The sequence below is a fragment of the Notamacropus eugenii genome, chromosome 3 (assembly GCF_028372415.1).
Source record: "Notamacropus eugenii isolate mMacEug1 chromosome 3, mMacEug1.pri_v2, whole genome shotgun sequence".
Classification (NCBI taxonomy): Eukaryota; Metazoa; Chordata; class Mammalia; order Diprotodontia; family Macropodidae; genus Notamacropus; species Notamacropus eugenii.
Genome location: NC_092874.1, coordinates 260,320,471 through 260,772,007, shown reverse-complemented (window position 1 = coordinate 260,772,007; position 451,537 = coordinate 260,320,471). Strand labels below are relative to the sequence as shown.

At 36.7% G+C, this 451,537-nt stretch overlaps 4 protein-coding genes and 2 pseudogenes across 7 annotated transcripts in view; 1 reads left to right on the top strand and 5 right to left on the bottom strand.

Moving 5' to 3' along the window:
• Positions 1-20,771: 20,771 nt before the first annotated feature.
• LOC140532034 (complement component 1 Q subcomponent-binding protein, mitochondrial pseudogene) lies at positions 20,772-49,646 on the top strand (annotated as a pseudogene).
• A 15,481-nt stretch (positions 49,647-65,127) lies between these two features.
• Positions 65,128-68,397, bottom strand: MYF5 (myogenic factor 5). Its single transcript, XM_072650424.1, has 3 exons — positions 67,771-68,397; positions 66,509-66,584; positions 65,128-65,926 (listed from the first exon to the last, which is right to left on the bottom strand). Exons 1-3 carry the CDS (start codon positions 68,269-68,271, stop codon positions 65,733-65,735), a joined length of 771 nt encoding a protein of 256 aa, XP_072506525.1. The 5' UTR covers positions 68,272-68,397; the 3' UTR covers positions 65,128-65,732.
• An 8,832-nt stretch (positions 68,398-77,229) lies between these two features.
• MYF6 (myogenic factor 6) lies at positions 77,230-79,558 on the bottom strand. The gene is made up of 3 exons (XM_072650423.1): positions 78,597-79,558; positions 78,215-78,305; positions 77,230-77,896 (listed from the first exon to the last, which is right to left on the bottom strand). Exons 1-3 carry the CDS (start codon positions 79,191-79,193, stop codon positions 77,775-77,777), a joined length of 810 nt encoding a protein of 269 aa, XP_072506524.1. The 5' UTR covers positions 79,194-79,558; the 3' UTR covers positions 77,230-77,774.
• A 48,573-nt stretch (positions 79,559-128,131) lies between these two features.
• Positions 128,132-443,614, bottom strand: PTPRQ (protein tyrosine phosphatase receptor type Q). Of its 4 annotated transcripts, XM_072655471.1 has the most exons (58): positions 443,403-443,614; positions 442,709-442,898; positions 442,293-442,580; positions 438,500-438,784; positions 434,895-435,164; positions 432,252-432,512; positions 424,690-424,820; positions 424,390-424,519; positions 422,695-422,845; positions 421,519-421,625; positions 420,642-420,739; positions 407,872-408,037; positions 405,721-405,981; positions 403,018-403,178; positions 401,998-402,109; positions 401,067-401,293; positions 397,119-397,188; positions 379,800-379,999; positions 374,946-375,195; positions 372,102-372,230; positions 369,180-369,326; positions 342,412-342,584; positions 332,704-332,884; positions 329,327-329,488; positions 329,033-329,212; positions 328,025-328,132; positions 324,753-325,034; positions 315,957-316,139; positions 315,248-315,349; positions 309,386-309,506; positions 294,399-294,559; positions 293,662-293,807; positions 291,636-291,804; positions 289,063-289,353; positions 288,515-288,790; positions 287,982-288,133; positions 271,682-271,823; positions 270,586-270,855; positions 236,125-236,448; positions 218,757-218,878; positions 214,636-214,822; positions 213,838-214,082; positions 209,285-209,351; positions 207,117-207,275; positions 206,497-206,719; positions 200,542-200,615; positions 191,250-191,349; positions 186,471-186,599; positions 164,540-164,566; positions 163,770-163,851; positions 154,880-154,970; positions 147,535-147,611; positions 144,390-144,524; positions 144,067-144,192; positions 141,647-141,795; positions 134,396-134,531; positions 129,888-130,011; positions 128,132-129,633 (listed from the first exon to the last, which is right to left on the bottom strand). In XM_072655471.1, the coding sequence occupies exons 3-58, from the start codon at positions 442,489-442,491 to the stop codon at positions 129,596-129,598; spliced, it is 9,069 nt and encodes a 3,022-aa protein (XP_072511572.1). In that variant the 5' UTR covers positions 442,492-442,580; positions 442,709-442,898; positions 443,403-443,614; the 3' UTR covers positions 128,132-129,595. The 4 variants fall into 4 exon arrangements, with proteins under 4 accessions (XP_072511572.1, XP_072511573.1, XP_072511575.1 ...); XM_072655472.1 differs by lacking the exon at positions 164,540-164,566; XM_072655473.1 differs by lacking the exons at positions 128,132-129,633; positions 129,888-130,011; positions 134,396-134,531; ... (5 more) ...; positions 163,770-163,851; positions 164,540-164,566 and adding an exon at positions 168,869-184,593.
• Positions 311,594-314,104, bottom strand: LOC140531513 (putative monooxygenase p33MONOX pseudogene; annotated as a pseudogene).
• A 1,956-nt stretch (positions 443,615-445,570) lies between the features above and the next one.
• LOC140532032 (uncharacterized) overlaps positions 445,571-451,537 on the bottom strand; it is an 11,651-nt gene continuing 5,684 nt past the window's right edge. Inside the window, exons 3-5 of the mRNA XM_072650595.1 lie at positions 450,642-450,779; positions 449,568-449,703; positions 445,571-445,833 (exon numbers count right to left, since the gene is read on the bottom strand). Coding sequence (XP_072506696.1) covers positions 445,571-445,833; positions 449,568-449,703; positions 450,642-450,779 — 537 coding nt within the window. The remainder of the gene's footprint in view (positions 445,834-449,567; positions 449,704-450,641; positions 450,780-451,537) is intronic.

Genomic DNA, 451,537 nt, shown 5'->3' with positions numbered 1-451,537 from the left:
GTGTATTCAGACTGAGTAACAAAAGATCTATCTATATAGATATAAATATAGGTATATATAGCATGTGTGCATGTACACAAAGAAATGTATATATGATATATATACATATGTATATGTGTATTTACATATATGTATATATGTACATAAAGACTAAATGTAAGATAATTAAAACAGAATAAGAGAAGACACTACCAGTTGGTATGATAGAGAAAGGTGGCTGGTATAAGGCAATGCTTGAGAAAACAGTTTGAGTCTTTTACATCTTGTCCTAGAGGCAAAAACTACTGGCATGGCTAAAATTTATTTGAGCAAGGTAATGATGTGATTGGATCTGTATTTTAGTAATATTAATTTGGTGGCTCTTTGGAAGAGAGGGAGGAGAGAAAAGAGAGTGGAAACGGGGAGCCCAATTAAGAGGTTATTTTAATAGGCCCAACAAGAGGTGATGAGGGTCTAAAGTAGAGTGGCAGTTATGCGAATAGGGAGAAGGGGATAAATGTGAGACATTCTTTGGAGGTAGAACTGACAAGTCTTGAAAACTGATGGCTATAAGGGAAAGAAGAGCACCCTGATGAAGAGATAGAATATAACATTTGCTGGGCAAGTCAAATCCTCACCACCATCTTAATTCCCCTCAGACTCTAATGGAGAAAACCGAGGATTCTGAACCCAAAAGCCTTGGGAAGACAAATGCTTCCAGCCCAGTATCTTGAGCCATCATCCTGGTAAGCATCGCCTAGGGAGATTCAGCCTGGCAATGGCTTCTGCAGATCCAGAGATAAAAGTTCTTGACACTAAGGTCCTTCGCATAGTCAGACAGTTTAATATCAGAAACTGGTATCATTTTTATAATTGGAAATGACATTAATGGAAAGGCATTACCATCTGCTCTGCTGCTGTATCCTAAGTACCATGGGATCCTCCTATCTGACTTGCTGCTGAAACTTTCCATATGTGTTGTTCCCTCAGTTAGAATGTGAGTTCCTTGAGAGTGGGGACCATTTTGCTTTTCTATTTGTATCACCAGTGTTTAGCACAGTGCTTTGCACATAGTAAACACTTAATGATTGCTTCATTCATCCATCCATCCATTCATTCAGCACACATTTGCGAACTTACAGCATGCCCTTGTCTTCTGTGTATGTACCTAAACAAAGAGGCAAAATTAAACCAATGCCATCTGGTACAATGGATTTGAGGAAGCCCAGTTATTCCTGACATAACAATCCAATTTTGAATGAATCCACTGATCATTCTCTGAGCAAGGAAATTGCACCAGGTCCTGGAAATTCAAAGAGAAACAATAAACAGTCCTTGCCCTCAAGGAGCTTACAGATTCTACTGAGAGACATAATATTTACAATATTAAACATGTACAGGTTTATCTGAGGACAGAATATTAACAAGTTGGAGGAGAGGAGGAGGGATCAAAAAAGTCTTTAGGAGAAGAGGTAACAACCGAGAAACCTAGAGGTTTCTAAAAGGCTTAAGTGTAATGGTAGATGGTAAGATGTCAAGTTTGGGTATATCAAGGAGTCCAGTCTGACTAGAAGGTACAACAGAGAATAATGTAAGCTAAGGTTGTAAAAATAACCTTGAGCTAGACTGTGGAGAATATAAGCAGTGGGAATTGTATTTTATCCAGTAGGCAATGTGTAGCTACTGAAGACTTTTTACCAGAGGAATAATATGGGGACTATTTTGGCAACTGAGTTAAATGACAGAAGAAAGGAAAGACCTAGAGCAAGAGGACCAATGAGTACAACATAGCAATAACCTAGTTTGATACTGTGGGTATAGTCAAGGTAGAAAAGCGAGGTTCTTTTAGTGAGAAAAGGCCTTACAGAAGAAATGCTTTGGAGGTGGAAGAACACGATTTGGCAGCTGATTGTATGTAATACATAAGAGTTACCAAGACACACAATGCAGGCCAAGACAGGGGATATCCCTGATGCTTTTGCTATCTGTGGAGTTGAGAAGTGCAAAAGGAAAAAAATGTGAGCTCCTCCCCTATAGGGTACAGGACGTGGGGCTTTGAGCTTTGTGTTGGGCTGGGGCTAAGAAGGAAAATGGAGAACCATGGGAAGTCAATGCACTAACTACAGTTGTTGCCCTGACTATCCTGGGGGAGCTTGAAAGGTCTGGTCTGACCTCTGTCTGAATGAGTAACTTTGAAGTCCTGGACTGAAGTTCCTGCTGACCTTGTTTTCTTATTTTTATCTATTTGTGATTTTATGATAAAGTTGCCCTTTTATTATGGGTTGAGTTGATGAATAAAGCAAGTAGGACCTTTTTTATACATCTAAAAAATCCTTAAAAAGTATTTCTGCAGCTGAAACTAAAACAACGATTCAACCAACTTGCAAAAAATGCATACTTGCCAAATACCAGGGAAATAAAATTCTCAACTGCCCCTTTGCCCCATTGTAGCTATCTGGTACACTGCCTGGATCTTCTATGAGGGATTTAAAAGAGTAGTTTCTGATCTGACCACCAGGTAGCAGGCTTATCCTTTCTGAAAGGAAGGAGATGGATTCATACACAACTCACCAGTGAAAAAGATGACATAGCCCCCAAAGTAAGGTCTTCCAACTCAGTTCTCAAATTAGAAATTTAATAAGTATTTGAATGGTGTGCTATTTCTTTATTTTAAAAAAAAGTTTGTATTTCATGTTTTTATTTTCTACCCACTTCTAAAAAATTATTTGTCTAATTAAGACAAGTTGGTATAGGAGCAAATGCACTGAATTTGGCATCAATAGAATCTGGGCCCAAATCCTGGTTCCCCTACTTAATATTTGTGTGACCTTGTCTGACACAAGACCTCAGTTTGGTCTTTGTTAAATGAGGCTGAATTGATGACTGCTACAGAACTTTCTGTTTGAGGTCCTAAAACCTTTGCAATCCTTCCAAGGATAAATAAAGTACATACCGCTTAGCAAAAATAAGTATTTCAAGGACTTGCAAATACTGAACTAAGAAGAGATTATTGCCAAGTTCATTGGTCCTATACAGCATAATCTTCCTTTTCAAAGTTAGTCTTTTGCCATACCAAAGAAAAGCTACAGGAAATAATTGCATTCTCAATTCAGCCAAGAGTAGAACAGAAATTGAGAATGCATTGTAAGCAGACTCAGACTTACAACCAGGAAATGTACCAGCAAGTTCAAACTTCCTTCACTTGAAGGATAATCAATGAAAACTGAGAAATAATATTTACAACTACTAAAGAAATAATATTTACAATAGCCAAATTTAAATAAATATTTGCTTAACTATGTAACAAACTGAGTTAATTTTTTTAAAGTAAACCTTATGTCTTCATAACAGTCTCTTCTAGAGTTTGCTACAAAGGTTTTTAATCAAAGGTTGAGACCAGTTTTGGGAAAATTTGTGACCTTGGTGAAATTATCTTTGGTGTCCCCTGTCTGTCTACTCTTCATCCTTTCTCTCTCTGTGAAATTCCATGGAATCTTATAATATCAAGAGTTAGAAAGGGCCTCAGAGATCAGACAGTCCACCCTACACAGTATCATTCACAAGTGGTCACCCAAATGCTGATTCCACTGATGAAGAATTTATGCAAATGATCAAAATGGATCCATGACGTAGATAAAGAGTGATATTATAAGAAAAGCTGAAGAACATGGAATGTATTACATACCAGACTTATGGATAGTTGAAAAAGATATGAATAAACAAGAGATAAAGAGCAGGGTGAAGTATAAAATGGATAACTTCAATTTCATTAAATTTAAAAAGTTCTGTAAAAAGAAAATGAATGTAACAAAGATCAGAAAGAAAGCAGAAAATTGGGGGTGGGGGGTGATTTTATAGGTAGTTTCTCAGATAGAGGTCTCATATCTGAAATATATAAATAACTTTGTCAAATCTATAAGAATACAAGTCATTCCCCAATTGATAAATAGTCAAAGTATATAAACAGGCAGTTTTCCAATGAAAAAATCAAAACAATTTCCAGTCATCTGAAAAACATGCCATAAATCATTATTGATTAGAGAAATGCAAATTAAAACAACATTGAGATAGCATTTTATACCCATCAGATTGGCTAAAATGATTGAAGGGGAATGTGACAAATGTTGAAGGAGATGTGGGAAAATTGGAACACTAATTCACTATTGGTGGAACTGTGAACTGATCCAACTATTTTGGAGAGCAGTCTTGAATGATATCCAAATAGTTATTGGACTGCCTACAGCCTTTGATCCAGCAATACCACTAGGTCTGTTTCCCAAGATGACTAGGAAAAAAAAGGAAAAGAACCTATATGTTATAAAGTATTTATAGCAGATCTCTTTGTGTTGGCAAAGAATTGGAAATTGCAATGATGCTTGTCAGTTGAGGAAAGGTTTGAGCAAGTTGGTATACAATTTACGATGGAATACTACTGTGCTATATTATATAAGAAATGATGAGTTTGATGATGTTAGAAGAACCTGGATAGACTTGCACAAAATAACGAAGAGAGAAATTAGTAGAACCAAGAGAACATTATATACAGAACAGCAATATTGTTTTAAGAGCCACTTTGAGTGATCAAGTCATTTTTACTATTATAATACCCAATTAATTATAAGAACATATGAAGATGCCATTTGCATCCAGAGAAAAGAACTGATAAACAGAAGTATACATAGAATGGTTTTATACACACACACACACACACACATCTGTGTGTAATGGTAGCTATGTCTAAAGTGGAAGGGGGAGGAAAAAAGGGATTAAAAAGAAATTGATTATATATTTTAAAGGAACAGTAAGTTGTACATAATAGATTTGTAACTTTTTTTTCCTATTCTACTATGTTATGGAAATGCTTGTTTTATTTGTTAAATTCACAATAAAATAAATACCTCCCCTTCGTCCTCCCCACCCCCAAAGAACTTACTACCTCTTGATACAACCCATTACCCTTTGAGGCAGTGATTAGTTCAGTGTTTGGCACATGATACTCATGAGACAGTTCCACTCTCCTCTGTATGAGAGCTCTGACTTACTGTTTCTGACCTGGTCTGGTTGACCTTTCAGGTAACCTGGTGGCTTCCCTGCTTCTGGGGCTCATTGAATTGGCACCTAACAGTGGAGACACCCAATCAGCTCAGGATTTCCAAGCTCAAGATATTTGCTAGCCTTAAACTTTGTGGTAGCTAGGATTACAGATGGGCATCACTATGCTTGGCAGACAACATTTTATAGGGGGGATTGGGAGAGAGCATATGATTATGTGAGGGCAGCTAGGTGGTGCAGTGCTGGACCTGGAGTCAGGAAGACTCATCTTGTGAGTTCAAATCTGACCTCAGACAATTACTGGCTGTCCGACTTTGGGCAAGTCACTTAATCCTATTTGCCTCAGTTTCCTCTTCTGTAAAATGAGCTGGAGAAGAAAATGGCAGACCACTGCAGTATCTCTGCCAAGAAAACCCCAAAAGAGGTCACCAAGAGTCAGCTACAATTGAAAAAAAATGACTGAACAACAATATGGATTATGTGGAATCTGAGGAAACAAGCTAATTACTAATTAAAGGCTGCTGAACAGGTAAAATAGGCACATCTTGGGAACTATGGCATCATGCCCATCCTTCCTCTCTTCCTCAGTACAGATGGAAAAGAAGCCTAAAAAGTATAAGGAAATTTATGGGGCTCGGTGGAAAAGGAGAGACAAGGTGAGAGATTAATTTCAATTACACAGTTCCTTGTTGGTTAGATTTCTGCTTGTTCATCATATATTGCTGGACTAGAGGATATCTATGTTTAGACTGGATGTCCACACACAGTTGTCCAAATGTGACTTTCAAGAAGTTATGAATAGATATCTCTACAGTCTCCTCTATCTCTTTATGAGGAAGGCTTAGTTTTCTGCCTGGAGACAAGCAGGAGACTGGTACCCCAGGACTAGCCTGCTTTATTCCCCTCAGAGAAGGAATGCTAGACTAGAATCATATTTACCTATCCTTCCTAAATATTTGTTAGCCTAGGAAATGATCTTTATGTTTGAGCCACTTTCCGTTCCCTTAACATGGAAGGAATTCTTCAAGATATAGCTGAAGAATTGACTCTTTTCCCACCAAATGCTGGTTACATATAAACTATCACAAGAGTAATTAGCAAATAAATCCATTTACACAAGTTTTTACTAAATAAATTATATTCAGAATAGAATATGAGATGATACACAAAATGAGATCTCATACTCCCATAGAAATGAGAGGAAAGAAAGGTCCAAAGTCACCCAGGAAGAAATGTCCTTAAGTCTCTAACATAGCAAGCCAGAAACTGTGTTCATCCTTCATTTTCAAAGAGGACCACAACATCAGAGACATGATCACATGACTTGCACTTGACTTTGTTTTGAGTGAGAGAGGGCTGCGCAAGGTCACCGACCTCACTTTCTCCTCCTAAGCCATCTGGATCCAATGACCAGATATTCATCAGGATGATTGGAGACAACCCAGGATGCAATGGGAGATCTAAGGCCTTTTCAGGTACTCACTTAGTGAGGTAATGCCCATTCAGAGAATAGGCCTTTTTAGGGGCATCCTTGAAGTACTGACTCCTCGGCACATTACTTTCTTCCCAAAGTCTTTCTCTCCACCTAGAGGCCTCTCTCTGATGAGAACTTGCAACTGCCTGTGTCTTATCTCAAGGTCAGAAGCAAGAATTCTCTTCTCCCAGGCTTCAACAGCTCACACAGGTATGGAACAGTGAGTAATCATTCTCTCCACCAATGAGAAAAATTTTATGAAGAAAAAAAATCAGACTTGAACTCTTACACTAAAATTAGCTAATATTTATCATTATCATCATCATTATTACTAGCAAAGTATTTTAAGTATTCTGTACATTATCTCATTTGAGGCTTTTAATAGTGCTGCAAAGTAGGTGCTATTAAGGTCTTCATTTTACAGATGAAACAAGTTGAGAGGGGTGAAGGGGCTTTCTTAGGGTCGTGTAAGTGACTGTCAGAAGCAGGGATTGAATTTAGATCTTCCTGATTCCAAGTTCAAAACTCTAGCCACTATGCCAACTAACCGGCTAAGTTTTGAAACTAATATGTATTTTTTATATTTAAAATAAAATAAGCCTTACATAATAGAGATTTGTGGTTTCATATGTAATCCTCTTTTCCCTTCATTTTGTATGGAAACATTCATGTTCGTTAATATTTACCAAGCTCAAAAAATTAAAAAAATAAAAGAATCTAGTTTAGTGAATAAGTTGCCTGTGAACCATATTTATACCTGTTCCCTTCTTTTCCCCTACTCTTTAGAAATTATTCTAAGTTTCCAAAACTTTATTCTTGAGTCTTCCTAATTTCTCTTGACTTGATGTCACCTGTAGAATTTTAGGCTATAGCATGTCTCCTCTCCTTTCTTTGATTTCTATAAAATCAATTTTCCCACGAGACTTTTCTACCTTTCCTCTACTATAACTCCATTTTTTGTTTATTAATTTATTTTGTTTTCAATACTCACTTCCACAAGATTTTGAATTTTCAATTTTCTCCCCATCTCTCCCCTCCCCAACCCCAAGACAGTGTGCATTCTGATTACCCCTTCCCCAAATCTGCCCTCCCATCTGTCACACCCCTCCCTTCTCTTTTCCATCTCCCTTCTATTTTTCTTCAGAGCAAGACAGATTCTATACCCCATTGCCTATATATCTTATTTCTCAGTTGCATGTAAAAACAATTTTTAACATTTATTTTTAAAACTTTGAGTTCCAAATTCTCTCTCTTCTTCTCTTTTCACCCACCTTCATTGAAAAGACAAGCAATTCAATATTGGTTAGACACATGTAGTCATGCAAAACACTTCCATAATAGTCATGTTGTGAAACACTAACTGAATTTCCCTCCATTCTATCCCACTCCCTACTTATTCTATTCTCTCCTTTGACCCTGTCCCCCCTCAAAAGTGCTTGCCTCCAATTATTCCTTCCCCATCTGCCCTCCATCCTATCATTCTCTCCTATATTATCCCCTCCCCCTCTACTTTCCTGTAGAGTAAGATACATTTCCATACCCAGTTGAGTATGTATGTTATTTCCCCCTTAAGCCAAATCTGATGAGAGTAAAATTCATGCATTCCCTCTGACCTCCCCCCTCTTTCCCTCCAATGTAAAAGCTTTTTCTTCCCTCTCTTAAGTGAGATAATTTACCCCATTCTACTTCTCCCTTTCTCCTTCTCCCAATACATTCCTCTCTCACCCCTGAATTTTATTTTTTAGATATTATCTCTTCATGTTCAAAGGTGAAGGAACAAGAGGAATGTTTCTTCATTACCAGCTATCAGGGAGAATGACTTCTTACCAGAAAAAAAGTTAAAAGTAATTCACTGGGAAAATGATGAAGAAAAATAATTTTGAAGGACAAAGGAGAGTACTGAAATGATAGAAGTTAGGAGGATGGAAAAATATAGCACAGAAAAAAGAAGGAGGTATACTGAACCTGGGGGGCTATGTCATAACTATAAGGACCTTACTTTAAAGCTTGTAACTGAATTTTCTGAGAAAGAAACAGCTTCTTTTGTTCCAAGGAATGCTCAAATAGGTCCCCAGGTGCCATCACAATAAAGGTCATCCAGTTACAGTCAGAAGAAAAAGAGAGAAATAGTGGTGGTTGGCAAATCCTTACTGAGTCATGCTATACAATCATTTGTCACACTGACATGAAGAAGAGACATGTCCACTGGTTTCTAGTGGCACAAATCCAGGACATGCTGGAGAGACTTTAAAGAATCATAAAATCTGGCAAATAATCTCATGGGCAGGGATCCTCAGCTAGGAATGAATAGACAATCCCCATCTCCTAGAGTATATTAAATTAAAAATCTTTTAGCTAGGTCAAACCTGATTTAACTGTTAAGACAGAGACTACCAATTATACACTCAATACATACATCCATTGGTCTTTTCTTCTCTGCTCATAATTAAAGATAAGCAATATCACTTCTAGGTCTATACCCCAAAGATGTCCAGAAAAGGGTGAAGGGACCTATTTGTACAGAAATACTTATAGGAGCTCTTTTTGTGGTGGCTAAGAACTGGAACCATCAACTGCGGAATGGCTAAACAAGCTTTGATATATGGTTGTAATGGGATAGTATTGTGCTAAAAGAAATGGCAAACAAGATGATTTCAGAAAAATTTGGAAAGACTTACATGAACTCATGCACAGTGAAGTGAACAGAACCAGGAGAAGGACGTACCTAGTAACAGCAATATTGTTTGATGATGAACTGTCCATGACAGTTCTATCTCTTCAATACAGCGATAGAAGACAATCCCAAAGGACTAATGATGAAACATACTATCCACCCTCAGAGACAGAACTGAGATTGACTGAATACAGACTGAAGCATGCTATTTTTCACTTTCTTTCATTTTTTTCTTTTATTCAAGTCTTCTTGTACAAAATGACTAATATGGAAATATTTTACATAGCTGTATATATATATATATATATATATATATATATATATATATATATATATATATATATATATATACACCCTATATTTTAGTGTTTATCATCTCAGGGAGGGAGGGATAGAATTTGGAACTCCAAACTTTAAATAAAAATGTTTAAAAGAATGAACAGGAAAAGTGGTAACGATACAAATTCCCATTGCCTTCTATGTTCTTGTAAGATATTACAACCAAAATGACTCAGACCAGTTGCAATTGATCAGCAAATATTTTCATCAATTGTGCTGGAATCTTCCACACATTTCTGGAAAGAGTTTTAATGGCTCTCTTTTTTGTATCACTATTGCAATAGTTAATTGTAATATCCCCCTACAAAGTTCTCCCTCCCCCATTTAGAAACCCAAAAGGGGAAAAGTCCTGGTAACAAATAAGTGCATTCAAGCAATATAAATCAATACAGTGACTATACCTGCCTGTCTGTCTGCCTGTCTGTCTGTATGTCTACCTATCTACATACATATACACATAGACACAAATACATATACAGAGACACATATACATACATGTGTGTATATATACATATGTATGTATACCATGTTCATCACCTGTCAGAAGATGAATGACATGCTTCTTAATAGATGCCGTAGAAATGTGGTTGGTCACTGCATTTATTCAAAATTATTAAGTCTTTCAAAGTTATTGTTGTTGTCGTTTACAATATTGCTATATGTGTGTAAGTCATTCTCCTGGCTCTGCAACCCTCAGTGTCAGTTCATACTACTCAGGATTCTCTGTAATTGTCTCTTTCTTAATTTCTTACTGAACACTTATATTCCATTATATTTACATACCACAATTTGTTCAACCATTGCTCAATTGATTAAAGGTCAGTCCAAGGCTTCCCCTTAGATTACATGTCTTTCTTTTACTTCTCCCTTTCTTTTACTCCTCTCCTTATGTTTAAGAAATCTGTTTTTCTTGCAACTGTTTCTTAGTATTATTCTCCTTTTCACCTCTGTAACCCTCCAACTCCTTTGTTTTTCTGTCATGTGAAATATTGCTACAGTAAATGGCATATATGTATGTATGTATGTATGTACATTTTTTGTAAAGGTGTGTGTCAAGCCCTTTTTTGCTTCCTTCAGATAGAGTGAATTTTATCTGATGCTTACTCTGCCTGTGCCTTCTTCCATGTCTGTATAATCTCATGCATTTCAATTATGAGAGATAGCAAGTTCCATCCTCCTTCTTACTCCTTCCTACACTAGGGTATCCTTCATCTTACTCATCCTTCTTTCTCCTCTTCTAACCCTCAGAACTTGACTAGTACTCTCCTATGTCCTCTGAGATATCCCTCAATACTGTTGGAAGACATTCTGAAGGGACATACTTGTTTCTTCTCCCTCTGTTAGAATGTTAGCACCACATGATTAGACAATTCCTCCCAGTTACACATTTAAATTTACCTTTCTTGATTTCTCTCAACTCTGCTTCTGCATTTCATATGTCCCATTCAGCTCTATTCCTTTCATCAGAAATCTTTGAAAGCCTTCTATTCCATTAAAGGTCCATCCGTCATCCACTTCCTCTAGCAGAAGATTATATTCAGTTTTTCAGGGTAAGTTACTCTTGGTAGAAGACTACATTATTTGCCTTTTTGAATATTATTTTACAAGATCTCCTCTCATTTGTAGTTGAAGTTTCCAGGTCTTATGTGATCCTGATGATAGCTCCTTAGTGCTTGAAGTGTTTCTGTCTTAATCCCTTAATCCCTGAACTATTTGTACTTTGATAAGAGAGTTTTGGATTTTGACTATGAAATATCTGGGACTTTTCATTTGGAGTTTCCTTTTAAGAAGTGATTAATGGTTCTTTTTATCTTTACTTTTCCCTTTTATTTTATGAGATCTAGGCAGTTTTATTTCATGATTTTTTGGAAACAGTATCCAGGTTTGTTTGGGTTTTTTTGCGGGGGGAAAGAGTACAAATTATGCTTGTCACTCTCTAGTGATTCTCAAATTATTATTTCTTGACATATATTCTATGTGTGGTGGGAGCAATATCCTAACCCCTTCTCCCATGCAAAGTAGGATATTTTTTTCCTTCAAAGGTTACTAAGACCTTTATTAAGACTTCGCTGCCTCTATGGGTTTTCAATTGTCAAGAATTCCATTACTATGAAGTTTCTTCTATTGTTTAAATTCAGAATGCTTTTAAAATAAGAACCTATTTTTCAGAGAAGGTATGAATCTATATTGCTTGGGGGTGGGGGGTGGCTTCCTTACCAGGAAATTCTCTATACCAGTGAAATCACAGGTCCAGTCCCTGTTGTCTATGCTTAGTTTATGTGGACTCAAAGGCCAAGGTGAACCTTATTGACTTGTTCCTTGCCCAGTTCCTTGCCACTTCTAAAACCATGTACCACATTGGAAATAGTCAAAACAACAGATGAGAGAACAGTTCTGGACTTGTAATCCAAAACACTAAACCCTGACCAGTCTGAATAGGGAAATAGTGCAAAACACACACTACTAAATCTAATACACACTCCATTCTCCCAACAGTATTAACGGTCCATTCCTTGACATTGTATAATCTAGCTATTCTGTGGGATGATCCTGGAAAGGTCACATTCTGCTTCTAGCACGGATGAGAGTTTTTCTGAGAGCAGACATATGCTATATCCAGCTATGAATCCATGATGCAAACTTCATTCTCTAGCACCAGTTCTTTAGGGGACATTTTTAGCTCTGTTGAGGCAGAGAAAGCCAAAAAAAGAATACATGATTAAAATAGTTTCAGGAGAATTAATTCTGGTAGTCTAGATGGTAGTCACTATCTAGGCCAAAAGCTCCAGCCTCCATAGGGATTTCTGAAAAATAACCACAATGAAGGACGAAGAACATATTAAGTACTCACTATGGTGCTAGGCACTGCACCTAGTATTGGGGAAACAAACATAAGGAAGAAAGACACTCTCTACCCTCAAGGAAGAAACACTGTGATAAGAGAAGATGGAAAATAAAGGGTTGAGTGGCCAAGGAGGAGTGTTTTAGATCAGGAAGTCTCAGGAATGGTGATTAGAATCCTAGGGCAATTGATTGCCATGTCCTTTCTAGGAATGGTGGTGTTGATTTAACTACTGTCTTAGAGTTAGTATTGGAAAGCAGGGAGGTAGGGAGCAAGGTGCACATATGATGGGGCATGGCATGAAGATAACCAGGAAGTGGTATGTTGGATGTAGATATGGGCAAGATAAGGTAAATGTTCAGCACTCAGAAGCCCAGAGTCCCAGAGTAGAAGGTAGAATTCTGAGACTGAGGTGGAGGCTAGAAATTGGCAGCATGAAAATGAAAGTGGGTATGCCAAGAGACCAGTTATGAAGTGGTAAAGATGGGATTAATTATTGAATATAGCTTACAACATTAAATATAGCTTACAAGAGTCCATTTGTTCAATGATGATGGTGGTGGTGGTGGTGGTGGTGGTGATTATAAACTACTTGATTATAAATGACTCAAGGGCAGTGACTATCTTTTGATTCTTTTTGTATCCCCAGTGCTTGGCAAGTGCCTGGCACAGAACAGTTACTAGATAAATGTTTATTGATTGATTCTGATGATGACTGCTGAGATAACTTCTTTTTTTCTCTATGGGTGATAGGGTGATTCTTTGGTGCTAACAGCAATGCCAAAGCTAGTTGGCTAGAAATGGTCATTTTAAAGCCAAGTGGCCTTAGATCCCTGAAAGCTACCCTGTCAATCCCCACAATCTCATTTGGGCTTTTCTTCTATTTGTTTTTCCTTGAGAGTCTCTCTTTTTATGGCCAAGACAAGAGATTTTAATTTGGGGTCCATGGATTCCTCAGGGATCCATGGAGGGTCTATAAACTTGAACAGAAAAAAAAAACATCTTTATTTTCACTAATCTCTAATTGAAGTCTAGTGTTTCCTTTAATTATTTAAATATATTCTGACTTCTGGTCTAGGGATGACCAGGATTTCTATTCCTATTCTCTCTCTCTCTCTCTCTCTCTCTCTCTCTCTCTCTCTCTCTCTCTCTCTCTCTCTCTCTCTCTCTCTCTCTCTCTCTCTCTCTCTTTCTTGCTCCCTCTTGCTCTCTGTCACTGGCTCTAGATCCCTAACCCACCCACATCTCCAAGTGAGAGAAAAACAAGTCTTCCATCGCTTTAAGGAAAAATGCTTCTCTCCCTGCATTAATCCATTGTCTATACTTGTATAGTGAACAACTGAGATAGCATCGGAATTATAAGGTAAACATTTAGGGAAACAAAAGCTACCTTTTCTGATCATTTTTTGCCTTATAGACAAGAAAGGATTATCAATTTGTCTTTTTTTTTTTTTTTTGCCTTGTGATATAACTCCTGTCTATTAGAAATCTCACCCACTCCAGCTTACCCTCTAACACTGATAAGGCCAGTTTTTCCCTAAAAGGAAACAAAACTGTGCCTGGACCTTATTTAGCCCAGAAGGCTAAACCTCAAGCTATGTCTCACTAGACACAACTTCCTAATAGCCTCTGACCATGATGACAATGCCTCTCTGTTCACGCAAGGGCACAAAAAGACCCATTTCAGATGAGGAAGATATGGAAGATATTCAAAATATAGAGAGGGAACATCTATCCAAGCTAAATACTGGAACACCCTTTTTTAATATCCCTTCTATCCTATGGCTAAGCAAATTTAATTTTCTTAACCCCTGAATAATCTACAAGTGACTTATTTTATTCTAACATCAAGCTTGAACTAACAAGAGTACAGGCTTGAATCAAGCCTACCCCCATCACACCTTTTGCCTTCCCAGAAAACAGAAAGTAAGTTGTGGGACAATAAAATGGAGAACAGGCTGCTAAATTTTCATTAAAGAGCAAAAAGTCTAGCCCAGCCTGAAAATCTCAATCAATATGCCTTCTTCTTCTGCACATCAATTTCTGCAAGTTTCTGGTTAGTTACTCCACCCCCTCAGTCTCCACTACCCCATGTCAATTCTCCTAAAATAGTTCTGGGGCCCTCTGAGCCCTCATCTACCTCTTTCCTCCATTGTAGCTAGAAAAGAGTATCTCAGTACTGTTTCCATATCCAACTCCCCCATCAAGTTCATTTCTCTAGATAGTTGTGAACTTTAGGAGAAGAGGTCTTCCATTATTTCATTTTCTTATGGTAATACTATAGGAATAGCTGTAATTATATTTATTATTTAGGGGGACTGGACAGCCTTCAATGATTCTTACTTATTTCTTTTAAATCTCAGTGATATAGAAACTACCATAATGAGTACTATACTTTATGATCAGGGAAATCTTCCACAATAACCATGATTTGATTCCAGGATACAGTATTTTAAAATCTGCACATTGCTATTGGAATAACATGGTTCATACAATGAGAGACTGGAGTCAGAGCTGGCTATTCAAGCATCAACAGTATCCACAATGATTTCTGAGATCTCTTTAGCAATAGATGGCCAAGATGCCCATTTGTATGAATCAGTGAAGGTTCAGGTAAACACTTAATGTCATTCATATCCCATCAAACTGGGCATTTTGACAACTACATCGTCTGCTCAATGCTTTCACATTTTTTTAAAATAGAAATATGAGTTCTGTGATGAACAAGGTCTAATTTCCTTGATTATTGGTTAAATAGCTTTGCAGCAGAATTCAGGGCTCTTGTTCATCTTAGCAGGGCCAAAGATTTATTAGACATCATTATGGAAAGCCCAAAGACAAAGCAGGGCTTCCTGCTGCTTCTTGCTTCTGTATGAACAAAGGATAAAACATTTATTAAGCATTTAAAGTGTGGCTATTCAGCCCTGGGGATTCAAAGAGAAAAGTGGGTCTATGTCTGACTTTAAGGACATGACATTTTTTTTTAAATTTTCAAAATTTACTTTAATTTTAATTTATTGAATAAAACTAGCATTTCTATACCATAGTATAATAATAAAAAAGGTGATTGCAAATGAAACTGCAAATTTATTATGTACAACTTGTTACTGCTTCTAAATATATATTAAAGTTATCATGTAAATTCCTCTGTTCTTATTATTTTTCCTTTTCTCTCCCCCTCAACCCCCAGCACCTGCCCAGGAGCTTATATTCTAACTGAAAGTGACAGCACATGTAGAGTAGTGGTGACCAGAGAAGCACGTCTAGGAAATTTATCAAATGAAAAAATGTTGCAAGGTAAAGTATAAAGGGTACTGATTCTGGGTTCACATTCTGCCTCTGACATATTACCTACGTGAACCACTGGCCCCAGGAAATAGCAAGGTAGTCCAAGAGACGAGGGGGATATTCACTGAAAATGTAGCACATAGAGAGACTCTCTTGCTGTTGGGCTCATTTCTGTTTTAACTAAGTGCTCTTGCTAACTAAGTGCGAAGATCAATTGTTTCCCCACGAGGGAAAGGGTATTTAAATATAGTCATTGCCCTGTAAATTCTGGCATCCCTTCCCTATAGCAAAACTCTACTTCTCCCATTCTAGTTAGGAATCTAATACTCTGCCCTTCCTCACCTGAGGAATTCTTCTCACATCAATCCTATACAACCATCACCATCACCCTCAATTCCTTTGGTTATGTAGGGAGTCTTGAACTCCATTGGGAGTAGATTTTCATGAATGAATGAATGAATGAATACATGAAAAAAGTATTTATTAAGTATATGATAAGTGTTGGAGATACAAAAACAAGCAAGTAAGACAGTCCTTTACTACATAAACTTTGAGGTGAAAAGCAAGGTGAGGGGAAAAGAAGTATAACAGGTATGATGCTGGATGGCTTTGAGATAGTGGGGAGGTCCATCATGGTCTACAACCCCGGCTAGATAAGCTCATTAATTAGTCTCTAACCCTTCTCCCTAAACAGAAGGGTCTTGGTGAGTATAGATGGGTATTTTATTTAAAGGGATCTTAATGAATACAAAGGTGTAGTATATTTTGCTTCCTATAATATCATTTACTAAGTAAAATAACTTTTTTGTTATTATTATTTATGTTTTGTTGTTATCCATGCCAACCCATGAAACAATGCATTCTACTTCTGGAGTGATGCTGTCAAAGTGGAAGGAAAGTGGAAAGAAAGTGCTGAGATTCATACCATTTCTGGACCATCAACAAACTTTTATTTCACTATTTGTATCTACATTTGATATCCAAGAAATGGACATATTGCTGGGGGAAATGAATCAGATAAATTGTGATGTTCTTGATATGAATTAAACCAGAAGAAGGAATGATCACTAATTCTAAGGATGATTCACAGGTTTTCCTTGAAGTAGCAAAGGAAAGACCTCAGCAGAATGTTTTACTATGTGCCCAGAGGTGATAAGAATCACTATTTCATGGAATATTTGATCATCCTAGAATGCTGTCATAATAATAAGTATTTAGAAAAACCATAATGGAAATGATCGTAACTTGTGTAACAATAGAGGTGGTTGAGGATGAATGGTTAGAGAAGTTCTATGAAAAACCTGATAAAAACCAATGAATTAAATCAACATATACTTGGTGACTTCCTTGCAGAGCTGAACAGGAAGTTGGATCACAATACTCTTTTACTGACCTGGTTTTTTTTTCTAAGTTGAAAACCAAAAGAATGTGTCTTTTCCATAATAACACTTAACTAGTATTTCTATATGTTGGAGAAAGACAGAACACATCACACAGCAAGAATGAAATATGATGGACTCATTCCTACATTTCAATGTCAAGAGAAGGGAAGGCAGACCTCAACTGAGCCCACCTCCATGGCTAACTCATGGGAGAGCATGGACAAGACTTGCATAGTGTGGTCAGATATCAATGGTTTTTGAGCCTCATCATCAGACAGAAATTCTCAAATATATATGAGATGATATAAATATTTGAATATTTACCATGCTTATCATATAGTCAGATCCCCTCATTTTACAGATGAGGAGCCTGAAGCCTAGGGAAGTTCAGAGAAGTGAATTCCTCAAGATCTCACAGGTAGCAACGGTAGAACTAGGATATGAAGTCAGGTACTATGACTCCAAAGCCAGCACTCCTGGTAAGAAAAAATAAAGAAAGAAAAGAGGAAAAAGGAGATGTCATCTCTGTTCATTGCTCATGCCCAATTTGAGCAAGTCACTGAACTCAAATAACATTCTATCATTCTCTGAACTGAATGATAATACTAATCAGACTATCTTAGTGAACACAATTTAAAATTAATCAAGTACAAAGATTTCTGTGTTTCTTGGAAAATCTAAAGATTCTCTTACTCTTTCAGTACTCTGGGCACTCCAATTATTTCCCTGGCTAGCTACTAGCTTATACACTAAAACTTTGGGGATTTCTTAGTAGCAATGATTCATGGTCAATTTTCCTCCCTTCTGTGATTCCTGCTCATCTGTTCTACAGTCTCTCTGTTAACCTGTCAAAGGGGAAATTCACTGATGGTGCATCCCCAAGCCCAAGGTACCTAGAGAGCAGCTCCCAAAGCTGCAGACAAGATTTGCATCTCAATTTGATAGAAAGGCAATGCAAATAGCTTGGGAACCCTCCTAGCTCATTAGAGACGGGACTTAATCAGGCATTATGGAGACAATGGGAAGCAATATGAAAGGGATGAGCCTCTCTTTAACTAAAAGAGCAAAAATAAAACACACATACTTATAAATACAAACACACAAACCACCACCTTAAAAATTCAATATTGAATTTTCCAAACAAGCTAAGGAATACATTGCAGAGAATAGATCAACTCATCGACATTACAGAAAACACCAACATTCTCTCTAGAATTGCTGGGGTGTGTGATTAAGACTCATTCCAGTTTCTTTGCCTTATCCATCCACTTGTCAACCAGTCCAGATGATCCCCACCCTCATCCTTTATTAGGATGAGGTGGAAATTATTCATCATTATAGTTTGGTTGGAAAAGGGCATGGGATAATGAAAAAAGAAAATGATGCTTGGCATATATTCAACAAGGTTTTTCTGCAAATATTTTTAGCTTGTATTTCTCTTTGAAGTTGTGCTGTCTAATTCCTCCTTGAAGGACTCAGATGTGGCTTACAGTTAATAATATGGTAAGATTCAAATAGCTCCTTTTATGCTACAGGAAAAAAGGGGGTAGTGGTATTAGCCCATGGGTGTGCTGCACATAGAACAAGCCGAGTCATGTTTTCCATTCTATTCAATAGAACAGTAAAAAACTGCAGGAATTTGGAAGATATATAATCATAACAGTCTTAAGTTCCTCTCATCCTTGTGTTACACTATTTTGAATAACACCTTTCGGGAGCAGAATGGGAGCAAATGCAAAGACACACACAGAAATGTTCTGCTGAATATGAAGACATCTTTTAGATAGATGAGAGAGAGAGAGAGAGAGAGAGAGAGAGAGAGAGAGAGAGAGAGAGAGAGAGAGAGATGGTGTATATATATATATATATATATATATATATAATATACATACTTTCTCACTCACATCCTCATTTCTCTACTTCTCCTTGCATGTCACTTATAATGAGGCTTTTTACATGGGGTCTGGGATAATGGGAAAAATTAAAAAAGCATATCCAGACTGGGTCAAAAAAGACTCATAGGTTAAAAATGTAAATAAAATCACAATGTCATGGGAAGGTTTGCTTTAAAGAGAGCAGTTCTGAGTAGGACTGAATGTATTGGGAAAGTAACCAGTCAAGATGGGGAAGAAGGGAGGGAATGGGGAGAAGAAGGGAAGGAAGAGAGGGTGACAGTGAAAGAGACAGAGAATGAGACAAAGGCAAAAAGACAAAGACTGAAAGAAATAAACATAGAGAAAGTCCAGAAAAGACAAATGGCTCAAGTGGAGCTTTGGCAGGAAGAAAAGCCAGTTCTTCTTTCAAGACGAGAAAATGAATAAATGATGAATGAGTACGTGGTGGGGGAGTTTAAGAGGTTTGGAAGATGGAATATTATGAAGAGGCTCATAAAAAAATGACTTTCAGTCTGTCCAGTTAAAAAGGGAGAAAAGTCCTCTTGGGAAAGGGGGAGGGGAACAGAGGTCAAGGTAAGACTTTGAGAACAGTTGACACAACTACCTTGTAGCAGTGAGGGTTTAATTCAAGTTTAGGTAACATCTTTTGTAGTGGTCCCATTTAGCATGATTTTGTGGCTTCATCCATTAAGTGCCTCAGAAATAGGGATAGAAAAGGAAGAGGATGGGAAAGACACAAAGTTGGAGATGAGCAAGATGGGGACAGTGACCAAGGTATGCACTGGTGGAGGGCAATGCCCTTTTGATTTAACCAATTTATGGGATTAAAGTCATGAAAGAGAAATAAATAAGAATAAAAGAGTTGGACTGGGAGATCAGGGAGAGACTGAGTCATCACCAGTCACTAAAAGTGTAAGGAGCCAGATAAAAAGGAATAAGAAACATGAGAAGAACGAACTATTAGGATGAAAGAGAGGCATTTCAGAGCCGAAGATGTTGGAAGTAAAGGAGCTTGGACTGAGAGCAAGATCTAAGGTGGTGAGGGAAACCTGTGGCCTCGAGGCCATGTGGCTGTTTAGGTCCTCAAGTGCGGCCCTTTGACCAAATCAAAAAATTTGGGTTAGGTCAAAGGGCTGTACTTGAGGACCTAGAAGGTCACATGTGGCCTCCAGGACACAGGTTCCCCACTCCTGATCTAAGGTATGACTAGACTAGTGAGCGACTGAGGTCATATAAATCATCGATCATGGCATAATATTTAATACTAAGGCAGTAAGACACTATGAGGGAGAGATGGGGGCAGAATGTGCCAGGTAAGTGAAACCACCACTAGCAGCAGCTTGACCACCACGTCCCCAGCCACCATCCCCCCTTATATCTTAATGGAAATAGTCTGGGACCCTGAGCCTAAGAGCTGTGGGAAGAGCAATGCTTCCAGCCCAGCATCCATGGCCATCATCCCTGGAAGCAACCCCTTTGGAGATGCAGGCTGGCAACTGCTCTCACAGATAGCCACAGTTATCAAAGACCCAAAAAAGAAAGTGCTTGACATCAAAACCCTTGACACTGTCAGATCTTTTACCATCAGAAACTGTTATGATATGATCAGTAGAGATGACATTAAAGAAGAGGTGTTACCATCTCTTTTGCTGCTGCACCCCAAGGACTATGGGACTTTCCATCTGACTTTCAGCTAAAAGCTTCCACATGTTATTTCCCCAATTATCATGTGAGCTGCTTAAGAGTAAAGACTTCTACTTTTCTATTTGTATCACCAATGCTTAGTCCTCCAAGGGGAGGAGGGAAGGAGGTATCTTTGTGTATGGTGTTAGGACAAGATGGCAAGATGCGCATACTAGGTAAGCCTTTTTTTTCCACAGGATCACAACAATATAGATTTAAATCCGGGAGGGACATTACAGGACAATGAGTCCAATTCCTTCATTCTACAAATAAGGAACTGAGGTCAAGAGAGGTTAATTGACTTACTCAAGGTCACACAGCTTGATAAGTGTCTCAGGCAAGATACGCAACTCATTGATGAGATAAGATTAAAGATATTTGAAAGTAGAATGGTCCATTTCATGAGATAGTGGTTTACCTTTTCTTGGATATATTCACTGGACTTGTGTGTTTGTCCTTTGTTGCCAAAGAAGACCATGACATCAGAGAAATGATGACATGACTTGCATTTGACTTTGTTTTGAGTGAGGGAGGGCTGTTCAGGTCACTAGCCTCACTTATCCTCCAGAGCATCTGAATCCAATGACCAGATATTCATCAGGATGACTGGAGATGACCCAGGATGCACTGGGAACCTTGACCCCTTTAGGGAAAGGTCTATGCAGGCACTCATTTAGGGTAAGGTAACGCCCATTCATTGAATAGGGCTGTTTAAGAAGTAGCCAGGGCATGGCCCCTTTAATGAGGCAAAGAAAAAGAAAGAAGTCAGACTTGGAGGGAAACAGCAAGTTAGTATTCATAATCACTCTTAAGTCAGAAGGGTCCAGCAGAGAACCTTTAGGCAGGGATCCAGTGTTCTCCAAGCTTCAGAGTGCAGTAGGTTTAAGGTCTTGGGAAAGAAGAGGAGAGGAGAGGAGAGGAGAGGAGAGGAGAGGAGAGGAGAGGAGAGGAGAGGAGAGGAGAGGAGAGGAGAGGAGAGGAGAAGAGAGGAGAGGAGAGGAGAGGAGAGGAGAGGAATCTAGCCAGTAAAACCCAAATCAACTGGGCATCTTCTGGCCATCCAAATTTACCCTCCTTTGGAAAGGAGAAGGAAGGTGAGGGGGAGACAAACAGGAGAGGAGGAGCTAAGTTACCCAGCTAGCTGGGTCCCTATTCAGGCAGCTGCAGGAGGCAGTTTAAGTAGTGCATGAAGTCTCTAGTTGGGAAGATCTGAGTTCAAATCCAGCTTTAGACATTTACTAGCTGAGTGATTCTGAGTAAAGCATTTAATATTGATGTGCCTCAGTTTTCTCATTTGTAAAATGGGGATAATAATATCACCTATCTTGTAGAGTTGTTCAGAGGATAAAATGAGATAATATTTATAAAGTGCTTTTTAAACCTAAAAATACTATATAAATGCTAGCTATTATTATGATTACATTCTAAGGGAGAAGTTGACATACAAAGGGGAACTGTAAAGATGATGGGGTTGGGACCAGAACGACATGACTGGAGAGGTCTAAGAAGTGCTAGCAGGGCTAGGATCAGAGACAGATAAGGCCCTAATTGTCCTATCGGCCCAAGGTGATTCTAGGGGCACAGTTTAATTTGAAGATGAGGAGGGAGTGGAAATAATGATCTGAACTGTACATCTAGAGATAGACAGGAAGGGACTTGGACTCATGACTTTATCAGTATGAAGAACTCCTTGGTGAGGAAATTCCTCCCATTATTGTAAGGTGGTACCTCCTGAGTTAAGTAGCTGAACCAGGATCATGAAGTCAGTATGTGTCGGAGAAAGGACTTGAACGCGGGTCTTCCTGGCTCTGAGGCCAGCTATCTGCCACTTTAATCTACCTTTCAGACAGTCTAGAGGAAATTTCTGTTAAGGAACAGTTGGATCTTGATGTTCTCTGAGGCTCCTTCCAGCTCTAAGTAGGCTGTGAATCTGCCTGAAATTGGTTTCTTGTGCACACTTCATCTGAAAGCCAGGCTTTATGGCCCAGAAACATGATGTCTGGGAAAGGGAAAGAAGCCCCAGATGAGCATTTTTCTTTGGGTATTTCACGAACTCATAAATCCAGGCACAGCTCATTAAGAACTGCCTGAAGAAGGCTTGAGTGCATTTTGAACTCATCAGAATCAGGACAAAATACTAGTAGGTTAGGGGTGACACCTAGTGATCACAGGTCAGTAGAACAGCCTAAATTACCCCCAACACATAATTTATTCTCACTAGACAGGGACTAAAAAGAAATTGAAAGACTTTACAAATCTGAGTATCTTGCACTCCTGTTCAAGACAGTCATTAAAAAAAGAAAACATAAAAAACCTGGGTACTTTTTAGATCCTTAAATTAATTGACTCAATTACACAATATCCAAAAGGGGACAGGGGCGGGAGCATATTCTCTGGACTGAGGGTCACATGTATCCTCCAACATTTATGACCTTTGTGACTTTGAGTCTCACAGGCTACACATCTCTGGACTTCAGTTTCCTCATCTATAAAATGAAAGGTTGGACCAGGTGGTTTTTGAGGTCTTTTCTATCTCTAAATGTATGATCCCATCACTTTTCCATTTTAAGCCCTTTGAAATTATTTCAGAAAGAAAGGAGTAAGGCTTTCAGGTTAGGAAAATCCTATTAGATAAAAGTTCCTGCCCTTGTCTGAACATTCAACTTCATCGGTGTAAAGTATACTCCTAATAAGGAAACTCTGCCTCCCAATGTACATCTGACAACTAATAGCCTAAGACAGTTAACTGAGGACACTGAGAGGCAGGTACATAATTCAATGGATAGAATGTTGGAATGGAGTCTAGGAAGACTTAGTTTCAGATCTGACCCCAGACAATTACTAGCTGCCTTAATTTGTCTGTCTCCATGTCCTTATCTCTAAAATTGGGATAATAATAGCATTTAATTCCTATAGTTGTTGTGAGGATAAAATGAGATATTCGTAGAGGATTTCTCAAATCTTAAAGTACTATGAAAATGAAACTATTCTTACTACAACTACTGCTACTATTACTACTACAACTACTACTCCTCTTAGTATACTACAACTACTATTACTATTACAACTCATACTATAACAACTTCTACTATTCTTACTACTACAGCTACTCCTATTACTACTACCCTACTACTACAAAACTCCTACTACCATTACTACTACACTAACAACTACTATTACTATTCTACTACTAAAACTACTTCTATTATTATTATGTTAAGTGACTTGCTACGGTCACACAGCCAGTATACGTCAAAGGCAGGAATTGAATCCAAGTGGATAGAGTACCAGGCCTGGCGTCAGGAAGACTGGTTGTCATGAGTTCAAATTCAGCCTTAGATGTGCACTACTTGTGTGACCCCGGGCAAGTCACTTCACCCTGTTTGCCTCAGTTTCCTCATCTGTAAAAGGAGCTGGAGAAGGAAATGACACTCCAGCATCTCTGCCAAGTACACTTCAAATGGATTCTTGAAGACATGTTGTTTAGAAGCTACACTACTTTTCAGATGGAAATGACTTTTTTTAAAAGGTGAGAAGCTATGGTGTTTTCACTGATTGTTATTCTGAACATTAAAACAAAATTTTAAAAGATTTCTGCAATACTTTTATTAATTTTGATGTCTTCAGCCTCAGACACTTGCTAATTGTATGACCCTGGACAAATCACTAAACTTCTGTCTACCTTAGTTTCTTCAGTTGTACAGTGGGGATAACAGCATCTACCTCACAGAGCTGTAATAAGGATAAAATAAGATAATGTTTGTTTAGTTCAGTGCTTGGCACACAGTAGGTGCTTAATAAATGCTTTACCCTCTCTTCCTCTGGGATTTCATCAATCTGGGTATTCAGCCAGTCCAGGTCTAAAGCCCTGTTCAATGAAATCTTGGTCCAACTCTTTCAGAGTCCTCACCACAGACTCTGTCCTCCCCATTCCACTTTCCCCTAGTTCTCAGGTCTAGGGTGCCAATTGTGTTCTTTTCCTTGTTTTTTCTCTAATTCTGGCCATGCAAAAGGTCTTCCACCTTTTCTGGTTATTCGTAGTCTGTATATCTTTCATGTCATTTCTTACACAAAAGTCACATAAGGTAATAGTTGCTGCCTACCTATAGCTTCCATTCATCTTTACATTAACCATTGGGGTCAACTGTAAATTTTGATTATTCTAATTTTGTCCCATTTCTTGACTGAAATCCATGGAGTACAAGTGAGAGAAATTTTGCGTTGAAGAAATGGACCTTTGCAAGAGTGAGAAGTTTGGAATCATTGAAAGTACTGGATAATTTCTGAACAAACAGGCTTGGCATCAGGAAAAGCTTCTTAACAACTAGAATCACACAAAAGAGGAAAGGGTTGTTTTGAGAGGTGGTGGATTCTATTTCCTTGGACATTTTTAACCAGAGGTTGGATACTTATTGGGTATGTCATGTTCAGGTTGGGTTTGATGGCTTCTGAGACCTTCCAGTTCTGAAATTCTGTGATACTGTAATCCTAATTTAACTCTGGATCAGATCATTGTCCAACTAGAAACTATCCAAAATATGCGTAGTGGTAGAATAATTTAATTGATTTCCTTCTCCAGTAGCATATCATAATTAGGACAATAAACAGTTTTCATCTACTTTGATTTTATATATGGACGGTTTCTTGGCAAAGATAATGGAGTTGTTTTCCATTTCCTTCTCCAGTTCATTTTACAGATGAAGCAATTGAGGCCAACAGGGTTAAGTGACCTGGCCAGGGTCACACAGATAGTAAGTGTCTAAGACTGAGTTTGAACTCACTAAGAGGAGTCGTCCAGACTCCAGGCTTAGTGCTCTATCCACCATGCCTTCTAGCTACCCCATATATAATACATACATAGTCAAAATAAAATATTAATACTGTACTCTGCATTTTAGGCACAAGCCTGCTTTTTAAAAAAATGGCTATGAATTGCTAGTGCTGTTCCGGACAACAATTTGGGACTATACCCTCAAAATTACTAAATTATGCATACCCACTTACCCAGAAGTAAGACCACCAGGTCTATACATAAAGAAGAACAAAAAAAAAGAGAAAAGGGTCTCACATGTACAAAAATATGTATAATGGTTCTTTATGTGGTGGCAAAGAACTGGAAGATAAGGGAGAGCACACTTCAATTGTGGGGTGGCTCAACAAATTATGGTATATTAATGAATGGAAATAAGAAATGAAAAAAGATCCTTTCAGAAAAATCTGGAAAGATTGGTATGGACTGAGACAGATTAAAAGGTGCAGACCAGATGATCAATTTATACATCAGCACTGTAAAAAAAATCAGTTCTGAAAGACAAGAATTCTTATCAAATCAATGATTAATCATGATTCCAGAGATTAATGACAAAGAATGCTACCTGCCTCTTGACAGAAGGATAATAGACTAACATACATAACACTGCCAACATGGGGGGTTGTTTGGTTTGGCTGTACTTATATTACGTGCTGTCTTTGTCCATCCACCCACTCCTTCACTCAGAAACAAAGTCAAGTGCAAGTCATGTCATTATTTCTGCCATGATGGCATGGTCTTCTTTGGCAACCAAGTATGAACACATACTCCCCAGTGGAGGGGGAAGTGGGAGGGAGAACAAATAAATGCTTATTAGTTAAAACTAGAAAATTGAATTTTAAAATATTTTTCACTCTTTTAAACTCAAGCCTTGTCACCTTGGTAGAGAATTTTCCAAACCAGCAGAGTTCCCACAAATTCTTAGATACGTCTTACACAAAACAAGAAAAGGCTGTTTATAATCAATTCCAGCATTTCTTTTCCTCTCATTCTCTTTCTAATTTTCTACATTCTGGTTTCTGACCTTACTATTGAATAGAAACTACTCTCACCAAAGTTGCCAGTGCTCTAACTGCCAAGCCTAATGGACTTTTCTCAGTTTGCATCCTCTAGAGCTTCTGACATAATCAATCACTCTCTTCTTAAGAGTCTCCTCTCTAGGTGACACTCTGCTATCCTAGTTCTCCTCCAGCAACTTGGACTGCTTCATCATAGACTTCTTTACTAGATCTTCATCCAGATCATATGTGTTAATGGTGGGTGTCTCCCAGGGCTCAATCCCGGGACCTCTCCTCTATACTATTTCACTTGGTCATCTCAGCAGCTCCCATGTATTTATTTATCATTTCTATGTAGATGATCCTCAGATCTACTTATTCAGCACAAATCTCTCTGCTGACCATCAGTCTCACATCTCTAACTTACTATTAGATATAATTAAATTGACTGAACATGACCAAAACTGACCTTATTATCTTTCCTTCAAAGAACCTACCTTTTCCACTTTTCTACTACTGTTGAGGATGCTTACCATCATGTCAATAACCCAGACTTCAACCTAGGTGTCATCTTTGACTCTTCACTCTCTTACTTTCCACATCCATTTTCTGTAGTCTTTTTTTAAATTTCCCTTTTATGACATTTCTCATATTTGCCACCATATCTCCACTAATGGAATAATACCAGAACCCTGGTACAGGCCCATATCATCTCATGCCTGGACTATCGAAATTGGTCTCCCTGCCTACCAAGTAATTTCCCCTCTCCAATCCACCTTCCATTAGATGATCAAATTGTTCTTACTAAAGTGTAGGGCTGACCATGTCACCCTCTGTACACACCCCCATTTAATAAACTCCAGGGGCTCCCTATCACTTTCAGCATAAAATATAAACCTTCTGTTTGGCATTCAAAGCTATTTATCACCTGATCCCCTCCTACCTTTCTAGTCTTTTAAAAAAAAATTTTATTCAGGATTTTATTTTTCTCCAGTTACATGTAAAAACAATTTTAACATTCATTTTTAAAATGTTGAGTTCTAAATTCCCTCCTTTCCTTCATCGCCCCCCATTAAAAAGGCAAGCAATTTGACATAGGTTATATATGTGTAGTCATGGAAAACACTTCTATAATTGTCATGTTGTGAAACACTAACTATATTTCCCTCCATCCCACTCTCCCCATACTCTCTCCTTTCACCCTGTCCATCCTCAAAAGTGTTTTGCTTGTGACTACTAACTTCCCTAACCTTCTCTTTCTTCTATCATTCCCTTCCCTTTCTCTTATCCCCTTCCCCTCCTACTCTTCTGTAGAGTAATATAAGTTTTTATATCCAATTGAGTGTGTATGTTATTCCCTCTTTGAGTCAATTTTGATGACAGGAAGTTTCAAGTGCTCCCATCCACCCTCCCCATCATCCCCTCCAGTGTAAAAGCTTTTTCTTGACTCTTTTATGTAAGATAATTTCTACCCATTCTACCTCTTCTTTTCTCTTTGTCCCAGTACATTCCTATTTCACCCCTTAATTTTATTTTTCAGATATCATTTCTTCATATTCAACTCATACCTGTGCTCTCTGTCTATATATACTCCTTATAACTACCCTAATGATGAGAAACATCTTATGAGTTCTAAATATCATCTCTCCATGTAGGAATGTAAACAGTCTAATTTTAATGAGTCTCTTATGATTTCTCTTTTCTGTTCACCTTTTCATGCTTCTCTTGAGTCTTGTATTTGAAAGCCAAATTTTCTATTTAGCCCTGGTCTTTTCTCAAGAATGAATGAAATTGGGGCAGCTAGGTGGAGCAATGTATAGAGCACTGGCCCTGAAGTCAGAAGGACCTGAACTCAGTTCTGACCTCAGACACTTGACACTTACTAGCTGTGTGACCCTGAGCAAGTCATTTAACCCCAACTGTCTTGCAAAAAAAAAAAATATTTTTAAAGAATGGATGAAATTCTCCTATCTCAATGAATATTCATTTCCCACCCGCAATGGACTATACTCAATTTTGCTAGGTAGATGATTTTTGGTTGTAATTCTAGCTCCTTTGACCTCCAGAATATCATATTCCAAACTCTCTGATCCTTTAATATAGAAGCTGCTAAATCTTAGATTATCCTGATTGTGGCTCCATAATATTTATATTGTTTCTTTCCGGCTGCTTGCAATATTTGCTCCCTGACCTAGGAAGTCTGGAATTTGGCCATAATATTCCCGGAAGTTTTCATTTGGGGATCTCTTTCAGGAGGTGATCAGTGCATTCTTTTAATTTATATTTTACCCTCTGGTTCTAGAATATCAGGGCAGTTTTCCTTGATAATTTCTTGAAAGGCTACGTCTAGGCTCCAATAATGAGAATTATGACTTTAAGAGAGTTCAATAAGTTTAAAATTATCTCTCTTGGATCTGTTTTCCAGGTTAGTTGTTCTTCCAATGATATATTTCATATTGTATTCTATTGTTTCATGCTTTTGGTTTTGTTTTACAATCTCTTGATTTCTCATAAAACCATGAGCTTCCATTTCCTCCATTCTAATTTTTAAGGTATCATTTTCTTCAGTGGACTTTTCAGCCTCCTTTTCCATTTGACCAGTTTCTCTTTTTTAAGGTATTCTTCTTCTCCTTGGCTTTTTGGACCTCTTTTGCCACTTGGTCTAGCCCATTTATTAAAGTGTCTTTTTTGTGTCTCCTTTAGCAAGCTGTTGACTTGCTTTTCATGGTTTTCTCGTACCACTCTCATTTCTCTTCCCAATTTTTCCTCTGCTTCTCTTATTTGATTTTCAAAATCCTTTTTGAGTTTTTCTATGGCCCGAGACCAATTCATAGTTTTCTTGGAGGCTTTGGATGTAGGAGCTTTGACTTGGTTGTCTTCTGGTTGTGTTTTATCTTCCTTGCCATCAAAGTAAGTTTCTATAGTTAGAGGTTTTTTTTTTTTTTCATTGTTTGCTAATTTTCCCAGCCTATTATCTGACTTTTTAATTCTTTGTTAAAGTAGAGTTCTGCTTCCAGTGTGGAGGGTGAACTGTCCTAAGCTTCAGGGGTTTTAGGCAGTTGTTTTCAGAGATACTTGTAGGGACCTGTAAGTTTTCAGTTTTTCCAAGGTGGTATGGAGAAGTATTTGCTAAGGAGAAGTATTTGCTCTTCATCTGGTCTGTGCTCTGGTCTGTGAGTGATCACAAGCCCTCTTTTCTGACCTAGAACTGTGACCAGGGTCCCAGCTTCCCTGTAGCTTCAAGCTCTGGTGTGCTGGTGCTCCTCCTCACCTTGGGACTGCAACCCAAGACTACAACCCAGATCCAAGTATTGGTAATACAATGCAGTCCTGTACCTTGTGCCAGCAAAAGAGCCACTACAATTTCTTTCTGACTAGTTCTCTGACCCTCTATGAGCTGAGAACTGCAGAAGCAGGTGCTGCTTTTCACTGTTTTAGTCACCCTAAGGGCCTATTGCCGGCTTCCTATGGTGTGGCCTCTATTGGTACAGCTGTGTTCCATTTTCCTCTGGAGAGACAGACTTTTCTTGAGGACTTTATAAGTCATCTTGGGCTGAAAAATTATTTCACCTTATCTTTCTGTGACTTCTGCCACTCCAGAATTTGTTATGAGCCATTCAAGTTATTTGGAGAGGAACCAGAGAGAGCTCAGGTGATCCCCTGCCTTTTCTCCATCATCTTGGCTCTGTCTACTACCTTTCCAGTCTTCTCATGTTTTACTACCAAGTATTCTTGGATTCAGAAATGCCAGCCTCCTTACTGTTTCTTGCACAAGAGACTCCATTCCCCAACTGTGGGCACTTTCACTGGTTGTTCCCCATTCCTGTAACATTCTCCTTGCTCTTTTCAACTTGCTCACTTCCCCAGTTTCCCTCAATCCTCAATTAACATCCTACCGTCTTCAAGGAGTCTTTTCCAGGCCTCCTTAATCTAAATGTCTTTGAAATTACATCCATTTTGTCCTGCAAAATGCTTGTTTGTACTTTTTCTTTTTCTCTTTCTTTTCTTTTCATTTCTTTTGGGGGAGCATATTCTCTTCCCCATTAACCTGTGAGCTCCTTGAGAACAGGGATTCCTTTGGTCTTTTTTTGTATCCCCAGAACTTAGCATAGTGCCTGGCATTTTGTAAGCAACTTAATAAATGCTTATTCACTGCCTAACCAAGGTTGCTATTATAAATTTGGGTTGAAGGGAAAGGCTCCTAACCAAATATTACAATGTCATAAGCAACTTAATCTGTCAGTTCCCAAGAAAACAAGAAAACACGCACCTTTGCTCGTTGCCAAGATGTTTGCACTATTTCCATCTCATCAAATATCAAAAGCCCAGCCAACTCAGTTGGAATTTAACATGAGATTTAATCTCAGAGAAGGAAGCTCTACATAATAGGGACTCAGAGTTTCACATACAATTCTCTCTTTCCGTTTTGTAATGTATATGGAAAATGTTCATTTAATTTAGTGCTTGTTAAGTTCAGAATAAAAAAAAAATAAAATGGGATAAAGATTATACCAACGAAACACACCACCACTCATTCACACCCTTCCCTTTCCAAAGATTTAGTCTCAGGAAGTAGTTTTATGAACTGAAAAGACTACAAAGAATTTTTAGAAAACGTCTGATACTTTTATTCCACTGTGCACAATAAAATAATCAACAAAATGCACTTCCCAAGTGTGGTCAATGGGACAGTTAGATAGGCATACCGGACAGAGCACTGGTCCTGGAGTCAGGGAGACCTGAGTTCAAATGCTACCTCAGATACCGACTAGCAATGTGACCTTGGGCAAGTCACTTAATCTTGTCTGTCTCAGTTTCCTCATCTGTAAAATGAGCTAGAGAAGGAAATGGCAAACCACTCTAGGATCTTCACCAAGAAAATCCCAAATGGGGTCACAAAAAGTAAGACATGACTGAAAAGATGAAACAACAACAAAAAGTGTGTTCATTCTTCTTGATGGAAGGTAGAGTAGCAACTATCCCTACCAGACTAAAAGTTCTTATAGAGATGATGATAATTTATTCCTTTTCTGATGACCTATTGAGCCTAGCATTATGCTATATATACCAATAATTACATGTAAATAATTATATTTGATTATATATTGGTTATATATAAACCAATGATAAGGGTATTAATAAATAATATGATTATATAAATAGCATATTTAAAATATAATTAATGTTAAATAATTAAAAAATAAATACTAAATAAAGCTATAGCTGACAATGTTGGCAGCCAAGGAAAATAAGATTTTACCACCCAAAAATTGGTCTTTTGGGAGAGTACTAAAATCCCACTAAGGATATTTTTCCCTACAAATGCAGCTCTGAAAGTTACTGCCTCAGAGACTTGCCTAAGGTGTCACTATGTGTCAGAGGCAGACTTGAACCCATAAAACAGATCTCTACCTGCTACCTCACATTACCTCTCAATTCATAATATGAAAATAATATCTAACCTTGAGGAACAACTTAAAGCCCACAGGGACTTGAGTTCTTCATCCACTCCCATTTTTGTGTTCAGGCACATGATTTATATTGAACTCTGTAATAAGGAGCCTGACCTCTTATGAGAGGGGACTGGTGTCTTATTCTCATATTCTTTGGCTCATTAAACCCCCACTTAGCATCCAAAGTAAGATTTCACTTATAGCCTAACTTGTGATTTACATCTGGGACTAACCTAAAAAAGGGAAAGTAAAAATCAGTGTGTTATATATATCAGTTATAGGTCATGTAATTATTCCTATGTAAAATAGAAATGATAAACATAAAAGATTCACATCAAGTATTAACAGAATGAAATAAAAAGAATTCAGTAATTTAGCCTATATTTTTCTTAAAATCTACTGGGAATCTGATACTCAAACCTCATTTTAAGAAAAAAAAACAGTTTTCATGATTATTAATTAGGCATTTTGCATTTCACCTTGACTCTGCACTATCCAAACTCCCACTTCATGTCTGTTGGTAAAACAGTTGGATGTGAACCAGTTCTTTTGTTGATAGCCCTCCCTTCCAAGGGCTTTGGAGTAGTTGCCACAGATTTCTCCCTTGCTACCACTGAAGGACCCCCATATTCCTCAAACTGACAAGGTTACTTCCATGCCTAGACAATCCAGCTAATAACTCAGCTAAGATCATGAAAGAACAAAGATGAAAAAGTCAGCCCAAGTGCTGCCTAGGTTTGTCTGAGTGGGACATATACATTAGATGCCATGTAATTATGGCCATAAGGAGGCTGGAAGGAGGAGGGAATAAAGCATTTCCCTCTTGGGAAGCAGCTCAAAATAGTCATGACACAATTCATAGCTGTAAGGGAAGAGAGAGGCAGGAGGGGGTAGTGTCTTCCTTTTAAATGTCCACTGAACCATCTGCTCTGCAGCCAATAAGAGACTCTTCATCAGTTTCCAGTGCAAACCTCTGATAATGATCCATGGGATGGCCCATATAGGCCAATTCAATCTTGCATCACATATAAGTAATGACAAAGACCATTTCAACAGAGGGTGGGACGGGTAGGGAACAAGACTAGAAGTGAGACAAACATTAGCACAGTCTGAACTCCACCAAACTCTGGGGTGGGCGGGAGGCAGTGTGGTTGTGTGGATCTGGATACAGTCAAGTTGTACTGAAAAGGAGCTCATATGGGGTTCAGGATTATGGGGTGGGGTAAAAGAAGTATGACATCTGGCAACTTCCATTTTAACTGCTCAGTTTTGCTTTTTAGATGCTAAGCTCAGTTACGTCAGTTGAAGGAAATGAAATGTTGTCAAAACGCAAATGTTAGCTTATTTGAATATTGCTCAATCTTTCAAAAGTCTACATTTTAAACCATTTTGTCTTCTCAATTTTGGTGCCCTGGGATAAAGCTCTAGTCACCTCAACTTAGTTGCATTTTTTAAAAAATCTGACATTTCCCTAGGAGGGGCTAAAGGAGCTGGGAAAGACTAAAACTAGGCTTCCAGATGGATAGTGGATAAAGTGCTGGACCTCCATTCAGGAATGCCTGAGTTCAGATCTCATCTCACACACTTTTAATATTATACACATTTAATAAATGTGTGCTGATGTATTACATTTCATTTTTTCACTGTCACTCCCCTGCTCAATAAATTCCAATGACTCCCTATTGCCTATAGGATAGCATTTAATCTCATTTTTAAAAAATTAGGGTTTTTTTAGCTTTTAAAGTACATAACTATTTGGCTACAACCCCATCTTTTTCGTCTCACTTTCCAGTGAGACAGGACCCTGGGCACAGGATCCTGGGCAAGCCCCTCCATCCCTCTCCCTTTCCTCCACTGTGAAATGAGGAAGATAACAGCTTCTGCTTCACAGGATTATTATGATGATCAAATAAGATAATAAATTTTAAGTGTTTTAAAACCTTAAAGTTCAGTGAAAACCTTAGCTATTTTATAAATCTGGGAAGAAAAATTCTCCCAGAGGAAGAATTCAGAGAAAAACATCGAGTTAAAAGAGACACAAATAGGTTTCTTCTCTCTAAAAGAGCAAAACCAGAAATCGTTTTCGTATCGGGAATAGCAGTAAATAATCTCTTTCCCCAGCGACACAAGCCATAAGCAAGGAGGGAGCCAGTCCCCAGCTTTGAACAGAATGACTTCCAAGGGTAAAGTCATGCTTTAATGTGTTCAGCTCCCAGCACTCCCTGTTCAGAAGCAAACACCTGCAGCAGGATGACAGAAATGCTGGGAGGGAGCAGAAGCAGGGGGAGGGCATGTAATGAGACCGATGACATGCCCTGTTCAACGTTTCAAGAATTAATTTACAGGGAAAACGAATCTTCACCCAGAGGAGTAGATCATCACAGTGGATAATTGACTTGTAGCTTACCAGCCATAAACTATGCTGCCCAGTTTAAGTCCGTGCGGAGGTGAGTATCAGAGGCATTAATCGTTGCTATTTGGAATTCATAACTCACTTTGAAACTCTTCTAAACACCACCATATAGGCTTCTATAAATAAAGCAAAGAGACGGGCAGCAAGAAGACTTTAAAGGTTGAGAAAGAAGAGTAGACAGAATAAAATATTTCTGAGTCTTACCTAGCACATGTTTGGGGCAGCCCACATGTCTATAGGGGCACTTGATTTGACTTCTCTCTATCTCCATTTCTATAAATCACTGAATCTACAAGGGTTTATTGAGTAGCTACAATGCACCAGGCACTGGGCTAGGTACTGGGGTTAGCAATGCAATGAGTGAAATAATTCCTACTCAAACAGTCTTACCTTGGAAAATAGAAAACAAAAAGTTAACGTTTGTGGTTCAGTCATTTTTCAATCATGTCTGACTCTTTGCGATCCCATTTGGGGTTTTCTTGGCAAATATACTGGAGTGGTTTGCTATTTCCTTTTCCGACTCATTTTACAGATGAGGAAACTGAGGCAAATAGGGTTAAGTGACTTGCCTAGGATCACACTGCTAGTATCTGAGTTGATATAATGATAATATATAAGCATTTAAAGATGAGGATGATAATTATAACACAAGCCAGCATTAAGTTATGACTTTAAGATTTGAAAAACACTCTACACTTATGATCCTCTTAGCAACCTTATGAAAGAGGTTCTATTAACATCCTCATCTAATAGATGAGGCTGCCAAGGCTGAAGTAAGTTAAATGAGTTGCCCTGAGTCACAGAGCTACAAGTATCTGGGGAAGAATTCTAACTCAGGGCTTCTTGACTCTAAGCCCAACACATCATCTATTGTCCCACCCATGCAAAGAAAATACATACAAATAAGTACCAAGTAATTTAAAAAATTAACCAGCTGGGAGAATGGGGAAGACTTCATTAGAAGGTAGTCCTTCAGCTGTTTCTGAAAGGAAGAGAGGCAGATACCAGGAAGGAATTTGTTGTAGGCAGGAGGACTGGCCAATGCAAAGGCAAAGAGATGGGAGATGTGTCCAAAGAAAAGAGAAAAGGCTGGTTTGGTTGGATTGCACATTGTGGGAAAAGGAATGATGTAAATAAAGTGAGACTAACAAGACAGTTTGGAACCAGGTAGTTATGTACTAGAAAAGATAAAAAGAAGGGATTAAATGTTATCCTAGAGGCAATAGGGAGTATTAGGTATATTAAGCAGGGGAGTGACAAGGTAAAAAATGAAATGAAATGCAATATGCACACATTGAAATTAAATGTGTACAGAGTACTTTCTTAGGCACTGGGTGTGAGGGGAGGAAAAGAGAGGTGAGTATAGGTTTTTGACGAGGAACCTGTCTTCATCTAGCTCACAACTTGGGACATAGGCACTTATACCATATAATATAATGTAAATTATTTTAAAGAAAGTTTTATTGATTTATTTATAATCCCTTTCTCCAAATTTCTCCTTTAACTAAGAACAACAGCTAAGCAAAACCTCCTGCCACAGAGACTGATAGAGGGTATCCAGAAATGATTGAGGTGTAAAAAAGCCACAGAATCACAGATATTTTAATCAGTAAAAGTTGTCTGAAGCATATTTTTTAAAAGAAGAAGAAAAATAAGGATGGGGAAATAATAACAGCTTGCATTTATATATGGCTTTAATTTTCTTTTAAGACTCACAGCATCTTCATGATACAAGTATTAAACCCACTTTGCAGATAAAGAAACTGAGGCTCAGATGTTTTAAGTAGTTTATCCAAGAGCTAATAATGGGGGCTGAGGGGAGGGGGAGAAGGAGGGCAAAGCAAGATTTTAACTCTAGTCTCTGACCCCAAGTCTGGGGTCAGCATGTATTTCATATATATATTTCATATATTTCAGCATGTAACACTGCTGTAAGAAGCTAGCCTTGAAGCCTCTTGTCTTCTGCAATAACTTCAGCAAATGCCTACCACACCATTTTCCCATCCAGTCATTTCATCCCCTATTATATCACCTTATTCCCATTAGAAATAAAATGTGCCGTAACTCCATGAAAGCATATTTTCAAGTTTTTGTGGAGGAAAAATGACATTCATATTCCTTTTACTTTTGCATAGAATTGTTGAGATTTAGGGGTCCTGGGACCCTGAAACAGCAACAGGCAGGTCCTGCCCAAGTGAATTTAACCCAAGCTTTCTTTCAGCCAAAGAAAAACAAATTTTATTAAATATCTGGCATATTGGCTAGACTCTGAAGGAGTCTCACCCTTGGTGATACTTCTATTAACAAGCAGGGTAGACTGAATCTGAGCAACTTCATAGAAACTTCTACAGAAAGACTGGGAGGGAACTCGGCCAAGTAGTCCAGGGTGACTGGAGGAAGAGTCTAGGGAGGATCTTGATGGAAGTGGCCAGTAGGCTGGGGTGACTGGGGGAGGAGTCTAGGGAGGATCTCGATGGATGTGGCCAGTAGGCTGGGGTGACTGGAGGAGGAGTCTAGGGAGGATCTTGATGGAAGTGGCCAGTAGGCTGGGGTGACTGGAGGAGGAGTCTAGGGAGGATCTTGATGGAAGTGGCCAGTAGGCTGGGGTGACTGGAGGAGGAGTCTAGGGAGGATCTTGATGGAAGTGGCCAGTAGGCTGGGGTGACTGGAGGTACAATGCCTGGACAAAGACAATGAGGTTTAAATAGGATCAAGGGAGAAGTAACCTAGTCCATCAGGACGATGAAGAGCTGAGCTAGGCTAAGGGCAACAGAGAATTGGGAGTAGTGATAATGAAAGGCCAGTGGAGAGAATTATAGCTCAAGCAACTGCCAGAGACTTGATCAAGTAGGAAAATTCAAGGAGAGTTAAGGGGATGGGGTGTTTCCAGAGCTTGTGCCCTGTCACTTTGTGATTTATATGCTACTCAAGATTCAGAAAAGTGGAAAAAATACCTCACGTCTCCCGATGCCTTTCCCCAAAGAAAGTAGCTGCTTCTAGCTGCACTAGCTTTAGGAACAGCACCTCTTTATATTGGGGGGAGTGTTTCAAAGGGAGCAGGAAGTCCATTCTCAAGATCATTATTGATTTAGCTTTCTTGCCACCTGTGGTACAAAAGGTTAACTTTATAAAAAAGTCTTTCTGACCTAGTTGCTATGGTGAATTCTGAGGAGGAGAGAGCATTTTATCTGAATTTGCATTCTTTTTTAACTTTAGGAATTGTTTCCTTTTTAATCTCATTATGTTATCTTTTATAGAATTTTATAGTCCACATCGCCTCATTGTAGACTCTAATCCCAAGCCTGAATCACTGGACTGGACTGAACTAGACATGGTTCAGGATACTTACACATAACAAATCTTTTAGGGCAGCTAGATGGTAAAGTGGATAGAGTGCTGGCCCTGGAGTTAGGAAGATTCAAATCTGGCCTCAGATGCTTACTAGCTGAGTGACCCTGGGCAAGTCACATAACCCCATTCACCTCAGTTTCTTCATCTATAAAATGAGCTGAAGAAAGACATGGCAAACCATTTCAGTATCTTTGCCAAGGTACCCCAAGTGAGGTCATCAAGAGTTAAACAAAACAAACTGACTAACAACACTAAAAACAAACCTGTTAGAAGCCACTGCCATAAAGCCTACATTTTCAGCACCAATGATAACCAATGAAATAAATGTGACAACCATTTTTCTATAATATGGAGGGGGGATTTCAGACTGAAAATTTTAAAAATGAAAAAGTCTCTGCCCTCAAGTACTTCATATTTTTTTTTCTAGACAATTAGGTAGCCCAGTGTCTACAAAGTCCTTTCCTCTGAAACCATTATCTTTCACTGCCCCAAAAAATGTTATGAGAAAAGGATTGTTCAAGATCTTCCAAGACTGCTGAGGCGAGAGTGAGAAAAAAAGGGCCACACTAAGATTGATGGGTCTTTGTGAATGCTTTTTTAGCAAATAATAGAGCCTCTTCTACACAACTAGAATCAACTAGAAATTCCACACATGCTCCAAAGTCTACAAAAGGCATTTTCTATTTACATCATCACCACTCTTCCTGAAGAAAGCTTCCTAGGGTCCCCACATATCCATTAGAGGCTCTTTGCACATATACTCATCCCTGTTACATCTGTAAAATATGGAGCTTGATCTTGATGACTTTTAAGGACCATTTTAATTTGAAAGCTCTTGGGAAGAGAAAAAGAATATAAACTCTGCTACAGAAGACTGCTTTGCGTTATGTTTTGTTTTGGTATGCCCACCACTAAGTCAAGGCACATTGCTATGACTAATGTGTTGAAGAAATGGTTACTTTCACCTCTGGAAAGGAAAAAATGTATTATAAGTGTGCCACAATGGAAGGATTCAGAAACTATAACCTCAAGTCCCAAATCTGCCACTTATTACCTGTGAGATCTCAGGACAATCATGTCCCATCTCTTGGTCTCAGTTTCCTTATTTGTAAAATGAGGGGGTTGGACTCCATGATCTCCAAGTCTTCTTTCAAAGTTATGGTCCTTTGAAGTTATGGGAATCATGTGCAGGTGGAACCCAGGTTGCAATTTAAAAGAAGGCAGAATTTTCAAGAGATGGAAAGGGGAAATGAGTGGGCAGAGTTGATTTTATGCATGGGGATGAAATAAACCAAGACACAGAGATGAGAGAAGACAGAAATAGAATGAAAGATAACCAGACTGTTGCCTGGGTTGGCATATAGTTAGAACCAAATTACAGAGTTGTTACATTAGACTTCGTTAGGCAAACAATGGTAAGTCTTTGGATTTTTTGAGCAGAATAGTAACATGATTCCAGATGTCAGAAGTTTCTTAGATAACTGCAGAATGACTGAGATATGATCTTTGTGTATGTTGTGTGTGTTTACATACATACATATTACATAGACATTAATGTTATGTGCACGTTGATATAATTTACAAATGTACCTTGTAGCAAAATTAAGAGGATGAGCCTCAACATGTAAGCAGGGATACTTTTGCAACTCATCCCTCAGCTTATTATTGAACTCATTCCTATATTTAACCTCATCACCCCAAGCTGTAGGGTAATACAGAGGCATGCATAGTAAATAGGTGCTTAATAAAAGCCTGTTCAACTGAATGGAATTGAAGTAGGCACATCTAGGAGATCTAGAATTCAATGAATAGGAAGCAGGTGGTACAGTGGAAAGAGCACTGGCTTTGAAATCAGAGGATTTGGGTTCGTTCCCCTCCCTGCCTATTACATGTATGACCTTGGGCATGCCATTTAAAAATAACATGATAGTAATAGTTAGCATATAGCTAGATAGCAATAGTATAGCACTTTAAGGTTTGCAAAGGGCTTTACATCGTGTTATTTCATTTGTCCCACATGAAAAATATCACTTATTTAATGAACTGAAATAATCTTCCTTATACATAATTACTTATAGCTCTACATATTAAATTATATAATCTTTTTAGAATTAAATATCAAAATTGCTAAATATAACAATTAAATCAATTAACAATTAAATCAATAACAAAGACAGGAGTGATTCTTTATAGTATTTAAGCTAAGAGAAAGGTCTCTGCCAGACACATTTCAGATCTTCAGTACAAGTGAAAACAGTCTCATGCATTTTAGTTCATTTAGAATTTTGAAAAAAGTCTTCATAAGAATCCACTTTATCTTCCTCACAAAATAAAGTTTATGAGCATTTCTTAAAGACATAATAGATATAAATTGTCTTCATAAAGCACTTCTTTCTCTGTCTTCTCCAGATTATCTATAGCCATGACAAGAAAACAATATCTTCATCTTCTCACAAACCATAACTTCAGAGGTCTTTCTCCAGGCTCACTGCCTATAAAATTCTCTTCATTTCTTCATTAAAAAATAACAGTTGAAGAATCTCTAATGAAAAGTTTTTCATCATCCTGTTCTTTCTTCTTCACAGTTTCTCTCCATTTTTTCAGTAACTCCTTTTTTCAGTTTTCTCAAGAACTTCTAGCCCCAAGTGTCAAATCTTTAAAGATTCCATTTGACTCTTAAAGCTAAAGTAATTGTTACTAGAGTTGTTGTAGGAGAGGCTTTTGAAACAGGGATTACCTGCGGATTGCCCCTATAGATACAGGATTAAAAGATATGGATAACTTACTATATGGATAACTTCTATTATTAGGATAACCAAAAAAAAATGCATTCTTTGAAGTAGTGAAGAAAGAAATCAGTTTCCCTCCACCAGTCATCTCCTCTCCAATACAACTTACACACAGATGTTCAGATTATTTCTATGGCACAAACTTGACTCCTCTTATCAAAAACCTTCACTGATGCCATATTTTCCCTATAATAAAACACGAAGACTTTAGCTTTGACAACCTGGCACCAACTTATTTGCAAACTTATTTCACATTATTCCCCTTCAAACACTCTATCTTCCAGTCAAACTGGACTATGAATTGTCCCCAAACTCAGCTTTCATCTTCCACCTCCTTATATCTGTCCAAGTCCGAAATAATTCCCTCCTCATCTCCAGCTTCCTCCAGACTCAGCTCAGGCACCACCTATTCCACAAAGCCACCCTAAGGCCCCCAGTTGTTGGTGATGTGTATCTCCTCAAATCATCTAGCATTCACTGCTTTATGTCCATGTTACAACACTTCAGACCAAAATGAGGTAATATTCTTGAAGGCAAGAACAGTTTTATTTTTGTTTTTGTAATCCTACCAAACCCAGTTCATTCTGAGGCTCATAGATTGCACCATGATAGGTCCCTGCCCCAAACTCCACTTAATTAATGGCTATATTTTGGGCCCTCCTGGCTTAGAGTGAATGTAATAGTAACTGTTTCTCTTTAGAACAGGAACCCTGAGGTTCTTCCCCTCCAAGTTTGATTTTTTCTTTTTTTTCTAATTAAAGGGGCCATCCCTTGACTTACTTCTTAAAGAGGCTTATTCACTGAATGGGTGTTACCTCACTCTAAGTAAGTACATGTGAAAAGGCCTTAGCCTAAAAGGGCTAAGGTCCCCCGTTGCATCCTAGATCCGGTCATCCTGATGAATATCTGGTCACTGGATCCAAAGGGCTCTGGAGGAGAAAGTGAGGCTAGTGACCTGCACAGCCCTCTCTCACTCAAATCAAAGTCAACCGCAAGTCATGTCATCATTACTCTGATACCGTGGTTCTCTATGAAAACCAAAGGACAAACACCACAAGCATAGAAAATAGGTGCTTTATTAAAAGCCTGTTGAATTGAATTGGAGTATGCATATCTATGAGATCCAGAACACACTGAAGTAGGGAGCAAATGGTACAGAAGTCTTGGACCCAACACCTCCTCCTCCATGGCTACTACATGTATGACTTTGGCTATGCCATTTAAAAATAACATTAATAATAGCTAGCATTTGTATAGCATTTTAAGGTTTGCAAAGGGTTTTATAGTTGTTATCTCATTTGTCCCATAGAACAACATTGTGAGGTAGGTGCTATACCATCCCCATTTCACAAGTGAGGAAACTGAGGCAGATAGAGGCTAAAGGACTTACCCAGGGTCCCACAGCTAAGTATCTGAGCCAAGACTCAAACTCAGGTCTTCTTACACCTATGTCAATATCCTTTCCACTGCATCTTTTCTCCTTTTCCTTGGATCTCAATTTTCTCAAGTGTAAAATGAGGAGGTTGGACAGAATGGCATAAGCAATCTCTGACAGTTCTGAATCTATGACCTTAATGAGGTTATAATGAGCTCCCTGTATCCATGAGACTTTTCCATCTGCAAAAAAAGCATCACTGTCTATTACTGATCATTTTCTAAGAGGTAACTACTGGGTATTGTCCTACTCAGGGGAATCATCTCCTTCAGGAAAGATCAGTAACAAAAATAGAATAGATTTATGTGGCAAAAAAATCATACAAAGTACTTCCAAGTGACATAGTTCCGTGGACTCCAGCAAGAGTGAACATACCAGAGATTCTCAGCCCTTTTTGAGGGCTCCCAAGTGCCGTGATAAATATAACCCATGAAACCTAAGAGCCACATTTTAAAGAGCAAAACTTTAGAGTGTGAGTATATTTCAGTCCTGGCAAGAATTACAACAAAGTTAATGTACCTCAGTTTTAGTCTGTCCACTTATAAGGGAAAGGATGGTCCTTCCCCCCCAGGAATATTGCATCAAGTAGAACCCCTGGGTACTCAAGTCTTTAATCAAGGGGTCTGTAAAACACCAGCAGCAATTGAGATGTGCTTAGGTCACTTACATAAGTCACAGACATTAAGATTTTGAAATAAAAGGTGTCCCAAAAGCCTTAGTGCCATTTTAAGTTATTAGAATTTAAAAATATAAACAGACTTGAAGCTATTAGGACTTAAAGCAACACTAAGACTTTGAGGACAGCCTGTATAATTCAGTTTAGTCACAGTGCAAGGAGTCAAATTACCTAGGTGCAGATTACGGTCCTCCCATTTACCACCTATGTGACTTTGTACATCACTAAGCTTCTCAGTTTCCTAATATGAAAAATAAAGGCTTCATTTCGGACATCCTTTCCAACCCTAAATCAATCATACTCAAGCTTTTCCCACCAAGAATGCTGTATTAAAAAATCCTTTCAAGAAGCACTTTCAGGTTAAATGAGGTAGCTGACGATGACCTCTGAGCCTGGAGTCAGGAAGATCTGAGTTCAAATTTTACCTCAGACACTTATTGGCTATTTGAAGTTGACTCGGTTTCATCATCTGCTAAATGGGGTAATAAGAGCACTCACCTACAAGGGTTGTTGTGAGAATCAAGTGAGATAATATTTGTAAAATACACAATGCCCGACACATAGTAGGCATTAGACAAATATTAACTGTTATTATTAGATATCTTATTAGATGAGGGATAGCAAATCATAGTGGATACAGGAAGTAGAGGTAATTAAGGACAGGGCCTGAGATGTCATTAATATGAGGAGCTCCCATATTAATTTCCATTAACATGGGGAAACTCTACCAATGAGTACACTGGACTAGGACTCAAGAAGGAAAGTGGTGAGGGTGGGGAGGAGAAAAGGGAATAGGGACGAACCTATGATGGTACTAATATTGAGAACTCCCAGATAAGAAAACTCCCTCTACTAACACTATTATTACCTTCTCTGCAAGTTATGGTCTTGGACAGTTGTTTTGGGGGCAGCTAGGTGGTACACTGGATAGAACACTGACCCTGGAGTCAGGAGGATCTGAGTTCAAATCCAGCCTCAGATATTTGACACTTAGTGGCTGTGTGACCCTGGACAAATTATTTAACCCCAGCTGCCTGACCCAAAAAAAAGTTGTTTTGGGGCACCAAGAGGTTCACTGATTGTGACATGCTTAAGATCACACAGTCAGAACGGGTCAGAGGCAGGATTCTCAGCCTGAAATTCCTGGCTTTGAAGCCAGCTCCCTGGCTATGATGTCATGTTACCTCTACGGAATAAGTTAGACTGTTTTCAAATCTTGCTCCTGAAACTTTCTAGCTCTGTAACCTTGAATATGTCACTTAAACCTTATGAATCTCCGATTTGTTTCTTCTCTGTAAAATAAAGCTAAGAAAATCTGGTGTTCTTGAGTCAGAGGACATGAATTCAAATCTCTCCTCTGACACTTTCTACAGATGTGACTTTGGACAGTCATTTAACTTCTCTCAATCTCAGATTCCTCATCTGCAAAATGATTAGATGGCCTATGAGGTCTCCTACAGACCTAGATTTGCGATCCTAGTATATATCCAATAGCTATTCGATGGGGCTGTTGTTAGGACCAAATGAGAATATACTTAGGGTTTAAGGGGCTTGACAGATTACAGGCATTATTAGGAGATGCTTAGAATTCTAATTTGATTGTTAAAACAAATCTTTGCCAAGATAATGACTTCAATTTTTGATTCCAAGGTAGTGTTCAAAATTCCTGAGATACTGGGGAGAGAGGAGAGCTGAAGCAGGGGGAGATACTGAGGCAGATCCAGGCGGGGTGATGATGATGATGACAGCAATAGATGATTATGATAAGGAGATGGAGGAAGAGGAGAAAAAGGAGGAGAAAGAACTAGGGGGAAAAGGATGATGATGATACAGCAATTTAAACTCCAAAAAGTGCTTCTACATATGTCATCTCATTTGATAAGGAAACACAGTCCATTTAAAATGTGTAGGGTAACTGAAAGTTTTTGTCTGACTTTTTTGAGCTCACTTAGAGTTCTCTTGGCAAAGATCCTGAAGTGATTTGCCTTTTCCTTCTCCAGATCACTTGACAGATAAGGAAACTGAGGCAAACAGGGTTAAGTAACTAGCCCTGGGTCACACAGTTAATAAATGTCTGAGTCAGTACTTTAATTCACAAAGTTTAGTCTTCCTGACCCCATGACCAACAATCTAGTCAATGCACTACCTAGCTGCCCTGCCTAACAGAAATTACACAAGTGGCTATAGTCTCTCTAGAATGTTTTCATAACATTTCTTTAACCTTCTATCAAGTTTTAGATGGGGGTAGGACAATACAGAAATTTTTTAAGCTGAGCGATATATCCTGCAACCAGCTGCCAGGGAGGCTGAGGATGGTGGATTTCTTGAGCTCCAGAATGATGATCTACAGGGGGCTGATCCCAGGGTATCTGAGAGCCAACAAAAGCCCAGCCAGGAGATCTAATTGTTAAATTTTCAGAGAGCAAGCTACAAGTTAGAGCTCCATTTATTATTCTGTAGACTTGTCTAGACTTTAGAAAGTCAGGGAGAAGATGTTAATAACGTAAACATGTTGTACCTTTTTGGAGAATCAGAGGTGCCTATGAAGGCTACTGACCATTTTTGGTCACTATCAGATGAGAGAATGGATGTGCTCTGCAACCCCTAAAGCTTCTCCTGTAGAATATTTTCACATCCTCTTTCCAGAACTTTCCCATTAAAATTGCCCTCTATCAACTCTGTACATATCTTGTATGCAACTAGACTGACATGCTTGTCTGCACTATTAAAATCTCTACTCCTGGAAGGAAGGGACTGTGTATTCCTTAGTGCCTCTAGCATTTAGTAGAGTTCTTAGCAGATAAAAAACACTTACTAAATACTTGTCAACTGACTATAAATGGTAGCTATTATTGCAATTAGTAAAGAAACTTTCAGCAGTCACTGATCAGAAGATACCAACTTAGATCTGCATCTTGGAAATCCCATTTTCCCATTCTATTGTTTTAAAATATATATATTCAATTGAGACTTAGTTAATTTATACTTGATAAAACTAAAGAGGAAAACAATACACTTCTTAACTAGACATTATTACAAAGGTATGATCTTGTATTAATAAAGAACTTAGTGACAACAAAAAAGACACTTTCTTCCCAGTTCAGACTTTTTCACCCTAAGATCTTAGATAGAAATCTAATTTGGGAAAATCCTCTCTACCATCCTATTTTCATTGGGATGGATCATTTTCTTTGCATCCTGTTTGAAACTCTTGTGTGGTTGCGTTGCTATGCTGACCCAACCAGCTGTCACATTCCAGGCCAGAGGTGGGTGAAGTTATTCCTGTGGATGCATCCTTCTGAAGCCACTTTGAGATTCTTTGGTTTGGCAACATGTCAGTGTCAGAAACTCTTATGCTTTGAATGTTGCAAACCTACCACAGCATTCATGTGATGCTGTAAAAAGATTACTTCCTGCTGATCAGATTTTGAGTATACAGCATGGTCTATAGTTTTTCCTAATTTTGTGGCTAAGCCTGAAATTATATGCAGGCATTTTATGAAAAAAATCCTCTTTCTTTCTTGCTGAATCTGGTACAGATGCACAAAGAGCTTTTCATGTCAAGTATCCTGCCATTATGAAAAAGATTGCAAATTTGAAAATGGGGAGGTTTGCTGATCTAGAATTAGATACGGCAAGAAGTTTTAATTTCTTTTAATAAAGGTTGTGTCTACAAATGTAGAGTGAAGTAGAAAATAGAAGTACTTATTCAGACCCTCATCTCACATTTGCTCAAAATAACTAAAAGAAAGGGATTGTAGGATGTGGGGTTTGACTTGTTTAGATAATTTATGTCAACTCTCTCCTTTTCTTTCCTCATGTGGATATAGTCCACCTTTCAAGTCCCTCTTTTTTTTATTTGACCCTATCTGGATAATGAAGAAATGGTTATCAAGTACTTCTAGCACAGAGTCCAGACCAAAAGGGGTTTTCTTCCAGATAGAAAGGTCCTCCAGATTCTCCTACTTGTAGTTTATCTTGGAATAAATATATCAAACCACAGAACACTGCTCAGCCTCCAAAGTGAGATCCACAATCACTCATAAGAGTTTGACTCAGCTATCCACACAGGAAAAACCAAGTGGATAAGGAAGGCCTTTTGCATGTAAAGGAATAGCTCTCAATTCATAACTCTTTGGACAGAGTACACATGGAAAATAAGCTGGACCCAGAAATGAATGACTGAGTGAAAACACATTGCAAGCATTTGTACAAGTTGTACAGTGCTTTAAATCACAATAATATCTCCCTGAAACAAAGATCGATCTTTTTTTAAAAACAATGTTCTCTCATTGATGCTATTTGGCTTTAAGTCAAGGATATTGAGTAATGGTGAAGCACATGATGAGCTACCACATTTTCCAGGCAAAAATGATATAAGAGAATCAGTATAAAGGACATCATCGGTGGAAAGTATGACCAAAAAAGGTGGCAAATCATGGGGTGAGAGTGAGCGATGAATGACAGATATCCCAGAACACTGGGTGGATATTCTCTGAAATACTGATGTGCATGGTAGGGGCTAGAGTGATTCAGAATGAGAGGGCATTCATAGGTTGTGACCTGAACCCCTAGGGGAAGTACTCACTTTGGTGAAACCCTAGGCCCATCAAAAAAGTCATAGTTTAAAACTAACAATTTGATTTTCTCACAACTTATTAGCTTCCTTCATGGCTCAACTCAAGTGTCACCTTTTACATGAAGGTTTTCTTGATCCTTCAAGTGTTAGTATCTTATTCCCATCAATTACCTTCTATTTACATGATATATTTTTGCATCTATAATGATATACCTTATAATGATAAGGTAGATTGAGAGACTAGACTTGGGATCAGGAAGATCTAGGTTTGACCCATCCTTCAGACACTTTACTAGCTGAGTGACCTTGGACAAATCATTAACTTCTCTGGATATGTTTAATTGAGGCAGCTAGATGGCATGGTTCATAGACCACTGAAATTGGAATTGGGAAGACCTGCTTTCTAAAAGTCTCATCCTAACTTTGAAGGATTTTATGAAGAGAAGGATGGTATGTTTCAGTATGAAGTCCTCTGGTGCCATAGCATTGATCTGAGTTCCAGTGTCTTTCAACACTACTCTGTTTTATATTTTTGAGACCACCATGTATATCCTTCCCTTGGCTCCTTCCTTTACTCTGGATCAATAAATCCATCTTCCCTAGTTTCTTCCACTTTGCCTCTTCTCCCATCTTGTCTGGCTTTTCATGAATACTACCATACTTCAGTGAGGTATATTCATAACCCTGGGTTCTCAAAGACCAAACTAACGGAACAGAAACTGTTATAGGTATAAGTGGACAAGATTCAAGTAAAAGTCTTATACTACTTATCTACTATTATAAGTCTGGTGTCTGAGAATCCACTGAGTTAGCTAGGTCCAACGATACTCATCACCAAATTGATCATAGAACAGTGAAGTTTTTAATTTAAAATAATTAGTATTATAAATACTAACCCCTCTCTACATTACAGAGCGGGTGCTATCTGCAGTTGCAGAAGGAATAATCTCAGGAGAAGGGAATAAACATGTGCAAAGTGCCTACTATGTTCCAGGAACTGTACTAAGTGATTTACAAATACTGTCTCATTTGATCTTCACAACAACCCTGGGAGATAGGTGCTATTATGATCCCCATTTTACAGATGAGGAAACAGAGGCAGCAATTAAGTGACTTACCCAGGATTACACAGTTAGTCAGTGATTTGAAATCAGGTCTTCCACACTCCAGATCCAGAACTCTCTCCAGGTGCCACCTAACTACCTTAAACACATCAATGAAATCACAAACTACTCATCCACAGTTATTAATATTCTCTTAATTACTACTTGTTTTGTAATAACAAGGTCCAAGTTTTTTTCTGAGACTTTGATGTTTTCCCTTCTATCAAACACTTCCAGAATATAATTATTTCAGAGCTTTCAATTTTGTGTTTTCTGAGCACAGAGTTCCCTGTCTATATTTAGTTTTAGTCCAGCCTTTCCCTCCCTCCCTCCCTCCCTCCCTTCCTTCCTTCTTTCCTTCTTTCGTTTTTACTACCATTTCTACTTATCCACGTATCACATAAAGATCTATGGTGTTACAGTTCAAATGTGGAGGTGGGACTGTCACAAAAGAGGAAAAAAAATTTTTTTTTAAAAATCTATATAGATCTTTTCCCTTTTTCATCTGTTTGTCAGCCCCATTCCAAGTCTATCCTTATATCTATGGATTATTTTGTTTAATTGGGTCTCTTACCAAGCTGTCTATAAACTTATTTTCCCAAGCTCAAACTCTGTCATCCTTCCCCATAAGGATTTACAGACAATTTATATTCTTTTTTTGTTTCTTTTAGGGGAGGCAATTAGGGTTGTCTCTTACTGAGGGTTGGTCACCCACCCAGCTCTGCGTGTCTTGGTCGTGGTCCCACTACTGCTGCTGCTGTGCCCTGGAGCCTGGACCCTGCGCACCTAAGTGGCCGCTGCCGCCCCCCGAGGCCTCCTTGCAGGAGGACTGGCCATCGGATCGGGGCCTCGCAGCCCCAGACTCCTGCAGCGGCTGTGAAGCACCTGTGACCTGTGCTTGGGCACGTGCAGGAGGCTCTACACCTTGAGGCACGAGGCCTTTGCTGAAATCCAGAAACACAAATCCCTCCCCAGAGGTCCGGGGATTGGGAACTGGATGTACAAGGAACAGAAGCCAAGTTAGTCCAGAGATGAGCTGGCGAGAGGATCACAGTCATTAGCAACAGTAGCCCACTGACAAATGATGACGAGCCACCCGAAGAGGAAACGAGTCAACTCCAAGCTTCGTGGTGGAGGTGGTGGAGGATGAAGGATGATACCAAGAAGGCCCTTTGTGCTGGACTGCCACTATCCAGAGGGTGAGGTTGGAAAAAGGAAGAGGATGAGAGTGACTTCTTCTCCCTCAGGGAAGTTAGCTTTCAGCACACCAGCAAATCCAGCTGGAAGGATACAAAGTACATACTCAACACAGATTCCCTGGACTGGGCCCTGTACTACCACTTGGACTAAGTGGCTGACTGAGAGGTGGACAATACATTTCAGGAGTACATCAACTTAGTGGAAGATCTGAAAGAGTTTGTCAAGTGTTAGTAAGGAGGCCTGAGAATGCAGGACCCTGCTGTAGACCCAGACTTCTTTAGAAGAAAACAGTTATCTAGAAACTATCATGGAGAAAGTGCTGTAAAATAGTCAGGCATAAATTACATTCCCAAGCCTTTTTATTTCCTTTCTCTGCTGGCACTTTTGTACACCACCACAGAATGAGGAGAAATAAAACTCTTGGACCCCTAAAACAAAGTCACTTATCTAGGATCGTACACCTAGTAAGTGTCTGAGGCTGGATTTGAACTCAGGTTTTTCTGACTCCAGGGTCAATATTCTATCCCACCTCACTACCTACCAGCACTGACAGTTTTATATTCTAAACTTTGGCTATGTTTGGCTGTCTTTTTGTCAAGAATAATAGTCTTAGAGCTGGAAATCATGTTAAAAAATAGTTAGACCAGCCACTCACAATACTGTCAAATATTACCCAAACCAAATTAAAACATATCTGGGAAATATTTTAAAAAATAAATAAAGGTATAACAAAGCATAGGTAATGTTAATGTATGGTTTTCTGAGTCAGCATATAGCCTTAGGGGATCCTTATGCATGCCTTGTTGGGCTCCATTTCTATCTCATTGTGACATCACTGATTTGGACTAATCCTTTCATTGGTCATACAAAGAGCAAAGGATAGAACCAGGCTCCTGGATTTCAAGTCCTGTACCCTTTCTACTAATAATATACTGCTTTCTTAAGGAAATCAGTGTTTGCTGGTTGAGGTAGTTTCTAGGACCTTTTGTCCTCTAGCTTCTGGCAAGTTAAACTTGGAAATGGAAGTAGTATTGCCAGCATCTGTTCTTTTATCCATTTCCCATTTTTTGTTATCAATAGTTTGTTTAAATAGGTCAAACTAGAGTTGCTTTTAATGTGTATCATGCCTTCTATTTTTATTTTTGCTACTAGTTTGATATTTGTTCTTTGCTGTAACAACTTTAATGTTTTGGATATCCATATAAGGCAGATTTGGAAGTTACTTTCAGCTCAGTAACCAATATTTCATATCTGCTAAAATAATTTTATTTGGGGGGATGATATTTGGAACTTGTCATGTCTGGTATCTTCTTACTCTTTTCTAAAAGAAAGCATTCGTGATACGTAGGCATGAGGCTTCTGCATAGTCTACAAATTTCTAACATCTCTTGTCTTTTACTGTTGCCCCAGATTTTCCAACAAAAATTTCTCTTTCCTATCCTGTGTCCACCTTTGCATTAAAGTCATAATCTAGGTTCCACAGTGGCTAGCGCTCTGGATTTTGTGTCAGGAAGACCTGAATTCAAATCCTGCCTCAGACACTTAGTAGCGGTGTGACTCAGAGCAAATTACTTAACCTCTGTCTGCCTCAGTTTCCTCATCTGTAAAACAGGGATAAATAATAATTGCACCTATCCCCCAGGATTGTTGTGAAGATCAAATGAGATTTTTGCAAAGTGTTTTGGAAACCTTAAAGTGCTATGTAAAATGCTAGTCATTATTACATAATTATTTAATTTAGAAAGTCTTGTGAGGTGAAATGCACTTCAAGATTGCCTCTCCCTTCTTTCTAACTCAACTCCACAAAAAAAAATCCATTGAAAAAATACATGTACACAAATGATAAATACACATACTTAAATACAAATTCTTAGACATGCTTCTCTCTTTACCCAAAGCTGTGAGCCTTAATGTGGAATTGACTAGGACAGATAGAATACTAAGAATCAAGTTTATGGAGTATATCGATTTCAAGGTTCTCAATGAAATATCACCTCAATTGTGATCTATATTTCTTTTCGAGTCTCTTCTCCCAGGTTGCTCCTACTCATACTCACTTGACTGGGTAGTAAAGGTAGATGGGTATGGCTCACTGGAGCTGAACATTATGATGGTTGGGGATGGAAAGTGTGTTGGAAGTAGAAGGAAACTTTTATTAAATCTCCCTCATTTGCAATCATTCAAATTTCTTTGATTACAGATGGGGGGGGTGGGGAGGTGGGTACACTGAAGACCAACCTGAGTCTACAGAGAATTATTATGAAACAGTTTTCTACCAGGTAAGGAATTTTTTTGCCGAAGGAAATCCATGAAGAATGCCTGGTCATAAATAGAAAAGTCATGATGTGCATTAGTATAGGAAGCAGGAAGACCAGGGATATCAAGAATCTTAGGAGTACTGAAGAGGTGTTAAAATATTAACACCATCAAAACCCAGAGTATGCAAGACACTGAAGTTTCCCTTGGCCCCAGAGTCCCTTCCTAGTTAGCTCCCTTTACAGCTATGAGCTACAAGGAGTCTGGGAGAAGGGCTACCCTGATTACACAGGTGCAGCAGATGAAGTAGGATGGGGAGGCCTGGCCAGCTCTCCAGTTTACATTTTAAAAGAGCTGGGGCTAGCTCCAGGAAATTGTGTGAAGTCAATTACCCTTGGCATTGACATTTGGAAACTCCTGTCTATGAACCTCTATGGGCTGATCTGCTGGGTGACCACCAGCTGCTTCTGGCCCACACCCTGATTTAGTCTTTGCTCTCCCTGACAGGTGGCTTAGCTGATTTACTAAACTGAGGTTACCTACTACAGCACATCCTTTGCTCTGCTTCAGTGGTATCACACTCAAGTAGAGACAGGATTCTAGAAGGCCGTATATAGACTTAGAAAACCACATATTAACACTACCTGTGTTTTATTGTATTTTTGCTTCTTTTGTCAAGTACTTCCCAATTGCATTTTAACCTGGTTTAGGTGTACTCAGAAGTGCTGAGGACCACAAGAGAGGCCTCTGTGCTTCCCTATTAGATGCATCTAATTACCCAATTAGATGCATTTGCTCACTGGTTCTGTATTTTCCATTGCATCTGAAAGACAAAACTTTTGCCTTTGACCTTAGGCATCTTATGATTTTATCATTATCCCAGTGGCAATATCACTGAACCATAAATCAGGAAAAACCTGGATTCATATCCCGTTTCTGATACTTACTGGCTGTGTTGCATGGCCTTGAGAAAAGTCATTTTATTTCCCAGGGTTTTAATTTTATCATTGATAAATAGTTCTAATGACTTGTACTACTTAATTCACATGGTTCTAAAGAAAGTGCTTTATAAACCTTAAAGTGCTATATACTTTTTTTAGGGGGATGGGACTCAAACTATGATTTCATAGGCAAAGGAACTCCCAGTGAGGAAACTCCCTCTACTAATGCAAATCTGCAACTATTCTGTAGCTTATCTTACTGAGTGGTTATGTGATTTGGGGGGTGGGGGGGGTCACAGAGCCAGTATATGTCAGAAGTGGGTCTAAAAATGTAAAGTTTAAATATTATAATTTCTAACATTTTTGACTCATACCATTGTATACTGATTTCTGGGTCTCCCCCCTCTAAAGCTAGTTGTTTACCCAGTCCAGCATTCACCCTGACTCACACCCCTACATACACATACATAAATACAAATTCTTGGACATGCTTCTCTCTTTACCCAAAGCTATCTTTTAATCAACCTTAAGATTAAATCAAAGACTGTTAAAAGAGTCTCTCTCTTATATAGGTTTTCTTAGCACTTCTCTCTCCTGGTTCTCCTCTGATCTGTCTGACTACTCCTCATTCTTCTTTTTTTGATCATCCTCCATACCCAAACTCCTAATTATGGGTGTTCCCAAGGCTCTGACTTGGCCTTTACCTTCTCTAGGAGACCTCCCTTCCTCTTTACCTTCTCTTTACCTTGTCTCAGAGACCTCTCTTGGGCTGACGTACCATCTCTATGTCCATGGCTCATAGATCTATGTATCTAGCCCATCTTTCCCTAAGCTTCAGGCTCATGTAACCAACAAATTAGACACTTCAAACTGGATGTTTGAAAGACTTCTTAAACTCATTATGTCCTACACCAAACTTACAAGTTCTCTTTACCTCCAAACCCAACTTTCTTACAAAATTCACTGTTTTTATCAATCATCACCATTCTTTTGGTCTTTGTTCACAACCTTAATCTCTCTCATCCCACATATACAGTCAGGTACCCTATTTTACCATGTCTACCTCCATTTTACCCACAGCAACCACATTGCTTCAGATCTCTTCACCTCTTTCTATATGATTGCAACAGCATCCTAGTTGGCTTCCCAACCTCAAGTCTTCCTGCCCCAATCCATCTTCCACACAGCAGATGAGGTGATTTTCCTGAAATAAAGCTCTGACCATATCATGTTCCTGCTCAACAGATGGCTCAGTTGACAGTTCTGGACTTAGAGTCAAGAACACCTGAGTTTAAGTCCTGGTTCAGGATTGATTCTATTTATTTTAATGAATGTGAAAAAGTTACTTAATCTCTCTGAGGCTCATTTCCTCATCTGTAAAAATGAGTGGATTGGACTAGGTGTCCATTGAGGTTCCTTCCAACTCTAAATCTATGATCCCATGATAAATTAGGTGCCTAAAGACTAGGGAATCACTGAATGAATTGTGGTGTATAAATGCTATGGGATATTCTTATGCGATAAGGAATGATGAACATGAAGAACGCAGAAAAGACTAGCAAGACTTACATGAGGTGATGTAGAAGGAAGAAAGCAAAAGCAAAGGAGCTACCAACATATAACTATACCTACGTACATATGTATACATATATATATATATATATACACATATATTTTTGTATATACATATATATATATAACTATAGGGTCATATATTAATTAGATTTAAAAACTAAAAGGTCCTTAGGAATGATCAAATCCAACTTTTTCATTTGATATATGAGGATATTGAGGCCCACAGGCGATAGTTGACTTGACCAAGGTCACACAGGTGTCAGAACTGAAATTGGAACCCAAGTCTCAAGCTTCCTTTACAAATCAGCATCACTTTCTACTTAAATCACTTCCTGATCCCCATTATTACCTTCTCTCCACTTTTTGTTTAAAGTTTCCACATTAACCATGTTTCATGTGGGGATTTGGGGAGAAAGAAAAATAAAGGAAAAATTATGCTTCAATCTTCATCTATCTATGGCTAGATAACATTTTCACATCATGAGTCCTCTGGAGTTGTGATGGAGCATTGGATTGATCAGAATTACTAAATCTTTCAAAGTTGATTGATGTTATTGTTTACAATATCTTCCTAGTTCTGCTCACTTCACTTTGCATCAGTTCATATAAATCTCTTTTTTCTGAAACCAACCCACTTGTCATTTCTTATAATACAATAGCATTCTATCACAATAATACATGACATTCTCCAACCACTCAACCATTCTCCAATTGGTGGGCAACTCCTCAAATTCCAATTCTTTGCCACCACAAAAAGAGCTGCTGTAAATATTTTTTGTACTTGTGGGTACTTTACCTTTTTAAAATTTTCTTGATTACCTTTTCTCCTTAAAATATCTTGGATTTCTGATATTTCTTCTATCTGTATATGACCTCTGCCCCTTCCTCTCTCTGTCATATGTATGTGTGTATATACACACATATATACATATATATGTGTGTATGTATACACATACATTTCCTACATATGTTTATATATCCACACATATGCATGTCATATATATGTGTGTATATATATACACATATATATGTACATATATATGTGTATATATATACATATATATATGTATATATATGTGTATATATATATATATATGTATATATATGTGTATATATATATATATATATATATATATATATATATATATATATATATATATATCCTGTTTTCCCGGATTGCATAAAATCTCCTTGAAAACAAGAATTGTTTATTTTTTTGTTGTTTATTTGCTCTTTATCTTTGTATTCCCCCATACCTAACACAATGCCTGGCACCTGGTAGATAATGATGCTAGTTGAGTGATTTTTTTTCTTTGTTTCCAACCCAGCACAACTGTGGAAATGACATGAATGCTAAAGATTTGGAAGAAATTTGGTCATGTATGATGGACAAGTTGGTACTGATTTATTAAAAGTGAAAATATGAACCCTTCTTTTATTTCAGTAGACAGAAATTGGATATAGGGAGCGCCCTATATCAATGTAGATTGTCCCCTCTTCTGCAATGTATACTCTTAGAGAGTTGCTCAGAGCAGCGGGAGATGGTGACTGGTCCATGGTCAACCAGTATATGTCAGAGGGGGGACTTGAACCAAGGTTTTTCTGGTTCCAAGGCCAGATCTCTCTCTGCTACAACAAGTTGTTTTTCTTTAAAATGAAACAAAATAAAGCAAAAGTAAAATTAATAATAAATATCCAGAAGTATCCATAGTACCTAGGACATGGTAGTAAAATTTATGGTTTCATCTTCTACCAGAGTTGTTCTAGGATGGGCTTGACTCAGGCCAGTCTCCTAATTAATTCATCTAATGGAAGCTCTACCTCCTGAGTTCCTCCATCATTTTCCATTAGCCAGACATCAGAGAGAGTGCCTGTAAATCTTTGTGGTTATTTTCTACCCAATCAGGGAATACCATCGATAGCCTGAATTTTTAGTCCCCTGAGCCAATCAAGGATGTTCTCAATATCTCTTAAGGAAAAAAAAAGTCAGCCTAACTTGCATGGGACCCGAGGTTAGGATTTTGCTCCCATGAAGAGGATGATCACTCCTTTATGCTGTTTCCTTTAACTGTTTAGGAGAAATATATCATACTACTACCTTATTTCTGCGTTTATTTGTACTTGACCCCTAAGCCAAAGAAACTGATATTTTGTGTAAAAAAAAAAGATTTCTGTAGTTACTACCGATTTTATTACTTAGTAAATGGTTCTCAGCTCATTCACTGCCTATCTTCCTAGGCTTTGTTCCAAAATGAGACAAAATAATCTTCCACTGGAGGAAGAAAGATAGCCTCTCCAACCCAATTATTCCCTTTAGGTATTACTACTTGCCAAGAGAAGGAATAGAGGTATTTTTAAAAATCATTTATTTATTTATTTATTTTCAGTGAGCCACAATCACTACCACACAACACAGATTTTTCTTTCCCTCCCTCCCCCCCTCCCCCAATTCCCCTTCCTTCCCTGAGACAGCATACAATTTTATATAGGTTCTACATATACATTCCTATTAAATACATTTTCACCATGGTCAAGTTGTATAGAAGCATTAAAATGAATGGGAGAAATTATATAACAAATCAAAACTTAATACAGAAGAAAATGATCTGCTACATTCTGTGATTGAATTCCAGAGTTCTTTCTCTGAATGTGGAAGGTCTTAAGAGACCATTGGGAATTTTTTAAATCCTTGCATTTCAATGAAGTACTAAGTCTACCAGAAAAGTTCCTTACATACTGTGGTCGTTGCTGTGCACAAAGTTCTCCTGATTCTGCTCCTTTCACTCAGTACCAGTTCATATAAATCTTTGCAGGTCTCTCTGAAGTCTTTGTGTTCACCATTTCTTATAGCTCAATAGTATTCCATTACATTCATATAACACAACTTGTTCAGCCATTCCCCAATTGATGGGTATCCCCTCGATTTCCAGTTTGGGGTCACCACAAAAAGAGCTGCTATAAATATTTTTGTACATCTTGGACCCTTTCCCATTTTTATGATCTCTTGGGGATACAGTCCTAGAAGCAATATTGCTGGGTCAAAGGTTATGCACATTTTTGTAGCCCTTTGGGCATAGTTCCAAATTGCTCTCCAGAATGGTTGGATCAGCTCACAGCTCCACCAACAATGAATTAGTGTTCCAACTCTCCCACATCTTCTCCAACATTTATCATCTTCCTGTTCTGTCATGTTAGCCAATTTGATACGTGTGATGTGGTACCTCAGAGTTGTTTTGATTTGCATCTCTCTAATCAATAGTGATTGAGAGCATTTTTTCATATGTCTATAGATATCTTTAATTTCTTCCTCTGAAAACTGTCTGTTGATATCCTTTGACCATTTATCAATTGGGGAATGTCTTGTATTCTTGTACATTTGACTCAATTCTCTATATATTTTATAAATGAGGCCTTTATAATAGATACTAGTTACAAAAATTCTTTCTCAGTTTTCTGCTTCCCTCCTAATCTTGGCTGCACTGGATTTGGTTGTGCAAAAACTTTTCAGTTTAATGTAATCAAAATTATCCATCATAATGCTTTCTATCTCTTCTTTAGTCAAAAATTCTTCCCTTCTCCATAAATCTGATAAATACACTATTCCTTGCTCCACTAATTTGTTTATAGTATCGATCTTTATGCCTAGATCATGCACCCATTTGGACTTTATTCTTGTGTACAGTGTCAGGCATTGGCCTATGCCTAGTTTCTGCCACGCTTTTTTTCCCAGCAATTTTTGTCAAACAGTGAGTTCTTATCCCACAAGCTGGGGTCTTTGAGTCTATCAAACAGTAGATTGCTATATTCATTGCCTACTGTGTCTTGCATACCTAGCCTATTTCACTTGTCTACCCTTCTGTTTCTTAGCCAGTACCAAGTGGTTTTGACAATTGCTGCTTTATAATACAATTTGAGATCTAGTAGGGCTAGGTCACCTTCCCTAGCATTTCTTTCCATTAGTTCCCTTGATATTCTGGACCTTTTGTTCTTCCACGTGAATTTTGATATTATTTTTTCTAGCTATAGAAAATAATTATCAGATAGTTTGATTGGTATGTCCCTAAATATGTAAATTAATTTAGGTTGAATTTTCATTTTTATTATATTGGCTCAGTCTACCCACGGGCAACTCATATTTTTCCACTTACTTAGATCTGACTTCATTTGTGCAAAAAGTGTCTTGTAATTGTGTTCATATAGTCTGTGGGTTTGTTTTGGCAGGTAGATTCCCAAATATTTTATAGTGTCTATCCTAGCTTTAAATGGGATTTCTTTTTCTATCTCTTACTGTTGGGTTTTCTACTGAGTAGAAATGCAGAAGATTTATATGTGTTTATTTTGTAATCTGCAACTTTGCCAAAGTTGTTTATTATTTTAAGTAGTTTTTTACTTGAATCTCTGGGCTTCTCTAAGTATATCATCATATCATCTGCAAAGAGTGATAACTTAGTTTCTTCTTTGCCTATTCTAATTCCTTCAATTTCTTTATCTTCTCTAATTGCTACAGCTAACATTTCTAGTACCATATTGAATAATAGTGGTGATAATGGACATTCTTGTTTCACCCCTGATGTCAGAAGTATTTTTTTTTTTACAAGGACACATGCTGTGTCTCTGTCTTAGCAATGGGGACTTTGGGGATTTTAGGAATTTTTCTTTCCCAGTTTGGGAAAACTTTTACCTTTTTTTTACTACTTAGTTGGATCTTAACATAAATTGAAGTTTACATTTGATGATCTCCTTATCGTGAACAGCTGTTATAACTTGCCTTTGTTTTGGTAGTGTCATAGAAACATAGATTTAGAGCTGAGTTAGAAGTCATATGATCTATCCTCCTCATTTTACAGATGAGGAAACTGAGACCCAGTTTGATATTATTATCTTAAAGGGTGGTGAGAATTATATGCAGAATGGATTATTTTTAAACAACTGTGTAACTCTCAGCTCCTCTCCACATACAAAATACATGGATCCCAGAAAGCTTCTTCAAATTCCAGATATTTGTAGACAACACCCAACCACAATCTTATCTTATCGGCCCCCAGTATTGTGTTTCCCTTGACAAGACAACCAGAGGACTCATTAATTTTTAAGCGCATTTAATAAAATGGACTAACAAAATAAGTGATAAGTTTTTCTGTCTCCATAAAGGTAGTCATACACTCTTGCTCAGATGACTGACTACTCTGGTAGGGGAGGGGATGTATCCACACAAGGGCAGAACCGAGGAACATACCTGCAGAGGGAAATATATGAGGCTTGCATGTGACAAGAAAATATGTGTTGTTGAAAGAACTCACTTCTCCACTGCTGTTGAGTTGCTCATGTTCTTGGAAGATATAATCACACCTTTCTTGGTCACTCTGGGCTGGAAGTTTTTGGTTCAACAGTTGTAGTCTGGGATTTTCTGCTACTTGCTGCTGCTCTCTGCTGCCATCTGCTGGCCTTGAGCCTCTATATGGCTTTTTCCATAGGGAAATGAGTGAATGAATGGAATTGAGAATTCATTAGCTACATCTCTAGCATCCAGCTACATCTGGCCATCTAGTGAGAGAACCCCTTGACATTTTAAATCTTTCTTCTTAATACTCTTTATTACCTATTTCTTATATTTTTGTTTTTTGTCTCCCTCATTGGGTTGCAAGTTCTTTGAGGGTAGGGACTGATTTTACCTCTTTTCTTATCCATAGCACCTAGCACAGAGTAGGCACTTAATAAGTGTTTATCGAATGAATGAATGAATTTAACTTATTTGGGCCTCAGTTTCCTCTTCTGTAAAATGGAAGGGGCTTAGACGAAATCAGGTTTAAGGTCATTTCCACCTCTGATTCTACAAGTAGCCTCCTAATTGGTCTTCTTGTTTTCAGTCTCTTCCCATAATCAATCCCTTTCACACAATAATGCTCCTAAGGCACAAGTCGCTCCCCTGCTCAAAGACCTTCAGTGGCTCTCAACAGTTTCTGGGATAAAATACAAGCACCAGAGTCTAAAGGTTCTTCACAATCTGACTCCAACCTATCTTTTCAGCTAATTTTCAAATTACTTATCTTTATGTATTCTATATCAGTTCTTTCCTAAACTCAATAATTTATTTCCTACCTATTTGTGTCCACACAAGGCATCTACAAGTCTGGAATACATGTCCTCCTCACCTGTGGGCCTCTGAGCACTAATGTTCCTTCAAGGTCCATCCCACATACCATCTCTTCAATGAAACTGTCCTCGAGCCTTTCCAGTTATTAGGGATGTCTCCTTCAAGTTGCATTTACTGACTTATCCCTTTAAGCAGTTTCTGGGAGATCAGGGAGGAGGATCAAGCAACATTTTATTTTTGATTTTATATTTTCTTTTCATTCATACATGCTTGCATGCCTGCATGCAAATAATGCTTTGTCTGGATGAAGCTGTCATGATTTTAGGGAGGGTCTATTTTACCCTTGATCAAGGAGCATTTTCATAATTCTTTCCCTTTGAGGAGTTACCTATTTTTATTGATTACAACAGTGCCATGAGTTACCTTGTCATCATTTCCTCAATTTGACAGATGACGCAACTAAGTTTAAAGGACAGAGAACTAAATTAACAGCAGAAATATGAGTAAGCATTGAATGTTCAACCCTGCTATTTCAGTAGGGGTAGAGAATTTCCAAGGGAGCAAATCATTCATCAAACCCTCTAAGAAAAAGTGAATTTAGAGGTCCTGTGATTTTTGTGTATATGTGTGATGATGTGAGGGCATTTGATTGTGAAATTTGCCTGGGGACTCTTTGCCATCCAACAGGGCTTATCTGAAGTTACAAATAGCTGCACTACAGTATCATTCCCAGAAATACCAACTCCACAAGTCAGGGAATTAAGTTACCACTTTAGTTACCACTTACTTTTCTAACCCTGGAGAGTAAGTTCTGGGAAGTATCCATTTCTAAGTCACTGTTTGTTGGAATGCCATCTTGAACAGGACACTCCCTGGGATCTATAAATCTATAAAGTGTCACTAATTTTAACTTAATTGTCCCTTTCAAAAAAAAGAGAAAAATAGGAATAGGAATAATACACAAAATTATGCAGAACTTTTGTTTAAATAGCACTATAAAAAGATTCATCCCTCTCTATACCCAATTCTCCCCTAGGAGCACTAAGCACTAACATATGTATTTCCCAGGCTTGGAATTCCAACTTTGTTTGCTTTGGGACTCTGTCCCTCACCAAATTTATACAGGTAAAGCAGAGAATGTCGCTCCTAAGAACTGTTTGTATTGACTGGTGCCAGGCCCTTCCTTGAGTGACCCATCAGTCAACAGGCATTTATTAAGGTTTACTATTTGGGTAGATGCAAAGACAGTCTAGTTGTTTGTCCTGGACTATTTGGGGCCCATCCTGATACTGTCTGTACTTATATTTTACATTCATCTTTTCCACTCCTGGGATGGGAGCCCAAGGTGGTACCCTGTTCTTCAGAGAATCAGTAATAAAAGACTGTGCCAAAAAGAAGAATGTGGTTTGTTAGTGTTTAGCACTTTATGCACTAGAAAAGATCTATCTCTGGTGTCATAGTTACATAGATTTAAAGCAAGGTGAAACCTTACACACCATGTAGTCCAATTTCCTTATTTTACAAATGAGTAAACTGAGACCAAAAGAGGTTAATTCCTTTTCCCTGTAGTCACACAGGTGGTAAATGCCAGAGTCAGGACTTGGACTAAGAACCTCTTCTTTCAAATTGAATGCTATTTCTAATCCACAATGCTGCAAATGGGGTATATTCAGCCACAAATTTTGTGGTTTATTTCCATTAGTTGCATTTCTCAACATATGAAACTTGGGGGGGGGAGAGAAATTCCCTTAATTAAATATTTTCTATTATTATAACTCTTGCTTATAATATCAACTATTCATTGCTTTTCAAACCTTAAAGTATATATGAGCAGAATATTATCATTATTAATGGAAATTCATGATGGAGGTAACAATCTAAGGGAAGGCAAAAGAATTTGGTAGACAAAGATGACTTTTATTCATTGAAGGAATGTATTGATGTATCTCATTATTTATTTGACTAGATTAACCAAGAAGTGCTAACATGTTTGTTAATTTAATTATTTTCTTTTATTTTCTTTTGAAGGACAACAGTTATGAAAGAAGTAGCAATGTTGTGTTGGATTTGAAATCAGAAGGTTCCAGTCTTAGCTCCCACTACTTGCTACATGTATGACCTTGGGCAGGTCAGTTCCAGCTCTCTTCATCTGTAAAATGAAGAAACTGGGCTACAATTCATCCACCTCTAGATCTTATAGTTAACTCTGTGACTGAAGTATTGACAGAAGCATTGAAGGGAAGAAAACAGAAAAAGAATTGGATGTTAATTTTTATCTCTGGTCTCTGAGTGAGTCTCACACACACACACACACACACACACACACCCCTGCCCAACACAGACCAGGACAGTAGGAGAAATTCTTTCTTTCTCCTTCCTTTCTCCCCATTCCCTACTGGATTCAACTTGACACCTCCATAACTAGCACCCCAGATGATTTTTATCTCCCTGCTGAAAACCAGTCATACCTCAAAGCAGCATATGAAATCATAAACTGATAACAATAGAATAACCAGATTTTTTTCTTTGAAGAAAGAATCACTTCTTTTCTCTCCCCTATTTACCCTTTCTTCCTTTTCCTTTCTTCTCCATTTACTTTCCCTCCCTTTTCTCCTTACTATTTTGCTTTCTTCTCTTCTCTCCCTTCCCTCCTTCCCCTTCTCTACCTTTCCTTTCTCTCCTTCCCTTTTGTCACTTTGTATTCCCTTCCGTTTCCCCGTCTATCATTTCTTCTTCTACCTTCTGCCTTCCCTTACCCTCTCCTTGGCCCTTCCTTCCTCTCTTTCCACTTAACTTCGTTTTTTAAAAAGCTATCATTCTCTTCCCTCTCCTTTCTCCTTCCTTCTCTTTTACTTCCCCTCATACCTTTCACTGGGGAGGGAAAGGAAAATTGTCCCCCTCACACCACGTAGTTTCTAACCTTCAGGCAAAGATAGTGTCACACAATTTCAGAACTAGGAGGGACCTCAGAGGTCAGATAATCCTTACAAGGAAAAATAATCCTCAGTACAACACACTCAATAAGTGATCACCCCATCTGTGCTTGAAGACCTCCACTGAAGGACAACCCACTATTTCCTGAGGAAATCCATTCCAATCTAAACCACTTACCTCAGGCTTAAAAGCATTTCTTGATCACTTCCACTTCTTGTCCAAGTTTTGCTTTTGGATGTGTATGTATATGGGCTAGAGGCGAGGGGCAAACTGAATAAATCTAATATCTCTCCAAATGTTGTTGTTGTTTAATCGTTTCAGTCATGTTTGACTCTTCATGACCCCATTTGGGGTTTTCTTGACAAAAATATTGTAGTGGTTTGTCATTTCCTTTTCTAGCTCATTTTACAGATGAGAAAACTGAGGCAAACAGGATTATGCGACTTACCCAGGGTCACATAGCTGGTATCTGAAGTCAGATTTGAATCTTCCTAATTCTAAACCTAGTGTTCTGTCAACTGCACCACCTAACTGCCCGTCTTCCTCAACATATCACTAAAAATATTTGAACATAGCCCAAGCTCTGAATTATATGGAATAAATTTAACGTCCTTTTCAATTTTAGTTTTCCTCCTCTGGCTGATCTCTAACTTAACATTGTCCTACCTGAACTTCATTAACCCATAATTGAACACAATCCTTCCAATGTGGTGTGACCAAGGAAGATCAAAGTGAAATTATCATCTTGTGACACCTGGAAACTATGCCTCTCTTAATGCAAGCCAGCGGTTGATTTAGCTTTATTTTTGGTACCATATCAAACTCTTGATTCATGTGAACAAGGCATCCTAGGCAGATTTTATTACAGGCCTCTTTTAATCTTAATAATATGGAAACATAAAACCATAATACTTTAATAATTCATTTGTAGCTCTTGTGGACAAGTTAACAGTCTCAAAAGAATATCTAGTAGACAGAAAAGAAAAAAATCACAGAATCTCAGACTTGGAAGGGACCTCAGAGACCATTTTGTTGTATATTTATTTGTTGTGTGACCTGGGTAAGTCACTCAACCTCTCTGTGTTCAGTTTCTTCTTCCATAAAATGAGAACGTTTGGCTCTAAGTTTTCCCCAGCTCTAAATCTATGATCTTATCCCTACCCATACATGAATAAGAATCTCCACTACTACATAACTGAGAAGTAGTCATTCAGCCTTTGTTTGAAGAGCTCTAATAAAGGTAAACTCAACACTTCTGGAGGCAACCCATTCCACTCTGGGACAGTCCTGGTTGCTAGGAAGTTTTTCCTTCCCTCAAGCCTAAATCCATTTCTTTGTAACTTCCACACTTTACTCCTAACCCTTCCTTAGTTCTGCCTTGCTCTGTTGCCAAACAAAGCCCATGGAAGACTTTTCCCATGCCTCAACCTCTCAGTGAAGTTAATATGTTCTGATAAATCTCTTACTCAGGTCAAACATCCCCAATCCCTTCAAATAATCTATCATCATATGACACTATCCCCAGGTCCTTCACTGACATGTATCTCTTGCAAAAAAACATCTAATTTATGTTTTAACTACCTTTAGTAAACAACAGAATTCTATAAATTCTGAGTGTCCATTTAGATACCATTACTGTGAAATCACCTGCAGATCTCCATTTCCATGGCATAATTACCCTTACATATGAAATGTCAAGTTAGAGAAAGGGTATTCTTTAGCTATAAAAGACCTAACTGGTTTCACATTAGCATTTAACATTGGGAAGTAAATAGAACTTAGAGTCCTCAAGATGCCAAAAAGGTGCATCAGTCTAATATTCCAATGTTTTGCTATTGTATAAGCACAGTATTAAGAACTTTGTACAATTTCTGGATATTGTCACGTTCTTTCAAAGAATCAGACCAACATATTTCTGCGAGTAGACATCTTTATTTATAGTGGCACTTCCAAAGTTTCTCATATCTTGAAAATATCCACAAAAATACTGATTTATTCTTACATTAGAAAGATGCATTTTGCATATAAAAAGAGTAAAATATATACTATTAGGCAGTATTTTTTTTTTGTTGTTTAATAAAACTGACTTTAAGAGCAAACAAAATTGAATTATGGTTAAAGTCTCCTGTAACTGATCCCACCCATCTTTGAAAGTATAAAATGCAGTTTTAATAACCATGAAAGAATGTTTCTGATAAGCAACATCTATGAAAATATAACTTAAGTACTTCTGCAAGTTACCCCTCCCAATAACCTGTTGTCATGAATAATAACATTAAAAATATATATCAAAAGTAACAAAGCATTCATGTGATGGTGACTTTTAGTTAAATACATTTTCTTATAAAGTGGCAAAATAGTATTCACAAATATACAACTAATGTGAAATATTTATATACAGAGTGTCTTAGCTTGGAACTTTGCACAGCCTCCTGCTTCATGGTCTAACAGGCTTTCCTGTTTATTCTGTACTTGGAGGTAAAATCAGTGGGTAGAATTAATCTCAAGTCTCAGAGTTCATAGCACATGATAGATGAGCCTGGAATTAGGGGCCCCTGGTGTTTCTGGCTGAGAATCAGTACTGGCAATTGGAGAGAGAGAAGCAGGGTCCTGCAGAGCCAACATAGGTTGGTCAGAGGATGAGATCCGATCCACTATGCTGGATAAGCAGTCCAAACTGGATAATGTGGAATTTTTGTCGGTAGAAGAAACTGAGGATGGGAGAGAAATACATTATGAATTAGACATGGGTAGAAAGATTTGCTACTCTGCCCTCCCCCTCTCTCTGGATCCCATCCTCCTACACTCAAAAGTCAGGTGGCCATAGAAAAAGAGAAGCAGAAATTGGAAGCAAATATCTTGGTGATGCAGGCTAAAGTTCATGTCTTTGATGGCGGAGGATGAGGGTAGTTCGCAGGGACTGGGAACAGGGTTTTTGTTGCTGTTTGGTTGAGAGTTTTGTTTGTTTTGTTGCTTGCTTGTTTGTTTACTTGTTTTTGGCTCACAGTATCACCAACTCATCACTTACCCAATAAAAACTAAAAGAAGTCACACCTGAAAAAGCTTTGTTTTGCTTAGAGCAGGGTTCTTTAAACTCTATTTTGATATATTTTGTTTTCTCTGTCATCTTGTGTATTTTATTTTATGCAATGGAAATCATAATACTAAGAAGAAATCCATAGGTTTCACCAGACTGCCAAAGGGATCCAACGAAGGTTAAGAACCCTTCCTCTAAAATAAGCAGTTCAGTTGACTAGGTCTGAAGTTCTTCTATGGCCATTAGTCTAACTTACCATTTGTCACATCAGGGCAGTAGACACTGTCAAAACTGCTGTTTCTTCTGGACCACACGGGGCTGTTGCATTCAGCCTAAGGAAAGCAAAAGACAAAAGAAAAAGTGGGTTGTAGTGTCTGACAAACTGGAACTCTGAACAAGGGGTCAGATAACTTCAGCAGTCTCTTTGGAACCCCTTCAATTTTATTTTTGAAATGGAGAGCCCTAGTGAAATTGCTAGGACATGGAGGTAGAGAAGGAAAAGAACAAAAGAGAGGAAAAAGAAAAGGGAAAGAGAAAGAAGAAAGAAAAGAAAAACAGGAGGAGAGAGAGGCAGAGAGATACAGAGACAGTCAGAGACATGGAGCCAGAAAGAGAGAATAGGAATGAGATGAGATGAGGTGAAATGAGATGAGATGAGATTTCAAAATTCATTGGTTTATCCAAAAAGAATGGATGGAAGTAGGAGGAAGCTACCCTAATATAGTGGAAGAACACTTTCCCAGGGCAACAACACATTAAAACCTGGCACAGATGAAGCAAACGCTCTCAGAAAAGAATGCATCAACAACTTCTCAGAGCCAGGCTTCCTCAGGGGAGGGGTTATGGCTTGAGCAGGTGTTTTTTTTTTTTTCCCCATTTCTTCATTAAGTTATTAAAAACACGGGCAATGGAGGCTTCAGAGATTGCCCCCTAGTTCTCTGTGTGTGGCAAACAGACTTAAATTACATTTTTGAAAATGGACCATAATGGAGAAAACTTCATTGTTTCCTCCCAAAGATCACTTTGTGATCTTTCTCCCTGGCAGCAAACTTAGCAGGGAGCACCTTGCTGAATGAAGAGCCCTCCACTGCCTCAGAAATACAAACGAGGTTGTGTCAATTATGTGGCAGTAGCATACTCTAAGAGCTGACTCCCAGGGTCAGAGTTGGAAGGATCCTTAGAGATCATCTAGGTCAACCCTCCTCATTTTGCAGATGAGCAAATACTGGGGCCCATAGAGAGCTTAAGATCACATAGAGATGCGCGACATCTAAGAACCAGATTTTCTGAGTGTCAGCCTAGTAGTGTTTACACCAGGCTGGATGCTTTCCTAAAACAGGACCATGTAATCTTTATAAATCTGCATCCATTCAGCATGTTACAATATTAAAAGCCACCCCTAGAGAATCTTGAGCTAAACAATAAATCAAGCTACCTAATGCTTCTAGCATTTTTCATTTATGTTGAACAGTAACAGTAATAATAAAGAAGGCAATCATCTATGTATGGACTTCTTACCATCCCATCGGAGCAGTTGGAGGTGGGGCTGGTGGGTTCAGAACAGCTCTGTCCCGGGAGGGTATAGTAGTTTTCGACCTGTTCCCTCAGCAGTTCTTGGAGACTCTCAATGTATCTGATGGCATTCCTGAGGATCTCCACTTTGGGGAGTCTCTGGTTAGGATTGGCTGTGGTACACCTCTTAAGTGTCTCAAAAGCCTGGTTCACCTTCTTCAGCCTCCGCCTTTCCCTCATGGTGGCTGCCTTCCGCCTGTCCATGGTGGTGGACTTCCTCTTGCAGGCTTTGCAAGCCCACATGAGGCAATGGCCTGCTTGGTGATGACCTGTCGGGGCTCTTACATGCTCCTCTTCATCTGAGCCTTGGAGGTCTGCTTTGTGGGCTCCGAAAGAGGTCATTCTGGGCTCAAATTCGTCTCCAAAGTCCCCCTCTGGAGAAGGGATGCAGGAGCTGTCGTAGAAAAATTCGGATGGGGAGAATTGGCAGCTCTCCATCATTTCCATTCTGCCAGAAGAGAGAGGGAGGGATGTTGCACCTGGACCGCAGAGAGGGAGACTCCAGCGAAAGTTACCCTGGCGTTCCACTTGGTCAATTTCCTCAGCAATTAGAGAGGGGAGAGGCTAGTGTCCTTAACTCAGAGGCATGGCCTCTTTATATATTCATGGAGAGGGAGGCTGGTCCACAGTGGCTACTCATTATTAGCATATCCCACCACAACCCCTACTGGGGGCTGTCTGGGCAAACCTACTTTCCCCAGGAGACAATTTGCTGTTTACGGCTCCTTTTGACTAGTTAATGATTTTACTGCATTTCTTTTTAATGGGGCCTGGTTTCCCCACCCACCCACCTTCTCCCCCTTCCCCTCTCACTTTCACTCACAATTTAACCAAACCAGAAGATTATTTCTAAATGTGATCCTAGCAACAACCAAAAATTAAACTTTATGGAATTTCCCCCTTTCGTCAATGTTTTCCCCTTTGAAACAAACTAGACTTGGGACAAATAGTCTCTTGAGGAGAAACGGAAAAATTCGAAGTTGTAAGGATGAGGAGAGAACACTACTACTGAATCAATTATTTCTCCTTTCCAATAACTTTACATCAGTGATTCTTCAGACAAGTGTGCAGAATACATGAGTTTCATAAACTTGAAAATGCATTGAACTCATCTTTTGATGGGCTAGGTTGAAAATTCTTCTGAGCAGGACTTGGATAAAGTCATTTTTAAAGTAGCTGTTTTAAATGAAGATTTTTTTTTCAACAAATCAGGCCCTTCTTAAATGCATATCACTGCTCATCTTAAATGAGATGGTGGAAAGGAGAACAACCACGTAAATGAGTTAGGACTTATCAAAAATGTCTTTAGCTTTTGAAATTAAGGGACTTCAACAAACCTCAGAAAATAGAAGACACAAAGAAAAGAGAAAGGAAGGAAAGGAAGATTGAAAGAGAAAATTATATTCTAAGCTAATCCTTGTAACTTTTCTTGGTCTCTAGTTCTGACCCTCATGTTTCCACAGACATAACAGAGAAGCAAGACTTGGGGTTTGCTCATTTTCTGCTTTCAAGCAAACTTACACCGTTACAGATGCGTCCCAGCTGCCAGAGCCACAATCCCTCCTGCTAGTGTAAAATTTCTAACCCCACAATCCCTAAGTAACTTCACACAAACCGGTGACAAAAGCCTTCCAGAAAGCTTGGAGCTAGATCATTGTAACCCTGGGTGGGGAGGTGGTGGTGGGGGGTGGAGGAAGGGGATGGTAATTAAAGTGGTAATGAAACCATTAACAGACGCTTACCAGAGCCTCAAGAACCAGCCCTTTGACCACATTCAGATAACTTGTGTTTGTGTGTTTTGAATTTTAGGAAAATGGGTTACTCAAGGCACATGCCCATATGTCATTATCTAGTTGCTAGATTCTACTCTGGGGTATCCCTCTGCTAGGACTACATACCGGCTCCTAGAGGAAGCAACCTTGCTTTAAACCATGCTGCCAGCCTGTCCAGTAAGTGCTTTAGCTTCCCTAACGCTTTTTTTCTGGGGGCCTTGGTGGGTGGGGTTGTTTTGTTTTGCTTTGCTCTGTTTATTTTCTATAACTGCTTTTCCTTTAGGGGTCTTGGCTTGAAGATCTTGTGTGAGTAAGGGCCAGAAGGGTATTGTTTTCATCAGGGTTCACTGAGGCAAAGGAGACTATTTCTGGGCCGAGGGAAATGCTACAGAGAAAGGAGAATGGCAATACAGAGCTCTTTGCTGTCTTAAATCCTAAATGTCCCACCCTTCCTAGGGAGAGTTTCTCTTAAAAATTTTGCACAAGCCCACAGTGCTCACCCCAAAGAGTTCTTAATTGCCAGGCCAGTTGGGAGTACATCTGCAGTTTATTTAGGGCTATAAACAGGACCAGAGCCTTTGAAATGAATCCTGTATTAAGAGCATAAACCTGATAAAGGAATAAAGTTACAGGGGAGAAAGGAATCAAGACTTTGAATGGTAGCAATCCTTGGCCAAGTAGCTGGAAACATTAAAATGGCCTCTGTCATCTTTGAAGCACAGTATTCAACTCCCTACTGTTCCCCATCTCAGAAGGAGGCTCCCCTTTGTCTTTTTAGACACCCTCTCTTCCACTCCAGCCTGGTATTTTAGTCATATAATAGGATAAGAGATTGAATCTATGATGTCTGTGACAGAGAGAACTCTCTCCAGAGATTTTTAACTTTTTTTGGTTGTGTTTCTACCCCTTTGGCAGTCTGGGAAGTCTATGGATCCTTTCTCAGAACATTTTTAAGTGAATTCATTAGAATATATAGGTTTACAAAGGAAACATTTTCACGGAAAATTAACAAGTGTTTAATGATGGTCCTCTATATGCTAGATGCTAGAGATAAAAAGAAAAGCAAAAAGAAAAAAGAAAAAAAAAAGCTCAGTCCTTGCTCTCAAAGAACTCAGTCTAATTGTCCACATGAACAACTATGTACAAAGAAAACATAGATGTGATCATTGATATTAGAAGGAAGCAATGACTTTCTGTAGAAGTTGGGATTTTAGCTAGTGCTGAAGATTTTGTTTGGGATTTGAAACAGTTATTTTAAAAGAACAACAACAGGGAACCCCGGATTAAGAACTTTATATCACATACATGCTGTATATCATACAGGTTCTATACTTGAAGTCTTGGGAGTTGCCTAAATCAGCGAGGGCTTAAGTGGTTTGTCCAAGCTCTCGGAAGTTAGTAAGATTCATAGATGAGACTTGAATCCAAACCTTGCCGACTCCGAGGTCAGTTCTCTAGGCTGGGTCACAGTGCAAATAGGTGCTTAACAAATCCTTGTTGATTTTAAGTGGGTTGGAGTATTTGCCAAGGAGCCCGTGGTTTTTGGTCAGCAGTAATCTGACTACCTTTACTGGATGGTGGATCCCAGAGACGTTGCCTGAGTACACTGGACAAGTGCTAAAATAAAGCTGTTTACGGGTTTGTGTTCCGGTCACAAACAAACTTGATCTTTAATGTGGTAGCTGGGGGTGGGGGAGGGGTTAAGAAAGAGGTGGTTAGTGGTTGGGATGCTTCTGATTCACCTTTCCCTGGATTCCTTTCCTTCAGGTACTCGTGCTCGCAGGCCAAAATGCAACTTCTTTCTTAAGCCTTGGGTATTCTTTCGCTCCCTTTAAGCGGAAATTTTCCCTCATATTCCCACAGACGTGTCCCGGTGAGGGTCCTCGGCCATGGGTGACGTATATCTGCTCTTCCTGCCCCTGCTCCTTTTACCCTACCCCAAACGGGCTACTGCAGACAACCTTTTTCTTATCCCCCTTCTCCATCTGCCAAGGTTGTGCCGGGAAGGATGCTGTCACTCACGAGGCTCTGTCATTAGGAGAAGCCCTCCGAGGTTACAATTCTCTTTGGTAAAGTGATCTCAAAACACATTTGCAAAGTGCAGAAGGCGAGTGGAACAGCAGAAGTACCCAAAACCTCAGAGCCCCGGGTTGCTTAATGGGACTTGCGAGGGGGGAGACCGAAACCGCTGGACTCTGGGGACTGAGGTGCTGAAAATAGGATGCCAGGGCACCAGAACGAGCTAGACACAACTTTTAAGCCGTCCTCAGAGGCGAGGAGAGAAAGAGATCAGAAAATAGGAGGAAATCTTCAAAGAACGAAAGAGGCCAGGGTTTCAAAGGCTCTGGGATTCTAGCGGGGTTTGGCTGCTCTTTCTTTAGGGGAGACCCGAAAGCAGAGGAAGGAGAGACTGTGGGGGTGGGCAAAAGAACGTTTCAGGGAACTTGGGGGACGTGTTACATGCGGTTTTATAATCTGTGCCTCGCACATAGAGGAGTTTCATAAAATACTTACTTAATTTAAATTGGGCAGGATTGAATTGATTTCCAGCCCTGATCCCTGCCCCTTCTGAGAGAGGTTTTATCATTTGCGTCAAAGTAAACAAACTCTACCTTGCGGAATTTTTCTGACTAGCTGAATTCTTTTCTAAGGATCAAGAACACTTCTGGGGTGTAAAGAAAAAATGTTGCAGTGCACCTCTCCTCCTTTGTCCTCCTTTGCAGAGGTGAGGAACGAGGGTCAAGGAACCTAAAATGCCGGTTAGTTCTGCTGAAGTGATTGTTTTTATCTTCCTGACTTTTTAGTTCTTTATTAAAAGTGATGGCTCTCTGGAGGAGGAAAGAAGGAAGGATATATTTGGAAACAAAAATTATGTAGAATAAAAAGTATTGAGATATCAATGTATATGTATGTATGTAGATACACATATCTGAACACATATATACATATAGGCATATATGTATATAGGTATATGTGTTTGTAGACAGATGAGAGATAGATAGATAGATAGATAGATAGATAGATAGATAGATAGATAGATGGGTAGATAGATAGCCCAATTCTGGATTTCTGCAAAGTATGTACCCTATATCTGCAGAAAAAAAAAATCAACTAGATTACAATTCCTTATTTTTGACAAGGGAAGGAGTAATAAATACCTTGCACACAATAGGCACTTAATAAATGCTTTATCAAATGTAATTGAATTTACGAAGTACAGGACCACCAAAGCATATACCACAAGCAATTGTATACTTTGAATTGCTCTGACCAGTTCATTTACTTTTTATTGTTGCTTTTAATAAATGAAGTTGCTTGCACTGTTTTAAAAAAAGTAATTTGCTTTCTATACAGTTCTAGTAATTTGTGTCAGGGAGGTAAGACTCTGCAAACAAAAATGAGTCATTCTAAGAGGTTCCTTGATTTTTAAGGACACTTTTAAATCACCCTCACAACTTTTACTAATAGAGATTATTACAGTTAAAACCACATGGATTTATGGTCCTCTCACTGCAGAGGTATGGACGTAAATGACTTTGGGGAGGTGATGTTCACCAGAATTTCAGACCTCTGAGAAGTCACCAAGGTTTTTCTTAAGAAGTCAAATATCAAGAGGAGAAGACAATTTCAAGGACTTCTACTCTGTCTTCTTTTCCAGAACCCCCTCAGAGACAGAGGGAAAGGAGGATTATTAATCAGTTTCAGGGAAGGGGAATTCTTAATCACTTTCATTCTTATTAAAAGGGATTTTTGTAATGTGCTAAACTTTTGGCTACTTTCAGCTCTGGGAACCAGGCACACCTAAGTAAACACATTAGTACCTGACAGAGCTGCTGGAAGAATTTGTGGGGAAGACAGCTGAAGAAGACATTGGCCTCTGCTTGGATACGGGGACTCCCAGGAGAGATCAAAGGGATTCGGACTTGAGACCAGGGAGAAGGATGGTCCCTACAGCCACAGCTTGTTGTAGCACATGGCTCTGCTGCTCAGTTCTGGTTGCTGAGTCTGAAAACGAGCAGGCAGATTTCTCTAAGATCCAGAACTAGCTTTTCAGGGTGAAAAGAGACTGACTAGATCTCTGTCTCTGTAGCTCTGTCTCTCTCTCTCTCTCTCTCTCTCTCTCTCTCTCTCTCTCTCTCTCTCTCTCTCTCTCTCTCTCTCTCTCTCTCCCTCTCTTTCTCTATCTCTCTCTCTCTCCCCTCCCCCACACTCCCCATTTCCTGTGAGTTAAAAGACCAGGGAATAGAGTGATGGTACAGAATGGTGAAGTGAGATGCTTTTAATAGCCTTGGCCTTTGGGGATATATTATTACCTACCAACAAACTAAATGAAAGAAATGCAACTCAGATTGCATTAATAAAGACAAAAGCTATAATAAAGACAGAAGACATTTTTCAAAATCCAAAGTTCTAGATGGAACTGTGTATTTCTCACTTCTACCCTCCTTCAAACCTATTCTTGACCTCCCACTTATTGTGGTGCCTTGGAGAATTTGAGATTGCAGCACCTGGGTTTGAATCATGCTGTAGATACTTTCTATTTCATTAACTTTAAGCAAATCAACTCGTTTTGAATCTCAGTTACCTCTTTATAAATTGAGAAAGTTGCATGAAGTGACCTTTAGTATCCTTTCTTGCTTTAAATTGATGACCTTATGTGTGGGGCCAAGAATAACCTGGAATCTCAGCAGATGCCCAAGGTGTTCAGGTTTGAAGTCCTATGATTCAGGTGACTTGAGCAGAGTTAGTAGTTTAGGAAACTGTCATTTTAAAGAGACTCTCTCTTTCCTGGTAATATCCGTGGATAAAAAAAGTCCTGATCCTATTCTAAACTTGATAACTTTGAAGCTAATCTACCTTCAGAAAGAGGTTAGGTTACAATTAAATCACAAACCACTTATCTTTCCTGAGTTATTACCTCCTGATTGGAGTTCCCAGAAACCTGTTTGCTTTGGATTCGGACTTGGTAAAGATTATCATTATTAATATCAAACAAAAACATTTTAATTGCAAACACACTGAGGGTTTGCACTGGAAAGCCTTACATGTCAGCTACAGGATTGGAGGTCATAGGGAGCATTTGGAAAATATTTGCTTTATTTAATGAAGAACTTCTATAGGCAAACTTTACTCCAAACAATTTCTCAGGTTACCCTACTGCTGGAGACTGGATAAATTTGATATGTGAAGAAGGAATAAAATACAACGACAAGTCGAGCCCATGAATTTAAGTAGTAACCCTACTGAGACATTAGTAGCCTGACCAAAGCATGAATCTAACACACACACATGCACACACACATACCTTCAGCAGCTACGATTAATATATTTACTAATTTATATTAATTTGTAAATTAATTAAATTCATGAAATGGCTTCTTTTGCTAAGACAGTTCATCCTAAACATGCATGTACACTGATATATATGCATACATTCCACTAATAGAAAAAATATAATATGCACAGGCACAGTATACACACACACACACACCTACTGCATATTACACTCCTTTCTGATTTGCTGCATTAGAGATAGAATCTTTCTTAGCTTGAGGTTATTTTCTGCTCTCTTTTACAAGTCACAAACTTGGCACTCAGATAAAATATCTTCTGGAAACAAACCTCAGCAAAATAAAAAAAATAAATAAATAAGCTAGTACGCAGAGCTGTCATTTGAGTTTTTCTTTGTGGGATGGGGGTGGAGGGGGAGGTGATGGATGTGTGGCCTTGAAAGAATGCCTTCTAACTTTTTATGTGAGCCTGGTATGATGGAAAGGGCCTTGGATTGACAGTCAAAATTTTGGGGTTGCAGTTTCCACTCTCCCACTTTCTAGTCTACTGCCTTGTCCAAGTCACTTCATTTTTGAGACTCAATTTCCTTCTCTGTTAAATGAGCCTGTAGGATGATATAATATCTCTGAGGTCACTTACTGTTCTACCATTCTAAGACGTCAGGAGTGTAGAAACCTTTGGAGAAGAGGTGCAAAATATTCTTTCTTCAAACGAGTATGACAACACATTTTCTGTTAAAATGAGTCAAGGGTGATGACAGATGGAGCTAAACTGATGAATATAGAAGAGTGAGATTTTAGGATTTTAACACCCGAATTTCGGAAAGCATAGAGCTGAGGTACTTATTGTCTACTGAGTAGGCATGGTTCAGGCTTGAGAGCCATAACTTTAGGTTCAAACCACATGTCTGATGGTTACTACCTGTGTGGTTAAGTTGTTTAAAGTTCTGGGGCATCAGTTTTCTCATCTTCAAAATAAGGAGTTTGTAATGACCTCTGAGGTCCCTTCTACCACAGAATCTATGCTCCTTACTCAAGCTGCTCTCTGGGGACATGTGTTTTAATAACCCAACCTCCTCACCCCCACATACAACACACATGACAAACCTCTTAGGGATAGGGGGAAGCTGGGAGCAGGGATAAAGACAAAGGAAGATTTATTTGTGATCTAAGGGTTTTCTGTGATGATGAGCCATAGGAGAGAGGGAGTTCTCACAAGAAAAGAAGAGAACTATAGAGATCTCTTCTTAACAAGACTGCAAAGAAAGACACCATGACACAATCCCCTAACCCTCAATCCTCTTCACGGTGCAGTTTCTAGGTGGTCACCCCTTCCTGAGATTACAGTATAAACAAAGCTGGCACACGTTGTAAAGAAAACCTCTTTGGGATCGACTCCTGGGGTTTCTAGCCTCCCATTGGGCCTGGTAAGAGGCTTCATGTGTTGTTTTCGTATTCCTCTTAGTCAACTTTCAATCATTTAACCCTTTCCTCCTCCAGGGCAGAGGGTACTCCCATCAAAGAGGGCTCCCCTCCCCCAGCTCCAACACCAAAATTCCTCTCCTTTTATCCTACTTACTGGAAAAACAAACTCAAGCTAACTAGGCCTTGGAGTCACTCAAGCTTTCTAGTGTCTGGTCTAGTTCAAGAAATGCTGGGTCTTCACTTAGTTCCCCTAACCTTCCGAGTAGTGCTGATTGAGGGAGGTGCAGTCCCAGAGCCTGTGGGATCAGGTAATGCCCTCAGACTCTTCTTAATTTCTCAAACATTCTATCAGTTAGTATTTATTTCCTGATTGCTATGTAGCATGCACAGAGCTAAAAAAAGGCAACACAATTCCTGCTCCAGTCAGGGAGAGTGTGCAGATACGTGAGCATCTGTTTTTATCCATTCCTAGCAAGCAAAATTTCTCTGAGGTGGAAAAAGAATGGTAAGAGGTGAGAGAGAGTAGGATGAGATACAAAAGATTTACCCTTTGGATTTGGAGCACAGAAGAAGGAAGGAGGAACAGAGCCCTAGGCATGCAAGCAGAAGGAATAAATGGATAGGAGGGAGGCAGGTATCCAGACGAGCCAGACAAACTCTCAGAAAACTACCTGGGTATGCAGCTGGACCAACTCTTCACCCTGAACTCCCTCCACACACTCTCCACCAAATACTTTTTTTTTTCCTGAAGTAAAATTATTGAGTGGAAAGGTCGTTTTCTAAACCAGAAAAGTAAAAGCTCCCCTCTCTATTCTATATTTGCCCATGAGTACAACCTAGAGGAAAACTTTCAAACCTAAGCATCTGTTGATTAGAGTTGAAATACCCTTGACAATTGTCTGTCACCCCGACAAGCTTGGAGAATATAGAAAGGCCTTTTATTTATACAATACTAGCATTTTTGAACCACTTATATACAGTATGGCATTCCCCATCTTAAATACATTTCTTGCATTTACATAAAAAAGAGAAAGTACTAAAAGTATTTACAAAAAACCCACGGAATACACATTAAATAAAACTAACATTAAACCACAATTTTCCCACTTGGTTTCAGACAGGAATGAACTTCTCTGGAGAGGGGTACCATGGGGTGTAATCATGATAAAAGTCAATCTAATAAATTAAAAAAGAAAGGTGAAAAGATGGTCTATGGCAGGGAAATTCAGGAGATCAAAGGCAGAGGGTTTTCCGTCTGAATGTACGCAACTGTTTGGGGGTTTCATTTTTCTGAGAAGATATCACTTTGTTTCCACCTTTCAGAAGATCCTGGGCATGGTTTCCTAAATATTAATGCAATGTAACTTAATCTAAAGGTTAGGAATGGGGGTGGGGTGGGGGTGGAGCAGGGAATATTCTTCCAGCGGAAGCAAGATTCCTCCAGCACCAGCAAAGTGGTTCTTTATTTCTCCACCACCTCCTCCACGCTTGTAAGTTTAGGGTCTTCGGAGGAAATACTGTCCACGATGGAAGAAAGACACCGGAGGCTACTGGAGGCAGATGACTCGATTACGGGCCCTCCGACTGTAAGGAAGGAGGCAGAGGCAGCGTTAGAAGAGACAATCCAAACATGCCGAAAATGAAAGTCCACAGCTTTTGCAAACTATATTATCTACTTCTAAGAATTCCAAGCTGGAGATACTGAGGGAGAAGACCCATTTCTCCCTGTCATACTGTTTTCACGTCTTCAGTCTCCTATTGTCCCTTTCCCCCGCCCCCCAAAAACCTTCCCACCACTCCACCCCCTTACACACGTTTTAATTAAAAGTGCTCAAACTCTAAACTGTTTGGATTTTTCTTGGGTGGGGGGGAGGAAGGGCATATTGCTTTCATGTACTTTACCTTCTCTGGGATTTATGGCTAAGGCCCTGGAATGATCAGAAACATTTTCCCATTCAGAGCTGCAGGTGCTCAGGAAATCGGAACTGGGGAGCTTGGAGCAAACACAAGAAAGATCACCGAGGCTAGGTTAAGAATCAGAATGGGACGGGGGTGTGAGGGCGGCTTGTTTCTCGGGGTAGGGGTGGGGGCAGAGTGATGCAGTGGTGGGATTAGGGTGTCTCTAGGCCACTTAACTCGCCAAGAACTCCAGCTGTGCTTTCCAGGGGTCCTTAAGTAGGAAGGGCGATGGGAGGGAGAAGGACCGGGTGGGGGCTTCGGGGAGGGAAGACGGGAAAGGGCTTAAGCAGCTGCACTTTTGTCTCTGGCCTCCGGGTGCCCTTACATTGGCTTGCTTAGGGCTGTAGCTGAAGGGCTCTGCCCCCAGCTCCTGCATCTTCTCCTGCTGATCCAGACGGTGCAGAAGGTCCTGCAGCCGCTCGATGTAGGTGATGGCGCTCCGCAGGATCTCCACCTTGGGCAGCCTCTGGTTGGGGTTGGCCACTGTCCTGCGCTTGAGGGCCTCGAAGGCTTCGTTGATTTTCTTCAGGCGTCGCCTCTCTCGCAGCGTGGCCGCCTTGCGCCGGTCCGTCGGGGCCGATTTCCTCTTGCAGGTCTTACAGGCCCAGATGAGGCACTGGCCCGGGCAGTGAGGGGGCTGCAGGCCCGGGGGCGCCAGAACGTGCTCCTCTCCGCTGCTATCGCTCCCGGCTTCGGGGGGCATTTGGTCCTGGCAGGGGGACAGGGTGCCGTCGCTGCCCGGGTACAGAGGGGAGCCCTCGGCCATCTCCAGCTGCTGCAGGGCTCCATTCTCTCCGTCCAGGTAGAAGAAATAGGAGCCCGTTTCGAAAAGGTCCATCATTATGCTCTCCTCTTTGGCCTCTGGCTCTTCGGGAGCTGGGTGATGGGTTCCCAACCCCGGGAGGAACCACCCAGATGGCATCTAATTAGTGCGGTGACATAAGTTGCCCCCTGCTTTATATATAGCCGAGGCTGAAACTCAATCCAACTTTTAGCTGTCGCGGTGCCTCACCCTCCCAATGTGATTGCAGCTAGTATCCATCCCTCCCCCGTCCTCCCCACCCCCCACCCTCCACCCCCTATGCTGCCCCTAGAACAGCATCTCCTTAGAAAGACAACTCAGGTTACTACCCACTCCCAGAACCAGGAGACATCCGATTGTGTGCAGGGTGGGGAAAAGGTCAAAATGCCCAGCAAGCTCTCGGATGTGCCATTGGGCCAACCGGCTTAGAGGGCAAGGGGAGAGCAGCCAGGGTTTAGGCTGGCCACCAGTCTCCCCCCACCCCCCCAACTGCCGCCCCTGGATTCTAAATATAGACCTATGCGGAAAGATTTCAAAGGCACTAGCCATCCCTCCAAATAGACCAGCTAAATAGATTCAGAACGCTTGGGCCTCTAATTCCTCCTTTCTCCTTAAGAAGATGCTAGCTCTGTGGCTCTAAACTACTAGAGACTTGTCTCAGGTTTACAAATTGGTGAGCTGACTTCCACCTGCTTAATATAAATGTATTCTTTCTATTCCTGTGGCTATAAACTGACCCAAGGGGGCTTCTTCTCCCTTTTCCTCTAAGCAGCTGCCATTCCCATGAAACCAAATCATTAGAGAAGTCTACTAACGTTATATGTTGGTGAGCAGAGGACACTAGAGCGATCTTTTTAAAAAATTTATTCATTTTAAACTTAAATATAAAATGAAAAAAAACATTTTCCATGTATATAGCAGAACATAAGAGAGGATCCAATATAAAACAATAAATTTCCATTTCCATAAAACCTAAGTCATGGATACTACACATTGTTTCCAATGCTATCCAGATTTTCTGTGCATCCTTCTAAGTTTTCTTTCGTTTTCTGCTATGCACTTCTAATTTTATTTTTTCTCCCCCCCACTTCAAGTAAACAAGAATATGTGTATGTATATATAAATATGCATGTATATGTAAACACACATATATGCATACATATACACACGAATACACACACACATATGGAAGACCATATTGCACATGTTTCTATTTGCCAGTTCTTTCTCTGAAGGTGAGACATTAATCGCCTTAGTAGAAATTTGTTTCCTCTACTCCCATGGCTGTAAATAAACGCTGTCCCAAGAGAGAGGCAGTGTGGTACAATGGAAAGGGGGAAGGAGTTGACCAGGTCAGGTTGGTCAGGGGACCTGGTCAGCCCACTTACTACCTTTATGACTGGGCAAATCACTTCACCTCAGTTTCCTCGTCTGTAAAAGGAGGAAGCTATTCAATTCCATACCTATAATCCTACTGCAGTGAGAGCATAGATTAAGACAGAGGTGGGGAATCTGCGGTGTTGAGGTCACATGTGGCCCTCTAGGTACTCAAGGGTGGCCCTTTGACTGAATCCAAACTTCACAGAACAAATTCCATTAATAAAAAGATTTGTTCTGTAAAACTTGGACTTAGTCAAAAAGCCAAACCCAAGGACCAAGCCTGGATTAAGAGCTGGCAGGATTCATCAAGGTGATCTAATTTAATTTGCTTTTAAGAGAGGGAGTGGAATGCAGTGGAAAAAAGTGCTGAATCTGGAGGATATGGGTTCAAATCCTCAGTTGCTGTGTGACCTTAGACCAGTCCTTTAGCGTATCTGGACCTGTTTCCTAATTCGTAAAATGAGAGGGTTGAACTAAATTTTCTCTGAGGTCCCTTTAAATTCTAGTATTATTGTCCTGCTAATTTTAGAGATGTGGGCATTGTGGCCCAGAGAGGAAATGATTGACCCCAGGTCATTCAGGTAGAAGGCAGTATTCAAATTCAATGTGGCATTCTTTCTCATGTGCAATACTGTTAGTTTGTTTCATTGATAATTCATTTAAAGCTAGAAAGAGCCTTAGAGACCATCCTACTCCAGAGATTCTTAATTTTTTTTAGTGTATATAATGAAATCTTTTGGCAGTTTGAGAAAGCCCATGAATTCCTTCTCAGAATAATGGATTTTTTTTTTAAAATAAATAAAATGTAATACATAGGGGTGTAAAGGAAACTCATTATATTGAAATAAAAATGTAATTTTCCAATCCAACTTCACAAGATACTTGAAATCTATCCACAGCCTACTTGGGGGTTCATGGATCCCAGGTGAAGAATTTCTGATCTAGTCCAAAACTTCTTCTTTTATGACTGAGGCAACTGAGGCCCAGAGAATTAACTGACTTGCCCATAACCATTAAGTACCAGGGTCAGTATGTGGGCTCAGAACTCCTGATTCCAAAGCCAGGACTCTGTCTCTGCCTCTGTGTCTCTGTCTCTCTCTCTCTGTCTCTCTCTCTCTTTGTCTCTGTCTCTCTGTCTTTGTCTCTCTCTGTCTCTCTTTCTGTCTGTCTGTCTGTCTGTCTGAGTGTGTGTGTCTCTCTCTCTCTGTCTCTATCTCTCTCTCTCCTTCTCCCTCTCTCTCTCTCTCCTACCATACTGCCATGAAATGTCCTATGTGCTCTTTCTGAGCTATATCTTTCAGCATGCTGTCTCAGATCACAAGCTGATCTCAAAGACCTCTTCCATTCAAAGTATGGCATTATGGTTTTTTTGGTTTGTTTCTTTGTTTCTTTGCTTTTTGTTTGTTTATCAGGGTAAAAGTAAATGTAACTAGGTGTCAAAGTGGATTAAGCACCAGATGTCAGGAAGACCTTAGTTAAAATCTAGCCCCAGACACTTATTATCTGTGTGACTCTGGGCAAGTTACTTAACCACTGATTGCCTCAGTTTCCTCACTTGTAAAATGGGGATAATAAAGCACCTACCTCTCAGGGTTGTTGTGAGGATGAAATAAGATAATAATTGTAGACCACAGTGCTTGACACATAGCACACACTATATAAATGCTAATTATTATTAAGAATAAAAATCACCAATTTGAAATAGTGCTTTAGGGATTACAAAACTGCTTTAAATACATCTTATTTAATTCTTTCAAAGATATCATTATATATCATTAAGATAGTGCCTTTCAGCACATTTTTGAGTACCTATTGCATGTCTTGCTTTGTGACAACTTCTATATAGAAATTCAAAGAATAAGACATCCTACTTTATGAATCTTAGAAGGGAACATAGAATGTAGAACCAATCAATGAAAAAGCATTTAATTATCTCTTGCTCTGTGCTAGTCTTGGTGTTAGGTGCTGGCGAAACAAAGACAAACATGACACAGCTTCTGCTCTCAAGACACTGGCTTAATATTAGGGGAGAAAACATGCACACCTAATTATAAAAAATAAATACAAGGTAATTTCAGGTGGGGTAGACAACCAACTAAAGTTATGCCCCTCATTTTATTCGCAAGTTATCTACCCTATTAGAATGGAAGCGCCTTGAGGGCAGGGCATGTTTTCGTCTAAAGAGCAGCACTAGCCATGTCACTTCCCTATTAAATAAATTTCAGTGACTTCCTATTGTTTCCAGAATAAAACAGAAAACCTTCTGTTTGGTTATAAAAGTATGAACAGGGAAGCCTATAGAATTATCAGCTCCCTCACTCTAATCTAGTTAACTGTTTATCTCATCATACCTTAGTATACCATTTGCTTTTTTGGCTGTCGGGGCAATATTGGCACATATTGACATAAACTGAACTTGTAGTCCACTAAAACACTTGTGATTTGTCTAGCCACATGTCCAAAATGCTCAATTTCTGATGCCGATTTTTGGGCCCCAAGCACAGAGATAAACATTTGTTCCAATTCTAATTCAGTGCATTCAATTTGGCACAAGGGTCTAGCAGGAAGAGCACCTTGATCATGGCTAACAGCTGGTATTGATACAGCGCTTTGGGATCTGCTAAGAGCTTTACATGTGCTAATTCATTTGATCCTCACAATAACCCAGTGATGTAGGTGCTGTCATCATTATCTCCATTTTACAGATGTAGAAACTGAGACACTCAGAGGTTGTGACTTACTCAGAGTAAGGAATCAATCTTAGGTCTTTCCAACTCTAAAGTCCAGCTCTCCAGTCCTACTCTGCAAACACTGGGTTTCTTATCCCTCCCGGTTTTCTGTAATTTTTGCATTTGATGATCATACTCTTTAGGCTTTGATCCCCCTCTCTCAAGCATATTATTTAATAACTAGGGGATTCCTACCTCAGTTCATATTCTGCCCAAACCTTTTGTGCAAGTGTGTTCTGGGCTCCCTAGATGTTTTTTTTGTTCATATCAATCTGAAAAGAAAGGTAACAATCTAGTCACAAGCCAGTGATATATATATAGATAGATAGATATAGATATAGACATATAGATATATAGATATAGCTATATAGATAGATAGGTGATGAATACATACATACATAGAGATATATAGACATATAACTTAAAATATTTGTATATATAACTTATAACTTAAGACATATACATATGTGTCTGTGAGTGTGTGTGTGTATGTGTATATATATATATATATGTATATATATATATGTGTATGTATGTATCTTATAACCTAACTCTAACTTAATCATAAATGGGAATAGGGAAGTAGAGGGATAGGAAGCAGGAAGAGTAGGAAAGGTAGTCCTGCCACTTATTATCTGAACTACTGATGGAAGCTAGCAGAAATCCTACAGCCATGACCGCTGACTACATTACAAATTCATATCATCTAATGCCAACTGCTCTTTCACTGTGGCAAGGCAACCCTTTTATTTCTCCTTGATTGATTCTTTAACTCACTCTCTAGAAAAGTTATTCTAAGCATTCAAACACATTCAAATTTCCCCCATCCTTCAAAAAACAAACAAATAAAACAAAACCAAAAATACCTTTACCAGACTTTACTATCCTCTTGGGCAGCTGGAGGACACAGTAGATAGAATACTGGATCTGGAGTCAGGAATACTCATCTCCATGAGTTCAAATCTGTCCTTAGAGGTTTAGTAGCTGTGTGACCTTGGGCAAGTCACTTAACCCGTTTGTCTCAGTTTCCCCATCTGTAAAATGAGATAAGAAAATTGAAAATCAGTATCTCTGCCCAGAAAAACCCATGAAGAGTCAGACACAACTGAACATCAACTAACAATAACAGATTGTGCTCTTGGGCTATTGTCCGACATCTCTCTTACCTTTCTTACCCAGACTCCTTGGAAAAGCATCCAATTCTTAAGGTCTCTACTTTCATCTCACCCATTCCCCAGCCCATTATAATCTGGCTTCTCACTTTATCATTCCCTACATGTTTGGGAGGAGCTTGTTTTCATATTTCCTTTGCACATTTGAGGGTGAAGGTCAGGCTAGAAGCCCAATGCTCACAGATACAGAGAAAAGCTTTAGTCATATAGACACCTTCCAATCTTAACCATGCCATGTACAGACTATTTCTGACATAAGTCATTTGACCTCTCCCTGACTTCATTTCCTATCCCAGGAATGAAGACAATGGAATGGCACACCTGTCAAAGCATCTAGTGAGCATGATGTAAGGAGGGAAGACTGAATGCCTAAGCAGAGATTAACTGCAAGGATTGTGTGTGTGTGTATGCGTGTGTGTGTATGTGTGTGAATTTCTCTTGGACTCACAGTTTTGGTAAGTTTGATTTTTTAAATGTAAATTTTTAAATGTAAATTTTAAAATGTAAATTTTAAAATTTAAATTTCTACTATTTAATTTCTACCATTAAAATTTTAATTTCTACACTTAAATTTTCTTCAAAAATCAATTTGTATGTTATATGTTTCATGTACGTATGTGTATATATGCATACACACATTCATGTTATATGCATATGTACACATGCACATATGTCTATGTATAAATATGTATGTATGTATGTGTGTGAGTTTATCTCAAAAACAATTATTCCCATTATAGGCTCACAGAAAGTAAAGATCTGAGACTCTAGGGAGATTTGGACTAGTGAATAGATTATTTCACTTTTTCTTCCAATCTATACTTCCTGACTTCTCACAAGAAGTGCTCACAGGCACATCATATTGAAGCCATATTCACTCAACCAATATTGTTTCCAGACAGGGAAGGGGAGAGAGATATCCCTCCTCCACCACCTTGCAAAAAGTCCAAGGGAGAAGCTACTTGAGTCACAAGCAACATACGCCAAGGAAAGGGTCGAGTAACTCTTCTGCCAGTCAAACATCTCATTGGTCAATTTTATACTGTCTCTTCTATGAAATTTTTCATTGGTAATATACTAGCGCCCACCCACGATCCCCAGCACTTCTATATTGCCCTTTTGGTGACCAAATACTTTAATTTTTCAAAAAGCACCAATGATGACTCATAAATGTGAGATAGCATGAGAAAAAATGCATGTGTTCTTATGGCACCCTCATGATATCAAGAAATCTAGAGGAAGAACCGAGAAAATTGTGTGGATTGCTTTGGAGCATTGCTATGAAGATCAAGGATCATTAAATAAGAAAATAACTTTCTTTGAAGTTGAGAAAGATGAAGTGACTTGCCTAGGTTTCCATAGCAAGTATTTGAGGCAACATTTGCACTCAGGTCTTTCTGACTCCAAAGCCAATGTTGTATTCACCAAGCCAGGATGTAGACAGGAGTTGTATGGGATCAAAAAATATGAATGTCTCATAGATGGAAGGAATGTTAGAGACCATCTAGTCCAATTCCCTTATTTTATAGATGCGGACATAGCCCAAAACAGATAAAATGACTTTCCCTAAGTTACACAGGAAGTAAAATAGGCAGGATTTGAATTCAGAAGATCTGGGTCCAAATTCAGTGTTCTTTCCATTGAACCACAGGAAATATCTACAGTCATGAGATTCAAGACCTATTTGGTATGCAAGTGAGCATCAAACTGTGAGTCAAGATCTGTGAACTACTGATGAAAAGAGGTTTAAATTGGGAACTATGAATTTCTAGTAGTGGTGTGGGAGGAGGAGTATCCTTTGACATCAACTTCAGTTGTCCAGTAGAAAAGCAACTGACATGCAAAATGAATGTCCTGGACTTGGTAACTAGCATATTAAATGGGAGAACGCTGAAGTCCTTTTTAGTTCTTTGTGCATTCTCTTTGAAAAAGCTCTTCAAATATTAAAGGATTACTATTAAAAAACATGAAGAACCAAGTTATTGAAGCTGACCTAGTGATTACGAGGTGAGAGGAGAACATTTTGATCTATGGTAAATATTAATAGGGTTTATGTTTTCAGGCTGAAGAATCCTGAAGCTTAAGGGATAGAGAGGAAATTCAGGATGCAAGGGGACTCAAACTAGTGCTAGTTTTAGGCCCCAAATCCCTGCCAGGGTATATCTTTCCCTGACTATTAAGCAGGAGTTTTTGTTTGTATAGGGGGAGGACCAGACTCAGGCCAGTTCATTGGTAGTCAAGGTTTAGTGATGGAATGAAATAAGACACTTGTGGATCATTCAACAGTTAACAGAAAGAGATTTTCATGGGTAGGCAGAGCCAATTGATAAAAAGGAGAATTCTACCTAAACTAATCTATTTATTCAAGGCCATCCCAATTAAATTACCAAAAAATATTTTATTGAGCTAGAAAAAATAACAAATAACATTCATTTGAAAAAACAAATGGTCACAAATATAGAGGAATTAATAAAAAATATATAAAGGAAGTATGTTTAACAGTACCAGATCTTAAACTATATTAAAATGTAGTAATTAACAATACTATGTGGTACTAGCCAAGAAATGGAATGGTACATTAGTAGAATAGAATAGGTATACAATTCACAGTAGGAGATGATATAGTGACCTTTTCCATCTTTGCCACTTTGCTTGGCAAATGTAAAGACTTAAACTTTTGGGATAAGAATTCTTTATTTGATGAAAGTTGTTGGGAAAACTGGAAAACAGTCTGACAGAAACTGGACATAAATCAGTATCTTACACCATTGACCAAGATAAGGTCAAAATGGATACATGACCTAAATAGAAAGTGGGATAGCATAAGAAAATTAGGAGAACATGGAATATATTACCTATAAAACATACATAGGAGAAGAATTTATGAATAAAAAAGAGAGCATTGTAATGTGTAAAATGGATTTTTTTACATGAAATTAAAAAGTTTTGTACAAATTAAACCAATGTAGCCAAGATTAGAAAGAAATCAAAAAATTAGGGGAAAACTATATAGATTGTTTCTTTGATAGAAGTCTCAAATACATAGAAAACTCTGACAAATTTTTAAGAATATGAGTCATTCCATATTTGATAAATGGTCAATGGATATGAACAGACAGTTTTTAGATTAAGAAATCAAAACAATTTATAGTCATATAAAATGCTCTAAATCATTATGATGAAAGAAATGTGAATTAAAACAGCTTTGAGATATAATCTCATCCTCATCAGACAGCCTAAAATGATAAAAGCGAAAAATGACAAATGTTGCAGGGGATGTGGAAAACCTGGGACACGAATACACTGTTGGTGGAACTGCAAACTGACACAATCATTTTGGAAAACAATCTGGAATTATGCCCAAAGAGTTATAAAACTGCATATACACTTTGACCTATCAATACTCCTATTATGTCTGTTTTCCCAGGTGATCATGGGCAAAGGAAAATAACTTATATGTTTTAAAATATTTACAGCAGCTCTCTTTGTAGTGGTAAAGAACTGGAAATTGAGGGGATGCCCTCCACTTGGAGAATGGCTAAACAAGTTGTGGTATATGATTGTGATGGAATACTATTGTGCTATAAGAAATGATGAGTTTCTTGATGTTAGAAAAACATGGAAAGACCTGAATGAAATAATGAAGTGTGAAATGAGCAGAACCAGGAGAATATTGTGCACAGTAACAGCAATATTGTTTGATGAACAACTGGAAAGGACCAAGTCAGTTCTGAGTATTATAAATACTTAAATCAGCTACAAAGAACCTATGAAGGAAGATGCTATCCATCTTCAGAGAAAAAAACTGATAGAAGTGTGCTTTTACATTCCCACACCTATATATATGAGTATGTGAGTATATATATATATGTGTATATACACGTATGTGTGTGTGTGACATGAACCCACAAACCTGTATCTAATGGTGGTCTTCTCTAGTATGGGGTGAGGAAGGAGGAAGAAAAACAAATAAAAATGCATAGCAGAGAGTAAAAAAGAATTAAGAAGGAGGAACAGAAAAGGGGAAGCTTTGCAGGTAATAGATAGTATTTATTACATCATTTTTTTAAAAATGTAAACTGTGTAAAATGGAGATTCATAGTTTCATATTGAAAACCTCTTTATGGTGTACTATGTGCATGGGAATTTTTTTGTCTTTTTGTATTTAAAAAACTTAAAAAGAGAGATTTACTTAGCCTTAGAACAAAAAGAATATTTATCAAGGATACTGCAAGACTTGGCTTTGGTAGATAGGTCTACTTGTCACCATATAGGAACAGGTCTAGTTACCAGGGTAGGATTTGTCCATTCAAAAAATCTTACAACATATTTCAGGTTTGAAGAGATGGCTGCCTCACAGAACAATTCACCTTAGGGAAAAGGTAACCCCAGCCCCTCTAGGTCTGCATCACAAACTCTTAACTTGCTTATGAAGCTTATGTTGTGGAAATGTGTGTGGAGGAAGGTTTAAAATATTTAATGTAAACATATGCATTACACACATATACACTTACATACATATATTAATATGTACATACGTATATGTGTATGTATGCATACATATACTGTATGTTTGTATGTATATATATACACACATATACACACACACTTAACCCCAACTGCCCCAAGTCTGCACTTCAAGTTCTTAACTTGTAATGAACCAATATTCAAATGTCAGTATTCCCATCTTTATCCCCTTTTATCCTGACTCTAGGATATCAATTTCTCCATTTTCCTACACTGAACTTAATAGAAATATATGTATATATTTGAAATAATGTGAATACATGTATATACTTACATACATATGTATAAACATATATGTGTGCATGTATGTATTTACACATATTTCACTTTTACATAAGGAAACTTCAATATAAGACTATAAGTAGAACTAATTTCTAGATACGGGGCTTAAGTTGATCCATGGGTACACAAGACTTTCCTTTCCCACCCCCTTCTTTCTTTCCCCATGAAATTCTTACCAGAGATTCATTTTTTGTTCAACTTTCCCAATTCATTTCACTAATTTTTAGTGATTTGGAGCACTTTTTGTCTTAGCACATCTCATATAGTTTGGATTTCTCCCCAACAGAATTGCCTGTTTATATCCTTTGACTATGTGCCAATTGGCTCTTATCCTTATACATTTGACTCAGTTTATTGTATCTTGGAAATGAGACTTTTTTCAGAGGAACTTTAATCAGAGCTCCCTCTATGAAGGTAGATTGGCATCAGCAAAGAGTCACTGGGTTACTGAGAGTTTAGTAAGTCCAATAAAAACTTTGATTAGAAGAGAAGCTAAGACAAAGAAAGGTAGACAATTTTGAAGGATTTAGCTCACTATAAGGACAGGTGTAGGCAGGTGGCTTAGAGAAACATAAGGACACTGGGAAGGTGCCAGGTAGCTAAAGGAAGAAGTTCTCAGAGTCTGGAAAGAAGTGTGGAAAGCGATGTAGGGAGGATGCCATAGGGGGGGAATTAATTTTGTTTATGACTGGAACCATCTCCTAGGAAAGGAGAGATACCTTTCTTTTCCTTTTTCCTCTTTTTTCTTCTCTCTACCTCCCCCACCCTTTTTCTTTCTGTTGACTACAGCCTAGTTCATCCTGCTACTAAGGACATTAATAGCTCATTTTCATTGTGGCTTTTGCGGATGCGCTTGGAAATCTATCATTTATCATGGTGTTTTTATGGGAAAATTCCAGGTTCCAGACAACTGACTTCTGAAAGAACTTTTGGAATACATAAATTTGGAACTAACTGTGATGACATGGGATTTTCAGTATAGTTCAATGGAAGTTGAAGACACAAATGTTAATAAGTGAGTGTGCTCAGATCAGTTAAATTATGAAATGTTACTAAATAAAACCACCCTCAATTTTTTTAAATAATAAAATTGAATGATCTAGTAGGCCAATTATGTGAGGGATCATTTGTTGTTGTTCAGTCATATCTGACTCTTCATGATTCCATATGGAATTTTCTAGACAAAGATACTGGAGTGGTTTCCCATTTCCTTCTGTAGCTCATTTTACGGATGAGGAAACCAAGGCAAGCAAGGTTAAATGACTTGCCCAGGGTCACACAGCTTGTAAGTGTCTGCTGTCAGTTTCAAACTCAGGAAAGTGAATCTCCCTGACTTCAGAGTTTGCACTTTATCCACTTCACCACCTAGCTACCCTAAGAGATCATAAGCAAATCGTTTATCTAGAATCTAACTTTAATTTATCCCTAATGAAAAGTAGGCCACCACTGAAACTGGACATTTATCTAGGTTTCCAATATTTTGCAATAATTATTTTAATTTCATGCTTAATGGTTTGCAGATGAATTGCTTATTTTATAGCAATGCTGAGTTGGAATCTCAGTTCTACTACTTGTTAATTCTTTGAAATTGGGAAAGTCACTTAAATTCATTGGGCCTTAGTTTACTTATCTGTAAAATGGAAGAGTTGGTCTTAAAAAAATAATTCGAAATCATGTTAGTATAGTTTAGTCACCAAACTGTTCTTACCTTTTGATCTAGTGGTGTGCTTAAACCAGTCCATACCTGCTCTTCAGAGCTGATTGTTAAATTTTCAATGTGAGCATTAATACCTGGGAAATTGGCAAATGCTAAAAAGCACAACTTGATTTTGTTGATTGTCTTGACTTAAGAAAGTGATGGAGAAGATGTTAATAATTCAGATGAAACTTAAAAGTGCGCCCTGCATCTAGTCCATGCCAGCTCTAATTAGTTTGACTGAACCCACTCTCCAAAGCACATCACCAGGAAACTCATCAACTTCACTTTTAGTACTTATACCTCATCAGTACTCTCAGTTGTCTCCACCCTTCTGATTGGAAGTCAGAGCAAAAGCCTCCTTCCCATGTCTCCTTTCTATAAATAGTTCACTTCCCAGCCAATTTTTCTTTTCACCTTAACCATTCTCCTTGGTTTTGGCTCTACTATCATCATTGCCCTATGCTGGGTACCTTCTGGCAACCCCTCTCCCCATACCCCTTTTCAGCTTCTTTTAGCGTACAGTCCACTCCTAATAGATTACAAGCTCCCTCCTTATGGACAGAGTCTGTCTTTCTTTTTTACTATTTGTATCACCAGCATTTAGCACAATGCCTGGCACACAGTAGACATTTTCAAAAAAAGTTTTTTATTCTCAACTTAAGAAATAAAATAAGAATTTCCATAACAAAGTAAAATAGAAAAAAAGATTGTATATGAAACAGCACATTATGAACTACTTGACTTTTACTTTTAAATGTGTAATAAAATTATCATGTAACTTTTTTTCCCCTCCCTTCCCCCCCACATTATAGATATGGCTACTATTAGACACAAATATGTGTATGTGTGTGCATGTATACACACACACCCACACCCACACACATACATATACACAGACATGTGTATATGTATACACACATATATATTATATGTAAAACCATATTATATATCTATCAGTTCTTTCTCTGGATGCAGACAGCATCTTCCTTCATAGGTCCTTTGTAGTTAATTTGGGTATTTATAATAGTCAAAATTTTTAAAATAGTCAAAATGACTTAGTCGCCTACAGTTGTTCTTCGAACAACATTGTTGTTACTGTATACAAAATTCTCTTGGTTCTGTTAATTTTTTTCTTCATTATTTTGTGCAAGCCTTTCCATGTTTTTCTAAAATCATTGAGCTCATCATTTCTTGTGGCACAGTAGTATTCTATCACAATCATACACTACAACTTGTTTAGAAATTATCAAAACCATCTAATACTGCCTAAGAAACAGAAAGGTAGATCAGTGGAACAGAGTAGACATACAATTTACAACAGTAGACACTTAGTCAATGATTAGTGTATGATATTGCATTTTTTTCCAGAGAACCAGCTGTCAAATGTTTACCAGTATACCCCTGCTTTGACTCACTGATCCCACTTGTATACAAACACCCCAACAGAAAAGCTCTATTTATTCTAAATTATTCTTAGCCACCCCTTTTGTGTTAGCAAAAGAAAAATGAGTGTCCATCGATTAAGGAATAGGAAACAAACTGATATATGGATGTCATGGAATATTATTGAGTTGACAAGAAACAACAATTATGAGGAACTTAGAGAAACATGGGAAGATATAAGAATTGACATAGAGTGAAAGGAGAACCATTAAAATGATATTTATGATGTCAACAGTAAAAACAAAAGGAACTTGAGAAAGAAGCCAAACTCTTAACAGCTGCAGTGAAACATCTTCTTCCTGCAGAACTATCTTCCTTTCTGAGGTGTGGGACAGTGGGTATCAGATGCTGCATGGACCTTTGTGTGAGCTTATTTAGTTGGATGGTTTTCTCAAAGTACTTTTCTTTGTTATAAGGGAGGAATGATTGGAAGGTGGCAATGGAGATATATTCAGTTACTACTATGACATAAAAGCAAATGCATCAACACAACTTATTTTAAGTATAATTAAAAAATAAATCAGAGTTGGACTAACTGACTTCTGAGATCTCTTCCATCTCTAAAACTATGATCATGTGATCCTTGGACTTGATTCTCTTAGGGTAGGGACAGGGTCTTGGACCTGTGTTTGAACACATCCAAATTCTCTTCTATATGGGAGATAGTGGGAAGGAAGGGAGGAGTATCGTATGAAGTAAAAATAATAATAGCTAGCTTTTATATAGTGCCTTAAGGTTTTCAAAGACCTTTAAAAATAGGGCAGCTACATGGGTAGGCTGAGCTAATATAATAAAAATGACAATTCTATCTAAATTAATTTACTTATTCAGTTTCATACCAATCAAACTACCAGATAATTATTTTCTAGAGCTAGAAAAAATAATATCAAAATTCATGTGGAAGAACAAAAGGTCCAGAATATCAATGGAACTAATGAAAAGAAAGGCTAGGGAAGGTAGCTTAGCCGTACCAGATCTTAAATCATATTATAAAGTAACAATCATCAAAACCATTTGGGACTGGCTAAGAAACAGAGGGGTAGATCAGTGGAATAGTTTAGGTAGTCAAGACCCAACAGTTAATGAATATAGCACTCTACTGTTTGATAAACCCAAGGACCCTAGTTTCTGGGATAAGAACTCACTGTTTGACAAAAATTGTTGGGAAAATTGGATAACAGTGTGGCAGAAACTGGGCATAGACCAATGCCTGACACTGTACACAAGAATAAAGTCTAAATGGATACATGATCTAGGAATAAAGATTGATCCCATAAACAAATTAGGAGAGCAAGGAATAGTGTATTTGTCAGATTTATGGAGAATGGAGAAATTTATGACCTAAAAAGAAATAGAGAACATTATGAAGTGTAAAATGGATAATTTTGATTCCATTAAATTGAAAATTTTTTGCCCAAAGAAACCCAAAGCAACTAAGATTAGGAGGAAAGCAGAAAACTGGGAAAGAATTTTTGTAACTAGTATCTGTGATAAAGGACTCATTTCTAAAATATATAGAGAATGGAGTCAAATGTAGAAGAATACCAGTCATTCCCAAAATGACAAATGGCCAAAGGATATGAACAGGGGATTTTCAGAGGAAGACATTAAAGCTGTCTATGATCATATGAAAAAATGCTCTAAATCACTTTTGATTAAAGAAATGCAAATCAAAATAACTCTGAGGCACCACATCACACCTATCAGATTGGTTAACATGACAAAACAGGAAGATGATAAATGCTGGAGAAGATGTGGGAGAGTTGGAACACTAATTCATTGTTGGTGGAGTTGTGAGCTGATCCAACCATTCTGGAGAGCAATTTGGAACTATGCCCAAAGGGCTACAAAAATGTGCATAACCTTTGACCCTGCAATATTGCTTCTAGGACTGTATCCCCAAGAGATCATAAAAATGTGAAAGGGTCCCACATATACTAAAATATTTATAGCAGCTCTCTTTGTGGTGGCCCAAAACTGGAAATCAAGGGGATGCCATCAATTGAGGAATGGTTGAACAAGTTGCGGTATACGAATGTAATGGAATACTATTGTGCTTTAAGAAATGATGAACAGGAAGACTTCAGAGATGCCTGGAAGGACTTATATGAACTGATACTGAGTGAAAGGAGAACTTTGTGCACAGCAATGACTACAGTGTGCGAGGAACTTTTCTGGTAGACTTAGTATTTCATTGAAATGCATGGACTTAAAAATTTCCAATGAACTCTTGAGGCAAAACACCTTCCACATCCAGAGAAAGAACTGTGTAATTGGATTGCAGATAGAAACAGACCATTTTCTTTGGTGTTATGTTTTGTTTTATGGTTTCTTCAATTCTTTTTAATTCTTCTATGCAACATGCATTTAATAGGAACGTACGTATAGAATCTATTTAAGATTATATGTCATCCTAAAAAGGGAGTGGGGAGGGAGGGGAGAGTGAGGGGGAGGGAGTAGAAAAAAAATCTAAGATATATGGAAGTGATTGTCAAACACTGAAAACAAATAATATAATTCAGTTTAAAAAACAGGGCAGTTAATTGGTGCAGTGGACATGGTGGTAGACCTGGAGTCAAATCTAGCTTTAGATATTAACTAACTGTGTGACCATGGACAAGTCACTTAAACCTGTTTGCCTCGGTTTCCTCAGCTGTAAAATTGAGATAATAAAAGCTCTGTCACTTAGGGTTGTTGTGAGGAACAAATGAGATAAGAATTATAAAGCAATTAGGATAGTGCCTGGTATATATTAAGCACAATATAAACATTAGTTATTATTACCGATATTTTCATTTTATACTTATAACCTGGGGAAGTAGCTGTTATTAGTATTCGCATTTTACAGAGGAGAAAACTAGGGTAGACAGAGAGTAAGTGATGTGCCATAGTTACATGGTGAGTAAATGTGTGAGGCTGGAGTAAGGTCTTCCTTACTGCTGCTCCAGCTCTATCTCCTGGATCATTTGCCATCCTCTTGGTGGATTTAGTGCATTGAACACTTGACTTGGAGTTAGGAAATATGGTTGGGTATCCTTATTATGCCACTTCCTACCTGTGGAACCCTGGATAAATCTCAGGATTCTCATCAGTGGAATGAGGCTGACACCCTTCACTGCTGGTCTCAGGGTTATTGTGAGGAAAGCACTTTGCAATCTCTAAAGTGTTCTGTGCAAAATAACAAGAAGAAAGTAGAAGGAGAAGAAGGAAGAGGAGGAAAAGGAGAAGGAGAAACTGGCGTGTATCCATACTGGGGAGGGGGGAGAAAGGAACTATTACAAGCTATTTGATACCCAAATTCCTCTGCTTTCTTGGGAATACAAAGACAAAAGCACGACAGTGTCTGCACTCAGGAAGTTTTTAGTTCATCAAAAGTTGCAATATCTATGCACGCAAATGCATATAAACATATACAAAATAAATGCAATGACATTTTTGGGTGCAACTATAAACTGGAGGCAATATGTAGGGGGCAAGGATTGAACTTTGAAGGAAAGAAGGTATTCTAGGGGCTGGATGCGAGAAAAGAGCATCTTCCAGCCTTGGAGAAGGGTCTGTGCAAAACACAGAGCTGGGTGTTGGAACGTCATGGACAGGAGAATGAATACTTCTCATTTTTTTCTTAGTATAAACTCTAGAAAAGGAGCCCCAAAAGGCTCATTCTCTTAATACTCATTCCCTGGTGCTCAATGTAATGAACAAAACTCTTTCAGGTAGAGTGTGTGTGTGTGTGTATGTGTGTGTGGGTGGGTGGGGTTAGAGTTAAGTGACAAAATTCTAGTAAAAATCTCTAAAATAGTGGAAAATACTATTTTTCATACATTCCAAATAAGATCATTTCTGCATTTAAGAATAAGGAAGAGACACTTCAGGTCAGCAGGATATTCCCAGAAAACTGTATTTTTTCACCTGGAAAAACATAGTAGGAACTTGTGAACATTCATAAATAATATTATATAGAGCAAATCAGCTATGTATGATTCAGAAAGAGAAAACTTATTTACCTTCCAAATCTTGAATACGTTTGACTGTGCTTGGAAATCCCATGCCTTTCACAATAAATGATATGTTCAAGCAGGAAAGCATGCAAAATAGTTTCCATAATTATAAAAAACACAACATGTCAGTAGGATTGTGTGTGTTTATACGGATTTGGGGTCTGTAGTGTATGAGCGTCGTCAGTAATATTTAAGAATCGTTAAAGAAATGATCATGACGTCTCAAAATCACGTTGCAGTTGATTTATAGATAGGTGAAAATCTGTGATAACAGGGTTTGTAGAAGGAAATTCACTTTTATTTTTTATTTTATATTTATAATTTTGCTAATTAGAGACCATAGCATTAGTGCAATTTTAACTTCTTCTATTCCTACCCCTTGCTTTGCTTTTCATTCATATCACACACACGCACACAGCAAAGAAAAAGCAAACGAAAACCCACCCTAAACCCTTCATCATATGATGCTTTTTGTTACGGTGCTTTTCGCCATATTTTGCCAAAATTTTGGGGCTCAGATTATGTCAAAAGGCTAAAAGTTGTCTATGGTCAGTTACCACCTACCTAGTTCAACAGATGTCTCCAGTTCAAAATGGTTAATGAAGTATTTCATTATCATTCAGCCTCCAAAAGATTGGTTATGACATGTAGTCCTAAATGGCTACTTCTTTAATGCCCATGTCAGGCTCAGAGATGACAAATAGTCACCCCTGCATAAACACACTTATTCTCTGGGGTCAGAAAACTTAGCCACTCAGACACAGAAAACATATGAGCTCCACTGTGGCTGAGAGGAACAGACACTTTTGTCTCCACATTAGGTCCCAGTAGGGGTAGGTGACATGAACATAGCACAAATCTTTCTCTGCTGGAAACTAGACAGCAACTGGAGATGACCATGTTATGGATAATTTACCTACACTACATATATTGGAAGTGGGATAGAAATACAATCATTCTTAGCTTTTATCTTGGTTGTCAGGTATGTGTTGGAGGTCGGGGAAGGTCATAATTTTTATTATTCCATTCAAGCTAAGAAAAGTCTTAATTTGGGGCAGTTAGGTGATGCAGTAGGTATGGCACTGGCCCTGGAATCAGGGGGACCTGAGTTCAATTCTGACCTCAGATACTTATTAGCTGTGTGACTCTGGACAAGTCACTTAACCCTGATTGCCTCCAAAAATAGTCTTAATTTATGGTTGAGAATCTTGAGAATCATGTTGACAGAGTGGACAGAAACTAGAATCAGGAGGTTCCAGGTTCAAATTCAATCTTCGAAGCATACTGGCCCTGTGACCACTGGAAATACACTTCAACTCTATGTTCTAAGACCCTGTCTAGAAGATCAGTACAGAAGAGGAGCTAAGCTGCATTGGAGGAAGGGGGTTGTGCACTGGGAGTTCCCTACACTGATAAAATCATGGAATTGGGCCATACAATTATCATAAGCAAAATTTAATTTCCTAGTGTTAGTGATATGCAATGCTTTCCATGTCCACAACCTTCCAATCTCTTCTTGAAAAAAAAAATGAAAAACAGGTATTAAACGTCTCTGTAGTTTATATTCCTTTTTTTTTTTCATTTTTTTATTCCTGACTCATGTTTTCTCCCATATATTCATCCTTTATTTCCTTGGTTCACCTATGTTTATTTTTTTAAAATTAAGAACCTAGCTAACATCAACAAACATGAATATTTTAATATCCAAAGAGAAACCATAAAAGGATTGTATATTAGCCTGTGTACTTCTATCACATACTTTTAAAGTACGTATTATTTTGAGAATGTTAGTAGCAAAACTGCTTTTTTAGTCTATATTCTCTTCTGAACTTGTGTTTTTAAAAATTGTTTCATTTGTGTTCTTCTCTTTCTTTCTTTCACATCCTTTCTTCCTCCCTCTCCCTTCCTTCTTTATTTCCTCCCTCTTTTCTTTCTTTCTTTTCCTCCCTTCCTTCATTCTTTCCTCCCTTCCTTTCTCTCTTTCTTTCTTTTTCTCTCTCTCTTTCTCTCTCCCTTTCTTTCTCTCTCTCTTTCTTCCACTCTCTCTTTATTTCTCTCTCTTTCTATGTCTGTCTTCCTTTGTTGTACCACTACTTAGTAACTCCCCTTAGCAAGTCACCCCCCACAGGAAAAAAAAAAGAGGCCTTCCCTCAAAACAAATGAATAGAGTCAAGCAAAATAAATTGACACATTGGCCATATCTGAACATGCATGTCTCATTTTGCATCACCTTCTCTGTCCACCACCTCTCTTCCAGGAGGTGGGAAACATACCTTTCTTTTGAAGTCAGAAATGATTATTGTATTGATCAGCATTCTCAATTCTTTCAACTTTGTCCTCCATTAATGACTGCAAGTCACTGAGGGAATATTTTCTTGCTTCTTCTCATTTTGTATTGGTTCATTCAGGTCTTTCCAGGTTTCTCTAAGTCTATCCCTTTTGTCAGTTCTTATAGCACAATAACATTTCATTATACAGTATATACTAAAATTTGTTCCAATATTCCCAAATTGATGAGCATCTACCTCATTTCCAGTTGTTTATTGGGATAAAAAAGCCACTAAAAGTACATATGGGTCCTTTCCCTTTGGTAATTTTCCAAACTGCTGCCCTAATTCTGCCTCTTGTTACAGGAATTATCATCAAAGCGAGACTACCATTGGTTCAAGAAAGCCAATGATCAGTCAACTGCGATTCCCACAACAAAACAACCCCCCCTTTTCCACCACTCCCTTATGTTTCATTCCCCCCACCAGAATGTAAGAACCTTGAGGGAAAGGATAGTCTTGATTTTCTCATGGTACAGTGGATAGAGCAACAGTGCAGGAGTCAGGAGGACCTGAGTTCAAATCTCACCTCAGACACTTGACACTCACTAGCTGTGTGACCTTGGGCAGGTCACTTAACCCCAATTGCCTCATCCTAGGTCATCTCCAGTCATCCTGATGAATATCTGGTCACTGGATTCAGATGGCTCTGGAGGAGAAGTGAGGCTAGTGACCTGCACAGCCCACCCTCATTCAAAACAAAGTCAAGTGCAAGTCAGGTCATCATTTCTCTGATGTCACGGTCTTCTTCAGCAATGAAGGACAAACAGACACAGTCTTGATTTTCTATTTGTGTTCCTAATTAAGCATTCCTAAAAGCCTTCGATGTCATGTCATGTCATGTGTTGGACACTGCTATACTCTGGTCATCCAAATGGAAAATTGAGGCAAGAGTTGACATTTTAGTAAGAGTTGGAAGAGACACAGCATACTTAAGGGGATTTTGATGCAGGGTAGATAGCAGGACTGGAGGTCCTTAGAGAGTGCTGACTGGGTAGATAGAAAGACCCTAGGTGTCAGATGGTATAAAATCAGAATGAGTAACAACTTACTTGGCAGGGAAAGACAAATATTTAGGATTACTAAACAGAGAATGCACAGTCACCTCTGCTTCCCTGCCTTTCTTCAGGTGTCCTACAAGAAAACCTGAAGTCCTCTTTAATTTTAATGCCTTCCCTCTGCAATTATCTCCAATACATCCTGTACATATTCAGTTAATACATAGTCATTGGAACAGCCTATTAGGCTGTAGTTCCTTCAGAGTAGGACTATATTTTTCCCTTTTATATTCCTAGTTATCAGCACAGTGCTGGTCACATAGTAGGTACTTAATAAAGGTATTTGCTTTTTGGTCATTTTACACTGTGTCCATTTCTTCATGACCCCAGTTGGGATTTTCTTGGCAAATATACTGGAGTGGTTTGCCATTTCCTTCTCCAGCTCATTTTACAGATGAGGAAATTGAGGCAAACGGGGTTGAGTCTCCCAGGATCACACAGCTAGTAAATGTGAAGGGCCAGATTTGAATTCAGATCTTCCAAACTCCAAGCCCAGCTCCCTGTCTACTGTATCACCCAGGTGCCCCGTCTAGCACATCAGACTAGGTACTTAATAAAGACTTACTGACTGATTGTCAAATACAGAGTATCAACATCACTAGACTCCAACACAAACGTCTGAAACTTAAGCACTAATACTTTTAAGAAATCAGAGAATTGAATTCTATTGAAGAGTTTCTTTCCCCCTGTGGTATTGTTCAAATTTGTCTTTTCACAAGCCAGCAAGTAAATGCTTGGCATTTGGACTTCTTTACACCAGTCAGTGGAAATATTCATTTATTCACTAGGCATTTTTTAAGTATATAAGAAACCATGCTAGGCAATGTATAGGTGTATAAAGATAAGACAAGCAGACAGAAAGAGGGAGGGGAACAAGGAGAAGGGACAGAGGGAGGAGGACAGAGACTGAGATAGAAAAATAGAAAGAGACAGAAGGAGGAAAAGGGAGAAAGAGAGAGGAAGGAAAGATGGAGAGACAGAGACAAACAGAGAGATGGAGACCGAGAGACAGAATGTTCCTGCCTGCAAAGAGCTTACATACCATTGGATTTGGAGCCTACATTAGACCTGCATACATATAAGCAAATACAAAATATATGCAAGACAAATAACAACATTATTATCACCTATTTCCAGAGGAGGAGACTGAGGTTCAAAGAGGCTCTATGGATAATTCAGTTAATCCTTCTACTCAGGTCCTCTGACTTGAGTCTAGTTCTTTTGGGAAGGGCAGTGAGGGTAGCCAGTGGCTGAATTCTACTCATTCCACTGAGCTCCTCCTTAATGTTTCTCCCTTTTCCTGATACCTTTTAGGTTATATTTCCTTTTAAAAAACAACAGTGATGATTTTTGTCCATCGGCATCCCACTGTGTTTCTTCCACTAATTTAACCTAATGCTTTTTCTTAGCACTACAACAATTCCCTCTAATTTCTACTTGCTTTTTACCACTATGTTCCTCCTTTCCTTTGGCCCTGACAGTCATTCTTGATCCTTTTGGCAGTTAATGGTCCAGAACCTAAAACATTATGCTTTACAAATGTCCTTCTGAGTGCCTGCTTTAGACAAGGCCTATCACTTACGCCAAGGACTATACTGCGCTGGCCCTGCTTAGATTCCATATCATGTTACAAAATGCTGATCTTGATTTACTGTTCACTACTATCCCTGCAGTCTTTTTATTTTTACTCTATGTTTTTTTTTTCTGTTTTTAAATATCATATATTCTTCTTTAACAAAATGCTAGTACCCACCTTCCCACCTCTCACCTCAGATTTATAATTTTGCCAGTGTAAAGATTTCCCTTTGTGGAAGAAATTCCTGAAAGAGGAACAGTTGATACCTTCTCTTCAAATTATAATCTTACAGAAAATTGCCTAGAACACTGAGCCCTTAAGTGACTTATCCACTGTAGGTGTCAGAGATGGGACTTGAATTCATGTCTTCCTGACTCCAAGGTCAGGTTGTTATCCACTATGCCATGGTTTCAATATTGGACTGAGACAGGGTCCACATGGTTCCCCACACCATCCCAAACCCCAGATTCAATTGGTCATCTCTCAAGAGTAATGAACAATGAATGATTTAGAGGTTGCTGAAAACTGAGGCTCCTTTCAGTTCTAGATCAAAGATCCAATGATACTTTCAGATATCTTTGTATCTTCCTCAAAGAATTTTGATAGTAACATATTTTAATATTAATAATAGCTAGCATTGATGTAGATCCTCAAGGTTTACAAAGCAATTTATGAATGTTATCTCACAATCTCACAACCCTTTGAATTAGGTTATTAGCCCTGTTTTAGATATGAGATAAGAGCAGTTAAATGATTGTCCCAGAGTCACATTAGTAAGTATTCAAGCAGGATTTGATCTCTGGTCTTCTTCATATCAAATCCAGTGCTGTATAGACTGCAAGAGAGGTATCAAACAGTGACCCACAACACTCCCAAATGTGGCCTGAACCAGATTAAAGTATAATTGAGAAATACTTAGTGAAATAAAATACAAGAAAACATTGATAGTATTAATTCTTTTTTTAGGCAATCAGGGTTAAGTGATTTGTCCAGGGTTACACTGCTAGTAGGTATCAAGGTCTGATCTGAACTCAGTTCCTCCTGACTCCAGGGCTGGTGCTCTATCCACTGCTTAACCTAGCTTTCGCAATAATATTAATTGATAAGTTTTAAATGAAGTCAATACATAACCCACAAGGATCCTTATGTATATATAAATGTCCCCCATTTCTATTTGAATTTGATACTACTGCACTGCACTGCACTACCCAACTCTCCCAGATGTGAGCTGACTTTTCCTTCTCTTCACCTGTGAGTGGGAAGGTATGCTCAAAGCAGTTCCTTATCAATTGGATGTTCTTCAATCACTCAGTAAGCTTATTGAGGCTTTGTTTGGAGAAGGCATCTGGAGGAGGGCTTGGTACCTGCCCATGGATAATATGGGCATGCCTGCTGTTAAATTTTTTAGAAGACTTACACAGTTTCTGATTGCTTTTCAAAGACTAGTGCATTCCCCAAGATGACTGGATGAGTGTTAGAGGAGGTTCTGTTTTTCATGGTTGATTTAAAAAATGGAGCTAACAAACTAACTGAACTCTTCTGAGCTTTTTCCTTGTTCAGAAAGGAAGTAAACATGGCAGAGTTGGATTTGCTTTGTGTGTTTATGACTGTATTGTGGGACAGCTTATCCATAGGCATCCTCTCCTCCCACAAGGAGCTGGTAACTGTAGTCTTCTCATAGAAGGCACATGTGAATTGCATGTGTGAGTGGAGGTGAGTAGCTGGGGTGCAAATCAATTTCCTATAGAAGCACATGCAGAAACAAAAGATGGGTGCCTACTCAGTCCTAGAGAAGAATTAATGAACAATATTCAACAATCTGTGAAGAGTGAGAATTTTGATTTGTCCCTTAATTAACAAGAACTTATATATGTCAGGTACTGTATGCCTAAGTGACTGGGATATAAAGAAAGGCACAAACAATCCCTATCATGGAGTTTGCATTCTAATGGAGGCAACTGGTTACATACAAGAAATATGCAGAGGAGTTAGAAAGTGATCTCACAGGGGAAGGCCTTGACATTTCCTTCATTATCCTTGTTATAGCCACACTCTTGGATCATCTCTGTCTTACTGGAAACCTAGACTCCCCCTTGGTGATTCTTTTGCTTATCTTGCTAGGAAACTAGATCTTGCCACTTCAGTTTCCTTGATACTATGCCATGCAGGTCCCCTCTTCCTCCTTAACCCTCCAGTTTCCAGCTCCTTTTTATTCATTAACTTACCCCACTAAAATATAAGCCCCTCAAGGGCAGAGACTATCTTGTTTCCTTGTACTTGGATTCCCAGTATTTAGAACATTAAACATTGAGTTTAATGAATGATCTGTCTTTCTATCTATGTGTCTAATCTATACTTTTGTCTAACTATTTATTATTATCTATTTATCTACTATCTCTCTACTATTACCTGTCTATCCATCTCTCTCTCTCTCTCTCTCTCTCTCTCTCTCTCTCTCTCTCTCTCTCTCTCTCTCTCTCTCTCTCTCTCTCTATCAACTATTGAGCTTGAGAATGATCTCTCATAGAATATAATTGAATTGAATTGAAACAAATCATACAAGAAGCCAAGAGGTGAGGTAAACATGAGAAGGGAGAGCATTCCAAGCATGGAGCACAGCCAGTTCAAAGGCATGAAGCTGGGAGATGGAATATCATGTACCAGGATGAGCAAATAACTAGCGCAGTCTAGCTTGATATTAGAATGCAAAGAGCAGCAAAATGTAACACTGGAAAAGCAGGAAGGGACAAATTTGTGAAGGGCTTTAAATATGAAACAGAAACCTTCATAGTTAATGCTTGTGGTAATGGGGAACCACTAGTGTTTATTGAGTTGAGGGTGATGTGGTCAGACCTAAGATTTTTAAAAATTACCTTGGCAGCTGAGTGTAGGACAGATTGCAGTGGGGAAAGATTTGTTGCAAGATTGATGAAAATGTTATTGCATCAGTCAAGACAAGAGGTAAGGAGAACCTTTACAACAGTTGTTTATGCATGAGTATAGAGGAGAGAATGTATATGAGAGATGTGGTGAAGGTCAAAACAGGCAGATTGACAACAGATTTGCTATGTGGATTAAGTATAAGTAAGGAATTGAGAGTGGCAGTAAGTTTGCAAGTCTAGGTGACTGGGGATGGACGTGCCCTCAACAGTTATAGAAATTTAAGAAGTCAGAATTTGGAGAAAAAAGATGAGTTTTCTTTGGGTCACGATGATTTTGAAATGCTTACAAGAAATCCAATTTCAGATGTCCAAAAGGCCATTGGTGATGTGGCACCACAACTCAGGAGAGAAATTAGGGCTGGATATATGAAACTGGTAATCATCTGCATAGAAATCATTATTGAACCTATGAAAATTGATGAGATTGAAATTACTCATTGAAATATTTTAGAGGGAGAAAAGAAGACACTCTAAGACAAAGCACTGGAGGATACACGTGCAGTTTGAATGGGCGTTGCACATGAATTAGAATGGTGAAAAATAAAAAAGGAGGTCAGACAGGTAGGAGAATCAGAAGGGAACAGTGTTATAAAAACCCAAAGAGAAGAGAAAATCCACAAAGAAGTGGTGATCAATAATATCGAAGGCTGCAGAAGTCAAGAAGAATAGGGATTGAGAAAAGATCACTAGTTTGGGCAATAGCTGTCAGGGAGGACATGCCTTAGGGAAATCACTTTGAAGGCTGAATCAAGGAAGGGATATAGTGAGGAGAGACTTGAGGCAAAGAGATCAACCAGAAAACTATTGCAGTGTCCACACAAGAATCAATGAGAGTCTGAAGGGGAGTGGCAAATATATGAGCAGAGTGAATGGGGCATAAATAAGGGGTGTTGTGGAGAGGGAAACAGCACATTTGTTGGGGGAAGGGGAAAGCAGAGGGAGAAATTTACAGAGATATTAAAGGGTTGTACCTTCTGAGAGAAGCTCATGGGGTTACTTCAGCCAGTCTTGTGCTTCTGTATTTGTTTCTGGGTTCCTGTGATGTTGTCTGAATTTTATCTAGAGTGAAATAAAGGCTTTCCTGCCCCTTCACTGTGCTACCTTCAATGCTTGTCCCACCAAGCTCTGATCCTGTTATTTGGGGAAACCTAGATGTATTATATTCCTAAGCTTTATTTTCACAGTTTCACTTCTGTGAATACCACAGTGGGGCTTTGATGAGCAAAGATAAAGAAAATGGCCCCTTTTTCGTTCAGTTTCTCGTGATCAGACCCCCATTAGTGTTAGTTTAGTGCTTTGACGGCCCTGGGTCATTCGTTACATTGGTTATGTAGTCATGCCAGAGAAAAAAGGAAGCCATTTCATTGGTTATCTTTCTCATTAGGAAATGTATTATGAAGGAGAGTTGACAGACCACTTCTCACAGTGCAAAGCAAGCAATCTGTGTGGAAAAGACACATTAATGCTAAATCATGATCAGCTTCATTTCTGTTTTAGTAGGCCTAAGAACTAAACCTGGGATTTCCTTGGTATGGGGAACTCTCAGATGAAGAAATTCCCTCAGCCAGTGCAGAATAGTATCTTCTGTGTGACTAAGAGACTTTGAAAAATGTAAGCCCTTTGAGGATAGGGACTATCTTTGGCTTCTTTTTTGCATTCGCAGAGGCACATAATACACATTTAATGATTGACAGAGCAGTGACGATGGCCCAACGCCATGCAATTAGTGTGTATCAGATGCAGACCTTGAGCCCAGGTCTTTCTGACTTCAAGGTTAGCTTTTTTTTCACTACATTGCATTGCCTCTCTGGCGAAATACCAATGGAGCCTTCATGCCTGCCTGTGCCCCAGGGCTGGAATGTTTTCCCTCCTTGGGTTCACCCCACCACTTCAACTCAAAGATTACATTCTACTAAAGACTTTTCTCAAGTGTGATGAGACAGAGACAGAGAGAGAGAGAGAGAGAGAGAGAGAGAGAGACAGACAGACAGACAGACAGACAGACAGACAGAGAGAGACAGAGACAGAGACAGAGATAGGAGACACACACACACAAACAAACAAAGAGAGACAGAGACAGAGAGTAGGGAGAGGGAGGTGAGACAGAGAGACAGAGACAGAGAGACAGAGAGATAGGAGAGAGAGATAAGAGAGAAAGAGAGAGATAGAGACACAGAGAGAGGAGAGACAGAGAGTAGGTAGAGAAGGAGGGGAGAGACAGAGACAGAAACAGATACACAGAAAGAGTAGGGAGAGAGAAAGAGAGAGAGAGAGAGTGGACAGAGACACAGAGACGGAGAGACAGAGATACAGAGGGCAAGAGATTGAGATTGCTGATCCTCTCTAAAGTTTCTGTTTTAGTCCACATTTAATAATCAGAAAAAATCTCAGATACTGGAATCACTCATTTCCATTCATTCTACAATCTGGGGAATGCATTTTTTCAAAATAGCTGGGATTTGAAATACTCTTTTCTTTTATTCTAAATGATACGTTTTGGTCCAAGAATCCATCCTGCAGCTGAGGGTAGAACAGTGCTCTCCATGTATTTCCAAGAAAACGAGCAGCTCACATGCCACTGGATCTCGCCAAAACAAGGTGCGTGCCTGCCCTTCCCCATTAATGCAGCATTCTTTTCCACTTCTGCACTCTAATGCAGACTGTGACAAGCATGACTCGTATGATGGATATTTCGTGAAGTCCTTTTCATACAAACAGCGGCTCTATTTAACAGGGTTTCCTCAAGCCCACGTCTAACTTTCAAATCCTCCAGGAATTGACAACAACTGTCCTTTTTGACACTTGTTCATTATTTTTCTTTCAATGGGCCTATTCTCTTCTCAGCTGTTGTAGCAATTTCATGTTGGACAAAACCTTCTGATAAGACCCTTTGTGGAGTATTTTCTGGGCCTTCAGAGAGACACCTAACACCAGAACCCAAAGTATTTCACAGATTCATTAGTGCATTCTGACGCTTCTCGGCACATTTCACTAAGGGAAGCTTCGGCTTTGACCTCCTAAAAAAGTGTGGGGGGGAAGCAAAATCAATTAGTTCTCTAGATTAAAACTTGCTGGTCGTGACCACCATAAATTCATGTCATGCTGACTCTTCTAACTTACATCCAGCCACACCTGACCTGAGTGAATCAGTAAGATCCCCAGGGTTAAGACAGTCATAAGAGGAGCCTTGTTTCATTGGGCATGGGTGGGTGCTGTAAGAGTGAGCTCATTTCATAGCTGTGATTGGAAGCACTAACAAATTCCAGCAAACAAAGGGTAGTTATTCTATCCGTGTTTGAAATATGGTCAACCTTGCTAATTTGCACTTATGACTGGGAGGCCCCAGGCATTTGCAGGATTAAAAAGCATGCAAACGGATCATGCTAGAAATGACCGTAAATGTACAGTGGGTTCTATTTGTGTTTGTGCTTTTTCTTTTCTTTTTTTCTTTTTTTGCTTGATGAGATAACCGAGAACTCTGAATTGGAGAGAGAGTCACTTGAGGGCATAACAAACATTTTCTGAGGTTTTGTGTGGAATTCTTATTGGTGCTAGAGAGGAAGTTTGAGGGAGTCCTATAGGGAAGAGCCAGAGAATAAAAATTGGTTTGCACTTCAAGTTGATGTTTTTATTAAGTATTCTTTTTGGTGGGAGGTTTATCAAGATTAGAAGGGATGAAATTCTTGTTTTAAGGTCAAATGCTATGTGCAATGGTATGTAGGTGTCAATATATGCATTTAGACTGATCTGACCTCTGAATCATAGAACCTGCCAAATCCTCTTCAAGTTCTAGCTTTTACTGCCTTTATGACTTTGTACAAGTCATTTTCTATGTCTCAGTTTCCTCATCTGTACTTAGGAGAAGAATGAGCCTAGAAATCATCCCTGTGGGCCACATATTAGATTAGAAATTCACAAATTAACATTTTCTTTGTTGTGTTGTATTATTATTTCTCTTATTCAACATTTCCCAATTATATTTCAATCCAATTCTGCCATACATAGGAGTTTTGTGGCTGAATTCAACCCATCAGCAGTGAGTTTGCCACCTCTGACCTAGGTAAAGACTAAGGTCCCTCCAACTCTAAGTCTGCTGTGAACCAAGTTCCATTTCTGACATTGTCTGTATGACCATGAGCAATTCGCTGAAGTTTCCAGTTCTAAGCTATTTGATGTGATATTTCCCATGATCCTGTATCTCTAATAAGTACAAGGCAAATGGGGGAAAATAAGAGATTTCCGAGAGGAACTTTGGGAGATCTGCAAGTACTGAGTCTGAAGGTTGAGAAACTTGGAAAGGGCAGAGCCATGTGTCTATGTCTTAGGGAAATGATGAGTAAACCTACATCACCACCTCTACTACCACCTCTCCTCACTCCAGCACTCCAGGAAGATGCTTGGGAATATTATTGCCTTCCATACCACATTCCTGCTTCTAGACCAGCTGCCATAGCTATTATCAAGGGGAATAACACCTGTGGACAAGGGACTTGTCCCCGCTGTTATCAAAGCCCATCGCTGACCCAACAATGGATGGGTAAGCCCAAGATTTCCAGAGATAGCAGTGCCCCTTGAAACATTAATCTGATTCCAGTCCAGTCCCAGCAGTCATCATCCAGGGAAACAATCTTTGTGGAAGTTGGGACCTGGCAGCTCTTTCTGCAGAACCGTATCTTCTACCTCTTCAGCAGGCACAACTATTGAAGATTCAGAAAACAAAGTCCTTGCTAGCAAAGGCATAGTGGTAGCTGGTGAAATAATGGATAGAGCTCTGGGCCTTGAATCAGGAAGACCTGAGCTCAAATCTAACTTCGGAAACATACTTGCTGTGTTAAACTGGGCAAGTCACTTAATTCCTATTTGCCTCAGTTTCCTCATTTGTAAAAAAATGGGGATAATAATAACACCTTCCTTCCATAGTTCTTGTGAGGACCAAATGAGAAACTGTTTTGTAAAAAAGCACTTAACACAGAATAAAGTAGGACCTATATAATTTTTCATTCGGTTCTTTTCCCAAAGACCTTGACACTATTGTCAACTGGTTCACATTAAAAGTGGATAGGGCTTTATTGGGTGATATTACATGAAGCCTTTACATCTGACCAGCTAAAATGTCCTATCTGTATTGTCTCCTTCTATTCTTTTTTCTTTTATTTTTCTATATAAAGAAAAATGTTGACATTTAAAACATTTAACATTTGTTTAAAATTTTGAGTTTTAATTCTTTTCCTCCCTTCCTCCCTTGCTCCCTTCTCCCACCACCTTGAGAAGGCAAACAATTTAATATATATTATACATGTGAAGTCATGTAAAATATGTTTTCATATTAGTCATCCTGTAAAAGAAAATACAGACCAAAAACAAAATAATAAAAATTAAATTAAATTGAAAGTATACTTTGATCTGCAATCAGACTTCATTAGTTCTTTCTCTGGAGGTAGATAGTATTTTCATAAGTCCTTTGGAATCTTTTGGATCCTTTGGATCACTGTATTGCTCACAAGAACTAAGTCATTCATGGTTAATCATTGTGGAATACTGTATACAATGCTATCCTGGTTCTGCTCACTTCACTTTGTATCAGTTCATACAAGTCTTCTCAAGTATTTTTTTTCTGAAAGAGTCCTGCTAATCATTATCTATAGCACAATAGCATTCCATCACAGTCATATACCACAACTTGTTCAGCCATTCTCCAATTGATGGGCATCCCTTCAATTTCCAATTCTTTGCCACCACAAAAAACTGGTATCAACATTTTTGTGCACATAGGTCCTTTTCCTTTTCTTTGATCCCTTTGGGATACAAGCTTAGCAGTGGTATTGCTGACTCAAAGGGTAAGGATAGTTTTACAGCTCTTTGGGTATAGTTTCAAATTGTTCTCCAGAATGGTTGGATCAGTTCACGACTCTACTGACAGTGCATTAGCATCCCAATTTTTCTACATCCCCTCCAAGATTTGTAATTTTCCTTTTCTGTCATATTAGCCAATCTGATGGGAGTGACATGGCACGTGAGAGTTGTGTAATTTACATTTTTCTAATCAATAGTGATTTAGAGCATTTTTCATATGACTATAGATATCTTGTATTACTCTACTTGAAAACTGCCTATTCACACCCATTGACCATTTATCAATTGGGAAATGACTTAGTTTTATAAATTTGAATGAGTTCCTTGTATAATTGAGAAATGAGGCCAAAGAAACTTACTGTAAAATTTCCCCCATTTTCCTGCTTTCCTTCTAATCTTGACTACATTGATTTTGTTTGTGCAAAATCTTTCTAATTTAATATAATCAAAATTATCTATGTGATATAGCATCCTGTGATGCTCTCTATCTCTTGTTTGGGCATATATTTTCTTACTTATCCATAGATCTGGCATGTAAACTCTTCCAAGTTTCCCTAATTTGTGTATGGTATCACCCTTTATGTCAAACTCACGTACCCATTTTTACTTTATCTTGGCATGTGCTGTGAGTTATTGGTTTGTACCTAGTTTCTACTAAACTGATTTCTAGTTTTCTGGCAGTGTCTGTCAAAAAGTGAACTCTTGTCCCATAATCTTGTATCTTTGGGCTTATGATGCATTACATTACTACTGTGTATTGTGTACCTAATATTCCCCTGACTCATCACTCATTTCTTAGCCTGTACCAAATTGAGATCTGGTACAGCTAAGCCACTTTCCTTCTCATTTCTTTTCACTGATGCCCTTGACATTCTTAATTTTTGTTCTTACAGATGAATTTTGTTACTATTTTTTTGTAGCTCTATAATATTTTTGGTAGTTTGATTGGTATGACACTGAATAAGTAAATTAATTTACGTAGATGTGTCATTTTTATTTTATAGACTTGTCCTACCCATGAGCAATTAATATGTCTCCAGTTGTTTAGATCTGAATTTATTTATGTGAAAAGTGTTTTGTAATGGTGTTTATATAGCTCCTAGATTTGTCTTGGCAAGTAGACTCCCAAATATTTTATATTGTTTGTGATTTTTTGTATATGAATTTCTCTTTCTCTATCCTGCTGCTGGACTTTATGGGTAATATATAGAAATGCCCATAATTTATGTGGCCTTATTTTATATCCTGCAGCTTTTTAGATTTTTTATTTCTTTGACACCATTATATTATGATATAAGAACACTGCAAGAATACACATTCTGATTTTTTTGTTTTGTTTTGTTTTATCCTGAGAAACTATATTTTCTAACTCAACTTTGGGTTAGAAACTTCTAATATTTCAGAACTGCATTTTTCTGTTTCAAGAATCTTGGTATTTTAATAATTTTTACAACTCCTGCTGCAAAGTTTTTAATCTCAACTGTATAAAAAGAGCCAAGGCCATCAAAAGGCAAATTTCTCTGACTTTGAAAAAAATGCCTCAGTCCTCTCAATGGAATAGATATTTTTAAAATGGCAGGTGAGTTTAAATGGAAAACTCTTAAACTCAACGGAAAACTCTTAAACACAACAATAATACTATTTGGGGTGCTTAGGAGAGAGAAAATAGAAGTTTTATCAATGGCAACTCAGCAAGCCCCTCATGCACATTTTGCAACTTGCAAAACTGAGGCAGAGTTAGTCTCTAGATATTAATTTCCTTGAGGTTGGTGTAATTCAACCCTGCCTTTGGTACTCAGGGGTTTTTTAATTGCTTCTGTTCAATAAAGCAACAAAAGGAATGATTTTCCCCAAAAGTGAGAGAATGAGAATATCACAAAAGCTTAAAAGAGACAAAGATGAAGGAGTAGCAGACAATTCTCCTGATTTTTACAGCAAGATTAACCAATGGACTTCTCTCCTTGCATGTGTAGTTAGCTGATATATGTAGAATATTATGTCCCAGTTTTTCTCACTCCCTCTCTCCCCACCATTACCTAGCATTTAGTTTGTATTTGGAGGTGTTTAATTCTATGTGTACATGTCATTTCCTCTGATAGAAGGTAAACTCCTTGACAGAAGGCACTAATTGAAAATTTGTGTCTTTGTATTCAGGGTATTTCACATATTGACATGCAAGGGTAAAGAACTTAATCATACTGGTAGAAGAACTGCCAGTTAAAGAAATATTAAAATGCATAGCATATAAAGTTATTTAAAATGCTTAATATTAAACACATCAAGTAGATTTGTATGCAATAAAAAATGGTCTTTTAAGAAATGCTTCTTAGGAAATAAAATTAATGAAAAGATAAATACATCCATATGAAGTCCTAACAGACAGAAAAGGGTCAGCAGGACTTCTCAATCTGGGGATCTACAAAGTTATTTTCAAGATCTTTTGATGTCTTTCTTTTTTAAAAAATGAATTTTACTGATCTTTTATTTTTACATTCTGAAATTTCCCCTTGTTTTCTTCCTCTCTCCCCCTTTCAGTGATTCACCTTATATAACATTTTTTTAAATGAAGAAAACATTTGTACAAAAATATTTATAGCAGCTCTTTTTGTGGTGGCTAAGAACTGGAAATCAAAGGGATGCCCATATCAATTGAGAAATGGTTAAACAAACTGTGGTATATGATTATAATGGAGTATTGCTGTGCTATAAGAAATGACAAGCAGGACGATTTCAGAAAAAGCTGAAAAAACTTCCGTGAACTGATGTGCAGTGAATAGATCCAAGAAAACATTGTCCACAGTAACAGCAACATTGTTAAATGAAGAATTGTGATTGACTTAGCTCTTCTCAGCAATACAATGATCCAAGAAAATCCCGAAAGACTAATGATGAAGCTTTCTGTCCACCTCCAGAGAAAGAACTGATATTGTTTGACTATAGACCGAAGCCTGCCATTTTTCACTTTCTTTCATTCCTTTTCTTTCTAGTCTTCTTGTACAAAATAGTTAATATGGAAATGTTTTACCGGATTGCATATGTATAACATATGTCTGATTGATTACCGTCTGAGGTTGGGGGGTGAGAAGAGGAGGGAGGAATGGAATTTGGAACTCATAACTAAAAAAAAAAATGTTCAAATGTTTTAACATGTAATTGAGGAGAAATAAAATATGTTAAAAATAGAAGAAAAATTTCAAAATCAGCAAAACTGATTAATACATTGAAAAAAATCTGAAAATATAGGCAATGTTCCACACCCATGACCCTCTCAACTCTGCAAAGGAGAGGGTGGAGATGTTTTCACATTACTCCTATGGGGCTGCTATTGTGCTTTGTGATTTCTATTGTTTTGTGCTAGTCCACTTCATTTACATCATTGCCTCCATTGTGTATGTTGTTTTCTTGGCTGCTGACTTCATTTGGTATCATCATGTAGGTCAGGTAACTGTTGCTTAATAGAACTAGTTTCCTTTGCAATCCTGTAGATTTTATCTGATACACTAAAAGACATTCTGAGAATAAGCTTGTAGGTTTTGGTGGATTTCCAAAGGGATACACCACACACACCCACACACACATACGCACGCATCAAGCACTATGGAAATCTGTTCTCATTTTCATGAGAGTCAGCCTGATACAGAGGGCAAAGAACTAGCCATGGTGCTAGGAATACTTGAGTTCAAAATTCGCCTCTCTCACACACTGCCTGCATGACCCCGGGCAAGTCATTTAACTACTGAGTGCTCTGGGTGACTCTCTAACACTCTAATTTGAAAAGAAGGTCCCAATGTCTATTGATACAGAGAGTCTCCTCATCTGGGAGTAGCCTATTCCAATGAATGAGCAGGTCCAGTCCTTATCTCTGTTATTATCTTAACAGGCATTTGAAGCATGATTTCAACTTTCAAAACTGTATTAAAATGCTCTGAAAGAGGCTATGTATAGGACGTGGATCATTCTGAATCTGCACACCAAGACAAGTGTCTCCTCCTTACCGGATTTCACAACCTGCAATCTCTGGTCTATGTGATAATTGCCAAATGTCCCAGAGTACCTCTCAGAAATGAATTGATGTTTTTTTCTTGCCTATTTGTCTTTTACCTATTGGAGATACAAGATTATATCTCTAGAGCTGGAAGGAACCTCAGAAGCCAGTTAGTTCAACCAAAACCAGGGGAGACTACATTGCTTCACAATGTAGGTAGTAACTATAAGGAAAAGAAGTCATGTTCTCAGATACTAGAGATTGTATTTTTGAATGCAAGCAGAGCTTACCCTGAGAAGCAGGAGTAGCAGAATGGATAATGTACTGGTGGAGAAATGAAGAAGACTTGGGCTCCAATTCTGCTACATGACCTTGGGAAAATCACTTCCTCTCTGGGCTTTAGTTTTCACTATTTGTAAAGTGAGGAGATTGGGCTAAATGACCCAAGGGCCCTTCTGGATTTAAATCTGTGGCCCTTACAAATATGGCTCAAAATGTAGAAATAGGACAGAAAAGAGATTGACCCTTCAGCTTTCAGAAGGCCCATCTTGGAGAAACAGGAAGGAGAATTGCTGAATCCTCTTGGTGTTCTAAGTGGAGGACCACAGACAGATAATAGCATTTCTAGATTTAGTAAGTTCTTACTTACCTTCCATGGGCTATTGAAGGAAATGGTGTAATGGAACTGGAAATGAATCAAGAACTAGTTAACCTTGAATAGGATTGAGAATTTAAAAATTAGGTGATATTTTGCTTATGCATGTCGAGAAAAATGCAAGGCAAGATGACCAGGTTCTCCATGAAATTATGCTTCTCACTGTCTTTAATATGAAATATATTATGAAATATAATATATATATATGCACATACACACACATATATAATATATATATATATACACACACACACATATGAAATCATCTTCACCATCTCCTTTATTTGCCTTTTCAAGGAGAACACCTACATGATCTGTCTGTTTTTAACTTCTTTATGGGTCCTGGTTTCATTTCTAGTAAGAATGTCCTATTGATGGGATTCATTTCCTCTAGTGTTACACTGTAAACACCTGGATCATGGAATAGAGCCTTCACCGTTAGGGAACAACATTGGAATTGATGTTGGTGATGATCTAAAAACTCTGTCAACCTTCCTGCCCTCTGCTCCCTTTTCTGTCACTATGTCATCACCATATAAATTGTATTCCACTGGCATTGCCTTTGAGGATGCAGAATCATTAGAACAGCAGAATAAAACTTTAGAAAAGGGATTTCTAAGGGTTCTATGAATTTTTTTCTTGATATTTAGATAACTTTTAATATAATTGATTTTCTTTATAATCTTGGGAATTTCATACACATAAAATCATTATTTTGAGAAGAGATCCATGAGTTTCATTAGGTGGCCAAAGAGATCCCTGATATGAGAAAGGTTAAGAATCTCTGAATTAGAAATGTCTTTTCTGGACATTAAAAAAATAAATATTTTATGAATTAATCACGTTGTACTGGGCCATTGCTTCCAAAAAAGATTCAGTATAAGGATTCTATTCTAAATGACATGGGAAGAACACAGTAAATGACCTCCACTCTACTCTAGCAAATCTAAGATGCCTACATTCTATCAAAATTTGCAACAAAAATAAATACAAAGATATTGAAAAGAAATATAATTTAAGGCAAGATTATGCGATAGGTGAATATCTGGTTTGGGATCCAGAAACACTTTAGTTTACATCCTGTTTCTATCAAATATTGGCTAAGGTTTCCAGGGCAAGTCACAAACGTAGTGCATTAGGTGATAATCTAAGACTATAAATTCCAAGAGGAGAAGATGGCCTGTTTACATAAAAGGTGCTTCCTCATCTGGGTGTTCCATTCCATACACTATTGAGAACACAGTTCAGTTCTCCACCTGTCATCTCTCCCTGTCTCTGTCTTTTCTGCCTCCACTCCCATATCTGTCTGTCTGTCTCTCCCCATCTCCTCCCTCTCTGTCTCTCTTTGTCTCTTTCTGTTTCTCTCTGTCTCTTTCTGTCTCTCTCTGTCTGTCTATCTTTGGCTCCATCTCTCTCTCTCTATCTCTTCCCTCTTTATCTCTGTCCTTCTGCCCCTCTCAATGGAAATAAATTTGTATGAATATCTCTCAAAGTTTGAACATCATTTCTTCATTATCACAGAAATCTTTGTAGGACATAACTTGTTCTTGGAATGACTTTCACAAAGCCTGCCTTTTGAATTTCTGTCTTTTAAAGCTTAACTCAGACGCTTCCTTGATCTCACCTTTCTCTCAGTCCATAGTGAATCCCCAACTTTGCTATTCTATTACACAGCACTTTATTTGCACTTCAATTAAACATTTAGCATGTTTTTCCTTTTATAGTTCTTTGTGTCTATATTCTGTTCTGAGGTCTATCATGACCCTCAAATCAGTCTATGCTGGTAGTGCAGGGGTTGGGGCAGGATCTACCAAACTTCAGATTTAGCCCCAGGGGTGAACTTTGTGTGTGTCTGTTGTTTAAAGACTAACTTACTTAAATTCGCAGCAGTTCATCTCCAGGTTGGCTTCTGGGTATGAATTTTTTCATTATAGCAACTCTAAAAGACCAACTACAAAGTCACAGAGAGACTATCATCAGCATTATTGGGGACATAACCACGCATCCTGAAAGTATTAAAATATTACTTTGGATAAATCATATCCTGCTACTAGTATGTCAGATCTATGAAAGGATTCATCTCATTTAAATTTCATAGCTCCCCCAAAAGTAAACCTAGTACAGTGCCCATAGCATTATAAGGGTATTGTGAAGTTAAATGGAGATAATGTATATAAAGTACTTTACAAAATTTAAAGAACTATAAATGCCATGATGTTGACAGTGATGAAGATGATGATGAGAATCATTATTATGGAGCAGCTCCATGGCACAGTGGATAGAGTCAGGAAGATCTGAGTTCATATATGCCTCAGCTGTGTGACCCTGGAAGAGTCATTTAATCTCTCGCTTCCTGTTTACTCACTATAAAATGAGAATGATAGTATCTTCTAACACCTAGGGATGTTATGAGGATAATACGAGATGATACATATAAAATTCTTTGCAAATTTAAAGAACTATATTAATGCTACTTTACTACCACCACCACCACCACCACTACTACTGCTAGTACTACTACTACTACTACTGCTTCTGCTGCTGCTATTTTGACCTGAAAAAAATGTGGCTGAGTTACATACTTTTAAACTCTATTACCTAAAGTCCTTTAGAGTATCAGCATACATCATAAAGAAATACATCATAAGATTATAGATTTAGAGATAAAAGGGGTTTTAGAGGTCAGGGAACCCAACACTATTATTTTACAGATGAGGAAATTGAGTTACAAAGAGGTCATGACTTGTCCAAGGTCATAAACTAATAAGTAATAAGTCAAAAATTTGAACCTAAATTCTCATGACTCTAAGCTCCGTGTTCTGTTGATTACAGTATACTGCCTTTCATCTTCAAAACACCAGGGTAGTTTATGAAAGTAGATATGCAGGTTATCAGAGTTCTAAAATTTTGACTGAGTTGACACTTTCAATAACAAGAAAGGGTAAGATCATGTTTGGTAATTACTACCATTTTTATATCATCTTAAGTTTTACAAACATTATACACATTGTCACGTCAGTCAGTCAACAAACACGTACAATGTACTCTGCTAAGTACTTATGAGCCCTGTAGAAAACTTATCAGCATTACATGTATTACTAGAGCTACTTTACAGATGAAGAAACTGAGGATTAGATAAATTAAGTGAATTACCTATGGTTATAAAAGTATAGGTTCATTCTTGATTAATCTTTATTATATGATTAACATGCAAGATTAATTAATATCACTATCAAAATGTCAAGAATTCTAAAAGAAAAGCTCTTTTATTTGAGTTTTTCTTGAGTTACTAAGACTAGGAATTAGTCTTAGTAAAGACATTTTAAAAACCTTACAAAAATTCTTCATTAGGAGAGACTGTTCATATACAATCTTAAAAGATCATTAATTTTCTCACCTCCCCAATAGTCAACTGAAATTAGTGGTAGATAACAGGAACAATCCTTTATCTTTCATCTGGTGTAATTTTTCAGATTGTGAAAGGGAAGGTCATCTTGTTATATTTGTAAATTATGTTTTATTTCAAACAGCCCACACACTTACAAATAAAATGTCTGCCAAAGAAGTAAGAGATTGTGCCAACTCTACAGAACCTATTTGTATAATTTCTGATATTTGCTTGGATACTTTCTAAACCAATTCAACTCTGACTGATGTAAACAGAGAAGATCTAAAACATCTTTTATTGATCAAAAAGCAAACCATTATACATGGAAGCTCTTCAGTATAGATTTCTAAAACCAATAGAAATACAGTATACTTTTTGTCTAGCAAGGAACAATTAAGAAATACAAATCAGTTAACAGAGTTCATTTGAGACTGTTATGTTTCCACAGTCTCATTTTTTCCATTGAAATTCAAATATGGAATCTGGAGAAACTCACCTACGATGGAAGAGAGATTTATGAGAGGCATACCATGATCTATGAAGCATATGGCACCCACCAAGAGTACAAAATGTACCAGGTCTTTGATGAGTTCTATTAAAAAAGTCTCTTCCTCCTTGGTGTGAAATCTCCCTGTGAATCCTCCTACCACTATAAGATATATTTCTATCTTAGCAACAATTAAAAAAAGTCTTAGTTTGAATCAGCTGCCCCTACCCTTTTCCCTAAAACTTGGCTCCAAAGGAGTTTCTTGTACTGCCTCATAATTCTTCCTGTTGTGTGTGTGTGTGTGTGTTCATCCTTTGTTGCCGAAGAAGACCATAACATCAGACAAATAATGACATGACTTGCACTTGACTTTGTTTTGAGTGAGGGAGTGCTGTGCAAGTCACCAGCCTCACTTCTCCTCCAGAGCCATCTGAATCCAGTGACCAGATACTCATCAGGATGACTGAAGATGATCCATGATGAGGCAATTGAGGTTAAGTGACTTGCTCAAGGTCACACAACTATATTCTGCTAGGATGTAGCCATGCCCTTTGGTGCTATGGAACTGTGTAGGATTGGATTAATTATCTACACGCTAAAGCCCAAGAATGAATTTCTTTTCATTTTGCTTTTTCTTTCCTAATCCAAACTCTCCATTTTATAGACAAGGAAACTGAGGCTCAGAGACTTACCCAAGGTCACATTGTTTGTTGTTTGTCCTTCATTCTTGAAGAGGACCAATGACATCCAAAGGGTGATGTCTTCACTTGCGAGTGAATTAGATTTAAGTGAGGCAGAGCTGTGTAAAGTCATTGGCCTCACTCTCTCCTTCAGAGTCATTGGAGTTCAATGGTAAGACATAGGTCAAGATGACTGGTGATGACCATTTTAAGTTAAGATCTTCCTTAGGTCTCAGCTTGTCTGAGGCAACATCCATTCAATATGTGACCCAAGGTCCCATAGATAATGGGTAATATTCAGTCCGAGTCGACTATATTTTTCATGGTCAGAATAGACTATCAAGTACACAGACTGATTGAGAAGCAGCGTGGCATGAAGGGTGGGACCTGACCTCAGAGCCGGGATCAAGTCTGCCTCTAACGCGTACTGGCTATGTGGATTTGATCAAGTTACTTCAATTTCTCAGTGCTGTAGACCAAAGGTATCAAATATGTGGATGGAGGTTGGCCCACAACACTCCCAAGTGAGTAGATTAAAATGTAATTAGGAAATATTCAGCAAAATAAATAAAAATACAGTTGAAAATAAAGAGTGTTAATATATGGTTTTCTAAGTCAATATAGTAGGATCATTATGTATGGATTAGTGACTCTTTTCCTTCTGAGTTCAACAATTCTATGTGCATATTGACTTAGAAAACTACATATTAACACTATCTATGTTCAATTGTATTTTTATTTATTCTGTACTGATCAATATCAGTGGAAAGATTTTCAGAATCTGGGAGTTTGGTCTACTGATGAAATTCTAGGTTCAGGTCCTCTCCCCTAGTCTTAGATAGATGAGTCAGTAAAAGAAATAATTGAAAATAAAAATGTAAGTCTACAATTTAGTGTTAGTGGAGACTGGCCTACAGAAAATTCTCACCTTTGCAATTTCACTTTCCCCCTTTTTCTCATCTCTTTCCCCATTTTAGGAATAGAAACTGGTATTTCTATTCTGCTGTGGGCTGGGGAATTTGATAACAAAATCTATTTGGATTGTGTCTAAAATGAGAGTAAATAGTCACTGGTCCCAGAATCCATGCAAGAAGTTCCTATGTGAGTTTTTTTTTGTTGTTGTTGTTGTTGTTGCTGTTGTTTAGTGGATGGACTTTCTGCAGATTCTGGCTACTCTTAAATCTTTTAGTTTACTTCTTGCTCATCAGTAATGTTTTTATTAATCCAGGCTATTGGATCAGTAAGGTTTTTACTTTCCTATATAGCTATTTGCTAGTTTTCCCTATTTCTCTCTGTTCTATTCCCAGAGGTATCTATTTGCTCTTTCTCTGAAAGGGCATGTCAGTATTTCTCAGTGATAGGGAAATGTTTCTTTAAATAGGACAACACTAACTATTTAATTTCTAATTAACAAATCAAGACAAGTCAACTAGTGTTTCCTGAGCACCTAGTATGTAGTTGTGGAGACAAAGAAAAGGCAACCACCAGTCCTTTCTCTCAAGGAACTCAGTCTGATGGGGGATAAAACATGTAAACCACTATATACAAATAGATATAGAAAGGAGAAACAGAAGGAAATCAGCAGAGTGAAGACACAAGCAGAGGAGAACCTGTAAAGGCTTCTTGCATAATTTTAGCTGATCTTTGAAGAAAGCCAGGGAAGCCAAGAGATAAAGGTGAGAGGGAAGAGAATTTCAGACAATGGGGACAGCCGATGCAAATGCCTGGTGTGGGGAGATGGATGATCTTGTCAGAGAAAGAGCAAGGAAATCAGACCTGGATCACAGAGTGTGTGGGAGTGAATAATGTGTAAGAAGACTGGAAAGGGAGGAAGGGAACTGATTAGGAAGGGTTTTAGAAGTTATCAGAATTTTATATTTGATCCTGGAGTTTACTGAATAGTGGGCTATCATTACAATGGGGTACAAAACAAGTATTGATCAGCAAAATAAAACTTTGATGTGGGGGTTTTGATTTGTAGGAGAAAAAGCTTTGGGTGCAAGAGATTCAAATTTCAATTAGAAGTGTGCAGAAAACCCAAATCACAACAAATAAACCACTCAATCCACTATGATCTCAACTCTGCCACCTACTACCTGGGTGATCTTGGTCAAGTCACTTAAATTTTCTGGATCTCATTTTTCTCATCTGGGACAGACTAAGTGGTGAGTAGATAGAGTTGTTAGTCAACAAGGCCAGAGTTCAAATCTGGTCTCAGATACTTCCTAGCTGGGCAAGTCACTTAACCTGTTCACCTCAGCTGCCTCATTTTTAAAATGAGGATAATAAGAGCATCTCCCTCCCAGGGTTATTGTGAGATAATATTCGTACATAGGTTAGCACTATCCCCAGCACATAGTAGGTGCTGTATAAATGTCAGCTAGTATTATTATTATTATCATTTTTAATCTGTCAAATGAGAGTGGTGGACTAGATAACCTTGAAGGTCTCTTCCAACTTTGAGCCTATGCTCCATCCGTGGATGTTCAGAGAGCCCACTATTGATGAATTAACAAACATTGATGAAGTACCTCCTATATACCTATATTTCAATACTCTATTGAAATAGGCCTTGATAAGACAAAGAAAGGAATGAAATAATCCCTGCATTCAAGAAAGTTGATTAATTAGCCTGTTAGGTGCTAATATAAAAGTCGAAAGCATCAGAAAGGTAACTGACTTTCCTTCCACTGTGGTCCAGTGAAAAGAAAATGTACAGAGTACAGCTAATGGGACATCGATTATAATCAGCAAATGCTTTCATCCCACCTCCTTTGGTCAATAGCATGATGTCTATAAGCCGAAAGCTGTCAAGTAGAATTTTCTAAAAGGAACAGAATAGATTTAGCTCCACCAATCAATACAGCAATCCAAGACAATTTAGAAAGACTCATGATGAAAATTGCTATCCATTTCCAGAGAGAGAACTGATGAACTCTGAGTGCAAACTGAAGTATAATTTTCTTACTTTATTTTTCTACTTTTTTGACAACACGGGTAATATGAAAATATGTTTTGCATAATATCACATGCATAACAGTACCCTATTGCCTGCCCTCTCAGTGCCTGGGGGAGGACCTGGAGGAAGAAAGATAATTTGGAATTCAAAATTTTAAAGAATGTTGAAAATAGAGAAATAATGAATTAGAAAAAAATAAAAGGAACAGCATTTCCAGAAACCTTGCCACAGGCAATAGATAATACGATGGTTTTGTCTGCCATACTATATCATACAGATTCCTAAGGCCAAGAAAAAAATCTCTCTCCTTTCCAACTTGGTGTGTTAATTGTCATTTTCAAGGTTAACACTATCAAATCTAATGACTTACAAGATCAGTTTGTTCCTGAATAGCTGACTAGTTATTTAAGTATAGCATCTATAACTCTTCCAAATCTCTTGACTGTAAATGGGCACCTAGCACTGGCCCAATGCCCTTTACTCATTCTAGCTATGTATACATATGTGTACTCTTATCTTTTGAATACTTGTTAACATGAATTAAAAACTCCATCCCTTATTCCTTCATTCCTCTTACCTCATTTTCTAGTTTTCCCATTTCAGTTCCTATATTCTCTTTGTTCCTTTGCTTATTTGGTTAACAAGGTAAGGCCAGGTTTAACTTTTTGTCACTGAGTTGAAGATGTCCATCTTGGACTCCAGAATTATTTGGGACCCACCAGCTTCTTTATTGGGTGACCCTGGCCTGCTGTCCTGCAAGAGAACTCAAAAAAATCTGCCCATTTAGCAGGGACTAGATTTTAGTTAATGAAAGGAAAATATGTAAAAAGGAATGAGAAGCACTATAGTGTTTTCAAAATTCACAAATTTGTGCTAGGGTCCCACATAATTTATTTTGAAGAAAACATTCTGTTTTGCTTTTTATAACAACTAAGGAAAGATGGAAATCTATGAAATATACAAATGGTTTGGTTGTACATAATCTGGGTACAATTCAATCAAAACCAAGAATGGAAATTCCCTGAAGGCAGAAATGATTTCATTTTTTAAAAAATTTTTGTAACCTCAGCATCTAACAAGGTGTTTGACATATAATAGACTCTTAATAGATGTTTATTGAATTAAAATATTTGTTTTCTTTTTTCCTGAAGGAAAAAGGGCACAGAACCCAAAGTTATACATAGAAATCAGTTAAAAAGAAATTTTCCCCCTACGCAAAATTATTTACATCTCAAAGCTGTAATTAAATTTTTTTCTTCGTGCTATACTATGCATTTTCTATTGATTTTTGTAATCATTGTATTCCTGTCAGTTGCTCCTAAATCTCTTGTTTCCTATTTTATCTCAGAACTACTACTTCTATTACTACTCCTACTCCTACTCTAACTACCATTACCACCATCATACCAGACAAACAACTACTACTACTGCTGCTGCTGCTTCTGCTGCTGCTGCTGCTGCTACTACTGCTACTGCTACTGCTAGTACTACTATTACTACTGCTACTACTACTATTACTACTGCTACTGCTACTGCTACTACTACTACTACTACTATTTCTTCTCCTCCTCCTCCTCTTCCTAGTACTCTTATGCCTACTAATAGTAACAAAACTTAAGATTTAGATCGCACTTACTAAGTGCTTTACAATTATGATTTCATTTGATTCTCAAGACAATCCTACAAACTGGATGACATTATCACAATCTTCATTTTATAACTGAGGAAACTAGGGCAGACAAAAGTAAAGTGACTTGCCCAGGGTCACACAACTAGTAACTGCCACAGGTTAAATTTGAACTCAAGTCTCCGAATTTTAGGCACAGTGTTCTATCCACTATGCCACCTACCCTTAACTAAAATATTTAGGATCTCATTGATACTGAAGTTCCCTATAATGATAACTGATCATCTTGTGTGGTTCTTGTCCATGTTCTCCCATAGTTTGAAACAGAAAACATTTTGCAGATAATGGAGGAGAACTTGGAATATTATCCCTCTTCTCACTATATGAGCAGCCCCTTCTTTTTGTGCTCATATATTTCCCTGATAATATCCTTAAATCTAGTTCCTTCAGGTTCCTCATGTTTTATATTTTGCAGCAGCATCATCCTGCCACAGAACTCTTCATTGCCTTCTGGGTGATATTCACTTTTAATGGTTCAGAGATATTTGTATATCATGACTCATGATCATACAAGTCATTCCACAAATGCCCATGATCTTTATCAGTCTCATTAGCTAAATCCTGTCTGTACTTATTCTGATCTTTTCCTTTTTTATTTTTTCCCATCTCCACGAAAATATCATCTTATGAATTCAGAAAAATTTTCATATGACCTTTTTGAAAACTGTGAAATTTCCTTACTCTAGGTAGTTTTCTGAGAGACAGCTTCGCACAGAGGATATTGTGTTGGCAGTGGAATCTGGAAGACCTTCTACTTCTGACCCTTATTACTAATACTGTCCTGCCACTGGACTTTGATGATTCTGGAAGAGTGAGGCTGACAACTTTGAGCAACTTTGCGTCACTTAAATCCAATTCACACTCAAGACATCACCTGTCACATCATGATGTCACTGGTGCTGTTTGAAAATGAAGGACAAACAGTAAGAAGCCAGTGAGTAATGCAGTTATTATGATCTCAGTTTTACAGATAAGAAAACAGATGTTCAGAGAAATAAAAGGATTTAACCAAGATCACCTAACAAATGCCAGAACCAGGACTTGTACTTAGGTCCTTAATTCTTAGTCTAGAGTTCATGAGTGAATCACTATGTATTTTTCAACCACAGAGCACTGATGATGACACTGAACAAAAATGATCACCATTCATTCTAGGTCATTTTTTGATATGTACGTGACTTATGTAGGAAAGCTAAATGGGAGGCTTTGCATGTAACTGCTAGACTCTGAATGCATGTAAATTTGTAATTGGCTCATGCTATATTGCTACTTTGTGCTTATGGATGTTGATGCACATATTTATATTTATGTGCACAGATTGAAGGGAAACTGTTATGGTCATTATTCATATCATTCAAGTTAAAAAAGATTTTTGCCTTGAAATATCCAGACATTTTAAGTACAAGTGTTTCTTTTTTTTATCAAGAGACTGACAGTGGCCAAGAAAAACTGGTTTCACAGAGTCTGAATTTGAATTTTGACTTCATGGTACAGTGCAGAGATCTGGGTTTTGAGTCACTGACTTCTGACTGCCACTTAACATTTCCACACCTCAGTTTCCTCATCTTTAAAATAAAAGGTTGGACTAAATTATGTATCAAGTTCCTCTAGGTCTTGATCTAAAGCTTTTGAGTCTTTGACTCACTCAGGGTCCCATGGCCAATAATGAGGTTCTGAACCCTGGCTTCAAGTCTAACAACTCTTGTGCCTACATCACAGTCTCTGTTTGATAAGACATCTCTGTCTCCTGTGAATGGAAAATGCCAGCCTGCCATTGGTTTTTTTCTTTTGCCATTTGCCAAGAAGGGCCACCCTTGCGTTTCAACCCTTGCTGATTTTCCATTACTCCAACCTATCACAAACAACTGGAGATCAGCCAGTTTTCAGGAGCCTGGGAGACTTCTCTCATTCATTCCTTCCTTTAATAAACTCTATTAAGCACACGTTTCTGAAGAGAGAAAAACAATTCCTTCCATTTTTATTTTTTTGCTCATGAGAACATGAGGTGAAAAAGACATTTCATCTCTAACGTGACTCTCTGAGAACCTATAAAAATACACTCTAGATGGGAAGGAGCAGTACATTCCCATGCTTCCCATGCTTATTCTCCATAAGATTGTTCTTACTCCTTAATAATCCAAACCTAGATCTGCTGGGAGAGGTCAGCCCTTTATTCTTCCTCTGTCTCTTCTTCTAACTTGCGCTCTTTTATGCCTTGCTGTTTAAGCTTGAGTCATTGTATTCTCTATGATGTGCATGTTGAAGTATATATATATATGTATGCATACATACATATATTTATGTTTCCATATGAAAACATATACACATGTATATATGTATGCATACATGAATAGGCATGTTTATATATACATGCATACGTAGACACTAATAATAATAGTGAACACATAGTACTTACTATGTACCAAACACTTTACAATTATTATCCCATTTGACCTTCGTAATAACCCTGTGAGGTAGGTACTATTATTATCCCCATTTTATAGATGAGAAAACTGAGGTAAGTGAGGCTAAATGACTTGTCCAGGGTCACACAGCTAATAAGTGCCTGAGGCTGGATTTGAATTCAGATCTGGAGTCAGAAGATCCGAGTTCAAAGACTACCTCTGACACTAGCTATGTGACCCTGGACAAATCACAACCTCTGTTTGCCTCAGATTCCTTATCTGTAAAATGAGGGGGGTGAATTTAGGCAGTCATTTAGTATTTCAGTGGATTTGAAGGCAGAAAGACCTACTTAGATCCAAGTCCTACCTAGACATTTACTAACTTTTGACCCCAGGCATATCACTTAATTTCTTTTGGCCTCATTTTCCTCATTAAGAAAAACTCAGACTGGTAATAGCACTTACACCACAGGTTTGTGGTAAGGTTTAAATAAAATGAGAAGATGTACAAGAAGTTCCAAAAGTCTTTCTTCAGCTTTAAGCTATAAAAGACTTTTGAGACACCCTGTACGTAAAACACTTCTCAAACCTTCAAGCAACTACATCAGTGTTGCCTAATGTTATGATTATTTGATGACTAAGGTCCCTTGAGGTCCACATCTAATCTTTATCGACTAGTCTCACTTCCTCATGGAGAACAGGTAGGTCACTGGGCAGCTTCCCTTGGTCAACTCCTACTCTGAGGGTAGGGGAAGGTGGGGAAAGGCTGAAATGATTGGCAGCTCAAGCAACATCAGAACACTAACTGGAAAACTCAATTTAAGAACTAAAGGGAGAGAACCCCAGACTGAGGAGTCTGAGATGCTCCCTTCATGTAATGTCATAGAGAGAATTTCCATTCCCGTCAATCGATTGACAAGTCAGTAAAACATAGGTAAACAGTTTTGTTTTGTCTTGTTTTGCCCCTCCCCCCTTTTTTGTTTGAATTTGTGATTTCATCAGTATAGGGAACGATGAGTGAGGTAACTCTCACCCTGGATACACAAGCAACCTCTTATGAATCAGAGGTTTTTAACCTGTTGTCTGCAAACTTATTTTAAAAAATGTTTTCATTACATTTCAAAATAATTGATTTCCTTTGCTTCCTATGAATTTTATTTTATGTATTCAAAATCAATATTCTGTAGAGGTTTACTTAGGTTTCACTGGATTGCCAAAGTGGTCCATGACCTCAAAAAAGGTGAAGATCCCATGTCATAGGGTCTTAACAAAGCCTTATCACAGTCACCTGGGGATACTGAGAGGTTAAGTGACTTTCTGAGACATGTTCAACCAGTAAGTGTCAGAGATCACTACTAAATCTACCAAGGCTGGCCTACTCCCTTATCTGTAGTAGACTGTGATGCCTTTCTTGGGAAATGGTAAAGTAAAGGTAGGTGACACACTGGATAGAACGCTAGGAAGTTAGGAAGACTCATCTTTCTGACTTCAAATCTGGCCTCAGACATTTACTAGCTGAGAGACCCTGGGCATGTCACTTAGTTTGCACTAGTTCCCTCATCTGTAAAATGAGCTGTAAAATGAGTGGCAAACCACTCCAGTATATTTGCCAAGATAACCCCAAATGGGGTCTCAAAGTGTTGGACACAACTGAACCACAAAATTAAATTATTTCTTGCATTATGAATTCCAGGTTGGTTGATTTCATATAAAACAATAATTGATTTAGTCTAGGTGGAAATGACGAACCAGTTATGTTTTCATGACTTAATATGAAACTAAGCATCGTACAGGAAAAATATCAACTTCTGGGTGCAATAAAGTAATTCAAATCACAAAATATATTTATTAGTCATCAAATAGTTTTATATATATTATATATATTAAAGCACATGTGTAATCAATATTAGCTATATTAACATTTTCAAAAATATTTTGGGTCTTACCACAGTAGCAAACTTCTTTCATTGAACTGTCATCTGCATTAAAAATTATATCAATAGGTCAACAAACAAATATTTATATGGGAGTTATTTAAGTAGTATTAGGAATTTAGATAAATTGATACTACTTGCCTTAAATATTCAGATGAAATATATGCATGCTAACAAAACTATGCTGAAGTTCAAAATATAATTATTACGTTTCTTTTCATTTCCTAATAAACTGAGGACATAGAGACAAAGCTTTTCTTTCCACATCTCTTTATAGTTTGCTTTTGGGTTCCAGTTCCTCATTTCTAGGTATGACAGTGAACATCACGTCCCCAATGAATCAATACTAGAAAATGAAATATGGACCACGCTACTCAAACTGATCTTAAGACCCTGTTGGCACCTCGGTAGTACAATAGACTGCTGGATCTACATCATTAGTTTACAAGTTGGAATCACATTATAGTTGTTCATTTGTTTGTTGCTGTTTTTTTTTTTTAATTAGTATTAGCAGGTACAGGAATACTCCAAAAATATACAATAATCAGATCAGTCTATTCCTAAGGTACAGCATTCAGACAAACTGACTCTACATTGTACTTTAAAATAGAATAAAACATTTTTGATGAAACATTTCCAGAAGCTGTTCAGTTTGAGGGATGCACATTGGTGCACCATTTTCTTTCTTTCCTTCTTTGTTTTCTTCTATTTTTTTAAACTGGGGATCACAGAGCAGCTTAAATAGCACTAAGTGTCCTGAAGAGCTACTGTGTGTTGTATAAAAGCTGAATAATTCCTGCAGTGTCAGGGGGTGACTGTTCAGCTGTTCGGGATCATGAGTTGATATCCCAGCACTCATAAAATAGAAGACTCAAACCCCAGGAACATACATTGAGGCAGAGATCATCATGACAGTTCTGGAAATAATCTACAAGAAATGTCAACACCCAGGAGGCCAAAAGGCCACCACGGCATCAACATTTACAGCATGGACTTAAAATCAGGGAGAATTCACAGTGAAGTATTCATGTTAAGGGGATGATAACTTCACATTACATTTGGCCCATTTAAAAAAAAATGTGTCGATCTGCAAGATACTCTGGAATGTCTCAAAGGACACATTTGTTTCAAAGGCAGACTATGTAATTCTGTGCAAATTTTTTTTAAATGAAGAAACTGCGTTGTCTAGATGCTTTCATAAAACAATTGTTACATTTTGCTTACACATTGCAACAATTTTCATTTAAAAAGGATTTTTTTTAAGATCGCAAATTTTAATCCAGGTTAACAGGGGAATATGTTTGGCTCCTGGGGTGTGAAAAATATTCCTCCAGATGTAATCTTTTGCCAGAATATTTACATGGTGGTTTCTTCCCATTCAAGCTCAACATCACCTACAAACATAAAAGAATAGGTTACAAGAGAGAAATCATAGTTAAAATCTGCATGATTTCAAGAATTTTGCTGAAAAGATATAACATATGTAAGTGGCCCCACTGTGACTTGGGTTAAAGGGGAATAGAGGGATTCATGTTTACATTGATCAGCCGCCTAAATGCTTGTCAAACTATGCTCACTTTTAAATAATGCACCTGCTGGGGTAGGGGTGGGGGAGAAAATAAGTTGGGTACAACCTGTCTCTGTTTACCTTCCATGGCATCCAAAGAGTCCATCTTCTGGAGGGCTGAATAATTCACAAAACAGATGGGCTGATGACTTCCCTTACTTGATAAGAGATCCAAAATGCATTGGTGCAAAAAAATGTATTGTGCCTGGACAGCAAAGAAATGCAAAGGAAACCAAAAATACTTTTGAACACTTATTTTGAAGAAAAATACAGAATAATAAAGGCATACATAAATAAAGAGGCAGTTGTTCTGGAGGGATTGTATACCATTTACAACAAAGGGTCACGTAGCAAACACTTAGCAAACTGCCTAGCATGCAGTATTTGCTTAATAAATGCTTGCTACTGATCCAGGTGATTAAATTCCAAGTACTTTTTGAGATGGCTAAAAAATGACAAACCACTAGTTTATACTTTTGTTCAATTTCGTGTTTCATTTGGTTGCTCATTCATTCAACAAGCATTTATTAAGCACTTACTACACGTCAGGCACATTGCTAGTAGCAGGCTGATACTAAGACAAAAATAATACAATGTCCTCAAACAGTTTCAATTCTACTGGAAAAAATGGTATGTGAACATGTCAGGAAATATAAAATGTACAGGCATTTTCAGATAGGGGAGACCACAGCAACCATGGAGAGGCAAAGCAGGAAAAGATCACGTTAGGATAAGCTAAAGAATAAGATCTCTTGATAAATGGTGTGCTAGGCAGCAAGCAGGGTTGTAGAAAGGAGAGGGTGATCTTTGTAAAGCTGGAGGTGCCAAGAACTTTTCAAGGACCAATTATTTTTTTAAGTTCCCATAGCTGTGACCACACCTATCCAAAAGCCCAAGTTGAACATCAAAAAAAAAAAAGTTGTGTTAGTCACATTTTGCGTACCTGATATCAAGCTTTTGGGATTTCTTTCTAAATAATTAAATGAAACACTAACACAGTGGGACACTCAAATTAGCCCTGAAGGTAGTCCAAGAATATTGTTCTCAATGGCAGCATCTCTGTAGGACACATTTCGTCTTCCAAGGAAATCACTTTGTAGGATGGTACATAGTTGGATATTATCAGGTCTTGTGTATTTGGTAAAAAATTATTCTCTATACTTTCTGATATCTGATGGTTATGAACAGTTCCATCAACCCTTCTTCTGACAGGAGAGGGGAAAACAATGGCTGTTAAAACTTGTAACTGGGCATGTTATGGTACACAACAAGGTAATTCTGGGATAATTCTCAGAGGATGTGTATTTTTAATGTGAACCTGTGATTTCATCCATGTAGAAATGCCCTCCATTGGAACAGATTGTCAATGTTTCTAGTTAATCATGATAAGGAATATTTCTATAATACTGTCAGATTTCTAATAAATGTAGTAAATAAAACAACCACGACAGTAATAATAACGGCTAACATTTATATAGCTCTGTAAGGTTTACAAAGCATTTTACATACGTTTTCTCCGTCGATCCACACAACAGTCCTGGACGTAGGTGCTATTACTGTTTCCATTTTACATATAGATAAACTGAGGCTGAGAAACGTTAGTTACTAAGTAACTGAGGCAGATTTGATATTGTCTTCATGACTAAGTTTAGCGCTCTATCCACTACACCAGCTAGCTGTAGTAGAGAGTATAGATGGGGAAAATCTCATAGCTATAACCATGAAACCCGTAACCATATTGTACAAAAATTTCTGGTCTATTTTCCTTCTACATAGGGGGATCCAGAGCGGGAAAATTATTTCAGAGTGGTTCCACTAGGTGGAGTTAAGACAGGCTCATTGTTCGTAAGATGCTCATGGATCTGTAGCGCTATCTGGAAGAAGACAGCATGGGGAGGTAGAAGTAGGAGCTGGATCAACAGAGACCTGTATTCAAGTCTTGAACCTGATACTTATTGACTGTGACGTTGAGTTACATACTTAACATTTCTGAACTTCAGTTTTCTCATTTCTATAATGAGCATAAAATGCTTATAAAATCTACCCACAGTTGAAAAGTGATTTGCAAAACATTAAGGTACTTTAGTTATTATTATTGGGGTTGTGAATGCGCCCCCAACCATGGGTGAGAGCAGGGGTACTCAAGTCACAAGGCACCATCTCATGGCTAGCAAGTGTCCTTAGGTATAGGACTTTTGAGGCCCATGAAAACCACATCAACCAACCATCTCTGAAAGAATGCAGGTCTGTAATATTAAGACACTTTGAGGATAGGTCTGTTTCTTCTCTTCTATGAGCAAAAGGCACTGAGGAACTTAAAATGCCTTGAAGGTAGGGATTTTCCTTTTTTGGCTTTGTAACTCCAGGACAATACCTGGCATGTAGTAGCCATTTAACAAATGCTCATCGCATAGAACTGGCATCAGAATGGTAGTGAAAAGGCTTTATAAAATTATAATAAAATTATAACATTGTGTGTTATAATAGGGTATTGTCATAAGTCATTGCTAAAAGGGATGCACTATTCAGTGACATCAGATTGATGTATGCATATAAATAGAAAGCTTTGGAAATCTCATGATATAGGATGTATTTTCATATATACGGTGTGTGCACATGTGTTTATATAATGAAAGGTAGTCATGAAACAGTGGATAGAGCCCTGGCCATAAGGCCAGGAAGGTATAAGTTCAAATCCTGCCTTGGCCACATAATGACTGGGTGACCTTTACAAGTCCTTTGATCTCTCATTTCTTTTGCAAATTCTTTAAAATTATAAACTTCAGTGAAGGTGCCCACTTGCATTGGTAAAGAGAACTTTTTATTATCTTGGAGTTTCCTATACTATTGAAATCACAGATTTAGTCCTGATCTTTAAAATATAAATATATAAATGAATCTATGAAAAGTATTTGGTAAATATTTTTTCTACATAAGTATATGTAATATATAAAATATCTTCTCACAGACAGTAATATATATGTTTCATAGTATTAGCAGACCACTGGATGAAGTAAAGGAATTATTTCCAAATGGAAAAGGTTTCTTTTTGCATAACCATTTTGCTTCTATTATTTTGGGATTAAACAGAAATCAAGCAGAGATCCAATCCAACATATAACCTGTTGGTTTTATATATACATTTCAGTTGTGCCCAACTTTTCAAGACCCCATTTGGAATTTTCTTGGCAAAGATACTGGAGTGGTTTGCCATTTCCTCCTCCAGCTCATTTTATATATGAGGAACTGAGGAAAACAGGGTTATACATGTATGCATATGTGTATTATAAGCATATGCATATGTGTATATGCATATATTTAGATATAATTATTACATTATGTGTAATATAGATGGAATGTATTTTATAATTATATATATATAGTAGGAATATATCCAGAATTATACTAACAATTGATATATAGAGAAAATTCCCCAAACTAATTTTGGTTCTCAAGCATTTCCTAGTAGATAGTGAGCTGATCCAGGAGTTAGAAAAACTGGGTACCCTGTCCTGCCTCTGCCATATAGTTTATGTGTGACCTTCGGCAGTGCTCTCATTCACAAGGCAACTCAATGACTGTCACTTGTAGAACTGCCACTATTAATGGGTAGAAGGAGTTTTCAGGGAGTCCCACAAACCTATTAAATCATAAGGCTGTACTAAATAAAAGAAAAAATTTACCAGTATTAAATATGAAAACGAACTGATGAATTTTGCTTCCTCTTTCTTTCCTTCTAGGGGCAGGATTATTCTGAAGAAGATTATTATTAATGACAACGGGGCCCAAATCTGACAGTGAGATAATGCGCCTTCAAATTGTTCAAAGGCAATCATTTATTTGTGTCAAAAGTATCTTTTTTGAGAGTAGAAATAGTAAAATTCTATAAAATGTCAGAATAAAAAAAACCTAAGCATTATACCTTGTATAAGGAGGAAGAGAAGGGAATCGGCATTTATATTGTGCTTAATATGTGCCAGGCACTCTACGTATGTATCTCATTTGATTCTCACAACACCGAGAAGCAGATGCTATTATTTACACCTATTTTACAACTGGAGAAACTCAGCAAGGAGAGATTGTTGTTCTTTTTTAAGTGACTTGCCCAGGATCACACCACACTAACACTTCAGCAAATTAGTGAGCAGAGCACCTAGGTGATACAGTCGATATGGCTCTGGGCTTGGAATCAGAAACACTCATCTTTCTGAGTTCCAATCCTGGCTGTGTGACCCTGGGCAAGTCACTTAACCCTCTTGGCCTCACCATCTGTAAAGTGAGCTGGAGAAGGAAATGGCAAACCACTCCAGTCTCTTTGCCAAGAAAACCCTAAATAGGATTGTGAAGAGTCAGACACAACTGAAACAACAGAGACAACACAAGTTAGCTAGTAAGTATTTGAGGCCACATTTGAACTCAGGTCTTCCTGACTGCTGGTCCAACACTTTATCTACTGTCTCAGAAATGTAGTTCCAGTTATCTCCTTTAAAGCTTTGTGCGCTTGAAAATATTAAAGGGACATCAGTCTTTCATCTGAAGGGTTGTTTAGACTCTAGATGGATTCAAAGGATTATTGGCAGCTGTCTTACCAGGTTCTGTACCATGCACATTCTCTCACTTCTCAGTTCTGCTACAAGTCCGTATATATCCACAAAATCATGGTCATTTATATGCTGCGTTAAATGGTCCAGAGCAATAAAAACTCCTGTTCTTCCAACTCCAGCACTTCAAAGGAAACAGACCACAGATTATGAGTTATTTACACTGTACAATACAAAGCAACTTGCTGGTACTTATAGTAAATGGGAGTCCAGTGGAACAGTGGATAGAGTGTTGGGCTTGGAGTCAGGAAGACCTAAGTTCAGATCTGGTTCTAGCCTTCTAGCTCTGTGACCCTAAGCAAATCACTTAACCTTGTTTACCTCAGTTTCCTCATCTGTAAAAGGAGCAGAAAAAGGAAATGGCAAACCACTCCAGTATATCTGTGAAGAAAACCCCAGTGAGGTCATGAAGAATCAGATATGACCAAAAACGACTGGACAACAAGATCAAGGTCCTTTCCAGCTCTAAATCTATAATTCTATGAAATGCTGATTGATGATGACAATGAGGAAGAGGAAACCTGTTACTAATAAATGCCAACCATTTCAAATATGAAACATTTTCACAAGATAGTGTGTAGCATAGTGCTTGGTTCACAACAGACATTCAATAAATGATTGTCAACTTGACTACACAGCTTTTTTCCTCTTTGTGTTGCAATCTTGTATATTTTAAAAATCTTTTCCTTAGTAGATTTATTTCTCACAGATATAACAACTGACAGATGATTTGAGAAGGCACAAGGAAATAGAACACTGGACTTGGAGACAGGTCTAAATTTGAAAACTGCCTCAGAGACTTAGTAGCCATGTGTCTATGGGCAAGTCATTTTGGGGTGGGTTTTTACTTTTGTTTAGTTGTGAGTTTTTTGTTGTTGTTTTTGGTTTGTTTTTGTTGTTTTTGGTGGAGGCAATTGGGGCTAATTGACTTGCCCTGGGTCGATACAGCTAGTTAAAGTGTCTAAGGACAGATTTGAACTCAGCTCCTCCTGACTCCAGGTCCAATGCTCCATCCGCTTTGTCACCTAGCTACCCCTGCAAATCACTTTGACCTCCCACTGCCCCTGTTTTATTATCTGTAAAATGACAGTATTCTTTTCTAGGCTCTTCACTTAATTTCACAAGTGAGAATTGAATGGGAAAACATACGAAAAGTACTATATCAAACATTAACTACTTTGCTTTTATGATACTTTCACTTTAATGTTTGAGTATGGGCCTTATCCAGTGAAATTTTTGGGGGAGGAAAAAAACAAAACAAAAAGTGAAATCTCAACAACATTGAGAAGCCCATACCAGAAACATTTACACCACCCCATAGCATTAGCTATATACTTGTGGATAGCAAGCCTACTTCTAGGGAAGATGGGGTTCTTAACCTAGGGTCCATGAAGGTTGTTGTTTTTTTTTTTTTTAATTTTGAGAATTTCAATAGAATTGGTTTCTTTTGTCATCATTAGTAATATATTTTATGCATTTTAAAGCAGTACATTTTTAAAACATGATTCTGATTAGGAGCCCATAGACTTTGCCAGACTGCCAAAGGGGTCTATGACAAACAGAACGTTAAGAATCCCTGCTTTGGAATCAGAGAACGTGGACTTAGAATTTCCCTAAGACATTTCTTCTATAACTTTGGGTGAGTCACTTGGCTTCCCAGGTCCTCAATTTCCTTTTCCTCAAAGAAGGGATTTGGACTAAATGGACTTTGAGGCCCCCTTCAGTTCTCAATGCCATTGCTAATTACTTCATATGAGATAATACATGTAAACTACATACTGCTTTATAAATATCAGTTTCTATCACTAGGGTAAATGGTATGGCACACTTTAAGAACTGGAAAAGGATGGAGAAGAGGGTGTCTAGTATCCAAAAGGCTTGAAAATGAAAAGGTTAGATGATTGGTAAGTTTGTCACTGAGGAGCACAGATATGATGTGGAGAAGCCAAAGGAGGCAGCTCATTATCAATGGCTTTTAATGCCCCCAGAAACCATTTACAATCCATTCCTGATTTTAGTGGCACTGGACAAGCAGGCCAAGAGTAATGTGATCTGAGCAGCTCATTCCAGGGATCAAACATGCGCTAGCAGCAAAGAGGGCATCACAATCATGTAGCTTCGAAGCCTCAAGGGCGTGTGTTGTTGTTATAAGGTTGTCATGGTATAAAACAAGGGTGTAGTCTGTGGAAATTATGTGGCTAAAAAAAACCACCACAAAAACCACATGCTTTTTATCTGCCGTGTAACTGTGGGTGTAAAAATGACCACTGACTAAGATCTTACTCTTACACATGCATTCTGAATTTTATACTGTTAATGGAAATACAATTTAAAATATTTTGTAGCTGAAAAAAAAATTATGTGTATATATATCTATATTTATCTATGTATGTAGATATATAAATATATATGACAAGAAAATTTTAGTTCATTACCTTATAGTGTAAGTTTTTTAAAGGTAGGTACCATGCCTTTTTAAAATCTTTTTATTCCTCTAGTCTTGCCAAAGAGATAGTATGGCAGAGTTATGAGACCATAGATCTAGAACAGTAAGAAAGATTGGAAGCCAACTAGTCCAACTAGGAAATCATAGGTCTAGACCACAAATATAAGTACCAGGCAGTGCATGTATATGTATATGTGTGCTTATCTGTGTGCATGAGTATTTGGGGGAAGATGTTTACATCTAATGTACCATCTCCTTCCACTGATAAAACTCTAATCTAACTTACGGTGCTATCCAGAAGACTCAACATTGAGAACTTAATGGCTAAGGGACTTGTCCAGTCATACATTTAGTTTGTGTCAGTTGTGAGACACAAAGATAGGTTTTCTTGACAAGACAAGCCCTTTAACCATTCTACCATACTATCTGTCCTTGTCTATAGGAAACACTTAATAAATGTTCAAAGACAATGAAAGGCATTGTAATTGTGCTTGATATTTGCAGATTTCTACATGGTCAATGGTCATTTCTAAAACTAAACCAGATGTCAAAATGAAGAGAAAGAGTTGACAGAGGGAAAAGTCATGAAATAGAAAAATTATTAGAGCTAGGAACAGCAACCTCTTTGGCTTATATGAATAATGCTTAAGGTGCCTCCCTAAGTGAATAACCAGTGGAGTTTATTGTTTTTGTTGTATGTAACATAAATTAATGGTAACTTGGAAATAATGAGCTGTTGGAAAAGATCTTAGTATATTAATATGTCAAATAAAATTAGAAGGGTAATGGTCTGATTTGGAATCTAGAACACGATGTTTAAAAGTAAGACTTGGTCAGCGAATCTCTATCATTATTCAGAGGAAAGGGCAATGTTATCTTGCTCTGTCATAGATATATTTTTACATTGAAGGTGACACATTAGAGAAATTACAGTGCAGAAGAAATAGTATTGGGTTGCAAATCAAAAGACCCAATTATAAATAGTGACTTAAAGATCTTACGAGTTATTGTGACCTTCAGAAACTCACCTAGGTCCTTTTGACCTCAGTTCCTGAGGATAATAATAACTTCTTACTATGTCCCTTATACAACTGCTGTGAAGAAAACACTTTGTAAAACTTAAAGACCTATATGATTCTAAATGTTATAAGTACACATTACTGATAATCATACTGAAGTATTCAACTTTTTCTTATATATTATTCCATGCATAACAACCAACTTTTGTATACATTTGGCCAATTTTATCCAAAGAGAGAGGCTCTAATGGAGGAATTCCAATACTGAATTATTCCAGAAATCTCAGGGGTATTTCAGCATGGTATATGATTTATTTGAGGTCAGGTAGGTGGTGCAGTGGATAGAGTGGTGGGCCCAGAATCATGAAAACTCATTTATCTTTACAGCCCTCCCTCACTCAAAACAAAGTCAAGTGCAAGTCATGTCATTATTTCTCTGATGGCATGGTCTTCTTCGGCAATGAAGGATGAACACACACACACACACACACACACACTTATTTCAGTGGTCTACTCTTAAGAAAAAATTACAACCTTGATAAAAGTGGTAATTCACAGAATGGAAAGATCTGATAAATATTATTGAAGTACAATTTGTCTTTGTGACCCCTCCCCAGATATTTCCAAAAATTAGAACTACCTTGATTTTATAGTTATTTTTCATCTAACTTAGATTTAATAATCTTATATAAATTAATGTTGGCTTTTCCCCACTGAAATTAACCATTACATAGAGATATAGGCTCCTGACCACAAACTCTAAAATAAGGCAGAAATTCTTTTAGGTGTTATTTATAGTTCAAAACTACTAATTCTTCATTTATCCAACTACAACTTCTATAATTTCAATCACTAAAGGTTTATAGGTTGGTGAATAATTCAGAGATCTACATAGTTAAGGAAAAAACTTATTAAATTATCTGGGGAAACATGGTTATTCTATCTTTTCCACTGATCTATGAGACTAGAAAATAGCAATTACTATGAGGGGCAAACTTTTTAATTTATAATTAACTTATATTAAGAAAATTCCATAACCAAAGGAAAACAGATTTCTCAGAGCCAAGATAGAGAAGCAAAGACAGGAACTATCCTGAACTCTCTCAAATTTTCATATGAACAATATTAAAATAATGTCTCAAAATGAATTCTGGAGTGGCAGAACCAAAAAAAAAATGAAGTGAAACAATTTTCCAGCCCAAGACAACTTAGAAGTTCAGGAGGAAATGTCTGTTGCATTGGTCTGAGAGTGTCATGTAATCCAGTGCAGCAAGATAGCAACAGACCTTGAGGGTAACTGAATTGGGAAAAGTGGTTTCTGGAGCTCTCAGCCGAATGATGGTAAGGGAGTTGGACAACTGGTCAGAAAGAGATTACAGGGGACCATTTTGTGACACTGGGAGCAAAACTATGTTACATTTCCCACACGTGAATTTGGGTTGCAGTCTCAGGGAAAGGAGGAACAGTAGCACGAGTGAGGCTCCTGATCATAGTTTCAGGACAGAAAAGAATGTGGTCATTCAGAAACCACAGCACAGGCCAGGAGGGTCATAATCATGTCTTTCCTTAGATCATGCTACCTTGGAAAAACTGTCCATGGGATTTTCTCAATAAAGGTACTTGAGTGGTTTGCCATTTCCTCCTCTAGCTCATTTTACAGATGAGACAAACAGGGTTAAGTGATTTGTCTAGGGTCACACAGTAAGTGTCTGAGGTCAGAATTGAACTCAGGGAGGTAAGTTTTCCTGACTTGAGGCACAGCACTCTATCCACTGCACCACCACATAAATGATTACCTATGATATATCTGCTATGAGAAAGATGGAATCCAAAGTCACTTTTAACTGCTACTACAACCACAAACCATGCCTCAATTCCAGAAAGAGAGCTTCACCATTCAATTCTCAAGAAATTGATAAACCGTTTCTCAAGAATTCTCTTCAATTTTTTCACAATTAAGGTTAATTCCAGTTCTTTCATGGAATAAGTTCTCTTAGTCCTTTTTCTTTCTCTCCATTCAGCCATCATATTTAACAGTCTCTTCAGAACTGCATTTAAACTATCAGTCTTCTTAATAGTTAAATTAGAATAGTACAAGATTCCATTGCCTCTTAAAGATACAATGATAATATCTAAAGCAACAGTTCTTATATCCTCTCCTTTGGCAATCAGGCAAAGCCTATGGATTCCTTAAGTGTTTTAAAATAACTGAAGAAAATGCTAAGTTTCAGAGGTTAGGGAAAACTTCAGTTTAAGTTCACAGGCCCCCTAAAATCTCCATAGACCCAGATTAAGAACACCTGATTTAAAGTCTCTGTGGAAGAGGTTATTGAAACTGGTATTATACTTCATATTGAGACTATCATCAAAATCATCCACCTCATTACTTGTTTTTCAGATTATTTGCCCTGTGATTCCTTTTATGAATCATTTATGAGATGTATAAATATCATGCAAGTTGATATGAAGCATTATTATCCTTGTCATAACATAATCAGTAGAGTAGCCATTGGGTCACCATCACCAGAAACTACAAAAGGATTATCCCCAAGGAACTTGGAAAATGCAGAGTATGCAAATCCCTAGGAGCTATGCCAGACATCACTATGGGCTGTAAATATTTAGCGACTATTGAATTCCTAGTAAGGTGTGACCTGGTGGGTTTAATTATACATCAGAAGCTATCTTTTGTGCACAGACAGATGACAAATCTTCATAATACAAATATAGAACTCAGACTGTCCTGGAAAACTCAACCAATAAATTCTATTGGTACTGAATCTGCAACATTATTACAGACCCAAATGTTGCTAAAAAAAAAAATCACTAGGACATAACACTGATCCACAAAAAATGAAAACAAAAAATTTAAGATCAATAATTCTAATAAATATTGTCATATCAAAAATTCATAATCTGCAAAATGTAGAATGAAAACCTTTTAAATTGTAGAGACCTAAAATAAGAAATCATAAATACATGGGAAGAGATTAAAGTACATATCATTCTCCTTATCCTTTCTGCTATTGGATGTATACTGAAGATGTTTTCTCTGAGTTGGTAGATAACGAACTTACATTTCAATACTTTTATTCCCATATAGAAAGAAGCTATTTATAAAACTGAAAAAAATAACCTGAAGAACATCAAATTGATAAGATTAATAGTAGGGTAACTGTTTGTCCTGGAAATATTTCTATCTGACCTCAAACAAATAAGATGAGAAGAATGATTTTTTCTGTAATGGTTATGGACCACTAGATGATTTCATTGGTTTTGGAAGATTTAACTATAGTAGAAATAATAATAACAGCAATAAAATTTGTCAGTTTATAGAATTCCAAGGTTTACCAAGTGTTTTCAATATGTTAACTTTTTTTAATCTAAATGAAAATTCTGTAAGATGATTAACTACTGTCTGTATGACAATGAAAATCAGGTTATCAATAATTAAATTATTAATTTAATTTAATAAATCAATAATGAAATTAAATTAAATATGAACAAAAAGCATTTTTGGATCAGTAAGTGAAGGGTATTTAATTCTTTAGCATAAGGAACTCCAGGTGTGAGAATTTCCTTCCACTAATGAAGATAGCAAACTGTCTATGACCAAGTAGATAAGTTTCAGGTAGTTGCTTAAAGTACAAAGAACTTGATAAACAGGATTTGAATACTGATATTCCTGATTCAAAGTCCAGACTTGTAGTAACAATACATCCATTCTTTGATTATTAAATTTTTAAAGTCCATTTGATCATATTTTAAACTTACCTGCAATGAACAACCATTGGGGTGGTGTCATGGGCTCGGTTTGCTCTAATTAATTTCACAAAGTGAATTAATGGTGCACTATTTTCAGGAACCCCATGTTCAGGCCAAGCAGTAAAGTTACACTGTCGAACTGTCATACAATCTCCGTGCTGGCAACCATGTCAGATTAAAGAGGGTTCATAAAAATGGTATCAGCATAATCATAAAGAATGAAAATAGCAGATCTAAAAACACTACAGAAATGACTAGCTTAGTTTTGATATAAGTCAATTCAGTATGACAGATACTTCATTTTACGAAAGACTCAACACTGATATAGTAGGGGAAATTTTACTCAATAGAGCAAGAGATTGATTAGGATGTCTACAAATAACTGTTTCCCCAGCATTTTCATTCATATTTATTGTACAGTATAATAGAATTCTGGATTTGTGTTCATAAAGTTAGGTTTAGCAAAAACAATTTTAGAACCCAAACTTAAGCAAATTATACAGATATGGCTTGAGAGTATGAAGAGCCTTGTACATGGATATAAATGACAGAGAGATGGATAGGGATTGGGCTTGTGTTTCATTGTTATAGGGAAATCCCAGGTGAGGAAACTTCCTGTGTCAATACAGATGGGCCATTCACTTCAACTCACTAGTATTAGAGAGTTGCCTTGAATATTGAATATGAGATTGCTGTGGGTCACACAGTCAGCCTATGTTAGAGACCAGACTTGAACCCAGGACTTACTAACTTTCTATCCAACTGTGTCATGCTAAACATTGATGGAGATACAAACATAATTATAAATACAGAAAATTTTTTAATATACTAATAATAGATATATGTATATCCATATGTATATTTGTATATAAATAAGAATGAAAACTCAGGAATGGGAACATTCTGAAATAAAGAAACCAAGATTATTTGGATTTCTCTCTGTTTTTTTTTCCCTCCACCACTGCTTTGATATGGGGCTCTGCAATGTTTTCCTTGCTGTCATAAATATCCCCCCTTTTTCTCCCTATTATACCCACCCATTGTCCTCAGCCTTGGAATGATCCCTACAGGCACCTTGCCATTTCCATTCCATATCTATCTTTGATCCCCTAAAGGATTTGGATATACCAAAAGACCAGGGAGAAGAAGTCAGATAGATGACTAGATATAGCAGAATATAGCAGAATGAAATAGATGTGCTTAACCTACTTCAGTTGCAGTGGTACATATCCTACACTAAAATCCTCTTTAAATGCTTTCCTGTGATTGGAGATGATACTGGATTCTGAGGTTGGTCTTTCTCTGGAGGATAGGCTCTGCCAAGTTACCAAGTCCAAGAACCAGCCTAGCTACATTCATAATTGTTCACTGCAAAAGGAAGTGGCCTCAGGGAATTAAATTCAAGAATATTTATTAAGCACTGGCTAAGGACTAGGTTAGTTACTAAGGATAGGAAGACAAAATAGAAGTAGCTTTTGCCTTCAAATTTCTGTTCTGTTATGATGAATACTTTAGGCTACAACAACTCTAGAATATTGTCCACTAAGACACAAAGGGGTTATAAATCAGTGTCAGTGGAAGAAGCAATCAACACCCAAATCAAGTATCTTAGAAATAAAGTATGGAATAAGCACACCAAATAACCTACAAGTTTTTTTTTTCTACTATAATGTGATGCTTATACTCTCTATAACTTAGTCAAAGAACTTGGACTTTGTGACAATTTTTTTAAAAAAATTGTTTGCTCTGTTAACTCCCCTAACCAATATAGGTCACAACCTATTTATTACTTACAGTCTTAAAGAGTTGTTCAAGACCATAAAAATGCCCCAAGTCATACAACTCTCGTAGAAACGGATATTCAAACCCAAGACTTCCTGACTTCAAGTTCATTGCTATGATAACTGAAATTCTGCAACTTGGTTTTGTACAGACAGATAAGATTTTCTGTCATTTCATCTATACCACATGGAAGTGAACATAAGGGTTTGTTCTAATCTAAACAACAGATACTAACTCTTGCCTCTGTGGTTATGTCTGAGATGATCTCTCTCCTCATTTGCATTTCTTAGAATCTTTAGCTTCCTTCAGAATCAAGCTCAAATGTTGCCTTCAACAGGCGGCCTATCTTGATTTCACCAGTTATTAATGCCCTCTCCAACATAAATCATTTTGTATGTATGAGGTATTTAATTTCCTACATACAATATATGTTGTTTCCATCAATTGAAAGTAATCGACAGCAGACCTATTTCATTTTTGTGTCTCCAGAACTCACCACAGTCCTGGAATTTATTAAGCACCTAGTGCTTAATAAATGCTTATCAAATTGAATTGAAGGTCAAATTGTTAATTACAGTTCCAGAAATAAATTCTTTCAAAGATTTGCCCTCCAATTCCTAATTTTAATAACTTCTTTTCTTTTTTACCCTTTCTATTTTCAGATCTCTGATGGTCCAATCAATCTGAATATCTTCTAATATTTTAGTAATCACTATATCTCCAAATACAGTCACTGGCTTGTTGTCTTCTGGCCAATACTGATGACATCGGATCTGCATTCAGAAAAGATAACGAGTCATGAAAATGAAAACTTCTTATTATGACCTCTGATTAAATCAAATGCTGTATCACCTTGAAAACACTAAAAATAGCCCCCAGAAAACAATTCACACAAAGTAATACAATTATATAATTATATAATTACAATTATAAAGCACAGATTATATGAAATTATTATAAAGTAACTCACTCGTCCTTTTTCAAAACACTGTGTTAGCATCACTAAAGTTTTTGCTCTGGTTTCCCAGACCATTCGCCAAAAATCTCCTACTGTTCCGGGCAATGGTCCTTGGGTAGCAATAAATTCATTTGGACATAAGTAGCCCTAGAAGAAGAAGATATTAATATATATACATTATTATATGTTGTATCCATAGGCAGAAGAAACACTATTGTTTTGGTTCATCAGAAGTCTTTATACAAGAGCTAGAACCTGGTCATATTTTTCCAGAATAAATAAAAATTAAATACCTAAAATTTCTCAGTGTAAGCAATTGATGTAATAATTAAGTACAAAATTCTCCGTGTTTAGTGACGGACTCTCAGGATGCACTTAGGTGTGATCATCATGAAGGGGAACAAGATTGTTTCAAGAGTAGGTCATTGCAAACCAACTTCATTGTGAAATTTCACCAGCATGGTATATACCTGAATTTAAGCTAAGCATATCATCTCATTATACATGAGATGATAATAAATCATTTTGTATGTATGGGGTTAGATCATATTATAATAGACATCTCTGGAATTGGGCAAGCCACTTAATATAAAGAATAGTCATTAGTATATCTATGTTGACCTGGTGGGAGAACTCTAGAACAGCTCTTCAGGGTGCTGTTCAATATTTTTATTAACTTGGTTGAAAGCAGCATATCCTAGTAGGTAGAGAACTGGCCTTGAAATCAGAAAGACCTGGGTTCAGGTGCTACCCCTAACATTAAACACTGGCTATATTACTCTGTATTAACCTCTTAGTTCTCTGAGGAACTCTAAAATTATAAGTTTCAGAGAAGGTGTCAACATGCATTGGTAAAAGGAATTTCCTCATCCAAGGAGCTCTCTAGAATTTATACAAGCTTATATGTACACACACATGCACACACACACACAGAGAAAGAGAGAGAGACAGAGAGAGAGACGGAGAGAGAGAGAGAGAGAGAGAGAGAGAGAGAGAGAGAGAGAGAGAGAGAGAGAGAGAGAGAGAGAGAGGTTTCAGTCCATTAGCATTTTGCACACTTTCTGCAGATTTGTTATCTGATTAAACAGTGCACTTTTGGTTTATTCCCTAGAGTGCTCACATAGATATTTGATAGCTGTGTTTCAATTTAATTGATTGCCTTTAAAATTCCATATACTTTATTTTATGCACTTAAAAACATTTTCCTGAGAAAGGGTCAGTTGGTTTCACCTGATTTCCAAAGAGGTCCAACACAAAAAAAAAAGGTTAAGAAGTTTTGTTATAGAGGAATCATACTTATTCCATAAACCTTCATAGGGCACATAAAGTGCTAGTGAGTGGATATTCCAGGGAGACAGATTTGGGGCTCATTATATAAGAAAGGGCTAACAATTTTAGCTCTTTGTATAGGGAAAGACTAACAATTATAACTCTTTAAAAAGTGTTATGACTTGTTGCGAGGAACCAAGAATGTGACCTTTATGGTGCTGTTTGTGTGAATTTGGAGGTATGAAAAATCTTTACCTATAAAATTGCCACATGTTTTATATCATCTGTGTAGGAAGGAGAGGGAATCAATTTCAGTCAGATAGCTTTTTAAAAATTTTTTTGATTATATTGCTTTTATATATTTTTCATTACTTAAGCTATTTTTTGTGGATTCATCTCCATAAAATGTACCATAGAATTCAAGAGTGTGTTGTAAAAAGGGAAAAGTTCCTCAGATAGCTGATTCTAGAGTTTGTGGAGGTCCATTTGGTGGATCTGATAATCCTAAATAGCAACTTAGCTAGGAAATCATGCCAAGATTGTTAGAAATTTTAGAGAGGAAACCAGTACTCAGGACAATGTCTTCTTCAAGTGGTCCTAGAGAGTAGCATGGCTCTCTGGAAAGTTCTGGAAATCAGAAAGGTTTTGGCCAACTTTTGTCATGCTTGTTTCATGAGATAATGAGGTACTAATGTGTTTAAGTAGAAGACCATCATGCATGTTATAGGGGGAAATCCTGAGGATAATAGAGTCCTCCTCTATATGTTACTTCCTCTTAAATGAAAGGTAAATTTCTTGACAACAGGGACTGACATGCTTGCTTACCATATATATAAATGCTTATAAATGCTTACCATAGTACTTGGTTCATAGTAAACATTTAAATTAACTGTCTATCTAAAGCATCTATCTAGGTCCCTTAAAAGTCGATGGAAAATTTAATTTGATACTCAAATTCTCTCTTTGCATGCAATTACGTTGGGCTTTGGAAGGACAAGTGATTTCCCTAGTATAGGGAACTTCTACTCTGCTTTCCAATGACCAAGCTGCCACTGGCAGTGCAGATCAGCTCCTTTGAAATTTATGGTGTTAGAAGCCTGGAATGCTGACCAGTTAAGTGAGTTGCCTGGGGTCACACAGACAGTATCTGTCAAAGACAAGACTTGGACCCAGCTCTTACTAACCAGCTCTCTATATACTACGTTTCTCATGTTGAATTATATCTTACAGGTAAAGCAAACATAAGCTATATGTTCAGTAGTTAGTAGTAGTTCAGATCCCTAACACAAATTAAAAAAAAAAAACAACTAGAAAAAAGTCTCACTCACTTGTTTAAATCTTAGGTATTGTTTTTTCAGCCATTTTTCAGTTTGTCTGACTCTTTGTGACCTCATTTGGGATTTCTTTTTGGCAGAGATACTGGAATGATTTGCCATTTCCTTCTCCAGCTCATTTTCCAGATGAGAAAACTGAGGCAAATGAGGTTAAGTAACTTGCCCAGGATCACAGAGCTGGTAAGTGCCTGAGGCCGAATTTGAACTCAGGAAGATAAATCTTCCTGACTCCAGGTCTGGCACTCTATCTACTGCACCATCTTGCTTCCCCAAGTCCTAGGTAAATATTACTTTTTATGATATATATATATATATATAATTTTGTAAGTCATACAATTTTGCTACGTGAAAGTCAGTGGAAGTTCCCATGCAGCTGTTACTTGAAAGAAGGTGGCATAGTAAGATATATATGTGTGCATGAATGTGTGTATGTATGTATGTACATGTTTGTGTGTGTGCATGTGTGTGTATATATATACACACATATATATACATATACATATATATATTCTTTGAAATGTAACCCAAAAATAGATAACACATATATAACTTACAGACACATAGCTGGCATTGATGTAATCAGATCCTGGTACACTGGCATCTGCTATTAGTTTCACTCTGTTGTTATTATCTGTAAAAAAAATATACTTTATCAATATTGATTCTCAACTAGAGAAAGGGTGTAGTATACTAAGAACCACTATTCAATTACAGTAAATTGTAATTCTGAAAGCAACTCATGCATCTTCATGTTTTAACATATAGAAAATGTACAGAGATAGTTAACATATATTAACGTTGCTAAAGGAAAGGGGACTGTAACAGAAAGCACCCGAACATACACAGGAGGGCCTACTATCACAGGTTCTTTGATCTGCTTTCCTAAAAAGAAAGGCAGCTTTTGATGGGTTAACAATCTCCTTTAATCAAGCACATATATCCTTCACTAATAGAGAAAAATAAAGACCAACAGATAGGCTTCAAGTGTCTGACCATAAGCAATACATATACCATAGGTCAATAGACAGGTCCAGCTGTCTGGCCATAGTTATCAGAGAGAGAAGCACCAACATTTGAGTTTTCAAAGCAGGGGAACTCATCAGCTACCCAGAGTCTCATCTGGCCAAATAACCTTCTTCCAATGAGTAAGCCCCAAAACAAAACCTCACCTCAGAGTATTTATACACTTTTTAGAGACAGAGGGCATCACAACCCTTGAGAACCAGTGCCTCTTGAACAAAAGATATAGGCCTTCTTATAAATCTTCCCAGGCCCATTAAAGGGTGAGGAAGATCTTCTTTAATCATGTTATTCAATGAGAGGCACTTGATTATACTAAAAGAAAAAATGCATTATCAATATAGGGACCATAGGGAAATGGATCATGTGCTGGATTTTGAGTTAGAATTCCTGGGTTCAAATTCTACCTGCAATACTTATTGCTTATATGGCAATTTAGTTGCATAGTTGGTGCAGGCAGGTGACTGTGCATCTATTTCTCCATCTATGAAATGAGAATATTAAACCTTTTAGCGTCTAACTCCAATATAGTGGTGAGCCTCAAAGTGTACCTGAAAAAATTAATTCCTGCCTGCAGCATTATGTCTCAAAAGCAGTAATGCATATAAAATGCTTTGTAAACTTAATATGCTCTATAGATGTCAGCAATTATCATGATAGAGAAAGGTTCCACTTGATTGAAAAAGGACTTTTTTTGGACTCTTGCATAATAAAAAACATCTTAATGGAGTTCTGTTTAACATTATTACTACTGAAAGGAACACATTAAGTGTCTGGAAACCAAAAAATTAAACCTTCATTGTATTGGAAAGCTTTCACAAAGCCTACTTTATCTGATAATATGAAGGTTTGGAAATCTCTATAACCATTTGGTAGTAAGTATAGTACTGTGAAACTTGTGAGCTTGAAATCCTCCTTAGAATCCTATGATAAAATAGAATGCATTTATAAGAGCAAAGGCTTGTGGTTCAGTCTCTCAAGGGAATGATGTGTATTACATACAGCACACTTTGGTCTAAAGCTCTCAGATGATATGGGAACATCATTCCTTAAGGGGTGATATTTCCTAGGGGTTCATTCATAATTAATGTCAGTACCCTCCTCATATTGCATAGAAATTAGAAATCAAAGATTCACATGAAAAAGTGCTCCACTAAATAATATGCTTGGGGTCAGTTTGAGAGGAAAGGAGTAGTGGTAATTGGTGGCAATATAACATTTTAGAAGGAGTAGGAATTTTTATTAGTACTTGAGGGAAGGATAAATTTAGTGAGCCTGTCATGTATAGTCTGATGCCTTAAGGAGATATGCAAATGTAATCAAAATAAAGAAGAGAGAACATTTGGGAAACCTGCTTTCAGAACCCTGGGACTAATCTTCCAGGGTGAATAAACAACTTCAAAGTTGAAGGTTGTGAACTTTAGAAGGAACCTTTGCTGTTTTTATTTAAATGGGTACCTACATTGCTTTCAGTTCATAATTAAGACCACAGGACCACACTGAGAAAATCATAAAGGACATTAGAGATTGTTATGGTAAAAAATAATTATGTAATAAATAGAAGAATAGACCTTGGACCTAAGATTTCTATTAGCACCTTCTTGGAAACTCTTCTTAGAGGGTTGCCTAGAGTACGGTAAAGTTCAGTAACTTGCTTAGGGATGCTGCTAGTAATGTGTGAAGGGGCGGACTTAAATTCAGGTTGTCCCATCTCTAAGTCTGGCTCTCTAGCCACTATGCAATCCTGTCTTTCCAGAATAAATAGTCAAAAAAAAAATGGGTGGAGCTTCAGCAGTGTCTGGATTACTTCATCTAAGTGGCTTACTCCCTTAGCACGCCAGAGTTAAACTTTACTTCCACAAACTAATTTGTTATCTTGAAATATAGAAGCCAATTCTCCACTTCCATAGACTGGCTCATATTGCTTTAAAGGGATCACATTGCTCTCTGGGTCAGAAATTTGCAAACTGTGATCTACACATTTGATTTTTAAAAATAATTTTGATAATTGCATTTTATATTAGGTATTTATTTTTCTCTTTAATCATATACATGTATATATATTATTCATTTAAATCATCATTTTTCTGAGAAAATATTCATAGATTTCATATGACTGCCCAAAGGGTCTGTCTGTCTCTCACACTCACACTCACACACACACACACAAAGGTTAAAAACCCTAGTCCATGTTATCAAGGAGAACTAAATGTTGTAATAATGGTCAAGCACTTCAAAGAGGATAGGAAGTACAATCACAAGTCAGAGGGGATGTTTCACCTTTCTCATAAAACTGGAACTGAGAAGAATGACAGAAGAAAGACAGGAAAGAAGGACCACTGAATATTAGCATTTAAGCAATAAATATGAGAGTCTTCCTATAGAAGGGTATCAGGAGCATCTCAGAAGGGTGTTCCTAGGGCAAATGGATGGTGCAAATCAACAAAAGTCACCAGTGAGAGATAATTCAGTAATGGGCAGAGGAGGGGGGAAATGGGTAGCAGTAACTCCTTGGTGTGATGTGCTGGAGAAGCTATTTGTAACTCTGACACGGTTGACAAGACATAACTGACTTCCTTGAGCATATATTCAGGCCAAGATAGAGGGTCTAGGAAGACTTATCAAACCCAAGGAGCGACACTGTACTCAGTCCTGATATTATGAATCATGATGCTTCAAAAGTCAAAACCTTTATGGTGATTTGATAATAATTTAATATCAGCTTGATAAACTAATTTTTTTCCAAAAAAAAAAAAAAACCATTACTAGCAAGAGCTCTGGGGAATATGGACCCATTCTGGAGGAGCCACCCTTCTTTGCTGCTTATAAAAGTGGCTGAGACTGTTCTGGTTGTTTTCTTCTTTTGTCCTTACTCTGTTCAGAGAACTGTCCAGAGTGCTGTAGAGGAGATGTTCTGGGCTTAGGGAAGCCTGCTCTCATTTACAGCCTTCTTCACATCTACCTTGCCCTCTAACTATTGATGTCTACTTTTGGCAAGAAGTGCATGGGAAATACATGGATAAAAACTGTAGCTTTTATGAGTCTATGATCACAGGCTGGTGATTCATTAATTGGCTTTCCAAGCCCAAGAGATTACAGCAGTTGGAGCAATGGTAGAGATCCAATAAAAACAAAAGGCAAAAGTAGACATGTACTTGCCTATGTGGCCTGAGAGGAAGGTTCATGAATAGTGTTCCTAACTCCCAAACTTCTGTGCAGAAGAAGATGGATTTTGGTTTCATAGGTAGTATGATAACACAATTTAGCTTTCTAAGTGAGAAGGAAGATTTCTTGGCCAATGTCATCCTTGGTGATTGCTTTGAGAGTAGCCTAAGGTTTGAGGAGTCAGAGTTATGACTTTCTAAGAGATAGAAGGGTAATTCCTGAACAACACAATTCTTGATGAAAGAGACTGGCCCTTAGCTAAGGGAACAGTAAGGTTTAAAATAATGCCAGGCAGAGGAGAGGGAGAAAGGAAGAAAGGAAAAAAGTCCAGAACCTTGCTACTCTTTCATATTACAATGAATTATCTGGAGGCATCATGTTTGATGGGAAGGGATTGCCTGTCTAATAATTCCAAACTGATTTTTGTCTAGGGGAAATCCAAATCACAATGGAAAAACACAAATCTCAGAGGGCTGTGTATGGCTTTATTAAAGAGCTAGGGATTCGCCAGAATGTCATCATATTAGCCTGATGGCAACGATGCGTTCAGTTCCTTCCAAAAGTGGTTCTTATGGGTGACTCACAACTTTTCTGCTTCTATTAATTCATGAACTCCTATGAGTTCCAAAGAAGGGTATCAGGAGCATCTCAGAAGGGAACAGTTCCTGGTCTTCCTAGGGCAAGTGGATGTTGCAGTTTTTGAATAGTTCATGTGTTTCCTATAGGGGAAAATGAAGGCTGTGCTCCACCCATTTGCATTTGTTACCTTGAATGCTTGTTTTGTAGGTGAGGCTACTTTTACCCACATCTGTGGAAATGTAGACTCAACTTAATTTGGAGATTTTCCCAGAAAGTGATGAGAGAGAGGGAGGAGAAATGAGAGAGAGAGAGAGAGAGAGAGAGAGAGAGAGAGAGAGAGAGAGAGAGAGAGAGAGAGAGAGAGAGAGAGAGAGAGAGAGAGAGAGAGAGAGAGAGAGAGAGAGAGAGAGAGAGAGAGAGAGATTCCTAGCATAAATGCTGGGTGTGGGAAATGAGACAAGACAGAAAATGTTCCTTCAGGATAATCCCTAAAACCATTTTGCCTGAATTAACTAGATATCTGGAGGTTCCTGGTTCCTGGTTTATATTATTATTAAGGGAGCAGGAGAATGTTTAATTAGAATAGAACGGAGTTGGCAAGGGGGAACAAGGACCAGGAAAGTTTAGGATCTTTCTGAAGAACATATGGGGGACTATTTTTTACTGCCAAACCTTTGTCATAAGGGGAGTGGAAGACTCACATCTCCAAGTAAATCAATGGAGGTCTTACCTAGGTAGGTTTATAACTGAGAAAAAATCAGGCTAATTATTTCCAAAATGAGGATATTATGAACTTGTGACTTGTTCTTGTCCATCTGGAAAATCAGGTAGAAATTTTAGAGTAAAACTATAGATTTGACATTACTTAGTAGATTATTCTATTCTATTCTATTCTATTAACTGACCATCTAATTTTATACATATATATGTGTTTATATACATACACATATATGCATGTATCCACCTATATGTATGTATACATACATGTATACATATATATTTATACTATATATAAAGTAATAATTTCCAAAATGTTGGGAAGTCAGTGGAGAACATTTTTCTTCCTCTGAAAATCTACCAAAAAAGGATTGGATGTGCTATTCTCTGAGTGAAACATACATTTTAGAAATTTAGCATGTCTTCATTAGCAACTAGATGGTCAGGAAGCCCTGAATTCAAATCCTGTCTCAGATGTGACCCTGGCCAAGTCACTTCAATTTCCTCATCTATATAATGGGAAATAATAACAGCACTTTCCTCTTAGAACTTTTGTGAGGATAGCATGAGATTATATTTATTATTTTGTATACCTTAAAATATGATACAAATGCTAGCTATTATTATTGTTAACACAATAATAATAATAATAATAATTAAAATGCCTACTGGAGCAGCAGACACCAAAGAGAGTCAATGTAGAACAAAGAATAAGTGCTCTGAAAAAAAATAAAACTAACATGTAATATACATTGCCTATTCTAACACTTGACAACTTTGGAAAATGATATTGAATTTGAATTCAGTTTCAACATTCTTTTTTATCTTATCAAATAGATATTTTATCTAATTTTATTTTTTCTTTTCTTACTTTGTGATTCTAGCCATTATTCTACCATTGGATGTTCTGAAGAAGTCATTGAGCCTCAATTCTATATCCTCAGCGATTCCAGTTCATAATAAATACAACAGCTCCTATTTCAATAGCATTTTATAGTGTGCAATGTGTTTTCCTCACCACAGCCCTATATTGTGGGTCATTAAAGTCTTATTATCCCATTTTATAGGTCTTTAAACTGAGGCTTAGAGAGGCTATGTTATGGAAATAGATAGTAGTTCTTTGAATTAGTTGGAATAAAGGTTTTAAAATTTTGATTTTGTGTAGATGATTTGACATTAAGATCTCAAAACTATATTAACTTAATGAATTAAATGTTATTTGTGCCCAAGTTATTTCTTGGACCATATTAAGTATATTTTTGTAAGACTGGCTTTACTATTTTAAGACCATTACAACACATTAATACTGAGCAATTTATTTTTTCAAGTGAAGAAAATATTACTAGTGGCCTATATAGAAAAATAATAGAGCTTTCAAAGTAACTTGCAACTAAGTAGCTCTGTAGGCATTGGACTCATAATCTTATTTTTCCTTATAACATCCCAGCCAAGAGGTAAGAAAGATAATATGAACAATGATAAATCAACCATATTTTACCCCTCCCAATTTTGTATTCTATGTAGAATCAATGAAAAGTTTAGGTATACATAAAATATAGAAAATATTTTCAAATAACTATTTGCTTTTGACCATTTCACTAAGTCAGTTAGAAATACTTTAAAACTTGAGTTCTTTTGAACAAAATTTAAAATTTCCAAATTTGGCTAATAAGTATTTACCATTTGCACTTTTCATTAGAAAACTTTGTTGACTAGAAGCAGCTGTTATGAAGTTAAGATTGGGGAATATAGCTATTATTAGCAGAAGAATGTTCTGTTCCCCCTTCCACATCACTGTTAATTCTTAAAACAATAATGGCATTTCTTGTCTTATTAAATGAAAAATGAAGATGTGTTGACTATAGCCTTTGATAAAAATCTGTCCTGGCTTTTTTAAGTCTTCATATATTCTGATCTTCAATGAAAAATCCTGCAACACATATCTGAAAATCCATAGGAAAGCAATATTATAATCCTAGGGGAAACCAATACAAAAACATGTCACATGAATTTTATTCTCAAAGAGGAAAAAAACCAATCTACAAACTTTTCATTTTCAGAAAAATGTCTGGAAAAGAATGTTAAAGAGGTTAGCTACTTGGGTTCGATTACAAAGCTAAGAAAGTGCTAGTTCTATAGTGTCCTGCACCTGCATAATTAATGTTTGCAAAGAATAAGCTGAAAATCATTTTGGTTTATTAACTTTCACTAAAAAAAAGATACAAGAAGCCAAAGAGATGTCATTTGAAAATCATTGATAATGAAACATATTTTTGTTATTAGATAAATACTTAACAATGCCTATATGATAAACATTATCTTAGGAAGAAGGTTAAGAAAATTCATCTGCATTCTACTGTAGTCCTGCTTTAAGAACATTTGGAGAACAAAGCACAGAGATTTCACAAGTGTACCTACATGGTTTTATATTTGGGAAGCGGTTCTTTGCCCTGTTCCAAGGCAGGTCAGCATCAGTGGAAGAAAGGTCCTGGAGGAATTTAGGGAGCTCCTATGGAATGTAATTATTGAAAAGTTTCCATTTATTTCATAAAAAGAAACAAGAAATCACCAAATGCCTATATAACAGTAGCTCATATTTTACATGTCATTTCCATAATGCTATCCTCATAAAAAAAGATTCCCTTTTCTTCTCAAACTGTCTATCTATATTGCTGAAAGCATCCTCTACCCATGTCGTCTTTGTTATTAACCCAAGTCACATTGTTAGAGGCAGAGACAAAGCTGCAACAATCACTGTCAGGTTGAACAATATGAGCTTATGTGAACTTTCACCTTAAAAATCCTGGCTAAAATCAGACTATCACCTTCTGTGAGGTTGTTTTTAGTGTTCATGTTGTCATGTGTTGAGGTATGTATGTTAGAAAATCAGTCTTCATTATGAATAATGCTCTTTTCCACTCCTATACCAAAGAGAACTTTATTCCATAACCTAGCGATTACTAAGTATTTTATCAGATAGAGACAACTGACAATTATTTAATACTCTAATGTCCACTTAGCGGGAGGGAAGGCAGTTAGTGATTTATTTTTGTTTTTTCTCCCAAGGCAGTCTGATTTCATGCCTGTTTGGTGGTAATACCATTGGTCAGTTAGAGAAGTTAGCAAAGGTCACAGAGATTTTTTTCTGGGTTTCCATTAAGCAGGCATAGCCATGCAATGTATGTTTTTTAATCATTTCAGCATGAATGTTGAGTTGGAATATCAGTTTTACCACGGGCTTTCAGTAAAAAGCAATGACATTTACTCAGGCCATTTACCAGTTTTAACATTAAAAACACACCAAAAAAAAGTCTGAGCAAAGAAAGGTGTCCCAAAACTGTGAAATTTTTAGATGCAATGTATTATATGCATAAAGGAGTATTTAAGAATTTTCAGAGTTGTAATATTGCTAAACTATTAATTGAGACCATTGTTTTCCTCAAATTCAGATTTTTAAAAATGTTCCCAATTGAATAACAAGCATAAATTTATTTATTTAGGATTTTTGTCCTTTGTCATCATCATAATTAATTATATTTTGTACTCATTTTCACATTGAGATTCATTCATTCATTTAATATTTAACGAGTGTGTATAAGGTACAAGAAATAAGTGGAAAACAAAGATAATTTATATGTGGTTTCTGTACAAAAGGATCTTAAAGTCTAATTAAATTTATTAGTTGTATAAAAATAACTAAAGTACGAGATAGATTGTGTTAGTTGATGCAGTTAGTAAAACAGACAAACAAAAAAAACAAAGTATTCTTATATTTTTAGAGGTTTTATCCCTGGTCAGAGAGTATCAAGAAAACAGCATCAATTTGAATTGAGTTTTAAAAGATGGGTCCAACAGGCCAAGTGATGTAGGAAAATGCATTGGCAAAGAAAGAAGCTGGGAAACTGTGAGATGTGATCAGAGAACATCAAGTTTTCTAACTTGGCTATAATATAAAGACTGAAGTCAGATTGTACAGGGACATGATTTCCAAGAATAAAATCTGGCTTTTTTTGGTAGAGAAATACAGCCCTATTGAAAAGACTTGAGCAGAAGAGGAAAATGCTAATAATTGCCATGTAAGAACTGACATCTATTCAGTACTTTTGGATTTATAAAATGTTAGCCTCAGAATAACCCTATAATGTATGTAGTACAAGTATTATCTCTTTTTGCACATGAGCAAACTGAGCTTCAGACAGGCTTAATGATTTGTCCATGTTCATTTGGTAACTATGAGAGTCAGGAATTGAATCCAGATCTATTAAAACCTAATTAAGTGATTTTTCCCCCTGCTATACCATACTGCTTTGTTTCTGCATGGGAAGATTATCTTAGAAGTGGTATGAGGGAAAATGGAAAGCAGTGGACTTGTTGGGAGGCTATCACAAGATGTTGCAAGAGCTGGAACTAGACAATGAAAATGAAAAAGAGAGGAAAGATTCAAGAAATATAACGAAATTAAATCAAGGACCTAGAAACTGAGCCAAAGACAACTCTAGGGTTTGAGCAGGAATCTCCTGGTAGAGATAAAGCAGGCAGTTCAGGAAAAAGGTTAGCAGGAGAGATCATCCTCAGAGAGACAGCTATGGGAGGTGAAGAAAACACCGAGGGACAGGATATAGTGTGTTGTCAAATTCTTAGTGCAATCTTAAGTTAATAAAGCTTAAAGTTATACTAAGAATTTTGAGATTATACGTGTGTATGTTTGTATGTATCTATATGCATATACATGTATTAATATAAAGAAGAGGACCAAAGATAGCTTCCTGTGGGATGCCAACACATTGTGATATCAGGAGGAAGATAGACTAGCCAAGGAGACAGAGAAAGAAATAACCAGTGAAGCTGGAGAAAAATCAGGAAGTACAGCCATATAGATATCAATAGCAAAGAAAATATCAAGGAGTGAGCAATTATTAAGCCAAATACCACAGAAAGGATGAGAAATGGAGGGGGAAGATTGACCTTTGCAATTAGTGGATCATGGGCATACTTTGACATTTCAATTGAAATAGAATGGTAGCCCACGTGAGAGACTGCAAAGAAGAGAAAACTTTTACATGGTGAAGGAACATCGACATGAAGAACCACTGAGGCTAGACTACCTTTTCCTGCACAGTTTGGTCACTGAAAGAATACGAGGGTAGCTTTTGGGGGCTGGAAGATGAATGAAAAGATTGTTCTTTTTTCCTTGTTGCTGTTGTTTTAGGATTTGAAGTATCTGATCCCACAAAGGACCAACCAGCAGGAAAGAAGAGGATTCTGATCCAGCAGCCATTCTAAATTGGCTACTTGTGTATTGTCAGAATCCCAGATAGGGTCAAAAATCAATGTTAAAACAAAATAAATGATAGAGATGAGGAAATAAGTTTGTGCAAGTACAGCAGTTCCAACCCAACATATTAAAAAAAAAAAACCTAATTACTATGAAAATGAAGAATGGGCAAAAGAGTTTAATTGATACTACCATTATCTATTAGAGAATTCTAACCAATGTAAAGTGGTCCACACCAAAGAAGATGAAAAAATTCTACATGATACCATCATGTGGAGATGGTGGTTTTGATCTCAGAGGTTGTACCAACAAATTATTGTAGGTTGTACTAAAATGGAGTCTTAAATTTAGGGTAATGAGGCAGAAACAATATATGGTTTTTGTCCATGGACTGGTTCAGCTAATTATGGAGAGGTTCATCAAGTGACCCTGGTAATCCATGAAAAATATGAAAATAACCCTCAGTCCAGTGTTGCACCCTCCATCTTTTGTGTAATAATAAGAGCAGTGAGAAAGTGGGACAGAAGGTGCTCAGAATCAATCACACTGATTTGAGACCACTCATAAACAATAACTTAATTATTTCTAAAGTTCAGGTTTGGTCAACTCAGTAAACTGCACTGTCTTCTCTTTGCATTTAGGATTAAGGAAAATTCTTCAGTTTGGCCTTTCAAAGCCTTACCCATCTGATTCCAGCCCATCTTTGCCATTCAATCATTTTCAGTTGTGTCCTACTCTTTTCAACACCATTTGGGGTTTTCTTGGTGAAGGGACTGAAGCGGTTTTCCATTTCCTTCTCCAACTCATTTTACAGATGAGGAAACTGAGGCACACAGGGTTAAGTTACTTGCCCAGGGTCACATAGCTACTAAATGTCTGAGACTAAATTTGAGCTCAGGAAGATGGGTCTTTATGACTTTAGACTGAGCACTCTATGCACTTTACCACCTACCTACCCCATAGCTGTTAGGAATTTTGGACTAGTATGTCTCCTATAATATTGACCTTAAGCCATAAATCCATAAAAATTTCCATTTCTTTACCAGAAACACAATCTATATCAAGACGTGCCAGATACAAACTAGAAGTATATTCTATTCTGTTTCGGCATCAACAACAAGAACTTAATGATTTTCAAAGATCTTTACAAGTTACCTCATTTGATATATACGTAGTTAGCGTTTAATTTAAATGCTTGCTGATTGACTAACTAATTGCTGGTATCCTTAATATTGTTTCATCTTTGCCTAAAAAAAACTAGATGTTATGAAGAAATTATAGTTAAATGGAAGGAGAGCACAAAAGTTCCAGTTGGAGAGGTGAAAACAAATTGTTTCAACGTATGCCCAAAGGCAATATGAAACCATCTTGGCTTGGTGTACTTGGCCTTCTAAGTTTACACTGCTCATTTTGAGGTTAAGGAGAGAGTGTGACATTTAGAGTGGATATACCAATACCTTTTGCAGAGAATGAAGATATTTAAATAATATATGAAGAACTTTAAAGGATCCATCAAATTAAGTCAACATATATTTTGACACTTGATGACCTCAGTGAGAGGACAGGCACAGGGGAATAAGATGAAAACTATGATGAAGTAAGGTTCAGAATGAAGAAACGAAAGGGTTAAAAGCTCATAATTACCTTGAACCCAACTATATTCTTCAAGAAAATAGAAATTTCTAGACATAGCACACAGTATTACAAAAATAAATATGAATATGTTTTAGGATCTTCAACTGTGAAACACAGGAAACCTTAGATATCAGTGATTCTAAGTCCCTCATTTTATAAAGGAAGAAACTGAGATTCCTTAAAATGGTGGTACAAATAGAAAAACAAAGGATATAATTATTTCTTTCAAAGCTCTTATATTCTAATTGGGGAAGACAACATATAAAAGAAAGTTCAGTTTTAGAAGAAATGGAAATGCCATGAAGTCCTAAGGATATGACTATAGCAGCTGATAGAACAGCTCATCTATTCATTGGTTGTACCAGTGAGTCCAAGGAGTCCAAAGGACATAGGAATAACAGGTGGTAAGAACTAGAAGACCTTAGGATATGATGTTAGACATTGGTGGTAAGGACTGGAGGTCCCCATCTCACCAGAAAGAGGAGAGTTGGTGACTCCCATTTTATATAAGATGTGTGAAGTTTATAATAAGTATATGTAAGTAGCCTCACTGTGACATGGGCAGCCTAAGGGTGGAGATGGGGACGTCAAAAAGAGAAGAGTGAGCTTATAACCAAGGGTAGTGGGTCTTCCTTGTCATCTAGGGAGGCAATATAAATAACAACTACAGAGCAGCAAAATCTCTGAACAATCAAAATGGAAGGAAATCCATATGGCAATGGGAAGATAGGTGGTGACCATAAGCTGACTGTAGCATACTGCCAATTATAGCGTTTATGATATAAGGGACAATGTGGCATTATTGAAGGCATGCATGATCAGAAAAGGAGTTTGGCTACACACACATTGAAAATGAGAAATGACAGATGAACTACTAAAGAGTAACACAGCTACTACTATGGTGAAATAAAGCACCCACATGTGCAAAAATATTTGTAGTAGCTCTTTTTGTAATAGCAAAGAATCGAAAAGTGAGGGGATGTACATCAATGGGAGAATGGCTAAATGACTTGTGGTATATGATTGTGACGGAAAACTATTGTGCTATAAGAAATAATTAGCAAGATGTTTAAAAAAAACCTAGGATGACTTATATGAATTGATTCAAAGTGAAGTGAGCAGAACCAGAACACGTTTCATAGTAGCAGCAATATTGTAAGGCTGATCAGTTCTTTTTTCTTTTTACAATTTTATTTATTTTCAGTGTTCTACAATCACCTCCATATAACGTAGATTTTTTCCCCTCCCTCCTTCCCCCTCCCTCTCTGAGACAGCATACAATTTTATAAGGATGATCAACTCTTATAGTCCTTAGCTGATATGATCAATTACTCTGATTAGATCTCCTTAATTACTCTGAGTAAGACAATGATCCAACACAATTTTAAAGGACCCATGATGAAAACTGCTCTCTATCTCCAGAAAGAGAACTGATAAACTGAGTGCAAATGGAAGCATACTTTTTATTTTCTTTATCTGTCTTGTTTTGTGTTTGTGTATTTTCTTTTGCAACATGGTGAAACATCCTATCCAAATTGACATAGAGAGCTTATGGATTCTGAATACAGAGAATGAAGCATATTTTCTTTTCTCTCTTTTTCATCCTCCCTCCCTCTACCCTTTTCTTTCTTCCTATGTTCCTTCCTTCCTTCCTACATGACTAAGGTAAGAATTTGTTTTGCATAACTATACGTTTGCAATGTCTTTATTTTTCTTGCCTTCTGAATGGGAGGGGTAGGAGAAGAAGGCAGGAAAAGAATGCAGAACTGAAAATAAAATAAAATTTTGTAATGAGAAATAAATAAAAGTTAGTTGAATGATTGCTCTGAGTTGAATTTATGGAGAGACTAAGAAATATGGATGAAAAAGTGTATAAGGACTCGAGATGTGCAAGCGTAGTGATGCAAGTAATGTCCATGAAATCACAAATTGATTAAAATGCTAAAGTATATGACTCTCACAATGACCTAGGCAACAAGACATCAAATATCATTATGTTCATCTTTTAGATGAAGAAATTGAAGAACAAAGATAGAGAGACTGGCACATAGTAAGAATTTAGTAGCTGCTTGTCAATTGCCTGTCTTACTGAATTGTTCTTTTAAGTGGAAAGTAGACCTGAATTCTGAACACACAGCTTATCAGGCCGATTAAGTCCAATTAAATCAAATTAGTATCTAAGATGAGTTTAATGTTCATACGCCAAGACTTTTAACCATTCCTTTCCTTTTTGTTAAGGAAGCCAGAAAGAAGCCTTACACTTCTAGATAGATGAGTGACAAATTTATGAATTTAGAACAAATTAGATTAATTCAAATTTATATTGAGAAGGTATTGGTTTCCAACATTTTTGTCAAAATAACAGGTTTATGACAATTTCTTGATTGGTGCAAATAATGAATCCTCAAGTCCTGTAGAGTGGACAAATAATTCAAATTTGCACTGCATATTTCCGTCGCGCTGGAACAAGTTGCCATATTTTGCCTCATTATAACTTAAAATAATCTGAATTCAAATATAGGGGGTCATTTGATAGAACTTTGATATGTACAAATTGGTTCCCGACCTGTGTAAGTAATTTCAGCTGCTTAATATGATATGGCATCATCACATCATACATAATGAATAAAATTATTTTAGAAATACTTTATTATACCAAGAAATTTTGGTTGTTCATATTATCATTTTAGCTACTTTCATGTATTTCAGTATACTAATTTAATAAGGGAAGCAATGTGAATATGCATTAAGATAACAGAAGGTATGATGCAATTTTGTGTGCCACAAATTTTGCAACATATTAAACTACGGCCTCAGTTATAAAAATGAGTGGGTCAATGTTACATTTGTTTATACTACAAAGTCAGTGCTTGGAAAGTAAATACTTGCTAAAAATTTGGGATAAACTTTTAATTGCATCATATCAATGACATACCCCAAATAGTGATTTTGAAACCATAGTCCTTTAAAATAAAGTAAAGCTAGAAACTTTCCCAATATGAAACACAAAATGTAAAATTTTATGGCTAGGTAATTTTTTCATCTATTCAGTCATGCATAATTTAATTATAATCGCTCCTGTTCTCGTGAAATTATACTTCTGCTCTTTTAAAAAAAAAAATCTTCCCTCCATTACTGCTCAGAAGAATTTTATGGTACCATTGGTTTTATTAAGTCCAGACCAATATTACTTAACTAGCATAACCAAAAACCTGTAGGAAACACCATTAATCTTCTCACATTTTTGTTATTATTCCCTGACATACTGAAATATTATAATCTAGTCTATATAAGTACTTTGTTTGGTTCGTATTTTCATAAGTTCAAACAACTGATAAATCAAAAATGAAGTTTTGGAAGAATGGATTGGAAAATTATTTGGGTGATATAAAATGATTGTGCATGTTAGAAAAGGTAACTTAAAATGCCAAATAACCAACCGATCAGACACCTAAATATATTTGAATACAATCTCATTTTCAAAGCAGTGAAAGGAGAATGAAAAATATACACAAGCTTTAAATGTGTTTACAAAAATTGCTTAACAGAGTTTGTTGAATGAAAGTTCTATGTGAACTTAAAAAAATTAGTTTTTCTATCAAACTGTTTTCCTTTTTTTCTTCCCCCCACCCAATTTTTTGTAGGCCCATAAATAAAATATATAAACTTGAATTTACACTAGTTTGAGTTATAATTATGTAAAACATGGCAATTTGTTCCAGGGCAATGGAAATATGCAGCACAAATTTGAATAATATGACCACTCCACAGGGCTCATGGATTCATCATTTGCACAAAGCAGGACATAGCTATAAACTTGTTAGTTTGACAAAAATGTTGGAAACCAATTCTTTCTCAGTACAAATTTGAATTAATTCAATTTATTCTGCCTTCACACATTTCTAAAAAAACATTGTGTCAAACTGTGTTTTCTGGTGTACCTCTACTGTTCTTACAAACTACAAAGGTTAATATAAAACAGGCTTTCTAAGTTAAATAGTCATCTCAATCCAAGGATTAAATGTAAAATTGAATTCAGAATTTTGAGCTCTCTACCTATACTATACAAAGATGATGACCATATTACTGAAAAATATAGCCTTGCTCCATTAAGAGAAGGACTGAAAAGAGAATGGAGTTTCTCCTTCCAGGGGAGGGAGGTCCAAAGAAGATAATTTTTTCCCGACACACTAGGTGAATAGTTCTGATCAGGTTGCATTAAAGACTGCACTGACCAAATCCGTGTAACGTTACTATCTAAACAATCAACCTGGTAATTGGGTATTGATTATCAAGGCCAGAGTACTTCATGGCCTTGCCTGTTTAAAATGGACATGAAATGTGACACACGAAACGACTGGAGGTCTCGCAATGTTGTGACAACTGCTGGTAACATACCGAAAATTCTTCTTCAAACTTTAGGTTGTTGTTTGTGCAGAGCTCTTCGACGTGTTGCAGGAAGGCTTTTTTGCTTATTGGCCTCAAAGTATGAGAAAAAAAGGACATAGAAAAATGTTAGCTTCTTTCCTTTAGGCATGGAACTGCATATGCTGTTCGAAAGTTCAAGAAAACAGACATTCAAAAAGTAAGATTTTTCTAAAGATCTCAAGCAATATGGACTTTTAAATGCCATTTGATTGTCTTTACCAATAAAGATCCTTTCATTTTCCTTTAATGATGATCCAATTTCTTAGGTTTCATGGTATAAAACAAATGTCAATGAGAGTTTGCAAGCGATTTGGGATTAACAATTTAATATTCATTCCAATCCAAGTTTTCTAAGTCAGAGAAAGTGCATAAAGTTATCATTGCATTCTAAAGTACATAATACCTCTTTGTCACTCAGAAAACATTTTGTACATTACAAGGTTTTAGAAGATATAAAATATTGCAGTGACCTCATTCTTATAATGACATGGATTTTAAACCCCAAGGAGTTTAAATAGCCCTGTATTACTTCCCAAGCTAAAACACAGACATGCAGACTTCACCCCAGAGAGAGAGAAAGCATTTCTCCAGTTACCATGCAATTAGTCATGCTTTTATGATTTATACCCAGCTTGGAGGTTTTTTGGTAATAAACATACAAAGAGGAACCACACATCAAGATTCATCAAGCCAGTTAATCTACAGTCAACATTAAAAAAAAAAAACTTGAATCAACTTACTTGATGGATTTTCTATAACTAAGTAACCTGCAACAGAGATTGTGTTAAATGTATTGTACATTAGATAATATGGTGCATCTTGACAGAGTCCTAGATGCAAGCTGGAAACACATAAAGCATCCCAAATGTTGATAGCTAATGAAAATGTATAGTATTATGTCTTAAATTCTCTAATGTGATTCCTCTTCTTAATTCTCTTTCAATATGTTTATTCAGTTTTCTCTCATTTCTTAGTTACTCTCTGAGGTTGTTAAGTCTTTATTAAAATGTCTCCAAGAAAATTTCTTTCAGATGCCTAAATCTTATTTGATTTCTACGTCAGATTTAATACACTGGTTCAACAAATTCACACACACACACACACACACACACACACAGAAAGAGAGAGAGGTAACTCACCAAATTATGTTTGTCAAAGAAGTTAGACTCATACTTGAAAAAGTTAAAATTATAACCAACTGTAAAATAAAATATGAACTTACACCATATACATCAATGTTTTACTCATTAACACATTTAATCATGCATAATGTGTTGAACACTGCAAAGACAACCAAAGTCTAATGAAATAAAATCAATTAACACATAACTGTTTCTATTGTGCTATAAGAAACAAGAAGGCTGGTTTCAGAAAAGCCTGGGAAGACTTCTGTGAACTGATGGGAAGTGAACAGAACCAGAACACTGTACACAATAACAATATTTTAATGATGATCCACTGTGAGAGACTTAGCACTCTGATCAATATAATGAACCAAGATAATTGCAAAAAACCCATTATGAAAAATGCTCTCTACTTCCAGAGGGAAAGAGAAATGAACTCTGAGTACAGAATGAAGCATACTTTTGTTTTCATTATTTTTCTTGCTTTTTCTTGTTTCGTTTGGCTTTTTTCAACAGGGTTAATATGGAAGCATGTTTTTATGATTTCACATGTAAAATTGATATCATATCACTTGCCTTCTTAAAGGGTGAGGGTAGGACAGGAGGAAGGGGGACAATTTAGAATTCAAGAACTTGTTTAAATGAATATTAAAAATAAATAAAAATAACTTTCTTCATATTTTTCATTTTGAGCATCTATAGATTTTTTATTGAACCTTGACAATTTTTAATTGAGGCAAGTTTCCTTTAATTCAAGAGGAGATTAGTTTTGAGATGCTTAAACAAAATAAAAAACAGATTGTCAAACATGGCATAAAAGAATGAGGAAGAAAGGAGACATATGGATGACAGGTTAAAATGAAAAGGTTTAAAGATAGATTTCTTTGAAATAGAAAGGCGGATAAAACATGTTTGGGGAAGCTAAAGTAAATCAAACAAACTTTTCAGCAAACAAAATCTTTGTTAGTAAATTCAATTCAGAGGGAATCTGTAAGAACCTCTTGAAGATGGAAGAACAAGAAAAAGTAACAGATGAGAAAGAACAGACTTTGCACTCAACTGAAGCAGGGAGGGCTGGATTTTTTCATGAAAATTTTCAAAGCAATTAATAGGAAGAATATTCCATACCAAAATTACAATAAATTCATTTTTGTTGGGAGGGTTTACACTCATCACAACCTAGTATCTTTGAAACACTAGCTATGGAAAAGTTCACATATGGAAGGTGGAAGAAAAACAGAGGAGAGGCAAAGCATGGTGAAGTACTTAAATCCACTCACAAAAGCAGATTTTCTTTTTTTTTCTGAAGAGATGTGATAATACCTTAAGCTGTCATAGCTGGATCTTTTTGTTCTTGTTACTAAGAACTTTCAAAGGAACTTTAAGTGGGCATCTTTACTCTTTTCTCTTTCTCTTTGATAAATTCTTTAAAGACACTGTAGAGAAAATACACTGAACAGAATCCTTCCTGTGTTACACAAATGTTGATGGACTGATGACCATATTCCTTAACTATTTAATCACTTTTAAGACTTTGCTGATATTAGTAAAACAACTATTCAATATTTGCCAGTTTTTAAAAGTTACACTTCCTAATGTTTACCCAAATAATCTGTGAACTTGGAAGATGTAAAGAAGCTAACCTCAGAGGGCAAAATGAAAGACTAGAATTTGTAGTGGAATAGAATATAATCAGAGGCTGAAGGCTTGATACAATAGCTGGAAGGCATTGGCACTCATTGATCACTCCAGCTTTTTGGTGAACTTTAAGAAGCCTATGCAAAATGACATAATAATTTTGGTCCAGTCTATAATATTAACCTAAAAGATGAAAACTTCTTAAAATCAATACTGTTATTGACAGTCTGAATGATAAAAGTAGGTGGGGATTTAGCATGAAGACTAAACCAAATGAATTCTAGAGGTTGTTCTTTGGCAGGACTTGTGGCCAAATTAAGAACATGAAATTTCAGGACTATTGACCTACAGCCAAGCAAAAACTTCCTTTAAAATTCACATTATGAATTTTAATTGGAGGGGAGGGGCAGAGCCAAGATAACAAAGTAGAAACAGGGACCTGCTTGAGATCTTCCCCCAAACAACTCAAAAAACCTGTAAAAATGACTCTAAATAAATTCTAGAGTAGTAGAAACCACTAAATGACAGATTGAAGCAAATTCCCAGCTGAAGACAATCTGAAAAGTTGACAGGAATGGTCTATCACATGAGTTGAGGAGATAGTACAGTTTGGTGTAGGCCATGTCAGCATAGACAGAGCTGGAGCAGGCCTTATGGGACTGAATCTGAGGTGGCTGTGGCAGTTTCCATACTTTTCAACCCACAAACTCCAAAGACAACTTCAAAACTCAGTGGGAAAGGTCTCTCACTTGACTGAGAAGGGAGGATGGTCCTGGTCCAGCCCTGGCCCCACCCTGGCCCTGGCCCCTGGGCAGCAGCATCACTGCCAAAGCTGTGCCTGCTTCTGGAGCCCTCCACTTAACAAGGAGTTCAAGGGTCAAGTGATTGTCTGGGAGGATGAGCAAACAAGGGAGAATAAAACAGACTGTACATTCTTACTTTCTCAGTGAAAAGATATTTTCTTACATCACCAGTGATAAGGAAGATCAAGGTATGCAACCAGAAGAAAACAACTAAGTCAAAACTCCTGCATCCAAAGTCTCCAAGAAAAATATGAATTGGTCTCAGGCCATGGAAGAGCTCAAAAAGGATTTTGAAATTCAAGTAAGAGAAATAGAGAAAAAATTGGGAAGAGAAATGAGAGTGATACAAGAAAATCATGAAAATTAAGTCAACAACTTGCTAAAAGAGACCAACCCAAAATGCTGAAGAAAATAATACTTTTAAAATTAGACTAACCCAAATGACAAAAGAGGTCCAAAAAGCCAATGAAGGGAAGAATGCCTTAAAAATCAGAAAGAGCCAAATCAAAAAAGAGGTCCAAAAGCTCACCAAAGAAAATAATTCTTTAAAAATTAGAAAAAAGCAAATGGAAGCTAATGACTTTATGAGAAATCAAGAAATTATAAAACAAAATCAAAAGAATGAAAAAATAGAAGACAATATGAAGTATCTCATTGGACAAACAACTAACTTGGAAAATGGATCCATGAGAATAAAATTTAAAATTATTGGACTGCCTGAAAATCAGATTAAAAAAAGCCCGGACATCATCTTTCAAGAAATTATCAAGGAAAACTGCTCTGATATTCTAGAACTAGAGGGTAAAATAGAAATAGAAATAATCCACTGATCACCTCCTGAAAGAAATCCCAAAAGGAAAACTTCTAGGAATATTGCAGCCAAATTCCAGAGTTCCCCGGTCAACAAAAAAAGTATTACAAGCAGTCAGAAGGAAACAACTCAGGTTCCATGGAAACACAATCAGGATAGCGCAAAATTTAGCAGCTTCTACACTAAGGGATCAGAGGGCTTGGAATATGGTATTCCAGAGGTCAGAGGAGGTAGGATTAAAACTATGAATCACCTATCTAGCAAAAGTGAGAATAATACTTGAGGGGAAAATGGAATCTCAATGAAATAGAGGACTTCCAAGCATTCTTGATGATAAGACCAGACCTGAATAGAAAATTTGACTTTCAAATATAAGAAGCAAGAGAAGCATGAAAAGATAAACAGGAAAGAAAACCAAAAGGGATTTATTAAAGTTGAAATGTTTACATTCCTACATGGAAAGATGATATTTGTAACTCATGAAACCTGTTTCAGTATTAGGATAGTTGGAAGGAATATGTGTATGTGTATACATATACATTTATGCATATGTACATACATGTATGTATGGATATATGTGTATACATGTGTGTATGCATATATGTGTATGTATGTGCATGTGTATATATGTATATATATATATATATATATATATATATATATATATAGAGAGAGAGAGAGAGAGAGAGAGAGAGAGAGAGAGAGAGAGAGAGAGAAAGACAGAGGGCACAGGGTGAGCTGAATACAAAGAGATGATATCTAAATAATAAAATTGTATGGAGAGGAATGTACTGGGGGAAAAAGAAAGGGAGGGGTAGAATATAGTAAATCATCTCACATAAAAGAGGCAAGAAAGAGCTTTTACAATGTAGAGGAAGAGAGGCAAGGTGAGAGGGAATAAGTGAGCCTTACTTTCATCAGATTTGGCTTCAAGAGGGAATAACATATACACTTAATTGGGTATGGAAATCTATCTTACCCTGCAGGAAGTCAGGGGATAGGAGGAGGGGGATAATAGAAGAGACAGAAGATTGGGGAAAGGGGTAATCAGAAGTAAACCTGTTTGTAGAGGGACAGATCAGAGGAGAGAATAGAATAAATGGAGGGCAGGACAGGATAGAGGGAAATATAATTAGTCTTTCACAACATGACTGCTATGGAAGTGTTTTGCATGACTACACATGTATAACCTACATAGAATTACTTACCTTCTCAAGGAGGGTGAGTGGGAAAGGGGGAAGGAAAAAAATGCAAAACTCAAAGCTTTAAAAAATTAATGTTAAAAATTGTGTTTACATGCAAAATGGAAATAAGATATAGAAGCAATGGGGTATAGAAATCTATCTTGCCCTACAGGAAAATAGAAATGAAGGAGATGGGGGGAGGAGGTGATAGAAGGGAGTATAGATTATAGGAAAGAGTAATCAGAGTAAGGGCAATGCTTTTCTGGGGTGGGGGAAGAGGAGCCATGGGGAGAAAATTTGAAATTCAAAATTTTGTGGAAGTGAATGTTGAAAACTGAAAATAAATCTATTAAAAAATTCACAGTATCCTCCATGTGAATTTATCTTTTTCTATTTGTAATATCTGGCAAGATTCAATGAACTGTGCCCATTTATCTCATATTTGTTTCTATCACATATCATCTATTCTAATGTGTTATGTTTTTACCACCAAAGTTGTATGTTACTTAATGCCACTTGAATATTCTTTAATTATACTTTATTTCTGATCCTTATCATTCGTTCCATTACAATCAAAAGAGTTCATTTATGCCATTTGGGATAACATATTTCTTCCTAGACACAACTACAAATGTGTATCTTTTATATCTGTCATGAAGGATGACCATAAAGGAGGTGGTCCAACTAGTCATTCAGAATAAAGGCTAGCATATAGGCAAGCCAAAGACTTTCCCTGGTACTTGGGTCAAAAATTTTCAGCTTGATATGCCCTACTGGATATTCTGCTACACTAGCATAGCTTTCAAGAACTCTGAAGGTGACCTGTGGTAGATAATTCACTATCTCTCGAAGCAACTCATTTGATTTTTAGACATCCCTAACTGCTGTGAATGAAGCAACAAGCATTTATTAAGTATATACTCCCTGGTAGACATTGTGCCAAGTGTTTGGAATACAAAAAAAGACAAAAACTGTCTCTATCCTCAAGATGGTTATGTTATGGTGGGGAGGGAAAACTTGCAACAAATAGACACATACATGATAAATATAGAGTCAATTAAAGATAATTTCAAAGGGGAAGTTTTCCTTACATTTACCTGAAATCCACCTCTTTGTATTCTTAAATACTGCTCCTACTTCTACCCTCTGGGAACAATATTGAATGGATGAATTAATGAAGGTGATCCAAAGATATTTGACTCTGTGAAATTTTACAAAGAATTCTACATATTTCGCTGATAATTTTCAAATATAAAATCTGTTACCATGTTACCACTTCCTTTTTTTCCTCCCTATCTCATCCCTTCCATCTCCAATTCATTTTAACACAGTTGGCAAAGTGATAATGCCAGAGCATAGATCCAACTATGTCATTCTTTTGTTCAATAATCTCCATTGACTCTCTGTTACCGCAAATATCAAATGAAAACTAACTTTATATCCTCTTTGCCACACATTCTCTTTATAAATTATGAATATCTGCCTTAACATTTTCACATGCTTTTTAAAAAATAAGTATTGGATGAGATTATATATATACATATATACATACATGCATAAATATATATAAATAGATATGTATACATAATTGTTATGGACACCATACACATATAAGCATTATTTTATAGCAATAATAATTTCTGCTATGTTGTTTTATTTTGAGAAGCCCTATAATGTTATAAGTAATGTGATATAGAAGAAAAAGTGCTGCAACTGGAGTTAGGATACTAGGCTTTAATCCTAGATCTGACATTCAGTATCTTTGTGTGACCTTGGATCAGTCACTTAAAATCTCTGATTTTCTTCATCGGTAAATTCAGAGGGTTAAGTGTATGACTTCATTTAAATTCTGCTAATTTATCTTATATAGTTCAGAAGCCTATGAATATAATTGCTCTCAAGCATTAAAAAACAAAAAAAAATGTATAAAAATTTAGCTGTTCATGGATGAAATCTTTTCTTGTTTATAAATTTCTTAACCTCGATCTTATGCCAAAATGGCAGACTATACTGCATTCAATTGGATTGTAAACTTCCTGGTTACATTAACAGGACTTGGGCATGCTGCAGAAAGAGTGGTCCTCAGTCATCAAGTGCTTGATCCCCATTGCTAGTTTTCTGCCTGAAATCCCAAACAAAATTTCTAACATTGTGTCTCAATTTCACAATAATCATTCTTAGTAGACTAGCAAAAAACAAGAAAGCAAGATGTGGCATAAAAATTGAATGGAGAAGTTCACACTGGAAAGTCAACAAGCAGCAAAAATTCATAGAAAGCCCCAAATTCATAGTTGGAGCCATGTTATTTGAGTGATTAATTCCAATAAAGTTTTCTAATAAAATATGATTCTGAAGACTTGTCATAATATAGAGGTAGATTCACCATGATGGAAAATCTTCAAGCATTGGATTGTGACTATTTGAGAATAAATCAAGTTAAGTATAATACGTTCATCATAAGAAGGGTGACTGCTAAATAATGATTTTGAGAGGAGGGGAAAGAGATCTATAAAACATTAAAAATTTTAAGAAAACAGCTTTCGATCTCCTTCTGTGTCCTTAATGACATACGACCATGGGAAAGTCACTTTTGCCTCAGTTTCTGTATCTGTGAAATGAAAGTTTAGGTAATATCTAAGGTCTCTTTCAGCTTAAATCTTGTATTTTTAGGGCCCAAGAGTCTACACATGATACATGAAAAGAACTGAAAGTAGGCTTCCTGTACATTATATGTATCCTTTAAGGAAGATTTTAGAAGTGACATAAATAAAAATCACCCTTAGTAATGAAGCACTGAGGGGTTAGAATCTGTATCAATGGAGAAAGTTCAAATTCTAATTGCTGATGGACCCATGCAAGAGTGACTATTATTGACAATTCCATGTCAACAATAGTAACATATGGTTCAATGAAAAGTAAAATTAAATCCAATCACTATCTATGCAGTTGGAGATTTAAAACAAAAATAGAAACTTAAGATTTCTAAGTAATAATAATTGTGACCCTCTCCAATTCTGGGGGCAGCTAGGTGGTATAGGGGATAGAATGTCAGAGCTGGAGTTAGAAAGATTCATCTTCAAGAGTTCAAATCTGGCCTCAGACACTAGCTTCATGACCCTGGGCATGTCAGTTAACCCTGTTTTCCTCAATTTCCTCATCTGTAAAATGAACTGGAGAAGGAAATGGGACACTACTCCAGTGTCTTTGCTAATTATAGGGTCATGAAACACAACTAAAAAGTGACTGAATAGCAACAATAACAAGCCAACTCTTACCTCTTTTTGGCTATGTAGGTATCAATTATCAAAAAAGGAAAAGTAATATACCTCCCCATTTCATCATCTTTAATTAAATCACTTTTAATATTTCTTTCCCTTTTTGTGTGTTTACCTAATTTGTCAATTCAGATAAAGGAGTAAATAATTTATTTTAAACTCTGTTCATTTAATTTCTTAGAATCATATAAGTTGGGCTGAAAAGTACTTCAGAGTCCACCTTGTGCAATCCTCTCAGATACATAGAACAGGAAAACTGAGGTCCAAAGGTGTCAGATGACTTGCGCAAGGTTACAGAGACATGCATCATAAGACATGGAATTTGAACTCAACTCCTCTGATACCAGAGCCAGAGACTTTCCCACTGTACCTGACTGCTTCAAACACTGTTCTTTATTTTCCACATTTATTTCATGTCCATAAGCAAATTTCAGAAATGATACAATTATCTAGCCTAATTCAACTCAAAGAGATGTTATTTGCATCAGTTGTCTGCATATTCAAATGAAAGTAAGATTTTGGTTCAAATTACTCAGATAATTAGCTCAGTTTTCAAGCCCGCATTAAATGGGATTAGTTTTTGCAGTCAGCTGTGTTCTGAAGTCGTTATACTTCTCGGTGGTTTGAAAAATTGATGTGTTTGATGAATAAGCAGTCTGCTTTGGATAATATATGTTGGAGTTCAGAAGAAATGGGAAACGGTTTCTGGAGTTGGGAAAGTTACCTGAGGACACACGCGATGATTAAGCATTGATGAGATGATTATGTTTCTTATAGGGACAATTGTCTGGTTAGACAGGCATAATAACCTGCAACTGAGATCAATTTACATAGAGATTAACAGTGCTATTTTGCAAGGACAGATATTTTTATCTCTTCACTGAGTGAAGGACTTTTTTTTTAAACTGCCTCTCAGACTGCAGTGTACACAGTAGGCATCTAATAAAGGGTTCATGTGGGGAAAGTGAAAAAATAATATCTTATGACAATAGTCTTGTTTCATTGATTCATTCAGGAAAATGGTACTCACGGTTTGAAAATAATCAAACTACTAATTAATAGTGAGGGAAATTTGCCTACAGTGATGTGATTTCAACATTTTTCAATATGGAGGTAGCACTTTAAACTATCAAATTCTGAGCTGCTTAAATTGCAGGACACTGTCCCTGCCCCCTTTTTTTTGAGAGAGGGTATTATTTCATGTCTCGGTTTTTTTTTAAGTCTATCAAAAACCTAAATTCCACTCAGATTACTCCTGATAGATCCAGAAAGAAACCATTTATTTATGTTGGCAGTGGTGATTGAAGACCATATTGTCATATAGACTCAGCTTACTCTCAAGGTCAGTCAGTTGAAATCTACAGGGAATTAAAATTTAGCCCAAATAGAAAGCCACAGATAATGCACAGACAGGAAGCTTAATCCAGCATTACCAATGATACAGAGGGAGAAAAGAAAAAGGGAAAATGTGTTTTTAACCAATTATGTTACTTTAAGAAGGCAAAAAAAATAATCCAACAAAACTACTAACTTTGCTGCCTTTGTGGAGTTAAATTAAATACTAGATTTACATTAAAAAAAAACTATTGTGGTGATATGAAAACAAAGCTATTGATATATTTCCTCCCAATTTTTGCAAAAACAAAAAACCCCAGAAAATGGATTTGCCACTCTACCAAGATACCAGTTAATTTTTACGAGATTATAGATTTTAGAGTTTGAAAGGGCCATAGAAATTATCTTGTTCAATACCTTCTCTTTACATAAAAAGAAACTGAGGCCTTAGGAGCTAAAAAAGCATAGCCAGTGTTTCACAATAGTATGTAGCAGAGCCCACATTTGGAACTGAGTGTTCTAATTCCAGATCTGAGGTCTCCTTATTGCATTACTTAAGTTAGTGCTTAAAGTTGTATTTCTACTTTTAGAAGGATACTAAGCCATCCAAATCAATATGTTCAATAAGAACAATATGTTCTTTCTTTATCTTGATTTGTTTCCATTTGCACTCTCCACGAAGTTTGGGGCTTCCTTACAAGTTCCCTTAAAAATGTTCTCCTGCAGACCTAACATGTCCCATCCAGCTATTATACTTAATTCAACTTTTTATCTTGATGATTAGTTTTGCATATTTGACCATGAATATCTTCTATGGCAAGGGCAAGGTGATGTATTCCTTCTTATTAGACTTGGAAAATGAACCACTAAATAAGGGACAGCCGAGACCCTTGTCAGTCAAAGTGTTGGCTGGGGTGCGCAGAACGACTGCCAGAAACAGCAGCAAGAAGAGACAAAGCCAGCCTGCCTGGAGGAGGGCAAAAGGCAGGAAAGTTATTCTCAGGGATGTCAAGAGGCCGAGTTCAGATTTCCAGGGCAACAAGGGCAGAAAATCTCCCATTTCACTGTGCTCCTCCCCATTGGCATGACTATCTCCAAAGCTCCAACAGACATCTTGCTTGCTGAACCATACAGTTTCAATTTATAACCTGGGACACAAATGAAAGCATCTCTAGGGACGATGGAGCTGAAGCCGATACACCAGTTGATGGACAGAATGATGCCTCTGCTGACAGCCCTGGTTCACCTACTGGATGTGATAATGATGAAGGTGAAGAGGTGGACACGAAAAGTACTCAGCTAGGACTTTAACGAAGATGGGATTGATGACATGTTACAGCCAGAAAATGAGTGTGTATAGCTTGAATCATCAACCAGGGTGGCAAGCAGAATTTTAGATTCCTTTTTCTATAATTGAGGTTGGAAATGAATCTCCTTTCCTAGAGTCAACTAGGAGCAGTCTAGAGAGGGGAAAAAACTAAGATGATCATCTTATCCTAGATCTCTCAATTTAAAAAAAATCTCTCCCACTTCAAATTATTATTATTTCTTTTTTTGTTCTAGACTTGTTGAGGAGCATGGGTACAGCCAGTATCAAAACTCCATCTACTAATGCAGATCTTAAAATTATGGGTCTAGAGAGGAAAATGGACCTCAAAGGCCATTTAGTCTAATGTTTTCATTTTATAGATGAGGAAACTGAAACTCAAAAAAACTTAAATAATCTGTCTAGTGTCACACAACCACTAAGTGGAATAGGCAAGGTTTGAAGTTGGATCCTCCTGACTCTAAGTCCAACATTTTAACTGTCCAAATGCCTCCTTTACTATTGCCAAGTCCTGCCTGGACCACTGAAAAGTCAAGAGGCTTTTGGTTACAATATATGGTTACACAGTTGGTATGTGTTACAGGCATGGCTTGAACCCAAACCTTCTGATTCCAACACTGCTTCTCTATCTACTTGGCTACAGTGCCCTTCTTGATTCATATGTAGATATTTATAAAGGACCAGAGAACCCAAACTTTTGACTGTAGATATATTGAGCTAAGAGATATGGATCCTTGTAGAACATGAGAGGTTAAAGTGGTCAAGGCATCTGTCTTTCATTCTAGGAAGAAGTATTGAGTGATAGACTACAAAAGCACTGAGCTTTCCTCTGAAGCACTTATAACAAGAAGAGAAAGAAGTTGTTGTTTTTTTTAAATTTCTCTTATATTGAAGAAGAAAGACAATTGAGAGAGTCAATTAGTGAAATAATATTTGGCTACTTGCTAGCCTGGAATGCAGAGAGGTCACCTCTGAATATTAGTTGATAATGGATATTTTATGGGTGTTGTAATCACTTAAATCTCTAGCTCAATAGCGTCAACCACTTTCCTTTGACAACTGCAGATTCTTACTGGAAAACTTATTTTCATAAAACTATTTGAACCATACTAATTGGAAATTTGATTATTAGTTGATTTAAAAGAAAAATGTACTAATAGAATTTTGGAATGCTAATATCTGTAAATCTTTGAAAGTGAATTGACTTATTCTGTTGTGATTATCCTTAGGACTGAATATAATGAGCTAATAAATTTAGAAGTCTGGTACTAGGATGTGCTAAGATTTAGTACAACCCTACTGGGAGAGTCAAGGGTTAGAGTTTGAAGTGAGCCATTAAACTCTGAGATTCACTCATTAGAGAGTAAAATATAAGCTCATTGAGGGGAGGGCCTATTTCATCTTTCTAGTTTCCTGACAAGTAGGTGATCAATAGGTAGTGAATTGAAAAGAAACTGACTTACTTGGGTTGGACCAGAAGTTCAGGTTATTTGTGATTTGAGTCTCCTTTCACATCTTTAGTCAGTTGCTTGTTGCATTCCATGTAAGCTGCGTTTGGATAGCAGCTGGGCTAAAGCTCTGCCTGTTCTGACCCTTCTCTATGTCATTCCCCAAGCATATTGATAACTTTGTGAGGGAGAACAAGGAGTTGCTTCTGAACCCTGAGGAAATACAAGCCTTCGCAGCTGACCATATGCTTAATAGGTGTCTGCAGCCAGCAGTTAAGGTTGGATACTAGTATTTTTTTCTTTTTCAGATATTCACAGAAAACTGCTTGATGTAGTTCAGGTTTTTGGTTTTTTGGGTTTTTTTGAGGGGAGGAAAGAGGTCTAATTTTCAACCTGTGATTTAGATAAGCAGGTCCACAATTTGTCACACTAATAGAATAATAAATTGGTACAGTCACTTTCACTTAAGCACAATAATTTTTAGAGATGAAAATTTACATAATTATGAGTCCATGATAATTACTTTCAATATATACAATATTAAGTTTATGAATGCATAGCCAATTACACATGCTAATAAAAAAAACCACAGGAAAAAAAGTAGCACTGACATGCAAAGAAGAAGGAAAGCTTAGGAAAGAGAGGCACATCATACCATATATGTATATATTTTTTTTTGTTTTGTTTTGTTTTGGAAAAATGAACACACATAAGTAAAATCTGAATAATTACATGATGTAAAATGCAACAATACCACACCACCTGGCAACACTGCAGTAAAAGCACAGTGACTTACTGGATGACAAATATGTCCTTGCGTCTAAAGAAAAATGAAGAGTATCTGGAAATAAAGATCCATTATTGATTTAGTAGATGAAGATATTCCATTGTTCTTGGACATTTTGTTGCTTTGAGAAAATGTGCCCAGAATTTTAGTCTTCATTATCCTCCTAGGCACTTACTGCCTGTTGGATTCAGACACCGTTGTCTGATGGCTTGAGACTGGACAACAAGCTCTGATACAAAAGTTGCGTCGATGTCAGATTTCTGCCACAGAGCTGACACTGATGAAAATCCAAACAGTAATTTTGCACATGAGGTTTTTAGCATCAGTCAAGTCTCTTATCTTATTTGCTGCAAACTTACAGCTCTACAAGAGTAAAACTAAATCTATAACTGTTCTCTCCCTAACACCTCCCTGCTCTTCTCCCAACATGTCCTCTAGCCAGATAAATATTTAGAATAAACAGATCAAGAGGAGTAGTCTTTTATTTTGGTAACTTTCATAGTTTTCAGTGGCTGGCAGGCTCTTCAGAAAGGATCCTATAGGACATTTCCCATTTGAGGTGATTGTCATCACAATTTATTAACTTCAACTAGCTTATTAAAGCATGGCCAATGCAAGAAAATAGAGCATTTTACAAAAGACAAATTAGTTCAGCAGTCATTTATGTTACCACAGGTTTAACATGTGATCCCTTTAGATTAGAAGTTCTTAAGGTTTCTTTGTATCATGGGCCTTTTTGATGCCCTTCTCAGGATAATATTTTTAAATGCTTAAAATAAAATATGTAGGATTACAAAGGAAACTGATGATATTGAAATATATGTTAAAAAAATTTCAGACCCCAGGTTAAGAACTCTTGCCTGACCTTTCTACATGCGTATAACATTTATTACAATTCAGTTCTATAACACACATAACTTCCTCTTGGAGGACACAAATGTTACCTGGAACAAATAGGAACAAACACACAGTCTTGGGATGTGAGAATCAAGGAGCTAGCTGCTTTATTTTAAATAACAGCAACCCCAGTACTGTTTGTCAGGATGATGATATATTTCATCTAAAGTCTCTTTTTTTCTAATAAAAATGTGAAGGATCATGAGATCATAGAATCTTAGATTTAGAGGTAAAAGGGACCATGGGAATCATTTAGTCCAACCCACTTATTTTCAAGGTGAAGAAACTGAGGCATAAAAATGATTTGACTGAGGTCAAATGCAGTTTTTATACTTAGTTCCTCCATCCCTAAATCCAGAGTTCTTTCTACTACCTTTCTCTACTTTCACTGAGTTGAACAGCACGTTTAGCTTTTGAAGTGGAACATGAGAGGTACTGCTTCTCAGTTAATTTCATTTTTTATCTCTCCAAAAGGGGTGCTTCATGCCTAGTTCAGATAGCAATATGTCCCAGTCTGCAGTCTCCATTCAGAACCAGCCTCCAGCTCAAATTTATTTTCAGATGGAAGAAAATGGCATCTGGTCCAGCCCAGTGTCAGTGGATTTTTATTGCCCCATCAGATGGGTTTGAATAGGCTGTGGAATCATGAGGTGTCTGTCTCACAGAAAATGTTCAGACCATGATGATATATCCATCCTTTGTTCTTTATCATGCTAACTCTATCAAGTTTCCTAATGCCCTTCTCCCTTTTTTCCCTTAATTTAAATTTTGGTTTTGGTCATACATTCTATCTCTCCTCTATCCTTCCCTCACTCATTGAGAAGGCAAGAAATACATAACCCATGATGCATATACAGTCATACAAAACATACTTCCACATTAGGATGGCTTTTTCCTAGGGAAGAATCTGCCAACTATCCCCTTCAGTCCCTACTAAGAAACCTGAAATATCAAACTGGCTGCGTTTGAGAGTGACTTCCTCATTCCTCATTTCCTTGATATCTTGTATCATCAACAGGCAGATCTGTGACTTCATTACTATGGAAACCCACTGGATAAAGAAAATCCCTTTATCCATGAAGAAATTTATCATCTTGGAGTCTTGAAAGGGGTCCCTCAGAAATCAAACTACCTGCCCAGAGTCACATAGCCAGCACATGTTAAAGGCTTGACTTGAATCTGGGTCTTCTGGATTCTGGAACTGGCTCCCTACCCACTATGCCAGGCTGGCATGCTCCCTCTTCATCCTTCATTTGTACTGCACCTGTGATTTAACGGGCATAGCAATGAAACTCTCAGTGAAGAAACACCGTCTACTGATGAAAATCAACAGTCCAACCTCAGATCACCGCTTTGGCCACACAGCCACTGTGTATCAGAGACATAGTTTGGTTTTCCTGATTCCAAGGCTGGTTCTCTTGAATCAAATTGTTGGAGTATGCTCTTCAAAATTACATATAAGTATAATCTTCTTGCTTTGAACCCAAGGTGGACACACCTACTACTAAATTGGACTCTATAAATTCCTCTTGAAAGAGGATCCAGTGAATTCATATAAGCCATTCTGGCTTGGGAAAATCACTTCCCTGGATCTGAATTTCCTCATTTGTAAATTGAGGGGGTTGTTTTGAGAGCTCTTTGAACTCTATGTATACAATTTAATAAGTACTTAATGAAAAAGATTCAAAAGTTCTTTTCAGTTTGCCTCAGGAAAAAAGCCTATGTGGCATTGAAAACATGGCAAAAATGAGTTGTTGGTCACTTCTGAAAAAGAATGTTGAGTCATTTTTTCAGTCATATCTGACCCATTTGTGGATTTTTTGGCAGAGATACTGGACTGGTTTGTTATTTCCTTCACCAGTTCATTTTACAGATGAGGAAACGGAGTTAAGTGACCTGCCCATGGTCACACAGCCGGTAAGTGTATGAGACCAGCTTTGAACTCAGGAAGATAAGTCTTCTTGACTCCAGGTCAATGTTCTGTCCACTGTGCCATACTATTTAATGACAAGGGTGGCATATACAGGCAGCCTGAATTTTACTGAAAATTACATTCCTTGAAGGATAATAGCCTTTTGTACCTAAACTAAAGATAATGTATAAAACTTAAATTTAGAAACAACCATCAAAATAACGTGTCATCTTTTCCTTATCCAGCAAATATGAGCTTCAACTTTCATGCCTACTGAGCTACAGTTGATAGGATATACAAAATATAAAGATGGAATCAATGAAAAATACCATAAATCTGTGGCATTGAAACTAAAAATAGAACTTTGTGAGGAATCAAATATTTCCAAGAATAATTGTTTTACTTAGGAACTGTCTCCACAGACCTACTCACATTCTGATTAAGTTTCAATCACTTAGGCAGAAAGAATGCTATAAATCTTCACTTAGATTATGATAAAAAGCCTCTTAATTAGTCTCCCTGACTCATATTTCTCTCTATTCTCGTCCATTTGGTACAAGATGTTCCAAAAATAATAAAGAAAAATCTGAACTTAGACTTTTGGGACACTCTGTATACTGCCAGGGAAGTATTTTGTTATTGTTTTGTTGTGGTTTTTCCTCTCCCTTAGGCATATATCTCACATGCCACTTTCCTATTTATTAAACTTCATGACTCCATTTCCCCATACAGTGAAATATATAAACTCATTTGCTTAGATGTCAAAAGCCTTCACAATCTTCTCTCAGCCAATCTTTCCAACATCATTGTTCAGTGTTCCCCTCATGCACTTTAGGATACAGCTAAACTAGCCTTCTTCCTACTCTTCACTATTGGTCTCCCATATCCTGTCTGTATGCCTTCGCCCTAGCTTCCTCTGTGCCTGGCATGCACTCACTCCTCATTTCCATCTCAGATGAATCCCTCCTTTTCTTCAAGATGCAGTTCAAACACCACTTTCTACCAAAAACAAGGCTTTCTTTGGGGTCCCCAACTGCTAACACCCTCCTTCTGAAACTACTTCATATTTAACATATTTATTCTCTTTGTACCCTATGTATATAATTATATGTATATATTTTAATTATTATTTTTACCTTCTTTAGCACTTGGAGCATCCTCACTTTGAAACATTCATCTGCCATGCTAGCCCATTCTCCCATTTCTGAGATCCTCCCAGGACCTCCACTTTAAAGAGGGACTATGACAAACCAAGCTTCATTCCCTCCCTGCAGCACTCTTGACTTTATCACCATGCCCTGACATACATCCCTTCATCCTTTCCACTCTTCAGCCCCCCTTTTTGTGTTATCTTCCCCATTAAAATGTAAGCTCCTTGAAAGCAGGGATGCTGCCTTGTTGATTGATTGATCCAACCCAGAAGACAGTCACAGCGGGAAGTGATTTCCCTATCCCCGGGATAAATCCAAACAAATTTGTGAAATATCCTGATATTCAAAGAATGCAAGGAACTGTTCTCTTAAAAGGCCTGTCACATTTTTCATAAAACTGTCTCTAAAACAGGACTACTTGGTTAGTCACTTAAACTATAAACACTACATGGGCAGAAAAGCAAGTTTAATTAGGAGTCTTTTGGTTTGTTACCTATGTAGCTGGAAACCTATGGGTATTCCATTCTGATATGTCTATTCATGAAAAACATTCCTGAGTGTGATTCATCTTTTGTAGGACTAAATCAAGATAAAATGATGGATCACTTCAATGTAATTGAGTGATATGAAATAGCTGTGGATAAACAGAGTGCTATATTGCAAAAGGATGAAACCAGTAACACAGAAAGACATTTGTAAATAGAGTGATAGGCTGCTTTCTTTTCTCTTTGGGGTAAAAACAAAGGCATTGATCTAAGGAATCATGATATAAGGACAGGCATCATAGTGCAGAGAAATATAGAGCAAGAAAACAAAATATAATGGACAACTTTTAAAAAGCAATGTCTGTAGAATATTTAGTACCTTGGCATGCCAATGATTCCCTACTTTCTAGATGATTTACCAGTTTAGCCAACACTTATTAGATACCTATTAGGTATGGCATCTCTTCTGTTTAAAGTCATTTTTACAGGTTTTTTGAGGTGTCTGAGGGGAGAGCTCTGCCATCTTGGCTCTGCCTTACTGTGCCTCTTCTGAAGCACTAAAAATATACCATTTTATTTTCATTTGAAAGGCAGCAGGGCGTAGCAAATAAAGAGCCAGCCCTCAAAGCCATGAGAACCTGAGGAACCTACTTCTGACGTAGGATGTATGACCCTAGGCAAGTCATCTTCCCTCTCACTGTTCTAGGCAATTTTCTAAGACTATAAGTTGAAGAAAAGGTACCAGTCTTGACATTCCCCATACCAATCTGTACCTATGAGTTTGCTCATCCCTATCCTATTCTTGATCAGCAGTTTTCATTTTGTTATGGTTCAGTCATTTTTTGTTTCTTTGTTAGTTTGTTTTGTCATATCTAACTTTTTGCCATCCCATTCAGGGTTTTCTTGGTAAAGACAGCAAAGTGGTTTGTCATTTCCTTGTCCATTTTCATTTTATCACTGTCTATTTATCCTTTCCCTGATAACCTCCTTTATTTTCTTGGTTTCAACTACAGTTTCTATTTAGATGATTCTAAAAAATCGATGTCCATCTCTTCTGAAATCCAGAGTCCCCTCCTGAATTTTCCCCTGGTATTTCAAACTCACTATGTCCCAAACTGGGCATATTATCTTTCCTCCCTAAAGTGATTCCAATTTCTGATAGAAATTTGGTAACTGATTAGATGCAGGGTGAGTGAGAGTAAAGAGTCAAGGATTACAAAAAGATTGTAAACCTGGTTGGCTAGAAAAAAGTCGTAATGCAAACAACAAAAACAGGGAAATTGAGAAAAGGATTGTTGTGTTGCTTTTTTTGGTTGGTTGGTTGGTTGGTTGGTTTTCATGGGGAAGATATAACTATTTCTCTTTTGAACATGTAAAGCCTGAGATTCCTATGGGAACCTCTGCTTCACAATGTCTAACAAATGTCTAACAAGTAGTTGGTGATATAGGAATGGAAGGCTGGATTTGGATTCAGAAAGATCTAGGTTTAAATCCTACCTGTGATATTTACCAGCTGTGACTCTGGGAAAACCACTCTTAAATTTTTTGAGCCTCAGTTTCCTGTAAAATGCAGATAACAATAGCTGCTACCTTGCAGAGTTCTCGTGAGGATCAAATGAGATAATATCTTTAAGTGCTTTGCAAACCTTATAGTACTGTATTAATGGGAATAGAATTAGCAATAATACCTCACATACATTATCTCGCTTAAATCTCTATGTGAGAATTGCTCTACATATTATTCACTTCATTTTACATTTGAAGAAACTGAGGCTTAGAGATCTAAAATGATTTGCCCAGGGTCATGTAGCTAGTAAGTACCAAGGGCAGAATCTGAACTCAAAACCTCTTGACTCACACCTATGACTCTATTGTGCCATACAGCTCACCTTAACAAGCCCCACTGATTCTACCTTTGTAACATCTCTCATGCCTATCCCTTCCTCTTTATAATTACTCTCATTACCACCCATCTGATTGTAGTCTTAGCAGATCTACTTTATCCCCTTCTAATCCATCCTTCATCTTTCTTTTGCAAAGATCTCTGCTCTTTTGTCTCCCTTGCTCAAAAATTTTCAGTGTTTCTCTGTTGCTTACTAAATCAAGCTTAAACCCCTTTCTCAAATTCTTCCATAGTTTTTAATACCCTATCTTTTAGTGTATTATAGCCTTTTATTCCTCATCACATGCTTATACTATACTAAAATGAACAACTCTTTATGTGCGCTGAATACACTCTGCATTTCACCACCTCCATGTCTTCGTTCCTTCCATTCCCTATGCCTGCAACACCTTCTCCTCCCATTTCAGAGGCTGACTTCTTTAAAGTTTAATTTAAATGCCATCACCTCCCACAAGTATTCCTCGACTGTTCCTTGATACCTACTTGGTACCAGATTCTTCCCTTCCTCTCTTACAAAACATTATTATAGACTTTTTAGATGCATCATTGTCTCCTATGAGAGGTGCTGTTCTGCTGGAAAGATCACAAACCTTTAACATTTCACTAGTTTTTGATAGATCTGCCTCTGCTCACCTGCATGTCAATTAGGTCTCTGTGGTTGCTTCTGCTCATGGAAGGACTCATTTTCTGACATCTTAGCAGTTTGTAGTCCATCTAAATATGAAGATTATCAGCAGATTGTCATGTCAACCTATAGTGATCTATTAAATGGTAAGTTCCTTGGGAACAGAGACTGGTTTTTGTCTCTTTTTGCATCCTCAGTGTTTAGCCCAGTGCCTAGCACATGGAAAGTGTTCAATAAATGTATATTCATTAATTGATTAATAGGATCGGCCAACAACATTGCCAACTGAAAACTACTTCAATGAATTTCAATGGGGACTCCAGTAAAGCACATTATGCATTGCCATGTGTCACATGTGAATTACATTTTACATGTATATGTATGTCCACACATATGTATCTATTAAGAAAAGGAAGGCAATATAGCATACAGAATAGAGAACTAGCCTTGAAGCCAGAAGGATCTGGTCTTCCACCTCTTCTGCCTATTGGCTGTGTGATTCTGGGTAAATGATTCAACCTCCCACTGGTCTAAACTATTCTCTAAGACAGTAAGTTGTGGAGAAGGTATGGACTTGCATTGAGAAATGAAATTTCCTGCAACAGTGAAATCAAAGTTCAAATCCCATACTTCTATATTTGAATACAAAATGAGAATCTTGAGCAACAATGACTGAAAATACAACAAATCAAATCAAAAATATAAAACTCAAACAGTGAAATACATTTCTAAAGCAGTATTTAGGAATGGCCTTGGTATAACGTAAATTTAAATGTCAGAAACCACCCTATGTGAATTAAGTATTCAAATAAAATGATGATAATTAAATGATAATTAAGTAAAAATCAATTTCTCTCCAGTTCTCAAAAATTATGCTTGCAATTCAGATAGAGTAACAGTGAGCAGACTTCTCTTCGTAGTAGCTGAATCAATAATCTGACAGAGGACATTTCTTTTCACAGCATGTATCAGATATATATATATATACATATAATTTACTGGAAATGTCTACATGAAGTCAACCCTTAATTTACACACTAAGCTTCTGCTTGTGACAATCACAGATAATTCTTCTTTCCCCACACAAACTTTCCGTGGCATCACCTTAGAGACCATAATAATTGTTTGCTTTGGTCTTATAAATCCTGTTCTCCCTGTGCCTGCTGAGGAATCATTTCCTAGCTCAGCATCCCAGTACTCACCCAAAGGCATATTATTTCAGGTCTTAATGAGATCTGAAACAATTTCTGCCAGATCAGTAAAGATGCATTGTTCCAATAAAATATTTAATTATGAAAACATTTTGATACGAGAATACATTTCTGAGGAATGGCAAGTTATTATAAATAGTTCTTTATAATAATCAAGAATTTCAGAATCTGGTGCAGTATATGAATTTCATTCTTATTCACTTTTATGACATTTCAACTTTGGATTTTGTTTCAAAATATTTAGCATCTTTTGATATAGTTGCTAATATGTGCTATAGAATCCTGATAAAATCAAACATAGAAAAAGATTTAAGGAAGAATTTTATGCTAAAGGAATGATTCAGACAAAGACAATCATTAGAAAAAGCAATAAAATGAAGGCAATGATTATTAGGCCACATTAAGAATGTGAGTACTTTTGTACGTCACCAAACATGAGCTTCTTGACATTATCTGAAAATATTTATCAAGCAAAACTTTTTTAAAAGCTTCTTTTCTCACTAGAAATTATATATATATGTATATATATACATATATATATATTGCGTAAGTCGTTATTCTAAAAATAAGAAAAATGAAGTGATTCCCCGAACACTAGTGAGAAGTGTGTAGAAGAGGGAGGTCACCCTTTGAAAGGTGATCTGAGCGACCTATGTAAATAACACTACCACAAACACTTCCAACAAGCGTAGGTCAGAAGGGGGTCATGGCTACAGACTCTTCAGACTACTGTTTTACCAAAGGAGTGTGCTTACCGAGTTAATCTCTCATCCTTCAGCTCCAGGTCTGCCACTGTGATAAACTGATCTAGCTTGAATTTGGTGTCAATAATTTCTGCATCCCTGGGAGAGTATGTGCCTCCCTCTTTCTGTTTCTGTCGAATTCTAGAACAAGTGAGGTAGAAAATAAGGTAAGCAACGTAAGAAGACATGCTGCTATTTTTTAAAGTAATACATAGGTTGCTTGACAAATTTTGTGACATTAAGATGCCTAAGAAAATTAGAAAATAATTAAATTGATGTATTCTATTTTTTGACCCTTGAAGTCAGACAAGAAACTTTCTCTGTAATAAAGAGTGGACATAAGCAAAATTTCTTTTCTAACCTTGCTATGGTCTGTTTCCATTATCATGTCAATGGCCTCCTTCTTAAGTCTTGACTGTCTTATCAAGCAGAATATAATCACCCTGATGGAAAGACACCTTTATATGTGCAGTCCCTAGCATAGGGCTTGGCACATAGTAGGTCCTTAAATAATACCAGTTAATTTGGGTATTTATAATAGTCAAAATAACTTATTTTCTTAGTCATGCTTTACATAATATTACTTTTACTGGTATACAATATTCTCTTGGGACATATGAAGAAAGATGCTATCTGTATCCAGAGAAAGAACTGATAAATAGAAGTATGTATAGAATAATTTTCCATACATACATATGTCTATACATATATTTGTATGTATATCCATCTATCTATCTATTCCTATTTATGTCTGATGGTAGCCACCTTGGGGCACAGGGGGTGGGGGAGAGGGAAGAAAAAAAGGAAAAAAAAGAAATATACATGATAATTTTGTATATTTGAAAGGAATATCAAGTTGTGCATAGCAGATTTGCAGTTTCGTGTACCATCATATTTTTTATCATATTATGTTATGGAAATGCTTGTTTCATTCCATAAAGGGGTCTTAGAGGCCATCACTTCTAACCCTCTCATTTTGAAGATGAGGAATCTGAGTCACAGAGAGGTTAAGTGACTTGCTTAGGGTCACCTAGCTAGTAATTATCTGAGGCCTTCTTGATCCTAAGTCCAATAGTATTCACTATTTCATGCTACCTCTGTATGAGACAATTAGCTTTGTTCAAACACAAGCTATTTTCTATGGCAATAAGCTATACTACTAATCTTACCCAGCTGATGCACAAATGCATCCTGTGGAAGGTATTGTTCTCAAGAGTTTAGATTTCCTAAGGTCGTTGAGTGGGAAGAGCCCTGGTTTAGGATACAAAGGTCCTAATCCACACTTTATCACTTAGTACCCATAGGGATTTAGGTAAAATCACCTCCTCCCCCATCACAGTTTCCCCATCTACAAAACAAGAAAGTTGGATTCTATGCCTCTAAGTTCTCTCAGACGCTTGACCCTCACTAGCTGTGTGACTTTGGGCAAGTCACAACCCCAACTGCCTCATCCTGGGTCATCTCCAGTCATCCTAATGAATATCTGGTCACTGCATTCAGCTGGCTCTGGAGGAGAAGTGAGGCTGGTGACTTACGCAGCCCTCCCTCACTCAAAACAGAGTCAAGTGCAAGTCACGTCATTATTTCTCTGATGGCATGGTCTTCAGCAATGAAGGACAAACACAGTTACTTGAGGTCCTTCTTTGCTTTAAGATCCTGGTCTGCTACTGTTACCATAGAAGAGCTTAGAGCCATACTTAGACTTTTGGAGCACTCAATATATGAAAAGTAAGAGGGGTAACAATGGTTAAGTGACTGTGGAATCAGCGAGCAGCTTTAGTCTAGATAGGGTGACACAAGGGTACCAGGGACACAAGAATGGCTTGGATGTAGGAACTGGAGACTGCTGCCGCAAATAAAGTAGCCTTTCTGGTCTGTACCATGAAGACCTTGGGATAAATTCGCCCTCTTTAAAAATCTCAAAAGTCCCTTTTACTGCTAAAAATTCTCTGATTCCATAAAGATAGAACACGTAAACAGAAAAAATAGGTTGAAATCACAGTAATCCTTCACTATATTAACAAATAAAATCAGATCAACAGATATTTATTTAATGCTACTAAGAGAATAAGCATTTTATTAAGCATCTACTATGTGCAGATTTTGGGAGATAGGGGAGGATGGAAGAGCCTGGCGTGTTATGGTCCACAGGGCAACAAAGATTTGGACACAACTGAACAGCAATGTGCCTTACACTGTGCTAAGCACTTTTGCAAGTACTGTCTAATTTTATCCTTACAACTCTTTGGGGTAAGATTTACTATTATCCCCATTTTCTAGTTGAGGAAACTGAGGCAGACAGTGATTAACAGGAAAAGACCATGATTGAGATCTCAACATCTGGACACTGAGTGTATTCCTCAGCACCACGGACACACGCTGGGGAGTATGATGCTGCTTCTGTGATATGAAAGGGTTCTTAACTCAGAAGCATCAGGTTTTTCCTATATAAAGGAGGAGGGGACCCCTTATCCAGGAGTAGGCTGATTTTACAACTGACTCTTTGGGGGAAAAATACTTAGGATGCACTACCAAGTTTAATGGACATTATTAACATTTTCTTCATCACTTTCTTAAGTTTGGACAATCACCAAAACAATAAATGAAGCATTTTCCTATTTCTGAGATTCAAATGCTCACAACGAAAATTTAACAATTCCAGACAAAATGTCTCCAGCACATCCTTGGATATAAGCAATGCCTGGTGAGGAAACTCCCTCTACAAATACAGATCAGTAACTGATGGTCTTAGAGAAATTAAACTTGTCCAATGCCAAACAGTCAGTGTGTGTTAAAGATAGGATGTGAACCCAAGTCTTCCTAATGTAGAGGCTGGCATTCTACCCACTGTGTGATATTCCTACATTAACAAAGAGCATTATAATCTCATAGGATAATTGTCTCAAAACTGGAAGAGACCTTAGAGGGAATCTAATCAAACCCCCTCATTTTACAGATGAGACCCACAAAAGTTATGCGCCCAAGGTTTAGGGTTCCTGGAATCAGGAAGATCTGAGTTCAAATCCAGCCTTAGATGCACTGTAGCTGTGTGACCTTGGGGAAGTCACTTAAGCTCTATTTACCTTAATTGCCTCAACTGTGAAATGAGAATAATAAAAGCCCTACTTCACAAAGCTGTTGTGAGGATCACATGAGAGAATATTTGTAAAAGTGCTTAACACAATTCCAGGAATATAGTAGACTCTATAAATATGCTTGCTCCCTCTTTCACCGAAGGTCACTAGTGTTTTGTAATCATGTGTATGTATGTATGTATGGGTTTAAAGCATATTACTGGTACATATGAATGAGAGTATAACATGCATTAGTTAGGAAATAATCTCAGGATTTAGTTTTTTTAAACTAGTTTTATTTTTAAAAAAAATCTTAACATTCTGTCCTTTATCAAGAAAAAGGCAATTCATAAGAAAACATGTTGCTAATGGGGGTCTTAAAACCCCACCCCCTCAGAACTTTCAGGGTCAGCCTAGACCTCTTCCAATCTGTAACATGTCTTTTCTCAAATCAACAATACCAATTCCAATCATAAGACTTGTTCCCAAAGATTATCTTTAAAGAAAATCTAGTTGTTTTTCACTCATTGCTATTTAAGCAAGGAAATTGTTTCTACACTTTAGGATTTTCAGTAATAAGTTTCCAAACAAAATAATAATAATTTGTTTAGTTTTCATTTAACCAGAAAATTCAATTAACTAGAGGCAGCAAGGTATAGTAGAAAGAGGACTGGTTCTAGAGTCACTGGAGCGACTGTCTTATCTTTCTCTCTTGCTCTGACACTTGCTAGCTGTGTGATTCTAGGCAAGTTACTTGACCCCTCTGGGATGGTTTCCTTGTCTGCAAAATGAGGGAGTGGAAGGTAATGTCAGACTAGAGGGCTTCCAAGATCACCCCCAGCTTTAAATCTATGATCCTGGATGCATCAATGCAAAATTGATTTTGTTATTCTATAAGCATTATTATAATAAATTATTACTAATAACTAATTCTTATTAATATTGTTAACTAATATTATTAAAATAATTATTAATTGATTCTGACTAATAAGACCCTTTCTGTACTTTGCCTTACTGTGCCTGTACTGTTGTGGTACTCCACAATTTCGTAATTATGAATCTGGAGGAAATTGTCAGATATGGTTGATATGATTTAACTGGTATAGGGAGCTACCAGGTAAGAAAATTACTTCTCCCAATGCAGGTCAGCACCTTGTCTGTAACATACAATCTTAGACAGATTTTGAGAGTACTACAAAGTGTAGTGACTTGCCCAGGGCCACACAGCCGGTATGAGTCTGAGAATGTACATGAATCCTAGCTCCAGGCCAACCCTCTATCCACTAGGCTATCCTACTTTTCAGAAAATTAATAAAAGGAATGAGAAAAGTGTTGCATGTGGAATATTTAAGGACAAGGAAAAAAAGCCAGACTCTAGAGCATATGGGACAAAAGGGCATTGGGAGATTGATGATCAGAAGTCAAGCATAGGAAAGGAATCCTGATCAGCTGCCATCCATTTCCACTAAGTAGAACATAGACCCAGCTGCAATAAAATAGTAGTATTCATTTAAGGGATACTGAGCCAGAATCATGATGTAAAAAGCGGGCAATGAGACCAACGTTCAGCCAGATTGACATTCACTCCAATTCTTACACCAGCACAATGCTTGCATGATTACATCTGTGTAATAACTACTTAATCCAGAGGTGATGAGGTTCAGATAATGTGTGCAGTCTTTTAAATGCCAAAAATATTATTATAAACCCATCTTACCTAGCAAATGCAAAAATAGCGGCCACCAGGAGAATTATGGAGAGGATACACAAGGTAACGGAGAGGATGATTTCTACAGTCCTTTCTGACAGCCCCTCACCTGAAGAAGAGAGGAAATATTGAAAATGAACATGAAAATGGATTATTCTCCTGACTTTTTTAAGTTTAGAAAAAGGAATTTGTTGGTATTTGGCTTCAGAGTTATGGCAAGACTGCGTCTAGTACACGGACTTTTGAAATAGCGTCAACATTTTCATTAAGAAATCTAAGTCACGCTGTAAATAAGATGAAAATACAAAATATCATGGTTATTAAGGAAAGGATTATTTGAATCCTTATAACTACTATCCTATCACAGTTATGTATCTACTATATGAGAGACATTTATGTATGGTTAGCATTATAGCTGTTTTATGAATTTTGGGTGGCAAAAGAACTGAATTTGGAATCATAGCATCTGGTTTCAAGCCCCTTGCTCTCTGTGTCATTTTGGGCAAGTCCCAACCATTCCAGGACTCAATTTCCTTCATGGGATCATAGGCCTAGAGGTAGAAGGGAGTTCAGAAGCCACCTTGTCTAACCTCATTTTACAAATAAGGAAACCGAGGATCAAGGAGACTGTGAATTGCCCAAGGTCACACAGGTAATAAGCATCACGGACAAGATTACAATTCAGACCCAATCACTCCTGAATTCTTGTGAACCAAATTCCCCATGGAACTCTAAATTTCCTTCCTACTTTAGATATTATGGTAAAATGAAAAGAAAATATATAGAACTTAGGAGAAATCACTCAAACATTTAGTATCTGTGTGGCCATAGGAGAGTTATTTAAGCTCTCTGACCCTCAGTGTCTTCAGCTGTAAAATGGGACTAATACTCTTTGTACTATCTACCTGTCAGCTTAGCAACACAGTGGATAGATCACTATGTCTGGAGTCAGTGAGACCTGAATTCAAATCCAGCTGAGACATTTACTAGATGTGTGACCCTGGGCAACTCATATAATCTCATTTGCCTCAGTTTCCTCATCTGCTCATTTGCTGGAGAAGGAAATTTCTCTGCCAAGAAAAACCCAAATGGGGTCATGAAGAGTTTGATGTGACTGAACAAAAATAACCTATAAGCCCATCAAGATTATCATCATGAAACTAATAAAAGGGTTATATAAATGTATGCTATTATGATATTTACAATTGCTGTCTTAACAAACTATCATAATTGATTGATATTGCCAAGACATCACTACACTTCCAGGATCTGTCATTCTGTTGAAGAGGGTGGGTGGACTTTCCACAGATGCAGACCCTAACCCCTTCTATAACTTCCAGAATTCAAAGTAGCTGTGGATGAAAGTCAACATGTTGCCACCAATCTGGAGATGAGACTCTTTTAACCTAAGTAATTAGTTGATCCTCAAACTCTGGGTACATGGTGCATCCCTGAAGCTATGCATAGCCTTGCAAACTTGGAAGATCCTACCAGAACTTTCACTCTGTTATCACAATCTTTGAGAGACCACAGCCAATCTGACACCTATGATGGAGCATCAAGAGTATGACTTTTTTGGAGGTATTGGCAAAAGGAAGAAAATTAGGATCAGCAAAGGATGATAATAAAACCAATGTGTTTCCCTTATTTCTAGGACCTATGCCTACAAAATAAGTTTATTAATGGAAAAGAGTTTAGATCTCCCTTTCTTTTGCTCCTTGGCATTTCAAGGGAGGGGGTAGGTTCAGAACTGTTATTTCATCAAACTTCCCCTAGAAAAGTAGAATGGGAACACCAATTTCTGAGCAACTGATAGCCTTGGAGGGATGCCTGGAGCCCTGAGAGATTGAATGATTTGTCCAGGATCACAGAACCAGTAAGTGACAGAGGCAGGATCTGGATGCAACTTGCTCTCCACCGCCCTACACTGTCTTTCTTAGCATAAGCAGGCAAATATTGGGTTTTAAAAATCATCCAGCCTTCTCAGTCTTCAAGTTGAAAAATTATTGATCCTGTATTATAGCTCATAAAAAACAGAGATGAATTTTAATGCATTTCAAAACATGAATGATTTCTGCTTTTATACAGCATTTTCCACATTTCATTTTTCATATGCTGATTATTGTTTAGATTAAACTTTGGAACAGAAGTATCAAGACAAGCAGGAGGATACTCCTGGGGCAATCAGTATTCCATAGATTTGCAGAATGTTTCAGGGGAAAGGAAACTGAAAGATCACGTATGTAGCAGAATGGGAAGTGCTAATAAGCCCCAAATATTAGTTGACTTTATTAAGCTTTTCAAAAGGGAAGAATGGATTAGTGAAATGAGGAACTGCAATGTATAACTAATCAGTTCTAGAAAAGGGCTCCTTTATCATTCTCTGGGCACACAAAATTAGAGCAAGGCTATGAAGGATTGTATCCTTTTTGTTACGTACAAACTGCTGGGTTCTTAACTTCTAGGGTGATCTCTAAAAAGATTTGGAAAAGAAAGGAAGAAAGAAGGAAAAATAAAGGAAGGAATGAAGGAAGGGAATAAAGAAAGGAGGGAAAGGAGAAAAGATGAAGGAAGAAAGAAAAGAAGGAAAAGACAAAGGAAGTAAGGGAGAGAAGGAAGGAAAAAAGAAAAATTTAAAAAGAGAAAAGGCAAGAGAAAATGAGGAACAGAGAAAGAAAAGAAAGAAAGAGAAAAGGGACAAACAGGAAGGAAGGAATAAGGAAAGAAGGAAGGAAGAAAGGAAGGAAGGAAAATAGTTTCAACTAACCCTAATCAAAAAACTGAATTCTTGTTCTTGAAAATAAAATCATGATTTTCGTGATACCACCATGAATCATTTCTTGGCTGAATTCAAAGCTCTATGTTAAAGCAAATTGAATCCAGTATGTTTTACCATTTAAGAAAGTATGCCATTAAAAATGAGGAAATCAGAGTTTTAAAGGACCTTTTAATTTCCACAAGGAACTTAGGGCTTATGATTAAAAATAATCAGCATTCACTGACCTCTTTGCTTAGCCCACATGGGCTGTCAATGTGAGTAACAAGGTTGTAAGGAAGAACCAAAGGCACGTAAGGAAATTAATACTATTTCCTTATCAGCAATACTGAGTTTTCCCTAGGAAAAATTAATTTTTTGCATGTATCTTTTCAGTCTTGGGGTATAGGGAAATTATACTCTCATAAATTGTCTTCTACCAAAGACTAATTCTGATGCCTCATCCTTGTGGGGATGATCAACCTGGAGAATTTTCAAGAACAAGCTGGAAAAACCACTGTATGCCTGGCATCATAGAGAAGTTTGGAAATGGCCATCAGTAGGGTAGCATCAGGGCAATGAACTTTGTGACAAGAGCACCTCTTGAACATCATCTCCTCATTGGAAGACTATTACTAATCCATCTGCTACTAGTAAAGCAAGACTTCTCTTGAAGCCCTCTTCCAGTTATCAAAGGGGACTCTGGTGTCCATTTTGGAGAAAATAGGCATTGCCTCAGTCAAGTTGAGACCTGCTAAAGACCTTAGCTTCAAAAGGCCAAGGTATTCCACCCCTTCTAGGACCAAATATCTGGTCCCTGGACCCAGATGGCTCCTGAGGAGAAAGTGAGGCTGGGAGTTTGAACAGCCCTGATTCACTTAAATCCAATTCACTTGCATGTCACAGCAGCACCTCCAAGATGTTATGGTCCTCTTCAAGAAAGAAAAGCAAAAACAACAATAAGCCTCATGAAATATAGAACCTTGACATAGTTAAGAAATGAAGTAGGTGTGTTTGCCCTGGTGGTCCTTCATGCCTTCAGTGACTTTGTCACTCTTAACTCTTTGAATCATGGCTCAAGACTCAACTCAAACAACCTTCTCATGAAGCTTTCCTTGTGTCCACCTAGGTATTGGTTCTTCCCTCTCCTAATGTTACCTTTTATCTGCTTTGGATGTGTGTGTGTGGGTATATATATGTGTGTGTATATACACATATACACACATATAATACACAGGGTATTTCTATACGTATATTTTTACATGGTGTCTCTGCACTCTCCTCACCATAACAATAGCTACAATTTATATATCACTTTAGAGTTTACAAAGTGCTTTATCTCATTTGATCCTCACAATAATCTTATCTCTAGTTTATTGATGAGGAAACCGAAGCTAAGGGGTCAAGTGACTTGCTTAGGGTCACACAGCTAAGTAAGTGTCTGAGTCTTGATTAGAACTCAGTCTTCCAGACTCCAAGTCCATCACTCTATCCACTGTGTCAATTAGCTGCACCCCCTCATGAGGGAGGACTTTTCCTTCTCAGGTTATCATATTTGTATATTTCTTCCAGAAAAATAGTACCTCCTTGGAGGTAAGGACTACTTTTCATTTCGTCTGTCTAGTCTGTATGACCTAATAAAAAACCTTGCTCATAGTGGGCATTTAATAAATTTGTGTTGGATTTTATTGGATCAAAAGATACAAAGATTAAAAAAATAATAGTCTATGTTCTCAAGGAGCTTATACTTTATTGAAGGATATAAGGAGCATGTAAATGAAAGATAACTTTAGGATGGAGTGTATATAACCAACTTGGGGTGGAGTACCAATCAGAAAAGACTTCCTCTAAGATGCAGCTCCTGAACTATGCTTTGAAGTCTGCTAAGGATTCCAAGAAACGTAGGCGGGGGGAATGCTTAGGACTAGAAGTTATGCTAAGCTCAGACTTGTAACTTCCTGGAGCTAGGGCAAGAAGATGAGGAAATGCAAACTAGTGTAGAAAAACTTCATAATGGGATTAGAATCTGAAAAAATAGAGTTGATAAAGTAGGAAGCGGGAAACCCGGAAGAAAGCATTAATAAAATGAATCCTATTTTCCTTGGATCCCCTTTCAGGTTCAAGAATCATACTGGACCAAATGCAAATTGTAATTTGCCTGTGTGGGTTTCCTGTTTCTCACTAAGCACACATCAAGACTTCTCAGTGTTGGGAAAGTAGTTAAAACAAGAGGTGTTATGGCAAAAGAAAACAATCGCAGAGTGCCCTTGCCACAGGGGATAGGATTTCGTCTTGTTCAGATTTAATGAGAGTACTGTAAGGTACAGCAGGATCTGTCTGGTTTTCCAATCACAGGAACCCTCTATATCTAGGCCCTGCAACCAAAACAACATGTAAGAGGAACAGCTATAAACTTAAGTGCCTAATGAAGATTCCAAATGAGAACTGCATTTGGGATAGGTCTTGGGGAGGAAGGAAAGAGAAAAATTTGATTTGGGCCTCCTTTTAGAATAGAAAAATAAAGTTAAATAACTATTTTGGACTTGAAATAGTGCTAAGAACTGACTAATTTCTTAACTTCATTAGTATACAATGAAGGAATGAATATTTTTAGGTAGGAATCAGTACTCAGAGATGGATTAATTAATAAGAAATCATTCCACTCACTGCAAAAGCTGATTCCTTGTCAGCATTTGATTGATTAGATATCTTTGATTTCAATATGATTCTAGGCTTCTGGATCTAGCAATTAGGGAATATTTAGTGACCTTGAAAAATAGTTTCAATAGAGTAGCAGGAATTAAAAATCTGACTGCAGAGGAGTGGTGAGGAATGGAAAGCAGGAAGAGCAAATTCTCTAGAGATCTGACCAGTGACTTGGAAATGAAAAGGAGGGGATGGCAGGGATTGAGGGATTACTTTGTGAGATTGGTAGAATGGAGAGAAAAGTGTTTGTTTTTAGGATAGCAGAGACCTGCATGTTTGTATGCAGACTGTTAGGATCTACTAGAGATTGAAGAATTGCATCTGAAGTGACTTTAATAGGAGCAAAGCATGTACAAGGAGAGAGAATCACTGAATGTCAGAATCTGAGAGTGTAGAAGGAATGTGTTGGCTGTTCCAGATACCATAAGACTCCTCACTGTAACCTACTCAACAAGTGATCATCCTCCAGCCTCTTCTTGAAGATTTCCAGGAGGGGAAACCCACCACCTCTCAAGGAAGCGCATCCTACTTTTAGATAGTACTGATTGTTAGCAAGTTGTCCCTGATTTTCAGAATAAATTGTCTGTTTTGCAACTTCTATCCATTGCTTCTGATTCTGCCTTCTGGGGCCAAATAGAAGAAATCTTGTTATATCCTGACCTAGGCAGATAGATGACATCTGGAGTACTGTGTTCCTTGTCTGGCACCACATTTTAGGAAGGCTGTTGACAAGAGGAAGGGTGACCAGGTTTTGGGGAGAGAGACAAAGAGACGGAGACAAAGAAGGAGAGAGAGAAAGAGACAGAGACAGAGACACAGAGAGAAACAGAGAGTCAGACAGATAGAGAGACAGAGATAAAGATGCAGTCTCTGTTTTTCAGCTCCAAGCACTGTATAATTGAAGGCTAATAGAGTATAGTAACCCAACTGCTTAATTCAGAGTGAGGATAGACTTGTTTTGAGCCCCTTGGTCCCCAGAGTTTACTAGTTTTATGAACCCTAACCTCTCTGAGCTTCATTTTCCTCAGTAGTAAAATGAAGATAATGATGTGTATACTAATTACTTCACAAGGTTGCTATTACGTTCAAATGATATAACGTTTGAAAAATATATTTGCAAATCTTGCACTATATAAATAGCAACTATTACTATTTCTGTTTACTGTATTGTAAAGTATTATTGTCTAATGTGTCAAAATTTAATCCCTTACTCTCAGAATCTCTCCCCCTTTTTTTCCTGTCTGTCTATGCCTCTCTGTCTCTCTGTCTCTCTCTCTCTCTGTCTTTCTGTCTCTCTGTCTCTGTCTCTGTCTCTCTGTCTCTCTCTCTCTCTCTCTGTCTTTGTCTCCTCTTTAAATTAGAGAGTCTTATATGATTAAAGAATTCATATATACTTGCTAAATGAGTCCTAAGATCATAATTCTAGAGGGGGAAGGATCATCAGAGTTCATCCAGTGCCATCTTTCCATCTCTCTTTGCCCACACAATTTCTCTTCCCAGGGGTTCTTAACCTTGGTTTTTTTGTTTGTTTTTGCCATGGACTCTTTGGCATACCAGTGAAGTTTATTGACTTGAAATTATTGTTTTCAAATGAATAAAGCATATTTAATAGGATAACAAAAGAAACTAGTTATATTGAAATTTAGTTATCAAAATACATTTTTAAAGAAAGTTCATGGAACCTTTATTAAGCACCCCTGCTTTACTTGGAAATTTAGGCTTACCAATATCAAGCTAGGAGAGCCTCACAAGCATCTCAGCACCACCACCCCAGTTTTGTAGATGAGGAACTGGAGCCCAAAGAGGTTAAGCAATTTGCAAAGGGACCATCAGCGGTAAAGGGCAGAGACAGATCTGAACTCAGATTTGAACTAAACCTCATACACTTTCCACTAGACCATTTTGCCAGTCTAGCTCTAAGCCTCCTAGTGCTGTAACAGAATGTGCCATAGACACCATGGCCATGAGTTTCAGCCACCTTTTTCAGAATTGGATATAAGGACTGGGTACTTTCCACATTTGTCAAATCTCCTTCCACTGACAACAATGAATGAGGTTCGAGAAGGTGCCATCTCAGAAAAATATACTTCTTAGAATAGACTGTTGACCAGAAATAAGCCTAAAGAACTTAAAAACGTGGAGAGATGAGGAATTTGAAAGTTTGGTTTTTCCTCCTTGATAAGAATAAACACTTTTAACTACAACTTGTCCACTGACATTACGGGATCATTTGATTGGGCATACTAGGTTCTATCCTCTAAAAAGGGATGACAGCTCAAATTTGAACTCAGGGTAGGTAAACTCAGAATATGGGGTTCTAGGCCACAGACTGTGTGTCTTTGGGGGTCATCATCTTTTACTCATAGAGTAATAGATTCAGATAGAAAAGACTATCTAGTTGAATCCCCTTGTTTTATATAGGAAACTCAGAGAGGCTGGTTGTCCTTTACTCTCAAAGGGACCAAAATGACATCACCACCATGAAGTCAAGCTTCAACGTGACTGACTGTGGCCAATCAGACCAACAGGAGCTCAGAATGCTCTACCACACCCTGGGCACAGATAGTCCATGTGAACATTTCAAGTGGCTACTTTAAATTTGCACATCCTGGGTTTCCTTTATGCTGTTTCAATTCTGCTTTGCTCAAAGAGCACAGCACCCTTTCTGATGTGGGTATGCCATGCAGAAGGGTCCTGTGCCAGTGTCTCCCATGTCTCACAATCAATTCCAAAGTTCTTGAGAGAGACCTTGAGAGTGTCCTTGTATCACTTCTTCTGACCACCATGTGATTCCTTCCCCTGTGTGAGTTCTCTATAAAATAGTCTTTTTGGCAACTGTACATTTTGCATTCGAACAGTGGCCAGCCCATCAGAGTTGTGCTCTCTGAAGCAGAGTTTGAATGCTTGGCAGTGAAGCTAAATACTCTCTTCTTATTTTTAAGGATGCATATTCACTAACAAGGGAAATTAATTTTTTCCATAGCATTTTATTTATTAATAAAAATGTTGGCAATGAAGAGTGTGTGTTCAAAACAATATGTCTACGATAGGGATTGGGCATGTGGTTTCATTGTGATGTATAGTTTAGTTCCCCATAGCATGGAGAGGGTTAAGTGAGTTGTGATGAGTCACAAAACCAGGACATGCAAAGGTAAGACTTGAACCCAAATCTCTGGGCTATGAAGCCCCCTCACTTTTTGCCATACTGCATTGCATCTTACCATGCTTTGAAAAATAATTTAAATAAACATGACAGTTTTATAAAATGCTTGTCAGCCCAGTCTTTTTTTTTTTTTTTTACTGATGCCTTAATGAATTTTATTATCAGGCTTGCTACAAATGGAAATTTGAAATCTCCATGAGGTCTGAGCCAATATTTTTCTTCTTCAAAGGAGAGGTAAAATTAGAACAAAATGTACCATGGTAATTTCTGAGTCAGTGATGATTTATTGTGGAAATAATTTCATACTTTCAAACATCCAGAAGTTGACTAATAAGTTGACTAATAAATATTCTCTTCAATCATATTTAACTCTTTAACATTTTAATATTTCAACTTTGATTACTTTCTAAGACTATAAATCAACAAAAGTGACAAACTCAGAATTAAAAAGACACATCCAGCTTCTTGCTCTTTCATTTCCAAGATTCTTCAAATTAAAAATATGGAGGTGAGGGAATTATTTTTGTTCACTAGTTAATTTATACCGTCAATTAAAATGCTAGTGAGTCAACACCTCACAATTAAATTTTTGAATATTCTAGTAAGTAGACAGATGTTTAACTTTCATAATTAAATTATATTGTTAGGTTTGTCTTTAGAATTTTAAACTTTCTTACCTAATGTCTTTACTGGGTCAGAATAATCAGAGTCGGTAAATTGTCCCATAGTATTTGTTGCTCTAAACTTAAATCTGTAAGAAAGAAGGACACTAAATGTGATCATTTCATATCACAGAGCTATTATAATATATACACATATTCCTTTAATAATAAAAATGAGCACCGTATTTTTTTTATTTGCAAAGGAAAAAGTTAACAATCACTAATTTTGAAAGCCAGCATTAGTATGACAATCATGTGCCATCAGTCCCTGTAATGGAGGACACACATCAGGCAAAATGAACCCTAGAATTTACGGGGAAAACAATTTTTAAAATGTGACCAAAATTAGAAATGTCCTGCTAAATCAGAGCACTTAAATACATAAGGTTTCTTTCATGTCACCCCAACTTCCTACCAAATACATTCAGTGTACTCTGTAACTATGAAGGGTGTACCTTAAAACTGTACGTGTGTTATATATTGTTATCAGCATTCTAGACTCTGCATGACCAAGGGGAGTATTCTAGGAAAACCTAAGATAGGGCAAAGTGTGAACATAGTCTGACATTCAGGAGACCTCTGTTCTAATCCTAACCCTATCACTACATTGACTGGTTTAAAAATAGGATTAAGTAAAAATGCTGATCAAGGCACTGACCAACCATGAATTTAGAAGACTAAGGATAAATGGTACTTCCCATCCTCTTATCAGAAAGGTGATAGACTAGAGGTGCAGAATGATATATACTAGAATGAAAATAAGAGATTTATCTGTGGGCTCACCACCTTTTCAGACTAAGCCAATGCTCAGATTTGTTTTGCTTCGATATGTTTATTTGATGCAAGAGAACACTTTTACTTGGGGGAAGAGAGGGAAATAGAGATGTACAATGAAGAAAGGAAGAAAGGAAAAGAAAGGAAAAGGAATGAAAGGAGAGAGGAAGGAAGGCAAAAAAAAAGAGAAAGGAAGGAAGAGAAAGGAAGGAGCAAAGAAAAAGAAAGAAAGGAAGGAAGGAAAAGAAAATAAGCAAAAGGAAGAAAAAAGATAAAGGTATCAATGAAAATTAAAAAGAGGAAAGCAGAGAGAAATTCCAAAAGGGATATAGACAAGAGAGACAGTTTTGTTATTATCATGTTAAATTTACTATACACTGCAAAAAGTGTATAATCGTTCAGAGATTCATGTGTCATCTCTTTTTTTCTGATCTTATTTGAATATTGAAATATTCATCTTTTTAAATTGATCAAATCAACAACAATAAAAGAAATGCGAAGGGATCTTTGTCATCATACAAGATGACTTATTTTATTAGGAACTATATTATAGGAGGTAACAGAGAACCAGTGACTTGCCTCTAATGTCTTTATACCCACAGGTAAATCTGTTAACAACAGTGGACCTCAATTTCATGAACAATAAAATGAAGAGGTTCTAGGCTAATCCTACAAAGCTTAGAGACTGTAGTATTCTAGGTTCACTGAATTCCCAGAGTTTTATCTCAATATGGCATATGCAATAAAATCAATTAATTTGGTTTGCATGTTTGCAGAGGTACTTGTGCTATTCTGTCTTGTAACATATCGTTTGAAGGAAAAAATTATAAATAAAAATAGAAAAAAAGACAACTGAAGGTAAAAATGGCAGAAAACAAGGAGACTGAGACTCATTGGAATCTACCTAAAATTGGCTTATTTTAAAATGCCATAAGCAAAATAGGCAGTTTGAAAATGGAAAATTGATTCACATTGGTCAATTTGTAGATAATTATGAAATAGATCATTTGGGAGTCTTCATAAATTTAGCTTAATACTGATTTCAATGACCTTTAGAATACTCTTTTGTTTAAATAATGATTAACAGATTGGTGGTAAGATGGAACGATAACTCAGGGGACTTTGACCTTTGTCTTGTCACTGGATTTCAAGGACTCTGGAAGAAACAGTGAGGTTCTACCCCACTCATATCCAATTCATGCCTAAGTCAAGATAGCTTCAAGATATCACTGGTTCTCTTTGACGAGGAAGTATGAATACCAACAATGAGGGGGGAAAAACTTGAAGATAAATTTCTAATTTCCATTGTATTATTACTCTATCCTATATAGAGAGTATTTTTGTTATAAACATCTGCAGATGTGTTTTTTTAAATGACTTTGTCCAGTTCTGTAACAGGAGAGTGAAAAATTGAGATAATGATCTAAAACATTAAGGATCTTTAAGATTCTTTCTAAGATTTAAGATTCTAGAGATCTAGACCTGCTTTTTCTTACCATGTCATGTACAATAAAGTCAATATATTTGGTTCCTACATGTGGTTTATTTGTGCATTTCACTTTTTTTATAATGTGACATGTAAAGAAGTAAATTAAAATAAAAACTGGAGTGACAGACCAGAACAGTTTGTTTATTCTTCAATCATCTTGACATCTCCAGTTTTCCATTTTTGCATTCCTAACTTGAACATGTATAAAATATTCTTAGAGCCCCCTTGTCTTGTAGATTAAAATGTGTTAGTCTGTGGAGGAGACAGTAGAATATAGTGGAAAGACTACTGTCTCTAAGATCAGAGGACCTGGGTTCAAATCCCACCTGGTGCTTAACATGTATATGACTTTGGGCAAGTTGCTAATGTCCCTGGACCTCGGTTTCTTTATCTGTAGAATAAGACAGTTGAACTATGATGGCCCCTGAGGTCTCTTCCACTTTTGTCCTATGGATCTATTTAGTTCACATTAGGAAAAGAAAACTCAAAGGTCAAAATGAATAATGTGAGTATTGAATATTTATGTCCTACTTGTCTTCTTTTCTAGTCTACAATAAAACCCTTCTCTGATTCCTCTTAGTAGCACAGAGGTGAGGCTAGGTTCTCAAGGTTACCCAGAGAGGAACATTGGCAGGTCCTAACAAATTGGAAAGGCTTTGATGATGGGCTCACTGGTAACATCTATGCCTGCCATCTAAGGATTAGCCTAGGAAAATTCAGGGAATCTCATCACCAGAAGGTTTGCCCCTAAGGAATAATTATTTTTGGCTATAGTAACCCATAGACACTATTTACTAAAGTATGGAGAGGTTGGGATTTTCCTTAGAGGAGAGGTTGCCCACATCAATGGAATCATTTTCTGAAGTACTGAAACTGGAGAAGTGTTTATAGATACTCAGAGAAAGTCACTAAAAATCAACAACAACAAAAAAGGCAACTTATTAAAGCAGATCAGCTAAACCAATCAGCAAATGTTAATTAGGGCCTTACTATATACCAGACACTGGGCTAACTACTGGGTGTTAAAAAATGCTTGCCTTTAATGGGAGAGACAGCATATAAATAGACACACAATATACAGAGAGTACATGGGAATTAATTTGAGAAAGTATGGCTCTAGAAGCTGGGGTGTGTGTAGGGGAACAGACAAGCCCTCTGGTTTGAGAACTAGTTTGGGATCAGTCACTCCACTTTGCACCTGTTGCTCTGCTTGATATTAGCTCCATGGAAGAAGCTGCCCTTCCCAGTATAAGCGCTTTACTTCTAAACTTACCACTGTGCTGCTAATTCAAGACATAACTGACACCATTGCCCTCAACCTCCTCTCTTCCCTAGAAAAGAAGGCTGGAGGGTGGAGTATCAAACTTCTCCCAATGCTTTGATAGAAAGCAGAACAGAGATTTTTTGGGCTCCATTTTGGGGCTCATTCCATTCTGCATTTGCTGCTTGGTCTGGCTTCAGCCCAATGCAACAAGGTGCACGGGCACTGGGTACCTTCTAATGTCTTCCCTGCTTTTGCTTTCCTATCTCTTTTTGTGTCATCTCCCCACCACTACACTGTAAGCTCCTTGGGGACAAAAGATTCTTGTACCTCCAGCACTTAGCATACAGCAGACACTTAATAAATGTTGATTGAATTGGATTGGATTCGTTTTAACATGACCTTCACTTAGGCTAACATGTTGTCTATACATTTTATAACATCAAATTACTCCAAAACATAGATATTAAAGGATATGTGATTTGGCTGGTGCAAGCACTCCCTTTGCTAACGTTGTAGGGTGTAACCCCTCTATAAGTAAGTCGTATTAGTGACCTGAATCAGTCAAAAATATTATCTCCTGGGATCAACATAGTGATCAGAGAAACATTCAGATCCAAAATGAAATATCATTTGTCAAGATGTTTGATGGTCCATAGCTCATAGGCTTGCCTCAGTAGCACAGGGGATATGCTAGCCCGCTTCATTGTGACCTGCCATTATTCAGTCATTTTCAGTCATGTCTGACTCCTTGTGAACCCTTGTTGGGTTTTCTTGGCAAAGATACTAGAGGGATTTGCCATTTCTTTCTCCAGCTCACTTTATTGATGAGGAAACTGAAGCAAAGAGGGCTAAATGACTTGACCAGGGCCACACAGCTACTAAGGGTTGAAGCCCATATTTAAACTCAGGAAGATGAGTCTTCTTAACTGCAGGCCTGGCTCTCTATCCACTGAGCCACCTAGCTGCCCCTTCTATTCCTAAGGGGACTTAGACATATATGTTGACTTTGCTACTTATGCTCTTGTGACCTTGGGCAAATTCCTCTGACCTGTTTGATCTTCATTATTCTCAAGTGTAAGATAAAGGGATTGAACCAGATGATTACTAAGGTCCCTTCCAGCCAACTAGTGCAATGAGTGTTAGATTTGGAGTCAAGAAGACCTGAGTTCAAATCCTGCCTCAGCCAAATACTGTCTGGGTATCACTATATCAAAGAATAAAAGAAAAAGAAAAAAATAGAAAAGAGACAAAAAAGAAAAGAAAAAGGATGAGCAAGTCACTTAAACTCAGCCTCACACTGATGCAAAAGAGATAATAGTGGCATCTACTTCACTGGGTTGCTGCGAAGATCAGATATCATAGTTTATGTAAAGTGTTTTGCAAACTTTAAAAGACAATATAAATTATTATTAAATCTAAATCTATTATTAAATCTCTAGGCCTTCATGATTCTTCAAATGAGCTAAAATGAACCTGATTACATCAACTGGGAAAAAAAATTTCAGGGCAAGGGGATACTTAACAACTCAGCTTCACCTACAGGGAGCCTAGAACAGAATACAAAGAAAATGCAAGAAAGTACAAATTAGGAGGGTTTTTTAAATGAAATATTAATTCCCACGCTTCTCGCAGTCATAAAAGTCCGTGAATTTTTACAATATTATTATCCTGCTGATTCTCTATGGCTGTGAATCATGGAACACCAAGATCTGTGAAGAATGAAACTCCCAAGTGACTTCAAGGGCAATACAAACCGCATGTTGGGTTCACAGAGGTTATAGTATATTACCCAGGAATGGTGCAAGAGAAATGGCATCGGTGACTAATTATGACACAGAGAGATGAGCTGGTGGGATGGTCATACACTGGAAATGGCAAGCAACAGATGGACAGCGTCATTGCTGTCCTGATACCCACAAGAGAGCTAAAGAGAGGGCCTTTAGGGCACTGGATGGCTTGTTTAAGGAGAAATTCATGAAAAGGGAGAGGTATTAATTACACAGGACAGGAAGTAGAGATGTTATGATCTACCCTTACTGGGATCTCTCTCCTCTTCATTCCTCCTAGAATCCCAAACTTCCTTCAAAGCTCATCTCAAGTGCCATCTTCTACCTATGGCCTTTCCTGACTCCCTGTACATTTTGCTAGTGCCCCCCTCAAATTTGCTTCTATTTACTTTACACATATTCCATCATATATTTTGTGTAGGTACCTTTTCCTCCAATGAGCTCCTTAAAGGCAGGGATTGCCCTTTTTTGTCTTTTTGTCATTTCTGTTTTTGTACCCTCAGTGGCCAACATAATTCCTGACCCATAGTAGGTACTTAACAAGTGTTGATTGGCCATACTGATTATATCAGTGCCCACACTAATGAATCTCACCTTCCACCAAGCATAGAAGGAATTATCTACCTTAAAGGTCAAAGAACATAGATTATACTTACACATATTGCTTTCTTGGCTTCAGAGGGCCATTGCAAATTTTGTCTTCGTTGCCCGGTATCATACATGTATTATCAGCACCTATGACATACACATCATCATGGCTGCTGAGCTGTAGCTTTCCATCTGTGCAGGGTGGATTGGGAAAGCCTTCATTTGCAAAATACGGTCTTGGCTTCTTGTAGTAGGCATCATACCATTTTGTAATATTTACGTCATGTTGAGCTAATTTCAGAGAATGGGAGAAGAGGCACAGATAATGATTCTGATCCATATACAAATGTTCTCAAAGAGACAATAATATGGTGAATCATAAGAATGTTGGTTCTATCACAATAAAAATGTGAAAAATCCCTTATGACAAACAGAATATTTAAAACATCATTTTTGCCTGTGGTATCAATGTTCATTTTATAGCAGTCATACATTTTAGACCTAAATATGATGACTGCCAGCATTTGATGTTAGTTTTTAAAACCCATAAAATCAAGCTATAGTATGACATCTGAATCACCCTTGTACTAGAGAGGTGTCTGTTCCTGTGATAAATATTTTTTTCTCAACAATTCAGAATCAATGGCACATAATGCATGTTTTTCAGTTACAGTTATGATTATGGTACCTCCTGTTTCTGAAACCAGCACTTGAACATTTTTGATGGGTCCATGATCATCATTATAATAACATATTGGCATTCGGATTGTAATGGTTTTTGAAGTAACAAGCACAGTTCCAGTTGTATCATAGACTGGGATTGGCTTATTTTTAGGTCTTGGTGGTGCTGTAATAAAAGAAAAATATTTTTATATTTGATATTTTTGTTCATCAAAAAGAATGGCTTACATTAATAATTTCTGTATGTCTGTGAATCATTTTTGCAAACATTATCTTCTTTAATTGACATTTATCCATTTTCCCATTTACAGAGAAGGAAACTAATTCTTCAAAAGGAACTATGATTTTGCCTAAGGTCACACAGCTCTATGTCCATGTTAGGGCAACATCATACCCAAGTCCAAGACCCAGCAGATACATTGATTATTGTTTTGTTTTCTTTTAAGATCTATCCTGGAATCTGTCTGGTTCACTCAGAACTCAATGTTTGTTCAGATCTAGGGTTTGTTTCCTGGTGTTTTTGTTTTACTTTTAAATAAAATAGGCAAGCCAATTCAATTCAACAAATAATTTTTAAGCATCTTCTGTGTACTTGCCACTTACTTTTTAGAACTAATTATGAGAGGAACTGTGGTATAATGTGGTATAATGTGTAGAAGGCTAGTCTCAGAGTCAGAGTGACCTGAGTTTAAGCTCTATGTCAGACACATATGAGCTCAGTGACCATGAGAAAATCATTTATTCTCTCAGTGGAAGGCATTCCCTCTTCAAATATTCCATAAAGCTTTTTGTCTGGCCTATGTGATCATATCACTCACTACGTTATATTAGCTATAAAGGTACAGTGGGATAGAATGTAGAAATTTGAGACAGAAAGATGTGAGTTCAAATCCCACCTCAGACGCTGACTGGTCGTATGACCCTGGACTTATCTCTTAACCTCTGTCTGCTTCATTTTCCTCACTATAAAATGGGGATAATTGTAGCATCTATTTCACAAAGTTTGAGTGAGGATCAAGTGAGATAACCTATGTAAAGACCTAAAAATATATAAAAGTCCTCTTGACTCCAAACCCAGCTCTCGATCTGCTGCACCATCTAGCTATCCCTAGCAGCTTGATTGTTCTGACATATACAGACCAGGTGACCCAGGGAAAGTCACCTACATTTTCTATATATTGGGTAATTCAGACTGTAAATGGAAGACAAAGTACCTTTGGTATTTCCCAATAATTTTATTGGGAGTTCTTATACTGGTAAAATCATAGCTCCATTCTTTTATTAATTATTGCTGTTATATAATATTTGTCATATTATGTTAGTACTATTGCTATTATTACTACCATGGCTACCGTTGTAATTATCATCGCTATTTTTGTCATTATCGTTAGCACTGTAAGGCTTTTGAGATGATCTGGAGGGCAGGGCAGAGTGCTGGGTTTGGAGTCAGGAAGGCACTGATTCAAATGCAAGTACAAGAGATGCTTTGTCAGTGTGATATGGGAAAAATAATGAATTTATATCCATAAGAAGTGGAAATGTGAGATAGAACCCAAGTTTTGCTAATTACTATCCAAATCACTTAACTTCTCTGGGCCTCAGTTTCCCCAACTATAAAAGGAAGGGCTTGGTCTCTGTGACCGCCAATGTTCCTTAGAGCTCTCAATCAATGATTCTGTTGTGAAGCGATGTGGGGTTGGCCTTAGAGATGATAGGATTTATTTTTAAGACCTGTTTCTGAAACTGCTTGTGGGACCCTAGATGGGGAACCTTCCACTTCCCCTAAGCAACTTAATGCTATACTTCCTAGGATCCCATATCTCCAAAGAATCAAAAGACAAATGGGACAAGGATAAAACATCAGTTGATTTCTGGGATGGGTTCTGGGCGATTTGGCAATTATCGCAGGGAATACAGCCTGAAGACTGTGAAACTGAGTAGGGCAGAGACATTTGCCTGGCCCTTTGAGGTTCCTTTTGGTGCCTAATCAATGAATCTCTTGGTTTCTTTGCCTCTCAGGCAACTCCTTGGATTTATATAGTAAGATACAGACAAAGTGGAATCCCCGTGTTTAGTACATCACAAGTCCTTCCCTAAAAGGGGTGACATGTTTAATTCCTTGGGGAAAATTTGAGTTGCTCTTTTAAAAGGCAAGATGGCGCTTCCTGTGCTTACCTTTAATATCCATGGTTATTCTCATCTGAGCTTTGGGCCCTGCACCAGCACCATTGACAGCATACACCTGAAATAAGGAGATGATGCCTGAATATTTTCAAACATTTGTTATCCCGATGCTTTCTGTAATCTACATTTCATCTACTTAATTCAATATATTTGTCCATTTAATGGTACAGGGCTGGCACATATAATCTACTGAAGGAAAGGCGTAAAGAGCCCAAGAGCCACCAAGACTGACATTCTGATGAGGTGAAGATTCCCAAGAACAAAGTGTTAACAGTTTAATCTGTCCTATGATCAGAAACTGATACTGAACTGTCATCTTATTTTGGGAAAGATAGAAAGTAGGTGTTCTTAAATGCATGATCCATGAACTATATCAAAGGGTCTATAGATAGATTTGGGGGGGGGCAGTGTCGACGAATTTGCATTGGAAAAATACATCATTTTCTCTAAATTTTAAAACATTTCTTGCCATGATGAATTTAAAAACCAAACATGCTGAGAAGGGGCCCAAAGGCTTCACCAGACTGCCAAAGGGGTTCATGACTCACACAAAAGGAAAAGAACCCTTAATATGTGCTTTAATCAAACACTAAGGATGGTGCAATTAATTTAAGCAACAGTACCAAAATCTCTATCCTTACATTCTCTCCATGTGCTTTCTTTATCGCCTTAAACATCTGGTTCGGCCTCTCTGTAGCTAAGTAACTCCATGGTTTTCTCTAAATCCATATTCAAGATCCTCTTTTCTCTCTGCTCTGTGATGAAACTTTATTCCTCTAGGCTCCTAGTTTTCCTGTATTAAATCATTCCCCTGAAAGTTACCCTTTATACCCTTTTTCACCCCTGCCCTAAGAGATCTACAGACATAACCTGCATAATGTAGCATGTGCACATAAAACATTTCTGCTTGTATGCAGAGTGTGTGATCAAATGTGAATTCTTTCTATTAACTTTGTATTTAAGGAATTGCACATGCAACAGACATTTTATCCTGCTTTTTTTTCTGTTTCAAAAAACAAATCCTGGGATGCAAATTATTTTCTTTAAACTTGACAAACAAAATTTAGCATTACAAAAAAAAAAGGTTTTTATGTTGTTTTATGTTTGAGACTTGCCCTTTGAGCTGTTCACAGGGAATGCAAGTAATATATTGCAATGAGATCATGCATATGAAATCTGATATAATTTGGCATAAAAAGCATTTCAGAGCAGGAAGACCACCACTCTTAAGAAAAAATGAACAACTAAAAATGATTAGTATGGGAACTATTCTTCAATGGTGTTGTTCAAACCAGTTACAAGATTCAAGGGCATAAATACACAGTGTGGAAACTGTCATCATATTTTCTGCTTTATAATCCAATATTCAAATCGACTCATAAATGAGAAAACAAAGGGATTTAAGAATTTTTCAATGTAATCAAGTGGTCAGCAGCACAGGGTATTACCCAATAACATAACATTACACTCAATGTAAATAAATAGGTGAGAAGAAGCATGAATGCTAGACAGAGAACTGGTTTTGGAGTAAGGAAGACTATTTTCTGACATAATGATGGTGTGACCTTGGTCAAGTCACTTAACTACTCAGTGTGCCAAGTGACTCTTTCAAAGCATATATAGTACATTATAGGTAAGTTTCCCATGTACATTAGTAGAAGGTATTTTCATTCCATTGTTTCTTGCTTTAATGAAATCTAAGATCTGGACAAAGAAATTAATCATTAAAATAGTAGCAAAAAAATTAACATCATACCAACCACCTAGAGCTAAACAAAGATGATTCCAAGTCTATAAATGCCAATAAGTAGGAAGGGTCATTCAAATAATTATAGAAAGCATGGTATAGTGAGAAACAGTGAATGACTTGATTTTAAGGGATACCTGGATTCAAATCCTGCCCTCACACAGCTATGTGACTATTGGCTAGCCATCTAACCTCTCTGACTCTGTTTATTCATCTGTAAAATGAGGTTAGTAATGTTTCCTACCTTCAAGGAAGTAGGTAGTGCATGGGCTGGATGTGTCTGGGAGTGCTAGAAAAATCTGGGATGGGCAGTACCGTTGTCCTTTCCACTAAGATAATGCAGCACCATACACAGCCCATGACTCGGCAGAGCTTAAATGTTCATTGTTAGTATTTAAAGAAATTATACATCATATATATGAGAAACACTTTGATATAAAGCACTCTATATCTCAGCTATGACTATTAGTTACTCAGTTGCTTTTTAATCATGGCTGACTATTCATGACCCCATTTGGGATTTTCTTGGCAAAGATGGCAGAGTGGTTTGCCATTTCCTTCTCCAGCTCATTTTACAGATGAGGCAACTGAAGCAAACAGGGTTAAGTGACTTGTCCAAGTAAGTAAGATAAATAAGTGTTATCTGAGGCCAAATCTGAACTCACAGTCTTCTTGACTCCAGGTTAGGCACTATGGCGCCACCTAGTCATTTTAGGACTATTATTATAGGAACCAGAAATACATATGTGCACTATAGTAACTGGGTTATGGGAGATCTAAAAACTTAGTCTTGAATTGGGCCTTGAAATAAGAAAGGGAATAAGGAAGATTAGGTGGGAGTTGTGAACAATTTAGAGGAAGGAGAGAGCACTGCATATATGTTTAAGGAAAAGTTATTGAATGCTCTTGATTGTTTGGATCATATAAAGGGAAGAGAAAAAAGAGCCAAAGACATAGTTAATTAATAAAAGTCTGCAAAGTTGATGATCTTAATTTTAACTTGATTTAAAAGACTAGTGGGAGCCACAATTGGATATGGAGGAGAGTGACTTGATTCAAACAAGAAGTAAAATTCTAATTATTCTTAATATTATTTGCTATCTTGGTAAAACTTCATTGGAATGTAATGACAGTAGGAAACGGGCATGGTGTATACTTATTGTGTTATTAAAACCTGAGCAGGGACTGGGAATGTAGAGGAAGGAAAAGCAAAGAACTGGTTAGAGGGAATCCACCGCTTCTCACCTGTATCAACAACTCTTTCTATGCATGGAATTTCTCTGTGAGACAGAGATAGTGCCAAGTATAAAATCCCTATTGAACTCATGAGAAAACATATCTCTTTACTTCCAGAGACCATCTCTAATTTATGACCCAACCTCACCCTACTTAGTTTCCAACCTATGCTCTTATCTCTTAAGAATTTCCCTCCATGTAACAGAGCTCCATGTTGAGGAAGTTCAGCAAGGATTCCAGAAAGAAATATGATATATAGAAAAATCAGAGAGGAAAATAAGTATTGCACTCAGGTTAACATACTGTCACTTGGGCCATATAAATTATGTACAGTTGTTGTCTTGGGCTTATCCTGTGAGTAGTTATAAAGAGTCCATAAGATTATGGATTTAAGATTGGAAGGTACCTTAGGTCACCCACTTTACAGATGAAGAAACTATGGTCCAGAGAGTCAAGGGACTCTTTTTCATAATATCACACAATCAGCCAGTATCTGAGGCTGGAGTTGAACTGTCTTCTTGACTCCAGGTCCACCCATTGCTCTCTTTCTCTCTCTCTGTCTCTGCCTTTCTCTCTGTCTCTCTGTCTCTCTCTCTGTCTCTCTTTCTCTCTGTCTCTGTCTTTCTGTCTCTCTGTCTCTGTCTCTCTCTGTCTCTCTGTCTCTGTCTCTGTCTCTCTCTGTCTATCTTCCTCCTCCTCCTACATCACACTGCCCCTCAAAGATATGCAAGTTCCCTTTTCATGATGACCTTCTAAGAATAGTGTGACTCTAGGACAGTTTAGGTACAACACTTTCTAGAGGCAGGAAAAGGGCTACATGCCTTCTTAGAAGGTGATACTTTGCCCTATGATTCTACATACAAGTTGCAATTCAAATATTGATAGAATAGAAAAATACAGGCACAATCTTAAAAAAGAAATGAGAAAGACAATTAAGGTCTGCATAATCTACAAGTTGCTATTTACTGATTAACTGTTTTACTGATAATTATACAAAGTGAAATGTCATTCAAATCTGAAAAGTTATTTTCACTTTTGATATTATGTTAGGCTGCAGTCAAGCGTTATGGCCATAAAGGGCTCCCCAAACCTCCTTTTGTAATTGATTATCCAAGTCATAATTTTTTACCTTACATAAATGTTTGTCCTTCAGCAGTTATCTCTTTCTGTTTGTTTCCATGACTCATTTAATACTGTAATCAATCACTTGGCATTCTGCATTTTTAATTGTACTGACTGCATGACAATAGAAAAGTTATTGAGATGTTCCATCTACAGCTAAAAGGGACCTTAGAAGCCATCTACTGCAAGCCTCTGATTTGATTAAGCCTAAAGGTGAAATAACTTGTCCAAGGTCACATAGATAATAACACTTACGAGTGGGATTTGAACCCAAAACTTTTGTAGAATCTTCTAGATCTTCATTAAATCTATCTCTCAGTTATAAATCATGAGCAATATCACAAAAAGGTATGATATCTAAACTTATAAATTTAAAATAGGGACTTTTTCCTAATTTTTTAAAATTTAGCTTAACAAGTTGCAGATTATCAATGCTTACACTTATATTATATGTGTGGCCTCCTTTTAAGCCTTCTAACATTGCGATGACTGATGTGTCTGTTTTCTGGATAATGCTCAGATTGTGTATCCGGAAAGCAGTGGGGTCATCTTCTCTGTACACCAAAGCTTGGTATACTCGGATATTTCCATTAGCTTCAGAAGGAGGAAGGAAAGTTAGCTGGAATTTTGTGACTTCGTCGGGAATCTTCTGAAATGTCATGTTGTTTGGTGGGTCTTTAGGTGCTAAAAATAAAACAAATTGCTTTCTGTAGTCTTTTATTTTTTCCCTAGATCAACTTACATTGCACTTTTAAAATTCAATGTTTTCACTTGATTTTTGTACACATGCGTATAATACACACACTTAAATACATGTACATACACATGCATATATATATATATATACACATACATTGGGTTTTTTTTTTGTTTGTTTGTTTTTTACCAATTTCTATGAGTGCAGCTCTTGTCAGCACCTTCTCTTCATTACATAGTCAGAGTTTTCACTACAGCGCCTAGAAGTTATATGTATGACTTGCCCAGGGTCTCTCATCCGGTATGTATCAGAGACTGGACTTGAACCAGGTCTCCCTGACCTAGAAGCTGGCTTCTATCCACTCAACATGATTGTTTCTCATAGATTTGTGCCACTTTTACATCATGTTAAAAGTTTATTATAAGAGATGTGGTAGCAGTGTATATTTATATGTTAATTTTTTTAAAAATTGGGTGGATTGATTCCAAGAAGAAAATCAACTGGAAAATTTAATTCAAGGAACGTTGCGCAACCTCTTACCTGATTCTAATGTGGTAACAAAGACCTGAGTGCTTGCCTTGCCATCTATATGAGCTGAACTGATGTTTCCGGTAAATGCAGTGATAACCACAGAATATCTTGTAAATACTTTTAAATCCGTAATCTCTATAGTTTTGTTTTCCTCATTTGCCTTGACAAAAGAAACATTATATTCATCACTGTCAACCTGTAAGGAAAATGAATAATGAAAAGAAACATCACATGAAATTAAAATGAGCAAACTGCAATCATACGGATTCTATGTGAATTATATTCTTCTTGTAATCTGTATTTCTGCATTGGATCACTCTGGGAAATTCCTCTAGCTAAAGATTTAGTTGAGGGTGATTATTTCAAAATGTGAAAATGAGGAAAAATAGTGATATACTCAATGTTATGGTTATTCTCTATTTGATTCATACTTAATATACACATATCTATAGACAGAGATATAGATATACATCTGTAAGGTTATTTTAAGACATGATCAGGTAGCAATACAGTAGTTTCCCCAATGGATCGGATTTGTATGAAATACAGCTGCTAAAGTGTTAGGTTAGTTCAAGCATCCTTTTCCTTTGACAGATGTGCCTCTCTAGCCCCGCTGAGAATTAACCTTAACTAAAGTTCTGATGTACTAAGCAGACATTCATTTCCGGAGATGACCATCAAGAAACAAAGTACGGTACTGTGTCTTGCTTCGGAATATGGCATTGAATCACAAGAAGACTATAAATGCCATTGTTTCTCCCCACCCTCCCCAGTTTCAAAAGCAATGTATTTTATGCTTGATTTACTCTTCAAATTTTGTTCTGTTCTAACTGCCTCTGTTTCTCACACTAAAATCTAAATCCACTGCAGGGAAAACCATAACAAAAATCTTGTATTAGTAATTTCCTCTCCCAAAAGAAAAGTGATTTAAAAAGATAAAAAGTGATTTCAAAAAGGTCTTTTGAGATTGGATTAAAGAACAACTAGTCCTTGGCTAATCACAGGGGTTTGTAATTCCTGGTGAAGGAGAAAGGATATCTCCATAGGTATTAGAACTAGGTCTTATGATAGAGGGAACTGCCAGGTGAAGAAATGCCTTCTACCAATTCAGCTTGACATCTTTTCTGGAACTCATAATTGTAGAGAGCTGCCCAGATCATTGGGATGTTAAGTGGCTTACCCAAGGTCACACACTCAACATGTGTCACAGACCATCTTTGAATGACTCCAGAGCAGGCGCTTTAACTAGCTGCCCAAAAGACTTTTAATTATAAAGTAACCCAAAGACTCTAAAGTTAACCATGTGCCAACCTTGAAAGAGTTTTTATAGTAAGAAGATAAATTTTATCTTGGAGTTTGTTTGCACATCATGAGGCAACCGTCTCCACCCCTCACCACCCTTGTTACAGTCTTCTCTTGACATATAGGATGCTCTCCCTTGATCCAAAATGGTTTAAGCTCATAGTTTTTTCTCTAGGCTACCTTTTACCATTATCCTCAGGGATAGCAATATCCATGTTAAATATTTCTTTTACAATCCTAGCTTCACATTTCCTCAAGCTCCTCAAAATCTACAATATTCATCCATCTCCATGTAGGAGTTCCTTGAGGCCAGGGCCTTAGGATCATTTGGCACACAGTAAGGGCTTAATGAATGTGTGTGTGTTGACTCCATTGGATTTCTACTTCATCAATCACTTTAAATTGATTGGGAGTTCAAACTCCAGAAATTTGAAATGCCCATCTTAGACCACAATTTCTTATCATTTCAGAATTCCCACACCCTCGATCAACCAGATTTTAAGCTTTACTTTGACATCAAATGTAACTTTTTTTATTTATCCCTCAAATCAGTAAATCAGTCAACAAGAATTCATTAAGTACCTACTATGTGCAGAGTATGGTGCTAAGTGCTAGAGATACATAGGCAGAAAAAAAAGCCTTTGCTCTCAAGACACTCACAATCTATTTGGGGCATACAAGCAATGATGTACAAACAAGATACAGAGAGGACAGATTAGAGATGATCTCAGAGGGAAGGCACTCAGGGGGTGGATATTTAACTGACTTCACTGAAGACAGAAGCCAGAAAGCACACACACACACACACATACACACACACACACGCTCTCTCTCTCTCTCTCTCTCTCTCTTTACATATATATATATACATATATATAATATGTATATATATGTGTGTGTATATATATGTATATGTATATATACACACACACACATATACACATATATGGAGAGGGGGGGAGAGGAAGGAGGAGAAAGAGAGATACATATCCATAATGTACATAGAGAGATCTGAGGCTATGTAGTGAACAACAGGTTTAAAAATTATAAGGGACACCAGAGAAGTTTTTTAGAGGAAATCTATTTCTAAAAATAATGTAAGGAAAATCTGTGACATTTCAAAAAGAATAATTTGTTTAAATTAACAATTTTTAAAAAGGTTGGCATTCAAGAAAGACTGGAATGCATTCAAGCCTTAATTCTAAATCCCAATCTTGGTTAAATCATCAGAATGTGAACTGGGCATATTTTTCTTTAACCATGTTCATTCATTTCCCCCTAATCTGAGGCTTATGATTTGGGTGGGGGTATAATATTGAATGAAAGTTTCCTCTTTTACCATCTAATTCCTGAACATTGACTCCATCTGACTGATTGGTAGTGTTTCCCTGGCATGCATTCTAACTTTAGAGGTAGGCACTGATTTGTGCCTTATGCTTAATTCTTTAAGGCATGTTTTATTCTAAAGTTTCTAAAGAAAACAAAGCAATTCTGGGGTCTAGCAGGCATTCAGTTCCCCAGATTGTTCCCAGTAGAAAGAAAAAAAACTGAACAGGCTCTTGAATAAGAGGAGCTAGGTTCCAATTGTGCCTCTGAAGCTCCTTACTTAGGTGTCCTCAGGTCAGTTACTTAATCTCCCTGATACTCTATAGAAAGAAAGGGTTGGACTGGATGACCTCTGAGGTCCCTTGCAACTCTAGATTTATGATCCCATGACTTTAACAGCTTTTGTGTTGAACAGTGATTTCTTTTTGCTATTTGCCCAGTTTGCCTTTTTTAATATTGCACCAGAAGTTCCTTCATGCCTAAGAAAATGGCCTTATTTCAAATGCATGTGACTTTTTCTTTATTAAACTCTATCTCATCCTCGGAGATGCAAAATAGTTTCAACTGCAGTAGTGTTTTTCTTTCCCTTGTCTTTACACAAATGCATCATGCTTAGGTAGAGGAGATCCTGGGTTCTTGAAGAGGACTCTCGTGAAAGACAAACTAGAGTTGTTCTTAATAAATGCTCTTAACAATAAGACTTTGAGGACGAGCATGGTGACAGATGATAGCTGTTATATGTGGAACAGCCTAGTTAAGCTTTGGGGAGTGCTGGCCATGAGTTAAGTAAGCTTTTCAACTAAAGCAGCTCAATGAATCATTCAACAAACATCACTTAGGTACCTAACAGAGAGTATCCACAATCTATGTTAGTAGAGCATATAACTCCCACTAAGAACTCACAGATCCTCCAAAAACTTAGCTAAACTTCCATGGAAGCCTTCATGTTTCAGGCACTAATCTGCTTCTTTGGTCACCAAGATCAGAGAATTTATGACCTAGTGGCCAACCTGCCTTACCACACTTAGCTAGCCAAGCAGACACAATCTGCTTCTAGGCTATGCTTCAAAGCTTTCCACCATCATTGAGATGGAAATATTTTCTTTTGATGGCATTTCCTTCATGGACATTGGTATATCTCTATACCATAGCAACATATCAGTCTTTTCATTAATATTAATTAATTAGTTGAGTTCAAACACATTTACAGTAATAAAAGAACTGAGCACCAAGAGACATGAAAGAAAACAAGACATTCATTTTTCATTAGAATGATGATTAGATATCTTACCCATTGAGATAAAATGGTATTATTACCATGTTTTAAAGTGAACAGAGGAACAGAATGAAATGAAATTAATATATGAGATCATAGAGAGTAATGACTTTGGGAATATAAGCCTTATTTTAATTTGTGCACATTTACTTACAAAATATAAACCTAATAACTGACCTTTATATAACATTATCATCATCCTGTGAATAAATGAGGAAAGTCTTACCGACTTAATGTCTATAAGGTAGAAAGTTGGTCCAGTGAGAGTGGCAGGTTCATTCCAACTGATATTAATACTATAAGGCGAGGTAGCTACTACATTTACATTTTCAGGAGGCCCATCTGGAGCTGTAAAAATGGAAACAGTCTTACTCTCTCATATTCTAAATGAACTTTTAACAAACAAAAGATAAGAGAAACTAATAATACTGATTTTTTGAAGATATTGAAAAATCAGCTCTAATTCATCAAAATTGTTGTGTTATATTCCATCTTTCATGAAAGTTGAACTATAATAGATAAAAATATTAAAAACTTTGAAATTATATATTTTTATAAAAAAATCATAACTATTGTTAAATTCTTGGTTTTTTTCAGAATTCTGCCCCTCCCCTCCAAAATTGTATAAAGATAGGAGATGAAATGTTTTATTTGCTGCTTATGGTGTGGTTAAGAATTTTTAGCAAAAATATTTGCTAAAATTATTAATTTCATTTATTTATTTACTTTTATTTATTAATATGATTAAAAATAAATGTTTCATTCACAAAGTATATGTAGATTAAAATTTAATTTGAGAAAGGATGGTTGGGAAATACATGAAGAACAAAATTATACTAGCGAACTATGTTTCATATTTACCAAGGATAAAGATAGAGATTAGACTTGTAGTTTGGTATAAGTCATGACTGGGTGAGGAAACTCCCTCTATCAATACATGTTGATAACTTTTCTGAAATTTATAGTCTTATAGAGTTGACCATAGCATTGAGGAGCAGCTAGGTGGCACAGTGGACCTAGAGTCAGAAAGACCTGAGTTCAAATCTAGCCTCAGATACTTACTAGCTGTGCGACTCTGGGCAAATCACTTGTTTGCCTCAGTTTCTTCATCTGTAAAATGAGCTGGAGAAGGAAATGACAAACCACTCCAGTATCTCTGCCAAGAAAACCCCAAAAGGGGCCACCAAGAGTTGGACATGACTGAAAACCACTCAACAAAAACAATAGATTATAAAGAAGCTAAGTGACTTGCTCCAGGTAACAAAGCCAGAAAAGATAAGAGGAGGACATAGACTGAGGTCTTCCTGTGTGCTCCACTTAATCTCTTTATATTTATTGACTTCTGAATATATTGTTCCTACTTGGGTGTTGGGAAACGAATTGTTTATCAGTCCTTTGTGTAATCAGAGAATTGCTGAATATAGTTGGAACCAGCAAATTTAGTGCCCAAGACAAGAAGCAAGAAATATTCCTGGAGCAAGTATTGCTGGGTATGTATGAATGGTGCATTAAAATCATATTTGTAACTCATGATGTGAAAATAATATAAAGTTAATTAAAAAGAATTTAGTTGAGTGGGATGGATAATTAGTTATTATACGGATTCCATGGTACTGCAGGAGCACATGTATTAAATTTTTATACACTAGATTTGCCCTGAAGAAAAAGTCCCTATTACCCCACCTTTTGTTATAGCTCTGCTTAAGGGCTCTCAGGGAAAAATGTAGGGCCAGTGTGAAGGAAGTTGGAAGGAGTCTTCCTAATTGAATTTTTATGGTGAAACTTTAAAGTGACCTTTATGCCTTTCCAGTTTTTTCCCATCTGTTTGCCTAGTGTTTTTGGTTTTGCACCAAACTTATGATTTTATTGGGATAGTGAAGTCCTGAGAAGGAAGTTTCCTTTACCAATGAAGACTGGTACCTATTCTGTAAATTATGGCCTTAGAGAGTTGATTGGGGCAACTGATCTTTTTAAGTCCAGAGCCAATCCTTTGTTCATTGACCCACTGTCATCCTATTCTTCTTAGCTATTGTGGCTAGCAATAGAAACCTTTAGAAAAACACCAAAACTTGCTTCAGGAAACAGAAATTGAAGTAAAGGAGAAACTTTAAGAATGTGTTGTTCTTCATGGGAGAATAGAAACCCACATTGGAAATAACAAGTGATGATACAGGAATGGAAGTTTGGTAAGCAATGTTCTGGTACCCTTAGAAGAGAAGGAAGCAGATGATAGGAACATGGTGGAATTGGACAGCTCCCTTAGCCTTACAGTTTACTAGAATTTTTATCTCTTTCCTTCATCTTCACTATTCTCTCTCATTCCCACTCCACCTCATGACTTGCTAGAGCTTGTAAAACAGCTCTCATGTAGTAGATGGATAAAAGTGACCTTCAGTGACTTACAGTTGGGATAACTCCTATATAATAGCTGGTAAAGATGTGTTCTGAACGTCTCAGTATGTAACTAAATGCATTTTCCTCATAGAAACATTATATGCATGTGTGTGTGCGTGTGCACACATGTACAAGGGGTTGGATGTGTGTGTGCATGTACAAACAAAAAATAAATAAATGCACATATGGCAGTTAGATGATGTAGTAGATAGGGAGCTGCACTTGGGATCAGGAAGACTCATCTTCATGAGTTCAAATCTAACCTTAGATATTTAGTAGCTGTATGATCTTAGGTAATTCACTTAACCGTGTTTGCCTCAGTTATCTGTAAGAATGAGCTGGAGAAAGAAAGAGCAAACCACTATAGTATCTTTGCCAAGAAAATCCCAAAAAGTCAGACACAAATGAAACAACTGAACAATTATATACATATATACACACACATATACACCTATATGTATACATGTACAACATATGTGTGTATGTGTGTAGACACATATATACATGTTTTATATATGTATGTATGTATAAATGTATGTAATGAAAAGCACACATGGTTTGGGTTCAGTTATCAACAACAGTTAATGGCAGTTAATCAGCAACCATTTGTTAAGTGTCTACTATGTGCCACACATTGTGTTAACTGTTGAATGACAATAGATAAGTCATTGGTACTCTCTGGGTTCATTTCCCTCATTTGAAAAACTAGGATAATATTTGCACTCTCTACTTCAAAGGATTTTCATCAAGGAAAAAACCCAAAGAAATCTACACAGTACATTTCAACAACATATTTTTCTCCATCAAGATAATGGAACAACTGCACTTGGAATCTAACATCACAGTCTCCAAAGTACTTACATAGGAGTTAGAAATGGCATGAAAAAGAAGAAAGCTTGGAAAACCAGTCAGATTAGATCAAGTGTTTATAGAGGATATCTGTCCTGAAGGTAATACAATCACGAAGGTGCTGAGAGACTGAAAATAAGGTATCGGAAGGAGGGGAAGGGAATAAAAGTGTGGACCTTTTTCTATAACTCCCTTCATAAAAAAAAAAATGACCAAGTGAACATCTATAATAACCAAATATTTGGCTATCTCCCATCTATACAAAATCTTAACCCGGGTCTTTTGTTCTCTACAATAAAATCCCATATAATCTGAGCCTATAATATCCTTGAAGTACAATATTGAATTGATACTCAAATGCTTAAATCAGCCTATAATCTCATCAATTTGGAATTTGTCTCCAACAGTAAGATTGACTGAGGGAATATAAGATCTAATTGTTATTGTCGTTTGTTGATTAGAAACACACCTGATATATGGGACTGGTTAAACAAATATCATGCATTAATGTAATAAACTAATATTACATAAACTGGACAGTTTCAGAAGAAACTGAAGACCTGTATGAGCTACTGTAGGATGAAGTAAGCAGAAGTAGGAGAACAATTTGTAGAATGATGGCAACACTGTAAGGGAAAACAATTTTACAAAACTTTAGAGTTTTGGTCAATGAAATGACATGCTGTGATTCCAGAGGACCAAAGAAAAAACACAGTACTTCCTGTTACACAGGTAACTGACAAGGTACAGAATAAGACACATTTTTGGACATGATTAGTATGGGAATGCTTTCCTTTGCTATGAATATTTATTAGAAGGTTTTGATTTTTATGTTGGGTAGCAGAAGTGGAAGTAAAGAAAATCAATGCTTAAAAAAGGAAAATGCTTGTTAATTGAAAAAAATAATATTTTAAAGTATTTGGTTCAATAGAAGAAAATGTTATCTTGAAGGCTCTCCCATTCATACACCAGGATCATTTAAGACTCCTTAGAGGAAGTAACAACAGGAAACCCCCCTGGTCAATAACATCAGGCAAGGTATAAAACAGGGTATATTACTGTGTAGTGGGGTTTAGCACAGTGATAGAGGAGATCCAAGGCAGGTACAGGAGAGATTCCATGTGGATGGGAAGGTACTAAAGATGATATTCCTTTTAAATCACAGTGTTTTCATTGTATTAAGCTGTAAGGTACTGCAGACACTCCTCAAAAATGTGTGTAATAACTCATGGGAATTTGGATAATCCATCCACACAAGAAAATAATGTCTATTGTCCAGATTTCATTATTCATTTTAATGGATGTCCTCTTGTGCTTGTACAACAGTATGTATGCCTTGGACAGACAATACAGATAGGCAATGAGCTGGGTCCAGAATTTTAAAAAAGAAGAAGAAAGTGGAATCAATTGCTTTGAAGAAATTGCAAAGATCTTTTACTGATTCTGACATTCCAATGAAGGAAAAAGCACAACTTTGTTTTCAAACTAACATTTAACATTCAAGCTAGAATTTAACATTTAATGTTGCTACATGATGGCAAGATATGGAATACCACTGCCTCTTAAGAACTAAAGGCTAGCATGAGTCAGAAAGCAATGGGGAAGAATGTGATGGGTGTAAGAAGGTATAACAGATAAAGAATGAGGAATTCCAAAGAACGTGAGTAAAGGAGGTCATTAAGGAATTGTACGAGAGGAAAAGAAGATGGGCCAGTGACATGCCAAGAAAAAGCCAAGTGCTTCATCGCTACAGCCACAAAAACAAGAGAAATAGATGAAGACTTCTAGAACATTAAATGAATACTCTGTAATGAACTTTTTGAGAGAACGTGGACAAGAGTTACATAGGATAGCCAAGTGTGGAAGGGTTGTAATCTTCCCTAAAATGATCATAGACTGATTTGAATGTTTGAATACCAGTTCAATGTCATACTTCAAAGACATAACAGGCTTGGGATTTTATTGACAGAGATGAGAATCTGTTATTTTTATGAAATAGATCCTATTGTAAAAGATGCTTGGGGTTTCCAACCACTGATTTACAAATAAACTTTTGGTTTGTAAATTTATATCATTTGCTTGTAAATTTAGGAGTGCCTGTAGTCTGTGTTTATATCTATGTCTATATCTATATTTCACCTATTTGAAAGAAATAAAGAAATTTCAGTGAAATATTATCTCATAGAAAATAGTCTGAAAAATGTTTAAATCATCTAAAACTTCTGTTAGAAAATAAAATTAATAGTTTTTTATTTCACCTGATTTCCTGGCAATCAAAACAATAATTTATTCATCTAGAGAAACAAAATTATTAAATTTTTTTCAGGCATATGTCTTTTGGAATGCATCAAACAAATCTCTATACATACATACAATATGATCATCATTTCCTTTTCTCTCATCACAGTGTACATTAAAAGATTATTAGCTAGTTAATTAAGAATAGTAGGGAGTTGAAGTCATGGATTGCTATTAAACCAAAAAAGAAAGTTGAATCGTGATAAGATGATGGAAAATTGAAAATATGCCAATTTGACTGCTTTGGAACTAATAAACATCTTTGAAAGACTTTGTTTGTCTCTCTCGAAACTGTCACATATTGATTTAGCATTGTTTGTGAAATGAGTCTAGTCAGTAATGGGCCAAGATATCACTATACCCTTTCTCTTATAAATCACAGCAATTTACTCAGTAGGAATGACCTACCCTTATTCTCTCATTCCCCTATAATCCAATCACTTCCTCTCATAAGCACTTTTCTCCTGGTTTTCACAATAATGCATTTTCTGTAACTAATAACCATCATTTCCTGATTATCATGCTTCTATCCTTGCACAGGAATGTGGATCTTATGTGGGTCAGGGTCAGCTTTCCCATCCATCTGTGTCCTGATGCTAAGGCAGCAGTTAAGTGTGTCAGCTGAAAGGTGAGTCTGGATTGCCCATCATTTAACATAGTTCTTACACAAAGTTCAAATACCCCAAGACTATATCACTTTGACTGAGAATTACCAGTTCATGAAGACTGCAGAATGATGGCACTTTGGGATTCAGTAGATTCTAAGTCTTACAGTCATTTTTCCTTCTGTGAATTTCTAAAATCTTAATTTAGTGTCAGAAAAATAAGGCATCAGTATAATATATATATATATATATATATATATATATATATATATACATATATATGCATACACAGTACTAGTAACAAATGATGAGAATGAGAAAACACAACAGTAGTAGTAATGGTAGTGGTACAAATAGTAATACCGGTGAGAATGACCACAAAAATAGGAACAGAATAGAGACTTGCCCTGGGGCTCTTTCTATATGACCTCTATGAAAAAAGATGAAAAGAAAAAATAACAATAAAATTAACTTGCGTATGTATGGTGCTTTGCAATTTATGAAATGCTTTCATCAACATTATCTCACTTAATCCAGGGAGGTAAACAGGCAGTGATATGCTAGTAAATATTTAACAACCAGCTCTGGGTGAGGGAAGGAGGGAATATATATGCATGACATACTTGTAAGTTAAATCTACATTACTAACATTTTCTCCATAACTTTCTCAAGTCTAGAGACAATCAACCAAAACAATAAATCAAGCCCTGATTTGCAACTGAATTTCTGAGGTATAAATGTTCACAATAGTGAAAACTTAACAATTGACTCTTGAGAGTCAGTTCAAGCTGGCTCTAGCATACTCCTGATTTATGGCAATTATATTATCATCTCCACCCCCTTAATAAAACAAACACCCCAGTTTTGAAGCGGCAAAATAATTTGTTTAAAGTTGTTCAGTCCTTTCAGCCATGTCTGAGTTTGTATTGCTTCATTTTGAGATAGAGATACTGGAGTGGTTTGCCATTTCCTTCTTTAACTCATTTTACAGATGAGGAAACTGAGACAAACTGGACTAAGTGACTTGCCTAGGGACACACAGCTAGTAAGTCTCAGAGGCCAGTTTTGAGCTCAGAAAGATGAGCCTTCCTGACTCCAGGCCCAGCATTCTATCTAGTGCACCGCCTAGCTCCCTATGTTCAAGGTTACCGAGGTAATAAATGAAAGATCCAGGACCCAGGACTTGCACTCATTCTTCTTGGACCACAACATCTTTGACACAGACTCTTGTCACTGGAGACTTGGGAGATGTTCAGTATCTTGCCACGATTAAAGACAATGTAAGTATTAAAACTAAATGACTTGAAAGCAACTCAAAGGACAAGCCAAGCTCAGATGTCACCTTTCACAAAAAGTCTTTTATAATCCTTCCAATTGTTGGAATCTCCTCCTCTGAGACTTTTGTTTACTTTCCATATATTTTGCATTTACTTGTCTATTTATATGTGCCTTTCCTCTAGTGGAATGTAAGATTCTTCGAAGGCAGTGATTGCTATATGGTTGTTTTTGTATCTGAATATCTTGTATCCACGCCTAGCAGTCGGTCAACAAGATTTATTAGGCTCTCAGCATATGCCAACCAGTGTGCTAAACTTTGGAAATACAAAAAACTAGTACTATAAAAAATAACAAAATTACTTAATAAAATTCTTGTTGCATTGATTTATAGAAAGATTTGAATTTTATATAGCTGTATGAATCAAAGTTCACTTATGAGTGCTTCCAACATATAATGACCTCTAAGTGGTTCAAAAATAGCTTACTTTTTGGATTCATTAAAACTAAATGCAAGAACCACTTGGATTAGAGATTATAGAACCCACCGAAATATAGGATCCCTCTGGACTTCATCTCCTTCACAGTCTTAGAATCTCAGGGGATTCTGTCTCATTTTTATAAAGTAAAACTACCGAGAGTTATTTTGAGCTTAGATGACTCATTAGGACACAGGACATATAAATGGACAGAATGGTTTAGGAAAGTGTAATGTCTCTAACTGTTCCTTTTAGTTCTGATGCCCTTAGGAAGGTCAGTAATTTGATTTACCCTAACAATATCAGCTAACGGTTTCATCCTCAATAGACTTGAATTGGTACAGTGGAAAGTGAGATGAATTTGTAGACAGAAGGAAGATCTGGGTTCAAATCTTGGCTCTATCCCTTGCTGCCTGTATGCCTTCCTTGGCCTCAGTTTTCTCATCTGTAAAATGAAGGGAATGGACTAGGTGACCCCTAAGGTCCCTTTTAGCATTAAATCTATGATCCTATGATCTCATGACCTCTAAGGTCCCATTAAGCTTTAAATCTAGGAACCTATGAAAACCATGGTGATCAGGTGTCCTTCTCTTTGTACATTAATTCCAAAGCTAAAATAGGGGTTACATTTTTGTAATGCAATGACTTCATGTTTCCTATCATTGTCAGAATTCTAATTAAATATGTTAATGTCTGATTTCTCGGCAGCCATGCCACAGAATGGAAATGGAATAAGCCCAACTACATGTTGGCTAAGATTATTTAATGAGTAGTAAGAATAAATCACAGTTTTCCATTAGCATCAAATGGTTTTAATGGTTGCCTTTTTTGAGGTTAATCTGAAGCTATCTCATTGATTAAAGTAAACAATTTTTCTCTTTTAATACTGCCTACTATCGAATGAGTACTTTCCCGAATCATATAGAATAGACAACCAATTTTTACTCCCTTACTTCACTCAGAATCCAAATAATATTTTGCTGTTAGAGTAGCATAAAGACTAATAAATGTATAAGTTAAGACTTTAGTTCTCAAATAACAGACAAAAATGGCATGACCATCAGTTTTGCATATAGCACAAAGCTGGAGGGGACAGTTAATATCCTAAATAATGATGGGCTAAATTCAACAAGATAAAAAATGCAAAATCCCCCAATTAGGTCCAAACAATAATAATCACTATACAAATAAAAAAGAAAGCAGACATAGCTATAATAATTAATATGAAAAGGACACGGATTTTTGATAGTCTGGAAGCTCAAAATGAGTCAGTAGTTTGATGTGATACTCTGAAAAAAATAAAAAGTTACAATGATTAAGTATAATATCTAGAAAGTGGGAGGTGACAGTCTTTCTACACTACTCTAACCAGTGTATAGCTGGAATATTATGTTGAGCTCTAGTTGCTACATTTCAGGGTACATGTGTACAAATTAGACCATCCCCTGAGGAGGGTAACCATTATGACAAGATGGACTAGATAACACAAATGGTATCATTTGAAAATTGGTTGATGAAGGATGGTTTTAATCTCAGTACACAAAAGCATAGGACTACGCCATCACTACCAACTTCAAACATTTCAAGGATCATCGTATGGAAGAATGGCTTATTCTGCTTGGGTTCAGGGGACTGAATTAAGAGCAAGAGGTGAAATTTACAGTGAGTTAGCTTTTGGTTAACAATTTTCACTGTCCCAAAATAGAACAGGACATTTCTGTAGGTAGTGAGGTCCTTTGCCAATAGAGTTGTTTGAATGGAGGTTAAATGACCTTCGGTGAGGGATACTGATGACAAGATTCATGCTTCAGGAAAAAGCTAAAAGAATATCATCAGTACCTTTTGATTAGATTAGATGCCTTTTAAAGGAAGTCTTTCCTTCCTGCCTTTTTTTCCCTCCTTCCTTCCTTCTTTCTCTTCCTTTTTCTTCTTTCCCTCTCTCCATCCATTTCTTTTTCTTCTTTCTTTCCCTCCTTATTCTATTTCTACTTCTTTTCTTTCTTCTTCTCTCCCTACTTTTCTCTTCTCCCCTCTTCTTTCTACTCTTTCCCTCCTCTACCCTTCCTCTTCCTCCTCCTAAAATTTTATTGATGCAACAAATTCCTGGTAAGGTAATCTCCCTCTACCAATACAGCCCAGCATCTGCTCTGCACTTTATAGTGTTAGAGAGTTGCCTGAGACCATTTTGTAGTTAAGTGACTTGCCTAGGTTATGTGACCAATATATGTCAGAAGCAGGCCATGAAACCATATTTTCTTGACTTTGACTCCAGAGTCATTATACTACCTTCATTTTTATTTGTTTCATCTTTCTTACTGTTACACCTGAAAAAGTGGAGTTTGCTTTTTGGACAAAATACTGAAGGTATTAAAAGTCCAGTTAGAAAAGATACTGGGAGAGTTTATACCATAGGTGCTTCTGGGAAGGAATAACTTAGCAATGATAGAAATTTTAGAGTTAACGATTGGTGACATCCTACAAGATGGTTCAATTACTCCCTTCATTCCAAGTTTAGATTGGGACGGCATACTTGGAGGATATTGCTTCCATCAAGAGTAAGTCTAAATGATCTAGAATGCTGTTAAACCCCTCGGTGCTGGAAGAAACTAAGTTAATACAGTGCTACCTTTAAGGGTTGTCTATTTAGTAGATCTGGAAAGATCCTGGGTGGATCTAGTACTCATACAAAAATGGCTGCCTTGGGGAGGTTGGAAGTTTGGAACCATTTGTATATAGTGTAACTGGGGTTTGGTCAAGGTATGTTTAAAGTCCTGTCTCTGCTCCTTAACGACCTTAGGTGCACTGGAGGAATCTGACCCTTGGAGATAGTATGGTAATAGCATTACTGTTATAATTATTATTTTTAGAGAAAGAATAGCTAATGACTCAGTAAGTCTTTAAAAAAGAAGAATGACTACCCCTGGTTCTTTTCCTTCAAACCTCCAGGTGGCATCACATAACTCTAATACTTAGGGTATAAGACAACAGTCCGCCTTGTTCCCTAACTTATCATACATCCATGAACAAATGGCAGCCAAAGTCCTAGACTGGTCTGAGGCTTGGGTTTGGAAATATCTCTTCTGTGTTTATTCTGTCCTGATTTTGGTGAAGTGAGCATCAATCCTAATGTGGATGTGTACAGGCTTCTATGTCACCTTGTGAGATGAGGTGTTTGGCAATACTGAGTCCTTTGGTAGGAGTCAGCTGTTAAGAAAGGGAGTTTCTTCATCAGAGCAAATGGTCCCTTGAAAGAGGAAGAGTCCAAGCCCTTGCCTGAACGGGCAGAAGACATGAACCAGGAGTCATCTGGAAAGTCCAAAGCCAAGGTTAAATGACAATATGAATGTAGACATTTAACAAATACTTGTTGATTGATTAACATTTGACTACAATTTACATAGTCCTACAATCTGGTTCATATTCCAAAATTCATGATTCAACTTCCCTGCAGATTGGAGCAGTAAATATGAGAAATTTTACTGACTGCTTAAATTTCATTAATACAATTATAAGAAATGTCTCTAAGTCCTGTCAGTGCATTCTATTAGTTTTTTTCTATCTTTTAGCATTTCTTTTACATGTAAAAAAATACCTGTCATCCACCTTATTGGTATTGCTCACTGAGTACCTTCTTCTTCCCCTCTTTTAGTGAGAGTTAAACATGTGCCAAACCAAAAGCTATTAGAAAATCTTTCCCAGAAGTGCTGAGATAGCTTAGCAAAGAGCCAAAGGGTGTGAGAAAAGGAGTCAGAGTCTTCTTCTAGGTGATCATGCACCCCCCAGAACTGTGCCTGGTCTGAACTATGAGGTGCGCTCCAGAGCAGAGAGGGCTCACAGGGTAGAAAGGAGACAGCAGAGTGCTACCTGTTGGGTCCAACACTGGTTATCAGTCTTAAAGTAGGATAAAGAGACAAAAAACATACTTTGTACATTTCTCAATATGAATATTTTTCTGTAGCTGAGAAAGGTTAAAATTGGCATCATAAATAATTTCAAAGAACACAACAAATAAAAGAACAGAGGATGAAGTCTGCGTATGGAAGGGTTTTGCCTTGGTGATGTTGAGGCAGTGGTAAAAGGGATTATGGGGTGATTACGTGTAGAAGGCTTCATATTTTTCTTAACACTAACTTAGAGGAGCTGGGTTCAAGTCCTAGATCCAACATGGATTAGCTATGTTTTACTAGAAAAGTCATTTAGCTTCTCATTGTCTCAGTTTCCTCATTTGTAAAACATGGCAGTTAGACCTGATGACCTCCAACATCCCTTTCAGCTCTCAATCTACCAAGCTATCATCCTATTTTCTGAGACAAAGGAAAGAACCCTCCCAGAGGGATCAAAGTGAACTTGACTAAAGCATGAGAGATGAAATATGAGACTGGAAGGTTAGAGGGTCCACCTGACCCTAAGGAAATGTAATGCAACTGAGTTACAAATTGCCAGTGTTCCTTCCCCAAACTGAAAGCATGTTAGTTAACACCTTGCTCTGACCTACTGACCCTGTTTATAATGCTTTTGAACTAAAGGACATTTTAGCATAAGCTTCTTAATATTTCATCGAGGAAGAATTTTTCATCAACATAGGTAGGCAAAAAGGTATTCAGGATCTGATTTTACCCATATCTTTAAAAATGTGATTAATGATCTGTCATTTAGCAAATAGCTGAGTGGTTTCTAATAATGATTAACTTTCTACACAAATTAATAATTATCAGCTCATATTTATGTAGCTCCTGAAGGTTAGCAAAGGACTTTTTACGCTGCACCTCATCTGATGCCCCTGTGAAATAATAATCATTATCATCATCATTATTTCTATTTTACAGATGAGAAAAGTGAGGCTCTGACTTGTTGAGCCACACTGCTGCAAAGTATCCAAGGTAGAATTTGAGCTCAGGCCACCCTGACCCCAAGTCCAACACTCTATCAACTCTCTTACCCAGTTTTTATAGATGTGAATTGTTTTGTTGTGTTTTCTTCTCTCTCTGTAACTTGATTATAATTGAATAGTGACCAAAATTAAGAAATTATTCTTCCTCTTTGTCAGTCCCCAGGTCATCTGGGAATTTTGATGTTACGTAATTATGCAAATTAATATCTAACATTTTTCATCTCACTTTATTTGTTCATGCCAATTTCTGTCAGGCTACTAAGACAAAATTAAGAAATATTTATTATTTATGCCTTCCAGTGTTCTCAATAATCCTGAGTTATCATCCACAAATTACATTATGCACTTTATCCTGGGTTTTTCAGATCATTAACTTAAAAGATGACAATATAATTAGCAAAATAGATAGGCTTATGGGAAATTTTAAGAGCTACGAATGTAGACATTGAATAAGGAAGGACTCAGAAGTCTTACTCTGGCACCCATCTTTTAATTATTTGTACGGCACAAGATTTGGGGAAAAAATTAAATTAAAATGGGCATTTTTCCACAATGCAATTTTTTAAATGACAAAGGAAAATATGACAATGTGTAAAGATAAGGAGAATATTTGCCAACCATCTCCCTTCACCAGAGCTGTGATCAGTCTTAGAAATGAAGAGTATGTATGGGAACCCAGTTATGAGACCTCCCAGCTCTACCAATATGGAAGTCATTTAACAGTTTTCAACTAAGTTAATCATGGTACAGCAGGGTTCCCAGAGTAAACTATTTCCATGTCCAGGGAGGAGTAAGTAGACTCTTCAGGAAATCTGGCATCACATAATAGACTCCTCTGATTCTGAGAGTGTCTGTCCCTATCTCATTATGCACTTGTGGATCTAGTCCTTTCATTGTATATTATCTTCAAAAAAGAACAAATTTTACCTGCATCACTTATAGATCTCACTATATTTACAACATATAACACAACTCTTTTTTCATTCAAAATAAGAGTATCAACTAATAAGAAATCATAACTTCATCAAGAATTTCATATTTCCCCCAAATAAAAGAATTTCTTAGAAGACTTCTCCCTCTTTTGAGATTTTTCTCCATTTTTAGATCATAAAGTCACATTCCTTAGAAACTTCTTTGATGAGGAATGTTTTGGTGAAATTTTTTTTACCCAACAGATGTTTGGGTAATTAAAATTCCTCATGAGTATGGTATCCTGTGGTTTTCACAACCTAAGTGCTGCCCCAGGAGTTTTGCCGCTTGCTTTCTCCGGTCCTGGTGGTCCATAGGAGACATGTATTAGATTTGTCCTTTCTTTCCATACTCATTTTTAAACCCTTGCTCTTTTGGGAGCTGTGCAGTACCTCAGCATTACAAATAACTATTTCACATGCTAGACAGATTGTTCAAATCCTACTTTGTTATACCAACTACCATAAGAAATTGCTTTTATATATAGTGGTGAGCCATTAAAATAGGCCTAAAATTCAAATTGCATAAAAATCTGCTAGCCTTTGTTATCTGTGATAGGGAATTTCTATCATGTTCTTGGAGAGGTCTTGGGGGTAGGGCATGGAAGATAAATGATATCTATGTAGGCTTTGTGTCTATATATCACAAAAAGTAAAAAAAGATAATTACCTAGATAACAGGAAAATAATTCCATCTTTAGCCCATTTGTCTGCATTGTGGGTGGAGGAAATAGTTTTTACCTCAACTAAATAATGCTTCCATTTTCTATTCCATTTTGAAACTGTGGAAGCAGACCAAGTGGGAAAGTATGGGGACCTGTGCACTGAACAGAGAGTCAGATGACATACCTTTGGTTGTAGTTTTCTCACCTAGTGACTGCATGATCTTGAGAAAATCACTTAGCATCTCCAAGTCTCAGTTTCCCCCTCTCTAAAATGTGTCTCATAGCAATAGTACTATCTACCTTACAGCAGTGTTGTGAAGGTCAAGGAGACAGTGTATGTAAGGCATTACATATCCTATTATTTTTATTTTTATAGACATTCAGTATCTAAATTGTATAGTAGATCTTCAAATACTGTTTTCCTCTTGGATGTACTGATTTTAACACACAAATTCTTTTTAAAAATTATTTATGCTATTTCAGAATTTTGTACTGTAGTGGCTTTACCATTAAAAGTGAAGAGCCATGTGGTTTAGTTATGCAAAAATTAGCTTTCTCATCTACTCAATTTTCCAAGCAGGATGTTAGTTTCTAGGCTACATAGATGCAAATCATTCCAAATTCCATATTTCTGCTGTTATCAGAAAGGTTAATGTGTGGCACACATGGATTGGCCATAACCTTGACCTTGCCATCACCTCAAAGTGTTCAGTTTCCTTTTTCAAAAACTCCAAAATTCCTGTATTTGATCATCATTTTGATCATTGCACATCTCCCTATTCCTTACTGTTCTCAAACCTTAAATCGTTCCCATGATGTCCAATTCTCCTACTCCTCAGTGCTTTACACACTATAACCTCCTCCCTTCTCAATCTTGACCACTTCGTGAATTAGGGCGACTTTACACTTTCCTCTCCTCTCAAATGCCTTGCCCCTTGTCCTATTGCCTCTCTTAATGAATCAATTATACTTCCTATGCTGATGACTCCTAGATCATACATCCAGCTCTAGTCTGATTCCTGGGCTCCAGGTTCCACTTCAACAGCTGCCTACACTATGCGCAGTAACAGTCACAGGGTGCAAGGACTGTTTCTGATAGACTTAGCCTTTCACAGCAATGCAACATTCCCAAAGGACTCATGATGCAAAATGCCATCCACATCCAGAGAAAGAACCATGGAGTCAGAACACAGAATGAAGCCATTTGTTATGTTTGGATTTGTTTAGGTTGTTTCATGCTTTCTCCCATTCATTTTAATTCTTCTATGCAACATGATATGTGAAAATGTGTTTAATAAGAATGTATGTGTAGAGCTCATATAAGATTGCATGCAATTTTAGGGGGGGATGGGGGGAAATTTAAAATTTGTCGAAGTGATTGTTGAAAATTGAAAACAAATAAATGAATTTGGGAGAAAAAAAGAAAAAAATAAAGAAAAAACAACTGTCTATACATTATGAACTGGATTTCCCATAGGTATTTCTAACATGGTATTTCTAAAATAGAACGTATTATATTTTTTCCCCCTAAAAACATACCTTTTCCAAACTTCCCTATGGTATTAAGGGTGCTCCTACCATCATTCGAGTCAACCAAACTTGCAACCTATGTGGCATTTTCAATTATTCACTCTATTTGCCCTTCCCTGCCCCCACCTTTAGTTGCCTCTGGTATAATCTCTGTCTCTTCAAACAGCTACAACCTTAGTGAAGGTCCTCATCAACTTTTATTTATACTATTGCAATAACCTTTGAATTGGTCCCCATACCTCTAATCTTTCTCTGCTCTAATCTGTCATCCACATGGTCATCGAAATGATTTTCTTAAAGCAAAGGTCTGACCATGTCACTTTCCTACTCAGCAAACTTACAGTGACTCCCTATTATCTTAAGAACAAAATAGAAATACTACTTTATTATAAAAAACTCTTTGCAAGCTGACTTCTTCCTGTCTTTCCAGTTCTCTCTTGCTCTCTTGCTCTCTGTCTCTCTGTCTCTCTGTCTCTCTGTCTCTCTGTCTCTCTGTCTCTCTGTCTCTCTCTCTCTCTCTCTCTCTCTCTCTCTCTCTCTCTCTCTCTCTCTCTCTCTCTCTCTCTCTCTCTCTCCCCTCAAGATATTTGATGATCCACACTACTTTGCTGTTCCTGACATGACACTCTGTCTCTCATCTCCATGACTTTGCACTGGCCTTCCTCCATACCTGAAATGCTCTCCCTACTCAGTCCTCACTGTTAAAATCCTTACCTTCTTTCAAGATAGCTCAAACACCATTTTCTGCAAGAGGCTTTTCCTGGTTCTTTCCCTGCCCCAACCCCCAACTTCTATGGATTCTCCTTCAATAGAGAGGGTAAGTGATTTATAGAGATTCATACAGCATACATATATGTCTCAAGTAGAATTTGAATCTTGGTCTTCCTAACTTCCTCTCCAGCATTCTATCTACTATATCAGCCACGTCAAACTCAAATAAAATCACATCCCCACTGTCACATATTGACTCAGAACACTAAAACTTAACATTATCTTAACATGATATATTTTATTTTTATTAAATATTTCCCAATTATATTTTAATCTAGTTCTGACTAGATCTGGGAGTTTTGTAAGCCAAGAGTTTGGTACCTCTTTACTACAATAATGATGCTTTCCCTTCCAGTTCATACTATGTACTATGTACATACATACTATGTATGTATATGCTATATATATATAGCATATACATAGTGTGAACTGTGATGAATGAGGGTTGGCAATGGAGGCAGAAAATTTTTCTGAAAATAAGAGTAGCTTAAGTGGACTGAATTATAAGGGTTTCTTCTTTAAACATGTGCAGATATTTCCTGACTTGTTTTAGTTCAAGAAGAACAAGGATGACTCATTGATGTGTTATGATCAAAAGTCTTCGATTAAGCTGCAGAACTGGAAGAACTCATTACTCAAGTTACTGAGCAAGGACTGTGAGGACATACAAAAAGGGTGGTTTTTGTGGTTGGTTTTTTTTCTTTGTGGTTTGAAGAAGCAGAACTACTTAGAATTTGTGTCCTTGAAAAGAACATCAGCAGAAACCTTAATGTCTATGTTTTAAACAGAGGACGTGCTCAATGTGTACACAGCTGTCTAAAATAAAGACCAGCATTAAAATACTATAGCATGCCCAAGCCTTTACTTACGACCAGGGAGAGTTTTTGTGGAAATCCAATTTGAAGTATTGCCATAGCCGGCATTGGTACTAGCAGCTACCTGGAATCGATACCATCGGAATTTCTTCAGTCCATGTATGGTCTCCTCAAGATGATCAGGTTCATATAGGTAGTGATATTGATTGTGTTCGATGCACTCCTCTGGATTCCAGTCACTGCACTGTGGAGACCTTAGTTGGATAGTAATCTTGTAGTTTTGAAAGTAGCCGAGTATAGCATCTGGTGTTACCCATGTCAAAGTTATACTAGTTGCTTGAACATCAGATAAAGTAACATTTCTGGGAACACTGGGAACTAAGAAATCAAAGAGGGGAAAAAAGTTACATAGTCATTTGAATTTTTTTAAGTAGCATGACAAAATCAAATTTTAAAAAAATCAAGTGGTTATATCTTAAAATGAAGGGACATGCTCAGAAGACTGAGATTTAGAGGCTATTTCTTAGGTTTGTCAATTGGTACTTCAATAGTTCCATGACCAATGTGGCTATTCATTTCAGTGAAGCAAATCACAATTCATCCATATCTTTTCCTTTGAGGGATAATGTATTATATCTGACTTCAAACGGACTAAGTACTCCTTATTTTTCATTTCCCTTAAAATGTAAAGGTTCTTAGGCAAAAGAAACAAAAGAAGGAGCACCAAAACCCAAAGAAAGAGTTAGCTACTAAGGCTAAAAGTAATTCTTCATTTACATTGAACCAGGGATGACTCAGCCTTGGGATGGAAGATTCATCACATCTTCTTCCAGCATTATTAAGAGCTATCATTGTGCTAAATTATTAATAGATGCAAGTTTAAAATAGAGAGTTCTCAGGTGACCCTTCAGGTGTTAGCAGGCAAAGGAGTAGAAAATTAAGAAACTGTGAATTGGACTATTACTTTAAACACTTGAAAATAATCTGTTTGTTGGTAAAAAGCTGCAAAGTCTCATAAGCAAATGTATCTCACCAAGCAGCACATGAAGATAACACAAACGGTTCATGTTCTGAAAAAGATTTTATAGATTCTTATATTTCAATGTAGTGACAGATATAAACACATTTCATCAAACATTTGTAGGAAACATATTCCTGCTTAAGTGTAGTAAACGTGATTTAAAATAAGAAAAAGCTACAAGAGGATGATTACTAAGTGAATTTAAGATAAATTTTAATAGCTAGGCTCATGTAGCTGTGCAAGTAAATCATTATTGTTAAGAATATAAGAAAATTTTACCTCTAGTCTAATCCCCCAAGCATGTGGTTTAGTTCTTTGTCAAAAATTTTCATATAGAAAAAGGATATCTACTTCAAAACCAGGCACTGATCCCATACAACTTTTTGAAGTTGGTCAGTTAGATTCCCTTTGTCTTTAAAAACAATACTCTAATGTTTTGATTTTCCATGACTTTTGTTTCTCTCTCTCTCTTTTCCTCCCTCTCCCTTCTCTCCCCCTGTCTCTACCCAAAATGCCTGTTACCCCTCTAACAAACAGTAAAAAAGCAAAAGAAAAGGAGAATAGCTCTCTCTTCACCTAGGTAATATACTTCAGCATATGCAATGTTTGTTACTCATAGTTCCCAACCTTTTAAAAGACAGGAAGGAGCATTTTTAAAAAATCTCTTCTTTGGGGCCAAACTTGGCTACAACATTGCAGTCATGTACGTTGTACTCCTGCTTCTGCTCATTTCACTCTGATCAGTTCATATAAGGCTTCTTGTGCCTTTCGGTATTCTTCATATCCATCACTTCTTATGGCACAGAAATACTACGCTATATTCATGTACAATAATAATATTTCATTACACTCATTCTATAATTTGTTTAATCATCTTCAATATGAATGAGTCTACTTTTGCCCCCAATTATTTGCTTATACAAAAACTGCTCCTAGAAATTTTTTGTTGGGTCGGAAGACAATGTTGCTTTTGATTTCTGGGTCAGATATATAGACTCCCTATATATCTGAAATATCTGATGTGTCTTACCCTGAATAGTCACAATCTCTACACATAGGTACCTTTGCCTCAAACTGTGGGTTCATGGGAAAGAAGAAGTAAAGAAAATCAACCAATAACTAAAATTACATATGCTAATTTAAGCTGTGAAACGTAAGGAACAGGAATACAAAAACAAAACAATAAGTTTAGAAAGTATCTTTAACAAAAATGTCACCAAGATATCTTCTATCAAACTTTGTACAGACTTATAATACATGTGTATCACAATATACATATTATTAGCCAATGATGAGACAGGTTAAAATAACAGAACATTTGTAAAATAATAAATATAGAACATATTTAGTATAGTAATTATCTTAGTGTGACCTAGATCAATTTTGTACCTGTCAATGATCACTCCTGTTTCAGTCAATATTTTCATATATTTATGGGGATATTTTCTTCAAAACTTGGTCTTCCTGAACTTTGATTTTATTGTAATAGGGAACTGCTGTTCTAGAAGTTCCTCCTAGTAGTGCAAACCTTAGAAAGCAGTGGTACCTTAGAAAGTTGCCTAGGACACTGAGAGTTCACATGATTTGTCCAGGGTTCCATGGTGTTATCTGCATCAGATGCAGAATATAGACTCAAGTCTTCAAAGCTCATTCTCTATCCACTATGTGGACAAGAAATGCTGTTTCTTAAATGTAATGTTGCAAACCTTAAAGTTCCATATGAATGTTCCATATTCTTCTTCTCTTTTTCAATAATAACAATTATGGAGAGAGAGAAATGGTGAAGTCCATAAGCTTTTAGTTTGTTTGTTTTAATAGAACTTTTAGTACTAGCATGTTTTAATGGTTCACAATAAGCCAGAATTGAATGAGATCTTGCTTCATATAGATCCCTACCTCTGGCTTTACTTGAACTCCTGAATTTCTGGAAGGATTTTAAAACCATACAAACAATATAAAACTTCAGAGCACAGAGATGAATGGCTATGTAGATAATAGGTGATTCTGCATGTAAGTACTCCCTCACAAATTCCTCTTTTCAAATAAATTAATGTTAAGATATCTCAAGATTTAGTCATTAGAAAAACTTGAAAATATATGATGACTATATCCATTCATCTATTAATCACTGCTAAATTTTGTAGGGATTACAAAGGTGGTTATAATGGTCATCATAATAATATTGTTATTAAACATAATGTTTTGAGAATTTTAACTTCTTAAGTATTTCCCCTCCTAGACTCTCTTTCAGGGTAGGGGCTATCATGTTACAGTTTTATTCCTCTGCATCCACCTAGCATAGAGCCTTGCACATATGGTCAATCCCCAACATTCACATTTTAACTTTCACAATTTTTAGAATTCATTTTCACTTTCACATTGGCAGCTATGCATATTCCTGGCTACACACAGTTGGAGGAAAACAGTGAAAGGCTTGATGTATACAAGCTGATGGAGTGATTGGTGTCCTACTAGGTTTCACTGGTCTTCTTCACCCCACCATTGTAAAGAGCTTCCCATGCGTTGAGTGTCAGAGGTGATATTGGGACCTCATTAGTCCTGGCATCTTACAACAGCTACTAAACACTTCCAACAACAGCTACGGAACAGCTGCCACCTCTCCCTTGGTTTTCAGAAGACAGTCAACTTATAGAAGCTTACAGCAGTATAGTATTGTCTGAAATCAATTTTTTATTGAGATATTAGCACAAAGGTCACAAAATTCTAAGAAATTGCTAGTGAGAAAAAAGCGTTTTGCATATTACTAATTTTATTTTGGGTAAGCATTTTATAGGTTATTTCATTGTTATTGTGTTAGGGAAAGTGCATGCTATTAGAATTAATGTCTTATTCTAAACAATTGTGTGCAGAAAAGTGTATTTTCAGCAATTGCTAGTGAAATATTACAGTTTTTGTGGTTGCAGTAACCTAACCCCCTGTTTCCCATAGGTTCAATGTATCAGCATTCATGTTTTTTACTTTCCTTCCATTTTTTAGCAATGTTACTCTTGCAAAAGATCATATGAATAGTCTGTGATTTCATCCATGTGGGAAATGTTCTCTTATCCAATGCAGAACCCAACCTGTTGATAACTGAGTATCACAGAATCACAAAAAATCCAGAATTAGAAGGGATCTCAGCAGTCATGTAGTGCAGCTCATACTATGCACTTAACCAGTGATCATTCACTCTTTGAATACTGCCACCCAGAAGGAAGCCATTACCTCCTAAGGTAACTAGTATGACTTTTGGATAGCTCTGATCTAGACAGTAAATTGCAGAGAAGGGGCTAGTCTGCATTGAAAGAAAGCAAATCCTCATGTGGATGCTCCCTAAGTCACTGGTACCACCTCTATCCCCATCTAATTTTAAAAAATGTTTCTTCCATGTGTGTCAAAATTTATCTCTTTGCAATTTTTCCTCACACCTCATTGTTTTGCCCTGTAGAGTCAAACAGATCAAGTCTAATCTTTCTTCCCTAGGATAGTCCTTCAAATACTTGAAGAGTGTTATTGTATTCCCCATTGTATTGTATTTTCTTTTTCTGGCTGATGATTCCCAGTTTTTTTCAACTGTTCCTCATATGCCATGTATCTTTACTAGAATGGATGGTCATCATCATTGTTTTAGTATAATCAGGTGCCTCTGATTGAATAATGTAATTAAAGAAGATCTTCCCCATCCATTAATGGACCTGGGAAGATCTTTAGGAAGGCCCACTCCTTTTGTAAAGTTTCTAATGAGGCACTGGCTCTCAAGGGTTGTGATCCCCTCTGGCTCTAAAAAATATATAAATAGGAAGGACAGACCTCCTCTAGCTCTCTCCCCATGGCCCATATAATACCTGTAAAAGACAACTCTAAACAAATTCTAGAGCAGCAAAAGTCAAAAAATAACAGAGTGAAACAGATTCCCAGCCCAAGACAATCTGGAAGGCTAACAGCAAATGTCTATTGCACTGGGCTCAGAGCAGAACACAGCCCAGCCTTGGCGATGTGGCACAGCATGGACGAGAATGGAGCAGGCTTCAGGTTGCAGAATCATGGGTAGGATTTCTCAATCCACAGCGTCAAAGACAGCTTCAAAGACCAGTAAGAAAGCTCTTTCACCTGGGTGAGAGGGGAATGTGGTCTGGTCCAAGTCCCAGTCCCAGGGCAGCAATAGTCACTTTTGGAGCCCTGGTCTAAAGATCCTGGGGGAATCCAACAGCTGATCTGGATCTCAGCCCTGAGTGGAGGTTCAGGGGTAAGGAGGAGCACTGTTGAGGTAGAGCTGGTGGTGGCTATGGACAGGGAATCCTACTTTCATTTCCAAGGGAGAAAAGAGTGCTTGTGGTTGTTCACAGACCAGAGTGCAAGCCAGGAGAGGAGTAACTCCTCTCTTTTGGTTGTGCCACCTTGGAGGAACTGAGAACTTACATGTCCCTAGAGTATACCCTCCACTTGACAAAGGACTCAAAAGGCAAGTAACTGGCTAGAAAATGCCCCAAAAAGGGAAAAAAATAAGACTATAGAAAGCTACTTTCTTGGTGAAAAGGTATTTTCTTTCTTCCTTTAGAATAAGGAAGATCAAAGCATACCATCAGAGGAAGACATCAAAGTCAAGGCTTCTACATCACAAGCCTCCAAAAAAAATGTAATGGTCTCAGATCATGGAAGAGCTCAAAAAGGATTTTGCAAATAAAATAAGAAAGGTGGAGGAAAAATCGGGAAGAGAAATGGGAGCAATGTAAGAAAATCATGAAAAGTGAATCAACTGCTTGCTAAAGGAGACCCCAAAAAATGCTAAAGAAAAGAACACTGTAAAAAATAGGCTAAACCAAATGACAAAAGAGGTCCAAAAAGCCAGAGGAGAAGAATGTTTTATAAAGCAGAGTTGGTCATATGGAAAAGGAGGTTCAAAAGATCACTGAAGAAAATAATTCTTTAAAAATTAGGATGCAGCAGATAGAAGGTAATGACTTTATGAGAAACCAAGAAACTATAAAGCAAAACCAAAAGAATGAAAAGATAGAAGACAATGTGAAATATCTCATTGGAAAAAACTGACCTGGAAAATAGATCCTGGAGAGATAATTTAAAAATTATTGGACTACCAGAAAACTATGATCAAAAAAAGAGCCACAATATCATCTTCCAAGAAATTATCAAGGAAAACTGCCCTGATGTTCTAGAACAAGAGAGTAAAATAGAAATGGAAAGAATTCACCAATCACCTCCTGAAAGACAAGCCAAAGGGAAAACTCCTAGCAAAATTCAGAGTTCCTAGGTCAAGAAGAAATATTGCAAGCAGTCAGAAAGAAACAATTCAAGTACTGTGAAAATACAATCACAGGATTTGACAGCTTCTACACTAAGGGATCAGAATATGATATTCCAAAAGTCAAAGGATATAGGATTAAAATCAAGAATCACTTACCCAGCCAAACTGAGTATAATACTTTAGGGGAAAATGGAATTCCATTGAAATAGAGGACTTCCAAGTATTGTTGTTGAAAAGACCAGAGCAGAATAGGAAATTTGACTTTCAAATACAAGAATCAGGAGAAACATGAAAAGGTAAACCGGAAAGAGAAGCTTTATGGAGCTCATTAAAGTTGAACTGTTTATATTCCTACATGGAAATTCATTATTTGTAACTCATGAGAACATTTTCAGTATTAGGGTAGTTATATGTAGGCATGTATGGGTACATATGTATGTTTTATTGTATATGTGTATATATATGTACATGGATGTATGTGTATGTATGTATATATGGGTGTGTATGTGTATATGTATGTATGTATGTATATACATAGACAGAGAGCACAAGATGAGCTGAATGTGAAGGGAGAATACCTAAAAAAAAATAAAATTTACAGTTGAATGGAATGTACTGGGAGTAGGAGAAAGGGAGAGGTGGAATGTAGTGAATCATCTCACATGGAAGAGGGAAGAAAGAGCTTTTACAATGAAGGGGAAGAGAGAGGAATGAAAAGAAATGAGTGAACCTTGCTGTCATGGGATTTGGCTTAAGGAGGAATAACACACACTCAGTTGGATATAGAAATCTATTTTACCCTGAAGGAAGGCAGGGAGGAAGGGGAAAGGAGAGGGAAGATAATACAAGGGACAGCAAATTAGGGAAGGGGATAATCAGAAGCAAGCATTGTTGTTGGTTAGGAGACAGAATGGAATAGGTTGAGGGCAGGATAGGATAGAGGGAAATGTGATTAGTCTTTTACAACATGACTTATGAAAACGCTTTGCACTGTTACACATGTTTGACCTATATTGAATTGTTTGTTTTCTCAATGGGGGTGGGTGGGGAGGGAGAGAGAGAATATGGAACTCAAGGCTTTGGTACTGAAACTTAAAACTTGTTTTAGCATGCAACTGGAAATTAAGATATATGGGCAATAGAGTATAGAAATCTGTCTTTCCCTACAGGAAAATAGAGGGGGAGGGGGATGGAAGAAGGGTGGGTAGTAGAAGGGAGGACAGACTGGAGGAAGGGGTGGATGGGGTGCAAGCTGTCCTGGGGTGGGGAGAGATGGCAAGAAAATTTTGAATTCAAATTCTTGAGGAAGTGAATGTAGAGAACTGACAAATAAATAAATTATATACTTTTACAAAATGTTTAAGTATTCTGAGGGTGCGGTTTTACTTTGGGGCTTAATGATTGGAAGTGTTTGTTTGGCCAGATGAGACTCTGGGCAATCACTAAGGAGCCCCCTGGCTTTGAAAACTCTGATGTTGGTGCTTCCCTCTCTGATCACTATGTATGCATGGTCAGACAGTTATCTGCCAATCTGGGATGTATGTCAGACACTTGGAAGCCTGTCTGTTGATTCTGATTTCTCTGTATTTCCTCTGAAGTTCAGGGTGCTGACTTTTCCCCTGAACTAAGTGAATGATACATGTGCTTGATAAATGTGACTGTTGACCCCTCAAAAGTGCCTTTCCTTTTGGAAATGCAGATCTAAGAACCTGTCCTAGCAACACTCCTCTTTCATGTATATCAGAATCCTTGCTTTTACACAAATGTGGAACCCAGAACTGAACTCTATGCTCCAGATATAATCAGATGGTCTGACCAGAGCAAAACACAGCAGTGCTACCATCTTAGACAGCTAGAGGGCACAATGGATAAGAGTGCTGGGTCTGGAGTCAGCAAGACTTGAGTTCAAATCCTGTCTCAGATACATACTAGATATGGGACCCTGGGCAAATCACTTAACTTCTACATAATTCAGTTTCCTTATTTGTAAAATGGGTATGAAAGAGCACCCACCTCCCAGGATTGTTGTAAGCAAAAAAAAAAAAAAAAAAGAAATATTTGTATAAGGCCTTGCAAATCTTAAAATACTATTTAAATGCTAGCTATCATTATCACGAGGTATGATGATTCTTTGTGGAAAACAATAACAAATTTGTCTTTTTAGCTGTTATATCAAACTGTTGACTCATATTGAGCTTCAAGTTCACTAATCCTTCCAGATATTTTTCACACAAAATTAATTGTTGACCATAATTGATATTTAATGATATTTTTCCCTATCTAGTATTTGTGAAGTCAGTCTTTAAACCTCTGTAAGACATATTAATCCATATTTGATTTACTCTTCTTAAATCTTGCACAATATTCTAATTTGTCCAGACCTTTGGGGATCCTAATTCTGTAGGATAAGTCTTTTGGGATCCTAATCCTGTACAATGTCTTAAAGGGTTCATTTAAACCCAAAGTGAGTTTCCTGTGATGACACAGGTAATGCATCAGACATGAGAAGTGAACTTTGGCTTTCCTGACTCCAAGACTACCATTCTGTATATTATACCAGAAACTTTTAGTGAATGGAAAATATAGTTATACAACATTTCATGATGATGAACCATTATTTCATTTGATTCTTCCAATAAGGAAGGCAGTAAGGTAGCTACATATACATACACACTTATGCATACATATATATAGATACACATATACATATATACATACATATACATATACATATATACATATGCAAACATTCATAGTTTTATAGACAGAAAGATCGAAAGAAGATAGATAACTAGATCATACATACATACATACAACATCTGTCATATTCTTACTGTGTATCAGGCACTGTGCTAAGCCCTGAGAATATAGATACAAACTAAGTAAAATGATAGTTTCTGCCTTCCAGGTACTTGCATGCTAATGAAGAAAGATGACCCATAAAAGGAATCTGAAGATGTCTTCGGGGAGAAGAGAAAGGTAACCGTGGATGGAGAAGAAACCCAGAGAGTCATAGGCTGAACCAGATTTGAAATGAGTATGGCAGGCTTATGTGTTTACTCAAATGGAGGTTCGAGGGGAAGCAGGTACCAACAACAGGAAGAGATGATGTAGAGATGGAGGAGTTGCCTGAGTGAGAAAGGTGATGGGGAGGAGTTGGAGGATTCAGCCCAATAATCATGGACTAAGACATGTTTTAAGTGAAATAGGTATTATGACTACCATTTTACAGAGGAAGAAACTGAGGCTCAAGGAGTTGGAGCAATTAACAAATGGTTACAATGGTAGTAAGTGACAAGACTTACACTCAGATCCCATATCTTTTGTCTCTATTTGGGATGGCCCTGTTGCTAGCACCCTGTTAATTTAGGTTCAGTATTGGGACAAAATGAGGAACTTGTACGCCATTAAGTAGTTAACAAAAAGAGGTTTACTTCAGTCATCCAAACTGTATGCCAACTCAGACCATGGAACATAAGAAACAGGGTTCCAAAAAATAATCAGTAAATCAAGAGTTCTTTTAAACATAGTAAAGATATATGGTAGCCCTTAGTTCAGGTAGATGTAGATATCCTCCTCTCTACATAGAAATATATCTGGTCAAAAGGGAAGGATGTGTTAACTTAAGTGGTCTTAGGATACCTATCGACTTTAAAGAGGCAGGTAAATGGTACAGTGGATAGTGTGAACCTGGGTAATATACTTAACTTGCCCTAGTTTACGCACCTGTAAAATGGAGATAATAACACCTACCTCTAAGGATTCCTGTGAGGATCAAATGATACAATATTTGTAAATGCTCTGCAAACCTAAAAGTTCTATATAAATGCTAGCTGTTATAGTGGTTATTATTAATGTAGGAGAGACTGGTTTTAATGCCCCAGGTTGACCAGGAAGCCTCTTTAACAGCCAAAGTCCACCAGAAAACATCCAAGGAAAGAATAGTTTGAGTCTTACCCCATTCTGGGGACAGTTAAGTGTTGAGTCTGTTACATGTTAGACTAACAATCTAGACTAACTATGTGTGTGTGATCAGCAGAAAGGCATACTGGTAGACTTTAGTCCTATCCCATCTTGATTCCAATACTTTTTCCAGGTACATGATCACTATTCTCAAGGGGCTCACAATCTAATGGAAAGTAAGATTATAAGCTCAAGAATAACCCAAAACAGTGCTATGGGAATTGGACAATAGAAGTAATCACTACGAGCAGTGGCAGTTAGGGAGGTTTCATGGAGGAGGTGACATTTGGTCAGAGCCCTGAAGGATGGGTAGAATTTCATTCAGGTTGGGATGGGGAGAGAGAACATCCCAGGACATATGAACTTATCCTTGTTTACTACTTTAATCAAGTCAAATTGGTTTTCGAATAATATTTTAGAATCCCTTAGGATATTCTAAGACACCAAGTTATTATAGGGCAATTTTTAAAAGAATTTTAGAAAAGTACATTATAAATCTAAGAAATTATGATAGGTATAGAGTCACATGCACTAATATAGATCAGTGAGTTAGATTCTTCCAGAGCCTAACTTGCTGCCTGGTTGTGAGCTGGTACATTTGGAAAGTTCTTTTGAAATGACCTCTGAGGCTTAAGGAAGTTAGTTTAGAGCCAGAAAATGATGTAGGTATTTTGTAGGTAGTTTGTTCCACTTATATGGCTCTTTATAAATATTCATAGATATTGCTTTGTCCTATAGTTACTTCTGTATTAAGTTCATCTCCCCCTCTGTAGATTATAGGCTCATTGACGTTATAATCATGAGATCTGAGCTTCAGCTAGAAGTGACCTCACAAGCCATCTGGTCTACCTCTCTCATTTTACAGATAAGGAAACTGAAGAAAATGTGGTGCAGTGGATAGAACACTGGGTCTGGAGTCAGGAAGACTCATCTTCCTGAGTTCAAATCTGGCACAAAACATGCACTACCTGTGTGACCTGGGGCAAGTCACTTTACCCTGTTTGCCTCAATCTCCTCATCTGTAAAATGAGTTAGAGAAGAAAATGGCAAACCACTCCAGTATCTTTGTTAAGAAAATCCCAAAAGATATTTTAGGTTCAGACACAACTGAAATGACTATACAGAAACACACTTAGAAACTTGTTACTTCCTTTATAAACTTAAAAAGAAATTCTAATTCGAAGTATTTCTACGACCAGAATTGAGAAGAATTTTCTAAGTATTGTCCTGATTAATTATCGATAAATCAGATTGTTACCACAGTTTATATTAAATCTACATTTTAATAGTAAATACTCTAACCTCTCCTTTTCAGAATACTTACCTTGTCAGCTAAGGCTTAGCTGAGTTACCAGTTCAGCTCTGATTCAATATCCTTTCCTGTCTTACATTTTCCTACAGTACTTTGAATGTCTCCTTTGTCCCATCATAATCTCACTTCATATTATGCTTACTGAGTTCACATATACCCCCATTTCCAAATTTCCCAGGATGATGAAATTTTAAGTTTTATCTCTGTATTCCCAACACATAGTACAGTCCTTGGCCTCTCATAAGTGTTTAATAAATGTGGAGCTGAGTTCTAGGCTCATAGAGAGAAGAAATAGACAAGTTGCATATATTCGGTTGACCTATCCTATTCAAGAAAAGCAAAGTGGAACTGAGAGAATATCTGTATAATTCAGGTTATCAAATACATTTGACTGAAATACCCAGACAATTGGGGGAAAACATTTATTTGATATAAATTATGTCAACAGAACCACAAATATAAGATCATAAATTTAGAGCTGGAATGAACCCTGGAGATCATTTCATCCAATCTACTACTTTTACAAGGAAAACTGCATCCCAGAGAGTAAGATGACTGCCCAAGGTCATAAAGGCAGAGCCAGGATTTGAATCCTGGTCCTTTCACTCTAAATACAAAATAGTTTTTTCTCTACCTCCTTTGGATTGCATATGCACAGTTTAAATAGCTCTTATGAGCTTTGAGTTGACTAATGTATAATTCATATGTTCCTGCTGAATATGTTTAAATGGATTAAGCAGAAATAAATCTGGGGACAAAATAATGTCACCATTTCAAGGGCAAATATAAGTGGCTAGCAGTAACCTCCCCTTCTACAACATCTTCAGCTTTGATGAACTGCATGTTAAGTCACCCTATTTCAAGACAACCGCCCTATTGGGTTACAGATACAAACAGGATTATACTCACTTTAGCATGGAGAATCGGATTTCCATTCTTCAAGAATGACTAAAAAAAACCAAACTTTTTCTCCCCACAGATGGTCCTAATTTGAACACATCATTCCATGCTTCCTCGAGTAATCATGCAGCTTGCATATATTCCCGAAACATGACTGGGCTATGATGAAGTGATCAACATTTACTACTACAGCATTCAGCAATCACTATATTCATAAATTATTATTTTGGATGGAACACTTTTATCCCAATGGAGATGAAGATCTGTATTGTGATCTACATAGGATTGGTCGTGTTTTTTCATTCTATGTGGGTCATTTCATAACTATTCAGTGGTTTCCCAAAACTCTTAAACGGGGTTCTTAACCTATGTTTTTTTTAATCATGGACACCTTTTCAGAATGTTTGTAGTGCTTAAAATAAAAAAGCATTACAAAAGAAGTCAATTATATTGAAATATAGTTAGGAAATTTTTTTTAACTCTACAGATAACAGATTAAGAACTCTCATCTTAAACAAAGAAAAACTGTGTAAAATATAATTACATTCCAGTTCCAGAGGCATTGTGGCATGGCAGGAAAAAGGCTGGTTTTTAAGATGATAACCAGGCAATACGCATTTGTATTATACTTACGATGTACAAGGCACTAGAGATTCAGAGACAGAAGTGAAGCAGTTCCTGCCTTACACAAGCTTACACTTAATTCAGGAAAGTTCAAATTATTTATGAGTTTGTTTTTCTGGAACACAAATATTTTATCAGTGAGATAATATGTTATTATATGAGCTTACACAAAGTAATATGTACATACTTTGACATCTGTAAGATTTGTAACACAAATTTCTGCATATGAAATTTTACTCTGATTATAATAAAAACATCAGGCTTTAAGTTTTGCAAAGATATTCATCTGGATGATCTCATTTGAGTTTCACAACAAACATATAAGATAGGTGCTACATGTGCTGTCATTACTATTTTATAAATGGGAAAACTGAGACTCAGAAAGTTTAAATGAATTTCTGAGAGTCATAAGTATATGAGTGGCAAATAAATGCTGGGGGTAGGAATTGAACACAATCTTTCCTACTCCCATTCCAGCATATTGAGCAAACTGCTGCCATTTTGGAATTTCATTTACCTACTCAGTCATTCAAATTACTTGAACACTCATTCTACTGATGGTTATAAAAGACAAAAGGAACAGAAACGTTCCTCCTCTTATGAAGCTCAGCCATCGTATCTTCCCAGGTGTTGGTATCACTCTATGAAGATTGCTTTTGGGTACCAGGATCTATCAGTGACATCAACCAGGCTACCTAGGCAGGAGGGGCCTGCTTCTGCATGGTACTAGAGCTCGCCTTCTATGCCTTCAACATGGGACCATCAGCAAGCATCTGTACTTGTACATCCCTTTCTCCCTCAAAAACTTGGTATCACCTTAAAGAGTCTGCATTTAGATACTCTTCCTTCTCTATACTAACTTTTCACTATTCATCATTGATTCTAATTGACATCCTAGTTCACTAACTTTAAAAAAAAGCTTCACACGTAGTCATGGACATATATAGAAACCAGATCTCACCGTTAGGCATAACTACCCTTGATTGCTAAAGTCAGGAGGATAGCATAATGCTTCCTTATAGTTCAAGGAGATAAATTCCACACCTTCCCCGGATAGCTATTTGCTTTCTACCGTGATTTTCAAATTTAACTACATTTTGTTTCTTGTCTCCTCAGGGAGGAAATGTAGGGACATTTACCCTATGGCATCTTGTTTTAATCTATACTAGCAGTTTAGGGGGCTCATATGGGATTATTTGATAATTAGTGACATAAGTCATGGGCAAATAATGCCCTTCTTAGGGCACATATTGACTCACAAATGAAAAGCTTTAAGGTCTAACTAGAGACATCTGAAAATAAGAAAATGGTAGAGATGAAGGTGTGTATAGGGTGGGAGGATGGAGGAGATACGCATCAATTTGCAATTTTCTAATCAATGGTGATTTAGAGCATTTCTTCGTATCACTATAGATAGTTTTGATTTTTTCATCTGAAAACTGCCTGTCCATAGCTTTTGACCATTTATCAATTGGAGAATGACTTGTATTCTTTAACAATTGATCCAGTTCTTTATGTCTTTGAGAAATGATGTCTTTGTCAGGGACACTTGTTATAAAAAATATTTCCTAATTTTCTACTTTCCTTCTAATTTTGACTGCATTGATTTTGCTTGTGCAAAAACCTTCTTAATATAATCAAAAATAATCATTTTACATCTTGCAATGCTCAGTATCTCTTGTTTGGTCATAAATTCTTCCCTTATCCATAGATCTGAAAGGTAAACTGTTCCTTGCTCCCCTAATTTGTCTACGGCATTTTATTTCTAAATCATGTATCCTTTTTGACCTTATTTTGGTATATACAGTGTAAGATTCTGATCTATTCCTAGATTCTGCCAAATCATTTTCTAGTTTTCTCAGAAGTTTTTGTCAAATGGTGAGTTCTTAGCTATTTCTCAGCCGGTACTAGATGGTTTTGATGATTAACTCTTCATGATACAGTTTGAATGGAGTATGCTTTAAAGAAAGGATACAACTAAGAAGGAACCTCACAGATAGTCTTCAGACCATAGCTAGAGGAAAAGAAAGGTGAGTCAGTAATGGTCTATGGGAGATGCTGCCCTTGAATTTGACACACTCAAATTCATCAGTTCTCTGTCTTTCCTCCTGGTTCATATAGGAGCCAGTTGGAGTCCTCTCTCCTTGATACAAGTGAAGTTTACAGAAGCAAGTAAGGACCATCAAACTTATGGGGAAGGAGGAGAATGAAGCAGATACTTCCTCATTCTATCGGACTGATTTTCTAACTTTGATGTTACAGGAAGGGGAATGCTAGATTGTGCTAATGACTGGGGCCATTGAATCTCTAATTATATAAGCATTGGGCATGGAAGTTTACAGAAAAACAAGGTGGGGATTTGGTGTAACGGGTAGGGGCAGGTTTAGCCTGAAGTGGAGAGTGTAAGTAGTGAGAGTGGCACAGATCTAGCACTGAGGCATCCTGCCACAACTGAGTGCTGTGAGTTTCAAAGAGGCTCCCCAAATAGAGAAAATGACTGCTTTTGCTTCTTTGTATATTCTGAATTTAGCACAGTACCTGGCACAGAGTCAGTTCTTAATAAATGTTTTATTGATTATCACATAATGCTGAGAGAAAACTGGCACACCCTCTCTGTACTTTCATAATGCATGCATTCCAGAATGTTCAAATAGTGCCTCGGTCTGAATGACTCTTCCTACATGCTGCACTCTTATGATGCTAAGATCAGCACGTTTTTAGTTCCCAATCCTTATTATTGAATCTGCTCTTTGCTTTGGCTCTCTGCTTTACTTTTGTATCTTCACATTTTGCTTCTTTAGAGGCAATCCTCTATCAGAATTTATTTTTTTCTTCTTCCTTGTATGGCTTCTTTTTCCTTCTCTCCCTAAGTCTTTTACATCCTGAGCTGTTCATTCATGTTCTGCTCTGCTATTTGCTTCTTGGAATGAATTTTCTCTACCAAATGGTCTTCTTCTAGCTAATTCTTACTACACTTATGATGGAAGTTGCTGGAAAACAACTCAGCTCTATGTCAGTACATTCCCTCTGTCAAGATCCATTTAGAATCATCCCCTGGCAGAAGTTTGAAACCCTCTTTTTCATGCTAAGATTTCAATGGAGACAACTTAGTATGATATCAAAAGCACACAACCTGGATTCAAATCTTCCCTTTAATAACTACTACCTGTGTGAACTTGGGCAAATTATTTCACTTTCCTGGGCCTCAGTTTCCTGATATGTAAAATGAGGAGGGTTGACAAGGTGATTTCTTTCAGCATTAGATTCATGATGCTATGGAACCACAGCTTCCTTCCTCTGATCCTGATCCCTGGCTTTGGTTCAGAGAGAAAGAGAGAGAGAGAGAGAGACAGACAGAGACAGAAACAGAGGCAGAGACAGAGACATAGAGACAGAGAGAGAGAGAGGAGAGCATATTTGTGTGTGTGCATAGGATATTTTGGTCTCTCCCATTCTGAGGCCAGGATGAGAGAGAGGTGCCACCAAACTTACAAGGGTCTGGCCCTTGATAACAAAAACAGAGGTCTGGGAAAGCTTTCAAATATGAGTCCTAGAGACTGAAGACTGACTCTTCCTAGACATTCCTACCATTGCTGTCTCCCAGTACTATACCAGTTCCAAAAGCACTTGTGAGCTAAAGGTCCCTGAGGTCCACATCAGTACCAATATCTGTTCTGTGTCCAATGGTGCCAACTCTAGGCTGCTTGCCTATGTCAAATGGATTACAGTCACATGGGCTCGACGATAGATATTTATTCACACACCCTACACTGGACTTCCACTTTTCCTGAAGAGCCAATAGGGAAGGCTTCCATATGCTTGTCCTGGTAAGATTCCCAAATGAACTTCTGGAGTTGCCGTACTTCTCCCCACAGATTCTGTGCCACTCTTACCAATATTTCTGAACTTGGGTGCATGGATTAGAGAGGGAGAGAGCACTGTAGTTGTATTTTAGTTGCTAGTTATTTGGACATAGTCCTTCCATAATATATTCTGTCAACATTAAGTACTCACCAGGCTACTTACACCTGTTCACTTATACCAGTCCACTTAAACCTGATACTGGGTACATAGGTATACTCTTTACCTATTTAGAGACTACTGGGTGGGTCAGAACTGGGCTATTCCTATACATATAATTGCCATGGCATGGTCATTGGCACTGAGACGCAGTATACTGAGTCCTCTCCAGTATACTTTACCTCCCATGCAACCTCAACACAGAGTTAGCTTTAAAAGAAAAAATGGATGTCCGTCCTCCCTTAAAAACTTTTAACAGGGAATTGTACTTGAGAGAAAAAATGCATTTCTTCATTACTTCTAATTATCAGTTCTAGTTTTGTCCTCTGAAATAGGTCTCACATCTCTTTGGCATCACTGCTTTTCAGATATTAGACGACCATTTTATCACACAGCTCCCTCCATAAGTGTTCTTTTTTGTGAGTTACCTGATGGATCCCTTCACCATGCTGATTGCTCACCTTTGTAACATTGAAAGAATTTATCTATGTCCCTTTTAAAATATGGAGGCCTAAAATGACCCCAGTACTCCCTATTTTTATTAATAAAGTCAAAGATCAAATCAGCTCTGTTTGCAACATCACACCATTGTCTCATATTAACTTTTCAGTCAAATATCTTCTTCCACATGAACTACATATGAGCCATGTCTCCTCCAGTCTTGTGCTTATTCAGTTGATTTTTTTATACCAATGAACAAGATTACATATAAAAATCTTATTACATTTTGACCCAGATTTTTCCCATAATTCCAATATGCCAAGATCTTTTTTGAATACAGGTTATATATTACATTTGAATACAGATTATATATATTTGTGGCTTAAGTCTAAAAGTAAGGAGCCTGCAGCACCTCTCTAGAGATATTTCTTCAGGCTGATATCAATCCATTAACTTGGATATTTAACAAGTTTTGGGTCTATCCAATTGTACCACTGTCCAGATTTTTTCATCTTGTCAACATGAATATGATAAAGGAAGTATTCTATCACGTTCCTTCTTGAAATCCAGACTTTGGCAATGTCCTGATCTAACAGTCCAGAATTCCATAAAGATAGAAATAAGTTGAGATACTGTAATATACTCTTAGTGAGTCCATGTTGACTCATCCCTCTAAGTGACTGTAAACCATCCATTTATTTAATGATCTATTCCAGAATTCTGCTAGAGATCAGAAACTAAGAGATATAACACCAAAGGAAGGATGTTCAAAGTAATACAAAGAGACTTAGGCAAATATCCTACAAGGTCTCATGGAAAGGAGGATAATCTCCAGTGTTCATTATGGAACCAATTTTGCATTACTTTTCAAAAAAGTTTTAACTCAAGTTGCAGTAATGGAAAAATGATCATTCTTGATTCAGAGTTAGAAGGGAACTCACAGGTCATTTATGCCAAATCAAAACTGAATAGAAAACTCCTTTATGACATTTCCAACATACAATCATCCAGCCTTCACTTGCAGACTTCCAGTGAGATTCAGTCGGTCACAAAAAGTATGAAACTGAAGGTGTCATAAACAAAGGAGACAATTAATGTGTGAGATAATGATGCAGTGAAATATGAGAAGAGGCATGATAATTACAGCAAAGAGATTAAGCAAGGGCCATTGGTTTGCATCCTAGGGACATGGGTCTATCTAGAGCTGGAAAGGACTTTAGAGGCCATTTAGCCCAACTCTATCATTTTACAGATGAGGAGACTGAGGCCCAGGGAAATTCAATGACCCACTCAAGGCCACACAAGTAACCAGATGTGAGAAAGGATCCCAAGTCCTTAGAATCTAGAGCCAACACTTTTTCTACCCTATACTGCTATGGGTACTGAACTGAAACCAGAGTTATGCAAAAAAAAAAAAAAAAGACCCACCCTAGAATATATTCTTAGAATGTATGAGATAGAAGATTTCTTTTTTCAAAAAGTCATACATTATAAACTATCCATGACATGTCTGCAGCTGAGCTCTGAGCTCTGGGAAAGAGTACTTAATGAACCACCCTTGATAGTTAACTGTGCACCCAAATTCCTTAACTTTCTCAAGAGAAATAAAAAAAAAATGCCAGCTCCATAAAGAAGTGACATTTATAAGTTAGGCCACCACTTTTCAGGGTAAGCAAGATTAACAAATGGCTACACCTGTACCTAGGCATTTCTGAGAACAGTCAGGAGACAAGCAAGGACTTCTTATAGCAGTTCTTTCAAAGTTTCAAAGTAGAAAGGGAACAAAAGAGTTGCTGAACACCCTGGAAGCTAGCCCTGGTTAACAATGTCTGAATGCTTTGGAAACAACAGCTTTAAGGCTTTGCCTGCCCCTGGGCCACTATGTCAAGCAATTCAGGTATAACTGTTCTCTCATCTCATTACTGTGGTGAAGAGAAAGACAGACAAAAAGAGAGAGAGGGAAAGAGACAGAGAAAAAAAGACAAATAGGCAAAGCAAATGAGTGAAGATGAAAGACAGAGAAGACAGACAAATGGCAACAAGGGAAGACAGTGACACAGAGAGATAGTTATAGAGAAAGAGACAGGCAAAGAAAGTGAATGGACGTGAAGGAGGAGAGAAAGAGGAAGGGAGAGTGAGATGATGATAGAGAGAAAATAAAAGACAGACTCAGACAACCGAGTGAATATGAGAGAGAGAAGGCAGACTGAAATGGGAACAGAGAAAGTGACACACTATGATAGAGAATGGTAAGGAGACAGACAAAGAAAGTGAATGAATATGAAAGAGGAAGGAGAGAAAGAGGACAAAAAAGATGATGACAGAGAAAAAGCAAAAGATAAATGGACAAATCAACCAGGTGAATATGAGAGAGAAGATATAGACGCACAAAAATAGCAACAAAGAAATCCAGAAACACAGAAATGGAGAGAGAGAGACAGACAGGGAGAGAGAGAGAGAGAGAAAGAGAGAGAGAGAGAGAGAGAGAGAGAGAGAGAGAGAGAGAGAGAGAGAGAGAGAGAACAATGTCCCATGTCAATGTTCATTGCTTTTTAAGGGAGACTAGTGCATGATTTTCTATTGAAGAAGAAAAGGAGGCTTATCTAATATTACTTGTACTGTGGTGCAATTCAAACAGCACTGACTCTTGAACTTAGAGAGAGAACCAGGATTCAATGTCCATCCCCAGTACTATCTATGTGATCTTGGGCCTCTCCATATATTAGTTGTCTAAGCAGTAAACTGAAGGTGTCAGAACAGTCTTGGAATTGCCTTCCAGGTATGAATGAATTTATAAAAAGCATTTATTTAGAGCTTATTATATGCCAAGCACTGTGCTGAATACTGAGGGCACACATACAAAAGCAAAGCAATTCCTGCCTTTGAGGATTTTACATCCTAATGGGGGAAAAAAACACATTTAGGGGAATGGTGAAAGTAATAGGATGTTGAGAAATAGAGGTGTAGGGGTATAGACCAACACACCAGAGTTGATTTGATCATGGTTCCAGAATTGGAAAAGGTAGGGAGTTCATAAGAGGAGGCAGAGGGTACACATGTGGTAGCATGGTGTCTGCTGAAATGGCTAGTAAAGTGTAGTGTGGCTGAAATCTGGGACCAAGTAGAGTGGATGCCAAGGTCATCCCCTGCATCCTGGGCCATTGCCAGTGATCTTGACTTTTGTCTTGTTGCTGGACTTGGATGATTCTGGAAGAGAAAGTGGGGCCAATGGCTTCATGCAACTCTCTCCCAAATCCAATTAAAATGCAAGTCAAGATATCACTCCAGGATGACATTGGTCCCCTTCAAACACTGAAGACAAACAACCAGGAGAAGATAAAGTAGGTGACTGAAGCAATCATCAATCAGGACAATGGAGCCAGAGACCAGAAGTAGAAGCAAAAAAGATTTAAGTCTTGTAGGGCTTGTATTCTGGTCTCACTGACATAGTTGCTATTGAAGAAATGGTAGGAAGTGAAGACAGATCTACAGTTCTATGATCTATGCAGGCTTCTAGTGAAATTTCCTCTTTTATGCACTTCTTCAAGCCATCTATTTGAACAATCAGTCAATAAACTTATTAAGCACCTTGTATGTGTTAAGCACTATGCTAATTGCTAAGGATAAGAAAAGAGGTGAAAGGCAGTTTATACCTTCAAGAAGGTTATAATCTAATGAGGGGGATAACAAGAAAACAAACATATACAAAGCAAGCTTATATATAGGATAAATAGGATGTAGTTTAAAAAGGGAATTGAGAGGGGTTAGGGAAGGCTTCCTGTAGAAGGTAGGGTTTTGGCTGCAACTTAAAGGAAGTGAGAGAGAAACGTGGGGCCATTAAAATCATTGGGCAAACGTTTTCCCATTCAGGGCTGAATTCTAATAATTGCATATGTAAATACTTGTGCTAGATTTAAATCTTGATGGACCATTTATATGTCATCTAACCAATTGCATACCAGAGTTTGGACAACAGGCATTTTGTATCCATATGGCTATTCTGGTGTAGATAGTTAAGCTGAACTCTTTCCACTGACTATGGATCTCATTCAAAACACTTTCTAATGTACCAGTACTTGATGTAATCAGCACAAAAACATATGGAAATAGGAACATGGGGAGAGAATCTGAACATCTTCCGTGCCCATTAATAGCCCTAGTCCAGAGCTAATCAGACTCTGGGCTATGGGGAGTTTCCAATTAAGTGCTGCAGCACAAGGATTTTCAAGCTCCTTGGCACTCAGCCAATCAGATGCTGAATATTATATATTCTGGGAAGATGGCACTTTGCTTTGGGGGTTCTTTCAAAAGAAAGATCTTTTGATTTCCTGGTTGAGACTCTGAGTAGCCTTATGTTCAGAGGCCCCCAACTGCTCAGATATCCGTGCTCCTTTGATTCTGTGATGGATAGCAATATTATAGCAGTGTATAGCAATATGACTTTACTCAGACAGTTAGAGTCCTGTCTGTTGGTGTTTGTACTAATTTCTCTGCTTGTATTTTCTCCAAGTTCAGGGTGCTAACCTTTCTCCTGAACTAGGGAATGTAATTAAAAGTAAGATTGTTAATCCTCTTCTTCAAAAGCAGATCAAAGAACCTGTGCTAGCAGGCCATCCTGAATGTGCTAGCATCTGAATAATTTCCCCATTTATAGAGAATTCTGATTTCCTTTGAAATTTGCAATGAACCTAGCAATTGCAAATACCTTTTGTGACAATGTTTCATGCCTCAATTGGTATTATTAATCAGAGCATCACTAGCAAGTATTAAGGATTCTTGTATAAATTTACCATATCTATAGGTGACACTTTAACAATAATAACTTCTAATAAAATAGTGAGTAATTATGTAGCGTTTTAAGGTTTTCAGAATACTTTACATATATTATCTCACTTAATCTTCACAATAAGACCGGGGAATAGGTGCTATTATTATTACCATTTTACAGATGAGAAAACTGAGACTGACAGAAATTAAGTGACTTGGCCAAACTCACACAGCTACTAAGTATCCAAGAACAGATTTGAATTAGTTCTTCCTAACTGGAAATTCATCACCTTATTCACTTGTTAACTGATTTGATAAAAAGCAATCTTTAAGGTCTTTTGTTAAACCACTTTATTTTTACAGTCAACAAGTTATAAACACAGTGGGATCCTATATTGTCTATGCCCTTCAGTCTACTGGATGATTATAAAGACATGACCTGCTACTGAATAACACTGGCAAAATATAAAGTTATGTAAATTCTTACACCTTCAACAAGGATGGCCTAGATTGATGTGTAAATGACTCTCACAAAAATTTTGCAAAGAGAAAGGAAGCATAAGAATTAGTCATTATTAAGATTTTCTTATTTTCCTTGTTTTGGTAGTAATGCGTTTCATAATCTTCTACAATCTCTAAGCCTCTCTAAGATTTTACAAACGCAACTGTAGTCTCAACAATTGTTGCCCTTGCCTTTTATTTGGCAAGGAAATGATGTCTACTGGCTGAGCTACTTTCCAGGTTTGTTTTTTTTTTTTTACATCCTCATTGTGATGACTGACTTGCATAAGTTAATCTACTGTAGGAAAAATAGTCTGTGTCAATGTTTAGTTTTTATCCATTTCTCATTTAGAGCTCTTATTGTTGGTTTAAATGTCTCAATTACATGTTTTTCTTATTTTTATTTATTCTTCCAATCTCCTGCAGATTTTGATCTTTTCTTTAATAAGTTAGTGGTCCTACTGGACACAGACGGCTACTACAGAAATGATTCCTACTATGGCAATTTCTGTTAAAATACTATCAATTTCTTTTTTGTGTGTGATGTTACTTGGTACTTTTTGTGTCCTATATATTCTGGTTTAAATTGGAAAGTCTTAAATTCTCCACTGAATTCTCAACCTCCTTACTCTCTGTGCAGTGTTGGCCCTTAAATTACAATTATCTTCATAGTTACCTTTTTGCAAAGGCTTATCACGAGCACTGAAATACAAGATGATCAAGGGAACAAGGGAAAAACATCAATTTCATAGTATGTTTTGTTGCCTTTGGACCCAAAATAAAACCAACCCCTTTATGTGTATCTCATGGAAAATGAGATCAATCTTTGTATTGTGATATAAGTTCTTTTAGTCCTCTGGTTCCATAAAAATGTCTAAATTGACACCTATCAATTCTTCTATCAGTATATATACATATATTTTTTTTCATTTGATAAACATTTCACATTAAGAGGGTCAATAAGTAAATTGATGTTAATAGACAAAAGTATGTGATTCTTTGAATCTTCAGTCCTCTTTTTGTCTCTTCTCATTGTTAGAAATGTAAAATGACTGTGGGCTATTCTGCACTTTTATTTGTTTCAGAAGTTATCATAACCAAAGAATTCCTCACCAAATGGCCAATCCACTTATGATATACTTCTCCGTCCTCGGGGGTGAGGGACTCAGAGAGCAGATAATCTCTTTCTGGAACTGTGATTCAAATTTTTCTAGCATGATAGAACCTGAGAGAATTTGTACTCAGCTGGCAGAGACTTTAAAAGCTCAGTCATAACAATGTGGCAAACACACATACAAAGCTATATATAATAGACATTATATATAATCTTACAATATGTGTTATCTAATATAATAATGCAATTTTACATCTATTCATTAGTTATAATTTTGCATCATGTTATAACATATATAAACATGAATATATGTTATGTGTTTGATCCACTTCCTATTCCAATTAATGTAAATACAAAAGACCCAAACACCTCAAATTAGTCAACCCATCAAAAGGTGTAAGCTAGATGTGAATAAGCCTTTATGCTAATTGCAAAATTTTCAATTTAAGCATGTACACCTCAAAAATAGGCAAATGCTACAAGTCAGGGTTTGATTAAATGTTTTGCTGGATTTTTTAGATTTTTTTCACTTAAGAAAGTGAAGGAGAAAATGACAATAATGAAGATCAAATTTAAAAGTGTGTATTGTATGCATATTGTCTTCCCAGAGAGTCAGTTATTAAGCGTTTATCAGCACACTCATGGTTCCAATACTGATGGGCTTATAGACCTATCAGTGGATTAAAGTATCCAGAAAGAGGGAAGTGATGCTTTGCCCAGAGGAGGTCATTTCCAGAGGTTGTGTTCAGTCTGGGGCACTACAGTTTAGGAGGGTCATTGATAAACCAGAAGGATTCAGAGAATAGCCAGGAAGGTGAGTGAAAGTACTATTTATGCTGAAAAAGAGAAGATTTAGAGGAGCGTAATAGGATAGGGACTGGATTGTGATCATATTGGGGTAGGGAACTCTGCATTGAATCTCACAATTATACATTATTGAGTTAATTAATGGAGTACCCCCCCCTTCTCTGTTTTCCCTCCATGTACTTGCACTTTCTGATTAGGTCTGTGGAGGGGCTGCTACATTAGTTGAACCAATCATTTTTATTTATAAGATGCAAACAACTTTTCCAAAATACTACAAAAGTTCTTAGCCATTGCATGTTAAAACATATGTGGTAAAAATCTGTTAAAATCTGGGCTTCTTTTTAAAATTTTCTTTTACCTGGACTGGCTGTTGTTTTCTCTTAACACTCCCTGTCCCCCATCTCACATTTCCTTGTAGGACTGCCTCTTCTCCCAAACTAAAACCTAGAGTCTTAGGTTAGAATCTAAACTTGGATCGAATTGAATGTAATGTCGTTTTATTGTTATTGATTCATTTCAGACAGTTTATCAAGTCAGAAAGAGGCTTTTCCTTGTTAATGTGAATTGGTAAGTCTCATAATCTCTTTACTAACAATGCCAGATTCAGGCTCCATCCCATATTAACTCAGTAAGAAGGCTGGCAGTAATAAAGAAAGGGGAATTCTGAGGGATGGAGGAAGGGAGAGAGGGAGGAAGGGAGGGAGGGAGGGAGAGAGAGAGAAATAGAGAGAGAGAGAGAGAGAGAGAGAGAGAGAGAGAGAGGGAGGCAGGGAGGGAGAGAGATAGAGACAGAGAGACCCAGAGAGAGACAGAGAGAGAGAGAGAGAGAATCCATAGTAAAATAAAATAAGAAAATTTCCAGAAAAAGGGGGTGGGGGGACTTGTTGATGTGTGAAGGCTGTTATGGAAAGTGTTGGCTACAGCTGCACAAGACAGGAATGGAAGAAAGGGTAATATGATATGCCCTAGTTCCTAAATAAGTTAATAAAAAAAAGTCAGCCTACAGAACAGCTGGTTTTAGCTGGAGTTGGGATGAAGAGAACAGTGGCAGCCTGTGAGTCTGGTTAGTGGTATTACACCATCAGTTGGGGTCAAGAGAAGAATTATGCCGAAGAATTTAAAATTGCCTTTTAAAAAGGGAGATAATTTAAAAGGATTTGGCATTCATAATGTTGAGTTTAGATAGCAAGAGAATTTTAAAATAAATGACTTGCATTTTTCTAAGCTGATGCAAAGTGTTCTATTATTTTCACTTATAGATTTTGACTTTGTAGGTTCCGTATTATTTTCAGTAGTATAAGTAGTATTAATACAATATTTGCATAGTATTTTGAGATGTACAAAACACTTTGCTCACAATAATGCAGTCTTTCTAGTAAAAAAAATAAAGGAAAGTCTTTTCTACACTTTGAATAGGCAATATGTATTTTTTTAAATGCCTTAAAATACACTCACATAAATTAATTAGAAAAATCTCAATGGGCTGCATTTTTTTTACCTCCTTCTGGTATACTTTTCTATTACAAAGTAGTAGACCAAAAATTATGAAAAAAACCTCCAAATTTTTCTAACTAAAAAAAAAATTAACACCAATTCTTGTCAAGTGGTGTATGTGTTTGTGTGTATGTTTCCAAGATGAATTATATCCAGTAGTATTACCAGACAGTGGCAGGTCTGTTTCAGATATATGACTAATTATACATATACACACATATATGTACATAAGCATGTGGATATGTGCATGTGTGTATATACACATAGATGTATATATTCATATGTATGTGTATATACACATATGCATGTATGAATATATTATATATATAATGTATATATAAAGAGAGAGAGGTTAAACAAACAGAAACAGACAAAGAGGAAACTGTAAGAATTACCTATCAATCAACGTTCATTGACTGAGTGGCTAATATGTGGCTGTAGTGTTATAAACTCTTTATTTGGAAACAGAGGACCTGAATTCACATCCTGACTCTTCTATTTACCCTTTGAGAAGCTTAGGTAAGTCATTAAACTTCTCTTAGCCTCAGTCTCTCCATCTATTGAAAAAAAAAGAGGCTCAACTAGGTCCCATCTAAAGTCTCTTCCAGCTGTAATTTCCCACTATAATGTTCTGGCCTCAGTACTACAGCAGAATGTACCAAAGCATCAGATATCCCTTCCCCTATAGTTAGACAAAATGAGTCTGGGCAATATACCTAATAATAATACCTAAATAACAGCAAATAGTATAAAACATGGCTTAACAAAGAGAAAATGTCATTTTTCTTTTGTCACAGAGATTAAAGATAAGTTGTATCATACGTAATACATACTTTGGAAATAAATGCAAAGACATAACATATACTTTTACATTCAATTTAGAATGTATGTATGTTTCTCAAGTACTTCAATAAAAGAAACAACATTTTCTTCAACAGTTTCATTTTAACTAATTTGCTTACATTATTAGCAAAATCCTTTCCAAGACAATCTTCATTTCTATGTTAGTTTATAACCTATCATAATACGCCATACCTAAATATCCAACCTTACTTCTTTCTGTGGGCTAATCTGGCCAGGCAAGTTGTCTTCTAGCTGTTACCCACACATCCCACCCTCATTTCTGTTTCTACTACATTTTTCCCCTTTCCTGATATCTGTACTATTTCCCTCTTCTTTTCCCACTATCCAAATCCTTTCAAGTCCAACTCAGTATCCATTCTTTTCAGTGGTATTTTTCCTGATGGGATTTGACCTTTACATTTTCTATTGAATTTACTACATAATTTATTTCTTTTAAGCAAATCTTTGAAACCAATTATAGGAAGGCATCTCAGAGATTACATAATCTAAGTCTTTCATTTTACAGATAAAGAAACTGAGGCCCATGGCTTAAATGATTTGCCCATTTGTCACATGGTTATTTAATGAACCTGCCCAATTTATTACCTAAGTCTCCTGGAGTTTTCCACTTCACCACGATGTTTCCTTTCTGAGTTGTCCCTTCTTTATGTCACTGTTGTTGATTCCTGAAGACCATAATCTATAATCATAATGCTTTGCACATCTAACGCCTTCTTTCTGCTAGTTCAGGCACTCATCTTCTCTCCATTTGAATTGGTCTCCTCTCTCCCTTAAGTCTCTCCCCTTTCCAAACCATCCTTCACACAGCTATGAAACTGATTTTTCTAAAATTTGAATATGACCATGTCACTCTCTGATTCAATAAACCACAGATTACAGCGACCCCCTATTTCTTCCACAATCAAATATAAACTCTTCTGTCTGACCTTTAAAACCATTTACTGACTAGCCCCAATGTACCTTTCCAGTCTTAAAACACATTAGTGCCTTCTTTGCACACTAAGGTCCAATCTTGCCATTCTTCATATATGGCACCCCATCTTCCAACCTCCTTTCCTTACTGTCCCCCATGCCTGGAATGCACTTCTGCCTTTTAGACTCCCTCATACCTTCTTTCAAGTCTTGTCTCAAGTATCACATTCTACACGAGATACCCCTTTTCCTGACACACCCCAACTTATAATGCTTGACACCTCAATCACCTTATATCTATTTTGTATACACCCATATGTGTATATATTGTCTCCCCGTACTAGATAACAAAGTCCATGTGAGCAGAGACTGTTTCTGCTTTTGACTCTATATTCCCAGCGCTTAGTATGGCACCTGGAACCTAGTGAGCAACTAATAAATGCATGTAGGTTGTTTGATTTCCAGTTCTTGTTCATTGATTGATTGTGTCTCTTCATACCCTGTCTATAGCCCAGTAGAATATTAGGTGCAAAGTGAGCAGCAAATGAATACTTGGTAATCTACCAATTGCCCATCTGACTAGGTAAGAAAAAAAATTTCTCATTTCAGGATTATCACAAGGGGAAAAAAAATTTGGTCATGGTACCAGTACAATAGATCTTTAGTAAAGCACTTAAATGAATACAGACAAACCTTGTCCCCTGATTTGTGATGAACTGCTATATATAATGGAAGTCTGAGTTCTTGTAGTTGCAAGACTTGTGATTGCAATTTACCTAAGAAATTTGCTCCCTTAATAGCAAACTGAATCACAGCCCAATCATGTACCTCTAACTCTTACCTCCACATGGGTCAAGGCAATAGTGGGGAATCAAACTGGGTAAGTACACTAGGGAAAAAAAGGTACTTCCAAAATAGTGTTTTGGCTTGGTTTGTGACAGTAAGAAAGACTGTATTATATCTTCTCAATGGCTTCTACTTTTCAACTGATGAATATAACATTATAGATTTTATTCTCAGTCTGTCATAAAATAGAAATTTTTTAAAGGGGTGAAAGGAGAGAGGTTGTCATCATAATTTTGGCAGTATTTAGGATCCACAGAGAGAAGAGTTGCACCAGAATGGATTGTAAGTGCCATTGAGAGAAAGAGGAAGAGACAGGTTTTTGTATAATTTTGCACAATGATTAAGAATCTCACTATCTCTCATTTGTTTTTATAATCCTAGTGCCCAGTGCAGTTTCTGGAACAAAAAAAAATGATTGCTGATTGACTGTTTGATTTCCATCATATCTTGCTACCTCTCCTACTCTTAGTTAATACTCTTAACTGGGACATTGTCAAGAACCAAAGAGAGCACTGGGACTTAGGACAAGTCTTCTGGAACTTATTTTCTCTAGCTTTAAAATAAGATGGTAGTACTAAATCATCTCTAAGGTCCCTTCCATTTGTGACTAAACTCCTCAATTTGGAGAATATATTCAGATATTGATATGTTTGATATCCATATGTTAGATAATTATTGAATATATTTAGATCTATGATTCTGTGAACTGAAACCAATTTCATTCCATTAAATATCTGTATCTTGGTGGGTTTAGAGATAGCATAATGCAATAGACAGGGCTGGACCTGGAGGCTAGGTTTGTCTCCTGGCTCTGATTCTTACTAGCTATATGACCGTGAAAAAAATCACAATCTTTGAAAGCTTCAGTTTCTTTATCTGCAAAATGGAGATAATCATTTTGATCTGGAAGGAGATAATAATTTTGATCTTAGAAGCATACATCCAGACCTAGGAAGGATCCTAGAAGTCACTTAGTCCAATGAATTTTACAGATGAGGAAACTAAAGCCCTGAAAGGGTAAGGGACTTATTTAGGACGTAAGATTTGAACACAGAACTTCTGACTTCTAGGTAGGTGTTCTTTCCACTACACCATACAGTCTCATAAGGCAGCTAGTTGGCTCAATGGATAGAGTGATGGACCTAGAATCAAGAAGACCTGAGTTCAAATCTGAACTCAGACATTACTAGCTGGGTGATTTTGGGCAAGTCACCTAACTTTTTTTTTCCCCCTTAATCCATTGAAGAAGGAAATGGCAAACCACTCTAGTGTCTTTGACAAGAAAACGTCATGGACAGTATTGTCCACAGAGTCACAAAGAGTCAGATATGATTAAATAACTGAACAACAACTTACTGTCTCATAATCCATAGGCTAGCTGTCTCTCTAGACTACTGTAAGAAGAAACATCTTTTGTAAACCTTAAAGCCTCACATAGATGTGCATTATACTTAAATGTACATATTTACATATATACATTAGGATTATCATCATAGTTACTGATAAGCACTACAGAACAGTGGATAGAGACCTAGTCTCAAAGCTTGAAAAACCTGGTTTCAAGTGTTGCCTTTGATACATAGTCAACATGATCCTAGACAAATCCCAAGCCCTCCAGATTATAGATCACCCTCTTCCTTTATGCCTCAGAGAAAATGCTGATGTTCTTTGGAACAGGAAGCTTTCTCACTACTCATTTCCCTCAATGAAATCCAGGTCCAGTCTTATCCATTGCAATAAACTGATGATAAACAAATTATTATTTCACAGACCATTCCTTCAGTCATGGTTGCTCAGCTTACTTCACTCAATAAGGGGATACTTGAAGAAATTATTTTCCATTATTTCCATTATTTTCCTGTTTCAATTTGTCCTAAAATGTTGAAACCTGGAAGAACTTTATGGGAAGACAGACTTTCAGATACCACTTTTTTCTGCAGGAAGGAGGGGATTATAAAATCAATTTGAAATCATCCCACTTTTTCAGATGTTGAATATAACTTGGATTACTATAGTCTTTGCATCTCCTTTGTCCTAATTCCAAGACCTAAAAGTCTATAGAAAGCATGCACGTGTCCTTGCTATATTACCTTAAATGGTACATATGATGTATTTGGACATAAAGTGCTGCTGTAACTACTAAGTAGCTCTTCTTTTCTTGAGTCATAATCTAAACTTACTTGTTCCAAAAGGTTTTACTGTAGTAATGGAACTGGCCCCAACACCAAACCCTAATCTCCTAATAAATTCAATGTTCATGATTCATGTTTTGTTGTACACAGTTATGACCAAGTTTATACACTCACACACACACACACACACACACACACACACACACACTTATTTATTTGTTTGTTTGTTTATTTAAAAATTGAATAATCCCTTGAAGGAATGTTAAGGTTAGACACTGTGCAATGAGACAGTGAACCAAATTTGATTTCACTTTATGTCAAAAACAAATGCATTGTCAGTGACTCAGTACTGGCTGTATACTCTGTGACTAATTTAGACCACCATAAATTAAAAGTTGACAACATTTTTAAAACTGTTTCCATTCCCAACAATGAAGCTCCAATTCCTACCCACTGCTCATCACCAAACAATTCATGTGAACATAGAAAACATAAATAAATGTTCTTAAGAATGATTGTAGCCATCATAAAGGCAACCAAGTACCAGGATTGGGAAACTATTTCAAAAAAGATGAAATGATTTTATTTGGAATAATTTTAAAGGAGCATTTTAAATTCATGATTAATAATCAGCAAACCCAGATGATGTCAAAAATCTTTTACTACTTAAATATCAACAAGTGTGCTTGATGGAAATTTTGAAGTGAAATTTTAATGAGTAAAGTTTATAAAAATCATGATGATGGAAATGAAAATTGAACAGATACCTCATGCACATGTCAAAATACATATGGACATATATACATATGCATATAAATATACATATATATTACATCTATGTATGAATGTATGTGTGTATACATGTGTATACAAAATAAAGTCAGTTTCATATAGTGGATAGACAACCAGTCTCAAAACAAGGTAGACCTGGCTTCAAATACCTTCTCTGACATATACTGACTATGTGACCTAGGCAGCTTGGTCATACCATGACTAAAGTAGATGTTTCAGGTGACCTGGGCTTGAATCCTTTTTTAGATATCAAGCTGTGTAACTATGGGCAACTCAAACTTTTCTAAATCTCAATTGCCTTATCTGTGAAATGAAGGAGTTGTACTCCAAAACTTCTAGTTCTAAATCTATGATCCTAGGATCCCCTTCTTCATGCTCAAAACAACTTTCTCTAAATATAAGCTGCACAGACAATGACATATGACATCAGTAGAAAGAATTTCTTTCATCGGGGAATACCCTCTCTCAATGAAGTCATAAATCCAGTCTCTATCCCTATGTAAAACATAAGGATGGATTATTATTATTTATATTTGCACACTAAAGAATTATAAATATTATGATCTATGAACAAAGAATGAAAGTTTTTCTGAGAAAATGATTACCTTAATATGTATTCCACAAAAAAAGAGAGAACTGAGGTTTATTGTGAGTGATATATTTACCCCTTTGGTTTTAAAAATTAATTCCTATATAATCATGAAGCAAATTGGAATTTATTTGAGATGGGGCAGTAAAATTGTCATTTTCCAGTTAACTGAATCAGAGAAATTAAAATGAAATGAATGGACGAGTTACAGGTACAGAAGCATGGAAAAATCCTCACTTCATCAAGGCTGAAAGAATTATACAGCACAGAAGAGAACTCCTCCCAGAATAGCTATGGAGAAAAGAGAGATCTTTCTGGGACTATTTGATACAGCCACCACTACAAAGATAACAGTTTCTATCACTGAAGTTTATCTGTGATAAGGATGTTGAGGGACAGTGCAGAGTTGAGGATGATGCCAAGGTTACAAACTTGGGTGACTGGAAAGATAGTCATGCCCTGAAGGGGAAATAGAAAGTACAGGAGAGATGAAACTTTACAGAAAGATGAGCTCCATTTGGAACATGTGGAGTGTTAGACACTGTTGGGATATTCAGGTGGAGAAGGCGAGCAGGCAGTTAAAGGAGCAGGATTGGAGGTAAGGAAAAAAATTAATGCTGAATACATGGATTTGGAAGTCATCTATGTAAAGAAGATAACAACCCATAGAAGCTGAAGAGATTGCAGAGAGGGGATATGCAAAGAGAGGAATAGTAGACCCAGAGCAGAGTCCTGGAGTATTTCCACAGTAAAGAATTTCAGAAAATGTGTGATGATTTGTCAAAGTGATGAAGAAGAAATCAACAGAAAGGAGGAGAAACAAGAAAAAGATAATATCATGGGAGTGCAGAGTGCAGGAGGGTGGGTTGGTCAACAACTATAGAAGACCAGAAGGATGGGAGAACAGAAGTTAAAGTTGCCAGATTTAAGGATTAGGTGATTATTGGTCCTAAAGTATCAAGTTACTTTTAAAATACAGATCAAATAGATTTCCATGTATCTGGAGATCCATTATCTGACATATCTGGGTTTACATCCCTTTTCTTATACATTCTTATGAAATAGATCTTCAAGCATGGGCTCCTTTTATTTAATGGTCTGGTGAAATCTATGAACATCTCAGAAAAATATTTTTAAATGCATAAAATAAAACATATGGGATACCAATGAAAATCAATTATAATGTAAGATAACTATTAAAATATTAAAGAAAGAAAGGGTACTAGGTTAAGAACCTTTGTCTTAAAGAGATTGATGTTTCCTTTTGTAAACCTGGAGATACAATCCTGGAGAAAAGCTCCAAAAAGGAAATCTGAAAACAACTTATACAGGAGGGATCAGCAACCTTTGTTTCATATGCCAAAGGCATCTGAAAAAAAAAGATTTGTCGTAATACGAGACTTGGGACTGTAAAGAAAAGCTCTCTTTCAGTCCTGCCTTTCTCCCAATTAGGGAGATAATGGAATAAATTATTCAGATAACTGAATAAATTACTCCCTGTAGAACATCCCATGTTGGGTATTGTGGGTGCTTGAATGTTGGGGCTGAATTTGAGACTTAAGAAAGGAAGTTATGGTATCTACAACCAGACTAGTGCTGATGGCTTGAGTTAGGTGAATTCCTTGCAGTACCATAAATAAGAATGTTTGTATCCATGGTAAGAGTCATAAATAACCTCGCATGTGACCAAAAGCACACTCTCAGTTTGGCTTTGGGGGAGACAGAGATTCTGAGAAGTTGGTTTGAAGTCACTTTTGTGGGATAGGGAAATGGAGTAGGTAGTAGAGCTCACCCTAATCTACTTTCTGATACCTACTCAATGTTTCCACACTGATGAAATAATTGTTTCATTTTTAAATTGTACTCTAAGATATATGACAGAAAATATTTATATAAAAGTTATAGCGCTAGATTCTTACTCCTCTCTTTTCTCTTGTTTTCCCACCTTTCCCAGTCACTCCCTCACCCCATGTAGCCCCATTATTATGCAAAGGGACTGGAAACTTGCATAACTTACATATTCATATCAGAAAGAAATGCAGATCAAAATGCTTTCATTTAAAATGGGGTTAGGACACCTGGTACGTAAGAGAAGGATATTTAAAGTAATTTTTACAATTGTGAGATATATTCATTTTGCTAAAAAAGATTACCTGTTTCATGTAATGTACTAGCATTGCATATTTCTTCTTTTCCTTCCCCAGCAGATGTAGAGGCTTGTATTTTAAACACATACGGAGTATTTGATAGAAGTTCTTGGAAATTGTACATATGCTCTTGGGAAGCTATTTTGGTAGAATTCCTTTCAACTGTTATGATATAATGCGTAATTATTCCATTTGCCTTTTTAGGGGGATCCCACTTGAGCAGAATTGACTGCCAACTGGTGGCTATACAATGAACATTCTGAACAACATCTGGAACTTGAAAAATAAACAAGTATCAAAATTAGCATTCATACAGTAAAAGAGGAGTTATCTCATTTTATTATAGTTCAGTCTACATATACACTATTTGGTATATGGTTAGAGAATACTATAATGGGAAAAAAATCCTTTCATTACATTCTCAGGTAAAGGGTTTTGGTCCACTCATTTAACATGATGACTATGGCAGTAAATGCCTATAAGGCATACCAGTTGGAGAGAAGAACAAGAACATGTCTGATGTCATTTCTGGATAGGATATAAATGAAAGGTAGTTCAGCCCAACTTCCATCATGCACAAAAGCATGATGTAACAGGCAAGTGATTAAACTAACTACATCCTACAGTTCTTTGCAGTTGTCCTAACTGGTAAGAAGTAGAAACTGGAATGCTTAAATAAATTACTGACTTTTTTTTAAACCATCATCATTCACGATAAATCCTCATCTTATATATTATATACTGTTGTTGTTTTAAATAAGTCATTATTTAATTAATGACTTAGCAAATCAACTTGTTAAAAATGATGACCGGAATGACTTTACCTCTTTCTCATCTAGCTGCCTCTAAAGGTTTTATGATTTAGCTACTTCCAAATTAGCTAACTTTTCCTCCAAACAAATCCCCAATTTCAACCATTTCATTTCAAAAGGAAGAATAAACATTTTATATTAAACATCCAACAATAAAACCTGGCTTATCTCGCAGCACTGAAATTCTTAGCAGACTAGAAAATATTGATGCTTTGTCATGTTAACTGAAAAGGAAAAAAATGTGTTAATACAAAATGAAAAATCTGTAGGTTCAGAAAACTGTGTCTAACCTGATTCTTGTGTTGTGAATAGTACAGTATTACTGAAATGATTGCCATTTCCAACTCTTGTAAATGCTGATACACTAACTGAATAGGCAGTGATTGGTTCCAATCCAACAATTTTAGCTTCAGTTTGAAAACCGGAAATGTTCTGAGGAAAAAAAAAAAAACCTACTGCTTAGCAAACATTTAATATGGAAATAAACTCTTCATATGTGCACTAGGAGACTTTTCTTCAAATTAAATAATATTATTTTATAACACATAATTCAAAAGTTGGGTTTTTTAAATCAGAAAAGTTTTCATTAAGAGAGGAGTTGGATATTTTGGACTCAATATTTCTCTGTTTCTTGTTTAAGTTATTCAAAAGATTTGATTGTGGTAAACACTAGCTCCCCTAAACTTGATTTGTCTTCAGAACCTAGCTTTCATCTTATTCTCTGTCTTCATCATTATTTATTGTATCATTCATTGTGCTTTTAATACTTATAGGTCAGATTTGAATGCAGTCCTCTTATTTTCAGGGCCATCACTCCTTCTACTGCACTGTCATTCTGGACATTTACTTAACCATCATTATTTGTCAAGGATGGACATGGAAGACAAAAAGTAGCAAAAACAATCATAAGTGGCCAAAATAACTTGAAATAGATAAATCCAGGGATATGTTGGCACCAGCTCCTAAAAACTGGTAGAGTCAATTGTTAAATATTTCAGTGTGATCATTCACACCTTAAAAATTGCCAAACCCTACCATCCAGTGCTTGGTTTACTCTTTTGTTGATTTTCTAGATGTCAGAAAGTGATGGAGAAAACATTAATAATGAGGATTAAACTTAAAAAATACGTCATGGGCAACCTTTCCCTATTTTTCCTACCACAGATCAATACCACAGATTTAGTTGTTAATAAATGCTTGTAAGATTAATCAAATCAAATCCTGCAAGCATCTATTAAGCACCTACTATAACAATGTATTGCACTAGGGATATCAATAAAACAAAAACAAAACCAACCAACCATGATGGAAAATTTCACCATTGTAGGGTAGAGGCCTTTCCTAAACAAAGAGTGAAGGAAAGGAGATAGTATTCTAAAGCTTACTGTATACTGTCTATTGGCAGAGGAGTAAGCATCAATAAACACTTATTAAGTACCCACTGTATGCCAGGAATTGTGCTGCTAAGTGCGAAGGATTCAAAAACAGGCAAAAGACAGATTATGCCCTCAAGGACCTTGTAAACCAATTACATGGAATATTTTTAAGGGCATTGCAAATGACTCATTTGCCTAACATGTCAGCTACTTTAGCATGTTGCATATGTAAAGTCTCAGCACCAGAAATGCATTGTTTTACCTATCATGAATAATATATCAGATATCACGAGATTTTTTTTGCCAGTGTTTTCATTCACTCAACGAATATTGATTAAAGTCATACCACATGCAGGATACTGCACTAGGTATTGTGAGGAGTATAAATGTAACCAGAAATATTCTTTGCTCTCAAAGAATTTACAATTCAATAGGAATAAGACGTACTCAGCAGTTAAACAAGAGAGAATAGTACACAGGATAGGTAAGTGGCAATAAAAGAGAAAGGGGAACATGAGTCTCACATTTAGTACCTGAAGGAGAAGCCATGAAGAAAGAAAAATGTTGAGACAAAGTAGAAATGACTTTTGGCTTTCCTTTTTCAGTTAGGACAGCATTTAGACTCATTGTAGTGTTTCCTATGAGACTAGAAATGCTTCTTACTTGGGACTTTGAAGGTCCAACTGGTTACCATTAGAAAGCTATTATTTTATCCTGGAGTCTATAAGTAACAGAGCACAAAGGTAAAGAAACATGGAAAGGATTTCCTGTTGTTTCATTTTTAAAGGGAGGGGGTCTACCTTAGGTTGGTTGTTGTCCTTCGTCTTCGAAGAGGACCAAAATGACATCACCATGTAAAGTGAAATTTCAATGTGTTCGACTGGCTGATCAGACCAAAATAAGCTTGGAATGCTCTACCATAGAGAGTCCATATGAATATTTGGGGTGGATATCCCAGATCTGTGTATCCTGCTTTGTGCTGTCTCAATTCTGCTTTGCTCAAAGAGCACAGCATCCTTCTCAATGTGGGCACACCATGCTGAGCAGTCCTGTGCCAGTGTCTCCCATGCTGCACAGTCAATCCAAAGTTCTTGAGACAGACCTTATGTGCCCTTGTATTGCTTCTTCTGGCCACCATGTGATTGCTTGCCCCATGAGAGTTCTCCATAAAATAGTCTTTTTGGCAAACATACATTTTGCATTTGAACAACGTGGCCAGTCCATTGGAGTTGCACTCTCTGAAGCATAGTTTGAATATTTAGCAGTTCAGCTTGAGCAAGGACTTCAGCGTCTGGTACCTTATCCTGACAGGTGATCCTCAGAATCTTCCTAAGACAGTTCAAATGGAAGCGATTCAGTTTTCTGGCATGGTATTGGTAGACTATCCATGTTTCACAGGCATATAACAATGAGGTCAGCACAACAGCTCTGAAGACCTTCAGTTTGGTAGTCAATCTAATACCTCTTCTCTTCCAAACTTTTCTTTGGAGTCTCACAAACACTGAGCTAGCTCTGGCAATGCATGCATCAAACTCATAGGCAATGTGTACATCCCTGGAAAGTACACTACCAAGGTAAGTGAACTTATCCACAGCATTCAAAACTTCTCCATTTCTTGTACCCGATGCTATCACCTACGAATAGTGTGGTGGTGGCTAATGAAGCACCTGTGTTTTCTTGGTGTTATTAGGCCAAAATTAGCACAGGTAGCAGAGAAGTGATCCATACTTTGTTGCATCTCAGCTTCAGAGGCTGCATTGACTGCACAGTCATCTGCAAACAGAAAATCATGCACCAACACTCCCTCCACTTTGATCTTGGCTTGCAGACTTTTCAAATTGAAGAACTTACCATCAGTATAGTAGTTGACCTTGATGCCATGTTCATCCTCATTGAAACTATTTGTCAACATGGCTGAAAACATCATGCTAAAAAGCATAGGAGCAAGCACACAGCCCTGTTTCACTCCACTGGTGACTGGGAAGGCACGAGAGCATTGTCCATTAACCAGAACCCAGGCAAACATACCATCATGAAATTGACATACAATATTGACAAATTCCTCCGGGCAACCAAATTTTGACATAATTTTCCATAAGCCCTCGCAACTAACAGTGTCAAAGGCCTTGGTCAGATCTACAAACATTGTGTACAGACCTCTGCTCTTCTAACTTTTCTCCTGGAGTTGTCAGGCAGCAAACACCATATCAACTGTTCCTCGGGCCTTTCTGAAGCAACACTGGCTCTCAGGTATTTGACCATCTTCCAGGTGAAGGATTAGTTTATTAAGGAGGACTCTAGCAAGAATTTTGCCAGTAATGACTAAGAGAGAGATCCTCCTGAGATTGTTCTAGGACAATCTATTCCCTTTACCTTTATAGAGATGGACAATGGAGGCATCTTTGAACTCCTGGGAGATAACCTCCTCTTGCCATATAACCTGGAAAATTTCAGTCAGCTTTTGTATGAGTAATGGTCCCCCTTGTAAGTCTCAGCTGGAATAGAATCAGCACCAGTTGCCTTGCCACATGAGAGGAGCCTAATGGCCTCAAAACCTTTTCTTCATTTGGAAGTTTAGCTAAGGAGGGATTGACTTCAACTTGAGGTAAATGACCAATGGCCTCAGCATTGATTAATGGTGGTCTGTTGAGAACACTGTGGAAGTGTTCAACCCATCTCTCTAGGATCATGTCCTTATAACTAATCAATGTGGCTCCATCAGCAGTGAGTAGTTGTGATGCACCATAGGTTTGTGGTCCATAAATAGCTTTCAGGGAATCATAAAAGCTCTTTGGATTGTTACTATCAGCATAAAACTGAATTTCATCTGTCTTCTTACTGAGCCAGGAATCCTGCATCTCTCTGAGCTTTGCTTGAATTTTGCTTTTGATGGAATTAAATGCTGCCTTCTTAGAGGTGGATGAACTATCCTGCTGGTAAATCCTGTGGAGTCCTCATTTTTCATTTAGCAGGTTCTGAATTTCCCCATCATTTTCATCAAACCAGTTTTGGTGTTTTCAAGTGTTCTGACCCAGATAAGCAAATGCAGTGCTGTGCACCAAATCTCTGAGAGCTGCCCATTCCTTTTCTGCTTCACTGTTGTCAGCTGTGTGTTGGCTCAACTTAGCAACAAACTGTTGCTCTAACTTAGCAACAAACTGTTCACACTCAGAAAAGAGCTCTAATTTGTTGACATTAACCATTTTGGCAGACGAGCCAAACCAGGTTGAGGGTAACCAAGCATTCTCAAACCCATTGGTGAGTTGAGGGGTTTCTACCCCAAGCATGTGAAGACTTCCTCTCATGGAATGGGTGTCTGAGAACAATTTGCTCCAACATCCATGAAGGCAGATGAAGCAGACAACGTGGAGCACTTAGAGCTTGGTTAGACACTGAAGACGCCAAGGTCATCCACTGCAACCTGAGCCATCACCAGTCATCTTGACTCTGTCCTGCCACTTCACTATGATGACTCTGGAGGAGAGAGTGAGGCTGACGGCTTCCTGCAACTCTGCCTCACTAAAATCCAATTTACACATGAATCAAAAGGCATCACCCATACCATTTCACTATTATGCCTCAAAGTCCTGTGGCAATAGGCAAGTGATGAAGCAGCAGGTGCGGATATACTGGGAGCTGTAGTCACAACCCTGCAAACAGGCGACCCAGGTCAAAAGATCATTTCTCACTGGAAGCAGCAGTGGGACTTGGCAGTCCCTGGGTGTCTGAGCAGCCTTTTAAGGATTGCACTGCTCACCTCCTGGTGTGAGGAAGGGGGCTAGAAAAGGGGCCTTAAACATTGTCTGTTTACCCAACCCTGGCCTGGTTTACCACAGCAGGCAGGGAATCCCACTACGCAGTTGAAACACAAATAAAATGTACAAAATGTATGAAAACATCTGCAAAGATGATTCCACTTACCACTGGCACATGGAACATACGCACACTAATAGACAACACAAAATCCAGTAGACCTGAAAGAACTGCTCTTGTTGCAAGAGAACTCAACAGGTATCGCATCCAAATAGCAACAAGGTTGGCAAATGAAGGCCAGCTTACTGAAGCTGGAGCTGGATACACCTTTTTCTGGAGTGGGTGCAGTGAAGGGGAGCTCCGTGAAGCTGGTGTGGGTTTTGCAATAAAAACTAATCTAATCAGCAAGCTGAAATGCCTGCCAAAAGGAGTGAATGACTGGCTCATGACAATGCAATTGCCACTTGTAGGAAAATACCATGCCACCATCATCAGTGCCTATGCGCCCACCATGACAAATCCTGACGAAGTCAAAGAAAAATTTTATGAAGATCTAGAGACCCTTATCTTCAATGTGCCAAAAGGACAAGCTTATAATTCTGGGTGACTTTAATGCTAGAGTAGGCTCAGACTACCAGACTTGGCAGGGAGTCCTAGAGAAGAATGGAGTTGGAAACAGCAACAGCAAATGGTCATTTACTGCTGAAGACTTGTGCATCACAGGACCTTCTCATCACCAACACTGTCTTCCGTTTACCTAAATGCAATAACTTCATGGATGCACCCTCGCAGCAAACATTGGCATCTAATAGACTATGTGATTGTAAAGAGAAGGGACAGACAAGATGTGAGAGTGACAAAGGCAATGTGTGGTGCAGAGTGCTGGACCTTAGGAATGAAAGGAGGAATAAAGCCTTGGAATGGGATTGAACCCAGACATAAGAGAGAGGTCAACGAAGGGATTTAAATAATAGCAGGTCTAGGGGACAGCACAACTCCAAAGACAATTAAACATACCTGCCTTGGTCAGCACCAGATAAGAACAATTCATAAACTCTCAATTAGAAGAAATTTTTCTTTGGTACCCCTTTTCTTTAAATTATAAAATTCCATATGAGAAATCATTACAGAAATGTGGAAATTTTATTTACAGTGGTAAAAATTAAATCATTTGAAGTAAAGGGTTCTAAAAAAAATTTATGCATTTTTCAGATTTTGCATGAGCTTGTTATTTGTTGCCTAAAGATAAGTAAATCCTGGAGATTAATGAGCCTATTTTCTACGTTTTCATTCCCTGTCATTAACTCCTTCCTAGGGTACCTCCTCTTTTTACCACATTCTTCATTTCTGTTTCCTTCACAAATCATACTACCATATGTGTTGATCTTAGAACTATATTGGCCAAATCTCTTATTTTATAGGTTAAAAAACTGAGATCTATAGATTTGCTGGAGGGGGTGGGACATTAAAAAAAGCTCTCTCTCTCTCTCCCTCTTTCTCTCTGTCTCTCTCTGTCTCTGTCTGTCTCTGTCTCTGTCTCTCTCTGTCTCTCTCTGTCTTTCTCTCTCTCTCTCTCTCTCTCTCTCTCTCTCTCTCTCTCTCTCTCTCTCTCTCTCTCTCCCTTTCTCTCCCCTTAAAAGAGCCTAAAAGAGCCTGAGTTCAAACATGGGCCTCTGAGTTCTTTTGTTTTGTATTCCATCGCAGAGCTTAGGTGGCCAGACAGAAATCCTCAGCCAGACATGTCTAGCCTTGAAGGAAACTTTATGAATTCAAAAGGTCTTAAGTTTCTGGGTCCCTCAGTCAAAACTGATTACTAGCAAGAATGTGATAGAGCTCAGCCCTTGGAGAATATGACCACCAGCTAGAGGATGAGCTCAACCTCTGTCCTGGTTATTCTGAGGAAACAGACCTATAGGGAATTGTTTGGACAGTACAAAACCAAGTTAAAATTTGAAATGTTAATTTAACAATTCACTGAACTACTTCTTGTTTTGATGTTCTAGGAAAGTATAACTATAGTCATAAATTACTGCTATTTGTTGATAATATGTGTTTGGGAATCTCCTAGTTAAACATTTCTTTTGTGTGGAGGAGATAAGCTGCAGTCCTCTACTTTATTTAGAAGGTACATTGATTACCTCTCAACTCTATCCTTTTTGAAGAGGTCCAAGACCAGATTCAAATTCAAACTTAAGTGACTTTTCCTAATGGTCTTGGACAGGGTGTAAAGATTCCTGGAGAGTGAGAAAAAGAGCTTGATCCATCACCTTCAGGTGCAGACTACCTTCCCTTGGCTTGGCCTGGAACTTATTGTCAGCCAGTCAATGAGAGTCAGAATGATTTGGTTTAAGGCATGGTCACTAAGCAAAGGAAAAATTTCAGAAATCAAAGTGCACACTCCTTTGGACAGAGTACCCCCAGGTAAAGCTATGTGAACAGAGAAAAGTGCCAAAGCCATCTCCAATCTTCCTGATCTATGTCTTGCCACTGGACCCAGATGGCTCCAGAGAAGAAAGTGAGCCTGGTGACTCTGCACAGCCCTCCCTCACTTAAATCCAGTTCACTTGCATGTCATGGCATCACCTTCCTGATGTCATGGTCCTCTTTAAGAAGGAAAGGCAAACAACAGTGCTCCCATGGGATTAAACACATGTAATCTACATGTATAGATACAGAGCTCAAAGGGATTCCTTAGTGGGAGAGGGATATCCTGAGTGCTACACACCATCTCAATCAAGGGGCACTTGTGTATTGTTCCACACTTAAAATAAATCCAAATACTGGAAGGAGAGCATACTTAGAGGGAAAATGTTCTGAGAAGCCAAAAGAAATAAAGAAAAAAGGAAAATGGAGTGGGAAGAAAAATTTCAAGAACGCAGAGTGCAAAAAAAACACTAGAAAGTCAGTGTTACAAGTGAAGGTGGGAAATGTGTGGCCTATAGGCTAAATATTTCCAAGAATTTCTTTGAACAAAATTTGTTCTACACACCAACAAAACTGGAGTTGCTGGTACTTCTGGATCTCTGGTGAGCCCATTGTACCAACATGTCATAATTAATTGATTTGGATGAAAGTGATAGTTAGAATGTTTCTCTAAATATTACGCTTTCATACAAATAGAACTAACTTGAAAGAAAGGGAAAAAAAGAAAACAATGAAACTGACTGTTAGGATGCATAGGAAGAATCAAATAGAAGGGGAATATAGATAATAACTGAAACTAAAAATATGGGAGAGGAAAAAATAATCAAAAAATGTGATATTAAGGAAAGAAAATATCATATGGATACAAATAAAAGAAACTAAGAGGAAAAGGGAATCAATTAAAAGTCAATGAAAGGATCATAGATTCAGGGTTCAATGGGATCTCAGAAGCCATTTAGTTCAACCTTCTCATTTTCCATATAAGAAACTAAGAGGTAAGATTCAAAACCAGATCCTCTAACTCTAGATCTAAAAAGAAATGATGAAAAAACAATGAATATCAATGCAACACAAACTAGCTCTTTTTTCTTCAAAATTATTTGCTATGATCTACAATTCCAAAATAGTAGGAGAAGTATATATTAGCTTTCTTTGGAATAAAATAGTTATTAATTAAAATGATGGTATTATTTTAATAGTAATAGTAAAATAAAATAATAAATTAAAATAGAACTTGATTCCAGTTTTGGACAGAAGAAGGACTAGAATTCCTGGAATGTTACTTATTATTCCTGAGTATTTTGCTATGTATGGTTCCTTTTCTCTGTCAAAGAAATAAATTCTGATCCCTGGAAATTGAGTTGCTTTCCCAACCCCCCACCAGTTGGTACTTATAGAATCCTACTTTGTTATGCAAGCCTTCAATAATTTGTAGTACTTTCCTTCTGGCCTTTCTCCCTTCATTCTCAAACTGTGTGCATGCATTTGAGTAAGTAGAATTGATAAATTATATTAAAACTCAGCAGTTTTAATAGAGTTATAAAATATCACAAGAAGGTAAAAGTTATTGCATTAAAGAGACACTACTTCTAAATGTGCCAGGTCCTTTTACTGTAGTTAGAAGCCAAAAGAGAAACAGCATTGTTTGCTTCCCTGGGAATGCATGAAAGTAGAAAGTAGACAAAGGATGAAAATGGAGAAGTGATGTTCTTCCCTCCTATAAAAGGGTATAACCAAATTAGTCTCACCATAGACACAGAAGCTTGCCGTACAGAGGGTGCTAACAGGTTCTTTGATTGGCCTTTCTCTGTACTACTATGTCCCTGGTTTCCAAGGCTTCTCCCCAACCCATCAAGGAGAATGTGACTGCTCAACCTTGTAACAGCAAGGACCCTGGCATACACAGGAGAGCCTGCTGTACAGGTTCTTAGATCTGCTTCATTTTTAAAGAAAAATGACTTTTGAGGAGTCAACACTCACTTTAATCAAATACTTATATTATTCACTTAGTTCAGGGGATAAAGTCAGCACCCTGAACTCAAGAGAAAATGTAAACAGAGAAATAAAGACTAAGAGACAGGGCTTCTAACTGCCTTACCATAAGCAATGCATACGTGCCAGAACAACAGACAGATCCAACTGTCTAACCATTACATACGAACATAGTGACCAGAGAGAAAAGCACCAACATCTGGGTTTTCAAAGTGCCGGGGGACAGGGGGCGGGAGGGTGGGGGGACGAGGCTGTGGCAGGGGTGGGGCTCCTTAGCAGCTACCCAGAGTCTCATCTGGCCAAACACTTCCAGCAAGTAAGCCCCAATGTAAAACCTCATCTCAGAGTATATATACACTTTTCAGAACTGGAGGGTATGACCCTCTGATCCAATGCCTCAATAGAAATTAACAAAAGGTATTAAGACCTATTAATGGGCAGAGAAGATCTTTAACTCTTCCCCCTACCCACCATTAACCTTACATTAACATTGGCAATCTCATGTGGGAAATGTTTACCACAGAAAATTCTGGCTAAGGTTCCACATCTCTACCACTCTCCATCATCTTCCCAATAAAAATATTTCTTTCTTTTGGGGGTGAAGCAATCTTCAATGACTCCTGGACCAAACACATATGACTATATTGAAGATACAAACAGAGAAAGTAGAATGTTGCATGGAAAAACAAAAGCAGCTATGATGACCAGGAATGGCTCTCTGAAGGAGGCACTTGAATTAACTTTTGAAGGACACCAAGGATTCTAACAGACAAGGTACATAGGGAAAGAACTCCAAGCATGAAAGATTGGAAATGCAGTGTTATGGGTGAGAGTTAACAAGCAAGTCAATACAGCTGGATTGTAAAGTGTATGGAGGGAAGTCATGGGTTAAGGAGATCATTTTCTCTGACTGTGCCCCACACCTAGAACCCTCCTCATCTCCTCTTTTCTGACTCCTGTCCTCCTTGGCTTCCTTCAAGTCTCTACTAAAATCCCACATACAGAGAGGATTTTCTAACCCTTTTTATTCCAGTGTCTTGCCTTTGTTAATTATTTTCTATTTAGCTTGTATGTAGCTTGTTGGGGTTGGGGTTTAGCAAAGCTAGAGCAGTGATAGCATACAGGAGTAAGGGATTCATAGGTAGAGAATAATGCAAATCTGAATTCACTCACTTAGGAGTCCAGATTAAGAAAGAGGATAGTGCAACAGAGTGCAACAAAGATGAACATCTTTAATTAAGAGTTAGAAGGGATCCAACTCCTCATTTTATTCATGAGGAAACTGAACTTGAGAGAACTTAAGTGACTTTTCCAGGTTCACATAGCCAGGGAGTATCTGAGGCAAGGCCTGTGTGTTGCCTTCCCATATCCTGATTAAGGAAAATATTTATCCATGCATATATTAGAGTCAAGAAGTTTTCAGAGGTGAGAAAGTAAGCACATAGGTGGGAGATTACCAATGTCTTCTTGGCTGCTTTCTTTTTTTCTGTAAGAGTTCCATCTCTGATTTTTTTCTATTTGTAACAGAGTATGGCAGATGACATCTGGTGGCATCTCCCTATGTAGAGAGGCTGGAGAACTAGCTTCCAGGAGACACACCATGGCACGTGATATGCCATGAAGAGATTCTAGAGTCTTCCATGTTCCAACAGGTACTATACATAGTGTCCATGAATATCATATCTCTCTATCTCATCATCATGAAAAGTAACTCAGTTTTGATTCTCAGCATCTTCTTAGCACCCAATGACTGGAAGCCTGTAGGGCAGAGCAATAAACTCCTCCCAAAGCCTTCCTTTACAGAAGGCTCAGATCTTTCCATCTAACTCCTCATTTTTCATCATTCCTGTCCCACCCCCACCTGGCTGGGTACCCTCTAGCACTTCCTTCCTCCTTCACCTTGCTTTTGTGTGTCATCTTCTGCCATTGGATTATAAGCTCTTTGAGGACAGGGACTTTTTTTGTTTTGTTTTGTTTTTGTATCTTCAATACTTAACACAATGCCTGAAACACAACCTATGCTTAAGAAATATTTACTGACTACTGATTTTCGACCGTGTGATTGGAAGCTTTTTAAGTTGTAGTTGTGGAACCAGAAATGAGAAGCCTTTAATAAAGCCTTGGACAGCCTCAGTCTTACTCATCACTGCTCTCTGTTGGTTTAATTTCTTTGCTAAGAGAAGTCCTCTAGAAACAATAGGTAAGAAGACAGGCTTCAGGCCTTCTTCCCTCTGAGACCAAAGGGTAGTCCCCTGAAGCAGACCTGGATCACTTGCCTCTGTGGTTTTTCTTCTCAGTTAAAGGTAAAGGGCTTAGACATTGACTTTGTGAGATCTGAAAGACCAGAAGAATGAACATCCTGGCATCTCAGCATTCAGGGTCTGTAGTTAGCATAGCATTAAACCCCAAAGAGGGAACACAGAGATCCAGCCCAGTGGTAGATGAGTCAAGGACTTATCTTTCAATTATGGGCATCTGGAAAAGAACTTGGTCAGAACAATGCTATGTAGTAACTTAACTAAATTTGACAATCTTAGTGAAATGGATGAATATTAAAAAGAAATTGAAAAAACCGTCATTGAACTCCATAGGAAAAATGTCTGTAGGGACAGATGGATTTACAAGTGAATTCTATCGAACATTTAAGGAACAGTTAATTCCAATACCATAGAAACTATTTGGGAAAATTGGGGAAGAAAGAGTCATACCAAATTCTTTTTATATATGTAAATGTGGTGCTGATACCTAAACCAGGAAGATCCAAAACAGAGAAAGAAAAGCATAGAACAATTTCTCTAATGAATATAGATGCAAAAATCTTAAATAAGATATTAGCAAAAAGATTACAGCAACTTATCATGAGAATAATATACTTTGATCAGGTAAGATTTATACCAGAAATGCAGGGCTAATTCAATATTAGGAAAACTATCAGCATAATGGATCATATCAACAAGAAAACTAACAGAAATGATGTGATTATCTCAATAGATGTAGAAAAAGCTTTTGAGAAAATACAACACCCATTCCTAAGGAAAACACTGGAGGGCATAGGAATAAATGGAATCTTCCTTAAAATAATAAGCAGTATCTACCTAAAACCATCAGCAAGCATTATATGCAATGGAGATAAGCTAGAAGCATTTCCAATAAGAACAGTGGTAAAACAAGGATGCCCATTATCATCACAGCTACTCAATATGGTACTAGAATGTTAGCTTTATCAATAAGAGAAGAAAAAGAAATAGAAAGAATTAGAATAGATGAAGAAGAAACTAAACTATCACTCTTTGCAGACAATATGATGATATACTTAGAGAATCCCAAATAATCAAGTAAGAAAATTACTTGAAACAATAAACAACTTTCGCAAAGTTGCAGGATACAAAATAAACCCATATAAATCATGTGCATTTCTATGTATTACCAACAAAACCCAACAGCAAGAGATAGAAAGAGTAATCCCATTTAAAACTATTGTAGACACTATAAAGTATTTGGGAGTCTACCTTCCAAAACAAATCCAGACATTTTATGAACACAATTAAAAAACACTTTTCCAACAAATAAAATCAAATCTAAATAATTGGAAAAACATCATTTGCTCATGGATAGGCTGAGTTAATAGAATAAAAATGACAATTCTACCTAAATTAATTTACTTATTCAGTGCCATCCCAATCAAAATACTAAAAATTACTTATAGGGCAAAAAAATAATATCAAAATTCATCTGAAAGAACAAAAGATCCAGAATGTCAAGGGAATTAGTGAAAAGATGTGCTGGGGAAGGTGACCTAGCCATACCAGTTCTTAAATTATATTATAAAGCAGTAATCATCAAAACCACTTGCTACTGGCTAAGAAATAAAGGGACAGATCAGTGGAAGAAGTTAGCTACACAAAACATAGCATTCAATGACTATAATAGTCTATTGTTTGATAAACTCAAGGACCCCAGTTTCTGGGATAAGAACTCACTGTTTGGCAAAAACTGCTTGGGAAAATGGAAAATAGTGTGGTGAAAACCAATGCCTGACACTGGATATTAGAATAAAGTCCAGATGGGTACATGATGATCTAGGTATAAAGGCTGATACTATAAACAAACTAGGGGAGCAGGGAATAGTTTATTTGTCAGATTTATGGAGAATGGAGGAATTTATGACCAAGCAAAAAATAGAGAATATTATGAAATGAAAAATGGATAACTTGGATTACATCAAATTGAAGTTTTTTATACAAACAAAGCCAATGCAACCAAGATTAGGAGAGAAGCAGAAAACTCAGAAAGAATTTTTATAACTAGTGTCTGTGATAAAGGCTTTATTTCTAAAAATCTATGGAGAGCTGAGTCAAATTTACATGAATACAAGCCATTTCCCAATTGATAAATGGTCAAAGGATATGAACAGGTAGTTTTCAGAGGAAGAAATTAAAACTATCTATAGTCACGAAAAAAATGCTCTAAATCACTATTGATCAGAGAGATACAAATCAAAACAACTCTGAGGTATCACATCACATGTATCAGATTGGCTGACATCACAAAACAGAAAAATGACAAACGTTGGAGAAGATGTGGGAGAGTTGGAACACTCTTTGTTGGTGGAGCTGTGAGCTGATCCAATGATTCTGGAGAACAATTTGGAACTATGCCCAAAGGGATATAAAAATGTACATATCCTTTAATACAGCAATACCGCTTCTATGACTGTATCCCAAAGAGATCATAAAAATGGGAAAAGGACCCACATGTAAAAAATATTTGTAGTAGCTCTTTTTGTTGTTGTCAAGAACTGGAAATTGAGGTGATGCTCATCAATTGGGGAATGACTGAACAAGTTGTAATATATGCCTGTAATGGAGTATAATAAATGATAAATAGGCAGACTCAAGAAAAACCTGGAAAGACTTATATGAACTGATGCTGAATGAAATGAGCAGAGCCAGGAGAACAATAAGCACAGTATAGCCACAGTGTCAGAGTACTGTTTTCGATAGACTTAGTCCTTCACAGCAAACCTAAAGACCTAAACCTAAGACCTAAAACATTTCCAAAGGACTCATGATGCAAAAAGCCATCCACATTGAGAGAAAGAATTATGGAGTTGTAATGCAGAATGAAGCAGACTATTTTCTCCTTTATTATGCTTTGTTTTTCTCATGGTTTCTCCCATTCGTTTTAATTCTTCTATGCAATATGACTAATGTGAAAATGTGTTTAATAGGAATTCATGTGTAGTACTCACATAAGATTGCATGCTTTCTTTGGGATGGAGAGGAGAAAACTTGAAACTTACAGAAGTGATTATTGAAAACTGAAAACAAATAAATTAATAAATTTTGGGGAAAATTATATAACACTCAAACACTGTCCTACCTAAAAAAATTTCAGCACCTAATGATCAAACTTTTGGTAACAAGTCTCTTAGTATTTGGTTGAGTTGGTCCTTAGACCGCAGACAAAGCTTCACTGAGTTCATATTTCAAGTATTTGCTTATATATTTTGAGCAGGATTAAAGAGCATTTAGTCTAACTGTAACATTTTACAGATGAGGAAACTGAGTACCCAATGGTATTAAGTAGCAGGAGAAATATTTTAACTCAAGACTTCTGATTTCAAATTTGATACTTCCTACTTCAGTGACTGACAACTTCTACTTTGCCAGCATAGCCTACAAGAACTCAAAGGTACTCCCATTCCCGGGGTAAGGATTTGAAGCATATAGGATTTCCATCTATATAAAATGCTATCTAGCAATACGAGTACCCTAAAACCTAATTCTCTCTTTCCCTTCTGCTGTCCATTTCCTATTATTCTCACTGTAGCTTAAAGAGAAAGAAATCTTAGTAAAAGCAGACACATATAAAAGACATGGAAGAAAATTAGGATTAGACAGGGGGAAAAATAGAGAGCCAGAGGCTTAGCGTCATTAATCTAATTTCACACTTCTGGGAAACAGATTCCGCATTTATTGAGTAATGTAATTCAAATTCCATTCAGCCTATCAGATTCCATAGCAATATCTTCATGTCAAGAAAGTTCCTATTCCTCATAATAGATTTTTAACTACTCCTCATTATTTCTATTCATTTTGCTAGCTAATAGCATTATTAAACTGATTTGTCATCAGTAATAAATTCTAATACCCTACAGAAGTGAATAATATGTTTGTAACAAATTGTTCTCACTATTCTTGAAGTAATTTAACACAAACATTCCAGTGTTTTATTTTTCTTACAAAAAAGATAAGGAGATATTCTAAAAGGAAGATTAATGAGGATAGGATATATTTTTCATAATTAAAAATGTTAATCATTCTAATATATTCAGAGCCCTGTCTGACAATCATACATGAATACTCTCCTAATGATTCTCAATTATAAAGAATCTTTTTTAAAATTTTAATTGGATTGATGTTTAAATAAAGGGAATACTTTTTGAAAACTCTAAATACCATTTAGAATGATTTGCAGTACTTTACAAATAAAACGCAGATTCTCTACCATATCATTTTTAAATGAGAAAAAAACAGATCCACATACAATTCCTAATTTAAAAAATAATTAGCTTAAGATAACATTCAATTTTAAACTAGCATGCAAAAATGCATTTGTTAGGCATTTCCCAAAATTAAGTCAATTGAACATTAATAAAAGTCTAAAACTGAAACCTTCCAATGAGCTGAGGTCATAGCAGTCTACATTATGTTCCACATGGTTCAGAGCTAGCAATATCAAATAGAAACTTAGTAAATGTTCCACATATTCCCTGCCCCCTCTCAATTTCAGATAACAAAAACCTTTTCTGAAATGGGGGGGGAGTAGTTAAAAAATAAATTTTGGTGAAACTAAAGGAATCAAAGTTTTTTTCTTTCTTTAAATTTTAAATTGAAATTAAAAAAAATACTACATGCCTACTGTGTACAGTGTGCACTGTGCTAGGCACTGAGGTGGGAGTCACAAAGTTTACATAAAACACAGTGATGCCTTTATGAAACTCAAATTGAATTTCACATATACTAAAATACAATAAACCTACCTGATAAAATATAGTGTCCGTTCCATTCTCATGAACTCTAATATTATAAACTTTCACAACACCACTTGGAAGAGGACTTGGGTTCCATGTCAGCCACACAGAGTCAGAAGTGTAATTGATTATAGTCAAATTCTGTGGTGGTGCTAGTGGTGCTGTAGAAAAATACATTACATTATTTATACTTACAGAAACTAACAATATAAAAATAACACTTCAGATTTATCTGGACAAAACAATAATCCACAAAGATTTATGGCACAAATGTGCTTTCGTTTGAAAAAGAAAATAATAGAAACAAAACAGATACCACAATTGCTTATGTCTTTTCAATACAAACTTGGAGTTTCCAGAGCAGATTAAAACACAACTCTGGATCCTGGCGCTCCACTATTAGAGAAGATCAGAAAAGCAGCTCAGTAGTTGTGAACCTGTTGCAAGAAGACTGTCAAATATGCTTTAATTCTCTTTGTTATTCCTGTTTTCAAAATAGAAGATTTTGAAAGCAGCAAGGTGGCATTATGACGATCTCTTACCTGCCTCATCTGTGTAAAAAAAGAGCGTGGAAGAAGGACCAAGACCTTTTCTGGTTCTTGCAGCAGCAGAAAAGCTGTATAGTGTAAATGGTGAGAGTTTGTCCAGTATAATAGAGTTTTCAGAAGCAGTAAAAGAGTAGCTTTCATTTGGTCCATCTAAAGTTAAATCATAACTTATTATAGCACCATTTGGTTGTACTGGGGGATCCCAGGACAAAAAAACTGAGGTAGAAGAAAGGTTTTTAAAAGTGTTGATTATTGGTGAAGAGTCTGGGACTATAAAAGAAAAAAAAGAATAAAAAATGAAGCTGAATTATCATTATTAAGTAATTAGGCTTTAGTAACAAATGGAAACAATGTTTATTATTAGCTAAACATCTTACAATAAAGGCTATAGGAAAACTATAAAGTTGTAATTATAAAGAAAAATCTATTACTTAGAAGGAAACCAAAAAAAAAATTACAAAGTAGAAGTATTATTCTACCAGAAAAATTATATGAAAAGATAAGCAGAGGCTTGATAAATAAAGTAATTATCCTAAGCCTACCATCTTCTTCAGTTTTGATGTGTAGTTGAGCTGTATACAAATCAGAGAATCCTTTTTCTGTGGCTGGAGTGACTTTTAATATATAGTCAGTGTATTTTTTCAGTTTGTCAAAAACCAGGCTTCTCTCATAAGTTTTCAGAGGTGGTCTTGTTCTACGTGGGTTTTCTTGTAAACTCAGTGAAACATAGTAGAAGACTAGACCGTTGGGCTGAGATGGTGGGAACCAGCTGACATTTATTGCAGTTGATGAAAGAGTTTCATAAGTCAAGTTTTCAACAAGCCCTTCTGGTACTGATATATAATAAGCAAAATATAACAGTCGTGAGCTATTGCAATTAAAATACGTGAAAATACATTGCACGAATATTTTGTAAATATCATGTCATACACACTTCTAGATATGTGACCATTTTTATAACTCTGATTATGGGAAATGCCAGTTGCTATAATATATCTTTCTAATTGCCTTTGTTTATTTAATACAAATAGGTCAACGTCTTTTGAAGATAAGAAATTATTTTCTTTTTGTAAGAAATTGTCTTCATAGGATTCTTCTTGCCAATTCATTATCCATTGAACAAATATTTAGATGGATAATAGTTAAATTCATCAGTGGCCTAAAAACAGTGATCCTTAGCCCCTTTTGGCCCTGTTTCCCCTTCTTTACCACTATTACTGCAGAAATGGAAGTGAGCTACATAGAATTAAGGATCATTTTGCGTTTTTTTCTTAGTTTAGCATATTGTGATGATGGAACAGAAACAATGTCTGGTTGGCTACCTATTAGTAAGGAACCTCTATATACTTAGCCAAACTGGTCTTAGGGAAGCAGATCGTGACCAGGACCGTACACTAAGCCATTGCCTGTTGACTGACTGAATAAAACATGATGGTTTTAAGTATACTTTCATTTTGTCCCTTTAATTATAGATAGCACATATCTTTATACTTAAAAATGTGTCTACGTGTGTGTTTCCACATTTCTACCAAAAAGAAAGAAAAAAGACAAACTCTATTTAGCAACTTATTTTAAAGGGCAGATGATATCTTTGGAGTCATCACATTCACTCTTCCTAGAAGTACTGGCCCCGTCCAGATAAATGGTACTTTTTACAGTGAAGCAGTTGAGTTGCCATGGAGATGAGAGATGTTGGTCACATTTTTAACTTGGACTTCTGGGATAGGTACTTCTGGAGCATCTCATCTCAACAGCAACTCAAGTGACACATGTGGAAAAGAAAAGGGGAAGTTACTATGATGCAAACCACAAAAGTAGAAGTAAATTCTCTTATATGTGAATTATTAAATTAATTTGAAATGACTGGACAATTTCTAGTAGTGCAGATTGTAAACAGGGTCACTTTGATCCTTGTATGAGTGGAAGAAAAGTTAATACCAGCACCATTCAGAAATAATATAGTTAAAGTTGAAGTATGGAAATTATAAGGGAGTTGCCCTTGCTTTTGTGGGAGGGATCCATATTGGGTTAATCACAAGTCTGGATCAAAAAGACCAGATAATAATTTTAAACCTAAAATATTAATTTTTAATTTTCAAATCTTAAAACAATGACAGAACTACAAAAATCCAAAACAGCTAAAACAATTCCTTTCTCCAAAAAAAAATCAGGTATAAAAAGCTTTAATCATATTCCATGTTTTGAGAAGTTTATATTAATCAATTTGAGAGCTACTGGAAATTAAGAAGGTCTGAACCACCTGGGTTTCTGTTGATGATATTCACCACTGGGCTGAAAAATAAATATTGCTGTGACCGATTCACAGATCCAGTTTAGGGTAATAATATTTCATAATATTAATAAAAACAACAGCAATAATAATAATACTAGCACTGGGGGGTAAGAAAGATGGAAAAGTAGTTAATTGAATATGGCACTGCAATCTTAAGATGAATCCTAAAAAAACAATAAAATGCATAGAATGTTACAAGGCAGAAAATTATCATTACAGAACACTGTAGTAGCAATAGATAAGTAACTTTGAACCAAAATAAGATGTCATAAACACATCAATTAAAAATGAATTTTTAAAAAGCTAACATCGGTAATGTTAAAGAAAATCTTCCATGTATCTCCAAACACAGAAAAGGTCAAGATTATGTTAGTAAGTAATCTTTATATTAATATAGTAATCTATAATAATTATTATGCTTTTATATTAATTATATCTTATTAATAATGATTAATACACTAAACTATAATTTACAAGTGATTTTTAAATTACTTAAATAAATTTTCTCATATAAATCAGTTTTGAGGGAAATTATGTCATTAGTTTAACCATCATATAGAGAGTAATGAAATTTTTGAAAAGCAATACATATTCTATATTTAGAAACCATTTCCAGAGGCTGAAAACATAAAAGAATAGTACTTTTGCAGGAATATAAAATATATTTTAAATTAATATTTTTAATTAATGATTCATAAACTTATCTAAAGTATTCAAAAGATAATAACTAGTAGAGATACTTTGTAAAAGCTATTGAAATCAACTTTAAATCTATACAGTTAAAAACATTTCTTAAATCAAATATTGTCTCAGTTTACATACTGTCTTGATCTGTGTATACTTGAATTGTCTCACTGGTTTTGTTCCCATTTCCAACTGAAGTACTTGCTGTCACCCAGAATACATAGGAGCTGAATATCGCCAAATTTTCTATTACTGCAGATATAGTCATATTGTCAGAGAAACTGACGATGTCATGGAGAGTGAAGTTCTGAAATACAAACGCAATGTTTTTGTTAGTTTATGCTGAGTTGTTCTTAATTACATAGATGCTCTCCAAAATTATAGTCTATAGTACAAAATGCTCAATTGTAGTCAAAAATTCACCATGAGTCAATATTCATAAACAAACTTTGGAAATTGAAAATCCGTTATTCAGCACAATTCTTTGACTTATTTTGGTGGAATAATGATATTGGATCATGTTTATATTGCTAAGATTTACAAAGCACTTAATCTGTTATCTCATTTGATGCTCACAAGAACTTTGGGAAATGTCATTTCTACCCTCTCATTTTTCAGATGAGTCAATATGGTTCCCTTTGACTGTAATCATCAAACTAATGAGTGTTAGAGGCAGAATTTGCAATGGTCTCTCCTGACTCCAAGTTTAACTCTCTTTTCACTGTGCCATGTAGTACCTCCCCATAATACTGTGATAAACCAGCAAAGTGTTTGGTCTTTTTTCCTCTAGAAACTCCAAAATAAAGTCATAAGACCTAGTGGATAAAGACTGGCCTTCTGTAGACTGAGTGATAGAGATTGACAAAGAAGTCACATCTATCCATACTACTTGTCCTAAGGATAAATCTGACCGTGTCACTTGCCTGCTCCAAATCTTTAATGTCTCCTTATTACTTATTACTTCTACGGTAACCTACGCACTTAGTCTTTGATAAAATGGTTATTACTTATTTTTCTAGAACTATTTTGCATTATTTCCTCTTCCTAAACTCTATATTCCAGCCAAACTAACACAATGAGTATTTCTTAAACTTGACAGGCCATGTGCCATTTCCCTGTTTTTTCCAAGGATACTCCCAGGCCTGGAAAGCATCTCCTCTCAACTCTGCTATTTACCACCTGTTTGGTCAAGTCACTGAACTCCTTTCAGCCTCAGTTTCCACATCTATCAAATGGGAAGTTACATGAATGACTGTTAACGAAAGGTGCAGACAATGAAGTCTGAGGATGGCATATCACTATGTGCTTTAAAATGAAAGCTTCAAAACCATATTAAAGACATCGTACCTTTGCAGCTGTTCATCAATTGTTCTGATGAATTTCTGCTAATTGCTCACTGTTCAATCTAAGCATCACTTCTGTACCATAATTCCAAGTTCTTTAAATAAATAATACCTGCATTTATATTATCATTAATTAAGTCTAATTCTAGAGGGGGAAAATGAGCAAATGAACTTTGAGAAATAGGAGATCCTCCTGATACCTTCTAATTGAGAGTACTCTGTGCCTTTCTGTGATAATCATATACTTCAAAGCATTGTTTAAAATAGTTAATAAAAGCTAAATTTGTCAAAACTGGATGGATAGCAAGCGGCAAAATATTTTTTGCAAAAGGAAATGCTATTCATGCTTACATGAAGAAGCTTCTAATGACCCATTTAGGCCCTATTTACATGATCACTTCACAGATAATATAATGTTTACTTTTAATCATTTAAATGGAGGGCTGAAAACGTTGGCAACAAGAAACTACAGCTAATCCAGGAAGCATTCAGTTCAGGTAAAAAAAGTTATCATAAAAATATATTAGTAAGTATTTATTGATTGATTTTGAAATACAAATATAGTATTTTAGAAACTACTGTAATCTTTTTGTCAAATATGCTGAAGTGATATATTACCTCTTTTTGAATTATAATTCATATCAAATATATGGGAATATGTGTCTAAATTTCATTTTATGTCAGGAATAGATTTGCTAAAAAATATAATTTTACTTATAAGAATAAGCCCAAACACCTTTCTTTACCAGAGATCACCCTGTGCTATCACTGCTGGAAATTAAAGGAGTGGGGGGAAAATTAAGAGAAAAACAAATTCTTACCTGCATAAAAGTACCTGAATTATTTTGGTAATAAACAGAATAGTATTGTATAATCCCATTGGGTTTTGATGGAGGATCCCAAAAAAGAATTATTGATGAGGAAGTGAGGTTTGCGTAATGGACATCTTTTGGTGGATCACTGGGGGCTGGAGAAACACAAAAAGTAATTATGTTTTAGAAGGCTAGAATTTCAATGTTGTGGTGTTTTTTTAAAGCTTTGGTTATGTTAAAAATGATTTTCGTTTTAATCAAGTCCACTAAAGGAGTGAAAAAACCTGACAAAGCTACTTTTTCACTTTTTTAGGAGGAGACATCAGCAGAACTGAAAAACTTGGTGGTGGAACTATAATAATACAGGAAAAATTTAGTGTAAGCTAGATAATGTCTCTGGATGATATAACTGGGGTTTCTGACTAAAAATAACAGAATGAACTCATTTAGCACTGTATGCCCTAAGAGAGCCATTGTCTAGGATCCAGAGGGCAACAGTATAGCAAGGCTGGAGTCATATGTCATGTGGACACCTAACTAAGCAAGGAATTATGGTGTTATGCAATATACAAATAAGAAACAGAGGAAAATATGTAGCAGATCTGAATATAATTCAGTGTTTTAGAATTATGTCATTATTAGATTTTGAGCTACAATGCCACAAAATAAAAAAGCATCTGACATATGATCCGTTTTCTTTCTAACAGAACTACATTTTTCATTAGCTTATTTCCATGAGAACTTACCTCCTTCTGGTGTCCTAAAACTAATGTAGTTACTTTTGATTTTCCCATCACCAAATCTTGTGCTTGCTGTGACATAGGCATTGTATTTAATATTATTTTCCAAATCTGCATATTCCAATGATGTTTCAGTTACATTAATAGCTTTTAGTGATGATTTATCCCTAAAGAGAAAGATGATATGCACATATATAATTACACATCTACTTAAAATGACAAATGTAAAAATCACATATACAAATTCTGAATTTGACAATTAAAAGTTATCAAAATGCACAAACAGAACCTCATTGATTTGGTATAAATGTGGTGAATTTTAAAAAGAAATGATAAAACATCATGAATTAAAAAATGTTTTGTAAGAAATATAAGTCTATTACTTTCAAGCACATCCTTAAAGGTAAGGAAACAAGTGTAAATCCTGCCCTGAACAAGTCTTTTCATTTTTTTCAGTCTTAGTTTCCTCACCTGCTGAATAGGGACTCAAAATTTTGTTGTTTTTTTTTAAACTTACTGTAGATGAACAATGAGTTAGTCCTACAATTATCAGAAAGAAAACAGACTGGATAGAGTTGATAGAAAGTAGGCTTCTTGAAGGAAGGGGCTATTTCAATATTGTTTTTTATATCCTAAGGACTTAGCATGCATGTTGTACATAGTAGGTGTTTAATAAGTGCTCGACTAATTCAATGAATTTCCTTTGGAAAATTCTGCAGTGCTTTTAATGATTCCTAACGTCTCCCTGAAATAAAGGGCCATCTTAAATTTAACATCAATATTATTCTGATGATATTGTATGACTGTGAGTCTTAGAATCTGAAGGGATAAGATTTTGGAAGGAGAGTACATGAAGAGTATGAGAAAGTCTGAAACACATTACCAGTAAAGAACTGTACAGAACTGTGTATTATAGCACCAGAGTGAAGCAGGATAAAGAAGGGAGGCAATAAGTCATGAAACAAAAATGAAGGATAATGCAACAGATACACAAGGGCAAAAGATTTAAAGAACATTTCCACCATTGGATGGAACCAATGGAGAAGATTCATGGAAAGACATGGGCAAGAGTTATATAGGATGGGAAGGTTTGAATGGATTGTGAACTGCACCATTGGACTAAGAACCCCCATCAATGAGATCATGGACTCTTAAAATATTGAATCTTAAGCAAATAGATACTCCTAAAGTGGAAAAAACATGGAATTTAAAAGCTTAAGAGTTTGAATGCCAACCCTGTCTTTACTACGTGTGTTATCTTGGAGCAAACGATTTAGTGAATTGGGAGGACTCCGTTTCCATATTGATATTTCCTCATTTATATTTATTCCTTATTTAAGAAGGCTAAACTAAATGATCTCTTAGGTCCCTTTCAATCAGGGGTGTGCTAGAGTTAGCTCAAGCCAAGAGCCGGTTGTTAAATTTTCCATGTGAATATTTGCACCTCAGAAACTAGCAAACACTACAAATCAGTGCTGGATTTATTGTTTTGTTGGTTATTTAGACTTAAGAAAGTGATGGAGAAAACATTAATAATGGAGATTAAGCTTTAAAATGTGTCATGTACATAAATATAGTTTTTAGAGAACCAGTTGTTAAACATTTACCAGTATACCCTTGCTTCCAGCTAAAATCCTCTATTCTAAGTTCATTTGACAACATTAAGCATGTATTGTATGCAAGACACTGCATTAGGGACTGGGGATAAAAAGACATGAACTGAAAAACCTCTCGATCCCAAATGGCTTACATTTTATTGGAACAAGCACTACATACGCTTTATAGAATTATATATCTTATTCTAGTAGTTATGGAAACTTTCCTTTTATAGTTTTGAAATGTGTATGAAATCATTATAGTGTACTGAGGCATTATTTGGTGATTTTGAAAAAAATGACTTTTTTTGTTTTTAATGCTTTAGGACATTGAATAATAAGAGGTGATTTTAAGGACATTAACAATGATTACTAAAATAATTGATTTTTCAGGTATTTTTCAGTCTCTCATTCATTCAATAAAGTTTTATTGAGATGTTACTATCTGCAAAACACTGTGGTAGGTATTGTAGGGGATACCAAGAAGAACAGGGCATGTTCCCTGCCCTAAAGGGGCTTATAGTTCAGCAGAAAGGCTTTCATACTCCCAGGCATTACTTTATTTCCACAGAGGTGGCAAGACTCTAAAAATGAGATTTGTAACTGAAAAATAGTTGGAAAGCTCATCATAATGAAAAATTATTGAATCAGTGCATGAGACTGTAGACAGACTGGATCAGCCAAATGAGAACCAACTGTCAACAGTTGCATTGGGCATAACTTTATAGATATGGTGGTGACAGCTTTCTTTACTATCACTTTTGGCATACTATGGGATCTTTAAATAATTTTTATGCTGCATTTATCACTCTCAAAGCAAAATGATCTGATCTAGTAACTCTACCCAATTCTATACTCTTCTCATTTGTCACAGGTCATCAAAATGCTATGAATAGCTAATCAAATTTAACTCTAGAAAAACTACGGTAGTACCCTAAAATAAACTACTTAATTTACATTTGCACTGAAAATCTCATTTTAAAATAAACATATAAACCTTCTGCCTAGAAAATGTACCAGAATACTAAATCTCCCTAGACCCCCCAAACACTTAACATTTTAACAAAGAATATAAAAATTTAATAGAGAATATAAAAGATAAAAAAGTTGCTATTGTTGATATTATTGATATTTTAAATACTACAGGAAAACATCAATGTAAAGTACCCTGATTTTTTTTTTTTTGGAGCTTATGTTAATAGCTAAAGTAATCTGCTTGCACAGTATATCAGATAATAAACCAGTTTGGTACAAATGTGGTGGTTCTATTTTTGCTAATTAAGAGAAATTATCTCCAAAGAAACGTGAGCAGATCTGTTTTGTTTAAATTCTATTTGTTGTCTATAAATCCCCTGGTTCTGCTAGTTTTTATGCAAAACTCATACACCGTGATGAATACAATGCTAATTAAGATAGTCAAACGATCCTAGATGTGACAAACACTAACGCACACAAAAAATGAAATGGATAATGTAGTAACAAACTAGAAACACCTGGTCATCGATGCTGAAATTATTTCAGAATCTGTTTTCTGTTTTCACTAAGATCATTCAATGGTTAGAACAAACTTTTAAAAAAATGCAAGTTAGAAGAAAGGATAAAGATGGAAAGGAATAAACTGTGTGATTATAGGCTCCCCAACACAATCGTTTAAACATTCAAATGAAAAAAAGAGGAAGGAAGGAAGGAAGGAAGGAAGGAAGGAAGGAAGGAAGGAAGGAAGGAAGGAAGGAAGGAAGGAAGGAAGGAAGGAAGGGGGAGGGAGGGAGGGAAGGAAGGAAGGAAGGAAGAAAAAAGTGAATAAAGAATGACTATCATAAAGACTGGTATAGTGTTAAATGGAAAATCTATAGAGTTCAACTGTTACAGCTATGTGCTGGTAAATATTTAACAACTGACTCCTTTCCCTCAAAAGAATGAATGACATACTTTTAAGTTTAATCTGCATTATTAATATTTTCTACATCATTTTCACAAATCTAGACACTCAACAAAAAAATAAATTTGTAATCTTTTGTTGTAGCATTGATCTGTGGCATTTTCCACTTTCTAAGATTTAAATGTTAATACTGAAAATTTGACAATTGGTTCTTGTGAGCTGGAATGCACCAGTTCTAGCTGATCCTGTTTGTCTGTCTGTCTATCTATCTAATTCAAGAGATACTAAAGATTTATACATTTAGAAAAGGAGGAAAACTGATCATGTAAGAGAAAGTGAGGGGATCACACTTTAAATGTCATACTGGTGCCCAGAATTGCTAAAAGGAACGAAAGGGTGCCAGAAGCATGATCCAAAAAATCATGACAGGCTAGGTTAGCATCAATAAGTTAGCATGTTTAGAGCACTTGAAGGTTTCACAGAATGCTCTGCAAATATTATTTCATTTGATCCTCTCAATAACCACAGAAAATTGATGCTATTATTATCCTCATGTTACAAATGAATCTCTATTACAGGGATAGAACTAAAAAGATGAAATTCAGTGGCTATTTGTCACTTTCATTCCTCTTTTATTTGAGTCTTCTTATACAAAATGACTAATATGGAAATGTTTTACATGATTGCACACGTATAAAATATTTTAGATTACTTACCATCTCAGAGAAGAGGGGAGGAAGGGAGAGACAGAATTTGGAACTCAAACTTTAAAAAATGTTTATAAAATTGTTTTAGGGGCAGTTGGGTGGTGCACCGAATGTGCACCAGTGCAGGAGTCGGGAGGACCTGAGTTCAAATCTGATCTGAGACACTTGACACTTGCTAGCTGTGTGACCTTGAGCAAGTCACTGAAACCCAATTGTCTTGCCTTCCCCCCTCCAAAAAAATTGTTTTCACATGTAATTGGGAAAATACATATATATGTATTTAAAAATGTAAGTTTTTATAGATTCAAAAAGCCACTTCATAAGTGCAAGATGGGGGAAGTAAGATTAGGCAGTAGTTTATCTCAAAAATGTCAACAATATGGGGCAGCTAGGTGGAGCAGTGAATAGAACACTGGGCCTGGAATCTGGAGGACCTGAGTTCAAATCCAACCTCAGACACTTAACACTTACTAGCTGTATGACCCTGGGTAAGTCACTTAACTCCCAATTGCCTCACCAAAAATGAATAAATAAAAAATATTAAACTACAAACTAGACCGGTAGGATGGTGTGGCAGCCAGAAAAGTTAAGATTATCTTAGGCTGTATCAGGGCCAGAGAGCCTTTGCTTCACTAGTTCTGGACACTACAATTAAGAGAGACTTTGGCGAACCAGAGAGCATCAGAAAAGCGGGCCAACCATGAGGGTGACATGCTCTGAGTCCATGTCATGTGAGGACATTTAACTGAAGCCTCCAGGAAATGGAGTAGCTCTCCTCAATTTCATTTTCTTCAATATTGCTTGGAAGTGCCATGCACAGAGCAGTGGTCCTGGAGGCAAGAAGACTGGAGTTTGAATCTAGCTTCAGACACTTATTAGCTATGTAACCTTGGGCAAATCGTTTTCTCTGTTTCACTTTTTTTCACCTGTAAAACAGGGATAATAAGCAGTATGCATTGTGAGGATTAAATGAGGCAATGTTGGTAAAGCACTCTGCAAATGTTACAGCACTATATAAATTATTTTATTTATTTTTATTATTATTAAAAAAGAATTAGATTTTACTGTTTGACTTAGAGGTCAGAACTCAATTTAACCCTGATGCCAGGGAATATTTCCTAAAAGTCAGAGATGTGCAAAAAAAAATAATGAGCTTCCTTAAGGAAGGGGACAATAGGCTTCTCCTTCTTGGGGGTCTTCACAAAGGGGTTCCACGATCACTTGTCAGTGATTTCTTTTTGGAGTCTCATTTCAATCAGAGAGCCACTGAAGTCTTTTCCAACACTCCAACTGTGTTTATTCTGGAAAATGTGAAATAGTGAAAAAGTACTCCTCCATGGAGATTTGAAGGTGTGAAAAGTCTGTAGAAACATTAATGAGATTGCAGATTGATAAAAATAAGCTTATGTCTTGAACTTGCTTTTTATTGGGTATACCTAAGTAATAAATAACTATCCGTTTTGAGAATGGATGAAGAAGTATGTAAGAAGTCAGTCTGGCATTAATATGACAGTGGGCTGATGAAATTTTAAGAATAATGAGAAAATAAAGGAAAATAGTACTTATTTTCCTCTCTAATAGAGTGTATTCCAAGACTACTAAGACTACTTATTAACTATAATTGTAACTATTATTATCAAATCAAACTTATTAACTATTAAGTTCAGCTATTAACTATTAAACTATGAAAGCATAAGACTGCTCTAAGAATTTTGGGCCATCCTGGATTGGATAAGATACTCTTCATAGCCCCACCCTGCTCTGTGGCAAAAGGGGGCAGTTTAATAATTCCTAACAATCTGTTCCATTATCTTCCTGTGCCTGTCCGGCTGCTGTTGGCTCAGGGACATCAATTGTCTCCATGAAGCCGAGGATAAACTGAACTATGGGAGATGTTGTGGGGGCGGCTCTTTCCTTCTCTCCATTTAGTAATGTGCATTCCTCCATATGCAAGGGGAGAATCAGGCATAACATCTGATATTCTGGAGGATGTATTCATGGAATAATTAAGAACTATAACTAAACAGAGCAGATCTTAATTTGGTAGAATAAAATAAAATTGTTAAGCCAAAAAACAATCAAACTTTTGAAAGTACTCGGTTGACATGCATTTGGTTGTGATGAGATCACAGAAATAATACTCAGAATTTCTCACCACTGGGAAATTAAGAAACTGCTTTCTATCAATTGAATAATAATAAAAATAAAAATTTTACAAGGTAGTATCTCTCACACTGTTTTATGGAGAAAGGTTAAACAATTCCCCTCTCCCACCCCGTTTTTAAAGTACAGTAGAGATAGCTGTCCTTTAAGATCATCGAACTGTAGACATAGCTAGAAGTAACCTGGGAGGTCCTCAAATCCAAGCCCCTTCTTTTTCAGATAAGAAAACTGAGGGAGTGATTAAGTTGACTTGCAGAGTCACACAGCTGGTGTTTGAGGGAGGATTTAAACCCAGGTCTTTTTGACTCTAAATCCAAATACCTATTCATTATATCTCAAAAGCCAGAAGGGGGTGAGTTAATACTAATTGGTTTGAAATGAAATAACAGAAAAGCAAGAAAAGTCCCTTGGTGATCACAGAGGATACACTTTTATCTCCAATTGGAGTACAGGAGCATCTTTTCAGAAAGATGTGTGTTCACTCAACTTATTTTTCTTTTTTCACCGTATGGCAGCTAAGTTGCCTACTGTGGAGAAAATGGTGGACTTCCGATCAGTACTGCCTCCTTTGAGTTCAAATATCTTTTCAGACACTTTTCTCAATCTCAGTTTTTTCATTTTAAAATGGAAATAATAGCAGCGTTTGCCTCGCAGGGTTGTTGTGAGGATCAAATGAGACAACACATATAAGTGCTTTACCAACTTCAATAAACACTATATAAATGTTAGCTGTTATTAAAAATACACACTATTCTCCTGATGCCTTCATATCATTTACTTATTCCTTAACTATCTATTCCCCAAACCAAATGCTTCAGATTTTTCTTTTAATTAAAAAAACTGGTAGTAGAAATAAAGTAATAATCCTGAGTTTCAGTGGAAATGGTCTGAGTTGATAAGTTATTTTGAACTTTAACAGATTAGTTAAAATGCCTTGAAAAAAAGAAAATAAAATTAGAAACAAAGTGGATGAGGAACAACTAAAAACTGTGGTATAGGATCATAATAAAATACTCCTACACTATAAGGAATGATTCAAATGAGAAATTCAGAGAAACAGGGGAAGACTTGTGTGAACCGATGCACAGCAAAATGAAATAAACTATACAAATAACCACACAGCCCCTACCGCCAAGTCAATCAGTTGCCAAGTTTTACGGATTCCACCTCTGTAATAATGTCTCTTGAATCTGCCCTCTTCTATCCACCCACATAGCTACCATGGTATAAATCATTACCTCTTACCTAGAATAATGCAATAGCTTCCTAACTTGCGCCTCTCCTTCTTTCTTTCCCCTTTCCAATTCATGCTCCTCACAGCTATCCAAGTAATTTTCCTAAATTGCCTATCTGACCCTGTCAATCCCCTACTCAATAAATTGCGTTGGATCTTTATTATCTCTACAACCAAATACAAGTTCTTTTGTTGACTTTTTGAAGTCCTTCACACCATCAATCATACCTAGCTTTCCAATCTAATTACACATTATTACCTTTTCTTGCATACTATATTATGGTGGTTTCTTGTTTTTCTTCATACCTGGTATTACATTTTTCTTCTCCAGATCTTTGCTCTGGCTGTGCCTCATACCTGGAATGCACTCCCATTTTATCTCCATCTCTTAGAACTATTCAAATATTGTCTTCTCTGTGAAAACTTTCCCAATTCTCCCTCTCCCAGCTGGTACTTCCCAAAAACAAATAAACAAGAAACTACAACAAAGCCCCTTGCATTTATTACATATACTGATTACGTATATGTTGCCTCCTCAATAGAATTTAAATCCTTTGAAGGTAGATACAGATTTGTCTTTGTATCTTCCATTACTTTATTGATTAATCAGTGGTCAGTCAATCTGTTAATATCAGTATTAGGACTGTGATCTTATTGGTCTTGAAGAACTCATATTGTTCTGCCAGGAATCAATCATACTGAGTCTTTTAAATGTGGATTTTTTTTTTGTCTAGAATCATAATTTTTTTCTCTCACACATAAGCTGATCCTTCCCAAAATAAGTGCTGGCAAATAATTTTTTAAAATTTCATCTGAAAATCCAGGGTAACAAATCCAACAAATACCATCTAACTTAATGACATATCTGAGGCAATTGTAGAAGGAATCAGTCAGAAAATAATTCAAGTCCCCTCTCCCCAAATACAGCAATTTATCACTTTTGTTCTATTTCTCCTTCATCTTTCATTCTCCCACCATACTTCCTTCAGTACCAGTTCTTCAAGGCTATGCTATTCTCTGCACACAAGTCACCCAGTTTGCCTCCATGTCTTTGTATTTGCCATACTCTCAAGTGCAATTTCTTACCCAGTTTTCCCATCGATCATCGATCCTTTTGAATTCCCGTCCATCATACATTCTTTTAGAAATAGATTAAAATTCACTTTCTCTAGGGAGCCTTCTGAATTGCCTCTATGTCAATTTAATTATTCATTCAAGGTCCTTTCCGCATCAAATACTTAGTTTATGCAAATGCTTAAGTTACACAGGGGTAGGAGACAGGGCTTTTTACTTGTCTCATAGGATCACCCATGCCTCAAATTCAATTTTTTTTTCCAAGTAGAGTATGCAGTCTCCAAGGTCCTATTCTAAAAGCTTACTGAGGCACAAAAGTGTCCCTCATTTCTTAATGACTGTATCAAGAGAATATTTAAGTTCTGGCAAATCTTATAAAGCTAAAAAAAGCATCAGAGGCTTAAACTTAGAAAGGATCTTAAAATCCATCTAATTAAATCTGCCCATCCCACAGATTTGGAAACTGAGACCTAGAGGAGAAATGAGTTCACTAAGATCCCTCAGGTTGTAGATCATGTAGCTGGGATTTGAAATCAAGTTCTCAGCCTCCAAATTCACTGCTTTTGCCACTGTTTCATATTGAGTTCACTATCACTACAATTTGTTTACTGGAGAAAAGTTTCTAAAGTATTAAAATATGTAGTAATTGGTATTTAGAAAACATTTTACAAACACTATGAACTTCATAGTGCCTTTCACGGATGTTCAAAAATAGGATTAGTCATTTATCAATCACCTCAATAATATTGGACAAGTTCCTTGATCTAAAACTCCAGATATGAAGTCAGAAAGACTTGGATGCAAATTCTCCCATAGATGCTTACTAATGTCACTCTGGGTGAGTTACTTAATTTCCTTATCTGTAAAATGAGGGGGTTAATGATCTCTGTGATCTCTTCCAGCTCTAATTCTATCCTATGAGTCCATAACCTCCCTGGGTCTCAGTTTCCCTAGCTGCAAGGTGAGAGCACTGGACTAGCTGACCTCCAAGGTCCCTTCCTGCTCCACATCTATGATCCAGGTATCTTCAACATGCATCTGAACAGACCAAAGCTCAGAGAAGGTTTGAATCACTTGCTCATCATCACAAAGCTTATCACTGTCAGAGAGGACAGATTTTGGTGCCAGGTATTCCTGACATTGTGCTCATCTTTATGTGACAGCGTCCCAACAATCACACTGGACTGTAACATCCTCAGAAAATTCTATGTCTCTCAAAATTTTTATGACTAGAAATTACACTAAAGATGAGGTGGTCCTTTCTGCTTTGCCACTGAAGCTTAAAGACTATTGGGCTTTTCCATCACCCTGTAGCAGACACTTTCTCTCTTTGTTATCTCCCCAGAGAAAGACATGGGCTCCTCAGGGTCAGAGACTGTCTTGTTTATTTGTTTATATTCCCAGAACTTGGCACACTTCATGGCACCCAGTAAGTACTTAAATACTGTTTCCTTCTCCCTTCTTTCCATTCTTCTTTTTCTTATTTTATTCATTCTTGCATTCATTCATTTCATTCATCTGCCATAGTTTAGTAAATGTTTATGGACCAACTGGTGGCTTTAACTTTGACTAACCTCCATCCCAACTGAAAAGACATGCTCGGTTCTTAATAGCCCAACCTAATATACAGTTGGGGTCTTTCACTCCATTGTCTTCTCAGTCAGAGAATTTGTTACAATACCTGTTCAGTCATTCAGTCATATCTGACTTTTCATGACCTTGTGGACCATATCTCACCAAGAGTGTCCAAAGGTGGCAAAGATGCTGACTTGGAGTGGTTTGCCATTTTCTTCTCCAGTGGATTAAGGTAAACAAGAGGGCAAGTCACTTGTCCAGGGACATGCTGCTATTACTTATTTACTTACTTACTTATCTGAAGCCAAATTTGAACTGAGGTGTTCCCAACTCCAGGTCCAGGACGCTGTCCACTGAACCACCTAGCTATCTCAAGTCAAAGAATGACAAGACACTTCCTAAGTCTAGATTGAAATTAAATACAATCACAGATGAAAAACAAGTATTTCTGTAATGCAGAGAATATTAGTAAATGAAATGTAAGACAAGAATGAGAGACAGAGGCAGTTAAGTAGTAAAGTGGTTAGAATATGGACCCTGAAGTGGGGAAGACCTGTGTTCAAATCCAGCCATAAGCACTTACTAACTGTGTCACCATGAGCAAGTCACTTACCCATTATCTGCCTCAATTTCTTCTACAGGAAAATGGGAATAATTAACAACCCTTACCTCTCAGGGTTGTTGTGCAGACCAAAGTAGGTAATATTTATAAAGCTACTTATAAATATTTATAAAGTTATTGCATAATTATATTATATTATAATTTATATATATTCATGTATATATTTCTATATAATCATGTGTATTTATATATAATTATAAATAATTTATATATAATTTAATTATATATAATTAAAGTTATTTTATAATTATATATTTATTATTATATAAATTATATTATAATGTATAATTGTATTATAAATTATTGCATGAATATATATTATATAAATAAATATTTATATTATAAATTATTATATAAATATTATTTATTATAAAGCTACTTATAAAGTGCTATCATAGTCACTATAGCACATATCTGGCAATTAATAAATGCTTGTTCCCTTTCTATTGCCATGTGTAAACTAATTAAATAAACATTTAAAATCATTGTAATCCCAGGAAATTAAAAATAAAATGAAATAGACATGAACAAGTATATTTATAATTGATAAAAAATTGTAAAATTTTAAAAGGAATCAATAATTCTGGTCACTATGGTTAAATTACAATACTAATAATAGTAATGATAATAATTATGGTTATAATATCTGACACATTTGCCTTGTACCTTCAGGTTTATAAAGAAATTTATGTAGTTATCTCATTGGAGTCCTCTTGACATTATGAGGTAGAAACTATAGATCAATATCTTTCTTTTAGAAGTATGAAGACGGAGTTTCAGAGAAATTAACTTTCCCGTAGTCATACAGCTAGTAAGATTCTGAGGGGTGATTTTAATTCAAGATTATTCTGCCTCTACATCTATATGATATCCATCCTCTATATGTTATCTCTATTTGATGCTTATAAACATTTGGAATTTTATTTTTAAAAATCACAGACGTTATCAGCAAGCTCTTCTCGTGGGTCTCCACACAATGATATTTGAGCATATCTACATTTTCTCATTGGTTTAGTCTTTGTTAAACAACCACCTTAAAAAGAAGGAAAAGAAACTCAGGGCATTACCATTTAACTTGTCTTAATATTTCTCCACAAATGGTGAAAAATATTAAAGTACAGAAGAGAATAATCATAATGTGGTCAACATTACAAATACAGAATTATAAATTTAAATTTTTTCTGGTTTAAAAAATGAATCTAGTAGTAAAGAAATGAAAAAAAAAAACCACACACATTAATTATTTATTATATGCCAAGCACTAGGGCTACAATTCCAAAAACGAGACAGTCCCTGCCCTCAAGGAATTTACATCTTCATGGTAGGAGATGGCACATACAGGTATAAATATTTTTGTGCATGTAGGCCCTTTCCCTTTTTTTATAATCTCTTTGGGATACAGATCTATTAGTATTATTGCTGGATCAAAGGCTGCGCACAGTTTTATAGCCCATTGGACACAGTTCCAATTTGATCTCCATCATAGTTGGATCAGTTCACAACTTCACCAACAATGTATTAGAGTTCCAATTTTCCCACATCTCCTCCAACATTTATTATTTTTCTTTTTTGTCATTATTTGCCAATTGGATAGATGTGCCATAGAGATGGCACATAGAGGGCAGTGGTGTCCAGAGATGGGTGTTTTGGTTTGCAAAATCACAAGCACATTGACTAGAACAATATGGCAGTAGATTAAAATGTTCCTTCCAGGCCCAACAGTAGAATGGATTTGATTATGACTTCCAGAGCACTTCCTAAAACTGCAATTACATGCTTATCTCAATACAGCAATAATATAAAATGCCACAGTAAGAGTCTAAATCTTTCCATTGAGTACCAAAAGGATATATGTAATATCATCTAATGGAAACATTCTAATCCAACAAAAATGGTGCAATGATCATTTCTTGCCTAATGTTCTCTCTTTCTGTTCCTCTTTCTCTCTCTCTCTCTCTCTCTCTCTCTCTCTCTCTCTCTCTCTCTCTCTCTCTCTCTCTCTCTCTCTCCCTCTCTCCTTCTCTCCCTGTCTCTCTCTGTTTCTCTCTCTCTCTCTCTCTCTCTCTCTCTCTCTCTCTCTCTCTCTCTCTCTCTCTCTCTGTCTCTCTGTCTCTCTCTCTCTCTCTCAACAAGAAGCACTGGACTTTTAATGCAAAATACCACAAATGCTTCCTCCTAAGACACATGTTATACACAGTCCTCTGACACATAGTGTGCTGACTTTCTGGATGTCAGAAAGTCTTGGAGGCTTCTAGTAATAACAGAATTTCAGAACTGGAAGGAAACCATCTAGTCCTACATATCTGTCCCCTTTCTGATTCAGGCAGGCATCTTCTCTGTAATTTATAACCCTAGAGAACCATGGGAGACTATCAGAGGTTAAGTGATGCACCAGGGTAACACAATTTCTATGTGCCAGAAGCAAGTCTTGAACCTCGAATTCTCTGCCTCCTAGGCTGGCTTCCTCTTCTCTACACTCTCCTTTTTTTCACCAGTCGATCTTAACTTTGTTAACCCATGCCACTAAGGACTGAAACTTTTCCCTTATATTAAACTTCAATTGGCCTCTTTTTAACTTCTATCCACTGGTTCTAGTTCTGACTCCCAGGGCCAAGAAGAACAAAGCTAATCCCTTGACATAGGTCCCTACTAGACAAGGTGATATTCCCTTTCCTCATGCTATGAGTGCCTTATGGTTTGTTCAAGCCATGGGGCCATAACCCTGTGGATCCCTAGTTCCAAGTGTGCAACCCTATTCAATACACACTACAGAGACCTCTATTAGAATTCCTTCCTGATATTATCACCAAAACAAAGTAAAGTAGTTTTACCTCCTTGATAGTACAAAAATATTTTTTCTTACAAGTATATGTCACTTTAAGAAACAGAATGAACTCTAAAAAAGTGTTTCATTACTTATAAAAACCATGTTTTAAGTGCACTAGTGAAACAAGTGTCAGTCAAAATAAGATAGGTTCAGAAAAACCTTGATTCAAGCCCTGTATAGAGTCATGTGACCAGAGACAAGTCACTTAACATTACCTGTGTCCCAGGTTACAAAGAGTTGCTGATACGCATCAATTGAAGCAATTTCTATATTAGCAATTCCCTGTAGTGATAAATCACAGGACCAGACCAAAAAAAACAAAAAAGGGGGAAGGTGTTATTTAAATGATCTAAAAAGTGAGTACTTTTACAGTGGAAGAAATTGGTTTATCTATTTAGAAATCTCAGTTTTCTATCATCAGTCTATTTATCCTGATACCTAGGGACAGCTAAGCGGCAAAGTAAATAGAGCATTGGACCTAGAGTCAGGAAGACTCATATTCAACCTCATAGCTAGCTGTGTTATCCTGGGATAGTCACTACGCCTCTGTTTGCTTCAGTTTTCTCATCTATAAAATGGGGATAATAAGAACACTTGCCCAGAGGTGTGCAGATCAAATGAGATAATACGTATAAAGTGCTTTAGCAGACTGCCTGGTACATAGTAGGTACTATATAAATGTTAGCAATTATTATCATCAAGTTTTCTTAAAGCACAGAACTAGACCCTAACCATGATCTTCATTGTCTCATAGGGAGACTTGTGTTGGTATAGGGACCTTCCAGTGGTTAAACCCTCTAACTTGTAGCATGAACATCTAGACCTCTAAGAGACCTCAAAGGTCAACTAGTTTTGCCTCCTCATTGAGGTCCAGAGAAATGAAGTGACTTGTTTCAAGTAACACAACAAGTACCTGAGGCACCATTTGAAACCAGGTCTTCCTGATTGCAATGTTAGCCTTTCCTATAAGACATTCCCTACAGTACACGGCTGTTCAGTACACTACGCACTCTATTTGGACTACATGAAGCCAAAGTTCCCTTCTTCCAGTTCTAAATCTAGAATTCTTTGCCTACTCTGACCATTTATAAAAAATAGTATAGAGATTAAGGAACTCAGTTATTTCTATCTAAAAAGTTAAAATTTTCATTTTACCAAAACAAATTAACTTAGATTAATAACCTTGTTCCCAATATATTACCCAAAAAGTGCTGAAAAAAAAACTGCATTCCTATTGTGTTACACAGATTAATATTTGCTCTCAGAACTGTTTCCAAAAAGAAGAAGAAGAAGAAAGGGAAAAAAAAAAGGTTTTACCAGACATAAACTGTGTAATAGAGGATAATTCCATTTGGCTCCAGGGGTGGTTGCCATGACAACTTCACCGTGACACCAGACAACTGTTTTACCGAGAAGTCTCGTGGAGGAGAACCAGGAGCTGAAAAGGAATGAGGGATTCAATGTGCAATTAAGCATCCTATGTGGAAGATGAGGTTAAAATGGAAATCTTTGATTTGTTTTCCCACTCTGGTACTGTGTTAAGTGAACCTTCCATATCAGCTCAGTCCAAGGGCATGGTAGACAGACTTGTTTACTTTTCAAATAAGATGATAAAGCAAGATTTTGCATGGTGGTGTTAAAACATCTGTTTCTGTGATTCAATGGAAAAAAAATATTTCATGAGAAAAGAGAGTAATGGGCTTGTCCCAGTGATTCACCCACTGCTCAAGGACATTTTGCTAACTTTTGGGACTTTCAATAAATGCAGAAATCTTTAGTGGAGTGAATAAATGCAAAATACAGTGAGATGTTTCCCCAGTCTAGGTAAACAACCTACACAATTATGTCTAAAAAGTGGTAAACGGAAAATCATAATCTTACCTCCATCACTAAATTTATTGGCCTTTTCAAATAGGAAATGTTGTTAATTTGGCCATCTGTCATTAAAATTACAAAATAATAAGAAAACTTGTTCAATAAATAGCCAACTTCCATAGATTTCAAAGGTAACATATTACCATGAAATTATCAAATAAAACATAGTAAAGAACTGATAGCTAACTTTTTTATTTTCCTTCAGATAATTAACAAAGACTTGGGTCACTTGGGTGAATTTCCACATTATATATCTTTGAAAAAATATGGTAACACACAGGTTGTTACATAGTTCTTTTTTGTTGAAATAAAATATGCCAAAACTACATTTAAATTAACATGGATAGCTACTGATAGCCAATAACATAGGAGCATTGAAAGCTCTAAAGATTATTTTTTCTCAACAGTTATAAACTGAAATGATGCTGACCTACAGTATTAAAATATCACAATTTTTTTTAATTTGAAGATAGAGAGCCAAGTTTTAACTTCATGTCGTACTGACAATCAGATATGGAAATGAGCAACAGAAGAACAGTTTTTAGAAAATCTGCAGGGAATTTATTCTGATCTCTGAACAGGCTAGTTGACTGACTTAGAGATAAGACTCTACACAACATTCCTGCCAGTTAGATGAAACTGTTACCTGATTTATTTTCTGTTTATTTTTAGTTTTATTGCATTTTGTTTCTCTGAACAGTCTCAGATGTATGTGTTTCCACCATGTTAGCAATGACAGATTTTTCTGAACAGGGATTTATTGAATTCAGAATACTAACCAAAGAAAAATGGTGACAGCTGTATTTAGTACTTTCGATTTGTTATTCTCAGTGGCAGGCGCTACAATAAAACTGCTATCAAATATTGAATGTCACAAGAATCACTCAGAGGTATCAGATTTCTAAGATATTAATTGCTTTCAACTGAGAATTCTCTTTATGTCAATACAATAGGATATGAATATTTAGTTCCACTGAAACGTGCAAAAAATAAATGAAGTCATGCTCACCAAAGAAATGAAAGAATTTTTTAAAAAAATATAATGTTTAGCTTATTCTGAAGTATAATTTTTTATAGAATTTTACAGTATATGTTCTTACTTATCTTGGATAATAAAATTGTTTATTCAAAATATCATTAAAGACAATTAGACAGGACAATGATGGAGCTGGGAGTTAAGAAGACATGAATTTAAACACTACCTTAGGCACTACCAGAGTGACCTTGGATCAATCACTTAACCACCCAGTCTCAGTTTCCTCACTAGGACATGAATATTTAGTTCTACTGAAACTAAAATGAGGAAGATGAGAAGAAATCAGCAAAGTCAGTCAACATGCTGAAAAAGTCTGAAAATATATGCAATGTTTCCCATCCTTGAAGTTTCCCTGGTGAGATGGGGCTCCCTTCTCATATTTCTCCTTAATGGCAAGCTTATTCTTGGGAAGTCTCTAAAGCTGACTTGTGATTTGGGTGGGGGGAGGTTCTTTCCATTTACATTGTTGCAGTCATTATGGAGATTGCTTTCTTGGCTCTGCTTGCTTCTCTCTGAATTAGATCATGTAAGTCTTTCCATGTTTTTCTGCATTTATCATATTTATTATTTCTTAAAGCAGAGTAATATTCCATTGGATTCATCTAGCACAGCTGTTTTAGACATTCTCCAATAAATGGGCATCTGTAAATATTTGTGGCTACTGTAAATGTTTTGGTATAGATGGGAATTTTCCTCTTAAATGACCTCTTGGCAGTATATGTGTAGTAAGGGATAGATCAAAATAGGTCGAAAGGTATAGATATTTTGTTCACCTCATTTGTATCATTCCAAATTGTTTTTTTTCCTTGTATAAAATATGCAGAACAGAGTCTACTAGATTTTAATTTTTTCCCTTGCCCTCTGCGATCTAGTTCTATAGATCAGTAATTGGCTATAGTCAAGTGTCCTTTGAGAAATCATTCAGACTAACTTTGGGATGTTACAGAATAAGTCTTCCTAAATTAGAAAGATTCAAACTTGGCACCAATATTTAAAGAAATAATCACTACCTCCCTGGGAATATTATCCTCAGCAGAATTGTAAATGGATAGCATCTTTCCTATGTCAAGTCCAAGGTGGATGGGGAAGAAAGAAAAGCCTAAGATACTCTCTCTGCTTAACAGTGGGTTCACCAGGGAAAGCAACTTTGCTCATGAAAAGGGAGCTTTAGAATGCTATAGGAGTCAACACATTCATGTCTCTTGGTTTGATGTTATGGGTTCGTGGAGGTTGTTTCTTCCCTTCCATCACTGAAAGGTCCATCTTAGGTGGCTTGAAGGCTGCTGGGTCTTCTGCAATTCTAGTAGCCTGATCCTGAATGAGTTCCATCGGTGGTGGCTTCTGAGTACCTCTGTAGGACCGGACACTGAAAACAGTGTTGTATTTCTGAAGGGTTCTTGATCCAAAAAGCCTCCATTTTTCAGATGAGGGTTTGTCTCTACCTCCATTTTCAGAGTCCATGCTGCTGACATCTAGGCCAGGTAAGGAAGTAGAAGATCCATGAGCAAACTAGCCTCTGGACTTTTGCTTAGGAGAACAATGGGGTGTACTACTTGGAGAAGACTGGGTTGAAACAGTTTATCTTTTTTTGTCATTTCTCCATTTTGTAACTTCAGTTTATGACCTGCCTCTGCTATACGGTGGTACTTGGTTTCTTCTGTGGTGAGGACTTTATGGGGAGTGTATCACATGTCTGTCAACTCTCCCTGCTGCTCAAAGTACTGGATGCTTTCTTGTGTCTGCTTTATAATTAGAAAATTCATGATGACGTGCATAGCCTTGGCCTTCATCACTGGAGTCTTGTTCATTTGGTCACTGGAAGCTAAGGGGATTATGGAGAAATTTTTTTCTCCTTCCTCAACCTTGGAAAGCTGTTGGTATTTCTGATCTGGGATGACTGGCTTTTCCACAGAATCTTACTGCACATGTCAGATGAAGGCAGAATCATCGGTGTGGGATCTTCCAGAACATCATCATAGCTGAATGCCCAATAATGCATTCCAATTGGCAAAGACATCTTGCCTAGAAACCCAACTGTACTGTGCTCAATAGCAGGCACATCTGGCTCTCAGGATTATGCCAAGAAAGACTATAATCCAGGTGTTTCTCTAGGTAGATATCCAGAACTCTGATTCCCAAGGTCTATGGAAGTTATGCAGATAAGACAAAGATGTCAAAAGGGAACATTCTGAAAATAGTGATGGACTAGCAAAGAATTTCAAGCAGCTCTCATGCAGAGGGTCTACAGACAGCTGGGTTTCCATAAAGAGGGGGATGGGAGATGTAAAGTAGTTTGTAAATGATATAGTTTTCAGCATAGGCTTCAAATAGTGATATGACGGTTTTGTAAATGAAATCTAAGAGTATGGTAGGAGAAATATCTGGCAGTGTCCCCTCCTGTGTGGATAGAGGTAGTTCCTTTCTTTAAAAGGGATTCTAAAATGATCCTTGAGACTTGATTGGCTAAGGGCATTAAGGCTCTGATCTGGCTTCCTAGTCACCTAAGTACAAAACAGACATGGGGGCAGGGGGCTCCTGAGTTTTGACTGCCTGTGGTTTGACTGGCAGAGTACCAGGAAGAGAAGTAACCCCACTTCTGGAGAAGCCCAATAGTAATGACCACTGGCCATTATTGTGTGATATTACTCATCTCTTATGGAATGTTTGAGAGAAATTATTAGTGGTCACAGAGTGTGTGTGTTCATCCTTTGTTGTCAAAGAAGACCATGCCATCAGAGAAATAATGACATGACTTGCACTTGACTTTGTTATGAGTGAGGGAGGGCTGTGCAGGTCACCAGCCTCACTTCTGCTCCAGAGCCATCTGAATCCAGTGACCAGATATTCATCAGGATGACTGGAGATGACCCAGAGGAGGCATTGGGGTTAAGTGACTTGCCCAAGGTCACACAGCTAGTGAGTGTCAAGTGTCTGAGGTGAGATTTGAACTCAAGTCTGCCTGGCTCCTGCACTGTTATTCTATCCACTGCACCACCTAGCTGCCACATGAAGCAAAAAAGGTTGTGACTTGCCCAGGGTCACACAGCAACTAGAGACAGATGTGAATTTGCTCTATGTCTTCAAGAATAATATTCTGAAAACACAGCAAATTGTCATTTGATGGATTTGCATAATTTTTGTAATTAGGCACAATGGAGATCTTGAGTTCCACCAGCTAGTAAGCCTGAATATCCAACCCACCTCCTTAAACTGAAATTTTCAAATAGCCTGAAAAATGTGCTGATACAACTGCCAGGGTTTTTCTACATGGCATTTGGGAGGCCACTGGCAGCTGTGCCATCTGGACTTGGTTGGTATTCTTTGTTATAAACAATAAGCGAGGCACTTGAGAGTATGGTGTTTGATCCTCTCAAGTAGCCCAGAGACCTTTTCATGACTAGGGATATGGACAAATCCCTCCTAGTGCTGAGGGAACTTATTTACCTGTACTTAACAGTAGAATATCAAAACAAGATAAAAAAATTAAGTTCTACAAAATTAGTTTACCTCTTAAAAGATGTCCATGTTAAAAAAAAGTTGAAATACGTATTATATACAAGAACTGACTTGGACTATGTGATACATATGCATACACACACATATAAATATGTATGTTATATCTCTATGTATATATGTGTGTGTGTGTATATTCATGTCCATCTTTTTGTTACCCCACTTAGGATTACCACTTACTGGAGTGGTTTGCCATTTCCTTCTCTGGCTCATTTTGAAGTTGAGAAACTGCAGCAAAAAGGGTTAAGTCACTTGCCCAGGGTCACACAGTAAGTATCTGAGATCAGAGTGAACTCAGAAAGATGAGTCTTTCTGACTCCAGGTCCTGCACTCTATCCACTGTGCCACCTAACTGATCCACATTTACATACATACACATACATACATATATGTATATGTATCAATATATTACACTATGTATTATATGTATTCATACATATAAACTTCACTATGAACACACATGAATATACATACACATATATGTAAGCATATATGTGCATGTGATCATTATATATGTGTATATACACATATATAATGATCACATATACATATACAAGGCACTACTCATAAACTCTTCCTATAAATCTGAATTTACTATCCTTTTTTCCACACACTGTTCCTCTGAAATCTTTTGCAAAATCTGGTGTCAGAACAAGACTTAATGCCTACCCTGCAGCCTAACAATATCATATTACATTAATAAAAAGTTTTTACCATATGGCACACATGTTCCACTTAGACTGTGGTGTACTCACCATCTTCCTCAGTCAGTATAGTTATAGGCTTACTTCGGATTCCCTCTCCTTTAAGGGTACTTGCAGACACCTCAATTGTATAATGAGTATATTTCTTCAGTCCTAAATAGGGACAAAGTGGATAATTCATCATGGACCACAGTGATCTAGATTACATAAAGTGTAGCCTTCTTTCAATATCCGAATCAGATAAGCATCAGAAATCTTTAACTATCTCCTACAATGAAAGTAAAGTTGGAGGGAACATTGAGGAAAAATAGAAGAAAAGACAAATGCATCCCAGAGACCCAAATTTCTTATGGCTTAAATTCTATTTGAGAAGTGGCTACATCCAATCCTGATGTCTTTTGCAAGGAGTTCAACGACATGAAAACACATACTGACTGGATGATTTTAGGAAAGTAATTTCCTTCTCAGTGTTCTGGGTATCTCTCTAAGACTCTAAGTTGCAAAGAAGTTGCCATCTTACATTAACAGAGGGAGATTCCCATATCTATGAAATGACTGGTCCAGTATCTTACTATTTGTTAAACTTTGATCTATACATGATCCCAATATAAAGAATTATAGTGCCAAGTCTTTATAAAACTTTAAATTTTCTTCTATTACTAGGATTAAATGAAAAACATGTTAAATACCTACTGGAAAGCTCCCAATTAAAAAAAATCAGCATTATCAACTATAACTATTCAGCTTCTTTTGTACTCACCCCCAATGTTTTGTGACAGTTTTGTTGTGTTTATAGTTCTTTCTTCATTTTCATTATTCCTTCTGAGATAGATGGTATATTTCTGTATAATCCCATTAGGAATTATTGGGGGAAGGAATGAGAGCTCAATTTCTCCAGAAGAAACATTCCGATAGGTAATGTTTTCAGGTGCACTGTCAGGAACTAACGAGAGGAAAAATTTTAAAAAAACATGGAATTTGCAGACTTTTTTGTGAATTTATATTTTTAGCAATATAGCGAAGGCCAATTCTTCTGCTACACAATAAAGGCTAGGGGCAGACCTTTTTTGGTTAAATTGGATAGGATCAAATAATATTTGTAAAGCACTTAGCACAGTGTTTAATAATAGTTGGTACTTAGTAAATGCTTGCTTCCCTCCCCATTCCTAGTAAGAAAAAATATCTTCTGTGTCTCAGCCTCCTTATTTCTTAGCTTCTCCTCTCTTAGTGGCACCTCTTAGTGGTACCCCTTAATGGATATATCCCTTGAAGATCCAGTGCCCTCCTACTTTCTATCTATTACAAACTAGGTTCTTAACAATGGAATTGAATCTAATTTAAGCTAAGTTGTAATTGAAAAATAGTATTTTAACTGTTCTGACTAGATAGATTACCAGCTATGCCTAGAAATAGACATACTTTCTCGTGGTTCTATGCATTTGAATAGTCCAACCCTCATGTCCAGAATGTATTACCCCTTCATCTCAGCATTAAAAGTCTGTGATAATAAGACTCTAGCTTACCTTTCCAGGTTTAATACACATTATTCTCTTTTACCCTCTCTAGAGCCCATCCAGTACAACCTTCTGGCTTTTAGATTTCTGTGAGATTCCATCTCCAACCTCCATATCTTTGTATAGGCTCATGCCAGAACATACACTTTCCTTAATTCAATCTCTTGGAATCCTAGTACAATTGGAAAAAGTACTAGCTTTGAAGTCAGAGAACTTGGTTTCAAATCATGTTTCTGATTTCTAATGCCTGCATCAACTTGGGCAAGTCACAGTCTCCCTAGAACTCCATTTCTTTATCTGAAGAATTGAAGTGTTTACACTAAACCGCCTTTGATATCTCTTCCAGGTGTAGATTTATGATCTCCCGAGGCCTTTCCTGATTGCCCCGTCCATCTCATGACCTTGTTTCTCTTTTGTTTTCACTTGTTTGTGTACATGTTGTTATTCTTGGTAGATTGTAAGCTCCTTGAAAGCAAGGAACATGTCATTTGATTTCTTTGGATCTTCAGGACCTAAATAGGCACTTAAGAAATGCTTGTTGATTAACTGATAGCTTTGTTTCCTAAACTTTTCACTCTACTTTTATGCCCAGCTCAGATGCCACTTCTTTTATGAAGCTTTTACTGATTCTCCATCTGAGACTATCCTCATCCTCTTTAGATATACTTTAGATATACTTTGTCCCCTTCATTCCATACTCTGTTTACTACTCCCTTGTGCACATACTGTGTTTCTCCCTCCAACTCCCAAAAGAATAGAAACTCTTTGAGGACTAGGGCTCTTTTGTTTCTTTATCTCCAGTGAGTATAATGCATACAGTAAGCATTTCATAAATGCTTGTTGAATTAAATATAATTATTGCTCTCAGAAAAATTCGCATGTTAAAAGGATCAAAATAAACTCATAGTAGATTTTTAGGTATTTTCAAGGAGACAGGGGCATTTTAGCAGATTATAGAATCCCTCAAACCCCTGATATTTCAGCATGAAATGACTTATTCGATATGTACTGGTATCTCCACAGGGTAGTTATAAGCCCCCCAAAATACGAGATGGAACAGGGGAGGTGCCCCATCAGTCCACTCTCTTGCAAATGCACTATCCCTTCAGGGAGCAAGGAAAGGAGACCAGTGAGGATGCAAAAAAAAAAAAATATTTATAATCCCTCAAACTAAGTTCCTTAACCAAGAACAATGATTGACATTTACATAAAGCAAACAATCAAGTAGCTTCAGCCTGAATCACAAAAACTACATGGAACCGTGTTTATCTAATGAATAAATATTAAAGATGCTGGTGATTCTGTTGAGAATTTCATTCTGAGTGCAGGAAGAAGAAACCTGCAGATTTAGAGAAAATGAGGATGAAAGAAGGCAATGAGAAGAAAAGAAAAGGGAATAGTGAGAAGAAGCAGAGGAGGAAGGGAGAACAAAAATAAAGTAGTTGAAAGAATTGGAGAATTGGATGATAGGGTCATTGATTTAGAGCTAGAAGGGGCATTCGAAGTCAACTAGACCAACTCCCTCATTTTATAGCTGAGGAGACAGAAGCCTAGGAAATCCTGACTAAATGAGCATAGGTATCCAATATTTCCCCCACAGGTCAGCACAACCTTTTGTTGTCTGTCTCCTGAGGTGAATTTAAGTCAGATTATTTTTATGAAATAAGGTGCAGAGAGGATGCCAACTACCTAGGAATTCTGTACACTAATGAAATCACTGGTCCATTCCCTATCTCTATATCTCTGTCTATGAAACACCATCTTGGTCCATTGTGACTTAGCAAACATAAGAGGACTGAGTCAAATGGAAAAGTGTCTTCCAATTCATAGAAGTCAATGCCACAGGCCAGATTCTAAAAAGGAAAAAAAAATAACTGTAATCGCCTGAAGGTCATGGAAATGTCTTGGTATTCATGTAGGTAAATATCATTATATGAAATGCATTCTCTTCTAAACTAACTTGGAACCAAGTCTTATGGAATTTTTTTTAATAAGATGGAACTGTTACCATTATAGGCTGTTTCAATGCAAAGAATGCCATATTTGGAGTTGCAGTATTTGAGTATGAATCCCAATTTCACTAATTACTACCTTCTGTGGGCAAGTCTCTTCCCTTCTCGTGACTTCAAATGTTCCATCTGTAAAATTAGGGTCCCCTTCTAGCTTTAAATCTATGAACTGTTGTGAATTCATTACCTTCTCCTACCAAGAAGACAAAGTGAGACCAAAGTTTGACCTGGCATCTGTGTGTTCTTGGAATGATAAGACTTAAAGAGGTAAAGACACAGTAATGTAAGAAGTTGTCCCTCTAATCATTCTGTAGTCTTTATCAGAACTTCACAGATGTTCCCAAGAACCTAGAAATGAGGCAGTCGTTATCTCATTGAACTTTGAAACAATTGGTACAGAGATGTATATATGATTAAAGCAATAGCTCATTAATGAGAGCCGTGACGAGAATATTCAGTTCTTGGTAGAGTGCGTATCACTACTTCTCTATTAACTGAATTTACAAAAGACAACTTTTTAGTGGGGAATGGCAAAGATGGGGAATAGGATGGAATATTCAGCTCATTTGTTTTTTAAATTAAGACCAGGAAACATAAAATGTTTGTTCAACAGAACATTAAAATAAACTCTGTTTCAGTTCCATATCATCATCAAGTAAGAGAGACAAAGAGACAAGAGGATAAACAACAAAAATAATTAAAAAATAAAGGGAAGGAAGAAAGGAAAAGTGCAAGAGGGAGAGGGGAGATGAAATGTGGATATAAGAGAAAGAGAAAGGGGGAAAGAATGGAGAAAGGAAAAGAAAGAAAATGGAGAAAATGACTGGGAAGGACAGAGAGAGAAAGGAAAGAGATTGGAAAGAAAAGGGAAGTAGAGAGGGAGAAGTAGTTAGGACAGAGAGATATTGGAGAGAGAGAAAGAGAGAAAGGAAAAGAGATAGACAGAGATAGAGGTAGAGAGGGGGGAATGAAAGAGGAGACAGGAGAGAGAGATGGGAAAGAGAAAGGGAGGTATACTAAAGAGAAGGAAGAAGAGAGAGAGGAAAGGGGAAAGAGAAACAGAAAGAGGCAGGGAGAGGGGAGGGTGAGAGACAGAACAGAAGGCGGGAGAAAAGGAGAGACACAGAGAGAGAAGATGGAGAGAGGGAGGAAGGATGAAAGGAAAGATCAAGAAAGCCACATAGGAAAAAAAAAGAGAAAGCTTTTGCTCAGTAGCCTGTAAGGTAATCGTGTTAGAGGTAAACTATCCTTATCATTTTCTGCTGTTCATTTGGCCTATGAACATCAAAGTTATAATCTCTTATCATTACATTTTGTAATTCTAAGTCATTCTCCAGCAGCTTAGAACTGCAGTTTCTACACTTGGAAAGAGGGAATCTGGTTTTAATTTAAAACTTCAAAGTTTACTTTTTAGATGAAGTTTATTTCCCCATGGAATTCTGAAGGTCTTGTATGTGAGTGAAGGAATTACATACTTAAGTTTTGGACATTTACTTTGTAACACTATTGGTGGTGTCTGAGGGTTCCTTTGACATTAAAAACCTGTCAGATTATCTTTGTGGTTGCGGGAAATTGGGGGCTCATTCCACTGCCTAAGGGTTACATTTGAAGCTAGGATTTATTTCATTTTCTCAAGTTGTATACGTGCAGGGGGTAGGAGTGGGGATATAATCATTTATTTGAGCCTCAGCTTGGAGCTTTGAATGAGTCTGTGGCAAAGGTCAGGTGATGGTGAATAAGGTCAGGGCAGTTGGCAGCACCAGTGGTAGCAGAGAGGGCAGACATTTTACAATGAGGGTTCTGAAACAAGGTTCTGGGTGTTGCAAACTTGGTTTCAGTGGCCAAGTGTTCCCTAATGAGGGAAGGGAGTAGCTAGAAAGGAGGAAAGTTTCTAGCAGTAGTTGCTTTTTATGATCAATGCGAGGACAGTGAAGGTTAACCTTTTTCCTGATTCTTGTCAGTAATAAGTATTTTCTACATTATTTTCTCAGTTCTTTAAGCTTTTTCTATTTCCTAATTTCATCTAATACAAAAATATGATAATAATGGTTTTTGGTTAATTGTATGTAAAGTGGGGAGGCAGTGGAAGATGACAGTGAATACCTAGGAATATGGAATTGAAATCAGGAGAAAGGTCTGCACTCATACAGACAGGATTTCATACTGACCTGGGGGCTCTGAGCTATGATCACGAGAAACATTTACAGTTTTTATTTTATTAATAATATTCATGAGGTTCAAAATAGCAGAGAGAAACAATCCATAGGAATCAGGCATATCAAAACTCCTGGGCTAATAGAGTCAGAAACATATTCAGATTTGGGTGATTTAAATACACTGATGCCTCAGAAAAGCTTCAGCCTCTGAACTGAGAGAAGTATATTAAGTCATAACTTAGTATGGACCAGCCAAAAATTGGGTCTCCTGGAATGAGAAGGTGGCAGTCTGGAAGTAATCTGCCCCATCCGTGTTTCTACAATGAAGTGAGCTAGCAAGGGGAACAAATATCCCTTAATCTTTCTTTCTCTTTCCAGCCAAAGTCCACCTAACCCTGGACAGACAATAACTTGGGTATGTTATACAACATGGAGACCAGCCTACGAATGGTTACTGAAACAAGAGAAGGTCTATGATTGGTGGTCAATGAAAGCTGAAGGATTTCTGTGTAAATCCATCGCTTCTCTAGGGCACTAAGAAGCAGACTTAATGGTCCCAGACTTGGTTTCCCTTCCCTTGATTTTCACATATCTCCTTTCATGTGACTCTAGTCACCAACTACATTCTGGGTAAGTACTAGAATAACAAATTGAAAACTTGAAAGAAGCTTAGTGTTATCTAGTCTTACTCCTCTCTCCATTTTATATGTGAGGAAGCTAAGGCCCAGAGAGATCAAACAATTTCCTTCAAGTCACATAATTAATAAGTGCAAGATTTAGGATTTGAATTCAGGTCTTGTGACTCCAAGTTCACTGCACCAGGTTAGGGTAATGGACTGACATAGATCACAAGGCCGTCAGTTCAATAATAATCACAGCTAACATTTGTATAACATTTTAAGGTTTCCATAGTACTTTACATGTATTATACTAATTGATCTTCACAACAATTTTGGGAGGTCAGTGCCAATATTATCACCCATTTGACAGATGAGGAAACTGAGGGTGAGGATTAATGACTTGCCCAGAATCATAACCTAGTAAGTATAGTCTGAGACAAGATTCAAACTCATCTCTTTCGAATTGCTTTGTTTTCTAGCTGTTCATTTCCTCAAAAGGAAACAAAGTGAAGAAAAAGAGTCCATTCATATTATTCTAGGCTACAAACCATAGAGAGGAATGAGCACATGCCAACATGTCAATAAAGCACTTTCTCACTGGCTGTTGTACATCCAACTAACCAACCAACAAGGGAATTATTTGCAATGTTTGATATAGAAATGTCCCATCAAGTCTGGGACCTTTGAATTTACCAGTTCTTTTCACCCTTATCTGAAGCATTCCTATCACTCTCTTCTAATATCTCCACAAGTATCCAGTGCCTACCCCAAGAGACTCTGGGATTCAGGGACAAAGAGAACATCAAACTTAAAATTAAGAAAGCCTGTCTTGGCTCTCTAGCCCATACTAACTGGAGGAGTCTGTTAACTTTATTTAACCTCTTTTTAGGACCTAATTTTCTCATCTTTAAAAAGGGGGATAATGAGATTTGTCCTGCTTTCTCTCAGAAATTTACTTAAAGGAAAGAGCTTTGTAAGTCAAGGACTACATAAATGTGAACCATGAAGATTACCACAGTGCTTTCTTAAGCATGGTAGTATACAAAACATACACTGAAAGAGCTGGTTGATTTGATTCAATGAAGAATGTGAGTTTCATTCTTTGGGTCTCCTCAGATGCTATAGATACCAGGTATTGTAGTTGTGCCTTTGAGAAAGTTTTATTACATTTGTGGAGATATATGAAGACAGAGACAGAGAGACAGAAAGAATGCTATACATGAAGATTTAATGGATATTCAATTAAAATGAAGCAAGTGAAAGAACCCCTTTTCCTAAAAGCTCTACATTAAATAAGATGAAATTTTAATCTAAGAAAATTATTATCATACAATTTAAAATATTATCATGGGAAGAGAACTGGAAAAGACTTCAGACGCCAAGCTCATCCCCTTTATTTTACTGGTTAAGGAGCCTGAGACACAGAAAGTTAAGTGACTCACCAAGGGTCACATACCTTGTAAGTATCTGAGGTGACATTTAAAACCTAGTCTGCCTGACTTGGAAGTCATTGCTGTATTTACTATACCAGGATGCGTCTCCTTATTTTAACATAAAAATGAACCGTGTGAGGTTGCCCACTAACCTCAGGATAAAATATAAACTCCTTAGCTGGACATTTAAAGCCCTCCATAATTATCACTCCAACCTGTCTTTCCAGCCTTATTTCAAACAAATCCTTTTCAGGAATCCCATATTCCATTCATACTAGACTGTTCCCTGGGCTTGACATTATATCTGCTATGTTTAAACATCCTCTTCATCTCCACCTATCAGAAGCCCTGTCTTTGTTCTTGGCTCAGTTCAGGAACCAACCCTTCTGGGGAGAGGGTGGGAAACCCTTCCCATTCTATCCATCCTCACAATCCCCTATACCATCCTTTACACTGTGCATACTATATCACTTCAGGAGAATGTAAGCACCATGAGGGTAGGGATTTCATTTTTATGGCTTTATTCCCAGAATCAAACACAGCAACTTGTCCATATCAAGCACTTAATGGATTGAACTCTTAAACCCTGAGCTAGAAAGTGATCTTTTCAAGTAAGGATTCCACCTCCTCGTTTTGTACAAATATTCACTATGATTCACTTAGCTAATGTGTATTGATCATCCCCTACATATAAGACATTTGGCCAGGAGCTGTGGGAGATAAAAAGATGAAGATAAGAGGATCTTAGCCCTCATAATAGGAGGGTTTGGTTTTGGTTTGGTTTGGTTTTTGTGTTTTGTTTTGTTTTTTTGGATTAGATCTGTCATTTTATTGGTATAGGAGAACTCCCAGGAAGGAAACCCTGCTAATGCAGATTCACAGTTCCTCTGCAACCTATAGTCTTAGTTGCCTAAAGGACTAAGAAGTTAAAGGACTTGTCCAGAGTCCCAGAGTTGTCATGTATGAGAAATAGAACTTGAACTCAACTGTTCCTGACCAGGAAGTCAGCTGTTTATCCTTACCTCATCTACCTCTTGTGGGAATTTAGACATGTAAAAATTGCTGTAACATATGTCAAAAGGGAAAGTACAGTTTAGAGAGAAAATGACAGTGTGTTTAACCCAGGTAAATTTTGCAGCAATGAAGTACTGTTACTGTGAAAGTCTCCTTGTGCCTTGGATTCAAATCTTACCTGGGCTACTTCTGATTATTGCAACTTATTGATGGACTGGTGACCCTGTGAGTCTATAGGTTGTAGAAAAGTTGCTCACCTGCACTAGTAGAGGGAGTTTTCTCACCTGGGAATTCCCTATATCAATGAAATCACAGGTTCAGTCTCATCTCTACCCTGCTATTTGAATTATAACAAATTATGAATACTTTGGATCTTTTATGCCGTGGTAACATCAGTGTTTCAGCAGGTCTTTGATGCACATATACCATGTACATGTGATATAAATGTACAGTATTGTGTATACACATCTATATATACACACATATATACATATAGCATATGTACAGATATTATAGACACACACATAGATGCATATATGTGCCCATATACATGTATGGATCCTATATGTATAAATATGTGTGCACACATAGACATACACATACTCTATAGATATGTCTCCATATGCATGCGTGTATGCAAGTGCATACATATAGTGTACATATACACCATATATAATACACATTAGCATGTCCATGGCATACATGTGCATGTGTACATGTGCATACATGTACTAATCCATACGTGTGTATATATCATACATATTATGTTTATAGATAATGTGGTTATAAATGATTGTGAAAAATGCTTACCAGTTTCTGAAGTCCTTACAGACAGCAAAGATGATAACTGATTGCCATGACCAAGTCTCGTGTAAGACCTTACAGAAATGTTGTAAAGGGTATAAGGTTTCAAGTCACTCAGAAAGATATTTGTTGTGGAAGAGTTTTTAGAGAACAAATAGTCTGTATTTCTGTAAATGACTTCGTAGGAGATGATGACTCCATTAGGTTTTTCCGGTGGCAACCACTTCAGTTTTATTTCTGTAGGAGTCACATCCACAACCTCAACGCCTTGAGGTGGTGATTCTGGTTCTGTAAGAAGGAAATTTTGTTTTAAAAATAGAATATTCAAGTTAGGTATCTCTTGTAAGCAGTTTCCTTAAATGTTAGCAAAATTTGTTATATGACATAACTTTTGGCCCTAGCAACTTTTTGCTTTAAAATAGGATGTGGAGGGGCTGTATGCCTTAGGTATCGTATCTATGCCGATATGAAATCCTATATCCTTATATTACTGAAGGGCCTGAAGTCATTAGGTGACATGGACTCACTCATTTCCTAAATCCACAGCTACCTGGCTGCCCTTGTGCCCAACAGTCTTTATTCTCTAACAATCAAAAAACATTTATATGGGATAAGCAATATACTAGGTGTGAGGGACACAGATAGCCCCTGTCTTCAAGGAACTTATAATCTATTAGAGGAAACAACATGACTGAGGACTCAAAACCATACATCTATCAGAACTGATCATTATTAACCTCAAAATGTTCATATTGTTCTGGGAAGTATATAAAGTTCAAGAGACATAACCTCTGAGTAATTGATCATTTACAATTAATAAAACAATTAATTACCCATAAATTATGTCTCTCGAACTTCTTTCCATGTCACAGTTTATAGCAACTGGCATGGGAGCCAAAGCCCACAGTCTTTCATGGAATTATAATCCTAGGTCATTACATACTGTCCTGGCCCTAGAACTCAATTTCCAAGCATCCAATAGAGAACTAATTCCAATGATTAGCATTCAAACACTTTCCTCACAGGATCAGAGATCACATATAGGCAACTAAGTGATACAGTGGACATAGTACTAGACCTGAGTTCAAATCTTGCCTCAGGTACCTTGGGCAAGTCATTTAATCTCTGCCTGACTCAGTTTCCTCATCTGGAAAATGGTGGTAATAACACCTTCCACTCAGAGTTGCAAAAACGAAATGAGATAATTCTCATAAAGTGCTTTGCTAACCTTAAAGAAGAATATAAATTGTAACTATTATTACCACTATTACTCTAGGATAATAGATTTAGAACTTGAAGGGAACTCCAAAGCCAACTATACCAATGCTTTAATTTTTTCATTTTACAGCTGAGGAAACTGAAGTGCCAAAAGACTATAGGACTTGTCCTAAGCCCCACAGGTAATAAATAGCAAAGCCTAGTGTCCAGGCTCAAACACTGTCCTGCTGTGCTCATTTAATATGCATGTTATGTCTCTATCACACTGGGAACCAGATCTCACATTACTGCACCAAACAATACCTGACCACTAGCCACAAAAGAAAAGTCCCAGCCCCTTTTAAATGGTCTAGTAGAACATTTTTTTTGCAGACAGCTGTGAGAATGTTGTATCTCCTTTGCACAGTTGTCTGACTATCTTCCTCCTTCCCAATTTTAACTACAGACACTCAAAACCATTTGATTCAGACATACAAAGGATTCTTTGTTTTTTGAGGTTCTTCATAATTTTCTCCTAAAGTGAGTTATTTGTGAATACATGACAAGATATGGATGATTTAAACAACTACCAGGAATAATGAAAACCAATACAATTTTCTTAGGTATATAGTGAGAAAAGGATCAGACTAAAAACCAGGAAAGCTTTGGTGTGAATCTGGGCTCTGATATTAACTACTTGTGTGACCTTGACAAATTCATTTCACATTTTTGAACTTCTGTTTCCTCATCTGGACTAGGAGTACTTGTCATGTATCATGAGCTTATAATGAGGAAAGCACTCTCTAACCTAAGGCACAATTGGTGTGTTTTCCTTCACTTGAAATATCTAGGTGATGTTAACCAAACAAAAACTTCCTAAGTTCACCACTTCACTTTATGAGAGTATGGAACTTAGAATCATAGATTTAGAAGTGGAATAGACTTTAGGACCTCAGTGAACTTAGACAAATGATTGTATTTCTCTGGTCTCAGTTCCTTGACCCTTGAAATAAGGGAGTCTAGCGAGAGCACCTCTGAGGTTCCTTGTAGCTGTAATTCCATGATCCTTTGATCACAGAGGCCATTAAATCCAACCTCTTCATTTCATTTCTTTGATTAATTAACTTTCTATTTGCAAATTTTCTCCCTTCCTCCACCCTCCCCCCTCATTGAGAAGGTAAGAATTATGATATTATATATGAAGTCAGGCAAAATATATTTTCACATTGGCCACACTGCAAATTTTTTAAAAGCAAGAAAAATTAAAAAGTGAGAAAAAAATATGATTCAATGTGCATTCTGAATTCATCAGTTCACTCTCTGGAGGTGGACAGCATTTTTCATCATGACTCCTTTGGAACTATCATGGAGCACTCCAATGATCAGAGTAGCTAAGTCTATCACAGTTAATTATTGTTACAATATTCTTACAATTATATAATGATTAAGTAACAATTATTTTTAACTATAATCAAGTACTGCATACACTCTTCTGGTTGTGTTCACTTCACTTTGCATCAGCTCACATAAGTCTTCCAGGTTTTTCTGAAACCATCCCCATCATCATGTCTTATAGTATGATAGCATTCCCTCATAATCATATACCATAACTTGTTCAGTCATTCTCCAATTCATTAGTATCACCTCAGTTTCCAATTCTTTGCCACCACAAGAAGAACTACAGTAAACTTTTTGGAGGCAATTAGGGTTAAATGGCTTGCTCAGGATCACACAAACAGTGGTTGGATTTAAATTCAGGTCCTCCTGACCCCAGAGCCAGTGCTCTATCCACTGCTTCACCTACCACCCCTAAATATTTTTATACATATGGGTCTTTTTTCTTTTTTTAATGTCTTTGGGATATAGACCTAGCAGAGATACCACTGGAACAACATGTATACATAGTTATAGCCCTTTAGGGAATCCCATAATTTTAAAGATGAAGATCTGAAGTACAGATAGTGATGCACAGATACTAAGTAAAAGAGCTAAGACTTCAGTCTAGGCCCTCTAACTATAACTCTAGCATACTTTCCACTGGGCCAGGGACAAAACAGATTTAAAAGAAATGACATTCTTACCATCTTCTGGGGTTTGCACAAAAACATCATTTTCTTCAGACAAAGAACTCTCGCCAACATTGGTTGAGGCAGCCACTCTCATTTTATACTTTGTGTATTTCTTCAAACCTGCAAAAGTAACCCACAGAAGATTAAAGAATCTCTGCATTTAACATTCTCAGACTAGATCCTCATAGCACAAAGGAGATGCTATGATGGGGGGGATAAACTGATTTTGAGGATCATATGTACATCAATCTAATCAGTCCCAACTCACCATAACTGCAACCTTCTAATATATGTATTTCAGAAACTTGCCCTGTAGACATGATCCTAGTTCTTTTGAAACATTCCTGGGACAGAAAGATTCTAAAGTTCAAAATGAATATTTGGCACTCTGAGGAAGACTTGGCACAACCATAGGCTACGAATTAGTCTGAATTCAGATGGGATGGTATTTCTCTGTCTTCAAAACATGGACTCGATGTTCAGCCAGATTATTCCAATTGATTTTTCTTCTGAATGGTTTAAAAGATATCTTCATTAAGGCTCTTTTCTTCTTTTCTTTTTCAGTCCAGAGAACTGCAGGTGTGGAAAGTCTCCCTCCATGCATGCAGATCAGCAACTGATCTGTAACTCATACCTGAAGAGGGCTGCTATAAAGGCCTGTAAGGTTAACTGACTGGCCCACAGTCACACTATTGGCACGTGCCAGAAGGAAAACTTGACAAAAACTGGCTGTCTAACCATTCTGCTACTTTGCATCTCATTTAAGTATGTTCCCAGTAAAACAGTGACTAATTTTTGTGGTAAAAATTATGAAAGGAAAATGTATTTAATAATATATTTTTCTTAGGTCTTTTTAAAATATAGACTTTATAATTAGATAAAAATAAAAATTATTGTGACATGATACAGTAAATCCCTAGAATAATGAAGATTGGTATGCTGAAATATCTAAATTCATATATAGTTATCAATATTTTTTTAGCAAAAACAGCAACCATTTTAATAAAAATATTTTTCTACCTGTGATAAGAAAGCTGTTATCTAGAGTAGTCATCTGGAATGCTCTGTTTGTATCCAGTTCCATGGCATAAATTGTATAATGAGTTATTTTTCCATTGGGATATTCTGGTGGATCCCAATATAGTAAAATAGATGATGAGCTAATATTTTTATAGTTTATAGACTGTATGGAGCTTGGCACTTAAAAAAAGAGGAAACAGTTAATGATGATTGGAGAAGATATAAAAACATTTAAAAAATCATTGTATAGCAGGATCACCAACATTTAACTCATTCAGAGGAAATACGCTTTACCTTGCTCCCTTGTCCTGGCACTGAGAATGGTTGGTGGTCCTTCCCCCATAATTGTGAAAGCAGACACACTGATCGTATATTCGGTGAAAGGTACAAGCCTCTTTACAACATAAGACAGCTGTTCAGCTGAAATGTCAGTGAAATACGGATCACTTGCAGTTCCTGTTTGGAATAAGAAATAACTTTTGATCTCATAAACAAAATTATTCCTGTTCAATGACCTCAAGCTTTAAGCCTGAGTACACATAAATGTTATTCTATCTCCTGTTCTTATCACCTGTGTAATGGGCATACGGGGAAGGCTAATTACTAAAATGATCACTGAAATAAGAATTAATAAGATCCCAGCTATTACAGATTCATTGTTGAATGCTGTTGTATAGAAGTGGGGGGATATGAGTTGTGAATCAGAAAGAATCAAACTTGTCCATCCTGAAATCTGCATGCCAGCTTATGGGAAAATGTTCATGAAAATACTACGCTATTATGTACAGCAAATATTGCCTTCCCAGCTGAAAAGCTAGTGCACAATGGCAAGGCAATAGCAAAATCCAAATTAAAGTCATGTGCATTTTTATAGTTCTTAAGTTTTACATATTTTTATGGTCTTGCTCTGATCTGAGTCTCACAAATACCCTATGAAGTGATAGGAGAATTATTATGACTCATTAGAATTTAAGCTCCTTGGAGGCAAGAGCTTTCTTCCTTTATAGCAAATGCTTAATTCATGCTTGTTAATTGATGAATTGATCCCCATGAGACACAAAGATATTAAAGGAAAGGCCTAGAATAACATTAGTGTCAGAAGCAGAATTTGAATCCATCTTTCTGACTCCAAGTCCAGCACTTCATCCAAAACAAATGATGGCTCCCTAAAATGTTGTCAGGAACAATTTTCCTGAAAGACTATCTTTGTATTATTATTTTTTTACTGAATATAAAACAGAAAAGAGTAAGAAGCAATTCAGAGTTTAAAATGCTGAACATATTTGAGCAAAATCTCTGTGGCTTTTAACAGTGATCATTATCTATCCAATCCTAGAAACATGGATTTCCAGCTCAGTATTTTACAAGTCAAATTAAATTATTATTATAAAGCAGGTTGGGAAATCCAGCGGTAGGTGTAGCCAAATTAGCATAACACAGGCAGCTAGCTAGGTACACGGTAAGAGCTAGGAAGGTCTGAGTGCGAATTGGACCTCAGACATTTACTAGCTGTGTGACCTTGGGAAAGTCACATAACCACTTTCAGTCTCAGCTTCCTCATTTATAAAATGAACATCGTAACAGCACCTACATCATGTGGTTGCAAGGATGAAGTGAGATGGCAAACATAATGAACTCTGCAAACTTTAAATCACTATGTGAGTTCCAGGTATTGTAATTAAATAGTAAAGGGAGAGATGACATAGTTTTAGTTAATCCTTGGTTTCAGGAAGACCAGGGTTCAAGTTCTGCCAATAACAGATATTCTCTCTCTCACTCTTTCTATCTTTCATCATATGTTGTAGATTATTTTGTAATGTTTATAATGCTTTATTATATTTAATATAATAACATATCTATTTAATAAAATAAAATTTATTACTTATTATATTTATTAAAATTAAATAATATATTTAATTTTAAAATGTATTATTTTATAGTAGTTATAATTTTATACATGACATTATTTTATGAAATTTATGTTTTCTAATATACAATGTTTACATTTTATAACCTATTACATTGTTACATTTTATAACGCATATTATTATATTATACAGTGAGGTCTGCAGATCGTGTGTTCGTCCTTCGTTGCCAAAGAAAACCATGCCATCAGAGAAATAATGACATGACTTGCACTTGACTTTGTTTTGAGTGAGGGAGGGCTGTGCAGGTCACCAGCCTCACTTCTCCTCCAGAGCCATCTGAATCCAGTGACCAGATATTCATCAGGATGACTGGAGATGACCCAGGATGAGTCAGTTGGGGTTAAGTGATTTGCCCAAGGTCACACAGCTAGTGAGTGTCAAGTATCTGAGGTGAGATTTGAACTCAGGTCCTCCTGACTCCTGCACCACCTAGCTATACCTTAGTGAGAGCTATAGATACAGATATTAGATAAATGATCATGAACAAATAACTTATCTTTTTTGTGGCCCAGTCAACTTTTTTTAAGATTTTAAAATTCAAAGAAAATGTGATGCTGCATGGGTCAAGGTTGTTTCATAATGTCATAAGATCACAGATTTAGAAACAGAAATGAAATTCGAAACTTCTTAGCCTGACTTCCTTGGAGTGATGCAGATGAGGCAGCTGAGGCCAGCTGACTCACAAACAGTAATTGCATGCACAGAGGTAGGATTTGAATCCAGGTCTTTGATTCCAAATCTGGTGCTTATTTCCACTGTTTCCATACAGGGGTTTGTCTATGTTGACCTCCTGGCTGTCTCTCTCCTCGCCACCCCTTCCCACCAAACACAAACAATCTATAGAATAATCAAGGTTGAACTTGGTTTCCATGTGGCATAATCAGAAATTGGTAATTAACATCTAATACCAAATATGAAGATTCCTGATTTTAGAGCTATACCACAGCGTGGGATTCTGAGTTCCTATTTTTATTCAAAAACGTTTTTTTGCAAAGCAGACAAGTTATTATAGTAAAGGAAATAACAGTTCATTCTCATGGTCAATTTCATTAGAGAAAAATTAAACTGTGTACAATTAATTTTGAGTGAACAAGGCTAAAAGAGTGATGAGTGAGTGTACTATAGACTATTCTGTTCAGATGCTCTTTTAAAAAAACCCAGCAAACTAGAGCCTTGTGTCTCCTAGGTCCTGTTTAATGGGTCACAAGTATGCCCATTCTTCTTTCAGAAACAGTAGGGTCCATTGACACCCCAGAGCAAGTGTATATACTAATGACCTCACCATGTCATGGAGGTCACCTCCACCTGTTTGTCACCCCACACGCTAGAGTTGTAACTTTTTGACCTATTTACCTTCAGTGATGGCTGAAAACCTATTAGTCAAAAGCTGCAAAGAGAAGGAGGCCTGTAAAGGATTGGAAGATATGTTAATCCCCTACAATCACACCTGCTTTGGCAACTGTAATAACTGATTGTCTATGCAGCTTGGCTGATGACTCTGGGGTGCTAGTTTTTTTGGGAGTAAGGTCAGCTGGGTGAGGAAGGGGCTCACTCCTGCTTGTGTGGCATTCCCATTTATTTCACGAAGTTATCTGCCAGTTTAAAAAAAGTAAGAAACAAAAGTAAGACTCCACTCCATGACCCATTAATAATTTGGATGAACTCTGTACTAAAGTGGGCTAGACATGACAGCAACATGAATGGTTGGTATAGAAGTTACGGAGAAATAAAAATTTTATATACCAGTTGTTGAATAAAGTTCTTCATTCCCATTTGCTTGGGGAATGCTATTTTGAGAAAGGCTGGAGAAAAGGGCTGGAGATTCTGCTGCCATGTTGGAAAACATTTCTGCTGAGCCTTCATATGATGTGGTCACTTCATTTATTAGAGCCTCGGTTTCTGGAGTCATGGAGTCACTCATAAGCTGAAAAAAAATACAGATTCTGTACTACACAGTTACACTGAGCAGTGACTTAAGTGAATGACTATTTTAACAGTTGATGGTCTACATACAGCTTTTTTACAATCAATGCAGGATTGGTTTTCTGCCATGTTTTATTTTTGTCAATTACTTTTACAACATTCCACTCTCTAGCTACTAAGAATTTGCTGTAACATAACTCTCCAGCCACACTTACAAGAGGCCACTAGTTCATTTTGGGAATGGACTTTTTTTTTTTTTTGGTGTCTGTGCATGTATGGATTTCACTTAGTTTCTTAAGTATGAAAACGGACATCTTTAGGAAGATATTTCAGCTAAACATACTAATATTTCAAGTGATAATATGCTATGCTGGACAGAGCAGTTAAGGTGAGATAAGACAAATAAAAGAGTTCTAGATATGAATCTGAATTCATTCATTCTGCCTCTGATACCTTGGGCAATTCATATAACATCCTTGGTGCTCAGTTACCCCATATTTAAACAAGGGGAGTGTGACTCAAGGGTCTCATCCCATTCTAAATTTATGACACTGAAATCCTTTATGTCAATTCAAATCCCACCTCAGTCACTCAGTAGATTTGTAACTCTAGGCAAGGCAAGAACCTTCTATTATCCTTAATTCAGAATTCTATTTTCTAATCTATATAATAGATAATAGCACCTACCTCAAAAGGTTTTTGTGAAACTCAAATAAGATCATGCAAAGGTAAGATCAGGTGGTAGTAATAGTAGCAGTAGCAGTAGTAGTAGTAGTAGTAGTAGTAGTAGTAGTAGTAGTAGTAGTAGTAGTCCATACTGGCTATTTAATTAGTGCATCAAAATTTGACATAGTGGTTAGAGAGCTGACTTAAGAGTCAGGAAGACCTGTTTTCATGTCTTACCACTATAGAAATAAAAATAATAGCTAACACTTGTACAGAACCTACTACTACTTTGAATTCCAAAGTCAAATTCCAAAGTCACTGTGCTAAGTGCTTTCCAAATATTATCTCAATTGATCCTCACAACAATCTTGAGAGATAGATACTATTATTATCCTCATGTAATTGAGGTAGAGGCTAAGTGACTGGTCCAGTGTCATTCAGTTAGTAAGTGAAGCTAGATTTTGAATTCTGGTCTTTCTGATTCTGAGGGGGTGCTCTATCCACTGTGCCACCTGTGTTGACATTGAAAAAGTTATTCACTTAAGTTCTCAAGGCTCTAGGCAACTCTCTAAAAAAATTGCAGATATTATGAATAGAGGAAATTGGCATACTGGGAACTCCCTATTCTGATGATACCACAAGTTTAGAGAGAAGAAAAATGGAACTCTCTGAATAGAAATCCTTCCTGTCAAAATCATTTCTCTGCAGCATACATACACAGAGTGATGGTGACATTAAGCAGTTAAGTGACTTGCTCCTGGTTAACAGAGCTAATACAGTATGTGTAGGAGGCAAGGCTTGACCATGAATCTTCTTGACTTCAAAGTCACTGCTTGGCTACTATGACACAGAGATTCATTTCACTTATTAGTATGACATTACATTTTTACCAACTTAATTTACAAAGCACTCCTACCAACATAATTTCAATAGAACCTTATAACAATCTTAGGAGTTAGGGTGATTTTGTCATCTCCCCTTTAGAAAGGAGGAAGCCTAGGCTTAGGAAAGCTAAAGTACAAGTTCAAGGTCATACAAAGAGAGCCACTGACCATAAATCTAAGACTTCTAACTTCAAGTTTAATTTTTTTCTTACTTTCCTACAAATCTGACTGAGGGAAAAATTTATGAACAAAGTATTTTTTTCAAAACACTTGACTTTATATGTGTAGAAAATTTTATAGCATACTCTTTTTGTGGCAAAGAACTGAAAATTGAAGAGATACAGATCAGTTGGGGAATGGCCAAATGAGTTGTGGTATATGATTATGATGGAATACTGCTGTATTATATACCACCACCACCACCACCACCACCACCACCACTACTACTACTACTACTACTACTACTACTACTACTACTTCTGTATTGTATAATACTACTGTAGTATAAGAAATGAGAAGCAGGATGATTTCAGAAAAATGTGAGAAGATTTATATGAACTGATACAAAGGAAAGTGAGCAGGATCAGACCATTATACACAGTAACAGCAATATTATGTGATGATCAACCATGAAAGACTTAGTTACTCTGATCAAGATAATGATCCAAGACAATCTGAAGGGCTTATGATGAAAAATGTTATCCACCTCCAGAGAAAGACCTAATGGAGTCTGAATGCATATCAAAGGAATCTTTTTCCCTTTATTTTTCTTGGGTTTTGTTTTGTGTTGTCCTTTGCAACATGGATAATATGGAAATGTGTTTTGCATACTTTCACATGCATAATCTATATAAAACCCTTGCCTTCTCAATGTGGGGAAAGAAGGAGAGAGAATTCAGAACTTGACATTTTACAAAACAAATCCTAAAAATTTTTTTACATGTAATTGAGAAAAAGAAAAAAAAACACTTGGCTGGAACATGTCTTGCTCCATTGTACATGTGTTTTGTTTTGTTTTTTTTATAACCAGGTCATCAATTTATAATTGAATGATTTTCCTGATTTCTCAGAAACACACATCTAGTTCGATTCAATTCATTTTAATTTCACAAATTCTAAGCACTTTCTATGTACAAAACCATGTGAAGTGGGAATAAAAAGGGTTAGATTTGTTCTCAAGGATCTCAAGGTTCAAATTACCAGCAGCAAGATATGATCCTTGCACAAATAAATACAATGAAAGATATAATTTGATAGTGCCAACGGAAATATTCACATATAGGGCTCTGAGAACTGCAGAAAGGAAATATCACTTTCAATTTGGGGATGTCTTTAAGGAGGAGAAAGTACCTCAGCTGCGCTTTAAAGAAAGATGATTTCAGAAGATAAAGATGGTGATGGCATGATTTTTAGGTACTGGGGAATGGCTGACATGGGTGTAAATACAGAAGCAAGGGCAGGGTGAAATCAATGAATAGAAGTTTCAATTAATTGAAATATAGATAGTTATGTGGAGTAAATCTAGGAAGGCAGGCTGGAACCTTACTGTAGAAGGTTCTAAACGCCTGGTTAAGGTGTCTGAGTTTCAAACAGGCAATAGAGAACTAAGAAACATTTTTGGGCAGGAGGGTGAGGCAGGGCAAGAAATGGACATTAAGGAAATTATTTTTGCAGGTGAACTGAAAAGAAGAGATATATACAGGGAGCAGAGAGACTGATTTGGAGGTTGCTGAAATTGTTGAGACAAGAGGTGATAATGGCATGGGTTAGAGCAGTGGCATTGTGAGTAAAGAGGGGATAAAAGGTGGGAGAGACAACTGTTTGGCTACAATCACTAGAACCTGGCAAGTGACTGATGTGGGCTGAGATGAAGAAGGGGGATTAAAAGATGTCTGACTTTTGGAACCTAGGTAAATGAAAAGATGACACTTCCATAAGCCAAAGGAAGGAAACACAAGACTTGAGACAAAGATAATGTGAGTTCAGTTTTGGGCAAGCTCCAAGAACTTTTATCTCTGAATGTCTGAAGTCCTATGAGTGCCTAATTTGTAGCCTATGATATCAGGCTGGCTGCTCCAACCATACTTCACTCTACTCCCCTATCATCTCCTCACCAACTACCTTGTCATTTCAGAAATTCCCTCTAAGCCCACCACCCTACTCCCATTTCCCAAACCGATACTGCCATGGCTACTGAAAAGATAAAGGTGTTTCAATCTCCTTTCTTATGTTTTTTTACCATCCTTCTAAGTTTCCAAACCAAAATCCCCCCTTACTCTCTACTTCCCTATATCTGTTGCTTCCCTCTATCAGAATGTAAGCTTTTGAGGAAAAGAAATGGTTTTCTTCTTGTTTTGTGTCTTAAGTACTCCGCACAGTACTCAGCCCACAGGATGAGTGTAATATACTTTCAAAACGTATTTGTTAATTCATTCAACCTTTTAAGGTACTGATAGGGTATCCAAGTTAAGATTTCCATTGGATAGTTGGAATTCCCAACTGGAGATGCAGCAGGAATGAGACAGAGCATCTATATTTGGGAGTTCTTAGACAAAGGTAATAAGTAACAGAAGCCACAGGAGTAGTTGGGACACACAAGGGAGGAAATGAAGACATAAGAGAAAAGAAACAAGGATAGAGCTTCGGGGGACTTACTTAGGAGATCAAGGAGGACATTAACCCAATGAAGGAGCATAATTATGATTCTTTATATTTATGTGAAGTTCTTTTATTGTTGTTCAGTCATTTCAGTTATGTCTGACTTTTCTTCATTCTATTTGGGGTTTTCTTGACAAAGATACTGGAGTAGTTTGTCATTTCCTTCTCCAGCTCATTTTACAGATCAGAAAACTGAGGCAAACAGAGTTAAGTGACTTGCTTAGGATCACACAGTCAGTAAGTGTCTGGGACCAGATTTGAATTCAGATCTTAATGACTCCAAGCCCAAAACTCTATCCATGGCACCACCAAACTGCCTATAAATCACTTAATCTCCATTGGCCTTGATTTTTTTTCATATATAAAATAAGAGGGTTAGACTAGATGACCTTCAGAGTCCCTTACAGTCCCGAATCTATGATACTGTGCAACAATTTACTCAGAAATAAGGTACAATATTCCAAAAAGGCTAGAGAAAAGAGAGGAACAAAATTGATGATAGAGATGCCAGAAAATCCTTTGTCTTCTGAGCACCTTAAGATAAATTATGTTAGTTTTGCTAAGGTAGTTTAGTGATTGGAAAAAGTACTAGACATGGAATCTGAATACCTGAGCCAGAGGGTTAGACTACTTCTGTAGCGTTGGGGAACAGTTAACCTCTCTAAGACCCATCTTTGTAACTGTACTCCTGACTTCACAATGAATTCACGTGAAATAAATGAGTTAGCATATGTAAAGTGCTTTGAAGCTGTCAATAACCAAATAAATGGCATCTATTGTTATCATATTTAACCAGACAAGTGTGAATGAATCTCATTGATGTGATTTGTCTTTAATTGCAAAGTACCAAATAAATGTCACTTTTTATTACATGTAATCAGAAAAATGGAGATGAATCTCATTTATATGATTTATCCATGATTGTAAAGTATTTATAACAACATACTTATTATTTAATGGGGTTAGAGAGCTCTGTAGACAGAAAGAGCACTTAGAGATCTTCCCCCATTCTAGTTTCTGCCACGCCTCCACAGGCAAATCAGAGTAGCCTGAACCACAAGCACATAACTCAGAGATGCTCTGGCATTCCTGACTCTACAGCCAATATATTATGTCTGCACTACACAGCTGTGTCCACCATCAATCAATCACCAATAGAGGCTCCACTATGTGCAAGCATTCTGAGAGGGGCTCTGAAGGACTGGGTGCAAAGACGGAATTTTTCCTGAATTCAGCCTTTGTATGAAAATTCATCATGATTTTATCCCAATGTACTCGGTATTGGAAGTCAAATTGCAGCAGCCAATTCTCTTAATGGAGTCTAATGGCCATTTTAACCTAACAGTTGCTATGAATGTTTTCAACTGCCTCTGTTCCCCAAGGTATTGGCGTTCACTGAAAAGGCTCTGTCAATGCCTAGGGCAATGATTTGCAACCTCGATTTCACCAGAATTCAGTGTCATCAATTACTTTGTACATTACATCATAAAATTTTCTTTAACAGGTCACATTTTCTTTCATTTCTTCAATCAGTATTTATAATCCAAATTTTGTTATCCAAATTATTCCAAATAATTCTAAAGGATTATAAGAAATAATTTGAAAAAGAAAAAAATGGCATACTGTTATCACAAAGGAAAGGCTAAGGATAAGAGCTGTTGGTATGGTGGAAAATGATTGACTCTTAATGGAACTATGAGTCACAGATAGGAGAATTCCAAAATCAAAAAATTAATCAAAGGAGGGGTTCTTAACCAGGGGTCTATGAACTTTTTTTTACAATTTTCATAACTTTATTTTAATGTAACTGGTTTCCTTTATAATGCTTTATATTCTATTTTATGCATCGCAAAACATTATTCTGAGAAAGAAGCCACAGGTTTCACCAGATGGTCAACAGAGTCCATATACAAAAAAGATTAAGAACTCCCAAATTAAAGACTATATTAACACCTACAATTTTTGGAATTGTTGAGCTGCATAAAAATAAGCACAATATCTCTGTGAAAGATCTTGATATATTTGACCTAGTAGACCCTGGCAATTGGAATATTAGTGATATAATTATGGTATAATCACAGTAAATCCTAATTTTATTATTAATCTTTAGATTCTTTCATCATAGCTGGAAGGTTCTATAGTTTCTTTTCACCAGATTTGCAATTTCTATAGTATAGAGAACAGTCCATTAGAAAATGTGCTACCAGTGAAGATGGACACACTGCAACTTCTTGTTGTTGAGAGTTTCTAGGGCATTGAGATGTTAAGTCACTTGTCCAGGGTCACACAGCCAGTATATGTCAGAGGCTGATCCTCCTGAATAAAAGGCCAGTCTTTTATCCACTATATCATGTTACCTTTCTGACCCTATACTCTTTAAAGTTCTGCCAATATACTACAGACAGGATCTAACCAGCTGGAAAGGTTTCAAGTACTTTCTAGAGACAGACTCAGTCCAAAGACCAGCCTAGTTAAGTACAGAAAAGCATATTGCCAGAATGTTGGCTACCAGGTAATGAATTTATTTTGGCCACAGAGATCCACAAAACAAAAAAAATGTGCCTAATAGCCATCAGCCCTGTGTGGCTCCTTCTGATAGAATATTGACATTAATGGACTAGTAAAAAGTGAGGCAGAAAATCCTAAGAATGAATGAATGAATGAATGAATGAATGAATGAATGAATGAATGAATAAGTATCAGGTGTTTACTGTATTTTAGGCACTGTAACAAGCACTGAGGAAACAAATACAAAAATCAAGACAATCCCTGGCCTGAAGGAACTTACATTCTAATATGAGAAAACAATACACATACATGAATGGTGACCTAGCAGTTGTGTTTTGATCAGGAAAGTCTCAGGGAGGTTGGGAGAAATTACAGAGCAATTCAGTAATATGTCCTCTACCAAAATGATTGCATTAAGCAAGACATGGAAAACAGTGAAGATCTGGGAAAATACGCACTTATCAGGATGGTATAAGATAGCCAAAGAGTTGCCATTTGTGTGTCTGCATTAGGCCAGAAATAGTGAAGGGTCACAAACTGGAAGACCAGGGCACTAGAATAAGAGTTGAGTGCTGGGTTGAAAGTACCAGCTAAAGCTCGAGAGCATGACGTGAAGATGTCTGAAAAATGACCCATTGATGCATTCATGTAACTATAAGGTCTCTGAAATTGGGATCATCCTACCTGATAACCAATGAATTCAAACATTTCTATAAGAACTGAACTCTATCCATACTGGCATTACTGCTACAAATGAAGTCAGAAAAGACTAAATTGTAGCCGAATAAAAGAAGAGCTCGTAGGCTTTCCACTGGAGAGATGAACAGAGGAGCTTTCCAAGAAGAGTTCAGCTGTATCAGTCCAAAAAGCCCCATAGCCCTTGGGGAGCAACTACGAAACAAATGGTAATGCAACTTGTCCAGTGTTATTTCCATGGATAAACCATGTCCATTTCCAATGCTGAGCCATTTAGTGGTGCCCTGGACTTTAGCAGAGAGAGCTTTCTTTTCCATGTCTTCAGAAGACTGTGGCTGCTAACCAGGCAGGGGTTGCAGCACCTGCAGAGACAGTTTCTGTATCATGTCTCCACAGGAGATGTTATCCTGAAGAACTGCCCCTGGGACCAGGCAGTTGGAAGGAGGGGCTCTGCTGCCCCGGGACCGTATCTACCAGGGTGAGAGGAGAAATAATCACGGAGGTGTGACTTACCTGGAATATGCCAACCTTGTCTGTCCCCTCACAGCACCTCACCGTTTCGACAAGGTTAGCTTAGGCTGCCCCACCGCTGGGAATTATTGTTGGTGGCAGCAGGGATGGTCATCTCTTTTGGCACAAAAATGTGCGTGCCGATGTGGAGGTGTGTGAATACGTTATATATGTTTATATAGACAGATAAATAGATATGAAACTATTACACAGGAAACTAAGTTATATGAAACTAATAACATATTCAGCATCTAGGAGGTACAGTAGATGAACATTAGGCATGGAATCAGGAAGAATCATGGAATCTTCCTAAGTTCAAATCTGGCCTCAGACACTTACTAAATGTGTGACCTTGGGAAAGTCACTTCACCTTGTTGCCTCAGTTCCCTCATCTGTAAAATGAGTTAGAAAAGGAAATGGCAAACCATTCTGGTATCTTTGCTAAGAAACCCCAAATGGGGTCACAAAGAGTTGAACACAACTAAAATGACTCGACAACAATAACATACTCAACAAGTAGCTAAGCTTTAAGACCTCCATTGAAGGGGAATATGCTACTGCCTGAGGTAGTCCATTCCACTTTTGGACAGTTTTTATAGTAAGATTTTCCTAACATTGAGCCTAAATTTGCTTCTTTGGAACTTCTACCCTTTGTTCATGATTCTGTCCTCATTGGTCCTCAAACTCCTAATTCTTAGTATATGGGCAATTACTTTTATTCACCTGTTTTAAAATTTGGATCCAATACACAAAATATCTTATGACATTCAAAGACTTATCAGCCAAAGTTTAACACCAAGGTGGATAGTATGTGAAGACCTCTTAAATCATTCATCTATAGACAAAAATGATGATAATCTGGATTCAATATTTGAAAGACACTCAGATTTTTTTTGGCCAATACTATTCAAATTTGCTTCATAAACCTAAGGAAGCAGCATGGTACAATAGAAAATACCAGGGATATGAAATTGCACGACCTGGGCTCAAATTCTGACTCTGACCTAAATTCCTGAAGCTCCTTTTTCTCATTGGCAAAATGAAGGAATTGTGTTAAATGATCTCTGAAGTCCTTTTAAGCTCTTTATAGATTTGTGAGCCTCATGGCCACCTGATGAAGTACTACAGTTATAATTATCCCTGTTTTACAGACAAAAAATCTGAGGCCCAGAGAGGTTTAGTAGCTCACCTAACATATAGGAGACATATGGAGTAAGTAAGGAACAAAGATGGGTTTGAACCTGTCCCTAAGTCTAACTCTATATACTGTGAATTCTTAATCTTTCTTGTCTTCTGATCCCCTTTAGCAGTCTGGTAAAACCTGTGGATGCCTTTTCAAAATAAAGTTCTTTAAATCCACAAAATAAAATAAATGGCAAATGAATGTAATTATATTGAAAAACAAAAAGTTATTCAATTTTTCTTTAATCTACAGACCCTAAGTTAAGAACCCTGGCTCTGGCCACTAGACTACATGGATACTGCCTCTGTGCTGTGGAAGCCTTCATTAGATATATTCCTGAATACAGACAACAGGAAACACATTTAAGGTCCCCAAGGACAGACCCAGCCAACTAATCAAAAACAAATAAACAGAATCCAGTACCTCATCTTTTCCTGTAATCAAGGTATCTTCCAAAATAATTCCTGTCTCTGAAAGGAACACTTGTACCCGATATTGACTAATGATTCCATTGGGTTGTCGTGGTTTCTTCCAAGTAATGCTTATTAGTGTGGCTCCAACTTCTAAAAGTTGTAAGTCAAATACTGCACTTGGAACTAAAATGAAAAAAGAAAGAGAAAAAGGTTATAAGAATATACTCTAAAAGGCTCCGGTTCTTAAAGAGAAATCCCACTGGACTACAGCTTTAAGGTTTTATCAACTCATGACTGAAAAGGAAAAACCAAGAAATACTGCCAGGTTGTGAATATCTAAAACATAGCATGAGAACCTTCAAATGAAAGGGTACTTAAAAACTAATTTCTATGAGTGTTAGCAGAAGAATTAAAGAGGGAATAAAATGAAATGGAATCACTTTCAAAACTCAGCATTATCATTTTCTAAAGTTCTTATTCAAGCCAAACAAATTAAATATTAATGAAAAAACTCATTTTAGTTTTAACATCTAATTGAAATATCCAAAAATTAATAAAAAATCATAATAAGAAGAAAGAGGAGAAAGAGGAGAGAAGGAGGAAGATCAGCAAATCATCTATAACTTAAAATCTTAGAAATTGACCTAGGGAGTTAAGAGTTAAGTCCCTTCCCCATAATCACTCCACCAATTAAGTCTTAGAAGCAAGCCTTGATCCCAAATCATCCTGACTCCAATTCTCTACCCATGATGCTATGCTGACTCTCTAATAACACTAAGAATAACTGGAATTTATATAGTCCTGTAAGGATTGCAGAGAACTTTATGTATATTATCTTATTTTGGCTATCAGTTGGCATACATGTTGACATCAATTGGATTAGGCTTTTTTAATTGAGGCAGATGCTATACTTGGAGTCAGGCAGATCTATTTTTAATACCTCCTTAGTCCCTTATTAATTGTTTGGCCCTAGTCAAGTCCCTGAACCACTGGGAACCCAAGGTTCCCCATCTATAAAATGAGGGTGTTAAAAAGCACTTTCCTTCCAGGACTGTTGATAGTATCACAAAGATTTGGAGGCACAAGAGACCTAGCTTACCTGCCATCTTGTCCACTCCCTACTTTATGTGGATGAGAAACTCAAAAAGGGGTTTGGCAATAGTATTGGAGCCAGACTTTGAACTCAGTTCTTTGATGTCTGGCTCCCAGTTCCATTATTTTTGACACTAAATTGTGTGGTGATCAAATGAAACAATGTACATAAAACCTTTGCAAAGCTTAAAATACTCTATAAATACCAGCTATTATGATATTCATTTATACAGTAGCAAGGAAAAAATATGTTCCAGGGTAAATGAAATTAATTCCTTCTGTATCAAATAAAGTTTGGAAGTATCTGGAGGTATGTAAACTTAAGCTTTTTGTCCTTCTCTCCATCTCCATCCTCTTTGTCTCTTTTTCTGTCTCTATATACATATATGTATATGTATATGTGTATGTATATACATACATATTATATTTGTTGAAACAATGAGGAAGCACATGGGATTGATAGAGCATTGAATTAGGAAGGTATAGTTTAAATCCAGTCTCAGACACTGTATATGTGTCTGTACAACCCTAGATGAGTCACTTAACTTCACTCGACCTCAATTTTCTCCTCTGTAAAATAGGAACAGTAATAACACCTACATCAAAGCAATGTGAATATAAAATGAGATATTTGTAAAGCACTTCGCAAACATTAAAGCTATATGTATACACACATATGTTGTTGTTGTTCAGTCTTTTCAGATGTGTCCTACTCTTTGAGACCTCATTTAGGTCTCCTTGGCTATTGGCAAAGATACTGGAGTGGGTTGCCATGTCCTTGTTCTTGTTGTGTTTGTCCTTCGTTCTCAAAGAGAACCACGATGTCAGGGAAATGATGACATGACTTGCAGATGACTTTGATTTGAGTGAGGGATGGCTATGCAAGGTCACCAACCTCCCTTTCTTCTCCTGAGCCATCTGGGTCCAGTGGCCTGATATTCATCAGGATGACTGGAGATGGCCTAGGATGCAATGGCAGACCCTGGCCCTTTTGGGTTAAGACTTTTTCAGGTTCTCACTTTGAGTGAGGTAAGGCTCATTCAGTGAATTGGAGGTCTCTTTCAGAAGTGAGTAAGGGGATGGCCCCTTTGCTTTAAAAAAATCAAACTGGGAGGGAAAGACTCAGTTGAGGAAACTAGCCCAGTATCACACAGCTAGGTACATGTCTGAGGTAAGATTGGAACTAAGGAAGATGAGTCTTCTTGACTCCAGACCCAGCACTCTAGCCACTGTGCCACCTAACTGTGTGCATGTATATGTATCTGTCTGTCTATCTATCTATCTATCTATCTATCTATCTATCTATCTATCCATATCTATATCTATAAAACACATGCATACATACACATATAACTATGTACACATATACCTATGTGTATATATACATATATTTATGTTACATATGAGCTAGATATCAAGGCTGACATTCAGAAAATATATGTGTATTGGAAAAAAAGGCTTTATGGAGAGGGAAATGGGTATGAGTAGAGTAAATGTATAAGGAATGAGGGATGTTGGAGATGAACACAAGGAAGGGATATCATGGAAAGGTATAATAGAAAGAAGAGACGGGATTGTGATGTAAGGATGATAGATAACAGGTGGATGACCAGCATATTCTGCTGGTATCTTCACAGAGTCAAGAGAAACCAAGGAAGCTTTCTAGCATATTGGGTGGATCCTCAGCCCTTTTGCAGAGGATCTGGACAATAGTTTCATTGAATGGGTAAGTGGGTGGCCATGCACTGTTGGAGGAAACTTTCAAATCAATAAGTTCACAGATACATTTGAGTATTTTCGTAGTTGGGTACTGGAAAAAAGCTTTGAACTATACATAGTTAGCTGTCTGGGGGTCTCACTCTTGTTCTGTCATTTGATAGTAATCTCAAGTGAGTCCCCTTAACTCCACAGGGTTTCAATTCCCCCATCTATGGGTTGCCAATAATTCTTTTTCTACTTACTTCATTGGGCTATTTTAAGGTTGAAATGAGCTTTATCTCTGTGAGTAATGTTGAACATGCTGAGAGAAAGGAAACAGTGACGCTGGGGAAGCAAAAAAGAAGGGACAAGAGATAAGTAGGCCAACCATAAGATCTACGTAGTAGAAGTCAGAAAAGCCATGAAGAGAGCAGAAGGAATACAGAACTTTGTGGAGAAAGGAAAAAGTCCAAAGCAAGAGAAATTGAGCTGTGGGAGTTGAGCTATGCAGAGCCCTGAGTATTTCCCAGGGAATGCTCAGGATCAACTGTCAGTTACAAAGGGGAACTTTAAGGAAAGAAGACAGGAAAACAGGGCAAGATGGAGAAACAGAGGAATAGCGAATGGGGAGTTGAAAAGGCAAAGATGAAGGGAAGGCAAGTGCTTCTTGCACTGTATCTGTTTTGTCTTTCCTAAACAGGAGGAAAATGGGACATTCTGAAAGGAAACTTCTGCAGTTTCTGGGACGGGAGGAAGATGGGGGGAAATTCTTATAAGAGAAGATTTGCTTCCAAAGGAATGAGAGCAGCTGCCCAGAAAGAGATTATGTGGTGGTAGAGACTCTGGTTATTAATTCAAGTGGGATGAACCCTAGGGACATATTTGCAGTAATTCAAATCCCTAGAAGTAAGGCTTTTGATGTGAGCTTTAGATCCACAGAGACACTGGATTTAGTTTTGAAGAACATAATAGAAGTAAATGGGACAGACCAGCTGGAAGAATTTTGTGGTAATTTTGGTAAAGAGGCCAAAGCTAAAGCCTCTGTTCACTGTCGTCAAGAATGAAATAGCTGTAATTAAGTTAGGGAGATAGTCATATTAATTGTGCCAGTAAAAGTTACACAGGTGTTTATGGTTTAGACTGAAGAATATTGATCTATTTTAATCAATAAAATTCTATAAGGTACTTAATAAGTGTCAGGCACTGTGTTAAGTTCTGGGAGTTCAAAGAAGAAAAAACAGTCCCTGCCCTGAAGGATCTTACAGTCTAACACATAGGAAACAAAATGGTGGGAAGTGGGGGGTGGGATGAAAGGACTCTAAGACTGAATGTTTACAACTAGAATGGAATTTAAAGGTGATCTAGTCTAATCCCCAGCCTTTACAGATGAGGAACTGAGGCCCAGGGAGGTCACAGAGGCAACAAACACCAGAGATAGAATATGAACCCTGGAACCCAATTTCAAATTCTGTATTCTTGATAGTGTATTTATCAGCTCTATGGAGAAGGGAAGAATTCTTTACTAAAGGAGAGATAGAATGCATTATGAAATGCAAAATGGATAACTTTGATTACATTAAACTGAGAAGTTTTTGCACAACCAAACCCAATGCAACCAAAATCCGGAGGGATGTAGTAAATTGGGAAAGAATTTTTACAGCTAAGCTCGGGGATAAAGGCCTCATTTCTAGAATATATAGAGAACTGATCCAAATGTATAATCATACAAGTCATTCCCCAATTGATAAATGGTCAAAGGATATGAACAGGCAATTTTCAGAGGAAGAGGTTAAGGCTATCTATAATCATATGAAAAAATGCTCTAAATCACTATTGGTTAGAGAGATGCAAATCAAAACAACTCTGAGGTACCACATCACACCTATAAGATTGGCAAACATGACAGAACAAGAAAATGATAAATGCTGGAGAGGATGTGGGAAAGTTGGAACACTAATTCATTGTTGGTGGAGCTGCGAGCGCATCCAACCATTCTGGAGAGCAATTTGGAACTATGCCCAAAGGGCTACAAAAATGTGCATACCCTTTGACCCAGCAATATCGCTACTAGGACTGTATCCCCAAGAGATCATAAAAATGGGAAAGGGTCCCACATGTACAAAAATATTTATAGCAGCACTCTATGTAGTTGCCAAAAACTGGAAGTCAAGGGGATGTCCATCAATTGGGGAATGGCTGAATAAATTATGGTATATGAATGTAATGGAGTACTATTGTGCCATAAGAAATGATGAACAAGAAGACTTCAGAGAGGCCTGGAAGGACTTATATGACCTGATGCTGAGTGAAAGGAGCAGAACCAGGAGAACTTTATGCACAGCAACAACCACAGTGTGTGAGAGTTTTTTCTGGTAGACTTAGATTTTTGTAATAACACAAGAACTTCTTACCAAAAAAAAAAAAAAAAAAATCCCAATGGAGGATCTCAAGGCAAAATGCCTGCCACACTCAGAGAGAGAAATATGGAAGTCACTCACATATTGTAGCAGATCATGTTTGTGTATGTGTATGTGTTTGTGTATCATGTTCTGATTTGTTATACGATTTCTTTCATTTATCTTAGTCTGACTACATAGCATGACTATAGTGAAAATATACTCAATAGGAAAGTATATGTAGAATCTATACAGAATTGTATGCAGTCGTGGGGAGGGAGGGGGGGAGTGGGGGGCAGGTGGGGGGGATAAAATCACAATTGTATGGCAGTGATTGTTAAACATTACAAAATAAAAAAAAAATTCTGTATTCTTGGTCAGAACTTTTAAATTCAGAACAGAGAAGGGTTATGGCTGAAATAGAGGGTCAAAGATTGTGATAAATACTGCTCCAGAAATCACCCAAGTGTAATGTATTTCAGGGAGACCATTTCAGGTGGTAAGATTGAATGCACAGCAGTGCCATTTATGACAGGGAGAAGAGGGAAGAAAGAGAGAGAGAGAGACGGGGAGGGAGGGAGGGAGGGAGGGAGAGAGGAGGAGGAAGAGACAGAGACAGAGAGAGAGGATGGAGAACCAGAGACAGAGAAAGAACCCCATGCACATGCTGTGGTAAGGAATATCTCAATGCAAGCTGAACAAGGCTATGGCCCAATGAGAGGTGATCTAGCCCTTCTGGGTTCTGAGGGCTCAGAATGAAAGAGGACATAAAACAACAGTTCTGGGAACATCTATATAATTTATAATGCACTTTAATGGTTCCAAAGTGTTTTACAAACATTATTTCATTTCATTCTCACAACAATCCTGGAAGGTAGGTGTTTTTACTATTCCTAATTTACAGATGAGGAAACTGAGGCAGACAAAGTCAAGTGACTTGCCCAGGGTTACATAGCTTCTTTCTCTATACCTGTTGTCCTTTTGTGATAGGAAAAAACAGTGAAAAACAATTAACTAGGTTCAAACTAGATGTAAAGCCATGATAAGGTTTTCCTGAGATAAAACAACAAAGAATTTTTGTATCAGAATAAAAATGACAATAATTGATATTTATATAATATTGTAACCTTTTCACTTACTTTATCTCATTTGATCCTGGTAACCATTTTGTAACAGTAAATAAATTAGAAACATGTATAAGACCTAGTGGATTTGATTAGGAAGACCTGACTTTGACTCCTGCATCAGAAAGACATTAGCTGTGTGATCCCGGACAAATCACTTAATATCTCTCAACGTTTCTTTCTTCTTCTAGAAAATGGAGGTAGTGAGAGCACCTACCTCATAGAGTTATTGTCAGTCTAAAAGGCTTTATCAAGCTCCTATTATGTGCTGGGAACTGAGCTAGGTGTTGTGCATAAAGACAAAGGGAAAAAATAACCCCTGCTCCCAAGAAGCTCTCAGTCTAATGGGGGAGACAAGATGGAGTCAATCATTCGCAAACAAGGTATATTCAGGGCAAATCAGATTAGCATTAAGGGAAATCAAGAGAGGTGTCTTATATAAGGTGGGAAGTCAGATGGAATTTGAAGGAAGCCAGGGAGGCCAGGACATGGAGATGAGGATGGAGAACATTCCAGCAATGGAACATAGCCAATGGAAAACCCAGAGTCAGGAGATGGAGAATCTTGTGTGAGGTACAGCAAGATGGATAGTGTCTTTGTGTCAGAGAAGTCATGGCAGGGAAGTGGGAGGGATGGGAAAGGGAGTAAGATACTTTGTTTTTTGTTTATCCTTCATTTTCGAATGACATCATGGGTGGTCTTGACATGTGCGTGAATTGGATTTAAGTGAGGCAGAGTTGTACCAAGTAGCCAGCCTCACTCTCTCTTCCAGAGTCATCAAAGTCCAATGGCAAGATAAAAGTTAAGATGACTAGTAATGAGCCAGGATACAGAGGATGACTGATGTCTGGCCAAGATCTAAGCACTCTACAGCCTGCTTTGGCCTCCTTTGTGACCACTGGAACAGATCCTTCTCATCTGCCCATTCCCCCAAGGGAAGTCTTCACATGTTTGCAGTGGACATCCCCTAACTCACCAACGGGCTTGAGGCCTGTTGGTTACCCTCAACCAGATTTAGACAGTCTACCAAGATGATTTTACTGGGGTGCAGCCACTGCATGTGCTACAACTTCTTGGAGCTAAAGGCCCTCATACCAGAGCTGCTAGTCCTCCTTGTGAGTAAGGTGTAAGAAAACTGGAAAAGTAGGACTATGGCAGGTTATGGAAGGCTTTGAACTACAAACAATGGACTTTATATTTCATCTTAGAGGTGATAGGGAAACACTAGACCAGAGGTGGGAAACCTTGAGGCCACACGTGGCTCTCTAGGTCCTCAAGTTCTGCCCTTTGACTGAATCCAAACCAAAGGTCCACACTTGAGTACCTAGAGGGCCACACATGACCTTGAAGCTGTAGGTTCCCCACCCTTGCACTAGACTTTACTGACGGGAGCAGGGAGGTGACATGATTAGACTTATGTGTATAGTGGGAATCACATGAGATAAAACACTTTGAAAACCTTAGAGTGCCATATCAAAGCTAGCGATTGTTGTTATTGTCATTTTGGAAATAAAGTCCAGAAATGCACTGTAGTCCCCTTTGCACTACACTACATGTCTTTTCCTTGACTGGATCCAGAGAAATTAAAAAGAGATAAGAGAGGAAGAAAGGAACAGTCTAAGAAAATTAATGGAGAGAAAGATAAAAATAATGAGATACTTTATGGTGGATATCATGACTCTACATGGAGTGTGAGATGTGCTTGCCAGTACCAGCCTGAGTATGCCAGCACATCCTGGGCAAGCATTAACATTTGTTCTTCCACTTCTCAGTTGAAGAACCAATGGTAATACTCTCACCATAGTATTCCTGACTATCTGGTCCATTCTTGAAGCATGCCTATAATGAAGATTCCATTTTGGAGGGTCACTCTGGCCCCCTACACAGGACCAGAGATAGCTGGTGGTACGATGGATAGAGAGGTAAGCATGAAGTTAGGGAAACCTGAGTTCAACTCCAGCCTTACACACTTACCAGCTATGTAACTCTGGACAGGTCACTTAACCTCTGTCAGTCTCAATTTTCTGACTGTAAAAATGGCAATAGATAAGTACCTATTTCAAGTTGCTGGGAAGATCAGATGAGTTAATATACGGAAATAACTTAACAGGCATGATACAAATGCTTATTCCCTCTATTCTCTCCCCTTTCCAATTCTAGATTCTGTCAGTCTCTGACAGACTAGAAGATCCATTACAGATGGAACCTTTTTGTGGGTTTATTTAGAAATAAATTTCAAAAGCAAGATTACAGTACAGTCAAGAAATAGTGGTAGAAAGAGCATTGACTTCTGGTCTGGACTTAAGACTTTCTAATTACAACTTATCATGGAGTAGAAAAGATATATAAGAGTCTTGAAAGAGAATTGTATGTGTGCTGTCATTCATCTCCATATCATCAGTAGGCTACGCTGTCAGTCAAAAACTAAGTGGACAAACTCAGAGGAAGGAAGTACAATGAACAGGAAAGTGCTTAGTCCCTTTTTTTATCATGAAACTCATTATATTAGAAAGTAAACTTCTTGCAAACAGGGTTTATTTCATTTATTATAGTTGTAATTATAGTGTTTAGCACAGTGCATGGAACAGAACGAACACTTAATAAATAATTGTGGATTGAAAGCACACATTTCCAGAACTGGAAAAACTAGCAGGGGGGATGAAAAGATCCCAGTGGGAAGACACACAAATGTATTTCATCCTAAAAGGCAAGAAGCAGGTTTTATTTTGTTGTTGTTGCTGCGTGCTTTGTGTATTTACTATGGTGGAAAGAACCATTTGCAACTCATTGGATCATCAACTTCCCCACCCAAAGATAGCCTTCAATAACACTCAAGTTCAAATAATCAAAATTACGAGAAAACTACTGCATGCAGACATGCTTGCTGGCACACTGAAAGCCAGGGGACTTTAAAAAGGATAAATCTTTAAGAGAATGATGAAGCATCATCAAAAACCTACGCTTGGCAGCTGAAAACTGAGTAAAAAATGCTGATCAGCACAGAAAACACAAATCAGGAGAGAAAACAGGAGATAGCAGGAACGACACACAGCTTGATACAGAAGAAAAGGGATAGTTACAAAAAACTGTGTCAGGAAATCAAGGTGATCCCATGTAAAGACTATGAACAATTGAGAAGACTTTTCCTCAAAGAAACAGTCAAAAATAACCAGAATCCAAAGAAGGAAGAATGGGATCACTGACTGGAGGCACAGATGATGAGTGAAAATGCAGAATGAGAGCAGGAATTTATAACACATACTGATAGCCAAGGAATGTCATCTGTAAAAAGGTTTTCAATGGTCTGTATGTCTCTAGCATCCTTGCAAGACATCAACAACCACAAGTCAAAAGAGCCAATATTCCATGAATTATATGGGAGAAAGGGTTAGCAAAACTTAAGTGGATGGAAAATGACCAGGAAAAAAAAGAGGATCCATCCTGTGTACCTTGAGGTCCATGAAGTTTATGTATGATCTCACAGAATGGTGATGATTGATCATGGTTATATAATTATTGTTATTACCTCATAGGATTGAGAGCTAAAAGTAGCCTTAGAGGTTACCCTAAAACCAATCCCCTCATTTTACAGGTGAGCAGACTGAGGTCAAGAGAGGTGAAAGGACTTAAACAGAATCATATAACTAGTGAGTGTAGGTGTTGGAGATAGAGACAGAGTGAGAGACAGAGGTAGATAGATAGATAGATAGATAGATAGATAGATAGATAGATAGATGGGTCAGCTAGGTGGCACAATGGATAAAGAGTACCAGACTTGTAGTCAGAAAAACTCATCTTTGTGAGTTAAAATCTGGCCTCAGACACTTACTGGATGTGTGACCCTGGTCAAGTCCCTAACCCTGTTTGCCTCAGTTTTCTCATCTGTAAAATGAGCGGAGGAGAAAATGGCAAACCAGTCCATTATCTTTGCCAAGAAAACCTGAGATGGGATCATGAAAAGTCAGACACAATTGAAATGACTAAACAACAACAAAAGATAAGGAGAGAGGGAGAGAGAGAGGAGAGAGAGAGCAGAGAGAGAATGTCTACAAAAGAGCAAACAAATTAGTCCTTGACCTCAAAGTGCTTAAATAATAATGAGAGAAAACAAGACAAAAAAGAACTGAAAAGACGAAGGAGTTGGTATGTGGAGATGTTTTGGAAGTGGGGAGAAGGCCTGTATGCAGGCAAAGTAAAGGCAAAGCTGGCCTATCAGTTAGTCCAGTGGCAGAGTTCAAGGTTCCAATGGGAGAGGGTAAAGATGATGGATGCAGCAGAGAGTAAATGGTATAAATAATCTCGGTCTGGTCTGGAAAAGGCCAAATTCTTATCTACCACTCTATTTATGATGCCTCTCCTCACAAGTGGTCAAGCACCAAAAATGTAGGAGGTCATCTAGTTCCTGGATAAAAGCCTACTAAGAAAGCCAGCCTCCTTTTATGAATCTGCCAGCTCTTTTAACTTTCACCACACTCTCCCACATGGCAGAAAAACTGAGGGCTCATTACTGATCCCTAGCAAGCTAGTGGGCTTTCCATGCCTTTCAACTCTCAGAAAATGTTAATAAAATTGCACGGACTGTGGAGTCCTCTCTGGACATATGTTGATTTGAGACAGTAGATGGATTGTACAACAATGGGATAAATCTGATATATATTGATTTCTTTGAAGATATCAACACTGGATGCAGAACCAAAATCAGCATGTTAACAGAATCAAATCAGGTTAACATCTGCAAAGGGATGGAGTGAGGAGATGCTTCTCTTGCAAACTGATTTCAAATACTTCAGAGTCATTATGCTGGTTATTTGATTGGAAAAGTGAAATTATGAAAATTAAATCTGTCCATTTGCTTTTGGCCCATGATTGAGTTCTGTTCACAAAGGCCATCCTAGAGCTCCAAGGAAAGCTATTGCAGCTGCCTGGAACATCTGGGATAATTAGCCTGTAAAATGCCCCTTGTTAAGCCAAAGCCAATGTGCGATGAGTGTTGCCCACAAGGCACAGCGAACATAGGCAGATAGAGGATCTGGGAGGTATAAGAATAGGTATGCTTCCATATGCACCAACTTTGACAAGATAATGGACAAAAGGCTGCAAAGTGACCTGGATTCATTTCAGACAAATCCATAGAGTGCTGACTCATACTGACATGTACATGAATATCAAAACAGAAGTGTTTGCCTCCAGGATGCTACTAGCTCTGGACTATGCATAAGAATGCTGCTCCAATCAAGCAATCAATAGACATTTGTAACACACCTACTTGAGGATCTTATTAAGCACCTACTGTATGCTAGACAGAGGACTAAGTGCTAAGTATACAAAGACAAGAAGAAAACAGTCCTTGCCTTCAAGGAGCTTAAAGAGGGTAAACAAGCTTGTTTTCCCTTACTGTACAAACCAAAGATTGATGTACAAATGCCTTATTTGTGGTAACATGGCAGAAGGAGAACCTTTTGTAGAAAATCTGAGTGGCAGATGTGCTATAGATAAGTTAATATGGACAAGGAAGAGTCAAACAAAGACGGCAGCCTATTCACGAACCTTTCAAATCATAGATTGGAACAAACAGGACCACAAACCTACCAGAAATCCAAAAACTCAATCTGGTGTGCTCATGGTTTGGCTGCTCAGATGCAGACAGAAAGAATGAACGGGGGATTATCAGTCAGTTCTGGTATTCAATGAATAAATGCACTTTATCCTGCTGTGAACTCATAGATTCATGGGATCATAGATGTCAAGCTGCAAGAAACCTTGGAGACCACTGAGTGTAATTCCCTTACTTTGCAGATGAGGAAATTGAAGCACAGAAAATTAAGTCATTCGTACAGGGTCACACTGCTAGTAAATGTCTGAAGCAGGATCTGAACCCAAACTCTTCTGACTCTAAGTGCTATGCCCTATCCACTTGCTCCTGTTGAGTAGTGGAATGATATGGTTTTATCTCTGTTTAGGAAAATCACTTGGACACTGCAGTGAAGGATGGATTGAAATAGGGAGGGAATATACTTAGGGCAGCTAAGTGGCATAGTGGATTGAATGCTGGACCGGAAGTCAGGGAGACTCATCTTCCCAAGTTGAAATCTGGCCTTAGACACTAGCTGTGAGACCCTGGGCAAGTCACTTAACCCTGCTTGCCTCAGTTCCTCATATGTAAAATGAACTGGAGAAGGAAATGTCAAATCACTCCAGTATCTGTGCCAAGAAATCCCCAAATGGGGTCATGGAAAGTTGAACATGACAGAAAAACAACTAAAGAATATAGTCTTTAATTTAATTCTGTTAATGATGGCTCTGAGTGATTGAATGGTTATTTTTTTTTCAGTAATCCTATTTCAAATTTTAAAAAGTACAGACAAGCTACTCTTAAAAGAAAATGTTTACAGGATCTTATTAAAAGAAAAGGGAAAGAAGAAGAACAAAAAAAAGCCTACAATGTTAGAAGATAAGAAGAAAAACTATAAGGGATAGCAGAAATACTGAGTGTCTATGCATATGTAAAAAGGTCAGAAGAACAGACTGGAAAAGTTAAACATGCCATGTATAAAAAGGGATTAATAAAGAGAAAGGAATGAAAATTTGAACATAAAGTCAGCATGCTCTATATGTAAAATCTGTGAAACCTTGTTGATTTGGTGTAGCAAAAAGTATTATAGATGTACAATAATGGACAGGGTCACATGATTAATAAGCCAGGATACAAGGGATAATATCTCTTTGGGCCACAGTTTTTTTTTCTCATTTGTAAAATGAGGGAATTACTCTCAAAGGTCACTTCTAGATCTAAAACTCTGTTTCCCAAACTATGAGATGATGAGTACACTTGTGATATGAGATATCCCGCACAAGCAGCACTCAGTATACAAATGGATGATATTCTAAACGTGTTTGCAAGTTGGCCATTTACAACCTGGAACACTTTCCTCCAAATAACATAATTCTTGTTATAGATGGTGGGTATGATGACAAATCAGCCAACAAAAGGTGCTTAGGGGAAAGTTGGGTATGTGACTCAGAATCCATAGACCTCTATGACCATAGTTAACCTGTCTGTTCTTGTATTATAAGGAAGCGACATGATTCTAGAAATAGCTCCCTCCTACCTGACTGTGATTTTGAAGTCACTGGACCTCTCCTGGCCTCTGTAAAATGAAATGGATGTAATCCCCTAATCCCTAAAGTCCAGCTCTATGGCCTATGACTATGTCTAAAGATCAAGTGAAGGTCAGTCATTCCCCTGGTGCTCTGAATTGAGAAACAAGCTCAGGAAAGATGTGGTGCCCAGCCTAAAATATCCCCATCACCTGTGCTTATGTGACAAGCGCAGGGTTTGGAGAAGTTAAAAGATGAATACTTTTAAAGTCAACTCCCCATTTAGAACAATTTAAAAATGAAAGCTTGAATGGAGTAAGTTAAAGCTTCCCTCCCATTACTGGGGTTAAGCCCAGTAATATATTCTGCTATACTTTCAGCCATGGAAAGATAAGGAGATTTAAGTTTGACGTAAGAAAGAACTTCCTAATAATTAGAAATAATTCTAAAATATCATAAGCTACATGGATTGGTGGAGCATTCTCCAATAATAGAAGTTTTCTGAATAGATGCAGCTAGGTAGAGCAGATGATAGAGTTTTGGACCTGGGCTCAGGAAGATCTGAGTTCAAATACAGCCTCAGATAACTATGTGACATTAGGTAAGTCACAACCTCTGTTTGCCTCAGTTTCCTAAACTGTAAAATGGGGGTGAGAACAGCACCTACCTTGTAGGATTAGTGTGAGGATCAAATGAATTTTTAATTGTAAAGCACTTAGCATAGTACCTGACCCACAGTAAGTGTTATATAAATGAAATTGTTATTGTAAAGGCCATATGATTATTTGTCAGAAAGCAAGGTTAGGTCATTTAAGGAACAGAAGACTGAGTCTGGGCACTAGCCACAACATTTACTACTCATACAACCTCTCTCTGACTCAGTTTCTTCATCTGTAAAATAGGAATGATGGTCCCTGCACAACCTTATCCATCTGGATTGTCTTGATGAAAATATTCTGAAAACTCTAAACAGCATGTAAATATGAGCTATTATGTTGCAGAGCAGACCCTTCCTTCAAATGAAGACTGGACTAGACTGAGGTCTCTTTCAGCTCTAAGATTTCATGATTATGTGTTTGGATTTAGTCAAAGGACTGCACTTTAGGACATAGAGGGCCTCATGTGGCCTCGAGACCACCTGTTCCCCACCGTTGCTGTGGAGAAATCACTTCACTTACACAGCCTGGCATGGCAGTGCATACCTGTAATCCTTGTTGCTGGGGACTCTGAGGTTGATGGATCACTTGAACTTGGGAGTCCAGAGCTACAGTGAGCAAAACTGGGCAAGTGTCTACAATAAATCCAACACCAACATGGTGAGCCCATAGAAGCAAATGGCTACATGGCCTTTCAGAAGAAACAAGGAGGGACAAATCATATCAGTTCAGAAAAATGGAGCAAACTGAAATGTTTCTGCTGAATCACTACTGGAATCATACTCATGAGTGGCCAGTGCACTCCAGTCTGGGTGGGAGAGGGACAACAGAATTTTCTAATTCTTGAATGCAATCAAATTTAAATTTAATGAGCTCAAACAACATGAAAAATGCTAAGAATATTCCATGTGTTCTTTTTGTAAGATGTATAGAAGTACAGTGGACTACTTTTAAGAGCTGAGTTATATTTCTGTCTGGCCACTAGGATAACATGAATAAATTGCTGAAATCAATGGTGCATATGATACAAGTATTTTCAAATTTCTACTCTAGTTTCCTATATGCAGGCACTCCTTGGTTTAAGAAAGTATTTGGAATATTAAAACATTTTTAAATGCACAAAAGACAAAGAAGGAAATTTAGACAGAAGCACAAACATGATAGTTTTGAAAGTAGACAGATATATCTAATATAGATATTACAAATATATAGATACTATACCTTTATCAATACATACATGAGCACATAAAAATTGTATATTAAATCATTTATCTCTTTTACATTTCTTGCTTTTAATACATGTCATTTAATATATGTAACATAGTATATTAATTTATATTAACATTAAAAGCAGTAAGTATGAAATGGAGAATGATAGTTTCATATGCAATCCCTTTTTTTGTTTGTTTTCTCCTATGTATATGACAATGCTAACTTTTTGGAGTTTAAGTTCAGAATAAAACCCCATAATTTAAACATAATAGAAGAAAATACCAGAAATCAAACCTGGTTTAAAAAACAACTTCACTGAGTTGGCTATGTGACATACATTTCCTTTACAGAACAAGTACCTCCTAGCTTAGAGCATTTAGAAGAAATTTATACTTTTTAAAAACTTGAGGAAAGCATCTCTTGTGGAAACCAAAGTGCATGTGTATTGAGTGTTCTTAGATTTTTTCAGGATTCTGTCTGGAAATTTATTTTATTTTGTTATATTTTCTTTTTGATATAAAACAAAAGGTTTTGATTTTTCCCATTTTTTAATTCATTTACCACTTTTTTTCTCTGTAAGACTTAATAAGCATGATAGTGCCATGTAAATATTTTATTATTATTTCTTTTTCAATTGGTAAATCACTTCAGCATCTTTGCCAAGAAAACCCCAAGTGGGGTCATGAAGAGTCAGATGTGACTGAAACTACTGAACACAGACAACAACAATTTTACTCTTAGAAAGTATAAGGATGAAGGAAAATTACAACATAATCCTACATTACTATGAAACATAGTAGCTTATAATGCAGTTTCCTAACAACCCCTATGTGAAAGAAGTATTTCAAGTATTGTTATACCCATTTATAAGAGAAGAAACAGATTCAGGATGATGAAAGGACTTGCCTATTGTCACAGTAAGTGACACAGCAGAGCCTTTAGCCTAGTCTTTTGAATGCCAACCCCATTATTCTCTCCCCTACAATGTAGCCCCTCTGTCAGTGTATGAGGAGTAAGGAACTTTTAGAAAATGCTCTCTATCTAGTGGGTCACCATTGCAACATACCAAATACCCTAGCACCTTTGTAAAAGTCTCTATATGGAAGGCTAAAGATAGTGATGGGACCTGTGATTCCAGTGGTATAAGGTACTTCAAGATGGAGAAACTCTTTCCACCAGCACAGATTGTCCCTTTATCTGCAACTTCCAGCCTTAGAGTTGCCTGGGTACTAAGAATTTAAGTAACCTGCACAGGTTCACATAGGCAGTATGCGTCGGAATCAGGATATGAACCCAGGTCTTATATCATTCCAAGCCAGCTTTCCATCCATTATGCCAAGTAGCAGAGGTAAATAAAAGTGAACTCTGTTTTCCACACATCAAAGAGAGTTTAATTCCCAAAGCACCCAACAAGTTTTTCCTTAGGAGTTAGTTCTTGTTCCTAAAAGTTTAATATAGTCTCATCATAGATCTAGTGGCTTAAAAAAATGGGAAATTACTTTAACTTTTAATCAGTCAATCAGAATTTATTAAGTGCCTACCTACTACGTCCCAAGTGCCTACTATGTCTCTATAAGTGGATGAACATTTACAGTCAAAACTACTTGTATTAAAATATTCTAAAACTGATACCTAGTCTAAAAGACTTGTATAAGCCACAGTCCAGAACTTAACAGAGTTGTTTATCAAAGTCCGACCTTAATCAGCATTAGCATCTAAAATAGTAGTATATAGTAAGGGTTCTCAATTTTTTTTTTTGTATCAAGGACCCCCTTCTACAGTCTGCAGTAAACTCTGTGAATGACTTCCCAGAATAACATTTTTAAATGAATAAAATATGGAGGATCACAAAAGAAACCAATCAGATTGATGTAAAGATTTAAACTTTTTCCCTATCCATTTACAAACCCCTTGAAATCCATCCACAGACCTCTTGGGGACCCACAGGCTCCAGATTAAGAATCCCTGGTATATAAGAGAAAGTGGTTCTAGAAATCCCTAGAAATTCATCCCTCAGGTTCTTCAAGAAAAAAAAGTTATAAACAAATAATCATTTTCTATGGTGGAAGAAAAAGCTTAGTGGATAAGGGAAATGGAGCAGACAGCATGTATCTCATCTTTAGTAAGACACTCGATCTGGTTACACAACACATTCTTATAGGGAAACCAGAGAAGTATGGATTAGATCAAACTACTTTAATATTGATACAAAATTAACTAAAGAAAATCAAACACACAGGGTAATTATTCATGGCTCGGTATCAAGTTTGAAGGTGGTATCAGTACGGAATCTCCAAAAATTATTTTCACATCAATCTCATGTATTTTTCAGGTCGATAATATTATTATGCTTCCTCATGAATGATGAGAAAAACAAGTAGCTACAACTCAGAAAGACACAAATGGAAAGAGTCCTGGGGAGACTGGTGCATAGAACTAAAAAAAAATAAATGAGAGAAAAGAAAATCATGACAAATGCTATTTGACGTAAGACTAGCCCCTTTAATTATCTTGCATTATCCAGACAAATCTAACTTCCATTAGAGATGGATTTTGAAAACACATTGTAAGGGAAAAAGCTGCTAGGAATGAATTCTGAAAACAAAGAAGCTGACAGCCTGTACTAGGCTGGGTTTCATTACAATCCCACAAAGACATGGGCCAGAAATCACTAGGGACAGAAATTCGACTTTCCATGTTGTAGTCTTTCAGAAACAAATATGAATTTGAGTAGTTTTGGTTTGGTTGCTTCATAACATACCAGTATCATACATGGTAGAATTCACAAGTAATTCATGTCTCAATTTTGGTACCATATAAAAATAGTGTAGAAAGTTCTGGGATTATTGGTAAACCCATCAAACTAGACCAAAATTTTATGGCTGTCCAGAAGTCTGACACTGCAAGAAGAGTGACTGAAGTACTATTTTCTCTCTCTCTCTCTCTCTCTCTCTCTCTCTCTCTCTCTCTCTCTCTCTCTCTCTCTCTCTCTCTCTTCCATTTTCTTCCTTCTTCCCCTCCTTTCTCCCTTCTCTCCTTTTCTTTCTTCCTCCTTCCCTCTTCCTCTCTCTTTCCCTCTTCCTCTCTCTTTCCTTCTCTCTTTCTTCCTTCTTTCTTCCCTCCCTCCTACCTTCCTTTTTTTCTTCCTTTTTCTCATTATTTCTCACTGGTCCCATACCAATATTGACTGGCATGCAAGCTTTAACCTGCTCTCCTTTTTTCTGACCTGGGACAACTCACCATTCTTTAGGCAGCCTAGTGACCCACAGCTCACCATATTGGTGCCAGGCTTAACACAGAAACCCAAAGGGCTTTCTCCCTCTAAACAGCTCAGAACTCCTGACTCAAGTGGTCCACCTCTAAGCTTTCTCCAATTTTAGTTATTTACCACTATATCCAGACGAGAGTGACACAAACATCTCAGCAATATATCCCTCTTCAACTAGAAAGGAATATGTGAGTCATTTTCTATGTTGAGATGGGATATGATGCAAGGAAGAAATGATACAAAGAAGGAAAAAAAATGTTCATAAATCCTGTGCTCAAGCAACTTATAATACATTCAGGAAGGGATAAAAGCAAATAGTGACAATACTAAAGAAATAAAAGTTTTCTAAGTATGATACACAGAAGACATTGGGTTTTTTGCAATAATCACTTGCAGATTACTACTATAACTGTTCTCTAAAATTTAATCCCCCATCATTCCCTACAAAAGTCTGATTCACCTCAAAAACATTCTTAAAAAATAGTACATTTGGATTTGATTAATCAAATGCATTTGTAATCATTAGTAAACTGTATCAATGGTTGATAAAAATCAAGAAACTTGGGGGTGGAGCCAACATAGACTAATAGAAGAACGGACCTGCTCAGCCCTCCCCCCATAGCTCATAAAATACCTGTAATAAATGACTCTAAACAAATTCTAGAGCAGCAGAAGCCACAAAATGACAGAGTGAAAGAAATTTCCAGCCCAAGACAGCCTGAAAGGCTGAGAGGAAAGGTCTATCACACTAGGCTCAGAGGAGATCCCAGCCCAGGAATGGAGCAGGTTTGAGGGCACAGAATCATGGGGAGCAGCTGCGGTTCCCAGATTTCTCTACCCACAAATGCCAAAGACAGTTTCAAAGGTCAATGAGAAAACTCTTTCATTTGGGTGAGAGGTGAGTAAGGTCCACCTGGCCTCAGTCACAGGGCAGCAGCAGTGTCCACTTTTGGAGCCCTCAGCCTAAAGAATCCAGTGACTGATCTGGGTCTCAGTTCTGAGTGGCAGTCCTGAGGTAAGAAGGAGTACTGCTGTGGTGGAGTTGGTGGTAGCAGTGGAGAGGGAATTCTACTCACAGATCCAGGGCAGAAAAGAGTGCTTGTGATTGCCCACAGACCAGAGAACAGACCAGGAGAGGAGTAAAATCCTCTCCCTTGATTGTGCCACCTTGGAGAAACTGAGAACTTGCAAGTACCTAGAGTATACCCTCCACTTGACAAAATAGTCAAAAGTCAAGTAACTGGCTGGAAAAATGCCCCCAAAAGGGGAAAAAAATAAGACTGCAGAAGACTACTTTCTTGGTGAAAAGGTATTTTCTTCCATCCTTTTGGATGAGGAAGAACAAAGTATACCATCAGAGGAAGACATAAAAGTCAAGGCTTCTGTATCCAAAACCTCCAAAAATATATGCAATGGTCTCAAGCCATGGAAGAGCTCAAAAAGGATTTTGAAATCAAGTAAGAGAAGTGGAGGAAAAATTGGGAAAAGAAATGAGAGCGATGTAAGAATATCAAGAAAAGCAAGTCAACAGCTTGCTAAGGGAGACCCAAAAAATGCCGAAGAAAATAATACCTTTAAAAACAGACTAACCTAAATGGCAAAAGAGGTTCAAAAATCCAATGAGGAGAAGTATGCTTAACAAAGCAGAATTGGCCACATGGAAAAGGAGGTTAAAAAGCTCACTAAAGAAAATAGTTCTTTAAAAATTAGATTGGTACAGATAGAAGCTAATGACTTTATGAGAAACCAAGAAATCATAAAAGAAAAAATCATAAAAAAAAACCAAAAGAATGAAACAATAGAAGACAATGTGAAATATTTCATTGGAAAAACAACTGATGTGGAAAATAGATCTAGGAGAAATAATTTAAAAATTATTGGTCTCTGAAAACCATGATCAAAAATAACCTAGAAATCACTTTCTAAGAAATTATCAAGGAAAACTGCTCTGATATTCTAGAGGGTAAAATAGAAATGGAAAGAATTCACTGATCACCTCCTGAAAGAGATCCCAAAAGGAAAACTCCTAGGGACATTGTAGCCAAATTCTAGAGTTCCCAGGTCAAGGAGAAAATATTACAAGCAGCCAAAAAGAAACAATTCAAGTATTATGGAAATTAAATCAGCATAACACAGGATTTAGCAACTTCTACACTAAGGGATCAACCAACTTGGAATATGATATTCCAAAAGTCAAAGGAGATAGGATTAAAACCAAAAATCACTTACCCAGCAAAACTGAGTATAATACTTCAGGGGGAAAAATGGAATTTCAATGAAATAGAGGACTTCCAAGCATTCTTGTTGAAAAAGATCAGAGCTGAATAGAAAATTTGACTTTCAAATACAAGAATCAAGAGAAATATGAAAGGTAAACAGGAAAGAGAAGCCTTAAGGAACCCATTAAAGTTAAACTATTTACATTCCCACTTAGAAAGATGTTATTTGTAACTCATGATACCTTTTGCAATATGGGGGTAGTTAGAGGGAATATAGATAGAAAGATAGATAGATAGATAGATAGATAGATAGATAGATAGATAGATAGATAGATATAGATATATACATATATATGTAGGTGTGTATGGGTATGTATTGTGTATACTAAATAAGTGTAGATATATATGTATGTACATGGGTATATATGTATGTATGTATATATATATATATATATATTTATGTGTATATGTGTGTGTGTGCGTGCATGTATACACATAGACAGAGGGCACAGGGTGAGCTGAATATGAAGAAAGAATACCTAAAAAATAAAATTTGCTGTTGAATGGAACGTACTAGGAGTAAGGGAAAGGGAGAGGTAGACTGTAGCAAATCATCTCGCATAAAAGAGGGAAGAAAGAGCTTTTACAATGAAGGGGAAGAGGGGGGAGATGAAAGGAAATAATTGAGACTTGCTCTCATGGAATTTGGCTTAAGCTGGGAAAAAAACACATGCAATTGAATATGGAAATCTATTTTACTCTGCAGGAAGGCAAGGGGGAAGGGGATAGGAGAGGGAAAATAATAGAAGGGACAGCAAATTCAGGAAAGGAATAATCAGAAGCAAACACTGTTGTGGGAAGACAGGTCAAGGGAGAGAATGGAATAAATGAAGGGCAGGATAGGACAGAGGGAAATGTGCTTAGTATTTTACAACATAACTATTATGAAAGTGCTTTGCATTATTACACATGTATGACCTACAGTGAATTGCTTGTTTTCTCAGTGAGAGTGGGTGGGAAGGGAGGGAGAGAATATGAAACTTAAAGCTTTAAGAATGAATGCTAAAAATTGTTTTAACATGCAACTGGAAATTAAACTATATAGGCAGTGGAATATAGAAATCTATTTTGTCCTATATGAAAATAGAGGGGAAGGGGGATAGAAAAAGTTTGAGTAATAGAAGGGAAGACAGACTAGAGAAAGGGGTGGATGGGGTGTGTGCTGTCCCGGGGTGGGGAGGTAGGGAGAAAATTTGGAACCCAAATTCTTATGGAAATAAATGTTGAGAACTGAAAAATAAATGATTTAAAAAATCAAGAAACTTTCATTAAATACCTACTATGTAAAAGGAGCTGAAGGAAATTGCAAAATATTCCATTATTTTTGCCAAGAAAACCCCAAAAAGTGTCATGAAGAGTCAGCCATGACTGAAAATAACTAAACAACAACAAAGTATGTAAGGAGGAGGCAGCTACGTGGTGCAATGGAGAGCACGGCAGACCTGGAGTCAGGAACACCCAAGTTCATCTCTAACCTCAGATACTTATTAGCTGTGTCACCCTGGGAAAGTAACAGCTCTGACTCCCACAGTTTCCTCATCTGTAAAATGATCTTGGTAAAGGAAATCACAAATCACTCCTGTATCTTTGCCATGAAAAACCCAAAAGTGGTCATAAAGAGTTAGACAGAACTGAAAATGACATTCACAGCATGTATTAAGGAACTGGAGAGAAGAATTAGAGAGATAAGGACTAAAAGGCTAAAGGTTATCTAGTCTAATCCCCTTATTTTACAGTTGGGGAAACTGAGATCCAAAATAGTTAAAGGACTTTTCTTAGCCCACACAGAGAGTAAGTGGTAGAACTGAGATCTGAACTCTACAAGTTCACTATTTTTTCTACAAACTTTGTCTCCTGCTCCTTCTAAAGATAAAATAGCAGAGTAGTATAGCCTAGACTATTGACAATAATACAGAATTATAGAGTATGTTAAAAAGACTAATTTTATTATTTGGAAGCATGGCTGAAAATGAAGTAGACTTGTAAAATGTAAAGAAATAAGGTAATCTGAGTTATTTTAACAATTAGCTCCAATTAACTTATTAATTTTGACACATATATAGGCACATTTAAAGCACTGAAAACAGCTGATTCTATAGATTCAACATTATCCTAAATCACACTCAACAGATCTGTTCATTTATGAAAAGTTATATATTATAAAAATGCATATTATGATGCAAAAAAGTACATATAAGAGGGCTGAGCAAACCCTGTTAAAAGAAATGGTGGTGGAAGGTGGAGGAATGAACAAAGGATAGATGAAAGGCTCATCTGATTCTAGATTTAGAACTGGAAGGGATCTCAGAGGACATCATCTAACTTTCTCATTTTACAGATGAAGAAACTGAAGCCCAAAGAACTTAAGTAACATGCCCCAGGGTCACTCAGGCAGTAAGTATCACCTAAGCAACCAGGTGGCACAAGTATCTTGGGGGGTACAGTGCTAGACTTGGAGTCAGGAAGACAAGTTGAAATCCAACCTCAGACATCACTATCTGTGTGATCCTAGCTAAGCCATTTAAACTCTGTCTGCCTCAAATTCCTCAACTGTAAAATGGTAACTATTCATCTCCAAAAGAATCGAATGAGATGATATTTGTAAAGTGCTTAGCTCAGTTCCTGGTACATAGTAAGGTACTATATGAATGCTTATTCACAATTCACTAAGGGTCTAAAGTAGTATGTGAACCCAAGTCTTCTTGACTCCAAGTAACGGCACAAAACAAAAACAACTGGAAAAGATACTTTATTCATAGGATGAATCAATATACAATTGGACGGGAACTTAAAGAGTGTATAGTCCAACCATCACATTTTTTTTTCAGATAAGGGCCCAGAGAAGTTAATTGACTTGCTTCATGAGGCTAGGGTTTTATTCTTCAGTTATTTTTCATTCACATCCTACTCTTTGTGACCCTACTGGGGGTTTTCTTGGCAAAGATACTGGAGTGGTTAGCCATTTACTTTTCCAGCAGAGGAAACTGAGGCAAACAGGTTTAAGTGACTTGCCCAGGGTCGCACAGCTAGTAAGTGTCAGAGGTCAGCTTTGAACAGAAGTCTTCCTGACTCCAGGACTGGCACTCTATCCACTGCACCACCTAGGTGCTCCTGACTCCAAATCCAATAGTTCCTGAAATCATGCATGAAAATGCATGTCATTGCAGCATGGCCAGTTTATCTGTCCCAGTCAAATATTAAAATATTACAATTTGACTCTTTTTTATGAAGATCCATTAAACTGTGACAACACATTCAAGTCAAGATATGATAGTCACTCCTTGGCATAAGGCACCATAGTAAAGTTATCATTATTTCTTTTAAAAAAATTGATTTATTTAAAAATGTTCAATGGCTAATTGTCTCAGCTAAAATAATGCTAATGGGATATAGGTCGTGACTTCATTTCTTGGGTGTGAAAATTACCTTTACTCTTTACTAGTCATATGCTGCCCTGTTCAGCCATCTTAGTCATCTGACAAATAAATGTATAAAAGGAGAAGTGAATGAAACACAAAATGTGTATCTATTAGACAAAATCCTTACCAAATGAAGAAATGAGCACACCTCCCAAACTCACATGCTTTTAGGTCAAATATCACTTTCAAATGAGTTAAAACAATACAAAGAATATTAATTCATATTTGTTTGAAGTTGTAAGGTTTATGTGTTTGTTTGTATCTCTTTCATTAGACCGTGAACTCCTTGAGAGAAGGGACAGATTTTTTTATGTGTATTTCTTTGTATACCTAGAGCTGAATAAAGTGTCTGGCACACAGTAGGCACTTAATATATGCTAGTCGATTCATTAAAAATGCTAACGGATTGACTTTAAAGCACAGATCTCCTCTTTCACCAATTTACTAAATATACTTTAAAATCCACTTTTGTTGAAAGGGAAAAAAACAAGATTTTTAAAGTTCTTATAAGGTAAATTATATATGTATATACATATACATATATACACACATATGTATACATGTGTATATGTATATGTGGATAGACAGATTCATTTTTCATTGAGGAAAATAATACCCTCTACTTCCAAATATTTGCTGCCATCTAATGGTCAAATATTTAAAATTTTCATCTAGTTGAATTTCTATCCAAATATGTCAATTTCTCTCTGTCCTTTCTTGTTTGTTAGCAATTATGTACTATCTTAAAGATTCTCCAATCAAGTCATTTATGCAATCTAAAACTTTCCTGAAATATTAAAATTCCTAGAGAGAAACAAAGGATCTTCAGTAGGATTAAATTCTGAAGGGACCTTAGAGATAACTTCATCTAACTCTGTCATTTAACATATGAAAAAATTGATTCTCAAACAGACAAGTGACTTGCCCAAGGTCACACAAGCAGTAAAGAGACTTGCGTGAGGTCACATAAGTAGTGAATAACTAAGCCAGGATCAAATCCAAGTCCTTTGAACATGAATCTTGCACTACAACTACAACTACTTCAGATAGAAACCTCAGATACTAGGTCACCTATGTGAACCTAGGCAAATCACTTCATCTTGTTTATCTCAGTTTCTTCGTTGCTGTAGAAAGAAATGGCAAACCACCCTAGTCAAGAAAATCCCAAATGGGAACTGAAACAACCAACTATGACAAATCGTAAAGTACCTCACAGGAACGTCCCCAAGAAGAAAAGAATTTCAATTCAGCATCTTAGTATGTATGCAAGTATGTCAGTAAATCCCAGAAGAGAAGAAAGGAATGAAATACAATTTAATTATATGACTATGTCACATCTTATAGTATTTATTTTTAAATGTGCCACATAGATGTTGGGGCCCAATTGGGGTTTTGTTTAAATCGCTACTTTGATATGCAATCTACAAGGTAATACCCTCTCTTTTGGAGCAAATATTAACTTATTTTGTAATCGACAGTGTTAGTTTTTGTTTTTGTAACATGCACATGTCAGTAGGGTGAGGTTTTTTTTTTTTTGCATTATACAAAAATTCCCATGAAAAAATCTTCTATGGTTACGTTATACCATTGATTTATTAAACACTATCCTTCCCTGTTAATAAAAAAAAAGTAGCTGGTGTGTGTGTATGTGTGTGTGTGTGTGTGTGTGTGTGTTGGTCTGAATTTGTGACCTCATGGTCTAGGGAGTGCCTTGATGAGGAAACTTCAATAATGCAGACCCAAACCTTCTTGGCAGCTAATAGCATGGTAAAGTAGCCTGGGGGCAGAGATTTTAAGGGGTTTCTAATGGCATAATTGTATTATATTTAGAGGTTTGGCATAAACAGCCAATATGCAAATATTTTTGACAACTGGATAATGAGATAATAAAAGTTCATTTCTTTAGTGATTTCAGATTTTCAAAGCACTTTTTCTCACCAAAGTTATCTCAGTTATGCAGTACAAATGTTGTTATTCCCTTTTACAGACAAAGAAACTGAGGCTCTAAATTGTTGACTTACCTTGCCAATGATCATATTGTTATTAAGAAACAAGGGAGGGCAAGATTGAAAACCAGATCTCCTGACTCCAGGGCCAGGTGTTTCATGCACTATGCCAAACAAACTCTATTAAATTGGCAAATGAGATATATTTTACATATGGGGTCACAATCCATAGTTTAAGAAGTGCTGAGAGGTCAATAGTAGAAAAAGTTTAAGAAGCCCTGCCAGAGGTGCCAAAAATACTACCTTAGCTGCAAAAGTCCCATGTACAGTCTGAACCAGATGAAGATGTAATTGGCATTTTTTAAAATAAATAAAACTACAATAAAATACAGATAATGTTAAATTGTGGGGAGTTTTGAATCAATATGCTGCCTACAGCGATCCATTTCTATTTTAATTGGACATCACTGCTGCACACAATTGTCCAATACATAATGTTTGACTATATGTTTTATTTTATTCACCACCCTAAAATTTTTACATATAGCTTTTTAAAAATCTCATTTTTCGTATTTTAGCACTGTTCTTACCGTCTGGAGGAGTGAAAATGGAAAGATTTGACTTGGGTCCAATTCCTGCGCTGGTCTCAGCACCAATAAATGCATGATATGTGGTAAATGGTGTCAGATTAGTAAATGTGAATTTAAGGTCCTTTGTGCTATTATCCAAAATACGACCTATAAAAAGGAGGAGATACACATTACAAGGTTATCCAAGTCAGTCCTATGAAGCACAAGGTTATTGTGACAATGAATGCTGGATTAAAGCTGACTGATAAATATGCTACTTCATGCTCTATTAATCAAATACATATATATGGATTTTACAATCTACTGAAATATAATAAATAACTGTAGTCAATTATTTTTTAAATATTATGTCATCAATTTAAAACAATGAAATGTGGTCAATAATCTGCTCTAATTTATAACAGTTTTGTTTTACGCCAAAACTCCTACTGATGATTAGTAATACTAAGTCTCAAATTATATTGTGGCTGCTTAATATTTTTGAAATTAAAGGGTCTAGTGCTTACAAATACTGAATTGGGGTTCTGGTTTTCTTGTTTTGCTTTTTAATAAAGAGCAATCAGCCAAAGAAGGGGAAAACAGATTGTTGTCATTATATTTTCTTTCTATACAACATAAACTGTCTCTTTTATTGGATACAACCACTTGAGTGGTGAAATGTATAAACACTGTTTAGAGATAGAATAATCTCCTTTCAATTACATGTGAATTAAATATTAAAAACTGTACTGTATTTCTGAAAATTCATGCTAGATTTTAACTAGCTGCTAATAAGGCTGGTTACCCTATTTGAAAGAAATCCTTTGAAACTAGGAGCAGCTATAAAAACTGTCAGATGGCTAGTGTAAAAATTTGTATTGGTTGAGGATACATATTTGTAATCAGTTTTGGGTTTTTTTTTCTTGTTTTATTTTAATCAGTGAAGGAAGGGAAGGCAGAGGGGAGAATTTGGAACTGAAAATAAAATAAAATAGAACTTTAAAAATATCAGAAGGAAATATTTAGGTGTTATCTTCTCCTGCTGCTACCTCTCACTAAACTAAGATTGTTGGATGTAGAATTGAAAGTCTTTATCTTTTGTCTTATACAACCTAATCTAATTTCTAATCTAATCTAAATTTCCTTTACTATAATTGCTATTAAGCCTTGCATGATCTTTTTGATTTCTTGGTGCTTGTACTTTTTCTTTCTGTCTCTCTGTAATTTTTTCCCCTTTATTTTGAAGTCCTGGATTTTGACCATGACATCTCTGGACACTTGGAGTTTCTTTTTTTATTCTCAGGTTCTAACAGCTCTGTGAGTTTTCTCTTATGAAATCTTCAAATGCATTCTCCAGAATTTTTGTTTGTTTAGTCATAGTTTCGAAGGAGTCTAGTTATTTTTTACCTGATTACTAGATAAATTGCTTTTATAATAGATATCTTACATTTTCTTCTATTTGTCAATATTTTCATTTTGTCCTAATAATTTCTGTGTCTCACAGAATCATTGAGTTCTATTTGCTCTATTTCATATTTCAGGAGACCAATAATGGAGACATTTCTTCATTTTAGTTTTTTTTATTTTTTATTACTTATTTTTTCTCCCTAAATTCTTTCATTTATAATTTCAGCTTTTATTTCTTGCTTTTTTCTGTATAGTTTTGTAATTTTTATAGCTTAACCATTTTTTTCTGATACTTTGTTTATAACTTTTTGTGGGATTACTCATTTCTTCTAAGTTTGTCTCCTGAACTTCTTTCAAACCATAGTATTTCTTTGCTTTATTCGCTGTTTTCTCTTACTTATATTTTCAATCTTACTTTTGGACTGGTATTTTGAGTTTATCATAGCTACTCTAAATAGAATATTCTAGTCATGGAATTACAGGACTAGAAGTAAAAAAAACAGCAGAAAATGAAGGAGAAAGGCAAAGGACAGAAATGACTAGAGGAACATTAATCACTGTGTTTCTATATAAGGAGAAAAGATGAAGTGAATGTAGGAGTTTAGGAAGGAACCATCAGATAGATAGATAGATGGATAGATAGATAGATAAATAGATGATAGATAGATAGATAGACAGACAGACAGACAGATAGATGATAGAGAGATAGATAGATAGACAGACAGAGAAAGAGAGAGAGAAAGAGAGAGAGAGAGAGAGAGAGGGAGAGAGAGAGATAGCATGTATAGCATGCCTTAAGGTTTATTAACTACTTTACAAGGATTATCTCATTTTATCCTCACAACTCCCCTGGAAGGAAGGAGCTACTATTATTCCCTTTTTATAAATAAGGAAACCGAGACAAAGAGATTTTTTTAAGTGAATTGCTCAGGGTCACACATATGGGACATGTATGAGGCAGGATTTGAACTTGAGTCTTTCCTTGTCTCCATGTTCAGTGCTCTACCCACTGCACCATGTGGTTGCCTTCATATATAACAGCATATACACAAAAAGGACACAAATGTCTAGGAAGCCAGATGAACTCAGCCAATTCCCTGAACCCCTAAACTTTCCAGTAATCTAAAATCCACACATTATTAAATCCCAACAGTTGTGTCCTTTTTTATGTTTAATTTATTAAAGTTCACAAGCAAAACCACAAAATCTGGGCAGAGCTCTAAGATTAAATAAGTTTCAGTGTTTCACGGTAAATGAGCAACCTGATGAAATGATTGTAGGAAACCTGAGTCTCTCCATTGTTCTCAATAAAGAACAGACGTACTCAGACTGTACTGTCTCATTACTTGATGAATTAAACAGCTTACATTTTGCACAGCAAGACTATACTCTTTTTTTCAATGAAACATTTTAAAAGTCTCAAATGTCCTTACTACATTTCAATTCCATGCTAAGAATAGTAATCACAGAAACCTAGTTGCCTCATATCATGATCCTTCCCCCCAAAGGTTGACCATAAAAGTGTTTCAGGCTTACCAGCTGGGCCATATAGTTCAACTCTGTAACTAAATTTTCCTGTTACTATACTTGGTGGATCCCAAGAAATGGAGAAAGAGTTTTCTGTGATGTTGCCCATTGCCAAATTCTGAGGTGGATCCTCAGGCACTACAGAAAAAATGCCGGAAAAATCATTGGTATTTATTCACCTTAAAAAGTTTTAATTAGATTTGTATAATAAAGATAGGAATTGGATAAGTCATTTCATTGGTCTGAGGAACTTTGAAGTGAAAATTTTTTTTCTTTCTTTCTTTCCATCTTTTTTTCCTTCTTTCTTTCTTTGTTTTTCTTCTTTTCTTTTTTTAACAATGCAAGTTATGGAGAACTCACTGCCACTCTTTGTCTAAGAGTGTTACCTAGAGAACTGAGAAGTTAAGTGACTTGCCAGTACGGGTCAGAAGTAGAACTGAAATCCAGGTCTTCATGATTTCAAGGCCATACTGGTTGTGAGTAGCAAATTTACATAACAGTATATTAAAATGAGAGAGAGAGAGATTAAGTGAACACAACATGTATACTTTTTAATTTGAAAGAGAAAAATAACCACCACATAGACCTGAAAAGTCTGAGGATATGTTAACTGATCATTCTCACCTAGCTGCATTCCTCTGGACTTTTCCAACATGCCCAGGATCTTTATCCTGCAAGATCATCTCAGCCCTGAACATCACACCTCCTCAATAACCTCTGTTCCTGGCTTCCTTCTCTCCCTCTGTTTGCTGGGTAGATAGTGGAGAGCTCCTCAAGGACCTCCATTTAAGAAGAGTGCTCAGGCAAACCATCTTTTCATTTTCTACCAGCCGCCCTCTGGACTTCTCCAACATGCCTTAGCTTCAAGTCCTCACTTTTCAGCTTCCTCTGGTGAATCGTCTTCTCCCATTAGACTGTATGCTCCTTGAGGGCAGAGACTGCCTTTGCCTATCCCCTGCACTTAGCACATAATAGGCATTAATAAATGTATATTAACTGACTGAGCAGAGTAATTTACTATTTGTGCTGATTACTGGCTTTTCTTTGGTGTGGCATGTATCTTCACAGGGTACATTTCAGTTATCTGTGAATTCAATTTTATATAATTTTATAATTCAATTTTACTGAGATTTTCATTTCTGAAGCAGATTTTTAGATACTTTTCAACCAGATGACACTCGTAGCTTGTTGTACTGCCTCTGAAAAGCAGGAAATGGCTGAAATAGAAGTTTAAAACTGATGATGCCATCCTTCCTTATGGATATAATAAATCTATATCAGAGATGTGGATGGAGCCTCTGGTTATGACTGACAGTTTTGCTTTTATCTCATGTTAATATTTGGCATTTCATAATTAAAAACGTTTAGGCACAAGACTGTCATTTCTAAAGCACATGCTTCTTGTGAAATATTTTATATGTAAAAAAGCATTTTAATTAAGAAAAGTAAAATTGATTGAAATAAATAAGATTCATTTCCAGAGTAACCTTTTCTTTTAATTTCAAACTAATGAAATTATTTCTGTATTTGATGAATAAGAAAGATGAAGGGAGAGATAATATAATTCAAAGATGATTCACAACCAAGAATCCAAAAGTTAATGCTACATAAAAAAATGATGATTTGTTACCTGACATATTTTTAGGGATTACAGTGAAATTACTTCATCAATTATTTTTCCTTTTGATCTCTAATACTATAAATCAAAGATAAAATGACTAATGTTTTATACCTAGGACCCAGGGATTATAAAAACTGTCTATTCATAACTGTTCCTTTGGTTACAAAGTATGTAAATCTGAAGTGTATCCACCTGAATAGACATGTAAATCTTAACCAAAATGATTTTTACCTCAAGAAATGGGGTAGCATTTAAAATTTATTTTGAAATTCATAATACTTTATAACTGCTGGGGTTGCCAAGAGTGTTGGTGGCTTTGAGAAAAACGAAACTAATAACCAAGGCTAAGATTTGTGTTTTAAGAGGCCATTCATGAAAGACATGGCATAGCTTCTGCTTTAGAGAACTCTGGGTTCAAGTCTTCCTTCTGAAACATATTGACTGTGTGTAATCATGTGTACTCTCGGTAGCCCAGAAAACTTTCTAAGAGTATAAATTTCAAAGAAGCTACCAAACCTTTCATAGAGGGCATTTCTATTTGGGAATTCCTTATACTTGTTAAATCATAGGATCAATGCAAAATAAGAAACAGACCATTAGGTCATCTAAGTCAACTTTTTCTTTTTATAGAAAAAGATGATTTAGACCAGGGTTCTTCACTTTTTTGTGTATCTGGCAATGTGAAGAAACCTATGGATCCCTTCCCAAAATAAATGCATGAAATGAAATGAATAAACAATAAATACTTTTTTAAATGCATAAACTAATATACATAAGAGTATAAAAGCAATCAATTGTTTTGAAACCAAGTTATGAAAATACGTTTTGGAAAAAGTTCACAGAACTGAGGTTAAGACTCCCTGATTTAGACAGTTTTTTTTTTTTTTAAAAAGGCAAGGTCTACAAATTTTTCTCTTCTTTTCTTTTTCCTTTCTGCCTTCTTTTCTTTGTTTTATATGCTTTGTATTTCCTGTGTCCTCACTAGTACTGGAAAAGATTCTTAGAAATTTGAAGTTGTATCATCAGGTGTTATTAAGGAATTTTCATTTTGTTTTAAAAGAGAAACCTCAGAAACAAAAAGGAACAACAAAGAAAACCCAACTGAAGTAGTAAGAGATCATTTTCATTCACTTGAAAATACTATGTACATATTACCTTTTCTTTGTAGTATAAGTCTTTCTTACTCTGCCTTTTCTTCCCTCCCCCCTTTACTCCCACTAAAGTATACACACCTGATTCTGGTGTTCTGATGATCGTACTATCAATGTAGCCTGCTTCTGTAGTAACTGCAGAGACTTCAAACAAATATGTGGTGTATGGCCTCAGGTGAGTTACTACAAAACTTATAGGCTCATTCCACACAGAACTTTTTCGACTCATTGCCAGGACATTGGGCATATATGTGACCCGGGGGGGAGAGGTGGCTCTACCAGAAGTTGGTGAAGGTCTGGTCGTACTCCATAGAAAAGATTCACTGTTCTCCTATTGAACAAAATGATTTAATATGAATGGAAAACAATATGTAGTGGTATACCTACTATTATTTGATGGTCACTGAGAGTCAGTCAGCTAGTTTACAAATATTCATTAAGCAATTAGTATGTGCCACAGGCATTGTGCTAATGGCTGGAGTGTAGACTGTGGAAAATGAAGTGTAGTGAAAATAACACATGACAGGATCTGAAGACATAACCATAGAACATTTTTATATTGAATTAAGGTTTGCAAAGTTATACCATTTATAAAGTCATGCCCTTTACATGTACTATCTCATTTAGAAGCAGGGAGGTGGCACAGCACGTAGACAGAGCACTTGGCACAGAAGACCTACTGCTATCCTCATTTTACAGATGAGGAAACTGAGGCAGACAGAAATTAAACAATTTGAATAGGATCATACATACCATCTACTAAATGCCTGAGGCAGGATTTGAACACAGAATTTTGTGATTCCCAATCCAATATTCTATCCACTAAACCATCTAGCAGCCTTGGATATAGGTCAGAGTCCCTTTCGGTCCTTAAAAACTATTTGTTCATGGCTTAAATCATCTAACCTTTCTGAACACTAGTTTCATGATGTATAAAATGGAGAAGATAACCCCTGTAGTGAGAGAGCTAGTGTAGTGAAGTACAGTGATCTCCAATCTTTTTGATCATACAGCTCAATCAGTAATATACACATATAGAGAGATATTCTACAATATATGGTTGCTGATATAATATATATAAGCATGTACTCATATGTATATGTTGATTTATTTATCAATTATATATAAATGCTACTTTACTCATGATTATATATATATTCTAAAATATAAATTAAAAACAATTACAAAAAGATAAAATTATACTTTTGTCTTAAAGTCAATTGGGAGCCGTTGGAATTTACTGAGTAAGGGTGTGAGTGACATGATCAAAATGGCACTTTAGGAAAGTCATTTGACTAGTCCCATGGAGTACTGATTGAAGAGGAAAGAGATGTGAGGCCAGGAGACAACTTAGGAAGTTACTTCAGTAGTCCAGTTGGGGGACAAAAAGCTCACCTGATGCCAAGTGAAGGGAAGAGGACAAATGTGAGATACGTGAAGGTAGAAAGGATAAGATTTGGCAAATGACTAGATATCTGGGATGGCAGAAAGTCAGAAATCAAAGATGAATCTGAGATTGTGACAACCTAGGTGATTGAAAGGATGGTAAGACTCTTAACTGTAAAAGGGAAATTTGGAAGGAAAGATAACATAATGAATTCTGTAATAAAGATCATAACACACTCATGCTTAATCATTCTGTGTGACTCACTCTGCTTCACAAAAAACGAAAAAGGGGAAGTTAGGGTTGTTATCCACCATTCACTTCTCTCAGCGCAAAGCTCAACATTAGTAGCTGCCTGCCACAACCATGAAGTGATCTAGGGGTCAGGGTTTAGGTGGAATTTCCCCAATGGCACTTACATAGCTGCTGCTGTGAATGCATAGGATATATGAGGGACTGACTCTGGGCTCAGAAAGCAGAGGGTTGGGCATCTCAAGGAAGAGGAAAGGAGCGGAGGCAGGGGGTGTTGAGGGACAAGGATAAGTGTTATCAGGAGAGTGGAATGCTGCTCATATTTCCACTTTGTCACTGACTGATAACACACAGGTTGGGGTCAGTCTATGACAGTGCTAGGATAAAAACATGGCCCCCAAAGGCCATGAACTTCACTTTGGAGAACCCAGTAGATAAATAACTGACCTCAGAGTCAAAAAGACTTGGGCTCAAGTTCCACCTCTGACATATTGGCTGTCTGATTATGGTCAAGGCACTTAATCTCTCAATGCCCCAGTCAACTCTCTAAGATTATATAAACTGTGTAGTGGTAGCTGGTTTCTATTCATAGAGGGAGATCCTTAGGGATATCACTGTCCAGATGAAATCTTAAGTCCAACAAAAATACGATGCAAGAAGTATTTATATATTATATAATAATTCTATGATAATTGTATAAATAATTAAATAATTGAATGATTGATATAATAATTAAATTAATTATATAAAATATAATAATAACTAGTATCTATACCACAAGGTTTCTGTGAGGATCAGATAAGACCATGGGCATAAAGCACTTTGTCTAACTTAAAAATAAATGTGAACTATTATAAATTAAAAATACCTTCAATTGCATTTAGCAGTCTCTTACTCTGTGCCAGGCACTGTACTAACTTCTGAAGATATGAAGAAAAGGATGTAAAAACACAGTCCCTAAACTCAAAAAGCTTACGTTCTAATGGGGGGAAACAATATACAAATAACCAGATATACATGTGATATAGACAACATAAATAGAAAGTAATTTCAGAAAGAATGCACATAGTAGGCATTTCATTAATGCTGGTTAATTGTTTAATTGATATAAATTTAACTTCCTCTTCTCAGCTTTCTGTACACCAGTTAGAAGTTTCTTGTACAGGCAGCAAAATGCCTCAAGCTTGGAATCCCAAGTTATTCATGTGTGTGTGTATACATACACATGCACATATGTATATGTACATATGTACATACATATGTATACACATAGATATGTGTGTATATATGTATAAAGGTATGCACATAGGTATATGTATGTACATTTACACACATATACCTATGTGCATACCTTTATATACCTTTATATTTACATACATATACATTTATATATATACATAAAGATACATAATGTAAACATAAATTTATCAGATCATAAATAGGTGCATATACACTATAAGATTTTTGTGGACACTTGTTCAGCTTAATTTTTACTTCCTTTCTGTTTAGAATTTGGCTAAAAATCTCTTAGAACTTAGTGTCTTCTTCCTTGACCTCCCCACACCACTCAATTTTCCTCCCAACTGTGTATACCCCTTACATCTGGAAGTTATTGTTCCCTCTTTAAGTCTTTATTTTACTTAAATCAGTATTTTATTTAGCCCTCTCCCATGTTTTTAATGTTTTTTTTACTTGTGTTACCTGTGTACCCTAATTTATCCACTAAAAATTCTCTGTTTTTTCAAAGCTCAACTCAAGTGGCACTTCCTATATCAAGTCTTTCCTGAACCCCTCAGTTTCTGGTACTTCACCCCCACCCTAAATATTTCCTTTTTGTTTTCTTTTTTGCATACATATTGCATGTCCTTATGTATGTACTTGTTTTGCCCAAAAGAGAACATAAACTTGAAAAGAAGGATTCCTTTTTTTTTTCATCTTTGAATCCCCAGTGACTAGCATAGCGCCTGAAACATAGCATGAGGTTTATAAATGCTTATTGATTGGTTGGTTGGCTGTTTGATAGACACTCGTCTATACCTCTACTGAATGAAGGCATTCTGGACAAATTTTACAGCACATAGTCACTGCTGTTGTAGACACACACCAACAAGTTAAGTCAATGATTTGCAACCTTTGGGCTTTGGTCCATGGGAAGGCTACAGAATTATTTCAATGGGTCCAAGAATCCAAACGCTGTCATTTTCACTTTTATTTAGCAAACATATCTTCTGAAGGCTGAACAAATAAATGATTTTCACACGTGTTATTATTCTTCTAATTTACAATGACTTTTTTTTTGCTTTTGCAAACATGCCATTTCATTGGTAGAGAAATTCCTCATGAACCATCGAGCTCTGCCAATATAGACTGGCAACTCTTCTTCAATTAAAGACTTATCTCAGTCACTAAAAGGTTGTCACTTGACCAGAGTCACACAGCCTGTCTGTCAGAGGACGAATTGGAATTCAAGTATTCCTATAGGAAACGTTAACTCTCTTAACATTATACTTTTGCTATTTTTATTTTTTATTTTGTTAACATTTCAATATTATAATTAATAAAATAAGCATTTATTTAAAAGCATTACCAAATTTATTGTTGCTTTCTTGTCATTGTGTATATTCATATGCATCGTTTGTGATATATGTACGTCATGATATACATGTCATCATGAATATTCTCAATTAACAGATCTTAATAGTATGACTGTGATCTTGAAAGAAATCCAAAAAACTTTTTTGTTAGAAAAGGGAGTCCTCACTTAATAGCATGACTCCTATCATTTGGGAGGAAGTGAGGTGCATGAAAGTTTTTGACATTTAGAAAAGAAGTCCTCATAAACCAAAAGAAAAAAGAAAGGAAGAAGGAAGGAAGGAAAGAAGGAAAGAAAGAAAGAAAGAAAGAAAGAAAGAAAGAAAGAAAGAAAGAAAGAAAGAAAGAAAGAAAGAAAGAAAGAAAGAAAGAAAGAAAGAAGGAAAGAAAGAAGGAAAGAAAGAAGGAAAGAAAGAAAGAAAGAGAGAGAGAGAAAGAAAGAAAGAAAGAAAGAAAGAAAGAAAGAAAGAAAGAAAGAAAAAGGAAGGAAGGAAGGAAGGAAGGAAGGAAGGAAGGAAGGAAGGAAGGAAGGAAGAGAGAGAGAAAGAAAGAAAGAGAAAGAAATAAAGGAAGAAAGAAAGAAAGAGAAAAAAAAGAAAGAAAGAAAAATGGGGAATTGTATAGCTGTCAATAGGGTTACACATGTGATTTAATGAAACAATTTTCTGGAAATGTTTAAAATAGGGAAGGCATTTTATGATACTTACATTACATTCTGGTAACTTCCCTGACAGAAGATCCTCAACTTTAATTGAGACGTCTTTTACTACGAGCCCACTTCTTGCGTGCTTCACACTAATCTTGAAGCTGGTAATCTTGCCATTTGGTTGCCGAGGCAAATACCAAATTAAATTGACTGCTGAATAATTGAAGGTCTCCACGGTGAGATTTACCACTTTGCCTGGAGCTAAGGAAAACATTAATGAATTATAATTAGAAATATTACTGTGAAACTTAAAAATAAAATTCTAAGTTTTCCATAGTAGCTGAAATAATTTTGAAAAGATTTAGTGAACCAAATGAAACGTATTTAGGAGTATCATTTAAAAATATTCTGAATAAAAGGTTTTCCAAAGTAAGAAAGAGGAAATGACTTTTTTAAACAGTAGCAATTTTTTACTTAGTGATCACTATGGTGGAACCTATATATATTCTGGTATAAATCTTTTGTTTTAAACATATATTTTGTGCCAAGAAAATAAATAATTGCCTTATACTTTATCTATGTTATGCCTTAAATAATTTTCTAATACCTTTTGGGGAAGACTAGAAAAAATTGAAGCCCAAGCTCTAGGTGATTTTCCACAGGGCTCTAGGGTCAGATGGTAAAGAGCATGAGAAGACAAAGAAAAAACAAAAAAACTTGACGTCTTTCTTTAGACATCTAGCTCCTCCAGTACTGAAACTAGTATCAGGGCATGAGACCAGAGTCTGGCATCCCCAGTCCCTTGAGTGCCACAGCGGATTCAATGTTATAATGGATTTGGTTTTTTTACTTTATTTTCTTGGAACCCGGGAAGAGGACTTTGCCCATATTAGGTATTTAATAAATGTCTGTTGGATATTCCAATATATTTAAAGGAAAAGCAAAGCATCTGAGTAACCAGTTTGTATTTTATTGTTCTTACTGTCAGGACTATCAGACCTTGCCATGGGGAACCCTTACTCTCAAACTTCCTGCTCATGTGTCCCCCTACCTTCCACCTTCCGGATAAATTTTGATGACCCTCATAACCATCGCCTTGGAATAGATGAGCTGCTGCTCCACTCTGGCCATCAGGTTCACTGCCCCTTCCTAATGGCTATAATACCCTACCCACCGTCCCGGGCACACATGGTCTATGATTCCATTGATTTAGGGAACATTTGGATGAGAAACTCCCTCTATCAATACAAATCAACACTTAGAGAGCTTCCTAGAGCACAGAAAGTAACTTGTTCAAATTCACACAGCCAGTACGTGTCAAAAGTAGGAGTTTAACTCATTTTCCTGTTCAGACCACCAGCTTGGAAAGACAATGATCAACTACAAACCTTCTAATAATTTAGAGGAAGATCTTCCAGGTCACTATACTCCCTAGACCCTTGAATGCTGACACTCAGTCTGTCACCCTAAGGACCCTTGGAGTATAGATAACCTTTTAACTTAGTCTGTAAAGAGTGGAGAATCCATGAGAGGGAAAATAATATGAAATAATACTGGAAAAGTAGGTGGGAGTCATATAGTGGACTGCCAGGATGAGGATTTTGTATTTTATTTTAGAGATGATACACAGTCATTAAAGGCCTTTGAGTAGAAGACACAGAATGTAGTAGAAGACTTAGAATGACAGTCAGATCTGTTTTTTACATCACTACCATTAAATATGTTTGAGAGGTGCTGTCTTCTTATCAAATTCTAATTACATGGAAATAAAGTAAATAAGCCATATACACAATTTGATCATAAGCAACCCCAAAATACTTTTCATGTTTAATGATACGCTTCTGCCTTATTTTCAATAAGAAAGAGCACAAGAACATAAGTGGGGAAACAGCTTTTCTCTTTCAAATTGAAATTATAGCTAGAAACAAAGAGATGGAGAGGCAGCTCAGTGTAGAAATTAGAGAAATAAACTTGAAATCAAGTCCTCTGATATGTACTGGTTATGTGACCCTGAGCAAGTTACCTGCCCAGTCAGTGCTCTAGGCAACTCTTAAGGAGTCTAGGCTGCTAGTTAGCATAGAAATGTTTTGCTTGATTTATTATGTATAATTAATATTCAATTTCTTTCCTTCTCAAGGAGGGGAGAGGGGAAGAGGGAAGGGGAGAATTGGGATCTCATTTTTTTTTAAATGAAAGTTTAAAATGTAACATCTAAATAGGAAATATTTAATGAAATAAATTTTAAAATAAATTTTGAGTCTAGGTTGCAGAGAAGACACTAATCTGCACTGATAGAGTGAATTCCCACACCTGGACGTTCCCCAAATGAATTAAATCACTGGTCATTCCTTATCCAATTTGGAAGCAAATGCTTTTAAAGATAAAGTATTAATATTATTTACATGGGCCAGAAATGTGCCAATAAGTTGCAATTTTAAGCATACAAAAATGATGCAGAGACATTTAGAATCTTTTCAGTACATGATGCCACCTGGGGAAGGCAGATATATGATTTGACAAATATGACACATCATTAATGAAAGTATGAAATTGAATTAGATAAAACACATTTCAGTGACAAAACATATGTGATTAACTATATAGGCTTCTAGTGTCAAGATAACAAAACCTTATTCTGGAGAGCAATTTTAACAGTGAATACAAATAATTATTCCAAAATTTGACAAGAAACCATATGAACAGAGAAAATGGATATGAGTAACATGATGAGAATTATTAAATTATATACAGATGCATCTGATAACAAAAACGAAGAAATCCATTAATAATATACTAATAGGTTAAATAATAGTGATATTCTCTCTAAAGTTAAAGGAAAAAGAAATGGAATTTAGTATTTAATAACAATATCAAGGCTTAAGAAGTATGTGAGGCAATGTGACATCATATATGTGTGTATGTATATGTAATATATATATACATATACACATACACACACACAGAGCTAACTTCATATTTAGCAAAATCTGAGCTCTAGACATGGAGTCCTGCTTTAGATCCAGCAGTGTGACCCTGAGTCATTTACATTCTCTGGACCTCAGTTTTAGTATCTGTAAAATAAAGGACATTGATTAGATGGACTGAGGTTTCTATTACCTCTAAATCTATGATCTGATCACCCCACGTCCCACATCTGACATATACTCATGTGAAGACCTGGACAAGCCCCACAAATACTCAGTGCCTCCAGGTAACACTTTTAAAATGATGAGTTGTAGAAAATTGGTCTATGTGCATGTATAGAGGGAATTTTCTCAACAGATAGCTTCCTACACTGATTAAAACAGAAGCCCAGACCCCTTCCCCCAAATAAAAAGTATTCTAGGTGAAGTTTAACATATTTCTAACATATTTCAATCATACAATGACTTATAATTTACCTTAGTGTGGTTCTTCCTTTAATTGTACAGATTACAGGTCCTCTATAACTTAGTAGATAGTTTTTGAGAGATCCTACTGCCAAAACATCATGATTCTGTGGTCAAACTGACAGTGAATCTCTTTGATCTCAGCCAGGCTGGTGCTCAGACAACATACATTCAGCCTCAGTTTTAGTCTAGATCTTTTGTATGATTTGTGAGGGTTAATATCCCTCTGACATAATGTTTGCCCCCCACATTCACAGAGAATCACAGAATTTGAGAGCTGGGATTTCAGCAGCTATCCAGTCCAATTCAAGCAGTAAAGGAATACCCATTGAAACACAACTAATAGTAAATTGCCCTGTTTCTGTGTGAAGACCTCTAAGGAGGAGGAGGAACCCATTACCTCGAAAAGCAGTTCAGTCCACCTTGAGACTGCTCCAGGTACTGGGAAAATTTTCCAGACATCAAGCTTAAATTGGTGTCTAAACAATGTCCACCAATCACTCCTGGTTCCTTGAGGCCAAGTCAGAACAAATCTAATACCACTTCTAGAAGATAACTCTTAAAATATTCTAAAAAACCTCTCATGTCCTTCCTGAGATTTCTCTTTTCCATGATAAATATGTCACTTCCTTCAACTGATCCCCACATGACATGGAATAAATAATTGTTACCATTCTAGTTACATTCCTCTAAACACTATCCATCTGATTCGCTTCAGTTTTTAATCAGGGTCCCTAGAACCGAATACAACATTCCAGATGAGGTCTGACCAGACCTGCCAATTCCTGAGAAATACATATCTCTTAATGTGGCCCAAAAGCCTTCTTTGACTGCCACATCACACTTCTGACACATGTTAAGCTTATAGTCTACTATCTTTAAAAAAATGCAAGACCTTTTTTTCCCAGAACAATCATTTTAACCATTACTCTTCCATTTTGTCAGTCAATCAGTGGATCAAAAAGAACTAAGTACTGATTATGTGCCAGGCACTGATGTAAGTGCTGGTGATATTTTTAAAAAGTGAGTCTGGGAATACAACTATGAGGTCTATATACTAAAAAGATAATAAAAAGGAAAAGTACTCACATGTGCAAAAGTATTTATAGCAGCTCTTTTTGTGGTGGCAAAGAATTGGACATTGAAAGGATGCTCATCAATTGGGGAAAGGCTGAACAAATTGTGGTATATGAATGTAATGGAATACTATTGTTCTATAAGAAAATTCTTACAGAAATGATGAGCAGGCAGATTTCAGCAAAACCTGGAAAGACTTAAGTGAACTGATGCTAAATGAAGTGAGCAAAACAAGAACACTGTGTACTGTAACCACAACTTTGTGCTATGATCAACTATGACAGACTTAGCTCTTTACAGCAATACAATGATCCAAGACAGTTCCAAAAGATTCATCTACATCCAGGAAAGAACTATGAAGTCTGAATACAAATCAAAGCATACTATTCTCACTTTTTTTCTGTTTTTTTGTGTTTTCTTTCTCATGGACTTTCCCTTTTTTTATGATTGTTTTTTCACAACATGATTAATGTGGAAATATGTCTAACATGATTGTACATATATAACCTATATCAAATTACTTGTTTTCTTGGGGAGGGGAGAGAGAAGACAGGGGAGAAAAAATTTGGAATTCAAGATCTTACAAAAATGAATGTTGAAAACTATCTTTACATGTAACTGGAAAAAAGTACTATTAAGTACAAAAACAAAAGTGGACTGGGGAGCAAAGGAAATGGTCCTTGCCCAAAAGAAAGTTGCATTATAATGGTAGAGATAATGTGCAAATATCTATGTATATACAAAACACATATATTGTAAATAGGAGGTAATCGCAGAAAGAAGTAGGAGTAGCATTTACCATCAAAGGCCTTGTGCAGATGTTGGGATTTGAGCTGAGGCTTGAAAGAGAATAGGACAGCCAGGAAGTAAATATGAGAAAGGAAAAATTCCAAGTATGGGAAAAACCAATGCAAAGGCATGAAGTAGAGTGTGTAAAGGATAGAGCACATTCTACACACACATGCATGCACACATATATGTATATATACATATGTATGAGTATTTATACACACACACATACACACACAAGTCTGGAGCACACTCATCCTCTTCTTTGTAAATAAGAGATGGGAACAAAGAGGGAAAAAATATAAGAGGATAGGATTGAGAGAAATACACAATTAACACTCATAAATTGAATGTGAATTGGATGAAATCATCCACAATACAGAAGAAAAAAAATAGATTGGAAAGAAATATCATTATAAAGTAGAATCTTTGAAACAAAGATTCAAAGAGAGTTAAGAAAGTTGAGGGGCTGGAGCAAAATCTATTGTGATTCAGCTGAACCTAAAAAGATGATTAACAACCATGATTTCAGATAAGGTTACAGTAACTGTAGATATAATAAGAAAAAATAGGGAGACATTATTAATAATGAATCAATATCACTATTTAATACATATAACAAGTAACATAGCATCTAAATATGTAATGCAAAAGTTCATCAAATTTTGCAGAGAGAAATAAGCATTAAAATAACAATAGCAGGGATTATGAATGTATCCCTTTCAGATCTAGATAAATTCAATCAAAAAACAAACCAGAAAAAGGGACTTGAATAGATTCTGATAGAGATGATACATGATCTCTGGAAATTAATGAATAGGGGCAGAAAGGAGTTTACATAATTCTTAGTCTTGCAAGGCACCTATACAAAAACTTATCATAAATACTTCACCAAAAATACAGAAAAGCTAAATAAAGTGCACTGATCACATCGCAATAAAAATTATATTCAATTATGAGTTTTTGAAGAAATAATTAAAAATTAATCAGACACAAAATACCTTAATTTTAATGAATTGGTGGGTTAAAGAACAAAGCATAGAAATAACATAAAATTTCATTAAAGATAATTGTGATAACAAAGCAATATGCCAAAACTGGCAAGATTTACATTAAAATGTCTTTAAGGAAAAATGTATATATCTCTACATGCTATCTTAGCTAAAGGAAAGGAACAAATCTACAAATTGGTGATGGAATATTTTTAAAAATTAGAAAAAACAAAACTAAAAACTAAAAAAGAGAGTAGAAATTCTAAAAACCAAAGAGATTAATTTTGAAATTTCAGTAAAATCTAAAGCAAAATAAATTGATAAATGAAATGAAGCTTTTAAAAATAATCTGATTTTAAAATAAAGATAAAAATCAAACTTTACATAAAAAATAAAGAAGAAATAAAGGTAATAAAGAAAATTATTGGAAATTATTTTGCCCAAGTATAGCTAATGAAAATGATAGCATGAAAGACAAGGATGAATGTTTACAAAAATATAAAAAACCCAGATTAATAAGGGAAAAATAGATCATCTAAATAATACAATTGAGAAAGATAAATCAAACAATCCATAGATGTTCCCAAAGAGAAAAAAACAGGACAAGATGGATTTAAAAGTCAACTCTAGAAAGCATTTTAAATTAATTTTCATATTATAAAAACTTCTGAAAAATAAGACCTACCAATTTCTTTATGTGAAATAAATATGGTCTTGATATCTAGAGATGAGTCAAAATAGATCAAGAAAGTTATGTGCCAATATGCCTACTGATCATTGATGTAAAAATATTAAATGTCAACATAGTCCAGGCTGGATATATGCCAGAAATACAGTTAGTTTAACATCTAGATAACTCTCTATATAAAAGATGGTGAGAACAAAGTCATATGATTATATCAATACACGCAGAAAAGGTTTTTGACAAATATAGTACATCCATTCCTGTTTAAAAAAAAAACATTGAAAATAGGAATAAATAGATCTTTACTTAAAATAAGTAGCATCTATCTAGAAACAAGGTTCAGCACTGCATGCAATGGGATAAACCAGGGATCTTTTAAATAAAAGGGTTGAGTAAGGATGCCTATTATCACCATTACTTTTTGATGTACAGATAGAAATGTTAGCTATGACAATAACAAAAGAAAAAGTTGAAAGGATAAGCATAAAAAAGAGGAAAGAAGAGTATTGATTTCTTAGTCTACATGATGGTTTACCTAGAGAATTCTTGAGTCAACTAAAAATAATAGAAATGATAACTTTAGCAAAGTCCAGAGAAATCCATATAAATCATCTGTATCTTTATATATATTACAAACAAAATCCAGCAAAAAGAGACAAAAAGAGAAAATCATTGAAAACTACTACAGAATATATAAAATACTTGTGAGTCTATCTGCCAACACATGCATGAACTATGGCAATACAAGTACAGAATGACCTTTATACAAATAAAGATATATCTGAGAAATATCAATTGCCCATGTATAGGAAAAACCAAGATAATAACAAAATGGCAATATTACCAACATTAATTTACTTATTCAGTGCTATAGCAATCAAATTACTGAAGAATTAATTTAGAGAGGCAGAAAAAATAATAATAATGAAATTCATGTAGAGGAATAAGAGGTCAAATATCTCAAGGGAAAGAATGGAAAACAGTGAGAAGGAAGAAGACCTACCAGTACCAGATTTCAAATTTTCCTACAAAGTAGTAATCATCAGAACAATTTTTACTAGTTAATTAAAAAAGGTCAATAAGTGGAACAAATTAGATATGTAATATACAAAATTTAACACAGTAGTATAATGTTAATAATAAATAATACTAAATCCAAAGATAATACTATTTAAGAATATTATTAATAATTAACCCAAATACACTATTTGGAAAAGGAATCACTATGTGACAAAAAAAAAAAACTGATGAGAAAACTGAAAAAGAGTTTGTCATAAATTAGATAAATACCAATATACATTATACTACATACTTAAATGACCAACAAATGGAGACCTGGTTTGGACACAAGATGATATTAAAAAAAAAAAAAAGGAGAAAAGAGGAAATTATCTCTCTAATTAAGCTATGTGCAAAAAAAAGTCATAATCAAAAAACAGATAACGGGGATCACAGAAGATAAAAGGGACAGGTTTGGTTATATAAAATTTAGAAGTTTCTGGTGCATAACCAAAATCAAAGCAATTAAAGTTAGAAAAGAATCAGATAATTGGGGGAAAATATTTGCAGTAAATTTTTCTGATAAAGGTCTTACATCTACAATATGTAAGGAACTGATTCAAACTTAGAAGAGCTATTCCCCATTAGACAAATTGTCAAAAGACATATACGGGGAGACTTCAAAGATAAAAAACCTAAGCAATCATCAAACTTGGGGGGGGGGGGAATTCTAAGTCATTAAAACCTAGAGAAATTCAAATTAAAGTAACTCTGAAATTCCACCTCACACCTAATAGACTGGCAAAGATGACCAAAAAAAAAAATGACAAATGCTGAAGAGGCAATGGCAAAAAGGCCACACTGAAACAATGGCAGAGCTGGTCCAAATGGGAACATTGATAGAGCTATGAATTTGGACAGTCATTTTGGAATTATGCCCCAAAAGTCACTAAGCTGAATACTTTAATCCACAACTTTTATTACTATGCATATGCCCCAAAGAGATCAAAGAAGGAAGAAAAGGGCCCTTAGGTATAAGAACATCTATAGTTATTTTTCATAGTAGCAGAATCCTAGAAAGTAAGGGAGAGCCTACCTATTGTGATTCTAATCAAATTATGATATATTAATGGAATTGAATATTATTATGATGTAAAGGCCATTTGAAGAGGAAACTTGGAATATCTCTATTAACTGATGAAGTATGAAGTGAGCAAAATTAAAAGAATACAGTTATATGACAACAACAGAAATAAAAACAAATTTGAAAGATTTTAGAACTCTTTTTGTTTTTACATGTTGAATCTGAGATCCCTGTGGGGAACCTCATTTGAAATATCAAAAAAATGTAGGTGATAATGAAGTAATAAAGAACTGGAGCTTAAGACTGAGACAAGAGGAGGGGGGGGAGGGAGGGAAGGAGGGAAAGAGGAGAGGGAGAGAGAGGTAGATAGATGATACAGATAGACAGATAGATAGATAGATAGATAGATAGATAGATAGATAGATAGATAGATGATAGATAGATAGATAGATAGATAGATAGATAGATATGATATCATCAGTATATATCTGATAATTATATTCATGGGAGCTGATGAGATCATCAAGCCAGACTTTTCTGTAGCCAAAGGTAAGACTTTCCATTTATCCCTATTCAAGCTCATCTAAGTATATTCAGTGGAATTATTTAGCCTGTCAAGGTCCTTTTGTGTCTTGACTCTGGCATCCAGTATGTGCCAACTTTAGTTCATTTGAAAATTTAAGAAGATAGTGGAGTAACAGCATTGACTTTCTAGAGCACTCCCACCAAGTCCACCCAAATATCTGCAAAAAATGGCTCAAAACAAATTCTGGAGCTGCAGAACCCACAGAATGAAAGAGTGAAGCAAATCTCTAGCCAAAGACAGCCTGGAAGATCACCAGGAAGTGTCTATCCCAACACAGAGCAGAGCACGATCCAGTGTGGGCTGTGAGTGCACAGAGGGGACTGAGCAGGCCTTGGGGAGACTGAATCTCTCATACATGTGGTGGTTTCCAGACTTCACAATCCCAAAATGCTGAGGATAAATTGGAAGGTTAATGGGACAAGGGTGTGGGACCAGTGCAGGAGAGTGGAGTGGTCCGGCCCCAAACCCAGGGTGGCAGAGTGGGGAGAAGGCAGAGGAACCATGGCAGTCACAGCAGCAGTAGGGGCTGAGACAGTGACTGTTTCTGGAGCTCTAGGCCCACAGAATGGGGGGGGGGGGCAGGGTATCGAGTGACTGACAGTACACCACCCACCCCCACTGGAAGCAGAGAACTACTTTGACAAAGAGCTCAACAGTCAAGTAAATGGCTGGGGAAATGAGCAAAAACCAGAAAAAGAATCAGACTACAGAGTCTTTGGTGACAAGGAAGACCAAAGCATGCAAACAGAAGAAAACAAAGTCAAAGCTCCTCCATCCAAAGCCTTGAAGAAAAACAGGAATTAGTCTCAGGCCATGGAAGAGAATTTTGAATTTTAAATTCTTTGAAAAGAATTTTGAAAATCAAATAAGAGAAGTAGAGCAAAAATTGGGAAATGAGTGATGCAAGAAAATCATGAAAAATGAGTCAACTGCTTGCTAAAGGAGACTCCCAAAAATGCTGAAGAAAATAACACCTTAAAAAATGGACTAACCCAAATGGCAAAAGAAATCCAAAAAGCCAATGAAGAGAAGAATGCCCTAAAAAGCAGAATTGGCCAGACAGAAAAGGAGATTCAAAAGCTTACTGAAGAAAATAATTCCTTAAAGATTAGAATGGAGCAAATGGAAGCCAAAGACTTTATGAAAAATCAAGAAATTATAAAACAAAACCAAAGGAATGAATAAAATATCAGACAATGTGAAATATCTCATTGGAAAAACAACCAACCTGGAAAACAGATCCAGGAGAGACAATTTAAAAATTATGGGACTACCTGAAAGCCATGATCAAAAAAAAAGGACCTAGACATCATCTTTCATGAAATCATCAAGGAAAACTGCCCTGATATTCTAGAACCAGAAAGTAAAATAAATATTGAAAAAATCCACCAATCACCTCCTGAAAGAGGTCCGAAAAGAAAAACTCCTAGGAATATTGTAGCCAAATTCCAGAGTTTCCATGTCAAGGAGAAAATATTGCAAGCAGCCAGAAAGAAACAATTCGAATGCTGTGGAAATACAGTCAGGATCTAACAGCTTCTACATTAAGTGATTGAAGGGCTTGGAATATGATATTTCAGAAGTCAAAAGAGCTAGGATTAAAACCAAGAATCAATTACCTCAGCAAAACTGAGTATAATACTTCAGGGGAAAATGGTCATTCAATGAAATAGAGGGCTTTCAAGCATTCTTGATGAAAATACCAGAGCTGAATGGAAAATTTGACTTTCAAATGCAAGAATCAAGAGAAGCATGAAAGGGTAAACAGGAAAGAGAAATCATAAGGGACTTACTAAACTGTTTACATTCCTACATGGAAAGATAAATATTTGCAACTCTTGAGACTTTTCTCAGCATTTGGGTAGTCAGAGGGATCATATACATATAGATCGATGGCACAGGATGAGTTGAATGGGAAGGGATGGTATCTAAACAAATACAATTGAAGGGTGAGAGACAAATATATTGGGAGGAGAAAGGGAGACATGAAATGGAGCAAATTATCTCATAAAAGAGGGAAGAAAAAGCTTTTTCAATGGAGGGGAAAAGGGGGGAGTGAGAGGAAAAAGTGAAATTTACTCTCATCACATTTGGCTTAAGGAGGGAATAACATGCACACTCAATTTGGTATGAAAATCTATCTTGCACTACAGGAAAATAGGGGAGAAGGGGATAAGTGGGGTGTGGGAGGATGATAGAAGGGAGGGCAAATGGAAGGAGAGGGTAATTAGAAGTAAACACTTTTGGGGGGGCCAAGATCAAAAGAGAGAATAGAATAAATGGGGGTCAGGATAGGATGGAGGGAAATATAGTTAGTCTTTCACAATATGAATGCTATGGAAGTCTTTTGCATAACTACACATGTAAAAGCTATATTGAATTGTTTGCCTTCTCAGTGGGGATGAGTGGGCAAAGAGGAAGAAGGAGAAGTTGGAACTCAAAGCTTTAAAAATGAAAGTTAAAAATTGTTTTTACATGCAACTGGGAAACAAGGAATACAGATAATGGTGGTATAGAAATCTATCTTGCCCTACAAGAAAATAGAGGAGATGAGGATAATGGAAGGGAGGGGTGTGATAGAAGGGAGAACAGATTGGGGGAAGGGGTAATCAGAACCCATGGTATCTTGAAGTAGGAAGGAGGGGAGAGATGTGGAGAAAATTTGGAACTTATTTAAGGTTTATTTTGTTCCTGGCACTGTCCTGGGTTCAAGGAGTAGGCAAAGGGGGTGGGGGATGTATATAGAACTAAGTATTTATTTATTCTCTTGTTATCTCTCCCATTAAAATATAAATTCCATGAAGGCAAGACTGTTTTTACTTCTCTTTGTATTTCCAACATTTGTCACAGTCCTAGCATTTATGAGAATTTAATAAATGCTTGTGGGCTGACTAAATGACCATTGTTTAAAATCCTTCACACTTTGATCTCCGTTATACTTTTCTACTTTTATTTTGCACTACTCTCATTAATTTAACTCTACATTCCAAACAAACTAGACCATTAACTTTTTCCCAATCTCAAATGAACGTAGAACCTAAACTACCAGAAGACTTACCTGTTCTGCTATACCTTCTCTCTTCCTAACTTGCCTGTTTCTGTTGAGGACACCACCATCCATCCAGTTAGGCAAGTTCACTCCCTTGGAATCTTCTTCACCTCTTTACTCTCCTTACCTTCCTACATCCAAGTAATTGCCAAGTCTTGCTGATCCTTGTTGTTCTTGATCAGTTGTGTTTGATTCTTAATGACCCCTTTTGGGGTTTTCTTGGCAAAGATTACTCTAGTGGTATGCCATTTTCTTCTCCAGCTTACTTTACAGATGAGGAAATTGAGGCAAACAGTTGTGACTTACCCAGTGTCACCCAGCTAATAAATGTGGTTGGATTTGGACTCACTAAGACAGTCTTCCTCTCTTCAGGCCTGATTCTCTATCCACTGTGCCACCTAGCTGCCTATTCTAAAAGCTGTTAATTCTATCTCCACAATATATCTCACATCTATCCTCTCCTCTCCACTCACACAGCCACCACCCTAGTTCCAAACCTCATTATTTCTCACCTTCCTAATAGGTCTCCTTGCCTCCAGTAATCTCTCCGTTCCAATCCAACAGCCACACAACTAACCAATTAATTTCCTAAAGCACAGGAGTGATCATGAAATTCTCCTGATCAAGAAGTTCTGATCAAAACCATTTGGTACTGGCTAAGAAACAGAGTGGTAGATCAGTGAAATCAGTTAGGAACACAACACACAGTAAGTAGTCAATAACTTTAGCAATCTACTGTTTGATAAACCCCAAGACTTCAGTTTCTAGGATGAAAACTCACTATTTGACAAAAACTGCTGGGAAAACTAGAAAGTAGTATGGCATAAATTAGATCAACATCTTATACTATATATCAAAATAAGATCATAATGGGAACATGATTTAGACATAAAGGGTGAACAATTAGGAGTGCAAGGAATAGTTTATCTGACAGATCTATGGAGAAGGAAAGAACTTTTGACCAAACAAGAGATAGGGAACATTACGAAATGCAAAGTCAATAATTTTATTACATTAAATTAAAACGTTTTTGCACAAATAAAGCCAATGTAACCAAGATTAGAAGGAAAGCAGAAACGTAGGAAACAATATTTACAGCCAGGCCTCTGATAAAATCCCCATTTCTAGAATATAGAGAGAACAGATTCAAATTTGTAAGAATACAAGTCATTCTCCAATTTATAAATGGTCAAAGGATATGAACAGGCAGTTTTCAGATGAAGAAAATAGTTATCTGTAGTCATACAAAAAAATGCTTTAAAGCAGTATTGATTAGAGAAATGCAAATTCAAATGACTCTGAAGTACCACCTCACACCTATCAGATTGGCTAGCATGACAAAAAAGGAAAATGATAAATGTTGGAGAAGATGTGGGAAAATTGGTACACTTAGGCATTGTTGGTGGAGCTGTGAACTAATCTAACCATTCTGGAGAGCAATTTGGAACTATACCCAAAGGGCTATAAAACTGTGCATACCCTTTGATCCAGCCATTGAGCTACTAGGTCTATACCACAAAGAGATCATAAAAAAGGGAAAAAGACCCACTTTTACAAAATTACAGCAGTTCTTTTTGTGACGGCAAAGAATTGAAAATTGAACGGATGTCCATCTATTAGGGAATGACTGAACAAGCTGTGGCATATGAATGCAATGGAATACTATTTTTCTATAAGAAATGATGAATAGGCAGATTTCAGAAAAACCTGGAAAGACTTACATGAAATGATGCTGAGTAAAGTGAGGAGAATAAGTAGAACATTGTACACAGTAACAGTAATATTGTGCTATGATCAAGTATAACTGACTTAGCTCTTCTCAGCAATACAATGATCTAAGATTATTCTAAAAGACTCATGATGAAAAATGTTATCTATATCCAAAGAAAGCATTACGGAGTCAGAATGCAGATCGAAGCAGACTGTTTTCTCTTTTTTTTCTTTCTCATGATTTTTCCCTTTTGTTCTGATTCTTCTTTTACAACATAATTAAAGTGGAAATATGTTTAATATGATTGAACACATATAACCTATATCTGATTGTTTTCCATCTTGGAGAAAGTGGAAGGGAGGGAGGGGGGAAATTTGGAACTCAAAATCTTATAAAAGTGAAAGTTGAAAACTAAAACTAAATAATATAAAAGAAGTTCTAGAGGTTCCCTGGGATAAAATGCAAATTCTCCTCTTTTTTGCTTCTACAGCCTTCAAATTCTGCCTCTAGCTTATAATTCTAGGTTGATCACACACTGAGTTTCTTTGAATACTCTACCTTATAACGAAACTGACCTGCTGACTGTTCCCTAGTACATTCCACCCTCTAGTTCTATATTTCTGCATTCCTTTCTCACTTCCACAAGTCCTTCCTAGCCTAACACCTGGATGTGTTCCTAATTCAGTTCAAGTAAAACTTCCTACCCAGAACCTCTCCTCCTCTCCCTAGTAGCAAAGCTTTCCATCCAACCCAAATGAATGAAAGCTACTTGAATAGAAGAGCTGTTTCATTTTTGTTGTTTTGATACCCAGCTCCTAGAGTAATACCTGACATATATTAGCAAGGATTAACAAATGCTGAATGAATGAATGAAATTTTTGTTTACTAGAATTAGAAAGTAAATCCTTATTTACCTACTTCACCTACTATGTTTAGATTGCTATATCAAATTCCCAGAGAAATTCAAGGCCTGGATCAAAGAGTCACTGTTCTCATGGTGCTTTTACACTAGTAGAACAGAATTAAAACCTAGACTGTAATAACTTTATTTCCATGTATTTTAATCAAAATCACTGTAAGAAAATGTGAAATATTCAATTCACATATTGTTAACAAATATTCAGTGGAATTGGTACCTTGGAACAAGAAAAACACAGGTTCTAATCCCACCCTTGACACTTAGTAGTTCTGCAATACTAATTCTGGCCTTTCTGAGCCTTAGTTTCTTCAAATATAAAGAGAGGGATTTGGAATATATGGCTTCTAAAGTCCCCTTGAGTTCTAAATCTACGATCCTCTGAGCCTATGAAGCTATGACTTGCTAAGCCATAGCACTTTAACAAATGGGCCTCACTAGTTTATTCTGTGGTTTTAAAAGGAACTTATTGAGTTGAGACAAATTCATTTAATTAAAAAATATTCATTAAAATTAAAATAAATAATACATCCTTACTTAACAGATGGTGAGCTAAAAATAATGCAACTAATTTAAAACATTTTCACCAAAATTCAAACCGTGAATTAAATTTAAGTTGAACATTTTATAATAATTTCCTTTATTCAACCAAAAATGTTTCCATCATTGAATTAAATTCTCTGAACATGGACAGCTCCTACTCTTTAATTTCAGACTGGCTGATTTCTGAGGATGGATGTTACCTTATACACTAGAATCTCACTAAAACACTATGCCCCTGTTGAATGGGATCTAGTGAGAAGTGAACAGATTTTGGAAGCCATACAAGAAAAGGCTGGTTACCTAAAATTTTAAAAGTCCTCCACTAGAAGACAGACAGAACCCCAATTTGAACCCCAAAGACACATTTATAATAAAGGTATTCCATGCTTCAATAGATAACTATGAGTACTCGTTCTGCCAAGGATGATAGCTCATTTCTGACAACAAACAGATACATGAGTTTCATTTTCAGGTGATCTGTTGAAACTCTAAAGAGGAGGTAAACTCAGAAATTTCTCCTCCATAGTTTATCTTTGACTGCTGGGCAGTTAGGAGTTACCAAGCCTGGATCAGTTTCTCTTCTTGCCAACAACCCCATTAGAAGACTTTTTTTTAAGCTGTAATAGTGGTAAATTTTATAAAAACCTGTGAATAAGAAGAGGCTACCATAAGATTATTGGGCATTCCTATATATAAACGGAATGAACAGTCTAGTTAAGTTGGGAAAGACACATGGGAAGCTTGGCTGTAGGTGATTAATTGTATTTAATCACTTATTTATTTGTATGTTTATTTTGTGGGGCATAACAGCTCACAAGGTCCATCTACCAAGGTGCATATGAATTGCAATTGAGGTCAGTGGAAGAAGTATACATGCCAAGACTCAAGAGGATCAATGATAATGAATGTTACCTCCCTCCTAACAGAGAAGCAAAGGACTGAAAATGCAAAGTCAAACAAATGTTTTTGAACATGACCTAGGTGGGAATTTGGTTTGCTTGACCGTGGTGATCTGGGGGAAGTGGGAGCTAGAGAAAAAAATTTTTTAAAAATTTTAATGAAAACAATAGGAGGCAGCTAGGTGACACAGTGGATAGACTACCAGGCCTAGAATCAGGAAGATTCATCTTCTTGGGTTCAAATCCAGTCTCAGACACTTACTAGCTGTGTGAGCCTGGGCAAATCGTATCACCCTATTTGACTCAGTTCCCTCATCTGTAAAATGAGCTGAAGAAAGAAATGGCAAACCACTCTAGTATCATTGTGAAGAAAACCCCAAATAGGGCCACAAAGCGTCAAACAACTGGAAAACAACTAAACAATAACAGAGAAAAAGACAGCAACATACCTCTACGTGATTAACTTTTACTTTCCTACAGTTATAAAAAGATTCTCTATTTATTGCTAGTCAAGTAAGAACAACATTAGGGTCCCATGTTCATGAACATTATAATTTAGGATATCAAGACAATGTCAGATTTTTTTAAAAGTCACTAATGAGAAATTGAACACATTTGTAATTCAATTAGTTTATATTAATGAATGATTTAGGAGAATTACCACTTTCTGCAGTTTGGAAGAGAAATGGCTCACTAAATATTCCAATACCAGCACTGTTTTCAGCAGCAACCTAAAGTAAACCAAAATAGCATTTGAGTTAGTTACAAGACTGGATATTATAACAACTTTAAACCTCTTAGAAATAAACAGTCAAAAAAAAGTGAAATCCAAATTACATAAACACCAAGTTTTAGTTTTTGCTTCTTCCAACATTTTTAGAATTTTGCAGTGAAAAAAAGTAGTCATCCCTAGGCCTTGGACTTCTATAGGTCAAATTCATGGTAAATCTCATTGTTTCCCATATAATTTGGGGGGAGGCTAGATCTCTAATTTATTAATATGGGTAGCTAAAAGTGAGGAATATCCTCTATCATTATAGATCCCTAAATTGACACATTCTCTTCAACCTATAGTCTTAGAGTTGCAGTTAGAGTTAGACTTATCCAGAATCCCATGACCAGTAGGTGTCAGAGATGGGACTTAATTTCTCATCTTCTTGGCTCCAAAGTCAGTTCTCTATCCACTATACAGAACTGCTTCTTCTCTCATTGTATATTCTTCTAAAATGTCATGTTAAAATATTGCAAGAACAGAAATGCCCAGGAGCAACCATTCCTGTTAGAAGCCACTGGTTGACAGTGAAAAAATAAAAAGATAGTGAGACTATGGAATTCTGGGTAGAATCAAGGGCTCCCAAGAACTCTGACTTCAGAAACGCAAGAAGCTGTGTTGAGAAGCCTTGTCAGGCTGACTAAGGAGAAAGCTCTTGATGGCTGACTCCCCCTCCTGTCAACAGCACCTCTTTAGATTAGCTGCTGAGAATATCCATGAAAGAATTTAGCCTGTGTTTATTATCCAAGAGCAACCTCCCTTAGAAGGACCAGGTTAAGCACTTTTCAACTGTCATGCAAAAAGGAAAAAAAATGGTCTAAATTTGTTGTTTGGTCTGCAGCATCATAAATCCTTAGACTCTCTTAGAACAAAAATCAGAATATTGCTGGAGCAGTGTGGTATAGTAGGGAGAGGGCCAGCTTCAGAACAAGGTAACCTGTATTCAGGTTAAGCCCCTGGGACTCTGTAAAAGTGCTTAGCCTCTCCATGCTCTAGGCAACTCTAACAAATTGCATAAGAAATAGCAATCTGCATTGGTAGAGGGAATTTTCTCATTTGGGAGTTCTCTAATCTAATGAAATGGCTTGTTCAGTCCCTAACACAATGTATTTCAGATTCATATCTGATTGTTGCAACAAATATGAGGCAACTAGGGGGTTCAGTGGTTGCAGCACTGGGCCTGGAATCAGGAAGATCTGAGTTCAAATCCAGCCCAAGGCATTTACTAGCTGGGTGACCCTGACCAAATCAGTTAATCTCTATTCTTCTTAATCTCCTAGAGAAGGAAATGGCAAACCACTCCAGTATCTTTACCATGGACAGTATGGTCCACAGGGTCGCAAAGAGTCAGACATGACTAAACAATGAAACAATAACAGGGCAATGAATATATCAGAGACGGGAAATCCTCACTGTGAGGAGCTGCTCAGTTGTGTTCTGTGACTCATAATGACAAAAATATCACTTTTTTCCCCAATAAAAAGTCACATTAATCATTAAGTTACATGCTACCTCAGTGCAAATTGCCATCTCTAATTTAGCAATGTAACTATTTAAAAGGTATGTACACATTTTGAACATAAATTGAGAAACTTGAATTTGTATAGGCAATATAAGAGAAGAAAGAATAAAACATTTATTAAGTGCCTACTGTGTGCCAGAGTCTGTGCTAAGTGCTTTACAAACATTTTCTTATTTGATCCTCACCACAGTGCCTCAGTTTCTTCATCCATAAAACAGGGATATTAACAGTAGCTCCCTCCTGGTGTTGTGAGAATCAAATGAGAAAGTAAGTGTAAAGCCCTTGGCACAGTACCTGGCAGACCATGTAAATGTCAATTACTCTCATTGCTATTGCTGTTACATGTGAGAGACGTGCTATTATTATCTTCATTTTACTACTGAAAGAGCTGACCAAGAGAGAGATTAAGTGACTTGCCCAGGGTCACATGGAGAGCAAGGTTTAAGGATAGATTTGAACTCAGGTCTTCCTAACTCCAGACCCAACAATCTACCTCCTGTACTACCATTATAATAATCTTCATTATGTCATAAAACAGGAAAGAATATAGCCCTGAAAATAATTACTTCATATAAAAACCTAAAGAAATCATATCAATGAAATAACTGATATTGACTCTAGAAGGCTAATGATGATCCAGCCCTTGATGTTCTAGCTGGGGGGAGGTGGGGGAGAATGAATTCCAGTTGCAGAAAAATGTAATCAGACATGGGCAACGTGTCTGTTTCACTTACCTACTTTCTGTAGTTTATTATTTTTGTCAATAGGTTATAACTGGGAAGTGATCGTGGTAGTTTTAAAATTTATAATTTTAAAGGAATCTTTCAAATTAACTTAATTTATTACAATAATTAACTGAACTTTTATAAAAGAACTTTAGAGAATGTATTATGCTCCAGTCATTTCAGTTGTGTCTGATTCTTTGTGACTCTATTTGTAGTTTTCTTGGCAAAGATGACTTGAGTGGTTTGCCATTTCCTTTACAAGCTTATTTTACAGATGAGGAAACTGAGGCAACCAAGGTTAAGTGACTTGTGTGGGGTCACACAACTAGTTAGTGTCTGAGAACAGATTTGAACTCAGGAAGATGAGTCTTCCTGACCCAAGTCTTAATACTCTATCTACTTTGCCACCTAACTGAATTTATATTTATGAGAATTTATAGAATTGCATAAAAATGTTCTGTGATAAAGAAATGAGGTCTACACCATCAGAGATTGTCACTGTGGTTACTTGCTTTTTGTTTTATTTTGCTTAAGAGTACTTCTATGTTACAAAACAGGGTTCTGGGGGATTGATTAGGAAATGGTACTAGTATTATTTTTAAATCAATAAGACATTTTTCATGAAAAGGAAACTTAAAACTCCATAAAACTATATCCAAATGTTCTTCAGTGTTCAAAAGCCAGTGGCTTATTAAATCTTTAAGGAAATAAGCAGTCTTCTGGATGTTTTATCTAAATTTTCCACTATCCTTCCCAAGAAAAAACATAACTGACACATTTCATTGGAAAATAATTTTACAAGGTTAATCTAATTTAGTGCTGCCTTTTACCTATTTCCTCATTATTTGGGCCTGTATTCAAAGCTTTTCCTAACTTGGCACATTTAAAATTAGTGAAGCACTAAAACATTTAAATTGCCATATTTATGGAATCTGGACTTACAAAACCTCTCTAGAAAAAAAAATTTTTAAATGCAGGTGTTGGTCATGGAATATTTAATATAGTGAAATAAACAAGACTAATTCAATGTTATAACTATTTAACAGAAAAGGATTATAGATTTAGAACTGGAAAGTACCTTAAACATTATCTAGTCCAATCCTCTCATTTTAAATGAGGAAACTGAGGCACAAGGAAATGAAGTTGTCTATCTAAATTTACACAAATAGTAAAAGGAAAAACCAAGATTCTTACACTGATTGCAAATTCAATATTCTTTTCATTGAACTAAATGACAGAATTTTTTTACTTACAAATGTATTAAATTATTATCAGACGCATTTTCACCTAAGTAACTAGAAGGAGAAACTTTATCTTTTGCTTTAGCACATAACTTATGAGAATAGAAGTAAATTTTTACTCAATCTAGCCCCAAAAAGTAATTACACAATTTTAGTAAAGTTCCAGAACCAAAGAAAAGGACAGAAATGAAGCAATTCTTTCCATAATTTTCCCTTAGTTCCTTCATAATTTATATGGTGAAATTCAGCTAGATTTCAAATAAATTGGTTCTTTAATTTTAATTCCAATCATATTAAACAAGCACTTAACTCAAGATACAAAATTATGCAGAAACTCTTTCTAACTTACCTTAATTTCATAAGTTGTTCCAGGATTAAGATTAGTGAGAAGCACTTCCAAACTATCTGGTTTTGCTCTAACTTGTGTATAGGTGGTTTGCATCCATGGACAAACTTCCTTATACTTAACGATATATGATTTAATTCTTCCATTTGGCTTTGGTGGTGTATTCCAAGAGAGAAGGATTCCAGCAGATCCTACCCTTTCACCTGCAAGGAACACGGGAGGCCCTGGATCTGTAAAAACAAAATGCCTTTAATTAAAATGTCAAGTAACAATTTGAGTATTTCCATACTTCGCATGGAAGGAAAGTTATTTCCAACCCAGACTTTTGAAGTTCCCAGAAACTAATGGACTCAGTGTGAAGCAGCTCTCTTTAGAGCTATGCTTTAAAAAATGATTAAATGTTTGGGGGAATACCAGAAACATTCTTTTCTAAGAATGTAAAAAATGGAACATTTAAAAAAATCTTCATAGACCAAACATCATTTAATGCCAAATCATTTAAAATTCATCCTTAATATAAGTAATCCAAACAAAAACTAAAAGCACATTGTTATTACTATTAATATTGTCATAATTATTTGTTTGCTGGTTCTTGCTGAGAAATGCTGCTGGATTTAGCAAAATTATAACTCTACATCTTTCAGATGCTTGAATTCACAAACAGGTATAAAATAGCTATTTTCACTTTTTCCACATTAAAGAAGTCTAAGAATGAGCCTAAAGGATCATCATAATCCAAGTGGGGTTCAAAAATACTGTTTTCATTTTCTCCTCAATAAGAAACTTTCTTTAACAAACATGTAGGTAAAAATTTTCATCAAGTCAAAAATTTAAATGAGGATTTAGACTGCCTTAAATGCACATGAAAATAATTTTTAATTGTATCTATTAAAATTAAGCAAGAGATAGATATGAGAACGTTTCTTATACTCACTGGTCACATTTGTCGTCACCATTTTACTAACAGGAGTACCAAATGTTGTAGCAGAAACTGAAGAAATGGTTACATTGTATCTCGTCCCAGGAATAGCATTTGAGACATCAACCTATGGTATCAAGGAGAAATCAAAGACAATAAACTCTTTCAAGGAAGAAGGAAAATGCAAGACAGGTAAAAATCTATGATTCCTAAAATCAAAAGGTAACAATTCATAAGAAGCATCTACAAGGAACTAAGGCACTATTTTACAAGAAACATGTTTATAAGAGTTTGTTACAGTGTATCAATACATAACAGGTAATCTACTTTGAAACAGAAATTGTATATATATTGAGATATAGACATATAAGTGTATATATACATATATATATATATATATATACACACATATATCACACAGTAGTAGATCAGCCAATATGTCAATATCTCTGTCTCATATAAACTCTACAAAACGGCCGACTTTCCTGCCACTGCAAAGAAACATTCAATAAGAATTCTTGAGAATTAACAGCTAGCCATTCTCCAGCCCTCTCAGTTAAGCATGACTAGGAAATACCTGTGTCTCTGAAGTTCCAATAAAAAGTAAGACAAATATTATAAGAAAAGCCATCATTATTACATTTTTCAGACAGTGGAATTACATTGATGGCTTTACAGGGAAATGTTGCCTGCATTAATGATTTAAGGACAGATCTTCCTGGCAAGTACACAATTAATGAGCATGTATTACTCAATAGCACTGCCCTTACTTTGTTAAACTATTCATGAACCCTTGGATGACTGGCCGGAGGTTTGTGGTAGAGTAGAAGGGGAAAAAGAGATACGCTAGCTGTTGTTAAGGCAACGACCCTCCAATGCTAAAATTTGTGCTCATAAATTTGACTTCAATGTTTTGTTCTATGTTGAAAAAAAAATCCAAAAACTTAAGATGTGAGTTTTCATGGTTTATCAGTTTCGTAAAGAACTTTCCCGTTAGTATCACATATAAACAAAGTGCCTCAATGAGAACTATACCTGATACTCCCCACGGCCAAGATCTCTGATTGCAACAACGCCACCCTCAGGAACAAGAACCACATGATACCTTTCCACATGTCCAGAAGGCATTCTCCAGTGCAAAGAAAAGGAGTGTGTTGAAATATTGAAAGCTTTAAGTTTCTCAGGCTTTTCAGGTTCTTATAATGGAAAGACAAAGATCATCTCTTTATTTTAAAACAATTGAGAAAAAAAGCAACATTAAATAAATGGTATTTCAAAAGAATTTTATCACCAGCTACCGATCTAATCACATTAAGTGATCTCTAGGTGTAGTTGGTTATCTCAATAACTCTTAGCCATTTTCAAGAATGCCTGTTATATGGCATATACATATATAATGTAGTTCCTTCTGGAAAAGTTCCTTCTTTACTTACAGTCTAATTTTTGCCAAACTGTATTTGGAAATTATTCTCCCTAGTTCAAATACTGTACAAAAATAGTGTGCATGTATATACCCCCGCACATGCATATGTGTAAAGTATATAGTACAATACAAAGTATGTTTAGAACTATAGCACATTCATCTGACTACATCTATTGGAGGTGGGGATGACAATGAGAAAGGAAGCATACCAATATATGTGTGTGTGTATATATATATATATATATATATATATATATATATATATACACATATATACATATATATACATATGTATGTATATATACATATGTATGTATATATCATATACATATATGATATATACATATATATGTATGTATGTATACATATGTATGTATATATATCATATACATATATACATTCCAAATGAAAGTTTTGGATTCTCTATAATGGCAGGCAACCATTTTGATGAGGAAATGAAACAGTGGTGGGTGGTACTACCTTCCTGCCCAAACCATTTCCTCTATCTATACATTTTTACATTTGCTTTCACTTTTATTTCTGAACAGTTGTTTAGGCTGGTTTGTGCCATCTGGAGGGGAGTTTTCAACACACAGGCCTCCTGATTGGTTGCCAATGAGTCAGATTCCCACTCTGCCTTATCTCAGCACAGATTCCAGAGAGACAATACAGAGGGAGAGAAAGAGGCTTTTTAGCCAAGTATTTGCAAAACATACCTCACGTAGACTCAGTCTAAAACTATTGGCAAAAATAGGTCTGAAAATGCTGCTTTTCTTTACCTGTATTATTAGAGACTACAGATAGAATCTCAAAAATTAATGTTGCATTAAATTGAAATGACATATTCCATAACAAGCTAATTCTCTTGGTTTTATGTTAAATAGTTTTAAAAACTCCTTTTTGCCCATCTTGTTTCAAACTCACTATTAATTTTGAACTATTTTCCACAAGTACTCCAATATATATAATATCACTTAAGTGCATAAAAAAAGCAATAAAACATTATTATAGGAGAAATTAAGCTGGGCCAGAGATACATATATCTCTGAACATATAGCAGCAAAAGATAGCGTTTTTTCATAAGCAACAGGAAACTGGAATTTTAAGAATACATTCTTCTCATTTCATAGGTAAACCAAGGTACACAGTAAGTTACTTGGAAAGAGCACATAGCTAGCATACAGCAGAGTCAGAATTAAAACCCAGATCTCTCAAAAACCATCCCAGTGCTCTCTTTTGATTCTATTACACATGTCCTAGTAGTTATAAGACACAACATATAAAGGCTACATGATAAACTGCACAACCAAGTAAATGGTCATGCTTAGACTAGAATAGAACGGACAACTAGGTGGTATAGTGCCTAGAGCACCAAGTATGGAGTCAAGATTTGAGTTCAGATTCAGCCTCAGCTGTGTGACCCTGGGCAAGTGATTTAATCTCTATTTGCCTCAGGTCCTCATCTGTAAAATGGGGACACACTGGAGAAGGAAATAGCAAACCACTCTCCAGTATCTTTGCCAAGAAAACCCTATGGGCAATGTCCATGGGGTCAAGTAGAGTCGGATGTGAAAAAACAACAAGCCCACAAAGTTATTTAAGTTATTTAAGAATTATTCTCACAAAGAGAGAATAATCATGTTCTACTTTAGGGTATTTTAAAATATTGCTTTAGCAAATATTTGGGGCTCCAGTCTCCTATCCAGATACTAGGTCAGTGAAGTTCTAAATGTGGAGTCAGAAATACCTGAGTTCAAATCCTATCTCAGACATTGACTAGCTGAGAGACCCTGGACAAAGTCCTAAACCCTTTTCTCACTCATTTTTTTTCCTTTGAAAAATAGGGATAATAATAGCATCTATTTCACAGGACTATTATAAAGATCAAAGGAGATAACATATACAGAGTTTTTCAAATCTAAAACACCAAGTTTAGCTATTATTGTTGCTACTGTTATTGCTATTATACTAAACTGGAAATGATTAATGTATGTTCCTTCCATCCTCCAGAGCTAGTCTTTTTTCTCTTCTTTCTTCCTTCCTCTCTGTACCCTCTTTTCTCATTCCTTACCTCTCTCTACTTCCTCTTGTCCTTCCTTCCATTCTTCTTTTCTTCCTTCTTTTCTCCCCTTCTTCCACTTTTATTTACTTTCTTCTTTCCTTCCTTTCTTTTTTCTTTCCTCCCTCCCTCCCTTCCTTCTTTTCTCAACTTCTGGTGAAGCCTTGAAATACTCAAGTGGTTACAGAACAACTTACAATTCTACATATGCACACTATAAGATACTATTATTTAAGTACAGAAAACATTTACAAACCTGCAACCACCTGGATAAATGAGCTGTGTCCTTCGATGTCACCTCTTATTCTCTGTACTGTGATATTATAAGTGCCACCAGGAGTCAGATTCATAACTGTATGGTCAGTCATAGTCCCAAAAATATAATATTCATTTGTGAATGTATTATTTGATAAACAAATCTTGTAATGGGTGAAGTTGGTCTTTGTTGGATTCCACATTAATGTTGCAGCAGAAGTATTCACAGCTTTTAAGGCTAAGCCACATATCCCAGCTGGTTCTATTTGACATTTTAAAATTATACATCAATATGTTTGAAATATATGTATATATATACATATATATATATCAATATTTTAAAGAACTGTAAAGGAAATATACAAACAAGGTAAAATGTGAAAAGGATCAAAGTCAATCCCTTTTTTGGTGCCCTGTGCCATCTATGTGGAGGTCCACCTACTGATCCAAAATATCTTTAAATATTGATCCCAACCACAGTTTCAATCACAGTGCTAACCAATAACAATACTTGTAGTTTTTATGTAGGGATATGGAATGAACCTGTAATTTAACTGCTAGAAGGAAATCTCAGATGAAGAAACTTCCTCCAGCAATTCAAGTGGGAAATTTTAATCTTAGAGAGTTGCTTAGAGCATTGAAAGTGATTTGCTAGGATCAAACAGCCAGTACATGACAGAGGTGGAAACTGAACCCAAATCTTCCTGACTTAAATGCCAGCTCTCTATCCATTACCCCATGCTGCCTGTTGGGTAGTAACAGACATACCCAGGGACAGCTAAGTGTTTCAGTAGACAGAGTACCAGCCCTAGAGATGGGAGGACCTGAGTTCAAAATCAGACTCACACACTTACTAGCTGTGTAATCCCATGCAAGTCACTTAACCAGAATTACCTCCAAAAGGGGGGAGGGGGTGTGAGAGGCATATGCATCAGTATAAATCACATAATATGTAAAGATACTTTAAAATTAACGTTTAGAAATTCTCATCCACATGTACAAAAATGTTTATAGCAGCTCTTTTTGTGGTGGTCAAGAACTGTAAATTGAGGAGATGCCCATCAATTGGGGAATGGTTAAACAAGTTGTGGTATATGAATGTAATGGAGTACTATTGTGCTATAAGAAATTACAAACAGGTGTACTTTAGAAAAACCTGGAAAGACTCAAACAAACTGATGATAAGTGAAATAAATAGAGCCAGGAGAACATTATACACAGTAACAGCTAGACTATTCAAGGACCATTTTTTTGATAGACTTAGCCCTTCACAGCAATGCAAGGACCTAAAATATTTCCAAAGGACACATAATACAAAATTCCATCTATATCCAGAGAAAGAACTATGGAGTTGGAATGCAGAATGAAGCAGACTATTTTCTCCTTTGTTATGTTTTATTTTTGTCATGGTCTCTCCCATTCATTTTAATTCTTCTATGAAACATAACCAATATGAAAATGTGTTTAATAGAAAGGCCTGTGTAGAATCAATGTAAGATTGCATGCTGTCTTGGGGAGAGGGGAAGGAGGGGGAGAAATTTTGGAACTTATGGAAGTGATTGTTGAAAACTGAATACAAATAAATTAATAAATTTGGGGAAAAAAAGAAATTCTCATAAGTTTTCAGAATTACTTGCAGTAAATAGCATTAACATTCACTTAGATATGAAGAATGCAACACTAGTTTTTGCCAAGAATATGACTGCAATCTATAATTGATCAGGCAAAAAAGAGTCTAGACCTACCCTAATAATTAGACCTCTACTTCACCAAAAAATTGATAAGGTATACAATGCAAGGCACAAGTGAATTATTTTACTTATATTTAGATAAAAAAAGAATCATGTCCAAACTAATCAGAGTACTAAGTACTGTCAAAATTATATAAAATTGATAAAGCACATAATGCAAAGTACAAGTGAGTTAATTATTTTACATATATTTTAGTTAAAAACAAAACTAATCAGGTACTGGCAAAATTATTTAAAGCACCAATTTAAAATTATTGTGAGTTCATTTAAATGTGTTCTTAAGCTAGGATTCAAATGAAAGAAAATCATCATTTTCCCCAAAACAATTATATTCTATCACATTTTAACCCACCTATCAGAAATTTTAAAAGCATAATGAAAAATTTATAGTAATTGCTTACTTGTAATCACTTTTTTCTCAATAGATACACTATGATCCATGCCTCTAACAGTCTTCATCTGAAATACATATTCCACTCCAGGGGTCAGATTTTTCACCTTAGCTCTACTTCCATAAGCAATTAGTTTAGATAAAATTTCCCTTCTAGTTGTCACATGATACAAGATCTAAAGAAAGAAGATGATAGCAAATCAGTAGGTATTCCATTATCAGTCTTTTGATTTGGTTCAATCCAATAAACATTAGGCATCTCTGCAAGCCTGCTAGACATTGAAGAAGCAAAGACAAAAGTCAGATAGTTGCTTCCCTGAAAGATCTTCCATCTCCTTGGAAATATAAAACGTACATTTTTTTCAAATTTCATACTACAAAACTTGAATTATTTTTCTTTCAAAAAAATAATGCCCATATTAATTTTCAAATTTTTCAAGAATATAGAATATCAAGTGAACAAATGAAAAGAAAGGCTAGGGAAGGTGACCTAGCCCTACCAGATCTCAAATTGTATTACAAAACAGCAATTCTCAAAACCACTTGGCAGTGGCCAAGAAACAGATGGGTAGACCAGTGGAATAGGTTAGGTACTCAAGACACAGTAGTCAACGAATATAGCAATCTACTATTTGATAAACCCATGGACTCCAGTTTCTGGGATAAGAACTCACTGTTCGACAAAAATTGCATGACAGTGTGGCAGAAACTAGGCATAGACCAATGCTTGACACCGTACACAAGAATAAAGTCCAAATGGGTACATGATCTAGGTACAAAGATTGATACTATAAACAAATTAGTGGAGCAAGGAATACTGTATTTATCAGATTTATGGAGAAGGGAAGAATTTTTTTACTAAACAAGAGATAGAACGCATTGTAATGTGCAAAATGGATAATTCTGATTACATTACACTGAAAAGTTATTGCACAATCAAACCCAATGCAACCAAGATTAGGAGGGAAGCAGAAAACTGGGAAAGAATTTTTGCAACTAGTGTCTGTGATAAAGGACTCATTTCTAAAATATATAGAGAACTGAGTCAAGTGTACAAGAATACAAGTCATTCCCCAGTTGATAAATGGTCAAAGGATATGAACAGACATTTTCAGAGGAAGAAATTAAAGATAGCTATAGTCATATGAAAAAATGCTTTCAATCACTATTGATTAGAGAGATGCAAATCAAAACAACTCTGAGATAGTACATCATAACTATTACATTTGCTAACATGACAAAACAGAAAGATTATAAATGTTGGAGAAGAGGTGGGAGAGTTGGAACACTAATCCATTGTTGGTGGAATTGTGAGCTGATCCAACCATTCTGGAGAGCAATTTGGAACTATGCCCAAAGGACTACAAGAATGTGCATCTGACCCAGAAATACTGCTTCTAGGACTGTATCCCCAAGAGATCATAAAAATGGGAAAGGGTCCCACATGTACAAAAATATTTATAGCATCTCTCTTTGTGGTGACCAAAAACTGGAAATCAAGGGGATGTCCATCAATTGGGGAATGGCGAAATAAATTGTGGTATGTGAATGTAATGGAATACTATTGTGCTATAAGAAATGATGAGCACAAAGACTTCACAGAGGCCTGGAAAGACTTATATCAACTGATGCTGAGTGAAAGGAGCAGAACCAGGAGAACTCTGTACACAGCAACAACCACAGTGTGTGAGGAATTTTTCTGGTAGACTTAGTACTTCATTGCAATGCAAGGACTTAAATAATTCCCGATGGTGTCTTAAGGCAAAGTGCCTTCCATATCTAGGGAAAGAACTATGGAATTTGATCGCAGAATGAAGCAGATCATTTTCTTTTGTATTATGTTTTGGTTTGTTTTATGATTTCTCCCATTCATTTTAGTTCTATGCAACATGACTAAGGTGAAAATGTATTTAATAGGACTGTATGTGTAGAACCTATGTACAACTGTATGCTGTCTCAGGGAGACAGTGGGGAGGTAGAGGGGAAGGGGGGGGAGGGAGGAGGAAAATCTAAGATATATGGAAGTGATTGTAGAAAACTGAAAAGAAATAAAATTTAAAAAATTAAAAAAAGAATACAGATTTGTAAAAGACAAAAATGAAAAATAACTTATTGATGAAAATGTTTTTTCATTGTGCTTTTTCAAAACTTCTAGATTCTATGTAGTGGACCAAATGCTTCAAATAAACAAATTTCCTAGGTATGTGGAAAGCTATTTGAGTGGTACAGGAGATAAACTCAAACAGCCCATTGTTTCAGAGAGTGTCATTGACAACCACCTTGTTTCTCTGGAATGAAGAAAGATAGGAGGAATAAGTAAAATGTGGGGAACTTATGGTATGAAAAAAGACAGAAAAAGAAGTAGGTTCAAGAGTTGAACAACACCCTCTGAATGGAGTTCTAAAATCCAGATCAGGATATAGATACATGGAAGGCTAAAGAGGAAATAGGGGATAGCAAGAGAAGGATTTTTTCTTAGGGTTCTAGTGTTTCTTATATGGTGCTTGGGATATTAAGAACTCAGGCCAACAATAACAGTCAAGTTGAAAAATTAGTGGAATTTTCTTAAAGCATACCTAGAAAAGTTTAAATGGAAAGAAATAAGAGATAGCAAACTTTGAATGTTTTGTGTATTTCTCATTTTAAAGCATAATTCTTAGAGCAGGGCTGATTAATTTTAAATGATTGGGAAAATGATCCCAATTACACATCACTAAGCAACCAGTGTACTGTTGCTGTACCCATTAAAGTTTAACAAATAATCTCATTTGTTGAAAAAAAAGGATTCTTTACTCCATCTGTCAAAGACATAATGTTTTTCAATAACACCCTGAGTCCTAGAGATTAATATTAGTCTTTAAAAATAGGTTTCAGCATAACAGTATGCATATTATTTACAATCTAGAAAAAAATAAGTACATGTTAATTGGATAGAGCAAACATCAGATATTTTTCAACCATAAAGAACTACAAGGCTTTAGTTAACCCAAACGAAATAACTAACAATTTTGCATTTGTCCTCGAAGACAAAAAGCAGGGAGGAAAAAAAATATTTTACTGTCTTAATTACTAAAAAACAAATTAAAGATTTTTTTTTCAATACACAAAATCTGTGCTGCATATAGGAAAGTATGTGAAAAATCCTAGGAAGACTATGCATTTCATATGAAAGACACATTTCCTAAAGAGTTCCATTCTGCAATAGTCTTTAGAAATGACAAAGAAGAAAATTCTACTTTGGCATTCTTTCCCTTGCTTAGAATTCACCTTCCTCCTCTTCTTATTCAATCGTATTAATCCTCCAGGCTTCTTCTGAAGTCTCACTTTCTCCTTGAATTCATCATTAACAGAAGTAGCTAACACTGATTCTTCCTTTGTTTACCACATTCATGGTATTTATTGCTTATACTAGATATTTAAGATCTTTATAATCATCAACTGAACCTTTGCATCCCTGCTTGTCTTATCCTGTAATTGAAGTATAATTTTACATGTATAAAACCTGTTCCTTCCTAAAAGACTGAAGGCCAGTGCTTATGACAAATATTTATTTAGAGTCCCCCCACGTTGTCTTGTATAAGGTAAGATACAACCAAGGCTCTCAACAGATATTTAAATATAGAGCTGGACATCACCGAAAACTACGTCTGGAAGTTATCGAAGAATTACACAAACAGAGGAATAGAAGGCCTGGGAAGCCAGTGGGTTGTCCTTCCATCAATAAGTGCTAGACAGACAGTTGATCAGTATGCTGTCAAAGGGATTTCTGTTCAGTTATGGGTTTTACTAGAAGACCTGTGTAGTCCCTTTCAGCTCTTAAGACTCTACATTTCTGGATGATTCTGTGACCATAAGAAGGCCTCAGATTGCATGTAAGTAAAGATAACCTTACAAAGACAAAGGTTAAGCACAGTTTAGCAATAGGTAACTGAGAAAGGTCATATAATATTCTTCCTCTTAAAATGATAGCAATGAAAAAACATCACATATCACTATCCAGATATTACTACAATTGATTGTACTGGCTAACACATAGGTTTTATAGTAAATAGAAGAACATTCAAATCCTGTGTAAAAACACATCTTAGTTTATGTGGTTATGGTTTTAAGGCACTTAACCTTCAAATCTACTTTTCCTGTCCTGATCTCTCTACTGACCTCCAATCTCACATGTCCAACTGCCTTTCAGTCACCTTGAACTTGATGTCCAGTAGACATTTGAAACTCAGTGTAACCAAAACAGAACCCATCTTTTGTACTAAACCCTTCTCTCCTCTTACCTCCTCTATTACTGTAGAAGGCAACACTACCCTCCTAGTCTCTTAGGCGCACAGCCTAGGAGTCATCCTGGACTCGTCAGTATCAATCATCCCCCATCGCCCAATATCCAAGCTGTTGCCATGATCTGTTGACTTCACCTTTACAATATCTCTTGAATATCCCCCTTCCTCTCCTCTGATATTGCCAACACTCTAGGGCAGGCCCTGCTCACCTCATGCCTAAACTACTGCAACAACCTGCTAGTGGGTCTGTCTACCTCAAGTCTCTCCCTGCTCCACTCCATCCTCCAGTCAGTCACCAAATATGCCTCAAATGCTAGTACCTTCCTCCAGACTTCTTACACTTTACTCCCTAACACGTAATGTAGTTTTTGATACAGTGGCACTGGTATACAAGTAACCACCTAACTGTGAATATAACCCAAGGCACTACCCAAACGGTAACCCTTCCCCCCCTTCTCTCTCTGTCCCTCTCTGTCTCTCTGTCTCTCTGTCTCTCTGTCTCTGTCTCTCTGTCTCTCTGTCTCTCTCTCTCTCTCTGTCTCTCTCTCTCTCTCTCTGTCTCTCTCTCTGTCTCTCTCTGTCTCTCTCTCCCTCCCTCCCTCCCTCCCTCCCTCTCTTGTGTGTGTCTCTGTCTCTGCTTCTCTGCATCCCTGTGTGTATCTGTCTCTTTCTCCCTCCCTCCCTCTTTCCCTTCTCTCTCTATTTCTCCTTCTTTCCTCATCAGCTCACACGGCTTTAGTTATTATCTCTATGTTGAAGAATCTTAGATCTATATATCTCTTCCTAGTCTCTTCACTGAGCTCTGAGAGCCATTCATCATAAACTGGACATTTCAAACTTGACATCCTATAGACTTCTCAAGCCTGACACATCCAAACAAAAACATATTATCTTTCTCCTCAAACAGACTCCTGATCTAAAATTTCATTTTCTATTGAGTTCAGTCCCTCAAGTTCCCAATCTTGGCATCAACCTTCACTTGTTCTCATTGGCACTACATATTCAATTCCTCCCCAAATCTTGACATTTCTATTTTTACAAACATTCGCTCACCCATCTTCTCTCCACTCACAAACATCATTCTTGTTCAGCATCTCTTAGCCTGCTCCTTGGTCCGTGATTCAGACATTGCCTTCCTCCATTTCATCCTTCACATAGCTACCAAATTGTTTATCTTCAAACTCAATTCTGACCATGCCACTGTGTCACTTAATAGATTCTAGTGATTCCCTATGATCTGTATTATCAAGCACAAACTTCTATAACCTTTAAAACACTTCACAACTTGATCATTTCTATCTTTTTCAGTCCTAGGGAAGTCCTTTAGGAAGGCGGAGAAGAATATGAATTTATATAATGTTCACTAGGTTCCAGATATTCAAACTCACTCATCCTCAAAAAAACTCTGGGAGGAAGGAGCTATTATTATCCCCCTTTTCCAGCTGAGGAAACTAAGGCAGGCAGAGGTTAAGTGACTTGCCCAGGGTCGCATAGCTAGTAAGGCCCAATATGAACTAAGGATTCTTTACCCACTGTTTTATCGATGAAACTGTCTATTACATGATAATCCTCTTCACTCACATGGCATTCCAGACAAAATGGCCTTCTCTCCTTTCTTTGCCCACAAAACTCCATCTCCTATCTCTAACTCTCCAGTAACTACATATCATGCTTGAGATACATCTCCTCTTCAACACTATGCTCAGCTCATTGCTTGCTCTTAATAGTAAGGTACTTCCAGACCTCTCCAGCTGCTAATACCTCCACTCAAAAAAATATCTTGCACTTATTTTGTACATATGCATTATTTATATATATATGTATATTATTTTGTATATAAATGTGTTATATATATAATGCACATATATATATATATACATATATCTGTAAGCACATATGTGTGTGTTCCAAAAGTCTTAGTGCAATTTTAAACTTAAAAAGGCACACTAAGACTTTTGGAACTATGTGTGTGCATACATGCATGCATGTATGCGTGTATGTGCGTGTCTTTTGTGTTCATGTGTCTATTGTCATCCCTCACTAAGTTGAAAGCAAGGTGTTTCACTTTTCTTTTTATTCTCAGCTTGTACCACAGTATTTGACACATAGTAGGCACTTATTAAATATTTAACGATTGAATGAATGGGGGTGGTCTCTTTTTTTCCACTCTTCCCTCTATCACTAGGCTAATAAAATATCTACTGCCTGCAGCATATAATCAGTGATCCCTTTAAGTATCAGTTTCCACAACAGTTAAATGAGATAGAATAGAAAGGAAAGGCAGAGTCCATTTTCTGGATTCACTCTGACTTCTTAAAGGCTCTAAAAATATGGGCTGGCATCCCTGTCTGTGCCCAGACCAGACTATATCTGGCCATCTATTCCATGTATGGGATTCTATGAAAGCTGTTCCAAGTCACTGGCACTTTCTGTCCTCACTGTTGACTTTTTAGCAAGAAAGTCAGCACTCTTCTAATCAGTTCTGAGACTTACTTGCATAAACATGTGGCGTTCAATTCATTTCCCAGCTCACTCCTGTTACTTGACTTTGGAACTCTCAGCCTGCGGGCTCAGCAAAATGGAGGGCTACTTATTTCTAGACAATCTCTCTCGTTAAAAAATTATGTATGTATTATCAGCAGATTATTTAGCACTGCAGGCTAATGCCAAGCACATAAGAGTCTCTAGGAGAAGAATTAATAAAGGGAAAGGCAACAAAATGCCCCTCGAGTGGAGGGGGAAAGGGAGGAACCAAAGAAAAGGTTTTTAAAGTTTTGCCTCAGAACGCAGGGATGCAACCTGGGTAATATTTTATATGCTGCACATATATTTTCATTTGAGGGCATAGAGTATGTCACAAATGCACCCATGAGGCTTATATTGATGTTTTGTTAAGAGTATTCAGCTGAAATTCACAGCAATTTTCCTGAGAATCCTGAGAGCTACTGCTGCAAATGATGGTAATTAGGGTTGAAGGACTCAGCTAGGGTCTGCCAAGGGATGACAGGGCACAGCAGAGACTGAAAGACAGGGAGGGAGAACTGCTTGCTTTTTCCCTGCTCATTAAAGTGAGCTCTGCTCAAAGCCCCTCTCCTTAGCCTAAATGTCAGAGGATGACCTCCTAGTCCCCTTATGCCTAAAGAAGAAAGGAAAAAGAGAGGGGGAAAGAGAATAACTCAGACACAGAGACAAGTGATTTATGACTCCCCAGGTACTAACCCAGAAAAGACTGGAATCAAAGGTTTTGTTCCTTGTTATATATAAATCTTTATACTACTATCTTTTTTGTATAGTAGAGAAGAGAAGAAAAACCAGAAAGAAGTACAGACAAATAGGACAGCTTTGAAAGTAACCGGTTTAAATTATTTATACTTAAAAAGAAAAGCAAGCTGTATGTACATAATAGAGATCTGCAGTTTTATGTGCAATCATCTTGTTCTGATCCATGATGTATATGGAAAAAGTTATTTTGATATTTAGGTCCATCATAAAAATGAGTATTTTAAAAAGAACCTAAAGAAAAAACCCTTATGCCATTTGAACAACTGACTCGGGCTAATATGTTCTATATTCTGGCATAGGTTGAAATTGGGATAAAGAGGTTTGGTTCTTTAAGAGAGGACAGACATTGTGACTCTTTAGCAAGAGCTGAGGTGGGCATGGGGAGGCCATGAATCCCTACAACATAGAGACAGAGGGCGTGAATCCTCAATATCCTCTATATATAGTGAGAAAAGAAAAAAAAAAACTGAGCAAATGAAAACCATGGAGAGAAACCTTCCTGAGGGGTGGAGGCTGGGAAAGTGGCATTGTGGCATTGCAACTGTGGACTCTCAGCGAGGCCTTGGGGCCTTATTTTCCACAGCCAGTCAACCACCTGGAAGGGTTTCTAGCATAATTCCATCACAAAACTAACTCTCTCTCTCTCTCTCTCTCTCTCTCTCTCTCTCTCTCTCTCACACACACACACACACACACACACACACACACACACACACACACTTTCTCCTTCTCTCTCTTGCTTTATTTCCTTCTCTTTCTCTCTCTCTCTCTCTCTCCCTTCCTCCCTCCCTCTCTCTCACTTTCTCTTTATTCTCTTTCTCTCTTGCTTTATTTCTCTCTCCCTTCCTTCTTCCCTCCATCTCCCTCTTTTTCTTTCTCTCTCTACTTCATTATTCTATTTTTTTTTTCAGTTGTGTTCTACTCTTTCTGATCCCATTTGGGGTTTTCTCAGCAGAGATACTGAAGTGGTTTGCCATTTCCTTGTCCAGTTCATTTTACAGATGAGGAAATTAAGGCAAACAGGGTTAAGTAACTTTTCCAGGGTCACACAACTAGTGTCAGAGGCTGGATTGGAACTCAGATCCTCCTGACTCCAGGGATGGTGCTCTATTCACTGTACTCCCTAGCTGTCCCTTGTATCATGCATGTATATATATATATGTGTGTGTGTGTGTACATATATATTTATATATAAATACACATATATTTATATATGTATGTATATGTGTATGTATATATGTATATATACATATGTATATGTATATATGCATGTGTATATATTTTATATATGCATGTATGTATATGTATATGCACATATGTACCCATACGCACATGTACATGCATATACTTATACACATGTGAAGTGGCAAAATTGATAATGATACATACAAATATACATACATAGGGCATAAAGTCACAATGTGCATATGTATCCATAATACATATATAATATACATAGTGATACTTATGCTCAGAAGCATAATTATATGAGTACCTTCTTTTATTCTAGGTATGACCCAGTCAAAGTTATTTCTTTAAATTAATTTGTTTTCAGTTTCAACAATCACTTCCATAAGTCAAAGTCATTTTTAAATATAGAAATCCATCTTGTTACAAGTGAAAGGTTCTACTACTTCTACAAATGGGACTCCATTTATACATGCAGATAAACTACTGTGTTCATGTATACACACGTGAAAACATTAACAGTTGGGGAGCTAATATCTAACAGGTCCTGATGTGCAGAGCACTACACACCTGGTCTCTTGCAACAGCTCTGAGAAAGAGCCCTACAAGCACAGGTAAAGAGAATTGGCTCAGGGAGGATGTTCTCATTATCATTTGCCCAGACTGTGATTTTATCAATGAAGGAAACTCCCTTTAAGGAAATTCCTTCTATCTATGCCAATCAGCATCTGTTCTGCAATTTTCATCTTAAAAGAGTTTCTCAGGGATACTAGAAGGTTAGGTGATATGCTCAGGGTAACTGAGTGTCAAAGGTATGATTTGAACTCAGATCATTCTGACAGAGCTCAGCATTCACATACTAAAGTGGAGAAGTGGAACCTGGCCTGAGAGAGATGGGAACAGATGACACATTCTAAGGGGCATGGAGGAGAATGGAATTCATGACCACACATAAAGCTGACTTGCATGGAGGCATGGGAGGAGAAACTGGTATGTTGAGGCCAGGGAACCCCTGGTAATCCAGCTTTCCTGTAATGGATATTATATGAAAGGGGACATGAAAGAGGACTGGAAAGATAGTTTGTAGGCAGGCTTTAGAGGGCCTTACAAACAAAGCTGAAAAGTTTATGTTTGAACCTCTGAAGTCTTCCCCCCACCCCCCTAAAAGGATAGCATGGTCAAATTCTATTTTAGGAATATTAATTTGACAGTTGTTTGGAAAATAGATTTAAAAGTCTCAAATTAGGCAATGCAGCATGTTTGAAGGCAGAGTTAATTAGAAAAACATTAGACTAGCCTAGGTAAGATATGAAATAGAGAAGACCTGAACAGGGGTGCTCAGCATGTGAGCAAAGAAGGGAAACATTGGAGGTGAATTTTAGAGACAGAATCAACAGGGCTTACCAACAATTGGATGTGGAGATGAGAAAAAAGAATGCCCCATTACACCAAAGTTATAAACCTGGGTAAGTGGGAGAATGATGATGTCCTCAAAAAAAAATAGCAAAATATCTATTAGCATATGAAACCTACAGAAAATCAGTGGTTATATGATATATATCTGAAGATTATTGTCTTCATCAGCCAGCCTTTTAAAGCCATCTCTGTAATATGGTTTTTGACTGTGAAAACAGTCATATTTTATTGTGTTTAGGTTTTTTATTTTTCCTTTGTGTTTATAATATACAAGTCTAAGTATTTATAAAAAGTGAAACGTGAAAAAATGGCCAACTTTCTAGAGAAGATGATAAGTTCCATTTTAGACAAGCTATTTTTAAGAGAAGTACCAGTGGGACATTCAAAGGGAAATACTGAGAATATGAGCTGTGGTGGAAGCAGTGGGGACAGAAAACAAGAAATTGATACAAGGATGACACTCATCCTACCAAGGAAAGAAACATGGGATATGGCAAGTGACTGGTTGTAGGGAATGAGGGAGACTTGCAAAACAGATGCAAAACACTCTACTCAATAAGACAGGTGGAATGTCAAAAGGAGGCTTGTTTCATACATGTAAATAGGTGAGTCTCATCAGCTGAGGGAGAAAATCTTGTACCCCTCACTGCTGGTATTCAAAACACACAAATATAGAACCCTTACACTAGACACCCTTGTTAGACAACTTGATCATACTCACTGATCAGTTACCTGCCAAAGGCTCACTTAGAAGGTGATATTTGAGAGATACAGTATGTAAAGAAATACCACAGGCAGGAAGAGATATAATTCTTACACCTGACCCCCCAGACCACTCTTTATAAGGAAGCATGTCGGGAGAACTCATGGGAAGGTTGTCCCAGACATCACTTAGGTGGTTGGGGTAGGGGGGAAGGGAAGGGAGTTGGTAGCTTGAAGAGACGTGTTAGTCTTTATGGCTTAGATGAGGCATTTCTTGGGAAAAGTGGTGACTACCCTTTATTGTTGTATGTTAGAATCTTTCTGATTTTGTAAGTGATCTCTAAACTTTTTGGAAGAAGAAAGAATGGAGATAAATAATTTTTTTAATGTCTCAAAAAGTTATGGAATCTAGATTCCTTTGATCCAAATTCCAATTCTAGGTAATGCTATTCAGAGAGTAAGGATTTATGGCCCCTTTAGAAAGAGGCTTTGGACAAGAGCCTCCACTGTGCGATGTAAACAAATTTGGGAATGCCAGTCCCCTAGGCAATTACTGCAGAGGGCAGACCATTATCTCCTTTTGACATCCCTATCCTTTAACTAGAAAAGTACAAGAAGTCTATGTTATCCCATAGGTAAATATCTGAAGGTTATTTTTGTGGCAATTTGCCCCTGGCTAGGTTTCTATATGTAGAATACTAGATAGAGTACTAGACTTAAGAGCTGGGGAGACCTGAGTTCAAATCCCACCTCTGATATTTACTAGCTATGTGATCCTAGAAAATATCGTTATTTGTTTTTGTTTCTTAGGCAGACCCTAGGATTTATTTATTAAATCATACAAATAATGTCATTTGCATCAATGGAGGGAATTTCTGCACCAAGAGGGTGAATGAAGTTCTAGATCCTTGGTTCACAAACATACACACACACACACACACACACAGATAGAGAGACAGAGAGAGATAGCTATATGATAGACACTGGGAACTCAAATAAAAAAATGAAAATCACTATTTTCAAAGAGTTTACATTTAAACAGAAGAAGCAAGTAGATATGCAAGTTAATATAAAAATAAGTAGAAAGAAAATAAATACACACTAATTGAAAGTACACTTAAGTAGAAAATAGTGTTTGAGCTCTCTTTGGAAAGAAAATAAGGATTCTACAAAGCAGAGATGAGGACGGAATTCATTTCAGGCACAGGGCACAGACAGTCAGTAGAAAGGCACAAATGCCTTGCCATTGTATGAACGACTGCATTGCCAAGTACAGGAGAGAGAGTAATGTGTCTATGTACACACATACATATATGCATTTTATAAGTGCGTATGTATTCATGTATGTTTAATCAGGCACATATAAATACAAACCAAAATTTATCTTTTTTCAACTTATATTCACTGTTTATATATACACATATATGTGTGTATGTATATATATATGCACACATACATAGACATAAATATACACACACATATACAGTATATACACTCATATATATGGCAGAGGGGTATAAATAGAGAGATGGCCTCAAAGATAGGAAGATCTTGGTTCAAGTGCTAACTCTTACATGTACTGACTGTGTGACCCTGGGTAAATCATTTAACATCTAAATGCCCCCCAGGAAACACTTTAAAATTGCAGAAAAGGGTCAGATCTATACTGATAGAAGTTCTTTAACTGGATTTCATAACACAAATGAAACATTCTTCTTTATAGATTCTTGTACATCTCATCATTTAATGAGAACTTATATAAAAAATATTTTTGTGAATTAATCAAGTGAATAATATTACCTGCTGCCTATCTCAAGATTTTGGAGATTTGCTGATGGGAATTCTTTGGGAGAACTAATCTCTATTAATACAACAGACAAGTGAAAATCATATATAAATTTTTTTTTACCTGGAATTTGTCAAAGCCGCCTTGTGGAAGTTTCCAAGACAAATATATTGTGTTCTCTTCCTCTCCAAAAACCTGAAAGTCTGAAGGAGGATCTGGATCTAGGATGATGATATGAAACCATTAATAATATGATGTCTGTCAAAATTGCTGTATCTTCCTCATTGGACTGAAAACTGGACAACCTAAAAATTAAACTGTGCACACACCTAAGACTATGCCTGCAAAAGATTCTTATTGTGGTACTGAAGTGGAAAGAGATGCTTAACAAAACAGACCAAGGAAAGGAAAAGTCAAAAGAGATTTAAACAAGCAATACTCAACATGCATGAACACGTTCCACCTATTCTGCCTGGTTCATTAGGTCTCTCCTCTTGCTTCCTTATGTGGACCTAGGTTTTAGATTCCTTCCTTTGAACTGCCCAATTTTCTCTCAAATACCCTGAGGTAGGACAGTCAAGAAGCCTTGGTTCTAGTACCAGCTTAAGGACTATTTAAACATAATCTAAAACTATAGAATTTTGGATCTGGGACAAAACATGTCAACTGACTGACACCAAAAAGATCAGATGAAGGTAAATTGTATCAGGAAATAGATAGATTAGGACAGAAAGATGGATAGATAGATAGAGACAGACAGAGAGATATTGGAAAAAATGTCATGGATGTTTCCACAATCCAATTCCTTCTTTTATATGTTGACATTTGCAACCTACATGTTAGCATAAAGTTACTATAGATGTATATTCATATATATATGCATATATATACACATGTGTATGCATTATTTTCACTATCATTAGTTTTAAATTAGATATGATCTTTAAACACATTCATTTTCCTGTTTTATCTAAAGTTAATTAAATATAAATGAACTTACAAGTGCTAGCCCTGAGGATAGTAGGCTGACTCTTCTTTAGTCCATTGGTAGTCACAATACTAATTAAAAAGTCAGTCCCTGGGGCAAGGCCATTAAATTTGAACATCCTGAACATTTAAAAAAAAGATAATATTTTAAAACATTTGGTTCAGAAACAGCTGGAAAATCTTATTTTCTCATGCTATGTATAGAAGGTGGTTTTTATGTGTATTTCATTAAAAATTTCCATCTTATGTGCCCACAGATATTATTTTGACATAGTGAATTGTAATTGCATTACTGGTGTTCTTTCTACAGAGAAAGCTGACTGAAGTCAATGAATGTTTCATAGTCATCCAGACAGAAGATTTATGGAATTAATTTATTATGGAAAGTCACTTGGTTATTTATCCCTACCCTAAAAGTTTACTGATTAAAGTCTTTTCTTATAAATTATGTGTGGAGTTCTCAAAGGCTCTGGTAATAGAACCTCAGCTCTGGTAGGTCCTACCAAGCATAATATCTGTATTATTTTGAGAAAATAACCTTTCTAAGCCTCTGTTTCCTTATCTAGAAAATAAAGGGGTTGTACTAAATGATCTCTATGGCTCCTTCCCTCTCCAGAGCTGTGATTTTATTATCTGCATCCAATAACAGATTTCATGCTACTCATTCAAGGTTTGACCAAAGGCTTGATCACCATTTGATGGAATTGCCCCAGCAAAACACAATGGCTATCTATTAAGATATGTAGGATTGTAATCTGCACCAAGAGAAGAAATGAAATCTCTAGTCCTTGCAGTATTCAAGTTATTGAAATTTGCTAATCAGGGCCAATCATGGTTGTACACACCCTATAATCCCAACTACTGGGAAGCTAAGGTTACCTCCCCGCCATCTCTGAAGTTCAGGTGTTCTGAATTTCCATGAGCTATGTCAATCAGGTATTGACATTAAATACAGCCTTAATATGATGTGCCCTTGGGAGCAGAGACTGGGGGGTGGGGGAACAGAGAACCACGTTGCATGAGGGAAGAACTGGTATAAGCTGAGAATGAAGATCAAAGCTCCTGAGCCAATCAAAGTAGAAACTAGACTATGAGTAGTGCCTGGCCCAGACAAGGAGACCTGGTATTAAAATAGAATAGGAAATGTAAATGCTCCCCTGTACATATTAATATTTTTCACCTTTCATACCTCTCAGTGGAATATAGCATTTCTTCTTTCATGAAGCCTTCACTGGCTATTGATATGATATATCCATCAAGTATACTTTTAACTGGAAGCCAGGTTACTGTTATTGAAGATGAGTCCCTACTGTGATTCATGTACTCAACGGAACTGGGTGCTGCCAATAAGAAAAGGAATACTTTTTAAAAACCATACTTTGTTTCTATATAGATATTTCTGAGGTTAAAGGAGGTTTGAAACTGGCTTTGAAATTATTTTTGTCCCAAACTTTCAAAATGTTGCTCTGCTTAACAACATGGATATACTGTTAATGGTAAAAGGAAAATACTCCTCCATTTAGACCTAAATAGATTTTTAAAAATCCTTCAAACAAGGATCAATAATTTCCAAATTTTTATCTTCATTTTGGGGGAGGAAGGATCTTCTGGAAATCTGATTTCAATGATTTAGGAAATCCCAGTAAGGAAATGCATTCTACCTGTTCAGTTCATGTGGTTCCCCTATTTCTTACAGCTTAATTAAGCAGGGATTCTTAACTTTTTCTGTGTCATAAAATACCCTGCCTTTGGCAGTCTGATAAAAACTCCAGACCCCTTTTCAGAATAATATGATTAAATGCATAAAATAAAATGCATCAGGTTGCAAAGGAAATCAAAAAGTCGTAAAAATAATGATAAACTTTTTTCCCATCCAAGTTCATAGGCCCCTTGAAATTTACACTAACACTCACAATTTCCTCAGAGGCAGGGCTTGAACCCAAATCCTCTTGATTCCTTTCCAAACTTTTCTTTGCCCTCATTTTTATCCTTAAATGGGGAAAGGAGATAATATTACTTGGTTTTGATCTGCCATCATAAATTTAATTTTTGAGATTTATAATTCCATTAACTAAGGATTACTGACAGAATTGACCAGTGGCAAAGTTAATTACAATCTTAGAAATTCTCTCTTCCTGAGGGGGAAATTATGACTTTGAAATTTTCTGTAATTTCTCAGTTTTATAATGATTTTAAAAAGTAATTCAATCCTCAAGAAGAAAGAAAATTCTTAGAAATCCAGAAACTAAAACTAAACAATGAGTTCAAGTCTTGGGGAAAAAAATCTGAAAACTTCAGAAATGAATGATTGCCAAAGTATTCGATCACAAATGCTGTCATGTAAATTAAAGAAATAGTAGTAAAGCAGCCAGGTTCTGAAACAGAAAAATCCATACAATCCCATGGAAAGAGAAAAGATGTGCAATCATGAATTAGGAAAGGTCAGAAAATGTATCCTCACAACCACACACCTTCCAAAACCAACATCATTTCATTTCCATGATCATCCTTCCCTTGCGCCATCACTACCAGTGAACAAATCAACACCTACCAGTAGATGTAGTTTCCTCAAAATGAGGAACTGGCACTCCATTTGATCACTCAACTAACACCAAAAACATTTACCCATAAATGGAGGCACTGGCTGAGTTCCAGACAGTTGGTAACTCTATCATCAAGCAATAGAATTTTTCAACAACTTTGTGCTGAAACTATATTTGCAGAGGGGAGATGTGTTAACAAAATGTACAAGGGATTCTGCCAATGAGAATAATTTTAATTGAATTATATACCCTATTTAACATCACATTCCCCTAAAAGAATGAAAACAATTTTTTAAACCAGCACCAGTATCAAGGCCAAAAAGAGAAAGTATGTGCCATACCTGTCTGTATTTCTTTTACCCGTGGAGTGCTATCTTTAAATCCTTCTTTTTCAGTTCTAATGGAAAAGTTGTAGATTGTGGCTGGAGCTAGGTTGGAGAATATTGCATTTTCTTGTGTTACCTTTTGAACCTATTGTTGCAAAAGACAAAATGTGGAATAGTCACATAAAAAAGCACTTCAAAATTTAACACAAGCCAGAAGTTCACTTCGTTCCTTTACTATTTAATATGAGTATCTATTAGTAGAGGCTTGTGTAGGAAACCATGCTTTCATTCTAGCAAGAGTATTTTATAACATACCATGACAGCATCTGCACAGTTTGTGCATGTAATCTCATAATGCTGAAAATTTCCATCAACTCGGTCCCAAAGAATTTGAATGGAAGTATCTGTAACTCTACCTTCACGAATGTTTAATGGAACTTCCAGACCTACCAAAGCATACAAAAATAGCCTAAGTCAATGCAGGTTTTCAGCTGGGTTTATTTTGGTCTCCCCATCCAACGATACAAACAAGAAAAAACAAATGGACTATAGAGTAAGGACATTCCTTTTCATTTTTCCCTGGTATTCATCAATTGGAGGATTTTTTTTTTAAATTATAACTTAGTTCTAGGAGCAATTATCACTTTGAAATGCCGGCAGAGGCAAGGAAATGTTTTTGGTTGTAGCAAAATGAACATTTGGACACTGATGAATAGTCCTAACAAGGATTGGAGAAAAGTTTCTGAGATCATCATGGTAAAAACCCAATAATATTGCAAAAGATGCAAAATTAAATGCAAAACTGCAATAAGCCCCAACCTTTCATTAACAAAAACAATAGTAATAACTGGAATTTACACAGCATGTCCCAAAAGTCTGAGGGGAATTCCCTATATAACAAATCTGGAAGTGACCTTAGAGACCATTAATTCAATTCTTTTATTTTACATATTAGGAAACTGGCAGAGAAAGGTTGATAGGTGCCTAAGGTCAAATAGGCTTAAGTGGAGGAGCCAAAGTTTGGTCTTCCAATATCAAAAACAGTACCTTTTTCAAAGGATATTTCCTAAAGTTTATATGAGATCATGGATTTAGGGCTGGAAAGTATCTCAGAGATCATTGAGTCCAATTCCCTAATTATACAATTAAGGAAATAATAGCTGAGAGAAGTAAATGACTTTCCCTAAATCACAAACCAGCAGGTAACTGGGGCAGGATTTGAACCCTATGTTCCTGATTATAAATACACTGTTCTAAGCACTGTACCATGTAGGTATACCTTCTCATACCATCTTCACAACAGCCTTATAAGGTAGATGCTAACATCTTCACAGATGAAGAAGGAAACTGAAGCTTAGGGGGACAAAATGACAACTTTAAAGTCTAAAGTGTCTTAGAGCTACACAGGTAGTGCTTTGCTAAGGCAGAATTCAAAAACCAGGACATTTGGGGTTTAAGTTCAGCATTTCATCACCTGCAACAAGCAGTCTCAAATTTTCTAACAGATTTTAATGTCGGATTGTAGTATTTATTTCTTCTTAATTTCAAAATTCCCCTCTTCAACAATGAAGACAATTCAATGTAACTCAATAAGCTTTTATCATGTTGAGCCTATAAAATCTTGCCAAGTCATCATTCCAGTGCCTTCTGTTACTCCCTACTTATCCTGTACAGAGCATGTTTTGTATATATTTGTTTGTATGTTGTCTCCCCCTTTGGAGGTCAGGGACTGGCTTTTGCCTCTTTTTGTATGTATCCTTGGTGTTTAGCACAGTGCCTGGCACATGGTAGGTGCTTTATAAATGTTGAATGAATAAATGAATAAATATGCAAAACAAGACAAAATAAAACAAAACAAAAACAGTAGCTTGGTTTTCTTAGGTCACATCCCATGTTGATCTTTTTAAGGAGAACTATAGCTGATAAAGTGTTTCACCTTCACTGACCCTTTAATAGGCTGTAGAGCACAGGACTAAATATTAGGGGAAGACAGAAAAGACAAAAACAAGAAAGGTCTCCCGCTATAAACAATTTTTCATCTAGAGTCAAAACACACATGTAAAATAGCATATAAACCTACAAAAAGGAAATAGAGATATTCACAAAGATATATATATATATTTATATTCCTATTTTAGCCAATGTGAATCAAAGTTTGAGGGAGATGCACAATTTTGAAGCAAAGGATTATGGGAAGATAGCAGTGGTCTGGAAGCACTGGGTCCCAGAGCCTTAACCAGGACTCACAAAGGGCAGAGGACAGACAGCTACACTTGGTATTTTCAGGGTCTTCTCAGGTGTCCTGCCTGAGCCTTCCCTGCTGCAGGCTGTAGGTCTGAGGCTACAAGAGAAAATCAAGGCATCGTGGACCTGCAGATCCAGTGTGTCATCCTTGACCAAGCCAGTGAGGGACCCCAAGTCTTCGCTGCCAAAATTGGACAGAGGGAGGGGAGGCCTCACAGCATCCTGGGTATGTCCATCACAACACTACTGGGAACACAAACACAAACTGGGCCCAGGACTAGCCAAGAGGGTCCCCTGGTCAGAGAGGTCCCAGTAGGGTCCCAGGGCTCTGCAGGAGAAAGGTCCAAGGCAAAATCCAGCCTAAGCAGCCCCAGAAGCCTGTGGCTCAACCCCAGCACAAGGAGGGACATCTCTGAGCCTGGTGAGGAGATAACCCCAGATATGGGTCCAAGTTCCGTAAAGGAGAAGCCTACTAACTCGACATTCAGTATATTGCTTGACTCAGCTCATCCTCTCACTTTCCTATTAGCAAACCAAGGAAAAATCTGACCAAGAGGAAATACCATGGTGAGGGAAACTTCTTCACACAGTGGTGCAAACCCCAAAGAGGATATAGCAGGGCTGGAGAAGGACCTAGAGGGCCATGTGTGGCCTCGAGGTGCAGGTTCCCCACCTCTGGGTATAATAATTCCACAAGTCCAAGTAAAGCCTTAGGTAAAATGGCCCGTAGGAATCCCTGGTGGGGAGTGGGGGGGAGAGAAAGGAAGCAAAAACAATAGAATGGAATAAGTTGGGAAGAAAGAACGGGTAATGAAAACTGACACTCTAGAATAAGAGGTAGAAAACCTCACTCAAGAACTGAATGTCTTGGAAATCAGGATGGACCAAATAATACTACAGGAAATATCAAAACAAAAGAAAAAAAAATAAAAAAACAAACAAAAAAATCAACTTTTAATATAGTATCAGAAACAATTGACTTAGAAAGTAGACCAAGGAGAGACAATATAAGAATTAGCAAACTCTCCAAAAATTATGATCAGGAAAAAAGGGGGGTGGATACCTTAATTTCTAGAAAGAATATATAAAAATTGGCCAGAACTCTTAGAATTAGAGGGAAATGTAAAATGAGAAGGAATCCAGTAAAGCTGGAAAGAAAGCTCAAAATGAAACTCCCAGTAGCATCAAACCCAAAATGCAGAGCTTCCAGGTAAAAGGGAAAAAAAATGCTCCAAGCAGCCTCTATAAAAATGACATGAGACTTAGAAACTGTCTGTAGGAAAGAAAAAAAGAGTTTAAGACTATGAAATTCCAAGGCAAAGTTATATAATCAAGGATAACAACTTATCTGGTAAAACTAAATATCATCCTATTGGGTGAAAATGTATTGTTAATAGAATAGAGGATTTCAAAGCATTTCATATAAAAAAAAAACCAAAACGAAAACTGAGTAGACTCCTGGAAATGGAAATACAAGTGTCAAGAGAAACAGAGAAAGAAATACCTACCTGTCTAATTGAAAGAAACTATGTGAGGATGATTTTTTTACATGTTAGTGGGGGGATAAAAATGTCTTTTTCAGAACTCTAATATATTTAAGGGCCATAGATAAATTGTAAAATTATAGAAGGTCTATGGCTAGTTTTGTTCTGCTTTTATGGTGCTAGTAAAAACAAAAATAGGAGAGATGGGGACTATTCTAGGGGTTTAGAAAGAAGGGGAGGGAAATTACCATTGCATAATAGTTTCACAAGGTGAATATATGCCTATGAAAGACAGGGTGGAGAACTGGGCATCCCATGAACATCTCACTCTCATATGAATTGGATAAAGGAATATTGAACATCATTATACACATGCATAGCATTCTTTGTATAGAAATACATTAAACTCAAAAGGGAAATAGAATGAGATAGGGACAATGGAGGGACAGCAAGATAAGAAAAGATTAAGCAAAACAGTCTAAGAGATGCAATAGAGAGGAAACATACTTTTCATTTATAAGGTCATAAGTGCCAGGCAAAATTGCCCTTCTATTCCATTTTCTCTTATTTAAAAAGAGGGATTAAAAAGAGAAAAAGTATAAGAGATCAAGATAGAGGGAAACACACAAGTAAGCATTCTAATTTTGAATATAATAGGATGAACTCACCCATAAAAATCCTGCTTTTTTTTGAGTTCAGCTAAAGCTTAATAGGTTTTTGCTCTATCTCCTCATTTTAATACTATGTGAATCTTTGTGTTTCAAATGTATTTCTTCAAAATAATATATTGTCAGATTCCGTTTTCTAATCCATTCTGTTATCTTCTTCTATCTTACGGGTGAGTCTATCCTATTATATTCAAAATTATAATTCTTAATTGTGTTTCCCTCTATCCTGACCTCCTGTCCTTTTCTCTCTTTAGTCCCACTTTCCTCTTTATAAGCATACAGTAACTAAAGAAAAGATAAAGAGTTAAAGAAATTATATTATCCTTAAAGACACCATAAATACTGAATATAATAATTAACACTAATACCATGATTAATACCATGCACTTAAAGCCACAGTATCTAATGACTTAAAGGAAAAGTTAGTTGAATTAGAGGAAGAAATAAATATGAAAATTATAATAGTGAAGGAACTGAATGTACCTTTTTCAGACCTAGACAAAACTAACCCAAGGATTGACAAGAAAAGTACCAAGTACCTTAATAGAATTTTAGAAAAATTAGGGATGTTATGCAGCATTTCTGGTGACATGAATAGAAAGAAATTTAAGTACTTGTCACCCATATGTGGAAAACTTAACCATGTATCAGACATAAGGAATTTACCAAAAATGCAGAAAGGCAAAAATTATTAATCCTATATACTGATTGCAATGAAACAAAATTATATTCAATAAAGAGTTCTTAAAGCAATAATTCTGCAGTGATTAGAGACTAAATGACATAATTCTAAAGAATTAGTAGATCAAAGAACAAATTACAGAAACATTAATTTTAAGCATAAATTTTTAGGAAGGGTGGGATGATGTTTTGTCAGAGAGAACAAAGTAAAGATAAGGACAAATATGAAGGCTTAAAAACAGGAGGAAAATTTAATAAATTAATTAGCTAAATTATAATATCCTTAAAAAATATTTTTAGAATAGAAAATTTGACTTTCAAACATAAGAATCAAGAGAAGCATGAAAAGGTAAACAGGAAATAGAAAACATAAAGGACTTTCTAAAGTTGAACTGTTTATATTCCTACATGGAAAGATAACATTTGTAACCCTTGAGACTTTTTTCAGTTCTTGGGTAGTGGGAGGAATTAGACATACATACACACACACACACACACACACACACACATACACACACACACACACATAGACAGAAAACACAGGGTGAGTTGAATAAGAAGGGATGATACCCAAAAAATAAAATAAAATTGAGGGGTGAGAGAAGAATATATTGGGAGGACAAAGCGAGAAATGAAATGGGGTAAATTATCATGTTTCAAGGAGGCAAAAAAAAGCTTATTCAGTGGAGGAGAAAAGGGAGGATGTGAGAGGGGAAAAGGGAAGCTTACTCTCTTCCTATTTGGCTTGAGGGAATGACATGCTCACTCAGTTCGGTATGAAAGTATATCTTACACTACAGAAGGGTAGGGGAGAAGGGGATAAGTGGGGTGAGGGGGATGATAGAAGGGAGGGCAAATGGGAGAAGGGAGCAATCAGAAGTAAACACTTTTGGGGAAGGACAAGGTCAAAAGAGAGAATAGAATAAGTGGGGGGCAGGATAGGATGGAGGGAAATACAGCTAGTCTTATACAGCATGGCTATTATAGAAGTTTTTTGCAAAACTACATTTATACAGCCTATACTGAATTTCTTACCTTCTCAGTGGGGATGGGTAGGGAGGGAGGAAGGGAGAGAAGTTGGAATTCAAAGCACTAGGAATGAACATTAAGAGTTGGTTTTGCATACAACTGGGAAATAAAAAATACAGATAATGGGGTACAGAAATCTATCTTGCCCTACAAGAAAAGAGAGAAGAAGGGGATAGGGTAAGGGAAGGGTGTGATAGAAGGGAGGGCATATTGAGGGAAGCGGCAATCAGAATGCAAGGTATTACGGGGTGGGGGTAGGGGAGAGACAGGGAGAAAAGTTAGAACTCAAAATTTTGTGGAAAAGAATACTGAAGACTAAAAATAAATAAACATAAAAAAAAGTTTTAATCTTTACCCATGATTTATTTTTAAAACATTGGAGAAAGGACAAAGCAGTTAGAGCCACAAGACTTGGATTCATATCTTTGCTCTGATATTTACTATCTGTATAACTTGGGGCAAATTATTTCACTTCCCTGGGCCTTGTTCTCTTTATAAGGCAGGTATATATCACAGTGGACAGAGTACTGAAACTTGAGTCAAGAAGATGAGTTCAAATTCTGGGGAAACGAGTCAGGAAGACGAGTTCAAGTTCTGCCCAAGACATTTCTAAACTGTGTAACCCGTGATGAGTCACTTAACCTCCGTCTGCCTCAGACTTCTCATCTGTTAAATAGAAATAATGAAAGTACCTACTTCCAAGGGCTGTCAGGAGGATAAAGTAAGATAATATTTATAAATCTTTTCACAAACCTTAAAATATTCTTTATAAATGCTAATTATTATCATTATTTGTAAAAAGAGAGTTGGACTAGAAAAGACCTCTAAGGCCCTTTGTAACCATAAATTTATGACCCTAGATCATGTGATCTAATTCTTGAAATTTAAAATTTTTAGAATAAAATGCACTAAAAGAAATAAGCAAAAATAGATGTGAACTATGTATAGCACTCCTCAACCAAAAGTTAGTACAAAAATATGGAAAGACACAACCCTACTCATTTAAAACATTCCTGTATATTTTACTATAAACTTGATTTTCTCAATAAGAAATGTTAAGCATTTAATTAACACTGTGAAATAAAGATATTAATTTCTTAGCTCTTTCTGAGTAAAAAGAATAGACAGGGAATGGAAGGTAGATAGAGTTTATACTAAGTAGTATAACTTCAGCCCTACTTTGTGTTACCACAGTTAAGGCCTATGTTGAAAGGCAAATAAATATGTTATCTAAAACTGGCAATACATAAAACCCTTAACACTTTAGCGTGAATTATTTATCAACAAGGCACTAAGGAAATGCAATGCCAGTTGGATAGGTTTTAATGAGGAGGAGAGGTTAGGCAAAGGTCTTGAGGATTAGATGCTACTCAGAAGGGGACCAGTACAAGTGAGTCCCCACCTAGAACGACAAAGGAACATAGAGAGGGCATTGAGTATCTCAAGGTAAAGCACTGAGACAGAGGAGCAGTTTGATAAAATGGAGGAGGGGCACCAAAAACATATTTCATATGTTTTCCTGTTTATCCAAGAGCTTACCCTGAGGGTATATGCCATTAGTATACAGAAGTGACAGAGGCAATACAAAATCAGACTCAGTAGTCAGGTACACTTAATCTATTCACACACATATTTTATTCATACTTGCACACAACATGTATTTACAGGGTTTATATATTAGGAAGTGCTAAGGAATTATATTAAAAAGAATATGTAATACTGTAATGCAAGATCAGAAATGAAAATTCAGACTCTATCTTGAATTACTTACAAGTTTTTACTGCAGGTACACGATACGTAGTGCTTAGTCTGTCTCCACTGATAGTAGAAACCAGAAAATTATATTCTGTTCCTGGGGTCAAATTTTCAATAGTTATTTTATCGTTGCTTTTTAATGGCACTGTTAAATTGGGACCTCTACTCGTTATAATATAGATGCCATCAAATACACCAATATCGGGCATTTGAACAAATAAAATCACAGAGGTACTATGAAATTCATATGGGATAATAATCTGAACTGGTTTGGGTTCTGAAAAACAAACAAAAGGGAAAGTACATTTTAAATTAGTTTTTCACTTACAAAGCACAGTTGTTCAGAAGAGATAGTCCATGAATTTTTTAAAATGATAAATGTCCGTGTAATAAGGTAGCATGTACTGGAAGTGCTGTCAAGTGGAGGAGAGATTCAATTTTTTATTAGTTTTTGTTTTTTCTGTTTGACTCTGGAGGACAGGAAGAGGAGAAATTGAAAAGGGGCAAATTTATGCCTGGTATAAGAAAAACTTCCTATCAGCAAGAGCTATCCAAAAGGAGGAGGAGGAGGAGGAGGAGTAAGAGGAGTAGTAGTAGTAGTAGTAGTAGTAGTAGTAGTAGTAGTAGTAGTAGTAGTAGTAGCAGTAATGATAGTAGTAGTAGTAATAGTAGTTGGTGGTGTTGTTATTGGGAGTTACTGTAGAAAATGGTGGGCTCCCTTTATTGGAGGTCTTCAAGCAGAACTGGCTGCTAAATTTTATTTTACAACTCTCAAGTTCTGTATGTCTGTGAACATTTAATTAACCCAAGCAGTATTCAGAAAATAAGATAGTTTGCTTATCAGAGGAACATTTACATAGCTGATTCCCATTTCAGCTTTTCACCCAAAGTGTCAAGGGGAAAAAAGCCATCTAAAAAGTAAATTTTACTTACAAAATGTTGATAAGTTTGTAAAATCCCAGACTTTTCCATCTCAGGCTACTGTGAGTCATATTAATGTTATTCAGAAAATTATTACATATGAATGTGAAGTAATTAAGCTCAGGGTTTTGTTTTGTTTTTGTCAAAATTGGTCTAAGACCCAGGAAGATATGGGCTCAAGTTTTGTCTCTGACATACATTAACTATGTGATCCTTTTCTTTCTTTTCCTTCCTTCCCTCCCTCCCTCCCTCTTTCTTTCTTTCTTTCTTTCTTTCTTTCTTTCTTTCTTTCTTTCTTTCTTTCTTTCTTTCTTTCTTTCTTCCTTCCTTTCTTTCTTTCTTTCTTCCTTCCTTCCTTCCTTCCTTCCTTCCTTCCTTCCTTCCTTCCTTCCTTCCTTCCTTCCTTCCTTCCTTCCTTTCCTTCTTTCTTTCTTTCTTTCTTTCAACAGGATTGTGCCAAAGAGAGTTGGCTGCTGAGCACTTTATGCACAGGACTCCTGTGGAGTAGTAATCTATCTCCTTGGCAAAATTATAGAGTTGTAGGGGAAAAAAGGCCGCACCCACTTCTATCCAGGCAATTTTTATACTATAGATATAGTACCAGTTCTTTCTTATACCTCTATCAAGTAGTAACTCCACCACCATCCCAGCACCCAGCAATAATGATGGTTGCAACTTAAGCACAGGATCCTATATTTAGGGTTGGAAGGGACCTTAGAGACCATCTTATCCAATCTCCTCATTGTACAGATGGGAAAGTAAAGACTAAGCAACTTTTCCAAGTTGAAAATGCTAGTGAGTATTAGAAGTGAGATCTGAACACAGATCTTCCTGGTTCTAAGTAGAGCATTCTATCCACTTTATCACACTAATGGCATCAAAAACATGACTTTTGCTTACGTGAGCCTAAGATTGGACCTTAAGTCAAGAAGGCTGCCTCCTCTATTTTATGGTTCTTTCCAAAGTCCAGGTCACTCAACTGTAAGCTTGAGAAATGGACATCTTTGGTGAATATCTCTTGAATCTGAAGGCTCTTGGGTCCCTAATTCAAAGTTTAAACACTTAAAGAGTGTGAAGTAATTTCCATAGTAGCATGCTTCTCAAAAAATAACATCAAAACCAGGTGGATATTATTTCTAACAGGACAAAGAAAACGCAAGTGATGCAAAGTTGCTTATGTAGTACTGATCTAACTGCAAAATAGCTATTCAGCAGTCCAACACAACTATTGTTATCTCCCAGAGGAGATAAAATTGGTGTGATGGGTTATTATTTTAGGTTTTAAATATTTCCTAATGCATATTTTTGAATCTTTTAGGTTTTAAACATTTTGTTTTGGTGGAAGAAATTAATAGCTATGCTGTGCTTTGTACATTTAGTATCTTTCCTAGACAGGGCTCTGCTAATTCCTTTTAGGAAAGATTCTGGTCACGAACCATACCTAAGCTTCATTGTGAAGATTTTTCCCCACAACTCTGGAGTGGAGAAGTATAATGAGCCAGAGAGATGACAAAAGTTTGACTTTACTCTTTATGGATCAGACCACCCTCATGAGGACTCCAGGCTCTGTGTGACTTTAGAAGTCCAAATTATACAAGTATACCAGATTTTTAAAAATCTAGAAATATACTAAGTACCTTAGTTCTTATTTGTAATACAAAGCAACCTACGTTTTCCAGTGCTTAACAATTACCCTCAAATCAGCAAAAATCTGATAATTTATAAATCAGTGTCTTACTTAGAGTTTTTTGAATAGTTATGAGTTCACTCTGATTCCCATTCTTCACTGTTGCCACTCCAATGTCGTAGGTCATTCCAGGAGTTAATAGATCGATCTTGAATTGGTTCGTGTTATTTACTAAATGCTTAATGGTTTCACTTGCATCTGATAAAGATTTTGCTTGAATGTAAAATTCACAACTATCATGTGGGGGTTCCCACTGAAGAATTATACTGTCCTCTCCCACGTCATCAGATTTAGCAGAAACATTTAGTGGAGGACTGATTCCTATAGATAAATGCATAAAAATAGATGAGTAAATAAACATAGATAAGCAGATAGATGGATCTGTAAATAAGAAAATGGATGGATGAAATAAATAAAATCAGCGAAGGAATAGATGAATGAATTATAAAAGAAGAAATGGAGAGGTGGATAGAAAATAAATGATATATGAATGAATAAATGAATGAGCAGATAGATAAATGAATAAAGGAATGCATGAATCTGAGTTTGTCTTAGACAGTTTGTGTTACACTCAGTTCCACACCTGATTGTTAGTTTTTACTTTGAGAAATTTAGAAAAAAAATAATTTCTATTCCTTAGAGGGCACATGTGCACATATGTATAGCTACATATGTGCTTTGAATTTATAGAATACAAGGTCATGCTTGAATATTATTGAGAAACTGTCATAAATTAAAACATAATTACCTGCAAGGCAAAAATTGTTGCTTTTATAAAGGCACATCTTTAAAATTACAGCATTTATTTTCTGATATCTATAAGAAACTATTTATGAGAAGCTGGGGATACCTTGTTAAAACTTGGTTGCATAGGAACATTGGATTCAAGTTGTAACTCTGCTTCTCCCTAGCTGTGTGACCCCAGGTGAGGTACCTGTCCACCCAACCTTACTTACGTCATCTGTCAGAAAGGGATAATGCTTGTGCAACCTTGCTGTGTTGTTTTGAGAAAAGTATGTTGTAAACTTTGGTATGCTTTCAAGAAATGTGATCTGCTGCTTCCTTACAAGGTAGTTTTTTTCTAGACTGTGAAAATTGAGTATAATAGGTTGGCTTACTTCCTTAGGGGTTCCCATGCTTTATTTTGTGACTTTTAATATGTCTGAACATTTCTCTCTACGCTATTGCGCCTTAGATGCATTCTTAAAAGGTGGGGATGGGGGAGAGACTGGATTTGTTCCAGAAATTTTCCAATTAGTTCTTAGACATAATCATCAATTATATAGCATATATATTTTGGCATTTTAATGGATTCATCTTGGCAATGAGAGTACTCTCTACATGTGCAAATAGCATAAAATCCATGTATGTGTTCTCATCCTGTTGCAGTCATGGCCTTTCCAAAGTTACTCTATAGAAGGTCTATCCAATGTGCTGGATATCTTCTTCTGGTTCTGTTAACTTCCCAGCACTTAGCATAGTGCCTGGCAAATAACCGGTACTTAACAAATGTTTATTGATTGATTACTGATTGAATGAGTTTGCCTGCCTCAATGCATGTTTCTTTTTATTTTTCATTTAGATAAGTTCTGTATTCACTCATCTAATTTATCTACGCAAAACATAATTCAGTTGCTTTTCAGAACCATTAATACCATGTAGAAGATCAAATTTCAGGGCTGCCCCTCTAACTAGGAACACAGGAACACTCTGGGTGAGCCCTATGGTCTAAATATCCCAGTATTCAAGTCAACTGGCATCCTACAAAGACAATATTTCTGCCTGAGTTTTAGAAACATTTTAGAAGAATATAGGAGGTACCCACTAATTCTGGTGCTATCAGGTTTTCTACGGCAGCAAGAAAAGGGATGTCAGATCCGTAAAAAACTGAAAACTAAGGGAGTGCCCATCAGTTTGGAAATGGCTGAACAAATTGTTGTATATGAATATAATGGAATGTAATTACTGAGGAGAAAGTTTCAAAGATGAAGGGAAAGACTTTTATAAATCGCTGCAGGGTGAACTCAGCAGAACCAAAAGAATAAGTTATACCATCACATCAATATTGTAAAGATAAAAACAATTCTGAAAGGCTTTCAAAAAAAATCTGATGAACTAAATAATCAAATATGATTGCAGACCACTAATGAAGGAGAACATTGTCCACCTCATGACAGAGAGAGGACAAACTAATATGCAGCATAAGGTATGCATTTTGGAGTGTGATCCAAGTGGGAATTTGTTTTGACTTCATTTATATGATACAAGGGTTGTTTTTTTTGCTTCCCCCTTCTTGCTTTTCTTTCTTCCTTCATCCCTCCATCTCTCTCTTCTTTCTTTCCTGTTTTCCTTCCTTCCTTTTCATTGGGGATGGGGGAAGTAGTATGGAAAATAAATATTTCAAAGTAGAAAAAACTATATAGGTGTCTCATCCCTCCCACATTTGACACTAGTAAGGGTCACCCAATAGCTAGAAACATGAACCATGTACACACACACACATGCACACACACACACACGCACACAATAGCAAAGTAATTATTTCCACAAATATAAGTTTCTTGAAGGTAGCAACCTGTTTTGGTTTTGTCTGTGTCACTAGCACTTATTACAGTGCATGGTACATAGTAGGCACTTAAGAAATGCTTGTTTTGTTACTGTGGCTAATACTTAATCCCTGTGGACCTTAGCTTCCTTATCTGTCAAAATAAAGTAGTTGGGCTAGATGATCTCTAAAATGTATTCTAGTTTCCCTGATTTTAGGTCATTGATCAGTGATCCTAAAAAATGCACATTCCCAACTTTGGTGGCTGCCTCTTGAATGTGAGAATTGGGGGTGGGGGTGTCTCCAAGTCAGTGCCTTCTCTCCAGTGGGAGGTGATTTTCCTAACAGCATGGTTTTCAGAAAAGAAGAGTTCTACTCCCATGAGGATGCTCTCTCTGGACATACTAACATGAACACACACACACACACACACACACACACACACACATTCAAAAATAATAAAATCCCCAAATTCACACATAATATATTCAATATAAATGTACAGCACTTAGAATAGTAGGCAGTGTTCTATATTTTCAATATCACTCACTTAAAACTCATTTTAAAAGATTCAGATAGTTACATTTTTATGCTGCTTACTGAATGAACTTGGAGTCTCTTCCAAAGGCACGCTCCATTTCAGAGTAAGGATAAGAATATTTGTGATTACAGGTCCTGGGATGAGACTGCCACCTAATGGTAAACTGATCATACTGCATGAGAAAACAACCAGCTACATCTAGCTACACAAAGATGCATCAGACATTGCAAATGCCAAACTAGCCCGGACAGCTATCAAACTGATGTTACAAAAATAATTACATGTCAACCATTAGGATTTCATGAATTTTTACATACTAAGGCTAAGAGTTCTGTAAGATTTATGGAAAGATTAAATTGAGCTCAGGAGAGTATTTACATAATTTAGGGAAATATGATTCAATTTTGGATTTAATTAGAACCAAGGGTTGAAATTTTAATAAAACATGCAAGAAAAAATTAACTGAGAGTACTAGGTGTATCTTTTTAGATGAAAAATGGCTAAATTTATAACAAAATTTCATTTTAAATTTATATTCTCAGACATCAATCTAGGACATATATTTGCTACCTGTTATGGTTAATATCGGTTTCTCGAGGCAGCTTAAAGATCCTTTTTGTGCCACACTGAAAAGATAGATCTGGTACTGGTGATAAGGTTTGAGGTTTCGTATTATCGCTGTTGTGTTGGCTTTTTCAACTGCCCGTGCTTCTGACTTATTGGCTTTGGTATCCACAATGTTCACAAAGTAATGATGGAAAGAAGTGCTTGAAAAATCATCTGGTGGATCCCAGTGCAAAAATATCTCCACCGGTGTCACACGCGTCACTATCACATTTTTTACTTGTAATGGACCTAGTAAAAGAAAGGAAATGAAATGTTTTGAAATTCTGCCTAACAAATAGATATTTGAACAAAATTGATGAAGTAAATTTCATTTATTTAAATTTGACGAGCGAAAATCCTACTGAGGAATTCTCTAAGTTCATAATTCAGTATGCTTTCAGTTGAAATTTAGTTTATGTAAATGGTTATTTCCAGCCCCTCCCAGCCCCAAATATGACATCAATTATCATGTTCCAACATATGACTCATTTTTATCCATCTGATATTTTCCTCTTAGATCTATGAAACTAATATAACTGTCAATTCTAGTTAAATAGATTGGTTCAAAAGTACTGACATTTAAAGTTCAAAATAATGTTCATATTTTTGAGTAAATTATACAGGCTTGTAGATACTTTGATATCCAAGTTTGTGGGGCCTGCCTGAATATATACTTTATGGACGTACCCTCCAAGAATGCCTTTACCTCACAATGAGGCATTGGAACAGAATTTTAGTAGAGGAGGTTTCTAGAATTATTCCTTATTAAATTATTTCTTAAGTGGAGAGGAAGGAAAGAGCCCTTTATGTTCTCATTCAAAATGGTGTTAATATACTAATGCGTTTCAAAAGTAAAGCTTTTGAAACATCAAGAAGAGAAATCCAGATCTAAGCAAAGAGTAGACTGGGCAGATTCAAGGATAGTTTTTTAAAATATCAATAGAGCTGCTAAGTGCAGAGTGCCAGACGTGGTGCTGCCCCATCATAGAGATCTTTAATTCCTTAAAGATGCACACACACTTCAATAATAAAGGTTATAGCCCTTGCATAACTTAGTTGACGTTGACTCAAGATTTACTATGACCGAAAACTTGATCACTTTGGGTACCAACCTAGTCATGACCCTAACTAAACTTAGCTAAGCTGATTCTCAACAGTAAACTTATAGTTACTACATCTATGCTCTAAGCTTTTCACCTTGGTAAGACCTCTTAGACTTTGTGATTTACTTACATAGTTTTCAAGAATCCCAGCTTACTTCCATGCAGCATCAGAATAAGACATGACTATATTTTTATGAACGGAAATATTATTACTATTTCTTGATTTATTAGCCACATTTTTATGTATTTTTACTTAATTTGTTCAGATGTCATAACTCAGTTATTTTCAAAAATTATTTTGTATGTCAAAAAGGTATTATTCTTATACTCTTTGCCATTGCCTCTTATCTCCAGTGGGATCTTGCTTCATCAATTATTCTTTCTCTTATACCTTTATGCCTTTGTCTTTCTGCCAACTCCTTTTTCAAAACTTACACACATAGTTATGTCTTCCTAAATCCTAAAAATAATTCTTCACTCTTTCCCTCATAGCTTGAATGTGCAACCTTTTCACTTCTTCCTGGTAGAATCCTTGACTTCCTTCAAGATTCATTTCAAGCGTAGCCTCCTATAGAATGCCTATCCTGATTTCCTTCATCCCTGGAAATTAATTTGTTTTTATTTTGCTTGTGTTTTGCTTTTCTCTGTGTTCAAGTTGTACTTCTTGAAGGAAGGGAATCTACTTGTTTTTTGTTGTCACAAGGCAGTCACATAGGAGTCACTTACTTCTTAACATCTTCTTGTTACTCTTGCTTAATACTTAATTTCTATGGACCTCAGCTTCTTTACTAGTTACATGATTGGACTAGATGATCTCTAAGGTCTCTTCTAGCTCTGTAATTCTGTGACCTTAGAATTAGCCCTTCCATTAAGTCTATTATATTTCCTTTCAGTTTCATTTAGAAAACATTCCAAAAGAGTGCACTCCATTATTCTCATGACCCACTAAGTCCTTAATGCCTAAAATCTGGCTTCCAAAACATGCTCCACAGCTACCAATAGAATGACATTTTCCCTGTTTCCATTTCTCATGGTCAGTCATCTTTTTGCTACTTAAAAATTTATCTTGTCTTTGCTTTTAAGACACTACCCAGTCCTGGTTCTTTTCTTTGTGGAGTGAACTTCCTACCTCCTAAATGTGATTGCATCCCAGGATTCAGTCATCTGTCCTCTTTTCTTCTCTATCTGCTCTGTCTCCCTTGAAGATCTCACACTCTCTCCTGGTTTTCTCTATCACTTCTATGATGGTGACTCTCAAATCTGTATGAGTGGAGTCAGGAAGAAGGTGTGTCATGATAGCTAAATCCAGAGAATAAAGGATAACTGTTTTAAGACCCTTCCTCAAAATGGAAGTTCCAGGAAGAACTCACCAATGGGAGAAACAGAGAGTGTATGTGTGGTATGGGATGGGATGGTCTTGTGTTGTGCTGTGCTGTGTTGCATTGTATGGCATTGCAATACAATGTGTTGTGTTCTGTTTTATTGTATGGTATACCAATATATTGGTATATAATATATACAATATATATATATAGTATGTATACCAAGAAAGGTAATGGATGATAAATACTGGATGTCGATTCAGGAAGACCTGAATTAAATTCTCCTTCAGACACGAGTAAATTATTTAATTGTCCTAAGCCTCAGTTTCCTCATCTTTAAAATAATTGCACCTACCTCATAGGGCTGTTATGAGGAGAAAAGGAGATAATACAAAGTACTTTGCAAATCTTAAGGCAGTATCTAAATGTAGTTCTTATTATTGTTATTTTTATAATGAACATATCATTACCCCTTTTTCCATTGGTCTTTACATTCCTCTGTATCTATCTTTTTTTGCAAGATCTAGTAGTAGAAAGAATGCCAGATTTAGAATCTGAGCTCCCAAATCGGAGTCCTAGTTATACCATTCACTACTTATGTGACCATGGGCAAGTCACTTAAAATCATAGCACCTCACTTTCCTTCTCTGTAAAATGAGGCAGCAGTGGCGAGAACAATTACATGATCTCAGAGGTCCCTTCTAGTTCTAAAGCTATGATGCTAAGTCTCCCTTACTCCTATTCCACATTATTACAATATCCTCTGAAATTCTAAGGCACTTAAAGTCTATGCCAAAAGCCACAAATATGAGCCTTACAGGTCTCTTTTGTACCTCAAAGTCATATGATGCAGTGCCCATTTGTTCAGACAAATAGGTAATAAGATTAAAGTCTTTTTTAGAAAAACAGAGGTTTTTATGACAATAGTGCAAAACCAATATGAAAGTGGAATTTGTTACCATGCATTCATTCAATCAATCAAAAGGTATTTATTATATACTAGATACTGGGAACAGAAAAACTTTTGGTCTATATCAAGAGTGAGGAGCCTGAGGCCTCAAGGTCACATGTGGCCCTCTCAGTCCTCAAGGGAGGAGGCCACAGATTCCCCACTCCAGGTCTATACCATTCAGTTAATAGTGTTATTAATCTTATATTTATGTCCTCAAGCTTCAGCTACATTGTAAACCCATGGAGAGAAGAAAGTATTTTGTGTACCCAGCATTTAATGCAATGCCATGCACATAGTAAGCATACAAAGCTACTTGTTAATGTCATTGATAATCTCTTAAACATTTATAAAATATTATTCCCAGATTCCTTGTAACTTACGTGTCTCAACTATCAGAACTGGACTTAAGGCGATCTGGGCTTCCCCTGCATTCCTTGCTAAGAGTAAAAACCTGTAAAGATGTCCAGCAGAGAGTCGCATGATTGTTTTTTCAGTTGAATTTAGAGGCAAAGTCTCAAAATACTGTCTATTAGAATTTTCCAAATAATATTTAATGACCAGCTGATATCCAAATTTCATCCATTTTTTCAAACTCTTCCAACCAAGGACAACTTGGGTCGTTCCAACATCCTTCACGTAGAACACAAAATTCTCTGGTAATGAAGGTACTGGAAGATACAGTTTTAGAAAACTGAATTCACTAAGTTTTTAGTAATCATAAATAATACATTTTTAAACATTAAAATAGCCATATTAATTAATGGTTATATGGAAGAATGTGAAAGAAAATAATTACATTCATATTCGCAAATATATGGTAAAGGAATATAGCAGAAAAACCCTGTAAAGAAGTAGTTGGATCCAGTAGCATTTTGCTGCAGAATAAAGCAGTCTGTTTCATTCTTTGGTAGCAGTGGAAAAGAAAAGATTTCATCTTTCTTAAGGCTATAATAAGATCCATCTGTCCACAAAGGGTGACCTTCTTTCTGTAATAAAAGGTACAAATTAATTAAACCAATTTAAATGTAAATTAGGCATTGTGTTTTCACTTAGGACATTTTCTAAACCACATATTTAAAATATCTCATTCAATCCACCAACTTATTTCCCCTTCACACTCTTTTCCCTCCCACACGTGTACCTGTGCTCTCAACCACTAAATAATTCCCAGGAGCTCTACAATACTATTATTTTAGGGCAACCCAATCATTCTGAATCTAAGTATCCAATTAATTCACAATAAAGGGTAACACATTACTCCATCTTATTCCATTCCATCTGTGGAATAACACTGATGGATTTACCATATGGTTCTTACAAGTCTGCAGAACATCTCTAGTAGCAGTAGTAGCTGTTGTTCTTGACTTCCTTTTATTCAAGACTGCCCAAATCTAAGGTCAGCCCTTCTATTTCTCTATGCTCTGATCTCTCAAAGTAGATACTGACTATATCAAATATTGCCAGGTATGAAAAATAATGCATATACTGACCTTTATATCATTAAGACCAGTCCAACTTATTATTTGGTTGGCTTTCCTGAGAAAAGAATATATAAATTTCTTTTCCTCTTCATTTTTTATATCGACAAGGTGTGCTGAATGCAAAGGTATATTACAGATTTTCTGTGCTGCATTCCATGGCTGACTGTCTTTGCTGATCCTATAGCAATTATTTTTTAATGCGACCCATTCTGGTGAGCAGGACCCTGAATATAAGAAAAGCAGCAATTTTGTAAAAATCTTTAGTAGGGCAATAACCTTTCCTAATCTCTTACCATGAAGGAAATAGTCATGAAAACTTGTGAGAAACAAAAATATCAATTATTATTGTTTATTTTTCATTGTTCTTACACAAATAGAATCATTAAAACCTATTTGGGGCAAGTATTCAAAAACTTTACCAAGTTCAAGCACTATATGGATTGTTAAAAGGATGAGTTCTTTGTCAAATGGACTTTCATTTACATATGCCCCTCATTTTTTGCTTCCAAGTGATATACTTTACTGTTGTTTCTCTCCTTAATGACTTCTATGGGTGTTAAAAGTGGCTTTAAGTATTTGTACATAATTCTCAATTCTCTCCCAGTGGAACCCAGGGTCTCCCCAGCTCTGATAGATGAACTCTATTTAGCTTGTTCAGGAACAAGCCTCCATGACACTTATTGGCCATCTCTTCAACATGTCACTTTCTGTGTATACCCCACCTCTTGGCCTTGCTTTCCATCACTCCTTCTTGAATTGTCTTCCGCCATTAGAATATAAGCCCCTTAAGGGGCAACTGTCTTGCTTACTTGTATTTATATCCCTGGGGTTAAGGGCTTAATAAATTCTCATTTTTTTTTCTATTTATCATCTAGCTAGTTGGCTAGTTAACTGGCAAATTATCCATTTTTCATTTTAGAGAACAATAAGTATAATGTTTGCTATAACACTTTTCTTGTTTGTTTTCTTTTATAATTCTTTTCTTTCCCTAGTACAACATAATTCAGATTTGTTCACTTCTCAGATAATCAGCTCTGCCTCTTCAACCTTGCTATCTACATAAAGAGCCATCCTAAGCTGGGTACAAATACCAATCAATGAGGAGTGTTTCAAGTCATTTCTTGTAGTTAACTCAGCACTCCCTCAACCCTCTCACAGGAATAGAATTTTCTTCTCTTTTTTTGAAGTGCAAGAAAAGAAACAGTTCAATGAAAAATAAAAGTTTTCATTTCTCCATAATTATCATCACCTTAACTATTCAAACTACTTTGCTAATTTCTTCTTTTTTATTAATTTACTTTTACAAATTATATTACTTTATATAATATCATTTGACCCTGCTTAATCAAGATAAATTACAAAGAAGAATCCCATCTCTCCAATGGAATAATACTTAACTATGGCCCTAATTAGATATGGAAGAAACAACTCAGAATATTTTCATTATCATCTTCAAAATTGAAAAACTATATCAAGGATATATGATTTGATTCAACCATTCTTTAAAGTAATTTGGAATTTTGCTACAAAGAAAGTGTTTCAAATACCCATACAATTAACTTAGCAATGTCACTGCTAAACTACACTCAAAGATCCACTAGATAACATAATGGAAGTATCTCATATACACTGTGTATTTGTAGTAATAATTTTTGTGACAACAAAGAATGGGAAACAAGGTAGATTCCTATCACAAAAATATCCAGCTGGAAGAAAAATATAATTAAATACCAGTGCACTTTAAAAATTACAACTATGAAGAATATAGAGAAGCTTCGGAAGACTTACATGAACTAATACAAAGTCAAGTAAGCAGAACCAGGAAAATAATATGCACGATGACTACAACAATGTATATGGACAGAAAAAAGAAAAAGGGGAAAGTAAATATTGAGTAATTATAAGGAACAGAGTTGGTCCTGAAGAAGAGATGAGAAAATATACTTCCTTTCATCAGATAGAAGCTTGAGTACGAATGTTGAACGATGAACAGTGTCAAAGTCTATAAGCATATTGATTAGTTTTGCAGATTTGCTTTTTTTGTTTTTTCTTTTTTTCAAGGGGTAATTATTTACATAGGGGAGAGAGGGGAATAAATTTAGAAATGAAGTGAAACATATCAATAAGAAAATTGCTAAAATCAGCTATCAAACATTTAATCAAATCAAATCAAAGAGCTACATGCCTGTTTCCACATGAATATCCAACCTCTGAAGCACATTTACAAAATCCAAGTGCAGCTGTTTAAATTCAAATCTGAAAATGTATAAGGTTGAAGGTTCCAAATGACCCCACTCATAAAACATTACATTGTTCTGTATGCTTTGAGATGAATTATTAAGAGATATTGAAACTGAAAATTCATGGGGCAGTGTACTCCAGTTAAAAGAAACACTTGTACTTGTCACAAGAACTTTAATGTTGTTATTTGAGATCCCACCTGAAAACATCAAGGAAAATAATTAATCAACAAAAGATAGCAAAAGAATAAAGAGGCAAATAAACATATAAAATCATAAGAGATCGTATTTCAATGGGAAATGTTTTTATTAATTTACAAAATAAGAACTTGATGAAGAATGCGAATTAAGTTATGAACAGCTGAATGAAAAATACAGAGTGAAATGGACCTTAATTCTAAATCACACCTGAAAGACGTCTTCACAGAAACATCCCTGATACGTAGTCATTTAGCCACTTTATGAAGACTTTCAAAAAGAGAAAAGCCACCCTTATCAAGGCAGCCTGTTCTACCTTTGAACAAGTCTAATGTTAATAATCTAAATAAAAATAATAGCTAAAATTTAGATTGTTATTCAGAGTTTTCAAAGTGATTTTACATACATTCCATCATTTGATTCAACATTCTTATGAAGTAGGTACTATTATTATCTCTATTTTACAGATAAGTAAATTAAGACAGGGTAGCTAGGTAGTGCAGTGGATAGAGCACTAGAGCAGGAGTCAGGAGGACCTGAGTGCAAATCTCACTTCAGACACTTGACACTCACTAGCTGTGTGACCTTGGGCAAGTCACTTAACCCCAACTGCCTCATCCTGGGTCTTCTCCAGTCGTCCTGATGAATATCTGGTCACTGGATTCAGATGGCTCTGGAGAAGAAATGAGGCTGGTGACCTTGCACCACCCTCCCTCACTCAAAACAGAGTCAAGTGCAAGTCATGTCATCATTTCTTTGATGGCATGGTCTTCTTTGGCAGCGAAGGACAAACACACAAATTAAGACAGAGAAGGATTAAAGGACTAACCTGGTGTCATACAGCTATTAAGTACATGAGGCAAGATTTGAACACAGGTCTTCTGCTGCCAAGTCAAGGATGCTACATAATCTTTACCTGATATCAAGTATAAATTTGCCACTTTTCCAGATTCTGACTTCTGAGACCAAAAAGAACAAACTTAATCCTTCTTCTCTGAGATAGTCCTTTAGATATCTGAAGACAGATTCCTTGTGCCCCTTGATTCCTCTTCAGATTACACATTTCTAGTCCCTTTAACTACTCCTACATAACATGGCCTCAAGGTCCTTCACCATCCTGATTACTCTCATTTCAGTACTCTTCAATTTACAAATGCCCTCCTTAAAGAGGGGTGTAATGGCAATAAAATAGGATATTTTGCTATTTTTGTTTTAGTATAATCAAGAAGTATAATGCCTCTATTTGAATGTGACTGAGAAGGATCTTCCCCATCCATTGTCAGGCCTGGGAAGGTTTGTAAGAAGGTCCAGGCCTTTTTGTTAATGAGGCACGGGTTCTCAAGGGATGTGATGCCCTCTGGCTCTAAGAAGTGTATAAAGATTCAGAGGTGCAGGTTTTACTTTGGGGCTTATTGACTAGAAGTGTTTGTTTGACCAGATGAGGACTCTGGAAAGGCCTGAAGGACACACCCCCACACCTACTTTGAGAGCCCAGCTGTCATGCTTCCCCTTCTGGTTAACAGTTGTCAGACAGTTGTACCTATCTGTTGAATTATAGTCAGGCAGAGGAAGCCATATCTATTGATCTTTGATTTCTCTGTATTTTCTTTGAAGTTCAGGGTGCTGGCTCCCCTGAACTAGTTGAATGATATATGTGCTTGGTTAAAGAAATGATACATGTGCTTGATTACAGTGATTATTAACCCCTCAAAAGTTGCCTTTCCTTTTATGAATGCAGATTTAAGAGCCTGTGATACCAGGCCCCTCTGTGTATATTGGGGTACTTACTGATACAAAGGGTAGGGAGGTGATGCCCAGATCATGACAGAATACTCCAGATATAGTCTGCCTAGGTCAGAATAGAGAGGAACTCACTCGCTTACTCCAGAATTTAATGCTGCCTAATATATGAGCTGTTCTGACTGCCATGTCACACTGCTCACTCTGTGAGTCTTTAATCCTCTAAAAACCCCAGATCTTTTTAGACAAATTGCTTTCTAGATTGCATCTTCCCTATTCTACACTTATGAAGTTGATTTTTAATCCAATTTTAAGATTTTATATTTTTCCCTTTTTGATTTCATCTTAATCACCCAAGGTTCTAGCCTCTCAAGATCTTTTGGGATCCTAAGTCCTTTAAGCAATAGGTTACCTGTGCCTCCAGCTTTATAAGATGTGCAGATTTGATGGGTGTGTCACCTGTGTCTTTACCCAAGTCATTTAAAATGTTAAAGCAGTAAAGGACCAAGCACCAATGCCTGGAGTACTACACTGGAGACTTCTTGCTAAGCTGACCTTCATGAACATTCTTGAAACCATTAATGATCATTCTTTTGAATACAGCCATTCATCTACTTCAGGAACATCTGGAAGTCCTCACTACATAAAAGAGAATCTTTCCTTCATGATATTCAATAAGAAAGATGTGTCTATATATACATGTGTAGATAGATAGATGATAGATGGATAGATAGATCATAGATATATACAAACATACATAGATGAATAGAGAAGTAGTAAATACATAGGTGGATGGAGAGGGTGACAGATACTTAGATGAATAATAAGGTAGACACACAAATAGTTGTAACAGAGAGGGATGATGGGTAGAAAGATAACTAGATGATAGGTACATGCATACATAGATGAATAGAGGTAGTAAATAGATGAATAAGAGGATAGAGAAAGATAGAGACATAGATGGATAGAGACATAGACATATAGACAGTAGAAACACAGATAGCTACATAAACCTATAGATTAAGTGGATTTGAACATCCACATATATATATACATATATGTATAAGTATATAATTTTTATGTTGAGAGACAGGAAGCTTGAGTGATGGAGTACTGGACTTAGAGACAGAATAACCTGGGTTCAAATCCTGCCTCAGACATTGCTTATGTGACCCTAGGCAAATGATTTAATCTCTTTATGTCCCAGTTTCCTCTTCTGTAAAAATGGCTTACATTCAATGTCAACTAAAGTTCCTTCCAGCTCTAAATATATGAGACCATAATACTATTACCTTGTCATCTGTTCATACTCAGGACCCTTGAGGCTAATATTATATTGCATCTGTAGAGAATAAATTCTAGTTTGGTCCCAGGGTAGATACCATCCCTCCCTCTACTGAGGCTGTAAAGTGAGAATCCTTGGGTCTTAGTTTCACTTGTAAAGCAGTGTAGCAGTGAGGCATGATAGAAACAGCCCTGGATTTGTAAGTTAGAGGTTCTGGGTTGAAATCTCTACTTTGTAACTTAACACCTAGGTGACCTTGGGCAAGTTATTTTACTGCTCTGGGTCTCAGTTTTCTCATCTAAAAAATGAAAGGTTGAACCATATAGTTCCTCAGATCCCTTCTAACATGAAATCTTGGATCCTACGAATGTAAAGTAGGAGACACTCTACAGGGTGTGATGGGATACTAGACTATGTTTAAGGTTGCTTCCAATTCCATGATTCATCTTTTTTATCCCATTCTCCCTTATATACTTTATATTAAACAGACAAAAAGTGAAAATCTTTACATTGCTGCAGTTTAGAATCTCTTAAAATAGTAGGATAGATTGTAGCTATCAGAAATTTGAAAGAATCACTGTGCTTTTATTTTGGACAATTAGTTAATTATTCATCAAATAAACAGCAAAATTGGCTGTCAAACATGCCTAGATCCTTAGTTCCTATATGGTTGAATTTGATACCATCACAGCTGAATGTTGTAATACTTACGTGTCCTGAATGATTTTGCACTTAAAATTTCCCCGTTTCGTACTGACTGTATAATGACATTATATTCTTCATTTTCGTCTACTGTTATTGTAGATTTTTGAAGCTTATGTTGTTCTGCAGAAATCTTTTTGACACTCTAGAAATTAATGACATTAATTTCCTTAGAAAAAGGTTTTCTTAAGGAACTAACCTCAATAACAATTTCCAGCATGAACTTTTCATTCACTTTACAAAAATTATGGGAAGGTGAATAAGATATATAAGGTACAATCTTATTACCAAAAATTCAGGTTTATGATATGCTACATAAATGTTCAGCATATCACATATATATAGAAATATATACAATATTAGCTTTACTGTTTGAGTGAGCTCATTAATTACTGTCATATTATATGAACATATTTAGTTGTTTATGTTTATATAACCATATTTCTAAAAATAAAGACATTCTAAGTAATATATATAATAGTAATATATATAATAGTAACATATAATATATAAGTAATATATAACAGAGGAAGCAAGGTGCATGGCATGGAGAGTCAACCTTGGAGTTGTAAAGTCCTGGGTTCAAGTCCTTCCTCTGAGGGGTATTGTTTGGGGCGTGGGGTAGAGGTAGAGAAGAAAGTGCCCTTTTGTGCCCTAGGCAACTCTCTAAAATTATCCTCTTTTGAACTGGTTGGTAGGTAGGTAGCTCACAGGAAATCCAATAAATACCAATACCAATGAAATGCCAATGAAATCATAGGTCTGGTTCAAAGAAAGGAGGGAGGGAGGGATGATTAAAACACAATCTGTGCTGAATGCTCTTCCATCATCCGGCATCATAGATTCAGACCTGGAAAGGACCTTAGCGGTCTTCTGGTTCAACCCCATCATTTAATGATTGAGGAAATTGGAGCCCAGGGAGATGAGACCCTTGCCCAGGGTCTCACGACCAGTATTGGTCAGAGGTGGGATTTGAACCAGGCTCCCTGGCTCCAGATTCATTCTCCATCGCCATGCTGCTTTGTTTAACACAAATTCGTACCATACTGAACACTTAAAAAATCTAAAAGACAGATGTCTTACTTTTTTATTGAAGTCCTTGGTTGGTTGATATTTTAAAAAATAATGTTCAGGCCTTTCTCCTTTAGGAAACTCACTCCATTCAGCAAAAATGGTTGCAGGTTGCTTTTGGGTTAGCCCACAATATAAACTCTTAGAAGTCTACACCAGAAATAAAAGCAATGCTGATAAAATGAACAAAATGTATTCTCGATTACTTATTAGTAAAATGGGGGAAGTGAAGCATAAATCTCTTTTGCAAGGAGTCAAAAATTCCTTTTGAGGCCTTACAGCAAATATTATCTTGGTTGTATAAGATATATAGTGTCCTTGGGATAGTCCTACTTGTTAGTAGGAGGGACATTAGGAGGGCATGAAGGAAGGGAGAAAGATATTGAAAATGTCTTCACTATTAAGGTCTAGTAGAAAATGAAGAGGAAAATCTTATAAACAAATGACTTGTCAGAAGACCACCCAAATGGCAAGAGCTGCAGACTTGTCTTGGTATAATAGTTTAATAAACTCATAATTCTTCTTCCAGTGGGTAGATCTTGATCTTTCAATCTCCTCTGTATGCTGCCCACAAATAGCCTAAGTTAGAGATTCTTTACCTGGCGGTCCTTGGATGTAGTCCAGAGAATCTATAAACTTAGATGGGAAAAACAATGATGTCTTTATGTTCACTAACCTCTAACTGTGATTGAGTGTTTCTGTAAATTATCATTTGGGGATAAAAGCATTATTCTGAAAAGGGAGCCAAACTGTTAAAGGAGTCTGTGACACAAAAAAATCTTAAGAATGCCTGTTCTTGCTGAAATTGCAGAATGAGGAAGAGAAAGAGATAACCACCCAAGGTTTACCTAATGTCTGAAAGGAATGTGCTGGATAAAGACATTAAACCCAGTCAGGTATGGTGGAGT

Bases quoted from the DNA above. Each gene is read 5' to 3' on its own strand.
- MYF6 (XM_072650423.1), bottom strand. From the start codon at position 79,193: ATGCCATCTGGGTGGTTCCTCCCGGGGTTGGGAACCCATCACCCAGCT. The intron at 78,306-78,596 runs GTAAGGGCACCC...GTTTGCTCCAAG, and splicing joins ACAGCCCTAAGCAAGCCAAT to CTCCCCAGTTCCGATTTCCT. The intron at 77,897-78,214 runs GTAAAGTACATG...CCTTCCTTACAG, and splicing joins AGCCATAAATCCCAGAGAAG to TCGGAGGGCCCGTAATCGAG.
- MYF5 (XM_072650424.1), bottom strand. From the start codon at position 68,271: ATGGAAATGATGGAGAGCTGCCAATTCTCCCCATCCGAATTTTTCTAC. The intron at 66,585-67,770 runs GTAAGAAGTCCA...TGCTTTCCTTAG, and splicing joins CCAACTGCTCCGATGGGATG to GCTGAATGCAACAGCCCCGT. The intron at 65,927-66,508 runs GTAAGTTAGACT...TCCCATCCTCAG, and splicing joins CTGCCCTGATGTGACAAATG to TTTCTTCTACCGACAAAAAT.
- PTPRQ (XM_072655471.1), bottom strand. From the start codon at position 442,491: ATGAAATTTGGATATCAGCTGGTCATTAAATATTATTTGGAAAATTCT. The intron at 438,785-442,292 runs GTAAGTTACAAG...TTCTTTTACTAG, and splicing joins AGTTCTGATAGTTGAGACAC to GTCCATTACAAGTAAAAAAT. The intron at 316,140-324,752 runs GTAAGCATTTTT...TCCTCTCGTTAG, and splicing joins TGTAAGGACTTCAGAAACTG to TTCCTGACAGTGCACCTGAA.